This window comes from Macrotis lagotis, chromosome X (genome assembly GCF_037893015.1).
Source record: "Macrotis lagotis isolate mMagLag1 chromosome X, bilby.v1.9.chrom.fasta, whole genome shotgun sequence".
NCBI classification, from domain to species: Eukaryota; Metazoa; Chordata; class Mammalia; order Peramelemorphia; family Peramelidae; genus Macrotis; species Macrotis lagotis.
Window position 1 is genome coordinate 96,012,166 of NC_133666.1, and position 576,716 is coordinate 96,588,881.

Sequence of the window (576,716 nt, forward strand, 5' to 3'; positions counted from 1 at the left end):
TGGGGGAGACAAATCCTGTGGTAGATGTTCTTTCTCCTGGCTTTCCTTTCTTGGTTTTGTGGGTCGTATTTCTTTTAAGAGGTTTGTTTCATATGATAGATGGGGGAAAGATCAGGAGACTTTAGAACTGTGCCTGTCTTCTCTCTGCCATCTTGGCCGTGAGAATCTTATTTTCTTTTTGAAAATAGGAGTGTATTTGAACAAGAGGAAAATAATCTTGTAAAACAGAGATATGAAAGAAATTTATGTGTAACATATTCAGTTATAAGGTTAACTTTAAGAGAATGAGATGTCAGCATGGAAATATTATGTTTCATGTAAGTTAAGAATTTAATGTTTAATTTTGAAGAAGCAAAAATGGTAAACTTAGAAGAAGGTTGTATAAGAGACTGGGAAGTCCAGTTTAACTGCAATTCTTTCCAATAATACTGAATAAATGTGAGTGTCTTTGAAAAATGATTGGGAAATTGAAAATTATGTAACTCATAGTAAAGTAACTTACTGATGAGCAAGATGTTGAAAATTTATATGATCTAGTTTTGTCAATATAAGCTATTTTACTGTAATGATGTCAAAGCTTGGAGTTAATGATTGATTGCTCTGTAGAGGTAATGAGGAAAAATATCTGAAGTTATGACACTCTGGGTTTCCTGAAATTTTTAAACATGGACATTAATTTAGACCTGTAGGTCCAAGCCTAAATGCAATGATAGAAAAGAAATTGCAAACTACTTTTAAATCAAAACAAAGGAATGAATTATATGCCCAATTAATGGTATTAAAGGAACAGCCACAAACCCTTAACATTTTTACAGATAGTAAGTATAGTTATCATGTGGTCAGACACATAGGAACAACTTTTATTAAACATAGCACTGACGAAGAATTATATCAACTCTCTAAAGAATTACAAGAAGTTATAAGAAATAGATACAATTCACTTTTTATCGAACACAAACATTCCCACACTGGGCCTGGGCCTATATATGAAGGCAATCACAGGGCTAATCAATTAACCCTTCCACTTCTTATAAGCTTAGTAGAAGAGCAAGCTAGGCAGTCTCACAAAAATTTCACCAGAATGCCTCTTTATTAAGGAAAAAATTTAAAATAACCAGAGAACAAACAAGGAATATAGTAATATCCTGCCAACTATGTGTTCCATATTTACTTACCCCTCCAAATTATTCTAAGAATCCTAGAGGCCAGGTTCCTTATGAATTATGGCAGATGGATGCGACTCATTATGCACCTTTTGGAAAAATGAAATTCATTCATGTTACTGTAGATACATTTATTTCATATACATGACAACAGCACAAAGTTTAGCGCCTATAAAAGGTGTGATTGATCATTTATTCCATTGTTTTGCTATTGCAGGGATACCAAAATCCATAAAAACAGATAATGGCCCTGGATATACTTCTATGGCATTTAAACAATTCTGCCTATATTACAATATAAAACATATTACAGGTATTCCCTATAACCTCAGTGGTCAAGCCTTAGTAGAAAGAAAATATATACCTCTTAGACTTCTTGTCTCTTCTTTAAGGATATGATTTCTCCCTCAATCACATTCAATTTGGATCAAGGTACAACATGGAAACAAAGTAAAGACTGACAGATTGCTTTCCATAGGGGGGAGTGGGAAGTAAGATTGGGGGGAAATTGTAAACTCAAATAATATCTTTAATAAAAATAAATTTAAAAAAAGAAAGAAAACATAAAGATCTTGAGAGATGTCTGGAAGTACAAAAGAAGGGGGAATATATAGGGACAAAAGAGAAACAAGGGAAGACAGTAAATCTCGCCTTACATACCATGAACTTTTTTAACATTGAATGATAAACAATTAACACCTGCAGAAAGATGTTTTTTAAGGATATGCAACATGAAGAGAAGGAACCTAAGGCATCAACAATGGAAATGACTGGATCAATCATTAACCTGAGGTCAAGGGTATGCTTCTGTTTTGTCCACAGATGGAGAAACTGTCTGGGTACCAGAAAGAAACATTAGACCATACAGACCAGATGAATCAAGTAATACAGAAAATGAATAACTTACACTTAAGAAATCAAAAAGGAAAAGATGAGAGGAGAGTCCAATATGGATTTATGGGACAATTTATGATGCTTACATTACTCATGAACAATTTGGGGATTGTAAAAGGAATTGAATATTGGACTTATATTCAAAACCCTCCATGAGTCACTATGGCTGAAATTGTATTAATGGGGGAAGCTGCAAATTATTTGGGATATAACAAAGTTTTCTATTGGAGATATCAAAGAGAGATGGTGAGAAAAGTTAGGTATAATTTTTCTGGTTTAAATACTGTGACACCTATACATTTTTGTAAAACATACTGTTGAACCATGTATTAAATTAAGTAAAACTAATCATTCCACTCATCCAAATATTTATAACATGGGAGCAATTAGGACCTTAGAAATATCAGGAATTTCATTTGTAGAAAGTATTGAAGAAAGATTTCCTACAGAACCTCCTTCTTTAAACTTACATGCCTGGGATTTCAAAAATGAACGTTTTCCACCCTGGATTGCCTGTCACACCCCAAACACAAGAATTTATTATCATTCTATTTTGCTACAAGTATGGAATTCCCCTGATAGAGTCACTCCATGGGGTAATTCCAGGCTATATATTAAAGCAATTATATACCCAGAAAATAGAGTAAGCTAATTCAGAGATATGGAAGGCTATGACAGCAGTAGATGAGGTAAGGTATATACAATGGAGTAAGACATTGGGCAAAATTATCTTATGCAGAAAAGAAATTGTCTGCACAGGACAAATTGCACAGGATCAGATATTGCTTTCATGATAGGCTCTTTCAAAAATGTCGATATTATTAGAGAAAATGTTACAATTGTACTATTTAAGCATGTGTAAATAAGGAAATGATGGATGAGAATGTTTTCATGATAAGACAACCAAAATTTGCTATGATACCCACCAAGGTAGATGAGTTCTTGGAAAAGGTATTAAAGAGAATTAGGCAAAAGAGATGTGTTAGTTGCATTGTGTCTGGAATATTAAGTGTTGTGGCAGTCATTGTGGCAGCCACCTCTACAGTTATTTCTGTACAAGGGGAATTAGGAAAATTGGAAGCTAAATATATTCAAGAAATATCAGAAAATACTCAGGAGAGAATTAAGATCTTTATCATTTGATTAATACATTACAAACCTCTTTAATAAATACAAGGGACAATTGCAATGTGATTATAGATTTTCTGCTATTTGTATTACTCCGTTAAAATATAATACTTCACTTAATCCATGGTATATTATAAAAAGTTATTTGAATGGAACATGGTATAATGATTCTATAACTATGGATATGAATCAATTGCATAAAAATGTTAATGATATTGCTTTGGCACCTAGAATGGAAATGGACTCAGGTATTAATAATTTGTTTAACTTTGTTAATAGGTTTCATCCTTTTCATTTTATGAACTATTAACTATTAGTGAGCATGCTTCCTGGTATCTATGCATTATTATTGATATTGTGCATTATTCCCATTTGTCTCAGATGTCTTTTTTCTCTGGGACATAATATAGATGTCCTAACACACTGTCTAAAGCTTTAGCATGCCTAAGAAGGGGGAATCTGTTGAGGGTCATCTCCTGGGAGTGATTTACACATATCTTTGGTACCCTTTTCCATTAGAGATATGTATGTATTCTTCCTCATTAAATAGATTTGTTAGCTCTCCAGTGAACCCTGACCTGGGACAATCTGTGGCTCCAGAGGTGATTGTAAAAGGTTTTTTTGATAAGGAAGCATGCAGATTTCTAAAATATTGTAAATTTATCCAGGAAATTGTGAAACTGAGTCTCCTTTAACTGGTCATTCCTGAGATAAGTTTTTTGTTATAAAAAGGTCTGAGTTTCTAAAAATAAAACCAGTAGATTTTTGTATCATGACCTTGCGTATGTATGTTTCTGCTTGACCTGACTCTCATAAGTTAATGTCCGGACCCATACCAGAGCTATTGCAGGTGGCAGCCCAGTACTTAGTAAGCACTTAATAAATGCCTTTTCCATTCCTTACAGTTAAGAAAGAGTGATAAGTTTTCCCAGATAGGTAGGTCCCAAGGACTTTAGATTAAGTATTGTCCTAATATTACTTTTTAAAATTTTTTTTTATTTAAGGCAATGGGGTTAAGTGACTTACCCAAGGTCACACAGGCAATTATTAAATGTCTGAGGTCAAATTTGAACTCAGGTCCTCCTGACTCCAAGGCCAGTTTTCTATCCACTGCTCCCCCTAATATTACTTTTTAACATATAGCCTAAAGGGGACAGGAATATGGGGAGGAGGTTCAATATGCTTTCACATTTCTACACTCTCAAATTACAAGAAAAAAGTCATGTATACATAGTCTCCATTGCCTTACTCCTTACTTAATATTCAATTCCTTGTAGTCTGGCTTCTAATTTCAGTCCTCTAAAGAAACTCCTTTCTTAGAGAGATCACCAAGGATTCTCAGTCTTCAGCCTTTCTGATAGTTCTGAAGTTCCTGTCTGGTGACGCCCTCCTCATCAAAATCTCTTTCTTCTCATCTTCTGTGACATTATTGTCTCTTAATTCTTATCCTTTTCTAACCAATCATTCCCAACTCCCTTTAATGATTCATTATCTATTTCTTTACTTTAAGCATGGGAGTCCTATAAGTAAGTCTCTGTCTTTGAGTCTCTCATTAATGAAAAGTACACATGTAAAACTGATTTACCATTATGTATACTGATCTGCACTAATAAGACTTACCAATGCATGCAATCAAACTAGTCTTGATTGTTCAGTAATATAAGAACTAAACCTAAAGGAACAAACTGCAAACCTGATTCCTAAAGGCTGAAGTAATTACCGCATTTCCCATGTATAAGATGCCCCCCTTTTCTAAAAATTTGGGATCTAAAAACTGGGAGTATCTTATAAGTGGTTGTAGTTTTTTTTATTAATTTGTATTTCCCGCTTTTTCCACACTTGTCTTTGAACTCATTGTTTTGCATTTGTTACCCGTATATTACCTTCTGCCTAGAAATGGCTCAGAAAAGTGTTGAATTCAAGTTCAAAGTGATCCAGTTTGCACAAGTAAATGGAAATCATGCTGCTGAATGTGAGTTTGGTCCTTCTCCAACTGAGAAAACAATCCAAGACTGTCTATGGGAAGAAGAAACTCTATTGAAAAAATGCCTCGGCAGAAGAAGGCCATGAGAGGCAAGTCAGCAAAATAGCCTGATTTAGTGAGGAAATTGAAAAGATGGACTGAAGAGCAAAGGGTAATTAGAATTCCTGTGTCTACAAAAATAGTTCAGCAGGAGGCAAGAAGAATTGCTGATGAAAAAGAAGTGACTGATTTCAAAGGAGGACCCAAATGGTGCCTCTAGTTCATGAAATAGAATGGACTAAGCATGGGTCCACACACACTAGACTTGCCCAAAAGATGTCTGAAAGCTATGAGAAGAAGGTCCTTTTATTGATGATGAATAAAACTTGAGTTCAATAACTTTATATAATACTTTTTTTTCAAATTCTGGGCCCCAAATTAAGGTACATCTTTGCTCATGACAAGGTTCCCTCCTTGCCAAGTCAGAAGCCATGTGTCTCTCTCTTAGGAAGCCTTAAGACTTCAATCAGCAACACTCTCAAGCAAACATGTATTCTTGAATTTTGAAGTGCAGAGAGTCATAAGTTTGTCCAAGTTATGATTGAGAAGAGGGGGGGAAACACAAAAGTCATCAGTAGCTGTTTACAAACTGGAAGGGGCATACATATCACTCCCAAATGATACCCCTCAAATGGTTATCTTCTTAAAGAAAAACAGATTATCTAACAACTTAGTCATAAAATAGAAGCTAAGACAAATGGAGTCTGTCATCCTTAGATAATAAATTATACCCACTTCCTTTCCCTTCCCTTGTATATTATAGGCCCTTAATAAGTATTTCTTTAATTGGATTGAATTGTGAATCCTATAATGATAGTTCCAGCCCCTTGCATATAGCTGATGCTTGATAAATATTTGCTAAGTTGAATTTTATTGGTTAACTGAATCACCAGTACAAATAGCTAGTGTCACAATCAAACTAAAATAATAGAATCTGAGGGTTCAATTAAATAAATAAAATTAAAAAATAATAATTAATTAATAATTAAATAATTAAATAAACATTTACCATTCAATTCAGCCTCTGCTTGAACACTTTCAATATCAGTATATTCACTAGTTATCATAGATTTAGATCTAGAAGGGATTTTAGAGTTCATCTAGTTCAATCTCTTCATTTTACAGATGAGGAAATTGGGGCCCAAAAAGATAAAATGACTTGTTCAAGCCCACCCAGGTAGGGAAGAGGTGTCAATAAGCAGGATTTGAACCAGGGTCCTCTGACAAAAAAGCCAAATGTTTTTTCCCTCTATCACAATCCCTCTTACTATTTCATTTTCTTTTAAAATCAGCTTTGATTGTTCAAAGTTTCTTCCTAATATTGTGCCAAAATCTTGCTTAGACCTACACACAGGTCTCCTGACCCCCTATCCAGCACTCTTATCACAATTACTTCCCTCTATTTCCTTTCTGCTATATAAATTCTATAGGAAGATAGAAAAATATAGCAATATTTGCATATAGTTTTACAATGTACAAAGCATTTTCAAAACACTGTGATGTAAGTAGTATATCTTATAAATGAGTAAATAGATATTTAGAAAGCTTCAGTAAATTACACAGATTTGGCAGAGTCAGTATACAAAGGCCTTCTCATTCTTTCTGCTTTTTCTACTATTAGTACACATTTATATCATCCATCTATGATGTACATTAAAACATTAATTCATTGTCCTTTGTTCAAGGGCTGATGTCCTCCTCTTAAGGTCTCAGACCTTTACTAGTTGTGTGACCTTGAGAAAGTCACTTTTTCTTGTTTGCCTCTTGGGTCATAAAGAGTCAACCAAGAATGAAATGACAACAAAGGTCAGTGACTTTTCTATTAGATGGCATACAGCTCACATTATGGAAATATATATTTAGTATTTCCAATACCACTCTGAGAAGAGTTTTTGTTGATTCAGAAAATAATTTTTTAGGCGAAAGGAACTTTGAGTATTTCACCACCCTAATAATAAAAAAGTTTTTATAGTAACAAAACCTATTTATAACAGTATAACAAAGAACTTGATTGCACATTTGATCTTATATTTGATGATGACAAAGCACCCTTATGGTTCTTGCCTAACAGCAATCTAAGGCAAAAAAATTGATGGAAACAAATTGTTCAGGAGAAAATGAAATATAAATAAGAAATGTATAAATATATTATATATATAATTATAAACATACATTATACATATACAAATATAAAAATATAAAATCCATGTAATCTTTTTGACACCTCTGCCTATTGAAATCCTTTTCTTCCTTCAAAGTCAAATTGCAAAAAGTCTTTCATGCCTATAAAGTTCATTTCTCCCTTCTCAAATTACTATTGGGACTTCTCATTTGTATTCATGTCCAATTCTCCACTCTCTATATTGTTAAAATCCTTAAGAGCAGGAATTATACCTTGTCTTTGTATGCCCTTGATAAAAGTTTATTAAATATATATGTAGGGAGTAAGGAATTTACTTTTTAAATGTTTAAGGGGAGAGTGCACCAAACAAAGTCTATTTGGAATGAGTTTAAAAAGAGTGTCCCAGTATTATCTATGTGTCAATTCTAAGTGAAGAGTGAAATGGGTGGACATGAAGCATTCAGGTATTTTGCTTTTGCAATCAACAAGAGATGTTCATAGAAGTGATTTTAGAAACAAATGGAGGGGCAGCTAGGTGGCACAGTGGATACAGCACCCGCCCTGGAGTCAGGAGGAACTGAGTTCAAACCCAGCCTCAGATACCTAATAATTACCTAGCTGTGTGGCCTTGGGCAAGCCAATTAACCTCATTTGCCTTGCAACAACCTACAAAAAAAAAAAAAAGAAAAAGAAACAAATGGAAGCACAAAATAGATTTCCAGACAAGATGGCTGTCTAAAGGCAAGCAGGCAGCCCAACTTCCTAATACCTAATTTTTCCTCCCTATAAATGAGTGATTTATTATAAGTAAATTTTAGACATAACCAACAACTTAATTTGTGACTGACATTTAAAACCTTGATCAGAATTCTTTGCTGTATTTATCATTCTATGAAAAGTTAACATTCTATGAAAAGTTGCACATTAACTAATGCAACGGAACTGATAACTTTAGAAACACAAAGAATGATGAACTGAAAATTCTGATTAGTTTTTCTCCTTATATAAAACATATCATTTAAATTAAAACAGAAGTATAAAAGCTAGCAGATTATTAAGTTTGTAACTTTTCCCCCTACAAGGTAGCGCGTGTATAAAGAAGTTAATATGTTTAATATTTGGTTGAAGTTATAACCTTATGTTTTGTTTACAACTTCAGATAGTACATTATTTTCTAACAATAGTTTCATATTCAAATGAAGTTGAAAAGATTTTCTAAACAGAACAGTAAATAAAGAATATTTAAACTTACTGAATTATTTTCTGGGAATATTAAAAAGTCATTCTTTTATTTTAATTTTAGTGCAAACACAAAGCCTATTAACATGAATATTGCTATTGAATAGTATGACAAAGATTTTTTTACTGACTTAAGAGAAGAGGGCACACTTTGTGTAGTGGATAAAATCTTGGTCAAATGACTGAATCCTGCCTTTATCACAACCTATAAGACTTTAGCAAATCATTTAAGCTATCTAGGTATCTATCCCTCTCTCTGTGTGACTTTTAAATGCCTTTCAGCTTTAAATCTAATATCCCAAACTACCTTTTTTTCCCCCCCAAATTAGAACAGTAGAAACATTAAACAAAAATAGTATTCCTTTACTCTTGGTAATAAACTAATGGTTTATGATCAACTCATTGTTGAAATATGTACTCTCACAAAAACAAAGAATGGCATTTAAAGTATGGGTGTTCTCATACTTATTCTTTAATGAAAACTTGATATTCTCACTCAGAAACGTATATTAGGTGGTTTCTTCCACTCAGGGCTGCACAAAAAGTCAGCTCACAGTCCATGGGTAGTAGGAAAGGGGGCTGTCAACAAAGTCAGCTTTGGCAAAGGTAAATCAGCCTATATTCTCCGACTAGACAAGTATAAGAGATGGACACATGAAGCCCACAGGGCTTTCTAACCAAATGTTACAAGAGTAGAAAGGGTTCTCCTGAAAATGTCCCAGGGTAGTTGTAAATTCACATTGAGGATCTTTGGAAGAATCAGAGAACAGCATCAATGACTGTAGATGTGGGAGCAAGGAGTAAGAGCAATACTCAGAATGGAATACTCAGTGTTCTGAGTTTCTAAGTAGTTAGTAATGTTCTAGAGGGGCCTGAAGATACAGCAATTTGAACATCAAAGAAATACTAAGGAAATAGGAAGGGATCATTTTGTGTATCCCTGGTGGGTGCTGAGGGATTGCTTTACGTATTATCATTCTTAAATTGTTTGTTCATAAGGATTTTTCACTTGTTCTTTCTTCTCTTCTTGAACTCTACCATAATTATTCCTCATCTAGTACAGACCATCTTCAAGTGTTTGGGGAAATTACTAAAGAGAGGAGAAATTGTCACCCTTCCTTCAATAAACAGCTTTATATTCCATTTGCCTCCGTTGCTATCCTTGACTTTCTGTTCTCACTTTTTGATCTTTCAGAAAGGAAAGGCTAAGAAGGGATCAGTAAAACAAAATACTGTAACCAAAAGGAAAAAAAAATGATCTCTGAAAGGATCATCAAGATCACCAAGAAAACTGACAGGATGAACTTTAAAGTCCCTCCCCCAAAACCCAGAGGAAGAGTGGGTCTTTAAAAAAAGTTTGTTCTTTAAACTTTTATCACTTGGAGCAAAAGTTTCAAATAACATTCCAGTCAGCCCTTCAGCAAGAAAGTTAACTCCTTGATTTCCTCAATTGATTTGAAAAGTGACTTCAGTTCAGAGTTGGTAAAAACATCTGAGTTGATAAAAAGATCCCAATTGGTTGGAGAGGGCTTGTAAAAAGTTGGAGGAGGACTTGTTTTCAAAAAGGTCACTCCAGATTAGGATGTTCTTTGGTGATATCCTCACAGTCCAAAGTAGAACTTCCTGTGTGTGGTATAATGGAAAGAGCACTGACTCTAAGAGTGAGAAAACCTGAGTTCACAATTTCACATCTGATGTTTCTCAAGTAGCTCAACTCCCAAGTGCTTTAGTTTCCATATTTGTAAAATGAGGTCCTTTATGATTCAAAGGCAGACTATCACATGAAGTCATTTAACTTTTGATAGAATTATCTCTACTTCCTTAAACAGTCCACTAATGGTTGCTTTCAATTGTTTCTTTTAAATGCTCCCCAAATTTATTTCTTCATAATTTCCATATATTTGGATGATGAGGAGTAGGGATGAGGGTGGCTCTGGACCTTTTCATTTCACTGATGAAGGAACTAGTATAGAAAACACCTTTGTGTACTCCTGCAGCAGAGACATGCAGAATTCATCTATTTCTATCACAACAGTCTTTTAAAAACTTAGAAAGGCAGCAGATCATTTCTATCTCCCCTCTTTCCTTTTCTCTAAGCTGAAAAACAGTTTCCTTCAACTTTTTTCATATAATATGGTCTCTAAATCCAGTATTTTGGATGTCCTACTCCAGACACCATCCAGTATATCAATGGGCTTTCAAAAAGCAATTGACTTGGGTGTTTAGGTGGCGCAGTGGCTAGAGCACCGGCCCTGGAAGTCAGGAGGACCTGAGTTCAAATTCGGCCTCAGACGCTTAATAATTACCTAGCCGTGTGGCCTTGGGGAAAGCCACTTTGCCTTGCAAAAACCATAAAAAAAGAAGTCATTGACTTTCAGAGCTGGAGTGGAATGTAAAGATTCACCCTCATCTGACAGGAGGGAAAGTTGATGCACCCCTTCTGATACTGTGCCAAAAATAAAATATATTAGGCTTACAAAGGAAACCAATTACACTGAAATAAGTTATCAAAAAATATATATTTTTAAAGTTCACAAGCTATGAATTCGGATTCCCCGCTCTTCTTTCCATAGAGGCGGCTACCGGGGCAATCCTGTGAGGGATTGAGGTATTTTCCCTTCCCTCCCCTTTTTTGAGCCTCTCCAGGTTTAGTTTGTACCTTGACCTTGACCGCGGCTAGTAGCTCTTGCTCTTTTACCCACGTGAAGCGGGGTCGAAGAGGGCGCGCGGCGGGAGGGAGGGGCAGGAGGAGGTGGGGGGCTGCGGCGCGCCCGGAACGCGGACGTCAGCGGGGCCCGATTGTCCAGGGCCGTGAAGCGCCGGCCGGCCAGGGGCGGGGCCGGAGAGGACGGGGCTGCCTCGCGAGGCGCGCGCAGCGGGCTGGCTGGGCCGGCCGGGCGGGCGGGCGGCGCAGGGCCCACGGAGCCAGCCGTAGACCGGCCCGGACGGACTGGCGCATGCTCCTCCCCCCGGCCAGGGAGCGCGAGCCCGGGGGGGGCCGGGGCGACGCGCGGCGGGAGCGCGCGGCTCCCGCTGCTGCGCAGGTCCACCATCCTCGCGGGCCCGGCGGGGCGAGTCTTGTGACCTTTGTACAGCGAGAGGCGGCCGCGGGACGTAGCCTCGGCGGTCACACCCCCTCGGCTCCGCCTTCCCTGACTCTCTTAGCTCCCGCCGCCCGGACCCCGGGAAGCCCGAGCCGCGCTCCCGAGCCCGGCCGCCGCCGCTTCGGTTCCCCTTCCGCCTGAGCCGGCGGCCGCGGCGCCCCGAGAAGCCCCGGCCGCACGCAGCTCCGGAGCAAGCATGTTGCCCAACACCGGGTAAGGGCCGCGCGCGGGAGACGCCACGGGCGCGCGCGGGAGACGCCACGGGCGCGCGCGGGCGCCTGGGCCCGGCCTGCCCGCCCCCACGCTCCTCTGCCCCCGCCACGGGCACCGGAGCCCCTCCCCCCCAAGGGCTTTCGTTGGCTTGTTTTGCCCTTTAAGCTACCGCTTTCCCTCGATTCGGGCGGACCAGCCCTCTCCGACCCCGTGGGCTCTTTTTACCCGCTCCAAGTTCGAGTCACTCATTGAGGACATGGAGGAGTTAACTTTCTTGCGGAAGGGCTGACCGCAATGGTGTTTGAAACTTTTGCTCAAAGTGATAAAACTTTAAAGAACAAGCTTTTTTAAAGACACCACTCTCCCTCTGGGTTTGGGGGGACTTGAAAGTTGATGTGGTCAGTTTTGTGGGCTTTTCTTGACTGGATTCGCACTTTGCCCTCCCCTCCCCCTTGGAAAAGCTTGGTGAGACCGTGATTTCGGCGAAAGGTCCCCAACCACCACCACTACTTACTCATTGTGGCCTCTCTTTTGTCACACCTTTTTCCTCCCACAATTGCAGAACCTGAGATCTGGAAAGACTTCGATGGCTATCTCCTCCAGCCTGTTAGTCTCAATTATTCAATTCCCGAATACTTAAAAAAAAACATTTTTTTCTCTTAAATGATATTTTAAAAAATTCTATGTTATGAGACATTTAAAGCATGCCCCATGTACTTATTAATGTAAACATTTAACATGATTAAATGTAACTGAGATACACTGTAAACATACTGATTTACTTTTTAATATCTTAACAAAGGTTCTACAAACATTCTTGTTTTTAGCTTGAAGTTTTATTTTTATTTTTTATTTTATTATTTATTTGTTTATTTCCAATTACATGTAAAGATAGTTTTCGGCATTCATTTTGGTAAGCTTTTGAGCTCCAATTTTTTTTCTACCTCCCTCCCCCCTCTCTTTACGACATGGAGTAATCTGATAAGATTCTACATGTACTAGCATGTTAAACATTTTCATATTAGTTATATTGTGAAACAAGAATCAGAACAAAAGGAAAAAAACCCACGGGAAAGGGAAAAAGTTTAAAACAGATTTTTAAGACGTGAAAACAGTTTGCTTTGGTTCTGCATACAGATTTCATAGTTCTTTCTTCGAATGTAGATAGCATTTTCTATCACATTAGCTTGAAGTTTGGTAATTTTCTGCCTATGTTGATAAGTAATGCTAATTCCTCTTAGAACATGGGAAAAGTTTATTGGTAAACTAATTATTAGTTTTGTAGAGTAACAACTTGAAATACTTTTGTATGCTGTTTAAACTTTGTTTGGTTGGGGCCCTGTGATTTCATTAGTGTAGTAGAAACTTCCTTTGTGAAAACTGGCAATACCATAACTTGGCTTCAATTTGTGGTGAGTCCTGGAGCAACGAAAGCTACAGAGACTTGCCTATGTTCTCTTTACCGGTATGTTCCAGAGGTAAACTCAGGGTTTCCTGACCTCAAAGACTGACTCCCTGTGAGACTGATGGTTAACTTATTGCTAATTTACAAAGCTCATATTTTTCATTTTTAGAACTACTAATGACTGTTTTGAAATATTTAAAGTTTCAATAACTAAATGCTTATGCTTTCCATTTTTAAAAGGCAGTCTAATACTTTTATTGCATTTATGCACATCATCTGACTCTAGATGTACAGGAAAATTAAGAATTTGCAGTTGAGAAATTATGGAAGAGAAAAGTAAGCATAAGAATCATTTATTTATTTATTTAGGTTTTTGCAAGGCAGTGGGGGTTAAGTGACTCACCCAAGGTCACATAGCTAGGTAATAAGTGTCTGAGAGCGGATTTGAACTCAGGTCCTCCTGACTCCAAGGCCGATGCTCAATCTACATCACCCTTGAAGGAATCATTTCTCGAAACTGCCATGAAACCCTTTATAAACCACTGAGCTGCCTTTACATTCTACATAGAATAGTTCAGAACTTTTGTGTTTTTACAGGGTAAAAAGTTTGATAAAGTTTTACAATGTAGAGATAGTTCAATAAATGACTTTCTGATAAGTTAAGAATATGTCACAATAGGAGCAATTGTTAACTAAGTAGTCACTCTTTAGCAGGCAATATACCCAAATGAAGACAGAAAATTAATTCATGAGTTAAAGTAATAACACTTTTGACTTGAGACTAAGAAAATATTAAATAAACAAAACTCTCAGGGCAGCTAGGTGGTGTAGTGGATAAAGCACGGGCCCTGGAATCTGGAGTACCTGGGTTCAAATCCGGTCTCAGACACTTAATGATTACCTAGCTGTGTGGTCTTGGGCAAGCCACTTAAACCCATTTGCCTTGCAAAAAAAAAAAAACAAAACAAAACTGTTTTCATTTAGTTAGAATCTACTTAATTTTTTAAAAAAACATATTATCAGTTATCATTATCAATTAGTTACCAAGTATTCATTTAGCACCTATGTAAAGTTACTTTTTTCCTTTTATTAGCTTCATTGGTTTTTAATTTAAATGAAAAATTTCTTCTTAAGGGTTATTCCCAGAATTAGCGTGCAGCTTAGTGTATATTCTCAGTTGTAACATGTATTTTATATGAGTAACCCAATTCCTTTTATTAACTGATATTTTTTTTCTGCTTCAGAAAATTAGCAGGATGTACTCTCTTTATCACCGGTGCAAGCCGTGGCATTGGCAAAGCAATTGCATTGAAAGCTGCAAAAGATGGAGCAAATATCGTTGTTGCTGCAAAGACTACCCAGGCCCATCCCAAACTTCCAGGCACCATCTTTACTGCTGCTGAAGAAAGTAAGTTTTATTATGACAGTGGCCTTTTGGTGTAATATCTTTAAAAAATGAGCTGAGAAGCAGCATCTTGAAAATTTAATCAAAGTCTTCCATAGAAATAACTAATCAGATTATGTATATTGATTTATGTTTAAATGTAAAGACTGTCAGACTGCCTTCTTTGGGCTTTAGGTGAGGGAGGGGTGATTGGGGGAAAATTGTAAAATTCAAAAAACAATAAAAAAAGATTTTATATTTAGAAAATCATTTCCCTCATAACAGTACTGTCAAATAGGTAGCCCCATTTGCCATACTTTTTTGCCATGGGCTTAAAGAATTTGAGAGACTTACATATATAGTAAGGGCTGGAGTCATGACTTGAATCCTGCTCTATTGTGCTTTCCATTTATACCATCCTATCTTCCATCACGTTTGAAAAATGATTTAAAAATGCTATCTCCTAATAGGTAATTATAATTATCAAGTTTGCCCCTCAAGAGATTCCTTATTGGAGGCTATTGATGTGAAACACTGCATTATACTATTAGATTCCATTCATAGTCATTTTTGCTGAACTGTTTTTTTCCTGTTTATTCTTTATATCAGAGATAGCTCTCTGAATGGAAAAAATAGATAGTTATATTTAGAAATAAATATGTATCAAAAGGTAAACAGTATTAATGAAAAATGTTAGAAATCCCATTTGCTTAAAGTAGATCTGAGGTTTTTTTTACACCTTTCTTATAAGATATTAGTCAATTGAAGAATGAATTGACTTCCTCCCAAATTAACTTTTGTTGACTTTTTTCTAGGAGGATAAATCTAGTCTATCTCTGTTTTTCCTTTCTAGTTGAAGCTGCTGGAGGAAAGGCCTTACCATGTATTGTTGATGTGAGAGATGAACAGCAAATAAATGATGCAGTAGAGAAAGCTATACAGAAGTTTGGAGGTAATTTCTTAATTATTAAATGCTGGCCAAACACAGGGATGTAACTAGTCCTGAGCAGTTTCATCAAGTATCATCTAGTCATAGAATTAGAAATTTTTAAATTTTAAATGAGAAATTTTGTAGCAACCATAGAACTAGCTATAACTTTTCCCACCTACACTACTGCTTCAGAAGCATCGAGGTGTTCCCCACTGCACACAGGGTAAATTTCAGACTCCTTAGCTTGACTTTCAGAAGTCTCCACAATCTGCCTTACCTACTTTCCAACACAAAGTCTCTGTTTTTTGAAATTTGTTTCTTCCCTAGTCCTGGAACACATGCTGTCCTTGTTTACCTCTGTGCCTTTCTGCTTGCATAAAATATCTACCCTTCTTTTCTCTCCTTTATTGAAATCTTATCTGTTCTTCAAGACTGAAATCTCACCCCTATGTAATCACTGCCAGAATTGTTTTTTTCACCTTCACTATTCTAAATAGTAATTCATTTATAGAGAGCTTTATTTACAATAATAATTACTTGTATTTATAGAGAGCTTTCTTAATATATTCATTTATACACAGCTTTCTTTGTGAGGTTTCCTGAAATGGACAGTTGTAAGTTTTATTATTTCCATTTCATACATGAGGAAATTCAGGTACAAAGTAATTGATTTGTCCAGTATCACAGAGATTCTGACTCTTAAATTCGACACCATTTCCCCCTCATTTCAGACATGTTCAACTCTTCTTGACCCTGTTTTGGGGTTTTCTTGGCTAAGATAATGATTTGCTATTTCCTTTGCTAGTTCACTTTACAGATGAGAAAACTGAGATAGAGTTAAGTGACTTTCCTAGGATCACACAGCTACTCTCTGAGGCCAGATTTAGACTCAAGAAGATGAGTCTTCTTTTTTCCAAACCTGGCCCTCTACCCAGTGCTACCTAGGTAACCCAATCCCAAAACATAAAACATAGACCATTTTTGTTTCATGGATCTTATTTTGTGATGTATTATATATAGGATTATTTTAATGAGTTTGTCTTATCTCCTAACTATAAGATCCTAGAAGGTAGGGCCTATGTCTTACACTATTTTTTTTTAATTCTCCCACGAAGTTTAATGGGAGGCCTTGTATAAATTAGGTATTCAATAAGTATTTGTTAGAAATAATGATGATAAGGAGAAATACAGTTTTAGAAGTTAGGGGAACATGCCTAAATCTTAGAGCTCTTCCCAAAGATTCTATGTTGCTCATATAAGAAGTGCTTCAGTGCTCTTTTCATGATTAGTGGGAATGCCCAGGGAACTGAAGTTTTGAGATACAAGATTCCTAATTATACCATGGACCAAAAATAAAAATTCTCCATTTGAAAATTAAATTCTCTAGAAACAATAAAGATCAAAACACTTGAGTCCTGCTTATATGGGAAGTATATTTTTCAAAGATCATGGTAACCTTCAAAGTATATACCTGTGGGCATTAAGTCTTTGGAAAATAAAGAGAATAGCCTCATTTAAAATCTCTACCAAATTAAAGGGGGCATGATGAGAGAGGGATACAGAATGAGAGCTAGGAGATTGCCATATCTCAGTGTACATCATAATTTTGTCTATGGTTAGGCCTTTCATATTATAGTTTTTCCCCCCCTTCAAGGAAAGAAGCTATCTCCTTTCAGAATGGGAAATCCAAAAGGGTCAGCATTCCAGCCTGTATCATCAGCTTGGAAGTAAGCCCTCCATTTAGAGAATTAGTAACTCAAGGGGGAGGACTGCATTGCATACTTGGGTAGAGGGTAGTGCCTGTTTTGGGCACTACTGTAGGGATCTTTGAATACCAAGAAGGTAGCATGATGATATTACAAACTTGGCAATGTATTGGGGATCAGTGAGAAAGAGGAAAATGCCCAGGAGATAGGAAAAAGTTCCAAGAAAAACTCTGCGTACCTAGGACTTTTGTGTGTTCTGTTTCACTGAAAATCATTTAGTTCAGCTAATAGACATTCGTCTACTTACTATGTCAATATGAAGTGTCCTCAGTAAGTTAGAACAGAGGTCACATATCTGTGCTCATGTTAATTTGCGCCATGTAACTAACTAGGAGATTTACTCAGGTGAAGTTTAAAGAATTAAATGAGATGTTTTATTTTAAAAACAGGAATTGATATTTTGGTAAACAATGCTAGTGCAATCAGCTTGACCAACACACTGGAAACACCTACAAAGAGAGTAGATTTGATGATGAGTGTCAACACTAGAGGAACCTATCTTACGTAAGTGGGGAGAGGGGAGGTGATGGTAAAATTCTCCAAGTGTTTTTTTGGGGTTTTTTTGGAAGAAATGTGTAATTACAGTTTTTAAACTTGATTAATTGTACTGTGCCAAATCTAGTCATTTCTGTCACTTGTCTTATTTAAAGAAAGTTTAAACACTATGCCAAAAATCAATGGTAAAAGTTTCTTTCATAGAATTGATGCCATAGATTGTACTCTCTTATTCCAAAGGAAATTTTCCATCTGTGTATCAGAGATCTCTGAGTTTCTGAGTAAAATCTCTAATTATAGTTATAGATAAATCTATTTGCATGGATGACTGGGGATTATTACCAAACTTTCAGTCTTGATCTGATTGCCTTTAGCCATTTTGCAATTTTGACCATTTTGCTCCACCACCAGTTGAATCACACGCTTAAAGGATGCAGATAGCTAAAACAAAACATAACTGATGTTGAGGGAATGAGGAGGGAAATGCATTCCAAAACCAAATATAAATAATTTGAGAATTAAACACAAGTTAATTTCATTAAACCCTGTTGTTTCATACAACGTTGATTTAATTGTAACCTTTTCTATTTTGAAAGTTATGCGGGCAGGGGTGTGTGGCGGGGCAGTGGCAGCTAAGGTGGCACAGTGGATAGAGCATCAGTTCTAGAGTCAGGAGGACCTGAGTTCAAATACAGCCTCAGACTCTTCATAATTTCCTGTATGACTTTGGGCAAGTGACTTAATCCCATTGCCTTATATAAAATAAAATTTAAAGAGAGTTACTTGGCTTGATGATGTTTTATGTATAGAGTTATAGCATATGTTTGCATGATAGGTCTGACCACATTAATATACTTATGAAATCTTTAACATGAGAATTATACCTGAATCTTGTTCATAGGACCTAATTTGTTCATTTGTCTTTTATATTGTCCTTATGATTGACAGGTATTTTGTTGAAATTGAACTTACATCTCCCAGGCTTCATGCCAGTTCACTCAGCTGTTGATATTGATAGTACTTGTCATCAGCATATCAATAAAACTGTACTTCATGTGTAAATAGTATAATACTCCCTTTCTTTATTTTGCAACTTGACCTCAGTGGCATAAGAATACTAATGTGATTATTCCTATAAATTGCAAATTTAGTTTCAGTGCCTAGGATGAGGCTTTCACAATCCAGAGCCTTCACACTGGAAACTTTGTTTTATGATCAGATGCTTAGCCTAGCATGTGGAATTGCCAGTGATTTTGTCCAGAAACAAACTGAAACATTGAAACATAAAGAAGTCAGCTTGAAACCTAGATTCATTAAACTTCATCTAGTTCATCTGTATTACAGAATTTCAACCATCTATATACCTTTAGCTGTTGTCATTTTGTCATTTTTTTCATTAGCTGTTGTCATTTTAATTTTGATTTCATTGAGATATAAGCCTAGCAGTGGTATTACTGCTGGGTCAAAGGGCTTACACAGTTTTGTAACTTTGCCCAAATTTTTCAGAATGGCTGGCCCAGTTCATAACTACGACACTGGATCTCATATATACATTTAAACTTTATTTCTGTTAGTAGTGAGATCACTCAACATAGCATTCCTTGTGATGAAGAGTTCAAGTTTTTATTATACCTAATATTTGTTGGTAGTCACTGGAGAGAAGCTATTTTTTTGTGTGTCTTTGAAAAACTGTTATAGTGGGTCAAATGAACTAGCACCATGCCTTCACCAGACAAAATAAAAAAATCATAGGCTGCTTGGTCCATCTTAGTGATAACACTAATATATTTAGAGAGAAAAGTTAAATTAAAACTTGACAAGACAACAGAACATAGATGTCAGTGAAGATTCTCATTCTTTGGTTAAGAAAAATGAGTATTTGAGATACCACATGCACTAATTCTTTATTAAAGAAAATAATCCCTTAACTTCTCCTGCTGTATCCTTTGTTTCTTCCATCCCTTTCATTTTTTTTTCCTCTGGTTCTGCCCCTTTTCCTAACCAGCAAGCCATTATTTAGTATAAAGGGTGAAAAAAGAATAGTGGAAAGCAGTACATCAACTAAACCTAATCATTTTGCTGTATGACAAACTTACAAATCTCCCATCTCCATAAAGGAGTTGGAGGGAGGCAATCTTTCTTTAAAAGGTAAATAAATTGCTGGGATCAATCACTTCTAACTATTGTGTGCTTTCTCATATTGAGGAAATCCTGACTGGTTACCAGTTTTGGGAGTACTCTTGGACTATTTAATTGAATGTTGTCAGCAGTAGTGCCTGGCATCTAGTTGATTCTTGTCCTTCATTATCAAAGAAAACCAAGATATCATCCCTATGATAGAGACAAGTTGCAGTGTGTCTGACTGACTGATTAGATCAGTAGAAACTCTGGATGCCCTACTGCAGATTGGACCCAAATAGTCTGTGTGAACACCTGCAGGAGAGTTCTTGAACCCTTATGTCTCCTTTGAGCTGTTTCCATTCTGCTTGACTCATAGAACTGAGCACCCTCTCTGATGAGGGAAGGCCATGCTGGGCCATCCTGTGCCATTGTCCCCTATGCTGCACAATCAATTCCAAAGGTCTTAAAAGAGACCTTGACTGTATCCCTGTGAGAGCTTGCCCAGTGTGGGATCTTCATAAAATAGTCTCTTCAGCAAGTCTACACTTGACATTCAATCATGGCATCTATACGATGAGTACAGTATCTTTTATTCTACTCAAACACAGGAGTTTTCCTTAAGTTCTTGCTTTCCATGATAACTTTGAGTTGGAGAAGTGAAATGACTCACCCAGATTATATAGTTAATAGTGGCAGAAGAGAACACAGTCCATCTATTTGGATGCCAAATCTAATACTTTTTCTTCTGTACTGCACTGCCTTGCTAAAATGGCCAGGAAAGATTACTCACTTTCAGATTTGGGGTTTATTATAACAAATTTTACTTATTATCATCCATACTTACTTAAATAGGAGTCATCCTAGCAACATTACTGAATCCAGGAGGTATATTCTCTTTGGGAGTCCATATTGGGAAGAGAGGTTGTACAACTTCCCTTCCTTTTTACCTGCCTGGGAGAACAGCTCTTTGGCTTGTGGCTGGAGGGACTTGGGCTTATGCACCTGCCTTGATGGCACATTACAGCTGGTCTAACCCTTCTAGAGAGTGCATCAGTACTTTTGATTATCCTGGATAATAAATATTTGTGTTGTGGATTTCTTCCCCTTGAATGGTATATATCTGACTTCTCTACTGCAAAGGAAGCACATCTTTACAACAGCTTTGAAAGGTGCATTGTGCACATTTGGTAGTTGCATTGTCGGTTTGTCAGTTTAGTCTCTGAGAAGAAGAAAATGAAGAAAGAATATCTTCTCAACTTTTAACTCCATGATCCTCAGATATGTAAAAAAAAATCCTATGTGTAGTTATATATCTTGTATTTCGAGGAGGGAATATAAAGTCCCCCATTTTTACCTGATTATATGTTTTTTCAAGATTTTTTATGTATGCTTCCCTTCCCTACATCTTTACTGTCTGTCATTTTTTAATGTAAATCTTATCACAGAACAACATATTTTATTTTTCTATATTTGTTAGAGGTAGCATTAGTTTAGAGAATAATGCTTAACATAATATAACAATATAAAAGAGAGTGTAGTTGTGAAAAATGTACCTGGTCTATTGGAGGTGGGAGTGAGGGATATTGACTTAGAAATCAAAGGGAAGCCTATTTTTGTTCTGTAAATCAAATGAGTTCTTTTCTCTATGAATATGAAGCTATAGTTAGGCAGCCTAGGTTAGTTTTTTTGATCCAGCTGATGTTTTGAAGTTCACATTCTATCTTTAAATTAAAAAGTGGCCAAGATTGTTTTCTCTTCATTGCTGCATTCTTGAAAATCATATATGTATATATTATTAAAAAGCTTGTGATAGAGAGTTTGATAGTCAACTTTCAAAAGATTTCATGCTTTTAGGAAAAAGGAACAGATTCTCATTTGAAAGTAAAAGTGATCTAGATCAAAGGCATGGAAATAATTGATTGTAAAATGTGAGATCGAAGTTTAACATGACTTAATTTTTTTTTAGAGAAATGAATCATTATTTAATAAAGGCCATTTAAAAATTGCAAAGCAGTGATGAAGCTTAAAAATAGAGTTAGAATAATGTCTCAATGTTTTACAAAAAAGATTTAGATTCATATAATCAAAATTACCCAATTATCTTTTCTGATCTTCTCTATCCCTTGCTATGTTATGAACTTTCTTCTATCTATATATTTAACAGGAAATTTTTCTATACTTCTCTAATTTGTTTATATTATTACTTTTTATCTAATTTAAATATCCATCTGGAACTTATTTTGGTAACAAGGTAAGAGTTTTTGGTTTAAATATAATTTTCTTTCATACTGTTGTCCAATTTTTCCAGCAGTTTTTTTAATCAAATAGTAAGTTCTTAGCTCAAGAGAGGCATTTCTCTGTTAAAACTCTTAACATCCAAGATACACAAGGAACTCATTCAAATTTTTTAAAATATTTATTTATTCTCTTTTTGTACAAATAATTTTTTTAAACATTAATAAAATATTCTTGTTTAAGAGTAAACAGAATACGCCCTCCCCCCAAAAAATATAGATTTGCTTGAGCAATAAAGGGGAGAGAAAAAAATTAAAATTTAAAAAATAATAGTAATAATTGTAGGTATGTCCAGGTGGCACAATGCATGGAGCCCCAGCCCTGGAGCCAGGAGCACCCAAGCCCATATCCGGCCCCATGCACCCGACAATCACCCAGCCGTGTGACATGCAAGCCACCCCAATGCCACTGCCCTGCAAAAACTGAAAAAAGAAAAAAAAGACACAAAATAAAATAAAATAAAATAGTAATAATAGTAGGGGTGGCAGGGTGGCAGACAGAGCATTGGCCCTTGAGCCAGGAGCACCTGGGTCCAAATCTGGCCTCAGACACCCAAAGATCACCCTGCTATGTGGCTCCAGGCAGGCCACCCAGCCCCATTTGCCCTGCACCCCCCCCCCTTCAGTCTTTGTTTCAACACCAACAACTCTGTCGTGGGTGGATCACATTCTTTATGGTAAGTCCATGGCAAAAGTTACTTCCATATTTTTCTACCATTGCCATTGCTGATCGCAACTCCCTCCTTTTGTATTTCTCCACTACCATGTACTATATTTTCTCTCTCCTTTCACTCTGACTCTGCTGTAGAGTATCTGAGTGACACAGCAGACAGATCCCTGGTCCTGGGGCCAAGAGGCCCCGAGCCCACATACCACCCCTTACACCCAGAATCCACCTGGCCCTATGGTCCCAGACAGGTCATCCACTCTCAGCCCCTTGCAAGAAGTAAAAAAGAAAATGTGTTATATCTGACCACTCTTCCCCCCATGGTCCATCCTCTCCTCCTTCATTCACATCCCCACCCCTTCCCTCTGTCCCCCCCCCCACCTCCTTCTTACTCCAGATGTCTATACCCCATTGAGTATATATGCTGTTTCCTAGCCACCTCTGATGAGAGCAAAGATTCCCTCATTCCCCCTAGCTCATTGTAATAAAGGAAAAACTTATTATATGAAATATCTTGGCCTATTCCCCCTCTCCTTTTTCTTTCTCCCATTACATTTTCCTTTTTTTCTATTGACTCCATTTTTACACCATATTTTATCTTCAAATTCAGCTTTCTCCTGTGCTTCAACTATAAAAGCTCCCTCTACCTGCTCTATTAACTGAGAAGGTTCATATGAGTATTATCAGTGTCATTTTTCTATGCAGGAATACATGCAGTTCATCCTCATTAAGTCCCTCATATTTTCCCCTTCTCCACTCTCTATGCTTCACCTGAGTCCTGTATCTGAAGATCAAACCTTCTATTCACCTCTGGCCATTCTAACAGGAACATTTGAAATTCCCCTGGTTCATTGAAAGTCCATCTTTTTCCCTGGAAGAGGACATTCAGCCTTGCTGGGTAGTTCATTCTTGGCTGCATTCTAAGCTCTTTTGCTTTCCAGTATATTATATTCCAAGCCCTATGAGCTTCCAATGTAGTTGCTGCTAAGTCCTGTGTGATCCTGACTGCAGCTCCATGATATTTGAACTGTGTCCTTCTGGCTGCTTGTAATATTTTCTCTTTGACTTGGGAGTTCTGGAACTTGGCTATAATATTCCTAGGGGTTGATTTTTTGGGATCTCTTTCTTGGGGGGATAGGTGGATTCTCTCCATTTCTATTTTGCCCTCTGTTTCTAGAATATCAGGGCAATTTTCCTGTAGTAATTCTTTGAAAATGATGTCAAGGCTCTTTTCCTGATCATGACTTTCAGGTATTCCAATAATTTTTAAATTATCTTTCCTAAGTCTGTTTTCCATATCAGTTGTTTTCTCAATGAGATGTTTCACATTATCTTCTAATTTTTCATTTTTTTGGTTTTGAAGTAATGAATCCTGGTTTCTCATAAATTCATCAAATCTCCCTGAATTCTATTCTTTGTCTGAAGGATTTGTTCTCAGAAAGTTTTCTTATATCTCTTTTTCCATCTGGCCAATTTTGCTTTTTAAAGCATTCTTCTGCTCAGTAACTTTTTGAACTGTTTTATCCATTTGATCTAAGCTGGTTTTTAGCATGCTATTTTCTTCAGCATTTTTTTGGATTTCCTTGACTAAGCTGCTGACTTCATTTTCATGTTTTTCCTGCGTCCCTCTCCTTTCTTTTCCCAGTTTTTCTTCTAACTCCCTCATTTGATTTTCAAAGTCTTTTTTTGAGCTCTATCATAGCCTGAGCCCAATTTCTATTTTTCTTGGGAGTCTTTAGATGCAGGAGCTTGTGCTTCCTCATCTTCAGACTGAGTATTTTGATCCTTCTTGGGCTTATATGCAAAATATTTCTCAATGGTCTTCCTCTTGTTTCTCTGCTTGCTCATTTTCCCAGCCTGAGCCTGGTTTTGGGGTGCTTCCTGAGCTTTTGTGACACTCCCACAAGGGTCTCAGTGTGTGAGGCTCTGTCCTCCCTCCTGGTCTGTGAATGACCATATGCACCCCACTCTGCCACGGGGCCGAGGTCGGGGGGGGCCCTGCTGTTCTATGGGGGGGCCTAGACTGTGATCAGGATCTGAATGTGGTCAGAGCCCCAGAGTCCTGTTCCAGGGAGGGAGGACAGAGCTCGGCAGTCTCTCTCTTCACTCCCCTCCCTAGGTTCAATGGGCTCATGCCCTGGGGGCTCCTGCTTACTGGCTCCACCTGCTTCTGTTTCCTGGTTCTGGAATGCTGTAGCCATGCTGCTTGCAGTGGTGCTTGCTCTGGCAGAGGCCCCCCGCTGTTCCCCCACTTTATGCCCGGTGCTCCCCAGGGTGCAGCTCAGGAGACTCCCCCACTGCTGTGTCCTGGCTCCCAGCGCCCTGGGGCTGCCTCTGGGAGGCTGAAGTTCTTTTGCTCTGGCGGGCCACCACTCCAACCCGGGGAGCAGAGCCTTTCTGCTCTTTTCCTGATTACCTTGAGTAGGAGAACTGCCTCATTGGGTCCCTCTGTGGGTTCTGTGTCTCGAAAATTTAGTCAGAGTCCTTAGTTTCGAAGTTTTATGAGAGCTTCTAAGAGCTGTTGCTCTCTTGTCGCCATCTTGGCTCCCAACATGACTTAATTTTTAAAAAATTGAATAGAATTCTATCATAGCATTTATAAATTGTCTTTCCCTAGATAGTGAATTAACCTTTTCAGTGCAGTGGTATATTATTTTGTGAATTGTAGCTCTAATATAGTATGATTGCTGTTACAATTGAGATGAAAGAATTCACCATAATTTAAAGTATAGGAGACATATTTTTGGACCTGGCCAGTGTAGGAATTTGTTTTGCTTGAAAATATGTATTTGTTATGAAGGGTTTCATTATTTTTATTGTTCTGTTGTGAGACACAGAGGGAAGGAAAGAGACAAATGCTTGTAAAAATAATTTAAAAACTTAGCATGGAACAGACAGATTGCTCCATATTATTAGTTCAGGGCAGCTAGGGTAGCTCAGTGGATAGAGGACTGGTCTTGGAGTCAGGAGGATGAGAGTTTGAATCTAATCTCAGACACTTGATAGTTAATAATTATATGACCTTGGGCAAGTCACTTAACCCTGATTGCTTCACATTCAGAGCTATCTCCACTGGACCCAGATGATTTCTGGAGGACAAAGTGAAGCTGGTGACTTAGCACAGCACCCCCTCACTCAAATCCAGTTTATGTGCTTGTCATGGCATCAATTGGAGAAACATCATGACTTCATCATGAAATATTCCAAGAAAACTCCTAAAAAAACTGAAGATTGAACATAGCATTATGGAACATGTTTTAAATATTTCATAGGATCATAGCTTATCTAGATCACATCTATTCATTTTACAGATGGGGAAACTAGGCAGAGAGAAGTGATATACTTAAGGTCACATAATTGGCAAAGTCAGAATTCAAACCCAGATCTTCTGACTCCAAATATGATATTCTTTCCTTTGTATAGCATGTTTCTGTTGAAGCCATGTAGTATATAGGAAGCATATTCATCTTGCAACTTTTTTTTTTTTAGATTTTTCAAGGCAATGGGGTTAAGTGGCTTGCCCAAGGCCACACAGCTAGGTAATTATTAAGTGTCTGAGGTTGGATTTGAACCCAGGTACGCCTGACTCCAAGGCCAGTGCTCTATCCACTGCACCACCTAGCTGCCCCTTGCAACCTTTATAGACTCAGAATCATGAACTGGAAAAGATTTTACAGATGACCTAGACCATTGCTAGATGTGTAATCTAGGATAAGTCAACTGGTTGTGTTCCCTCATCAATAAAATAGTGTTGTTGATATTTGCATTACTCTGTCATTGGGGATAGTATGAAAATCAAAAAAGGTAATCTGTGAAAGCTCTTTGTAGTGATGATGATGATTATGATGTTCCAAGAAACTTTCTGCTGTCTTGGATAATAAGTATTTGTGTTGTGGGTTTCTTCTCCTTGAGTGGTATATACAATTTTGTGGAGTTAAGTTTTTTCTTTTTTTCCCTTTTTTTTAAGGTTTTTTTTTTTGCAAGGCAAACGGGGTTAAGTGGCTTGCCCAAGGCCACACAGCTAGGCAATTATTAAGTGTCTGAGATCGGATTTGACCCCAGGTACTCCCGACTCCAGGGCTGGTGCTTTATCCACTATGCCACCTAGCCACCCCTGGAGTTAAGTTTTTGATAGGTGTGAAAATATTTTCCATAAAAAAGGATTGTTTTGTTGTTTTTAAAAAGCAATACAATTTCAGATTTGTAGTTTTTAAGGAGTTAAATCAATGATGGGGCAGCTAGGTGGCTCAGTGGATAGAGCACCGGCCCTGGAGTCGGGCGTACCTGGGTTCAAATCCGGTCTCAGACACTTAATAATTACCTAGCTGTGTGGCCTTGGGCAAGCCACTTAACCCCGTTTGCCTTGCAAAAACCTTTAAAAAAAAAAAGAGTGCTCCAAGTATTAGAATTTTCTGCACAAGGGTGGGCCATTTTACTGGATTACTAGTTAGAGCTGGTAAGAATTTCCTACTTCCATCTCTTCCCCAGAAGAAATGAGCACTAGTTTACCGCCACTGTGATGTAATGTCTCTCTAGGATAATCTATTGTGAATATATCTCCTGTGTTGTTTTTTTAAACAATATTTAACATTAATTTTTAAATAAAATTTTGAGTTTCAAATTTTCTCCTTTCCTTTCCCCCTTCCTCCTTCTCCCTCCTCTCTAAGATGGCAAACAGTTTGATACAGGTTATTCATGTACTATCATGTAAAACATTTTCATGTTAGTCATGTTGTGAAAGAAGAAACAGAACAAAAGGAAAAAACTAGAAACATCTGCATTCAGATGATTCTTTCTCCGTATGTGTATAGTATTTTTTTTCTATTATGATATTTTTGAAATTGTCTTGGATTTTACTGTTATTTTTAAAATATAAAAAAATCATTTAAAAAGTAGAGAATGTGGTTAAAAGATTACTAACTTTCTTTTTTACTTTTATTTGCAGATCAAAAGCATGCATTCCTTATTTGAAAAGGAGTAAAATTGCTCATATTCTAAACCTCAGCCCACCACTAAACCTGAATCCAATCTGGTTCAAACAACATTGTGGTAAGTGCTAGAGAAACTAAGCCTCCTTGTTCCTGTTGGTTAATTTATTAAGCTTTTGAATGGTATTAATGAATCTAAAGTAACTTTTGTAATATACTTTTCATTGAATTATTTTTATCTATAGAATGGATGTTGGTTTGGGAAGTAATATCTTTAAGAAGAATTATGCCTTCTTTGTAACTCTTAAAAACAAACTCCAGGAGAAAAAAAGACTTTTAGAAAGAAACTTAATTCTTAGATATCTGCATTTGTCCTAGAATGCTTTCTGGGTTCTTCCTACCTTCTAATGCTTTCCTTTTCAGACTTATATGCTTTAAGTATATGCTGCTAGTTTTTATATATGCTAGTTTTGTGTGTATGTATGTGTGTCTGTCTGTCTGTATGTCTATGTGTGTCTCTTTTCTCCAATAGACTAGATTGTGAGTTCATTGAGGGAGGCACAATTTCACTTTTGTCTTGTATTAAGTTTATGGTCTGGCAAACAGCAGGTACTAAATAATTGTTATATTGATTGATAGAGACAAACAAGGGAACCATACCTCAAAAGAGATGATGAGAAATCAAGATACACATATTGGCTCTACTCTTGAGAAGGAGTTTCCCCTCTGAGGTTCAGAGAAGAAAAATAGGTCATTTCTGTCAATAGTTTTTAGCAGTTTGCCTGGTTACCTTTGTTCATCGCACTAAGTTAGAAAAGATAAAATATTCTTTCACTGAGATGGCTAAACATTTTCAACCTATCCAAAAGAAATAGGATTTCCTTTAATTTTCAATTTCCTTAATTAGAATGAATCAGCTTATAATCTTTTAATTCCTTGATTCTGAATTGGTGTCTTACATTTGAAGGGTGACAGAATCTATCCTTGAAGTAAAAATGATGACTTTTAAAAGTATTGACTTTTGTCTTTAATTTTGTATGAGTAAGAAGAATAAAGAGAAATTTTCTTCTTTCTTTTACTGCTGTATTGATCTCCTTAACCTTTCTTTCTCCAGCTTGTGCCTTCTAAATGCATTCCTTGAAATTTGAAATTGACCTTTGACACAACATCTTAATGATTTCAAATAAGAATAAGTAATTACTATGGCAGTTCCACCACCATGCTTGCGCATAGATCTTTTTTTATTTCAACTTATATCAGTAATAATTAGCATGGTACATTTCTTTTATTTAAAAAAATATTTTTCATTTTTTTCCCAATTACCTTTGTTTTTGCTGTTTTGAGTTCTAAATTATTTCCCACCCTCTCACTACCCCCCCATTAAAAAGGCAAGAAATTTGATAAAAGTCATACATCTGCTGTCATGTAAAACATATTTCCATTTAGTCCTGTGTGAAAGAAAGCACAAAGAAACAAAAACCAACAACAATAAAGTTTTAAAAAATATATTTTGTTCTGCATTCAAATTCCATCAGTTCTTTCTCTGGAGGTGGATAGAATTTTTCAACATAAGTCCTTCAGAATTGTGAAGGATCTTTGTATTGCTGAGACTTAAGTCATTCACAGTTGATCATTGTGTAATACTGTTAAATGTATACAGTGTTCTCCTGGTTTTGTTCATTTCATTTTGCATTAGTTAGTGAGTTTTTCTAGGTTTTTCTGAAAGCATCATCATTTCTTATAGCACAATAGTGTATAGCATTCATCACGGTATATTTCTATTGAGATACGAATCTTTAGAGCTTTAAAAAGTTGAAACAATTTAGATCATAGATTGAACAGCTTAGAAACTCTTTTCTTTGCTATAGTTTCCCTTAGAATGAACCATCTGAATTTCTTTATTTAAAATTGTTTAGTCAGTAGGCAGCATTGGCATATAGAGGATCAAGACCTGTTCTCTGAAAAAAGAAAGACTTGGGTTTAGTTACTACCTTTTGACACATGTTGACCATGTGACCCTGGGCAAGTTAACCTCTCAGTTAACCTGCAAAACTACACCTTACGACAAGAAATTGCAAAGCCAATGTACATTGGAGGGACTTTTACCAGGGAGTCTTTTTACACTTAAGACATGGATAAATAAGCAAAAATTGAAATTTGTGGTCATTAATAAAGCTTATAGCAAATGATGAGAGAAAATTTTACATTGCCTTTTGAATTATTCTTTAGAATTTCAGTTCAACTAGTAATATGAACTAGTTCAAAGCCTTCTCTCTCATTTTTGTACTATTTGTATTCTTTGGAAGCTTAAACAGATGTGTTTTGGAAAATAATCAATGGAAGGACATTGATTATATTAACCTTGTAGATCAATTGTCTTAAGCTTTGTTTTTGCTCTTTTTCAGCTTATACTATTGCTAAATATGGTATGTCTATGTGTGTACTTGGAATGGCAGAAGAATTTAAAGGAGAGATTGCTGTCAATGCTTTGTGGCCTAAAACAGGTGGGTTCAATTTTTTTTTTAGTTCAGTTTTTGGTCAATTCTGAGACGTTTCTTTTTCTCAATAATACTGTGGGGTCAGAAGGTTGGTTCACCTGTTAAGAAATGAAAATTATTTTCACTTTTGAATCTACTGCATTTTGTGGAGTAGATTTCTTACATCTGCTTCCTTTTTTATTTTTTACAGTATACTTATTTTGGGGTTTTTTTCTTTTTTGTTTTGGAGTGATTGTCCGTTTCACTTGAAACATAATATCACTTACACAGCACTAAGACAGCAAAATAAGACCAAATTCTAAAGATCTTAAAGCTTTTTATCCTTTCAAAAATATTTCCCTTGTTTTTTTTTTTTTACTTTCAGTTCTCTTTAGGTCCCTCCTTTATGAATAATTATTAGTCCTTAACCATATTTTATATTACCACTGGTAGCACCTTCTGATCTTCTAGAATGTGAGCTCCTTAAGACTGCTTTAAGAATTCATTTTTTCTTTGAACTTGTATCCCCAATTCCTAGCAAAGTGCCTGGTACATGGGAGGCACTGAATAAATATTCGATTGATTTTTCTTCATATGCCTCTATAGAAGTCTTTAAGACCCAAAGATCCATGTAAGGACCCAGCTATGACTGTATGCCTGCAAATATTTATCAAAGTTGGGGGGGAGCATACAGTTTAGAAATCGCAGATTTCTCAAATCAGAGTGTGGAAGAAAAAGAAACAGACAAACCATTCTTAAAATTTATTATCTCCTTATATCTAGTGACACTGTGATATAACGAAAAGAGTGCTCAGTATGAGCTGGGCTAGAATCTCCTCATTAACACTTTTTTTTTTGGCTTTTGAAAAGCAGTGGGGTTAAGGGACTTGCCCAAATTCACACAACTAAAGTAAGTATTAAGTGTCTGAGGCCGAATTTGAACTCAGGTCCTCCTGACTCCAGGACCAGTGCTTATCTGCTGCACCACCTAGCCTTCCCTCTTTTCATTGATATTTAACATCTGTATAGCCAAGTGCAGGTCATTTGACTTCTAGAGATTTGGTTTCTTCAACTATAAGATGAGCATAGTAAATGTCATACCTACTTTTTTGGATTGCATTGAAGCTCAGATTTGATATTTGTAAAATGTTTTGCATACCATCAAAGGCTTTATAGATATTAGCACTTATTTTTATTAAGGTGAGCGACCTGGCATTAATGACTAAAAATAAACCTCAGAGTTGTCTTTTTTCATATTGTACTTATGTGACCCAGGCAAGACATGTAACCTCACAGTGCCTCAAATGGCTCTCTGAATCTTAAGAATCTTCAGGACAGGCTGTGATCTTCATTAGTAGAGAATGAGCCCATGAAATAATAAGCCTGGTCCCCAAAAAGAATTATTGATGAAAAAAGTGATAACCTCATGACACATAATAAATACTTTGCAAAATTGTAATATGCTATGTAACCTTTTTGGTTAGGCCAGGAAGCCCATCTATTTAGTAATATCTTAAAATGTTGACAGTGAATACCAAAATCTTGTTTAATTACCAGAGAAACAGATAATAGGAGCTACTATTTCAAATACTGAAAACTGAGTATTTGTATGTCCTGCTCTAAAAGATGTTTACTATATTATAATACAGGATTTTCATCTATAAATGAAAACCAATGTTAAAATCACTAATAACTTTAAATTGAAACTATAGTTTTATGAATTAACATATTTATACTTTGGAAATCTGCAGAACCTAAATGTTAGGTAAATTTAAAACTTTTCAAAGTTGAAAAGTAAGCAAGTAGAACAATTGTAAGATTAATGTGCAAATTAATGATCTTTGTTTTTTAATAAAACAATACTTGCAAAATATAAAAATAGATGTATACACATGTAAAGATAAGTTTACAGAGAAGACAGAAGTAGCTAATATCTACTGGATAATTAGGCATTCCTTTTTAATACTAAATAGTTGTAAGATGTAGTTATAATTGGTAATTATTACAGTTAGTTCATAATAAGTTATTTTATATAAATAAAGAATTGATTGAATTAGGAAAAGAAATGCAAGAAAGTTAATATCACTTTCTGCCTTGATTGGACATGGAAAAAAGAATGGTACTCACATAATTTATAAACATTATCAAATCGTTTATATATTTATAGTCTATGGGTTAGCATGTATTGTAAAAATACAATCTCTGGGGGCAGCTAGGTGGCACAGTGGATAAAGCACCGGCCCTGGAGTCAGGAGTACCTGGGTTCAAATCTGGTCTCAGACACTTAATAATTACCTAGCCGTGTGGCCTTGGGCAAGCCACTTAACCCCATTGCTTTGCAAAAACCTTAAAAAAAAATACAATCTCCTGTGTTCACACCTGTTATAGTAGTACTGTTCCTGCTTCTCATTTACCTCCTTCCCCCTACCCCAAAAGTGTGAAGTCACACAAATAAAAATCTTGTCTCCCAAAAGCATGTTCTTTTATTCTAGGCCTTTGTTTCATTGACAAAGTAGCTTGAGTAGCTAGATTTCAAACCCTCCAGAATTTCAGAGTTTAGGGATCAGCTAAGTGAAACTGGACGTTTAATCTTTTTAAGGCTCAATTTTCTCTTTTGGAAAGGAGGCCCTCTAGCTGAAAATGATTTCTGCTTCTTAAATTATCTCTGAGCACTTTATTTGAACCGCTCTTTAACCCCCATATTTTCTGTTTATATCATAACTTATTTTCATATTCTATTCTTCCTCCCTTTCTCTTCAGTAGAATGTAATCTCCTTGAGGTCAGGGTGTGGTTTTCAAAAAAAAAACCTTTTAAAAACTAAATCTTTATTAAAAAAAATAAATTTTTGTATCCACAATGTGTTTTAGAGAGAGCAGGTACTGAATGAATGTTTGATTTGGAATTGCAAGTATAATACTAAGTTAAAATTATATCTGAGGGCTCTGTACATTTCTTTTTTTTTATTAAAGATATTATTTGAGTTTTACAATTTTCTCCCAATCTTGCTTCGCTACCCCCACCCCCACCCCACAGATAGCACTCCGTCAGTCTTTACTTTGTTTCCATGTTGTACCTTGATCCAAATTGGGTGTGATGGGAGAGAAATCATCCTTAAAGAGAACAGAATTCTCAGAGGTAACCAGATCAGACAATAAGATATGTTTTTTTTTTTTCCAAATTAAAGGGAATAGTTCTTGTACTTCGTTCAAACTCCACAGCTCCTTATCTGGATACAGATGGTACTCTCCTTTGCAGACAGCCCAAACTTGTTCCCAGTTGTTGCACTGATGGAATGAGCAAGTCCTTCAAGGTTGAACATCACTCCCATGTTGCTGTTAGGGTGTACAGTGTTTTTGTGGTTCTGCTCATCTCACTCAGCATCAGTTCATGCAAATCCCTCCAGGTTTCCCTGAAATCCCATCCCTCCTGGTTTCTAATAGAACAATAGTGTTCCATGACATACATATACCACAGTTTGCTAAACCATTCCCCAATTGAAGGACATTTACTGGATTTCCAATTCTTTGCCACCACAAACAGGGCTGCTATAAATATTTTTGTACAAGTAATGTTTTTACCCTTTTTCCTCATCTCTTCAGGGTATAGACCCAGTAGTGGTATTGCTGGGTCAAAGGGTATGCACATTTTTGTTGCCCTTTGGGCATAGTTCCAAATAGCTCTCCAGAAGAGTTGGATGAGTTCACAGCTTCACCAACAGTGTAATAGTGTCCCAGATTTCCCACATCCCTTCCAACAAAGATCATTATCCTTCCTGGTCATACTGGCCAATCTGAGAGGTGTGAGGTGGTACCTCAGAGAAGCTTTAATTTGCATTTCTCTAATAATTAATGATTTAGAGCATTTTTTCATATGGCTATGGGTTGCTTTGATCTCCTCATCTGTAAATTGCCTTTGCATATCCTTTGACCATTTGTCAATTGGGGAATGGCTTTTTGTTTTAAAAATGACTCAGTTCTCTGTATATTTCAGAAATGAGTCCTTTGTCAGAATCATTAATTGTAAAGATTGTTTCCCAATTTACTACTTTTCTTTTGATCTTGATTACATTGGTTTTATCTGTGCAAAAGCTTTTTAATTTAATGTAATTGAAATCATCTAATTGGTTTTTAGTGATGTTCTCCAACTCTTCCTTAGTCATTAACTGTTCCCCTTTCCATAGATCTGACAGGTAGACTAGTACTTGATTTTCTAATTTGCTTATAGTATTGTTTTTTATGTCTATGTCCTGTAACCATTTGGATCTTATCTTGGTAAAAGGTGTGAGGTGTTGGTCTAATCTAAGTTTCTTCCATACTAACTTCCAATTGTCCCAGCAGTTTTTATCAAAGAGGGAGTTTTTATCCCAATGTCTGGACTCTTTGGTTTTATCAAACAGCAGATTACTATAATCATCTCCTGCTTTTACACCTAGTCTATTCCACTGGTCCACCACTCTATTTCTTAGCCAATACCAAACAGTTTTGATGACTGATGCTTTATAATATAATTTTAGATCAGGTAGGGCTAAGCCACCTTCTTTTGCACTTTTTTCCATTAAACTCCTGGCAATTCTTGACTTTTTATTTCTCCATATGAATTTACTCACAATTTTTTCTAGCTCGTTAAAGTAATTTTTTGGAATTTTGATTGGTAGGGCACTAAACAGATAGGTTAGTTTTGGTAGAATTGTCATTTTTATTATATTAGCTCTACCTATCCATGAGCAGTTGATATTTGCCCAGTTATTTAAATCTGATTTAATTTGTGTGAGAAGTGTTTTATAATTGTTTTCAAAAAGATTCAGAGTCTGTCTTGGCAAATAGACTCCCAAATATTTTACACTGTCTGAGGTTACTTTGAATGGGATTTCTCTTTCTAGCTCTTCCTGCTGTTTCTTGCTAGTCATATATAGGAAAGTTGAGGATTTATGGGAGTTTATTTTATAACCTGCAACTTTGCTAAAATTGCTAATTGTTTCCAGTAGTTTTTTAGATGATTTCTTGGGATTCTCTAGGTAGACCATCATGTCATCTGCGAAGAGTGAGAGTTTTGTCTCTTCCTTCCCAATTCTAATTCCTTCAATTTCTTTTTCTTCTCTAATTGCTGATGCTAACATTTCTAATACAATATTGAATAGTAGTGGTGATAATGGGCACCCTTGTTTCACCCCTGATCTTATTGGGAATGCCTCTAGCCTCTCCCCATTGAATATAATGCTTGTTGATGGTTTCAGATAGATACTGCTAATTATTTTAAGCAATAGTCCATTTATTCCTACACTCTCTAGTGTTTTTAATAGGAATGGATGCTGTATTTTGTCAAAAGCTTTTGCAGCATCTATTGATATGATCATATGATTTCTGATAGGTTTGTTATTGATATAATTGAGTATACTAAGAGTTTTCCTAATATTGAACCAACCCTGCATTCCTGGAATAAATCCTACTTGATCATAATGTATTATCCTAGTGATGACTTCTTGTAGTTGTTTTGCTAAGATTTTATTTAGGATTTTTGTGTCTATATTCATCAGGGAAATAGGTCTATAATTTTCATTCTCTGTTTTAACTCTTCCTGGTTTAGGTAACAGTACCATATTGGTTTCATAGAAAGAGTTAGGCAGAGTTCCATCTTTCCCTATTTTTCCAAAGAGTTTATATAGGATTGGAACCAATTGTTCCTTAAATATTTGGTAGAATTCACTTGTGAATCCATCAGGCCCTGGAGATTTTTTTTTAGGGAGTTCAATAATGGCTTGTTGAATTTCTTTTTCTAAGATAGGGTTGTTTAGGTCCTGGGCAACTTCTTCCCCTCTTTTACCATAGGTTTTCTGTACCTCTTAGTACAATGAGATTTGTCCCATTCAGTCCCCTCCCTCCTCCTGTCTTTTTCCTGTCCCCCTTTTTAGGGAGGTAGTGTATTTTTTTAGATCATTCTATCTAGGTTATAGAAAATTCTGAGTGTCTGTCCCTTCTAGTTCAGTATATTCTATTGGATAGAGTCAAAATTACTGAGAGTTGTTAGAGTCTTTCTCCCAAGTGGGGTTAAAGCCAGTTACATCCCATTAGATAGCAGTCTCATGAATAGGTCATAGATGTCCATCATTTCTGGCTAGGTGTATTCTCTCTGTTAGAGTTACATTCAGCATTTATGAGAGTCTCTTCCCCCCCCCCCCCCCCCATGCTGGAATATAGCCAGTTTGAACTTACTGGATTGCATTTTTTTCCTTTTACCGCCCCCCCCCTTTTTTTTTTTACCTTTTCATGTGTCTCTTGAACCTCCTGTTTGATATCCAAATTTTGTTTTTAGCTCTGATCTTTTCATCAGAAATTTTTGGAACTCTTCCATTTCGTTAAATGTCCATCTTTTTCCCTGGAAGAGAAGGCTCAGCTTTGCAGGAAAGTAGATTCTTGGCTGCATTCCAAGCTCCCGTGCTCTTCGAAATATCTCCTTCCAGGCCCTTCGATCCCTTAAAGTTGATGCAGCCAGGTCCTACGTGATCCTTACTGTGGCTCCTTGATATTTAAATTGTTTCTTTCTGGCTGCTTGCAGGATTTTCTCTTATCTGCTAGTTCTGCAGTTTGGCCACAACATTTCTTGGTGTTTTCATTTTAGGATCTTTTTCTGGTGGGGATCGATGTACTCTTTCAATAACTACTTTGCCCTCCGATTCCATGATGTCAGGGCAGTTTTCCATCAGTAGATCCTGTAATATTAAGTCCAGGCTTTTTTTCTCTTCAATGTTTTCAGGAAGTCCTATAATTTTCAGGTTGCCCCTCCTCTATCTATTCTTGAGGTCAGTGGTTTTGTTGATGAGGTATTTTACATTTTCTTCTATTTTTTCTATTTTTTGATTTTGTTTAACTGACTCTTGCTGTCTCATGGAGTCATTAGTTTCTGTAGACTCCATTCTTTTTTTGGGGGAGGAGTTTTCTTCATTAACCTTTTGCAACTCCTTTTCCAATTGGTCAATTCTACTTTTGAAAGAACTTTCCATTTGACCAATTGTGGTTTTGAGAGAATTAATTTCTTTTTGCATTTGCTCATTTGAGGATCTGAGAGATTTATTCTCCTTTTGTGTTTGTCCAATTGTACTTTCTAAGCTTTTTTTTTCTTGTTGCAAGGTATTAATTGTCTCTCCCAAATTTTGAAGCTCCTTCCTTATTTCTTCAAGGAAGTCTTTCTGTGCTGGAGACCAGATTGTATTCTCCTCAGAGGTTCCAGGTCTCTCTGAGTTAGGGTCTTTCCCTTCCAGGAATTTTTCTATGGATCCACCTTTCTGCTGACCCTTCTTCATTATGCTAATACCTTGAGTTGGGGGGGGGGCTGGTTCACCTGGGCTTGGGTTCTCTAAAGGCTTTGCTGGGTGCAGTTTCTCTGGCTGGCCAGTAGGAGGTGCTGGTTGCCCTCTCTGGGGTGTCTGTGACCTTGGCTGCCAGGCCTTCTCCCTTTGCCTGAGGGCAGGGGTTTGAACTATTGAATTCTTTTCCCTTCAATCAATGGTGTGCTCTACCCTGGCCTGAGGTGATTCCTCACCTGGGCTGGTTCTTTTGCTCACACACCTGGGCCTGAGGCAGAAGTAGTTTGCATTTGTTTGGGAGGAGGCCTCAGTGCAATGGAGGCATGGGCTCAGAGTTTCTCAGACCTGAGGAGCCCAGGGATGGTGTCCGCAGCTGTCCTGCACCAGACCTCTCCTCATGGCCCCTTCCCCAAGCTCCAGGGGGACAGCCCCAACACCAGCGCCTCTCTTTCCCCGCGGACCCAAGCCCCAGTTGGCCAGCCCCACAGCTGATCCAGCAGGTTCAGCTCTCAGGCCCTCGGACTCCTGGTTCCAATTCAGCTGTCAATCTGGCCGATCCCGGGCTGATCTTCCCTCAGACCTGCTGGTACTCAGCCAAGGCTGCTGCGGGAGACAAATCCTGAGGTAGATTTTCCTCTCCTGGCTTTTCTTTCTGGGTTTCCTGGTTCGGAATTCTTTTAAGAGGTTTGTTTCATGTGATAGATGGGGAAGAGATCAGGAGACTTTAGAACTGTGCCTGTCTTCTCTCCGCCATCTTGGCCGGAAGTCCAGGTAGAATTTCTTAAAATGATTTTGGAACTCACTTGTGGAATTTAAAATTACTTTCTCCAAGGTCACCAGCATTCTCTTCCTTTTCTTAGATCTCACAATTCTTGCCATCTCAGTAACATTTAAAACTTGTTTTCTACACCATGCCAGATACTAAATTTCTTCCTGTGTTTTTATGACATTTCCTTTCTCCTGGTGTTGTTCTGTGTCTCTGCTCATCTGATCCTTCCCAGTCTCTTGTAGGATCATCATTTTCCCTCTGTCTTGTGTGCTCCTCTGTTTCTTTATTGTTTTACTGATCTCTTCAGTTCCAGTTTAACCATTACTTCTATACAGATGATCCCGGATCATCCTTCTCCTGACCTTCAGCTCCCTGGCAGTATCTCTCCTGATACACGATGATTTATACAATTGGAAATGGAGATCTAGAAGGGACTTTAGAAATCACAGATTAAAACTTCTCATTTTTACAAATGAGAAAAGTGAGACTCATAGGGGGAATTGAATTGCCCTAAGTCCCATAGGGTGGGTAAGGAGACAAAGCTAGGATCCAATTCCAGATTCTCTGACTCCAAATTCAGTGTGTGTGTGTTTCTTCTGCTTTTAGCTTTTCTCTTTGTCAGTATCCTATTAGTCAGTTATTCACTCACAGTGTCATATCCAATTAGTTGCCAAATCTTGTTGATTTTTGTCTTTACAACACCCAGTACATCCATCCTCCATCCCTCTACTTATTCATCCTAACCTGGTTCAAACTCTTATGGTCACCTCTCAACGTGGAATTTTATAGTAACCACCTACTGGATCTCCCTGAATGTGGTCTCACCCTTTTCCACTCCCATTCTCTATGAGCTACCAAAATATTTTTTTTAATAAAAGCAAAATGATATTTTTAAAGTACATGGTGTCCATGTCACTCATTCAGGATTCTTGGGTGGTTCTTTATTGCCTATGATTTAAAGTATAATGTTATTTACAATTTAAAACCCTTTCCAGACATTACAGCCTCTTTGCAACTTGATTGCATATAACTTATTTCCATATTCTCTGCTCTAGTTAGATTGGTTAGCTTGCTCTTTCTTATACCCAACACTCCACCTCCTGTCTCCAGACCTTGTTCTCCTTGCCAAGAATGCTCTTCTTTACCTCAACCTCTCAGAACCTCTAGCTCTAAGGCTTAGTTCAAGTACCAGCTACTATCAGCTGTTAGTTGTTAATATCCCTTTACATACACCCTGAAATTACTGTTTATTTTCCATATGTTTTATTTACTTTTCTTTGAATATGTTGTATTCCCTCTGATAGAGTGAACTACTACTTGAGAGCTGAAATGATATTTTTGTCTGTGTCTCCAGTCCCTAGTACAGTGCATAGCATATATACTTAAAAATGAATGCTTATTGAATGAATGAATACAGGAATTAAATTACCTTCAGAACCTTACATTCTTTCAAACCAAGTCAGGTGAGAAAGGAAGGTGGAGGAGGAGCAGAGCCAAGATGGCGTGTGAAGGCAGCATTTCGTGGGAACACCAACCCCCCAAACTCCAAAAAAAACCCCAAACAAATAAGGGCTCTGGCCAAAATTTAGAGGGGCAGAACCCACAGAAAGACTGAGTGATACATTTTCCCAATCCAAGATAACTTAGAAGTTCTACGGGAAAGGTGTATTTCACCAGGACTGGGGGTTGGGAAAAAAGCCATGGCTAAGGGCGGCCTAGCCCAGAGATCACTGGCAACAGCTTGAAGGGGCAGGGAGAGAACTCTGCTCCACCAGAATGAGTGTGGAGTGAGGAGCACCCCGCAGAATCTGCAGCAAGACTCAGGAGAAAGCAGCCTGCACCCCCAGAGACAGTAAGGGAAGTCTGCAGAGATTTCTCTGCTCTCCCTCAGGGTAGGACTCTGCTGTTTGCCTACACTCAGACCCAGGTTGCAGTTTGGGCTTCCATACTAAGATAGCTGGATCCCTCCTTATGGCCCCAGGACAGAGGGAAGTGGGGGGGCATCTACATATCAAAGCACAGGCAAGAGAGCATAAGACCTTGGAGGAATAAAGGTCCCTGTGGGATGGCCCCCCTAAAGCCTTCGAAGTGATGTAAGTTAGTCTTGGATTGAGGAAATGAATAAACAACAGAAAAAGAAGAATCTGACCATAATTACTTTAGTCTCATGGAAGATCAAAACACATACTCAGATGATGACAAAATCAAAGCTTTCATATCCAAAACCTCCAAGAAAAATAGAAAATGGACTCAGACTATGGATGAGCTCAAAAAAGATTTTTGAAAAGCAATTAAGGGAGGTGGAGGAAAAATTGGGAGGAGAAATGAGAGCAATGTAGAAAAATCATGAAAACCAAATCAAAAGCTTGGTGAAAGATATACAAAAAAATACTGAAGAAAATAATATGTTAAAAACCAGTTTAGGCCTAATAGAAAAAAGCAAAACAAAAGGCAAATAAGGAGAAGAATGCCGTAAAAAGCAGAATTGGCCAGCTGGAAAAGGAGATAAAAAAGCTCTCTGAAGAAAAAATAACTCCTTTCAAATGCAGAATGGAACTAAAGGAAGCAGATGACTTTGCAAGAAAGCAGGCAGAAATAAAACTGCCCCAAAAAGCCAAAAATTAGAAGAAAATGTGAAATATTTCATTGGAAAAAAAACAACTGACCTTGAAAACAGATCCAGAAGAAATAATTTAAAAATTATTGGACCATCTGAAAACCATGATCAGAAGAAGAGCCTAGCCTTCATTTTTCAGGAAATAATACAGCAAAATTGACCTGAGATCCTAGAAGCTGAGGGTAAAATAGAAATTGAGAGAATTAAACCAGTCACCCCCTGAAAGAGATCCCAAAAAACAGACTTCCAGGAATATTTTAGCCAAATTCCAAAAACTCCCAAATCAAAGAGAAAATTCTAAATGCTGCCAGAAACAAACAATTCAACTACCAAGGCTCCATAGTCAGGCTTACACAGGATCTGGCAGCATCTACATTAAGGGCTCGTAGGGATTGGAATATGACATTCTGGAAGGCAAAAGATCTTGGTTTACAGCTGAGAATCGACTGCCCAGCAAAACCAAACATCCTTTTTCAGGGGAAGAGATGGACTTTCAATGAAACAGGGGACTTTCATATTGAGACAACCAGAGCTGAACAAAAAGTTTGATCTCCACATACAGGACTCTGGTGAACCATAGAGGGAGTGGAAGAGAGGAACTAACTATGAGGAACTTGATGATGTGGAACTGTTTATATTCCTGCAGAGGAAGAAGATATTGATTACTCATATGAACTTTCTCATTTATAAGAGCTGTTAGAAGGAACATATATAGACAGGATATAGGAAGGAGTGGAACATAATGATATGATGTAGTAAAGGGATGGAGTCAATGGGCGATGGGGGAATGTACTGGGAGGAAGGAAAAGGAGATGAAGAAGAAGCTGAGAGATGTCACACAAGAGTCAAGAAAAAGCTTTTTCAATGGAGTGGGGAGGGGAAGGCAAGGGGGACTGAATGAGCCTTCATTCTCATCAGAAATGCCTCAGGGAGGAAGTGTCTTGCCCTGGAGAAGGATGGGAGAAAAGAGACGGGATGAGGGGGAAGGGGGGGGAGGGAAGGGGGGGGATAGGTGATAGAAGAGAGGGAAGATCGAGGAAGAGGGTATTTAGATTCAACACACTTTTGGACAGAGCCAGGATAAAAGGAGAGAGAGAATAGAATAAGAGTGGGGAGGAATAGAGTGGAGGTATAGCTAGTAATAGCAACTATGGAGAAAATATTGAAGCAACTTCTCTGGTGACCTTACACATATATCACAGTTTATTAAGCCATTTCCCAATTGACTGGACATTCACTCAATTTCCAATTCTTTGCCACCACAAACAGGACTGCTGTGAATATTTTTGTACAAGTGATGTTTTTACCCTTTATCATCTCTTCAGGATATAGACCCTGTAGTGGTATTACTGGATCAAAGGTATGCACATTTTTGTTGCCCTTTGGGTGTAATTCCAAGTTGCTCTCCAGAAAGGTTGGATGAGTTCACAGAGGAACTTGAAGTTTTTCAAGTGAAGCAAGGACTTTTGGTCTTCTCCATCTCTAAGAATACAAAATTAAGCAGAAAAATACAAATGAGACTGCAGAATTAACAGTTTTTCTTTAACCAGAACTCAGATAACTTTGATAAATTCACTACGTTCACTATCATTTCCCAACAGCTGGAGAGAAGGTGAAAGAGTTGCTTTGCCTCATATTTGAAATTGTGAGCCTAGTACCCACAAAAGTGAATTTAGGAAATAGGAACCCCATTAGGGACTCCTAAAGAGTTATGGGAGTATGAAGACTAAACCAATCTAAGTTCTTTAAGACTACATTTCTTTAGGCAGAATGCCCCCTAGTCAATCACCATATGGTGTCCCAAGTGGAGATCCATCCAGTATGATGTGCAACAACCTGTTATCAAGGACTGCAGAGATCATATGACTCAGAATAATGTGTTAGCTACCATTTTTTAAGACTGAATTTTCTTACTTGCTCCTGTTTGTTGATCTATTGTTGTGATTTATCCATGGAAATAAAGTCAAGTTTTCCTTTAGATTGACAAAGGGCATATTGCAACTGGATCTATAAGCTGTGACAGAAATGACCAAAATAGCTATCCAAACTCATTTCTTTATAGTTATTCTTTAGAAGGTCTCAAGCTTTAAGTTGATGACTCGTAAGTTCATTGGCTTTTATCACAAACTCTTTATTATTTTCTATCCAACAGTACGTACACAATTGTTGGTGTGTGGTTTTAATGAGCATTTTTGCTGAGAGCCAGTTTTGTAACTAGTTTAACTTATTGCCTAGCTGTGCTTCAAAATCTTCTGTGGAAGACTTCTCTCATATCTCATTTGATATTGATTATACACCAGTGTCATTTTTGTGAAATAATGTCTTTTCCAGATAACATTTTAAAAGTAATAAGCTTGACAATATCCTTTTTGGGGTGCTATTTTAAGAAATCTCTCAATAACATAGTAAAACACTCATAGAAGACTGCTGTACTTGATTAGGAGGAGGTGATGATGAATTATTGAACTTCACATTTTAGGATTTAAAAGATTCTTGATTTTATTGTACTTTTATTGCAGTCACCTGTTTTTGGACTTTTAAGAAGGAATTTTCTTTTTCTTAGTCTGGACTTTAAAAAAAAAGTATTTCCATATATATTGCAACCTCCAAAAAGAGGATTCTGTGAAGCCATGATCTCCATTTCACACCAACTGCTTTAAATTTTTTTATATATGTATCTATATATACATATACATATACATATACATATACATATACATATACATATACACACCCATACACACACAAATATAAAATGTACAACCTTCTTTTCTGGAAAATTTTTAAATGTTACAATGATCTTTTTTTGCCATTATTGCTAACTCCTGAGAAAAAAAGAACAGAAAGATAAATCTTTGTAACAATTAATTATAATCAAATAAAATTAATCTACATAGTAATCATGTCCAAAAGTATATGTCCTTGTACTTTATAGACACCATTTCTCTGTCAAGAGTTTGGTAATGTGATCGATTATAGGAACAGTGAAGACATTGTTGGTCTTTATTTTGGTCAGGGTTCTTAATTAAATCTTTCAAGAGTTTTTCTTTATCATATTTTGCCCTTATATAAATTGTTCTTCTGGTTCTGCTTATTATACCTAGGATATTCTGAAATTGTCTTTTTCCCTCTTTTCTCAAAGTTCAGTAATATTTAATTTCATTTATATACCACAATTTGTTCAGCTATTTCCCCCTCTTTAAAGAAGCAATTTAAGGTACCATTCTTAGATTCTAGTTCTTTTCTTTCTCCTTTTTCCCTCTCATTTTAATCTCTTCATGATCAGGAAAATTTTTAAGTTTGTAAATATTCCTCCCCGGTATTAAATTCCCTGTTTTTAAAATTCAATTTGAACTTTAAAAAAAATTTCCATGTACACAGAACAACATAAAAAAGAGAATTACTTATAAAACCATGAATTCACATTTCACAGTTAACTTTTTTGAAAAACTATTTACTAAGTCCTCCACATCATTTTCAAAGTTATTCTGATTTCTTTGCCTGCTTCTAAATTTTTTTTATCAGCTGTTCAGATTTTAGATTTTTTTCTCTTCCTCCCTATCCTATCCTTGAGATAGATATCATTAGAAAATGTGTATGTATTTATTTATACATCTAATTATCAGTTCTTTTTCTGAATACAGATATCATCTTCCTTCATTGGTCTTTTGTAGTTGATTTAATTATTTTTAATACTAAAAATAATTTCATCACTTAAAATTGTTCTTAAAACAATATTACTTTTGCCACATACAGTGTTCCCTTGGTTCTGGTCATTTTGGTCTTCATTATTTTATGCAAGTTTTTCCATGTTTTTCTAGAATCAACGAGCTTATCATCTCTTATAGCACAATAATATTCCATCACGAGCATGTTCCACAACTTGTTCAGTCATTCCTCAATTGACAGGCATCCCCACAATTTCTAGGTCTTTGCCACCACAAAGGGAGCTGTTGTAAATATTTTAGAACATCTAGGTTCTTTTCCTTTTTCTCTAATCATCTTAGAAAGCAGATGTAATAGTGATATTGCTAGGTCAAAGAGTATGAGTATAATTCCATATTGCTCCACAAAAGGTTATATTATTCACAGTTCTACCAACAGTAAATTAGTGTTCAACTTTTCCCACATCCCCCCCCAACATTTGTCATTTGACCCTTTTATCATTTTGGCTCATCTGATGGATGTAAAATTTATTTCAAGGTTGTTTAATTTGCATTTCTCTAATAATTTTTTCATATGACTAAATTGTTTTGATTTCTTCATTAGAAAGCTGCCTCTTCATATCCTTTGACCATTTATCATAGATTTGATAAAGTACTTTATATATTTTATATATGACACTTTTATGTGAGAAACTATAAAATTTTCCTTCAATTTTTAACTTTCCTTCTGATCTAGACTATATTGATTTTATTTGTACAAAACATTTTTAATTTAATATAATTGAAATTATCCATTTTACCAGTCACCATGCTCTCCCTCTTGTCTATTCATAAACTTTTTATCCTATCACAAGTCTGATAGATATTAAGTTTCATGTTCTAATTTTCTAATGGTCATTATCCATTTTGACTTTCTCTTGGGTAAATGATGTAAGACATTGAGCTGTGCCTAATTTCTGTCAGACTACTTTCCAACTTTCCCAATAATATTCACCAAATTATACCCCAAACTTGTCTTTATACTTACAAAAATAATTAATTGTTTGCTGCAATTTATTGTAAGTCTAATCTGTTCCTTTAATCTAACTTTCTGTTTCTTAGCCAGTATCAGGTAGTTTTGATAATTATTGCCTTATAATATAGTTTGAGATGTGGTACTGCTAAACAAAACCTTCCTTTTCATTTTTTCCTATTAATTCCTTTGATATTCTTAACGTTTTGTTCTTTCAAATGAATTTTATTATTTTTTCTCAGTAAATTAATTTTTGGCAATTTAATTGGTTTAAGTAAAATTGTTTTTTATTATATCTATTATGAATCCTATAGTATTTCTTCAATTATTTAAATCTGATTTTATGTGTATAAAATTTTTTTTAATAATTCATTTAATTCCTGGATTGTTTGGGCAGGTTTATGCCCAGGTATTTTATACTATCTATAGTTATTTTATTTCATCTTCATTTATTGAAATTTTGTTTAATTTTTCCAATTACATGCAAATATAGTTTTTTCATTTTTTCTTTTTTGTTTTTGCAAGGCAGTGGGGTTAAATGACCTGCCCAAGTTCATACAGCTAGGTAATTATTAACTGTCTGAGGCTAGATTTGAACTCAGGTCCTCCTGACTCCAGAATCATTACCCTATCTACTGTACCACCTAGCTGCCCTGCAAAGGTAGTTTTTAATATTCATCCATTTGCAAATTTATGAGTTCCACATTTTTTTACCACCCTCTTTTCCCTCCCTTCACATGGCAGTGAACAAACTGGTAAAAGCTGTACATGTACAATTGTGTTTAACATAATTCCATATTAGTCATGTTGTGAAATAAAAACTAGAATTAAGGCGGGGTGGGGGGAAACTATGAGAAAGAAAGGAAAACTATTAATAGTTTTTTTTTTTAAGTGAACATTAGAGGGGCAGCTAGGTGGCGCAGTAGATAGAGCACCAGCCCTGGAGTCAGGAGTACCTGAGTTCAATTGTGGCTTCAGACACTTAATAATTACCTAGCTGTGTATTGCCTTGCAAAAACCTAAAATAAACAAACAAACAAACAAACAAACAAATGAAGTGAACATTAGAATACTTTCCTCAGCATTTAGTATCCATAGTTTGTTTTCTGGATCTGGATAGTATTTTTCTTAACACAATTATCCTTTATCACTGAACTCTGTTGAGAGGGGTTGCATCCATCGTAGTTGATCATCTCACAGTCTTGTTAATGCACACAGTGTTCTCTTGATTCTGCTTGCTTCACTCATCATCAGTTTATGCAAGATTTTTCATTCTTTAAAGTCCAATCGCTCATGATTTCTTACAGAATGATAATATTCCACAGCATTCATATATCATAACTTGTTCAGCCATTCCTTAATTGTTGGGTATTCCCTCAATTTCCAGTCTACTAAAAGAGCTGCTATAATTATTTTTGAACATATCTACAATTATTTTAAATGGGGTATCTCTTAACTATATCTTCTTGCAGAGTTTTGTTGGTAATATATAGGAATGCTAATGATTTAGGTATTTTTTATAACTGGCTACTTTGTTAAAATTATCATTCAGCTAACTTTTTAGTTGTGTCTTTTAAGATTTTCCAAGTATATATTAATATCATCTGCAAAAAGAAATTTATTACCTCACTGCTCATTCTGATTTCTTTTCTTATTGCTATCGCTAGGTTTCCAATACAATATTGAATAATATTGATGGTGATGGGTATTCTATTGTTTCCCTCCTGATCTTACTGGGAAAGTTTCCAGTTTATCCCCATTACAAATAATGCTTGCTGATGGTTTTAGGCAAATGTTTCTTAACAATTTAGGGGAAAAAATTTATCTATAGCTAATACTTTCAAGTGTTTTTAATATGAATGTTCTTTATCAAAAAGTTTTTTCAGCATTTATTGATAAAATCATGATTTTTTTACTTTTATTAATAATATTATGTTAATAGTTTTTTCTTAGTTAAACTAACCCCTCATTCCTGGTATAAATCTGTCTTCATCATAATGTACAATCTTTTTAGTATTATTGTAATCTAGCTAGTACTTTATTTAGAATTTTTGCATCCAAATTTATTAATGAAATTTATTTATAATTTTCCTGGTTTAGATGTCAATACTCAATTTGTCTCAAGAGGAGTTTGGCAAGACTTTTTCTTTGCCTAGTATTCAAAAAAATTTAATGTTGAGAATAGTTGGTCTTTAAAAGTTTAATATAGATTCCCTCTTAACCTCCTTTCCCTTTCCTTACATGTTTCTGTGTCAAATTGTCAGATTCAGATAAGTGACATTCATCTGATGCCTGTTCCTTATCCCTTTCTCTTATCCATGTTCTCAAATACTCCAGTTATGAAAAATTTACAATTTTCACCCACCTCTTTCTATACTAGTCTGTTTTTTCTTTTACCAACCCTCCCTCCTTTTTTCATAAAACCCTAAGAACAGAACTAATCCATTCTAGAACTTCTCTTATTATTTAATTCCAGTATCCTCTGAATCTGAAGATTCATTTGTTTTTTTTCCTGCCTTTATCATATAGTTCCTTCCAGTTGCCTTGGATAAATTTACCTTCCTAGACTTCTCTTGACTCTGGTATTTGTCTTTTTATCAGAAATTTTTAAATCATCTCTTCCATTAAAATTCCCTTTTCTTCCTGAAGGATTATACTCAGTTTAGCTTGATAAGTTATTCTTAATTGTAAATATAGCTCTTTTGCCTTTTGGAATGTTACTTTTCAAGATTTCTTTTTTTAAAACAAGTTGCCATGTTTTGTTTGATCCTTAAACTTTCTTTTTGATTGTAATATTTTTTCTTTGACTTCTGTTCTGGCTTTGATATTCTTAGTACTTTTACTTTTGGGAGATTATCAGTAGATTCCTTCTATCTCTTCCTGTTGGTTCCAGTAAAGGCATATCTCAGAGATATTATGGTTTCAGTTCCAGACCACCATAGTAAAGCAAGTCACAATTTTTTTGGTTTCCTAGTGTATATAAAAGTTAAGTTTTCATTATACTGAAGTTTATTAAATGCAATAATATTATGTCTTTAAAATGTATATACCTTAGAAAAATGCTAACCATCATGTAATCTTTTTGTTGGCTTTTTGCCTCAAAGTTGATGAGTACTGACTGATTACAATGGTGGTTGTTGATGGCTGTGTCAATTTCTTAAAATAAGACAACAATGAAATTTTCTGCTTTGGTTAATTCTTCTTTCCCTAAAGTTTTCTTCCATAGTATGCAATGCTGTTTAATGGCAGTTTACCCATAGTAGAACTTCTTTCATAAATGAAGTCAGTCCTCTCAAACCCTACCACTGCTTTATCAACTAAGTTTATGTACTATTTTTCAATATTGTTTTGTTTCAGGGATTAGAGGCCTGAGCAGTGGGAGAAAGATGGGAAAAGGGCCAGTCAGTGGAGCAGTAGAACAGTGTTTTCCTTTAAGCTTGCTGTCATGTGGGCATAGTTTATGACTCCTCAAAACAATTAGAATAGTAACATCAAAGTTCACTAATCATAGATAATGAAAAAGTTTGAAATAGTATGAGAATTACCAAAATATGACACAGATACAACATGAGTACATGCTGTTGGAAAAATGACACTAATAGACTTGCCCAAAACAGGGTTGTCCCAATCCTTCAACTGGTAAAAAAAATAATGAAAACAAAAATGCACAGTATTTCCAAAGGTCAGTAAAGTAAAAGGTAATAAAAACAAAGTATATTTGTAGAACTGGGGAGTTTTCATTTGATTTCTTGAAATAGATTATCCTGACCTTTTAATAATATATGTATGCATGCATGCATGTGAATGTGTGTGTGTGTGTGTGTGTATACACACACACTCATACAAACACACATACACACCTGATATTAAGGAGTTCAAAGATTCTTAAATTGTCTCTTTGTCCTGGTTTTTCGAGTCAATTTTTTATTTATATCAAATTTTGTTTTTTTGTTTTTTTTGGGTTTCTTTGGTTTTTTTTCCAATCTTTTGATTTTTGTTCTAATGATTTTCATGGAATCATTAAATGATTTTTTTTTGGTCTGTTCAGGTTTCAAGGATTCTAATAGGTAAGACTTAATCACTTTTTCTTCTTAACTAAGTCTGTCATTGATGATTCTTCTGGTTCATTCTTTGAGAACTTTCTTTTTTTTTCCTTTCTTCATTCCATTTTATATATTCATGTAGTCTTCCTGGAAATTCAGTTTCTTTTTCTCTGAGTCTTTGCTTGTAATTCTTTTGCAGTTAAAGTTGCAGTAGTTTTTGATGCTGGTTAGGGTTTTCTTTGGTTTACTCTTGTCTTCAGCTTTACATCCTGAATTGGGACTCTGACCTGGACTATCCTTTTGGGTGGGATGGTCAGTCCTGCTAGGCTTTTCCTGGCTTTTCTATTTGTCCAGGTTCCCCTCCTTCCCTTTCATGGTTTTGAGGTTCAAAGTACTAGAATTTCAGGAACTTCTGTAGCATCTCAGTAGAGAGTGTTTGGGACTGTCCCAGGCTGAGTACTGAGGCACCAAGCTGCTGGCCTGCCACCTGCAACTTTCTGGGCCTTTTTCAGAAGAGCCTTCCACTCTGCTGCTGCCGCCATTCAAAAACAAGATTTTCCTAGTCGCATTTTGTTTTTAGCTGACTTTTTGTACAGTTTTGAGTTAGATGATGTCCCTGCAGATTATTGTTATATTTCTTGATCACTTTCAGTCTGAGTTTTGCTGAAGTAACAGTGTAAGCTAGGAGACCTACCTGATTCTTCTTCAGTCAGCCCTCTTGGCAGAAAGTACTCCTTTATACATAATCTTTCTAAGCTTTAATTCTTCTCCTATAAAAATAGATATAGTACTTACAGCACTTCTCCCAGAAATGTTGTGAGGATTCAGCACAATAGCATTTGAAAACCTTAAAGCATGATGTAAATGCTATATTTGTATCCATACAATACTAATTGAATAATTACCATAAAAGCAAAATTTGACATTGATCTCTTCTCTTTTCAGTGACAGTCCTGTATTTTTCTGTTCTTTCTTTCATATTTAGAATGAAACACACATACTAAAATGTCCTTTTCAATGAACTCTTCTAGGGAATATCTCTTAAGTTAATTTTTAAAATGGTACTAAAAAAAATCCTTTGGGTTTTATTTAGAATGGAGATCAGAATTGTATACTGAACTGAGAAGGAAGAGGGGTAGATAAGAAAGGTTCCATCTGAAGGCAGTGCAAAGTCTTATTTGTAAAATGTTTTGAAGGAAGTATACTTTTTTACTGTTCTAACTCCAAATTACTAAATTTAAAACATATCTTTCCCTGATGTCAGCCAATGATAAAATGCAAAAATATGAAATTATATTTTATCATCAACAATAAGTATCTCATGATTTTGTCTCTTTTTTTAAAGTGAAATTTACAATCAGATTGGGAGCATAGGTCAGCTCTTGCATTCTATTTGTGTGACTTGATTTTGTGGGATGTGTTTTTTTTTTTTCCTGCCCTGTAGCCATACATACTGCTGCTATGGATATGCTTGGAGGATCTGGTATTGAAAGCCAGTGCAGAAAAGCTGACATCATTGCCGATGCTGCATATTCCATATTCAGTAAACCAAAAAGTTTCACTGGCAACTTTATTATTGATGAAAATCTGTTAAAGGAAGAAGGAATTAAAAATTTTGATGTCTATGCAGTTAAACCAGGTAAAAGTTATATTAAGATAATGGAAATATCTGTAGTGCTTTAAAATAAGTCAGAATTATATTACATAGAATTTTAAAGTTGGAAGCGACCTTAGGGTAGTTATCTTGCCCAAAATAGTACTGAAGAGAAATCTCTGCTACAATATAAATAACAAATAATCATCCAACCTCTGTTTGAAGACCTCCAGTGAGGAGGAGACCATCATCTTCTAAGGGTAGCTCATTCCATTTTTGGAATAGCTCTGAATATTAGAAAGTTTTTTTCTGACAAGTTTAAATTTACCCCTTTGCAGCTATCATCAATTATTATTGTAGGTCTACCTCTGGATCCAAATAGAACAAATCCATTTCTTCTTTCACAGCCTTTAAGGCAAATACTGGAAGACAGTTGTCATGTCCTTCATTGTCCCTTCTCTAACTTAAATATCAGAATTCAAATTATCCAAAGAAAGCTATTTTTTCAAATTAGTCTCAGATTTTTGAGAGGTTTTTTTAGGAATATTATATTGGAAAATCTGCGTTTTCCAAACCATTTAGGTCTGTGTAACCTTTCTGAAAATCTCTCATATCTAGTATATTGTTGGGGAAGGACAGGACTGTTGTATCAATCAGAATGATGGTCTGCTACCTCATGTGATCTGCATAGCCCTGTGAAGACCTCTCTTGTTCTAAAAATTATTCCTGAGATGTGGGAGACACTGTTATATATATCAGGTGTTCAATAAATCTGTTCAGTCAATTAGATTTTAAGGTTTTTATAATCACTGGGAAATTTCCTATAAAATTTAGTAGTTGGTTGAGCAGTCAACACTCTATTAAATCTATTAAAGCACTTACTATATAACAGGCTCTATGCTAAATGCTGGATACTTCCAGGAGAAATTATGCCAAGCTTGATCCTCCAGGAATGGGACACAAGATCATTGTCTTCAAATTTTGTTAGATTATTTTCATTTATATACCTGTTTGGTTTTGGATTACCTTTTTTAGGCCACCCTTTATTACCTGATTTTTTTGTGGATGAGTATCCTGTATTGGTTACTAAGGAAATGGAAAAACAACAAGGTAAGATGATTGAATTTTCTATAGATTTGTAATGATAGGAATATATAAATGTAGTCTAAAATAAAATTGCCCTCAGAAAGTGACACCTGCTTCTGCTGTGAAAGCTCTTGATAAGTTTAAGTTTAGGATAAATAATTAGGATCCTTTAAACCCCACTCCCAGTCCCCCAGACAAAGAAGGGTTTTATTTTCCTCCTACCGGCTGCAGACAGAAAAAGCCAGAGACCCTTAATGTTATCCTTGCAGCCATTTAAAAAAACTGATTGGAAAAATTCCGTTCAATTCAACTCAACAAACATTTATTAAATGCCTACTTTGTGCTGAGCACTGTGCTAGGCTCTGGGGGAGATGCAAAGTTGAGATAAGATAAGGTTCCCTGCCTCTTGAAGCTTGCAGTCTAGTAGGAGGATATGACATGTCTGCAAATAAACATAATAGAAAACATATAAGTACATAAGGGAGGTACAAATATATAGTGCTCTTTATAGCCTCACAATTGTTTTTCTTCCTATTATTGCCTCTTTAAATCTTGCTTTATTTTCAAGAAGAATTGGATAACATCAGATTGTGTTGAAGCCTTGCTATAATACTGTTCTCACAGTCAATACCATGGGATGGGTTAGGTAAAGTAGCCTGATAATGAGGTTTAATGGTAATTTATTTTAAAAAGAAACCTAAATAGATCCTAGAGGGACCCCATTTTCCCCTGCTAAGTTCTTCTTTCTAGTGAAGAGTTATAACAAGTTTCCCTATATTAGTTTTTCCTGATTTCTTCCCTAGTTAGAACTTGGACATCTGGTATTCAGGAGGAGAAAGTTCTTTCAAGTAACCAGTTTCTGAGTAATCGTTCAGGTAATGATTGCTTTTGCCATCAGAAATTGTAGGGTATCCAGTGTACACAGAATTGAGAGGCAGCCTGGTGCAGTGGATATAGAGCAGGACTTGGAGTCAGCAAGAGCTGGGTTCAAATCCTGATTCAGGCACTTGTTGGCTCTATGACCTTAGGCAAAGCACTGAACCTCTCTGGACACCAGGGTTCTCATCTGTAACATGAAAGAGGGATTGAATTAGGTAGTCACTAAAGTCCCTTTCAGCTCTAAATTTGTGATCCTATGACTTAACCTTAACTGGAAATTTTCATAGCACCTACCTCATAGGGTTGTTATAAAACCCAAATGAGAGGTATAAGTGCTTCATAAACCTTGAAGAACTTAATAAATATCAGGTATAATTAGTAATTATTATTCTTTGAAATAGTTGCTATTCATACATTCAAGGCTGTGTTGATCTTACTGTTTTCCATCCTTCTACATGTTCTCCCACAACCTTTCAAAAACCTGCAAGAGCAGGTTTTGCTCTCTTCTCTGTTTTGAGAGACCAAGCTTGCTTTTCTGCCAGTGGGTAAATTTTATTTTTCTTTTTGGTCCACATCTGTAATTCATTACATCAATGTAGAGACCTCCCAGTATGGGATGGGGAACTCCTCTGCAACTTTTATTTTTGGAGAGTTGTCTGGAGCCAACTGAGAGGTTAAGTCACATAGCTAGTGTATAGCAGAAGCAGGGTTTGAACCCAGTTCTTCCAAGATTCCAGCCCTCTATCCACTAAGCTCTGCTGCTTCTTGGGGTGGGGTGGGAGTGGGTGGGGAAGCTATAGCTTATCTCAACTTTGCATCTCCCAGAACATAATTTGGCACTTAAATGTTGAGTTGAATTATCAAACTGAATTTAAGCATTTTGTTGTTTCCTCCAGTTGATAGGTGGTGGTGATATCATAGGGAACCTATTAAACAAAAGCATCTCAGAACTATTTCTAATCATTCTCTGAGTGACTGATGTCTTCAAATGGAACAATCTGGGGGTATGTAAAGTTATCAGATGTTATTTTATTAATCTTCTAGTGTCCATTAGATGGGCTAATTAATGCACTTTAGGTCACAGGTTTTGGTCAAATTGTAAACATAGGTTTGCATCATATGTACAATATTTGATAGGTACCTGTTAATTAATGCTTAATGTTTGGCTTTATATTGCTGAGATTTCAAGTGCATATATGACTACCTTGTCTTACAGATGCAACTCCACCAGCAAAAGATTGGAAACAATATCTACAACAACCAAAGTTAGCTTCTGGAGCCGTTGAAGAAACATTCAAAATTCTTAAGACAGCTCTCAATGAAGATGTTGTGAAAGCTACTCAGGCAGTTTATGTGTTTGAACTCTCTGGTAGGGATAAATTCTATTAACTTTTGTCTTGAATGCAATTTAGCGAATATTTATTGAATATCTAATATGCTAAGTTGGAAGAAAGTCAAGTACAGTAGTAGTCTCCCTGATAATTATGGTTGGATTGCTTGGTACTTTGAAACCCCACTTGTCATGACTTGATTTTTCAAAGGAATGCTTACTGCTTTAACCTATTTCTAAGCAAGGGAAATTAGGTATATAGAGTAAACTTCTGAATTACAAGCCAATTTGGGGGGACAGAAAAAGAAGTGACTTAGAGCCTTTTAAATAGGATATTATGTTGTTAAGTAGAAATAAGAAAAAGCCAATTCATGTGGTTATATTCTAAAATATTAAACTCTTGTATATTCTTCTTTTTAGTTCATTGTCAAGTTTGATGTAAACATCATTTTTATGACTTTATGTTGTGCATAGGTGAAGATGGTGGAACTTGGTACCTTGATCTTAAAAACAACAGTGGGAATGCTGGATCTGGACAGCCTAGTGAACCGGTAGATGTGGTTATGACCATGACCACTAGTGATTTTGTAAAAATGTTTTCAGGTAAGTAAGTTCCCATACAAGTTCATCTTATGTGTGATTTAAGCTAGTATGAATATAACTATTTTAAGGCATATGCAAAAATTCTTCTTTAGTAACCAAAGATAAGAACTTTTTAAATTTAGGGAGTTCCTATGTATCTTGAGCAACTCCTTACAATGCAAGAATAGTCGCTGAATCACTCCTGTAGTTCTCTGTGCTTGTACTTACTGCTGCCTTTACTAGAGCCATTTTCCTCACAGTACTGAACTTTATTGGTTAACACAGGAATGACTTGGAAATCAACTAACTTTCTGTCTTCCTAGTAAGCAAGTGTTCTGGGGAACAGTGCACTGAAGACAAAGAACTGTAGTCTTAAGAGTCCTTTTATTTGATTTCTTACTGATAATCAGGTGGAAATTACTTGTTTTCAACAGGAGCATGATCAACAGAAATTTGAGTTAAATCCACAGCTATTTATGGAGAAATAGGAATTTCTTGGAACATTAAGATATGGCTACTTCCATGATAAAGAACAACTCCAAACCAATTTGCCTTTGAAACTCCTGAACTGCTTCTGTTAATGTAGCTATTTATTTCTGAGACCAACAGAAAAGTTCCTTAAGAGGTCATTTAATCTAGGATCCAGAACCATTCTAGAATCATGCCAGAAAAAAAAAAATTATGTACCATAAAAGAACTATGTATTGTATAAAAGTGAGAGTCTCCATTGTATGGGGTACTTCACAATCAGCTTAGGCAACTTCAGACACTAATTAAAAAGTTGAGCATGCTTCTCTTGTGGGTCCAGATCTGCTGAGGATATGATGACAAAATGAAACCTCCTGTGCTTAAGGAGCTTAAATTCTGTTGTCAGTAAACATATATACAGATAGGTAAATAGAATATATATGTAAAAATAAGTTAAAACTAATTTGGAGAATTGGAACCATCACTCTCAATTGAGAAAGATTTCTTGTGGGAAGTAGCATTTGAGCTGAGGATTGAAGGATTCTTTAGGAATTCCATGAGGTGGAAATGAAGAGGCGGGGAACATTCCTGGAATGGTTCTCACTTGGGCAAAAATGCAAAGATGAAAAATAGATCTCTACAAGAAGCACCTCATGTGGTTAGTTTGGCTAGATCATGAGAGTCAGTAATATTTGTCATAGTGGTAGTAATGAGCCACTGAAACTTTCTGAGCCAGAGGAACTACATGGTCAGACAGACTACCTGGGCTTTGGGAATATCAGGTTAGCAACTTTTGGAGGATGGATTAGAGAGAGGAGAAGTGGCTTTTGAGGCAGGGAGATGAATTAGAAGTCTGGTATAATGGTCCAGATTCAGAGATAATAAGGACTTTTGACTAAGGTGGTAGTGATGTTGTAAATGGAGAGATAAAGATGGTGGTGAGACATCTTTTGTGAAGGAGGTAGTAGAGACAAGAAGATAGCCACTGATTTAATAGAGATGTGAGTGAGAATGAAAAGTTATTTGAACCTGAATGACTGGAGAGTAATACTCTTTTTTTTTTTTTTTTTTTTGGCAAAGCAATGGGGTTAAGTGACTTGCTCAGGGTCACACAGTGTCAGGCCAGATTTGAAGTCAGGTTTTCCTGACTCCAGGGCTGGTGCTCTTATCTACTGCACAATGTAGCTGTCCTGATATTTCTGAAAGAGAGAAGTTAGGAGAAAGGTTGGTTTTAGAGGTAAATAAATTCTACAGTATAACTTATTATACCCAGAAATTTTAGTGTCTGTATCTTTATAATTTAAAGATCACATAATGTCTCCCCTTGATTCTATAAGTTTTGCTTTTGAACCAAAACTACAGATTTCTGATTTACTAGATAAGCATTCTTTTTTTCAATTGTCACCTATAAACATGTATGTGATTTTCCTGATATTTTAAAAAATCAAATTTTTCTAACATGAAATTTCTGGGGTTTTTTGACTTGTCTTTGATTATGAATTTTTTGTAAGTTAGTTAAAATCCTGTAAATATGCCATTTTCCAGTAACTTTATATGTATTGAAAATTTAAATTTCTTGACTACTTCTAATCAAGAGAAATCAGTCCTGTTTCCTTTCATCTTACTTATATTAATATGTGTCTTCATTTGTGAACTGAGTATTCAGCATACTTTGTAAATTTGATGATCTTTTATCAACTTTTCATTTTTATACTTCTTATAAATGTAATCCCTTGGATTGACAAGTATGGGCCATTGAATACAGCAGAAAAATTAAGGACTTTGCCATAGAATTAAGAGCTCCTCTCCCCCCCCTGCATTCCCTCTTTCTCTACCCTTACATCTCTCCTTCCCTTTATTTTTGTGATTATAGGATCATGAAGTAAGAAAAGATATGTTTCTATGGTCTGATTACTCAGTATATATTTTGTATTGACATCTATCAGTTGTTTTCTCCCCTGGAAAAGATGTTTCTTGAAGGCGTGGACTATCTTTTTGTTTTCCTTGCCTAGAACAATGCCTTCACATATAGTAGACATTTAATAATTGCTTGTTGAATAATTTGGTAGGCATATAACCGATATTACATAATGAAAATGGCCAAATATTCTAATCAGTAGAATGGCTTCTCTTGGTCAATAGAGGACATTCATTACAAGATAAAAAGTAAGTTGATCTCATACTTTTTTCCTAAATCCTTGAAAGACAAACTTGTGAATTTTTGATTAGTAAAAACATCTTAGACAAAATATTAATTCTTATGCCAACCTTAAACTTTTTAATTGAATAGAAATTTGGATAAAGGGGCAGCTAGGTGGTGGCACAGTGGATTAGAACACTGCCCCAGAGTCAGGAAGACCTGAGTTCAAATCCGACCTCAGACACTTAATAATAATCTAGATAATCTAGCCGTGTGACCTTGGCAAAGTCTCTTAACCCCATTACCTTGGGGGGGAGGGGAAAGTAATTTGAATAGATACAATAAATATTATTATTGTTTACTTATTTGTATTACATTGAATTTGTATTACACTGAATCATTTTTGAAACCAGCTCATTTTATTTATATATTTATAGATTTGTCCTTAAGGACAAGTATTTATTATATTGACTAATTTTTCCATTGAAAATGCTTTAAAACTTTAGTTATTTTATCTTTATTTCTGTAAATGTTTAGTTCTTGGTTGCTAAGGCGTCATTTGCCAAATGACCCTCTTCCTTTCATTTCCTCTATTGTTATGTTATGTTTGACTCTTCATGATCTCATGGCTTACAACATGCTTAATACTCTCCATGGAATTTTTTTGACAAAGATACAAAGGGGTTTGCCATTTCCTTCTCCAGCTGATTAAGGCAAACAGAGATAAGTGACTTGGCCAGGGTCACACTGGTAGTAAGTGCCTGAGCCCAGATTTGAACTCATTTCCAATACAAGCTTTATTCACTGAACACTCTGCGTTCACTGTGAAATAATTAATTGTACCTTATGTTAGAGTTCTTAACTTGAGATCCCTGAACTTATTATAAAAATATTTTTGAAGACTATATTTCTATATAATTGACTTCCTTTGTAATCCGATCTATTTTCTTGATTTAAAAGCATTATTCTGAGAATGAAATCCAATTCTCAGAAAGGTTAAGACTTCCTGATCTGCATTGTCAGAAGGGTTGTGGGAAATCTGGGACACTATTACATTGTTGGTGGAGCTGTGACCTCATCCAGTCTTTCTGGAGAGTAATTTGGAACTACATTCAAAGGGCAACAAAAATGTGCATACCCAGGGGTGTCTAGGTGGCGTAGTGTGGGCGGCTAGGTGGCATAGCGGATAAAACACCGGCCCTGGAGTCAGGAGTACCTGGGTTCAAATCCGGTCTCAGTCACTTAATAATTACCTAGCCATGTGGCCTTGGGCAAGCTACTTAACCCCGTTTGCCCTTGCAAAAAAAAACCAAAAACCTAAAAAAAAAATGTGCATACCCTTTGATCCAGCAATACCACTACTGGCTCTATACCCTGAAGAGATGATGAAAAAGGGTAAAAACATCACTTGTACAAAAATATTTATAGCAGCCCTGTTTGTGGTGGCAAAGAATTTGAAATCAAGTAAATGTCCTTCAATTGGGGAAGGGCTTAACAAACTGTGGTATATGTATGTTACGGAACACTATTGTTCTATTAGAAACCAGGAGGGATGAGAATTCAGGGAACCCTGGAGGGATTTGCATGAACTCATGCTGAGTGAGATGAGCAGAACCAGAAAAACATTGTACACCCTAACAGCAACATGGGAGTGTGATGTTCAACCTTGATGAACTTGCTCATTCCATCAGTGCAAGAATCAGGGACAATTTTGGGCTATCTGCACTGGAGAATACCATCTATATCCAGAGTTCAAACTGTGGAGTTTGAACAAAGACCAAGGACTATTAACTTTAATTTAGAAAAAAAAAACATCTTATTTCTCTCATCTTACTATCTCTTATACTTTGTTTCTTCCTTAAGGATATGATTTCTCTCTCATCACATTCAATTTGGGCCAATGTATGCCATGGAAACAATGTAAAGACTGGCAAATTGCCTTCTGTGGGGGGTGGGAAGAGGGAAGTAAGATTAGGGGGAAAAATTGTAAAACTCAAAATAAATAAAATCTTTAAAAAAAAGACTTCCTGATCTAGCACGTTACAGATTACAAAACATTTTCCTCACAATAATCTTCAGAGTTGTAATATAAAAATTACTTCCATTTTCTAGGGAATGAAATTATCTTAAAAGAGGTTATAACTTGTCCACAGCCCCATAGCTAGGAATAGCCAGAGCCTTTACTTTAACTCTTGAATCCAAATTTTGAGTATCCTATATATTATTTAAAGAGGTATTCTTAACCTTTTCATGGGGGAGGGGTCCTAGATGCCTTCAGCAGGTTTGGGGAGGCTTATGGACCCTTTCTCAGAAGAATATTTTTAAATATGTAAAATAAAATTCACAAGATTACAAAGGAAACCAATTATATTGAAATATATGGGAGCAGCTAGGTGGTGTAGTGGATAGAGCAGCAGTCCTGGAGTCAGGAGTACCTGAGTTCAAATGTGGTCTCAGACACTTAATAATTACTAGTGTGGCCTTGGGCAAGTCACTTAACCCTATTTGCCTTGCAACCCCCCCCCAAAAAAAGAAATATATCAAAATATTTTAAAAACTAGTTTAACAGACCTCAAATTAAGAATCCTGTAAATCTTTTACATAAAACCAAAATCCTTTTATATTTCATTTTCTGATTGATTTATATTAAAAATCTAGGTTATTTGATATATTAAGTCAGATCCTTAAAAATTTCAATTATTTTTCAGGATATTTTGAAAAATAATGCTTAATATATTTAGTTGTAAAACCCAAAATATTCATATATATATAAAAAAATCAAATTTCATGATGAGGTTCTGACAAAAATAGGTTTTCCTATCCTTAGCAGAGGAAAAATAAATCTGGGCCTCCAGTTGTTTAGTACTCATTTTCCTTTGTCTCTAATAAACAGTTAAAATCATTAATCTCATCTGTTAGTCCAAGTCAGATAGAGTTTGTACATTATAATGTTTTTGTGTATATGACTAAGGTACTATTTTGCTTCTTGTATCCAGATCTGCAATAGAAGTTGATATGGAAGAACAACATCTTTGTGTCTGTATTTGTGAGATATAGTTGATGTTTTTTAGTAGTGGTGGTAGTACTTAAACAGTATCTCCTTGATAATAGTATGTGTATTTTTTACACATGCAAATATATCATGGCTCAAAAAAGCCCCAAATCTAAAAGACTCTTCTTTGTGACTTTCAAAATCCTTTAAAAATCTAGCTTGTGGTTTTGATGCCTTTCTAACCTTATTGAATATTGCTGTCTTTTACCTACTCTCCATTCCAGACATTATCCCTTTATGTTTTTTGTCCAAACTATTGCCGCCCCCCCCAACCTGGAATGCACTTTTTCTTCATTTCTCCTCTGAAGAACTCCAGAACTTCTTTCTAAGCTCAAGCAGCATTCCAGAAGGAAGACCAGCCCTGTCCCCTTAATAATTCCACTGTGCCCTTCTCCTGGAAATTAACTTTGTATCTGTCTGTCAGTCTATCTGTCTATCTATTTTTTATTTCCTATTAATGCAATTTCTTTCCCTCCCAACAACTCTTCCTTTTTCCTTCCTCCCAGTTGGTACCTAGGATCCTTGAAAACCATCTTGTACCTTGCCTGGCTCATATTTTTTTTTAATTTATTTTTAAATGCTTGTTGAATTGATGGATGAATGTATGGATGTAAAAGTGGATGTAAAAAAAATAGCATCATGCACAGTCTATACAGTAATTCCCTCAAATAAGATTATTTATAAATAGCATAATTATTGCTTTTTTAAAGTATAAAAGCAAATGTGATCTCCAAAAATGACGCCTTATTTATCTCCATTTATTTGAATCACTTTAATGTACTTTAGTGTTCTGGTTTTGATATTTCCATGCAATATAGATATTTTCCCCTCTAGTTTTTGTTTCCATTCTATTTTTATCTTTTATATAATCCTTAGTTAACTTCTGGTCCTAGGAGTGGGAAAATTTCCCATTGGGCTGTTATAAAATGCATTCATATGAAGGATAACAGTTCTGCACTGATTCTTTCAGTGACAAATATAGCTATAACAATAAACATATGCTAGTGAAATAATGTGCATTTTTTCCACTTGATTTTTTTTTTGTTCTTTTCCTGTTTTAGGAAAACTAAAGCCAACAATGGCATTCATGTCAGGGAAGTTGAAGATTAAAGGTAACATGGCTCTAGCAATCAAGTTGGAAAGGTTGATGACTCAGATGAACTCCAGACTGTAGTAGGAATGGCGTTCTTGTTCCATATGCACTTGAAGATTAAACATGTCACTGTTTAAAATACTACTGTTCACTTTGTTTTGCCTGTCTGTATCATGAAGAAACATGTTTGTCCTAGTGAAAATTTTACTTCTATGACCATATAATCAAGTTGGAAAAGTTGATGACTCATATGAACTCCGGATTGTAATACGAATAGAGTTCTTGTTCCATATGTATTTGAAGATTAAACACATCATTGTTTAAAATACTACCGTTCACTTTGTTTTACCTGACTTTAAGAAACATGTTTGTCCTAGTGAAAATTTTATCTCTGTGAACCATATAACTTGATAATCAAAACAGAAGGCTAATACGGTTCTAGCTTACTTAAATGGAACCTTAGACTACATTGTTTCTTATGTATTCCTAGTAGAGAAAAACTAAATCTACCAAACCAGCTCATTGAATTTTCTTTTACCATGAAGTACAGGCCAGAGAAATTTTCTTTGTCAGGATTAAGTGTTTTGCAGTGCATAAAACTTGGATATCTTTATAGCTTCATTTCAGATACTTATAAGCAAGCTAGCTTGTTTAAAAATTGTGGAGTTTTTAAAACCTGGGATTAATGAAAATTTTTGCTGATATTTTGGATTTTTAAATAGTTGTATTTTTTAGGTTTTTGCAGGGCAAATGGGGTTAAGTGGCTTGCCCAAGACCACACAGCTAGGTTGAATCTGAGGCCAGATTTGAACTCAGGTACTCCTGACTCCAGGGCTGGTGCTCTATCCACTGCACCACCTAGCCACCCCTAAATAGTTATATTTTTAAGGAAAATCATCAGTAATATCTAATGAAATTTAAAATGCTGGGGGTTTTTGTTATTATTGACTATCTTGCTTGATATAAAACATCTACATGAAAACAATTTAAATGTATATCAACTAATGCTCATTGTTAGTATGTAAATGCTCTGAAATAAACTAACTTTTTCACCTGGTCTATGTAATTGCTGCATATGTTTATGTTGTGTATACCTCCACAGGTTAGTCAAAGTAAAAAATAAAGGGCCTGTACAAACTGAAATATTACTAGCAGCATTCTTTGTGATTAAAACAGAACTGGAAACAGTGAGTGACCACTCTTTTTTGGGGTGGAGTAGTGAAAAAACAGGTATTTATGAATGAAATGGAATACCTTAAAAATGATGAATATGAAGAATTTGTAGAAATATGGATATGTTGAATTCTAAAACTAAAAAGCCAGAGAAGTATTAGATAACAGATGAGGCATACTGTCCTACCCAAAGCAGAGGTAGGGATGAATAGGACAGAATGATGGACATTTTAGAGAGCATCTCTGTCTCATCTGCTTGTTTGCATTTGTCATGAAAACAAGGGGGGGGAGGGTAAAGCCTACCAGAAATTAGGAATGACCATGAAGAGGAAAAAAACATTAAAGAATACAACAGTTCATTTGGTTATGGCAGTGTTCAAGATAATTTCTTTAAAAAAAAAAAGCCAAAATACTCTCAAGCAATGTATTTGTTTTTTAGAAAGCATGGAAAAATTATTAATTTTAATTAGAAATGTAGCAATATAGGTCAATTATGCATCAAGAATTCAAGGACACCCCACATACAACAACAGTACTAGTAGCCATGAAATATTCAAAGAATCAAAGGGTTAGATTTTATATAAGGGTTTTAATGAAAGAAAGATATGATCAACATTTATACAGAATGAAAAATCATTTTGCTCCTTCATGAAATTGAAAGGATTATTCAAACCAATGAAATTAAATTGCAGATAAATTGGGGTTTGTTTTCTTGGTCTTTTTTTTTTGTGGTTTTTGCATGGCAATGGGGTTAAGTGACTGCCCAAGGTCATACAGCTAATCATTAAGGCCACATTTGAACTCAGGTCCTATTGACTGCAGGGCTGGTGCTTGATCCACTGTGCCACCTAACTGCCCAGGATGTGGAAAAATTGAGGCACTAATGTACTGCTGGTGAACTTGTAAACTGATCCATTCTGGAGAACAATTTGGAACTATATCCAAAGGGCTAGAAGACTGTGCATACCTTTTTGATATAGCAATTCCACTACTAGGTCTATATCTTAAAGAAACTTGAGGGGGAGGGGGAAAGGGAAGGACCCATTTGTACAAAAATATAGCTCTTTTTGTACTGTCAAAGAATAGGGAATGGCTGAGCAAGTTGTGATATATGATTGTAATGAAATATTACTTTGCTATAAGAAATGATGAGCAGATAGATTTCAGAAATATTTGGGAAGACTTGGATGAACTAATACAAAGTGAGCAGAACCAGCTATTCTGTACAATGATCAACTTTGAATGACTTACCTCTTCTCAGCAAGACAATGATCCAAGGTAGTACCACTAAGGAAAATGTTATCTTCCTCTGATGGAGATCAAAACATATTCTTTTTCATTTTCTGTATTTTTTACCATGGTTCTTTTTTCCCTCTTTGGGTCTGTTTCTTGCACAAAATGACAGATATGGCAATATGTTTTGCATGATTGAGCATGTATAAACTATATCAAATTGCTTACTGTCTTAGGGAGGGGTGAAATTAGAAAGACAAAATTGGAACAATTTTTTTAAATGTTAGAAAGTGTCCTTACATGTAATTGGATTAAAATATTATTTAAAAATTTTTAAGGTATCCAAGATTATATATAGACAACATTAAAACCCATATAGAAAACATTAAAAACCCAAAGTTCCTCAGAGATGCTCAAAGAAAAAAAGTTCTTCAAAGATTTGCAGACTACAAATAGCTATGAAAGAATACCTCCATATTATTAAGAGAAATACAAATCAAGAACAACTCTGAAATGACACCTCACAACCAGCAATTGTCAAAATTGACTAAGGAATTGTTGACAGGGATGTGAGAAGGTAGGTGAACTAGTGCATTTCTGGGGGAAATATAATTTAGTACAACTATTTGGAAAAGCAATTTGGAATTAACACAAAGGGCCAAAACTCATGGGGTGGGTAGGTGGCACAGTGGATAGAGCACCAGCCCTGGAGTCAGGAGTACCTGGGTTCAAATCCAGTCTCAGACACTTAATAATTAGCTAGCTGTGTGGCCTTGGGCAAGACACTTAACCCCATTCGTTGCCTTGCAAACCGCCCCCCCCCCCCCAAAAATGCCCAAACTCTGATCACAGATTCTCCTGCTAGGCAATAATCTGATGAGGTAATTGATAAGAAAGTTCCCCCACATATGCCTAATCTAGTATGGTGGAAACAAATGAAAATTCCAAGATGGTTTCTGTAATTAATAATTTATTGGGGGCAGCTTGGTGGCACAGTGGATAGAGCATCGGCCCTGGAGTCAGGAGGATGTGAGTTCAAATCCAGCTTCTGGAAAAGTGTGTCAATTTGGTTCCCTGTGACTCCATTCACCATTATTGTGCTTTTGAAACCAAAATATCTTTTCCTGGAGGTGTTACCTCTTTCAATTAGAATATAAACTCCTTGAGGACAGGAACAGGCTTTGCTTTTTTATTTGACACATAGTAAGTGCTTGTTACATTAAGTAAGCTAATAAATATTAAATAATAGATGAATGCATTTTCTTTCATTCATAATACTTATCTTTCAATCTCCCTCTACTAATTGATACAAAAGTTTTTCTTGAAATTTAATCCTTAAGTTTTCCTCTTCCTTACAACAAATCTACTATTCTTGCAAACTAATCCATGAAGTTGTTGCATTTTAATTTTTGACAAATTTATTCAAAAATCTGTTTTAAAGGGTAGATGTTCAGATATGAGTTTTATAGGTAAAACACTTATTTAATTTTCAGACAACGCAAATAATATCATCATGGATATATTTCCAAACATCCACTTTTTTTTATTAAAGATTTTATTTATTTTGAATTTTACAATTTTCCCCTAATCTTACTTCCCTCCCCACCCCCCACCCCCACAGAAGTCAATTTGTCAGTCTTTACATTGTTTCCATGGTATACATTGAACCAAATTGAGTGTGATGAGAGAGAAATCATATCCTTAAGGAAGAAACATAAAGTATAAGAGATAGCAAGATCAGACAATAAGATATCAGGATTTTTTTTTTTCTAAATTTAAGGTAATAGTCTTTGGTCCAACTCCACAGTTGTTTCTCTGGATACAGATGGTATCCAGTTGGGGCAGACAGCCCCAACTTGTCCCTGATAGTTGCACTGATGGAATAAGCAAGTCCTTCAAAGTTATCATCACCCCCATGTTGCTATTAGGGTGTACAGTGTTTTTCTGGTTCTGCTCTTCTCACTCAGCATCAGTTCATGCAAATTTTTCCAGGCTTCCCTGAATTTCCATCCCTCCTGGTATCTAATAGGACAATAGTGTTCTATGACACACATATGCCACAGTTTGCTAAGCCATTCCCCAAATGAAGGACATTTACTTAATTTCCAATTCTTTGCCACCACAAGCAGCTACTATGAATATTTTTGTACAAGTGATGCCAAACATTCATTTTCAAAAATATCTCTACGTAACATGAGTTTCTTTCAAAAAAGCACCTAATTTCTTACTCATTAAAATATTATTATTGTCTGATATACAAGATATATAAGGCACTATCACAAATATATGACAAAAAAAATTCTAAAACATAAACAATGAGAAATGTCCATCAAAACAACTCTGAAGTATCTCTTACATTGGCAAAGATTTAGTCAATGTTGGAAGGATAGTAGAAAGACACCAACACGAATATATTGTTTATGGAACTGTATATTAGTCCAGCAATTTTGTATTTTATTTTTCCAACTACATGTTAAGAAAGGTTTTCAACATTCATTCACATGCATTTACATATTTTTAAGTTACATAATTTCTTTTCATCCTCCCTTCACACCCCTCCCCCCAGTGGCAATTAATCAACTGAATATTTTACATACACATTTATGTTTATCATATTTATAAATTAGTCATTTTTGGTGTGAGGAATTAGGATTAAGGGAAAAGAAAAAACCATGAGATAGGAAAGAAATACATATGAGAAATTTTTTAAATTATTCATTTATTCTTATTTTGTACAAATAATGTTTTTATATATATTACTAAAATATTCTTGTTTAAGAGTAAACATAATACCTCCTCCCTCAAAAAATATAGACCCGCATGAGCAATAAAGTAAAGGAGAGAGGAAAAATAAAAATAAAATAGTAATAATAATAATATTAATTAAAATAATAGTAGGTATGGCCAGGTGGCACAGTGGATAGAGCACCAGCCCTGGAGACAGGAGCACCCAAGCCCAAATCTGGCCCCAGACACCCAACAAGTAGCCAGCTGTGTGACCCCGTGCAAACCACCCCAACCCCATTGTCCTACAAAAACCAAAAAAAAAAAGACCCAAAATAAAATAAAATAGTAATAATAATAATAATAATAATAGTAGGGGAGGCCTGGTGGCAAACAGATCACTGGCCCTTTATCCAGGAGCACCCAGGTCCAAATCCAGCCTCAGACACCCATACCACCCCTTAGGTCCAGCATCCACCTGGCCCTATGGTCCTGGACAGGCCATCCAATCCCAGCCCCTTGCAAGAAGTAAAAAAGAAAATGTGTTATATCTGACCACTGTCCCCTCATGATCCATCCTCTCCTTCATTCACATCCCCACCCCTTCCCCCTGTCCCCTTCCTCTCCTTCTTATTCCTGATGTCTGTACCCCATTGAGTATATATGTTGTTTCTTCTCCTAGCCACCTCTGATGAGAGCAAAGATTCCCTCATTCCCTCTTGCCTTCCCCTCTTCCATATCATTGCAATAGCTCATTGTAATAAAGAATAATCTTATATGAAATATCTTAGCCTATTCCTCCTCTCCTTTTTCTTTTTCCCATTACATTTCCCTTTTATCTACTGACTCCATTTTTCATTTTTACACCACACTATATCTTCAAATTCAGTTTTCTCCTGTGCTTCATCTATAAAAACTCTTTCTATCTGCTCTATTAAATGAGAAGGTTCATATAAGTATTCTCAGTATCATTTTTCTATACAGGAATACATGTAGTTCATCACCATTAAGTCCCTCATATTTTCCCCTTCTCCTCCACTCTCTATACTACACCTGAGTCCTGTATTTGAGGATCAAACCTTCTGTTCTGCTCTGGCCATTCCATTAGGAACATTTGAAATTTCCCTGGTTCATTGAAAGTCCATCTTTTTCCCTGGAAGAGAACATTCAGTTTTGCTGGGTAGTTGATTCTTGGTTGCATTCTAAGCTCTTTTGCCTTCTAGAATATCATATTCCAAGCCCTACAAGCTTTTAATGTAGTTGCTGCTAAGTCCTGTGTGATCCTGACTGCAGCTCCATGATATTTGAACTGTGTCCTTCTGGCTGCTTGTAATATTTTCTCTTTGAATTGGGAGTTCTGGAACTTGGCTATTATATTCCTGGGTGTTGATTTTTTGGATCTCTTTCTCAGGGAGATCAGTGGATTCTTTCCATTTCTATTTTTGCCCTCTGCTTCTAGGATATCAGGACAATTTTCCCATAATAATTCTTTGAAAATGATGTCAAGGATCTTTTCCTGGTCATGACTTTCAGGTATTCCAATAATTTTTAAATTATCTTTCCTAAATCTGTTTTCCAGATCAGTTGTTTTTTTCAATGAGATATTTCACATTTTCTTCTAATTTTTCATTCTTTTGGTTTTGCAGTATTGAGTCCTGATTTCTCATAAAATCAGCAATCTCCCTGAGTTCTATTCTTTGTCTGAAGGATTTTTTTTCCTCAGAGAGCCTTCTTATCTCTTTTTCTATCTGGCCAATACTGCTTTTTAAAGCATTCTTCTCAATAACTTTTTGAACTGTTTTATCCATTTGACCTATGCTGGTTTTAAACATATCATTTTCTTCAGCACTTTTTGGGATCTACTTGACTAAACTGCTGAATTCATTTTCATGTTTTTCCTGCATTTCTCTCATTTCTTTTCCCAATTTTTCTTCTATCTCCCCTCACTTGATTTTCAAAGTCTTTTTTGAGCTCTGTCATAGCCTGAGTCCAATTTCTGTTTTTCTTGGAGTCTTTAGATGCAGGAGCTTGTACTTCCCCATCTTGAGATTGAGTGTTTTGATCCTTCTTGGGATCACAAGCAAAGTATTTCTCAATGGTGTTCCTCCTTTTTTGCTCTGCTTACTCATCTCTCCAGCCTGTGCCTGGTTTTGGGGTGCTTCCTGAGCTTTTGAGTATTATTGGGCATATCCCCCCACAAGGATCTCCATGTGTGAGGTTCTGTCTTCCCTCCTGGTCTGTGAATGATCATAAGCACCCCTCTCTGCCATGGGGCTGAGGTGGGGGGACCCTGCTGTTCTATGGGGGGCCTAGACTGTGATCAGGATCTGAATGTGGTCAGAACCCCAGAGTCCCGTTCCAGGGACAAAGGAAAGAACTCAGCAGTCTCTCTACTCCCCTCCCTAGGCTCAGCACTTATGCCCTGGGGGCTCCTGCTTACCAGCTTCTGCTTCCTGTTCTTGGATTTGGGCTGCCTTGGCCACACTGAGGGCTGGGCTTTGCTGTGGAAGAGTTCCCAGCAGTGATCCCCCAAGTTGTACCTGGTGCTCCCCCGGGGTGTAGATCAAGAAACTACCCCACTGCTGTGAGCAACGGCTCCCAGCACCCTGGGGCTGAAGTTCCTTTGCTCTGGCAGGCTGCCCCTCTGGTGGGCTGCCCCTCTGGTGGGCCACCCCTCTGACCTCATGGAGCCGAGCCTTTCCATTCTTTTCCAGGTTACCTTCGGTTGGAGAACTGCCTCACTGCATCCCTCTGTGGGTTCTGTCTCTCGAAAATTTAGTTAGAGTCCTTAGCTTATAAGTTTTATTCGAGAGCACCTAGGAGATCATCTTCTCCTGTTGCCATCTTGGCTCCGCCCCCAAGAGAAATTCTTAAACAGTGAATGTAGGGGGGTTTTTTTTGTTTTTTTTTTGGCTTGGTTTGCTTTGGTTTTTCTTCCTCTGGATGGGGATAGCATTGTCCATAGCTGGTCTCCTAGGGTTGTCCTAGCTTTTTGAATTGCTTGAGAGAAGTAGCATCCATTGAGGTTGATCAACTCACAATATTATTGTTAATGTGTACATTTTCTTGGTTCTGCTCCCTTTCCTCAACATCAGTTCCTTGGTCCAACCATTTTGGAAAGCATACAGGCCTATAGCCCAGGCAGGTCAAAGATAGAAAACCAGGTTCAATATATACCAAAACACTTGTAGCAGTGATTTTGACAGTAATAATAAACTACTAGGGGGGGAGAGTAAAGACTCAACAATTCAAGTCTATTAAATAGATTGTGTGTATGTGATGAAATTCAACGGAATATTACTGTTCCATAAAAAGAAATAATTAATATGAATACAGAGGACTTCTGGAAAAACAGAAAACTATCTTTCAGAAACTATTTAGACCAAAATATCATATGACATATACAATAAACTCAAATATATGTGACCTACATATAAAAATGTCAGATTATAAACAAATAAGAAGAAAAAGGAAGTACCTTTCACAATGATGTACAAGTAGAGAATAATTCTTAATAAAGGATTGAGATAATTATAAAAAGCAAAATGGACTAATTAGATAATACAGAAAACATTTTGAACAAGTAAACAAGTAAAATCAATAAGTAGTAATCAAAGAAGTAGTAAATTGGGAAACATATAATATAATTCTCAAGGAAATATTTGATATCCAATAATAATTGTAGGAAATTGCTAAAAGTATACAAGAAAATGAGCCATTCCTAAATAGATAAATCAGCAAAGAATTTGAAAATAAGTAGTTCTCAAAAAGAAGGCATGTAAGTGTTGAAAAAATTTCCCAAATAACTAATAATAAGAAAAATGAAATTAAAATAACTAGTATATCTGATTGTCAAAAATGATGAAAATAGATAATTAAAACTGTTGGTGGGGCTTGTAGAGGATAAGCATATTAATGCATTGTTAATGGAACTCTAAATTCTCCCAATCATTTGACCCACAAATGACACAACTATGTATGTGTATATATGCCAGAGATATCCAGAAAAGAGGGAAAGGAACTATTTGTATAAATTTATAGCTACAACACTGGTCCTGTTTCCAGTTCAGCCATTATCAAGGGGAACAACCCTATGAGGAAGTGCTGAATAAAGGTAACTTTCCCTCCTAACTTTACAGAGGTGGGGAGGGAGGGGAGGGTACGATGGATATGGAATACTTCTTATATGGTCAGATTTTTTTTTAATGTTTTTTTCCCCCAGTACAATGCAAAAGCAAGTTTCAACATTCACTTCCAAAACCTTGGGTTCTAAATTCTCTCCCTTCCTCCCTCCCCTACTTCCCCTCTTTGAGAAAACAAGTTACTTGATATAGGTTAAAAATGTTGTAGTAATGAAAAACATTACCACAATTGTCATGTAAAAATAAACATATCTCCCCCCCCAAAAAAAGAGAAATCTCAAGAAGAATAAAATGAAAAAAAAAAGTATGCTTCAATATGTAGTCAGATGCCATCAGCTTTCTCTTTGGGACAAATATAAACTGTCAAATTTGATTGTGTTGATTGGTTTTGTTGAACTCCCCTCCTTTTTTCTTTTTGTTCCTTGTTTTAAAAGATGGCTTTTGAATGAGAGAGAGAAGAAATTAGGAAATGAAGGTGATGTAAAAAAATATTCAATAAAAATATTTTAAAGTGTCACCTTTCACTTGAAGGGAAAGATTGCTTTTCTCTTTTATTTTTTTTAGAAAGATTTTATTTATTTTGAGTTTTAGAGTTCCCCCCGATTCTTGCTTCCCTCCCCCCACCCTCCACAGAAGGTATTCTGTTAGTCTTTACATTGTTTCCATGTTATACATTGATCTCAGTTAAATGTGATGACAGAGGAATCATATCTTTAAGGAATAAAAATAAAGTATGAGATAGTAAAATTACATAATAATATAACTGTTTTTACCTAATTTGATAATAGTTTTTGGTCTTTGTTCAAAGTCCGTAATTCTTTCTCTGCATAGAAATGGTATTCCTCTTTACAGATAGCCCAAAATTATCCCTGACTGTTGCACTGAAGGGATGAGCAAGTCCATCGAGGCTGACCTGCTTCATTTCTTTTTATTAACATTTATTCTCATTTTGTACAAATAATTTTTTTACATTAATAAAATATTCTTGTTTAAGAGTAAACAAAATACATCTCCCCCATAAATATAGACTTGCTTGAGTGATAAAGTAAAGGGGAGAGAAAAAAATTAAAATTAAAAAATAATAGTAATAGTAGGTATGGACAGGTGGCACAATGGACGGAGCACCAGCCCTGGAGCCATGAGCACCCGAGCCCACATCTGGCCCGTAGACCCAACAATCACCCAGTCATGTGACATGCAAGCCACCTGAACCCCACTGCCCTGCAAAAACCAAAAAAAAGAAAAAAAAAAGACCCAAAATAAAATAAAATAGTAATAGTAGTAGGGGTGGCTGGGTGTTGGACAGAGCATTGACCCTTGAGCCAGGAGCACTCGGGTACAAATCCAGCCTCAGACAACCAATAATCACCCTGCTATGCGTCTCCTGGCAGGCCACCCAGCCCCATTTGCCCTGCACCCCCCCCCCCAAATAATAATAATAAAAAATGTGCTTCAGTCTTTGTTCCAACACCAACAACTCTGTCGTGGGTGGATCACATTCTTTATTATAAGTCCATCGTAAAAGTTACTTCTATATTTTTCCACCATTGCCATTGATGATCGCAACTCCCTCCTTTCATATTTCTCCACTACCATGTACTATATTTTCTCTCTCCTTTTACTCTAACTCTGCTGTAGGGTAGCTGAGTGGTGCAGCAGACAGATCCCTGGTCCTGGGGCCAAGAGGCCCTGAGTCGCCCCCTACCACCCCTTAGGCCCACCACCCACCTGGCCCTATGGTCCCGGACAGGCCATCCAATCCCAGCTCCTTGCAAGAGGTAAAAATGAAAATGTGTTATATCTGACCACTGTCCCCCCATGGTCCATCCTCTCCTCCTTCATTCACATCCCCCTCTTCCCCCTGCCCCTCCTTCTTACTCCAGATGTCTATACCCCATGGAGTATATACGCTGTTTCCTCTCCTAGCCATCTCTGATGAGAGCGAAGATTCCCACATTCCGCCTTGCCTCCCCCACTTCAATATCATTTCAATAGCTCATTGTAATAAGGAAACATCTTATTATATGAAATATCTTGGCCTATTTCCCCCTCTCCTTTTTCTTTCTCCCATTACATTTCCCTGTTTTCTCTTGACTCCATTTTTACACCATATTTTATCTTCAAATTCAGCTTTCTCCTGTGCTTCAACTATAAAAGCTCCCTCTATATGCTCTATTAACTGCGAAGGTTCATATGAGTATTATCAGTGTCATTTTTCTATGCCGGAATACATGCAGTTCATCCTCATTAAGTCCCTCATATTTTCCCCTTCTCCACTCTCTATGCTTCACCTGAGTCCTGTATCTGAAGATCAAACCTTCTGTTCAGCTCTGGCCATTCCAAAAGGAACATTTGAAATTCCCCTGGTTCATTGAAAGTCCATCTTTTTCCCTGGAAGAGGACATTCAGCCTTGCTGGGTAGTTGATTCTCGGTTGCATTCTAAGCTCTTTTGCCTTCTGTTTTATTATATTCCAAGCCCTACGAGCTTCCAATGTAGTTGCTGCTAAGTCCTGTGTGATCCTGACTGCAGCTCCATGATATTTGAACTGTGTCCTTCTGGCTGCTTATAATATTTTCTCTTTGACTTGAGAGTTCTGGAACTTGGCTATAATATTCCTAGGGGTTGGTTTTTTGGGATCTCTTTCTCAGGGGGATCGGTGGATTCTCTCCATTTCTATTTTGCCCGCTGCTTCTAGAATATCAGGGCAATTTTCCTGTAGTAATTCTTTAAAAATGAAAATGATGTCAAGGCTCTTTTCCTGATTATGAATTTCAGGTATTCCAATAATTTTTAAATTATCTTTCCTAAGTCTGTTTTCCATAACAGTTGTTTTTTTCAATGAGATATTTCACATTTTCTTCTAGTTTTTCATTTTTTTGGTTTTGAAGTATTGATTCCTGATTTTTGGTAAATTCATCAGTCTCCATGAATTCTATTCTTTGTCTGAAAGATTTGTTCTCCTCAGAGAGTTTTCTTGTCTCTTTTTCCATATGGCCAATTTTGCTTTTTAAAGCATTCTTCTCCTCAATAACTTTTTGAACTGTTTTATCCATTTGACTTAAGCTGGTTTTTAGCATGATATTTTCTTCAGCATTTTTTTGGATTTACTTGACTAAGCTGCTGACTTCATTTTCATGGTTTTCCTGCATCTTTCTCCTTTCTTTTCCCAGTTTTTCTTCTAACTCCCTCATTTGATTTTCAAAGTCTTTTTTTGAGCTCTGTCATAGCCTGAGCCCAATTTCTGTTTTTCTTGGAGTCTTTAGATGCAGGAGCTTGTGCTTCCTCATCTTCAGACTGAGTATTTTGATCTTTCTTGGGCTCATTTGCAAAATATTTCTCAATGGTCTTCCTCTTATTTCTCTGCTTGCTCATTTTCCCAGCCTAAGCCTGGTTTTGGGGTGCTTCCTGAGCTTTTGTGACACTCCCACAAGGGTCTCAGTGTGTGAGGCTCTGTCCTCCCTCCTGGTCTGTGAATAACCATATGCACCCCCCTCTGCTACGGGGCTGAGTTGGGGGGGGGGCCCAGACTGTGATCAGGATCTGAATGTGGTCAGAGCCTCAGAGTCCTGTTCCAGGGGCAGAGGACAGAGCTCTGCAGTCTCTCTCTCTCTTCACTCCCTTCCCTATGTTCAATGGGCTCATGCCCTGGGGGCTCCTGCTTACTGGCTCCTCCTGCTTTTGTTCCTGGATCTGGGTGGCTGAAAGACCAAGTTGCTGGCTGTGTGCCCTGAGGGCTGGGCTAAAGGTGCTTGCTCTGGCAGAGGTCCCCAGCTATTCCCCCAATTTTTGCCTGGTGCTCCCCCGAGTGTAGCTCAGGAGACTCCCCCACTGCTGTGAGCTGCAGCTCCCAGCACCCTGGGGCTGCCTCCGGGAGGCTGAAGTTCTTTCACTCTGGTGGGTCACCCCCTCTGGCGGGCCCCCCCCTCCAACCCCGGGGAGCAGAGCCTTTCTGCTCTTTTCCAGGTTACCTTGAGTAGGAGAACTGCCTCCCTGGGTCCCTCTGTGGGTTCTGTCTCTGGAAAATTTAGTTAGAGTCCTTAGCTTATAAGTTTTATGAGAGAGCGCCTAAGACAGGATCCTTTCTTGTCGCCATCTTGGCTCCGCCCCCCCGCTTTTCTCTTTTAATAAAATATCTGCTGGGTAGTTTAACCACTGAGAACCACCTGTCATCATAGGATATTTGTTATACTTGTTTTTTAAATAAAAATGTTTAACATCTTTAAGTTTGATAATTATTTCCTATTTCTTTCTATATTTTCCACTTATATATAATGGTAGATTTCAGCAATCATTTTTTTCTTTTTACTTTTTTCTCCCTTCCTTCCCTCTTACCCCTGTCAGAAAGCAATGTAACATAGACTCTATATCTATAACCATGCTAAACATTGACAGTTCTTTAAAGTACTTTTGCGCAAGTGATAACCAGGAATCCTTTATGCAGTAAAAATATTGGCATGTGTAGTTTTTTGAAAGTAATGGTTTTGGAGGTTTTAATTTGTCTGTTTCAGAAGCATTTGCCAATGGTGAAATATTTGAATCCCACCCCCCCCCCCCCCCAGGACTTGAGTTTAGAATGTGAAAAAAAATTGGTGGCATATTGCATATTTCTTTTTATTTATACATATTTTATTCTTTTTGTCACTTGTTTCATGAATTTGATCTTCAACTTGGTTTGTAGATGTTGAAACAAAACAGTTGAATCTTGAAGTTACTCAAACTGACTTATGATCTCATCTGTTTGGATATTCCAAATTGGAATTTCCAAATAGTTTGAACGTCCCATCAGCTTGGACTTTTGGAAGTTCCTTCCACAGTCACTTAAGCCCATCAATAAACAAACATTCTTATCTCAGACTCGGTGCCCTCTGAGGATAGAAAGACAAATTTAAAACAGTCCCTACTCTCAATGAGGTTACAGTTTATTGGGTGCGGTGATGTATATATATATATATATATATATATATATATATATATATATATTTATATATGTATGTATGTATGAATATGTATCAAGTGTAGGCTGTGTTGCTTCTGGACTCCCTAGATACGATTCTGTATAGATGAAGGGAATGATCCTTCATCTGTGTGAGGGGTAGAACTGGTATAAGAGCTTTGTAGAGGAGAGACATTCTTGCATCCTACTTCAAGAGAAGACACATGCAGTGTTACAGACTCATTTCAGGGAGAGGCTTTGGAATGCAGATATGTAGGGGAAAGTCAGATTCTTAGCATTTCCCCAATTTCCAGTTTCCCTCCTAACCACTCTGGGTAATTTCCACTAAGCTGAGATTGAGACCTCTCTCTCTCTCTCTCTCTCTCTCTCTCTCTCTCTCTCTCTCTCTCTCTTAGTTGAGTTGAAATATCTTACTCCTAATGTGAAAGATTATGCACTCTGTGCATTGTTTGGTATATTCTAATCTCAATAAATTCTTGGACTTCTGTTTACTATATGCTGGACGAATGGGTATATACATTATTTACTATTTTGTGATTGTCTTTTGCATAACTAGCATTTAATTTGCCAAACTTAGAAGTATAAGCTTGAGGTTCTTGCTCTTCTTTAACTGATAATAACAAAGAAATCAGCTTGAATCTAAAAAAATCATTCCCCAGACCAGCAAAATTTAAGGAGACTCCAGTCTGATAGCTCTTTCTCAAAGGAAAACAGCATGGCCATACCTGTGGTCCTTTTTCCTGTTCTCCTTAAGACAGGAATAAAAAATTCCCCTATAAAAGAGGTGGACAAATCAAAACTGTTTGGTATTGGCTAAGAAATAGAGTGGTGGACCAGTGGAATAGACTAGGTGTAAAAGCAGGAGATGATTATAGTAATTTGCTGTTTGATAAACCCAAAGAGGAAAGTAGATTCTTGGCTGCATTCCAAGCTCCCTTGCTCTTCGAAATATCTCTTTCCACACTATTGTTCTATTAGAAACCAGGAGGGACAGGATTTCAGGGAAGCCTGGAGGGATTTGCATGAACTGATGCTGAGTGAGATGAGCAGAACCAGAAAAACACTGTACACCCTAACAGCAACATGGGAGTGATGTTCAACCTTGAAGGACTTGCTCATTCCATCAGTGCAACAATCAGGAACAATTTTGAGCTGTCTGCAAAGGAGAGTGCCATCTGTATCCAGATAAGGAGCTGTGGAGTTTGAACAATGTGCAAGGACTATTCCCTTTAATTTGGAAAAAAACAGGTATCTTATTGTCTGATCTTGTTACCTCTTAGATTTCTCTTCTTTAAGGATATGATTTCTCTCTCATCACACCCAATTTTGATCAAGGTACAACATAGAAACAAAGTAAAGATTGACAGAGTACTTTCTGTGGGTGGGGGGGCTGGGGGGAGGGAAGCAAGATTGGGGGGAAAATTGTAAAAACTCAAATAATATCTTTAATAAAAATAAATTTAAAAAATAAAATAAAAGAGGTGGACAAGATTCCAGGAAGTCTCTATTGATGCCTCCCCATGAGCCACAGTTAGATAATCCTTCTTAGGCATATGACTACATGGACAATACCCTTCAACCTATATAATATATATTATATTATGTGTATATATATATGTATATAAAATCTCCTTATACTTATATGCACATATATACAAATGCATGTATGTATGCATATTTATACATATATAGTATATGTATTAATATGTATATTTAAACATATGGCTCTTCTGCTTGCTTCATACTGCCTTTATTTGGATTTGGATCATGATGACAAATAACCTGAACTCTGTCTTCTGAGTGCCATGGCTCTTATAAATCATCTTTTGGCTTAACTTGCCAGACCCAGGCCTTCATGCCACTCCCAAACTTGCTCCAGACAATTGCAAATACCTCTCTCCCCTTTCCTGTTCTCCTCAAGATATAATATATATTATAATACATATTATATATTATATAATATATATTATAATACATATTATATATTATTTATAATATATTATAATATCTTGATTTCTCCCATTAGTATGTAAATTTGAAGACAAAGATTGTCTTTTTTGCTTTATTTATATTTCAATCATTTAGCACATTGTAAACACATAGTATGTACTTTATAATAATATTTTCTATCTATTTATGTATGTATGTATCTATCTTTCTCTGTCTCTTTCTCCCCTCTCCCTCAATTTCTTGATGAGCTGGAGGAGAACAATTTGAATTGCCTTCAGAAGAATGCAAAGCTCCTTTAATGACTCCAGGATTCCCAAGGAAGGAAATATCCAGCCTTTTATTTCTATTCTATCACTGTTGCTCTATGGCAGTGAAACATGAGAAATTATTTTTGAAGAATTAAAGATGAATATCATGAAGCCAGCAGTGGAGAAATGCATGATTAGTATGAATGTTACAAATTTATTCTAACCAGAGAGGAAATCCAAAGCATATAGGAATAAAAGATGACATCAAGAATTGTATAATAGGAAAAGAGAAATGAGTTGTAGGTCTCCTGGGAATGAAGAATGAAAGACATGTGACCAGAGTGCTCCATAGTCACAACAAAAGGAAAGTTAAGGAAGGCCCTCCAGGATGTTAAGTGAATCAATGATAGTGAACTTATGAAAAGATGCTAAGAGTCACCCAAGATGGGCAGGCCTGCATCAAGATAATTCTCAAAATAATGAGATCACACTAAGTCAAAACAGGTGTGTAATTTTCTTTACCTTTTTTCAGCAGTATATGATTAGGAGGAAAGAAAGCAGATGATGTGAGTGATGCAAAGCTAAGGCTTGGCAGGGTGCAATTGGTAATGATAAGGGGGTCAAGAACTCAACAATTTAGAGCTGAACTGGTAGACCAAAGGGTCAAGATGGGGAAAATAAAAGAGTATGGATAGTGTATGGTTGATGGACTGAAAGAGAACTGAGGGGTCATGGGACTGGAGGTCATGGTGTGGAAAAAGAATAAGGTTTGGTATGACAGAAAGAGAGAAGATGGTCATAACCATTTAGAGAGGCTGATCATTCTGGAATAGAAGGGGAGAGATAGGAGTTTAACAGGGGTAAGAGAAGAGGGCAGAGAGGGAAAATGGTGGGTGATAATCACTGAGGATAATGATGGAGTTGTGCTCTCTAACTTGATCCCAGGGAAGGTAAATTGTGATCTATCAGATTAGTTATGCACCTACTGGGATCAACCTGGGGTCCCTTATATATGTTTGGCTCCCACTTTGAGATTATTCTCACATGACTTATGTTTAATGAGGTCATATTGGTTCTTTATGTTCCCTGTCTCCCTATTTTAAAGGTTTACAAACCATCCTTTTTTGATCATACATCTAAGAATTTCACTAGAAATCATGAGGCTACGATGTGTAGTATTTCATTTAAAAAACAGATTTTTTTTTTGCCCTTACCTGGTCTTGTTATTACTCTTCTTTTTCTCTTTTTTCAAAGATCCATGGACAATCAGTCAGCAATCAGCTCTTCAGTCTGTTATTTCAGCAGCCTTGGATATAGTTCTTCTAGATCTATAAGGCCCTGAACTCACCTGTGCAATAAAATGTTCTTATTATCTCTTCACTTTTCTTCAACTTTAACCACCCATTAATAATTTTTGTTCTATCCTTCTCAATTTAAAGATCATTCTGCTTGGTAGTGAAAACAGAAGCAAAATAAATTGAGTAGTTCTAATTTCTCTTTTACATTTTTCTTTATCTTCAGTAGTTTTATATCTTTTAAAAACATTTTCCATTCTTTCTAATAAAATAGCTCTTTTTATTGTCCTTCACAATCATCCTCATCCTTAGTGCATTCTGAGTTTTAGAGGTCCTAACATTATTCTTAAAGCTTAATTCAATCTTTTATATTCATACTTTGTTACTTGTCCTAGCTCCTATTTTCTCTCCATGACAATATTAATTCTAAGTCAGTATATGAGTTCCTATAGCATCAATCAGTTTCTTTAGATGGTTCTTCCCTTTCTTCTTTATCTGTGTTGCTTGAGTTTTTCTCATCAGAATTTCATCCTTTCCATTCCCTAGGACTGACCTCCCATGGAATTTTAGACCACTTGCCTCTTATCCTTTATATGAATTCCAAAATCTGCCATCCCGAAATCCATGACCTTAGTCAAACAATGCCTTTTACCTCTCTCTCTCTCTCTCTCTCTCTCCTTAAAATAGCTCCCTAGTTTCCTATAATTTCCACTTCAGTAAAACAAATATTTCTGCCTTCTTGGTCAGAATGAGGTCCAGATTATCAACTCTTCTAATGAATGATTTGATTGATAAATCTTGATTCACAAATCAAGAATTTATCCATTTTGGGGGTTTTGTCTGAGAAAATATTACAGCAGAAGTCAAGGTATGTGAAATTCCTCATCACCTTCATGAAAAATTTGTGATTCTAGTTTCTTGCCTTCTCATATATCTTGCCAAATGTTTTTTAGAATATTACTGTAATAATATTTTTCCTTCTTTCATTGATTCTTATCTAAATGTTTTCTACTATACTTCTTTCTTCTAGTTCTTGTATTTCTTTACATGTATATATGTCCTTAATATATAATATTACTCCTCACTTCTTATATCTGTAATGTTTATGTCAGAGCCTCTATTTTATATGAGGGTGTTCAGGTACATTATGAAATCTATAAATATCATCATATGAAACCATTTAGCATTTTGTCATCAACTGCTTTTTAAGCACAAAGAAGAAAAATTTATTAATACTCATATATGTACATTATATAAAATTCATCATAGAACTCAGTCATATAAACTCATCATGTGAGTTTTGAATTGAGATATATCTGCCAATGAGCAGTCCTTTTCTAGAGAGCTGTATCTCTTTGATTACTTATAGCCATGAACTAAGTAGAAAATGTCCCTAATACTGTCTCTTGGAGTACCTCAGTATATCATACTTAATTAAGTTCTCCATAGCCTCCAGGAGGTGGATCCCATTATTATTCCTTCTGTAGTTCTGCCCAGTACCCACTGAGCAGTGAATGTCTGTCAGTCCTTGTCCTGAAGTTATTTGATATTCCCACCAATTGAATTCCAGTAATCATTCTTACTGCTCTTCTCCAGATGTTTCACACTCTGTAGTTAGTACTTCTGTATTTTGCAGCATTTTATCATATTAACCCTTCCACCCCCACCCCCACCCCCAGGGAAAAGCTTCTCTGTTACAGGATCTAATCATTGTACTGCCTAGGGAAGAATTTCTGAGGTGTTTTTTTTTTTAGGTTTTTTTGCAAGGCAAATGGGGTTAAGTGGCTTGCCCAAGGCCACACAGCTATAATTATTAAGTGTCTGAGACCGGATTTGAACCCAGGTACTCCTGACTCCAGGGTGGGTGCTTTATCTACTACGTCACCTAGCTGCCCCCCTGAGTTTTCTTGTTATGAATGCCTCCACTATGAAGTCTTTCTCTGCACTAGGATTCCTGTTGACCTTTTGCCTCAAACCCAAGCTTGCCCAGCAATCAAGAACACAGACCATGACTCTTGGGGCTTGTCTGACACCCTTTTCTTTGGACACCAGGGCACTGTATTAACTGTCTATATCAATACTTTTTATACATCTAAAAGTTGTTTCTTTCCAGTTAAATTTTCTAGAGGCAACTAGGTTAGATTAATCAAATTCTAATGGATCTTCTTTCCACTACCTCTTAGAAAGGATGAGAAAGGCAAATACTTCCTGCCATTATCCCATAAGCGGAAGGAAGAGAAAGTTAAAAATTATCAAACAATCCGTTTATACCCACATTCTAGGCATGAATCTTTGTAGATTCTCTCTACTTTTTCAATGCATAAACTGCAGTTACTGTCATGGTAATTCTTTTGGGTATGTTCAATATAAGAATATCAAGAAAAAATGATGAAACTTCCTGTGAAATGATATTTCCTATTGTCCTTGATACAATCAATTCCACCTCAAAAATCACAGAACTTAGAACTGAAACAGAATTCAGGGATCATCAAGTCCAACTTCCACCTGAAAAAGAATCCTCAAGGAACTGAACAAATCATGGCTTGGGACTGTAATGTAATATTATTGCACCATGAGAAATGTTTTTTTTTTAAGATGGTTTCAGAGCATCAAGTGTATGAAATGATGCAGGGAATTTGGAGAGTAAATTTATACAGTAACATTGTAAAGACAAATTACTTTGGAAGATTTAAGAACTCTGACTGATGTAATGATCAACCATGGAATCAGAGGACTGATGATGTAATATATTATACCTCCCTAATAAAGTGAGAGTGGACTCAAGATACAGAATAAGGTATACATTTTTGGACATAGCCAATGCAGGAATTCATTTTGCTCAACTAATCTTTGCTTGATCTGCAGTGAGGGAGAACTATAGAGTTCTAGCAAAATTACTATATACTAGGCTCTCTGTATGCTAAGAACCTAGTTAAAAATACAAGTAAGCAAGATCACCCCTCCACTCAAGGAGCTTTCATCTTTTTTTTTTTTAGGTTTTTGCAAGGCAAATGGGGTTAAGTGGCTTGCCCAAGGCCACACAGCTAGGTAATTATTAAGTGTCTGAGACCGGATTTGAACTCAGGTACTCCTGACTCTAGGGCCGGTACTCTATCCACTGTGCCACCTAGCCGCCCCTGGAAGGGACTTTCAAGTTCATTTAGGAAATCTTTCTCATTTTCCAGTTTCAGAAACTGAGGCTCAAAGAGGTTTCCTATTGTTTTCCCCAATAGAATTAAGCTCCTTGAGGCCAGGAACAGTTTTGTTTTTGCATTTCCAGTGCTTAACACAATAACTGGCATATTGTAGAACAGACTGTTGATTGACTGATACTTGATCTACTCAAACTAGGTGCTGGCCTGATTGTATGTAACCATTGTTAACTTTAACCTCTTTGGATATGGATTCTGTTTAGTCTTGTTCTAAAGTGACTCTTGAAGTTTTTGGAGTCGACCCTTTGTGCTTTTAAAAATTATTTTAAGAGGTTTTGTTTATATGGATTATAATGAGAATTGTAATGGTAACATGCTAGCAAATGTTTCCCTGAGTGGAAAATGCATTCAAGATACACTTGTTTTTGTTTTTTAAGGCAATGGGGTTAAGTGACTTGCAGGTCCTCCTGACTCCAGGGCTGGTGCTCTATTCATTCTGCCACCCAGCTGCTCACTCAAAATACACTTTAAACTTTAATTTCCATTATTATTTTCTCCATAAGTTCGAAAGTCTAGACAATCAATAAAATAAGAAATCAAGCCCTGATTGGTAGAATTTCCAGTCTTTGTTGTTGTTGATTAGTCATGTCCAACTCTTTATGATACCAGTTGAGGTTCTCTTGGCAAAGATACTGAAATGGCTTGCCAATTTCTTTTCTCCTTTTACAGACGAGGAAACTAAAGCAAACACGATTGTATGACTGGGACAAAAAGGGCCACACAGTTAGTAAAGTGTCTAAGCTAGATTTGAACTGTCTTCCTGATTCCAGGGCTAGCACTTGAACTACTGTACACTTAGTGCAGACTGTCAAGATGTAAATGCTCAAACTGAAAATTTAACAATTGGCTCTCTCCAGCCAGTTTATATGAACTGGTTCTACTACACCTCTGGATATTTATCACTAATTACTTTATTAGAAATCAAAAAAAACCTAAAAAAAAAGAAATCAAAACATCTGAGGCAGCTAGGTGGTACAGTGAATAAAGCACCAGCCCTGGAGTCAGGAGGACCTGAGTTCAAATCCTCAGACACTTAATAATTGCCTAGCTATGTGACCTTGGGCAAGTCACTTAACCCCTTTGGTTTAAATAAAAATAAAATTAAAAAAATAAATCAAAATATCTTAGTAATATTATAAAATAATTTCTACATCATGGACCCCCTAAAAATGTCTTGGAGAATTATACTTTGAGATTTAATAGGAAACCTAATCATACTGCAAGATCTAATCAGCCTTGGTACCCAAACTTCATCACTACCTTCTGCTTCTCTGATTGGAGGGTGGAGCCCTGAATTCCAAAACCTCCATTTAAGAAGCAGACTCAAGATAGATATCTCCTCTCTTCCCACCTGGTTTTACTGCTTTGGAACCTTCACCATGCCCTCCTAATTGGGTACATTGCCCTTTCCATTTCCATTTCCTTTTGTGATTTGTCTTTCCATTAAAGTATAAATTTCTTAAGGGCAGGGGCTATTTTTCTTTTTAAAATTTGTATCCATGGGGTGGCTAGGTGGCGCAGTGGATAAAGCACTGGCCCTGGAGTCAGGAGTACTTGGGTTCAAATCCGGTCTCAGACACTTAATAATTACCTAGCTGTGTGGCCTTGGGCAAGCGACTTAACCCCATTTGCCTTGCAAAAAAAAAAACCCTAAAAAATTTGTATCCCTAGAGCTTAGCACAATGTCTGCCTCATAGAAGGTGTGTAATAAATATTTATTAATTATTGTCTTTAAGAATTAACTTAGGCTCACATCAGATTGTCAGTAGCTGTGATGACTTAGATATGATGTAATTTTTTCCTGCCCCATGTCCCAATCCTACCTACCTTCATTGGGTCCCTGAAAAAAAAGGTACTTTGTAAACCATGAAATGATAGATAAGTGTGAGCTCTTATTACATATGTGCCACAGTAGGATTTTGCAAGTCACATTCTTACCTGGTTGGTACAGGATATACTGTGACATTGCTATTCTGTCATTTTTCACTTGTGTCTTACTATTTAGTAGTTTTACAATCATACCCAACCCTTCACGATCCCTTTTGGGATTTGTTTGTTTTTTGGCAAAGATATTGGAGTGGTTTGCTATTTTCTTCTCTAGTTCACTTTTCAAATGAGGAAACTGAGGCTATCAGGGTTTAGTGACTTACCCAGGATCACACAACTTGTAAGTGAACTTCTCTTTCTGACTCTAAGTCCAGTATTCAACCACTGTGCTATCTAGCTCCTGTAAGGATTTTCTTATTCATATTCTTACCTGCTTGGTACAGAACGTATCATGACTGGATCCCCCCCAATTATGCACCCTTTTTTTTAAGGTTGCCTTATGTTTGAGAATACCCTTAACTGAAAGAGATAAGAAGCTACCAAATACTAATTTGAGTTCCTGAAACCTATGCTAGGGTTAGCCAACCCAATACTTAAATAAATGGCTTAATATATGCAGAGCTGTTAAATGTCAAAAGCACACCAGGGCTGAATAATCATCACTTTAATAAGAACAATCTAATGCATTTTACACCTAATTGCTCTTTGTAATACCTGTTTTCTGATTATTACACTGTCATGTTAATAATTTGGGTGTTATCCAAAAGACCAAGAGGCAAAAAATTACTTTTCCACTCATAATCATTTTTTAATCAGGACTTGTGGATTCTACAAATTAAAAAAAAACAAATAGAAGCAATAACTGAGCTAACCACAATGTTTCAGTGCTTTGGAGCTCAGAAAGCACAGAAATCTATGGGGTTCATATGCAGATTTGATAGAAATGCTTCAATGGAGCTAAGCTCCAAAGGCAATAAACCATTACTGCTAAAGCTGTTATGAAGAGAAATCAATGAAGCTAACACCTACATTTGCTTTAACACAGGCCATCACTGATCACTGTTTTCAGCAGAGCATTTCCAAAGGATCTTGTTCTTGGCAAATATCCCTTAGATCATTCAGCTATTAAGGACACAGTAAAATTGTGCTTAACTTCTTAAAGATGACATTTTAAATACTGGAAATTCTCACAATAGAAAAAAATTATACAATAAAGCTCCTTGGTACACACATATTACATTGCCAGGAGAACATTGAAGAGTACATGAATGTATTTGTGTGTGTGTGTGTGTGTGTGTGTGTGTGTGTGTGTATATATATATATATATATATATATATATATACATATATATGCTATATGTGTTACTATATACAGATAAATAAGTATGAACTTATATAGGAATGAGTATGAGTAGAGGTATAGGTGTACATATGAATATGGGTAGGCAACTAGGTGGCTCAGTGGATAAGAGTGCCAGACCTACAGTCAGAAAGTCCTGAGTTCAAATTTGACCTAAGACTTACTAGCCGTGTGATCTAGAGTATATCACTGGAGAAGGAAATGGCAAACCACTTTTCTTTGACAAGAAAACCCCAAAGACAATATAGTCCCCAGTATCATGAAAAATCAGACATAACTGAACAACAATAACAAATGGGTATGGATATAGATATAGCTACAGACTGATATAGTAATTATTAATTATTATTAACTAATTATTAGTGGTTGATTCTTGTGCTTTGCTATCAAAGAAGACCAAAATGACATCACTTTGTTAGAGATGAGTTACAGTGTGGCTGACTGTGGCTGAGCAAATCAATACTAGCTTGGAATGCTCTTCCCTCAGGTGGAGCACAAATAGTCCACGTGAACACCTAGTAACGAAGTAATGGAGGGGAGTAGCTGGAGGTTGGGAAGAGTCAAGAAAGAACTCATGAAGGAGGTAGTACTTGAACTGAACTTTGAGAAAAGTTAGAGATTCTAAGAGGAGGTGGAGTGGGACTATGTGTGTGTTGGAGGTAGGGAGGGTGAGAGTAAGTGCATTCCAGTCATAGAGAATTCTCCAGTGCAAAGACAAAGGTATTGGGAATTTTAACACCACAGAGAGAACTCTACTATTACCCTCATAGAGTTTGTTTGTTATCTGAAACCTAATATACTATGTAATCCAGGGATGTCTTGTCAGTCTTGCTTCTGAAATAAAAATTACGACTTAAAGAACCAATGGGGTCTTAGGGCTGGAGAACAGATGTTGGGTTCCTTTCAATCTATATCCAGATTGGCATGATGGTGGGCCAGTTCCAAAGATTGTTTCCCAATAGTAATGATTTAAAAATAATAATATAAGGTAGCACTTATATGAGAGTTTTAAAGGTTTGCAAAATATTTTACAAACATCTCATTTTTATCTTCACAATGACCCTGGGTAGATATTATTATTATCCCTATTTTTATAGTTGAAGAAACTGAATCAGACAGAAATTAAGGACTTGTAAAGGATAACACAGATAGTGTTATCCATTCTGAGGCTGTTAGGTGGCACAGTAGATAGAGTACCAAGCCAGGGTGACCCTGGGCAAGTCACTTAATCCTGTTTGCCTCAGTTTCCTCATCTATTAAATGAGATGGAGAAGAAAATAGAAAACCACAGCTTTGCCAAGAGAACCCCAAATGGGATTATGAAGAGTTGGACCCAACTAAAAATGACTGAAAGAGAAAAATGAATATACATATAATTATCAACTTGATTATGTTTATACCTATTACTTTAGGTAAAGACATATACAATGGTATATGCACTACACATCTGTGCATGTTTATGATATACATATTTATGTATACATTAAGTAAACAGGCATTTATAACAGGTATGTTTCTATGTAAGTATGTATGTCAAACTATAGATATGAGAACAGTAGGAGAATGGATATGGATAATAGGGTTAGTTATGAGTATGGGATGGATAGATATGGATATAGGTATGAGTTTAGAAAATAGGCATTCATAGGTATAGTTTTATGGGTATAGATATGGTTAAGAGTCTAGATAATGGTTTGAGTCCATCGGTATACTTTAAAAGAAATGTACTGACAACAGCTATGGGGTCCCAAGTTTTCTTTCTTTGGTTACTAAAAAGTTAACTTAACTGCTATTTGAATTCATGGCACTCCCACAGTTTCTTCTCTATTATTAGGTAGACCAGACATAGATAATGAATGCAGAAAAATAAGTCAATCTTTCACATAAATTTATACAAAATCAACTTAAAGTAAATGTATATCTGTACATCCATGGATTCCTGGGTTCCCTAAGCACTCACTCCACTGACTCAGGTTATAGCTAAGAGTCACAACTTATTCTGTACAATTCTGATCTATAGCTTTTCATAACCTCTCCATCAAGGACCTACCTGGATGTCATAGAAGACTTTTATTAAATTCAATTAAACAAATACTTATGAAGCTTTTATTATGTGCAATAGATAATAGATGCTGGAGATACAAAGTCAAAGACAAATACAAAAATCTGCATTAAAAGCTGATATTTATTCTCTTGGGGGACAGAACTTGCAAAAAGATAATAATAGCTAGCATTTATATAACATTTTTAGAGTAGTAAAGGTCCTTAGAAATATTACCTTATTTTTTATTTTTCAACATTCCTGGGATGGAGGTACAAATTATTATTCCAATTTTACAAATGTAGAAATTGAGGCAGAAAGAGGTTAGATGACATGTTCAGATAGAAGTGTCTGAAGTGGGATTTGAATTTCAACTCTTCTTGACTCTGGATCCAGTGCCCTCTATCCTTTGAGCCATCTATTTACTTTTATTTTAATAATAATAATAATAATAAAATATGTATATGGTGCTATGAGCATTACAAAGCACTTTTCAAGCATTACCTCATCTATGTAGGTGAAGCAGTAGATACTGCTTCAGTAAACATTGAATCTAGAGGTAAGAAGATCTGAGTTCAAATTGCGCCTCAGATATTAGCTGTGTGTAGCTAAACAAACAGGGTGTGCCTCATTTTTTTTTCTGTTAAATGGGAATAATAAGTCCCCACCTGCCCTGCCCCAAGATTGTTGTGAGACTAAAATGTGATAATGTTTATAAAACACTGTGCAAATGCTAGTTTAAAATGGTTCTTTGTGCAGCAGGTTATGCGAAAACAACTTTTGTTTTAGAAGAGCATCTTCCTGGTTGCTCCTGATAAAGGAGAACCGTAATGTTGTTATAGTGAATCAGAACTCCCACATTTATGTATCCATTTCTAGTCCCTCTTTGGAGCGCTAATCAAATATCATCAGCTGTCAATTAGGCATCTCCAATTAGTTCAGAAGCATCTCAATATCAGTGTATAGACCACTATTTTTACTAGATAACTAACTAGAAGATAAATGGAAGAGTGAAAGAACTCTTACAACCAGGACGATCAACAAATGGACACAACTAAAAATGAACAACAATAAACTGATAATCTGGGAAAAGATTACCCAGATTTAGCAAAGCTAGGCTGAAGAAAAGATGACTGTTACTTTTTGGATTTGAGATCAGTACCATATACAACTCTAACTTTTATTTTATTTCACTTTTTCAATTAACTAACATTTTCCCCTCTTACTCTCATCCCCACTGAAGAAAAAAAAAAAGGAAAAGAAAACTCCCAGATATACTCTGCCTTTGGAATCCACATTTCTTTGGAAGTGACCAGAAGTACACAAACATGAGTTAATGCAGGTAAAGCTCTGTAAATGCTAGCTATTAAACCTAGCAAATTTTGAGCAACACATTTAACTTCCCTGGGCATTAGTTTCCTCATATATAACATGGGAGCATTGAAGCAGATAACCTCCAAGTCCATTTCCAGTTCAAAAACTATGGTTACGATCCTACTAGATGCATTAATGTTATTTAATTTTATTCATTTCTGATTAAAGAATTGCATATATCTTCATCTTTATCAATTGTCTGAAATGAAATGCATCAGGGACAGGATGAGGAAGAAGGATTTTCCTAAGCAGAATGAAAGTTAAATCCCATAATCTAATGGATGCTCCCAATAAAACTTATATTAATCTAAGAATCTGGGAAACAACCCAAGAATGGTAGAATGCAGGGGATGTCATAAAAATTGCCATATAGAGCCTGAGGTGATCATTAGAATTATGATCCCTCTGAACTTTGGTATTGTACATTACAGTACAAAATACAATAGGGGGGGCAGGCAGACTGGTCACAATATCCTATTCCTGATTGTTGGAGGGAGGTCTATGGTAATAAAAAGATACAGTATTGTTGGGCAGATAAATATAAACTTAACTTCCTCAAAACCAATGACAGAGATGAAGGAGTAGTCCTGAGACTTGGTATTTGTATAGATCCCTACCTGCTTGGGTGTTAAATGGAAATAGAGGGCTAGGACATTGTAGTGACACAGAACAGATTATGTGCAACTTCCAAGCAGAGAAACAGTATCAGGCAACACAGTGTGGGTCAACCTTTAAAATGGTCCTCAGGTGGGACTTGGAGGGAAGTCTCACCATTATGGGTAATGATGGAAAGTTCTTTGTGGAGCAGGTTCTGCAAAAAGAACTTTTGTTTTGGAAGTTGCTCCTGATAAAGGAGAACTGTAATGTTGTTATAGTGAATCAGGACTCCCACATTTATGTATCTATTTCTAGTCCCTCTTTGGAGCACTAATCAAATATCATCAGCTCTCAATTAGGCATCTCCAATTAGTTCGGAAGCAACTCAATATCAGTGTATTCAAAAGAGAACTTAATATTTTTTCCCTAGAACCTATCTCTTTTCTTAACTTTTCAATTTCTGATGAGGGCATCACTATTCTCTCAGTCACTCAGGTTCCTAGTCCTTCAAGACAATTCAAACATCTCTTCCTCAAGGAGGCTTATCTTGGTTTCTCCAGCTACTAAGGCCTTCCCCTTTCAATTTATCTTCTATCTACTCTGTATGAATTTTTTATATCTCAGCGTATACATATATACTCAATATATCCTCCATTAGAATGTAAATCCCTTGAGGACAGGGATTGTTCTTTTCTTTTTATCTTCAGAACTTAACATAGCATCTGACATATAGAAATACTTGTTGCACATTCAATTTTTGATCAATGCATAGCATGGAAACAATATAAAGATTATCAGATTGCCTTCTGTGGTGGTGGGAGGAAGGGAGGGTAGGGGAAAAAGTGTAAAATTCAAAACGTTACCAAAAAATGATAGGTAGAAACTACTATTGTATGTAATTGGAAAACAAATAGAATATATAATTTTAAAAAATAAAGAGAAATACTTGTTTCATTAATGATTTAGAATTTCTAATTTCATTCAAAAGTCAGCTCAAACACCACTTCTTTCTCATGGTTAATTCTTTGTTAGTCAAGACATCACCCATGATGTCACTGTCCTCTTCAAAAATGAAGGACACAACAAAAAAAAAAAAATGAAGGACAAACAACAATAATCCCCTCCCCTAGTTGGTAGTGCCTTCACCAAAAAAATTAATCTTCTTAATATCTATTTACAATTGTTGCACATATTTACGTGAAAGAATGGATGAATCTACTAAAATATTATTAAGCACTTATTTAGTAAATATTGTTAAATGATGAGGGTGCAAACAGAAGAGTAAGACAATCCCTGCTCTTAACAAGCTAAAATTCTAATATTCAGTCAATCAATAAACATTTATTAATAGAGAAAGAAGGAAAAAGCAATCCCCATCTTCAAGGAGTGTGTGTGTGTGTGTGTGTGTGTGTGTGTGTGTGTGTGTGTGTGTGTAAACTATATTCAGGATAGATAAATAGAAGATTTATCCTGAGGGAAGGTACTGAAGTTGAGTGGGAAAGGATTCTTTTTATTTTTTGGTTTTTGCAAGGCAATGGAGTTAAGTGGCTTGCCCAAGGCCACACAGCTAGGTAATTATTAAGTGTCTGAGGCTGGCTTTGAACTCAGGTACTCCTGATTCCAGGGCGGGCACTCTATCCACTGCACCACCTAACCACCCCTGGGAAAGAATTCTTGTAGAAGTTGAGATTTTAGTTTGGTCTTGAAGGAAGCCAGTAGGCAGAGATGAAGATAGAGAGCATTCCAGTAATAAGAAACAGCTAGAGAAAATGCTGGGAATCAAATGATGGAGTATGATCAAAGCAGTCGGGGGAGGCAGCATATATAGGAAGTTTTAGCTATCAAGTCAATGGTACTTAGGTTCAGCTCAGAGCAGGTGGTAAAGCAGCTTCTCTAAAGTTACTTCCTTTGTTAAGATTGTATCTGTTTTTGATGTTGAATCATTTGTCAGAGATTTTCCTTCCCAGGTTTTTAGTAGCTATGGCTGCTAAGGGGAAGGAAATGAGATGTTCAGCACCTTCAGACTCTATTACCAGACTGAATTCCCAAAAGGGTTGATTGTCCTGGATGATATTATAAAGGGTGAATTGGAAATAGAACCAGTTGTCTGGATTTGGCTGTTCTTCCTGCGATCCTTAAGCTTGGGATCCTGGGCTACCTCATGTAGATCAGAGGGGAGGGAATGGTGAAGATGATAGCAATGGTTTGATTTTCCTGGCACATGTGACTTCCTGTGTATGTACAATATAATGTTAAGCTCCTTGAGGGTAGAACAAAGCCTGACACATAACATAATAGATGTTTAATAAATGAAGATTGGTTGCTTAATTGATAGAGAATAAAGAGCTATAAAGAATGGGGCTTCCCCTGGGAAGCCAACGTCTAGTTTACATGCACTTCCATCCCAAGAGTGTCCAATTTCTTCCTGTGGTAAATATTATTCTCATTTCTTCCTTCATGGTTCTCCACTGACCTCTAACACATGATAACACAATTTGGCCTCAAGTTTCACTGCTGAGTATATTGTTACCATGATGCCCTCTTCCTGATGAAATCTTCTCATCCTTCTTCTTCTCAAGCCCCTCTCAAGGATGACAGAGTGGAAAGAGTTCTACTCCCAATTCTGTCACTAATTTAGTTTTTTTCTCATTCTTGTTTGTAAAGTTAGAGTTGGACTTCATCTTTAAAGTTCCTACCAGTTTGAAAATTTTGTTACTTTATAGTATTTTTATTTTATTTTAAAAAATTTGGGGGGGGTTTATTTATTTTATATTATTACATTAATCTTGTTTTGAGAGTGAACATAAACCTCCCTCCTCCCCAGAAAGATGAGAAACCTCAAGAATAGTGACAGAGGAAAAAAATGTACTTCAGTCTGTGTTCAGATTCCAATGACTCTGTCTCTGGGATGAATTGCCTTCTTTATCATAAGCCCATCAGAGAAGTTGCTTCACTATTTTTTCCCACAGTTGTTATTACTAGCTATATTTCCCTCCACTCAATTCCTCCCCACTCTCATTTATTCCATTCTCTCTTTCCTTTCATCCTGTCCCTGTTCACAAGTGTTTTGTATCTGAGTCCCCTCTCCCACAATCATCCCTCTTTTTTATCACCTACTCCCCCCTTCCCCCCTTCCCCCTTATCCCATCCCTTTCCTCTGATTTTTCTCTAGGGTAAGACAGATTTCCTCACCCTATTAAGTATGTATGTTATTACCTCTCTGAGCTATTTCTGATGATAATGAAGACTCACTCATTCCCCTTGCCTTCCCCCATTCCACTCCATTGTAAAAAATTTTCTTGATGCTTTTATGTGAAATATCTTAGCCTTTTCTTCCTCTCCTTTCTCTTTCTCCCAGTACTTTCCTTTATCACTCATTGACTCCATATTTTTACTATATTATTCCATTATATTCAGCTTCTTCCTGTGCCTTGTCTATTATGCTCCTAACTGCTCTCATAAATGAGAAAGTTCATATGAGTTATTACTATCTTCTTCCCATGCAGGAATACAAACAGTTCAACATCATCAAGTTCCTCATAATCAGTCCTTCTCATCCACCCCCTCTATGGTTCACCCGAGTCCTGTACTTGGAGATCAAACTTTCTGTTGTGGTTTTTTCAATAGGAAAGTTTGAAGTGACCGTATAATATTATTATAGCTTTCCATATCTGAAAATATTTCCACTTGTAAATATTCAACAGAATGACTTTCAGGGTCACCACTGAGATCAATCATTATTTATCACTGCATCCAACACAGTTACAGATTTGTAATTGGACAGTCTATAGGCCCTGTATAAAAACAAGTATAATTCTTGAATGGGCCTTGAATTCCTTTCTGATAAGGGTCAATTTTGGGGAACTTTACTTGAATGAATAGATGAATAAATGGAAAAGCAATTAGGTCTTCAACACTGTGGTAGATATTTGGAATATAAATCTAAGCAGAGCAAGATCATCCTTGGCCTCAAGGAATTTACATGGGAGAGGACAATTTATAAAAGGGAGTAGTATTCAGGGAAGTCAGAGAGAAGGATGATTTGGAATCATAGGGTAATTTGTTGATATATTTTTTCCAGAAATAACAGAGTTGATTTGATTACTGTTCTCAGAACTAGAATTGGAAATTGGGGAGGGAAGAGACATTTACTTGCCATATACTCTGTTAAATATAGATGGTCATGAAACCACTCCTCTGGTTCATTACACCTACTCAGGTGGAACCTGGGACATTCAGTATCTGGCATTTCATGACAGTAGTCACCAGCTCTACTTATAAGCATTCAATTCATTAATCAACAAGTATTTAATACTATGTAATTATGATGTACCAGGCTAAGTAATGAGCAAATACAAGGGATGAAATAATCTCCACTTTCAAGGCCATATGAAGTGAAACAAGTACCCATATAATATATGCAGAATAAAACAGAGTGAATATAAAATAAATACAAGCTAGTTGGAAAGGATGAACCCTAGCAAAAGGCAAGGTAATATTTGAGTTGGGTCATAAAAGAAGAAATGTAGGCTATGAGTATAAATGAGAAAGGAGTATATTCCAAACCAGGGGACCTGCCAATTAACATTACAGAGATAAGAGATAGCTATATTAGAAATAGAATGCTTGTTTCCAGCCAAGATGGTGGAGAGAAGACAGGCACAGTTCTAAAGTCTCCTGATCTTTCCCATCTATCATATGAAATAAACCTCTTAACAGAAATCCGACCCACAAAACCCAGAAAGAAAAACCAGGAGAAAGAACATCTATCTCAGGATTTGTCTCCCGCAGCAGCATTGGACAAATTCAGGCGGATGAGTCTGGGTTCAGAGGGTGGATCAGCCCTGGATCAGCCAGATTAGCAGCTGAACTGGAGCTGGGAGTCTGAGGGCCCGAGAGCCAGACCTGCTGGGCCATTGGTGGGGCTAGACAGCAGGGGCTTGAGTTAACTAGAGAGCAGAGGCGCTGGTGTTGGTGCTGTCCCCCAGGAGCTTGCCAACAGGGCTGGGGGGGAGAGTTCTGGTGCAGGAAAGCTGCAGACATCATCCCTGGGCTCCTCTGGTCTGAGGAACTCTGAGTCCATGCCTCTACTACAGCTGAGGCCTCTTCCCAGAAATAGAATGCTACTTGTCTAGATTGCAGAAGGTGGGAACAGAAATAATAAATTAATGAACTAGAAAGATAGATTGAAGTCAAATTGTGAAGGATTTTAAAAGCTAAATTCAGGCTCACAGGTCTACAAAACATAGAGTAGCATTACACTTTATTTCATTTCTAAAAAGAGTCAAGATTGAAATCATCTCCTGTGCAAAGCTAACATGCTCCTGGAGCTTTTCCCTACCAAAGAGAAATGAAGCCTCTACTCTGATATTCATATTACAGATCCCATCATGAAAAAGAGAAGATACAAAGAAGTTTTCAACTGTAGACATCGTGAAGAATCTTTAGTGAAGGTCTGTCTCTTTGGGGGAAAAAGGGGAAGAAAAATCCAGGAGGTGGGAGATTGGGGAAAGCCAGCAGTACAATACAGGTCCCCACAGCTAAATAATAACAGAGGTCCTGGCAACTAGATAGCAACCCAGCAGGGAGGACTCTAGCTCCAAACAAAGTCTGAACCTTTGAAAACACCAAGGTAAAATACAGGACTGCTTAAATGAGAACCTGGACAAAAAGGAGGGGAAAAAAAATCCTGTGCAAAGGCAAGCCCCGGACTGCATAGGCAACATCTTAGCCAACAAAAAGTCAGAGATCAGGCCACAGCCCCAGCATAAAAAGCTTGTATCTATACTCCCTAAACACCAGGAGCAGAACTTAAACAACAAAGATGAACAAAAAAAGCTAAATGAGTGCTCACTATACAAAACTACTTTACAGACAAAAATGACAGCAATTCCATGTCTGAAGAAGAAAGCAGTGAAAAATCATTCACAGGGGAAGTATCAAAACTGTCTATAAATTGGACTCAAATACAAAAGCTCATTGAAGAATTTGAAAAATAATTTAAAAACCAAAAAAGAGAGGAAGAAGGAAAATGAAAAAAAGAAATGAAAATCATACAGGAAAATTTTGAAAAGTTGACCAAAGAAATCAACTCCTTTAAACAGTAAAAATAATCAACTGGAAAAGGAAACACAGAAGCTAACTGAAGAAAATAAAACCCTAAAAATTAGAATTGAACAAAAAAAAATCAATGAATCTATAAGACTACAAGATTCTATCAAACAAAATTAAAAGGCTGAAAAAAATTGAAGAAAATGTAAAGTATTTTTTTAGGGAAAATGAATGACCTGGAAAGTAGATCTGAGAGAGGCAATCTATAAACCACTGGACTACTAGAAAGCCTGGACCAACAAAGGAACCTGTTAAACATCATGTAGGAAATTATAAGGGACAATTGTCCAAATCTATTAGAATAAGATAACAATATAACTATTTTTTCTTTTATTAAAGATTTTATTTGAGTTTTACAATTTTTCCCCCAATCTTACTTCCCCCCCCACCCCCACCCCCCACAGAAAGCAATTTGTCAGTCACAATATAACTACTGAAAGAATTCATAGAATCCCTCCAGAAAGAAATCCCAGGATAAAAACTCCAAGGGTAGTAATAGCCGAATTCCAGAACCCTCAAAGGAGAGAAAATTGCAAGCAGCAAAATGAAAACAATTCAAATATAAAGGAAACACAATCAGACTCACACGGGACTTATCAGCCTCAATACTAAAGGATCAGAAGAACTGGAATAACATATTTTGGAGCGCAAAGGACCTGGGATTACAACCCTGCAAAATTCAGCATATACTGCCAGGGAAAAAGATGAATGTTCAAAGAAATAGAGGACTTCCATTATTTTCTGACACAAAGACCAGAACTGAACAGAGAATTCAATCACCAAATACACAACACAAGAATTTAAAAAAAAGGTAAATGAAAAAGGGGAAGGAAAAAACAAACAAAAAGAATCAAAAGAAATGTTGGTAAAGACTATCAAATTGTATACAACCATAAAAGGGAAGATATAACACTTCTAATTCTTTTTTAAAATTTATTATTACTATTATTACAAAAATTTTGTGATAAGAGTAAACATAACACCCCCCCCTGAAGATGAGAAACCTCAAGAATAGTGAGAGAGAGAGAGAGAGAGAGAGAGAGAGAGAGAGAGAGAGAGAGAGAAAATGTACTTCAGTCTGTGTTCAGATTCCAATGGCTCTGTCTCTAGGGTGGGTTGCTTTCTTTATCATAAATCTACCAGAGAAGTTGCTTCAATATTTTTCCCACAGTTGCTATTACTAGCTGTACCTCCACTCTATTCCTCCCCACTCTCATTTATTCTGTTCTCTCTCTCTCTCTCTCTCTCTCTCTCCTTTCATCTTGTCCCTGTCCAAAAGTGTGTTGTATCTGAGTACCCCCCTCAATCTTTCCTCTCTTCTATAACCTATTCCCCCCTTCCCTCCCCTCATTCCTCATTATCCCATCCCTTTCTTCTAGGGTAAGATAGATTTCCTCACCCTATTAGGTGTGTGTGCTATATCCTCTCTGAGGCATTTCTGATGAAAAGGAAGGCTCACTCATCCCCCCTTGCCTTCCCCCTTTCCACTCCATTGAAAAAGATTTTTCTTGACTCTTATATGAAATTTCTTAGCTTCTTCTTCATCACCTTTTCCTTCCTCCCAGTACTTTCCTTTATCACTCATTGACTCCATATTTTTATTATATTATACCATTACATTCTTCTCCATCTTGTGTCCTGTCTATATATGCTCCTTCTAACAGCTCTTAAAAATAAGGAAGTTCATATGAGTTGTCAATATCTTCTTCCCATGCAGGAATACAAACAGTTCAATGTCATTGAATTCCTCATAGTTATTTCTTCTCATTCACCTCCTCTATGATTCACCAGAGTCCTGTACTTGGAGAATAAACTTTCTGTTCAGCTCTGGCTCTTTCAATAGGAAAGTTTGAAAGTCCCCTGTTTCATTGAAAGTCCATCTTTTCCTCTGAAAGAGGATATTCAATTTGCTGGATAGTTGATTCTTGGTTGTAAACCAAGATCTTTTGCCTTCTGGAATATTCTATTTCAATCCCTATGAGTCCTTAATGTAGATGCTGCCAGATCCTGTGTTATCCTATGTTGCCTCAGTAGTTGAATTGTTTGTTTCTGGAAGCTTTTAGAATTTTTCTCTTTGATTTGGGAGTTTGGAATTTGGCTATAATATTCCTGGAAGTTTTTCTTTAGGGATCTCTTTCAGGAGGTGACTGGTGAATTCCCTCAATTTCTATTTTACCCTCTGCTTCTAGGATCTCAGGGCAATTCTGAAAAATGAAGTCTAGGCTCTTTTCCTGATTGTGGCTTTCAGATAGCCCAATAATTTTTAAATTATTTCTTCTGGATCTGTTGTCAAGGTCAGTTGTTTTTCCAATGAGATATTTCACATTTTCTTCTAATTTTTTGCTTTTTTTTGGAAGAGTTTTATTTCTTCCTGCTTTCTTGCAAAGTCATCAGCTTCCTTTAGTTCCATTCTGCATATGAAGGAGTTATTTTCTTCAGAGATTCTTCTTTTTTATCTCTTTTTTCCAGCTGGCCAATTCTACTTTTTAAGGCATTCTTCTCCTCATTTGCCTTTTGTTTGCTTTTTCCATTAGGGCTAAAGTAGTTTTTAGCAAGTTATTTTCTTCAGTATTTTTTTGTATATCTTTCACCAAGCTGTTGATTTGGTTTTCATGATTTTTCTGCACCGCTCCTATTTCTCCTCCCAATTTTTCCTCCACCTCCCTTAACTGCTTTTCAAAGTCTTTTTTGAGCTCATCCATAGTCTGAGCCCATCTCTATTTTTCTTGGAGGTTTTGGACATGGAAGCTTCGATTTTGTCATCATCTGAGTCTGGCTTTTGATCTTCCATGGGACTTAAGTGATTCTGTATGGTCAGATTCTTCTTTTTCTGTTGTTTACTCAATTCCTCAGCCCAAGACAGCACTTCCAAGGCTTTGGGGTTTTTTGGGAGTGACACCCCACTGGGACCTTTATTCCTCCAAGATCTTATGCTCTCTTGCCTGTGCTTTGATATGTAGATTACCACCGCAATTCCCTCTGCCCTAGAGCTGTAAGGAGGGGTCCTGCTTGGCTATCTTAGCATGGAAGCCCAAACTGCAACCTGGATCTGAGTGCAGGCAAACAGCAGAGTCCTACCCCGAGGGAGAACAAAGAAATTTCTGTAGTCTTCCCTTACCGCCTTACTGTCTGTGGGCTGTGCTTTGGGGTACAGGCTGCTTTCTCCAGATTCTCACTACAGGTTTGGTGGCTGGTGCTCCCTCAATCCACACTCATTCTGGTGTAGCAGAATTCTCTCCCTGCCCCTTCAAGCTGTTCTGGGGCTGTGCTATGACCAGGGCTTTTCCCACCTCGTGGTCCTGGTGAAACACACCTTTCCCTCAGAACTTCTAAGTTACCTTGGACTGGGAAAATGCATCACTCAGTCTTTCTCTGGGTTCTGACCCTCTTAATTTTAACAAAAGTTATAATTTGTTGGCTTTTGGAGTTTTGGGGGAAGGAGTTCCTGGGAAATGCTGCCTTTACACCACCATCTTCAACACTTCTAATTCTTTAGAACTTTCTCTAAGGATAATTAGAGGGTAGAATATAATGGAAGAGAATGAACCTAAAAGTTATGGGTATAATTGTATCTTATCTATCCATTATAGAGGTCAAAGATCACATCACTATGTTTGAGATAAAAAGGCCTGAAGAAAAACAAGGGTATTAACTTTACACTTAAGTGTCTCATTATCCTTTGACTCACTTCAATCAGATGGTGCTTAGCACCTTGTATAATGAGGCCATCATAAACTGCAAGAACCTGAGTCAGTGTCTCTGTAGCTCACAATCATTTGTAAAGTTCTCAGGTGAGACCTCCAGAACCTCTCAGTACTTTAAGCATCGTAAACTGTGAGGTCTGAGTCAATGTCTCCATAATTTACAATTATTTGTAAGGTTCTCAGGCAAGATGTCCAGAGCTTCCCAGTACTACTCAGAGATCTTGAAGAGTTTTACAGTTAATTAGATCAGGGTTTGACTTAATGGGTGCTTCACTTAACAAGGGGTTAAGTACCCTGGGTGGGAGGGAAACAAATAGTTCAAGAAATGATATGGCTTTGGATGATACTTTGGCTCATGAGATGGATTGTGTGTACATGGAAAATACTTGAAAAGGGGGTAAGGTAAAAAAATGATTATAATTATAATTTAATGCAATTTGAGTCAATGCTGCTTATCAAGCAACCAAGTAAACAATCTATGATATCTTGATAACAAAAGGAGTATATCAAAAAAATCAAAAAATCAAACTGTGATTTATGATACCTGATTTATAATATTAGAGTGATAAATAATACTAAGGGAAGAGTCACAAAGATTTATAATTTTACAGGGAAAGAAGGGAGATTATGAATGATGTGTAAATTCTATTCAATTAGATTTAGCCCAGTGAGGGAATAAGAAATATTCTGATTTGGTATTAAAAATATAATTTAATCTACAGGGAAGGGGGGGACTGGGAAAGGAAAAGATAAGGGAAGAAGGGACTAATAAAAGGGAAGGAAGGGTATAAGTGAAAATAATCTGAAAGCTATTTTTTAAAAAGAAAAGTCAAAGGGGAAAGGTAGTAAGATTTTGGTGAGGAATAAGAGAAAAGAAGAGGTAAATGGAGAAAGATAGCATGGAGGAAAATATAGTAATCTTAACTGTAAATGTGAATGAGATGAACTGTCCCATAAAATGGAAGCACATAGCAGACTGGAATAAAAACCAGAATGCTATAATATGTTGTTAACAAGAAACACATATGAACCAGAGAGATACATACAGGGTAAAAGTAAAAGGTTAGATCAAAAGATATTACACCTCAGATGAAGTAAAAAAAAATCTTAATCTCAAACAAAGTAAAAGCAAAAATCAATCTCATTAAAAGGGGAAAAGGAAGGAAACTACATCTTCTTAAAAGGCACCATTGGTAATGAAGGTATATCATTACTAAACATGTATGCACCTAGTGGTATAGCACCCAGATTCCTAGAGGAAAAGTGAAATACAAGGAGACATAGGCAGTAAAATTTTAATAATAGGAGACTTCAATCTCCCTCTCTCAGAACTAGATAAGTCTAACAACAAAAATAAACAACAAAGAAGTTAAGAATGTGAATGAAATCTTAGAAAACTTAGATATGAAAGACCTCTGGAAAAGACTTAATGGGGATAGAAAAGAATATACCTTTTGCTTGGCAGTACATGGCACTTTTGCCAAAATTGATCATGTATTAGGTCACAAAAACCTTATAATCAAATGTAGAAAGACAGAAATAATAAAGACACACTTCTCAGACCATGATGCAATAAAAATTACATGTAATAAAGGGTCAGAGAAAGATAAACCAAGAACTAATTGGAAATTAAATAACTTTATCCTAAATAATGCATGGATCAAACAGAAAATAATAGAAATAATCAATAATTATATCCAAGAAAATGATAATAATGAGACATCATACCAAAATTTCTGAGGTGCAGACAAAGCAGTTTTGAGGGGAACCTTTATATCTCTAAATGCCTATATGAATAAAATAGAGAAAGAGAAGATCAATGAAGTGGGTATGTACCTAAAAAGGCTAGAAAAAGAAAAAATTAAAGATCCCCAATTAATTACCAAATTAGATATTCTAAAAATCAAGGGAGAAATTAATAAAGGTGAAAGCAAGAAAGCCATTGATCTCATAAATAAAACTAAGCGTTGGTTTTATGAAAAAGTTAATAAAATAGACAAACCTTTGGTTAATCTGATTTTAAAAAAGAAAGAAGATAACCAAATTACCAGTATCAAAAATGAAAAAGGTGAACCAGCCACCAACGAGGAGGAAATTAAAGTGAGAATTCGGAGCTACTTTGTCAGACTGTATACCAATGAATTGGATAACTTGAGGGAAATATATGAATATTTACAAAAATACAAACTGCCCATATTAACATAAGAGGAAATAAATTACTTAAGTAACCCCATTTCAGAAAAAGAATTTGAAGAAACCATCAATAAATTCCCTAAGAAAAGTCTCCAGGTCCAGATCGATTTACAAGTGAATTCTACCAAACATTTAAGGAACAATTAATTCCTATTCTACATAAATTATTTTTTTGTTTTGTTTTATTTTATTTTATTTTTTTAATTCTCATTTTGTACAAATTTTTTTACATTAATAAAATATTCTTGTTTAAGAGTAAACAAAATACCCCTCCCCCCATGAATATAGGCTTGCTTGGGCAATAAAGGGGAGAGAAAAAAAATTAAAATTAAAAAAATAATAGTAGTAATTGTAGGTATGGCCAGGTGGTACAATGGTCGAAGCACCAGCCCTGGAGCCACAAGCACCTGAGCCCACATCCAGCCCCATAGCCCCAACAATCACCCAGCCATGTGACATGCAAGCCACCCCAATGCCACTGCCCTGCAAAAACCAAAAAGAAGGGGAAAAAAGATCCAAAATAAAATAAAATAGTAATCATAGTAGGGGTGGCTGGGTGGCAGACAGAGCATTGGCCCTTGAGCCAGGAGCACCTGGGTCCAAATCCGGCCTCAGACACCCAAAGATCACCCTGCTATGCGGCCCCAGGCAGGCCACCCAGCCCCATTTACCCTGCACCCTCCCCCAAATAATAATAATAAAAAATGTGCTTCAGTCTTTGTTCCAACACCAACAACTCTATCATGGGTGGATCGCATTCTTTATGTTAAGTCCATCGCAAAAGTTGCTTCCATATTTTTCCAACATTGCCATTGCTGATCGCAACTCCCTCCTTTCTTATTTCTCCACTACCATGTACTATATTTTCTCTCTCCTTTCACTCTGACTCTGCTGTAGGGTGGCTGAGTGGCACAGCAGACAGATCCCTGGTCCTGGAGCCAAGAAGCCCTGAGCCCCCATACCACCCCTTAGGCCCAGAATCCACCTGGCCCCATGATCCTGGACAGGCCTTCCAATCCCAGCCTCTTGCAAAAAGTAAAAACGATGTATTATATCTGACCACCCTCCCCCCTTGGTCCATCCTCTCCTCCTTTATTCACATCCCCACCCCTTCTACCTGCTCCCCCCTCCTTCTTACTCCAGATGCCTATACCCCATTGAGTATATATGCTGTTTCCTCTCCTAGCCACCTCTGATGAGAGCAATGGTTCCCTCATTCCCCTTTGCCTCCCCCCTTCCATATCATTGCAATAGCTCATTGTAATAAAGAAAAAAACTTATTATATGAAATATCTTCGCCTATTCCCCCTCTCCTTTTTCTTTCTCCCATTACATTTCCCTTTTTTTCTATTGACTCCATTTTTACACCATATTTTATCTTCAAATTCAGCTTCAACTATAAAAGCTCCCTCTACCTGCTCTATTAACTGAGAAGGTTCATATGAGTATTATCAGTGTCATTTTTCTATGCAGGAATACATGCAGTTCATCCTCATTAAGTCCCTCATATTTTCCCCCTCTCCTCCAATCTCCATGTTTCACCTGAATCCTGTATCTGAAGATCAAACCTTGTATTCAGCTCTGGCCATTCCAAAAGGAACATTTGAAATTCTCCTGGTTCATTGAAAGTCCATCTTTTTCTCTGGAAGAGGACGTTCAGCCTTGCTGGGTAGTTCATTCTCGGTTGCATTCTAAGGTCTTTTGCCTTCTGTTTTATTATATTCCAAGCCCTACGAGCTTCCAATGTAGTTGCTGCTAAGTCCTGTGTGATCCTGACTGCAGCTCCATGATATTTGAACTGTGTCCTTCTGGCTGCTTGTAATATTTTCTCTTTGACTTGGGAGTTCTGGAACTTGGCTATAATATTCCTAGGGGTTGGTTTTTTGGGATCTCTTTCTTGGGGGGATAGGTGGATTCTCTCCATTTCTATTTTGCCCTCTGCTTCTAGAATATCAGGGCAATTTTCCTGTAGTAATTCTTTGAAAATGATGTCAAGGCTCTTTTCCTGATCATGACTTTCAGGTATTCCAATAATTTTTAAATTATCTTTCCTAAGTCTGTTTTCCATATCAGTTGTTTTTTCAGTGAGATATTTCACATTTTCTCCTAATTTTTCATTTTTTTGGTTTTGAAGTATTGATTCCTGATTTCTGGCAAATTCATCAATCTCCCTGAATTCTATTCTTTGTCTGAAGGATTTGTTCTCCTCAGAGAGTTTTCTTATCTCTTTTTCCATCTGGCCAATTTTGCTTTTTAAGGCATTCTTCTCCTCAATACCTTTTTGAACTGTTCTATCCATTTGACCTAAGCTGGTTTTTAGCATGCTATTTTCTTCAGCATTTTTTTGGATTTCCTTGACTAAGCTGCTGACTTCATTTTCATGTTTTTCCTGCATCTCTCTCCTTTCTTTTCCCAGTTTTTCTTCCAACTCCCTCATTTGATTTTCAAAGTCTTTTTTTGAGCTCTGTCATAGCCTGAGCCCAATTTCTGTTTTTCTTGGAGTCTTTAGATGCAGGAGCTTGTGCTTCCTCATCTTCAGACTGAGTGGTTTGATCCTTCTTGGGCTCATATGCAAAATATTTCTCAATGCTCTTCCTCTTATTTCTCTGTTTGCTCATTTTCCCAGCCTGGGCCTGGTTTTGGGGTGCTTCCTGAGCTTTTGGGACACTCCCACAAAGGTCTCAGTGTGTGAGGCTCTGTCCTCCCTCCTGGTCTGTGAATGACCATAAGTGTCCCTCTCTGCCACAGGGCTGAGGTGGGTGGGGACCCTGCTGTTCTATGGGGGGGGGCCTGCTGTTCTATGGGGGAGCCTAGACTGCTGTCAGTATCTGAATGTGGTCAGAGCCCCAGAGTCCTGTTCCAGGGGCAGAGTACAGAGCTCAGCAGTTTCTCTCTCTTCACTCCCCTCCCTAGGTTCCATGGGCTCATGCCCTGGGGGCTCCTGCTTACTGGTTTGCCTGCTTCTGTTCCTGGATCAGGGCTGCTGAAAGACCAAGCTGCTTGCTGTGTACCCTGAGGGCTGGGCTCCACGTGCTCCCTCTGGCAGAGGTCCCCCTTCTTCCCCCACTTTGTGCCCGGTGCTCCCCCGGGTGCAGCTCAGGAGACTCCCCTGCTGCTGTGAGCCACGGCTCCCAGTGCCCCCAACTATTTTTAAAAATAGGAGAGGAAGGAGTTCTGCTCAACTCCTTTTATGACACCAGCATGGTGCTGATATCTAAACAAGGAAGAACCAAAACAGACAAAGAAAATTATAGACCAATCTCCCTAAGAGATATTGATGTAAAAATCTTAAAATTTTAGCAATGAAACTACAGCAAGGTATTACTAGGATAATGCACCATGATCAGGTTAGATTTATACCAGGCAGGGATAGTACAACATTAGGAAAACACTCAACATGATTAAATATATCAACAGCAAAACCAACAGAAATCATACGATTATCTCAATAGATGCTGAAAAAGTCTTTCATAAAATACAACACCCATTCCTTTTAAAAACACTTGAAAGTTCAGGAATAATGGCGTTTTCCTTAAAACAATAACAACCATAACACATATTATATTTAATGGGCATAAACAGATCATTTCCAATAAAATTGGGGTGAAACAAGGATGCCCATTATCACCATGACTATTCAATATAGTATTAGAAAAGCTAGCAGAAGAAATAAGAGAAGAAAAAGAAACTGAAGGACTCAAAACTTTCACTCTTTGCAGATGTATGATGGTATACCTAAAGAACCCGAGAAAATCTTCTAAAAAACTCATTGAAACAATTAACAAAGTAGCAGAGTATAAAATAAACCCACATAAATCATCAGCATTTCTATATAACAACAAAGCCCAAGAGCAAGAGATGGAAAGAAAAATTCCATTTATTAATAATTTTAGACAATATTAAATGCCTGGGAATCTGCCTCCCCAGGCAAACCCAGAAACTGTATGAACATAGTTATAAAACACTCCTCACTTAAATAAAGTCAGATCTAAATAATTGGAAAAATGTCAAATGCTCACTGTTATGTCAAGCTAATATAATAAAAATGATAATTCTACCCAAATTAAATTACTATTTCAGTGCCATACCAATCAAACTACCAAATAAGTACTTTACTGAGCTAGAAAAAATAGTAACAAAATTCTTCTGGAGCAACAAAAGGGAAAGAATAGCAAGAGAACTGATGGAAAAAAATGTAAAGGAAGGTGGCTTAGCTCTGCCAGATCTAAAACTATAAAGCAGCAGTCATCAAAACTGCCTGGTACTAGTCAAGAAATAGAGTAATGGATCAATGGATTAGGATAGGTTTAAAAGAAACCATTGTACATGATTATGGCAATCTACTGTTTGACAAACTGAAAGACATCAGCTTCTGGGAAAGAACTCACTATTTGACAAAAATTATTAGGAAAACTAGAAAATAGTGTGACAAAAACTAGGCATAGACCCACATCTCATACCCTATACCAAAATAAGGTCACAATGGGAACAGGATTTAGACATAAATAGTGACACCATAGATAAATTAGTAGACCAAGAAATATTCTATCAGATATACCAGATAAAATTTAGAGTACATTAGAAACTGCAAAATGAATGATTTTGACTATATTAAATTAAAAAGGGTTTGCACTAATAAAATCAATGCCACCAAAATTAGAAGAAAAGCAGAAAGCTGAGAAACAATCTTCACAACTAGGAGTTTTGATACAGGTCTCATTTCTAAAATATATAGAAAATTGCATCAAATTTATATGGTCACCAGTCATTCTCCAATTGAGAAATGGTCAAAGGATATGAATAAGGCAACTAGGTGGTGCAGTGGATAGAGCACTGGTGACACCAGGTGTCAGGAGGACCTGAGTTCAAAGGATACAAATAGACAGTTTTCAAATGAAGAAATTAAAACAATATATAATCATATGAAAAATACTCCAAATCATTATTGATTAAAGAAATGCAAATTAAAACAACAATGAGGTATCACCTCACACCTATCAGATTGGCTAAGATCAGAAAAAAAGGAAAATGATCAATGTTTGAAAGGTTGTGGGAGGATTGGGATATTGATGTATTGCTAGTAGAGTTGTGAAGTGATCCAACCATTCTGGAGATTAATATGGAACTATGTCCAAAGAGCAATAAAACTGTTCATACCCTTTGACCCAGCATTTCCAATTCTAGGCCAATATCCAGAAGAAACTGCAAGAAATGGGAAAAGTCCAAAGTGTTCATAGTAGTTCTTTTTGTAATGGCAAAGAATTGGAAATTGAGGGGATGCCCATCATTTGGGGGATGGCTAAACAAGTTATGGTACATGAATATTATGGAATACTATTGTTCAATAAGAAACCATAAGTGGTTGAACTCTAGAGGAGCATGGAATAACTTATGGAATCTGATGCTGAGTGAAGGGAGTAGAACCAAGAGAACAATGTACACAATCAACAACATTATGAAATGAACAACCCTGATGGAAGCAGCTCCTCTTGGCAGTCCAGAGAGCAAGGTCAACTGTATTTGCTTAGTTATGGACTATATTATCCCCAACCAGAAGAAGAAGAAGAAGAAGAACAACAACAACAACAACAGCAAAAAAAAAAAAAGCACACAGGGAAAAAACTACCCTTTCAAATCTGAACACTTTATAAAAATTACCTCTTATGTATCTCTTTCCCTTAATCCTAATTCCTTATGCCAAAAATTACTAATTTGCAAACATGTTTTAACAAAATATGTATGTAAAATGCTAAGCTGACTGTTCCCTGCTGAGGGGAAGGAGGTGGAAAGTGAGAGTGGAGGGAAATTTTGTAACTTGGAAATATGCATGTACATATGGATGAAAATAGATAAATTAAAAAAATTAAAATAGTCCAGAAATTCTTAAGTAGGGCTTCTTTTCTATATTCTTCTCTCCCCCCCCCCCCAGTATCAGGCATTTCATTTAATTTATAGAACCACCCTGAGTGTGTCCCAGCAAGGAGGGAGGCACTGAAATCTATGCCATGTTGTTCTTTTGTTGACAACTCCTCCAATCATTGCTCCTCATATGAACTTTAATTTCCCCAAAGTATCATCAGTCCATTTTACCACTAGAGGTGGCTAGGTGTTGCAGTTGATAAGAGAGCAAGAGTTATAAGAGTTGGATTTAGAAAGACTTGAATTCAAATCCAGTCTCAGACAGTAACTAACTGTGTGATCCAGGGCAAGTCTTTTAACTACTGCAGGCTTCAGTATTCTCATCTTGAAAATGGGGGTTATGATAGTACCCACCTCCCAGTGTTCATATGATAAGACAAGATAATATTTTTAAATTGTCCTATAATTCCTAAAATGCTACATAATTTTTGCTATCATCATCATTATCCATCACCACCACCATCTTCTGTTCCTAATAAATATTGGTTATTCTTTTTTATTGTTTTTGGCAGGAGCTTCTTTCTCCCTGCTATTTGACTGTTGTCCAGCAGATGGAGATAAACGCCTTCTAGTCAGGTACCCACACTTGAGTTTGTCTATTGGTTTTTCAATTGGCATCGTTATAATTCCTTCTCTCCCTAAGGCTTTTAATATCTCTAGGCTATTTAAATTTTCTGAGAGTTTCACAGTATTTTGCTCAAAAAAGTTATCTTCAGGCAGCTGTAGGAATATTTCTTTGGATGATGCTTTAGAGCAGCTGGTGGTTCAGGAAATGTGGCCTGAAACGGGAAGATCTATTACAATCACTTAATAGCTGTGTGATCCTGGGCAAGTAACTTACTCTCTCTTGCCTCAGTTTCCTCAACCATAAAATGAAGGTAATAATAGCATCTACTTCATAGGGCAGTTCTTAGGATCAAATGAGACAATATTTGTAAAGGACTGAGTTTAAAAGTGAGTCAGTAAACATTTAAATGACTGCTATGTGTTAATAACAACACAACAACAAGCAAACCAATATGAACAGAATAAGTAGAAATAATTAAGATAGAGAAGGCACTAGAATTAAGATGCATTGGGAAAGGCTTCCTATGATTTTAGTTAAGATTTAAAAGAAGTCAAGTTTATAGATAGCAGTAAGATAGAGAATATTCCAGGCATAGTGGACAGCCAGAGAAAATGCACATAGCCAAATAAGAGATGGAGGATCTTGTTCATGGAACAGCCAGAAGGCCAGTATCATTCACTTGAAAACAATGTGGTGGAAATAAGGTGTAAAAAGACTGGAAAAGGTCATACAACCATTAAGTAGTTGTATCAAGTCTTCCTATTCCAAGCTCAGTTTCTATGTACTGTACTGTCTGGCTGCTTATTCCTATAGATATTTTTCTGAGTAAAGTAGAACTGTGAAAACTAGGCTATAAAATTCTTGAAGGGAATGGGGATACACTGGAATTTATTTATTTATTTTTTAAGTGGTTTTTTTTTTTTTTTTTTTTTTTAGTTTTTTGCAAGGCAATGGGGTTAAGTGGCTTGCCTAAGGCCACACAGCTAGGTAATTATTAAGTGTCTGAGGCCGAATTTGAACTCAAGTACTCCTGACTCCAGGGCCGGTGCTCTATCCACTGCGCCACCTAGCTGCCCCAACTGCACCACCTAGCCGCCCCCACTGGAATTTATTGAATAGGGGATAGATATGGTAGGAGCTGTACTTTTGGAAAACCACTCTGGTGGCTGAATGGATGATGGATTGGGCAGGCAGACCCACGAGGACTATCACAAAAGGTGATGAGGACTTGGACAGAATTGTAGGGGAGAGAAGGTGGCATATTGGAAAAACATTGCAAAGATGAAACCAACAGGCTTAGGCAACAGATTAGAATGAAAGATCATAAGAAGTCAAGAGTGACACCTAGGTTAGGAACCTGAGGATCTGGGAAGATGGTAGTTCCTCCAGTAGTAATGGGGAAGTTAGAGGAAGAGAGGTTTTAGGTGAAAAGTCAGTGAGTTCAGTTTGGGACATGTTGAGTTTCAGATGTTGACTTGATATCCAATTTGAAATGTCTGAAAGATATTTGGAGATTGAGGCAAAAATCTCTGTTTGAGAATCATTAGCATAAAGAAAATAATAAGTCATTGAGATCTGATATGATCACAAAGAGAAGAAATATAAAGAAAGAATATAAGAGGGGACCAGAGCAGGCAGAACCCTGGAGGACAATCAGGAGTGAATGGTGTCCCAAAAGCTTAGGGAAAAAAATATCAAATAAGAAAGGGAAATCAATTATATTAAAGTCTGCAGAGAACTTGAGGGAAATGAAGATTGAGAAAAGGCAATTGGTTTTTGACAACTAAGAGATCACTGGTAACTTTGAAGAGAACAGTTTCTGTGTAATGATGAGGTCAGAAGTCAGTTTATAAGGGATTAAAGAAGGGAGTGAGAAAAAAGAAAGTTAAAGCAACTATTATAGACCATGACTGTTCCTCCCTCCTTACTCGAATGGTTTGATGTTTTTCATTCTTGAAGCACATGGTCCATGGTGTAATAGGTACAGCACTAGTCCTGGAATTAGGAAGACTCAATTTTGTGAGTTCAAATCTGGCCTCAGCCCTTATATATTTTTATATACAATAAAAATTTCCAAACAATATAATATAGTTAAGTCACATAACCTTGTTGGTTTCATTTTCTTCATTTGTAAAATGAACTACAGTAGGAAATGGCTAAGAAAACCCCAAATGGGGTCACAAATAATCAGACAGATTGAATAACACCACCAAAAGCATAAAGTGAATGTATTGTTATTTATTTTCTTCATTATCTTAATACTCGGGTAGTAACCTCATATTTACCCATTCTGCTGAGACTTTTGGGGCTCATAGAGCCTCTTCTGTCTTCATTATCTTTCTTTTTGTCTTTCTGTCTTCTATCTTTCTCTGTGGCAACTGAGTTGAGTCATGCAAATTGTCCCATAATGTTTTTGGGAAGCTCTCCAAAAAAAGTACCTGTGTTGTTGGAAGGTTGTATTGGTGATTTTCAAGCATTCCAAGGTAGAACAGGTTTTCCTATCTTTTATTTTCCTGCCACTCAAAAGTCAATCAAGTCTTAATACTTTTAATTTTTATTAATTTTGCATGTCAAATTTATGTTATTTTTTACAGTTCTACTTTGCACAAAAAAAAAAAAAAATACCTACAGGAATAATTCCTTGGACTATTCTTCAGAGCAGCCAGATGGTGCAGTAGATAGCAACTGAGCTTAGAACAGGAAGACCTAATCCAATCACTTATTACTCTCTGCAAAAAGACATTTGTCTTTAAAGTATGTTGGAACTTCAGTAGACTTTAAGCGACCCTAAGTGATTATTTTTCTCAGGGTCTATCTGACAATTTTACAAAAGAATTCATGTGCATCCTTCCATAATAATCACAATAATAGTTTGTGTTTCTTTAATTTTATAATTTCTTAAAGACTTCTGCTGTTCACAGATAAAAGCATGAAGTTTGCAGCTAATAACACATTATATACATATGTATATATGTGCTAGAATTTAGAAGAAAAAATATTGAAGGTGACGGTAATGTCTTGAAAGGACTTCACCTAGAGGTTTATGTTCTTTTGTCTTTTCCCCTCACTATTTGTGTGTGAAGACAAAAATGTCAGAGCTGAGAAAACTTATAGGCTTTAGATTTAGATAGTTCTCTATTTTAATAGTTTGTTGAAAGAGAAACAAGAGTACCAATCTACTTTCTAACTCTAGTTTATATTGGGGCTTAGAATAGAGATACTGCCCTTTCCGTTTAGGAAATTGAGGTTAAAAAAATGGACAATGCCTTTAGTGCTACTTAGCTAGTTAACCAATTTTTTTTTTCTCAAAAGATAAGGAATATAAGAAAGAGGAAAAGACTATCATAGTTATACTGTCCTTTTGGGGGAGGAGGAAGAGCTACTATTTTTTTTCCCCAAGATTAAAGATTAACTGGATGAGAGCTTTGCCTTGCTAAAAAAGTCTGAATAGTAAGTAATAATAATAATAATAATGGTTAGTTGGTTGATTCTTGTTATCTCAGGATTTTTTTTTTGCAAGGCAGTGGGGTTAAGTGACTTGTCCAAGGGCACACGGCTAGGTAATTGTTAAGTGTCTGAGTCCAGATTTGAATTTGGGTAATCCTGACTCCAGGACGGATACTCTATCTACTGCCACCTAGCCTTCCCTAGTACTTGTTATCAAAGAGGATCAAAACAACATCACTTTCTCAGGGGGTAGGTTTTCTAAACTTGAGCAGTTCACATTTTCTTTGAGTTGCTTCCTTTCTGCCTTACTCACAGAGCACAGTACCTTCTCTGACAAGTGCACACCATACTGAGCAGTCCTATGCTAGTGTCTCCCAATCAATCCCAAAGTTAAGAGAGACCTTTGAGACTGTCTTTGTAAATAATAATAATAATAATAATAATAATAATAATAATAATAATAATAATTCATATTTATATAGCCCCCTAGTACAGCTAGGGTTCACAGTGGATAGAGCACCAAGCTTGGAGTCAGGAAGACCTGAGTTCAAATACTATTTCAGACACTTTAATAGCTGCATGGTTCTGGGCAAGTCACTTAACACTGTTTGTTTCAGTTTCCTCACCCTGTAAAATTAGCTGTAATAAGAAATGCCAAACCACCTCATTATCTTTGACAAGAAAACTCCAAATGCGGTCATGTGAACTAATAATATTGATATCTTTCTTCAATTTTTTTTTCTAAAATGTACAAATAATCTCCCTGCCTTCTTAAAATATTAATCAAATTTTGATATCCTAAATTTAGTAACTTGCATATCCCTTTTTAAAATGTGTTCAAAATATAGTTGTAAATGCAGATGTAAATACAGATGCAGATAGTAGAGATATAGGATTGATTGGGAAGCTAACCATAGCAATGGACTTGTAATTTGATTTCTTAAATAAGTTCAAATTGAAATAAGCTTGCTTTTTTTTTTCCCTTTATCTTAGAGCTAGAGTAGAGTTTGACTTTCTGGACAATGTAACACGATTACTTTGTGGCAAGGTTTTCCAGCAATTTAGAAATTGAAGCAGTCATTTCACAAATAGTTTGTTGGTCCAATTAATTTCTTTTCTTTTACTGTTCTTGATTTGATGGCTTAACAGAGACATTATAACCTTTTTGCTGCTACCTTGACATTTTCACATATCTTCATCTACCCTTTTAATCTCCTGGGCTGGTACAGATAACAGATGGAGGGATCTCCTGTCAAACATATGGATGTTGCTGGGTTTGCAGAAGGTAAAAAAAAAACATGGGGACTGAGGGAAATACTATAACAGCTGAGGCATGACTGTTATCTATCTCCCTCACCCCACATATCCAACCAATTTCCAAGATCTTGCCTTTTCTTTCTTCCCTTCTTTCACATCTGACCCCTTCTCTCCATTCAGTTTGGTCCCTTATCAATTTTCAACTAGATTCTTCTTGATTGATCTCTGCCTCAAGTCTTTCTCTGTTCTATATACTACTGCTGTCAGTGATTTAAGCACAGATTTTACCATGTATCAGTGCACCAAGCCGCCCCAGAAATTCCTCTTCTTAGCTTTTAAACCAGCTACAAAAACATACCTCATGTACAAGTTCATTGGATACTATACCATCTAGTCAAATTGTCCTTTTCTTTGTTCCTTATACATAATCATATGTCTCCATTCTCTATATTTTTGTACTCATCATACCCATGATGGAAATAAATTCCCTCTTTGCCTAAGAATCTCTATCTTCTAAGATGGAGTCCATTAATCTTTTCCTGACTGCTTCAACTACTAGCACCCTCCCTCCTAAATGATCATGTTCATTGCTATGTTATAGATATCTGCATTTATTGACTCTTTATATTTTTAAATTTATTTTACATTATTACAATAATCTTGTTGTGAAAATAAACATAGCCCCCCCCCAAAAAAAAAAGATAGAGAAACTTCAAGAATAGTAAGAGAGAGAATAAAGTATACTTCAGTCTGTGTTCAGATTCCAATGACTCTGTCTCTGGGATGGGGTGCCTTCTTTATCATAAGTCTACCAGAGAAGTTGTTTCAATTTTTTCCATAGTTGCTATTACTAGCTGTATTTCCCTCCACTCTATTCCTCCCCACTCTCATTTATTCTATTCTCTCTCTCCTTTCACCCTGTCCCTGTATAGAAGTGTATTGTATCTTCCCTCCCTTCCCTCCCCCCATTCCTCCTTATCCCATCCCTTTCCTTTCCTTTTTCTCTAGGATAAGATAAAGTGTATATGTTATTTCCTCCCTGAACCATTTCTGATGAGAATGAAGGCTCACTCATTCCCCCTCACCTTCCCCCATTCCACTCCATTGAAAAAGCTTTTTCTTGACTCTTTTATGTGAAATATCTTAGCCCCTTCTTCCTCTCCTTTACCTTCGTCCCAGTACTTTTCTTTATCATCCACTGACTCCATCTTTTTTACTATATTATACCATTATATTCAGCTTCCTCCTGTGCCTTGTTTATATATGTTCCTTCTAACTGCTCTTATATGAGAATGTTCATATGTTCATATGAGTTATCAGTATCTTCTTCCCATGCAGGAATTCAAACACTTCAACATCATTAAGTTCTTCATAATTAGTCCTTCTCGTTTACCCCCTCTATGGTTCACCAGAGTTCTTTGGAGATCAAACTTTCTGTTCAGCTCTGGTTGTTTCAAGAGGAAAGTTTGAAAGTTCCCTGATTCATTCAAAGTCCAACTTTTCCCCTGAAAGAGGATGTTTAGTTTTGATTCTTGGTTGTAATCCAAGCACTTTTACCTTCCAGAATATCATATTCCAATCCCCAAGAACCCTTAAAGTAGACGCTGCCAGATCCCCTGTAATCCTGACTATAGAGCCATGGTACTTGAATTGTTTGTTTCTGGAAACTTTTAGTATTTTCTCTTTGACTTGGAGTTTTGGAATTGGGCTATAATATTTCTGAGAGTTTTTCTTTTGGGATCTATTTCAGAGATGATCAGAGAATTCCCTCGATTTCTATTTTATCCAATGTTTCTAGGATCTCAGGAAATTTTGCTGTATTATTTCTTGAAAAATGAAGTCTAGGCTCTTTTCCTGGTCATGACTTTTAGGTAGTCCAATAATTTTTTAAATTATCTGTTTTTTCCAAGGAGATATTTCTCATTTTCATCTAAGTTTTGGTTTTTTTGGTATTGTTTTATTTCTTCCTGATTTCTCACAAAGTTATCATCTTCCTTTGGTTTCATTCTACATTTGAATGACTTATTTTCTTCAGAGAGCTTTTTTATCTACTTTTCCAGCTGGCTAGTTCTGCTTTTTTTTTTGTTTGGTTTTTTAGTTTTTTTGCAAGGCAAATGGGGTTAAATGTCTTGCTCAAGGCCACACAGCTAGATAATTATTAAGTGTCTGAGGCTGGATTTGAACTCAGGTATTCCTGACTCCAGGGCCAGTGCTCTACCCACTGTACCACCTAGCTGCCCCTTAGTTCTGCTTTTTAAGGCATTTTTCTCCTCATTTGTCTTTTTGGGTTGCTTTTTTCCATTTGGCCTAAACTGGTTTTTAGCAAGTTATTTTTTTCAGTATTTTTTTTTTTTTGTATTTCTTTCACCAAGCCGCTGATTTGGTTTTCATGATTTTTCCTGTATCACCTTCATTTCTCCACCCAATTTTTCCTTTACCTCCCTTAATTGCTTTTCAAAGTCTTATATGAGCTCATCCATAGCCTGAGCCTATTTTCTTTCTCTTGGAGGTTTTGGATACAGAAACTTTGATTTTGTTGTCATCTGAGTATGTATTTTGATCCTCCATGGAACCAAAGTAATTTTCTATAGTCAGATTCTTCTTTTTCTGTTGTTTTCCCATTTCCTCAGCCCAAGACTGTTTAGTGCACTTCCAAGGCTTTGGAGGTTTTTGGGGACACCACACATGTACCTTAATTCCTCTAAGTTCTTATGAGAGGCTCTGACTATTCTCTTGCCTGTGCTCTACTTGTAATGTGGATGACCACATGCCCTGGAGCTGTGAGGAGGGCCCTGCTTGGCTATGGTGGTATGGATGCCCAAACTGCAACCTGGATCTGAGTGTGGACATACAGTAGAATCCTGCCCCAGGGAGAGCAGAGAGACCTCTTCAGTCTCCCCGACCCCCTTACCATCTGTGGGCTAGGAGCGCTGGAAGTGCTGGGTGGTTTCACTGATTCCTGCTGCAGATTCTCACTGCAGGGCTGCTCTAAGACTGGCCCTCCACTCTGCACTCACTCTGGTGTGGCAGAGTTCTCTCACCACCCCTTCAAGCTCTCCCCAGTGATCCCTGGGCCAAGAGGTCTGGAAACCACCCCCTCTACCATGGACCCAGATGCCCCCAAGGACCCAGGCACCCCACGAGTTGTTCCTGGATAGCTGGAGCTGGTTTGCTCAAGCCTGGCTGTGCTGTGGCTGTGCTATGGCTGTGCTGTGGCTCTTTTGAACACCCAGTCCTGGCGAAACAGACCTTTCCTGTGGAACTTCTAAGTTGTCTTGGACTAGGAAATTGTATCACTAAGTCTTTCTGTGGGGTTCTGTCCCTCTAAATTTTGGTTAGAGTCATAATTTGACTGCTTTTGGAGTTTTTTGGGGAATGAATTTCCAGGAATTCCTGCCTTCATGCAACCATCTTGGCTCCACTCCCTGACTTTTTATATTTTTATATAAAATAAATATTGTGAATTTTTATTTGTATTTTCTTCCCTCATTAGAAGTAAGCTCATGATAAGAATTGTTTTATACATTGTCTTGGAATTCCTGCACATCTAGTATAGTTCCTTACAAATTAAGTTCTTGTTGTTCAGTCTTTCAATCATATCTCTAAGCATTTAATATTCATCGATTGATAGCTAGATGTGTATGCATACCTACATATGCAAGTGTAGCTATGAGAAGACTCCAAAACCTGAAATAATTTTTAAAGGAAATTTATTTAGTCATTTGACAAGGGAGAGAAAATTAGTAAGAAAGGGTGACTCCCTCTCCCTGGGTTCTGGAAGGTTTAAATTATATATAGAATTTTGACAAAGGCTTCCTCACATGGGTTGCACACAAATCACTTGACAAAGATATCTGCATACGACTCACACACAAATCACATTTATTTCAGGTAAACAATTTCTCTAAGAAAGTAACTTGAAAGCAAGATATAGATATGAGTAGATGTAATAAATTTGAGATACATAAAAACATAAAAGGACCCCTAAACACAAGCTTAGGTGGGTTCAAAACAAGTCCTGGGGTGTGGCAACACAAAACAAGATTCTTTTGGGTTGATTCAGAACCTGGAAGGAATCTGAAATTCCTTATAGTTCTCTCTAGCATTCCTAGAGAGTTACTGACATTCTGGGTACAAATGATCTTTAATCACATAAAACTAAATAATAATTTACCAGTTTTTGAAACAATATAATCAAGAATTTTTCCTTGCAATACAAGCTACTATGTAGCTTATATATATATATATATATATATATTGTATGTGTATATAATGTGTGAAGATCACAGATGAGGATGATACATGCATATATATATATATATATATATATATATATATATATATATATATATATACACACACACATATGGAGAGAGAGAGAGAGAGAGGGAGAGAGATTACACCTGGAATATGTGTTTCCCCACTCCCAAGAAAAGCTACCTCAGATTTAAGATATTCTTAATGCCATATCCACTAAAATTCATAATTCATGAACTCCCATCAAATATTTACTTCTTTTCTTTTGACTAGTTAGCCAGAGGACATCATGACATTTAATCAAATAGTATAATAAGAAAAGTCACAATCAGATATAATAATATACCAGGTGTAACTCTCCCATTAATAAAGACACCATCAATGAGGAGAATACTTAGGGATTTAGGAGCATACTTTAGTATTTGTATGGAAGGCAAACATATTATTGGCACTATAAGATCATTGATATCAATGATATAATTACATTGCTTTCTCTGGGACTGCTGTCCAGTGGTGAACTCCATCGAAGCTGTCTTTAGGATATCATCACTTGGATATTACATTGGTGTGTCAAACAGGTCCAAAACATAATTCATTTTTTCCCCACTATTAATTTGCTTATTCCCGTTAAAGGCACCACCATTCTTCCAGCTAGCCAGGCACACAAACTCAGAGACATTCTTGACTCGACTCCACTTCTTATACCAAACAGTTATTGCATCTCATTGACTTTGACCTCTTCAATGTTTCTTATATCTGCTCTTCTCATTTATATGGCCACCACTCTCAGAATGGCTTAGCACCTATAATTAGTGCAGCAGCCTTCTGATTAGTTACCTTGCATCTAGTAATTTCCCTCACCAATCCATTCTCTAGAGAGTTGCAAAACTGATATTATTAAAGTACTTATTAATCAATTATTATATTCTAGGCACTGTGGATACTAAAAAAGCAAAAACAGTCTTAAAAAAGCCCTCAAAGAGCTTCCATTCTGACAGGTGAGACAATAAGTAGGCACATAGACTTTAGATAGATAGTTATAGATAAAATATATAGAAGATAATCTCAGAGAGGATGGCATTAGGAACTTTAAGATTAGGAAAATCTTCCAGGTCTTTAAGAAATCAAGGGAAACTAAGAGACAGAGATGAAAAAGGGGAACATTCTAGAAACTGGGAAAAGTTAGTACAAAGGCACGTAGAAGGAAAAAGGCAAGTCTTGTTAGAGGGAATTAAAGTAGGACAGTATAGCTGTATTATAAAATGCATTGCAGGTGGATCAGGGATAAAGTATAATAAGGATGGAAAAGGGAAGTGTCTGTGTTGTGAAAAGTTTTAAATAACAAACAAACAGAGGGCTTTATTTGATGCTTGAGGTGGTTGGGAAGTTGAGTTTGAATAGGGGGTATATCAGACCTGTTTTAGGAAAATCACTTTGATGCTTGAATGGAGAATGAATTGGATTGGGCCACTTGTGTATCATTGGTGTATACAATGTCATGCAATCCAGCTTAGACAAAAGCCCTGAGCACTTTATGTAGACCTTCTTTGGAGGGTTTGTGGATGAAACTGGTAAGACTTGCATAGCATTCCAGGGTATGGATGAACTGTCATTTGCATAATTGGAGGGAGTATCCACATGGGTGGATCAGAAAATATAGTGATGTGAACTCCAATGAGTCATTTGTTTAAAACAAGCACACAATTGTATTTATTCTTAGTCTATTAGTACATTATATATATAAGATCCTGAAATGATTTGCCAGGTTCTTCTCCAGCTCACTTTTCAGGAGATTGTGAGATAATCAGATTTAAATGACTTGCCCAAGGTTACACAGCTAGTGTCTTGAGGTCACATTTGAATTCAGGATGAAGAGTCCAGGTTGAGTTCTCTATCCATTTCACAACCTAGCTGCCCCTTATTGACATGTAGAGAACAGTAATGAAAGGCAGAAATATAGTCAGCCAGAGGAACAAGAAAACCTGGGTTTAAGGCATGCCTTTGACCTATGTAATCTTGGGCAAGTCACTGAATCTTTCATAAGAGGTAGGGAAAGTACAATTCTGACATTGGAAGTAGGAATTTACTGTACCAGTAAATTCACAGATTGGGTCTATTATCCAACTATTTAATAGTTCATTTTTACAATGCATCTTAAAACTTGCAAAGTGATTTTCATAACCTTATTTGATTATTATTTTAAAACAGAAGATTTTAGGGTGACATTTTGCTGACATATGTTTAATCACAAAACGACAGAGAGAAGAGTTTATTTTTTTTCTACCTGCATGGGAGAGTGTTAAATTTTAGCTACACCGTTTCTGCATCCATCATGAAGGGAATTTCTTTTAAACAAATGGGACTGAGTGTGTGATTTATTTGAAATTATACAGTAATTCTATACAGACATTACTTTGTGTTAAATGCTGGAGGAAGCAATGCAATAAAAGCATCAAGTCTCAAATTAATCTTTGGGATGGGACAGTGAAGTCCTTAAGGGTCAGTTTTGAGGCGACCCTCCAGAGAATGATGGAGTAAGGTGGAGTTTGCCTGCCTTTTGGCTAGGTTAAGGTTCACCTTCCCTTGGTAGGAAGTTGTCCAATAGACAGTAACCCGCGTAAGCCTTGCCTTTGGTTTCTTTGGTCGTAGTTATCCCTTCCCCAGTGGAAACTGCCCCCACCAGGTTTGGGGATATCTTAGGATGTCGCCGAGAGACTCCAGGAGAAGATGCTCGATGCCAGCTGGAGTATGCAAACCGTCTCCCTGATGTGGACGGCAAGTGAAGAAAGAGAAATAAGGGGATAAGGGGATTGTTTTGCTGTTACCCACCTGGCTCCGGAGTCTGTTCAGGTGAAATTACATCTGCTGAGTAATTTCCAGCAGATTCAACAAGTCGCAGCGTCGCCTCAACACGAGTTTGGTCCCAGCGCCGGGGAGCGGCGGCGCGGCAGCGGGTCCGGCAGGAGCCCCGCGAGCCCCCTCCGCAGAGGCCGGGGGCCGTGGAGCCCAGCTGCAGGGGGCGGCGAGGGGCGGGGCTGGGTGCTCGGGCAGCCCCCTCCCGTGCCTACCCTCCCCGCAGCGGCGTAGGAGAGGGGTCGGGTGCGGGGCCGCCACCACTCCCGCGGGTCCGGCTCCCCCTCCCCAGGCTCCGGCGCGGCGTGGATCCAGCTGGTGCGCGCGTGTCCTCGAATCCTCTTTTCACCCCCTCCCCCCCGCGTGTCCTCCGCCCCACTCCTGGCGCGGGCGGGAGGGAGGTTATGGGCAGGGGCACGCGATACCCTGGGGGTGCGGATGGCGCCGTGGCCCGCACTCCTCGGGAGGTGGGGGGGGGGCGGCGTGCCCGCTCCCGGAGCCCCGCGGGCCCCGCTGGGTCCTCTCTGGGGGCGTGTGGGGGGCTCGGGGCTCTTGGGCCCGACCCCGGGAAAGGAGAGGCGCTTAATGCTTGTGAATGAATGAATGGATGAGCGAGAGAGGAGCGAATGAATGAATGAAGTTGGGAGAAACTCCAGTATCCCAGGGAGGGGAGGGGGGGGGGGTCTCCCGGGGAAACCGAGGCAGGCAAGAGGGAGAAAGAAAATTGCAGCGCGGGTGTGCGTGTGCGTGTGCGTGTGTGCGCGCGTGTGCGTGCAGGCATGAGCCGCGGCTGCCGGAGCCCAGCGTGTGTGTAGGAGCGCTAGGTGTTGTTGTTACACACTTCCTGTGGTACATTTATGACCGCGGCGGCGATTTCCGGTAGCCGAGCGGAGCCGCTCCTCGGTCGGTGCCTCCCCTCCTCGGAGCCGGGGATCACCCCTCCCCTCCCCCCGCCGCCGCGCCCCGGAGCCCGGGCTGGGGCAGCGGGCGGGCCCCCGGGTGGCAGCCGAGCCGGGGGGCGCGGAGGGGAGGAGCGGCAGCCGCCCCGCCTCCCCCCGCGCTGCCCGCGGCTGTCGCCCCCAGACCTCTCTCCTCCCCTCTCCCTTCGCGGCGCACGCACGCGCGCACGCACAGCCCGGCTCCGGCCCCCCGCGTCCGGCCCCGCGATCCCCGGGTACTCCCCGCGCCCCGGGCCCCTCCTCCGCCGCGCCCCCCGCCCGCATGCCTATGGACACACACCTGCAGGTAGGTGACTCCGGCGGAGCGGGGGGGCAGCGTGCGCCCGGGGGGGGGGGCGCGGGGGCCCGGGGCGCCCTTTGTGTGCGGTGGGCGAGGGGCGGGGGTCGGGGCGGCCGCCCCTCTGCGCCCCTGCTCGCGGGGGCTGAGTGCCAGTGAATGGGCTGAGCTCGCCCATTGTCTGCGGCTGCCCCGGCCAGAGGTCGGGCACGGGGGGAGAAGCCCCCCGCGCGGGGGGAGAAGCCCCCCGCGCCGGCCCACGCGGGGCGGGCCTGGGGGCTGGAAGTTGGAGCCCCGAGGGGGCCGGAGTTGTGCGGAGGGGCGCCCGGGGAGCTCTGAGGGCGGTACTAGTGCTTACGGCACTGAAACAAACACGTGTGCGTGTGCGTGTGTGTGTGCATGTGTGTGCATGTGTGCGTGTGTATGTGTCTGTGCGTGTCTGTGTGCGCGTGTGTATGTGTGTGCGTGCGTGTGTGTGCGCCTGTGTGTGCGCGCGCGCGTGTCCGCGTGTGTGTGTGTGTGTGTGTGTGTGTGTGTGTGTGTGTGTGTCCGTGTGTGTGTGTGTGTGTGCTTTGCTTTCCTACTCTTTTTCCTGCAACTGGAAGGAGGAGAGTGTTAGACCCCTTGTTGCCTTCCAGTTGTTCGGGGGTTATAATTCTGCCACAGATGGAGACCGCTCTGGCCTGGCTGTGTTGGGACATGTGTTTCTGTGTTTGTGTTGTGTGTGCGTGTGATGCTGAGGTGTGTGTGGGGTACGTCCGTTTGTAAGTATGTGTGTCTCTTCCCTGCCTTATTTATTGTTTCTAACGGAGGAGGAAAAAGAAGGGGGAGGAGGGCTCTGTTTTCCCCCTTTATCTGAGGCTGCGCACAGTGACTTCTGTTTGATATCAAATTCATCAAGAAATGTATTCCCCTGGGCAGAATGAGGATGGTTGACAGAAATCAAACCAAATATGCAAGAACTAATTTCAGGTTATTTTGGATCCCAGAGAATGAAAATAGCTATGATTTTTAATTTTGTTTTGTTTAAAAAAAGTAGAACATTTTGTTTTTGCAAAGCGTGGCAGTAAAGTTTTGCCTTTCAGTCCCATTAGGACAAACAGCATAGTATCTACCACATTTTAAATAAATCATTTATTTATGAACAGTAGTTTTTAGGTGTAAGAGGTAGGGGCATAGTATAGAGTTCAGGCCTCAAGAATAGAAAGACTTGGGTTCAGCTCTCATCTGTCATACTCGAGGACTCTGTGACTCTGGACAAATCCATTAACATCTTAGTACCTAAAAGCTCTCTCTCTCTCTCTTTTTTTTTTTTAAAGAATTTTAATGTACTATATGTTCTAGATGGCTTAGGAGTTTCTTCACTCAGAACTCATACTAATGAAATCCCAAGTCTAGAGCAATTAAAGGAATTTTGAATGTTTTTCCTTTTTACTCTTATACCAAACCATTCCTTCTTGTATCTTTTTCCTTTTGTGTGTAAAGGCATAGTAAGTACTTAATAAATGTTATTAACTATTTGTAACAATACCTCAATTTATGTAGTGCTTTAAAGCTTATAAAAATCTTCCATTTTTCTCACAATAACCCTATAGATAATGCAAGCTGGAATTATTTTCACTTAATATATAAGAAAACTGAGGCCTGGTTAACGTGATTTGCTAGTGGTCCACAAACCTGGGAGTCAGAATTGAAACTCTCAGATCTCCTGACAGCACACAAGCTGTTGGGATAGATGGGGGGTACAATCTTTTTTTTTTTTATGTTCTTAAAGTAATGATTTAGTATTTAGGTTTGACAGCAAGTTAATTGTCTTATGAATTATTGCAGAGATGTGCTTGCAGGATATTCAAAATAAAGCATTGAGTTGGAGAAAATTCATTTAAAATTTTAGGCCTTAAAATATATCCAATATTATCTCTTATCAGTATTTGAATCTCTTCACTTCTGGAGCTTAAGATAAAGTTTTTCAGTAATAGGAGAACTGGTGTTGGCTAAGTATTAAGCCTGTTAGTTAAGCTTAAAATTCTAGGTAAGATTTAAAAATAAAATTATAGTGTATGATAAATAGTTTTAATTGCCCACATGCAAAAATGTGAGGCTTTTCTACTAAGCAATAGCTATTTAGTTGGGAGTGCAAAAATATTTTTAAATATTGTTATATCTTCAGAAAGTAGAAATTTTTCAGAAGAGTCTTCAGATTTTTTAATGTTATTGCTTTTAATCTAATTGTATCATATTTTATAAATAATGAAAATTGAGCTTTACAGAAATCAGAAAGATTGTTTTGAATTTCAAAAATAGTGATCTAACAGATTTGTTATGAGATAAAACTGCTAGCTTTTTGCCACCTTTCCTTTCTGTTAAAATAATGTTGCAGCACAAGTATAACTTTACCACATGCTTAAAGAAATAATAACAATACTTAGCATTTATAGCACTGTGTTAAACCCTTCACAATTTTATCTTATTTGATCTACATAGCAACCTTAGGAGAGAGAGAGATCCTATTCCCATTTTACAGATAGGGAAATTGAAGTAAACATTAAACATTTGAACTCTTTGTCTTCCTAGTTTCCTGAGCCTGTGGGTCTATCTATTGTGTCACCTAGCTGCTAGTATAAGACAAATAAATACATTGTACTTTTTTTTTGTTTAATGATAGAATCAGATTTTTAAAAATGTTTTTCATTAATGCTTTTCAAAAATTGCCATCATTTCCTCCATCATTTCTCTTACAACAAAGAAGAGAGGCATAATGAGTCATGTCACTGGACTTGGTATCAAGAAGACTTTATTCAAATTCTGTCTCTGAAATTTTCTTTGCAGTGTAACCCAGAGCAATCACCAACACTCTTTATGCTTCAGTTTCTTCACCTATAAATTGAAGAGAATGCTTGTTGCACTTTATTCAAAGGGTTGTGGTGAAACTCAAATGAGATAATGTATGTAAAGTGTTTTATAAACTTTAAAGCATCATATAAATATTGGCTATTGTTACATTAATAAAGTAAAACAACTAATATATTGACTTTGTGGACAATATAGACCCCATCCCTCAACTGTTTCCACCATATCTCTGCTGACAGAAGAGGGCTATATTTCATTAATAGTCCTCTTGGAGTCACAAACTAGTCTTTTCATTGTTTTCAGTCCTGATGTCTTTTAAGATTGCTTTTATTTATGTTATATGGTAATTGTGTAATGCCTTCTTGGTCTGAATTATTTTAATCATATCAGTTTTTAAAAGTTTAAGTTTCTCTGAATCCTTAATATTCATTATTTCTTAAATAATATTTCACTATATTTACTTATCACAGTTTGTTCTGCTACTTCACAAAAGGTAATCATCTTATTCCCATTTTGCTACTACAAAAAGTGCTACTGTATTCTGTCATCAATCTCCTTACCCAATAATAGAATTGTGGGTCAAAATAATGAATAATTCCAAATTATATATTTTTATTTTTACATTTCTTTTACCCCAGCTACATGCAAAAACAAGCCTCAGCATTTACTTCCAAAACCTAGAGTTCCAAATTCTCTCCCTTCCTCCCACCCCACTCCCCCACATTGAGCAAAACCCATTACTTGGTGTAGTTTTAAGAATGTGTACCCATGAAACCATTACTACTATGGTCATAATTCCAAATTATTTGCAGTCATTTAAATTACCTTTTAAAAATATCCATTACTAGTTTTGAGGCCAAATATATCTTTCATTGCATATTAATAAGTTAATCTTCTTGTTTATGAATGAATTAGTTTTCCATTATTTGACAATCATTAGGGACCACCCCTATCAAGGTAGGGTCAGTTTTTAGTAGACCACATTACCCCATTTTACTTACTTTTCCCCCCTTTTCTTCCTTTTTTCTTCTTCTGTTCCTTCCTTTCTTTTAAGTTTTATCTCATCAAATGAATGCCACTGTGATGTAGCACCTAAGATTACTAATGGTCAGCATTAGAAAATCGGGACATCTAGAGTTATATTCTCCACATCTTCCACTTTAGGACAGTGCAATTTGACCCAAAAGATAAATAACAGAGTACCTCTTTAGTGATGATACCTGGACTTAGTAGCCATTTAAAAAATTTGTATCCCTAGCTTCCTAAGAAAATTCTAAAAATGTATTGGAATCTAGCAGTTAAATCTGGTGTATGATTAATAGAACTGGAAATTGTTTCTTTAGTGAATTCTGGGTCACAGTGTCTTAAGTCAGAAGCCCCCCACCACTACCACTACATTTGGTTGAAAAGAGAAGTGAGTCTTTTGTGATATAAATCATTCCAATTTATTGGACTGAAAGAATATAGGATTTTTTATTTTGAGAAAGTCTGCTTTGGCACCCAGTCTTTTGGTCCTTTTGGAGAAGTCCATTCAGGAGGTCTTAGGTTGCCATTATCTTGCTTTTGTGGATCTGGATAGGCTTTTTTTTGCAATGCAGTGGGGTTAAGTGACTTTTGCCCAAAGCCACACAGCTGGGTAATTATTAAGTGTCTGAAATCAGATTTGAACTCAGCTACTCCTGACTCCAGGGCCAATGCTCTATCCACTGTGCCACCTAGCTGCCCCTTGGGTAGGCTTTTAAAAGATTTCTTATACATTTCAAAAATATCTTGGCCTTAGAAAGGTGGGAAACCATAGAGCATCTCATAAAAAAAAACAGCTTTCACATGTCAACAGACTATTGTTTGGTCTTAAAGTTTTTTTCAATACTTCAGGAGACAAATTCTCAGAATTATCATAGAAAGTGGATATGGTTTGTTCTGGCTCCATTCCTTTTTTATAACACTCCAAATCAGTCAACACAACATGACCCTGGAAATCCAAAAAAAAGTTCTCAGAGAAGTACCCATAAATGATGTTCAGAGATAACTGGTTATCCAATCGCACTGGCCACCTGGAGAACATAGAGTTGAGCTTGAGGTTCTAGGAAACAGGGCTCCCCCTGCAAGTGGAAGAAGACCTCTCCTCTCCTGATGTAGTCTAGGACAAAATAGAACTTCTTTGAAATCTGAAAGGAGCTCCATCAGGAAAGGGTGTATCATGTTCTTTAGGTGTACATTGTGCTCTGTCATAAGGTGATTTTGCTTTTTCAAGATTGATTTCTTCTCTAACACTTAGAGAAGAAAATTTCCCACCAAACTTGAATTTGGCCAAGAAAACTTTTTCCAGTCACTTTTTTTAAAGATTTTATTTGAGTTTTACAATTCTCCCCCCCCCCCCATTCTTGCTTCCCTTCCCTTCCTCCCCCCCCCCCCCCAACACGGAAGGAAGGCAGTCTGTTAGTCTTTACATTGTTTCCATGATATATATCCAATCACTTTTAGGAAGATATAGTCTGTTGACCTGGCATCTGAATTTGCTGGCTGAAGGTGCCAAGTTGATATTTCCATTGTGTTTGAGATCTGGAAGGTAGGATCTGCAGAAGGATCAGTAGTAAAACAGCAAATCTGTCCACAAATTCAGTATCTTTGGAATCGTTTGCCTACTCATTTGCCAGATCCCTTGGTCTATAAGATCTTGCTTCTGAAAAGAAACAATCAACCAATTCCACATACTGTACTTAAAAGGAAGAATTTTTGCCTTTTTTTCCTTTTACATCTAAAAATGTTATAGCATTGGAGAAATCCAAATAGGTCATATTGTTTGATCTGACTGAATTAGCTGATTTCTGCTTAGATGGCCAGAGGGAAGATAGTCAATGAAATTTGCTAAAGGTTTACCATAAGTCTTCCCCCCCCCACTTTATTTGTTAACATTTTATTTGTTTTCCAATTATATACAATAGTAATATGTACCTATTACTTTTTGTAAGGTTTTGAATTTTACAATTTTTCCCCCATCCTCCCTTCCCGCCCCCCCCCCCGTCCCACAGAAGGCTGTCTGATAGTCTTTATATTGTTTCCATGCTATACAGTGATGTAAACTGAATGTGTTATAAGAGTAAACATAACCCCCCCCCCCCCAAGAAGATAAAAAACTTCAAGAATAGAGGGAGAAAAAAGTCTGTATTCAGATTCCAATGGCTCTGTCTCTGGGGTGAGTTGCTTTCTTTATCATAAGTCCACCAGAGAAGTTGCTTCAATATTTTCCCCACAGTTGCTATTACTAGCTGTACCTCCACTCTATTTCTCCCTACTCTCATTTATTCTATTCTCTCTCTCCTTTCATCCTGGCCCTGTTCAAAAGTATGTTGAATCTGAGTACCCTCTCCCTTGATCTTCCCTCTTTTCTATCACCTATTCCCCCCCCTTCCCTCCTCCCATTTTCCCTTATCCCATCCCTTTCTTCTTATTTTTCCTCTAAGGGTAAGATAGATTTCCTTGCCCTATTAAGTGTGTATGTTATTTCCTCTCTGAGCCATTTCTGATGAGAATGAAGCCTCACTCATTCCCGCTTGTCTTCCCCCTTTCCACTCCATTGAAAAAGCTTTTTTTTGACTCTTATATGAAATTTCTTAGCTTCTTCATCTCCTTTTCCTTCCTCCCAATACTTTCCTTTATCACCCATTGAATCCATCTTTTTACTATATTATACCATTATATTCTGCTCCTTTCTGTGTCCTGTCTATATATGCTCCTCGTAACAGCTCTTATAAATGAGAAAGTTCATATAAGTTATCAATATCTTCTTCCTATGCAAGAATACAAGCAGTTCAATATCATTAAGTTCCTCATAGTTATTCCTTCTCTTCCACTCCCTCTGTGGCTCACCAGAGTCCTGTACATGGAGATCAAACTTTCTGTTCAGCTCTAGTTGTTTCAGTAGGAAAGATTGAAAGTCCCCTGTTTCATTGAAAGTCCATCTTTTCTCCTGAAAGAGGATGTTCAGTTTTGTTGGGTAGTTGATTCTCAGTTGTAAATCAAAATCTTTTGCCTTCTGCAATGTCATATTCAAATCCCTATGAGCCCTTAATGTAGATGCTGCCAGATCCTGTGTAATCCCGACTATGGAACCTCGGCAGTTGAATTGTTTGTTTCTGGCAGCTTTTAGAATTTTCTCTTCAATTTGGGAGTTTTGGAATTTGGCTATAATATTCCTGGAAGTTTTTCTTTAGGGATCTCTTTCAGGAGGTGACTGGTGAATTCTCTTGATTTCTATTTTTATCCTCTGCTTCTAGGATCTCAGGGCAATTTTGCTGTATTATTTCTTGAAAAATGAAGTCTAGGCTCTTCTCCTGATCATGGCTTTCAGATAGTCCAGTAATTTTTAAATTATTTCTTCTGCATCTGTTGTCGAGGTCAGTTGTTTTTCCAATGAGATATTTCATATTTTCTTCTAATTTTTGGCTTTTTTTGGAAAAGTTTTATTTCTTCTTGATTTCTTGCAAAGTCATCATTTTCCTTTAGTTCCATTCTGCATTTGAAGGAGTTATTTTCTTCAGACAGCTTTTTTTAATCTCCTTTTCGAGCTGGCCAATTCTGCTTTTTAAGGCATTCTCCTCCGCATTTGTCTTTTGTTTTGCTTTTTCCATTAGGCCCAAACTGGTTTTAAACATTATTTTCTTCAGTATTTTTTTGTACTTCTTTCACCAAGCTTTTGATTTAGGGTTTCATGATTTTTCTGCCTTGCTCTCATTTCTCCTCCCAATTTTTCCTCCATCTGCCTTAATTGCTTTTCAAAATCTTTTTTGAACTCATGCATAGTCTGAGTCCATTTTCTATTTCTCTTGTAGGTTTTGGGTATGGAAGCTTCGATTTTGTCATCATCTGAGTATGTGTTTTGATCTTCCATGGGACTAAAGTAATTCTGTATAGTCAGATTTGGCTTTGGGTTTTTTTTTGGGGGGGGGATACCCCCCTTAGACCTTTATTCCGCCAAGGTCTTATGCTCTCTTTTCTGTGTTTTGATATGTAGATCACCCCTCCACCCCAATAATTCCCTCTGCCCTGGAGCTATAAGGAGGGTCCTGCTATCTTAGTATGGAAGCCCAAACTGCAACCTGGATCTGAGTGTAGGCAAACAGCTGAGTCCTACCCCAAGGGTGAGCAGAGAAATCTTTGCAGTCTTCCCTAACCCCTCTCCGTCTCTGGGGGTGCAGGCTGCCTTCTCCAGATTCTCCCTGCAGATTCTGTGGCCAGTGCTCCCTCTGGAGCAGAGTTCTCTCATTGCCCCTTCAAGCTGCTGCCAGTGATCTCTGGGCTGAGCTGGTCTGGGCTGGGCTGTGCCACGGCTTTTTTTTTTTCAACCCTTGGTCCTGGTGAAACACGCCTTTCCTGCGGAACTTCTAAGTTATCTTGAACTGGGAAAATGTATCACTCAGTCTTTCTGTGTGTTCTGCCCCTTTAAATTTTGGCTATAGTCATCATTTGTTGGTTTTTGGAGTTTGAGGGGGAAGGAGTTCCCGGGAAATGCTGCTTTCCCGCTGCCATCTTGGCTCCATCCCCTACCATAAGTCTTGACAATAAGACTCAAAACTCTCAAAATTCCTTCTAGTGGCAAACACTAGTCCACATTGTCTTCTTATTCTTTAGTCTTTTAGCCTGGGCTTCAGTTTATTAGCTCTTTGTAGTGTTATGAAGGCAAATTAACCATGTAAATTACTTATTTATATGTTGAGAAGCATGTAGTGATGATAATATTTAATAGATATTGTGTAATCTTAATATTAACAGAATCTGACCTGAATTGGCAGCTTAAGAACTCTTTTAAGAGAAGCACCATAATTAATCCTTACTTGGTCTTTGTTATCTTCTTGATATTGTCAACAAATCACTTTTTTAAAAAAATGCAAATTAGCTAATTTTTACTTTTATCATAAGCATTATTATGAAATAACTCTCATTGCACCTTTTTCTCTTTTGATTTGCCCTGGCCAGCTACTATTTGTTAATCATATAATTATTTCTCTTTGAGTTTGAATTTTTTTCTGCTCCTTTTCAATCTTTTGGCAAATAAATACTAGGTCCCAGTCATCTACAGGGTTTGTAAAATAAGATTTTGTTTAATGTATAAGCTTATTATATATTAACTACAATGACTGACTTTTCAGAAACAATAATGATGGCCATATTTACTAAGCTTTAAAATTAATTGACTTTGTTGGCATCTATAATGCTTGATAATTTTCAATGCTACCTCATTAAAACCAGCTTAAAATATTCACAAGTAGTGAATAAAAAGTGCAGTCCTCTACATAAGGATGATTAGGCATCTTATTTTTTCACCATTCCATAACATTGGTATAACTTAACTGGGAAAGATGCTACTTTTAGTGGGCTCCTGCTGTTTTGAATCTGAGAGGAGTAGACAGTAACCTTCATAATGATTTTTATTTTACATTGGTTTAAGTAGATTAGTAGCACTTAAACATTTGCTCCAAAATGATTCCCATAAGAATTTAGCTACCAAATATGTGAAATTGGCTTCAGAGAAATGTTTCCTCTTAAATGCTATCATTTTGTTGCCTCTTTAAAAAAATAAAATAGAGGAGCTGAAGGTTGGAGAGCAGCCATTTATTTTAAACAGATTTTTTTTGACAATTCATGTTTGTAAGGAAACCTGTTTGAAATATTTACACAAAACATAGAAGTCTGTGACAACTTGAAGCTTTTCTACAATAAAAAATTTCATAGGATATAAAGATTAATTTTCATAGACAGGTATTTCTTGACCTTGGTTCTGATTTGTTGATTTATGACCTTTATTTAGTAGTATGATTGGAAAACTCTTTTGCAAGACTGAAATCAAAATCTACAATCTACTTATGCTCTGGTTGGTTTCCTAGGTAACAAATGTACTGCAGAGATTTCATAATGAGGCCCTGGGTTGGTTAGTTATAGCGAAAATTTAGTGGTTTGATGAGACTGAGTTCCCAATTTAAATAAGAGGTCAAGGGGTGGCTAGGTGGCGCAGTGAATAGAGCACTGGCCTTGGAGTCAGGAGTACCTGGGTTCAAATCTGACCTCAGACACTTAATAATTACCTAGTCATGTGGCCTTGGACAAGCCACTTAACCCCCATTGTCTTGAAAAATCTAAAAAAAAATAAGAGTTCAAGAAATGAAAAGGATTGAAAAATTTTAGGGTCTTTTAAATCTGCTTTGTAGAAAGTTTAGCATAAATATCTAGAGAAAGGAAAAATATATAGAGATGTTCAAGTCATTTAGTTTGAGAAGTCCTATTTAAGCAACTAGAAAAAAATTATACTTCCTATTAGTAGTGCTTTAACAATCCTTCCATTAACAAGAAAGATCATAAATTGGACCTTAGAGGTTATCTAGTTCCCTTCATGCCTTCCATACCCTCCCTTCCCCACCCCCTCAATGTTCTTAGATACACACCAGAGTTCTTAACAGTTTTACAATCTTCTTAAAAGCAGCAATCTATTGTGGTACTTGTGATGAACTGATAAAATTTTAGAAAAAAATTTTATTATGACCATTCTCAGAGCATATTTTCAAAGTATTCAAAGTTAATTGGGATTGTCATTCTGTGGTAATCCCCACTGCAATGGTAGGTACAGTGGTACCTTGATACTCATTAATTCATTCTAGAACTCTTGAAGAATGATGAAACCAATGAGTTTTTCATATGGAAACCATGTTTTCCATAATAAATAACAATTGGAAATGACTCATGAAAGTTTCTCAAGAGTTTTCACCTTTTGCTGGCCTAATATTAAGTAATGAGGTTGTTTTATATACATAACCTTAAAACTAAATCAATAGATCTCAAAGAGGATCATGATAACAGAAGGGTGATAGGATGATATGCAATTGAATTAGATTTAATTGAGGGGGTGGTGTGTAAAGTCACTAGCCTCCAGAGCCATCTGGGGCCAGTGGCCAGATGTGAATCGGGACAATTGAAGATGGACTTAAATGCAGTGAGAGACCTTGGTCTTTTAAAACTAAGGTCTTTCCCAGGTCACAGTTTGACTGAGGCAAAGTGCAATTGGTAATTAAGGTTAGGAATTTGAGAGAGATGTGGAAAGAGGACAAGAATGGCCACTTTTGCTTAGTCCAAAAAAAAAAATTAAACTGGGAGGGCAAGATCTTCAGGGCTTCTCAGTGATTAAGGCGGGCAAGTAAAAATGAAATTTTTTGTAGTCCCTTTTTCATGATTTAACCCCCTCCCCCAAACAATTTGGAAGAGAAGGTCATCTGAATGTCTGACCAAAACAGAAAAAAAAAATGCTATTTACATCCATTCTATACCAGGCACAAACAATGAGCAAGTGGGCTTAGCTTGGGGTTCTGCAGTGTCCTAGGAACTAGGACAATGTCCTATGAGCTACCTGAGTGAGAGCAAGTGATAAGTGATAAGCTTTCTGAGAAGCATTGTGACTCATACAAGTTCTAGCATGTTCAATGAGTTTCGAGCAATGGCTTGAATTTTTTTTTAAGTCAAATTTTTCTAGTCAAAATGCAACAAGTAACTGATTGACGAGTTAGACTAGTTTGCAAGGTACCACTGTACTATCATCCTTTAAGATGACACATTGCCCAAAGGGTTCTCTCTTCTGTATGGACCCATTTTTGTATCAGTGAAAAATTCCTCGACTTCATTTTTTTCATATTATTTGATTTTCTTTTAATGCTAGTTGAGTACATTTCCTGGTGCCATAGAATTTCTAATAGTAGAGGCAGGGAGGTAGAACAGAAATAGAGTGCAAGTTGTGGAATTAGGATGAATTGAATTCAGATTTTACTTCATATACTTTCTCGTTAAACCTCTGTCTCTCAGTTTTGTCAGTGGGGATAACAACAGGGTTGTTCTGAACATAAAGTGAAACAAAATTTGTATTGTGTTTTAAAAACATTAAAGCAGTGTATGAATGTTATTTTTATGCTTTATTTCCATTTTGTTTCAATTTGACAAACATTTATTAAATGCCTGCTGCATGCAAAGGCATTGTACTAGGTTTGAGAAAATAGATGAACATGGTTCCTTCCCTTTAAGGATAAACAGATATAAGATGTGTATATAAAAATAAGAAATAATTAGAATATACATTAAATACAGTGGTAAAATCATAGGAGCAGGAAGGTAATACCTGTGGCCAATAGCTCTAGTGAGCACACCAGCTTCTTTTGCTAGGAGGCAGCTTAAAGGTAGTAGATAAAATCAAGAAGAGTTTGTTCCTCTGGGTTGGTATTTAGATTGCTCTATTAATTGGAAGAAACAGGGAAAATTGTCCAGGTAGCTAGACAGACAATGCTCATTTACAGGGAGATGTCAATTGTTTCTTTTCTTCTCCCCTCTGACATAATCAGCTGCCCAGCCACAGTATAACGGACCAGCCTAAACACCTGCTCTGACGTCTGGCTTTTACTTACTGCCTTAAGAGAGGATCTGGCTACCTCATTAAGACTGCTGACGACACCTCATCTTCCTAATGGAGTCAAATGCATAAGGAAAGACAAACGGATGGTAGGAAGGATTAATAGGGAGGGATCAAGGATGGAGTCATAAAGGACTCCAAGGTTAGCTTCTTGAAAGAAAAGAATTTTTAACAGAAATACAGAAGGAATCTCTTACAGGCTTGCACAAAAAATACAAAGGAGGTATATATCTTCTCTTGGTGCTTAATTAAAGCATTTTGATTGATTGATAAAATGCAATGAAGGTTGAGAGACCACAATAAAATATGGAAGAAGAGTGGATAGATTGGTTTGATTGGCATGCAGGGTATATAAGTGGAAATAAATAGCAAATAAGAAAAGAGAAGTGTGTTACAGTTAAATAATGGAGGACTTTATGCTCACCATGTTTGAATTTGTTAGGTGAAGAGAAGCTGCTGAAGGTTTTTAAGAAGGGCCATAAATGATCAAAGCTCTGCATTAAGAAAATTATTAAAGGATGGACTTGAGCAGAGGAAACCGAAGGTTATAATGATAATTCAGAGGTGAAATAACCAGTCAATAAACATTTATTAAGTGCTGTCCGTGTGCCAGAATCTGAACTAGGCAAGATCATATTAGGAGTTGACAAAAATAATGGTGATAATAATTCACAATTTTATAGCACTCTTAAATATTACAAAGTATTTCCCATTGTTTTATATGGAGTTCATATAGGGGGTAGTTATGTGGTATAGTGGATAGAACTGACCTCTCTAATCCAGAAAGAACCTCTTTTAATTTGGCTCCTACTGGCCATATGACTCTAGGTAAGTCATGATAACCTCTTGATGCCCCAGACAACTCTCTAAAAGTCAAAAAGAAAAGGCAAAGAAAATATAGACTTTCTTTGGCAATAGGAAGTTCCTTACCAAGAACTTCCTATATACCCATAAAGTCATAGATTCGTTCTCTATCTCTTTGTATACTTTATATAAAGAACACTTAAGTTTACAAAGCAAAGGCAGGTATTATTAAACCTATTTTCTAGATGAGGAAATAGTCTCAGAGAGCTTAAGCATTTAGAGCTTAGCTTACCCAAAACACATATAAAAACCCGTGCTCTTCTGACTACTCCACGCTGACCAGTACACATATGAGAGAGAGAGAGAGAGAGAGAGAGAGAGAGAGAGAGAGAGAGAGAGGAGATAATTGAGAGAGATGAGTCAAATGAAGAGAAGGTATTGAAGTTGAGTTACCTGGAAGAGCTAAAATTGATCTTAACAGCCAAAAAAGTTAGGTAAAAGGATGAATTTAAGGGTTTGCACTATATTGAGTTTGATGGGATGGGTGAGGCATTCAGATATTTATGTGCAATGGAAAATGCCAGCCTGAATCTCTGAAGACGAAAACTTCAAGTATAGGTGTGGAGGGTACCTGATTAGAGCAAATAAATGAAGCCATAGGTAGGGATGAGATGACAGAAGTCAGAAAGGAAAACAAGGAGAAAGTAGTAAAAAGTGGGAAGGAGAGATGTTCAATAATGTTGAATTCCACAAAAAAGGTCAAAGGACGATAATTAAGAAAAACACACTGAATTTGTCAGGACCACAATTATACAAAATGATTAAAATGTGGTCTGGAAGATCTTCAGGTAGAACATACATGGTGGTGACATTACAAATGATTTGCCTTCTACCTGTGGTGAAGGGAATTAGATGACAGGCAGAAGAGGTTGTAATATCTCTGGAGATGAGATGATACTAGAAAACTTTAAACTTCTAAAATAGAGTTCTTTTCTAGTGTTCTGACATTCTCTGGAATTTGATACAATAGTCTGTAGTAGTACTCTAGGATTCTTCAGAATAATAATAGCTAGCAATTACATAGTACTTTATAACCTATAATGTTTAAAACTGAACTCATCTTTCCTCTCAAATGCTTCCCTTTTCTTAACTTCCCTATTACCAGAGCTCATAACTGCGTTGTTATCCTTGATTCCTTACTCTGTTTCTCATACATGGATCCCTCCCCACCCCTAGCTAATCTGTAGCCAAGGACTGTGGATTCCAACTTTGTAAGGTCTCTGGATTATGCCCCCATTCTCTTCTGACAACCATTTTCCAGATGAAATCCCTACTCACCTCACACCTGGACCATTGTAATAATCTGTTGGTTGATCTGTCTGCCACAAATCTTTCCCCTTCTCCCTTATGCCTTCTCACTCCCCCCCCCCCCCACCCAGTACCTTCTCCACTCTGCTGCCAAAGTGATTTTCCTAGAGTGCAAATTTCACAATCCCTGCTCAGTAAACTTCAATATCTTTGTTACCTCTAGGATCAGATAGATTCTTTGTTTGGCATTAAAAGACATAGCCTGTCTTTTCCATTTCACCTTAGCCTGTTTCTTTCATCTTATACCTTGTCACGCACATGTTCTGTGATACCATGACACTGGCTTCCTTACTGTTCCTTAAAACAAGACATTCTAGGAATTTTTGCTAACTGTACTCCATGCTTTTCCAGCTAATCTCTGCTTCCTGGCGTTCTTCAAGTCCCAGCTAAAAACCTACTTTCTACAATAAATAAATAAATTAATTTATGCTAGTACCTTCTCCTTTGTAGATCATTTCCAATTTATACTGCATATACCATGTCTGTGGTTGTTTACATGTTTTCTTCCCACATCAGACAGTGAGCCCTTTGAGATCACGGACTGTTTTACCTTTCTTTACATCAACAGCATTTAAGACAGTGCCTAGTCCATAGTAGGTGATTAATAAATGTTTATTGATATGGTTTGCAAAGCACTTTACATGTTATGTCTGTTGAGCTTTATGCTTTTATTACCCTCATTCTACAGATGGGGAAAGTGAGAGTCACAACTAGTCTTTCACTTAACTTCATTCATAGCAATACAGAAATAAGTGCACTCTCATTCCTGGATTCCTACCTCCCAAAAATGTCTTCAGGTCATTGAGAGTACATGATCTGCCTTCCAGTTTATTAATGATTAGTCTTAAAACCAGGCTAATATTGAGTTCAAAATAGACCTGGTTCTCATCTTTATAACTGGGTTACTGCTATTCTTTTACCTGATGACTGTATCCTGCAATTAACTTTTGTATTTTGTTATTGTTTGATCATTTCCAGTTGTTTTGGCTTCATCTAGCAAAGATACTGGGGTGGTTTGCCATCTCCTACAACTCATTTTATAGATGAGGAAACCGAGGCAAATAGGGTGAAGTGATTGAAACAGCATTTGAACTCAGGAATATGAGTTTTCTGGACCCAGCACTCTATCCCCTACCTAGCTGTCCTAACTTTTCTCTATACAGTCAAGCTTTCATTATATATCTACCTTGCTTCAGAATCTATAGTTTGTCTCATCATAAATGTATCTAGTCAAGATCAAACTCTGTAATTTGGTCTAAAAGAGTGATATTTATTGGGGTGGCTAGGTGGCACAGTGGATAGAGCACCTGCCCTGGAGTCAGGAGTACCTGAGTTCAAATCCGGCCTCATACACTTAATAATTACCTAGTTGTGTGGCTTTGGGCAAGCCGCTTAACCCCATTGCTTTGTAAAAAAAAAAAACAAAAAAAAAACCTAAAAAAAAAGTGGTACCTTGTATATTGCTGGAATTTTCTTTGGTGGTGGGATCCTGTCTAGCTGTTGTTAATAAATAAGCTAGCATAGGCCATGGACAGTTGGAGAAACTGTAGTTTATTTATTTTCTCAAGAGTATTACACATCTCAAAAGTAGTTGATAGAAACCTGTTTCTGATAATTACCAGGTGACATATTTATGAAAAATATTATATGTTTCTTTCAGCAGTTTGGTCTGCATCATTCACAGAGCGAGTAAATGGGAACCACTCTTATTGAAGAGGAGGTTTACATTATTACTGAGGAAAGATTTTACATTTTGTAGCATAACCATTTTTACACTAGACCAAAGAAAATAGTGCCTTCTTTATGTAGTTAACTGAATAAAGAGAAGGGGATAGCTTCTTTGAGCTATTAAAGTCCTTTGGAGTTCCTTTTTGTACAATGATTAACAGGAAGGGAAATATTGAGACATTTTGTTTTAAGAGGCCACTTTTAGCTCTTAGAATAGTCTTTCAACACTATCCAGTTTTATTTTCCACTATTCTCTAACAAGTATCTCCTACTTTATCAGACTCCTCCCTCTTCTGTGAATTCACTTTTTTTACAGTGATCTTCCACAGAAATAAAAGTCTGACAGTTTTTTCAAACTTCCTCTCAACTCACACTTCTAGGAAGCTTTTTGCAAATTAATTATTCACTTTTGGATATTTCTATAATAAATTCCATAACAAAATGTAACATACATTTTGATGCTCTGACACATGTACTTTTTTCTGATAAGATTATAATTTCCTTGAAGAAAGGGACTTTATTATATATATTTTTTATTTCACAAGGTGGTAATATTTGAATTAAATGAGATCCCTAGAATTATATTTGAAACTCTGATGGGGCAGCTATTTATTAGAAAGGGTAAAAACTACTAGAATAAATGGGTTAATTAATGATGTCAAAGTTTATTTAAATTCTGAGGAAACTTTGGAACTGTTTCTTTATTACAGATCAATATTTTTGATAGACATAAAGCAGTTTTAAGTATTTTTTAATATCTATGAACCTAGACCATATAACGTATGGGGAATTTGTTGATCCTTAAGGGTAGAAGGAATTTCCATGATAATAGTTCCCTGTACCTGATGAAATCAAAGATTTGCCCCCTTCTAAAAAAACATGATGTTACTAATAATTTAAAAAATATGTAAAGTACTTGCAAGATAAAGTTTGGATCTACTCTTCCTTTTTATTGACAGTATAAATTTAATAATACACCCTATCTCTTGGTTCATCCTTCACATTTTCAACTTGTGTAAGTGACTTTTCTTCCCTACTTTTCTAAATTTTACTTCTTTGTTGTTTTGCGTAGCTTTTTGAGTAGGTGGGTGAGGAAACCCCAAATGGGACTATGAAGAATTGGACAGGATTAAATAACAACAAAAACTAGGTTTTGTAGCACCATATTGGCTTGCTTTTTCTCTCTCATAGCTGAAAAGTGAATAAGCTTCTAGATAAAAAACTATTGTATTCTTAAATATGATTTAAAGTGTGTGTGTGTGTGTGTGTGTGTGTGTGTGTGTGTTTGTGTGCGTGCACATCCATGTGTGGACAAATTTTGTGACAATTTTTGTTTTTAGGGAATAAAATCAGAAATTATAATGTAAGCCAGCGAGAAAGTATGTTTCAATTTCCACCCCATTGCCTAAGATGAATTACAACTATCTCATCTAAGCTTCAGTGCTTTGGTAAAATACTTTTAGAGGCTAGTTATTTCTTCCCATGGGGACAAGGTCATAAATGAGTGATTAGCTAAATAATAGTACCACAGGTTTCTGTAAGATGGTATTTGGTTGTATATCCAATTAATTAATGAACATTAAGTGCTGACTGTATCGATTAAGTCCAGATGATTAAAAAAAGGTAATAATCTTTACCTTCATTGAGCTTACATTCTATTCAGGGAAATAACATGCACATGTCTAAGTAAATATATAAATATAGCCAAAGTAAATTAAAGGAAAGATGAGGAGGGAGAGGAAGTAGCAGCTGAGGAAGAAGAGAAATGGGAAAGGTTATTATCCAGTCATTTTTCAGTCATGTTTGACTCCTTGTCACTCTATTAGAGGCTTTCTTGGCAAAGATACTGAAGTGGTTTGCCATTTCCTTCTTCAACTCATTTTATAGATGTGTAAATTGAGGCAAATAAGGTGAAGTGATTTGTCCAGGGTCACACAGCTAGTGTCTGAGTTCAGATTTGAACTCAGGAAGCTGAGTCTTCCTAACTTTAGATGCAGTTTTATCCACTGTGCCACCTAGCTGCTGTATGTGTTTGTGTATCTAGATATACACATTTATATGGCAAAACTCAAAGAAATGAAAAAATTGAAAGTCAGCCTATTAAACTCAAAATATGATAAAAAAAATAAGGATTAGTCTTTTCTTTAAAACATTCACCCCATGCTAAAGGTCCCTTATATAATTTTATGACTATGAGTATTTTAAAAATGCAAGAAATTGTATTATTGTGTTCTAGAAGAAACCTTAATGTTAGATTAAATTTGTTCTCTCCTTCCTCCTATGTTTGAATGTTCAGGTTCTTTATTCTCTATATAGCTGTATTGGCGAACCACTCCTATATCTTTTCCAAGAAAACTCCATGGCCTACAAGGCCATGAAGAATTGTACATGACTGAACAACAACAGCCCATACAAGCATATATCTATATATGTGAGAATATATGAAGATATATATTTTTATTTTTAAAAAATTTTTGTCATTCAAGAAAGATTTTATTTATTTTGAGTTTTACAATTCACCCCCCCCCATCTTGCTTCCCTCCCCCCACCCCTTAGAAGGCAGTCTGTTAGTCTTCACATTGTTTCCATGGTATGCATTTATGTAAGTTGAATGTGATGAGAGAGAAAAATCATATCCTTAAGGAAGAAAAATAAAATATAAGAGATAACAAAATTACATAAAAAGATAAGTTTTTTCCAAGTTAAAGATCTTTGGTCTTTGTTCAAACTCCACAATTCTTTCTCTGGATACAGCTGGCATTCTTCATCACAGATAGCCCAAAGTTGATCCTGATTGTTGCACTGATAGAATGAGCAAGTTCATCAAGGTTGATCGTCACCCCCCCGCCATGTTGCTGTTGGGGTATACAATGTTTTTCTGGTCTTGCTCCTCTTGCTCAGCGTCAGTTCATGCAAATCCTTCCAGGCTTCCCTGAATTCCCATCCCTCCTGATTTCTAATAGAACAGTATTGTTTCATTACATACATATTCCATAGTTTGTTAAGCCATTCCCCAATTGAAGGACATTTACTTAATTTCCAATTCTTTGCTACCACAAACAGGGTTGCTATGAATATTTTTGTACAAGTGATTTTTTTTACCCTTTTTCATAATTTCTTCAGGATATAGATCCAGTAATGGTATTGCTGGATCAAAGGGTTGCACATTTTTTTTTTTTAGATTTTTGCAAGGCAAGGGGGTTAAGTGGCTTGCCCAAGGCCACACAGCTAGGTAATTATTAAGTGTCTGAGGCCGGATTTGAACTCAGGCTGACTCCAGGGCCGGTGCTCTATCCACTGTGCCACCTAGCTGCCCCGAAGATATATATTTTTAACATGTATATGGTGATATACTCAGAATGAGCATCCCCTTCTAGCATTTAACTTGTTTCTTAAGCCAGTTAATATAACGTGGGACTTTCTATGATTAGCATTTGTTTTGAAAAAAGTATGACAATTGTACTTGATCATTAATTTTTGTAATATAGTACTACAAGAGTTTAGATGGACAAATTGGTTTTGCATTAGGCTTGCTGTCTCCTAGAGTTCCTAACCTATTATACTGAAATAAATGGGAAAACCTTTAAGAGAGCATCTATACTGCCTGATGAAATTTTTTAAAAGTTTAAATTTGATAAAAGGATAGAATTGATATTTTATATAATGGTAGTTAGAGACATTCCATCTGGAAAGGAAAACACAGATTTAATAAACACAATCTTGGCTCATGAGATTGCTTCTCTGAATCCAGGACACTACATATTTGATGTTCCCCTTTTCATTCCCAGACTTGTGCCAGTCTATCAGACCACAGGCAGCTAATGCTGACAGAATCTAGAGCTGGAAGGGAAATAAGAGATAATCTAGTCTTTGAAGAAAACAGTTTAGGGAAGTTAATTGATTTGGCTAAGGTCATATGGCTACCAAATGAGAGTGCTCCTGGTACTCTGAATCCACATTATTGTTATTTGTACTTTCTCCTCTTCCTCTACCCCAACCCTATCCTGCAGCTGAAGTTTTCTTAGAAGGACCTTATAGGAGAGATATTCTTTTTTGGGCATTAGAAGGTTGAAAATTCAAGCTTGCCTATATTAGATTGGGTTTATATTAAATATGTATTCTTGTTAGCACCATAAATTAAGTAAATTAGATAAAGATCATAGTTCTGACACCTCTCAAGCACATATTTGGTTGGTATTTTCTGAAAGGTGTTACATGGTAACTCAACTTGTTATCTATTTGGTCATCAGTCAGAATTTCCTTACCTGAAAGATCCAAGTATTAGTCTTAGGCACTGGATTGTGTTGCTTTTGGTATTTAAATTCTAATAAGTGGCATTTTTCTCCTTGATGGCTATTCCTTAATGGCTTTAAATAAGGATTAATATAGTGAGCATCTGTGTTCCAATGGAAAATTACTGTTTTGAGGATGGTAAAGAGAGGGCAAGAATATACCTCTGGTAGTTTTCCATCAGAAATCCACTTGGTTGAGTCTCATTGTTAGTGTATGCACTTGGTTAAATAATTCATCCTGAAGTATAGTCCACTTAGATCAGGTCATGGAAAAGTAAAGCCTGACTACTAGTGCATTCACAAAGGCTGTCTGACAGTGAAAAATTAAAAAGTCTAAGTTCTTTTCCTCATCTTTATTGGAATAATGAAACAGAATTCATTATGTCAAGGCCTGCAAAGAAGTATATGCTAAAGCTGCTACATATGATGAAGACACATTGTTGAAAACAAGAAAAAAGATAATTTGCATGCAAGATGGTTATTCAACAGGGCCTTAATTTACAAGAAACATTCCACAATTTAATTGAGCACTTTTAAATATACTGCATCTGCCTTAATAAGCTACATTTGCTCCTTGCATATGTACAATGTCATCAGGGTGGTTAAAATTTGATTCAGTCTAGCTGAAAGCCAAGGTGAAATAACAGCTCAAAGTCATGTCATAAAGATATACATTATTAAACATCTGAGAGATGTTTTGGACATCAGTTTCCCATTGGCTGGTAAATACCATAAAGAATGCTCTCTCTTATTTTTCCCCTTTCCTATCAGATTCCTTAAGCCATTTTTTCCTCTTAAATTTGACCCTGTTAGCCACTAGCTAAACCATACTGCTATATTTGTTCAATTAAGATTTTTATAGTCAATTCAACTTTGTGTCACTTGTGCTAAATGAACAAACAGTGCTTTCATCTACAGTCAATAAGAGAGCAAAATTCAGTAATACAGAAGGAAGGCACTGCCAGATTGAATACTTTAATAATATAGTTGAATCAGTATATTTTTGAAATGACTAGAAAGTGGATACAGGAAAAAGGGATAGATTATATATATATATATTTTACTATTACACTATATATAATACATATAATCAATTAATATTATACATTAGAATAATTATACATGTAATATATAATTGTATATAATATATATGTAATTTATATAATTATAGAAACTAAATCTTTTATTTGTCTATAGACATGAAGCATTTAGTTCAAAAGAAAGAGGAGCTTTATTATGCAGTAATAATTGCCAAAGGAGGAGACTATGGATTCTCTAATCCCTGAAATATTTTAAAGTAAAAGATGAATCCATGTAATGGTGTTGGAAAGCTTCAAGGGAAAAGACATTTGGCATTTGGCAAAACATTAATGACTAGTGAGTGCTTAATTAAGTGCTTAATGTATACAGTTTATTTTGTTGGGCACTGATGAGAAAAACTTGACAGTCTCTTTCCCTCAAAGAATTTACAATCTACTGGACTGGAAGAGATATGTGTAGAGCTAACCACAGTAAAATCTAGAATATAAATGTAGTGCATTAGAGAAAATGGAGCAACCTAGATATTAAGAAAAAAGCGATCAGTTCTACTTCAGGAGATTAAGTAATATATGGTATAGAGGAAAGAATTCAGAAGAGATAGGTTCAAATATTATCTTAGAAGCTGCCTATGAGACAGGGTGAGTCAGTCAAGTTTTTATTAAGCATCAATTTTTACCCAGACCCTGTTGGGGTTACAAAGACAGATAAATAAAATAAAAGAAAAACCCATTTCTTACTCTCAAGGAGCTCAGATATCATGGGAGAAACAACATGCAAATAAAGATTTATACAGTATAAATTGAAGATTAGGAAAGGCAGTAACAGTAAAGGGATTTGGGAAGGCTTCTTGCAGAAGACGAGAGTTTAGCTGAGACTTGAAGGAAGTCCAGAGATAGAGATGAAGACAGAGAGAATTCCACGTAACAGCCAATGAAAATGCCTTAAGTTGGGAGATAAGTATTTTATGAGAGCAGCAGCAGTGTTAGTACTACTGATTTGGGTTAGGGGATAAAGTAAGAGAAGTGTTGAGAATAAGTTATAAGGGTGAACTAGCCTTCAAAACTCAAGTTTCCTCACCATAAATTTGAGATAAGAACCTAGAGCACTTACTTTCCAAGGATTGTTGAGATTTTATATATAAAATGCTATATAAATGTTAACAGTTATTATCAGGAAACACTTTATCAGGAAAGGGATACTTCAGTTAAGCTGGTGGGAGCTTATGCTAATGATTTGAGATTGATGGGGGCCTGGTGCAGAGGTGCTTTGTCAAAGAATTTAAAGGACTTAGACCAACTCTCTCAATCAAGGTAGTTTTAATGCAAGATGCTGGGACGAAGCAGGCTAGGTAGGGACTCTAGACTGGAACAGACTCCTTAAATAAGGTGAAGTAAACAAAACTGTTTTATCAGGTGCAAGGTTGTGGTTAATGGGCACCTGGACTCAGATGCCAGAGGGGGTGTCAGACAAGGTGCAAACATGTTTGTTCCAGGATGCGCAAGGCTTGCAAACAAATTGTTCAAAACAAAAGTATTGGGGCTCATTGAACTTGGGTAGAGAGATCTAGGGTCTCATCAGGATGACTTTTATAAATGTACAGAGATGGGAGAAGGTAGGATGAGAAATGAGGAGGGTGATCTGGTTTACCTAGATATACTAAAATTGTACATCTTGTTCTGTACATCTTATATACCCTGACAGTTAATATAGTAAGTTTATAAGTAGCCACCGTAAAGTAACACTAGCGGGAAGTAGAATTGCAAAGAGGAACATGGAAGTCGCTTATAACTTGTCCCATAGATCAAAGGAAATAACCATTACTTTTTACTGTATCACTATATTGACTAAAAATCATATTTTGAGATTATGTGCTAGATCAGGGGCAGTCAGCTAGACCTGGTTGTGAGTCTGTTCACTACCAATTGTCTGTAAATCTTAGATAAATGTTCACAGTAAGATCTGCAGAACACCAAATGTTGCTGATAACTTTGAGTTGATATGGATATATTAAGGAACTAATTTCAAGGTGACATGGAAAAGAGTTCATCTATCCCTCACCAATATCCTATGAAAATGAAACCCCAGTCTCCTGCCCTCTGAGCACTCTTTAATTTTTCTCTGGGAACATGCTAAATGACTGAAACATTACTCCCTGCTGCCATTGTGGTCTTTTCTCAGTGAATTCTCAAAGAACGAGGTTATGTCTTCCCCTATGTAATAATTTCATAAATTAATTAGCAATTCACTGGAATATAAGTTAAGTATATAAAATAAGACAAGAAAAATAATTTGGAACTAGATTCTGAGGGGATATAGATGCAAATTTGAGTTTGTATTATATTTATTTGACAACAGGGAGCCATTGAAATTTTTAACAGGGGAATAACAGGATCCGTCAGAGCTATGCATTAGGAAGATTATTTTGGCAGTGGTATGAAGGATAAATTAGAGACTGAAGGGAGATAAACCACTAATAATAGTAATAATCCAGATAATAATCCATAATAATAATAATCCAGATAGAGATAAGAGTTTGGGGTAGGGTGGTGGTAGTGAGTAGAAAGGATGAAAGATGGAGAATAATATTGTTGAGGTGGAATTGTTAGGACTTTATTGGATTGGGTCAGAGAAGTTTGGAGTGTGAGAGAGTGGAAAGTCACATATTGGTACCAAGATTTTGAGCCTAAATGACTGGAGATTGGAGGTGCCAAGAGTAGAAGTCAGTAAATTAAGAGGAAGAAATAGTTCCAGGAAAGAGATAATTCAGTTTTGAACATATTGAATATAAGATGCACCACAGCACATTCAGGTGAGATTTGGGGCACTTATACACAGATGATCATTGAGGCCATGAGATTTTTCTAAGATTTGGTAAAACTGAGACATAGAGTAGTAACTACAAAAAGAAGGCATTTTCTATCACAAGTTACTCAACCTGTGCACAAGCATTTTTCTCTTCCTAATCCCTTAATTTGTGCGCCCCCCCCCAATTAATCAGATTTCTTTGAGAGAGGTATAACAAGCAGACCTTCCCATATCTTGGAAGGATGATCTCTGATAGTTGAAAGGAGTCTTTGTGCCCACAGTGACAAATCTTAACTCCTCTGAATCTAAAGCTAGGATAGTCATTCTTGGAAATGACAAATGTTCCTACTTTGAGGTGATTGTTTCTCTAGTGTAAGCTTACCTTAGTTTTTTCTCATTTTTGTTGTAGCTAAAATAGTCCTTTGCTGTTTATTTTCTATTTTGATGTCTCAATATGATATGAAAGTAACCCCAAGATTTTAGAAGGTTGTGCCAGAGGGAGTCAGCTAGGTTGTATGTTCCATGAATAGAGTCCTGGGTTTGGGAATCAGAAAGACGAGTTGAAATTTGCTCACCGACACTGACCCTGGGCAACTCACTTATCTTGTATCTGCCTCAGTTTTTCTTCTCTGTAAAATGGAAATAATAATAGAGAGTGCTTGACACATAGTAGATACTTAATATTTACTTCCTTCTAATGGAAGTCTTTTGCAAATTCTACTGTTCGCATGTGATGGATGTTTTCTAAGTTATCTAAGGATCAATTGAGCTTAATTTGGGCTACCTTATCATCATGCTGGTAGCAGGTGACAAATTTTTGGTGATAGCAATTCTCAAAGACTTTCTACTATGTCCCTGAGGGATTATGATCTGTATCAAAGGAGCACTCCTAAATGAAATAACAGAGCAGTCTAGCAGTATCTACAGCAAACAACCTATTTATTGTCTTTACCACCGAAATTCAAAGGTTCATCCTCAGTTGCCAAATTTGTATCTGTCTTTACATTTCCCCCTTATCTTCTGATGTTGTGATTATATTAAAGGAGTTAGCATACCTAAAATCAAGTGTATAAAGACTATATAAATAAAACAGTTTCCTCACCTTCCATCTTCTTTATGATTTTGATGCCTGGGCAATGGGTTAATTCATAGTTTTTCTGTTCTGAAGAGTCTATCTATAGAGAAAGCACTGTCTAGCAAAACCTAGTTTATAAGTCATACATATTCATACCCAATTTTCTTTTTCTTCTCACTTGGGCCCTTTAACCATCTTTTTTTTTTTCAGTAAAAATTAGCAAGAATTACAGAGTATCAAAGTAAGAGCTCTGAGGAATTTAATCCAAGGCTATCTTATGTTAAGTAAAATTAAATGTGAGTGAATTATATATACTTTTTTTTAGGTTTTTGCAAGGCAATGGGGTTAAGTGACTCACCCAAGGTCACACAGCTAGGTAATTAGTGTTGGAGGCTGTATTTGAACTCAGGTCCTCCTGACTCCAGGGCTGGTGCTCTATTCACTGTGCTACCTACCTAGCTACTCCTCTTTATACTTTTGAAAGATTAATACTCTATTAATGCATCTATCACTTATATTTGATTAGTTAATTTAATAGTTAATTAAAGATATCTGTGGACCTTTATATAAAGTTCGCCATCTAGGTCTTTGGAAAAGAACATTAAGTTTTATGGTAACATAACATTTGTAGGAATATCAACATTTTATCATATGATTTTGTTTTAGGAAGATGAAACTTAATAACTGAGAATGATTTTACTATCATATGTAGTAATTGGCATTGATTGTGAAATCATTCATATTTTTCCCAAAATAAAACTGTCATTTAAGGTTAAAACTGATTTAAACTGATATTTCTGGGTTCCTGCTAATTATAATTACATACTCACTTTTAATTTATTTTTTATACTGAACTTAATTCACGTGTATATCCTAGTTGTTATGTTGAGAGCCTAATTGCTTGTCACTTTTCTTTCTCATTTCCTTAGTTCTTTTCAGAGTTTTGGTATGGCATGGAATAACTTGATCCACAATAAATTGAGTCCAGGGAACTAAGATTGGAATTTTAGTTCTGTTCCTGACCTGCTTTTTGTGTTTTTTTTTAAGTTGCCTTTTTTTTTTAGGTGGGTGATATTTTGGTAGTCTTTAAGAGTACTTCTGATCCACTTAACCCTATTCTATAACTTGGGTGAGATTTATACAAGGACTTGATCCTTGCTGTATACCATATTGCATAGGGTTGCTTCACAAGTTCTTGTATTAATGATTAAGATGGTGACAGAGCTATGAGTATGATGAATATTATTTTATTGCCAAATCTGTAAGTAGTCATGCCATTAATTAATTCCTTCAAACTTATTTTTGAACAGGTCATGCTTCTAACACTTTGACTTTATTTTTTTAAATTATTTTTAGCATTTAAATTTTTCTTTTGAGTTCCAGATTTTCTCTCTTCTTCTACACCTCCCCAGTTAACTGTGAAGACAAACAGGCTATCAGTTAAACAAATGAAATTATTCAAAAACTATTTCCATAATAGCCATATCAGAAAACAAAGTAAAACAAAGTAAGCAAAAAAAATTATACTTTGTTTTGTAGTCAGTTCATTAGTTCTCTCTCTGGAGGTGGATAGCATTTTTTGATCACAAGCCCTTTGGAACTGTTTTGGATCTTGCATTGATCAAAGTAGCCATGTCTTTCAGAGCTGATTATCATTGTAGCATTGCTGTTTCTATGCATAATGATCTCCAAGTTCTTCTCACTTTACTTTGCTTAAGTTTATATAGATCTTGCCTTGTTCTGAGTCCCCTTACCCTCACCCCCCCTTCATTACTTATAGCACAGTAGTATTCCACAGCATTCATATGCTATCTATCACTTGTTCAACCATTCCAATTGATCAGCATTCCTTCAATTTTCAAATCTTTGCCATCACAAGAAGAGCTGCATTAAATGTATTTTGTACATATAGGGTCTTTATATCTTTGGGGTACTGTGAAATCATGAAAGATTTAGTAGTGGTATTGTAGATCAAAGGGTATGCACAATTCTATAGCCCTTTGGGAATAGTTCGAGATTGTTCTCTACCCCATGGGTAGTTTGTTAGTGTACCTATTTTCCCTCATCATTTCCAATATTTGTCATTTCTAATAGGTGTGAGATGGTACCTCAGAGTGGTTTTAATTTGTATTTCTCTAATCAGTAGTGATTTAGAGCAGTTTTTTCATATTCTACAGTTAGCTTTGATTTCTTCTTTTAAAACTGCCTGTTTTGTAATCCTTTAACCATTTATCTATTGAAAATTTGCTTTTTTTATAAATTCAACTCAACTCTCCACATATTTGAGAAATAATGCCTTTATCAGAGAGAATTTTTATAAAACTTTTTGCTACTACTTTATTACCTACCTTTATTGTATCTGACCACTCTCCCCTGCAGTCCACCCTCTCCTCCATCACTCACATCCCCCCATCCCCCTGTCCCTCTTCTCTCCTTCTTATTCTATACCCCTTTGAATATATATGCTGTTTCCTCTCTGAGCCACCTCTGATGAGAATGAAGGTTCCCTCATCCCCCCTCGCCTTCCCCCCCTTCCATATCATTGCAATAGCTCATTGTAATAAAAAATCTTATATGAAATATCTTAGCCTATTCTACCTCTCCTTTCTCTTACTCCCATTTCACTTCAGTTTTAGCCATTGACTCCATTTTACAATATATTATGTCTTCAAACTCAGCTCTCTCCTGTGCTCCATCCATAAAAGCTCCTTCTACCTTCTCTATTAAATGAGAAGTTTCCTATGATGGCTGAGGTGGTAATGGTGATGATGATGATGATGATGATGATGATGATGATGATGATTGGCCTTCATTCTAGAAGAACATCATGATTTGAGGGAGGTGGCACCATGACAAGCAAGAGTGTGGGGGGGCGGCTAGGTGGTGCAGTGGATAGAGCACCGGCCCTGGAGTCAGGAGTACCTGGATTCAAATCCAGTCTCAGACACTTAATAATTATCTAGCTGTGTGGCCTTGTGCAGGCCACTTAACCCCATTTGCCTTGCAAAAATCTAAAAAAAAAAAATTAAAAAAAAAGAGTGAGGGGGGTTACTATGCTAAGCCTCACTTTCTCCTCTAGAGCCATCTGGGTTCAGTGACTGATATGGATCAGGGTGACTGGAGATGACCCTGAAAGGGAAGGCAATCAGGGTTAAGTGACTTGCTTAAGGTCACACAGCTAGTAAATATCAAATGTCTGAGAACAGATTTGAATTCACATCCTGACTCCAGGGATGGTGCTCTATTCATTGCTCCACTTAACTACCAGAGCTTTGGTAACTTTTTAGCAAAATTTAGTTTCCTTGTTTATCTCTTTTAATTAGATATATTTTTGATTTTAAATCTGAATGTGAATTTCTGTTTCAAAAATTTTCTTTTACACACATTGTTGAATCTGATTTCTAATCCATTCTGCTATTTATTTACAATTTTTGGTTAGTTTAATCCCATTTATATTCAAAGTTATAACTGTATGTCCCTCCATCTTTTTTTTTTTGTTTATCCTTCTCTCTCAGTTTTAAATCTTGTACATCCTTTTTATCCTGCACTTGCTTCTGACCACTGATTCCCTTAATTTGCCTTCTCCTTTATCATCCTCCCATCCCCCATGTCTTTATACCTTTGTATTCCTACTTTTCTATTGGATAATATAATTTTTATTATTGAGAATGCACATATGTTTTTGAACTAATTCCAGTGAGAGCGAGGTTTAAGTATCGCTCACTATACCACCATTTCCTCTTCCACTATAGAAGCTCTTCCTTATTCCTGTTTTATGTGAGAAAATTTTCTCATTCTGCCTTTCCCTTTCCTCTCCTTTTTCCAGTACGCATCCCTCTTGTCTGTGTGTGTGTGTGTGTGTGTGTGTGTGTGTGTGTGTGTGTGTGAATGTGAGTGTATTGGAGATCATTCCAACATAAATGACTTATACCCATACCCTTTATCTATTTAGATTTATTCCTTAGGAATAACATAAATATATTCCCATGTATCAACTTCTCATATAGAAATGTAAGCAATTTAATTTTATTGAGTCCCTTATGATTACTCTTCCATGTTTACCTTTTTATGATTTTTTGTCTTCTGTTTGAATGTCAAATTTTCTATTCAGATCTCACCTTTTCATTAAGAATGCTTAGAAAAAATGTTCATCTTTTCCCCTGAAGGATTATATTCTGTTTTGCTAGGAAGATAATGCTTGGTTATAATCCTAGTTATTTGCTTCACAAAATAATCATAGTTTTAACCCTTTACTCCTTTATCACAGAAGCTGCCAAATTTTGTGGTGATCTTGACTATGCCTCCACAATATTTAAAATTGTTTCTTTCTGATTGTTTGCAATAATTTTTCCTTGACCTCTATGAATTGGAATTTGGCTATAATATTTCTTTGAGTTTTCATTTTGGAATCTCTCTTAGGAGGTGATAGGTGAATTTTTTCATTTTATATTTTACCCTCTGGGTCTAGAATATCAAGGAAGTTTTCCTTGATAATTTTTAAAAAATTTATATTTATATTTATTTTGTTTTTGTACAGCAAATGATGTTTTTAATACATTATTAAAATATTCTTGTTTAAGAATAAACATAATACCCCTCCCCCCAAAAAACAGACCCTCATGAGCAATAAAGTAAAGAGGAAAAAATTAAAATTAAAATTAAAAAAATAATAATAGGGGCAGCTAAGTGGCACATTGGATGGAGCACTAGCCCTGGAGTCAGGAGCACCTGAGCCAAAATCCAGCCCCAGACACCCAACAATCACCCAGCTGTGTGACCACGGGCAAGCCACCCAACCTCATCTTCCCTGCACCCCCAAACTAGCAATAATAATAATAATAATAATAATAATAATAATAATAATAATAATAATAAATGTGCTTCAGTCTGTGTTTCAACACCACCAGCTCTGTCACAGGTGGATCACATTCTTTAGGATAAGTCCATCACAAAAGCTACTTCCATAATTTTCCATTGTTGCCTTTGCTGATTGCAGCTCCCTCCAGTCGTACTTCCCCACTACCATACACTATATTTTCTCTCTCCTTTCACTCTGTCCCTCTTCTTAAATGTGCTGTAGGGTAGCTGAGTGGCACAGCAGACTAATCACTGGCCCTGAGGCCAAGAGGCCCCAAGCCCACCTACCACCCCTAAGGCCCAGCAACCACTCGTCCCTGTGGTCCCAGACAGGCTATCCAATCCCAGCCCCTTGCAAAAAGTAAAAAAGAAAATGTGTTATATCTTACCACTCCCCCCCCCCCCCCCCCGCCATGGTCCATCCTCTCCTCCATCACTCACATCCCCCTATCCCCATGTTCCTCCTCTCTCCTTCTTATTCTAGATGTCTATACCCCATTGAGTATATATGCTGTTTCCTCTCCTAGCCACCTCTGATGAGAGTGAAATTTCCCTCATTTCCCCTCACCTCCCCCCTCCATATCATTGCAATAGCTTATTGTAATAAAAAAATCTTATTATATGAAATATCTTAGCCTATTCTACCTCTCCTTTCTCTTACTCCCATTTCATTTCTCTTTTAGCCATTGACTCCATTTTTACAAAATATTATATCTTCAAACTCAGCTCTCTCCTGTGCTTCATCCATAAAAGGTCCTTCTACCTGCTCTATTAAATAATAATTTTCCTATGAGTATTATCAGTATCATTTTTCTATGCTGGAATACATCATTAAGTCCCTCATATTTTCCCCTTCTCCTCCACTCTCTATGCTTCACCTGAGTCCTGTACTTGAAGATCAAACTTTCTGTTCAGCTCTGGCCATTCCAACAGGAACATTTGAAATTCCCCTGGTTCTTTGAAAGTCCATCTTTTTTTTTTTCCCTGGAAGAGGACATTCAGTTTTGCTGGATAGTTGATTCTCAGTTGCATTCTGAGCTCTTTTGTCTTCCAGAATATTTTATTCCAACCCTATGAGGGTTTTAATGTAGTTGCTGCTAAGTCCTGTGTGATCCTGACTGCAGCTCCACAATATTTGAGTTGTGTCCTTTTGGCTACTTGTAATATTTTCTCTTTGACTTGGGATTTCTGGAACTTGGCTATAATATTCCTGGGGGTTGGGTTTTTTTTTTTTTTTTTTTTGGATCTCTTTCCAGGGGAGATCAGTGGATTCTCTCCATTTCTATTTTGCCCTCTGCTTCTAGGATATCTGGGCAATTTTCCTGTAGCAATTCTTTAAAAATGATGTCATGGCTGTTTTCCTGATCATGACTTTCAGGTGTCCCAATAATTTTTAAATTATCTTTCCTGAATCTGTTTTCCAGATCAGTTTTTTTTTTCAATGAGATGCTTCACAGTTTCTTCTAATTTTTCATTCTTTTGGTTTTGAAGTATTGAGTCCTGATTTCTCATAAAATCAGCAATCTCTCTGAGTTCTATTCTTTGTCTGAAGGATTTGTTTTCTTCAGAGAACTTTCTTATCTCTTTTTCCATCTGGCTAATTTTACTTTTTAAAGCATTCTTCTCCTCAGTAACTTTTTGAACTGTTCTATCCTTTTGACCTAAGCTGGTTTTTAACATGTTATTATCTTCAGCATTTTTTTTTTTTTGGATTTCCTTGACTAAGCTGCTGACTTCATTTTCACGTTTTTCCTGTATCACTCTCATTTATTTTCCCAATTTTTCTTCTATCTCCCTCCCTTGATTTTCAAAATCTTTTTTGAGCTCTGTCATAGCCTGAGCCCAATTTCTGTTTTTCTTGGTGGCTTTAGATGCAGGAGCTAATCTTCTAAGTTGTGCCCGGTGCTCCCTGAGTGTAGGTTAGGAAACTGCCCCCGCTGTTATGAGCCATGGCCTCCCAGCACCCTGGGGCTGCCTTCAGGAGGCTGAACTTTCTTTACTCTGGCGGGCCGCCCCTCCAACCCCATGGAGTGGATAAGTTTTGAGAGAGAGCACCTAAGAGAGACTCTTCTCCTATCACCATCTTGGCTCTGCCCCCCCTAAGTCCCTTGATAATTTTTGAAAGATGTTGACTGGAATCTTTTTCTGATCATAATTTTTAAGTAGTTCAATAATTCTTTTCTTTTTGCAAGGCGGTATGGTTAAGGGACTTGCCAAAGGTCACACAGCTAGGTAATTATTAAATATCTGAGAGCAGATTTGAACTCAGGTTGTCCTGACTCCAGAACTGGTTCTCTATCCACCACGCTAGCTGCCCCAAGTCCAATAATTCTTAAGCCATCTCTCCTCCATGTATTTTTTACGTCAGCTATTTTTTCAGTGAGATATTTCGCATTTTCTTCCATTTTTTTTCCCCAGTCTTTTGACTTTGTTTTATTGTTTCTTGAAGTCTCATGGAATCATTAGCTGCCACTTTCCCAATTCTGATTTTTAAGAAATTATTTTCTTCAGTGTGTTTTTGTAGCTTTACATTTGGGCAATTCTGCTTTGTTTTGTTTTTGCAAAGTATTGGGTTTAAGTGACTTGCCCATGGTCACACAGTTTAAGCAATTATTAAGTGTCTGAGGCTGAATTTGAACTCAAGTCTTCCTGACTCCAGGGCCAGTATTCTATCCACTGCTCCACTGCTTTACCATGAGGCCATTTTCTGGTTTTTAAGGTGCTATTTTCTAAAGGTTTTTTGTGTGCCTCTTTTACCAAAACTGTTAATTCTTTTTTCATCATTTTTTTTATCACTCTCATTTAGCATTTTCTTTAAAGTTTTGCTTGTAGCTGTTTTCATATAGTTATCTATTTCTAAGTTTATATCTTGGTCTTTTCTACTGCCTCAGGAGCTTTTTATAGTTGAGGTCTTTTTTGTTGTTGTTTGCTCAGTTTCCTAGCGTGTTTCTTTGCTGTGAACTTTATGTTTATTAGACTTTGCTCACCTGTGATGTTGAGGCACTGTGATAAACTTCAGGCTTTTTCATCCTGCTTTTTTCAGTTAGTTCTGGGAAATCTGAAAGTTTTTGGTACTTACAAGATAGTGCTATCCTAGGAGAGGTGTGGTTCCTGCTCTTTGGCCTGCACTGTGTTCTTTACTCAGGAATGACCCCTCATCCCCTGTAGCCACAAGAACTAGCACTCCCCTTGGCCATGGAACTTTGACCAGGGTCTCTGATTCCTTGTGACCCAGAACTGCTTATGGGCAATGGGGTTGTCATCAGTGCCAGCTATGTCTGACTACCAGCAATGAGTCCCTGCAGTCTCTTTCTGGCCAGTTGTCTGACTCCCCCTTTCAGTTTCTGGACTGGGAGCTCCTGAAGCTCCTGCTGCAATATTGGTTACCTCAAAGGCCCATTCGTGGGGTTCCTACTGCTCTCTAGACTTTTGACCATTCCATTGTTACTTACAGACTCTTCTGCAGGTCTCCTAAGTTGTTTTACACTGGATAAATGTCTCCCTCTGACCTTTTATTGGTCTGCTGCTTCAAAATTTGATTTGAGGTGTTATTTTAAAAGGTTTTTTGGAGGGTAAAGTTGAGAGAGTTCAGCCTGGTATTGGCTTGTACCATCTTGGCTCCCAACACCTGAACTTTAAATAATTTCTCTCTTGATTGCTATTACAAAATATAAGGATGATATTTTGTGCGTGTGCGTGTGTGTGTGTGTGTGTGTGTGTGTGTATACACACATACACTTAGGTATTATTGAAATAAATTAAGCTTCCTGAGGGCAGAGACTGATATACTGTTATCCTTGGACCTCTACTCCTCTAGCATAAGATCTTGCAGTTAGTGTTCTATCAGATTACTTCTGGTGAGGCCTTTATGAAAGACACAAAGATCTGACCTTTTAGGGTTATGCCTATTGGCATACTAGTCTAACATTTAATTAGATTTTCCACATGCATTTTTTTTTAGGTTTCTGTAAGGCACATGGGGTTAAGTGGCTTGCCCAAGGCCACACAGCTAGGTAATTATTAAGTGTCTGAGACCACATTTGAACCCAGGTACTCCTGACTCCAGGGCTGGTGCTTTATCCACTGTGCCACCTAGCCACCCCTTCCACATGCATTTTTAAGACACCTTTGTGGTTCCTAATTTTTGGATAAAATGTTTACTACTATGCCAAAGAGAAGGGTTGTTTGTTTTTCTCCTGGACAATACATCACCTTAATTGAGATCAGTCGTTCTTAAGTTTTATGTGTTCATAGAGAATGGAAAAGGGAAAACAACTTTACCTCTTTGCACTTGTTTTGCCCCTATTAGGTTGGTTAGTAGGAGGCAGGCAGCAAATTAAATTGCTTTTACATGTCAAGACAGTAAGGATAGAAAATAGAAAAGACAGGGCTAGATAAACATGATGTGTGTGTGTGTGTGTGTGTGTGTGTGTGTGTGTGTGTATATGTATGTACATATATATATATATATATATATATATATATATATATATTACTGCCAAGGAAATTTAATTTAGTGATGGGTTTGGTCAGATTTCTGTATTCATTAGAGATAAGGTAATGTATGTGGTATAGTCTCAAGTAACTAGAAACAGAATGAAATTGATATTTTGCATTAGTTGTGGTGATTTTATTGTATCTGATAAAAAGCATACAGAAGATACTTGATACATTTACCAGCTGTATGATATTAGATACTCCCTGCCTATGTCATTGGGTGGAGGGTGGTGCTATTAGAACTTTTGCATTATGCCAAATGTCGGGAAATTTATAAATTAACATCTCTACAAACTGAATTAGGGTAATTAGGAGGGTAATAAGAGATCAGAAAAAAACACTAATATAGAAAATAATGAGTAAATTTTTTTAATGGGAAAAACATGTATAGGGTTATTTCAGTGTAGACATTTACCTGGGTGTTCGAAAAAACAGACTGAGGAAATGTTGAAGACAAAAGATTTTTAGAGATGATAAAGATGAAGCAAGACTATAATGCAAACTACAGGAAGGAAAGGAGAAATTAGAATTCCTGATAGATCTTTCCAAAAGAAATTTTATTTAGGATATCTTAAGTCTCAAGTCAAATCAAGAGAAAAAAAATACAGTGTGACTGACCATAGGAATTAGGAGTATAGTGAGAATTATTGATATAGAAGAGAATATTATGGTTATATGTTAACATTAAGAATGATTTCATTGGTTTCTTTTGGTCCTAACAAAGATATCAACTAAAAAGCCAAGAGAGGTGGTTAGATGTTAAAGGACTTGGCAAACCACTTCTATATGATAATAGATGCAGTGGTGGACATTTAGTATAATTCATTTAAATTGGCAGGGGAGGAGCATTTAGGAGTTCTGTTTCTGAAAATACTGGGTTATCAGTTACAGCAGAATAGTCTTCAGATAGGTGATAGAGAACTAATAATCCAGAAAATGGGGGAAGAGTATGGTGGGAATTACAAATCATAGTAAAAGAAAGAGCAAAGATCCTTTATTGTTTTTGTGATTGGTCAAGTCCAAATCTGAAGTGAACCTATCAAAAAAGGAAATACCATGATTAAAATTTTCAGGGGAAAAAGAAGACAAGGTAGAAAAAAAGTAGAATGAGGTATTTAATACAACTAAAGGTGAATTCCTGAGTGGATACCAAGGGAGAAGAGTGAAATTGGATCAAATATGGGAGCCTTCTAGGAAGAGGTGAATTTTTAAAAGATGTACTGGAAATGGAGTACTAGGCTATATAGGACTTTCTGGGTTAGAAGAATTTTGAGAGGCAGCCCAGGAGTATCCTAAGACTGAAAACACTTGTTTTGATCCTGCTGCTTATTTATTTCAATATGAGCTTATTAATTAACTTTAAAAAATATCACTAGACTAATAAATTAGGGGACTGTTGTAGACGTGGTATAAACTATTTCAGCACTTTTCCTACTCTTTGAATTGTGGACATGATGAATGAATACAAGCAGATGTAACCTTCATTACTGGAGAAGTGTCAACTGTCTTGATATCATTCCAGATATACCACAGAATTTTGAATTCAACTTTGTTCTAAGCGGCATTTTGTCAGTGACTTGTATAAAGACATAGGTGATATGTGTATTAAGTTCCAGAAAGGTCACAATTGCCTTGAACAATACACTGAATATAACACTGAACAATACACTGAATAAGTTAAATAAAAGTTTGCAGTATAAACATAGGCTGATGAAGACATGGTTTAACAGTATTTCATATAAAAATGTTTTGGAAGTTTTTGTTGAGTAAGTTATCAGTACAGTGGAGTTACACAACTGAGAGACTGAAACCAGTGAAAATAGGATGCAGGTTCCTTTCAGAGAACTGGGAGGTACTAACATCGTGCTTAGGAAATATGTTTAATTTTTTGTAAATGGAAATACTTTTAATTTTTTGTCAGATTATTGCCTTAATTTGTTTTATTTGCCTTATTGCTATATATAATTAGTATGTCTAAAATTGTGTCACAGTCTTGACAGGGAACAGTCATTCTTTTACAAATTCTTTTTAATAGGGCTGCATCTATTGCATATAATGCCAGTTTTTAGTTTTTTAAATAAGTTATTTTGTTCTTTTCAGAAAAAAATAATTCTGTTCCTAAACTTTTTAAAAAGTGATTTTAAAGATGAAACCGATGTTATTTTAACAAAAACTTTTTTTCATAAGTTGAACTTTTTTTAATCAACAAGTTTGTATTTTATCTGCATCCCACCTCCTCTTCCTACATTCTTCTCCTCCATCCCACCTCCCACCTACAAAAACCTTGTAACAAATGTGCATTTTCAAGCAAAATAAATTCCTTCTTTTGGAAGTTTATGGCTTATTCTGAGGCTTGAATCTATCACCTCTCTGTCAGGAAGTAAGTAAACTGCTTTCATATCATTTCTAAAACTGGTTTTTGCTTTAATAAAAGTTCTGTTCTTTATTTTGTTGTTATTTTTAAACTATTTACTTAGTTCTGCTACCTGCAGATTGTACCTGTTCAAACAAATCTTTCCAAGTTTCTCCAAAACCATCTCTTACATTATTTCTTTCAAAGTAAAAATATTCTATTAACATTCATATGCCACAATTTGTTCTTACATCCACCAGTTGATGGGTATCACCTTAATTTCCATTAAAAAATAACTCATATAAGTATTTTTGTACATATAAGTCCTTTTCCATTTATCTTTAAAATCTCTCTGGGGCATAGTCTTATTAATGGTATTGGGTCAGACGATTTGCTCAATTTATTGGCTTCTGGGGTATCAATCCCAAGTAATCCCAATTGCTTTTCATAATGGCTAGACCAATTCATAGTTCCACCAACTGTGTATTAATGTGGCTATTTCCCTTCAAACCTTATAACATTTGTCATTTTCCTTTCTTGCCTACCTTATTGAGGCTATGTGAATCCTCAGGCTCCCTTTAATTTGAATTTTTCTAATTATTTGTGATTTAGAGCATATTTTCAAAGGGTGTTGATAACTTGAATTCCTTCCTTTGAAATTGCTTGTTCATGTCCTTTGCCATTTATTAAGGGGAACAGGAGGAATGGCTCTTATTCTTATAAACCTAAATTATTATATATATATATATATGTATATATATATATATATGTATATATGAAATGAGTCCTTTATCAGAAAAACTTTCTGCACTGATTTTTTCCAGTCAGATGTTTTGCTAAAATTGCATTAATTTTGTTTGTATAAATCTTTTTAAATTTTATGAAATAAAAATTTTCCATTTTGTCTTTTGTAATCCTTTTAATTCCTTGTTTAATGATGAACTTCTCTTCCCTTTCAGTAGATCTGAAAGGTAACTTTTTCCTTGACTCTCTTATTTGTTTCTCATGTAATTTAACAAAAGCCTTTTCTGAAGCTATGGATATAGCTCTCATTCCTCTCTAAACATCCTTTCTATCACCATTCTTGCATTTCTGGTATATAATCAATTTGAACATGATGATTTCTAGAATTCAATGTTTTATTGTGTTTTCTAGGATTTTATATATTTTTTGCATCCATTGTCACTAATGATATTGGCTTAATTTTCATTCTTTGTCTTTACTAGGTTTGAGGCTCAGAATTATGTTTTGATGTTATGTTTTGATTATGTTTTAATTATGTTTTGATTGCCTCCATTTTTTAAAAGTTTTAAAATTTATTATTTAAAGATATTAACTTTTAAATGTTTGATAGAATTTACTTGTAAATGTATCAATCTTATTGCCTTTTTTAATATAGTAGCTCTTTAATGGTCTCTTACATTTTTTTTCCCTTTGTGATGGCTTTATTTAGGTTTTTTATTTCTTGTTTTGTAAACATGAATCTTTTTCTCTCAAAGTTTTAGTTTTGCTACGACATATCTGTGCATATTAGTCTCTCATAGTTTTTCTTTTTTATATTCATTGTGTTCTTCCCTTTCTCTTATGATTTTGGTAATGATTTTTCTTTGTTCTCTGAAAAATGAGTAATTAGCGAATTTAATTGGTCTTTAAAAAATTTTTAAAAGTGCCTTTCATTTGGCAGTTCACTTGCCTTTTTATTGTTTTTTTATTTTTATTCTCTATCTTAATAATCTTTCCTCTTATTTTAACATTATTTGAAACATTATCATAAAACCCAGAATGCTCTTGGTTTATTTTAGTTTCACAATTAAAAAATTGCTGACCCAAGTGATTGATTTTTTTTCTTTCTGTCTTGTAAAAATATGCTTGCATATTTGTGTGTGTGTGTATATATCTTTGAAAATTGTATTTTTAATCATTCCATTCCATAAATTTTATGTTGTATTTATATTTTCATGATTTTAAAAAGATAACGTTACTGTTTTTTTATTTTTATTTTACTGAAACATTGTTCCATAAGTTGTTTTTTCAATGTCGACATAGGTAAATTTTTTTTGCTAATTTTCAATATATGCTTATATTTTTATTGCATCATAATCAATAAATATAATTAAAAATCAGCCATTTTGAAATTCCCTACATTTTCTTTATGACTTAGAACAAAGGGTCAAACTCAAATAGAAATGGGACCCCTAATGTATATAAGGATTCCTGCAGGCTTCCTGTTGACTTAATATTAAAATATAATATTTTCCATGTTTTATTGTATTTTTATTTTTTAATGAAATATTTTATTTATTTTGAGTTTTACAAATTTGTCCCTATCCCTCCCCCTACCCCCCATAGAAGGCAGTCTGTTAGTCTTTACATTTTTTCTATGGTGTGCATTGATCTAAGTTGAATGTGATGAGAGAGAAATCATATCCTTAAGGAAGAAAAATAAAGTATAAGAGATACCAAAATTACATAATAAGATAATTTTTTTTTCTAAATTGAAGGTAATAGTCTTCGACTTTTGTTCAAACTCCACAATTCTTTCTCTGGCTACAGGTATACTCCATCGCAGATAGCCCAAAATTGTCCATGATTGTTGCACTGATGGAATGAGCAAGTCCATCAAGGATGATGATCACCCCTATGTTGCTGTTAGGGTGTACGATGTTTTTCTGGTTCTGCTCATCTCGCTCAGCATCAGTTCATGCAAATCCTTCCAGGCTTCCCTGAATTCCATCCTTCCTGGTTTCATTTCTTTTTTTCTTTTTTCTTTTGGTTAATATGACTTTATTTATACATTACTAAAATAATCTTGTTTAAGAGTAAACATAATACCCCCTCTCCCACAAAAATATAGAACCTTATGAGAAATAAAGTAAAAGAAAAAGAAAAAAATGTGTTTCAGTCTGCGTTCTGATACCATCAGCTCTGAGTTGAGTGGATCACATTCTTTATCATAAGTCCATCACAGAAGTTACTTCCATATTTTTCCACAGTTGGTGTTGCTGATTGTAATTCCCTCCATCCATTCCTCCCCACTACCATCTATTATATTTTCTCTCTCCTTTCACTCTGTCCCTCTTCTAAAATGTGTTGTAGGGTAGCTGAGTGGTGCAGTGGACAGAGCAGTGGCCCTGGGGCCAAGAGGCCCTGAGCCCAAGTACCACCCCAGAGACTCAGCAACCACCCGCTCCTGTGGTCCCGGACAGGCCACCCAATCCCAGCACCTTGCAAAAAGTAAAAAAGAAAATGTGTTATATATGACCATTGTTCTCTCCTATGATTTACTCTTTTCTCTATCACACACATCCCCCCCTCCCCCTTCTCTCCTTTTTTACTCTAGATGTCTATACCCTATTGAGTATGTATGCTGTTTCCTCTCTTGAGTCATTTCTGATGAGAGTGAAGGTTCCCTCATTCCCCCTCGTCTTCCCCCTTCCATATCATTGCAAAAGCTCATTGCAAAAAAATATATATTTATATGAAATATCTTAGCCTATTCCAACTCTCCTTTCTCTTACTCCCAGTACATTTCCCTTTTAGCCATTGACTCCATTTTTACAGTATATTATATTTTCAAATTCAGCTCTCTCTCCTGTGCTTTATCTATAAAAACTCCTTCTAGCTGCTCTATTAATTGTGAAGGTTCATATGAATATTATCAGTATCATTTTTCTATCTAAGAATACATGCAGTTCATTATCATTAAGTCCCTCATATTTTACCCTTCTCCTCCACTCTCTATGCTTCACCTGAGTCCTGTACTTGAAGGTCAAACTTTCTGTTTAGCTCTGGTAATTTCAACAGGAGCATTTGAAATTCCAGTTTCATTGAAAGTCTATCTTTTCCCCTGGATGGAAGAGGATGTTCAGTTTTGCTAGATAGTTGATTCTTGGTTACATTCCAGGCTCTTTTGCCTTGTGGAATATTATATTCCAAGCCCTATGAGCCCTTAATGTAGTTGCTGCTAAGTCCTGTGTGATCCTGATTGCAGCTCCATGATATTTGAACTGTGTCCTTCAGGCTGATTGTAATATTTTCTCTTTGACTTGGGAGTTCTGGAACTTGGCTATAATATTCCTTGGGGTTGTTTTTTTTTCCTTTTTTTTAATCTCTTTCCAGGGGAGATTGGTGGATTCTCTCAATTTCTATTTTGCCCTCTGCTTCTAGGATATCTGAACAATTTTCCTGTATGAATTCTTTAAAAATGAGGTCAAGGCTCTTTTCCTGATCAAGACTTTCAGGTATCCCAGTTATCTTTACTGTATCTGTTTTCTAGATCAGTTGTTTTTTCAATGAAATGTTTCACATTTTCTTTTAATTTTTCATTCTTTTGATGTTGAAGTATTGTGTCTTGAGTTCTTGCAAAGTCATCAGCTTCCTTTAGCTCCATTCTAGATCTGAAGGATTTGTTTTCCTCAGAGAGCTTTCTTATCTCTTTTTCCATCTGGCCAATTTTGCTTTTTAAAGCATTCTTCTCCTCAATAACTTTTTGAACTGTTTTATCCATTTGACCTAAGCTGGTTTTTAACATGTTATCATCTTAAGCATTTTTTGGGATCTCCTTGACTAAGATACTGACTTCGTTTTCATGATTTTCCTGCATCTCTTTCATTTATTTTCCCAATTTTTCTTCTATCTCTCTTACTTGATTTTCAAAATCTTTTTTGAGCTCTATCATAACCTGAGCCCAACTTCTATTTTTCTTGGAGTCTTTAGATGCAGAAGCTTATACTTCCTCATCTTCAGATTGAGTATTTTGATCCTCCTTGGGATCATAGACAAAGTATTTGTCATGGTCAGGTTCCTTTTTTTTTTTCTGTGTTTACTCACTTCCCCAGTCTGTGCCTGGTTTGGGGGTACTTCCTGAGCTTTTGAATTTTATTGGCACCCTCACAAGGACCTCAGCATGTGAAGCTCTGACTGTTTTCTTGGTCCGTGAATGACCACAACTCACCCCTCTGCCACAGGGCTGAGGGGGGAGGGGTCCCTGTTCTTTGGGGGGGCCTAGATTGCGATCAGTATCTGAATGTGGTCAGAGCACCAGAGTCCTGTTCCAGGGACAGAGGACAGACCTCGGAAGTCTCCCTCCACTTCCTTACCTTTGGTGGGCTGAACAGTCGGGGTGCAGCTGCCTAGAGGCTCTTGCTTTCCTAGAATCTAGGCTGACGGCAGTGCTGAGTGCGGCAACCGCACTCAGGGCCTGGACTTTAGGTCTTAGGCCATTATGCTTAGTCTTCTTCCCTCTCTGGGGTTTTTGAGCTTCTTCCTTTAGCTTTTTGGGGAGGTTGTTATATTCCTTACAGACATAAACGATTTCTTTGCATGTTCTTTATGTTTTTACAAATCAGTTAACTTTTCCAATTTCAGTGTAGTTTGGTGCATCAATATTTCAAATCAAGGTGCTTTCATTCTTACTGGTATTGGTACAGTCAAAGACACATGATATAAATGTCTTTGTTTTCTTCTTGATGCTTTTTAAATAATCTTCACCTTTATTAGGTCATCTCATTGCAACTTCAGATATTCTTGACCTAGTCATAAATTTTATCCTACTCTGTCTTCTTAAATGTGTCATACATTTTAACTCAAACCTGTCTTCTTAAATATATGTTTGTCTAGGGTCTTCTATTGCTATTAAATTAAATGTTTTGTCAGGAGTCAGTGCAATATTCTTTCTTTCACTAATACTAATCCTTACTTAAACTTCATTGGATCCAGACTTTTGAGTGAACTTTCTCCACCAATACAGATAAATTTTTACCTGTAATGAGTTGCCAGGGCCACTGAAAAGTTGAGATTTGCTTTGAGTTACCCAGCCAGTATGAGTCAGAGATGGGGACCTGAACTTGGGACATCTGGACTCTAAGGCAATAATTTCTCTCTCCCTAAATCTTCAAAAAGAAAACCATGCTAAGTAGAGTTCACCTCAGTATATCTATGGATATACATACACAGAGCTATACACATATATGTATATGAGAGAAAAGGGGAAAGGGAGAGAGAAAATGGATATATTTTTCTATTAGCTCTGTACATTTTATAAAAACTCAACACCAAACTCCCTTTTTTTCTTCTCCTCTCATTCTTGAACTTTTTTCACTTTTTAACTCCCTTCAGTTATCTATACTTTCTAAAATTCTTTTTTCTATTCTACTTTCTCTTGACCCTAGTAGCTCCTGTTTTTTGGGGGTAGGACTCTTCTATTGGATGATTAACCACAGTGTTTCCCCCTTTTTTTGTGTCCAGGGCTCCTGGTATGTTAAGTATTTGATACATTCTCGTAGACTGATTGAACTAAATTGAATTGAGTTAAACTGAACTTATTCTTTGGAGACTAGACCTAGACTTTATAATTCTGAGTGGGCTAAAAATCCACTTTAAAAAATATAGAGACTACTCTGAGCAAAAAAGAAAAGGAAAGGGCACACTCCAAGTTTGACAATGGTAGTGAAGATCAAGGAGCTGGTCTAAATCGACAGTCAAACAAGATTATATGGCCTAAAGTGATCTCCTCCTTTTCCCTATCATCTCTCTCTGTTAACTCATTGGTTAGTCTTTAGAGTTACATTCTACTTGTGAAAAGCTACCCCAGCAACAAAGAAAAGAGTGAAAGATTTTCATAAAATATTACCTCACCATCCAGATGGTGAGAATAACCTTCAGGATTATAACTATCTTACTGAAGTAATGTAACTTGTTTCACAACAGTCTACTTATCATCAAACATGACGAGTCTTAAGAGCTTCATTGGAATGCAAGGTTTTTCTCATGGGAAGAGTGTACTGTTCTTCCAGTTAAGATAGTTTTGTCATCAAATAGGTGACTAACTAAAATTGCAAGGTCTCGCTGGAAATAGTTCACTGCCCCCTGCCCCCCCCCCCCCCCAACAGAATTGGGAGGATACCGATAGACTAAGAGTAATAGTCTGTTTTTGTTTTAATGATTTTTAACCCTGGGACTTCACTAGGAATATTAACTCTTTTATTTTTAGGGGTTTTTTTTGGTAAGGCAAATGGGGTTAAGTGGCTTGCCCAAGGCCACATAGCTAGGTGTTTGAGGCTGGATTTGAACTCAGGTACTTCTGACTCTAGGGCCAGTGCTCTATCCACTGCACCACCTAGCCACCCTGGAATATTAACTCTCTTTTTTTAAAATTTAATGCTTATTTATTCTCATTTTGTATAAATAATATGTTTTATACATTAATAAAATATTCTTATTTAAGAGTAAACAAAATGCCCCCTCCCCCCAAAAAATATAGACTCACTTGAGCAAGAAAGTAAAGGGGAGAAAAAAAATTAAAATAAAAAAAATTGTAATAATTGTAGGTATGGCCAGGTGGCACAATGGACGAGCACCAGCCCTGGAGCCATGATCACCCAAGCCCATATCCGGCCCCGTACACCTAACAATCACTCAGCTGTGTGACATGCAAGCCACCCCAACCCCACTGCCCTGCAAAAACCAAAAATAAAATAAAATAGTAATAATAGTAGGGGTGGCTGGGTGGCGGACAGAACATTGGCCTGTGAGCCAGGAACACCCGGGTCCCAATCCAGCCTCAGACATCCAAGGATCAGTCTGCTATGCGGCCCCAGGTGGGCCACCCAGCCCCATTTGCTCTGCACCCCCCAAAATACTAATACTAATAATAAAAATTAAAAAAAATGTGTTTCAGTCTTTTTTCTAACACCAACAACTCTGTTGTGGGTGGATCGTATTTTTTTTTAGGTTCTTTAGATATTTATTTAATAAACTGGATCTGACTTTCCCAATGATAGTTACTTCTATCTCTTTATTTTTATTTTTATTTTTTGGATTTATTTTATTTTTTTATTCTCATTTTGTACAAATGTTATTTTTACATTAATAAAATATTCTTGTTTAAGAGTAAATGAAATACCCCCTCTCTGGATAAATATAGACTTGCTTGAGCGATAAAGTAAAGGGGAGAGAAAAAAAAATTAAGAAAAAATAATAGTAATAATTGTAGGTATTGGCCAGGTGGCGCAATGGATGAAGCACTAGCCCTGGAGCCATGAGCACCTGAGCCTGCATCCAGCCTTGTAGACCCAACAATCACCCAGCCGTATGACATGCAAACCACCCGATCCACACTGCCCTGCAAAAACCAAAAAGAAGAAAAAAAAAGACGAAAAATAAAATAAAATAGTAATAATAGTAGGGGTGGCTGGGTGGCAGACAGAGCATTGGCCCTTGAGCCAGGAGCACCCGGGTCCAAATCTGGCCTCAGACACCCAATGATCACCCTGCTATGCGTCTCCAGGAAGGCCACCCAGCCCCATTTGCCCTGCACCCTCGCCCAAATAATAATAATAATAATAAAAAATGTGCTTCAGTCTTTGTTCCAACACCAACAACTCTGTCATGGGTGGATCACATTCTTTATGGTAAGTCCATCACAAAGTTACTTCCATATTTTTCCAATGTTGCCATTGCTGATTGCAACTCCCTCCTTTCTTATTTCTCCACTACCATGTACTATATTTTCTCTCTCCTTTCACTCTGACTCTGCTATAGGGTAGCTGAGTGGCGCAGCAGACAGATCCCTGGTCCTGGGGCCAAGAGGCCCTGAGCCCCCCACCCCCATCCCTTAGGCCTAGCATCCACCTGGCCCTATGGTCCTGGACAGGCCTTCTAATCCCAGCCCCTTGCAAAAAGTAAAAAAGAAAATGTGTTATATCTGACCACTCTCCCCCCATGGTCCATCCTCTCCTCCTTTATTCACATCCCCACCCCTTCCCCCTGCTACCCCCCTCCTTCTTACTCCAGATGTCTATACCCCATTGAGTATATATGCTGTTTCCTCTCCTAGCCACTTCTGATGAGAGCAAAGGTTCCCTCATTTCCCCTTGCCTCCCCCGCTTCCGTATCATTGCAATAGCTCATTGTAATAAAGAAAAATCTTATTCTATGAAATATCTTGGCCTATTCCCCCTCTCCTTTTTCTTTCTCCCATTACATTTACCTTTTTTTCTATTGACTCCATTTTTACACCATATTTTATCTTCAAATTCAGCTTTCTCCTGTGCTTCAACTATAAAAGCTCCCTCTACCTGCTCTATTAACTGAGAGGGTTCATATGAGTATTATCAGTGTCATTTTTCTATGCAGGAATACATGCAGTTCATCTTCATTAAGTCCCTCATATTTTCCTCTTCTCCTCCACTCTCTATGCTTCACCTGAGTCCTGTATCTGAAGATCAAACCTTCTGTTCAGCTCTGGCCATTCCAACAGGAACATTTGAAATTCCCCTGGTTCATTGAAAGTCCATCTTTTTCCCTGGAAGAGGACATTTAGCTTTGCTGGGTAATTCATTCTTGGCTGCATTCTAAGCTCTTTTGCCTTTTGGTATATTATTTTCCAAGCCCTATGGGCTTCCAATGTAGTTGCTGCTAAGTCCTGTGTGATCCTGACTGCAACTCCACGATATTTGAACTGTGTCCTTCTAGCTGCTTGTAATATTTTCTCTTTGACTTGGGAGTTCTGGAACTTGGCTATAATATTCCTAGGGGTTGGTTTTTTGGGATCTCTTTCTCGGGGGAATCAGTGGATTCTCTCCATTTCTATTTTGCCCTCTGCTTCTAGGATATCAGGGCAATTTTCCTGTAGTAATTCTTTGAAAATGATGTCAAGGCTCTTTTCCTGATCATGACTTTCAGGTATTCCAATAATTTTTAAATTATCTTTCCTAAGTCTGTTTTCCATATCAGTTGTTTTTTCAATGAGATGTTTCACATTTTCTTCTAATGTTTCATTTTTTTTTTTTTTTGGTTTTGAAGTATTGATTCCTGATTTCTGGTAAATCCATCAATCTCCCTGAGTTCCATTCTTTGTCTGAAGGATTTGTTTTCCTGAGAGAGCTTTCTTATCTCTTTTTTCCATCTGGCCAATTTTGCTTTTTAAAGCATTCTTCTCCTCAGTAACTTTTTGAATTGTTTTATCCATTTGACCCAAGCTGGTTTTTAGCATGCTGTTTTCTTCAGCATTTTTTTGGATTTCCTTGACTAAGCTACTGACTTCATTTTCATGTTTTTCCTGTATCTCTCTCATTTTTTCCCCCCAGTTTTTCTTCTAACTCCCTCATTTGATTTTCAAAGTCTTTTTTGAGCTCTGTCATAGCCTGAGCCCAGTTTCTGTTTTTCTTGGAGTCTTTAGATGCAGGAGCTTGTGCTTCTTCATTTTCAGACTGAGTGTTTTGATCCTTCTTGGGCTCTTATGCAAAGTATTTCTCAATGGTGTTCCTCTTTTTTCTCTGCTTGCTCATTTTCCCAGCCTAACCCTATTTGGGGGGAGCTTCCTGAGCTCTTGGGACACTCCCACAAAGGTCTCAGTGTGTTAGGCTCTGTCCTCCCTCCTGGTCTGTGAATGAGCATAAGTGCCCCCCTCTGCCATGGGGCTCGGTTGGAAGGGGCCCTGCTGTTCTTTGGGGGGCCTAGACTGCGATCAGGATCTGAATGTGGTTAGAACCTCACATTCTTGTTCCAGGGCCAGAGGATAGAGCTCTGCAGTCTCTCTCTCTCTCTCTCTCTCTCTCTCTCTCTCTCTCTCTCTCTCTCTCTCTCTTTCTCTTTTCACTCCCCTCCCTGAGTTCAATGGGCTCATACCCTGGGGGCTGGGCTTCATGTTCTCCTGCTTGCTCTGGCAGAGGTCTTCCCACTGTTCCCCCAGGTTTTTCCCAGTGCTCCCCAGGCGTAGGTCAGGAGACTCCCCGCTGCTGTGATCCTCAGCTCCCAGCGCCCTGGAGCTGCCTCCAGGAGGTTGAAGTTCTTTTGCTTTGGCGGGCCACCCCTCTGGCAGGCCAGCTCTCCAACCCCTGGGAGCAGAGCCTTTCTGCTCTTTTCCAGGTTACCTTGAGTAGGAGACCTGCCTCCCTGGGACCCTCTGTGGGTTCTGTCTCCCGAAAATTTAGTTAAAGTCCTTAGTTTCAAAGTTTTATGAGAGAGTGCCTAAGAGACTTTCCTCTCTTGTCACCATCTTGGCTCTGCCCCGGGAATATTAACTCTTAAGAGGAATTATTCCACTCCGTTCTATGTCAGGGGACTGTAGTCCATACAGTAGAAAACAGGGTATATTGAAAAGGACTTGGACTAGTAGTTAGGAGATTTGGCTTCTAGGCCTAACACTCCTCCTAATTTTCTGTTTGACTGGAAAAAAGTCAGCTAATATCTCTAGGTCATAGGTTCCTCATTTGCAAAAACAGTCATAATAATGACATTTATTTGCAGACTTCTCATTTGATCAGTGTCAATGTGAGAATTGTAAAGGGATCCAGATGTATCCCAGGTCTTTCCAAATTGAGAGCTGATTTTTATATGAATGGTTGTAGATAAGAACAGCTAGGATTCCACAGATGGTATAACTATTATTTGTGAAACAGAGGCACAAGGGTAGCCTTTTGTGATATTGTAACAGCAACAACAAACTCCTTATTGATGCTCACCATTCCCTGTTTGGCAAATTATCAGTTGTTTAGTTTATCAGTTAGGGTGGTCAATGAAATCTGATTCGGTAACTTTGTAAGATGAAGTCAAGGTCACATAATCTTTCATCAAATTCCCAGGAACCCTAAATATTCCTGGACTAAAAACTCCTCTCTTCGTAATTTGATGACTCATAACCTCCTTTCTCCATCACTAGATATATATCTAAATCTGAAATTCATATGGTGTCTCTAGAAATCTAAAATGTTAAAGCTAAAAGAGACAATTTGTCTCTTTTTTTTTTAAACTGATGTACAATTGAGTCCCAGAGAGAACAAGGAACTTTTCAAAATTCCTTGATTTTCTCACCCAAACTTAATAGAACAGTCCTATTCACTACTTTTCTGATCTTTTTGCCTGTAAAGAGGAGCATTAGATTAGCAAAATTTTGATTAGGGAATGGGTACCCATAAGTAATCTACCTATTTGGCAAACTAGTTATAGTAGACTTTTAGAAGTGAATCCTAGGATCATGAGGAACCTTCAGCAGGAATCTGGTTCAATCTTCTTGTGTTCCATATGCTCATAAAAGACTAGACCTATCTTAATGAATCTGGTCCCTAGAGAAGGGTTAGGAAACCTTCTAGTGGCAAAAGGCTTACTATGAAGCCTTAATAGACAGGGATTCCTAACTTGAGTGCCTTAAACTAATTTTTAAAATATTTTGATAACTCTTCAATATGTTTGACTTGTTATCTTACATATTGTATTTTGTGAATTTAAAAACATTCTTGAAGGGTTCAGGGGCCTTTACCAGGCTTCCCAAGGAATCCATAACACAAAAAAAGGTGAAGACCTGTCCAGTACCTGGAATTCCCTTTCCCTACCTCAGGGGGAAATCTTGCTGTAATCTGTCTGTGTATTCAGAGCTACAGATACTTAACACCCTATATAAAATAAGGCATGTCTTCAAAACAGAGTCCCCTAACGCTGGTTATTATTGTCAGGCCCTAGGGAGGTGAACCATCACAAAAACCCTTGGGAAATGTAGAATTCTGTGGCCATTAGGTCCTAGGCTGAACAACTCTGTGATACATTTGTAGGATACATTTGTAGATAGTCTCCTGAGATGAAAAAATCATAACTATTGTTTCACCTGATGCAGACTTCTTTACGCAGACTAGACTCCTATAAAATCAGGATATAACTGCCTAGGACAAGATTTTTGCTGTTCAATCTTGCCTGACATGTGATCCTGTGGACCACAACATACCAATACTGTCCATTGAGTTTTCTTGTCAAAGATCCTGGAATAGTTTAGCATTTCCTTCTCTAATGGATTAAGGCAAATAGCAGTTAAGTGACTTGCCCAGGGTCACACAGCTGGTAAGTATCTGAGGCTAGATTTGAACTCATGTCTTCCTGACTCCAGGTTTAGTATTCTAGTCACTGAACTGACTAGAAGCCCCACAAGGCCATCTAGGAAGCCATCAAAAAGTAGTTCTTTACAGTAAACATCCTGCTTGGCAACTTTCCCCCTTTGAGACATGTCCTGGTTATTGACCTTGATCTTAGCTTGGATTCTGCCTGGTGAGTCCTTCTCAGTTGCTTAAGTACCTAACTGCCTTCCTATACCTCATTCCTGTCTATGGCTTGAACCTGACAAGTTCTCAGCTTCACAAGTATCACAGTTTCTCTCACTGGAGGTACCCCTCTGCTACTACATGATATGGGCCAAATCTCAACCTTGCCAGGCCTTAGTTTGCTTATCTTTAAAAGGAAGTATTTGGCTTATTAGATAATCTCTAAAGTTCCTTCCAGTTGTTGTGATCTAGCCCAGATCCTTTGTTTTGCATTATTAAAAATGAAGAAAATGAAACCAAAAAAACTGAAGTCATTAGTATGACTTAATTTATCCCAAATCACACAAATATTAGGTTTCAGTGTATATATATATATATAAATACCTGAGAGGTATAATTCAGTAGTAATGCAAGACAATGCAAAGAACTGTCACAAAGCAGTAGAATTAGATATGCTTCAATTTATGAATCTTCTGCTATAAAATTAAAAGGAGTAAGAGGGCTGCTTAATTAGAGTGAAGACCTAGGCAAGTATAGCAGGTTTTGAAAAAAAGGAAATTCAGGGGTATTTGTTTTGCACTACTTCTTAATTAGCCAGACGTAACACCTATTCTCCTTTTTCATTCAAAGAATTTATTAGTTCAGGTAAAAACTTCTACATTTTCTTTTTGTACTTTTATTGATGAAGTCTTGTATTATTTTAACTTCTAAAATATGTTCCACACAAAACTAACAGTGCAATAGTTCATTAACAATATTAATGGGAAATAGCCAAGGTATTTGTTGGAATGTATAAGGGAAAAGTTACTTTTTAAAAAAAATCTTACCTTTACAGACAATGAGATAGGGTAATGTTTAGGGCACTGGTCTTGAAATTAGGAGGACTCAAGTTCAAATTCATTCTCAGATATTTACCAGTATGTGACACTGGACAAGTTACTTAATTCTTAAGCCCTCAACAATTCCCTTTATTAATATTTTTTTTATCATCATAATTTCTCCATATATCCTTTCCTCCCACCTAGTAAGTCATACTTTCTGATGAAAAATTAAAAAAAAACTAAAAACCAATGTATAACTTGTATATTCACCATCCAAGACCCTTACTACTTGCAGTATGAGAAAAAAGTATTTTTTTCTTAACCAGAAATCAACTTGGTCATTATGCATTATTTACTTGATTTTTTTTTTTTTTTTGGTCTTTATAGTTGTATGTCATTGTACATATTGCCATTGGTTTTACATTATTTTCCTTGTTTGGCTTACGTAATTCTGGATCAGTTACTAAAAGTCTTCTCATACTTCTTTGAATTCTTCAAGTTTGTTAGCAGGCAGTGCTACATAAATCCTCATTCCTTCCCTCTCTCCCTTCTTATTCATTTAAAAAAAAATCATCCAGTCAATTTCATTCCTGATCTGAAGTTTTGGGTTCTTGAGAAAACCATGTCAATGGTTCAAGCTTTGGTGGATCTTACTAATTTGGAAATGTTTTGAGTTCAAACCCAGCAATATCCAGATTGCATATCTGCTATGCTTGCTACCTAGGGGGGACTGGACCACCAGGTAAGGGTTATTTTGGTTTGTTTATTCATGACAATGTTTACCCATGACAACAACAACAGCAATTTGTTGTTCATTTTTTTCAGTCATATTTGACTCTTTATAATCCAGTTTGGGGTTTTCTTGGCAATTTTCCAGCTCATTTTCCAGATGAAGAAACTGAGACAAACAGGGTTAAATGACTTGCCCAGGGTCAGACAACTAGGCAATGTCTGAGGCTGGATTTGAACTCAAGAAGGTGAGTCTTCCTGACTCCATTCCCAGCATTCTATCCGCTGTACCACCTAGCTGCCCAAACAACAAATATAGCTGCCATTTATATAATATTTTAAAGTTTGCAAAGTACTTTATATATGTTATCTTATTTGATCTCCCTGTGAGAGAGGTGCTATTACTATTTGAATTTTACAGATGAAAAACAATAAGGCTAAGAGAAGTTAAATGACTTTTCCAGAGTATCGATTAATTATAAGAGCCTGAAGGAGAATTTTAACTTCTTTTCTTGACTGGAAGGTCCAGTTCATAAACTCTTGAAGCTCTCTCCTAAAACATGAAGGGATCCTTAAACTTTATAGAACTATTGATGGGAAAATCTAGTATTTTTGTTCAGAAATCCACCTAGAATTGTTTTGAATTTATAAACAGTCTATATGTTTTGTTTCATGTCCTAAGAAACAGGAAGATACATGGGCTGGTTATTAGCAAGGCTAGTTAATTCATTTTTTGATTTAAAGTTCAACTATTTTGTATTGCCTCATTTTAAAACATATTTATCAGTCTGTTTTATATGTAAGTCAATAATGGCCGGGGACTCACCTCATTATTTATTTGAATCCTTCCTTCTAAAAGAGCATGAGTAGACTTGTAGATTAAACATAGTGAAAGATAAGAACCCAGGCTCTGCTATTTCATATAGTATGATTTTGAGTAAATCATTTAATTTGTCTTTGCCTCCATTTCTTCAGCTGTAAAATTAAGGATTTGAATTACGTTATCTCTTAGGTCTCTTCCAGGTCTAACTTAAAGGAACCTCAAAGGGAGAAGAAAAAAAGGGGAATTGATACTTTTAGGTTCTTCCTTGAGCAGATTTCTAACAGTTGTGCAATAAAGTCAGATCTGACTTTACTAGTAGCTAAGGCAACAAGAGAGACTTTTGGGTCATGTTTTGTCCTATAAGATCTATATTTGGGTTTGATGAAGTTTGAGCTATTCTGTGGTTAGCATTATCTGATATGCATTTCTTACAAGAATCTTTAAACCTTTTAAACTTTTTTAACTGAAAATTTACACACACACACACACACACACTTACCAATTTTTTGCTGTTTTTATTTTAAAATTAATTTCATTTACCAATTAAGTAATCAACCAAATTCTTAAAAATTTAATTCATAAATTTGTTGCTACCTTTAGCTTTTTGATGCCCCCATCATTTCCCAATGTTCATCCCTTTGCCAAAGGGGAATAACAAAGAATATTTTTAAAAGACCAAAAAAGTAGTCTAGCAAAACTAAGCACCACTTGAATCTGATAGTAAATGCAGTGTTGTAAATTTTATTCTTTTAAATTATGTGCATTATCTGACAAACATTTTAATGAATGAAGGTCAGAAAAAGTATTGTTTATGAAACAATTTCAATGATTTCCCCTCCTTTAAAAAGTATATATTAAACTTAACATGATAATAATATAACTATCCTTCTCTGTGTCCCCATCTGAGCTTTGTTCTGCTCTCTATGTAATTTTTAATGATTTATTGACACTCTTTTCTCTCTTTTCTTAATTTTTTATGTCACTCTTACTACAAATCAACTCTATCCAACCTTCTACCCCCATTCTTAATAACCTTGGCTTGTAACAAAAATATGAAGTCCACACTTAGATCCTATTATTTATTAGCTGTGTGTCTTTGGGCAAGTCACTTAACTTTTTTTCAACTTTATTTTGTCTGTATAATGAGTATATGAAAATGTGTGCCTCATTTTTTTTTACATAGCCAATTTCAAACAAGGAAATTGGTTTTGCTTGACTATATACATACATTAACAGAGTTTGTTAAGGTGAATCTTCATTTAAAAATACAGTGCAGTTTAATTTTTTGTTTTGTTTTGTTTTTGTAAGGCAATGGGGTTAAATGGCTTGCCCAAGGCCACATGGCTAGGTAATTATTAAATGTCTGAGGTCAGATTTGAACTCAGGTATTCCTGACTCCAAGGCCAGTGCTCTATCCAAATTTTTTTTAGAAAAGAAAGTATATATCTTATTTTGCATATCTAGTCTGGCACCCCTCTGCCAAGAGGTGGGATACATACTTCATCATGAGTGTTCTAAAATAATGATTGGTCCTTGCATTGTTCAAAATTCTTAGGTCTTTCAAAGTTAGTTTATCTTTGCATTATTTTAGTCATAGTATCAGTTGTTCTCCTAGTTTTTCTCACTTCACTTGGTATTTTGATTCATAAAACTCTTCCAAGGCTATTCCAAATCTGATCTTTTAATTCTTTCTTACAGAGAATAAATGTGCCCTTACATTCATAGATTATAATTTGTTCAGACAAACCCCAGTTGATGGCTCTCTTTAGTTTCTACTTCTTTGTTACAAAAAGATGTGCTGCAGTAAATATTTTTTTTTTTTTTACATATGGGTCCTTTCCCTTTTTCTTTGTTATCTTTGGGTATTGTTTTCCAGAATGATTGAATCACTTCACAGCCCCAACAGCATCATAGTAGCATGCCTATTCAACACCAGCCCATCTAATTAGTATCATTTTTGTCATCATTTGCAAGCTGATGGATGTAAAGAGGAACTTTAGTGTTTGAACTCTAATTGTAGTGATTTCGAGAATTTTTGATTGTTCATAACTTACATATTTCATCTTTTGAGCATTGTCCATTCGAATTCAACTATTTATTGGGGAGCAGTACTTGTTCCTATGTGTCTATTAATTCCCTCTGTTTCTTGGATAGTAGACATTTACTAGAAAAAAATAGATTCTATATTTCAACTTTTCCCATCAAGGTTTTGAATTTTATAAGAAATTCAATTGGAATTTTGGAGGAGTTATACAGGAACTGCATGAGCCAGCAGACAACACAACAAAAATAGATTTCTCTTCCCCAGTTAATCATTGGCCTTTTAACTGCATTGTTTTTGTGCAAAATCTTTTAAATATCATATCATCAAAATTTCCCTTTTTCTCTTTAAATATTCTTTCTACTTATTTAGTCAAGAATGCTTCCCCTTATCAGTGGTTGTAATGGCTGTCATCTGTCTTTCCTCCTCCTTTAATTTATCTGTGGCATTATATTTAGATTATATATCTATTTAGAGCTTATTGTGTTATATGTGTTTGTCTAAACCTAGTTTCTGACTGACTTGAGTTCCAGGTTTTCCAGTCATGTTTTTTCATACGACAAATTCTTCCTTCATAAGTTAGCATTGTGAGAGAACCCTGACAAAGGGTTAACAATTATCATATACTTTTGGAAACATACTGGAAAATATCTTGGAGGAATTAGGTACAAATTATTCTGGGGTAGTTAAATGGAGCTGTGAGTAAAGCATTGGATTTGGAATCAGGAATACTTATCTTCATGAATTCAAATCTAGCCTTAGACCCTTGGGCAAGTCACTTAAAAAATTAAAAAACATATTCCACCCCCTGAAAACCCCCCAGTTATTGTGCAGATGATATACAAGTTTTTTGCATGCTGCAGTGGTATTATAGATAAATTCTTGGTATTTTCTAGGCTGTAAATGATAGTTCTCTGATTTTGCAAATTTTTATTTTATAGGCTTTATTTATAGAATGATATAAGATAATTGAGTAGTCCTGACTATATAAAAATTTGTTTTAATGTGACTTGTTGGTAGTGCCAAGCAGATTGTCTATATTCGCATATATTATGGAAGCACCCATTTTCCTCTTTTCAATAAATTTTCTTATATCTTTGACTTCACATATGTTCATTTCAATCTGACAGTGTCCTAAGGATTTATTGAATAGAATATATACTGAGTTTCTAAATTCAGTATGAGTTTAGATGATAGACCTGCAGACAACACAGAAAAAATTTAGAAACTCCGAAATGCATAGTTTGTGTGTGTGTATATGTATGATATTATATCATATCAATATATTCTGTATTTTCATACCATAATAATTCAGACTTCTCTGCTATGAAAGGAGGACCAGAAAAATTTTACACGAATTTTCCAGATCAAGGGGTGCTGTTTTGCTTACTTAATCTGTTCCTCTGACCAACTTTTCTATTTTTTAGCCAGTGTCAGATAGTTTTGGCGATTATTGCTTTGTAGAATAGTTTGAGATCTAGTATTTTTAGGACCCACTTCTTTCTATTTCCTTCAAGATTCTTGAACTTTTGTTCTTCCAGATCATTTTTATTGTTTTTCTCATATCTATCCATAAATCAATTTAGGTGGTATTACCATTTTACTGTATTAGGCAAGAGAAATTGATATCTATCCAATCATTTTTCTTTATTGAGGTACGGAGTGTTTTGTATTTATGTGTCATGAGTACATCTTGGTAGATGAATACCTAGATAATTTATACATTCTGTAGTTATTTTAAATGATATTTTTAGCCTCTTTCTGCTGGATTTTATAGAAAAGGTGATGATTTGTGAGTTAATTTTTTAAATTTTGCTACTTTGCTGGTTATTTTTTCCACCTCCGTAAAGAAATAAAGGAAAGCAGGAACAGTTTCTCTTCAATGAAATTTAACAGGAAAAACTTACCAATCTCTAGAGATCATTGAATTGAAATAGCTTTAAAAAAAATGGAAATTTTGATTTTGTGTTCCCAGTTTATAACAACTAGTATTTACATATTTTTTTTAAGTTTACAAAGCATTTCATATTGCAAACAAGAGTTTTATCCTCAAAATAATCCCAGGAGACAAGTGTTATTATTATTATTGACAAGTGTTGTTATTATTATTATTATTATTATTATTATTATTATATATTATTATTATTATAATTCTTCAGTCATGGCTTCTCTCTCTCCCATTACCTTGTGGAGCCAGCAATTAGGTGTCTGAGGCTGGATTTGAACTCAGGTCTTTCTGACTCCAGGCCTGGTGCTCCATCCACTACACGACCAGGTTAAAGGAGCTCCATTCAATTGTACAGTGGGAACGTTTTCCCAATGGAGAACACAGTCTAGAAAGAATAATAAGAAATTGACAGTAGTGTCTCAGTTGTTTTCTAGGAGAAGAATGTGCACTGGAAGAAGAAAAACTTGTAATGTATCTTTGAGAAAGGGTTGCTCATTAGGTTTGTTTTACCATTTTCAAAAATAATAGATTTATTATCTGAAAAAGACCATACAAGTCACATAGTTCATCTCTCTTACTGAATGGGAGAAGAATGTAAGGTCCCTCTATGGGAAATGATCTTCCCACAGCTGTATAGGTAGCAAGTAGCAGAAGAAGAATTTGAACTTGAGACCCCTCACTCCAAATGGAATTCATTCCACAGCATCATTTCCAGTAAAGTTTTTCTTCTTGAATTATGAATAGTGTATTTTCAAGAACAATGCATCAGCAGAATGGACAGTATCAAGCAATAATTTTCTAAAGTTTTTGAGGTGAGAGTCATATGCCAGTGTAGTGAAAATTTCTCTCAGTTATCTCCTGGGCTCTTTGTGTCTAATAAGAGGTTGAATATACATAAAAGAGCATTGACTAACCAGGAACAAACCTGAATGTCTTCTCAAGTAATGGTCTTAATCCCAACATCCATAAAGATCCCAACATTCTAAATGAAAGCAAATAAGAGTTTCTAGGATAATTTCCTAGGCTGAGTTAGTCAATACCCACATTTTTGAGAAAACTGAGGACTGGCAAAATGAGCAAGTGTCACTCCAATTTCATCTGTAGACAACAAATAAGATATTACATTCCTGAAGCTTCCTTTCAAAAGATGAACTAAAAAAATCCAACTGAAATAATTTATATACTAAGAGTTAACAATGGGGCAGCTTGGTGGCACAGTGGGATTGGAAAAATCAGAAAAACCAAAGTTCAAAGGTGACCTCAGACATTTACAAACTGTGTGACCCTGGGCAAGTCATTTAACCCCTGTCTAAATAAAATGGGAGAAGGAAATGATAACCATTCCAGTATACTTACCAGGAAAACCCCATGAACAGAGTCTTTGGTGTCACATAGATAGTTAGACATGACTGAATGATTAACTAACAGCAACAATTATTCTTTTTTTTTTTTTTTTTTTTTAGGTTTTTGCAAGGCAAATGGGGTTAAGTGGCTTGCCCAAGGCCACACAGCTAGGGAATTATTAAGTGTCTGAGACCGGATTTGAACCCAGGTACTCCTGACTCCAAGGCCAGTGCTTTATCCACTAAGCCACCTAGCCGCCCCAACAATTATTCTTTATTCCTGCTCCCCCATACTTAGTTCATTGTGCTATCATCTTCTGGTGCCAGGGCAGTTCTCTATTGCCCTCCACCTTCATGAGAACTCTTCTTAGCAACCCCCAATTCAGCTTTTATAACTATAATTCTTGATAATTCTCCTTTGTCTCTGTCATCTTGGGAGAACTTCCTTCTATCAGATGGATCAATCATTATTGGTTTAGCCAGCTGAAACAACCACAGTAGAATTTTAAGAATTTTTTTAAGTATGAAGAGTCTCATAAGCAATTAGGTGGGACTATTCTAGTGACTAATAGCTATGAAATTACAAACCCATCCCAAATTGCAACAAAGAATTGGGTTTAGGGAAATTATTCTCCCCTGATCTTTTAAAGTTAATTCTTTTTGAGTGAGAACAATAATGATAGCTATCATTTTTATCTAACAATTTAAGGATTGTAAAAATCTAAATATTGTCTTATTTTATTCTCACAGTGTTCTTGCTGAGAGGTTGGTGCTTATTATTCCCATTTTATAGATGAGGTTAAATGACTTTCCCAGGGTCATATACTTAATAAGTATCTGAGTTCAGATTTGAACTCAAATCTTCTTGAATCCACTGTGCCATCTAGCTACCCATTTTTAGTAACAGAACACAAGTAAATTCAGGGAAGAGAGACTTTTTCAGTTTCAGAAATTTGTTACCTTTTTATTTTTATTACAAATAGGTGTATGTACCTTTTTCAATCCAAATATGATAATAAAAAGTGGTACTTTTATGGTTATCAAAGGAATTCTAATTGCCTAAAACAATAGTTAATATATTGAGATAAAAGGGGGGGCGGCTAGGTGGCGCAGTGGATCCTGGAATCAGGAATACCTGGGTTCAAATCCTGTCTCAGACACTTAATAATTCCCTAGCTGTGTGGCCTAGGGCAAGCCACTTAACCCCATTTGCCTTGCAAAAACCTTAAAAAAAAAAAAAAAGAGAGAGATAAAAGGATCTAAAATGAGGCTCTTGGCAGGAGTGAAACCTTTTATCTTATGAATATCTGGGTTTCTACCATTATCAAATAGGATGATAATAGGTTTAGAGTTGTATGGGACCTTAAAGTTCCATGTCCTTGTTTTACATGAAGGAACTGAAGCCCTTGCCCAGCATCATAAAGATAGCCAAGACTTGCCAAGACTGAATATAAACTCATGTCCTTTGATGCTGGATCCTTGTGCTCTTTTTGTCAACAAACATGGCTTAGCTCTGTATTTTCATAAACCCAAACTTATTGAATTTGTTTGATTCAATTTGGTTATTGCATTTAAAAAATTTTTTTAAATCTCTGCCCTCATGGAGCTTTCCCCCACCTTTTAAAAATAAGTGAATTTTGCCTCTTGGCAATATGGTTTAAGCATGTAGGTCTCTTCTCAGAACAAAAATTTTAAAGGCATGAAATAAGATACATAGGACTATAAAGGAAAACATATTCAAATATGGTTTTCAAATGCAGTTATATATATTTTTAAAAATTCATGGATCCCAATCTAAGAGCTTAAAATAATCTGTAAGATCCCTTCCATCTTTTAACTTTTTTGATCCTATTTTCACTTGAAATGTTAAAAGAAAATTCCAATATGGTTTTCCATCATTTCTATTTACTATATGAGAGTAGAAACATATTTAAAGAAGGATATATATATATATATATATATATTCTCATCCCCTAATCCTTTTGGGACCCAACAATGAATGTGAAAGTACATTAGAACATTAGAGACTCTTGTAGAAATGAAAGGTGAGATCTAACTTTTCTTATATTATAAGCTTATATTATAAGTATGTGTTTATACTTTTCACAATAAATTTGTGAGTTCCTTAGGGGAAAATAGACTATGTCTTTTGTATCTTTTAGATTGTACAATTTCTTTGCTTGGAGTTGGGATATTTTCTCCCTCAATTCTTTTAAATTTAGTATCAATAGCACAAACAATCAAGTAATAAATACCTCGCTTATTTTGGAAAGGCATATTTTTTTTTGAAGAACAGAAAAAAAATTCAGTTATAAAAATCTTGAACAGGAAACATAAAATTCTATTCTATAAAAAAACTAACAAATTAAATGTATATACCTTCAGATTTAAAATAATCCTCCAAAATGCAACTCTAGGCCCAAATCAACAAAATAAAATTTAACAGAGATTAATATAGTGTTAACATTTAAGTTAAAATAATACATAACAGTAGGAAAAGCATAACTTGGAGGTGACCTGATTTCATGCTTGTTTCTGTAAAAAAATTCTGCTTCTATTAAATTTTAACATATAATCTTTAATCACATTTTTAAAAAAGTAAAGTGTAATGTCCAGATCACATCCTTCTAGCGACAAGCCAATTTGCTCTAAAAATTTTAATCAGTGCCTACTGTATGCAAAGTTAGAGGTGTCTAGGGTCTGGCACAGAGGCATCTTGTGAAGTAATTTTAGGACTCAGATTCTCTCAATCAAGGTAGCTTTTAATGCAAGGCACTGAAGTATAGATAGGGACTCTAGCCCCAGGGGTGAAGTACACAAAATGTTTTGACAGGTGCAAGGTAATTAGACAGGTATTTGGACTTAGAACACTGGAGGGGGCTTCAAGTAGGATATGAGGATGTATGTGGTTAGGGTACACCTTGATTCAGGATTGGGGGGCGGGGCTCAGACAGGATGAAAAGACATTTGTTACAGGACACATAGAGCTTGTAAACAAGTTCAAAGCGTGTTTTTCCAAAACCTAAGTGTTGGGGTTCAATGAACTCAAAATAGAGAGAGTTGGGGTCTCATACTCAGAATAGAGAACATTGCGTTCTCATCAGGGGCATGATATAGTTGATAAAGTTCAACCCTGTCCAGGAAGATTGGATTCTAATTCTGTCTCTGACAATACTAGCCATGTGATCAAGGGCAGGGGGCATAGACTCTTATTTTTCCAGATAACTCTCTAAAACTATAAGTTATAGATGAATTGTACTTCTGCATGCTTGGAAGAAGTTTCCACACCTGAAGCTCCCCAAACTGATGAAATCAAAGACCAGTGTTTATACTGAGGGGTTTTATATTTATAGCGAGGAGTTTGTTATGCAAGGCATCCTTCTCATTGGCCTTTTCTAGAACTATTCCACCACAGGACCTGATTTTATAGAAAACTAGGACTATCGGTGATGGTCTAGATGCTGCCTTTGAATTGGTTTCTCTTCCTCCCAGATCAGCAAGGCACCTCACCATCACATCAGTGCTTAGCTAGCACCAAAGTATGATTTCTGATGGCAGAATACGTAACCATCCTGGTATATCCAAGTTTGTTTCTCAAGTCCAGCTTTTCCTTTCAGATCTTCCACCTTCAACCATGCTTCCCTTGGAACCCAAAGACTTTAGTTTCCTGGAAGCTGCCTAGTGGATCATGGGAATAATCGTTTATGGTCAGAACTATGATGATATCTGATCGTCTTAGAACCTCTGACTTTGGGTTTTGATTAATGAAAACATTCTTGGCAAATGCTTTCCACTCTGGTCCGTCTTGTACTGGTCTAAGAATTTTACCTCTGGTGGCACAATACAAATGCCCCTGACTATCCTTCTTTATCATGGCCCAGTTCCAAAAATTAATAAAGCACAACTGGGGTCCTATTTCATTATTCCTAACTGAGGTATCTAGGCAACTTGGGTCTGCTTTCAACACTAGTTTTTTCAAAGTAAGTGTTTTGGACCCTGAGGGATACTCAACTAAGAACATGGACAGGACAGTGAGAGGTAGGGGCTGGTATAGGTGGTGGATCAGATCATGGTGGACTGCCATATACAACCCTGTGATCCAAAAACTGTAGCAATTGGAGCTGGAATTACCACAGCTACTGGCACCAGACTTGCCCAGGTACACTCAGTAGTGAGGTGGAGTCATTCTCTAGACCAAGGGAGTGTTCAGTGCTTGCGATATTCTGACTCTCCTCCTAACCAAAGCATGGCTGCAGTAATGCATAGAAAGGCTATTATCTACATCAGTGGAGGAAGTAGTCAAACCAAGGAAATAATGAATCTTTTGAAGTAGAGAAGCTATAATTAATTATTGCTTTATCACTGTTTATTGCCATATTTAATCACATATAAAAGCAATTTTACATAGCACCTTTTATACTAAAGGGAATTTATTATGCATTTCATCATTATGTAGTTTTCTAATCCTCAGAGGACATCACTTATTTTGTTTTCCTGGAATTAGGGGAAACTATATTGTATTGTTGGTTTGAGTATTGTTTTCTTGTTATTTTAGTGCACAGCTCAAGGAGGCTTCAATTGAATGAATCTGTGCAAATGGCAAAAGCAAAACATATTCAAATGTTCATTCAAAGAAATCTTTCTGAATTTACTCAGACAAGGAAAGAGGGAGAGGAATAGGTCTGAGTACTTTCCTAGGAACCCAGAACCTGTCACCTAGTCCACAAACAAACTTATGTGGTTAAAGGTTATTGGCAAATGAAGACAAGAGAAATGTCCTCCTGGAGAAACAGTAGCCTACTCTGAATGAGCTAATATTTCATTGAGTGAACAGTGATATACTTTAATTAGAAGCAGCTAAATGGAAAACAAATGGCATGTAAAGGGAAATCTTAAGAGATGAAACTAATGATAATGGATGAATAAAATATATTCTAGGGAACTTATGTTGCAAGTACCCATGTTAGTTTGTGTTGATCAGCTAGGGCATTATTGGGAATAACTTGTTTGGCTTCCCAAATGCTTTGTTTCATCTTCACAACTGAATTGATTTAATTTAAATCTGCTGCTGTCTCATCAGCCTCTTAGGCTATTTTGAAGTGAGTCTTTTAGGTATTTATGTATTAAAAGTTAGAATGCCAGACCTGGAATCAGTAAGATCTGAGTTCAAATGGGGCCTCAGACTGCCTCAGATGGCAGTCCACCACGATCTGATCCACCACCTATACCAGCCCCTACTTCTTTTTTTTTTTTTAAGGTTTTTTGCAAGGCAAATGGGGTTAAGTGGCTTGCCCAAGACCACACAGCTAGGTAATTATTAAGTGTCTGAGACAGGATTTGAACCCAGATACTCCTGACTCCAAGGCCGGTGCTTTATCAGCATCAATTTAAAAAATATATATATAGTATTTTATTTTTATAAATTTAATATTATTTTATAAAATATTCATTTTATGAGATGAGAACCTTGGGTGAAATGGTCAGGTAAGGAGTTACTGTTGGGGATTTAAAGAGAGAAGAGATAGGACCAGTCTCTATTGGCAGTGGGATAAAGAATTAATTAGGGAGGAAGAAAAGAAATGCTTTGTGAAGATCTAGTTGAAATCAGGTAACATAAATTTGTAGTGGAACCAGTCAGCATGGTTAAGAGATTTCTTCACTTTCATTCAGTTGTAGGACCAAGGAAGCTAGTTGATGGGAGGATCCAAGGTTAGGCAAAAGCAGCAAAAGGAAAAGGAAATAGGGGAATAGAAAGTAAATAATTTAACAGTTGAAAAGAACAATAAAATAGGAGAATTTGGCTAGAGCAGTGGTAATCATCCTTTAAAACACAGTGGGGGATGAAAGATTTCAACTTTCAGGGAGGGCCAAGAATAGATTTGAGGAGGAGTAAGACCTAGAAGTAAGGAAATGATAAAAGACTTGAGAGTGTGAAGGAATTGCAGTATTATTCATTATGAGAGTGGATCAAGGATTTGGGATATATATATATATATATATATATATATATAGGCATATATCCAAGGTTTAGAGGAAGGATTCATAGGAATTAAGTCATTTGAGGAATTGGGTTATTTGAATATTTGAGGGAACATGAATGGGTAATTGAAATATTATTAATTATTGTAATGCTTACTACATACACATTACAATTTTTATTTCATTTGATCTTCACAACAATCCTGGGAGGAAGAAGCGGTCATTTCCATTTTACAGATGATAAAACTGAGGTTAAGTGACTTGCTCAGGGTCACACAGCTAGTAAATGTCTGAGACTGGATTTGAAATCAGGTCTTTCCAACTCTAGACTGAGCCATCTCGCTGCCCCTAAGTAGGCTAAATTTTCATATTATAAGGCAGGCTTTGAGGTGACGATAAATATTGTGAACCAGGCACTTAGCTCATGGAGAAAGGAGAGGAATAGAAATGGATTAGTAGCTGCTAGTTGAGATTTCCATCCTGCTAGGAATTTGTGCAAAATTCAGTCAGGGAGTAGAGTTTAGGGATTCCCTTGTCATTAGTTGGAAAAAAAAATCAGACTAGATGTTATAAATGAAGAACAGCATCACCAGAAGAATAGCTTCATTTAAGGTTTGCTTTCTCAAAATTGCTTCCATGTTACTGATAGTCCCTGCTTTAAAAAATTATTGAAAACTAAATATTTTGTCATTTTCAGAATTTATTTTATTCTTGGTGATGGTTTCAATGATAGAAGAAATATTTATAAAGTTGTATTTTTCTGTCTTCAACTTTATAGATTGGGAGAATGAGGCACAGAGACTAGCTTCAGTGATGTTATAATAGTAGTGAAACTATAAATAGCATCTAAATTTTCTGTTTTTCAATACAATGTTTGAATACCTGGACCAATAGGGATACACTTCTTACATAGCCAATTTTGACTTATCCATATGCAGATTATTGATCATGGGTGGCATATTTTAAACCTAGAATGCTTCTTTCAAGTACTAGAGTATCTTAGCAAAGGCAAATAAGTACTAATATGTAAGCTCCTTATGAGTAGGGACTGTTTCATTCATTGTCTTTTTATCTACAGTGACTTGTATAGTTCATGGCATATAATAGATACCTGTCGATTGGTACAAAAATAAAAGAATATTTTGTAGAACTATATCCAAGTAGACTTTGATTGTTCAACTGTTAGAATTTTAGATGTTCCTTTAGTTTCAAACACTCACCTTATACCTAGGCCAAAACAAGGGTAGAGAACAACCCCCCCTGCCATACTTCTTACTAAGAGAAGGAAAACTATACCAGAATTGCATTTTCTTTTCATTTTGTGCCAAATAAGCAGTTATTGGCAAATCTAAAACAAAGAAATATCTTCTGGGTGCTGCCACTTTTGACAGCTATATACTAGGATACATGGATTCTCAGAACTATCATATTCCTTTCTTGAAACAGATCACATTTTCCCATTTTAACACTGGTGGGGTTTACACAATTTTAATAGCATCTATAAATATTAACAATAGCGTCTCCAAATGTGAGATACTTGTTTGGTGGCCAACAAATCAATATAGTATTGGAGGAAATGAATCCTGTTTATTAATATTCACACTAAAAATGAAACCAGAAGCTAGAATATGTGTGGAATTTATAGCTAAAAACCAAGACTGGCTTACAGGCAAAAGAGTTGGCAGAGTTGTTTCCTTAATACATTGAAATTTTGCTGGAAATGTTATTTTATATCATGTGCATTTTGCAGAGCCTATGAAGATGATGATGATAGAGAGATAGATAGAGAGATAGATACATGGATAACATTTATTTAGTGCTCACTATATGCAAACCATTAATCTAAGCTCTGACAATATAATTATAAGAATAATAATCTCTGCTCTCAAGGAACATATTCTAGTGGGGAGAAGACAACATGAAAAGGAGCTGAAAATGTGTGTGGGAAATACAAGGGGTTCAAAGTCCAGAAGAAGTCTGAGGAGACAAATGGGTTCAATCACATTTGTAGTAAGCATGACTGGTGTAGATATTTCTTCAAATGGAGGGTTGGAACTGGCTCACCAATCAGAGGAGGAGGAGGCTATATAAATTGTAGTGTTGCTAGCATAAAGGAGGTCCAAAAGGAATCTGGAGGATGATAACTATGAAGATAAATACAGTTATTTATCAAATACAACTTATTCATCACCCAACTAGACCAAATATATACAAAGGGTGAGGAGGCAGAGAAATTATTTGAAGAACTTGTCATAACCTTTCAAATTAGATGATATAATCAATGACTGTATTGTAAAAATAGGCATGGGTTAAAGCAGAATGTCTTAAACTTTTTTGTCATGATCCCTTTGGCAGCCTGGTAAAACCCATGAGCCTTTTCTCAGAATAATGCTTTTAAGGGCATAAGTCATATAATATTTCAGAGGAAACCAATTATTTTATTTTTTTTATTCATTTTTTTTACAAGGCAAAGGGGGTTAAGTGGCTTGCCCAAGGCCACACAGCTAGGTAATTATTAAGTGTCTGAGGCTGGATTTGAACTCAGGTACTCCCAACTCCAGGGCCAGTGCTCTATCCACTGCACCACCTAGCTGCCCCCTGAAACCAATTATTTAAAAATTATTGATGAAAATATGTAAAAACTAGCTCATGGGCCCCAGTTTAAGAATCCTTGGGGTAAAATTATGAAAATGATCAATTTCAAGGAACAAAACAGACTTGGAGACTGCACTGAAGGCCCAATCTTTTATACCACAAATAATTTATTTGAAAAAAAAAGGTCAGGACACATGTGACTTTGTGAGCACTGCATAACAAGACAAAAAAAATGAAAATGATTTGATCTTAATAAACAAAAAATAACTGGTTACCAACATGGTACTTGTTTAGTCATATTCAGTCATGTCCCAACTCCTTATGACCGCTTTTGGGTTTTTCTTGGAGTGATTTGCCATTTCTTCCAACTCATTTTATAGATGAGGAAACTGAGGCAAACTGGGTTAAGTGACTTGTCCAGATTCACACAGCAAGTTGTGTCTGAGGCCACATTTGAACCCAGATTTTCTTGACTTTATCCACTAGGCTATCCCAATGTGTTTGTCATTCTTGAATCAACTATCTGTATACAGTACTGGCATAAAAATAATCTAAATCAATCAAATAAAATAAGAAATAAAAAGACAAAATACACAAACTTAATGATTTTATAAAGCTTTTGTTATAGGAAAATAGAAAATTGATAAAAAGAATAGAAGTTAGCATGGATCATCAGAACACTAATTAAATAATTTATTACAAAAAGGGCCATAAAATACCAGAAACTTCTTCATATAGCAAATATCTGACCTTGACAAATGAAAGACATGGCAGGCAAGGTCAACACTAGTGTAGAATATAAATTTATTTGCAAAACCTTATGAAGCAGAATGGTAGAGCATTATGAAGAACATCAGCTTGTAAATTAGTGAGTAGTCACTAGAAAAATGGATTTTCAGAAATCTTATCATAGAGTCCAGTTAAGCCATGCCATCCTGAAAGAATTTAAGGATGAAACTAGAAGGAAGATAATAAACAAATAGAAAATGTAAATTCTCTATATTCTTCAGAGACAGCTAGAACCACTAAATTTGAATAATGCTGAATGAGAATAGAAGTGACATAAAAGAGTTCAAAAAGAGAACATCCAGATGAGATCACGTTTATGCACATACTGAGCACATTACAGATTGACTTTCAGGACTTCTTGGCAAAGATGCTGGAATGGTTTGCCATTTCCTTTCCAGTATCATTTTAAGGATGAGAAAACTGAGGCAAACATTAAGTGACTTTCCCAGGGTTACACAACTAGTCTGAGACCAGATTTGAACTCTTGAAGATGACTCCAGGCCTGATACTCCTGATCTCAGATTCTAACTAAAACAAAAATTAATCTTCTCAATACCAGTCCTTTTGTAGTGATGGTGTATAATTATTAATTTTGGAATATTGTCATTTCCAAAAATCAAAATTGTGAGTCACCTAAAGAGCAATGAAAAGCTGACTCGTGTGGCATCATTGCAAATGATGAATTATCTGCAAGAAGTGGAATTGAACATATCAAAAAGATGTTTGATGAGAAAAGTAATATTGACTAATTTTTGGTGGGGTAGAGAAGGGAAGAAAATTTAAAGAGGGGCAGCTAGGTGGAAGAAAGCCAATGTGTTTAGGGCCTTTTTGGAAAGTTTATAGGAATACAGACACCAGTTTAAGAAGGAATGGATTGATTACTATTTGTAGCATTGAAGGGAATCACAAAGACCCTTGTCCAAATCCCACCCCAGATATTTACTAGCAGAATGACCCTTGACAAATCACTGAATCTCTATCTGCCTTAGTTTCTTTTGTCTATAAAATGTTAGCCCTCACCTCTCCAAGAGTATGAGAATCAAATAAGATGATATTTGCAAATTATTTGGCAATCTAAAGTGTTAGGTACGAACTAGTTGTTATCATCATCAATATTATTAATATGCATTGGTAAAATCAGATTCATTGAAGCAATATGATATAGTACATACCTTCTAAGGTCTTGTTTTTTCCTTTTCCTGAGTGACTGATATTCTCACAAGGTCCCTGTTTGCTTAGCATGCGATAGAATTACTTGGTAACTCACTGTTCTTTTCTATGCCCAGTAGGTCAGACCGTTTCAGAGAAGGCCTCTGTTTTTTATTTCAATATTTCTCCTACCACTCCTACCACTTCAATATTTCTCCTATCATGAAGAAGAACATTTCTTCTTTATGTATTTTTTGCCTTTCTGTTGAGGACTGGTTCCCTCAACCTTCTGTGTCCTCAGGATTTTGTCAAGATGGGTAATCTGTTATCTCTACTTTTCTTTTCTAAATTCCTTTATCTTTGATAGAAGCACAAATTTAAAGTTCTCTTCTCATCTGAGTTTTTCCCAGCCTGGCATGTACTAAGGCCTCTTGTCGAAATTGAGAGTGATGTTCAATTCTGTCCAGTCTCTGAGGTTTCTTTAGCTCTTAGGCTTATATAGATTCTTAGAGTTCCATAGCTATACCTGTGCCTCCCAGATTATTGCTCCAATCATTCTCTCTCTCTCTCTTTCTCTCTCTCTCTCTCTCTCTCTCTCTCTCTCTCTCTCTCTCTGCCTTCCTTTAATCTAGACAGATAATTAATTATATATACCTAATGAAAAAATGCCAAATTGTCGGTAGTACAGTGCTGATGGGACCTGGATTAGTTAGTCACAGAAGTGAGAAAAAACTGTCGTCTTACATTTTAAAGACCGTATATATGATCCTGTCCACCTTTAGGGAAGGAAGAGGTGCTTTTGAGTTACTTTTCTCCAATCCAATTAGCCCATCTGCTGCCTTGTTGTCCTCACCATTAGATTTTGAGCTGCTTGAGAACAGGAGACTATCCTTTGACTTTCTTGTATCACCAACATTTAGCACAGTCCTTAGCATCTAGTAGGAGCTTAATAAATGTCTACCTGACTAATCAAGGCTTAGCAGGAATAGGTATTTTAGGGAAGCTTTGTTCCTTTCCTTCTACCTCTCTGGGCTGATTGCTGCCTCTTTCTTTCCCACCCTTATAGGAGGGAACTCAGAGTTAAGAATCTACTTTGACCACTGAGCCCTTATAACCCTTGAATTAGTCACCCGTGGGTGCAATATCCAACCAGAAATGCTTCTAGTTCTCCTGGTCAGTTATGTTTACTCAATCAGCACAAACTATGAGACTATTTCCTGTTTTTAATTTGTTGTCACTTGTAGACTCTAGAAGGTAATTGCTACTTCTTTCCTCACCCTACTCCACCCCTTTGGTTCCACAATGCCTCCAAACTCCTAGCAGAACCATTAATTCATCTAGGATTGAGAAAGGTGACTCTAATTATGAGGTTGACAAGCATGGAGCTCTAAGAATGCTTGGAATGTTGTGGCTAGGCTTTCAAAGTGTTCCAAAGCAGAGTTTGTGCAACTGGCCAAGAGAGGAGACTTTTTTTCCCTCATACCTACCATAATCTGTTTATGCAATTCTACTCATTTGTGCTTTGGTAAGGATACAAGCTATTTAACAGGATTACTTAAGCAGTTGGCAGAATTAAATGCATGTTTCCAAAAGGAATAATTAGAAAAGGATTCTCATTTAGCTTATTGGTGAAACCAATGAGAAAAATTCAGTGGAATTTCATTCTGAAGGGAGCAGTCCTTCAACTTCATCTGCATACATTCTTCACATGCATGATTTGGATTAATAACAACAACAAAAATGATAACTTTATGATCCATTTAGCTGATAATCAGAGCACTGAACCACCCAGAATGCCCATGGAGAATTTGAAATATCTCAATCCAACAAATATCGATTAAGTACCTTCTATGTATAAATCACTATGCTAAGTACCACACAGAGAAATACCAAAAAATAGTGCCTGTTCTCAAGAGCCTTAAATTAGTTATCTTGGTTACAATCAGTATAGTTAATTATATTATTATTTAGTTACCATTAAATTCATGTTGTGTGTGTATATACATACATACATATATATATATATATATATATATATGCTCACTGAACAAAGATTGTGTACTGTGACATATTTCTTTGTGGCAACACCTACTATGTGCCAAACATGCTAAATATTTCAAATATATTATATCATTTGATCCTCACAATGAGCCTGGAAGATTATGTGCTCATATGTAATATGAATATTATAGTTGAGGAAGCTGAGGCAAGCAAAGGTTAAGTGACCTTGGACGCAAGTCACACAATCCTGAGTCTGCATGGCTTCCTGAGTTCAGACACCAGTGTGTTCTCTCTGCTGTACCATCTCTAAACTTGTCAGAGATAGAAATTTAAATAATTCAAAATATAATGCCAGTGTGAAGTAATGTTTTTTGTAAACTTGTTCCAGATGTGGTGCAGTTGGTGATTCATAGACTGTCAGAAAGATGAAAATGTTTGATTTCAGACCATTTTTTGTTTTGATGTATGGATTGTTTAAAGATTAGGTAGATAATAAGTCCCTGAGTTAGGAGGATATTGGACAAATACGACCATAGAAAATAATCTAATCCTAGAAAACTAATTTGCTGTCTTTACAGTTTTGCCGAGCATTAGCCCTTTGTTTATCTTTATGTATAGAGAAGAGGCTTTGTATATAAAAACTTTTTTAAAGTATTTAATTTAGCAGCAACAATGACTTGGAAACATAAGCATTATGAATATTTCCTCCTATATTTTCAAAGATAGGGGTGATTTAATCTGCCTTTTCATATTAAGGAAGTTTTGTTCCAAGAAGAATCACTTATTGGAGACATATCTAAGTGAAAAGAACTTGGGGATTTCAAAAAATAGTAATCACAAATTCCATGTAGTTTTATTTCAAAGAACCTATGCATGCAAGTCACCCTTGGGTCTCCAGGTTAGAATTTCTTGGTTTATTACTGTGTAAAGTTGACTTATTTAGCAGATTTGGCAGACCTGTTTTTCAGTGTTCCTGGGCAAACTTTCCCAAACTTAGAGTATATATAAATTGCTTATAAGAAGTGGGAGGACAGGAGGTGCTTATAAGGGTACTCAAAATGACAGCATTGGGAATTGATAGACTGAAATACAAGGGCCACCAAATGAAGAAACAAAAACTAAAACAATAGAGTTTTGTGGTGATAATGAAAATTCCTGCTCATAAGTAAACCCTCTATCTTTTCACTCGTCTTCAAGAATCTTACCTTCCTTCTGAGGAGTGGGATTTTGATTATGATAACCCTGAATCACCTGGGAAGGGTTGAATTCTGTTCAGTATAATCTGTTTTCTACCTTAGAAATTGTGTTTGTGTGTAGGGAAATAAGTAATACCTTTTAGAAAGATTTCTCTCACAAGGGTTAAAAGAAGCTTAGTGACAGACTATTTAAATGAGAAACTTACCCACTTAGAACAGTTTATCTCATGTAGATCAATTTAATTCAATTCAAGCATTTGCTAATAATCTCCTCTGAGCAAAATGTGCTAGGTGCTGGAATACCAGATCAGGCAGTCCCAGGTCTTAAGGAGCTCTCTTGGTGGGGAGCAGATTCAGCCTATCCATGGCTAAGTAAATAAAGCATTGAGGGTCTATATCTTCTCTGTTTTCTTTGCCTTGGTAATTGATAGATTTCAAAATGCAAATAATTGAGACCTTCTTTTATAAGTTAGGACAGATTAAGTACCTTGGCCAAAATTACAGTGACTGTGGACTAGCTCCATTCAACTTATTATTGAAAACACTCTATAATTTTGGGTTTTTTTTCTTTCACTGTATATAAATAGGTGATCAGGGTAGTTATAAAACTATACTGTGTACGTGAAAGGAGAGGATTTAATGGGAGTCCTAAACATTTTCCCCTATGGTAGAATATATTCAGAGAAGCTAAATTTTCTTTAGAGAGGCAATATTTACCTCTATGCTAACCAAAGCTCAATATATACATACATAGATATAGATATAGATATAGATAGAACCATCAGTTTTTAATGTTCTTTTTATTATATTTTGAACTCCCAATTTTCTCCCTTCCTCCAGAGCCATCAATTTAAAAAATTCATGTGGTAAATTATATTGATTTGTCAAGCTTCTGTAGTAAAGAGCTGTTTTCTCTTTTTTCATGTCTTGGACCTAAGAGCAAGAGCTAGTTTTTGGATAAAATTTTCTTTTTGTCTTTTAATGTTGATTAGCTTTTGCAAAATAATATTTACTTTGAAGACAAAACAATAGCAAATATATAAATATTTTTTTCCAACAACAAGAACACACTCTCTCATATAGCACCTCAGACTCTGAGGAGAGTGAGCTGAGATGTTCTTTTTCTACATTAATGCTCTACCAATATCACATCCAGATGTGGCATTACTTCTGGATGAGTACTCATCTTGACTGAAGTTGTATTGGTCCCAAAGTTCACACCTAAAGATCATTCCTTCTTGGGACATGGATTCTGATCTGACTAAAGAGCACAAATCAATTAGGATATCTAAACATCCAGGAAGTCTGAATTCTGGGAAGCTTGTCCTGTCTTCCAAGGTTCACAAGGTCATAGTCCTTTTGACTAAGACAAAAACCATCTATCCAGAGTTTAAAAACAAGTTGCCTCAGTCAGAAGACCCAGTGCTTTTCTACTTACAGTTTTGTTTTTTACCAAATGAAGTCAAACCAAGACAAAGTAATTAAAGAAAGAATGATCAGGGCTATAGTATCTAATGATTTTTGGAACTCACCTCCATCCTCTTCCAAATCTGTAGACAACCATCTGGTCTCTGAACCATGTAGTTGGAAGATGAGAACCAGTTAAAGAACATATACAAATGTCTCCAAGGCAGTTCTATTATGTTATCAAAACTTCTGAAAGTAGATTTCACAATATATATACAGGCCCGCCCCAAATAAAAGGTGAGAATTCCCCCACTCTACCCCCCCCATCCAGAATCTGATTTACAACTGGTGTAGTCATCAAGATTTCAACTCAGGCTAGTATAACTATATATGTTTATGTGTGTATACATGTGTGCATGTGTGTCTATTTCCACATGTGCACCTACTTTCACCTGTGTGCCTATGTGCACTCATGTGCTTACTTGCACACACATCTAAGTGCACACACAGGTCAGCTTGCACACACATCTATATGTGCACACATGGGTCTATGCTCACACACATGTCTGAACACGGACGCACATGCACCCATTTCCACGTGTTTCTACACACTTGTATGTTTGTACACATATGTCCATTGAACATAAGTGTGCTTATACTGTGTGTCTACATGCATATGGGCACATAAATGATTCTCTTTAAATCTTATAGCCCTCCATGTACACTGTAAGACAGCAACATTGACCTCCTTGTTATTCTTCAAACAGGACACTCCATCTTCCAAGCATCATAGAAACATTGGCTGTCTCTATGCCCTCCATGCCTGGGCACTCTCTCCTTATGTTTGACGACTCTTAACTTTCCTGGCTTCCTTCCAAACTCAGCTAAATCTCACTTTCTGCAAGAAGCTTTTGCCAGTCTTCCTTAGTCTTAGTCTGCCTTCTCTCTCAGACAACCCCCAGTTTATCCTGTTTACAAATTATCTGCACAAAGCTATTGGTATATTGTCTCCCACATTAGAGTGAATTTCTAGAGAACAGAATTTGTTTTATGCCTTTCTTTATATCTCTAGCATTTAGCATGTTGCCTGGAATGTCTGGAATTACCCATGTATAAGATGCACCCTTTTCCAAAAAATATAGGGTCTAAAAGCTCGGAGCATCTTACCCAGTGGTTGTAGATTTTTTTACTTGTATTTCCTACCCTTTTGCCCTCATTGTTTCACATTTATCACTGGTACATTAGGTAATGTTTTGCCATGTTCTATCCAGAAATGACTCAGAAAACATTTTCATACAGTGCTGAATTCAAGTTCAAATGATCCAGTTTGCAAAAGTGAATGGAAATTGAGCTGCTAGACGCCAGTTTCATCCTCCTCCAACTGAGAAAACAATCTGAGACTGACTACAGGAAGAAGAAATCCTACTGAAAACGCCACGGCAGAAGAATGCTATGAGAGACAAGTCAACAAAATGTCCTGAGTTAGAGAGGGAAATGAAGAGATGGACTGGAGAGCAAAGGACCATTGGAATTCCTGTGTTCTCAAAGATGGCCCAGCAGGAGGTCAGAAGAATTGCTGATGAAAAAGAAGTGATTTATTTCAAAGGACACGATTGGTGCTTCAAGTTCATGAAGCAGAATGAAATAAGCATATGTCCATGCACCAGACTTGCCCAGGGAGTGCTTGTGGTCAACCCCAGACCAGAGTACAGGCAGGAGAGTGGTCAGAGCCTCTCCTAAGAGAGTGATTCGTCATCAAACACAGTTGAGGACAAGCTAATGGATGGGAATTTTGACAATGATGAGGAGTTGCATGAATTTTATGATGAATAAAACTTGAGTTCAATAACTTTATGTAATACATTTTTTTTCAAAATTCAGGCCCCCAAATTAAGATTCATCTTATACATGGGGAAATATAGTAACAAGTGCTAGTAGATTTAGTGAGAATGTCAGTAGAGATTTTTAAAGGACATTTACTTTCCTAGCAGAAACAGTGAGCTGAAGTTGGTAGGTAGACTTGGGGAGGAAGGATATTAACTGTACAAGTTCCCAGGAAATCCATACTACAAAGAAGGGCTCCTATGTTAATGAACAAAGCACCATAGGACCTACTATGTGGTTACTTATTTGGGTTTTTATAAAGGTATAGAATAGGACTGAGAAAGATATGTGATTTTATTGCTTTAGGGAAATGAACTGATGAGGAAACTTTTGCATTGATTGACACCTTCTGTCTTAGAGAGTTGCTTAGAGCATTGAATGATTAACTGACTTGCCTAGGGTCACAAACCAATAGGAATTCAAGTTTGGACTTGAATCTTAATCTTCTTGGCTTCTGTATTGTTGTTCAGTAGTCATATCTAACTCTTTTTGGCCACATTTGGGGTTTTCTTGAAAACAATACTGGAGTGATTTGCCATTTCCTTCTCCAATTCATTTTACAAATGAGGAAAATTAGGCAAATAGAGTTAAGTGACATGCCTAGGGTCATGCAGCTAGTAGGTGTCTGAGGCCAAATTTGAACTCAGGAAACATGAGGCTTCCTGACCCCAGACCAGGCACAGTATCCACTCACTCACTTCCCAGGACCTTGACTCTAGTGCTTGCCTATTATTCCACTCTTTCTAATTGCCTCTTAAAAAAGAGTTTATGGTCCAGTGAGAGAGAGACAGGGCTAAACACCTATTATCAAAGAGATAATTCAAGACCATAAATAATTATGAACTAATATTATGTAACTTCAGGCTCCAGTTTTGTAGCCATCACTGATCTCACAGCTAGTGACCTGGCTCTCTGTCTCCATACCATTAGAAAAAGCTATAGAGAGATCAGATGTTTGTCATTCATATTTAGAACTTGGGGTAACATCCTTACCTAAACTCATCATGCTAATGTTGATATTTGGGAACTTAGAATACAGCCTACACCTGACATACCCTTACTCTCTGTCTTGTCTAGAGTCTCTCTTCTACAATGTTCTGGGTTCAAGGTCTCTCATCATACTTTGGTAGCTAGTTTCCTGCAAAAATATCTCTTATCCAAATGGTCAAAGGATATGCAAAGGCAATTTACAGATGAGGAGATCAAAGCAATCCATACCCATATGAAAAAATGCTCTAAATCATTAATTATTAGAGAAATGCAAATTAAAGCTTCTCTGAGGTACCACCTCACACCTCTCAGATTGGCCAATATGAATGACCAGGAAGGATAATGATCATTGTTGGAAGGGTTGTGGGAAATCTGGGACACTATTACACTGTTGGTGGAGCTGTGAACTCATCCAACCCTTCTGGAGAGCTATTTGGAATTATGCCCAAAGGGCAACAAAAATGTGCATACCCTTTGACCCAGCAATACCACTACTGGGTCTATACCCTGAAGAGATTATGAAAAAGTGTAAAAACATTACTTGTACAAAAATATTTATAGCAGCCCTGTTTATGGTGGCAAAGAATTGGAAATCAAGTAAATGTCCTTCAATTGGGGAATGGCTTAGCAAACTGTGGTATATGCATGTCATGGAACACTATTGTTCTATTAGAAACCAGGAGGGACGGGATTTCAGGGAAGCCTGGAGGGATTTGCATGAACTGATGCTGAGTGAGATGAACAGAACCAGAAAAACACTGCACACCCTAACAGCAACATGGAAGTGATGTTCAACCTTGAAGGACTCACTCATTCCATCAGTGCAACAATCAGGAATAATTTTGGGCTGTCTGCAAAGGAGAGTGCTTTCTGTAGCCAGATAAGGAGCTGTGGAGTTTGAACAAAGTTCAAGGACTATTCCCTTTAATTTAGAAAAAAACAGATATCTTATTGTCTGATCTTGTCACCTCTTAGACTTCTCTTCTTTAAGGATATGATTTCTCTCTCATCACACCCAATTTGGATCAAGGTACAACATGGAAACAAAGTAAAGACTGACAGAGTACTTTCTGTGGGGGGTGGGGTGGGGTGAGGGAAGCAAAATAGGGGGGCAATTGTAAAAGTCAAATAATATCTTTAATAAAAATTAATTTAAAAATCTCTTATCTGAGATCCAGGGCACAATTAGCAGTTGTTTTTTCTTCATATGCTATCATGTCAGTTGTGGGGTACAGTGCTTAGATGAGTAAGATGCAGGTGGAAGAAGTGAAATTTCACTGGATTTTAAAGGATGGATAGGATTTGGATTCATGGAGGAAAAATGGCATTTCTGGTGAGGGGAAAGATCTGTGAAGACACATAGGAGGAAATGACCATGGCTGGCAGGTTCTTAGGGACACCTGGAAGGATCAACCTGTCCAAGGTAGGGTAGATATCAGAAAGTGTTGATGGGTTGGGAAGAGTCTGAATAATATTAGAATTTAGAGGTGCTTGAAAGTTATATAAAAGATTCTGCATTTGATGGGGTAAGTAATATTCACATGTTGATTTAAAAGCAACCAAAGAAGAAAAGATTGATCTCCTCTTTTGTACCTCAATCGTCTATGAGTACAGACCCTGAAATACTTTTGGAAGCACAAAATGTATAATTGAGTAGAATTCTGTTGTATTAGAGTACATTGAATATTTGGGGTTTTCCTGAAACATTTGTTTTATTCAATTTCAATAAAAAATGAGATTGGATAAAATTTGAACCATGATTAGAATTTAACATTAAATTAGTTAAATGAAAGAGAAGAGAAAAATGTCATTGAACTAAACCAAAAGTGAATTAAAAAATAATACTAGAAAATTATAAACCCATTTGTTGAGAGGGAGTTGTATGCTGTAGAAAATTTTAATTGGGTAGATACCTAAAACTAGAGGGCAGAAGCTAAAGAAAGTCCTTTATTTTCAACTAGGAGGGCTGCCTGTCCTGGTTATCCAGTCCTTCGTTATGGAGCCAGAGTAAATCGTGTAACCCACCATATGTTCTTTGGCTTATCAAGAAAAGAGTAACTTGGTGAAACCTCCTACAGCTGCTATTCTAGGTGAGTTTTGAAAATTTTACGTCTGAAATATGGGCACTAAAGCACTGTGGTGAAGTTGGTGTTGACTTGTAAAAAAGCCCTATGACTTAGTATCCAAAAGCAGGAGGGCTCCTACAAAATCATTCATATAAGTATCATATTAGTCAGCTTTGTAAAAAGCAAGTAAAAAATGAATAATGAAAAAAATGAATGTGAAAAATACTTAATATTACTCAGCAAAAGGTATTCCACCCTTCCTGTGCTAAAGAACCTTGATGAAGCTAGCTGGAAAAGAAAAGGTTATTGAGTACAATGGCACTGTTAGCAAGCTTGCTACTACTACTGATGTAATTTACCAAACAGCAAATACCATAAAAGTTTTACTATTTCCAGCGGGGCTAGCATTCTTTTGGAATAGCATATTAGTGTTTCCTGTCTTAACAGCCTTGGTCTTGGTTGCACAGTTCCCATGCATCAAAGTGCTAATGCGTGTTTTGGAGGATATGGAGAGGGGAGACAGAAGGTCATTGTAGAATTAATTTTAATGACTTTTGCTTAGCGAATATTAGTTATTATAGAGAGTGGGAAAGCCTTATGTTTAGAATTTTTAACAGTTATTAATTGAGAGATTACCTTCAGTAATTAATAGAATTCACACAAAAAGATTTTAGAATTACCCAACTTAATTTTTTTAATTAATTTGTTTTCCCAACTACCTGCAACAGTAGTTTTTAACCATTCATTTTTTTTTTGGCAAGGTTTTGATTTTTATATTTTTCTCCTCTCTCTCTTCCTTCCCCTCTCCCCCTGACAGAAAGCAATCCAATAAAGGGCATTTATAACCTTGATAAACATAGATCCATGTTGTTCATCCAACTAAAATTTTTAGAGTGGAATTGGTATTTCTTGGTAGTTATAACATAGATTTTTTTACTTAGATGCTTCACCAGTATCTCTGATTCAACATGTGTGAAACTTGATCAATCAATCAACCAGAAAACATTTTTAAGAGCTACTGTGTATTCTAAGGGCTGGGCAAAATGGGGGTCCTTTCCTCAGTAAACTCACAATCTGATTTCCACTCTGAAACTCTGCTTCTACTTCATCTGATGAATTCTTCTCTCATATTCATGATTTTTTGCCTTATCTTTGACTCTTTATCTCCCTTCTTTTCTCATGGCTAATCAGTCACCAAATCTTGGTGATTCTGCCTTTGCAATATTTTTCTTGTCCTCCTTCCCTCTTTTCCATGGCTATCATAGTTGAACGTCACTTCTCCTCCTCCCACTCCCCTATTATGTTTAATCTGAATTATTTTAATAGTGTGCTAAGGTCATTCTTTAATTCCATTGTCAGAATAATCTTGAAGCAGCTAGCTGATGTAGAGAGTGTTGAGCAAGAATTTAGGAAGACCCAAGTTAGAATTCTGGCTTAGACACTAGCAGTGTTGATACCGATCAAGTCATTTGATGTCTCTTGGACTCAGTTTTCTCATCTGCAAAATGAGAGAGTTGGGTTTGATGGACTCTAAGGTTCCTTTCACCTTTAAATCTTCACCTAAATCCTGTGCAAATATCTAAAGGTATGAGTCTTTGCTCAAAAATGAAAAGTGGCTTTCTGTGATTTATGGCAGTAGTACTCAAATGTTTTGGATTGTATGCTCTTATGTATTACTGAGGACCTCTTAGTTATATCTATGGATATATATCATTAGAAATTAAAATTGATACATTTAAAATATTTATTAATTCATAAATAACATTTTTATGAAAAATAACATTTTCCAAGACAAAAATATTTAATGGATAGTTTGTTATTGTTTTACATAGTTTTGTAAAACCTAATTGAAGACAGCTGGATACTCACATGTGATTCTGCATTCAGTTTTTTGCCATGTGTTTTTTGGTTAAAGTATGTGACAGTCACACAGATAATGTAGTTGAAAAAGGGAGGAATATTTTGATTGGTAACTATATGCTAATAGTATTGTAAAAGTAGTTTTGACCTTTTGGCCCCCTGAAAAGATCTCAGGGACCCTTGAGGGTCCTTGGACCATACTTTGAGAATTACTTCTCTATAGGGTTCACAATTCTGCTTTGTATTCAAGGTTTTCAACATTCTGACCTTTCACCTTTAGCTTTCCCGATTTATCTCATAAAGTCTAACCCAGATGCTATGAAACCCTGACCACCTCTCATCCCTTCATCTCCCAAGATCATTCTCTGTAGCCCTCACAAGAACACTTTTCTTTAGCAACTCTCTAATATGCTCATCATATAATATTGTCTGTCTGTCTTTGTTTGTGGCCCATCTTCTTAGTGATGTTACCATCATATATAAACCTATATTTAACATATTTATAAAGTACATATATTATAGAACAAAGCTTTCAGACTCAAAAAGAAACAGATTCCAGCAGGCCACATATTGCCTTAGAAAATCTCAAATTAGGAGCAGCTAGGTGTCACAGTGTGTAGAGCACTGGTCCTGGAGTCAGGAGGACCTGAGTTCAAATCTGGCCTCAGACACTTAATAATTACCTAGCCGTGTAACTTTGGGCAAGTCACTTAATTCCATTGCCTTGCAAAAATCAAAAACAAAAATTAAAAAAAAACACAAATTAACATTATTTATGTTGCATTATATTTTATTTATTTTGTTAAAACGTTGCTCAATGACATTTTAACCTGATTTGACTCCTCTTTTATACAGTATAGTGCTGGGCAGAAGAGATTTATTTGTGCTTGAGAAGTAATATCAGGGTTTTCTTTTTCTTTTTCTTTTTCTTTTTTGTTTTGTTTTGTTTTAGATTTTTCAAGGCAATGGGGTTAAGTGGCTTGCCCAAGGCCACACGACTAGGTAATTATTAAGTGTCTGCGGTCTGATTTGAACCCAGGTACTCCACTCTATCCACTGCACCACCTAGCTGCCCCACATCAGGGTTTTCTTTAAAGAAATGTAAGATCAGAAATGGAGCTGAAACAGTGATGTGGTGAGAATGAAGGGTATAGACGTTTCAATTGCTTCCTATGAAAAGACCAACCCTTTTCTATGTAACAGGATCCCTTCAACAAAGCCTTTAGACCAATTCTTAGAACAATGTGTTTTTTTAAATTTCAGAATTGAAAGAATTGCTCATTTTCAATAAAATGTTGGTGAAAATTTTCAAATTCACTGACACCTTGAAAAATATTCCCATGGACCTCAAGAAATTCATAGTTGCTCAGTTGGAAGGACACTTTGATTTTTGCAATGGCCTACTAGTGGGTTTGTCTTCTTCAAGCCTCTTTACACTCTCATTCATCCTCCATTCAGCCACCAAAATAAATCGTTACAATGTCATTTCAATTATGTCATACACATGTGCACACACACACACACACAGACTCACTAATCTCCCACTCAGTAAATTCCAGAGGCTTCCTATTACTTTCAGGAGCAAATATAAAATGTTTAGCATTCAACTCCCTTCATAATCTAGTCCCCTCCTATGTCTTCAGTCTTCTTTCACCTTACTCCCCAACACATACGCTTCAATACATTGATACTTACCTTCTGGCTTTTTCACAAACAAGATATTTCGTCCCTAGGCTCTTGATATTTTCTCTATCTTCCCTGCCTGAAATATTCTCCCTCCTCACTCTGACTACTGACTTCCTTAGCTTCCTTTAAGTTCCAATTAAAATCCTATTTTCTACAAGAAACCTTCCTGAAACCTCTTAACCCCAGTGCCTTCTCTCTTTTAATTATTTCCCAAATATCCTTCATATAGCTTGCTTTGTGTGTATTTATTTTCATAATGTCTCCCTTGTTGGATTATAAACTCCTTGAGAAAAGAGAATGTATTTTGCCAACTGATACATTTGTACTAAAACATAGTAAGCTCTTAATAAATGTTTGTTTTCATCCCTTCCCCCAAAATTCATTTGTGTTTTGTCAGGTTTTGCATTGTCATTAGTACCATTAAATATGGCAGGGCTGCCTGAACTTCCCAACTTTATCTCAAAGCACATTTATGTAGATGCTTAATGTGTTAACAGGTATTCAGTAAGCAGTAATTAATAAGTATTTCCACAAATTTGACTCCTCAATAAACATCCATTTAATACTCATTGATTAAAAATCTACAGTAGGGACAGTTCACTAGGCATTGTGGAGAGAATGAAGCCAATGAAATTCAATATGGATAAATATTGAGTTTTATACTTAGGTTTTCAAAATAATCCATTTCATAAGTACAACATGGGGAACAAGTAATTTATCTGAAGGAATTACAATGTCAGTGAATTAGTAATATAATATGATGGTCCAGAAATTTTATTATCCAGTAACTATTTGCTATTGTGTTTTTAGTTTAGAAACAATAATAGTGGCATTTATATATTGCTTTAAGTGTGTATCATTTGATCTTCTCAACTTTCACAAAGGTTAAAAATCTTTTATGAATATTTCTTGTTACTCTGGATTTAATTCACTTTCAACAAATTCATAATTGTGTTATGTGAATCCTCTCACTATCTTATTAGTCCCTTTTACTGTCTATTTCCTTCTTGGATCATATGTATATCTTCCATGCTATCTCTTATACTATTTATTGTGCAAAGATGGTCACTGAAATTATGATGCAATCTGAATTATTTGTACAAACTATAGTTTTCTACATTGTTCTTCAGGTGACCTGCAACTTAAATTCCATGGAGATTGTAGCATTTCCCAAATAAGAACTATGGAATTGTAGAGTGGGATGGGAACTCAGAAACCATCTTATCCAAGCCATATCTGAATTTCATACAGTAGCATACCTGAAAATCAATGATCATGCTGTCTTTGCTTGTCAATATTTATTGAAGAATGTCCAACCCTCTAAAGTAGCTCTTTCTATTTTTGACCACTTTTAATTACTAAGAAGTTTTTCCTGACATTAAACCTGAATTTGACTCTTAAAAATTTCCTGGGTCTGTCCCCTTTGACCAAACACAATAAATTTAATCCCTCTTCCATTACAACCCGTGGAACAGATAAACCTAGCTATCACATCCTTCTGAGATTCTTCCTTTTGTTAAACCTATCCTCATATAAAATGAATTTAAGTACTTTTACCATTCTGGTTGTCCTCCCTTATATTCATATTATTCTTTTCTCAATATCTTTATTAAATTGTGGTGCCCAGGGGAAGTTAGGTGATGCAGTGGGTAGAGCACCAGCCCTGGAGTCAAGAGGACCTTAGTTCAAATCCGACCTTTTTACCTTTCATAATTGCCTAGCTGTGTGACCTTGATTGAGTCACTTAATCCCACTGCCTTAAATAAAATTTTTTAAAAAAGAAATAATTAAATTGTGGTGCCCAGAACTGAACACTGTACTCCAGATGTGGTCTAACCAAGGCAGACTACAGAAAAGTCACTGAAGTGGCTAAGCGGTGCAATTCATAGAACCCTGGCCCAGAAAGACCAGACTTCAAATCTAGTCTCAAACGTTTATTAGATTTATGACAAGGACAAGTCACTTAGTCTAGTTCTACTTTAGTTTTCTCAGCTGTAAAATGGGATAATAATATTAACTACCTCCCATATTTGTTGTGAAGATCAAATGAGATAATATAAGTATTTAGCACAAATAATAAGTTCTTAAAAATGTTTGTTTCCTTTCTTATTCCTGGAAGTTATACTTTGTAATAAAACCAACAGAGCTTTTTAGGCCACCTAATGCTGACTCGTTGAATTTATACTACATTAAAACCCCCAAATCTTTTTTTCCTTCACCATTCTTTCCCTATTCTGTACTTGAAGTAGATTATTTAAATGTTCTTACATTTCTCTGTGTTAAATTTCATCATACTAGCTTTAGACCAGTGTTCTGGCCTGTCAAGATCATTTTGGATCTTATCTTTGTCAACTCTGTGTTAGGGTATCTTCCAAATCTCTGTTATTTGCGGATTCGATGAGAATGCTTTTTATGTCTTAATCCAAGTCACTGTAAAAAAAAAATTTTTTTTTTGCAAGGCAGTGGGGTTAACTGACTTACCTTAGGTTGAACTCAGGTCCTCTTGACTCCAGGACCACTGGTCTGTCCACTGCCCCATCTAGCTTCTCCCTACTGATAACAATTTTTTTCTTTTTTTGTAAAGAAAGCTTTTATTTATTTTGAGTTTTATGATTTTCCCCCTATTCTTGCTTCCCTCCCCCTACCCCCCCACAGAAGGCAGTCTGTTAGTCTTTACATTATTTCCATGGTATACATTGATCTAAGTTGAATGTAATGAGAGAGAAATCATATCCTTAAGGAAGAAAAACAAAGTATAGGAGATAACAAAATTATATAATGAGATAATGAGTTTTCCCCCCTAAATTAAAGGTAATAGACTTTGGTCTTTGTTCAAAGTCCACAATTCTTTCTCTGGGTGCAGATGGTATTCTCCATTGCAGATACCCCAAAATTGTCCCAGATTGTTGTACTGATTGAATGAGCAAGTCCATCAAGGATGATCATCACCCCCATGTTGCTGTTAGGGTGTACAGTGTTTTTCTGGTTCTTCTCATATCACTCAGCATCAGTCCATGCAAACCCCTCCAGGCTTCCCTGAATTCCCATCCCTCCTGGTTTCTAATAAAGCAATAGTGTTCCATGACATACACATACCACAGATTCCCCAGTTGAAGGACATTTACTTGATTTCCAATTCTTTGCCACCACAAAGAGGGCTGCTATGAATATTTTTGTACAAGTAATGTTTTTCCCCTTTTTCATCATCTCTTCAGGGTATGGATCCAGTAGTGGTATTGCTGGATCAAAGTGTATGCACATTTTTGTTGCCCTTTGGGCATATTTCCAAATTGCTCTCCAGAAAGATTGCATGAGTTCACAGCTCCACCAGCAATGTGATAGTGTCCCAGATTTTCCACATCCCTTCCAACAATGATGATTATCCTTTCTGATCATAATGGTCAGTTTGAGAGTTATGAGGTGGTACCTCAGAGATGCTTTAATTTGCATTTCTCTAATAAGTAATGATTTAGAACAATTTTTCATATGACTGGATTGCTTTGATCTCCTTATCTGTAAATTGCCTTTGCATATCTTTTGACTATTTGTCAATTGGGGAATGGCTTGTTTTTTTGAAGATTTGACTCAGTTCTCTGTATATTTTAGAAATGAGTCCTTTGTCAGAAATACTAGTTGTAAAGATTGTTTCCCAGTTTACTACATTTCTTTTGATCTTGGTTACAGTGGTTTTGTCTGGGCAATAGCTTTTTAATTTAATGTAATCAAAATCATCTAATTTGGTTTTAGTGATGTTCTCCATCTCTTCCTTGGTCATACATAAACTGCTTCCCTTTCCATAGAACTGACAGGTAAACTACTCCTTGATCTTCTAGTTTGCTTATAATATTGTTTTTTATGTCTAAATCCTGTATCCATTTGGATCTTATCTTGGTATAGGGTGTGAGGTGTTGGTCTAATCTAAGTTTCTTCCATGCTAACTTACAATTTTCCCAGCAGTTTTTATCAAAGAGAGAGTTTTTATCCCAATAGCTGGACTCTTTACATTTATCAAACAGCAGATTCCTACTATAATCATTTCCTGCTATTTCACCTAGCCTATTCCTCTGATCCACCACTTTGTTTCTTAGCCAATACCAGACAGTTTTGATGACTGATGCTTTATAATACAATTTTAGATATGGTAAGGCTAAGCCACCTTCTTTTGCACTTTTTTTTCACTGAATCCCTGGAAATTCTTGACTTTTTAATTTCTTCAAAAGAATTTACTTTCAATATTTTCATACTCATTCAAGTAATGTTTTGGAATTTTGATTGGTAGGGCACTAAACAAATAGTTTAGTTTTGGTAGAACTGTCATTTTTATTATTTTAGCTTGACCTATTCATGAGCAGTTGTTGTTTGCCCAGTTATTTAAATCTGGTATTATTTGTGTGAGAAGTGTTTTGTAATTGTTTTGAAAAAGTTTTTGAGTCTGCCTTGACAGATAGAGTCTTAGGTATTTTATATTGTCTGAGGTTACTTTGAATGGGATTTCTCTTTCTAGCTCTTTCTTCTGTATCTTGCTAGTCATATATAGAAATATTGAGGATTTATGAGAGTTCAATTTATATCCTGAAACTTTGATAAAGTTGCTAATTATTTCTAGTAGGTTTTTAGATGATTTTTGGGGGGATTCTGCAGGGAGTGAGAGGTTTGTTTCTTCCTTACCAATGCTAATTCCTTCCATTTCTTTTTCTTCTCTTCTTTTTCTTGCTGAAGCTAACATTTCTAATACAGTATTGAATAGTAGTGGTGATAATGGGCATTCTTGCTTCACCCTGATCTTATTGGGGAATGCCTCTAGCCTATCCCCATGGCATGTACTACTTGTTGATGGGTTCAGATAGATACTGCTAATTATCCTAAGGAACAATTCATTTATTCCTACAATCTCTAGTGTTTTCATTAGGAATAGGTGCTGTATTTTGTCAGAAGCTTTTTCAGCAGCTATTGATATAATTATGTGATTTCTGATAGGTTTATTATTGATATAATTAATTATACTAACAGTTTTCCTAATATTAAATCAGTCCTGCATTCCTGGGATAAATCCTACTTGATCATAATGTATTATCCTAGTGATAACTTGTTGTAATCGTTTTGCTAATATTTTATTTAAGATTTTTGCATCTATATTCATCAGGGAGATATAATTTTCTTTCTCCATTTTAACACTTCCTGGTTTAGGTATCAGCACCACATTGGTGTCATAGAAAGAATTAGGCAGAGTTCCATCTTCACCTATTTTTCCAAAGAGTTTATATACAATTGGAACCAATTGTTCCTTAAATGTTTGATAGAATTCACTTGTGAATTCACCTGTCCCTGGAGATTTTTTCTTAGGGAGTTCAATAGTGGCTTGTTGAATTTCTTTTTCTGAGATAGGGTTTAGGTATTTAATCTCTTCTTCATTTAACCAGGGCAACTTATATTTTTGTAAATATTCATCCATTTCACTTAAATTATCAGATTTATTGGCATAGAGTTGGGCAAAATAATTCTGAATTATTACTTTAATTTCTTCCTCATTGGTGGTGAGTTCACCCTTTTCATTTATGATACTAGCAATTTGCTTTTCTTCTTTTTTTAATCAAATTGACCAGAGGTCTATTGATTTTATTGGCTTTTTCATAAAACCAACTCTTGGTTTATTTATTAGTTCAATAGATTTCTTGCTTTCTATTATATTAATTTCTTCTTTAATTTTTAGAATTTCTAATTTGGTATTTAATTGAAGGGTTTTAATTTGTTCTTTCTCTAATTTTTTAAAATTTCCTATTTACTTCATTTATTTCCTCTTTCTCTAATTTATACATGTAAGCATTTAAAGATATAATATATATTTATATTATAAAGCCACCTTGAGTGTATCCAATAGGTTTTGCTATGTTGTTTCATTATTGTCATTATCTAGGATGAAATAATTAATCTATAATTTGTTGCTTGGTCCACTCATTCTTTAAAATGAGGTTATTTAGTTTCCAGTTAGTTCTGGTTTTATATCTCCTTGGCCCAATATTGCATGTGATTTTTATTGCTTTATGATCTGAGAAAGATGTATTCACTTTTTCTAACTTTCTGCATTTGATCATTAGGTTTTTATGCCCAGTACATTGTCCATTTTTGTATAAGTTCCATATACTGCATAAAAAGTATATTCCTTTCTATCCCCATTCAGTTTCCTCTATAATTCTATCATATCTAGGTTTTCTAACAATCTGTTTACCTCCTTAACTTCTTTCTTGTTTATTTTATGATTAGAGTTATCTAAATCTGAAAGTGGGAGGTTGAGGTCTCCCACTAGTAGAGTTTTGCTGTCTATGTCTTCCTGTGGCTCTTTCAACTTCTACTCTAAGAATTTGGATGCTATTCCATTGGGTGCATACATATTTAGTATTGAAATTACTTTATTTTCTGTCCTCCTCTTAGGAGGATGTAGTTTCTGTCCTTATCTCTTTTAATGCTATTTTTGCAGCTGCTTTGTCTGAGATAAGGATTGTTACTCCTGCTTTTTTCACTTCATCTGAAGCAAAATATATTTTGCTCTAACTTTTTACTTTTACTCTATATGTATCACTGTTTTAAATGACTTTCTTGTAAATAGCATATTGTAGGATTCTGGTTTTTAGTCCATTCTGCTATTCCCTTACATTTTAAGGGAGAGTTCATCCCATTCCCACTCAAAATTATAATTACTAACTCTTTATTGCCCTCCATACTGTTTTCCCTGTTTTATTTTCCCCCTTTTTTCCCCTTTATCCATATTCCCCAGTATTTTGTTTCTGAATACCACCACTTTCAGTGTTTACCCTCTTAATCAACACCCTCCCCTTTCTTTCCCCTTTTCCTTTTCCCCTTCTTCCTAACCTTTCTTTTGTTAGTTCCCCTTTTCCCCTCCCCCTCCCTGTTCACCCCTACCATTTTCCCCTTTTAATACTTGAAAGGTAAGATAAGTTTCTTAACTGAGTGTATATAAGTTAACTTTAAGACAAGTCTGATGAGATGCAGATTTAGGTGGTTCTCACAGCCTTCCTTCTTCCCCTCTGTTATGGTAGGTCTTTTGTACCTTTTAATGTAATTAGATTTATCCCATTCAGTCTCTTCCTTCCTCTCATCTGATAGTGGATTCTTGGCTGCATTCCATGCTGCCTTGCTCTTCAGAGTATTTCATTCCAGGCCCTTCAATCCATTTATGTTGATGCAGCCAGGTCCTCCTGGGTAACCCTTACTGTGGCTCCTTGGTATTTAAATTGTTTCTTTCTGGCTGCTTGCAGGATTTTCTCTTTTATCTGATAGTTCTGGAATTTGGCCACAATATTCCTTGGTGTTTTCATTTTAGGATCTCTTTCCAGAGGGGTTCAATATATTCTTTCTTTCCTAATTTATTTATTTATTTATTTATTTATTTATTTATTTATTTATTTATTCTTATTTTGCACAAGTAATGTTTTTTTATACATTGCTAAAATATTCTTGTTTAAGAGTAAACATAAAATCCCCTTCCCCCAAGAAAATATGGACCCACATAAGCAATAAAGGGGAGAGAAAATATTAAAATTAAAATAATAATAATAATCATAGTAGTAGTAGATATGGCCAGGTGGCGCAGTGGATGGAGCACCAGCCCTGGAGCCAGGAGCACCTGAGCCCAAATCCGGTCCCCATACACCCAACAGTCACCCAGCTGTGTGACCCCATGCAAGCTACCCCAACCCCATTGTCCTACAAAAACCAAAAAAAAAAAAAAACCAAAACCAAGACCCAAAATAAAATAAAATAGTAATAATAATAGTAGGGGTGGCTGGGTGGCAGACAGATCACTGGCCCTTGAGCCAGGAGCACCCAGGTCCAAATCCGGCCTCAGACACCCAACAATCACCCAGCTGTGCGTCCCCAGGCAGTCTACCCAATCCCATTTGCCCTGCAACACCCCTCAGAAAATAATAATAAAAATAATAAAAAATGTGCTTCAGTCTGTCTTTCAACACTACCAGCTCTGTCACAGGTGGATCACATTCTTTAGGACAAGTCCATCACAAAAGATGCTTCCATATTTTTCCACCGTATGCCATTGCTGATCGCAACTCCCTCCTTTCGTATTTCTCCACTACCATGTACTATATTTTCTCTCTCATTTCACTCTGACTCTGCTATAGGGTAGTTGAGTGGTGCAGCAGACAGATCCCCAGCCCTGGGGCCAAGAGGCCCCGAACCCACATATCACCCCATTACCCAGCATCCACCCGGCCCTGTGGTCCCGGACAGGCCATCCAATCCCAGCCCCTTGCAAGAAGTAAAAAAGAAAATGTGTTATATCTGACCACTCTCCCCCCATGGTCCATCCTCTCCTCCATCACTCACATCCCCCCCTTCCCCCTGTCCCCCCTTCTCTCCTTCTTACTACAGGTGTCGATACCTCATTGAGTATATATGCTGTTTCCTCTGCTAGCCACCTCTGATGAAGGCAAAGATTCCCTCATTCCCCCTTGTCTTCCCCCCTTCCATATCAATGCAATAGCTCATTGTAATAAAGAAAAATCTTATTATGTGAAATATTTTAGCCTATTCCTCCTTTCCTTTTTCTTTCTCCCATTACATTTCCCTTTTATCTATTGACTCCATTTTTATACCACAGTATGTCTTCAAATTCAGTTTTCTCCTGTGCTTCATCTATAAAAGCTCCTTCTACCTGCTCTATTAAATGAAAATGTTCATATGAGTATTCTCAGTGTCATTTTTCTATACAGGAATACATGTAGTTCATCATCATTAAGTCCCTCATATTTTCCTCTTCTCCTCCATTCTCTATGCTTCTCTTGAATCTTGTATTTGAAGATCAAACCTTCTGTTCAGCTCTGGCCATTCCAACAGGAACATTTGAAATTCTCCTGGTTCACTGAAAGTCCATCTTTTTCCCTGGAAGAAGACCTTCAGTTTTGCTGGGTAGTTGATTCTCGGTTGCATTCTAAGCTCTTTTGCCTTCTAGAATATTATATTCCAAGCCCTGCAAGGGTTTTAATGTAGTTGCTGCTGAGTCCTGTGTGATCCTGACCGTAGCTCCATGATAGTTGTGTCCTTCTGGCTGCTTGTAATATTTTCTCTTTGACTTGGGAGTTCTGGAACTTGACTGTAATATTCCTGGGGGTTATCTTTTTTGGTTCTCTTTCTCGAGGAGATCAGTGGATTCTCTCCATTTCTATTTTGCTTCTGCTTCTAGGATATCTGGGCAATTTTCCTGCGATAATTCTTTGAAAATGATGTCAAGGCTCTTTTCCTGGTCATGAATTTCAGGTATTCCAATCATTTTTAAATTATCTTTCCTAAATCTTTTTTCCATATCAGTTGTTTTTTCAATGAGATGTTTCACATTTTCTTCTAATTTTTCATTCTTTTGGTTTTGCAGTATTGATTTCTGATTTCTCATAAAATCAGCAATCTCCCTGAGTTATGTTCTTTGTCTGAAGGATTTGTTTTCCTCAGAGAGCTTTCTTATCTCCTTTTCCATCTGGCCAATTCTGCTTTTTAAACTATTCTTCTCCTTGGCAACTTTTTGAACTGTTTTATCCATTTGACCTATGCTGGTTTTAAACATGTTATTTTCTTCAGCATTTTTTTGGATCTTCTTGACTAAGCTGCTGAATTTATTTTCATGTTTTTCCTGTATCTCTCATTTCTTTTCCCAATTTTTCTTCTTATCTCCCTCACTTGATTTTCCTGAGCCCAATTTCTGTTTTTCTTGGATTCTTTAGATGCAGGAGTTTGTACCTCCTCATCTTCAGATTGAGTATTTTGTTCCTTCTTGTGATCACAGGCAAAATATTTCTCAATGGTGATCCTCTTTTTTTCTCTGCTTATTCATTTTCCCAGCCTGAGCCTGTTTTTGGGGGGTGCTTCCTGAGCTTTTAGGTCACCCCCACAAGGATCTCAGTTTGTGGGGCTCTGTCCTCCCTCCTGGTCTGTGAATGAATATATGCATCCCCCTCTGCCACTGGGCTGAGGTGGGGGGGGTCTGATGTTCTTTGGGGGCCTAGACTGCGATCAGGATCTGAATGTTGTCCGAACCCCAGAGTCCTGTTCCAGGGGCAGAGGACAGAGCTCTGCAGTCTCTTCACTCCCTTCCCTAGGTTCAATGGGCTCATCCCTGGAGGCTTCTGTTTCCTGGGTCTGGACTGCCTTGCCCATGCTGCTCTCTGTGTGCCCTGAGGGCTGGGCTTCATGTGCTCACTCTGGCAGAGGTTCTCCCTGTTGTTCCCCCAAGTTGTGCCTGCTGCTCCCTGGGGTGTAGGTCAGGAAACTGTCCCCACTGCTGTGAGCTGCAGCTCCTAGCATCCTGCGGCTGCCTCTGGGAGGCTGAAGTTCCTTCGCTCTGGTGGGCCACCCCTCAGATCCCATGGAGCCAAGCCTTTCCGCTCTTTTCCAGGTTACCTTGGGTTGGAGAATTGCCTCACTGGATCCCTCTGTGCGTTCTGTCTCTCGAAAATGTAGTTAGAGTCCTTGGTTTATAAATTTTGCTCCAGAGCAACTGAGAGAAGATCCTCTCCTGTTGCCATCTTGGCTCCACCCCCCCCCCCCATACATTCTTTCAATAACTATTTTGCCTTCTGGCTCCATGATATCAGCACAATTTTCCATCATTAAATCCTGTAATATTAAGTCCAGGCGTTTTTTTTTTCTCTTTAGTGTTTTTGGGAAGACCTATAATGCTCAGGTTGTCCCTCCTAAATCTATTCTCGAGGTCAGTGCTTTTGCTGATGAGCTATTTTACATTTTCTTCCATTTTTTTCAGTCTTTTTAGTTTTGTTTAACTGAATTTTGTTTTCTCATGAAGTCATTACTTTTCACTGATTCCATTGTCTTTTTTTTTAGAGAAGAATTTTCTTCATTTATCTTTTGCAACTCTTTTTTTTAGGGTTTTTTTTTTTGCAAGGCAAATGGGGTTAAGTGGCTAGCCCAAGGCCACACAGCTAAGTAATTATTAAACGTCTGAGACGGATTTGAACCCAGGTACTCCTGACTCCAGGGCCGGTGCTTTATCCACTGCACCACCTAGCCGCCCCTGCAACTCCTTTTCCAGTTAGTCAATTCTATTTTTGAAGTTTTTCATTTGCCCAAGTGTAGTTTTGAGAGAATTATTTTCTTTTTTGCATTTGCTCAATTGAGGATCTCAGAGAATTATTTTCATTTTATATTCGTCCAGTTGTATTTTCCAAGGATTTGTTTTCTTGTTACAAGTTGTTAATTTTCTCTTGCAATGTGTTAATTTTTTCTTGAGTTTCTTTTCCCAGTTTTTCTAATTGATTTTTAAACTCCTTCCTGATTCCTTTCTGGACTGAAGACCAATACATATTCTCCTCAGAAATGCTAGATCTTTCTGGGTTAGAATCTATTTCTTCTGGGCGTTTCTCCATTTGCCCCCTTTTGCTGGCATTTCTTCATTTTCCTAGGATCTTGTGTTGGCAGGGGTGGGACTGGCCCTGAGAGGTTTGCTTTTCAAAATCCTGGAGGCTTTGTTTACTTGACTTAGTAATTCCAGATTCTGGCCAGTAGGAGGCGCTGGCTGCTTTCCCTGGCGTATTTGAGGCCCTCAGCAGCAGTGTCTGAGTTGTTTTTGAACTGGGGAAGGAAGTTAATCTCCCTTTCAGCTGAGCCACTCTGTTGCCTACACCTGAGCCTGAGGGGTTGGGTGGGTGAGTGTTTACTGTTAGTTCTGGGTAGAATGCTCAGCAAATGGTATGGAGCTCAGGCACCTTGCCTGGCTGATTATTTTCCAGGTTTGCTCTGCAGCTCTCTGTGTTGAAACTCACCCCTCTGTTGACTGGGGCTCACCAGACCTCCATTCCCCCACCAAAGATTCCATGGCTAAAGTTGGTCCTTGGATTCGCCACTCACCAGAGCTTCTGCTGCTAAGGTGGGTCCTCTGGCTTCCCCCCACTGCTGTCCCTGCACTGGCTCTCTGCTCTCTGCTCCCAGTTCATCCATGGTCTCCTGATATAGACCTTATTGGTAGGTGTTCTTCTCCTAGCTTCTTCTGGGTTTTGTCGATCTAATTTCTGTTAAAAAGGTTTCTTTCATGTTTTTTTTTTTGAGGGGGAACCAGGAGCACTTAGAACAGTGCCTGTCTTCTCTCTGCCATCTTGGTGGGAAGTACACTGATATAATTTTTAAACTTCACGGGGTCAAACATATTTCTGCCTGGGGGATACTTCATTTCCTATGAAATTGACGTGGAAAAACTAAAGTTTCTTTGTTGTAGTTCATCCATTCAACAAGTTCCAGATCTAACTAAATGTATTACCAGTTACTCCTCTTCTCAATCTTCTCCACACAAAACACAAATACATTGATCCTTGGATCATGAATATATAGTCATTCCATCACTTGTTATAACTCAAAGCTTGGCCAGTTTGGGCTCTTCTGGCATAACTTTCAAGAATCCAGGATCACCTTCACACAAGGATGGGCTATTATAGTAGAATTTTAGTAGAAAGTTTATACTTTGTATTTAATGGAAGCTTATTTACCATACCATAGCTAGGTGGCACAATGGAGATGAGTCCTAGACTTGGATTCAGGAAGATCTGAGTTCAAATACTGTCTCAGATAGGTACTCAGTGTGATACCCTGTGCAAGACATATAACCACATTCAAACTTAATTTCCTCATCTATAATAATGACACTTGTCTCTCAGGGTTGCAATTTTAATGCTTTGCAAACTTTATAGTTCTGTATAATTAATAATAATCTAGCCAAAAATGATATAATTCAAAAAGATTGAAAGAGTTTGAAGGCAGATAAATTTGTTCATTGCAGGTGGCAAGGTAAGTGTAGTCTTCTTGGACAGCAGTGCTGTAATATGTAATATAAACTATTCATAGCCTTTGATTCAACATTTTAACTTTTGGAAATGAAATCAAAGAAAGTAAATACAATGAAAAAACTTATCATTTGTGCAAAACAGTGTTCACAGCAGCATTATTTATAATAAGGAAACATTGGAAATTACCCAAATGCCCAGTGATTGTGAAATGAGATCATGAAATGACTTCAAAAGCTAACATGATGGAATATTAAAGAGCTATTAAAAACACACCATTTGGACTGTGTCAAGATAGAGAAACATTTGCTAATTAATGTTCAGTGAAAAAAAATCAAATGCTGTGCAGCACCATATAAATAATATTCCAATTCTGTGTATAGATACATTTGTATTAGGAAAGATCAGAAGAGAATTTGTAGGGATAGAAATGTTGTTTTGGTTGTTGCTCTTATGTCTTTGAAGAGGACCTCTGTCATGGCAGTGTTGGGTACACTGTTCAGCTGTGGCAGATTTGTAGAGATAGAAATCATTTAGAATTGAATGTGCAGAAGAGAGAATACCTTCTTACCATTTACTGTGTGACTTTGGATATGTCTCTTTTCCATGCTTCACTTTCTTTTTCAGTATCAAAATGTGTGGGTTGAACTAGTTAAAATTTAGTCTCTTCCAACTCTTAATCTTAAATTTTTTTTTCTATAAAAACTGTTTTGAGGATTTTGCACCCTGATTTCATCATGTAGGTAATTTCCTATAGGCAGCTTTAATAGAATGCTAAGCCTGCAATTAGAAGGACCTAAGTTCAAATCCAACTTCAGATATTAACTTTCTGAGTGACCCTAGACAATTTACTTAACCCTGCTTGTCTCAGTTTTCTCATTTATAAAATGAACTGGACAGGGAAATGGCAAATCATTCCAATATCTTTGCCAAGAAAACCCCAAATGAGGTCTTAAAGAGTCAGACACCACTGAAACAAATGAAAAACAATTCGTATTTGTAGTGAGATTCCCTGGGGCACTGAGACATTAAGAGAGTTACAGTTTGTGTCAGAGGTAGAGCCTGAATATAGTTCTCTGACCCTATGTAACTACATGACCTGACACTTGCAAAGTCATTTATGTTGTAGGAAAAAGGGATCTGTCCATCTTGTCCCTGAGGATAATGTCAGTTGGTAGCAGTGGAAAAGTTAACAGTGGTAGTAAATCATCACCAAAGAGGCAGGATTATATTCAGTGTTTGAGAAGTCCTTCAAAGACAAAAGAGAGAGAAATTTTAGAATTTCTATCCTTGGTGAATCCTTAATTCTGCACAATAATGTTGAGTGAAGGGAGAAGAGAGAAAACAAGGGGGAAGAAGACCCTATGAGAGTAGGGTTCTGAAGAATAGAAATCTGATCTGCTTTTTTTTTCACCCTATCATCAGCAAAGATGTTACTTGAAGCAACTCATTAGGAGTCCTAAACTGGATTTACAAAGTTTATTTGTCTGAAATAATGTGTTTTCTTTGGCATCAAAACTTGATCTTAGTAAAGGAGATCTTCTCAAAAGTCCTTATCAGCTCTCAGATTCTATTTATATAAGATTGAAATGTTAGCTAGATGTTTTCTAAAAACAAACAGAAAATCAGAGTTGAACTTGCATTGTAGATTTCATTAGATATTTTTTTAAATTTTTTATTTATTTTAGGTTTTTTTGCAAGGCAATGGGTTTAATACACAGTTGGGTAATTATTAAGTGTCTGAGGCTGGTTTTGGACTCAGCTACTCCTAACTCCAGGGTGGGTGCTCCACCCACTGTCCCACCTACCTGCCCTCATAAGATATTTTTTAAAGAACAGATAGTCACCTTCACTATCAGCTTTGCATGATGTGACCACTGAAAAAAATGAATAATGAGGGAGTGTGGCATAATGGAAATTGTATCTGACTTAATGTTGTCTCCATGATGGAAATTGTGTCTGACTTAATGTTGTCTCCATTTGGGATTTTCTTGGCAAAGTTACTGGAATGATTTATCATTTCCTTCTCCAGCCTATTTTCCAGATGAGGAAACCAAGGCAAATAGGATTAAGTGACTTGCCTAGGGTCACATAGCTGGTATCTATGTGGATTTGACCATGTGATAGAATTTGAACTTGGGACTGGATTTCAGCATGTGATGGAAAGAGCATAGCAAATGACCTGAATTCATACCCCCATCTCTGATATTTATCATTATATCCATGTGACTTTGAGCAATTCACTTAACTTCCATGGATCTTAGCTTCCTTATATATAAAAATGAGGGAATAATGACTCTTTAAGCTCTATTTGACTTACAAACATTTGTTCAAAAGAAATCAATTTGTCAGTTCACACAGGAAAAACAATGAAATATAATTAATAAAGTTAGTCCTAGATTCAAACCAAAATTGATAATCAGTTAATCAAGTAGTAGAAATACAAGTACAAAGAATTAATTGATCCCTACCCACACTTTAATTAATTTACAAGAAATATTAGAAATAACACATTAAATAGGGGCAGAGAGGTCCCTTTGTTTAGTGAAAAAAAGAACTGACTTCGGACAGGAAGACCTGGGTTTAAGTTGTGCCTCTGAAACATCCTACCTGTTTGACCCTGACCAAATCCCTTTGTTCAAACTCTTAGTGACCCTGTGTGAGGTTTTTTTGGTAAAGATGACTTACCCAGGATCACACAGGTAGTCAGTGTTTGAGACCAAATTTGAGGTCATGAAGATGAGTCTTCCTGAGTCAGTCCCAGTGTTTTATCCACTGCACCACCTCACTGCCTTAGGGAATTCTATAGACTCTATATTGCAGATGGTTCTTTTATCATTAGAAGGAATTTCTGTATTTGGGTTCCTTATATTAATGACATTGCAGTTCCAAGTTCCTATACTTAAGTAAGAGTAGGAGTGAAGGCAAAAACAAAGTCAATAGACAGGCACATATTTTTTTTTTCAGGTTTTTGCAAGTCAAAGGGGTTAAGTGGCCTGCCCAAGGCCACACAGCTAGGTAATTATTAAGTATCTGAGGCCGGATTTGAACTCAGGTACTCCTGACTCCAGGGCCAGTGCTCTATCCACTGTGCCACCTAGCTTCCCCCAGGCACACATTCTTTTAGGAGACTAGTGGGCTTTATTGACCAGGGATATACTGAAGAATTTTGTTTTGATGACATCAGTTTAGATAGGAGTAGGGAAGGTACATAAAAATATTGAATACTTCTTCTTACTTCTACTTATGTCATTGACCATTTAGCCTGTCAATTAGCATAAAGCTATTGTGGTGGCTAGTGACAAGGATTATAAGACATAATTTCCTCTTTTTCCTCTTCTTCTCACCTGTTGATTTGGAATCTCCAGAATACCAAGATTTGAACTGAGAAGTTTTCTTTCTTTTTTTCCCTTTTGGTTTTTGCAAGGCAATGGGGATAAGTGACTTGTTCAGAATCACACAGCTAAATGAGTATTAAGTGTCTGAGACTTGATTTGAACTCTGGTCTCCTTTCTCCAGAGCCAGAGTCTATCCACTCTTCCACCTAGCTGCCTCCTTGAAAGTGTTCTTTGCCCCTTTTCGAGTAGATACTTTGGGGTCTTGAAATGGAGCAGTGCTTGTACATGTCCCATTCAGTCCTAGTTAGCATCCCAATGACTACCTAAGATGTCTACCCCTTACGACTCTGTCTGACACACACACACACACACACACACACACACACACACACACACTCTTTCTTCTTTTAAATGGCAAAGCTTCCCAGCACCCTATAAATTCTACTGCCTGGGTAACATGGCAATTTTGGCCTAGTTTTCCATTAATCAGAAAAGAATGTTGGCAGTTGTATCAACTTTCTCAGCCTTCCTATCTCCAGCATATTACCATAGATATCTTCATAGTCACTCAGAAAGGGAAAATTTTGCCAGCAAAGGAGGAATACTTTATCTTTTATCAAAAGCAAAACTTGCTGTCTTTTTATTCATAGTTTTGGGGGTTTTTTTGCATTGGGTAACCCAGTTTTGGTCAATTCCTCAATGATTAATAAACATTATTGTGTTCTTCTTATAGTAATACCTTAAGGTGTCAGCCTGGTACATGCCTTCAGTATAATAACATTGAAGCATTCTCTAGTAGGTGTAGAACCATAAAGATGCAGAAAATAGAACTGAAAATATAAAGGTTGGGGAAGAAAAATGACAGTTTTTTCCAGTTTGGGTAGGGAAACAAACAAACACAATCTTTTTTAATATTTATGTTAAGCCCTTCAGTTTTCAAGGTTTTCCCGGGGCTCTCAGTCTAACAGAGTTTGAGGCACACCATCTGTCTTCTTGGGAGATGCTCTGCTTTTTGCTGTCAATATGATATTTTTCAAAACATTAACCCACTAGATAGCTCAGCTTCTCTTATTTGACAGAAATAATTATGCTAGAGTTTAGCTTTGTTGTCCTTTTTCCTGATTTTCCTCTATAAAACAAATCTCATTTTTACTGTTATCCTTTGTTTTCACATCATTTTTATTCCATTCACTATCTAGGGATACTATCCAGTAGATGTTGATGAATCAATCAGTTAACAAATACTTTCGAAGAGCTTACTGTGATCCAAAGACTGGAATGTTCCCTATTCCCAATGAGTTTACATTCTAATGTGGAAGATAAAATATACAGCATAAAAATAAAGTTAATAAATGCAAATCTGAAATGGGGGAAAGCAGCTCTGCAGTTTAGTAAAATTAACCAACATATCAGTTATGTCTGATAGTAGATGGACTATCCTATTCCTAAGGTACCTTATTTTTCTGCAAAGAAAGCAACTATTATTCCTCAACTCTTTTCTGGAATAAAACTTGGTCATTATAATTCAAGACTATTTTTGTTGATCGATTGTTTCAGTTGGGTCCATCTCTTCATGACCTCATTTGTAGGCTATCTTAGTAAAAATACTGGTGGTGTTTGCCATTTTTTTCTCCAGCTTGTTTTACAGATGAGTAAACTAAGGGTTAAATGACTTGCCCAGAGCCACACAGCTAGTAAGTAAGTGTCTGAGGTCAGATTTGAACTCCAGTATTAATGAGTTCAGGTCCCAAAATCTTACCACTGTATCACCTAGCTTACTTCTACTGCTTAATTTTACTTTTTATCCTTTCTATTTATATTGTAATCTTTTTGTATTTGTTTTGCTGAATCTATTTACTTCATTTTGCATCAATTCCTCATCTTTCCAAGATGGTCTGAATTTTTCATATTTCTTTATTGCTTCTTATAGCACAGTAACACTCAATTATACTCATCTGCCACAGTTTGTTTAGTCATTTCCATTTTCTGTATATTTACTTTATAGATTTTTGTTACAGCAAAAGTCTTATAATGAATATTATTTTTTACATGTACATTGGCCCATTTTGTATCTTACATTCTTGGGTTATTTATCTAAAAGGTTATATATCCCTTAATCAAAGAGTAAATTTTGGTCAGTTTTTTAATAGCACAATTCTAAATTGCTTTCTAGAATGGAAAAACTGATTCATAGCCCTACCAATAGCATATATGTTTGTCTTTCAAGAGATTTAGCGGAAGATTCCAGAATGGTAGTGACTTTGGGGCAGGTTTCCAAATTGTTTTCTGAAACGACTGTATCAACATTAATATTAATTGCCCTTTTTTCTATAGTCCCTCCAACATTTATCATTTTTTGTCCATCTGATAGATAGGCATAATGTTAATTTATTGGAAATTCTCAAATTATGATTAATTTGCAGCATTTTGTATATTTGTTAACTTAGATTTTTTTCCCTTGAAACTGCCTTTTAACATGCATGGTTTATCAGTTGTTCTCATTCTTATAAATTTTTATCATTTCCCAAGATGTGTTTTTTAAAGGGGTATTGGTATGGATAGAATTTGCCATTGCAGTCTAATAACACTTTCTGGAATATTTCTTTTTCCCTCTTTTAAATTATGTTTTCTCTTTCTTTCTAGTTCCTACATATACACCAGGCAACTATTGAAGCTATAAATAAAAGCAGTGAGGGAAGATGGGTAGCCTTTTTTATTCCTCTTTTTATTAAATTTGTTTGTGATCTATGTAAACCATTAACTGACTGTGCTGCCTACATAGTCTCGCATTGATGTGTAACCATTAAGAAAAGAAAAGAAGTCACAAGTGTATCCTAGAAAGGTTGGCTCTCACTTTAACAAGTAAAAAAAGGTTATCACAATTGCTGTGTTGAATCTAAATTTCATTCAAAACCAGATTTTTAGGGAACATCTGTATAGTGCACTTCACTGTGGGGGTTAACACAAAGATGAATAAGATAATATCCTTGCCTTCTTAGAGTTTAAAGTAAAGGGAGAGGCAAGACATACATATACATATACATGTATATACATATATATGTGTGTATATATATATATATATATGTGTGTGTGTGTGTGTGTGTGTGTATATATAAATAATCCATGACATGTTAGAAGGGGACCTCAGAGGAAAGTTGAAGGGAATTAGGAAAAGAGAATTAGGAAAGCTTCTTGGAGGAGGAGGTGGCATGAATTAGAGAGCTTAATTGAAATGGAAGTCAGTTTCATAAAGAATAGAAATTTACTCATCTTTATTGATTTTCGAAAAATATATTCACATAAGCACAAATGTAGAGCACTCAATATTTATGCACCAAAAAATTTGAAGGATGATAAAGTTCGCAAACAAGGTGTCTGGCACTGCTGCAACAAAGTATAAATCTTGCTATACTTTTTTGTTTTACTGCATCTGAATGTTATTTCAATATGATGTGAATTTTTTAAAACTGATGACATTTTAATATTTTATCATTTAACTATTTTATAATAAATCAAATGAGATAGTGCATTTAAAGTATTTTGTCAACCAAGGAAGCTCCTTAAACTATGAAAACCCCTTATACTTAAGAATGATTACTGGCAATATCAGTAAGGTTTTGGGGGGCAGTGTGGCTCAAGAGTGATGGGTATTTATAAAAATGAGAGTAGGTAGTCATTTGTTTCCATATGGAACTCACTGCTGTTATGGATGAAGTGATCTTGCCCTTCTGGATTTTGACTCTTGTGTCACTAAATATTTCCTCTACATTTCTGGCATTTTCTTCAAATACTTGACTTTCTGGCCCATGCCCTTTAGGCTGTTCCATTTTTGCTTCCAAGGGAGCTTAGCAGAGGACAGTATTCAAATACAGATAAAGAAATATCCTTCCAAAAAGACATTCATAAAATTTACTCTACAAGTCATAGAATTTTAGAATTGGTAGGGACTTTAGAACTGGTTTTCTAATTCAATCTCTCATTTCATATATATAAAGCAGGTGAGCCTGGACCAGGCTAAGTGACTTTCTAAGGTCAAAACAATTGTAAACAACAGAGCTCAGAGAAGAATTCAGGCCTCCTGAATTTTAGTTGTATTTTTCCCATTGCACTATTTATAAGCACTTTTATCAGAAGGGATTTCTCATTCAGTAGCATTTTTATCATCACTATCAGCAAAGTGTCTGTCAGTACAAAGAAACAATCCAATTGTATAGAACCAAGTCAAATAAGGAGATTTGTAAAATGAGATTTTATTTAGAACAACAAATAAAAATAGTCCAGGGAACACGGATATTTTTCAGCATAGAACAAAGACCTTCTGAAATTTTGCCAGTAAAGCATGGTAAAGCAAAAAATATATACTGAATCCTAATTTCCTATTAATTTCCATTATAAATTTATAGATCGATATCTGAGGAAAGGCATATGCCCCAAGACATCCTCTTCCTCATATATTCATCAAATAAGAACTCATGTTTATATAAATCATAGTTTTTGAATTAGAAGGGACTTTACAGGACCTTACAGGTTATCTTCATTTTGCAGATAATTACAGTGTTCTTTTGGGTTACCTTCCATCTTGTACGTGGAGGTAAAGTCCCCTGGAAGATGGTTATTCCAGGTTCAAACTTTGTTCTCTTAAAGCAAGTGAATCTCCAATAATCTGCTGGTCTTTTAATACAAAGTAAGAGGATACATAACTTTTCAACAGAGCTATTTACTGGAGTAGCATAATTTTATAAGAATAATAGAGGCAGCTGTACAGCATAATTGATAGAGCACCGACCCTAGGAGTCAAGGAGGACTTGAGGGCAAGTCACTTAACCCCATTGCCTTGGAAAACACCTAACAATAATAATAATTATAATTATTATTATCATTATTATAGCAGTTAGCATTTGTATAATGCCAGCTATATGCCAGCATTAGGATGTTTATCAGAGCTTTCTCCCTAAAACACAGACACCCTTGCCAAAAATATAGACACCATCAATAGGGAAGTAGAATGATAACAAATGAGAATATCTCCAAATATGGAATATATGTGAAGAAGCAGGCTATTTAACAATATATGTCTTCTTGTAACAGTGTTGTGCATCCTAACTGGTCACAGTGATTCGTCTTGCTGGGTATATAGATCCACTTCTTCATAATAGTCTTTCAGCTTTTTTCTTATGCTTCATTATAGTCTCTTCTGGCCCAGATGAGGTTTTTGCCTATTGCTAGGTTCTTTTAGGAATAACCAGAGTCTTTATACCATGACCAGTAGGAAGCTCTCTCTGTTTGGCCCTTACCAGTTTTAATGACATCCCTGCTGGAGACACTTATGTTTATGTTTTCTAACCACATCTCCAGGATCAGTAACACCTACTTTATCTATCTATCTGTCTATCTATCTATCTATCTATCTATCTATCTATCTAGGTTTTTTGCAAGGCAATGGGGTTAAGTGGCTTGCCCAAGGCCACAAAGCTAGGTAATTATTAAGTGTCTGAGGCCGGATTTGAACTCAGTTCCTCCACTGCGCCACCTAGCCACCCTAATTATACCTGTTTTTAAAGTCTGACCATGGTAGCTCATAGAAATAAATATTTATTGTTTCTTCCAAACTTAAAGTGTTTCCTGACCCTTTTATATATCAATGTCATGCCATACTAGTCTAATAGTGTTAAAAGTTGCAAATGAACCAAGATTTCACTCAATTTATAGCAATTATCAAAATAACTATTTAAAGAAAAAACATTGTTTGGTTCTATCATTATCAAAAACAAAATTCAAAAGAATTCAAATTCACTTAATTTCAAATTAAGTAAAAAAAAAACACTTCTTATTTTAAAAAATTGAAACAAAATTGCCACATATTGGTGGAAGGGGAGGAAAAATAGAAAATCTTCTGGTTCACTGAATTAGTTACCTGATGCTGCAAGTTGATAATGGCAAAATTCTACATTGGGTTAGTATAGATAGACACATACATGTATGGGAAAGCAACCAAATGGCAAGCATCAAAAGATATATTGTCCTTGTTTTTCTCAAGATCCATTCCCCAATGAAATTGAAACAAGTACCTTTCACCTTTGAAAGCATTGGGGCTTAATATTGCGTTCAAAGAAAATAAGACTCTTTCCCAATAATGGCCTTCTTTCAAAAATGTGATGTTTTGATTTGATATTTAGGAAGGAAGCTTATTTTAGTGGAAAGAGCATCACACTTGAATTCAGAATATAAGCTTTTCCATTTTTAGCTGTATCATTAATTAGAACATGACAAAATCTCTTATCCTTTCTGATAAACATCTATAAAGTAGAGACATATGCACTACCTATATCTAATAGTTTATGTGAGGAAAGTTTTTCAAAACCATAAAGCATATGTGTGTGTGTGTGTGTGTGTGTGTGAGAGAGAGAGAGAGAGAGAGAGAGAGAGAGAGAGAGAGAGAGAGAACTGTTATTTATGGAGCCTATATGATAAGTTATGTGGTTTCAGCTAATGATTCTTCAAGTATGTTAAATGATTTTACATCTCTACCCTCCTGTTAAAGAAATTCATCCAGAATTACAAAGGGTATTAATCTTGCTAATGTGCTCATTTCTGTAGTTGCCTCCAAGGTCAGTGGAACCCTTTTAGGTGCCTTACAGTACTATGGACCAAGAATAAGAAAGCCTAAATCTACTTACTTTATAAAAATGTCAGCCCTAATCATGGAAATAATTACTGATTAATTTGGGGAAAATTGAATTTGTGGTGTGCCAGTGGTAGTTGTGGCTTTCTTTCCTTCCTTTTTGGGATATGTAATGATTGTATGATTCGTATATACATGTCTGTTTTGCTCCAGATTCATAAAAATATGATTGGTTTGGAATTGGAAAGGGAATATAAGCTTATTGGGGGTAGAATGGATAGGAACCCTTGAGGCTTTGTAGTCCAACCTCATCATTTATTTTGTAGATGAATAAACTAAAGTTGGGAGGTTAAAGTGACTTGCCAACATTATCCTGGGTAGTATGTGTCAGAGGCAGAATTTGAACTAAACTTTTGCAATTCTGGGATTAATTTTCTTTTGTTTTAATATTTATTGCATCATGCATTGGCAGTCTGGGGAAGAACTTCAACCCATTCTCAGAATAATAGCTTTTTTGAAAAAGCATAATTGAAGGAATCATTAAATTTTGTTTAGAGGTTATTGGAAATAAAGATGTGCAGTTATCCCTTCCACATTGCAGTTTTCCCCATTGTGGTTTTGACCTGTTGTAAATAGGCATAAGAAATTAAATGGAATTTTGGGGGAGGGGAATTTTGCTGAAGTTGCAAATGACCCAGCAGATGACACAGAAAAACTTTAGAAACTTAGAAATGCATAAAATATATGTATAGTATTGTATCATGTAGCCTATGACCAAATGATTTTACAATAAGTTTCTGTAAACACCTCATAAAAGAAAAAGAAAAAATCAAACTGTTGTGAAGGTAAAGTTAAAAATTTTTGCACAGATTCTCCAGAGTGGCACCCAAGCCCCTAACCCCTGCAGTGCAGAAGAAATAACTTTCCTTTTTTTTCTACTCTTATGTTCACACCTGATTAAGAAGTCCTGGTAGAATTCCTCTTTTACATGATAATCTTTTAGATGCTCAAAGAGCTATAATGTCTCCCTAAGTCTTCTCCACACCAAATATCCTTGAACTTATCCTTCTCTAGCATGATTTTTTTTTTTTTAGGTTTTTTTGCAAGGCAATGGGGTTAAGTAGTTTGCCTGAGGTCACACAGCTAGTATTAAGTATCTGAGGTCAGATTTGAACTCAGGTACTCCTGACTCCGGGGCCGGTGCCCTATCCACTGCGCCACCTAGCCACCCCACCACCTAGTCACCCCTCTAGCATGATCTTGAATCACCTCACCATCATAGTTCTATCTTCTGGACAAGGTTCACCTTGATAATAGCTCCCCAAAAATATGGTTCTTAGAACTGAAAATAAGCCAAGTCAAGTCAAAATCATGTCTGCTAGGCATTATGCAGTGGGCTGGGAATACAAAGAAGGTGAAAAATAATTTCTGTCCTCTAGAAGTTTCCAATATAAAAGAGAAAACAAAGTTCAAATAGCTACATAGCAAAAAAGATGTGACCTGACTAGAGCAGAATATAAACAGGACCATGCCCTTCCTAATTCTGGACCATAGCAACCTAGTTATGTAGTCAAGGAATAAAATAGAGGCAATATGATAGCAAATGAAATATTGAATTTAGAGGCAGGAAGACCCAGGTTCATATCCCATCTGAAACTAATAGTAATACCAAGGAAGGGCAAGTTCATAACTACTTTCAGCCTGTTTCTTCTTTTATAAAATAATAATTAATACTGATAATACTCACTTATAGGGTTATTGTGAGAATCAGATGAAAAAATGTGTTTCAAAGGACTATGTAAACATCGTCTTATCTCTTTATCCACTAGGATAATATGAGTCATTTTGAGAAGTACTTTGCTGAAATCTAGATATGCTGTATTTGCAGTGTTCCTTTGAGTTAGTAGCTTTTTCAAAATAGCAAATAAGATTTGCTGAGGAGGGTGTGTTCTTCTTTAAAACAAACAAACAAAAAATTGGTGCCATTTTCATTACATAATTTCCAGCTGCCACCATCACTAACTCTTCTCAACCCTTCCCTAGTTAAATGCTTGCATGTAACAAAGAAAAATATGAGTACAATCAACAGACAAAAAGACCACTTCTGACAGAATATGAAAAATTTTGCACATTGAGCATGGCACTTATCTTCCAAGAGAAAGGAAAATATGTTTCATTATCTTATCTGTTTAGGCCACCAAGATCAATCCTCCCAATTAACTAGCATTCATCTGCCTCTTGTTTTCATTTACATTAATGTAGTCATAAATGTATATATTATTTTCCTGCTTCTTTCTTACCTCATTTCATAAAATCTTCCCAGGTTTCTCTGCATTGCTGCGTTGCTTATATTTGTCATTTCTTAAAGTAGAATAATGCTTCATTATATTGAGCCTCAACAGGTTTTTCAAGCTATTCCCTAACCCATGGACATTCACTTTGTTTCTTTTTTTTACTGTTTTGCTTCCATATAAAAGAACTTCTGGGTGCATTTGTCCTATGTACCTTTGGTCTCCTTGGAGCATGTACTCAAGTAATAGATCACTGCCTCAAAGAGTGAAACAGATTAGTGACTATCCCCCTTTTTGTGTTTTTATTTCCAGTGCCCAGACAATACCTGGAACATAATAGGTGTTTAATAAATTATTGATGGATTGATCATTCATAGTGATCTTCCAGGTTGGTTGAACTGTCAAATCTTCCTTCACCAATGGTATGCTTGTCTTCCTATAGGCTCACCAACCTGAAAAGTGATTTCAACTCACTATCTTTGCCAATTTTATAGATATGAGGCAAAAATAAAATCATTTTTTAAGTTTGTATTTCTTTTATTAATGATTTAGGTTATTTTTTAATATGATCGATTCATTACTTTTTTGAAAACTTCTTATCTTTTGACTATAAATCTATTTAGTTTTGTACATACCTTAGATGAAGATTGGTAGAAGTGGTTTATATTCATAATTTGATTGATGTGCAGAAATCTCCTAGTGTTGAAATTTCTGTACCTCCATACAGATTTGCTACTCTTCTATACTTAGTCACGTAGAAGAATTATTTGACACATAGAGAGGCTATGATATGCTCAGGGTCATACAACTTAACAATGGCTCAGAATTAAGATTTGAACCCTGAACTTCCTGATGTGCAGGCTGACTTACTTTCTACTAAACAATATTCCTACTTTTGTTTTAACTTCCATATTTTATCAGATATAATTCAAAGATATATTTTGGCAGTTATTTTTATTCTTTTTATGGAGATTTTGTTCATGTAAAAATTAAAATTTTATAGAATTGAAATTACTTCCTTTTAGTCTTCATAATTCATTAGTTCTATCACTATTTGTTTAAAAATCTTACCTCTTAGCTCTCAGCTCTTCTCCAAGCTCTCTGCTAGGATCTGCTGCTCTCATCAGTTGTATTCCTGAAACAAGATCGTGAAGGTCAGAGTCAACGGATTTGGCCACATTGGGTGCCTGGTGACCAGGGCGCATTCAACTCTGGCTGAGTAGATGTTGTGACCATCAATGACCCCTTCATTGACCTCAACTACATGGTTTATATGTTTCAATCTGATTCCAGCCATGGAAAGTTCAAGAGCACTGTCAAGGCTGAGAATGGAAAGCTGGTGATCAATGGAAAAGCTATTATCATCTTCCAGGAGTGGGATCCCACCAATATTAAATGGGGTGATGCTGGAGCTGAGTATGTTGTAGAGTCCACTGATGTCTTTACCACCATGGAAAAGGCTGGGGCTTACTTGAAGGTTGGAGCCAAATGGGTCATTATCTCTGCCCCTTCTGCTGGTGCCCCAATATTTGTGATGGGAGTGAACCATGAGAAATATGATAATTCCCTTAAGATTGTCAGTAATGCCTCCTGCACTACCAGCTGCTTGGCCCCCTTGGCCAAGGTCATTCAAGACAACTTTGGCATTGTGGAAGGACTCATGACCACAGTGCATGCTATTACTGCTACCCAGAAGACTGTATGGTCCCTCTGGCAAGCTGTGTTGTGATGGGCATGGTGCTTCCCAAAACATCATCCCTGCTTCCACTGCATCTTCCAAGGCTGTAGACAAGGTCATCCCTGAAATGAATGGAAAGCTCACAGGCATGGCTTTCCATGTTCCCACTCCCAATGTATCTGTTGTGGGTCTGACCTGCCGCCTGGAGAAACCTGCCAAATATGATGACATCAAGAAAATGGTGAAGCAAGCATCAGAGGGACCCTTGAAGGGCATCCTGGGCTACACAGAGGACCAGGTTGTATCCTGTGACTTTAACAGTGACACCCACTCTTCTACCTTTGATGCTGGCACTAGTATTGCCCTCAATGACCACTTTGTCAATCGAGTTATAGGTTATAGCAACCATGTAGTCAACCTCATGGTCTTCTTGGCCTCCAAAGAATAAAATGGGAAGCCATGGATGAATCTTCATCCCCAGCCCCCCCCAAAAGTTACATCACTGGGGAGACCACATCCTTAACATGTGTTCCTCTACCAGGGATTCTGTACCCCATTCACATCCTTGTCCTGAAGCACCCCTATAGTAGGGGGAGAAGTCTGGAGTCCTTTATTGTGTACCATCAATAAAGTCACCATATTCAGTGAAAAAAAATCTTATCTCTTAGATATCAGTTATTTACCATTTTCTGTCCTTTTCTGTGGTGTGACTGTTTTTAGAGTTGCATATCTATTTGGAGATTATTTTGGCATGTAACTTAAGGGTCTAATCTAAACCTAATTTCTGCCAAAATCCTTTCTTTGCACTTTAAAAATAATTTATTTATTTTTAACATTCATTTTAAGACATTTTGAGTTCCAGTTCTTTGCCTCCCTCCAGCTCTCTCCCCCTTTCATTGAAAAAGCAAACAGTATATCAGTTATACATGTGAAATCATGCAAAACGTATTTCCTTATTAGTCATGTAAGTGAAAAAAATATACTTCAATTTGTACTTAGAATTCAGCAGTTCATTCCATCCCCCTACAAATGCCCCATGGCATTTTTGATCATTCATTCAAAATTGTCTTAGATTGCTGAATTGATAAAAGTAGCCAAGTCACTTCATTTTGTATCAGTTCTAAAATGTCTTTCAAGGTTTTTCTGAAACCACATTGTAGCAGTTTCTGTTGAATTGAGTCCTCCTTGTAAGTGGTTTGTAATGTTGGGTTTGATTTCTTTAGGTTTTGCTTTTTCAGCCTTAGCACATTCTTTTTTTGTTAAAGCCATCCACAGACTTTAAGTGATCTTTGCACTCCCACACTCCCATTCTGCTGATCTCCTATCCCTTGGACTAAATAACGATTTTGGGTTTTGCCAGGAATTTAAGTTGAGATCACCAATATTGTGACCAGTTACCATTCCAAGGATGAATCTTCTAATACACCTGACATGGTCATTCAGTTCCCTTGGAAGATCTCCATTGCTAGACTCCTCCCTACCTTCTGAGGCAGTGATTCCTTTTTTTTTTTTTTGAAAGACGAACATTAGTTTTTCTTTACTTTGAGCTGAAATTTGTCTCCTTTTACCTTCTCTTTTTTCTAAGTTCTGTCCTGTGGGTTTTAAAATCCCTCAGTCAGCTAGCATTTATTAAGTATCTGCATGTGTGCTGAGCCTGATCTTGGTTCCGGGGATACAAAGAAAAGCAAAACCAGTTCTTGCTCTCATAGAGTTCAGTCTAAACAGAATACATCTAATCTTTTATGTGCAACAATCCTTAAAATATATGAAGTTGATTTGATATGGAAGGCATGATGGCACAGTGGAAAAAGTATTAACTTCTGAAGACTAGAGAAACAGCTTATTATTTATATGATCTATGGGTAGTCATTTGCCATCCCTATTCATTTTATTTTTTTATTAATTTTTCTTTTTGTTTTTTGTTTTTTTTTTTTGCAAGGCAGTGGGGTTAAGGGACTTGCCCAAGGTCATACAGCTAGGTAATTATTGTGTCTGAGGTCATATTTGAACTCAGGTCCTCTTGACTCCAGGGCTAGTACTCTGTCCACTGTGCCACCTAGCTGCCCTGTTTCTTCATTTAAAAAACAAAGTAGTAGGACTAGATGACCTTTCATATCCCTACAGCTCTAGAACTTTGTTCATAACCCCTCAAATCTTTCCTTCTCTGCTCTAAAAACATCCCTCTTCTATTCACTTTTGTATTGACCTACTTTGACATTTCAGTATCCTTCCTAAAATGGGATGCATAGAACTGAACACATCACTTTCAGTACGTCTAACTAGAGCAGTGTATAACAAGAGTTTATTGGACCTAGAGTCAGGTAGATGAGATCAAATCCACCCTCAGTCACTTCCTAATTGAGTGACTTAGAGCAAGCCATTTAACCTCTTTCTGCCTTGGTTTCTTCAACTATAAAGTGGGGATCATATGCTTATATTTCCCTGTGACCTACTGTTTACTCATTTTTGATATTTTGGAAATCCCAGATAGATGTTAAATTGTTATATGTTGTTACTCATTGCTAGCACTTAATAGAAGCTCATTAGTGCATAAATGGAGGAGGTTCCTGAAGCAAGTTATTTTGAGGTAGAGACTGGAGTTTTCTATATTATACTGACTTTTAAATGAATTCAAACGGTGATTGATAACTTCTACTTTATTGAGCATTTTATTATTTTATTATTTATTTTGGCAAGATGTTATATTGCATAATTAAATTCTAACTATCATGACATAGCTATTTATACAATGTTTAATTTCTTATTGCTTAAAAAATGAAATATTAGCTCTGGTAACTGGTTATTTTCATATTAGAGGTATGTTTGGAATACAGAAACACAGAATGGTAGAACTGGGCATGGTTTAGAGACCATATTGTCCAACCTCCTTATTTTACAGGTAATATTTAACCTCTGAACTAGAGAACAATGAGGGAGAAGAGAATTTCTTTCTTCCTGGCCCCAAAATCAACCAGATCATTGGAGCTACTGGACCATTAGTAAATAACTTATCCATCTCAGAGTAGAAACATAGAAACAAGGACAGGCACAGATCAGACTCAGTAACTTACAGAAGAAAGCAGTTTTGAGGATTTTGATCCATTGCTATAGATTCAATAAAGGAACAGGCACGAAAAGATCAGCTGAGCCGCCCACCCAGAATTGTGTGAGGATTCTCCAGAGAGAGGACCAGATCACACAAAGGAGTTTTGGGTATTGCACCATTTGCCCCAGTTGCCCTACACTTCATTTTTGTGGTACTGTAAATTTCAGCCCACTAATGAGTGCAAACTGGGGGAAGAAACCTAGATGGGATATTGTTGCTGTTCAGTTGTTTCAGTTGTGACTGACTCTTTGTGAACCCATTTGACAAAGATATTTGGAGTGGTTTGCCATTTCCTACTCCAACTCATTTTACAGGGAGGGAACCTGAGGCAAACAGGGTGAAGTGCCTTACCCAGGCTCACACAGATAATATGTCCAAGACCAATTTTAAACTCAGGTCCTCCTGACTCCAGGGCGAGCACTTTATCAGCTGGGATACTATACTGATTCTAAAGGAAAAGTTAGAGCTAAAACTTCGGTCTCCTGATTTTCTTTCCTATTAGGAAATTTCTAAGAAAAAAATCATTCTCTCTAGCTTTTCAAATGTGAATTCTGTTATAATTCTGAAATTAGAAATATATTCATTACTCATATTCAACTTTGAAAATCATAATGTTTTGGTAATACATCTGTATCAGATTTAATTTGTAAACAGCATTGATCAAAAGCTTTCAAACATACTGTGGATGATTAGAGATTGAGGATTAGAATACTAAAAGATTTTAACTGGATTTTTGTTGCATTAAAGATAAAAGCCTCTGCTAAAACCTTTGAACAATCAAAAACTGTACTTTAAACTGGCAAGCTTTGGTAGGAAGATCCTACATAGTTGGAAGGGTTTGAAATATAGACCCAGGTGATTGATGATGGTCATCTGAGGAGCTACCTCACTAGTTAAGAAAGGATCCTCTTTAGAAGGTGATGGATTTGTTTAGCCACCCCTACTCATAAAAGATCAAAACATATTTTTATTAAATTATTTGTTTTGCTATAAATGGCTCAGAAATAATCCAGAATGATTAAAATGATATTCATTAAGATGTCATAATTAAAGGACCATCTCTTTCTCTGGGGTAGAGGGGCGTCGAATCCTGGAAATGCTGGATCTTATATGCATTCTGAAAAGCTAATTCCTCCCCTTTTGCGCCAGTCATTGACTAGGGTCAAAATCTAATTGATACATTCACCCCCATTTATATGTTTTCCCCAAATGAGTACAAGGGAGGGAACAATGATATTCTTGAGCATGTGCAAAGGAGAAGGACACAGGACCTGATCTATTCTCAGGTTTTGATCAGGTAAGTCTTTTGTCCTATACTCACATTCTAAGATAGGCAGACCCAGTTTTTGTAATGTAAATTAACAATCTCCCTTCACATTTTTGTGGAACCCAACCACACCCACATTTTTCTTACAGTTTCACTTTTATTTCTTTAACTTTTTCTTTTTTTATTTATGTTTCCTTTCATAATATATTTTGCTTAATTGTACATGTATAACCTTTATCAAACTGTTTGCCTTCTCAATGAGGTGGGATGGGAAGGAATATAGGAAATAATTTAGAACTCAAAATTATAGAAGACAAAGATTAAAATTTGTTTTTACATGTAACTGGAAAAACTTTCAAAGAAATTTTAAATCTTAAAAAGAAATATGGGGGCGACTAGGTGGCATAGTGGATAAAGCGCCGGCCTTGGAGTCAGGAGTACCTGGGTTCAAATCCAGTCTCAGACAATAATTACCTAGCTGTGTGACCTTGGGCAAGCCACTTAACCACGTTTGCCTTGCAAAAACCTAAAAAAAAATGGGAAAAAAAATATGGTAGTGAGCAAAGGCAGCTCTACCCCTCATAGCTTCTGAACCAAACCATGGGATACAATGTCATTAGAAGCTTTTTCAATTTCTGTAATTAGGATAATATACAAGGGTCAGAGATCCTCTTTGTTCTAACAGTCTTCTCGCCATTACATTACATTAACTGAAATAACTGACAAGACTTGAGTATGGAATGAGGTGTCTGCCACAATGACTTTTACCTTTAGAACCCAATCATTTTTCTCATTTAGACCATACAATTAAGAACCATGCCCCAAAGTTTATTAAATTGTGCCTGTTAACTCCAGAAATACTACCACTGTACCTCAATGATATCAAAGAAAAAGAAGAAAGGACTCTTATGAACAACAATGTAAGAGCTCTTTTTGTGGTGGCAGAGAATTGGTAACCAAGGGGATGCCTGTGAATTGGGGAGTGATTGAACAATTTATAGTATATGAATGTGATAGAATATGTTTGGGTTTTTTGCAAGGCAAATAGGGTTAAGTGGCTTGCCCAAGGCCACACAGCTAGGTAATTATTAAGTGTCTGAGACCGGATTTGAACCCAGGTACTCCTGACTCCAAGGCCGGTGCTTTATCCACTACGCCACCTAGCCGCCCCAATAGAATATATTTTACTGTAAACAGTGATAAAGAGGATGGTTTCAGAGAGAACTTGAAGTCTTGTATGAACTGATGCCATATGAAATGAGCTGAACCAGGATAACAATTTATACAATGACATTAATGCTGTAAAAAGAACCAACTTTGAAAGATAGAGGATTTCTGATTAAATGACCAGCCAACTTTCTAGAGGATTCATGATGAAATATGAAAACTACCTTCTGATAGGGAAGTGGTAGACTTAGAAGTCAGATTGAGACATTTGGGGGGGGGGGTTTATTTGTAATAGGAATTTTGTTTTTCTTTTTTTCTGGAGGGGAAGGTGGTAACAAGGTAGATTTTCATTGATTAAAGAAAATTCACAAAACTTTGAGTTATACACTGGTAACTTTTTGCTTCTTTGAGATAATTGTGTCTGATTTTCTTGACATAACTTTGAAAACTGATAACTTAGCTTAAAAGCTATGAAGGCTTTTCAGTTTAAGAACTCAGTTTAAATTCTTTAATGATTCATTGCTATTCATTCATTCATTCATTCATAATTCATTCATAAATAAATTTTTAGACTTTCTCTACCATTTCTGTTTGAATAGATTAAAAATACACAAGCTAATGTATTGTTTGTAATAAGTATAATGTTATGGCCCTATTCCTATGTAAATTTGACAATACATACTAATATTGTGAATATATGCAAAAAATACCATAGGGTCTACTTGAATTCTTCTTTCTTCTTGAATGGCACCCCTCCAAATCTATGTTTATTTCCTGGACTATGGGACAGAAGAGGCCATCATCAAACTTTCTAATGTTGAACCTAAGACATATATATGGAGATACCCAAGACATAAATGGAAATTACACGAAACATTTTTCTAGATATCTCCATGTATACTTAAGTAAAACGCTGCTACTTATGAGGAACATTTTCATAAACAATAAATAAGCAATATTACTGAAAGTATCCCGTCTCCTTCTAAGCAATCTAGAATATAATCATTATGAAATTGACCATGTATGAGTTTTCGAAATGGAGAAGTGTGAAAACAAAGGCCAAACTATTTCAGTAGGGAACCAAGCTACAAAGAAAAGATGATGCTAATTTCATTAAGGATATAAATATATTAACTATAGTCTGTAACTCTTAGGAGGGAGGTCTACTAATTCAAATCTAATGAGTAATTTTGAAGAACTGCTGCTTTTCTCTTAAGGGCTGTATTAACCTGGAAGGAAAGATTGTGACCCTATTTGCATTTTTGCATAGCTATCTCAAGTGGTCAGATTCAGCAATCATTTAACCTCCTTTGTCAAATAAATAGTGCTTAATAAATCCTCTTAGTCCCCCAAATGAAGTAAAGAGAAGATCATGTTATTTTATGACTAGGATAATCAAGGAATCAGAATAATGATGGACTGTAAGAAATTGTGATGAGATGGAAAGAGATCTAGGAAGAGGGATTCTTAACCTGGGTCTGTGAACCTGATGGTTTTTTCTTTTCTACTATCTTTTAGAATGACTAGTTTGCTTTGTAATCCTATGTGTTTTACTTTAGGTATTTTAAAACATTATTGGAGAAGGGACTTCACTCTAGGCTTCATCAAACTGTCAAAGTAGTCTGTATAAAAGTGTGCTGGTAAAGGTTTAACAATCAGTTTTCCAAAAATAAAACAAAACTGCATGTGATATATACCTTTAAGTCTAATCTGTATTATTAACATTTTTGCTATCACTTTCTCAAATCTAGAGGTCAGCAAAATGATAAATCAAGCCCTGAATTGTAGTGTCTGCCAATTTCCTAAGTGTAAGTGCTCACACAGAAAATTCAGCAGTCAGCTGGCTCCTACATATCCCTGGGTATCTGCTCTAGGGAGTCATATGAGTCCTTGGTACTGTTTGTAACCAGTTGTGAGATCATAACTCACTTAGCTTTCCTTAACCTCAGTGTCTGCATTAGTAAAAATGGGGATGTTAATAATACTTGGCTGATATATATCATGGAATCTTTGTAAGGAAAATTCTTTCCAAACCTTCACTATGATATAAATGTGAGTTGTCCTTGCTCAGTCACAGAATAATGCCTAAGGATGAGCAATCAAATCCTTTAAGTGTAGGATTTAGAGTTAGGTCTATTTTAATCCATCAGTTCTAATGAATCTAAATTTTTTATCCTCTTCCATTGAATGAAAGTAGGTGAATCTATATGAAAATATATATCCATGGCAATTAATTGGTGTGTTCAGTCACCAAGATTCTACTGTACTATTGTTGAAATAGGAAAGTAAAGCTACCGTTGTTTAAATTCAAATTTATTAGTAATATACAAAGCACTTTGTTTTAATTTGCTACCATTCCTCTAAGTCACTAACATCTTAGCTGAGATAGGTATCAAAAAAGCATATAGTAAGTAATTGCTTAACAAATGTCTGTTTCCTCCCTTCATACTGTTCTTGTTAAGGAGTTATTTGAGCAAAATGATAGGAACAGCAAATATGTCTCACATGCCTGCCTTGTAGAAAGCATTTGTCTAAGTTTAGACAATACAAAATCTGCTGTAAAAGAAGGCAATAGACATTTATTATGTTTCTGCTATATGTCAGACATTTTGCTAACCTTTTAAAAATATTATCTCATTTGATTCTTAACAATGATCTTGGAAGGTGAATGTTATTATTAACTTCATTTTATAGTTGAGGAGTCTGAGGCAAATGGAATTTAAGTGATTTGATGAGAGTGTCTGAGGCTGGATTTGAATTCAAGTCTTCCTGACTCCAGACCAAGAACTCTACCCACTGCACCACCTAACTGGTGATATACCAGTGTTGATAGCTATAATACAGAGGTGAAAGAAGAAACCAAACTAATATTGTCCAACTGGATATGCAATTAGATAGAACACCTTATAGAATTCATTCTAGATCTTGGTCAAAGACCCCAGACCCCAGTTGGGTCCAGAATTCAAAAAAGAAGAGGACTATCTGAATTGTCTTTGGAATATTGAACAATTCTTTTAATGATCCCAAACTTTTTAAATACAGTTAGTCTTCTAGTGATGTTGTCTCCAAAGAATTGAAATTCAAGATTACCAAGGTGATGGTGAGAAGAACAAGCTGCAACACATTTGAAGTGAAAAATTATGCCAGAGATACAATATAAATTAGCATGCTATCTAATAAATATATAATTAAAAAATTACATGAGTTGTTCATGTGGTAACAGTGAGGGATAAACCCATGGATGGCCTGCCTTGGTATGTTCTTGAGAGAAAAAGGGTTCAAGTAAGGCTTCTAGAACATTGGATGATTCCCTGAGATGAATCTATAAATCACATGTGCAGGAATCACCCAACATAGGCAGTCATGGCTTGGTAGTGGAGGGAATAAGCACCTTGATGAAATTGTGATCCATTGGTAATATTAGAGTTTTTGAAAGTCACAAAGTAAAGCAGTTTGTGAGGTCTGGAGGAGATAATATGAATGACATGAACTTATCTATAAAATGGAAGAGGATAACAGAATGGATAAAAAAAATCACAATTCAAAAGCACACTTGAAACATTAAGACTCACAAAGCAATGGCAGAGCAAAATATATCAAATATCATTTTTAGAATGGAATAGAAAATTTATTTCTTCTCTCACAGTTGAGGTAGTTATTAGCGTAACTTATCAACTTTAGTCAAAATGATTATCGATCATATGAAAAATCTCTCTGCTTGAACCTTGATGCTCTGCTCCAGTAGCTTTCCCCCGTGTTATCCTTTATCATATTTGCCTAGGGATCTTGATGTCTTAAGCTACCTCTTTAACCCTGGCCTCAATTTCTTAGACCCTTGTTCTTCTGGCCAATCCTTCTCCCATTTGACTTTGCCTCCAGGATTTTATGGCATGGGAATTTGAGCTAGGAAGGAGATATGGGAGGGTAAACTTTTTATTTGTTGATAGAGAACAGACAAGTTGTATTTATTTTATAAATATTATTCTTATATACCATGTGTTCTAGATAAGTAAAATTTAGAAGAAATAAAATTACTTGTAAATTTCTTTTTATCTTCAGTAACATAGAGACTGTGATTTCATTGACATAGGAACTGGACCTATGATTTCACTGGCATAGGGAGCTTTTTAAGCGAGGAAGCTACCTCTGTATAGAATACTTGTAAGGATGGCTAGCTGGCCCAGTGGATAGAGCACCAGACTGAAATCAGGAGGACCTGAGTTCAAATCCAGCTTCAGACATTTAATGCTTACTTAGTTGTATGACCTTGGGCAAGTCACTCAATCTTGCCAAAAAAAAAAGAATCTGTCCTAGAATACTTGTCAACACCATCTCTTCAACATAGTCTTGGTGAGTTTTCTCCAATTCTTAAAAAGTCAATGATTTGCTGGGTTCACAAAGACACAGTGTATGAGGGAAAAAATGCCAACTCAAATTTTTCTGTCATCAAAGCCAGTTCATCATCTACTATCTATGCTGCCTGTGCTTTGCACAGTGAAATATCTTAAACAAAATTGTTTTAAAATATTATTTTCAACAACAGAATATCCAATTTGCAATGCACTTGGTAAAACTCATAATGTGGCTCTTTTTTTGAGAAACATCTTACTAGCTCCTTTATATAGGAGAATGACAAATACATGGAGAAATCATTAATACTAATAATACAAGGTAGAGGATGAGTAGTCCAGAGATCTTCTCTTTTTAGGTTTTATTTGCCAACACTCTGCTTGTTTCTTACACTCTTTTTTTTTTTTTTTTTTTAGGTTTTTGCAAGGCAAATGGGGTGAAGTGGCTTGCCCAAGGCCACACGGCTAGGTAATTATTAAGTGTCTGAGACTGGATTTGAACCCAGGTACTCCTGACTCCAGGGCCGGTGCTTTATCCACTGCACCACCTAGCCGCCCCTGTTTCTTACACTCTTGATGAAAATATGAAAATATTGCTGATTCTCAGTGGTGGCAATAGCAGCCAGTATCTTAGAATAGTAGATTGGAGCCTGATAATGAATGGCTTTAAAAGGTCAAAGTGCTTATATTTTATCCTGTAGTCAACAACTGTCAAATTGTTTGGTCTTAGGAACTCCTAATCCTCTTAAAATTATTGTTGTTGTAATTCAGTATTTTTTAGTCATGTTCAATTCTTTGTGACCCCATTTGGAGTTTTCCTGGCTGATACTAGAATGGTTTGTTATTTCCTTTTCCTGTGCATGTTACAGAGAAGGAAACTGAGGAAAATAGGGTGAAGTGAATTGCCCAGGGTCACACAGCTAAAGTCTGAGGTCAGATTCGATGAGTTTTCCTAATTCCAGGTCTGATGTTCTATCCACTGGGCCACCTAGCTGCCCCCTCCCAATTATTGAATATTCCTTCAAAAGCTTTTGTCAATATGGATTACTATTGGTATTTACCAAATTAGAAATGAAAATACTTTTTACTTCACAACTCACCCAACAATTTATAATCAGTATTTTCATATTTCTATTAAGAGTTTAAATAAGAGCAATTTTACCTCATTTTTAGAACCACTGCTAGAGACAATAGGGAGCTTCTTAAGTTATTTTGAGGAGAGTGACTTTGAAAGGATTATATATTTAGGGGTAGAAGGGACTCTAGATATCAACTCTGTCATTTTACATATGCAAAAATTTGAGACCTAGAGAGTTAAATGACTTAATTAGTCATATGATTTTAAGTGGCAGAATTGGGATTTGAACCAGGTCTTCTGATTGCAACTTCACCACTCCATTAACCTTGCAATGTACACACACACTGTGTCTCCCCACATGTTGCTAGTAGATCTGACTTGAATGTCCTGGGGAGAGAGACTATGTGAAGGGATTGAATAGCTGCAGAAGCAAGTATTGCTTAGCCATTGAAAAGTGAAGGGATTGGTTGCAGAAAGGAATGTTTCAAGTTAGCCAAAGTAGGTACAACCTGATATGATTGAAGAACCCTGAGTCAACACCTGGGTTCTACTTATTTCATAGAGTTATTGTAAATTATAAGAGTAATTGACAATATTAGCTTCTCCTCTTCCCTCAATCAGCCTAGTCATCCCTGAGCAAATCTTTCTTTCTGAAATGATCTCTGTTGTCTGTTCTCTACAGTGCTGGTATTGGGGGGGGGAGGATATGTGAGATCCATTCAAGCTGTAATTCAATACGGTAAACATTTATTAAGTGATTATTGGGGCAGCTAGGTGGTGCAGTGGATAGAACATTGACCTTGAATTCAGGAGGACAGGAGTTTAAATCCAGCCTCAGATGCTTGACTAACTAGCTGTGTGACCTTGGGCAAGTCACTTAACCCTGATTGCCTTACATATAGGACCATCTCCAGTTGTCCTGGTTCCTATCTGGCCACTGGACCCAGATGGTCCTGGAGGAGAAGGTGAGGCTGTGACTAGCACAGCACCTTGCACTCAAATCCAATTAATGTGCTTGTCATGGAATCACCTCCCTTCAAAAATGAAGGACAAATATTAAGTGATGATAATATGTCAGAGATGGTGCTGAGGTTACAGATAAGAAAAAGACAGTCTCTGACCTCAAGAAGCTTGCAATCTAATGGTGGAAGGCAGTACACAAAAGATAGGGGAAGGAAGACAAGGGGTACTTGTGCAGTTAGTCTGGGGGCACATTATTCCTTGGATTGAAACCAGGCAGAACTGTAGATACAAAGTGTGAAGTAAGCCAGGGGGTTTTAACCTTGAATCCCCTGCACCTTAGATTTCAAGATGTCCATGAACTTGGATGGGAAAAAATTTACATCTTTATTTCAATATAAATGATTGCCTTTGTCATCTTAAATATTTTTAAACATTTAAAAACATTGTTGGGAAGGGATCTAGTGACCTCACCTGTCTGACAAACCAAAGGGACAAAGGCAAAAAAAAAAAGTTAAGAATCCCTTCTTTAGGATTTGCATGAACTGATGCTGAGTGAAATGAGCAGAACCAGAAGAACATTGTACACCATAACAGTAACATGGGATTGATGACATTATCTTTTTTTAAGGTTATATTGGAAAATGTGTAATATTTTTTGTTTATTTTATATTATTACAATAATCTTTTTGTGAGAGTAATCATAACCCCCCCCCCAAAAAAAAGATGAGAAACCTCAAGAATACTAAGAGAGAAGAAAAAATGTGAACTTCAGTCTGTGTTCAGATTCTAATGGCTCTGTCTCTGGTATGAGTTGCCTTCCCTATCATAGCCACCAGAGAAATTGCTTCAATATTTTCCCCACAGTTGCTATCGTTAGCTGTATTTCCCCCACTCTATATCTTCCCACTCTCATTTATTCTATTCTTTCTCTCTCTCCTTTCATCTGAGTACCCTCTTCCACAATCTTCCCTCTCTTCTATCACTTCCCCCCATTCCTCGTTACCCCCATCCCTTATCATTTTTCTCTAGAGTAAGATAGATTTCTATACCCTTTGAAGAGTATATGTTATTTCCTCTCTGAGCCATTTCTGATGAGAATGAAGGCTCACTCATTCCCCCTCACCTTCCCCCATTCCATTCCATTGAGAAAGCTTTTTCTTGACCTTTTAAAAATATCTTAGCCCCTTCTTCCTCTCCTTTCTCTTCCTCCCAGTACTTTCCTTTATCACCCATTAACTTCATCTTTTTTCTATATTATACCATTATATTCAGTTCCTTTCCTGTGCCTTGTCTGTATATGCTCCTTCTAACAGCTTTTATAAATGAGAAAGTTCATATAAGTTTTCAGTATCTTCTTCCCATGCAGGAATACAAACAGTTCAGCATCATTAAGTTGCTCATAGTCAGTTCTTCTCCTTCACCCCCTTTATGTTTCACCAGAATCCTGTACTTGGAGATCAAACTTTCTGCTCAGCTCTGGTTGTTTAAGTAGGAAAGTTTGAAAGTCTCCTGTTTCATTGAAAATCCATCTTTTCCCCTGAAAAAGGATGTTCAATTTTTCTGGGTGGTTGATTCACGGTTGTAAACCAAGATCTTTTGCCTTCCAGAATATCATATTCCAATCCCTATGAGCCCTTAATGTAGATGCTGCCAGATCCTGTGTAATCCTAACTATAGAGCCATGGTACTTGAACTGTTTGTTTCTGCCAGCATTTAGTGTTTCCTTTTTGACTTGGGAGTTTTGGAGCTTGGCTGTAATATTCTTGGAAGATTTTCTTTTGGGATTTCTTTCAGGAGGTGATTGGTGAATTCCCTCAATTTCTATTTTATCCTCTGTTTTCTAGGAACTCAGGGCAATTTTGCTGAATTATTTCTTGAAAAATGAAATCTAGGCTCTTTTCCTGGTCATGACTTTCAGGTATCCTAATAATTTTTAAATTATCTCTCCTGAATCTGTTTTCAAGGTCAGTTGTTTTTTTCCAGTGAGATATTTCTCATTTTCTTCTAATTTGGGGGGTTTTTTGGTATAGTTTTATTGTTTCTTGATTTCTCACAAAGTCATCATTTTCCTTTAGTTCCATTCTGCATCTGAAGAAGTTATTTTCTTCAGAGAGCTTTTTTAACTCCTTTTTTAGCTGGCCAATGCTTTTTTAAGGCATTCTTCTCATTTGCCTTTTGTGTTACCTTTTCCATTTGGCCTAAACTGGTTTTTAGCATATTATTTTCTTCAGTATTTTTTTGTATTTCTTTCACCAAGCTGCCAATTTGGTTTTCATGATTTTTTTCTGCATCACTCTCATTTCTCCTCCCAATTTTTCCTCCATCTCCCTTAATTGCTTTTTAATAAATATTTTATTTATTTTGAGTTTTACAATTTTTCCCCCTAATCTTACTTCCCTCCCCCCACCCCTCACAGAAGGCAGTTTGTCAGTCTTTACATTGTTTCCATGGTATACATTGATCCAAATTCAATGTGATGAGAGAGAAATCATATCCTTAAGGAAGAAACATAAAGTATAAGAGATAGCAAGATCAGACAATATGATATCAGTTTTTTTTTCTAAATTTAAGATAATAGTCCTTGGTCTTTGTTCAAATTCCACAGTTGTTTCTCTGGATACAGATGGTATTCTCCATTGAAGACAGCCTCAAATTGTCCCTAATTATTACACTGATGGAATGAGTGAGTTTATCAAGGTTGATTATTGCCCCCATGTTGCTGTTAGGGTATATAGTGTTTTTCTGGTTCTGCTCATCTTGCTCAGCATCAGTTCATACAAATCCCTTGATTTCCAATTCTTTGCCACCAGAAACAGGGCTGCTATGAATCCTTAATTGCTTTTCAAAGTCTTTTTTTTTTTTTTTTGAGCTCATCTATAAGTCTGACCCCATTTTCTATTTCTCTTGGAGATTTTGGGTACAGAAGCTTCTAATTTGTTGTCATCTGATTTAATTAAATGTTGTCATTTAATTCCTCCAAGGTCTTATGAGAGGCTCTGACTACTGTCTTGCCTATGTTCATGCTCTCCCCTCTGCCCTTGAGCTCCGCGATGGTGGTGTTGTGGGGGCCCAAACCACAACCTGGATCTGAGTGTGGGCAAACAGCTGAGTCCTGCGCCAGGGAGAGCAGAGAAACCTCTGCAGTCTTGCCTGACCCCTTTACCTTCTATGGACTGAGAGCTCTGGAAGTGCCGGGTGGCTTTGCCGACTCCTGCTCCAGGTTCTCACCACAGGGCTACTCTGAGGCCGGCACTCACTCCTCACTTGTTCTGGTGCAACAGAGTTCTCTCACCACCCCTTCTGGCTGTCCCTGATGATCCCTGGGCCAAGAGGTTTGGAAACCAGTTGCCCCCTCTACCATAAACCCAAGAGCCCAGCTGGCTGCTCTGTGGCTTTTTCCAGTCCCCAGGTCAGGTGGAACAGACCTTTCCTGCGGAAATTCTAAGTTGTCTTGGACTATAAAAATTGTAACACTCAATCTTTCTGTGGGCTCTGCCCCTCTAAATTTTGACTAGAGTCATAATTTGATGGCTTTTGGAGTTTTGGGGGAACCCAGGAATTCCTGCTTTCATCTTGACTCCGCCCCATGTATAATCTTGATAATCAATCTTAATGGACTTATTCATTCATCAGTGCAATAATAAGCCACAATTTTTGTGATATCTACAAGGAAAAATACCATCTATATCCAGAGAAAGAAAATTGTAGAGTTTGAACAAAGACCAAAGACTATTTATTACCTTTAATTTAAAAAAAATCTTATATTATGTAATTTTGCTGTCTTCTTTTTTCCCCTTAAGGATTTGATTTCTCTCTCAAAACATACAATTTAGATCAATGTATAGCATGGAAATAACGTAAAAACATAAGACTGCCATCTGTTGGGGGGGGGGAAGCAAGATTGGGGGGAAATTGTAAAATTTTTTAAAAATAAATTAAATGAATCCCTTTAAGGCTTGTTTATTTGCCTTGTTTATTAGTTATGCCTCCAGTACTAATTTCAAAATAAAAGAAGAATACTTTGGAAACATGTAGTGTAAAGACTATTGAACTCATTTCAATTTGGGCTTCCAACATTGCTCCCTCTCAACACCTCCAAGTATGCTTATTGAGTCTTGACACCTTTAGTACAAAATACATTTTCCCCATACAAAAAGCCAGAATCAGCTGGAGAGTTTATTATACTAATGACAGTGTAATCCTTGTTTAAATAAAAGACTTGTGAAATTGAAACCTGTTTTACTGTAAAATGAACCATTTTCATTTACCAATCCAACATTTTTTCAAGTTCCTGGTATTTGTTGGGGAAAGTGTAAATCCTGGGATTATCAAGGCAGAATAAAAAATGACTCCTGCCCTTGAGACACTTATATTCTGAAAAATTTACACAGAAAAGCACAGAATCATTTGATGTAGAATGATGAGAATTGGAAAAGGCTGCCTGCAAGAACTGATGCTTGAGGTTTGAAGTTTTTTTCAATTTTCAATTGTTAAGCATTTATTTTTCTTCCTACCCACCCCACAACAGGGAAAAAAAAATCACTTCACAAATTTGCCTAGTCAAATAAAAAAATTATCATCTTTTTCCATGATCAAAAGTGAAAGTTCTGTTCTACACTCTGCGTGCCTCTTGGGTGGATAGTGATGACTAGAGGTTTTAGCCTTGGGAGAAACCAAGGATAGGATATTAAGAGGCATAAGTGAAAGTATCCCTCCCTCTAGGTGTTTCATTTTTTTTCTATTTTTTCTTTTCTTTTTTTATTTAAGGCAACGGGGTTAAGTGGCTTGCCCAAGGTCACACAGCCAGGCAATTATTAAGTGTCTGAGGCCAAATTTGAACTCAGGCTCTCCTGACTTCAGGGCCAGTGCTCTATCCACTGCGCCACCTAGTTGCCCCCGTGTTTCATTTTACAAATGAATGATACCTGGTTAAAAGCAGCAACAAAAACCCAGTGAGTTCAAATCTGGTCTCAGAACTTAATAGATGAGTGGCCCTGGGCAAGTCACGTAACTCTTTTTGCCTCAGTTTTCTCATCTGTAAAATGAACTGGAGAATGAAATGGCGAAGTCATTCTATTATCTCTGCTAGGAAGACCCCCACTGAGCCAGAAAACTAAAAACAACTGAACAACGATAAAAAAGGGGTATTCAAGAAATATTTGATGATGACAGTGCTGCCATTATGATCTGTAAAGCAGAAAGAAGGCAGTTGTTGGACAGCTACCCTGAAATAGACTTAGATGTAAAGAAACTATCAAATTAAAAAAAAAACCTTTTAGATTCACAAAAGAATTATCACACTTTTTTTTAAGAGGTATGGGGAGAATTAAGGATCTTAACCTCTGCCTCTATTTCCTTAATTGTAAAAAGGAACTGTATAAATGCTTCACTCTAACATAGTCAACTGGCAGCAACCACAAGAAAGAATTTGACTAATAAGTCTTTGCCAGTGCCCTTTAAGGCAGTACATGAGCAACCAACCCCTTGGCCCGAACCATAGCTAATCAGTGAGGATATATGATTGTGACAGGGGCAAATGGTATTCTAGGATGGAAGATCTAGCCAGTTTCCCATATAAGAATAGCCATGTCATAATATTTTAATCAAGATGAATAAATTTTCTTAAATAATTACCTTTAGGAAGAGAATAGTAAATCTGAGTTATATATTTTAGTTTTTCCCATTGTTCTTCCCTGGCATTGCTTGGCATTATTATCTACAGTTGTATGTCTTTAGCTGGAACTCAGAGAAGGAACAAATTGAATTTTCAGTTTCTGAAAATGAGTCATTACCTGCATGGCACTCATTCTCTTAACCAACAGAGCATCCCTCAGGAAGGTGAGGGGATGCTATTTTTAATGTAGCTAAAATGTCAACATCATTCACATTGACACAGATTGTTCTTTTTGACATTTACTAAAATACTTATGTGCGTGGATTGTAAAGTATAAATCATCCAGGCAGATTTCATCCATTCAAAAGAAAAAAAAATGTCAGGCCATTTTTGAATGTGACTTAACAAAAAAAGTGGATGCTACTAGCCAGCAGAGGTGAATGAATGAAAACAAACTTTGTTGAAGGTAATTTTATTCTTTAAATACAGCTTATCTATATCTGAGTCAGTTTGGGTAAACCTATAATTGTACATCCATTGGAATGGGAACCTCTGAGGGCAGGGACAAATATTTTTTTGCTTTCTTTGAATTTCCAGCTCTTAACACAGTGATGGATGGCACACAATGAGTGCTTTATGCTTATAGCCTATTTCCAAATACTGTATCTACATCCAAGTGTCTTTCCATAAGTCTTATGCAGAATGACTGATGGGTTTCCTCTGGTTCTTTTAATGTCTCATAGCTACAAATGTAATACCCTGGTTGCTCATTTGTTATCCTTTACTATTTACATGGTGAAAGAGAAATATCTCTTTCAGGTTTTCTGAATCCCTAGTGATAGCTTGGGTCGTATAGTGAATAGAATGCCAGACCTAGAGTCAGGAAGATTCATCTTCCCCAAGTTCAAACCTGGCCTCAGACACTTACTTGCTGTGTGACCCTGGGTGAGTCACTTACCTCGGTTTGCTTGTTTCCTTATGTATAACATGAGCTAATGAAGGAATAACAAACTATTCCACTATCTCTGTGAAGAAAACCCTGAGTGGGATCACAGTCAGACAGAACTGAAAAACAATTGAACAACAACTGATGACTGCTCAGTGACACAGCGATTAGAACACTTGGAGTCTAGAAGACTTAAATACAAATCCAACCTCAGACACAAGCTGGGTGAAGTAGGGCAAGTCATTTAAACCTCTACCTCAGTTTCCTTATATGTAAAATGAGAATCATAATAGCACCTACCTCCCAGCATTGTTGTGAAAACAAATGAGATCTTGATCACACATTTTACATACCTTAAAGTATTGAGTGCTAGCTGTGATGATAGTGATGTTATCAAAATCAGTATTCTTGTAAAAGTATGAACATGGGGACGGCTAGGTGGTGCAGTGGATAGAGCACTGGCACTGGAGTCAGGAGTACCTGAGTTCAAATCTAATCTCAGAACTTAACAATTACCTAGCTGTGTGACCTTGGGCAAGCCACTTAACCCCATTGCCTAGCAAAAACCAAAAAAAAAAAAGTCTGAACATGGTGACGATTTTTTTTCCTTAATTCACTGAGTAGCAACATTAAATATCAACATTAAATAAAGAATAATACAAGGATCTCTAAATATTCAGCAGTGTCATGGACACAGTTCAACATACAATCTAAGAAGGAGAGAACCAATAACAGCTTAGCCTTCTATACTGAAAAATCAAAGAAAAAAAAATTTTAATACATCTTCTCCAGATTGGGACATGAAGTTGAAAGAGTAGCTTACCATAGTTTCCTAAAAGTCTTAGAATAGTTTTCTACTATTAAAAGTTTAAAATTTGGGCAGCTAGGTGGCACAATGGATAGAGCACTGGCCCTGGAGTCAGGAGTAACTGAAGTCAAATCCGGCCTCAGACACTTAATAATTACCTAGCTGTGTAGCCTTAGGCAAGCCACTTAACCCCACTGCCTTGAAAAATCTTAAAAAAAAAAAAACAGAAAAAGTTTAAAATTGAACTAAGATATTTGGAATACCCTGTATTTTTAAATATAGGGTTTTTATAATATTTTATGTATCATATATGCATTTATCCATATGTATATTTTCATTATAATTTGTGTACCTCAAAAATATTTAAATATGTTTTTATTATATGTTTGCTTACTTATATCTTTTTTGTCTATCCATTTATCTATCTTCTATGCATAGATATGTCTGTCTATTCATCTATCTACCTATTTGTAATTTCTCCTTGGACAGGAGTTTGTCGGTACTGGTTTAGAATACTGCTATAGATATATGTACACATATACATATATATATATACATATATATATATACCCTATCAATATATGTATATATGTAAGTATACCTTTTGTTTGTCAAGATATCTATCTCTCTTATTTGTCTAATAAGCTCACCCTAGAATGGAGTAAGAGATGAATCCAGTTTACATTTAAGAAATTGCCCAGCACTTAATCTCAATTTTCTCACTGCTGCAAAAGCTCATCTTTTTAATACTGATATTCTTCCAAAGATGAAGTGACTATACATAATTGAACCATGCACTCCCACAAGAATACATGTTCCATACAATCCAAAAAACATGTGGTGTAGGTAGAAGCAGTCAAAAGCCAGTGGTGTTTTATATAGGGAAAATAATTTAAAAAAAAATCTATGACCAAAAAAAGGAGACAGGCCTTTATGCTGCAAGAGTAAGAAGTAATACAAGATGAATAGCTGGGGTGGCTAGGTGGTATAGTGGATAAAACACCGGCCTTGGAGTCAGGAGTACCTGGGTTCAAATCCAGTCCCAGACACTTAATAATTACCTAGCTGTGTGGCCTTGGGCAAGCCACTTTAACCCCATTTGCCTTGCAAAAAAAAAAAAAAAAAAACCCTAAAAAAAAGATGAATAGCCTAAGTTCTATATTAATATCTTAAAAATATTTAATGAACTAGGATTCTGTATTCAGACCCTGGAGTCAGGAAGACCTGAGTTCAAATTCAGCCTCAGATACTTACTTATTACCTAATTCTGAAATCTTGGGCAAGTCACTTAACCTTGCAAACAGTCCTCTGCCCCCAATGCATAGGATGGGATGACATGGAGGGATTGAGTCCTGTCTTATCAGAGGTAGTACCCACCCCATTGAATTCACAGATTCATCTAAACCTGTGCACACTATTAGTGCTGCCTCTATTGATTCTCTTCCACCCTTTGTAGTGTCCATAAACAGCTAGGACAAATTATCTTATACTCCATAAAATATAATTCTTGGTAATATGCTCTGACTACTTAAACATTTTTAAAATTATAAACTTCAACAAGTATCAATAATCATCATTTCCAAATAAAATGAAAAGAATTGCATATTAAAACTATGACTATTATTTATTTAAGTATGAAATTTAATTAGATGGTACCAATATTGCCAAGTCAACTGCATCCCCTTCTGAACTTCCTTCTACTCTTTTCTGAGTAATTTTTAAATGTGTTATTGACATCTCTCCTGGTCCTTTAGTCTACTTATAGCTACCCTCAAGCTTTCTATTTCCCTTTTGGATTTTATAAAGCATATAATAAACCCTCTACTTAGGGCTTTCATGAAATTATAGACTGGAAAAACAGAAAAATCCTGAAGCTTTGCACATTTTTTGGATGTATTTCAAAATATATTCAAAGACAATTTTGTTTCAAAGTTATCATCAGATTATTTATGAACTAAAATTAAAGATGTTCATTTTGCATGTCAACAGAAATTTTTAGTAATCCTTTAATAGTATTTAATTTCAGTGGAAGCCTTTAATTAGCATTTATAGCAAATGTGTAAATTTTAAAATGTATAAATTTTAACTTTTTAGTGCAAGATAGTTTGAGGTGGGCCTGTATTTAGCCATATATCCAGAGATAAATGGTAAGTGGCATTTGATGGGTAAATTTTAGTAGGGCAGACAAGGTATGAAGATTATAAGACAGGATCATACACTTAGAGGGAAACTATTTAGTTCAACCTCCTCATTTTGCAGATGAGATAATTGAGTCCCAGAGAGGAAAAATAACATCTCCAAGATCACATAGAGATAGTAAATGGTAGTTAGACTTTGGCCTCAGGTTTTCAGCATGACCTGCCTCTATGGGAGACCCTTACACTCCCTTTCTTTCTCCTTCATGCCTGGGCTGTCCCAGAACTGTCCTAGAACCACTCATCCTGGTTGGACTGTCAGTGGTGTGAGTCCTGCAGCCACTGGGTGGGGGGGGGGGCTCTCTTTCTGCCATTTCTCTAGTGTATACACTCACAGTCCATCTGAGCTGCTTGATTGCTCACATTGCCTGGAGAAGGTGGGAGATACTTAATCTGTTCCTTTTGGTAAAATGGAGACCAGTTGGTCTTATCATTTGCCTTGCTACTAAGTTCTAAGGTTTTCCAGGTCTTGTTATATGCTTTGAACTATATGCATTACTATACTGATAGTCCAACTGAGTTCCTCTGGAATTTGATACTGGCTCATCACTTACCCCTTAGGAGTTCTAGGCCATTCTAACCACCCTACAGCTGAACTTCTTGAATGCATTGTTGCCTCCAGTTAAACCATAAGATCCTTATTGACAGGAAATCCCTTGTTTGTTTCATTTGTAGCCTCGGTTCCTTTTTTTAATAATTATTTATTTTCATCCATATGCACATTTATATTTTTAAGTTACAGAATTCCCTTCCACCCTCCCTTCCCACTCCCCTCCCCTTGGTGATTAACAGGCTAGCATTGTACATATATATTTTGGTAAACATGTTTACAGATTAGTAATTTTTGGTATGAAGAATAAGGATTAAGGGAAAGAGATAAATGGGAATTTTTATAAAGTGTTCATCAGATTCTGAAGGGTTGTTTGTTTTTTGTGCTTGTGTTTTGTTTTGTTTTGTTTTTCTTTCTCTGGATGGGGATAACATTGTCCATAGTGGGTCTAATATGGTTGTCCTAGCTCTCTGAACTGCTGAAAGGAGCTGCTTCCATCAAGGTTGTTCATCTCATAGTGTTGTTGTTGATGTGTACATTGTTCTCTTGGTTGTAATCCCTTCACTCAGCATCAGATACCATAAGTCACTGCATGCCTCTCTAGAATTTGGCTATTTAGGGTTTCTTATAGAACAATAATATTCCATAGTATTTATGTTCCATAACTTGTTTAGCCATTCCCCAATTTATGGGCATCCCCTCAATTTCCAGTTCTTTGCCACTACAAAAAGAGCTGCTATGAATATTTTCGAACATGTAGGACTTTTCCCTTTTTTATAATTTTTTCTGGATATAGACCTAGAATTGTAATTGCTGGGGGAAAGGGTATGAACAGTTTTATTGCTCTTTGGGCATAGTTCCTTATTGCTCTCCAGAAATGTTGGATCCATTCACAATTCCACCAGCAATGCATCAATATCCCGGTCCTTCCACAACCTCTCCAACATTAATCATTTTCCTTTTTTCTCATCTTGGCCAACTTGATAGGTGTGAGATGATACTTCATTATTGTTTTAATTTGTATTTCTCTAATCAATAATGATTTGGAATGTTTTTTCATATGATTATATATAGTTTTAATTTCTTCATTTGAAAACTATTTATTCATATCCTTTGACCCCTTATCAATTGGGGAATGAATTGTGACCTAATAAATTGATGCAATTCTCTACATATTTTAGAAATGATATCAGAACTTCTAGTTGTTACCCAGTTTTCTGCTTTCCTTCTAATTTTGGCAGCATTGATTTTATTAGTGCAAAAACTTTTTAATTTAATATAGACAAAATCATTCATTTTGCAGTTTATAATGTACTCTAATTCTTTTTGATAATAAATTTATCCTCTTTCCATAGATCTGATAGAGTATTTCTTGGTCTCTTAATTTATCCATAGTATCGCTCTTTATGTCTAAATCCTATACCCATTTTTACCTTATAGGGTTTGAGATGTGGACCTATGCCAAGTTTTTGCTATACTATTTTCCAGTTTTCTCAATAATTCTTATCCCAGAAGCTGAAGTCTTTGGGTTTATCAAACAGTAGATTACTGTAGTCATTTAATGCTACTTCTTTTGAACTTATCCTTAATCAAACTGATCCATTACTCTATTTCTTAACTTTCTGAATTTGTTAATTGTTTGAAGGAGTTTTTTTAGATGATTTTCTCAGATAAGTATACCATCTTTTCATCTGCAAGAATGAAAGTTTTGCTTCCTCATTGCCAATTGTGATTCCTTCAATTTCTTTTTATTCTCTTATTGCTACTGCTAGCATGTCTAATACTGTATTGAATAGTAATGGTGATAATGAGCATCCTTGTTTCACCCCTAATTTTATTGAAAATACTCAAAGTTTATTCTTATTACATATAATATTTGTTGATGATTTTAAATGGATACTATTTATTATTTTAAGGAAAACACTATTTATTCCTAACATTTCTAGTTTTTTAAAAGAAATAGATGGTGTATTTTACCAAAGGCTTTTTCAAAATCTCTGGAGATAATCATATGATTTCTTTGGTTTTGCTATTGATAGGTTTAATTATGTTGAGTGTTTTCCTAATGTTGAACTATCCCTGCCTGGTATAAATCCTACCTGATCATGGTATATTATCCTAGTAATAACTTGCTGTAGTCTCATTGCTAAAATTTTACTTAAGATTTTTGCATCAATATTCATTAGGGAGATTAGTCTATAATTTTCTTTGTTTTGATTCTTCCTGGTTTAGGTATCAGCACCATGTTGGTGTCATAAAGGGAGTTGGGCAGAACTTCTTCCTCTCTTATTTTTTTAAAATCATTTATGTAGAATAGGAATTAGTTGTTCCTTAAATGTTTGGTAGAATTCACTTGTGAATCCATCTGGACCTGGAGACTTTTCTTAGGGAGTTTATTGATGGTTTCTTCAATTTCTTTTTTTTTCTGAAATGGGGTTATTTAAGCAATTTATTTCCTTTTCTGTTAATCTGGGTAGTTTGTATTTTTGTAAATATTCATACATTTCCCTCAAGTTATTCAATTTATTGGCATATAGTCTGACAAAGTAGTTCTGAATTCTCTCTTTAATTTCCTCCTCATTGGTGCTTAGTTCACCCTTTTCATTTTGATAATTTGGTTATCTTTTTTCTTTCTTTTAATCAGATTAACCAAAAGTTTGTCTTTTATTGGTTTTTTTTCATAAAACCAACTCTTAGTTTTATTTATGAGATCAATGGCTTTCTTGCTTTCAGTTTTATTAATCTCTCCCTTGATTCTCAGAATATCTAATTTGGTATTTAATTTGGGGGTCTTTAATTTATTCTTTTTCTAGCTCTTTTTAGTTGCATACCCAATTCATTTATCTCTTTGTTCTCTATTTTATTCATATAGGCATTTATAAAGTTCCCCCTCAACACTACCTTGTCTGCGTCCCAGAAATTTTGGTATGTTTATTTGGTATGATGTCTCATTTTTATAATTTTCTTGGATATAATTACTGATTGTTTCTATTATTTACTGTTTAATCCACCTGTTATTTAATTTCCAATTAGTTCATGGTTTATCTTTTCCTGACCCATTATTACATGTAATTTTTATTGCATCATGGTCTGAGAAGTGTGTATTTATTATTTCTGCCTTTCAGTTTTTGTGCCCTAATACATGATCAATTTTGGTGAAGGTGCCATGTACTGCCAAGAAAAAGGTGTATTTTCTATCCCCATTAAGTTTTCTCCAGAGGTCTATCATACCTAAATTTTCTAAGATTTCATTCACCTTCCTAACTTCTTTCTTCTTTATTTTATTGTTAGATTTATCTAATTCTAAGAAAGGGAGATTCAGGTCTCTCATTATTAAAGTTTTGCTGTCTATCGCTCTTTGTAGTTCACTCAGCTTTTCCCCTAGGAATTTGGGTACTATACCACTAGGTGCATATATAGCTTCATTACCAATGGTGCCTTTTAAGAAGATGTAGTTTCCTTCCATATCCCTTTTAATGAGATTGATTTTTGCTTTTTACTTTATCTGAGATTAGAATCTATACCCCAGATTTTTTTTCTTCTGCTGAGGCATAATTTATTTTGCCCCACCATTTACTTTTGCCCTGTGAGTATGTTTCTGCTTCAAATGTGCTTATTGTAAACAACATATTGCAGGATTCTGGTTCTTAATATGTTCTGCTATCCACTTCTTTTTTATGGGACAGTTCTTCCCATCCACACTTATAGATAAGATTATTAATTCTATATTTCCCTCCATGCCATCTTTCTTCATTTATATTTTTCTCTTTCCTTTTCTCTTATTCCTCACCAAAATTTTACTACCTTTCCCCTTTGATTTTTTTAATTTAACTTTCACTTATATTTCACCTTCCCTTTTATCAGTCCCTTCTTCCCTTATCTTTCCCAATTCCCAGTCCTCCCCCCTTCCCTGTAGATTAGGGTAGATTTTTAAACCCCAGTGGGAATGTATTTTATTCCCTCTCTAGGCTAATTCTATTGAATAGAATTTACTCAGCATTCAAGTTCTCTTTTCTTTCCCTCTAAAATTATAATTTTCTTTTTAGTTTTTGCAAAGCAATGGGGTTAAGTGGCTTGCCCAAGGCCACACAGTTAGGTAATTATTAAGTGTCTGAGGCTGGATTTGAACTCAGGTATTCCTGACTCCAGGGCCAGTGCTTTATCCACTGTGCCATCTAGCCTCCCCTAAAGTTATAAATCTTTGTCCCTCTTCCATTGGTGTTATTTATCACTCTAATCAGGTATCATCAACCACAGTCTGATTATTTGATTGTTTGATAAGCTCATATTGTTTTTAATGTATCACAGATAGTTTGATTGCTTGATAAACAGCATTGTCTCAAATTACATCAAATGATAATCATTTTTTACCCTACCCCCTTTTTCAAGTATCTTTCAAATACACACAATCCTCCTCATGAGCCAAAGTATCATCCAAAGCCATATCATTTTTTTAACTATTTGTGTGCCTCTTCCCAGGCCTATTTTCTCTCACACATAACTTCCTTTCCCCCACCCATGGTCAGGGTACTTAACCCCTTGTTAAGTGAAGCAAGGCCTATTTTCTTTCACACTTCCCCTCCCCCTCCCTACCCAGGGTACTTAGTTCCTTGTTAAGTGAAGCAAGGCCTATTCTCTTCCCCACTTTAATCCCCACCTCCCCACCTAGGGTACTTGACCCCTTGTTAATCAAAGCACTGTTGAGTCAAACCCTGATCTAATTACCTGCTAGAATATTAAAGATCTCTTAAGTACTGGGAGGCTCTGGAGGTCTCACCTGAGAACTTTCCAAATGGTTTTAAGTTACAGAGACACTGACTCAGGACCTCACAGTTTATGACCCCCTCTTTAGACATAAACGCTGTGGGATTAAAGTGGGTCAAAGGATAATGAGACACTTAAGTTTAAAGTTAACATCCCTGCTTTTCTTCAGGGCTTTTTTTTTTTGTCTGAAACATAGTGATGTTATCTTGGCTCTCTTCAATGGAGAGATAAGATCCAATTATACCCATATCCTTTAGCTTCATTCTCTTCAATTATATTCTACCCTTTAATTATCCCAAGAGAAGTAAAGGTCTAAAGAATTCAAAGTGTTATATCTTTCCTTTCGGGGTTGTATACAATTTCATGGTCTTGACCAACATTTGTTTTGATTTTTTTTTCCTTCCTCTTTTCATTTGTTTTTTTATGCAACTCTTGAGTCATGTATTTGGTGATTGAATTCTCTGTTCAGTTGTGGTCTTTGTGTCAGGAAATTTTGGAAGTCTTCTTTTTCATTGAACATCCATCTTTTTTTCCCCTGACAGTATATGCTGAATTTTGCAGGGTAGTAAATTCTGGGTTGTAATCTCAGGTCCTTTGCTCTCCAAAAAATGCTAGTTCTTCTGAGGCTGAAAGGTCCTGTGTGAGTCTGACTGTATTTCATTTGTATTTGAATTGTTTTCTTTCTGCTGCTTGCAATATTCCCTCCTTTATTTGAGAGTTCTGGAATATGGCTTGGAGTTTTTATTCTGTGGCCTCTTTCTGTAGGGGTTCTGTGAATTCTTTCAATGTTATCTTGTTCTAGTAGATTTGGACAGTTTTCCCTTATAATTTCCTGCATGATGTTTTCTAGCTTCTTTTTTTGATCCAAGCTTTATGGTAGTCCGTTGATTCATAGATTGTCTCTTCTGGATCTATTTTCCAGGTCATTCATTTTCCCTAAAAAGTACTTTACATTTTCTTCAGTCTTTTTATTTGTTTGATGGAATCTTTATAATCTTGCAGATTCATTGGTTTCTATTTGTTCAATTCTAATTTTTAGGGTTTTGTTTTGTTCAATTAGCTTCTGCGTTTTCTTTTCCTCTTGGTTATTTTTACTTTTAATAGAGTTGGTTTCTTTGGTTGACATTTCACAGTTTTCCTGCATGACTTTCATGTCTTTTTTCCATTTTTCTTCTTCCTTTTTCCTTTGGATTTCAAATTCTTTTTTAAAACTCTTCAATAAGCTTTTGTCTTTGAGTCCAATTTATATAGACTGTTTTGATACTTTCACTGTGAGTGATTTTTCACTGCTTTCTTTTTCAGACATGGCATTGTTATCATTTTTGCCTGTAAAGTAGTTTTCTATATGGGGACTCTTTTAGCTTGTCTTTGTTGTTTTAGCTCTGCTCCTGCAGTATAGGGAATATAGATCCAAGCTTTTATTTTGCTGGGGGTGGGGTCTGATCCCTGGTTTGTTATTGGCCAAGATGTTGCCGATGTAGTCCAGGCCTTGCCTTTGCAGAGGGTTTTTTTCCCTCCTTTATGACTAGGTTCTGATTTAACAGTGGTTTGTTCCCAACCCAATCCTGCCTTTTATCCTGATGTTTTCAGCATTCAGACTGTTTGCAGATACCCCAAAATTATCCCTGCTGGCTTGCTATCTAGCTGCTTGGACCTCTGCTGTTGTTAAGCTGTCAGAACCTGAACTGTACTGTGGTTTAAAGCCTCCTGCTGGCTTTCCCACTCTCCCCCCCCTCCTGGACTTTACTTCCCCTTTTCCCACAAAGAGACAGATCTTCACTGAAGATTCTCCATGATGTCTACAGTTGAAAACTTCTTTGAATCTTCTCTTTTTCTTGGTGGGATCTGTAGTGTGAATGTCAGAATAGAGGGCTCATTTATCTTTGGTAGGGAAAGGCTCCAGGAGCAGGTTACCTTCATCACCATCTTGACTGCCCCAGAAGTCTATAGCCTTAATCCATTGCTTGGTACAAGAAGGACTAGAATTTTACTAAAACCTTGAAGGATAATCCATCTGTTTTGTATCAATTAGCAGAGTACATTTTAAAAATACATAATATAATAAAAAGTAGGATGAAAATTTTTGTCAAAGTAATATATCTGCTTATAATTACTTGTATTTTAAGTGTATTTGTATAGATAGGATAAAATTATAGTAAAAAAATTTTTAATCATGTCAGTTGATATATCTAAGTGATTTAGTGTTAATACTATATGCTTTTCAATTCATTTTCATTATCCATATTGAGTCAAAATCCAGAACTTTCTCCTCTACATTGTGCAGTGTCTCTTCTTAGCAATTCTTGTACAGAGCTATTATTTGGTGGTATAGTACACAAAACATATTTGGGAGAACTCTTCACAGTATCAAGGAACACTCTTGTGAATATCTATATGAGAATGCAAAATAAGTCTCAAAAGAGAACATGGATAACTCTGACCCCTATTTAACATTAAAATATGGATCACAATGGGAACTCAAAGGGATCTCAAAATTGCATTTAATGTGAACACATCCCTTCCCCACTTCACTTGAAATGATAAACTTCCTACTAGTTCAAATCCACTGAAGTTTTTGAATAAATCACCAAGCATTTTTGTTTTAGAAAGATTTATTTATTTTTAATTTTACAATTTCCCCCCTAATTTTGCTTCCCTCCTTCCACCTCCCACAGAAGGGAGTCTGTTAGTCTTTACATTGTTTCCATGGTATGCAATGATCTAAGTTGAATGTGATGAAAGAGAAATCACATCCTTAAGGAAGAAACATAAAGTATAAGAGATAGCAAAATTACATAAGATAACAGGTTTTTTTTAAATTAAAGGTAATAGTCTTTGTTCAAATTCCACAATTCTTTCTCTGGATATAGATGGTATTCTCCATCGCAGATACCCCAAAATTGTGCCTGATTATTGTACTGATGGAATGAGCAAGTATACCAAGGCTAACCATCACCCCCATGGTGCTGTTAGGGTGTACAGTATTCTGGTTCTGCTCATCTCTCTGCATCAGTTCATGCAAATCCCTCCAGGCTTCCCTAAATTCCCATCCCTCCTGGTTTCTAATAGAGCAATAGTGTTCCATGACATACATATACCACAGTTTGTTAAGCCATTCCCCAATTGAAGGACATTCACTTAATTTCCAATTCTTTGCCACCACAAACAGGGCTGCTGTGAATATTCTCATACAAGTGATATTTTTACCCTTTTTCATAATCTCTTCAGGATATAGATCCAGCAGTGGTTTTCCTGTATCAAAGGGTATGCACATTTTTGTTGCCCTTTGGGCTCAATTCAAAATTGCTCTACAGAAAGGTTGGATGAGTTCACAGTTCCACCAACAATGCATCAGTGTCCGAGATTGTAACCAAGCATTTTTAATATTTAGAAACCACAGTCGCAAGGAAGTGAGGACCTGAACTCATATTAGGGTTTCAAAAACTTCCTCATTTAAACAAGCACCAATGCAAAATCCATTTTCCTCCCTCTAATTATAGCTTTTAGCCCTTGCTTCATATATAGCCTCTGGAATTTTGCCACTGATCTCTTGACCTGATTTCAAACTCAAATTAACAAAATTATATGGAACACTGATTATTTACAAGACACCATGTTAGACTGAGAATGTTCAATTGGACCATGGAATTCTTTTTCTTTTTTTTTTCTTTTTTTTTTTTAAGGTTTTTGCAAGGCAAATAGGGTTATAAGTGGTTTGCCCAAGGCCACACAGCTAGGTGATTATTAAGTGTCTGAGGCCGGATTTGAACCCAGGTATTCCTGACTCCAGGGCTGGTGCTATCCACTGCACCACCTAGCAGCCCCATGGAATTCTTGAACACTGACTTGAAAGAACATGATTTTGAGATTTTGAATATTATCTCTGCAAAGTGATTTTCTTAAAGTACATGTATCACCCCTTTTTCTCAATAAATTTCAGTGACTCTGGGGAGGCTAGGTGGCATAGTGGATAAAGCACCCGCCTTGGAGTCAGGAATACCTGGGTTCAAATCCGGCCTCAGACACTTAATAATCACCTAGCTGTGTGGCCTTGGGCAAGCCACTTAACCACATTTGCCTTGCAAAAAACCTAAAAAAAATTTTCAGTGACTCCCTATCCCATCCAGTAGCAAATATAAAAACCTCTTTTTAGTGTTCAAACCCCTTTATTACCTGACTTCTCCCTGTATTTTCAGTCTTCTTATACTTTTCCCTCCCATATACTCTGTGACCTAGTTATTGTAGTGTTTCCTGAACAAGACATTCTTCTCCCTTCATCAGACATGTTCCATGACTCTTCCCCATCCCTGCAATGCTTTCCTGCCTCATCTTGGTCTCCCAGCTTTCCTGACTTCTTTCAAATACCAGCTAAAATCCTCTTTTTTTTTATAAGAAACCTTTGCTGATCCTCTTAGGCTAGTATCTTCTCTCTTTGGATTTTTTCATTTATGCTGTTATTTGGGGCGGTGGTATAGTGGTTAGAGATTAAGACCTGGAGTCAGCAAGCTCTGAGTTCAAATACAGCCTCAGACATTAGCTGTGTCATCCTGGGCAAGTCACTTAACCCTGCTTGCCTTGGTTTCCTCATCTGTAAAAGGTGATAGAGAAGGAAAAAGAAAATCACTCCAATATCTTTATCAAGAAAACCCCAAATAAGGTCATGAAGAGTCATACATGCCTGAAGTGACTGAACAGCATTTGTTTGTTCATAGTTATTTGTAAGTTGTCTCCACAACATTGCATATTTGTTACTGAGAACCCCACTGCAGCATTACCCTATGAAGGACAGTTTAAGGAAAGTCCTTACTACATTTCTGTACTCTGGAGGAGGCTGGCAAATTGCTCCTCTTTTACCACAATTAAAGAGTCAGAGTAGTTGAGGTATGGAGAACATGAAGATGCCCTAATTGAAAGTCCTTGAATGAGGAAAGTTGAGTGAGAAGCAGAGAAGCAAAGGGAAAAATAAATTCAGAGACAGAATAAAGAAGCTAGGCAGCCCATCGGATCCCCTTTCCTGAATGACTTTCACTGAATTTCAGTGTTTGAGTTTCTTAGTGTTGTGTGTCTGGAGGGAGATCTGTTTGCTGAGTCTGCCCAGGATCTCAGGTCCAGGGCTTTCTATAGGGTTTAGTAGCAATGAACCTGTGGCACAAAGTCAGCTACAGCCACATCTGTGACAATAACTTTTCAGCTAGTGTCTGTTCAGTATGCCTGTCAGATATGGAACCCTGAAGATCAAGCATTTCTATATAACCCTACTTCATGCATTTTCCCAACCTCATCCACTCCAACATATGGTTCAGGAAATATGCTGCTAGAGTGCCCCTATTTAGTAGAGTTTTACAGTTATAACTATTATGACTTATGGGAATGAAATCAGTCTGTTGGAGCCTTCACATAAATACTTAGATACTGATAGCTGATGATATCATATAGGCTTGGTTCTCAGAGTCTGGTTCATGGACCCTTGGGAGTTTCTGAGGCCATTTGGGGAGTCTACAAGGTCAAATTTATTTTTAAAGGTCAAAAAGTTACTTGCCTATTAAAACATTTCTTTCTTTTCTAATCACCTGTCTATATGAGGACAGACTTTCATCATATACTACAACCAAAACAACATACTGTAATAGTTAGAATACAGAAGCAGATAGGAGAATGTAACTAATTTTCTATTAAACCAGACATTAAATAGATGTGCAAAAATGTATAATAAAATGACCTTCTTGCTAAATTTCTGTAAAATAAAGTTTTTCATTAAAAAATCCACACAATGGGTTTATATTGATATTTTAAAATTAGTAAATTTAAAATAAATTATCAGTTTTTAATTTTCAATGCTATATGTATAAATGGCTAAAATTTGGGTCCTAAGTAATTTTTAAGAGTGTAAAGAGGTCCTGAGATCAAAAGCTATTCTAAAGGCATCTGTTAGCTATTCATTTACCCTAGGAATGATTGATTTTCTCCACTATGTTAAATTATTATAGAATTGCTGCGATATCCATATAGATAAGTCATTGTAAGTAAGATGGTTCAAATTCGGAAACATTGTTTTAGCCTATGTACAAATGACCAGATGGAACCCAACAAATTGAGTAACCATTTAGGTATTTCCAAACAACTGAACCTCAGTGTAGTGAGGAAGAAGGTTTTTATAGTAAAGCTGATGTCAGGTTATATAAGACTTAAGCTAAGGAAGAATTAAGTATAAGAATCCATTGTCAGAAGTTTCCTCTATAATTCTATTTAATGTAAATAATTTGGAAAGGTAGAGGAAAGCAATTAAAGTAGTTTCCACTTTGCAAGAGTTAGTTAACTCTTTAAAATCATTCTTTGAGTAATAATTCTGACCATTCATAAAATCAGGCATGTATTTGCATATATGCATGGTTTTACATATTGATTACATGTTCATTCTGGGGCATTACCAGGAATTTTTAGAGTTCATTAATATTTTTAAAGTAACTTTTAAAGTTTCAATGTCATTTCAGTGAATTTCAGAGCAGATAAAAGTCCAGAGAATTTCTTTTAAAATAATTTTATTTTTCACAAGTATTAAAGTAATGACTTTGAAAACTGCAACATAAAGAATTCCTATTTTTAAAATGTTTTTTTAAAAATTCAGCTGCTTATACCAAGAATAGATATTAGTTGCAGTTCCCTTCTTTCCTTGCAGAGGTCAGGAAGCAGGACTCTGAAATACTGCATAAAACTTGGTTGATGGTTGATTATATATTATGTTCAACTTCTCCCCCCTTTCCCCCTCATTTTTATTTATTATAAGGGCTGGATTTTTGAGAAATGGAAGGGGAGGTGGAGATTAGGAATTATAAAAATGACAAAATTTTAACTATTTTATCTGCCTTGTTACACATGACAATATTCTTTAGATAATATCATCAGAAAATTAAAACAGTCATTTGAAAACTAATAATGATCCACATTGAAATGGAATCAAGTTCTGAGTTATCTTTTTGCAAGCTCTAGTTGAATAATTTTACTAATTCATTCAGTTTACATATAAAATACTTTGTGAATCAAAATGTATTTTATAAAATTTAGGATCTTTTTTACACTATCTGAAAGTTTGTTATAAATTTCTCTCTGTGGTGATGTTTCATAATGACATTCTCATCAAATCCTTTCTTCCTCCTATATTTTCATACTTTATGATTTTTAATTTCTTTTCCATTTTTAAAACATTTTAACATACCAGTTACTTAGATATACTTCAATATTCAGAATACTGTATAGATCATCGCAAGTCAGAAGAATATGGAAAAATTTGGATTTATATAATATGTCCCTTTGGTTCTCCCAAGTACTATAATTAGTCTATTAAATAAAGTGAGGACCAGAATAAAGTAACCATTTACTGCCATTCAATAATAGGATAAGAGTTGTTTCTGAAGTTTTGTTTTTCTAGTGCTACTAGCCAAGGGTCTATCAATAAAGTGGCACTGATTTTCACACTATTTCCTATAATTCCCACCTTGAGTTCCATGAAATCTTTCTAGGAATTCCTTGAAAATAAATGATAGGGGGCAGCTAGGTGGCGTAGTGGATAGAGCACCGGCCCTGGAGTCAGGATTCTCTGAGTTCAAATTTGGCCTCAGATACTTAATAATTACCTAGCTGTGTGGCCTTGGGCAAGCCACTTAATCCCACTGCCTTGCAAAAACTAAAATAAATGAATGAATGAATGAATGAATGAATGAATGAAAATGATGGTCATTATTTTTATGTTGTGTCTGCTAGATTCAGGCAACTAGGTGGCCAAGTGGCTAAAGCACTGTGTCTGGAATCAAGAAGACCTGAGTTCAAATGTGATCTCAAAACCCTATTACCCTGAGCAAGTCACTTAATTCTGTTTGTCTCAATTTTCTCATCTATAAAATGAAATGGAGAAGAAAATGGCAAATCAATTCAGTATCTTTGTCAGAAAAACCCCTTCTGGGGTCAAGAAGAGTCAGACACAACTGTACAACTATTGGATTCTTTCTTTGCATCTCCCTCCCTCCCCTACCTCAACCCCCATGATTGGCAGTGATAGAAATAATTGGGTTTTCATAGTGTAAAAGATGACCCTAAAACTTCTGTTTTATTACCCCCCCCCCCCATGAATGGTGTAATATAAATAATTGGGTTTTCATAGTGTAAAAGATGACCCTAAACATTCTGTTTTCATACCCCATCCCTGATCCCGAATGGGTGAAAACTACAAGTTGGCAAACAAGATCTCTGCAGTTGAAGTTGACTCAATCTAAAAATAAATTGGTTTCTGGTGAAGTGCCTTCACATAGAATGCACTTAATCATTGTTTATTGACTGAGAGATGTATTATTTTTCCTAAGGGGAAAAAAGTATGATCTGTTTGTTCCTCCCATTTAATATTGCTTTTAAAATTTCTATTTGGGATTTTTAATGTTATTTTAAAAATTCTGAACTTAATCACAAAATAAAATGAATTAGAATTTATAGTGTGATTTTTTTTTTCAGTCATTCAGTTGTATCTGATTCTTTCTTGGACCTGTGCTAACAAATATATTTCCTTTGAACCAGTTTCTAACTTGTATTGTTGAATTTTAGGCCTGTTTTCTTTCAGAATGTACCTCTTTGGTGATATTCAGACTCCTGTGTGCATTATGACAGGGGTAGGTAAAAGACACATAGTCACATTGCTTTCCAGAAAAGGGGAGAGGGAAGAGGAACAAGGAAAATATTTTGAGAATCTCTTCAGGAACTAGAGAAACTTATCAGGAGATGGGAAGGTGTACATGGGAGGGAGAGGAGTAAGGCAAATCACATTCCCGTAATATCACTTACTTTTGAAGCATAGAGTTAGCCTTGGCATGCCTGCTTCTATAACTATGATCACACTTGGCTTGTTCTTTCTGGTTGCCTTTCCCAAAGAAAGTAGGTCCCTAAAGTGAGATAGAGAGAATAGAATGTTGACTAGCAAAACTGCTAGTCTTAAAGGTCTGGGTTTTTTTTTTTTTTATTTTTTCTTCCTCCACACAGTCTAATATTATTTTCCCATGAAGGACAGACTATTATCCTTTACAAAAGCACTGAAAGCTGTCTTTGGTTGCCCTGACTGGAAATGTAGTTCCACTTCATTATTTCTCTCTCTAATAACTTGAGTGGCTTACCCTCCCTGCCTTTGCAATGTCTGTATTCTAGTTTAGAATGCAATACTTTTGTCTCTGAGTCCTCAGTTTCCTCACTCTCCCCAATGAATTCCACTTTGATATAAAACCTTTCTTGTTTTCCTTAGGTTGCAAGTACTTTTCCCAAAATTCCCTTTAGCTATGAAATTACATGTTTTGTACAGAGGGTGTCCCAAAAAGACTTAGTTTTAAAAGTTTTGTTCATTTATTTTAGTCATATCTGACTCTTCATAACCCCATTTGGGTTTTGCTGGCAAAGATGCTTCTCTAGATGAGGGAATTGAGACAAACAGGGCTAAGGGACTTGTCCAGGGTCACAAAATTAAGAAGTGGTTCATTGGATAGTTCTTTGCAGTGAGGAAGACCTGAATTTAAATATGGCTTTGGGCACTTCTGGCCAAGATGGCGGAGAGAGACAGGCACAGTTCTAAAATCTCCTGATTTTCCCCTATATATGATATGAAACAAACCTCTTAACAGAAATCTGATCAGCAAAACCCAGAAAGAAAAGCCAGGAAAAAGAACATCTACCTCAGGATTTGTCTTTTGCAATCATGAGTGGGTGGGTGCAGAGGGCAGACTTTGCCAGGAGCACAGGACAGGGAGAGCCTGGGAGCCTGGATTAGTTGTGGATAAGCCTGATTAGCCTCAGGGCTGGGGGCTGGAGCCTGGGGAGCCTGAGGACCCAAGAATCAGACCAGCTTGATCAGTGGCAGGGCTAGAGCCTGGTCATCTGTGGGGGCTTGGGTCAGCTAGGGAAGAGAGGCATTGGTGTTGACGCTGACCCTCGGGAGCTTGCTGGCAGAGCTAGAGGGATAGTTCTGGTGCCCAAGAGCTGCAGACATCATCCCTGGGTTCCTCTGGTGAGAGGAATTCAGAGTCCACACCTCCATTTCAGCTGAAGGTTCTTCCCAGAACAAACACAATTACAGACTACCTCTGCCCCAGGCTAAGGCCAAGGAGCAGAACCACATCAGCTGACAATAGAGTGATCACCTCACCCCAGGATATAGCCCACTATTGATTGAAAACAAAAGTATTTAACAGCTTCAATCACTCCCTCCAGGCTAAGGGAGAAGGCCTCAATCAAGGTTACAGACCCTCCAGAGAAAGCAACCAGCACCTCCTACTGGCCAGCTGGAGATATTACATTCAGTCAGTAAAGCCTCTGGGGATCCCAACACCAAACCTCTGTAAACCAGCCAGTTCCTAGCTCAAGGTCTTAGTAAAATGAAGAAAGGTCAGTGGAAAGGAGGTCCATAGAAAAATTCTTGGCAGGAAAAGATCCTAACTCAGAGAAACCTAGAACCTCTGCGGAGAATATGATCTGGTCTCCAGCACAGAAAGACTTCCTTGAAGAAATATGGAAGGTCTTTAAAAATCAATTGGAAAATTTGGGAAAAGAAACCCAAGAGAAGATTAACACCTTGCAACAAGAAAGCAAATCATTGGAAAATACAATTGGACATATACAAAATGAGAATAATTTTCTCAGATCCTCAACTGGGCAAATGCAAAAAAGAAAATAATTCTCTCAAAACTTCAGTTGGTCAAATGGAAAACTCTTTCAAAAATAGAATTGACCAATTGGAAAAGGAGTTGCAAAAGGTAAATGAAAAAATACTTCTCCAAAAAAAAGAATGGAGTCTGTGGAAACTAATGACTTCATGAGACAGCAAGAGCCTGTTAAAACAAAACCAAAAAATAGAAAAAATAGAAGAAAATGTAAAATATCTCATCAGCAAAACCACTGACATCGAGAATAGATCAAGGAGGAACAACCTGAGAATTAGAGGTCTTCCTAAAAACATTGAAGAGAAAAAAAGCTTAGACATGATATTACAGGATTTAGTGATGCAAAATTGCCCTGATATCATGGAACCAGAGGGTGAAATAGTTATTGAAAGAATACATCACTCCCCTCTGGAAAGAGAAAAAGCTAAAAGAGAAAATCCTGCAAGCAGCCAGAAGGAAACAATTTAGATACCAAGGAGCCACAGTAAGGATTACCCAGGACCTGGCTGCATCAACATTAAGGGATCAAGATTTTCTAAAGAGCAAGGGGGTTTGGAATACAGCCAAGAATCCACTATCTGGCAAAGCTGAGCCCTATCTTTCAGGGGAAAAGATAGATATTTAACAAAATGGAAGAATGCCAACAATTCCTAATGAAAAAACCAGAGCTAAATAGAAAATTCACACATCAAACAGGAGGTTCAAGAGACACATGAAAAGGTTAAAAAAAGGGGGTTAAAGAAAAAAATTGCTATCCAATAAGATGAAACTGGCTATATCCCAGCATGGGAAAAAGAGTCTCATAACTCTTTTTTTAAATTTATTTTTATTAAAGATATTATTTGAGTTTTACAATTTTCCCCCAATCTTGCTTCCCTCCCCCCACCCCCACCCCACAGATAGCACTCTGTCAGTCTTTACTTTGTTTCCATGTTGTACCTTGATCAAAATTGGGTGTGATGAGAGAGAAATCATATCCTTAAAGAGAACAGAATTCTCAGAGGTAACAAGATCAGACAAAAAGATATCTGTTTTTTTCTAAATTAAAGGGAATAGTCCTTGTACTTTGTTCAAACTCCACAGTAGCTTATCTGGATACAGATGGTACTCTCCTTTGCAGACAGCCCAAAATTGTTCCTGATTGTTGCACTGATGTAATAAGCAAGTCCTTCAAGGTTCAACATCACTCCCATGTAGCTGTTAGGGTGCACAGTGTTTTTCTGGTTCTGCTCATCTCACTCAGCATCAGTTCATGCAAATCCCTCCAGGTTTCCCTGAAATCCCATCCCTCCTGGTTTCTAATAGAACAATAGTATTCCATGATACATATGCCACAGTTTTCCAAGCCATTCCCCAATTGAAGGACATTTACTTGACTTCCAATTCTTTGCCAGCACAAACAGGGCTGCTATAAATATTTTTGTACAAGTAATGTTTTTACCCTTTTTCCTCATCTCTTCAGGGTATAGACCCAGGAGTGGTATTGCTGGGTCAAAGTGTATGCACATTTTTGGTGCTCTTTGGCCATAGTTCCAAATAGCTCTCCAGAAGGGCTGGATGAGTTCACAGCTCTACCAACAGTGTAATAGTGTCCCAGATTTCCCACATCCCTTCCAACACTGATCATTATCCTTCCTGGTCATACTGGCCAATCTGAGAGGTGTGAGGTGCATTTCTCTAATAATTAATGATTTAGAGCATTTTTTCATGTGGCTATAGATTACTTTGATCTCCTCATCTGTAAATTGCCTTTGCATATCCATTGACCATTTGTCAATTGGGGAATGGATTTTTGTTTTAAAAATATGACTCAGTTCTCTGTATATTTTAGAAATGAGTCCTTTGTCAGAATCATTAGTTGTAAAGATTGTTTCCCAATTTACTACATTTCTTTTGATCTTGATTACATTGGTTTTTATCTGTGCAAAAGCTTTTTAATTTAATGCAATCAAAATCATCTAATTGATTTTTGGTGATGTTCTCCAACTCTTCCTTAGTCATAAACTGTTCCCCTTTCCATAGATCTGACAGGTAGACTAGTCCTTGATCTTCTAATTTGCTTATAGTATTATTTTTTATGTCTATATCCTGTAACCATTTGGGTCTTATCTTGGTAAAGGGTGTGAGGTGTTGGTCTAATCTAAGTTTCTTCCATACTAACTTCCAATTATCCCAGCAGTTTTTATCAAAGACGGAGTTTTTATCCCAATGTCTGGACTCTTTGGGTTTATCAAACAGCAGATTACTATAATCCTCCCCTGCTTTTACACCTATTCCACTGGTCTACCACTCTATTTCTTAGCCAATACCAAACAGTTTTGATGACTGATGCTTTATAATATATAATTTTAGATCGGGTAGTGCTAAGCCACCTTCGTTTGTACTTTTTTCATTAAGCTCTTGGCAATTCTTGACTTTTTATTTCTCCATATGAATTTACTTACAATTTTTTCTAACTCATTAAAGTAATTTTTTGGAATTTTGATTGGTAGGGCACTAAACAGATAGTTTAGTTTTGGTAGAATTGTCATTTTTATTATATTAGCATTACCTATCCATGAGCAGTTGATATTTGCCCAGTTATTTAAATCTGATTTAATTTGTGTGAGAAGTGTTTTATAATTGTTTTCAAAAAGATTCTGAGTCTATCTTGGCAAATAGACTCCCAAATATTTTACACTGTCTGAGGTTACTTTGAATGGGATTTCTCTTTCTAGCTCTTCCTGCTGTTTCTTGCTAGACATATATAGAAAAGTTGAGGATTTATGGGGGTTAAGAGTCTCACAACTCTTAAGAATTGTAACTCTATCAGAGAGAATATACTTAGCCAGAAATGATAGACACTCATGACTTATCCATGAGACTGCCACCCAATGGGATGAAACTGGCTATATCCCTACTTGGGAGAAAGACTCTAATAACTGAAGAATTGTAACTCTATTAGAGTGAATATACTTAGTCAGAAGTGATGGATACTCAAGATTTTCTATGACTCAGATAAAATGATTTAAAAACAATTCCTCCTTAAAAAGGGGGACAGGAAGAGCAGCTAGGTGGTGCAGTGGATAGAGCACCGGCCCTGGAGTCAGGAGGACCTGAGTTCAAATCCGACCTCAGACACTTAATAATTACCTAGCTGTGTGGCCTTGGGCAAGCCACTTAACCCCATTGCCTTGCAAAAACTTTAAAAAAAGGAGGGGGACAGGAAGGAGAAGGGAGGAGGGAGGGGATTGAATGGGGTAAATCTCATTACAATAAGAGGTATAAAAATACCTATGGTAATAGAGGGGAAGAAGGGAAGAGATGAGAAACAGCTGAATCATCTCATCAGACTTGGCTTAAAGTTAACTTACACACATACTCAGTTAACTTAAAAAAATATATTTCAAGTATTAAAAGGGGAAAAGGAAAGGCGGGGGGACAGAGACAGGGCGGGGAGAAAAAGGGGAACTAATGGAAGGAAGGGAAAAGGGAGAGGGAAAAGAAAGTGGAGGAGGTAGATATAAGAGAGCAAACACACTGAAGGGGGGTGATATTTAGAAACAAAATACTGGAGAATATGGATAAAGGGGGAAAAGGGGGAAAATACAAACAGAGGGAAGATTGCATGGAGGGCAATAAAGAGTTAGTAATTATAACTTTGAATGTGAATGGGATGAACTTTCCCTTAAAACATAAGCAAATAGCAGAGTGGATTAAAAACCAGAATCCTACAATATGCTGCTTATGAGAAACTCATTTGAAGCAGAGAGATACATATTGAGTAAAGGTAAAAAGGTTGAAGTAAAATATATTTTGCTTCAGCTGAAGTGAAAAAAAGCCGGGGTAGCAATCCTTACCTCAGACAAAACAGCAGCAAAAATAGATAATGTTAAAAGAGATAAGGAAGGGAAACTATATCCTCCTAAAAGGTGCCATAGACAAAATAATGTGATTTCAATACTGAATATGTATGCATCCAATGGGATAGCATCCAAATTCTTAGAGGAGTAGCTGAAAGAACTACAGGAAGACATGGACAGCAAAACTCTACTAGTGGGAGACATCAACCTTCCACTCTCAGATTTAGACACATATGGCCTTGAATACCTGCTAGTCTTGTAATGCTGGCTTTGTCTCATTTAACCTGCCTCAGTTTCCTCTACTGTAAAACGGGGTAATGAATACTAGGGTAAAATGAGATAATATTTGTAAAACACTTAACACAGTGCCAAACCTATAGTATACACTTAATAAATCCTTGTTTCTCTTTTCCTACCACTTTGTGATTATTGCTGACTCTGATCATATCCCTTTGACATTTTCTAATCTTGTCATATTTTGATTCATTAAAGGAAAAAAAAAATAAACTTATGGAAGATCTATTCTACTTGCTTGAGACCTTCATCTCATTCTTGTACTATATTGAGATGGATTATCCCTCATTCTTCCTGTCTAATTGATCTGCCCTTTATTATAATGATAACATGTCCTTAGTTGTGTCTATTATGGTGTTTCTTTCATAAAAGTTGCCTAGCACATTATACTGAAGCTTCCTTATGTCAGTCATGCATTTTTCCATTATTCTTCTAACTGTTCACTTTTTCTAGAAAATTGTGGTCTATATCATTGCTTCCCAGAGGGTTCTCAAAGGCAACCAGTACACTGTAATCTCTGGCAAATGATGCTAAGCTAGAAAAGTGAGTATTGCCTGACATTCCAAGAACCCTCATCAGAAAGGCTTACCACCAGAAGAATGACTACCAAGTGTTGGATTTTTTCCTTATTTACTTAAGGTAAATTTATTTAACTTACTAATTTTCCTTTTATTATCAACTTGACAAACATCAACAACCAACAGTGTTTCCATGTACAAAGAACTGCAAAAGTAGATTATACATGGAAGCATAAATCGCTATTAGGTATTTTTTGTTTTTCAAATTTAACATGAGAATATCAACATTGTTCTGATTATCCATAGCCCACCCTCAATTCCTTCCGTTCCTATTTCTGGATTTCTTAAATGTTTTATTGACTGAATCTTTCTCTTTTTTAATATGTCTCTTTCCTACCCCCCCACTGTCTTCTCACAAAATTAAAAATTTTTCTTATAATAAATAAGTACATACAGTAAAATTCCAAGACATCTTTTAAAACAGATTATATAATAGCCTTCAAACCCTATTTAACTTAGTTTTAAATTTTATTTTCAAGAAATTTGATTTCTAAAGATGAAAAAAATAGGATTTCTAGTCATCAATGGCCAAAGATAAGTAATATTAAGAAACTTACGCAGAATAGTTGCATGAGTTAGCATTGCATTGCATCAACTCAACAAAAAGCTTATTATTCCAAAATTAATTTTTGTCATTTTTTTCATTGTAAGTCTTTATTTTCTTTCTTTGTGCAGAAACTCTCTACTGCATCACTGCTATTGTTTTTTTTTTTTTTTTTTGGTTTTCATTGTTAACATTTTATTTGTTTTCCAATTATATACAATAATAATATGTACCCATCATTTTTTGCAAGTCTCTGAATTCTACAATTTCCCCCCCTTCCCCCCCCCACAGAAGGCTGTCTGACAGTCTCTACGTTGTTTCCATACCATACATTGATGTAAATTGAATGTGTTATAAGAGTAAACATAAGAATAAACATAAACCCCCTCTCCCCCCAAGAAGATGAGAAACCTCAAGAACAGAGAGAAAAAAAAAGTTGTACTTCATTCTGTTCAGATTTCAATGGCTCTGTCTCTGGGGTGAGTTGCTTTCTTTATCATAAGTCCACCAGAGACATTGCTTCAATAGTTTTCCCACAGTTGCTATTGCTAGCTGTACCTCCACTCTATTTCTCCCCACTCTCATGTATTCTATTCTCTCTCTCCTTTCATCCTGGCCCTGTCAAAAGTATATTGAGTCTGAGTACCCTCTCCCTTGATCTTCCCTCTCTTCTATCACCTATTCCCCCCTTATCCTATCCCTTCTTATTTTTCTCTAGGGTAAGATAGATTTCCTCACTCTTTTAAGTGTGTATGTTATTTCCTCTCTGAGCCATTTCGTTTTCTTTTTTTTTTTGCAAGGCAATGTGTGTGTGTGTGTGGGGGGGGGGGGTTAAGTGGCTTGCCCAAGGCCACACAGGTAGGTAATTATTAAGTGACTGAGGCCAGATTTGAACTCAGGTACTCCTGACTCAAGGGCCGGTGCTCTATCCACTGCGCAACCTAACCACCCCTCTGAGCCATTTCTGATGAGAATGAAGGCTCACTCATTCCCCCTTGCCTTCCCCCTTTCCACTCCATTGAAAAAGCTTTTTCTTGACTCTTATGTGAAATTCCTTAGCTTCTTCATCTCCTTTTCCTTCCTCCCAGTACTTTCCTTTATTACCCATTGACTCCATCTTTTTACTATATTATACCATTATATTCCACTCCTTCCTATGTCCTGTCTATATATGCTCCTTCTAACAGCTCTTATAAATGAGAAAGTTCATATGAGTTATCAGTATCTTCTTCCCATGCAGGAACACCAACAGTTCAACATCATTAAGTACCTCATAGTTATTCCTTCTCTTCCACTCCCTCTGTAGCTCAGCAGAGTCCTGTACTTGGAGATCAAACTTTCTTTTCAGCTTTGGTTGTTTCAGTAGGAAAGTTTGAAAATCCCCTGTTTCATTGAAAGTCCATCTTTTCCCCTGAAAGAAAGTGTTCAGTTTTACTGGGTATATGATTCATGGTTATAAACCAAGATCTTTTGCCTTCTGGAATGTCATATTCCAATCTCTGAGCCCTTAATGTAGATGGTGCCAGATCTTCTGTAATCCTATGGAGCCTCGGTAGTTGAATTGTTTGTTTCTGGCAGCTTTTAAAATATTCTCTTTGATTTGGGAGTTTTGGAATTTGGCTATAATATTCCTGGAAGTTTTTCTTTTGGAATCTCTTTCAGGAGGTGACTGGTGAATTCTCTTGATTTCTATTTTACCTTCAGCTTCTAGGATCTCAGGGCAATTTTACTGCATTTTTTCCTTTAAAAATGAAGTCTAGGCTCTTCTCCTGGTCTTGGGACCTTTATTCATCCAAGGGCTTATGCTCTCTTGCCTATGCTTTGATATGCAGATGCACCCCCCACCACTTCCCTCTGTCCCCTCTAAATTTTGGCTAGAGCCATCTTTTGTTTTTTTGAAGTTGGGGGAGGGAGGGTTCCCAGGGAAATGATGCCTTCAAGATGCCATCTTGGCTCTGCCCCCACTAGTATTGTTTAGTATAACATAAATAATATAATGCAATGTAACATTTTTATATGTGTATACATACAAAATATGTGTGTGTATATAGCTATATATATATATATATTCACATAGCTATCATTTATATAGCACTATGTGACAAGCACTACACTAAGTGCTTTAAAATTATTGTTTTATTTGTTCCTCACATGGAAGGTAGATGCTATTATTATATTTTATAGATTTTTACAGATTTTATAGATTAGGAAATGGAGGAAAACAGAGGCTAAGTGACTTATCCAGGGTCATAAAGTATATGATATTTAGACTCAGGTTTAGAATTCTATCTGCTGCACTACCTAGAATTTTAAAAAAATAAACAGGGCATGGTGAAGCAAGACTGTTACTGGGAGACTGAGGCTCCTAAATTCTGAGCTATAGCAGACTTATAACCTGTAAGGTGTCCACAATAACTCTTGCATCAATATAGTGAGCCTTGGGGCAAACTGGGTTTGGTCAGAAATAGTACAGTTCAAAATTGATCAGCAATGGTATCTTCCCTTAAGTGACCTCTACAGTTTTAGTCTGCTTCTGGGGAAATGGAAGATTCAATTTGCCATCTCTCCCCCCACCCAAAAAAAGAACTCCCTCCCACCAAAAACCACTACCAATACCACCACCAGCTGCAATAAAAACTGGAAATGCTTCATAAATAATTTACAGCTCTGGGGGCAGCTAGGTGGCACAGTGGATAGAGTACTGACCCTGGAATCAGGAGGATCTGAATTCAAATCCAGCCTCAGACACTTACCAGTTGCCTAGTTCTGTGACCTTGGGCAAGTCACTTAACCCCATTGCCTTGCAAAAATTTAAAAATATATATTATTATTTACATGTAGAAGAAAACTTAGAGATTATATAATTTAATTTAATTTGATAAGGAAATGAAGACTGTAGAATTGAAGTGATATTTGGGGGTCACACAGGATTACTTTGATAAGTCATCAGAAAATCTTTATTAGAAAAACTAGCACTAGAACCTAGGACTCTGGTCTCTCAGTCCAGGGCTTTTTACTGTTACATACTCCTTCTGCCTTCAAAGCTTCATAACCCTTAGACTGCTCTGACACACTTTTGGGGCTGACCAATTACCACAACTAATTAGCAGCAAAACCAGAACTAGAACCCAGATTCCTGTTTTCTAATATATTGTCTGCCACACAGCCTTATATTTGTACTAAGAAAATGTAAAAAGAAACTGAGGAAGCATCAGACACTTTGAATGAACTATAGTATATGATGTTATCCCACCCTGTCCTCAGCCAGGGTTAATACCTTAGTTTTTACATTTCTGGATTTTTTAATTACCATTTCCCTGGTAGACAAATAGGTTTGTATTTCTCCTTTCTTTGAATCTTTGATTTGGGAATTGTGATCATTAAAGGCCATAGGTTTTTTCCCCTCATTTTATATTTAGCTCTCCCCTTAATGTTGGCATTTAGAAGCAGCTAAAAATGTATTGTGAAATTGTTCATTTTTAAATAAAACAGTCAAGTTGAACAGAAGAGATTATCTGGATCATGTAACTCAATCAGGCTTTGATAAACATTTGAATAATTGCAAAAACAAGGTATAGAAACATATGTCATCATTGCCTTTCAAGCATATTAGAGATTAGGATTATTTCATTTGAAATAACTTTGTATTGTGGTATTTGGGCAGAATTAAATGATATTCTCATGTCATTGAAAATATATGTTTTTAAACTACTGAGGTTTAAAACTGAATAGGACTTTTGGGATTCCCTATATAAATAGAAATGATTTCCAGTAAGTTTTCACTGATAAAACCTTCCCCTAACTTACCCTTATAGCCATCTCTTTTTTGTTTGATATATTTGATATGCAAAACTTTTAACATCCATTTTTAAAAATTTTGATTTCCAAATTTTCTTCCTCCCTCCCTTCCCTCTTCCTTAAGACAGTGAACATTTTGCTTTGGTTATACACGTGCAATCATGCAAAACATATTATGTCTTGCTGACCTTTTTTTTAAATGAACAATTTAATTCAGTGATTTTTATGGTAAATGACATATTGAGAATTATTTTCTAAAATGAATTTATTTTTCAACTACCCCAATGAATAAGCCCCCTTGAAATTAAGTTCTTTTATAACAATATTTTAAAAAAAAGTTTTTCAACTATACAAAATCCTGTTTCTTTTTGTTTTACCACACAACTGAACAATATCTAAAATATTGTGCAAGCCAAAGGTACTTCTGATCACAATTTCTGTTTATTATCATCCTTAATGACAAATGGGACCCAGCACTAGACCAAATTGTTTTTTTTATTTCTTCCTTTTTCAGTTGTCCTGCATCTTGTTGTTCCATTTGCAATTTTATTTCTACCTCACCTTTCCTCTCTCTCTCTAATCAGCTAGGACATATAGAATAGGATTTGCTATCCAGACATATTTATACTGAACAGTCAATTTGATGAAAAAGATGATATCAGATGAATTTCAGTTCTTGAGTGGTTTGGAACAGACATTTTGTATTTGATGCCCAACTGTGGAACAAAAATTTCCTGATAAAGGAATTTCAGATAGTTTGGCAAATAAATGGAAGAGAATGGAAGGGGCAGGGAGAAGGCTTCCTTAAATTATACTATTTGACATACTGGCTAGTATCTTATTTAACTCTTTTAGGCTTCTTAAACTAGAGAGCATGAACTTTTTTTTATTGTTCAGTGCTAGATGGGATGTGGAAAAAAGAGGTATACTAATGCACTGCTGGTGGGATGTGAATTAGTTCAGTCACTCTGGAGAACAATTTGGAACTATGATCAAGAGGCTATAAAATTGTGCATACCCATTGATCCAGCAATGCCACTACTATGCCTATATACCAAAGAGATCAAAGAAAAAGAAAAAAGACCTATATGCACAAGAATATTTATAGCACTTCTTTTGTCTGGTGGCAAAGAATTGGACATTGAGGGGAAGCTCCTCAGGGAATGGCTGAAAAGTTGTGGCATATGATTGTAATGGAATACTATTGTGCTATAAGAAATAATAAAGGGGATAGAAAGGTTCAGAAACCTAGAATGGCTTATATGAATTGATGCAAAGTGAAATGAGCAGAACCAGGAAAATAATGTGTACAGTAATAGCGTTAGTGTAATATTGATCAACTGTGAAAGACTGCCCAAAGGTCTCATGATAAAAAATACTACCCACTTCCAAAAAACTGATGAATTCTTGAATGCAGATTGAAGTTTTTTTCTACTTTGTTTTGCTTTCCCACCCCCCAGGAATATAACTAGAAATGAATTTTGCACGACTTCACACATATAGTGAATATTATTGCCTGCCTTATCAGTGGGTGCGAAATGGACATTAGGGAGGGAATTTAAAAGTGAAAAATTTTAAAACTGAATGTTAGAAAATTTCTTTAAAAAATCATATGACTGGAGACTGAAGCTGATAGATCACTTTAAGCTGTAATAGGTCTAAATTTGATCTGGTGTCCCCAGAAAGTCCAATATTAATATGGTAAGTCCTGGAGGGGACCACAAAGTTGTCTAAGAGTAACCAAGGTGATGCAGTGGATAAAGTACTGGCACTAGAATCAGGAGGACCTGAGTTCAAATGCGACCTCAGACATTTAATAGTGTGACCTTGGGTTAGTCACTTAACCCCATTTCCTTGCAAAAAACAAACAAAAGAAGAGTAGCCAAGGCTGCAACTCAGACAGGTCTAAGTTTCTGAGCCAATCAACAAGTGGGATTGAGTGGCCAGTGAATTTAAAGCCTGGACAGAATAAGGAGAACTATTCTCAAAGAAAAAAACAAAAAAACACCTTTTTTATTCTATGGATTCATTGTTCTGTGCATTTAAAAATATTTTGAGAAAGAATCCATGGACTTCACTAGACTACCAGAGAAATCCACGAGACAAAATATAGGATAAGAACAGAAGGATGTCCTTTCCCCCATCGTGCTACCCTCAGCAACTTTCTGCGTTTCCCCAGATCTATGAGACTGAAAACTGTTGGGGGCAGAGCAGTCTCATTGTCCAAGTCACCATCTGCTTCCAGGTCCTGAAGCTTCCAATATACTAGAGAAAATGTCCTTCCCATCCTGCTTTGCCTCCTATCTCTGTTTCTGAGGATGTCTCTGGTTTCTTCCTATTCATCACCTCTAAACCACTACACTTATTCTTGGTTATTGTCGAGACTCTCAGTTCATATTAAAAAATTTTCACCATTTCTATTAGTATTAGGGATATCTTTGTACCATCACACATACACACACACACACAGACACACACACCTTTCTGATGTTCTAGAACACTTTCTATCTCTCTATTATTTCACCTCAAGCATGAAGGTTTTAACAACAAACCCACACCTTTGGAGCACATCCTCTTTGATAATATATTGTTGTATACATTTTTTAATTTCTTTATGGTTGTCTTTCTTCAGAATATTTTATGGAAAATATTTCCCCACACTTTTTTTTGATAATCTAATGTGTTAGATGGTGCATTCCTTTTTTGATGGCAAAACTAATGTCTTTGGTGGAGGAGTTTCAGGTAATAATGGAGTTTTATTTTGATTTTTTTCCCCTCTAGGAGAGAAGTTGCTGATCCTGTAACATGGAGGATTGCCTTCATACCTCATCAGAAAATCTTTCAAAATTGGTCAGCTGGGCCCATAGCCATGGAACCATTTGCAGCCTCATTCCAAATCTGAAACATTTGCTTTCTGAAGGTTCCCATGGCAACCTGACAGCAATGTGGGGCTGCAGTGCTGGCCATGCCTACCATTGGCCCCTGACCGCCACTTGTAGAGCCGGATCCCAGGAGAGGGTCTGTTTCCAGGACAACAGGAGTTTCAATTCTGATAGTCCCAGTATCATTGGGGTGCCCTCTGAGACACAGACCAGTCCCGTAGAAAGGTACCCTGGGAGGCCAGTGAAAACAAAGATAGATTGCAATCGAACCAGAGACTCTTGTGATTTCTCTTACTGTAGTGAGCCTTCAGAATTGGATGAAGTTGTGGAAGAATATGAGGATGAAGCAACTCTTTTTGACATGGTTTGTGAGTCCTCTGTGACAGATGAGGACAGTGACTTTGAACACCAGACCCAAAGATCTCAGAACATTGCTCGGAAAAGACCTGGAGTTTGCCCATCCTCAGTTCTTTCAAGCACCCATTCACAGGTCATTGATGAAAGCAGCAGTGATGTCATTGTCAAGAAGATCAAGCAAGAGATTCCTGAAGATTATTACATTGTGGCCAATGCTGAACTGACAGGAGGAGTGGATGGCCCCACACTCTCACTGACACAGATGGCGAAGCCTAAGACCCAGGCTCATGCTGGCCCCTCTTACATTGGGCCAACCAAGCCAGCTCCCCATCTGGCCCCAAATATCAGCACAGAGCTGGACCTACAAAGTGTCTCTGCCTCTCCTCCCATCATCTCCAGGCAGACCATGCAGAAGCCCATCAAGGTTTCCCTGGCTTCGCCTGGTCGAGGACTTTCTGGTACCCATGGGGCCAGCCAGCAGGTGGCGATTCAGATGCCTGTGAGCACATCCAATCCCAACAAACAGATTAGCATTCCTCTCTCAGCTCTGCAGATCCCAGGACAAGAGGAACAAGTGGCTTCTGAGGAGCTGCTCCCACCTCTACCTAATCAGGTCCCATCCTGTGAGGTAGCCCTGTCACCCCCGCTTAGCACAGAACCTGAAGTGAGCTCTAGCCAGCAGCAGCCCATGGCCCTTCCCACCATCACAGCCGAGGCCACAGCACAAACAGTACCAGGTATGAACTCTCCAAATATCCCCAGGGCACAGAACATTCCATAGTTTTCTAATGGCATTTTATAGATAAGGCATCATGGGGAAGTAAGAGAGCATCGAACTGGGAAACAGAACATCATGGTTCAAATTCTGTGACATTGGGGATATTGGATAACTTATTTGGGTCTCTGTTTCCTCATTTTTTAAGATGAGGGAGTTAGATTAAAGCAGGGGCTCTTATTTATATTGTGCACCCCTTGGGCAGTCTGGTGAAATCTATGAACTCTTCAGAATGTTATTTTTTAAAACATATAATTGAAGGAAATGCTAAGTTTCAGTTAAAGTTTAGTAAAAGGACTGATATATACAGATGTATATGTATCTATATCTATATCCATATGTATGTTACCCCCATCCAAGTTCATGAATCCCCTGAAATCTATTAGAATTAGAACCCCTTTGGTACCATGGATTCCAAGTGGAGGAACTTGAACTAGAATGTCCCTAAAGATCCTTGCAACTCCAAATCCCACAAATCCTGAATATTTCTGAAATTTTTTTGTCTATTCAGAACTAGAATTAAGTTCATAATTATTTTCAGTAGGTATTATAAATAAATAAACACTTGGTTGAAAAATTATAAAGAATTAAAATTCAAATGGAATAATAAAGTAGTCACCATACATCAGTACTTTGAGCAAGATTTTAAACTTCAAATTTACCAACTTCCAAGGAGCCCTACAGAGATATTTCTAGGGAAATTTGGTGGGAAAAAATATTCCATCTTTATTGCAACATAATTGGTTTCCTTTGCAATAATGTAAATTTTATTTTATGTATCAAAATAAAATCTTTAGACATTAAAATGAAACGTTATTTTGAAACTTTCTGATAAGGGGTCCTTAGCCTTTATCCAACTGCCCAAGGGGGTTCTTGACAAAATAGGTTAAAAATTTCAAACTTAGAGGAATCAATTGCTTAATAAGGCTTATGCTGTATAGCTATATAGGTGAATCTCACATTAAATTAGGGTTTCATAAAAAAAGTTGTTTTTTATTGTTTTATTTTATAGTGATGAAGTTCTTTAAGAATTTTGAAGGTTGGGTGATACTTGAATGTACTGAGGTTAGGCTTAAGAGATTTGTTCCTAAATAATCATTTTTTTTGTTCAAAGTGACTTATAATTTCCACATTTTTAGCAAGATGTATAATCTCTACCTGTAGCTTGTTTTTAAAAAGAAGTTCCCCATGGAGGTTATAACATTATTTTTGGAGATTTTACAGATTTATCTCAACTTTTTTTTTTCTGAGTTGACTTTAGAATATTGATACTTGGAAGTGTCATGACTTGGTAACTTGGAATCCTTTTCAATGTTTTGATTTTGATATTCACTGTTTATTACATGCCAGCTTTTTTTCTATATCCCATTTCATTCCTTCTTTTTTTAAACCTGCTGTCTTAATTCAGTATACATGCTAGAAATGCAAATATTGTATAAAAGAGATAGCCAGAAACAAAGATGAAAAAGCAGCACTAGGATGCTGAGGTCAGAAATACTTGACATTATTCTCAAATTTCTTTTGGTCCCACTTAATGGCAACAAGTAAGATATGCTTCCTGGATTAAATGAGTGAATCCTGGTGAATTCCGTAGTAAGCCAGAGGTACCCATGTCCTTCAATGGAGATGCTTAGTTCATTGCTGTGCCCCTGCTGAGATAATTTTTCCAAGTTATAGACCAGAGTGTGACTTCATTCCTCTAAGAAAACCTTCACCTGAGGGTCTCTCTACACGACCATGATGTTTCATTATGCGTTCTTTTAAAGAAAGGGAACATGACTTTCTGGAACCTGGAAGACTAAGTTCTTGTCCTTGATACACATTGGCTGTGTGACCTCAGTGCACCATGACTATAAATTGCAGAGATTTTCTGATCTGCATTAAAGCATGGAGTTTCTTTGTTTTGTTTTTTAGGATTTTTCAAGGCAATGGGGTTAAGTGGCTTGCCCAAGGCCACACAGCTAGGTCATCATTAAGTGTCTGAGACCAGATTTGAATCCAGGTACTCCTGACTCCAAGCATGGAGTTTCTTTATCCAGGATTTACCTTTTCCAGTAAACACAAAGGTGCATGCCAACTTTTAAAATGCTCATGTTTTAATTCAGAGTTGTAGATTCATAGTAGCTCATTATTGCCAATTTTTCAGGGTGTATCAAATGACTTTACAATTGTAAAAATTGACTTTTTGGCACCTGTGAATTGACTGTTCAGAAAATAATTGCTATCTTTAAAATGAATATGGTCCCTTTTTTTAGGACTAAGGCAAGATAAAGGTTCAGAAAACAGATGTTCGTTTTGAAAAATTCCCCACACTCCCATTTAATTGATATTTTCAGGTTGAATTATAGAAATTGTTTTGTAAAATGGTTTGGCCTGCTCTTCAGATAACTTACTTTTAAGAGTGTTCTATATATTTACACTCACTTAGTGCTGATAAATAAAACAGTTTAGAATTTTACTCATTTTTAAATAATACAAAATAGCATTTTATCAGCAGAAATAAGAACATACTCATGACCAAAAATTATAAAAGAAAAAAATAAAATATCTTGTTTTGGTGTAGACATTTTGACTTCCTTTGTTTTCTTTCACTTCTGATCTGTTCCCCTATCCCACCTCCAATAGCATAGGGAGAGAGAGGCAGCCTTAACTTAAGAAAAGTGTCTGTGGTACTTACTATCTTCTGACCCCCAACTAGTCACTGATTCCCCAAGGCAACCCTCTAGAACTAGGCTGCTAATCAATTAATTAATTCCCAAGTCTGGACCTCCCTACTCTACCCCATCACCATGTCTATGTGTGTTCTTACCTCCTTTCCCCCACCCCCCACCCCACCTTAGCTTTTCTTTGTAACAAAGAAATAGAGAGTAATTACACAAAGTATTGTTTCAGTAACATTCCTTCAAAATATTTCAGTGTTTTTCATTCAATTTTATAAACAGTGAAGATCAGCTTTGGATTTGAATGTTCCAGGAAAAGAAGAAAGGAGACTTTTTTGGAGTAGGATTCTCTTTTGAGTTACATTTGATGTTACATACCATTATTTTTTTAAAAAGGGTCCTGTTCTGCTGAAAATTCATCTTAGAGAAGTGCTTTTGAGTTCCTAGGCCCCCTTCAAACATCCAATGTTCTCAGTGGCATTTGGAGCAAGAGTTACCAGTTTCTAATTAATCTTTGATCTTTAGATGGTGAAATGATTTGATGTTTATAATAATAATTATTTATAGTCTCTAATCTTTATTCTTGAATCCATAGCATTTGAAATTAGAGTAGGTCCAAATGCATCTGAAATCTGGGTGTAGATTAACCTTGAGCGATTGACATAATCATGGGTCATGAGCAAAAAGGAATTCAGTGATGTTCCAAAAGAACCAGCCAATTGCCAAATTAGACATGCTTATCATGGGTTGCTGTATAAGCTTGGACATTTGCCAGGTCATTGCAGAAATGGCTTTATGTCATTATGGTAAGTGGTATCTATGTATTTATAAAAAATAAATGATTAGGTTGAACCAGATGATCTTTTGCAGGGGTCCTTCCATCTCTGATATTTCTGTAATTCTGTGGTGATTGCAGAGCCATTCAGAAAGAAAGATAAATGGTTTTTGTTATTTGTAATAACATTTAAATGATGTATTCCATCTTGAAATCATCTTAATTTGCCCACAAGGCTAAGAATTATCAGTCCCAGTTTTTTTCCATCAGCCAAAAACTAAGCAAAATAACAAATGATAATCATTGAATTATGCCTAAGAATCTACCAATTCTATCAAAGTTCTACAAATGTATCGGTTTTGATTTTAATTTGTATTTTTGATTCTAATTTCATTTGTATTTTAATTTTATGTGTTTGATAATTCTGGCAGATTTTATAAATCTATCAGAATTTTAATTTTAAATTGAGGCATTTGAATTTTCTACCCTAGGATGACTGTTAAAATTTGTGTATGTGTGTGTATGTTAATGTTTATGGGGAGGGATCTGCGTGTGTGTGTGTGTGTGTGTGTGTGTGTGTATGTATCACTTTAACATGTTCATAAACACAATTCTGGCTTTTACACAAGGCTCACTTTCATTAATCAGTTCCTTTCCCAAGGGTTACATATTGGCAAGCAGTCAATTTTTATAATTGCTTCTGATATTTGTAACTTATAAATTGCTTCTACACGCATACACCTGGAGGCAGTTGCCACCAGCCTATCCCTTTACACAGAAGAAAATATATACTTCGGATGAGGGATGACAAATTTGTGCATAAAATGTTTCATTTATTAGGATAGTATTACTAAAATCAATTGTATATTAACAGAGCTCAAATACATATTTGTGGAATAATTAATAAGTTAACATTTGCTTGTCCCTCATGTGCCTTAAGTATTTTCTAGAACTCTTAAATATTTAAATGGAATATTTACGGTTTATTGCATGAACAATTAGAACTGGTTGTTTATGTCATTCACATGATATCTTAAGATGATCCAAGTTTCTTGCTAATTTCTAATTAATTTTTTTAAAGGAAGGACCTTATTCTCTACCATCTTCACCCAGTGAAATAGAAAATGAAATGATTAGAAGTCAGATCTAGTTTTAGATCTGAGATTCTGTGATGGTAGCTGACACTGTAATGCCACAAGCCTCTCCCCTTTCCATACTATCCACTATTCCATTTTTTTTTTTTTAGATTTTTGCAAGGCAAATGGGGTTAAGTGGCTTGCCCAAGGCCACACAGCTAGGTAATTATTAAGTGTCTGAGACCGGATTTGAACCCATGTACTCCTGACTCCAAGGCCAGTGCTTTATCCACTACACCACCTAGCCACCCCCACTATTCCATTGTTAAAGTGATCTAGCTAAAGCACAAATATGATCATGTCACTTTTCCTGAGCACAGTAAATTCCACTAGCTTCCTGTCATCTTCAGAGTCAAAATTTATTTCTCTATTTGACATCATACCTGCTAACTCTGAACATTTTCACTGGCTAGATCCCATGCTTGGAATGCCTTCCCTTCTTATCTTTCCTTTCTCACTTCTCCCTTTCCAGATAAATCTTAACTTTTTCAGAAAGCGTTTCCTGATCCTTCTTAATTCTACCGTCTTTTCTCTGTTGATTATTTCACATTTATCCTGTTTAGCTTGAGCCACAAGCTATCTTTTCATGGATAGAGCACTGAGCTTGGAATCAGAAAGACTCATATGTCTTGAGTTCAAATCCAGCCTCAGACACATACTAGCTGTGGGAACCCAAGCTTCCACTTAACCCTATTTGCCTCAGTTCTTTGTATAATAAATTTGAGAAGGAAATGGCAAACAACTCCAGTGTCTTTGCCAAAAAAAAGATCAAATAGGGTGACAGTCACAACTGAACATAATATAACTTGATTCTATGAGTTATTTATATATCATCTCCCCTATTAGATTCTGAGCTCCTTGAAAATGTAATTGTCTTTTATCTTCTTAAATCCTCATCATTTAACACAGTGCTGGTGCATAGTAGGCACATAATAACTTTTTTTGTTGTGTTTTTTAAGACGTTGGGGTTAAGTGACTTGCCCAAGATCATGCAAGTATATAATTAAGAGTCTGAGGCCAGATTTGAAGTCAGGTCCTCATGACTCCAGGGCTGGTGCTCTGTACACTGTGCCACCTAGTTGCTCCAATAACTGTTGATTGATGGACTGATTGATGTATTTTTCATTACACCCAAGAGTAAAAAAAAAAAATCAGGATTTCTTTCTCTAAAGTAGCTAGTACCCTCTTTTTCTAGAAGAATCTAATAAAGGCTTTTGTATAACTCAGGAAAAGAAGAAACAAAACTAAAAATAAAAAACAGATGCTCCTTCCCCTCACCACCATGGTATGAGAAGCAGAGTAGCTTCATAGACAGAAGCTATGAAGTAGCTTCATAGCCAGAGGGATAACTTTGGATTCAGAAAGACCTAGGTTCAAGCCTGATCTCTAAATTTGACTTTGACTTTGCAAACATGAACAAGTTACCTAATTTATCATTTTCCATGGAAACTCTTAAGTATCAGGGTTAATGCTGATGTATGTGAATAAAGAAAGTTATTCTTTAAAAATTCCCTGTATCAATGAAATAATAAATCTAATTAAAAACACAAAATAAAACAAGAAAAATATCCATAGTGGAAAAATTCATACAGGAACATATAAAACAAGTAGAACTTGGACTAAATTTGGTTTATATATTTTTTAATCTATTCCCTCTTAATACTTTGAACAGGGAACAATCAGTCTCACTTCTATGGGGTGCAAAAAATTATTTTTTTATTTTTATTCATTTTTTTAGATTTTTTTGCAAGGCAGTGGGGTAAAGTGGCTTGCCCAAGGCCACACAGCTAGGTTATTATTAAGTGTCTGAGATCACATTTGAACTCAGGTCCTCCTGACTCCAAGGCTGGTGCTCTATCCACTGCGCCACCTAGCCGTCCCTGAAAAAATGTATTATGGCAATACTTATTTATATTGAAGAACAGCATCATGAAGAACAAAGAGTACTGATCTTGAAGTCAGAAAACCTGAGTTCAAATCTCCATTCTGACTCACATTTTGTGGTCATGGGCAAGTCACCATCCAAAGCTTTTTTCCTCATCTGTAAAATGGGAGTAATAATAATCCATATAGCAGTTGATCTTAAAGGATTGTTAAGAGAACCAAAAACACTTTGTAAATATAAATTGCTGTGTGAATTCTGGAAGGAAGTATCTTTAGTCTCCTTTTTTCACTACTTTTTCTTGTTCCATAAAACAGCAAAGAGAGAGTGAAGAAAGGAAAGAGTTCATCCATGGCAAATAATGGTTTCTAAACCTCTCATTCACATTACTGAATCATTTGGATATTTTTTCTGAACTTTTTTATGCATAGAAATTTCTTTTTATTACAGTTATCTTATTCCTGTTGAAGAGCCTAGGGCCTATGACAGACTACATACATCTGTCATTTAAGGACCAGCTTGACTGACTTTAGGGAGGTACAGAACCACATTAGCCACAAAGAGATTATTATATTATTATGATAATCCCTTTTTGAGCTCCATAATTAGCTAGCCATGTTCCCTTTTGAGAATTAAGTGAAAAAAATTTCCCTTATCTTATTGGTTATGTCCCATTGCTCAGGGCACTGTTATAAGTACTAATAGATATTGCTCCATAGTTTGTCAACAGATGCCCCAGTGAGAATAGAGAAGAAAGGGAAAAACAGAAAGTTAGACTTTTTGCTTTTTATTTAGTTCCAAAATTGAATCTGCAGCAAAAATCAAAATTATTTAGGATAATGAGAAAAGTTTACCTTGGAATTCCCAAATCCATAAGCAGAGTAATCAAATTAAATATTGATTGATGGTATTTATTTTTTATAGTTTATTATAAATCTTTTTTTCTTTTTTCTTTTTTCTTCTCATTTTGTACAAATGTTTTTTTTACATTAATAAAATATTCTTGTTTAAGAGTAAACAAAATACCCCCTCCCCCCCATGAATATAGACTTGCTTGAGTGATAAAGCAAAGGGGGAGAGAAAAAAAATTAAAATTAAAAAAAATAATAGTAGTTATAATTGTAGGTATGGCCAGGTGGCGCAATGGATGAAGCACCAGCCCTGGAGCCATGAGCACCCGAGCCCACATCCGGCCCCATAGACCCAACAATCACCCAGCTGTGTGACATGCAAGCCACCTGATCCCCACTTCCCTGCAAAAAGCAAAGAGAAGAAAATAAAGACCCAAAATAAAATAAAATAGTAATAATAGTAGGGGTGGCTGGGTAGTGGACAAAGCATTGGCCCTTGAGCCAGGAGCACCCGGGTCCAAATCCGGCCTCAGACACCCAAAGATCACCCTGCTATATCGCCCCAGGGAGGCCACCCTGCCCCATTTACCCTGCACCCTCCCACAAATAATAATAATAAAAAAAATGTGCTTCAGTCTTTGTTCCAACACCAACAACTCTGTCATGGGTGGATCGCATTCTTTATGGTAAGTCCATCACAAAAGTTACTTCCATATTTTTCCAACGTTGCCATTGCTGATCGTAACTCCTTCCTTTCTCATTTCTCCACTACCACATACTATATTTTCTCTCTCCTTTCACTCTGACTCTGCTGTAGGGTCGCTGAGTGGCACAGCAGACATATCCCTAGTCCTGGAGCCAAGAAGCCCTGGGCCCCCACACCACACCTTAGGCCCAGCATCCCACCTGGCCCTATGATCTTGGACAGGCCTTCCAATCCCAGCCCCTTGCAAGAAGTAAAAAAGAAAATGTGTTATATCTGACCACTCTCCCCCCATGGTCCATCCTCTCCTCCTTTATTCACATCCCCACCCCTTCCCCCTGCTACCCCCTCCTTCTTACTCCAGATGTCTATACCCCATTGAGCATATATGCTGTTTCCTCTCCTAGCCATCTCTGATGAGAGCAAAGTTTCCCTCATTCCCCCTTGCCTCCCCGTTCCATATCATTGCAATAGCTCATTTTATTTAAAAAAATCTTATTATATAAAACATCTTGGCCTATTCCCCCCTCTCCTTTGTCTTTCTCCCATTCCATTTCCCTTTTTTTCTATTGACACCATTTTTATACCATATTTTATCTTCAAATTCAGCTTTCTCCTGTGCTTCAACTATAAAAGCTCCCTCTACCTGCTCTATTAACTGAGAAGGTTCATGTGAGTATTATCAGTGTCATTTTTCTATGCAGGAATACATGCAGTTCATCATCATTAAGTCCCTCATATTTTCCCCCTCTCCTCCAATCTCCATGCTTCACCTGAGTCCTGTATCTGAAGAGCAAACCTTCTGTTCAGCTCTGGCCATTCCAAAAGGAACATTTGAAATTCCCCTGGTTCATTGAAAGTCCATCTTTTTCCCTGGAAGAGGACATTCAGCCTTGCTAGGTAGTTCATTCTTGGCTGCATTCTAAGCTCTTTTGCCTTTCAGTATATTATATTCCAAGTCCTGTGAGCTTCCAATGTAGCTGCTGCTAAGTCCTGTGTGATCCTGACTGCAGCTCCACGATATTTGAACTGTGTCCTTCTGGCTGCTTGTAATATTTTTTCTTTGACTTGGGAGTTCTGGAACTTGGCTATAATATTCCTAGGGGCTGGTTTTTTGGGATCTCTTTCTCGGGGGGATCAGTGGATTCTCTCCATTTCTATTTTGCCCTCTGCTTCTAGAATATCAGGGCAATTTTACTGTAGTAATTCTTTGAAAATGATGTCAAGGCTCTTTTCCTGATCATGACTTTCAGGTATTCCAATAATTTTTAAGTTATCTTTCCTAAGTCTGTTTTCCATATCAGTTGTTTTCTTCAATGAGATATTTCACATTTTCTTCTAATTTTTCATTTTTTTTTTTTGTTTTGAAGCATTGATTCCTGATTTCTGGTAAATTCATCAATCTCCCAGAATTCTATTCTTTGTCTGAAGGATTTGTTCTCCTCAGAGAGTTTTCTTATCTCTTTTTCCATCTGGCCAGTTTTGCTTTTTAAAGCATTCTTCTCAATAACTTTTTTGAACTGTTTTATCCATTTGACCTAAGCTGGTTTTTACCATGCTATTTTCTTCAGCATTTTTTGGATCTCCTTGACTAAGCTGCTGACTTCATTTTCATGTTTTTCCTGCATCTCTCTCATTTCTTTTCCCTGTTTTTTCCAACTCCCTCATTTGCTTTTCAAAGTCTTGTTTGGGCTCTGTCATAGCCTGAGCCCAATTTCTGTTTTTCTTGGAGTCTTTAGATGCAGGAGCTTGTGCTTCCTCATCTTTAGACTGAGTATTTTGATCCTTCTTGGACTCATATGCAAAATATTTCTCAATGGTGTTCCTCTTGTTTCTCTGCTTGCTCATTTTCCCAGCCTGGGCCTCGTTTTGGGGTGCTTCCTGAGCTTTTGGGGCACTCCTACAAGGGTCTCAGTGTGTGAGGCTCTGTCCTCCCTCCTGGTCTGTGAATGACCATAAGCACCTCCCTCTGTCATGGGGCTGAGGGGGGGGGGGGCTTGCTGTTCTATGGGGGGGCCTAGACTGCTATCAGGATCTGTATGTGGTCAGAGCCCCAGAGTCCTGTTCCAGGGGCAGAGGACAGAGCTCTGCAGTCTCTCTTAACTCCCCTCCCTCAGCTCAATGGGCTCATGCCCTGGGGGCTCCTCCTTACCAGCTCTGCCTGCTTCTGTTTCTGGATCTGGGCTGCCAAAAGACCATGCTGCTTGCTGTGTGCCCTGAGGGCTGGGCTCCATGTGCTCGCTCTGGCAGAGGTCCCCCTCTGTTCCCCCACTTTGTGCCCGGTGCTCCCCAGGGTGCAGCTCAGGAGACTCCCCCACTGGTGTGAGCTGAGGCTTCCAGCGCCCTGGAGCTGCCTCTGGGAGGCTGAAGTTCTTTCACTCTGGCAGGCCACCCCTCTGGCTGGCCGCCCCTCTGACCCCGGGGAGCAGAGCCTTTCTGCTCTTTTCCAGGTTACCTTGAGTAGGAGAACTGCCTCTCTGAGTCCCTTTGTGGGTTCTGTCTCTCGAAAGTTTAGTTAGAGTCCTTAGTTTTGAAGTTTTATCAGAGAGCGCCTAAGACTCAATCCCTTCTTGTCGCCATCTTTGCTCTGCCCCCGATTGATGGTATTTATTACCATCTCTGTTTGAATTCATATTTATTCCTTTAATATAGGTAAATCATGTCCAAATTCCACAGCATTACTGCACTGCAAAGATGGATTTATCATAGTTGTAGAGCTGAAAGAGACCTCAGAGAACAACTTACTTAACATTTTTAGTTTACAGATAAGGAAACTGAGATCCAGAGAGGAAAAGTGATTTGCCCAATTCTGTGCAAGTAGTAAACCCCAGAGGTGGGATCTGAACCTGGATCCTCTGACTTTTCACAGACTCCAGGGACATAGTAGATATTTAATAAATGCTAGTTGTTTGACTTCATTGATTTGCAACCTGGAAGGCCTGTTGCCTCCTCCCTGTCACCTGGTAAATGAATCTTCAGGAGTTGCTATAATGTAAAAATGAAATCTTTTCATACCTAATGTGGTTCTGTACCTCCCTGAAGTTAGTCAGACTGATCCTGATACGACAGGAGTATATAGAGTGTCATTGACCCCAGGTTCTTCCATAGAAGGGAACCAGATAAATATCATGGGGCAGCTAGGTGGTGCAGTGAATAGAACACAGACTTTGAAGTCAGGAGGACCTGAATTCAAATCCAGTCTCAGACACTTACTAATGTGTGACCCTGGGCAAGTCATTTAACACCTATTGCCTTAAAAAAAGATAGATGTCATAAAAAGAAATTTCTGTACAAAGAAATCCAGAAAAAAATATTCAAATGATTCAGCTGTATGACTGAATTTAGTTTTAGGGTTTAGAAATCATTACCCACTGTGGAAGAACTCTTTCACCTTTTCCCTATTTGTTATTTCTTCAGTCAAGAAGGAATTGTGACCAAAGGAGTAAGTTGATTGTTTGCTTCCAGAACTCATAAAAAGTCATTTCTTTCCAAAAAAAAATGACAACTGCTTTGTTAAAAAAGAATAGATCTAAATTGTTGACATATGCTGTTCCCCCTTCCTTTCTGTGAGAATTACCCATCTACAATCTAAAGTCTACAGTTTGCTTCAATATAGCGTATTAAATGGAGACCAGACTATACTTCAGAATATTTGATAGCAAAAAGAACAGCATAGTAGAAAGGAGACCAAACTAAATATTATCTTTTAGGATATTTTCAGATCTCATTTTACAATTTTTGAGAATTTGTATGATTCTTTATCTAGGAAAAGTAGTTGGAGTTTAAAAAGTATATTCTTGTTGGGGATAAGCATAAGGATGGAACATCTTATTGGTATAAGAAATTCTAAGATGAGGAAATTCTGCCAACAAAACACAGATTGACACTTTCTTTGAAAGCTATGGTCTTAGAGTATTACCTTGAGCAGAAGTGTTAAAACACACAGCAGTGAACCAAATCATATTAAAATATAATTGGAAACAAATATATAATAAATTAATTAAAAGAACTTTAAATGTGTGATTTTCTAAGTCACTATGTGACCTATTTGTTGTTGTTTTTGAGTTATTATAGTTGTGTCCAACTCTCCATGACCACTTTTAGAATTGCTTTGGCAAAGTTACTGGAGTGGTTTGTCTTTTCCTTCTCCAGTTCATTTAATAGAGGAAAACAGTTAAGTGACATTCCTAGGGTCTGATGACTAGTAAGTGTTTGAGATGGGATTTGAACTCAGATCCTCCTGACTCCAGATCCCAGTGCTCTATTCCCTGTACCACCTATGTGGTTGATTGGGATCTTTATGTATGTTAATTTCTTTTTGAGTTTGACACTGTTGACTGCTACTAGAGTTGTATATGACTGTGAGGGGACAAATGAACAAATAAACAAACCACTCAATCATATATGACTCAAGTCTCATATTTTGAAATATGTTTGGAAGCCACTGGTAATATATTCAACATCATATTTTATTTGCAGCTTGCTCTATAGTTGGGCTAAAATTAATTTTTAAAAGTTATGTTATTGATAAATTTAAGCAAACTTTCCTTTCAGCATAAAATCATTGTTGACTGGATTTTTGTAAATCACATTAGTAAATCAAACTAATCATTACCTACAGCACTGAGGCAGAGAAGCAAGTATAGATTGAATTGCCCCTACTTTTCCTAAAGCATTGGCACAATTTCACTTTAGTGATTCCTAGCCACTAGATTTCAATTGGAAATCTTTGTTGTTGGTTTTCATTAGAATGTTATCTGCAAATGCCAATATTGCCTCATTTTGATTTATTATAAGTCATTGGTGGTACAATCTTTTTTTTAATTCTGTTATCTTTATTATTATTTATTTGTTCTAAACAGTTCTTTAAAAAATTACTTTCAAACTCTGCTTCCTCACATCTCCTTCCCATGCAATATATCAATTATACTTGTGAAATTATGCAAAACATATTTCCATATTAGCTTGTTGCAAAAAGGAAGAAAGTGAAAAAGTTATATTTCAATCTGTACTTAAAGTTCATCAGATCTCTGTCTCTGGAGATGGATAGCATTTTTCATCATGAGTCCTTTGAATTGTCTTGGATCATGGTATTGATCTGAGTAGCTAAGTCTTTCACTGTTGATGTCTTTGTAATGGTAAATTGAACATCTTTTGTCTGAACTGTTACCTAATCCTTTGTCATTGAATGGATATGGTCTCAGACAAACTGAGACCTCAGAAAGACCTTAATTTTGAAAAGCCATACTTACCTACTGCATCTGGGTCATTAGCAGTCCTGTTGACCTTGGTATTGCCACTGGTCTTTGATGACTCTAAAGGAGAGTGAGGTTGATAGCTTTGCACAATTCTGCCTCCCTTCTAGCCAATTCATGTGCAAGTCAAGGTATCACCCTGGTGATGTCACTGATCCTCTTCAAGAATGAAGAAACAACAATGACAGTATTGCTGCTACTGAGTATAGTGATATCTTGGTTCTACTCATTTTCCTCTGTTGCAGTTTTTTAAATTTCTATTTCTAAAATGCAGTCAGTCATCAAACATTTATTTAGCCCTTAAGAGTTGGCAGACACTGCCCTAAGCACTGGTAATACAAATATGAAGATTAAGAAAAAGTCAATCCCTGGCTTTGGGTTTACACTGTCATTGAAAGATTGCACTTCCAAAGGAAACTGAAAAGAGAGAAAAAGAAAAGGAAAGTGTTGCCCAGTGGGGTTTGATAGAGAAGATGGGAGAAAGATAAAGCCTGTTGAGAAATTAGAGGGCTGCCCTGGAGACCTCCTTGAATGAAGGTAGGGATGTCATCCCATCAGAGGGAGATGCCCAAGGTAGAAAGTACTTTGAAGACTGTGAGTTCTAGAAGTGATCTTCCTGGATGAAGAGGTTCTTGGGCTGCAGTAGAGTACATCCTGATGGGAAATGCTGTGCCTCATGTGTGTTAATCTAGCAGGCATACAAACCAGACCCTACCAACAGAATTAGTCAACCTCAAAAGCTAATACTTACAACATAGATGAGCTAGCCATTTTCATGAACATGGGCATTTAGGGGGAAAATTCCATAATTAAATTGACTATGACTATATCAACACTGCAGATTGCAATACTTTCATTCTATTACCAAAAATAATTCATTGCCTGGTAGCTTATCTTCTGATGAGGGAACTTTTCTTAAATTGACCTAGGAAAGTTCTGGAATTGCAGCCATATAATCCTTTTCCAGGCCCATGCGTTTCCAAATTGGCAAGTCCTCATAGTACAGAGAGAATAATAGTTACAATGACCACAGTGTTGCCAAGAATAACACAAAAAGATAGCAGAACTGGGGCATCTAGGTGGTCTATTTTAGGGGTAGGATAGAATCTAGGCCTGGAGTCAGGCCTAGCTCATCTTATTGAGTTCAGATCTGGCCCTCACACTCTTACTAGCTGCTGGACTCTGAATAAATTACTTAATCCCATTTGCTTCAGTTTCCTTATCTATAAAATGAACTAGAAAAAGAAATAGCAAACCACTTCATTATTTTTGCCAAGAAAACCTCAAATGGTCAAATAGGCAAAAATGACTGAACAACATTTTTGTTTCTAATGAAAGACAATTTTTTAAATGTAGAAGAGTTCATAGGAATTTTCAATAGAATATAATCTCGTATGTTTGTTTTTTCTTAGCTGACTCAAGAACAAATCAAGGGGAGGAAAGAATATTGGACTTATAAGTTGAATGTTCATGAACAAGTCAGGTTACACACACCCCCTCATCCTCAGTATGTTACAGACTTGAGGATTTCAAAAGGTCATTTCTAGATCTAAAATACTGTGAAATTTTAAGTCATTTTATTGAGTGCCTCAGATGATAAAATATTTTAATGTACAAATTATCACATTTGGAATGTTTTAGATCTTCCTAATAATTGGGGAATCTCTTCCTGTTTACTTTTAACCTTGATAGTTCTATAGAATTCTTTGTTCATAGATGTTAATTAATCTACCTGTGGACTGTATCTTTAAATATTTGTGAAGACTTGAAAAACTTTCTAGCCTAACCCTGATAGACCTGACTTATCACCAATATCAGCATGGGCAAATCAGTATAATTATTTGAAGTGACTTAACTGTTTGGGAGAGAAAAGAAAAACAAGTATTTTTTTTATTTTTGTAAACTAGTAAACATCTATAAGAGGATAAATATGTGAGTTTCTATCCAAAGGATACTGGATTAGCCATTTTGACATAGTTACTCAATAAAGTCAATCCGTCAGTCTGAGTGATTTTTTTAAGTATATTATTTAATGTCATTGAATGAACTGAATAATTTGTCATCAAATAGACATTAATTTATTTCTTATGAGAACTGAGTGGGAGTAACAATAGCAAGGAAGAATTTTTAGACTTTGCCAGATTGAAAAAGTAAAAATGAATAAATATTTCTAGAATTTACTTTTAGTGCTAATAATCTCAAGTTTTTAAATATTTCAAGAAAAGTTCTTTTCCTCCTCATTTTTCTTTTTTTTTTAGGTTTTTTTTTTTTTTTTGCAAGGCAAATGGGGTTAAGTGTCTTGCCCAAGGCCACACAGCTAGGTAATTATTAAGTGTCTGAGACTAGATATGAATTCAGGTACTCCTGACTCCAGGGCTGGTGCTCTATCTACTGCACCACCTAGCTGCCCCCATTTTTTTTTTTTTATGCAAGACAATGGGCTTAAGTGACTTTTCCCATACTCACACAGCTAAATAATTATGTGTCTGAGGCTGGACTTGAACTCAGGTCCTCCTGACTCCAGGGTGGGTGCTCTCTCCACTGTACTACCTAGCTTCCCCTCCTCATCATTTTCAACAAGGAAAGCATAATTTCCTACTCAGAAAACATGTGCATTTCTGTTTGTGTATGGTGTGGATTTCATTTATGTTTGAAGGAAATTGCCACCAAAATCATTTTTACCACAGTATATTTTGACAATAGGAATAAATGAGTAAAGAGTAGAAAATTCAGTTAATTGGAAGAGCCTGTTTCTTTCTTGAGCTGCTATTATAATTATTTTTGAAGAAATCCATAAGAGAGTTAGCTATATGTATATACTTTCTATCAAATGATGTTGAGAAAACATTATTTCCAGAACTGTGTTTAGTACTAATTGTTTTTTAAATTCCTGTGTTCAGTAAAATTTTATTGGAAAAAAAATTGATAGAGCAATAGAAAATTGACACAGAATCACAAATCTCAGCATTGTTATTGGTACAGATCATATATATTTGGAATTTCAATTTAGTTTGCTGTGTTTATTTTAGAGGCTGCTAGATACCTTTGTGTTAGGTGACATTGAAAGAAGAGGACAAGGGGTGGCTAGGTGGCATAGTGGATAAAGCACCGGCCCTGGAGTCAGGAGTACCTGGGTTCAAATCTGGTCTCAGACACTTAATAATTACCTAGCTGTGTGGCCTTGGGCAAGCCACTTAATCCCGTTTGCCTTGCAGAAACCTTAAAAAAAAAAAAAGGACATCTAGCTGTGTGACCTTGGGCAAGTCACTTAACCCCATTGCTTTGCAAAAACCATAAGGAAGGAAGGAAGGAAGGAAGGAAGGAAGGAAGGAAGGAAGGAAGGAAGGAAGGAAGGAAGGAAGGAAGGAAGGAAGAAGAGCTATGATTGTGTAAATTCCCCCAGGGAGCTTTGTCTTTTTATTGAGTAAAAAATCCTTGAAACAATTTGAGTAGAACAAGACACCACTATTGGTATTCCTCATCTAGCATATTGTGTTCACTTTGGAGTGCCATATTTTAGAAAGTACATTGATAAGGTAAAGGATGTCCAAGGAGGAAAATCCAAATTATAATAGTAGTGTTCTTGACATATGAATAGCCACTGAAGGAATTGAGGGGCTATTTTACTTGGAAAAAAGAAAATTTAGATATGAATGCTACATTTAGATTTCTTCAGGGAAGAGAATTTAGACTTATACTGCTTGGATGGCCTAGAAGTACTAGAGGCAAATTTAGATTCAATATTGAGAAAAATATTTCCTCATGTCTTGAGCTGTCCAAAATTGGCAAGAGTTGCCTTTGGAAGAAGAGTGGTGAGAAAGGCTCTGCTCCCCGGGGTTGGAGGGGCGGCCGGCCAGAGGGATGGCCTGCCAAAGTGAAAGAACTTCACCCTCCCAGAGGGCAGCCCCAGAGCACCAGGAGCCGTGGCTCAATGCAGTGAGGAAGTTTCCTGACCTATGCCCCGAGGAGCACCAAGCACAAATTGGGGAAACAGCGGGGGGACCTCTGCCAGAGTGAGCATATGAAGCCCAGCCCTCAGGGCACACAGCCAGCAGCATGGCCAAGGCAGCCCAGATCCAGGAAACAGAAGCAGGCAGAGCCGGTAAGCAGGACCCCCAGGGCATGAGCCCATTGAGCCTATGGAGGGGAGTAAAGAGAGACTGACAAGCTCTGTCCTCTACCCCTGGAACAGGACTCTGGGGTTCTGACCACATTCAGATCCTGATCACAGTCTAGGCCCCCCCCCATAGAACAGCAGGGCCCCCCCACCTCAGCCCCATGGCAGAGGGAGGTGCTTATGGTCATTCACAGACCAGGAGGGAGGACAGAGCCTCACACACTGAGACCCTTGTGGGAGTGTCCCAAAAGCTCAGGAAGCACCCCCAAAACAGGCTTAGGCTGGGAAAATGAGCAAGCAGAGAAAAAAGAGGAACACCACTGAGAAATATTTTGCATATGAGCCCAAGAAGGATCAAAACACTCAGTCTGAAGATGAGGAAGCACAAACTCCTGCATCTAAAGACTCCAAGAAAAACAGAAATTGGGCTCAGGCTATGACAGAGCTCAAAAAAGACTTTGAAAATCAAATGAGGGAGTTAGAAGAAAAACTGGGTAAAGAAATGAGAGAGATGCAGGAAAAACATGAAAATAAAGTCAGCAGCTTAGTCAAGGAGATCCAAAAAAATGCTGAAGAAAATAACATGCTAAAAACCAGCTTAGGTCAAATGGATAAAATAGTTCAAAAAGTTATTGAGGAGAAGAATGCTTCAAAAAAGCAGAATTGGCCAGATGGAAAAAGAGATAAGAAAGCTCTCTGAGGAAAACAGATCCTTCAGACAAAGAATAGAACTCAGGGAGATTGATGAATTTGTAAGAAATCAAAACCAAAAGAATGAAAAATTAGAAGAAAATGTGAAACATCTCATTGAAAAAACAACTGATATGGAAAACAGATTCAGGAAAGATAATTTAAAAATTATTGAAATACATGAAAGTCATGATCAGGAAAAGAGCCTTGACATCATTTTCAAAGGATTACTACAGGAAAATTGCCTTGATATCCTAGAAGCAAAGGGCAAAATAGAAATGAAGAGAATCCACAGATGCCCCTGAGAAAGAGATCCCAAAAAACCAACCCCCAGTTATATTATAGCCAAGTTCCAGAACTCCCAAGTCAAAGTGAAAATATTACAAGCAGCCAGAAGGACACAATTCAAATACTGTGGAGCTGCAGTCAGGATCACACAGTACTTAGCAGCAACTACATTAAAGGCTCATAGGGCTTGGAATATAATATACCAGAAGGCAAAAGAGCTTAGAAAGCAACCAAGAATCAACTACCCAGCAAAACTGAATGTCCTCTTCCATGGAAAAAGATGGACTTTCAGTGAACCAGTTGAATTTCAAATGTTCCTGTTGGAATGGCCAGAGCTGAACAGAAGGTTTGATCTTCAAATAAAGGACTCAGGTGAAGCATAGAGAGTGGAGGAGAAGGGGAAAATATAAGGGACTTAATGATGATGAACTGCATGTATTCCTGTATAGAAAAAATGACACTGATAATACTCATATGAACCTTCTCAGTTAATAGATCATGTAGAGGGAGCTTTTATAGTTGAAGCACAGGAAAAAGCTGAATTTGAAGATAAAATATGGTGTAAAAATGCAGTCAATAGAAAAAAAGGAAATGGAATGGGAGAAAGAAAAAGGAGAGGGGGAATAGGCCAAGATATTTCATATAATAAGATTTTTCTTTATTACAATGACCTATTGCAATGATATGGAAGGGGGAAGGCAAGGGGGAATGAGGCAATCTTTGCTCTCATCAGAGGTGGTTAGGAGAGGAAACAGCATATATACTCAATGGGGTATGGGCATCTGGAATAAGAAGGAGGGGGGAGCAGGGGGAAGGGGTGGGGATGTGAATAAAGGAGGAGAGGATGGACCATGGGGGGAGAGTGGTCAGATATAACACATTTTCTTTTTTACTTCTTGCAAGGGGCTGGGATTGGATGGCCTGTCCAGGACCATAGGGCCAGGTGGATGCTGGACCTAAGCGGTGGTATGGGGGCTCAGGGCCTCTTGACCCCAGGGCCAGGGATCTGTCTGCTGCACCACTCAGCTACCCTACAGCAGAGTCAGAGTGAAAGGAGAGAGAAAATATAGTAACATGTCAGTGGAGAAATATGAAAGGAAGGAGTTGCAATCAGCAATGGCAACGGTGGAAAAATATGGAAGTAATTTTTGTGATAGACTTATCATAAAGAATGTGATCTACCTGCAATAGAGTTGGTGGTGATGGAACACAGACTGAAGCACATTTTTTATTATTTTTATTTGGGGGGGGTGCAGGGCAAATGGAGCTGGCAGCCTGCCTGGGACCACATAGCAGGGTGATCATTGGGTGTGTGAGGCCAGATTTGGACCCGGGTGCTCCTGGCTCAAGGGCCAATGCTCTGTCTGCCACCTGGCTGCCCCTTCTATTATTATTATTTTATTTTATTTTAGGTCTTTTTTTCCTTTTTTTGGTTTTTGCAGGGCAGTGGGGTGGGGGTGGCTTGCATGTCACACAGCTGGGTGATTGTTCGGTGTATGGGGCCGGATATGGGCTCAGGTGCTCCTGGCTCCAGGGCTGGTGCTCCATCCACTGTGCCACCTGGCCATACCTACAATTATTACTATTATCTTTTTTAATTTTAATTTTTTTTTCTCTCCCCTTTATCACTCAAGGAAGTCTGTATTTTGGAGGGGGGGAAGGGATATTTTGTTTACTCTTAAACAAGAATATTTAATTAATATATAAAAAACATTTGTACAAAATGAGAATAAATAAATTTTTAAAAAATAAATAAATAAATAAAGGAAGAAGAATGGCTTCCTCATCCTTAAGGAAAGACAAAATGGCCGATTTTAGGTATTTTGGGAGTGAGATTCTTGTTCACATTGCACTAATTTAAGAGTTTTTAATTTTTTTGTGTCCTGGACACCTTGAGCAATCTGGTGAAACCTATGGATCCCTTCTTAGAAGAATGTTTTAAAGTCCATAAAACAAAATATATAAAATTCAAAGGAAACCTATTATACTGAAATAGTTATCAAAATATTTTTTTAAAAAACATTTATGCACTTAACCTCATTTGCCTTGCAAAAACCTAAAAAAAAACCTTTTATGGATCACTGATTAAGAATCCTTGTAGAAGATGGCTTCTGAAGAATGTGATTATTTGTTCCATTATATGAGTAAGTGTTTGAATGTACCATACAAACAGTGTATGCTATGGCTGATCAGAAAGTGTAAAGATAAAAGAATTAACTGAATTAAATTAAATGATAAATATAGGGCACACCCAAACTGTGCTTTGGAGCATTGCTCTGTAGCTCAGTGCAGACATGGCATATGCATGTACTTCACATAAATTATCACCATAAATATTAACAAAGCAAATAATTGAGGTGCCCTTGAAGTCCTTGGAAACATCAACTTTGCAGCATGAGTCTCAGTGTTTGGTTTAGTGGATTTAAGTATATCTTCTATAAATATTCAGACCCAGTATTTGATTTTGTGAAATCTTTTTTTGTTTCCAGAGTTTTCCTTAGTATTTATGTCAAAACTCATTAACTTTTTAACACTTTCCTCTATACAGTATCTTTTCTAAAGGATGATCCAGAAATGCAGTTCTATTATCGCAATAGAGAAATGTCTTCTTGTATTTTAAAGTACTGTCTATTTTCTTAGTTTGCCCATATTTATTGCTGGTTAACAGGGTATCAGTCTCTGTAGAAGAATAGTCTGCCTGTTCTTATAACTACTTCTCCAAGATAGGATTTGATCTTATCTTGTGACCTACTTAGAGAAATTAGCATTCCAACACTGGTTATTACTTCTTAGATGGATAATAATGAATATTAACAAGGCTAGCTTAGAGAGGGTAATTTATTAGTGTTTGCTGCATCTCTATTTCTTTGTGTCCTCTCATGTGTTCACTTTTATTATCCTCTGTCACACATCCTTTCCAGACCAGCCCTGATTAATAATTGCTTTTTTTTATGGCCTCACCTTTCCAGTGTGCATCTGAAAATAAAAGGCTACCCACATTTATTGACCCCTGTTGATTAACATATAATCTTGTAATTTTTATAGAAGTTATGACTCCTAAATAAAATTTTTTAGTTATAATGAATTTTACCACTGAAATTCCATATGCAATTCCATGGACTGTTCTTAGCCGTCTTGGTGTCTGTATTGAAAGAAATCAGAACTTGTAATTAGAAGGCTAGATTTTAACACTCATCATACCACAGAAATCTTGGATAGGTCATTTTCTCTTTTCTATTCCTCCCTCCCCCTGGTTTTGGGACCTGAATGTCTTCATCTTTATTTTATTTTTTTAAAGATTTTATTTATTTTGAGTTTTACAATTCCCCCCCCAATCTTGCTTTCCTCCCCCCACCCCCCCACAGAAGGCATTCTGTTAGTGTTTACATTGGTTCCATGTTATACATTGATCTCAGTTGAATGTGGTGACAGAGAAATCAAATCCTTAAGGAAGAAAAATAAAGTATTAGATAGTAAAATTACTTGATAATATAAAATGCTTCCCCCCCCCCCCAATTTGATGGTAATAGTCTTTGGTAGTTGTTCAAAGTCCACAATTCTTTCTCTCGATACAGATGGTATTCTCCATTTCAGATAGCCCAAAAGTCCATCAAGGTTGATCATCACCCCCATAATTTCCTCATCTTTAAAAGAAAGGGATTGAACTATATGATTTCTTTTTTGTTTCGTTTTTGCAAGGCAGTGGGGGTTAAGTGACTTGCCCAAGGTCATACAACTAGATCATTATTAAGTGTTTGAGGTCAGATTTGAACTCAGGTCCTCCTGACTCCAAGATGACTGCTCTATCCATGGTGTCACCTAGCTGCCCAGAACTATATGATTCCTGAGGTCCCATCTATTCTTCCTTTACCTTATGATTCTCAATCATAGGGTAAACAGCAAAGCTAAAACAAAACAGAACCCACAATTGAAATGCCTATTTCTTTGGTATGTTGATAGATTGAATTTCTTTTGATTTTTCTGATATCTTACCAAGATGCAGTTATGACTTAGAAGCATTAGTTCATAGGTATAGATTTAAGGGATCTCAGGAGGTCTTTTAGCCCTGCCTCCTCATTTACCAGAGGATGAAAATAATGTCCCTTAGGTGAAGTGATTTGTATCTAAGGTCATGGGTAGTAAACTGGTGGAACTGTCAAAAAGCTTACCACAGACCACATAATTTTTTGGAGAGCAGGTAAGGAAAGGGATCACATATTATATTCCCCTAGGAAATAATAAGGGATCTGAATCAATCTAATTTAGTTATTTCAAGTCTTTCTAATTAAGTAAAATTCATATATGAGGCCACTATTGACACCATGCAAGTTTATGTATTGTTCTAATTTTTTAAAATTTGATATTTCATTAGTTAGACAGACTAATAAAAAACAAGTAACTTGAAAATTTTCTCTGAGAAAAAATTCTCATGAAATTGAATTTTAGTAGCTACAAAGGTTGCCAGAAATGAAATAACTTAAAGGTTCAAGAGATCTGTGTGCACTGCTTAAATGTGCTTTTAATAGTTCACTTAATGTGGGTTCTATTCTTCTTTCTCCATAGTTACCTCACTATATCAGCATTTTAAATACAGCCCTTGAAGCCAAGCTGGTCTGGCAGATAGATAGATGGATGGATGGATGGATAGATAAGACTTTGGGGCCAGCAGCTTTCCAGGGGATTCCATAACTAGACAAATGATTGAAGCACACATATTACAATAAGAATTAATGTTGTTTATCTCAGTTTCCTCATCTGTAAAATGAGGAGAAGGAAATGGCAAACCACTCCAGTACCTTTGCCATGAAAACCCCAAATAAGATCACAAAGAATTGGACATAGCTGAAAAATGACTAAACAACAGCAAATGCTAAGAAGTAGAAAGATAGTTCCAATTCCCCAGAAACTTACATTCTAATGGGTGGGAAAAACAACAAAAGGGAGCTGAGAAGATGCTCAATAAGAGATAGAGAAAGAAATATCACTGAGAGATAGAGATAGAGAAATAAGAGATAGAGATGCCTGACATTGGGATATGATACTGAAAGCTTTATAGAGTTAGGAGTGAAACCTGGAGAGTAGTGAAGTTCAAGGTCATGGAAGCAGACCAGTTTTGAATTGTGATTTCTGCGATTTCTGTGCATGCTTAAAATGAAATGAAGTTATGGGTCTTAGGAGTTGAGGAAATTGATGATCTAGAAGGTTAGGGTATACCTCATATACATATATATGTAATGTGTGTGTATATATATATATATATATAAAAATATATATATATATATTGAACATATGTATCAAAGATATGATCAGCTATATTGAAAACCCTGTATATGAAAGCGGAGGTTGGGTTTGAAAACTAGAATATAGACTAAGTACTAAAATACTTGAAAAAGGAAGGAGACAAGGGTCTAGTTTGAATGATATAGTCAAATTGAATGATATAGCTGTGATATAGTGTCAGAGTAATCATTTTAAAACTAGGTTCAAAAGGAGCACACCAACTTGTCCTGGCACCAGTAGGCATCCAAAAAGTAGCCCTTGGTTCTGTAGAGGATGATCTAGAATGCAGCATTTTCCAGAGGAAGTCAGACAGCAATAACTTGCAAAAGATGGAAAGAATATGACATTATTCTCTTTTTTGAAATATGGTGAGTGTGCCCATGTATGACTCAGAAAAGTAATCAATGCTGTCTCCTAAAATTCAGAGGATAGGATAAACTTTGGACAAATTCTAAGGTCATATTTTCCTGGGTACTTGCTGACCTCTTAATGCATGTGAAGGATGAAGTTCATGTATAATTTGGACACTTGCTCTACTCCTTTGAAGGATTTCACATATTTTCAGAGAGTAGAACTCTGTAATGAGAAAAAAAAAATAGAGGGGATAGAGGTTATTAATAAACACTAAATAAGTTACCTGGAGAGAGATCTGTGTTTTATGGGGTTTTTCAATGCAAGCAAGCAGTCCTTAAGAAGAACATGAGGATCTACTGAAGGATTAAAGCAGAGATAATATATAGGAAGAGACTAGACAAGACAGAGGAGTTTCTCTCTAAGCCTCCCAGGGCAAGGCACAATGAGGCTCTGATGCATGACATGCAAGGGCAATTTGAAATGTTCCCATCACTATTAACTGTAAGTCAAGTGAACTGTGTTCTGTTCTAGCAAAGGTGATGATCTTAATGATCCCCAAATACTTCTTCTTGTAGATAGGAATTTGCAGGTTACTGGGAAGATGGTGTTTCACCATAGGGTGCATTGTTTGAGTCTCAAACTCTTGAGTGTTTTCCTTCTGGAGTGCAGGGGAGTATTGGATGTGTTGTAATTTTATTCAATGTTGACAGAGTAAAATGAGTTTAATCCATTTCATCCCTTTGCTTTTTTCCAATTTGTTGTTGATTTTTATCTTTTTCTGAAAAGCCAATGATCGTACAGTATACAAATAGCTAATTCTGAATTGGTGTATAGGTACTCACATACAAAATGTATGTATATATGTATACATACACATATACACATGTAATCATTTAATACCTAAAATTAAGATAAAGACAATTTCATTTTTAGAGCTTTGTGTGCCACTTCCTTGTTCAATATGTTTTTACTCTTTTCCCAAATAAAGTATTCTTAATAGATAGAAGGAAGAAATATGAGTAATCAACAAACCCTTTCACCCTAAATTATATTTTTCACTCACCGTTCCTAAGGTACACTGCATTGATTTCATTCATTTCAGTTTTTTTAACTTTGTGACAACAATTCAGAAAACACTATCTTATTATCTTAAGGTATAAGTGTTTTGAAACAGTCAACAAATATAGAAAGAGTCTTTTTAATATGACTGGCCAGCATTTGATTTTTTTAATATTTTCAGACTTTTGTATTTTAAGATTTTTAGAACATGACAGACACAGATATCACTTTCCCCCCTAAAAATCTGGATCTGTGTTTTTATTAAAGTAAGACCTCTCAAGGGACCAATCTCCCTCTACCAGTGTAGCTCAGAGATTGTGACTTGCCCAAGATCACACTATTTGTGCTAGAAGATTAACTAAGGTCTTCCTAACTCCTGTTGTTGTGTCATTTTTTCAGTTGTGCCCAATTCTTCATGACCATATTTGGTGTTTCCTTGGCAAAGATACTGGAGTGGTTTGCCATTTCCTTCTCTATCTCATTCTACAGATGAGGAAACTGAAGTAATAGGGTTAGGGGACTTTGAACCCATGAAAAGGAGTCTTCAGGCACTCTATCCACTGCACTATCTAACTGCTTTATCCACTTTGCTATATTGACTCTCTAAAACAAGTTTAGTAGGTAGTAAACAATATAGGTAAATCAGAGATAGTAGAAATCCATGTCTTAAAAGTAAAAAGTCTAAAGGGAGAATGTTCAATTCAACAAACTTGTTCAGTGGAAAATACTTTGATAGGTGCTATGCATCATTTTAAACAAGCTCAATAAGAAATGACCCTTATCTTTATGGAACTTAAAGTCTATTATAAAAGATATGCCACATGCACAAGCAGTTGTAATACATAGTAGAACAAAATAAGAGCCTAGATATGGCACAAAGTGCTATGTGCAGTCCAAAGAGGTAAATTAAGACTTGGGAATTAATATGCATGTTCAATAAAAATTTGTGCCAAAGGAGAAAAAAGATCCTGGAAATAATTTAAGTGTTCTAGATATACAAAGTGACAAAAATGATGCATCTTATAAAATATTTCTTGCTTTCTCTAGAAAGATCTACTTTATTGCTAGATATTTGATTTGTTAGGTAACAAATTTTAAAGAGGAGAGACCTATTATGTAAATCAGGGACTTCCTGGAATTTGATAAAATTTAAATGTGACTTCTGTAACAAATCTGTGTCTCCTCAGTTACTGTATTAAATCAAGGCAAGACAGTGTTAAAACAAGATTCTTTTGGGAAAGTACAGACAACATGGTATGTTATCAATGGCTCAATAGCACTAGCTCACTACTCATATTATATATTACACTTTCAGTAGATATTTCAGACATATCAGAAAATGGTACCCTTGATTCACTGCCACTGGCAGTATAATAAAAAAGGTGGTGAAAAATCCCTGCAGTCTCTAATAAGCAATATATCAAGTAACTATTGTCAAGTTTGGTAGAAAGCTCCACAGCATGATTTATTGCATTAATTACAGTCATGTGGGCTTCATGCTGCTAAGCCTGAAATTGCAGTCACCATTGTAAAGTTGATTTAAGAATATGCTTTGGCCAAAACTAAAGTGCAGCTTATTATGATTAATGTAGTAAAATATTTATTGCACCCTTCTATCTACACTTTGTTTTTCTCTCTGATACTCCAATGGTGAATGTATCATTCCATTTCTATGACTTATAATTAGATTTGAGAAGCCTCATCTGGTTTTCATTCACTCTTGCTATTTATTCTCATTTTCGCATCATTTTGTCTTCATTATTGTCCTTTTTTTGTTTTCTCTAATCTGGCATCTCTTCTAAGACTTAGAGGTTTTTGAAGTTGCCTCCCTGCTTAGAAAAATGTAACTAACCACTGGACTCCCCCTGACATGTTAAGGAATTCTTTTATATGCTGTCAAAAAGTAATGTTAACTTCATGATGGACAATATAACTAAATTAAGTCAGGAAATGGAGGAAATAAACAGAAGCTTGTCATTTCCTCACTTAATCCAAAAGAATTAACTAGAAGAGATAGTATTTATTGTGTTTATACCTTCATATAGTATGTCAACTGCATATTTATAATAGATTCATTCTTCATTTAGGGAAGTTTGTTTATTATTATTATTAAGCAGTTATTCAATTATAGTCATTCAATTCATCATTATAGTTGTGGATTACTTATAATTGTAGTCCTAGATATTGGTATTTAAGATTCATTGAATACTGTTAACTTAAATTATTAATATGTTATTAAGTATGTTATAATTAATATCCAGAGACAGCTTCTGTCTAGCATTAATTGTCTAATAAATAAGGATTAGATATTGTTCTTTAAAAATTGGTACACACAAAAAATGATATAAATGCACTTTTGAATTTGTGACTAATTTTTTTGTTTATTATTGACATGGAAAATAAAAATAGAATTTACAAGAACCTCTGTTGTTGAAGAAGCATTTTGAAAGATTTTTGTCTTTAGCAACTTTGTTCTTAAAGATTAAATAATGTAGAAAACATAGATACAAATTATAGAAAATCAGAAAAAAAGGTTAGGAGAATGAGAACAAGAAATTCAAACATCCTCTTTGCTGAGTTGTAGCTATGGACCTGTTCACAAGGTAAGTCCTAGTAGACTGAACTGATAAAGGAAGGTAAAGATTTAGATCTCTCTGTAAAGGGAAGCTTATTAACCCCAAATGACCTCCCACTCTTTGAATGTGTACAGTTGATATCTTTGAGGCTGGAGGTTTTCTGATATTTCTAAGCTACTCTACAGTTTACTAACTGCCTCCCCCCCCCCCCAAAAAAAATAAAAAACTAGCCTACCAAAGTTTAAAATATATCTAATTGACTTGTTTTAGAAGCATTGGCTAGGGGTGGCTAGGTTGCGTAGTGGATAAAGCACTGGCCCTGGAGTCAGGAGTACCTGGGTTCAAATCCAGTCTCAGACACTTAATAATTACCTAGCTATGTGGCCTTGGGCAAGCCACTTAACCCAGTTTGCCTTGCAAAAACCTTAAAAAAAAAAAAAAAAGAAGCATTAGCTATATCACACACAACCATTACCCCTTACCCTTGGGAAAAGAATATAATTTGTTATGTTATTCACAGAACCATAAATGCCAATAGATGACAAATGCAAAGGGGTGACCATTATATCTATTATAGCAAGAATACTTTTAGTCCCAAGTTTTAAAGCAAACAATGATTTACATTATGAAAGGAATTGAAGGGCAAAATAAACTCCTCAAGGTCGGGCAACATTTCACAAATTCATTCCTAAAACTTTTGGACTTAAGAACCATCACACATACAGGGTTAGAAGGGTACCTTTCTCTCTTTTCAAGTGACATAGTTCCAAGAAAAATGTCCAGATCTTTATTTAAACATGTTTTGTCTTCACAGAAGATAACTGTCAGAAATATCTCTTGACTGGCCATCTAGTTCAAAATATGAATACTTTTGAATACTGTTTTAGTTCTACTGGGAAAAGGTTAATTGAAATCAAAAATAATTTATTGTTCAGATAGCCATGATAGTGGTTTTAATTAGTGACGTTAACAATCTAGTGGTTTGACCTGTAATTTAAATTATTTTGAGAAAGCATAAAATACATAAAATTAGATACATTTAGAAAAGAGAGAGGACATTGATTTGTGAATACCTTTGAAGGATAATTTTGAGATATCAGGAAAAAATCATTTTAAATGTATTTAAATGTAAAATTTAAAGGTTTTACAACTCACTCTATTTGTTTCATGGGGCAAACATTACAAGGATAGGACTTATTCCCAGGGAGAAAACTAATTTGGCATTGTTTAATTTTTTTGAGCCAAGGGTCCCCCAAAATTGATAAATATGTATGTATTTATATGTATGTATTTTTATCTAACCTTTTCTAAAAATGATCTCAAAGGGTTTTTTAAAAAAACATTAATATTGATATGTGAGTGTCCCTAAGGTAGAGCATAAGCTAAGTAATATGTTTATTTCTTCAACATGTTTCTTGATATAAACACATGTTGGCCATAAAAAATGCCAGTAGTAGCTTTCTTTAAAGTTTATAGTTATTGAGACACATATCATTCTTTTGATTGGTTACATATATACAGACTAATATAACCTCCTGTTATGAATCAGTCATCAGTCAGTAACCTCCTTTCTTGTTTTTCATAAGGCCCTGTTCAGAGAGTATTTCTTGACTGGTTCTGTCAGTTTCCTGTCTTTTAAATTCTATAAGAAATTAAAAATAAGACAAATGTTCAGTAACCTTTGCATAAGTCATCACATGCTATTGTTGTAGACTTGGGTTTCCCATTTTAGTTTGGGTATGAAACTCCTTTTAATGAGATACAGGCACAATAGATGTGTCAGTTGGCTCTTTTTTTTTTTTTTTTGCAAGGCAATGGGATTAAGTGGCTTGCCCAAGGCCACACAGCTGGGTAATTATTAAGTGTCTGAGGTCAGATTTGAACTTAGGTATTCCTGACTACAGGGCTGGTGCTCTATCCACTGCTCCACCTAGCCACCCCATCAGTTGGCTTTTCAGACTGCCTTTTTTTCTTTTTTTAAATAAGATATTGCTCACTGAGAAGAAAAGGGAGAAGGATTTTGTAGAGATGAAAATGATGTAAAGATAAATGATCTCAAACTTAAGAAAAGTAAATAAATTGAATTAGATTCTAAAACGGAGAAAAAGACATATGATGACAGAATTGATAAATATTGAAATAGGACTGGTGGACTGATTTCCTGGAAAAAGTGGATTCAGGAAAATTTTGTAATAAAATGGAGAAACAAAGACTTTTTATACTGATAAAATTATTGCCTATTGTAAACTAGAAGAGTGCAGCTTAGGGAAGGATCTTCCCCTCTACTTACTAAAATCTTCTAATAACAGAAGGATGGATTCCAGTTTGGGGATAGTTCTAATTAAGAGGAAAAATAATTTAAATTACTCTTTGGTCATTTTTCAGTTGTTTCCAACCCTTTGTGTGCCTATTTGGGGTTTTCTTGATGAAGATACTGAAGTAGTTTGTCGTTTTATAGATGAGGTATTTTATAGATGAGACAAACAGAGTTTAAGGTACTTGCTCATGCTCATAGAGCTAATAAGTGTCTCAGGTCAGATTTGAACTCAGAATGATGAGTCTTCTTGACTATATCTGCTGTGCCATCTAGCTGCATTAAGATTTATAAAGCAATTTTTTTCTCACACAATTCTGAGAGTAGTTAACAAAAATATTATTCTTATTTGATAGATGAATACAAGCACAAAGAGAAAATGGGAAAAAAGCATTAGAAAATTTTCAGTCATATCACTCTTGTCAGATCTTTTGGGACCCTGTTTGGATTCTTGACAAAGATACTAGAGTGATTTGCCATTTCTTTCTCCAACTCATTTTGCAGATGTTCACTAAGGCAAATAGGGAAGTTTCTTTTTCTTTTCTTTTCTTTTTTTAAGATTTTTGCATGGCAAATGGGGTTAAGTGGCTTTCCCAGGGTCACACAGCTAGGTAATTATTAAATGTCTGAGGCTGGATTTGAACTCAGGTACTCCTGACTCTAGGGCTGGTTACTCTATCCACTGCACCACATAGCTGCCCCTCAAGTTTCTTTTTCAAACTAAACATTCCAGTCTTCTTGTATTCATTCACTTATGTCTTCAAATCCCCTTACCATGATGACACATGCCAGTTTATCCAAGTTTCTTTCAAAATGTATTGCCTAAGAAGGACACTAATACTCATAGGCACTGTGTGTTAAGTAAGTACTTTCTCATTCAATCCTGGTGTATCCTGGTGAGGTCAGGCTAGAGAAAGCTCGACACCTTCTTTATTCTGGATGCTTTCCTTTAGACTTAGGTAAAAAGAGTACTTGGGGCACAAAGGTGGGACAATAGATAGAGTGCTGCACCTGGAGTCAGAAGTCCCTTCTTTATCATCTATAAAATGAATTGGAGAAGAAAATAGCAAACCACTTCAATATCTTTGCCAGGGAAACCCCAAAAAGGGTTACAGAGTCAGACATGACTAAAAGCAACAACAGAAGAAAGCTTTCCCCTTCTCTTGTCCTTAGACGATTTTAAAAGCATTATGAATTTCTCCTGGAACCTCTGTTGGAATCCTCTATAGCTCTATGTACTACAATAGACTATTCTACTTCCCAACTGGGCATTTTCTCTGGCTGTCACCTATTCTTGGAATGCTTTTCCTCTTAGTCTGCATCTCTAAATTTTCTCTTTCTACAAGTAGCCTTTTGCAATCCCCCTTAAATGATAGTACCTTTCCTCTATATATTATCTCTAACTTACTGATGATACATAGATATTTTCATGTTATATCCCCATTAGACTGAGCTGGGACAATCTTTTCCCATTCTTGGTATCACGAATACTTAGTACACTCCCTCATTTTAGAAGGGTCTTAATAAATGCTCACCAGAAAAAAAAAACTTTTGAAAACATATTGAATCTCCCTGCTTTTCAAGGGATCACTCTCTGCTTGAGATATTATGTAATTTACAAAAAGTAACATAACCCTTTGTCGATTTTGGCCTCTAAAGTCAGTGACTTATCTAAATGCTTATTAAGTGTGATTAGTGTATTTAGTTTGTAAGTCTATACCCTACTGTCTAATTTACCTTTTAGATGAATATGGATATGCAAAAAATAGCTCTTCTACAAAAGAAATGTCCAAGAAATGTTCTCTGGCTTTTGTAAATAAAAATTTAGCTTAGTTCTCTTGTTTACTGATGCTTGGTTTTCTAGACTTTCCATCATTTGCATATATTCTATTTGTTCTATCTTATTTCCCACTATTCTGCAGGCTGATTTTGGGTATCAGTCTCCTAACCATTGTTCTTCCTACCTTAAAGCCCCTGTTGATGACACTCTATAATCCATTGTCTGTCCCTGATAGATTCTTAAGTGTATTTTTGATTATCCTGAAGTAGTAGCTAGTAGCTGAAATTCTTATAGAAGTATCTGTGAGATGTTCAAGAAGTTCCCTTTAATTAGGCATGGTGACTTTGCATCTATCTGCCCTTGGCTCCTGATTCAGACACTGTTTTGTTCATCTGTGGATTTAGTTTAGGACATCAATGGGTAAATGAATAGATGGAAGATCTTGCATCCTTTGGACCCTTCAAAACTCAAAACGTCCTCCTGGGGGAGGGAAGATATTGCCAAGACTGAAGCACAGATTTCTGTACTATCCCTCTCCCAGGCCTGTCCCTGGCAATTCCTTCCTAGGGTGTGCTGGAAAAATATGCTTACTCCAATTCTGGAAAGATAAATAAACTAAGAACTGGATAGAGCAGTTTTATAAAAACAATGAAAAGAGTATCCAGGAAAAGAAGGTAGTCATTTGTTTCAAATGCAAAAGTCTGGAAGTATGAAAACTGAGAAAAGACTTTCAAATTTGTTGATTATGTGATCATTTGTAACTTTGGCGTGAGCAGTTTTGGTTGAGTAATAAATTGTAAAAGGTTGAAGAGTGAGTGAGATGGGAGCGAAAAAATGAATATAGCCATCTCTTTCTAGGAATTTGAGGAAATAAAGAGAGATAACAGGATAATTTCACTTTGTTCTTACCTACCTTAATCACTAAATAGGCATTGCCTCAATAAAACTCTGAAGTCTATTTAAAAAAAAAAACCTTAATATAAAAATCCAAAGTCTCCCACTACACCCAGGGCCATCTCTAATCATCCTGATTCATATCTGGCCACTGAGCAGGTGGAGATGATTCAGGAGGAGAAAGGCTGGTGTCTTTGCACTGCCCTTTCTCACTTAAATCCAGTTCACTTGAATATCACAGCATCTCCTTGATGCCATGGTCCTCTTCAAAAATTAAGGACAAATATTAAAAGCAATAAAAATTTGAAGTTGGGAGTAATCCAGGGTTGGGATTTGTAAAGGGTGAGTGACTAAAAGATGAGGGATTTGAGAGAACAATGTGTAGTTGAATAGGGTAAAGTTTAGAAAGTACAACCTGAGAAGGGGGATTAGAGGTCACAATGAGAGTTAAGAATAGTTTTAGGGAAGGTTAAGGTATCACATAGGAGGCAGCTAGGTTATTCGTGATAAAGTGCTGGGCCTGTAATTAAAAAGACCAAAGTTCAGATCTGGCCTCAACCACTCGTTTTCTGTGTGACTCTGGTTGTCACTTGACCTCTGTTTGACTTAATCCACTGGAGAAGGAAGTGGCAAACCATTCCAGTATCTTTGCCAAGAAAACCCCCTCAGACAGTATGATTCACTGGGTCAGGAGGGAATAAGTAGACAATAAGGCATAATAAAAAAAAAATTCTTCTAATTGAGAAAGATAATTGAAAACAAAAACATTTGTATTGGTTGTCTTGTTGCCAGAGGCAGATACTTTAGTGAAACTATAATAGATACATGATGGTTTAGAATTTCTTTCTGAATGCTGCAGAAATTGACACAAATGAGTATGACTTTAAATATGCTATAAATATCCATTTGGTAGCTATTTATTAAAGTCTTTCTATATGTACAACATAACTATGTAATAACTACAGTCAAGTTTATAATCTAGTAGGTAAATGTAATTACTTACAAATAAACTATAACTATTAAATAACTACTCAACTCAACAAATTCAGTTTACATTACAGTATTTGTTTTCTATGTGCTAGGTTCTTGTCCTCAAGAAGTTTATAGTCTATTTTATGTGGAATAGACTAGGAGAATATTAGGGAGAATCCAATTGCTATGTAAAATTCAGGAAAAGTAAAGATCAATAGAGATAGGGATTAGACTATGATTCCAATTGCATAAGGAATTTCACATGAAGAAGCTCCTTCTACCAGTGCAAGTCAGCAGCAACATTTCTGTAAAATATAGTTGTAATATGATCTGCAACATGGAGGTGTTAAGTGAGTTGTTATGAATATGAATGTATATGGGAGACAGCTCTTCCTGGCTTCAAGATCAATTCTTTATCAATTATTTCACACTGCCTTTCAAGATTGTTAAGATCTCATAAATTGCAGGCAACCAAGATAATCACTAATTCTGAGATGCAGGGTTATATAGTGGATAGAGTCCTAGACCTGGAGTCAGGACAATTTGAGTTCAAATCCAGTCTCAGACACCAGCTAGCTTTGAGATCCTGGACAAATAAATCTCTTTACCTCAGTTTCCTCATCTGACAAATTGGGTTAATACTAGTATTTTGAGAATCAATGAGATAATCATTGTAAAGTGCTTAGCATAGTGCCTTGGAACATAATAAATACCATATGAATATTAGCTATATTACCATCAAACTCATCATCATTGTCATTAATTCATTTATTCATTCAACAAGGATTTAGTTGTATCTTCTGTGTAGTTCTTGAACTGGATGCTCTAGGAAAATACAAAAATAAATGAATTGTGGTCTTTGCCTGTAAAGAGCTTTTAGTCTAACATAGGAAAGTAGACATGTACAAATAATCTCACAATGCCAAGCACCTTGGAAGACTTAAGGGAATTCAGATATATTATTCATTTGAGGAAAACAGAGGTTTCATGAAACAAACTGAGACTTTAAGAATTTGGGTAAGCAGAAATATTGAGAATAGGAAAGAATTCTGGAGGAAAAAGGAAAGAATTGCTTGTGCAAAGACATACACATGGAGAAATAAGGATTGTGTTTAGGATATGCAATTAGATTGCATGGAAGGCTTTGTTTAACATTTGAGTAAGGAAACTGGGTTCTGTTCAGTAGACAGAGAGAAACTAAAGATGACATGATCTGAGCCATACTTTTGGAAGAGATATCAGGAAGCTGTGTATAGGATGGTTTAATGGGAGGATAATAATAAGGATGATGATGATAAATGCCACTTATATAGGTTTGTACAGTATTTAATAGTTATGATTTTATTATACCTTCACAACAACTCTGGGAAGTAGGCACTTTTATCCCCATTTTACAGACAAGAAGTCTGAGACTGATCCACCCAGGGTCACTTGAAAGAGTAAGGGTCTAAGGCTCACTTTGAATTCTGGTCTTCCTGATGCCAAGATCAGTTCCCTATCCTTCATGCCAAAGAGAGGTTTAAGGTAGGACTACCAACTAGAACAATATTGTAATAGTACTCATGGTAGTGTAGTATTGAAGCATTGACAAAAAGATATTGAATTTGAAGTCATAGGACCTGAGCTAAAACCTCAGCTTTGCTTTTGACTACTTGTATTATCTTGGATAAACCAATTAGCCTCTCAAGGTTTAATTTCCTCATCTTGAGGTTGATGAAGTTGGAATAGATGACCTTAAAAGCACCAGATCTGTGGTCTTAAAATCCTAAATGAGGGTATTGTCAATGGTAAATAAAAAAGGGTGGATGGGGCAGTTAGGTGGCACAGTAGATAAAGCACCGGCCTTGGAGTCAGGAGTACCTGGGTTCAAATCTGGTCTCAGACACTTAATAATTACCTAGCTGTGTGGCCTTGGGCAAGCCACTTAACCCCATTTGCCTTGCAAAAAAATAAAAATAAAAAGGGGTGGAGAAATGGACTTATTTGATTAGATATGGAGTGAAATGGGAGATGAGTTAAAGATGGAATTCAGGTCTTAAGTCCTGGAAGAATGGTGCTATTGAAAGAAATAGGAAAGTAGGCATATCGATTCAGATTCCTCCCAGAAATCATTTAATACTGTAGAAACCATGAAGGTAAGTGTAAATATTCTGTCCTAAAATCAGTTTTTACTTGTCAACATGATTATGCCTAATTAAATATCTCTACTAGATAGTGGTGTTATCTCAGCATGTCCAATATGGAGTTCCTTATTTTCCCAGTTCTACCTGCCTCCCCCCTTCAAAGTTTCCCTCTTTCATTTGAGGACACTGCAGTTTTCCCAGTAACCCAGGTTCATAATCTCATAGTCCTTCTTGGCTCATTGTACTTCCTCATTTGTGATCACTAGCAATTTTGTAGAATCCAAACTCCTGTATATGAAACTACAGAAGAAAATTTGCTAGTTTAACCTCTCAACAACTGCACAGGAGAACCATACTAAATGAGTATATAAATATGAAAGAGTGCTGAGTAAAAGATAGTCAGTGCTTAGAAGTATATAAATAGTCTTGAAAGTTTTTCTCCAAAATGTAGATTTCAAAGAGGGATCTTAAGTGAGACAAGGGACATGGATTATTGATCAAGAAGAGGCTAGCATTTAAGGAAAATATAGGAATTTTCAGAGGTAGAGAATCGAGGGCAAGCTAGCTGCTTGGAAATCAACAATCATTTTGCCTTGGCTGGTATGAGTGTGAAGCATAAGGAATTGGGGGAGGTCTGTCTGAAGTTGACGTTTGATTTGAGAACTAATAGAAGACACTATAGGTTTTTAACATGATAGCAAGTTGCTCAAAAAGAGTATTTCAGAATTTTGTTGTTAGCACTTTTCATAGGACACCTAGAAGGACAAAGGATTGGAATAAAAAACTCATTACCTTTTTCTAACATAAGTTGATGCCTTATGTAATGAAGAAAAAACAGTTTTAGCAAAAGGAGGGTCATCTAAAGAGGTCTTAATTTATAGATGAATCTACATTTCTACTTTTATCCTAATTCATAGCCATAATGTATCTAATGGCAGTGAATATCAGTGTAGAAGTTGGGAAACAGTGAATTCAGTTGTGAATTGAAATGTTCTGAGTGGGAGACAGAGTAGAGATGCACATTTGAAAAGCTTTCAGCTCCTAGTATGAACACACTGGAGAGTTTGTCTATTCCAACATATACTGAAACTCTGTGGTTTTAACATTTTGTAAGCAGCTAATTAAAGAAAAAAGATATTCTGATAAGTACTTACACTATTTTTAAAAAAGTCTTTTGTTTTAATCATAAAGCATCTGCTTTAGATGCAACAGGATCTTCTTGGAACAGCTTTGTCATATTCATGACTACTTGGCTGCTTTCCCTAACTGCTTCATTCTGTCTTCTGGACCTTTGGGATCTTATCCAATTTCAGCTTTCTTTATACCTTACTCCCTTGAAGATGTTAATCTGGAATGTCAGTGTTCTAAATACCAATTTCCAAGTTTCAAATGTCAGTTTCACAAGTTTGGATAAGCATTGCCTGCTTAATTCCCTGGGTTTATTTGCTGAACCATATGCCTGGTTCATTCAAACAAAAAAAAAAAAATCTTTTCCATTTATATGTGGATTTTTTTCATGCCACAAACAGATTTTGATGATGCCAACATTGAAGAGCCAGTATAGCTGCTGAAAAATAGGCTATACTTCATTCAGTTTGCTACTGCAATTTTGATTCATTACTGATAAAGGTCCCCAAGATAACATTGCAACTTATTCCTTCAAATTACAAGATTTCTGGCATTGTTGGAAGTTATATTGATATGGTTTAAGCATGTAAACAAATGGATTTGAGAAATTTCTAATACATTTACAAGCTATAATACTAAGATAATATTAAAAGAATTCTAGTTAAAATTGTTTTTCTGTCTAAACATTTATTTAATCACTTTTTTAAAAGCATGATCACATCATTCATTTTGGAGGGGAATTATTTAGTTTAAAAGCAGTTTTTCCATGGGGGTTATTGTAACATAACCTTTTTTCCTACTCTTGGAAATAAATCTCCCCAAAATAGAGATACTGAAATCCTGTATTTTTTTTGCAAAAGGAAAAGTGAATTTATCTTTGATTTGATTCATTTCTTTAAAAAATAACATAGTTGGACTTTGATAATTTTAAGACTAGATAGAAAGAAGTGCTGAGCCTAGGAGGTTCAGAGTGTAAAACAAAAGAACATGAAAAAAATACTTAGAAGAAGAAATTAGGACAATGCTGATAATGTTGAAATAGTAACAGGTTAATCTACAAATATTAATTGAAGATTTATGGCAAGATGGTAGTTTATAAAGCAACAGAGAAACCAGTTCAACTTAAATACTCAACATAAGAAAGGAAAAAACAGCCTTCCCTTCCCCAAAGTTAATTGACAGGCCATCTATGAACTTATTTTTTTTAATATTTTGATAATTATTTCTTTTTCTTTTGGTAACTTTCTTTTTGATATTTTAATATAATTTCTTTATTTTGTAATAATAACAGAAATAAATAAACATTTATATGGTACTTACCATGTGTCAGGTACTTTGTTAAGACACTACAAATATTTTCTCATTTGATTATCCTCATTTTACAGATGGGGGAAATTAAAACAAACAAGTTACGTGCCTTACCCAGGGTCACAAAGCTCATAAATGTCTGAGAGTGAATTTGAACTCAGGTCTTCCTGATTCCACTGCATTACCTAGCAATAACTTTTATGTAATTCATTTAAAAACATTAATCTGAGGAGTCCATAGCCATCACCCAATAACCAAAGATGCCCCCAACCCAAAAAAGCTTAAGAATCTCTAACTAAAATTCTTCCATAGAATACAGGAGAACATGGTGTAGCCAGGTGGGCTGGCCACTTGATTCTATATTTCCTGCCCAGCTTCTTGCCCCATCTCCTGTTAAATCTACCCTGTGAGTCCCTCTGGCTTCTAGCTTAGTTATAAGGATTGCCATTTACCCAACAACAAAAACTCTTCAGTTCTGCAGAAACAATCCATCATATAGCATACCCATCTCCCATTCTCTGAAACTGTAATTTCCACCCAAAATCCCATACCCCATCATAGGATCATATATTTAAGAGTTAGAAGGAACTTTGGAGATCATCCAGTTCAGTGTGGACCCACCTCAAACTTTTTTTGTTCCAGATCCCTGAGTTCATCAGGAAAAGGAGTTCCTCATGTCAAAACTCTGTCTACAAAAACAGGAAATGGAAATCTGCTAGTAATTTAGAATAGTATAGACTTAGTTGTCTATTAAGTGAGCTGTCCTTGTTCATACAGCTAATGTTTGTCAGGGCTTGAATCCATGGTTTTCTGAAGGCAAGGCAAGCTTAAATTCAGGTAAAAACAGATCCCTCTGTTCCTTATGCTGACTTAGACCAACATTATCTTTGTTGTATTGTATTTTTATTTATTTTATTAAACATTTCCCAATTACTTTGTGTAATCTTCTTCAGCTGACTTGTATAGGACAAGAATTTGCCATCTCTGCAATATCAATACTGCTTCTCTAAAACTTAAAATTTATAGCCTTAATTATAAATAGTCTAAATTCCTTTACTAAAGAGCTATATAATGGATCAAAAAATTTTAAATCCATCAATAGGTTGCTTACATAAAATAATTAATGCAAAAATATATAACTAGCTTAAAATTTTGCATGATCTAAAATACAACAACTATAAAGCCTTCCAAAAAGCAAGAACTGTGAGAGAGAAAAAGGAGAGAGAGAGAGAGAGAGAGAGAGAGAGAGAGAGAGAGAGAATGCTCTTCCTAATTTTTCAAGGATCACTATAGGAGACTTAAGGAAAGAAGAGAAGGATTGGAACATCCTCAGTAGAAAGTAGAAAAGAATCAGTAAAGGAGGAGTAAAAGAATTGTCTTACTAAATAGAAGACTCAGCAGAAATTAGAAAATAGAAATATGTAGTGGACCCAGTTGTTTGTTTCATGATTTCTGACAGCTATGTTTAGAGACATGTTGGTGGCAGTGAATGAGGGAATTAGTAAGAGTAAAATAATCTTGGTGTTTGCCAAGATGCTATAAATACCTGTAAACTCAATGAGTCAGCAGTGTGACATAGCAACTGACAAAAAGCTAATGCAATTTTGGACTCATAATCATATCTGGATTTAGGAAAAATATTCGTTGTCTGTCTCTCCCTCCCTCCCTCCCTCTCTCTCTCTCCCTCTCCTTCCCTCTCCCCCTTTCCTTCTCTCCCTCTTCTCCTTCTATCTCCTCCACCTTGATCTAAAGCATTGTGTTCATCCTTGGAAGAACTACATTTTCTTTTTTTTTTTTGAAAGATTTTATTTATTTTGAATCTTACAATTTTTCCCCTAATCTTGCTTCCCTCCCCCCACCCCCCACAGAAGGAAGTTTGTTAGTTTCCATGGTATGCATTGATCTAAGTTGAATGTGATAAGAGAAATCATATCCTTAAGGAAGAAACAAAGTATGAGATATAACAGAATTATATAATAAGATAACATTTTCTTAATTAAAGGTAAATAGTCTTTGGTCTTTGGTCTTTGTTCAAACTCCACAACTCTTTCTCAGGATACAGAGGGCATTCTCCGTCACATATATACCAAATTTGTGCCTGATTGTTGCCCTGTTGGTATGAGCAAGTCCATTAAGATTGATCATCACTCCCATGTTGCTGTTAGGGTGTACAATGTTCTTCTGGTTCTGCTCATCTCAGCAAACCCTTCCAGGCTTCCCTGAATTCCCATCCCTCCTGGTTTCTAATTGAACAATAGTGTTCCATCACATACATGTATCACAGTTTATTAAGCCATTCCCCAATTAATAGACATTTACTTATTTTCTAATTCTTTGCCACCACAAACAGAGCTGCTATGAATATTTTTGTATAAGTGATGTTCTTATCCTTTATCATAATCTCTTCAGGGTATAGACCCAGTAGTGATATTGCTGGATCAAAGGTTAAGCACATTTTTGTTGCCTTTTGGGCATAATTCCAAAATGCTCTCCAGAAAGGTTGGATGAAGAAGAACTACATTTTCAAAGGGATGTTGAAAAATAGAAGCTGGTCCCTAGGAGAAAGATCAAGATGGTGAGGATCCTGGAAACTATTTAATAAGAGGATCAGAATCTTAAGATTTTAAAAGTCTGCCATTCCAAAGAGGAGTTAATTTGATTAAATTGACCCCAGCGAACAGAACCAAGAAAAAAATAAAAGTTGCAGAAAGACAGATTTGGGTCCAAAATAAGGAAAAACTTACTTAGATACTTAGGGATTTGGAAGATAGCAAATTTCCCAACACTTGTCAAAGTTATTTTCTGTTCAGATATGGGTCACAGTGGATTAACTGTGAAGTCTCTTCTAGCTCTGAAATAATGTAATTCTAAAAAACTTTACTTTCAGATTATAGCTATTTCAGCAACACTTTACTTTCTTACTCTCATAGTTTATAAGGAGTTTTAAGCTGAGTGTAACATTTTCTCAAATAAGATAACACTACATACATTTACCCTAATTATTGCCTGAATAATTTCATTTTAAATATCTTTTAAATAATTTGAATATATACACCTCTTACCAGTAAATAGGGCATATTCTTTTTCTCTTAAATATTTAAATTTTCAATTTTTACCTTGTTTCTTCTTGAGAGTGTCTGTATTTAATAATAATAGTGGTTTTAATTTTCCTAATCTTGGTGAAATTGTGCCTGCTTTAGTTGGGATATTTTTGTTCTGTACCATTGTATATTTTAAATTGCATTAAATTAAACTATTATAAAAAGAACCAGTTAGAATGGAGGTAGTGATAGAGAGCTAATCCTGGAGTCATGAAGACTGAGTTCAAGTCCCTCCTTTGACATACTATGCATGTAACATTGAGCTTCTTAGTCCCCTGGGAAACTGACTTTAGGTTGTAGAGCAGATTCAGATCAGCATTGTGTTCTTAAATGGAAAGAGAAATCAAAAGTTTGGACTACATTCATATATATATATATATATATATATATGTATATATATATATATATGTATATATATATACATATATATACATATATATATATATGTATATATATATATATTTCCACTTTAAATTTATTTATTTTAAATTTTACAATTTTTCCCCTAATCTCACTTCCCCCCATCCCCCACAGAAGGCAGTCTGTCTTTACATTGTTTCCATGGTATGCAGTCATCGAAGTTGAATGTGGTAAGAGAGAAATCATATCCTTAAGGAAAGAAAAATAAAGTATAAGAGATAGCAAAATTACATAAAATATTGGGGTTTTTTTTTTTAAATTAAAGGTAACAGTCTTTGGTCCTTGTCCAAATTCCACAATTCTTTCTCTGGTACAGATGGTATTCTCCAACACAGATATCCCAAAATTGTGCCTGATTGTTGCACTGATGGAATGAGCAGGTCCATGTTGCTGTTAGAGCGTACAATGTTTTTCTGGTTCTGCTAACCTCTCTCAGCATCAATTCATGCAAATCCTTCCAGGCTTCCCTGAATTCCCATTCCTCCTGGTTTCTAATAGAACAATAGTGTTCCATCACATACATATACCACAGTTTATTAAGCCATTCCCCAATTAATGGACATTCACTCAATTTCCAATTCTTTGTCACCACAAACAGGGCTGCTATGAATATTTTTGTACAAGTGATGTTTTTACCCTTATTCATAATCTCTTCAAGGGTATAGACCCAGTAGTGGTATTGCTGGATCAAAGGGTATGCACATTTTTGTTGCCCTTCGGGCATAATTCCAGATTGCTCTCCAGAAAGGTTGGATGAGTTCACAGCTCCATCAGCAATGTATTAGTGTCCCAGATTCCCCACATCTCTTCCAACATTGATCATTGTCCTTTCTGGTCAGTTTGGACTACACTCTAATGAAATCACAGGTTTGGATTTTCTCAATCTCTAAAAAGATATAGGGTAAAATGTAAACATTTAAACAATTTAAGTATCACAGCACAGAAATAACTAAATTGTGGGTGATTTCTGTTATACAGAATAGCATTGACTCCCATAAGTGTTATATAGAAATTATTACTGCCTCTTACATAGAAATTTAATGATAACATTAATTGAAAGTTTATGTTGTCTATGATGTTTATCTTTATTACCCTCTAAAAGTGAAATAAATCCTGCCTAACACTGAAACATAGTCCCTTTATAAGTTACACATCTTCACATTGGTTTAAAAGAGCAATGAATTAACTACTATGAATTTACCTTTTTAGTGAGTTTTAAATTGTGAATCTCTAGTGTTTATTTTTAAAATAAGAATTATAATAGGTTTACTTTAATTACCAAAAAAAAATGGAACCAGTACCACCTCTGGTTTCACAAATGAAGCAATGCCTAATGGATTTATCTCCTTTAATTGGGGTCCCTGCACACCACAGTGGAATAAAAATAAATTTTTTTATTCCCATTTGTCACAAAGTGAAGACTTCCTCTAATCTCAGACTTTCCACAAATCTCCATGTACTAAACTGGGTGCCAGTGACATAAGAAGCTCAGTTTGATAATTTTTGGCCATACTCTCATACATCATTTGTGAAACTGAAGTTGGCTTTTCAGACGTGAGAAAGGTATGTAAATAGTGCTTTCGAATGATCTTTGTGAAATTGATTCTTTTTTCTTTTTCTTTTTTTGTTTATTTGGTAGTATCACAAGTACATTGTTTGAACTCACATCACCTTTTCTATCCCCCCTTCTCTCCACTTTCCTTCTCCCCCCTCCCCATTCCCTCCCTCATATTTGTTGCAGACCAGGATGAAAAAGCAGCTGATCTCAGCAGGGAACAGAATGAGAAAACAATCCGAAGTACTCAGACTGCTCTTCGCAATTTCCGGGAGTTCCTCATCTCTAAATATCCTTCTGAAACGAGAGAAATTTATGTCATTCCTTGCAAGGAACTAGATGACTACCTTGCCTCTTTCTTTGTTGATGCCAGGCAGAAAGATGGCTCTGAGTATGAGCCAAACAGCTTGGCTAATTACCAGTGTGGCTTGGAGAGGTACCTCAAAGAGCACAGGTATGGCTACAGTATTACAAGGGATAAGGAATTCAAGAGGTCCCAAGAGGCCCTGAAACAAAAGCAAATTGAGCTCCGGTGCAAAGGTAAAGGAAACAAACCACATAAATCCATGAAACTCACCTTTGCTGATGAGCTTATTCTCCGCAAAAGGGGATTGCTGAGCCGATATAACCCTGAAGGGCTGCTCAACCTTGTCTGGCTCAACAACACTAAAGCTTTTGGACACTGTACAGGCTTTCATGGATCCACCTTGAAATGGGGTGATATCCGACTTCGGGTAACTGAGACGGGCTTAGAGTACTTGGAGTGGATGGGCCAGGACACTGGTGACCTGAACACCAAGACCAAGAGGGGAGGAACTGACTCCAGAGTTTATGCCACCCAGCATGCTCCCCAGACCTGCCCGGTGCAGGACTACAAAGAGTATGCCCAACGGCGACCCCCAGCGATGCGGTATGAGGATGCCCCTTTTTATTTATCCATCAAGCCTGTAGTAAACCTGGCTGCACTCCATTGGTACAACTGCCAGGCACTGGGCAAGAATAAATTGGCCAAGATGGTGAAAACAATGTGTGAGAAAGGCAACATCCCTGGCAGGAAAACCAACTTCAGTGTGTATCAGAGCTGCAGCACTCTCTCTGAAGCACAGAGCAACCAGCTGGTACTGATCTGTAACAATTTAAGCCAGCAAGCTGCCCAGTCGATGGCTAGCCATTCTAGTAGTGGCAATTTCATAGTCTCTGCCTCATATGATTCTTCCTCAGACACTACTTGACCACTTCAGACTCTTAATTAAGCAGGACAATTTTGAGAATTCAAACATGATTTTTTTTGTGCCCAATAATACACATCAACTGTGATTGCCCTTGACTTCCCTTTCCATCCCCTTGTCTCAAGTCTTAACTAACTTTATAAAAATACAAATATATATAATATATTTTTCTTTTTACAAATAATTCAATAGAGATAGTTTAGTATTACTAACATAGTATTTATAGGTTAGAACAAAAATGAAAACCACTTATTGGGTGAGTTATTAAAATTGTAGGTTTTACACATGCAAAATATATTCAGGCAACACAAGATAGAAAAGGAATTATGTTTTTTTGAAACTTTCCTAATGAAAAAAAAATATGTCTCCCCACAAGGGCTGACTGCTCCATTAACTTAATGATTTTCTTATCTTTTTTATCCTAACCAGGAGACAACACTGTCTCTGAGTGTTTTCATTACACTTGGTTTTTTGTACTCAGTCACATCCAGAAAAGGAAAAGGTATTTGATATAAACTTGAAACAGCCCAAATATTTTCATCCTTTTTTTCTCTTTAGTATGTTCAGAATTTTGACTCCTTTGCTCTATAGAAAAATCTAGTATTTTTAATTAGCACCTCTTCTTTTTCTGTGATAAAGAGATTTATTTTGGAATACTTAGTTTTTGTTTTCAACAATATGCAAAGATATGTCATGACAAAAGGACTGTTAATACAACTAATTTCTACTATTTTAAAGGGAATGTTGATTGCCAGGGACAAGTCTTTCTGACCTGTGAGAATGCAGTGTCATGCCCAAAAATTAGTATTTTTTTCCAGGTAACAAAACTACTAAGACTCAAAAATCTCTCCATATTTAGACTGTTTGGAAGATCACAATGGAGGGTGGTTGAAGAAGAAGGGTAACTATTTAAGGTCTAGAAGGACCACTATGAGCAATAAAATATTATCCTCTTGCAAATCAAAATTCTTAACACCTCCCCACAAGCACTATCCCATCATTAAAGTTTAGAAGTGCTTATTTTGATTTCCATTCACTTTGCCTGACCACCTAGTTGAAATAGGATAATTGACAATGGAAACTTTTCAGGTTATATCACTTTTATTAACAGACATACTTGAATTTAAAGCAACTTCTTAAATAAATTTCTTCCATATTAAATGTGAGCACATTCTTTATCAACTGTAGCTTGAGTCCACACTCAGCTTAACATGAAAATGTACTATTCTTTCTTCTTTCCAAGGATTACACATTTCAGCTTTTGAAGCTTGTGATTAGACCAAGTCATAATATTATGTAAAATACTTAAAAGATAAACAAACATAGGGAAATCCCAATGCAGAGTAGCATTTAAAAATGAGAAACCAAAAACACAAAGTCATTTTTCTCAGTATGACACTGTAGCTTAGCAGATGTAGCAACACATTAGACCCAAAGCTAGTTTGCCTTTGCAGCTGTCTTGAGCATTTCACTAGTGAAGAAATGTCTAAGACAGACTTACTGATATCCGTTATATAAAGATTATTGGTATTTTCTATATTTATTGAGTAATTTCCAGGGACAAGTTTGCTTCTCATTGTCTTTGCTTTCCTTTCTGTTACTAAGCCAGAATTGATCATGGTAATTAAGAATCCCTGTGACAGAAGCCCTTTTTTATTTTTCCTCTATTTAGCTCATAGATTTGCCTTATATGGAGTTATATCCTTACTGGCAGACAGCTAGAATGGTTAAACTGGCATTGACATTGATGGCCTTTCCACTTTGGGGGGGGGGGTAATGGTATTTTTGGCCACTTCCTTAAAGGGGGATTGAGAAAAAGTGATAAGAAGACTTTGGAAAGATTAACCTTTGCTTTAATTCCTGAGCTTTAACATATTGTACTCTATTACTCTTGGTAATAGAGTACAGTATGTTACCTTCCCATGTTTGGGACAGAGAATATTAACACTCACCAGAGGTGGCAGTGTAGTTACATTAAATATATAAGGAAAGACTGAGGATTAGCGGTAATGTGGGTGTAATACTTTTAATGTTATCCTAGCCATCCATGGCCATTAGTATTTCTTTTCATTCTGAACCACAGTTTCCCTCTTCTCATTACTTTCATTAGACTTTTCTGTTCTACTTTTTCCTCTATGTTGTGCTTAAGAATTGCCTTTTCAAAAAAAAAAAAAATTGCCATTTCCTGTAGGAAGTTTTATAGGAGCCTTTTGTTTTTATATCACAATCATTTTTAGATATCCTCCTCCAAGACTCACTCCTTTTCCCTGGAAAATGAACAATCTCTCATGGAAAAAAAATTAGACAAAAACCAAAACCTGATTAAGTAATCTATCTGAAAAGATATATAACATTCCGCACTCATAGTTTCCCACATCTTTGCCCAGAGTAGGAAGTATGTTTCTTTGTGTATTCTCCAGAAACATTCTTGACTTTTTCCTTATTCAGAGTCAAACTTCTTTTCATTTACATTGTTGCAGTCATTCTGTATATTGTTCTCATATTTTTTATTTCATTTTACATCAGTTTATACAACCCTTCCCATGGTTCTCTTATTTCCTAATAGTTATCATTTCTTGTTGCACAATAATATTTCTCTGCATCATGGCTGACCTATTTTAAATGGGCTGCCTCTAAAATAAAAGGAAATACTTTTATGAAAGCACTTAAAAACTCATGTAATTGTGGATTTATATTTGCATGTTCACAATGTTGACTTAGCATAAACATCTTATGTGGGCTCATGTTGTGATATTTATGGCATGTGATGTTTATCCTGATGAATAAATAAATCTTGCAAATGACAAGCAAACCCAGATGCATTGCAAGAAAATTCCTATTTAGGATGTTCATTGAGGTGCTAAATGAACCAAACAAAAAATTTCATCCTGGTTAATTTTGTGATATTTTAAGTTTGTTCAGTTACATCAAATTTAAAGTGTCACTTTTTTTTTACTTAAGATGTATATACAGAACCCTTCAAATGGTATTAATGAATTCAAATTAAGTGCAGACACTGCTGCCTTGACTAAAAAGTCTCCTTTCTAGCAAAGGAATTGGGAGGAATATAGTTTAATTATAAGTGGTTCAGTCCTCGAAAAGACTTCTTTCCTATTACCTTGAGATTTCTATTCTAACTAATATTGTAGAAGAGAACCTTTACATTGTAAAATATTGCTAAAAGATATAGTTCAGAAGATTTATAATTTAAGTCATTTTTATAGAACTGTATTTGTTCCCTGATAGAGGTATGGTCAACAATCATCAACAACCCTTTAAGCCTTAACTAAATCAGATTCATCACATAAGTTTTTTTTAAGTAATGTATTTGCTATTCAGTTCTACCATCCAACTTTCTTAAAACCTATTTAATAAAGATTCCCATTAAACTAAATACTAGTTTATCTTCTGTGTTCTGAAAAATTAGCACAGAAAAGACTGGTATGTATTTCCACAAAAAGATGACCATTCAAAATACTAAATATTTTTCTACACTAACATGTTCCATAGTCTTTTATCTGAAAGTTTATTCCATCCATAATGAAATGGGTTTTCTGTAGATAGGAGACATGGTGATCACTACTAAATTACATTGTAAATCCCATAGTACCCCCCCAAAGTAAGTGCTTGTAAAGTTTACATTCTCAGTTCAAAAAGGAAAAAGTTATACTGTGTCCACTCACATGAATGTCATTTTTACATTGGTACAAATAGAGGGACTTGCTTTTATTTGACTACATAACAATCTATATACACATCTGCAAGTATTTGAATGGAATATCCAATATCTTTAATTCCTGTACTTTCATCTTCTGTTTATTTGAAGGACTACTTATTGAAAAACCTGAACACATGGATTCCAGTGTGTAGATTTTAAGAAAACCATAACATTTGGAAATGAAAGGTTTTTTTTAATATTCTGTGTATGTCCTGAGAAATCTCCTAGTGTCTGATTTGGTCTTTTGACTCCATATTTATGTTTTAGGTTGCATTTCTCATGCTTTCTAATTCAGGATATGTCTTTTTAAAAAGTTTAATTCAACAAGCCAGATTAAATAATATTGAATTAAATTTGGGAGACTTGCTTTAATTTTTCTTCAGGTGAATAACCAAATTCTTTAGAACTTGATTTTTGTTTTGGCATTGAAAGGATTTTCTTACATTTAAAACTGTTTAAAAATTGGGTAGATCAACTCCTGAGTTTAAGTAGAGGCAAGAGATCAGGGAAATTGTAGAATGAATTCCTTATTAACCTCCTACAAGGAGGGACTTGTACAAAATGGACCTTTAAGGTCCCCTTCCAACTCTTGAGATTTTCTGTGATTCCATGAATCATAGAATACACTATGGTAACATGTTACAAGGCATATGATAACACTATTTAAAATGCCAATAATTTATGTATTGTCATGCATGAACTGTATTCTGTATTGTTGCTTTAATGAGATGTGTAACATTTTATCTGAGACAGACTCACAAAAATAGGATTTGTTGCTACTTTTAATATAAATTAGTGAAGATTTATGTTACTTTGCTTTGACAATTTTTAAATGGACCCTTTTATATAGATTTATTTTTATAGTGTTCTTTGCTATTTTGATGAACATATGGAGAATTCTCTGGAGAAATATCCATGTGAATAATTACATTTTGCATCTCAATAATGCCCTACTGCAGGCATCCACATTTGCCTTCATTTAACATGAAGAAAGTTGATGATCCTCCCCCAAGCCCCCCATTCCAGGTATCCAATAATTCATGAAGTAAAGTACTTACTATGTGTGCTGATGGTGTGCTTGCTCCACTCATTACCAAATTATGTCATCAACAAGTTCAATTAATGTTCAACTGTTACTTTCTGTTCAAATGACCTATAGTAGAGAATGGTTAAGATCTTATTGGAAAGCACTTAAGCCCATTATCCCCAATAACTAGCATTTCAGATGCCAAACATCTATAGAAAAGTAGACATTACTTTATAATTTTGTTCTGGGGGGGGTATAGGTTGGGAAAAAACAGTGTTGCATCCAACTTTTTTCAGCAACTTAACATTGTGAAATAAATCTCTTTTAATGCTGCATTATCCATTTTTCCATGGAATAAGGGAATGCTAAATTTATCGTACTTTATCCATTCATCCCTGCTGCTTTTTTAGCAAAGGGGGTGATGATGAAAGGCAATAGCATACAGTTTTGTAGCTCTTCAGTTGCATGAGCCATAAGTATTCTATTCAAATACTTGTGAATTACATTAAACCTATTTAGAGAAAAGTACCATTTTTTTGGTTAGTTTTCTTGATATATACTATGTAGTCTACATAAGAGAAATCTGAGGAAATCCTAATAAAGATCAAGCCAGTTTTATTTTAAATTCTCATAGACTATTGTGACATAGATGGTAATGTTACCGAGCCTATAAGTGTAATGCAATTAAATTACTTACTAAGATAAAGCTCTTTACCTTTCATTTTTTGGTGGGGAAGAGGGCAAGAAAAAGGCCCCAAACTGATGTTTTCATTGGTCCTTCTAAGTTGATTAGTAATGTCTCCAATATCTTCTTAGACAATTCCTAGGGTCACTGAAAAGTTAAGTGATTTGCCTTTGGTCATGATGACAGAGACAGGTCTCAAACCTAGGTATCCCTTACTCCAAAGATATGAATAATAGCTAGCATTTATATCGTGCTTTAAGATTTTTGCAAAGAATTTTGTATATATTGTCTCATTTCATCCTTAATCTCATCTCCATTTTACACATGAAAAAAACTTAATACAGGTCAAATGATTTGCCCAGGGTCACACAGCTTCTTGATTCCAGACTCAATGCTCTATCCACTGTACCACTTAGCTGCCTCTGTCTTTTCTACCATGATTCTCCAAGATGAAGTTACAAAATTAAATTAAAAGACATCAGCAAAATACTTTTTGACCTTTATAGTCTCAGTGAGATGGCAAAGAAGAAAGATTAAGACAGTGTCCTTGCCCTCAAAGAGTTACAATAGTTAATTTGCATTTGAGAAAATAATATATAACAGAGAATAATATGTGCCAAAAAGAGTTTCATCTAATTTGACATTGTTTATGCACATTAACTTATTAAAAATTCATTGTATAATTTGTTCATTTGTGGAAGACAGAAAATGATACTACTGTCTAAGCCAGAAATTTGGCCTCCTTTCACACTTATACCAATGAATAAATCACATCCATGATAAACAAACTATGAAATACATAATTAGACCACTTGGGGGGAGGGGAGAGTAGCTTATTACTTCTTTAATATCTAGAAATTATACCACCACCTTCTCTTTTATGTGTACATATTCATTAAACCTGAAAGATATACATATATTGCTATCCTTTTCTGAGAGTGAGCTGGGCAGTCAATGGATCAGGCAGGAGATTATCCTCATTTTTCATGCCTTTGAGAGATGTTTCTAAAGTAGTAAAGTTGGCAGCATTCTTTAACTCAAAGTCAGTTAGCACTGATCCCTTGATTGTACATGCAACACTTCAGATGATTTGTCCAGTTTATTACTAAGCCAAAGTTGCTATAATTTTATACTTCAGTAATATGGAAACTTTTTTAAGCTTTTTTTTTTTTAAAGAAATGAGAGTTAGGACTTAGCATAGGATTAATAAAAGCTGGGAGTGGGGAGAAGGAAGTACCTCTATCAGAAATACACATTGAAGGAGCAATTAGATGGCAGAATGGGTAGAGTGCTGGCCCTGAAGTCACTAGCCCTGAGCTCAAATCCAGCCTCTCATTCTTACCGACCCTGGACACAATCACTTTAACCTCAATTATCCCAAAAAAGTTAATTTCCTGCTTCCTAAATCTTTGGAGCAGATATGATAGTTTACCAGTTAATAGGTCAAACTATCCTCTCACTTAAAAAAAATCATTTATTTTATTCAGAATTTAACTCACTTTTTAAGCCATGCCTCCATGTTCTGTTGAAGTAGTATATCCAGAAAGATCACAGAGGACTATAGACCTAGAGCTGCAAGGGTAAAGACTTGATAAAGACTAAGTAGTCCATGTCCTTAAACTTGCAGATGAAGATACAGAGGTTGAGAAGTTGGGTGACCAATCCAGGGTCATATATTTGACCAGCTGAGCTGTATCTGGATTCAAATTCAGGTCCTTTGACTACAAATCCAGTATTGTTTCTATTATGCCATAATGCTTCTCTGTAGTTCCCAGGTACTTTTAAAAGACAACTTAGGTGCACACACCCTCCCCTTAATATCAGTGTGTTTACATATAAGTGGCTATATAGACCATCCCCAAAATCTTTTTGTTGTTTTTTGCAAGGCTATGGATTTAAGCCCAAGGTCACACAGCTAAATGAATATTAAGTGTCTGAGACTGGATTTGAACTCAGGTCACTCCAGGGCAAGTGCTCTAGCTACTGTGTCACCTAGTTGCCCATAATCCCAAATATCTTAAGGAAGAGTTTTGAGAACTGCCCTAAGACTTTGGGGTGCATCCATATATAATATTCATTTGTTCTTTTTTCTTTAGTCCCAAAATAAGTCTAAAATTCAGTTTCAGCAAATTAACTCTCAAATAATACTTTGTTTTTTGGATCTTTGTTTTTTGGAAGACAATTTTTTATTTATGCTTTTTCTCCTCTATTTTCAGAAGGTCCCAAAGGAGATCTAGATTCTCTTTAAAAGTAATTAACCAAACAAAACCAAATGCTTATTTATTTCTTACAAACTTGCCTCAAATGTTAAATATTTCATTTAGGCCTTGATTGAAAGGATTACCTTCCCTAGAAAAGAGGATATTTCTGAAAATTGTAGTTGTGACTGATTCCATGTGAAGGGGATTGGGAGTGGGGTGGAATCTTGGCCCTCAAGCCCTCTTGTTAAAGGTCCTCTCTTTTGCCTTGATCTTCTGTAGGTCTACAAAAAATGACATCTTATCTCTCTAATAAGAAAAAAGAAAATGTCCCTTATGTATTATTAGATGAAAAGCAAATATAATTTTCATTGTAGAAAGAGGGGCTACTTATTATACCCCTCTCCTGTTAGCATTATTCTTTTGATATTGTAGCCCGTCTAGGTAATTGTGAACCTGGCTATGAGTATCAGGTTTCATAGACTGCTTAACTTAGATTCTATTATACCTTGTAACTAGAATGCTAAAATGATTTGCCAGATAGAATCAGTTATTAAGAGGGGAAAAAGGTTTCTTATCACCACCATGGTATACTACCATTGACATAAAATGTTATTAAGAATTTTGTAAATTTCTTTTTAGTTCCAAATTCCCTTCCTTTACTTCTCCCTTACCCACTGAGAAGGCAAGAAATATAATACCCATTATACATATGAAGTTATACAAAATATTTCCTTGTTAGCTGTGTTGCAAAAAAAAAAAAGGAAAAAAGTAAAAAAAGACATGCAATTTTAAAGCGATTATACCTTTAATAACTGCTATCTATGTAGATTTTACCTATAAGCAAAGAAGGAAAAATGCTTTCTTTAGACTTAACTCATCTGCAGATAAGCCCATGAGACCTGCCCAAATGCAGAGAAAAATTCCATTCAGCATATTTTTCTAGTTTAATTTTAAAATGGTTTAAATGAATTAAAAAAATGAAAAATTTAGAAATGTAATCTAAGTTTTTTGACATACTCTAAACTATGAAATTCTACAAATGTGTTTGTTTTCTCATTATTGTTCAATAAAATCTATTTTTACAAGTCTAGTTCATTGCTTTTTAGGCAGGTTGCTTCAGTCAATTTACAAATGGACCAGTTTCTGCAGGTGGACTTTAACAATTGTATAATGGTCACTTGTATACTGATCTTGGATCCTTTTGAAATTGAATGGAACAAAACTGCACATTATATAACTGCCATCCTATGTGTCACATTTATAACAACTATCTTACCTTTGACAACTATGGGAAATATATTTTTTTTCAAGCTCTCAGATTTCAATAGAGATAGGACTGGTTCTGTGGTTTTATTGGTATAGGGAGTTCTTGGTGAGACACTTCCTCTAACATGCAGGTCAGAACCTTCTCTGCAAATTATAATCTCAGAGAATTGCCTATGACCCTGACAGAATACAAACATGAAATCACAGATAACTGTATAAATCTTGGCAATGGATGATGAAATTAAAATGAGTTTTTTCATTAGTCTGAGAGCCAACTCCTGAAAACATCAACTTCAGAAATTAATTTTGTATTCCCAATTTTCTATCATGAGCTATATTTTAGGTCATTAAAACAATCTATGGTGACCCTTATTATACTGGTGATGTTTTGTATGCATTTTCTTTTCATCATATTTTCGAGTCAGATTATTTTCTCAAGTCTTTTCAAATCTTGCTTCCATAATTGGAAAATTGTTAAGCTGAATAAACAGGGAAAGAGGAAAAAATAAAAGAATATGAACTGATGTTTAAAGAGGCCTACAGTAAAAGAACTTAGAGATGAAAAATAATGTTTGTTTTCCTTTCATAGACCTCATATTCAAGACCTATAATCAAGCTTAAATTCAGGAATTTACTTAGATTTTCATCTCACCAGACTTTCCAGTTTATAGTTGAGGAATGATTATTTTTTTTTAATTTGAAGAAAAACTTTTAACTCGTCCAGTTCTGTATCAGGGTTTTCATGTTCTTTCTTTTACCTTGGAATCAGAAATTACATTTTACAGTATTCTTTCATTTAACTTTGAGCTTTCAAAAGCAATTAGCCTAGTTTATGTTAGGTCATTTGTAAGTAGAGTGAGGGAATCACCAGCAAAGTTAAATCTTAATTGTTTGCACATTTTATATTTTGTTGTTTTAAATTCTTCTTTACTTTCTCCAAGTATTACATTTTGCAAATTAGTTTCCTTTAGAAAATTTAAATCCAGGGGATAGTTACTTGTTCACATCAGAATTTCTAGTTAATTATTTGTACTGTATGTAATGACATAAACAATGTTGATAGTCAATGTCCCTGTCACATCAAGATTATCTAACTGGATTTTTAATAATTGTATTACTTGTATAATTACAATCCAACTTTTAAAATAATATTTATTAAATATTCACTTTAGTAAGTCATGTTTTTTAATTATTGCCATTAACCATTGCAATTTCTATGCATTATGTAAAGTTAAATGATGTCTCTATTGAGATTTTTATATATATGTCTGTAGGATCTCTTCCATGTTTATGTTGTGTTTGTATATAAGGCTTCATTATTGCTGCTATAACCACTTACTGTAATTGAACTGAAAAACTGTGCTGAGGCTGTGCCAACTAACAATAGTATGTATGACTTCCTAAACAATGTATTTTGAGCCAGTACTTAGTGCCTTCTGCAGAAGGAAACACTGTGGTAAAAAGATGGTGCCAAACTTCAAATATCTTGTTCTATAGGAATGAGCCCATATTAGGTCAAAGGGTTTTCAGTAATTTTCCCTTTCATCTTTTCCATATTTTTCTCAATATTTTCAAAGGGGGAAAAACTGCAAAAAATAACCAAAAATTTTTCAAAACTCTTAAAAATAGGTTTTTCTTCTCAGTTTTGTTTTTTTATAATTGAACACTTTGAACAAGGAAATTGATCCAGTTTATGAAAGCAATTATGTATCATCTCTTGAACCTGGATTACTGAGATCAAATGATCCAGCTGAATATATTAAGGTGCATATGTCTTTGTTAATATTTCCTTTTTGTTGTAATTTAAGAAGGCCTAAATAATTTTGGTTTTGTACAATATTTGTAATTTTAGTTAGAAAGTACTCGTGAAGTACTGAAGTTCTGAAACATGAGAAATTCTCATTCAGCCTTCTCAATTCTATCCTGGGTTCCATTATGACTTAAAGTTTTTGATGCCCATCTCCTAGCACAATTCCTAATTAAACAGTTTTAAACAGATGCTGACTGGAGATGGAGCAGTTAAGGTTCATCATTTGGATACCAGAGCAGCTAGGTGGTGCAGTGGATAGAGCATCCCCTTGGATTCAGGAGAATGGGAGTTCAAATCCAGCCTCAGACACTTGACTGCTACTAGCTTTGTGATCTTAGTCAAGTTGCTTAACTCTGATTGCCTCACCACTAGGGCCCTCTCCAGTCTTCCTGACTCATCTGTCCACTGGACCCAGATGGCTCTGGAGGAGAAAGTGAGACTGGTAACTTAGCACAGCAGCCCCTCACTCTAATCCAGTTCATGTGCTTGTCAGGTATCATCTCCTTGATCTTGTGGTCTTCTTTGAAAATGAGGGACAAAACTAAAAAAAAACAACTCACATTTAAGATACCAATTTAAAATGGGTCAAAATTCCAAATACACATAAGCTTAAAAAAAAGTACTCTGCAGTAAAATCCAATCATTAGGAAAAGGTATTTAGATCAGAAGTAGTTGGTTCCTTTTTAGCTTGATTTTTCTTTAGTTGATTCCTTTTTTTAAAATAGACACCAAAACACAAGAAATATCTCCGTTCACTAAAAATAATTTTGCGCTTTAAGCTTGAAAAGTGCTTTATAAATATTATCTCATTTCATCCTCATGGCAATTCTGTGGGGTAGGTGCTATTATCCCCATTCTACATGTGAGAAATTTGAGATGGAGCTTAATTGACTTTTTCAAGACACAGCTACAGGCTGAGATAGGATTTAAATTCAGGCTATTCTGACCCTCAAAACAGCACAATATCCACCACAACCTGTAGCACCTCAAAAAGGTTGTAGCAGCAAGTTTCCTTTAAGAAATGTCTGCTATGAAGAAAATGAAAATGATTTTAATAAATTAGAGCCCTTGCTTGTGCCCCCTGCTAGCTATATGGTAACATCTGTACTATGTATGGAAATTCTGCTGTTGTCATTGTTGTTTTGGGCCTAAGTATGCTAAAACTAGTTTTATCAAAATGGAAGATGGAGAGGGAGCCAAAAATCTAATTATATTTTTTTTCTTCCAAGGGAGCAGTCAATGCTAAAACACTCAAGGAAGTAGATAAAGCATAAATACAATAGTAAAAATTATTTCAGTAATATTTCCTCTGGTCACTGAAACTAAGTGTCAGATACAAAAAGCAGTTCTTTTACTTTTGCAATTGGTTATTTCAAGCAAAATACTTCTTTGGAGATTCTTTGTTTCGAGAAGCCCTTTGTTTTATGGTATACTACATACCACATTTTTGGTCTTGGTTAGCCCATTAAGACATTATTTTTTACAGTAGATTAGGTTTACCAAAAGTCTGTTATCAGAATTTCATGCCTTTCTTCCCCTTTGGTTTCCTATAGACAGTGTTTTCACAACTCTTTTAGGTTGGAAGAAAATTTTAAACAAATTTCATGAATATATATGTATTTATGTGTGTATATATTTCATACATATATGAATACATATGACTATACATATACACACAAACACATAAGGATACCAATACATATATATATTTATAATTTTATATTTATATATGTGTGTGTGTGTGTGTGTGTGTGTGTGTGTGTGTGTATATATATATATATATATATACCCACACATATCATGCACACACATAAACACTCTACACCATTTGATTCAATTTTTCACTGCTGAAGCAAGGCAAAGATTTGCCAAATTAGCTTCATAGTGAGTTCTTGTCATTTAAATGCCATGAATCATAACCTGAAAAAATGTGTTTGTTAACTCTTCAGCTCCTGAATCCTAGTGGCAGGATTCAAGTGTTGCTGGATACACATGTTTACTATTTTCATTGATTTTAGTGTCCACTAATACTGCAGTAGAATGAATATTACATTTAATGTAACAAGGGGTTTTCTTTTGGGGGAGGTGGACAGGGTAGAGGATCAGTATTGTATTTCTTCATGGTCTTTCAACCTTCAGAATTTAGCCAGGAAAAGTCCAAGATGATGTTAATTAATTATATCAATATAATTTTAAAAGAAGCATCCATTGGATGCTCAGCAATTTAGGAATAATGACTAAACTGTAATTTCACAAGTATAGGTTAGGGAAGCTCCCACTATCAGTGTAGGTCAGAACTGTCTGCAACATAGATTCTCAAAAATATGCCTTATAGCAGAGGTGTCAAACTCCTGCCCCCCTTCTAAAACTCTAGAGTTAAAAATATAATTAAGAAATGTTTAACAAAATAAATAAAAAATACCATACACCATAGGCAATATTAACTTGTGGATTCCTAATTCAATTTGTGACCTTCAGGGATCTGTTTCTGTTTGAATTTGACACCACTGGCCTGGACTATTGAAAGGGAAATTGCAGGCCATGTCATGCAGCCATGTAGTAAAGGCAACACTTGAACCTAGGCCAGCCTGGTTTGGAGACTGGATGTCTATTCACTAGGCAACACTGCCTCTCTTATCGCAGTTTTTTCGTTTTATTTTTCAGTTAAATCATAATGAAAAAGTAGTGATTTTAAAAAAATATTTGTTATTTTTCTATGAGTTGCCATTTTACTCATCTTCCTCCAGGAAGTTTATTCCACTATCCACTATCTATCACACACACACACACACACACACAGAGGCATTTATACAGTGTGCCTGTTTCAGTTCCATTTTATAAAAAAAATTTCTGGGGGAAATGCTGCTATGATTATTGTATGTGAAGGAAACATGACAACAATAGAACTAAAATGGAGGAGAAATTGAAAGCATTAGGTTAAATATAATAAAAGATGCTGCTGTGTCACTTTTATTTCAATAATCTGTAAGTTGACTTGTTTTGGATCATCTGACTAAAGTTTTTGGTATTGCTAAAAGTATATCATTGAATCCATTTTCATTTTGCTATTCACAACTCTTACAGTGCAGATGTTTTTCACCTTTCAATTATGTAATCACATTGTTTCTTTCTCATGTCTATAGGTGTGTATATGTGTATTTTTAATAAAAGTTTTACTGCACAATTGTTCTACTTCAATGTATGTATATTTACTACTAATGTAGTATGACTTCTATTGTTTTTAGATATTTGTATTAGTTCAGCCTTAAATTTTTAGAGTTAAGAAAATCAATGGAAAAAAAATCAGCTAATAAAGTCATCATTGTCTCTGTGATAAGTGCATGCATTATTCACAGTATTTTGTCTGTATTTAGGTATAATGGCCAATCATTTATCTAATAAATAGTTTCCTGCAAAATTGGTTGAGTTTTGTAATCACATTTGAAAATTTTGAAAAACAGGCTAAATGACATTTTGAAAGAACACATTCTGTACATGAAAACCCTCAGAACAAAGAAAATCTGCACTGATAGAAAAGATCAGTTCACTAAGCAAAGTCATCTCCAAAAAAAAGCGCATCTCTGCTTAATAATCTTAAAAAGCATTGAATTTAACCACCTCTACTCCACCCCACCAACAACAATCGCCACCACCTTAAGTCTAATTACTGAACCTCATAGACTGGGAAAGGTCACTGGATCTGTCATCAAAGAAAATTGAAAATGGACCATGATGGACCATATCATTCTTAAGCGTAAGGAAGAGCTAGAATAGCAACTCCTACTAGAATTAACAGATCATCTGTTTCCTACAAACACTAGACCCAGGAAAACTCCCATGTATTAGAGATGGCTGAATTGGGCAAGAAATTAAGTATGTTTGATAGATTCTCAGCTACCCTTGGTGAATATCTGGATGACTCTTCTTTCTAGGCCCAAAGTGTCCATGATTTACAATTATAAGGTAAGACTATAGGAAGTTAGATTGTCTCTATTATTTTGGGAGACCAGGAATGGGGTTCTAAAGTAATTTTTATTATCTTGAATTATCAATCTAGAAACCGGTTTAACATGAAAATTCACTTCTGATTTTTGTATTAACAAAGGTAAGTGTTTATGTTTAAAAACAACAACAACAACAACAGAGAACATAATACTTTGTCCACAAGCATTTATTTGCAAATATATTTTCTGGTTTCTTTCCATTCCACAAATTTACATATTTATTAAGAGTTTACTACTATTTGCAAACTCTGTGTTGGGCAATCAGAACTAAAGGATAAAAAATGACAATCTCTACTGTTCAGGAAATCATTACTTTCTGGCAGTCAACAAACATTCATTAATTACTTTGTACCAGAAACTGCTAAGCTTGGGGGAGAGGGACAAAATCAAAAATAATAAAAAGAAACTATATTTTCTAGTTTTTATTTAACAGTATTTTAAAGTATAAAAAAAATTGTGCTTGTATTTCATCTATAATAATCCTATTCCTAATCATTCTATTAATCTAATAAAAATAATATTACCCAAATTAATTTACTGACAGTGTTATACCAGTCAGACTACCAAGGACCTACTTTAGATAACACATTCTTTGCAAACTACCTCTGAAAATGCAGGTGAAGTTCTAAGCATTGAGACTCAAAGATATTAGCTAGCTGGCCTGACACAGCTGGTCAGTGTCAGAAGCAACATTTGCATCCAAATGATATCTTTCTTACTCCCAGACCCCTTCCACAATTCCATACTGCCTATTAAAGTAGGTAACATTAATAAAATTAAATGCTTCACATTCATCAAGAGCTACCAGAAGCAAATTGCCCTAGACATTCAAATTGTTTTATATTAAAAATATGCCAAATATTTGATTTTCCAGATTAAAGAAAGGACATTCAAATATTCATCCATTTGAGACTTCTCTCCAACCATACAAATTACGACCCATACATATCACTCATCCTGTATGATTCTCATCCATGTCCTAAAAATTTGAAACAGGACATCTGTTCAACATATTGGAGGCCTTCCTTGCTTTCTCTAATAATTAGGAAGACAGCTATGTGACACAACAGATAGAATGCTGGCCTAAGTCAGGAGGATCTGAGTTCAAATCTAGCCTCAATCATTTACTAGCTAAAAAGTCAATCTTCCCTCAGTTTGCCTTGGTTTCCTTAGCTGTAAAATGGAAACAATACGTATTTAACTTCTAGGGTTGTGGTGAGGATCAAATAAGACATTTGTAAAACCCTTAGCACAGTGCCCAGGATCACAGTGGGCACTTAATACATGCTTATTTTCTTCTGTCCTTATAATCTTAATCCACCTTATTTCAGGAAGAGAAGATAATAACATTTATAAGGCACCTATTATTGCTAGATATTTTACAGATATTCTCTCATTTGATTCTAACAATGACTCTTGGAGGTCTAACTATAATAAACCCATTTTGAGGAAACTGAGGCAGACAGTGGTCACAGCTAGTAAGTAGGCTAGATATGGGTTCAAAGTAGTTTAAAATTTTCCCCAAATTCATACCTATTGAACCTGTATGCTTATCTATCAACTAAAGCTAATAATATTTCTAGTACCTATCAGGGTTGTGGTAGGAAACACATTTATAAATGCAGATGCTTATTATAAATACCAAAGCAACATCCAAATTAGAAAGTGTTTCTTAGTCAATCAACAAGCTTTTTCGAGCACTTTTACATGTACTAGCTCTTAAGGGTTATAAATAAAATACTAAAAGGTCCTGCCTATGAGAATCTGAACTTCTATCAGAAGAGATGATGCATTCATACATATAAATACATATAAGATAATTTTGGTGGGGCAAGGTTGGGGACACTAAAAACTGAAAACAGAAAAGACCATCTGTTCAGAAGGATTTGAACTGAACTTTGTAGGAAATGAAGAATTCCACAAGGAATAGGTGAGGAAAGATAGCATTCCAAGCATGTGGGAATAGTCCAGTTAAAAAAAAAAACATGGAGATGGGAGAAGCATGTGTAAGGAATAATAAGAAAGCCAGTTTGCACCACAGATTGCGGGAAGGGAAGTAATGTATAATTGGCCTAAACATTTAGATCAGAACTAAGTTATAAAGGGCTTTAAATGCAAAAATAAGTTTCTATTTGATTTTAAAAAGAATATGCTCATAGATTTAGAACTCCAGAAGCCTTTTCCTGAAACCCCTTCTAATTACAGATAATTCAGTCCTTGTTCAATTTTTTCAATCATATCTGACTCTGGGACCCCATTTGAGGTTTTCTTGGCAAAGATACTGGAGTGGTTTTCTATTAACTTCTCCATCTGAGGAAACTGAGGCCAATAGTATTATGTGACTTGACCAGGGTAGTAAGTGTCTGAGGCTGGATTTCAACTTGAGTCATCCTGACTTCAGGTCCTGTGTTCTCTCCACTGAGCCACTTAGCTCCCTCCATACTGTAACTCAGACCTAGAAATACTATGTGGCTTACCACAAATCATAGACTTACTAGGGTCAGTGACCTGATTTGAACCCAAATCCTCTAACTCAAAAGCTTTTTCCATTGGACTAACTATTGGGGAAGTGATGTAGCCATACATATGACTTCTTAAAGGGCTTTAGAAGCTCTGTAGAGGATGGTGTAGGGAGTGCCTCAAAGTAGGAAAACCAAATAAAATATGTTAGGAGACCAAAACGTCCCAAGCTGGGCTCTAACAACTCTAGAGGATATTTAGAAAACTAGTCATTTATTTTGCTGCTAGAATTTTAAGAACAAAGTCTGAATTTCAAAATTTATGGCAAAATTGGCACTTGTTTTATGAGAGAAGTTAAGAGAATTATTTTTTCTTCCAGTATTTCCTTCCATATATTTTCTTAATATTTTCCTTTCAGGTTTTCTATTTTTCATAAAACTATATTCAAAGCAACTAATGAAGTTATTATTTTGTGTTTTTAAACTATTGGACACTGCTGTGGACACTCTAAATTGGAAAGTTATATACACTGGTGGAGGGGGTGCCGACATCACTGAGAAGATCATCAATAAATCTAACTATAATATATATACATATATACAGAGGAATGTGTATATGTATATATATATAATGCATTTATATCCATATTCATCTCTTCTCAGATTCTTCATATATGTCACATATACGTATATACCAGCTATTAATGTAAGTATAATTTTATATTTTAGCTATACAAAATATATTTAATCTAGTGATATCTGTAGTTATATATTTTTAAAATCTGCACCAGTGGAAGGAGTGCCCACATCACTGAGATGAGTGATACATCAGTTAATCCAAGAATAACATATATATTCATAGACATATGTATCATCTTAGATTACTCATAAAAACCATAAACACTATTAATGTATGTAAACATATTAGCTATATAAAAATGCATTTAATCTAGTGAGATAGATAGAATTTATTTTTATCTGTACCACCGGAGAGAATACCTACATCACTGAGATCAGTAATCTATCAATTAACCTATGTATGGGTATACATATATAAATATTCATGTTTATATATATATATATGTATATGTATATATTCTTATCTCAGTGATATAGGTCCCTCCACTGGCGCAAATTTTTTAAAATCTAGATATTACTAGACTAAATATATTTTATATGGCTAATATATATATATATATATTTAAATAGTTAGTATATATGACTGTATATGTATAATAGATAGAAAACACTTTAAGTTTTACAGAGTACTTTACAAATATGATCATTTTTTAACCTCACAACAACCCTAGGAGGCAAGGCAAATGGCTTGCTAATCTAGAAAGTATCAGAGGCAGTATGTAAATTCAACTTACTGACTCCAGGTCCATCTTTCTTTCCATTGCTCCACCTGACTGTGTGGTTATCATATTAAAATAATGCAACAGTAATAATATCCTACTTTGAATGAACTAAATTGTCAAAATCATATTTCATAAGAATTATTTGGTAGAAATAATTTTAATCTCATTTTTTTTCTTAGTAAGATGGCTACCGTTTGTTTTGTTTTTGTTTTAGTATATGTGATTTGGGTACAGCTAATGAGTCCTGTCCAGCAGTAGCCTGACAACAAACTCATTGATTAATAGTATATTTGGCATTGAAATTGTCAGATTTTCTTTTTTATTTTTATTAGAGTGTTGCTATTGGAATGTACCCAAAGGACTGCTCTTCTTGTAGCTTAAAAGATCATCTTTCCTTTTCATAAATTAGTAAAAACTAAAAATAGTTTGTGCATTTTCATTGGCAATAAAGGAAAGTTTCACTGCCTAATTATGGTTTAATCCATTATCAGAATGAAAGGTTATCAAATTACATACCTTTAATATTTATTGGGAAATGTTTGCAGTAAACTACAGGCAGTGAATGGGTGCCTGGATAAATTCATAACTTTTTTTCCATCCTAATGCTTCAAGTAATGAAGGGTTCAGTTTGGATCAAACTTGAAAATCCAGGCTATGAGACTTATCAAGTCCATTTCCAAGATTGAACTTACTTTCAGAGCTACCCTGTGAGTAAGTTATGAAATGATTGGAGTATAGCTAATAAAGACTTATAGAAAGCTTAAATTCATATAAACTTTGCATTGATGTGACCTAATTTTGGCCAAAGTGCCTTTATGCAATGAGTTTCTGAAAATAGTTCATTGTGGAAAGAGGAACTTACAGTATATAATTGCAAAGACAAACAAGCTCTCATAGTGAATTCTTGGTCAGTTCCAATCTGACCATTTCCAGTTAGATAATAGATTTGAAATTATAGACGAAAGAATTGAGTATATGTCAGAAATTTAAAAGATGTAGTATATTGATCCTATAGACTGATCTTATCTTTAAATATCATCTACCTACATAACTGGCCATCACACTGTCATAATATTTTTATTTTTATTTCATTATTGTGACTTTTTCATTTACAAATGTCATTTTTAATTCTGTGGGAGTGATTCATTGTCATGACATAATAGGATCTGACCCAACTTTTCAAGTTATGGCAAATCATTGTCCAAAGTGAATTACAGTCTTCGATTAGTTAGTTAATTGCTAAATCATTTAGATATCCTTGCCTTTGCCTTTACTGCATACTCCACAGAAAGGCCAAGATACAACCCTAGCCAGAGAACACCAACATCTTTTTTGGGGGAGAATGGTTATAAATTTCAGAGGTAGAAAGGACCTCAAGGAACTTAGTTCAACCTCCCCTCAATTTTAGAGGTAAGAAAATTGTAAGGGATAGAACTAGGATATGAACCGAGGTGTTCCTATTCCACATTCAGCATTGTGTGACCAGCTATTGCTAAAATGACATGAAATATTTATTCAGGGGAAAATATTACCCAGTAGTTATTTAAGGGATTAAAGAAGCTTCATTTTAAAGATGCATCAGTGGATAAATTAACTATGTTATTTTTTTTTGCCATCAATCCAAGGTTTGATTTATTGATTGCTTGATAAGCTCAAAATATACAGTCGAAGTACAATCTCAAGTTGATATCTTAATTCCCTGATTATTTGATACATAGCATTGCCTCAGTCACAAATACCCTCTCCTATCTCCTTAGAAATACACTTCTCAAGAGTCATGAATTACATCAAATTATCATTTTATACCTTATCCCCTTTTCAGTTACCCTCCAAGGACACACAGTCCTCATGAGCCAAAGCATCACGCAAAGTCAAATCATTTCATGAACCATTTGTACCTCCCCCTAGCATACTCTCTCCCATACTCCCTCCCTTTAGTTCCCCAAGCAAGGCACTTAAACATTTGTTAACTGAAGTATGAATTAAGTCCCACATTTCTATGTAGGTTCCCACCCTCTGCTTGAAAGTCACTTCTGATTTAATTAACTAGTGTCTCTAAGTGCTCTAAATACTGGCACACTAGGAAGATCTCTTTTAAGAACTTTACACTTGATTGTAAGGTATGGGAGACACTGACTCTGGACCACCCAACATACGATGTCCTTATCAGAGAAAGTGCTAATTAGGTCAAAGGAAGCTGAGACACATTAGAGAGCATACCCCAGCTTTTCATCTGGGCTTTTTTGTCTCAATCATAGTGATGTCCTCTTGCTCAATGGAAAGACAAGGACCTGCCATACCCATATACTTTAAATCCAATCTCTTCAATGATGTTCAACCCTCTAACTGTCCTTAGAGAAATACAATTCTCAAGAGTTACAAATGTTATATCTTTTCCTTTTTTGTTTTTTTAGTATTTTTATTTTTTTAAGAAAGATTTTATTTATTTTGAGTTCTACAATTTTTCCCTTAATCTTACTTCCCTCCCCCCACCCCCCACAGAAGGCAGTCTGTTAGTCTTCACATTGTTTCCATAGTATACATTAATCTAAGTTAAATGTGATGAGAGAGAAATCATATCCTGAAGGGAGAAAAATAAAGTATAAGAGATAGTAAAATTACATAATAAGATAAGTTTTTTTTCCCCCTAAATTCAAGGTAATAGTCTTTGGTCTTTGTTCAAACTCCACAATTCTTTCTCTGGATACAGATGGTATTTTCCATTGCAGACAGCCCAAAACTGTCCCTGATTGTTGTGCTGATGGAATGAGCAAGTCCAACAAGGTTGGTCATTACTCCCATGTTGCTGTTAGGGTGTATAGTGTTTTTCTGGTTCTGCTCATCTCACTCAACATCAGTTCATGCAAATCCCTCCAGGCTTCCCTGAATTCCCATCCCTCCTGGTTTCTAATAGAACAATAGTGTTCCATGACATACATATACCACAGTTTGTTAAACTATTCCCCAGTTGAAGGACATTTACTTAATTTCCAATTCTTTGCCACCACAAATAGGGCTGCTATGAATATTTTTGTACAAGTAATGTTTTTACCCTTTTTCATAATCTCTTCAGTAGTGGTATTGCTGGATCAAAGGTTATGCACATTTTTGTTGGCCTTTGGGTGTAATTCCAAATTGCTCTCCAGAAAGGTTGGATGAGTTAACAGCTCCTACGTTATTTGGACCCCCTTTCACTTTTTTCCTTATTCACTCAACCTTTCCCCAAAGAGAAAGTAATCCAGAAAGTCAAGTTCAATCTGAACTCTCTAGTGGGAGATCTTTGCCCTCAAATGGTGCCTCAGTGGCCTGAGAAAAGTATTTAATATTCCTGCCCACTTCCCTTAGTTACTTGGGAGAATTTGACACTTTTGAGGCAGATATGTCAGGATTGGGTCATGGTATGGCAAGTGATTTTTATCATCCTGTGACTTTAATGAGTATCTTCTCTTTCCTATTAATCTTTTCCCTTCTTCCTTGTCCCCAGAAAGATAGGCAGCTAAGTGATACTGTGGATAGAGTTCTGAGACAGGATTCAGGAAGTCTCAAGTTCAAATGGCACCCTAGACATCAGCTGTGAGACCCTAGACAGATATAAAGAAGATAATGCCAAATAGATCAAGATCAACCTATAATTAGAATATAATTAGTCTAATTATAGATAGGTACATTTGTAGTATTTGCCCTCCCACTTTTCTTCTCTGCCTTCACGAACTAATAGAAAAATCTCTTAATCTTCTTGCTTCAGTTTCCTCAACTGTAAAATAGGGATAATAATAACACTTCCCTCCCAAGGTTGTTGTGAGGATCCAATGAGCTGGAGTCATTTGTAGGTACCTGCCTAGAACTTGAATGCCAGGATCAAGAATTTATACTTTATTTGGGAGGGGATAAGGAACCCATATTTGTTTTTTATCTGGTCAGTAGTATTGATGAACAGCAGTAAAATTGCCCAAACTGAATCCACTCAGAATAATTAGGAGGCCTCCCAGGGCTTATGTGGCCTCTTTGCTGTAGCTTACAATTATTATGTCTCATCATTCATAAGTACTCTTCTGTAGCTGATTTCAAGACATTATCAATATTATTGATTTAGTTCTGCTTGATTCTGCTCTTCTCAAATAAGATAATTGTAAATGGGCTTAACACAGAGCCTAGACACTTTTAAAGGCTTATTTTCTTCTCTTTCCTCCCTTCTTCTTGCTTTTTGAGATAGATCCACTAATATGAATGATTTCATCAATATAGGGATTCCTAATCTGGAAATTCTTTCCAATAATGCAAATCAGAACTCAACCCTATCTATGACCCAGATAGATGCTTAAGGTGCATAACTTGGAGGTTAGGCTAATAAATGTCAGAGGCAAGATTTGCAATCAGGTTTCCCTTAATTAAATCAAGTCCATAACTGTGCATCATATCCCCTGCTTTTTTGTGAGTCAATAACCCCTTTAGCAATCATGTGATACCTATATCCCCTTTTAGAATGATGTTTTAAAATAATTGAAGGAAATTATAATTTTCTGTTAGAGGTTAGTGAACATGAAAGAGTAATCCCCCCCCCATTCAAGTTATTGAATTCCATGAAATCTATCTACAGATTCCAGTTCTAGATCAATACAATTTCATTATTTAAGTAAGTCAGTGGAAACAGAACAGAATAAAGAGAGACAATGCCAAATAGGTCAACCTATAATTAGACCTGCTGTTGGAATTATAGCAGTACATTTGAAGCATTTGCCCTCCCATTGTTCTTCTCTATTTTCATGAGCTAATAGAAAAGTGGGGCAGGGACCAGGAAATTTGAAATAGATCCTTATTAAGTTTTCCTATTTCCCCCTACTTTTAAGATTGTTACTAAGGAGAATATTCTTGATTTTAGGTTCTACTTTTTATGTATCTTGGAAGCCTGATATCCTGGGGAAGTCTTCCAGAATAGGCAAATGTTAGCCCTTCTTGGTATGGGATATGTACATTTAAATGAAATAAGTTGTACTACAGACCAACATGTTAGACTTCTATATACTGACTGTCTTTCCCAGTGAAAAAGGCCTGTTATTGTACTTTCTCTCTAAGCCCAAATTGTTGGTCCTTCAGGACTTTAAAGTCCTGAACAAAGTTTTCCTGGAGCCAGCCCACATTTGTTATAGTCTCACTGAGAACATATATTGGCAAAATTTTCAAACCTTACAAATCAGGACTTGTTCTATTGATTTGTTAGGCATAAGAAAGTGATGGAGAAAATGTTAATGCAGATTAAAACTTAAAACTATGTCTCTAGTAACTTTTTTCTTCCTGGAGAGCTGGTTGTTAAACACATACTAGCACAGAACATTCTACATTAATTTATTTCTCTTCGTACTTAGCAATATAGTATAAGTAAAACAGAGAGAGCTAAAATATTGAATGAGTGGATGGATGAATTTGGATTTCCAAAGGTTTAAGACTAGAGCCTTATTGGGGCAAAAAGGTAAAAGAAGAAATTCAGACATTTAATGACCATTCCCTCCTTGTTTTTATGTCATTCCAGAGTAGTGAGGCAACTTGATGGAATAATGAGCTTGGCATCAGAAAGACTTGAGTTCCAATTCTATCTCAGATACTTACTAGCTGTGTAAACTTTTACTTTAACTTCCCTATGCCTCAGTTTCTTCATTTGTAAAAAGAGGGGGTTGAACTCAGTAACTTCTAAGTTCCCTTCTAGGTTCAATATTTATTATCTTATGATTCAGTTGTCACATCTCTTAGCTATTATATATGTTTTGAGCCTTACATAAAGATGCTGTTATTTTAAAAAATTCAAGTCAATATTTTTACATATGTCAGAGCATTCTGCTGTTGCCATATGTGGTCTGTAGTCCAGATTCCCTCAAAACTCTGGGGTCATGATCCAGGTTTAGTCCCAGTAGTCTTATTTAAGAGAGTCATTCCCTCTTTCTCTGGCTTCTTGCCTCCTCTTGGAATTGCTTCATAACATATGAATATATTTATGTCTGTTTCCCCAGAAGTAGATAACAAGGTCTCCAGGTATTGAAATAGGCATTTATTTACCTTTTCTTGGTCTCAGTTTTCTACTCTGTAAACTAAAATTAGACTAGATCATTTCCAAGACTCCATCCAAATCCTCTGAAATGTAGCACTCTACTTATAACTACCTTCTGCGATTGATTGTATAAATATCTCCATTTTGTTATCCCTGGATTTGATTTTTGACTCAGCCACTTAGTAATTATTTATCTTTGATCGAATCAATATAGAAAATAAGCTCCTTGAGGACAGGGACTCTTCATTTATTTACCTTTGAATCCCCAGAATCCAGTACTGTGCTTGCACACACTAGGCTCCTAGTAGAGCAGGTAGGTGGACAGGATAGAACAGGTGGATAGAGACAGGAATCAGAAAGACCTGAGTTCAAACCTAACTTCAGGCACTTACTAGTTGTGTGTCTCTCTGCAAGTCACTTAATCCTGTTTGTCTCAGTTACTTATCTGTAAAATAAGTTGGAAAATAAAATAGCAAATACTGATAGAATCACAAAGAGTTGGACATGACTGCAATGACTGAACAAGAGTCACTTTGAATCTTGTTTCATGAATTGGATATTTTAATAGTTGAGGAAGACCATAGCTCAGAGGCATTCAGTGAAGTTCAATTCATCAACTATGTGCTGGCTTCTGGGGTTCCAAAGGAAAAAAGAAATGCAGTCTTTGTCCTCAGCTGGCTTACATTCTCTAACTACTAAGTGGTAGAGTCCGCACACCAATCCTGGTCATAGATATCTTTGAATCTTTCCTGGCATGCATAGAAGGTTGATTGCTATTGGCTAAGTTGAATTCTGTCCAAGTCTAAAATACTTTAGGGAGAGGGAAAGGACTTGTAACATTTGGCATAGAAAACTCCCAAATAAGGATACTTCCTTTGCCAATTCAGGTCAGTACTTTCTTAGCAAGGGTAACCAGGTGGCACCATAGTACTTAGTGTGCTGGCTCTGAGGTCCAGAAAACATCTTCCTGAGTTCAAATTCAGCCTCAGAAACTTACCAGTTATTTGACCCTAGGCATATAGTTTCCCTTGTTAGTCTCAACTTCCTCAAATGTAAAATGAGCTGAAGTAGGAAATGGCAAACCCTTCCTGTATCTTTGATAAGAAAACCCCAAATGGGGTAATTAAGAGTCAGACATGACTGAACACCACTTTCTTTGAAACTTATTAACAGTTGCAAAGAAGCACTTGAGGGGTTAAGGAACTTTTGAGAGTTATATAGTCAGACATGTCAGAGACTGAGCTTGAACTCCTATCTTCCTGACTGTGAGGTCAGCCCTTTATCCACCATCCAACCTCTTCCACTACACCATACTGTTTATTTATATAACAGAAGGATGAGCAACTTTACTATATTTGAGCACCAGAAGAATTTTTGCAAGAGTCAGACATAAAGTTCACCAAAGAGTATTTACTTTCAAGGTAGAAGTAGAACATTTATTATATGTGCATATATGAATAGATAGAGCTATACAGATCAATCTATCTCTATACCCATATCTGTATATTTAAAAGAGACCCAACTTTTGCCTTTATCTCTGGAATTATTCATAAAAGCACAGCAAAATCCCCTTCAAAATATTTACTCTCCCTGAAACTTTTCCCCAAGTCTACTGTTTTCTTCTCCTTCTAGTCATTCTTTCCTAGCTCTCCATTCTTTTACCTGTTCTCCACCCAGAACACAATATCAGGAGAGGAGGAGGAGGAAGTGGTGATGGTAGTGGAATGATCAGGAGATAAGCAGATACAGAAGGTCAGGAAGGAAAATGAGAGACAGCTAAAACAAAAAGGGGCGGCTAGGTGGCGCAGTGAATAGAACACCTGCCCTGGAGTCAGGAGTACCTGAGTTCAAATCTGGCCTCAGACACTTAATAATTACCTACCTGTGTGGCCTTAGGCAAGCCACTTAACCCTATCATTTGCCCTGCAAACAACAACAATGAAAAAAAAAGACATAGCCTAGAAGAAAGAATATTAGACATGAAAGAGGTTTCTAGAGGTTTGGGAGACAGCATTGGTCTAGTGACTAGAATGGCCCAGTAATTAGAGCTCTAGGCCTGGAATCAGAAATATCTGAGTTCAAATTCTGCCTCAGACCCTTACTATAGCATTAACCTAAGGAAGTCACTTAACCTCTGTTTGCCTCAGTTTCTTCAGCTGTAAAATGGGGATAACAACAGTATCTCCCAGGGTTTTTGTGAGGAACAAATGAGATAATATTTTTAAAGTGCTTGTTATAGTATCTCACAAAATTCCCACCTTTCCTCCTTGTGGCTAGATTGATGGTCTTGGAGTTCAAAAGACCTAGGTCTATATCTTCTTTGATATTTGTTTTTGTTCTTCCTTTGTTGTGAAGAGTACTGATGGTATCACAGGCAATTTTTTGACTTGTGGATTTAAGTGAGGCAGAGTTGCACCAAGTTTTCAATCTCTCTTTTTCTACCTGAATTATCAAAATCCAGAGGCAAAATAAAAGTCAAGATGGCTTGGGATGGAGGGGATGATCTTGTCATCCTTGATGTCTGATCAAGCTATAAGGACTCCAAAGAGCCTTCTCCAGCTTGCCTCTATAACAAAACAAATTATTTTCATCTGCCCATGACACCAATAGGGATTTTTTTCTCTTGTTTGAGGTTTATCTCCCCCTAACTCACTGACAGGTTTGAGGCTTGCTAGTTACCCTCAACCTTTCGTTTCAATTGTGTCCAACTTTTCATGACCCTGTTTTGGGGTTTTCTTGTACAGGAAACTAGAAAGGTTTGCCACTTCCATCTCCAGCTTATTTTAGAGATAAGGAAATTGTGGCAAACATGGTTAAGTGACTTGCTAGTAAATGTATGAGGTCAGATCTGAATTAGGTCTTCCTAATTCCAGGCTGGACCCTTTATCCATTGCTTCATCATTGGCACAGTGGAGAGAGTAGCTATCTGGAATCAAGAGGACCTGAGTTCAAATCTAGCTTCAAACATTTAATACTACCTGTGTGATCTTGGGCAAGTCCCTAATTGCTTCATATCGAGGACCATCTTCAATAATCCTGATTCATATTTGGTCACTGAACCCAGATGGCTCTGGAGGAAAAAGGGAGACATGATTTATTGCAGCATCCTCTCACTCAAATCCATTTCTCTTGCTTTTTATGACATCACCTCCCTGATTCCATGGTCTATGAGAACAAAGGATACCCATCATCACCCTCAACCTGGTTTAGTCTGTCTACCAAGATGGTTTTACCAAGGCATGGTTACTGTGCATGCTAGAGTTTCTTGGAGCTGCAGGTAAGAATTGGGTGAATCGACTGGAGACCAAATCATCTGGATAAGTGACCCTAAAAGGGCTCTGCAAGTCCTCATGTCAGATGTGCCGGTCATCCCTGAACACTCTATACAACCTTTCACACTTACTAACTGTTTGACATTAGGCATGTCATTTAACCCATTTGTGAAATGGGAATCATGCCCATAATACATATCTCACAGAGTTTGTATGAAGTTCAAATGAGAGCACAGTGTTTTTCAAACTTTGATTTCTCTTCAGTTCTATTCAGCAAACACTTATTAAGCATCTGCTATTTGCCAGGCAAGTAGGAACTATAAAGTGAAAAGCAAAACAGTACTTGCCTTCAAGAAACTAGAAGAGGACATCATGGAACAGATAAATAATTGCAAAGTCATTTTAGGGGGGCAGTGAGTGGACAGAGTACTACCTGAAGATCAGGAAATGCCTACTATGGGAGGGAATGTTTTAACTCAGCCTGGACAAGAGGCAGAAAACCCAAGATGCAGATGGGAGGAGGGAAAACATTCCACACAGGTGAGGAAGACCATACAAAAAGAATGGGGATGAAAGATGGAAGGCTGGGGAAAAAATCAGATAGTATGGTGGAAATTGAGGACTTTGTGGGGTGGGGAATAATGCAAGATAAACCTGGAAAGATAAGTAGAGCCAAAGTTTGCATTTTACCCTAGAAGCAATGGTGCCCATAAAGTTTATTCAACAGAGGATCAGTGAGATCAGACATTATTTCTACTGTTTTAGGTAAGGATATGAAGAATAAGCCTAAATGCAGAGGATATCTTTTCCAAATTAGGCAAGACTCAGTCAAGAGGACACTGGAAAAAGAGTGGCAGAATTAAGACTTGGGAAAGCTTTAACCATTACACCACCTAGCCACCTAGATATAATTTAATTAGAATTAATTTTAAATTAAGCTGGAGCAAATTATGTAGGTACCCATTCCTATCATTATAAATTTCACAAACCTTCACCAGTGTGCTTTCCAGTTAGTAGATTCAGTTAGCTCTAAACAAAGACATTTGCTAAGCTGGCACCATCACAGCAGTCATTACAAAACAACATCACTTCCTCCTAAACCAAGGGTATGCTTTCCCACAAATACATAGCATCAGTGAGAAGAATAGTCACATACAAAGAATACACTGGTAGTAAGGCACACTTATAAGGAAAACATGATCAGGGCAACTCATGCTTCTGATACTATAGGACTCTTAAGGTCTTTCCACTGTCATATTGGCTTCATACATGGTCTCTGTTCAATGTAGCCTCTATGTTGCTTCACTACTAGCCTGATCTTGATAGTCCCAGGAAATATTTTTAATGAACAGATGTTCTGCTGGGCAGTACAACACTCAATGGACAGAGCTAGCTCTCAAGTCTTTTTGGGGAGGCAGAAAAAGCACTGAACCTAGCTTTAAATTCTGCTTCTGATGTCTATCTGTGTGACTCTGGGCAAGTCATTATTTCTGGGCTTATTTTCTCATCAGTTAAAATAAAGGAACCTTTAAGGTTCCTTTGTGCTCTAGATCCTATGTTCCATAACTAGAATCCCAATTAGAGTTTTCTTGGCAAATGTACTGTAGTGATATTCCATTTCCTTCTCCAGATCTTCTTACAGATGAAGAAACTGAGGCAAACAGGGTGAAGTGACTTGCCTAGGGTCACATAGCAAGTAAATACCTGAGACCAGATTTGAACTCAGGAATGTAGATTTTCCTTACTCCTGACCCAGCACTCTATTCACTATACCACCCACTCAAATGATTACCTTTCTCTATTTGTGTTCGTCTGGAGACTGTCTCTCTGCTTCTTCAACTATAATTGTGACTCATTCTTTTGAACTGATTCTCTGAATTCCTAGATGGATGTCTTCTGGGCAAACACTTCCTCTGCTCAATGTCACAGTAAATATGGGGGGGGGGGGAATCTTCCTCCCATTCCCCAAAAAGTGAAGACTTGGATTCTTCCCTAGCTACTCGATGCTATTGCATTTATTTCCAATTAGAGAATTGAACTCCAAGTCTTTATGATATAAAGCTTCTGGGAGTGTTTCAATTTATTTGCTCAGTCAAATATGTCACCCCTTCTAACTCAGTTATTCACATTTTGTAAAAGAATCACAGATACTTTGCTAACACATCAACATTATGCCATCCATAACTATGAACCATGTAACTTCCTTGATAATTGGGATCTTTTCATTCTTTGTAGTTGTAATTCCAATCCATTTTGTAGGCACTAATAAATATTGTTTACATTAGGAGAGGTGGAGGGGAAACACCATATTAAAGTAACCATATGTTTTATTTTAATCTGTCCACTGACATCTACTGGGTAATCAGTACTGCCAGGTCCTATAGGTAATACAAAAGAAGAGTCTATTGCTATGACTACCATCATGGAGGTTATAAGTTTATTGAAGAGACAACATTAATGAGACAATCAAAAGGCAAAATGAGTGCCTAGTCGAGGTAATGTATGAATCAAAACAAAGGGAAAAGCATTTGTGGGATGGGTTTAGACTAGGAAAGAGATGAAAGAGCTCAAAACCTTAGGGGGGGTTAGGAATGTCTTGATATAGAAGATAGAACCTGAACTGATCTTAGAAGGTTTTACAAGATAGTGGTGAGGAGGTAGTGCACTACAAGCACTGGGGAGATTTGATTTAATAGAGGGGCCAGGAATGGAATGAAAATTTGGGAGAACATTAAAGTTAACTTATGTGGCTGGAAGACCAAGCTTGTGAAGGCCTAATGTGAAATGTCTGCATGGATAGTCTGAAACTAGAAGAGTTTCAATTTTGTCCTATTTTATTTCATATTTCATTATTCAGAGACTGTAATATTTCTTCACTCATTATCATACATCATTGGAGAATATAGATATTTATAAGATAGGGCTTTTTTTCCCCAAGTCAAACCAAGAAATCATTGAAGGAACTCTGCAGTTTCCCAAAGGAATTCTGACCCATTCTTTTAATTTTGGTCCAACACCATTTGCAGTGTCAAAAATATGGAAAATAATGGGAGAAATCTATAAGTTGTTCATCAAATTATATTTCATAGTCTGGAGAGCAGCTTTAGTTTTTGCTGTGTAAATGGTTAGATCAAATCTCCTTGAGAGGACTTGAATCTCATTTGACAATGTTCTTGCTAAAATCAGCAGGGTGGCATCAACAAGCATCAAGAGGACCTCATTATTTGTAGAGAATCCCTTCTTAACTTAGACCTTGTGCTGGAGCTCCTTTCCATAAAGGAAATGTCAGACATCTTTGGCAAGCATATATCTCCCTTTCTGCTTAATACTGAAAGTCAAAGGATCATCAAACAAAATTGTAATATCCATTTCCCTTCAAGGCTCATGAATCCTTTCCTGAGACTTTAGTTCCCTCTCCTCCACCAAAAATAAAATTATATTTATTCTGTACATTATGTGCTTTATTTTGTATGTGTTATTTCTCCAAGAAGAATGCAGATTCTTTGAGGCTAGGTATGTTTGTATTTGTTGTATGTTTATAATAATAATGTTTGTCCTTCATTTTCGAAGAAGATCCCAACATCAGAGAGGTGATGCCATGGCATGCACATAAATTGGAGTTGAGTGGGAAAGTGCTGTTCTAAGTCACCAGCCTCACATTTCTCCTCTGGAGTCAACTGTGTTCAGTGGCCAGATATGACTCAGGATGATTCCCTGGAGATGGCCCTGGATATGAGGCAGAGTTAAGTGACTTGCCCAAGTTCACACAGCTAGTAAATGGCAAATGTCTGAGGCCAGATTTGAACACCTGTTCTCCTGACTCCAAGGCCAGTGCTCTTTCTACCACACCACCTATCTGCCCTTGATTATTTATATAATGGATATATAAATATATCAAATATCCCATATTTTATGTTTAAGTACATATAAAATATATAATTGATATCATATATTTCTATTAAAATATGCTTATATATAAATTATAAAGTAGATTCCACACATTGTATATTTATATGTGAATATATAAACTGTAAAAATTGTTAATGTATTTTATATATTTATAAATTCATGTTATTGTAATATAAATAATATTTATATTATTTACAGAAACTAGGACAGTGAATGGAACAAATACTTATTCTTTTATTTCTAAAGACTACTGAAGAAATGAAAAAATTCTAATGATCTTGGTAAAGTTCACATACCATCTAGCCTATGTGCCATATATTGTATACTAATCAGTATCAGTACTGAGATTTCTAATTTCATTTCTTTAAAAGCTACATTTTCTTTTTTTCTAAGTGAAGGAATATGAAAGAATACGAAAGTTCATTTCATTAACTGGAGTATTTGGCAAAAATAGCTTTTATCACTGGGACAACCTCAAGGGCATCTCAGAGAATCAAAGAATCTCATATTTTATTTTTCAATTAGTATTTGTTTAATAGGATTTTTTTTGAGTAACTTAACATTTCAGGGTTCATGTAAGTGATCCAGGGTTCATATAAGTGATCCAAGACATCATTTTCCAGGAAAGGGATGACAAATTATTTTTAATTTCTTTTTGTTGGTTTTTTTATAGCATATTCTACTAAGCTCAACAAATTTCCTGTATTTAATTTTAATGATGAACTGAAGGACCTCTGTATCAGTGCGGTGAGCCCAAACACAACAAAAGCTACACTCTATGCACTTAATGTATGGAGATATTGGTGTATGACAAAAGGACTTAAGGACTACATGGATATTACCAAGGTAAGGAGTTTGACAATTCAATGTATTCATTTGACAAATAATAATTGAGTACTTTTTATGTACAAAGCACTTCACTTGGCACACTGAGGTGACTCATACAATCATTATGGTTATAGCCCTCTAAGAATTTATAATCTTACATGGGAAGATAAAAACATTCACTACATGAAACCACCATGAAAGATGGTACATGGTTAATGTGATGGAATAGTACAAATGAAATCTGCATAAATTCATAAGAAGTAAGGTCAATTTGGCTGGGTCAGTCAGGGACAATTTAATGGAGGATGTGAGACTTGAGTAGGTAGGATTTCAAAAGCTAGAGATAAGGAGTAACATTCAAGCCAAAAGGAATGTTTTAAGCTAAGTCATGGACATGAGAAAGAACATGTCTTATTTGAAAGACAAATATATTACTTTGATCCAAGAAAGAAGTTCATGTATAGCAGAACTGGGATATTAGACTGGATGGTTAAATTGGAACTGTATTTTGAAGGGTCATGAACCCTAGGTAGTAAAGTGGGTAGAGCACTGGGATTAGAATCAGGATGACTTATCTGAGTTCAAATCTGGCTTCAGAAACTTACCCTAGCTGTGTGACCCTGGGCAAGTTCCTCATCTGTAAAATGAGCTGGAGAAGGAAATGGCAAACCACTCTAGGAGCTTTGCTAAGAAAACCCCAAAGGGATAGCGAAAAACAAGAAGACTTTGTATAGACCTTAGGGAGCATAGGGTTGAGAAGATGGTGTGATGTAATGGAAAGGGTATTTTAGAAAGAATTTTCTGATAATAATATGCAGGATGAGTTTGGAGGGCCTAACTTTTAGAGACAACAGTCTTTCATGAGCTGTTATAGCAATCTAAGAATAAGATAATAAGAATCCAAGACTAAGATTTGAGAGTATAAAGATTCATCAGAGGAAGAAGTAATATCAAAATAAGAATGAACCTGATTTGATAACTTAGTTGTAGGGCATATAAAAGAAGGAAGGAGTCATAAATCATGTCAAAGCTTCTAGCCAGGATGCAAGGTGTTTAATAGCACAAGAGAAGTAAAAATTTTTTAAAATGATGGGAATCTGGAGGGGGAAAGCAGAAAGAGGGGAATTTTTACTTCATAAGTTTTATGCATTTTTATTTGAGCTGGTGATGATAGCACAGTTAAGTGAAAATGTCCAAAAGAAGAAGGAAAAAGTTCAATCTCAAAATCCTTCTCTGAAAGGAAACTTAGAAATCATTTACTCATACACCTTCATTTTACACTTAAGAAAATTTTGGTCCAGAGAGAAGTGAATTGCCTAAAGTCATACATCTAATACATCTAATAAATATCAAACTCAGGACTCAAATCCAGAATTCTGGTTCTATGATGCTCTCTCTCTACTTCATCAAATTGACTTCTCATGAAAAAAAATAGAGACATGACTGAAAATGGAGTTAAAAATATAGGTAAAGAGATTTGCTTTGGAGGGTCTCTTTATCCTCTGAGATAGAAGAAAATAAAGGATAGGTGAAAAGGAAGATAAATCTTAAAGAGAAGAGAAATAAAACCCTCAATTTTCCAATTTTCTCCACTAAAGTAAAAGGTCTTTTTACTGTAGGAGTGAGAAAGGATTTTCAGATTTAGAGCTTGAAAGGACTTTAGAGGCCAAAGACTCCAAAACTCGCATTTTACAGATGAGGAAACTGAAGCATAAGATGGGCAATGTTTCTTACATGGCAATAAGTATCTGAGGAAGGATTTTAACTCAGATCTTCCAAACTCCAACTGCAGTACTCTATCCACTGTGCTATCTAGCAGGATAGGAATTAGGATTTGAACAGTATAGGAACATTTTGTAGTAGATGTGGGACTATGCTTGAGAATGAGAAAAGATGAATAATAGAGTTTTCAGGCATTTCAGAGGGCCCAGTTGAAATGAACTAGCATGAAATTATAAGTCAAATCAGGCCAGCTTCATTCCCTGATTTTTTTTCTTACATTTCAACAAAAGAACAAGGACAGAGAAAGCAGACAGTGAGAGTGACTAAGAGTGCTTTGGGCATTGACAGAGTGGAAAATTAAAGTGAGGGAATTTATCCATGACCAATTGGTTTCTAATGGACAGTTCTAATGGACAATATTTGAATACATGGTTCCTATTCTAACCATTGTAAGAGAGAAAATTTACATAGTAGATCATAACTCACCTTTAAACTCTCAAAGTAGCTTCTGTTCAGCCAAAATGAAAATTTCCTTAGCAACTCTGATTGACACCTACACAATAACTCTGGATCATGCTAAACCAATTTGGGTTGCCATAGTGAGGTTAATATGTCATTTCTTAAAGCAATACTCATGGGGTTTCCCTTAATTGGTAGCTAGCTGAAGGGATTTTGGAAGCCAGTAAAATTAGTAATTGCTGACTGTCTGTCTTTCCTCTCAGGACTGTCAAAATAATGGACTTAACCCCATAAAAGATAAAAACAAAGAATTTTTTTAAAAGTTTATTTGATAGGCTAAAGAGCTAGCATTGGAATATTAACTTAAAGATGTCAGTAAGTCAAACCCATTTCCCTTCGAAGGATGTGATGCATCATTACTGCTAATTAATCTGTTGCTTTCAATAAACCCCTGACTGGCATAGCCTGAAAAGGTGTTTACAGAGCTTTTCAACTCTAGTGACTTAAAGACCATAAAAATGGATTTACTGATTAAAAATGGAAAGCAAAAAAGCCCATCATTTTGAAGTAGTCAGAATCCTGTCACAAACATTTGAAGGAAAACATCTCTGTGTGAACCCTCTGTATACTCCTCCATGTATCTGGAAGAGCAATATAATTTCAAAGTTGGAAGAAATATAGCATTGTGGTAGTCAAAAATCATAGCAGAATAGAGGGGGGAAAGCAAATGAAGTCTTAGTCAACCCTCTTTTGTTAAATTAGAGAACAAGTATATCTTGGCTAAAAAGAAAGTTAGAATACCATTCTCCTGGGTAGTCAAATCAACAAGCATTTATTAAGCACCTACTGTTTGTCAGGCACTATGCTGAGTGGTATAATGTAAGTGGAATGTGCCCCTACCCTTTGCTTCCTGAGCTATGTAAGGAATTGTTTTCTAATAATACACCCTGAAGTATCTGCCCTTTGAAAAAGAGAAAAGAATTTACAATGGTTAAGAAAAAGCAAATCTGCCTTCCATTCTTTATCTTGATAAGAAAAGGCAGTATGAATTACTCATGTGAGAAAATCAAAACATTTCCATTGGAAAAAAACAAAAGACTCTTCCCTGTCAGTGTTATCCCTTTTTTTTCCTTCCTCCTATTCCCCACCTTCTAAATAATGGGAGGAAATTTGCATTAAAAGGAAAGTTTTCCAAGGGATTCAGATAAACACAAAGTCAAAGTCCAACATATATGCAAATTTTCTACTTCCCAAAGAAGATTGTATACCATTGGAGAGAAATGAAGGACTCAAATAAATAAACTCAAAATAAATAAAATCTTTAAAAAAAAAGAAAAGAAAAAAAATTAAGGTTTCCCCACAGTTCCCTTCTTTCTTACCTTAACCTATTTGCCTCCATTTACCTCTTTCTCTCTTAAATGTATTTTAATAACTAACATTATATAGTGTTTATTGTATACTAGGCTCTGTAAGGTCTTTACAAATATTATCTCATTTGATCCTCACAACAGCCCTGGGAGATAGTGTTATTACCCTCATTTTAAAGATGAGTAAACTGAGGCAAACAAGGGTTAAATGACTTGCCTAGGTTCACAAAGCTAGTAAATACATGAAATTCAGATCTGAACTCAGGTCTTCCTAATTCTAGACCTAGCACTCTATCCTTTGCAACATCTAATTGCCCCTAGTCTCTCTTCACTGACTCCCCATTTACTTCTTTTCCATCTGTATTCTCAGTTCTTCCTAATTCAAGAAAGAAATTCCAGAAAGAAAAAAATGTCCCTGCGTTCTCATATTCTACTTACTATCTCATCTTTTTTCCTCCTTTTGATTTGTCTATTTCTTGAAAAAACTTTCTATATCCTAAACTTCTACTTTCTCACTACCTACTAAATTCTCAGACTTTTGAATTTTGATTTCCATTCTCAGTATTATTCTGAAACTGCTCTGATGACCCCAAAGACCTAATTGCTCAAGTTAATGTTTTGGGTTTTTTCAGTCTTTACCCTTTCTGGTCTCTTTGCAACATTCAACATAGGTGAACATTATGTATGTTCTCCTTTCTCTTCCCTTAGATTGACCTCATATTTTTCCAGTTGACATTCTCCCATTCTAACTGCTCCTTTCTCCTTCACTAGCTCCTCATATACTTCCTGACTCTTTAATTTCAGTATTTCTCCTGAGGGTGGGACCATAGCCCTCTTTTCATCTTTCCCTTTGCAATTGCAACTTCTAAGCAGATGACTCTCAGATCTTTATTGACAGTCCTAAACTGTCTTCTAAACTCCAGATCTTCAACTTTTGCAACACAACTTGTGTTTCACAAGCACATTAAACTTAACATATCCAAAATCAATTCTTGTTCTCCCTAAACCTGTTCATCTTTATGGCTTTTATTATTTCAATCAGTGGTACACCATTCACTATTTCCCTCTATGTTCACTGCTTTGGAGTTATCTTTGATTCATCTCATCTCTTACTTCCCATATCCAGTTTCCAAACCCTATTGATTCCATCTCCACAACAATCTCCCATAGCTCCTGTTCTAAATGATAATACACTAGCACTGGCTCTCATTTACCCCTTACCTGGACCATTGTGATAATGCCTTAAAGATTCCACTACTTGAAGTTAATCTTTCTTCCAATTCACATTGGCTGCTGCAAAATATTTTTTTTTTCTTTATAAATACACTGCTCTTTTACTTACAAAGTAAGAGAGAAGTTCAGACTGCTATGCCTTCTATAATATGACACAATACTATCTTTCTGTTCTTTTCTAGGCAGCTAGGTGATGTATAGTAGATAAAGTGCTGCGCCTGAAAAGATGTGAGTTCAAACACTACTTAGTATACAGTATACTTAGTAGCTATGTAACTCTGGGAAAGTCAGTTCTACCTGTCTTGGTCTCTTCAACTGTAAAATGGAGATAATAATAACACTTACATCCCACTGTTGTTGAGAGGATCAAGTGAGAAAATATTTTTAGATTGTTTAGCAGTGACTGGCAGAGAATTGATGCTTAATGATGTTCCTTCTCTCCTATTATTTTATACTACAACCAAACTGTACAATTATTTCACTGACCAAAAATGCACTGTTATCCCTTGTTTTCTTGTGCTATTCTCTACGTCGAGAATCCTCTCCTTCCCCTTCTTTTTAAAATTTTTACCCATTTTAAAATTTTTACATAAATTTTTATTGTTTTTTTATATCACTTCTATTTCTCAATACCCCTTCTTCTTCTTCTTCCCAGAGAGTATTATAACAAAGGAAGAAAAAAAAGTGAGGGCTGGGAGGGGGGAGGGAGAAGGAAGAAGGGAGAAAAAGAATAAATAGTTCAGTAAAACTAACACATAGGAAAATTCTAACCTCATTACAAAGTTCTACACCTACAGAAACCCACCTCTCTTATCTCTCTGGAAGAGATTGTTTTATTGTAACTGATTGTTTTTTCTGTTTAACTTATTATTGTTAATATGTTTAGTTTTCCTGTTTCTACATGACTCATTTTGTATCAGTTTGCATAAATCTTCTGGTTTCTTTGATCTATCTTTTAGAGCCAGATCAAATATTGTCTTTCATTTTCCAACATTCTTTCTACCCCTGATTGTTATTAACCTTGCCCCTCAGATATCACTTTTTCCCCCATTTTATAATTCTCCAATTATAGCTGTCTGTATTGGTGTCTTATCCCCCACTAGATTATAAACTTCTTAAGAGTGATGATATTGATGTTAGTTCCCCTAGAGTATAGTGCTCTACATTAAACCTAATATGCTTAATAAATATTGAATAATTTATCAGGAAACAGTTCTATTTTAATCTAGGCCCTTAGACACTTTCATCTTAAAAACCCTGATTAAATTTGTATCAGCCCTTATATACATACACACACACACACATATATATATATATATATATTTTTTTTTAATTGACTACTATTAAACCACAAAACATATCAGAAATAGGCAGGGATAGTTGCATCTTGTTGATTGTACTTGATAACATGAGATCTGAATGTTCTTCTTACTCTCATGTTTCAACTGAATAAATATTTATTATTGAGAGCCTACTATGTGTAAAAAAACTTTTCAGGAATATTTAGCATGTGACCAGTGAATAGAGTGCTGAACCTGGAGTTAGGAAGACTTGAATTCAAATTTGGCCTCAGAGATTTATTCATGGAGAGATGCTGCACAAACTACATCTTGATCTCCTCATCTGTAAAATGGAATAATAATATTACCTACCTCCCCCTGTTGAGGTGAGGATAAAATGAAATACTATTTGTAAAGTCTATAATAAATGCTTGGGGCAGCTATGTGGTATAGTAGATAGAGTGCTAGGCCTGGGATCAGGAAGATGAGTCTTCCTGAGTTCAAATCTGGCCTTAAATACTTACTGGTTGTGTGACTTGGCCAAGTCACTTCACCCTGTTTGCCTCAGTTTTCCATCTGTAAAATGAGTTGAAGAAGGAAATGGAAAATCACTCCAGTTTCTCTGACAAGAAAACCCAAATAGGATCACACACAACTGAAAAAAAGATTGGAAAAACTATAATATAAATGTTAATGATTATTACATACATTTGTATTATTTAATCGAAATGCTATCTGTCTAGAAGAGTCAGTAGAGTTTATCTAATCCAATTGTATTATTTTTAAATATAAGAAATTAAAACCCTCAAATTAAGTGATTTGCTAAGGGTCACCTAAGAAGAGTCTAAAGCCAGATTTGAACTCACAACGATGAGTCTTCCTGATTAATGACAGTATGAGAAATAGAAGCCAACCCCTGACTCTCAGGCCAGTACTCTTTGCACTGACCCATATTGTTTCTCTACTATAGAAAAATTTTCATTTATTTTTTTAGTTAGACCCTAAATTTCATCAAGGTACAGAACTCTCCTGTTAGGAAATTCCCTGTACCAATGTCGTTCAGGGCAGCTAGGTGGCACAATGGATAGATTGCTGGACCTATACTCAGGAAGATTGATCTTCCTGAGTTCAAATTTAGTCTTAAATATTTACTGTGTGACTCTGGGCATGTCTCTTAACCCTATTTGCTTCAGTTCCTCATCCATAAAAATGAATTGAAGAAGGAAATGGCAAACCACTCCCGTATCTTTGTCAAGAAAACCTTAAATGGGATCACAAAGAAATACAACTTAAGTCACTGTACAACAACATAGCCAGCAACTCGGTTAAAATTAGATTTGCATGGAACATGAAGACATTTAGTGTCTTGCCCAGCATACTGTGTTTATGTCAGAGGCAGAGCCTGAATCTAAGATGTTCTTATTCTTAGGCCACTGTTTTTCCACTGCTCCATGCTTTCTTTCACAAGTTACTTTAAAGCTGTACTTTAGATTCCTGAGTTTATTTCCATAGTGAGCATTACAAAGTTTCTGAGACTTTTTAATTTGTTCATGCAGACCTGTGATTTCAGTGGTATAGCAATCATTGAATAAGAATGAAATGTGAAAACCCTTTTACCACTGCAGATTAGCAGCTACAAGTGACTTCAAGTTTTAAATCATCACTAAGAAATTAATTAACTTACCCATGGTCAAATAAGAAGATGAGAGGTAGGATTTGAACCCAGGTTTCCCTGATTCCAAACAGGCCCTCTATTCACTATGTCAGACTATTTCTCTTAACTTACTTGACATTAATGAAATGGAAACTAAGAGCCACCATGGTATATCAACTGCACAATCAGTTCTGTCCAATTTTCTATCTTTGACATTGACTCTGAGGAATGTTTTGTGGGAGAATATTGTTATGTTCTAAGATGTCTAATTCAAAATATACAGATACGCTGCCCCAAAGATCACTTGCTTCTCTTACCCTATTATCCTATTAGATTTAACATCTACTTCTCTAGGATCCTTTTACATTTTCAACCTATATCTTATCTTGTTTTACCAATTTGTATAGTTTTATTAGTTGCTGGGTAAAATAGCACTATTTAAAGGAAGGAACCAAGCATTTTTAAGCACCTTTTTTGTGCTTTGTGCTAAGTTCTTTACAAATATTATCTCACTTGATCTTCACAATAATCCTTGGAGATAGGTGTTTATTTTACATTTGAGGAAATTAAGGCAGACAGGTTAAATAACTTGCTCAAGATCACACAGTCAATAAGTGTATGGACTATGATTTGAATTCAGGGCTTCCTAATTCCAAGCCCAGTGCTCTGCCACAAAAATACCATTTTAGAACTTCAAGGCTCAAGAATAGCATCTAGGTGGAGGAAGGAGAAAGGAGGAAACAGTGCTAATGTTCTGAGATTTTCCCACCTAAGTACATTTTTATGTCATCTATAACCTTCATGACTGTGTAAACTTCTATCAAAATGCCCCTCAGCCTTGAATTCTCTAGACCAAAGAATCCCCATGTGTCTTCAGAGACCAGCTCCTCCATCCACTTTATCATTTTAATTGTAAGATAGCCAAGTGCCTCAACCATGATGTGAAATCAATGCTTTAAATTGCTCCCAGAAGGAAACTGGTTTCATGCATCATTTCTGTAACACATTGAAGACCTTGGTAACCTCAAGGAATGATACCACCAAAACTCACTCGGATAAAATTAAGGAGGCAGCCAGTCTGGGCCAGACAATTGATTTTTATTTGCAAAGTGATCTGAAAATTATTTATAGCTACTGTTGACTTTGCACAAGAATTATATTGACCACTGGATTTTTTCAGTGGATTATAATTTTTTAAATGAAATGGTGATTACATGAAAGAAAAACTTTTTGAAGCCTAAATCAACTTATTCCCTTTCCCCTACCCATATTTCATCTCAGGTCACTAAATTAATAAAATATACAAAAATATATACCAGGTCATTACTATTTACAAAATGTTCTACTAGACATGATGGGAATATGAATGTGAATAAGACATGATTCCTGCTTTCCTCTAATGTGAACTGTATTGGAGAAGATAAAGCAAATGCCAAAGGCAACATGGCATAGTAAATGAAAAGAGAATTTCAAGAAAGTCATTAAAAATTTTCAGGTCCTGTCTTTGACATATATTGGCTGTGTGACCCTAACAACTTAACCTTTCAGGCCCTGGGCAATGTAAGTTGCAGAGTAGTTGTCAGTCTGATTGGTTGAAGAAATTATTGCATCAAGTTCTCAATACCAATGAAAAATTTCTTTCCCCTCTGCACCTCAAAAAAAAGTAATGGCATGAACCTTACAGGTGAAGAAACAGAGAGAAATCTTTGCATTAGAGTGATCAGGGAAGGCATCATGGAAGAAGTGATATTTGTTCAGTCAATTCCCCCTGATTTCTCTTATCAACAATAACCAATAGGACAAGTATTTATTTGTCACATTTTCTATAATTATCAAAGCTAATGGCTCTGTTGAGACACAACTATTTTGATAGATTGAGATGTTTAGAAGAGAAAAATGTAATGAATCCATAAGTGGCAGTAAGTTAATTGAGTGTATGTGTTGAATCTCTTTAAGACCCTCTGTTCTTCGAGAAATTTTTGTGTGCACGTATGTACTTGTACACATAGATACACATACACACAAATACCCTATCTCCCTGCCTTCCCTTATAGACTAGTCTCTTATTTGTTTCCCCAATATTGTAGGTATGACTTGGAAGCTTTGCCAGAATTTCCAGACCTGATTGTGGACTCTAGGAAATAAAAGCTATAAGAAGAAAGAAAGAAAGAAAAAGAGGGAGGGAGGGAGGAAGGAAGGAAGGAAGGAAGGAAGGAAGGAAGGAAGGAAGGAAGGAAGGAAGGAAGGAAGGAAAAAGAGAAAGAGCAAAGAAGGAAGGAAGGAAAAGAGAAAGAGCAAAGAAGGAAGGAAGGAATTCTTAACCATGAAAGTAACTGTTTAATTATATTTTGTTTTCTTTGTAATTCTCTATATTTTACTTTGTGCCTTTTTGAGACATTCTCCTAAGAAGGGTTTCATGGGGTTTGCCAGATTGTCAAAGGATTCCTTAAGACAAAAAAGTTCAGAACTACTGTTCTAGATGTCTGCTCACCACTCTTAGATAATTTCTTAGAGTCTAGAGAACCCCAGAGATAGAGACCAAATGACATGTACATTTCCATTACATCCTATTTGCAAACAGCCTCATTGCCCGAGAAAGACAAATCTATTTAATTCCTATAACTTTCACTAAACCTGTCCTATAGATAGGAGATTGCCCCTCAGTTTGCCTCTCATTTTCTAGGGATTCAAATGAGAGTGAGTGAGCTGAGAACCTCTAGGAAAAGTTTCTATATTTGTCCCAAGCACTGTTTTTGCTAATGCATTAGCATTTTTTACATTTGAGCAACAAGAGATACCCTGAAGGTCCAAGTTTTTGTACAAAGATAAATTTCCAGATTATACTTATTGGTACTAGGTTGTGATTATGCCCCCACTCCATTCCCACTCCAGAAAGCCAGCCAACAGTGAGTTCAGTATCTTCCATCCTTGGAGTCAGAGACTTATTCTACCTAACAAAGACAGGTTCCAGGTAGGGAATGGGTTTGGTCTAAATGAAAGCTACTTCTTCATAGACAGGAGGGAAATCATTTGACTTAGAGAAGAGAGAACTTTCTAGGTTAGGCAGTGTGACAGACAAGAAATTCATCTTTATCTCAGGGTTTTTAAAATATCCCTAGTGGATTAGGTATATGGGGGGCTGAGTTTTTGTGTACCCCCAAATGTATAACCTTGGTATTTGTCTTATTTGAGATTCCTGCTGTGAAACTGAATGAACTCCTTGAGGATTTTTATATGACTGTGAAGAAAACAGATGGCTCGGACTTTCTGGCCACATCCCTCCATGCCATCCGCCGTGGTCTGGACCGCATCTTGAAGAATGCTGGCGTTGGCTTCTCCATCACCAGTAACATCTTCAGTTCTTCCACCAAGAAGCTCAAGGAGAAGCTACGGGTATTGAGCAAGGCAGGGATGTCAGGTGCCCGCTCCCGAAACATTGTTTATTTTTCCCTCTCTGATGAGGAAGAAATGTGGCGGACTGGATGCCTTGGGGATGACAACCCCATTGCTCTTCTATCTACTGTGGTCAAATACAACAGCCAGTACCTGAATATGCGGACCTTGCAGGAACATGCAGACCTGATGTATGGTGATATTGAGCTTCTCAAAGACTCTCAGAACCGGCCTTTCTTTGCACGAACAGATAGTGTGAAGAGAGAAAATCGGGTCAATGCCACCAAAGTATGCTATGGGCAGATCTACCATGAACATTCCAAGGGCCACAAGCTTTGTCCTTATTGCCTACTCTATAAATATATGTACATTCATCGGCCACCAACCCAGATGGATGCCAAGTCCCCTTTCTACCTGACAGCTCGGAAAGAGATTAGTGGCATGGGAAATGTGTGGTATGAGGAGCAAAGGATGGGCCTTCGATCTCTCAGGGGGATCGTTCCAAAACTGGCCAAAAAAGTCAAGCTTGAAAATTGTGAGAATTTTACTTTTGTCTCATTCACACAGGCTTGCAGGAAGTTTGGTCCACTGAATTGTTATTAAAGAACCTTTTTCCCTTTCCACAAGCCTTGTCATCACTTCTGTGGGAGTATGGCATAGATAGTGAATTGAGTGCTAGAAATGGATTTGGAGAGACCCAGATTCAAATTCTACCCCTAAAGCTTAACCTTGGGCAAATCACCTGACATTTCTGTACCTCACTTTCTTCATGTGCAAAATGAGGGAAATTATAGTACTAACCTCACAAGGTTGTTGTGATGATCAAATGAAATAATATACATGAAGGTCTTTAAACCTTAAAGTCAGCCATTACTGTTATCAAGTAAGAAGACTTAGAATTGGGAGGATATGAAAAAGTGACAGGAGCATCTATACAAGCCAAGATCGAGACCATTTCAAAGTATTGAGGAAGATGAGTGCATATCAATATCAGGCTTAGTGACAATCAGCATAGCTTGCTATTGTTCTGATTTTTTTTCCACTTTTAAAATCATAGCAGTCTGCTGCTAAAGTGAGGATATCCTATCCAAATATAAGGGCATTATTAAGACAATGTATATTGTCTTTAACAAAAGTGAGGGAATCAATTTATTAAAAGTTAGAAAACTCTCCATATCTTTATATTAGACTGTGATCAGCTTGATTTCTATTCATGTGATACAAATTCAGAGCTGTGCATTTTTGCACAGTTTTTTTTCCCCAAATGAGATTCATTAAGTAATAATTTTTTTAAAAATCCCAGTAGCCCAGTAGCTTTCTGATGTTATAAAGAGAGTACATTGCTTTCAAATTATACATAGAAGAGGGAAATGGAAACTGAAAGAGGCAGATGCATTAAATGGTTCCCAGAGAAAAATTGTACTTGACACTCCTTTATATTTTGTTGATGGATAACCTCATTCTGCAGAGCAAGCAACATTGCCTGATAGAAGGAAGGTCCTGAGGCTCTGCTGAGCCCTGGTGGTATGACTGTAGGACCCTGCCCCCCACTGTTCTCCATGGTAGCAGGGGCCATCTCTCCACTGAGCAGAGACACTTTTATGACAAAAGATTAATGTACAAAGAGGGTCCCTTTGAGAAAAACATTTCCTATGGAATATATGATCTGTGCTCTCACGAATTCTCACCATGATAGCGGCTTTGAGTAGAGGACCTGTGATCAAAGCCTGAGAGATTAAGAAGTGCCTATTTCATTCTTAGTATCACATGGAGGTTATTTCCATGAGAATTCATCTTTGAGTGGTCATTAATGCTGGGTGTTCTAAAGATGGTTGTTTTCCTAATGTGTTGTACTTTACACTGGATCTCCGCGTAATCATGAAAAGTCTTTCTCAGACTCAACCAAAATAAAATCCTAAACCTTAGAGAAACAAGCTCCCAAGCAACACTAAATAATCATCCTTGGAAGTTCTTTATTTTTAAAAGTCAGACTTGTCAAAGAATGGTTATTTCCTTCTTCCAGTCTTGCACTCAGGCTTGTGATACAGTGGATTTTATGTTTGTTTCCCTCTTCAGCCATGCCAGGCAAAATCAGAGGCAGAAATTAGGAGATTAGCATTGTGACAGTTTATTTCTAGTAGTTGAATTTACATTACATGAATAAAAATCAAGCTGATCACAATCTAATTTAAAGAAATGGAGACTTTTCTAACTTTTAAGTCTAGCTTGAGGCCAGCAATTAATTGGATGGAAGTATATTGAGCTTTGGGTAGTAATTTTTCAAATGATTTTCTTTTAATATTGGAGGCAGACTGCTACATCCTTATGTGATTAAATTATTATATAATTCTTAGAAACCTCAAATGTAATTTCCAAGAGCTATTTACTACATAGGAATTCAAATATTCTCAATTATGTATGAGTTTTTAAAAATTATCTTATTTTGACATATATCATGTCTTTACTTGAAAAAGTCATTCACTGGACCTCTTGCTTTATCAAGAGAAAGATCCTAGTCAGTACTGCCAATGATCCCTTAAAGGTTGAATATGTTTCCCTTTTCAATTCCTTGAGTTTACTAGTTTCTGTGACTAGAATGTATATGAATCTTTTTCATTTTCCCTTGCTTTTATCAATATGTACTTTAATACTTTTAAAGATTTTTTGATTTCATCAATATAGGGCATACCCTTGTTTGTCCCACTCCACACTTACAGGTTGATTATTCATGACTTTCTGTGGAAAAAAAGAAAGGAAGGAAGAAAGGAAGAAAAGAAAGAAGGGGAAAAATGTATTTCCTGATAGCTAACCTTCTTCTGGTGATGGGTGTCCTCAAACTAAACTAGGCTAATATTCTTTCATTGAACTCTTACTTGAAGTCTATTTTACCCAGTAGAGGTAGGATTTGTCCCCTACTGAAGTTGTCTATAAAAACTCTAAAACACAGAATATGTTCTAAGTGATGTTCTTTGTAATATAGTCAAATTTGCATCTAGATGGCAAATGCTCTTCAATATTCAACAAGTAACTGAGTACCATACAGTGTACTGAAGTATACCTTAGTATAACTTTTAAAATTTGAATTCATTAGAAAATTCCTTTCTGTTTTCTTCTTATTTCTACTTTCCTTTTGTTTGTGAAATAATAGAAGATACTTTGTTTTAGAGAAGAATTAGGGTTATTTTTTCAGTCCTGGATTGGACAAATTTACATTTCTACCATTGACTTATTTTGGTCGAATTGTGGACCATACAGAATCTAATAACCAATGTTTTCACTAGCGGTAACAGGATCCTATTCCTTTCAAGTCATGATTTTCACTAAAAAGCACCAGGATCTTTTCTAATGTTATCTCATTTATACATCTCAACAGCTCTAATATTCCTAGTTGATTCATAGCTTTTGCTAATCATCTTTATGTTCAATACTGATCTTGCTATACCATGGTGCTTCTATTGGGGAATCATTAATACAGCTTTGCTGTTGAAGCCAACTTGTTCTTTTGGGGTTTTAAAAATTATTAATGTAAAGTCTTTTATTTATTAGTTATCTATTTGAATATTGAGAACTCACTCAAAACACTTCTTAAGTGAGGAGGTGTTGGGGTAATCTAAAGAAAGATTTTGCCATCCCTTATAGAATGAAAGAATTGGACATATTATCCAGATTTGTTGCTTATCTCCTTGGGAGAAATGACCAGTTTCTACTGCCATGAAGAGATAGGGATGAATATAGCTGTACCCTTAGCACCCAAAAATATTTTAATAGCAATGGGATGAGAGAGAGAATATTTTTTCCATATTAGCTTAATTAGGCTATATGGTCCCCAAAGATATTTGGCAGAAGACTATCAAGATTAAAGACAGAAGAGCTGATTTGGAAGGAAAAATCACCATCCTCCTATCCTTAGAAAGGAAAATTCAAAATGATAGGGAATAAATGTCCCTCTGAATCCAGGAAGAGCTATTTTTGGTATTCATGGATTTGAAGTAGAAAACAAATACCAAGTAATTCTCAATTAGTAAATTGATGGTATCTATTAGTTTTGATATAATTAAGCAATAAAAACCCATTTCGGAGAAATGGTTGACACTGCCATGATTGGTCACATCATGAAGGTCTTGCCCTACATATTATTGGTTCTGAAATGAGCTGAAGGATCTTCCTGGGCAAACACATTATCAAGGATCTTTTCAGAATACTTAAACTACTGATATATTTTAAACCATGATCTTTCCAAATTGAATTTCATTTAATTCAACAATTATATATTACTGGTTCTTGTCCTTTGTTATTGAAGAAGATCAAAATGATATCACTATGTTTGAGACAAATTACAGTGTATCTGACTGATCGTGGCTGATCTGACCAATACGAGCTCAGAATGCTCTACCATAGGTTGGGCACAAACACCTAGAGTAGGTTCTCTAAATTTATATATCTCACATTTCCTTTGAGCTGCTTCCAGTCTGTCTTCTACAGAGATTGCAGCACCCTCAGCAATGAGGGCATGCCATGCTGGTCGGTCCTGTACCAGTATCTCCAATGCTGTGAAATCAATTCTAAAGTTCTTAAGAGAGGCCTTCAAGGTGTTCCAGTATTGCTTATTCTGATCCCTTTATGAGCCACTTGCCCTGTTTGAGTTCTCCATAAAATAGTCTTTTTGGCAAGTGTACTTCTGGCATTCTAACAATGTGACAGCCCATCATAGTTGCACTCTCTATATAGAATGCTAGATAGTTTAACTAGAGAAAGGACCTCAGTGTCTGGTATCTTTACCTGCCAGGTGATCTTCAGAACATAGAGAAATCAAATTTGCATCTAGATGGCAAATGCTCTTTAATATTCAAGCAACTGAGTACCATACAGTATCCTGAAGTATACCTTCGTATAACTTTTAAAATGTAAATTCATTAGAGAATCCCTTTCCTTTTTCTTCTTATTTCTACTTTCCTTTTGTTTGTGAAATAATGGGAGATATTTTGTTTTAGAGAAGAATTAGGATTATTTTTCCTCCTGTTACTCCTGGACTGGATAAATTTAAATTTCTACCATTGACTTATTCTGGTTGAATTATGGACCAAACTGCCCTCTTGAAGTTTACAATCAGGTAGGGAAATATGAAACATTTAGAGATATACAACTCAACAGTGAATTAATCTTATATTGGGCTTTCACTTTACTCCCCTAATTTCTTTATCAAAATCTAATTTACCTCAAAAGTGTTTTTCTGACAAAGATGATAGAATTTTGACTGATTTAGATCAAAGGACTTGTTTTCTTTTCATTCTGCTCTTAAAACAAAACAGATTTCTATTCTGCCTTTACTCATAACAAATGAAACCAGAAATCAGGAGCTGAGATTCACATAAAAGTTGGGGAAAGGCCTCAGAAGTTTTCTTTTTAAGTTTTATTTATTTACTTTTCCAATTATATGAAGAGATATTTTCAACATTTGTTTTTGTAAAGTTTTCTCCCTCCCACGTCCCCCTTCCCCCACCCTGATATAAATTGTACATGTACATTCATGTTACATCTATTTCTGTATTGGTCATGCTGTGAAAGAAAAATCAAAATAGAAAGGGGATAACAACAAGAAGGGAAAAGCAAAAAAACAAAAAGGTGAAGATATTATGCTTTTATCAGTATTCAAATTCCATAGTTCTTTCTCTGAATATAGAGGGCATTTTCCATTGCAGGTCTTTTACTGACAAATTCATCTTAGTTGATCATTGCACAGTGTTGCTGTTAAGGTGTACAATGTTCTGGTTCTGCTCACTCCACTCAGCATCAGTTCATCTTTCCAGGTTTTTCTGAAATCTGCCTGATCATTACTTCTTATAGAGCAGTAATATTCCATTATATCCATATGCCACAACTTGTTCAGTCATTCCCTGATTGACAGACATACCCTCAATTTCCAATTCTTTGAAACACAAAAAGATCTCCTTATACATGTGTGTCTTTCCCCTTTTTTGTGATCTCTTTGGGATGCAGATCTAGGAGTGATATTATCAAAGAGTTTTATTGCCCTTTTAGCATAGTTCCAAATTTCCCTTGAGAATATTTGAATCAGTTCACAATTCCAACAGTGCATTAGTAACCCAGTTTTCCCACATTCCCTCCAACATTTATCATTTCCCTTTTCTCTCATATTAGCCAATGTGATAGGCATGAGGTGTTAGTTATTTTTGATATTGCATTTCTCTATTTAACAATGACTTAGAACATTTTTTCATATGAGTCTAGATAGCCTTAATTTCCCCAGAAGGTTTTTGAAAAGTATTTCCACTGATAGGTAAAGTTGGAAGGAGAGATTAGTGAAGGATAGAGAAGCATTTCTGGTGCTGTTTAGTCATATTGACTGTGTTGGGTTATTAACTCTGTGTCCTCAGATTTTTAACTATCAATAAATCTATGCTGACAAATAAGTGATAATTCTCTGAAAGACCTTGAAGTTCTTGCACCTAACTGTGAACTTACTAACTTGGTTTTATTTACAACAATTATGATTTTCCTTGAAAAATAGTTAACTTGGCATAGTGGATAGAAGTCTAACTTTGGAATCAGGAAAAGTTGAGTTTTATTCCAGCTTCTACTAAATTCTGCTGAATGGGCAAGTCACTTTAATGACTTCTCAGTGTTTGAGACACTACTCTAAAATGATAATTTGCTGAGAAATTGCTAACTGAGGGAATTGCTAACTTAGAGAATTAGTCATCAAGAGTAATTCCTTCATTTTACAGTTGAGGAAACTGAGGACTAAAGGGGTTAAGTGACTTGCCCAAGTTTTCACAGCTCTTTGATAGTAAACTTGAGACTTGAATACAGACTTTCTAACTCCTAATTCAGTGCTCCATCCACTATACTACTTGATCCTTTTTAGAGAAAGACAATGGTTATTACAGCTTACATCTTAAAACAATTGGGGTGGGGGTTGGTCTCTGAGCTTCATTATAGCTCTAGAAATATTAATCTTAGCTTTTCTCTCATAGTTATAATGACACTGGCCCTACTATTGCTTCATAATGGTAATGAGTACTCAGAGTTGACTCCAGAATATTGAAATGATGCCTGGAGTATGATGCTAGGTTGGCATAGGCTTTGGATGTTTCAGAGATGAAAATTCTTTGGCTGTGGCCAATTGCCTTGTTGCCTCCTTCACTAATTCTCCACACATGATTCTCAAGGAATAAAATCAAGGAAGACATCTATTTATCTCCTCTTCTGGTACTCTTATTTATGGTCCAAGTTAAGTCTTAGAGATTCAATTAATCCAAACTGCAGTCAGATAAAGAATGATCAGGATATCTCACATTCATAATCATATATATATATATATATATATATATATATACACATATGTGTGTGTACACACACATATGTGAACATTATATATATGTGCATATATATCTTAAATGATGGTATTATGATTTGGGGTGGTTGTTGTTAAAGGCATGTATTAAATTGTAAAAAATGAGAAAGAAAAACCATTTGTTTGTTCAATCAACATTCTTAATTGAAGTTATTTGTTGCACTTCCCTGTCTAAATCAATCATCTTTATTATAACCTAAGGGTTATAGTCTCATTTTGATAGACATGGTTTCCATTACTGTTAATGGCAGTTATGTGAATAAATCCCTTCTTACTGAGATGAGAATATGTTCCTAAGTGCTTTATGGTAAATGTAACTGGTTTTATTAGTTTATTTTGTGTTTTAATATTTAACTTGACTATAAGGTTTCATCCTTTTTAGAAGTAGTGCACTGTTCTAGATGACATCCTTGTGCATCTTTCAGTAAGATAAAAGGGTCCTATTTCTTTTAAAAGCTCAATACTTTGGTCATTCAATGAGTTCATCAATGTGAATATACTCCTTCCAAAAAGGAAGGAAGCGAGAAAGGAAACAAGCACTGATTAAGAGCCTACTATGTGTTAGCCACTATGCTTAACCTTTACAAATATCATCTTTTTTCATCCTCAAAATGACACTGGAATGGAGATATTGTTATTTTTTAATTGACAAGGGTTAAGTGACTTGCTCAAGTCAGGTCTTTCTGACTTCAGACCTGTCACTTTGCCCACTGCACTACTTATTGGTTGCCTCTTCCAGTGGCACATATCACAATCTTTTCATGCCTTCCCATTTTTGCCTTTGTCTTCCCATAATCAACAGGAAATCCACACCCAACTTGCTGGGGGATTTCCTCTACTCTCTTGACATTATATGAATATTAATAGAGTACAAAATCTATTCATCATTCCTTATCTTCAGGATATAATCTCCTTACCTCCTTTTCTAATCCCTCATCTCTTTTTTAAAGTCTATTATATTGTTATTTGGTAACTGTAGTCTATTTGCCCCATATACTTCTCCATTTCCCTTTGGATGCCCAATCATCTTGGTTCTTTAGAGACTATACTTTTCCATGTTTTTCAGCCATACATACATACAGCATCACCAGAAGGATATTGATGTTGGAAAATATCTGACCTTTTTTCCTCAGGGGGAAGCTTGGTTGGAGACATTAAAAGCACCATGAAATTTCCCAAAGATAATCCAGTCCAATGTTCTCTACTTCTTCAATTTGGAACCCAGCAGTGTCTGCTTGTCCAAGATATTCGTTCTAATGAGCCAGTTCTAAGAGCTATTCCTTCAGTTGCATGTAATAGTCAGCCTTCTTCCATTTGGTTCTTCCCGGGAAGCATAGTTTGAGTGTCTTTTGAGTGATTGTTGAGCTTGTTTAGGAAACTCTGCAATGCCCAGGAACTTGAATAAATCAACATGATGTTGTTTATAAACAGGAGCATCTTCAGTTTGTACTCTGAACTAGCCACCCTTGACGTAAATCTCTTTACTGAGCATATGCCTCCCAGTTTTATGCCTTTATTGCATCAATGTTAATATTAATGTAATCAATTATTTCATTTCCCTTTGAAAGATCATATTAGAAATGTTGCATCTATATGCTATAAATATATGTGGGATTACTTGTTGGAAGAAAGTCTTTATAGTGGTATTCTGCTGTACAACATAAAAATATTTTCTATTGTCAGCCATCAATAATCACAATGAAATTTTTTTTATATTCTTCACCTTTCAGTGAACTGGGAACCTCTTAAAAATATGATTTACTTTAGAATATAATTTCCAGTGTACCTTTCTTTTTCATACCATTGTCAAGGCTAACTTAGATACATATGTGCTTAAAGAGATTTAGTAGCAACAGCAAAGTTATATATAATATATATTATATATATATATATATATACATACATATATAAATTTGTTGGAATTTTCTTGATTCCCTTTTTTAAAAAAGGAATCATATTTTTTGTTTTTTTCCAAGGCTTTTGTACTTTTCCCCTTTCAGATATCTTGATAATCAGTTCCTTAGCACTCTCAAAGTTGTAATGCTGCCCACCAAAATGTCTCATTCATATGTTTGGTCTATTTCAGGTGCTTTTTTCATTTTTTTTCTTTAGTATCATTGCACTTCTATATGTATCACATTGGGAACTCAATAACCAACAAATTTTGCATTGATGGAGAGAACTCTTATATATTACAGATCTTTTCCCTTTTTTATGTGTTTGTTCCACTCCTTCCCATTTAATCCTTAAATGCCTTTAGGAGGATCTGGCTAAATGGTTCTCCCACCAAGATTTCAATTAAACTTATTCCCACCCCCCCCTCCTCCAACCACTATTCTCTCTCTTTTATGAAGAAATAATTGATCATATGATTATACTTTATGTTTCTTCCTTAAGGATATGATTTCTCTCTCATCACACCAAATCTGGATCAGTATATACCATGGAAACAATGTAAAGACCGACAAATTGCCTTTAGTGGGGGTTGGGGGAAGGGAAGTAAGATTAGGGGAAAAATTGTAAAACTCAAAATAAATAAAATCTTTAATTAATTGATCATATGAATTTTCATCTTTCTTACCCATAGGATTTTTTTGTGGTTGAAATCTATTTTTCAATCCTTTTAAAAAATCTTTTTTATTCTAAACTAAGTAGGAAAAAACCCTTTATTTAAAAAATAAAATTCTCATACCAGATATACATATATATATATATATATATATATATATATATATATATATAGACAAAAAAGTAAATCCCCACATTAGATGTGTCCAAAATTGTATGACTCATTCTATATCTTGAGTTCATCACCTCTCTATTAGAAAGTGGGTAGTTTGTTTCTCACTTGTCTTCTGGAATGAAGACTATTCATTGAATTTGTCAGCATTCTGAAGTCATTCAAAGTTACTTTTTTTAAACAATCTCATTATTACTTAAACTTTCTTTTAGTTCTACTCATTTCACTCTTCATAGGTTTATACAAGTCTTTCTAGGTTCGTCAGAAATTATCCTTTACATAATTTCTTGTGAATAAACAATAGTTCATATACTATAATTTGTTCAGTCATACCCCAAGAGATGGGCATCCCTTTTGTTTCATTTCTTTGTCATTGCTTATTTCTTTGCATGTTTTGAACTATGGAACTAATATTGTCAGCACTGGGCCAAAGGGTATGCACAATTTAGTGCCATTTAGAATATAATTTCAGATTGTTTTCCAGAATGGATGATTCCAATCCAAATATCTACCAACAGTATATTGTAATACCTATTCCCTGACCCCACCCCCCAAAATACTGTTATTTTCTTTTTCCCCTTCATATTTGTCTAAAGGGCATAAGATAGAAACTGAATGTTGTTTTAATGTGCATTTCTTTCAATATTAATGGGATGGAATGTTTTCCAGATGCCTTTTGATAGTTTAGAATTCTTGGTTATTCATATATTTTGACCCATTCTATTGAGGAATGATTCATTTGTACAGATTTGAACCAGTTCTTAATGTCTTAGAGATCAGATCTTTGTGAGAGAAACTTGCTGCAAAGATTTTTTTCCCCAGTTATTTCTTTGCCTTCTAGTTGTAAGTACATTCACTTTGTGTGAACAAAAACCTTTCAATTTTATATAACCAAAATTGTCCATTTTATCTTCTGTGATCCTCTCTATTCTTTTCATGACCATGAATTCTTTTCCTATTCATAGTTGCAATAGGTATTTTCTTCCTTGTTCCTCTAATTTGTTATGATATCTAGATCATATATCCTTTTGGAATTTATCTTGATAAATAGTATGAGGTGATAATCAAAATTTAATTTCTGGCATAGTGTTTTCCAGTTTTCCAAGCAGTTTTTGTTAAATAATGTGTCCTTGCTCTAGAAATTGGGGTCTTTACATTAATCAAATACTCTATATATTTTTGGTTCTATATAGTGTGTACCAAATATAGTCTACTGATTGATTTTTGCCTTTTTTTAAAGTACCAAATAATTTTTATGATTACTGTTTTGAAGCAGAGTTTAAGATATGGTCCTGGAAAACCCTTTCCTTTATACTTTTTAAAAATTATTCCCCTTCAGATTCTTGACCTGTTTTGTTTTTCAAATAAATTTTGTTAATTTTTTTTCTATAATATAATTATTTGGTGATTTGATTAGTATGGCATTGGATAAATAAATTCACTTTAGCAGTATTGTAATTTTTATTTCCTTTACACTGGTCCCTTCTCCATCAGATTTTACAAATGAATTTTCATTCTAACCCATTGTTGCCCTTGGCTGCATACTTTTCCATTTGGCAAAGAGATCAAGTGTTTGCAGGATGAGGAGGTTCTGACAGTCTTTTGGAATCCACGTTGCAGTAATTGATTATGTCTCTAAATTTTCTTTGGAAATGGCATTAATCTGTGTTAGTATCAGTTATTTTATACAATTCTCATTTTTCAGAGTCAATAGCTAGAACAGATTATTTTAATTGGAAGTCATATTGTCTCATTTTTTATTCTTTCATTTTTTATCTTGATTTTTTGTCCTAACAAACAGTTTGACTTTATATAGGCAGCTAATTCAGACATTCCACATTAATAATCAGTTGCTTCCTATCATAGCATAATCCATTTGAGACTCACTAAGTCAGGTACCTCTGGATTCTCTTTTTGAAGAAATTAGTGTGTTTATGTGCATATATCATACATACACACGTACATGTACATACACGTAGATATTATACACACATATATATATTTATATGTGTATAATACCTATATGTATACAAATATATATGTGTGTGCAACTACAACAGGGGTAGGGAACTTTTTATCTGCCAAGATCCATTTAGAGATTTATAATATCATTTGTGGGCTATATTTGGTCAAACATTTAATTAATTCATCCCTAAAAATCTGATAGATTTATTGATTTTTGAGTCCTGTCTGCAGTTGTTTTGACAAGTCCCTACCAATACATCCCAAGAGCTGGAGGTTCCCCACCCCTGAAATACATATATGTATATGCATAAGTGTATATTTCTATATACATATTGTATAGCATGTATGTGTATGTGTGTGTGTGTGTGTGTGTGTGTGTGTGTGTGTGTGTGGGTGGCTTCTGTATATTTTAAAAACCTCTGGCCTCTTTCATTTCTTAGTCCTAAGTTATTTCCCTCTATATTTTTCATTATCCTCTCTAATGCACTCCTTTGTATTTCAGTTGCTGATTAAACTTGGAAGGTCTTATGGAAGAATTCATAAAGTCTCTCTATTTTCTTATTTTCTACAATGTGTTGAAAATAAATTATAATTATGTTCATAGTAGTCTTTTTTTTACCAAAATTCATCTTAAACATTGCAATACAAGATGATCAAAAATCTCATGAAATTTTTTTATCTTTGATTGCATGATTAAAAATCCATTTCTACAACAACTTTATTCACTCTCTAAGGAGAACCTATAAGCTGTCCTTCTCTTTAGCTGCCACTTCTTTAGGTATACTGATTTCAGTTATAGCAAAAATTCCATTTCTTCAGGAATTTCTTTTAGGTTAGTATTGATCTTGATTTATAGAAAACCTACAACTAAGACCAGGCTTGTAAATTGTTTAAAAACTGTGTGATCCTTAGAACATTTAGATTTTGCTTTTATATGCATATCAAATATAATGTCATTTTAAGTAACACTTTTACAAAAAGATCTTTAACATGTTATAACCAAATTCCACTATAATTTAATTTAACCAATCATTTTAGACACAAATTGGATACTTGACAATTATCTAGACTCTGGCAGTATCAGTGCCCCTAAAAGTTATTCTGCTTGCATTTGCTATATTGCCAACTGTGTAACATATAAACAATAATAATAATAATAATAATAATAAATAGCATTCATAGAGTGCTTTAAGTTTGACCAAATGCTTTAAAATACATCTCATTTGACCCTCATCACAATCCTGGGAGGTGGGTGTTATTATTATCCCCATTTTATAGATGAGGAAACTGAGGCTGAGCAATTATGTGAATTGCCCAGGGTCACTCAGCTAACAAATGTCTGAGGTCAGATAAAAAACTCTTGTCTTCCTTATTTCAGGTCCACTGCTCTATCCACTCTACCATCTAGTTGCCTCTAAATATTGTTCCTGCTGAATAATTTGACTCGCTGTATATCTTGTAATATTGTGTCTCACAATGTTTTCAAGAAACCAAATAATGACATAGACCAAGCATGCCTGTGTAGCCCTAGAAAAATAGGAACTTTGCTTAACACTGAAAACCTTATTATCTCTCTTCAGTAGAAATTACTAAAATGTTTTCCCATCCCCCTTCCCTTTTCAGGGGTAAGACCTGTCATTTAATTTGTACTCCCAGTGAGGAAACATCCCTTACCAATGCAGAACAAGCATCTTCTCTGTGCCAAAAGAGCATTGCCTGGGGCTAGTGTCTGGCAAAGCATCTTGCCAAGGATCTCAGCCAGAAAAGGTCAGAGGTCTTCCTAAGATTGGCTCTATCCACAACACACTGCCTCTTCCTTCCCTCAAAGGGGAGAAATCCCTGCCAATTTACTTCTGCTTTAAGGATTTCCCATCATAAAATCAACTGATTTGTAAGTAAAGAAATATGAACATATTCCTTTAACTGACTGGGGAAAATCATTGTTTAAATACTCTGTGCCAAAGTTCCATGTTTGGATTTTCAGTGCTAGCTCTCAGATGCCATAACTGTGAAGCTCGCTCTCTCTCTCTCTCTCTCTCTCTCTCTCTCTCTCTCTCTCTCTCTCTCATAGCTTGTTAATAGCAGATTTTCCTTAAATTTTTCGTATATTTTTTTTAAATTTCAGTTCACTATTTCATTTCACTTTCTTATATTCATAGAGCTGGAAAAGACCTTGTAAATCACTTAATCTAGTGACCTCCTTTTGTAGGGTCCTAGATTTAGAGATGGAAAAGATTTCAGAGATTTTCTAGTTTGGTCTCTTCATTTTACAACTGAAGAAACTAAGACCCAAAGATACTAAAGTAATTGCTCCAGGTTGCCCAGGAGAGGGCATGCACACACACAAGCACACACACATATCAGGTGAATTGAAATTCTCTTTGTAGGAAAAGAAAAAATAAAAACAAAGCACTGACTAGGGACTTAATCTTATTAAAAGGAAATTTAGGATTGAGGCAATGTATTCCTAGTGGCAATATGCTTTAAACTATATGGAATTATTAATTCTATTGACCTAATAATTAAAATTACTATATTGAAAAGGAGAAAAAAATCTTCAGATAATGTTATGTCATAATAGAAGTTTAATATGGCAATAATCCCTAAAATGGAACTATTTTATCAAAGTAAATTTTCCTATTTTCCTTCTCTATCAAAGAAATCCTTGGGTGACAGAAACTCATTCATAACTCACCAATTGGTCTTTGTTTAATTCACTCTAAAATGATAGGAGCTAATGACCCAGGGTGGGGGGGGGGTAGGAGATGGGAGAGGTTGGCCTTTTTTGACATTGGAAATAATAATTGTCCCACATTTCACCTGTGAAAGCAGGAGTTCCTTTAGGTGGAAATATTAATCATACCCATTTACAGCATATAGTCCATGGGAGGGCTATGTGGAGAGTGTCAACTGACTGAATACAAATAGAGAACTAATAGTACAGATTGAGAGACTTGAACATCTCCAGAAAATGATGAAGAAATATACCCATTGCCCTGAACTTTGATCAAAAGCACTGTCAGTCTGAGGAGAGATCACGTTGCTGATTTTCAAGAACTTCTATGTCTGTTTTAAAGATTAGACTATTTATTTCAATGATTATATTTGAAATGAACAACAATGGTCTTTTCCCAACAGCACTGAAAATTAATCATTTAACTACTCCATTCCTTTATACTGTGAAAACTTTCTCCATGTTTAGATGTCAGTCAACCCTAGTCACCAGTATGATTGCTTTAAATTAATCAATAAATAATATAAAATCAATTGTGTCAGTACTTGATTAATTGTCAGTTTTATTTCAGTAAAATGGTACTTCCCCCAAAACTATATTTTCCAGTTTAAAAAAAAATACAGCTTAGAATGTCAGCAGTTTTCAAATTTTTGTTACCTCGAAATTAAGATTAAATAAAAGAGGATAAAGACTAAAGCTGTGTTTTATGATTTAACCGCACAATGACAAGTTAATCATGACCCTAAACAAAGCTTTATAGGCACAGCTTACAATGCACCATTATATTACGATACTATTGATTTAAGCCTGAGTCCCAGCTGCAAAGGAGAATGGGGAAAGAACACACTGAGATACATTTTATAACAAGGTCTGGGGAAAGAGAATGTGTATTTGATCCTGTTGAGACATATTTCCCCTGATTTAGCGTAGCTTTAATCTCAAGGTCAAAGCATACTAGCCCATGAATAAATTGTTGATTAGTTTTCTAGTACCATTAGTAATTTGCTGATGTATGTACTTGATAGAGGGGGGGAACCAAGAACTGTGCATATAGCAAAACTGTTTGTCCAAGAGAGCTCCTCTAGTTAGCAATTCACAAATATGTCTCTTTCCAAACTTTTTCCTCACTGATTTTGCTTTGACTTTCTAAGAAAATGCTGATAGGCAAATATGAAAAACAAACCACAAAAACTTTTGTTTAAAACTGAATACATACTTTACATATGGCTTTATTTTCCAAAATATTAGTAATGCACTCATAAGAATGTCAAATGTCCTAATGCATATATTATTTCTGTGTGTAATACTTTTTTAAAATGTAGGAAATGATATATCTCTCTGTATAGCTATCTTTTAATACACTGGAAACCTGTCATTTTGAATGTTGTAGGAAATATTCTGACAAGTTAATGATTTTGCTGTAACATTTACAACTTTTCTTTCCCAACCTTTTAGTTACACCTTTGGGTGAGTGTGTGTGTGTGTGTGTGTGTGTGTGTGTGTGTGTGTGTGTGTGTGTTTGTGTGTATGCACATGCACATATGTAATTGAACTTGCAAGTATTTGTACAATCTGTTTTCTGTATAGTCTACAATTTGTAAAGTGTTTTTTGGGTTTTTGGTACACAAAACTTGACTACTTTATCCAGATTTTTTAAAACAAAAATTAAAAGTTTTTCATGAATCTCCAGTGTCAACTTCATTTAAAAAGTCCAATGAAATGCTGGTGTAGCTATTATGTTCTAGTCTGTGACTTTGAAAATAAACAGCAGCAACATCTTGCATTTCCGAATATATTGTAATCTTCTGATACTTCCTGGAGCTGACATTTATGCAAAGTTGCAAAATATTTTCTCTTGCTTTTTGAAATGTCAGGGAAACATGAGGATGTTTAAAGTCAATCCTTTTCCTAAATGTTCTCAGCGTAACAATTGTTTTCAGAGCATAATACTTGAATTTACTAAGGCAGGCTCATGTAATTTTAATTAATGTACCATTTCTCTCCCAATCTTGGCTTTTAGAAAGAAACTCACCAAACAGAAACCAACTATTACCTATCTATTCACCAGATAAAAACCCACAGACAAAAAGTCCTCAAAAAACTGCTAAAGGTAATATAATCAGAATTTCAAAATGGTAAGACAGTTCAATAATTTTCCTATCAAATAAATCTATCAACCTCACTCATAATTCTACTCCTTCTTATATTCATATCTGATACATTGATTGTGGAACTAGGAAGTATATCCAGAGTTCTGAGTTTCAATTTGGAATTGTGTTTAAAAAGTGACTAAACCACCCATAATGTTTGACCTAACAATCTTGTTATTGAACATATTCCCCAAGAAAGTGAAAGACAAAAACAAAGGTCCATTACATTAGTGCCTTGTCCCTCCCTCTCATCAACCTGAAAGAATTGTGGAATATTAGAAATTAGAGAGAATTTCACATTGATCTATTACAATCATCAAACAATGCAGAATTCTCAGCTGAGTGTTATCCAATCTTTGCCCAAACATTTATAGTGCCTAGGAGTTCAGCAATTTGTTGAGATTATAAAGATGATGCTGACTTTAAAAGTTCTTCCAGATTGAGTCAAAAATGTCTCCCTGCAAATTCTACCCATGTTTTCCAATGAGGCTGCAAGTCAGCTTTTTTCTTCTACATGGAAATCCTTAAGAGATTTACAGATAGCTTTCAAACCTTCTTTGGGTGTCTCCTTTTCTTCAGACTAAACAAGCTTGCAGTACTGGAACCCAAATCAATCAATCAAGTGTCTAAGAAACTCCTAGTCAGCACTAGATACTTGACTAGCAGCTGGAACATTTAGGGATATTGCACCATGGGGATATTGTAGTTCCTCCCTATTCCCCTGTTATTTATGGGGTTAGGAGAAAATACTGAGTAATAGTCAAAGAATTCAGTGTTTTTTTCTTCCTTCAATGAAAAAAAAGGAATTTGCTCAATAATCTGCCTACTACTAGTCATTGGCAAACCTGGAAGTTTGCCTCAGGTTCTCTTGACTGCATAATCCAATGTTCTTTGCATTTCACCACCCTCCCTCCTTCCAGGTCATGTACTGTATGAAGATACTAATGTTCCTGACTTTAAATTTTGCCTCAGACACTAACTGTGTGAGTCTGGACAAGTCAATCAAATCTGTTTGCCTTAGTTCCTCATGTGCAAAATGAGCTAGAAAAGGAAATAGCAAACCACTTTTTGCCAGAGAGCAACAACTATAATGGTCACCTAAAACTTTCAAGGACTTTCTCAAGACCTACTGACAAGTCAGATTTCTTCCTTCCTGTACTTTTACAAGGGATATTTTGGAAGTGATTTTTTATTTTGCAGTGGTTTCTAAAAAAAATGTTTTAATTATCTTTCAATCCTACTTCATCCATGGAGTATTCATGGATGACCTCTATGACTGTGCCAAACCATTGCTCCTCCAGAATGTATACATTTCTTCCACAGACTATAAAAAACTATGATTATCCAAGTGGGCAAAATTAGAAGGAAAAAAATCAGACTTTAAAATGATCTTGGAATATGATTTTTTTTTTTTGGCTCACATTTTCCTTTGTTCTAGCTTTACTTTTTTTTCCTAACTTTTTTCTAGCTCTACTTTTTTCATGAAAGTTCCATTTCAAACTTTAAATTCAAATGAGATATTTGAAAAGCACTTAGCACATAGTGGTGGTGTATAAATGCCCCCTTTTCCTCAAGGTGTGAAGGTGTCCATGGGGCTTTAAAGGTTGTGCCAATAGTTTTCTTATTCTTACAGACTCTGGGAGGTGGAAAGATAAAAACCATTTATTAACAGGCACTGTTAAATGACAAAGACCAAAAAAAAAAGTGGAGGGGGGATTTATCCTGCCCCCAAGGAACTCCAGTGGAAGAAACAACATATAAACAACTATGTACAAATAATATTTATATAAGATAAATTGGAGACAACCAACAAATGGAAGTCACTAGTTTTAAACAGAATTGGAAAAGGCTTCTTGTCAAAGTTGGAATTTTATCTTGGATTTAAAGGAAGATAAGGAAGCAGATAGATAAAGATGAGGGGGAAGAAAATTCTAGGCATTCTGGACACTCAGTGAAAAAGCCTGAAATTGATAGAAGAATCTCATGTAAAGAAAAGGAGGCCAATGACAATGGATTACAGAATACATGGTGGGAAGTAGAAAGGTAGGAGAGACTCTTAGTACTAACATAACAGAGCTCTGGCTGCTGAGGTTTAACCTAAGTTTGAAGTTACTCATTGTCAGAAGATTTTTTTTTAAATCTTGGATCTATTTTCACTCATTTGGGACAAAATGACAATTTCTGCCTAGAGTTTGTGATTGAGAAGGGGCTAACATTCATCCTATATTTTGTGAAAACATATTTTAAGGTATTTTGGGGAAATAGAGATAGGACTCAATGGACTAAAATTCTACAGGGGAAAGTCAACTTAGAAGGGATGGGATACTCTAAGAATGAAATTCTGAAAACATGAGGGAAAAATATCAATAGACAGAAAAATGGGAGTTGTCCAAAGAGGAAAATATAGATGCGAAGGGAACTCACCAATGAACTTAGAACTGATTTAGCATTTCCTCAACAACAATGTATATAAAAAGCAAACTTTGAGAAAAGGGGCTCATTGACTTTACCAGATTTCCAAAGGCATCCATGATACACGCAAAAATGTTAAGAATCTCTGCTATATAATGAGCTGACATCATGCATATGTCCTCACTTCTTAAAACAACAAACTAATACAGTCCTATATAAGCCATATATTTCAGAAGAAAAGACATTTCTTAGAGCAATTGTATATGAAGTGACTATCAGAGTGATAGACTACCATTTTCTCCTTCTTCTTTATATGACTACAAAGCCTAATTGCATTCTCCCTTAAATATGTTCCAGTCTGACAAGGTAAAAGAAAGTGAACTGTGGCATAAAATTTACATATTACAGAAATATGCAAATTGGGAAATATTTGAATCTTTGATTTCCTTCTGATTTCTAAACCTGTAGGCAGATTTGAACATTGAAGGATTAAAAAATTAAATGTATAATTGAGGTCCCATACATAACATATAAATGTGCAAGATTAATGAGCTACTACTAAATTGGCAATGGCAATATTGGTCTTCAGCCAAGAGAGAAGTAACAAAGGTTCTCAGTATCTCTGACATTTTCTATGGGACAATAGGATGCACTTTGTAAAATAGAATGCTCTTTCCATTATTATTTACTTTGGTTTTTCTAAAGTTTTAATACCTGTAAGACAGAAGAGGGCACAATAGTTACTCCTTTGCATTTATTTAAAAAATCTCCAAGTGCAAGTTGAAGCATTCTTTTTTTACTTTTAAAAATTTTTCCTTGCATTTTTGGTTTCTTCCTCCTCCAACAAGGCATTTTCATACCTCCACATGTATAATTGATATCATGTTGTTTGACTTATTAATGGATATGAGGAGTGGGAGGGAGGAAATTTAGAAATAATTTTTTTTAAAAAAGAAAAGTCTCCAAGAGATAGTTAGCATTATACTCTTCATATCAATAAACAAGAGGTAGTTAACATTATACTCTTCATATCAAATCAAAATAATAGATAATAGGAGAGAACACAAGAAAGATGTGATGGAAGAACCCTAACAAGCAGTCTGAAGTCATAGTTCTGTCACTAACAAGCTGGGTAACAGGCAAATCATTCATCTTTTCTGAAATTTGGCTTCCTCACTTTAAAAATTAGTGATTCCCCTATAATTATTCCTTAGAGAATTTTTGCAAGAAACAAATGGCATAACATGTGTGAGATTTATCCATATGTAAGGCATCATTATTTTCTTTGTATGTTGTTAGAATGGTTTTTCTTCTTTCTTCATTTCCTTTTTTTTCCTGTTGATTTGTAGGGAGATATAGATATAAACAGGCATGTGTGTAAGTAGAGTTATCCATTTCACACTGTTGGCAGAGATTGCTTTATCTGTCTATTCAGCATATGTTTTATGAAACTATATATATATATATATATATATATATACATATATATGTGTGTGTATAAATATATACATATGTTAGTGCATACTATATACATGTACAGAATATTTTTTATTTTTTAGAATTCACAAAGGAAAGAGCTGATGGAATTTTTGTCTAAGCCTCATCTCTGCCTCTTGACATCTTTGTCCAATCCTATCTATGTTTCAGATAGTTCAGACTTGATCTTTTCCACCAACAGCCCAGAAAAGACTTCTTTCATCAGCCAAAGATCTCATTTGAAGTTTTCCAACAGTTAATTTAATATTTATAAATGGCCTAAAATCCAGGAAATTCTTTATAGAACCATAACCAGGGTAAGTTCCTTTTTTCTTTTGGGCTAACAAAGGGAATGGATACAGAAAAATAGGTAACAAATGTGTCTGTTACCCCAAGTATTCCATTGGGAAAGATGAGCATATGTTTATGTTTTCAAATTCAAATTGGAAATTCAAAATTGGCCCAGCTGCCAAAGTAGTTTTGTGTAAGCACAAATCTGACCATGTGACTTCCCTCTTCAACTAATTCCAGTGACTTATTGCCTCTAGGATAAAATATAAACTCTTCTATTAACTTTTAAAGTTTTCTACAGCCTGACCCAATCTTTCTTTCCAGACTCATTGAACTTTATTCTTTCTCCCACACTCTCCAATCAAATTGTTTTTTTCTCTGTTATCCTCACATGACATTCCATTGTCTGTGTTTTGGCTTTGTGCTGACCAGTCCCCATGCCTGAAATGCACTTTCTCCTTATCTCTGGTCCCTCTCTTCCTTTCATATGCAACTCCAACTCCATCTTAAGCATTAAGCCTTTCTTTATTCCTCAACTATTAGTGCTCTCCCTTTTAACTACCTCATATATGTAGTCACACATATATTTAGCATGTATGTATCCATGTATACATAGATATTTGTTTTTATTCACTTTATATTTCTGCTGTATATATTTTATATGTACTTCTTTTTTTTTTCCTTGTTAGAATCTAGGCTCCTTATGAGTAGATATTGTTTCAGCCTTTGTGTTTTTATTCCTACCTCCTGGCACATAGTTGGCACTTAAATTATTTTTTATCAGCCATGCCCAACTCTTCTTTACACAATTTAAGGATTTTCTTGGCAGAAACACTGGAATGGTTTACCATGTCCAAATCATCTTACATATGAGGAAACTGAGGCTAAAAGGGCTCAGTGACTTGTTCAGGGTCACACAGTTAAGGATCTGAGACAGGATTTGAATTCAGGTCCTTCTGACTCCAGGCGCAGCACCCTATTCACTATACCATCGAGCTGTCCCACTACTTTATAAATACTTGATTGATTATTTGATATTTAGCTACTTTGTTGCCTTTCCCCCCATTCTTCTTCTTCTATAACCATAGGAACAAAGGGAAGTCACATGATTGAGGACATGTTCAACTTTCAAATTTCTTTAAATTCCTTCCATTGTACATCTCCTCCAGTCCTAGTATTCCAATAGATCAACAAGCATTTATTACGCACTCACTCTGTGTCAGCACTGTGCTAATCATTGGGCATATAAAGAAAGATAAAAACAGTTCTTGCGCTGTAGGAGTTTATATTCTCATGATTTTAGGGGAAACTATATGTACCTAAATAGGTATATACAAGATAACATTTAGTAGTTACAAAGTAATCTCAGAAGGAGAGCACTAGAAATTCCAAAGTTATGGTTTACAAGAGGATGCAGAAAGATCCTGGTTCTTATATCCTGAAAAATCACTAATCTGCTGGCCAACATGAGTCAGTATTGGTAAAGACTAATCATGCTATCATGGGTCTGGGTCACATATTAATATCTCCTGTTATTGTTTCATTTCTAGGACAGTAAGGTCCTAGTGTCTAAGTTGGGAAAACTTCCAAATGAATCCACCTACTCATATTCAAATGTACTACTTGTGTTCCCCTGGAACTGCCTACTCATCAAGAGGGGTTCTCTGAATAGGGAGTATAAAAGAGTTAAACAATGCTTCTAGTTTGTAAGCATTGCCTCTCCCCCTTCACATGATGCCAGCTAGTGGGCAATCACTCCTACTAAAATTAAATCTTATACTAAGGGAATGAAGAGAAGGTTGAAAACTCAGTGGCAATGATATGTCTTCAAGATTGCTTCTAGAATAAATTGCTAAGGAAGGAAGTGGAAGTATCTATTATGAACCAAGGACAGATAGGGAGTATAGTGGTTAGAGCATTGGACTTGAAAATCAGGGAGATTCATCTTCATGAGTTCAAATAGACCTTGATTACATACTAGCCGTGTGACCCTGGGCAAGTCACTTAACTCTGAATGCCTCAGTCTGATCCATAAATTGAGCAGGAGGAGGAAATGACAAACAACTACATTATCTTTTCCCCAAATAGGGTCATGAAGAATTGGACACAACATAAATGATTTTAACAACTGTGTGCCTAAAAGTGCTTTGAAATTATCTCATTTGGGTGAGTGGGGAAACTATGCCAGGAGCACAGGAAGAGGGGCTTAGAAGCAGTTCTGTCAGGGGTTTGTGGGTTTTGCATTGTGCAGTGAGACCCTAGAGGAGAAGCCGCCACCATTGGCACTACCGCAGCTGCTGTCACTGCCACTGCCGCCAGCAGGGAGTCACCGAGCTGAGGCCTCCTCTCCTTCTGGGGAGGCCTGTGGGGCACTGCTTAGCCATTGGGTCAGGAACCACTGGAACATTCCCTTCCATCCCAGTCCTGCAAGTTCTGTGACTTCATTGGGTTTTATGCTCAGATGGCCTTGAAGAAGAACTGAATCAAGACCTCAAACGATCTCACTGAGGACTGATTGGGGAGTAGCACAAGAAGGGCATGGCACCATCACCATCAGTTGGAAGCCAGGTTAATATCATGATTGCCCTTGCCTCAAAGATGGGCAGAACCTCCAGGAACTGACTTTGCCCTCGGCTTAGCTCACAAGAGCCCTGAAAGGACAACAACCAGACCCATGGAATTCTCCTCCTCAATCCACATTCCTGCTTCTCTTGCTCGGATGGATTTACAAAGGACTTGACCACATTCTATCCTCCCAGCTGCTAGCACTTTCCTCTTTAAGATTATCTTCTAGTTATACTTTTTCCATGTAGCTCTCTTCTATGTACCTAGTTGTTTGCATGTTTGCCTCTTTTGGATGTGACTGCCTTGAGGCCAGGGACTGAGCTTTGACCTTTCTTGGTATGTATCCCCTTTGCTGTGCTCATAATCTGCTTACTCAATGCTTCTTGACTTGCCCTAGATGAGCTAAGGGGTATTGTATCCATTTTACTGATATGGAAGCTGAGACTTAGAGGAGCTAAGTAACTCGTTCAGGGTCACCCAGTTCCTGGGCATTCCCACTCACACCATGCTGTGGCTAAAGCTATTTAGGCTGGAATGGTTGAAGGACAAATGAACATTTTAGGATTTTAACAAATCAAATTGTGTTATCTGTAGTCTATTTTAGAGATATTGACGAGAAAATGCTAGTCAACTGACTGACTGGTGGTAGAAAAAGGGAGAGAGAAGGGTTTGATGACCTTGCTGATATCTTCAGGAGGGTACAATGGAGAAAAGTGCTAGATTTGGACTTGGTTCTATGCTCCCAGTCAGTAAACTAGCCAGACTGATTCAGCAAGCATTGATGAAGCACTTTGAGGTGCTGAAGAGAAAAACGCAAGACAGAAGATTCTCTGCCTTCTCTGAACTTCTATTCTGAGGTTGGGACTGAAATATAATTTTCACACAAATAGTTCATCGCTCATATAGAAGCCAAGGCTGATAAAGGGCACCAGTGTGGATAGAGTAGAGGGCCCGGGCTCAGGAAGATCTCAGGGCAAATCTGGGCCCAGACACACTAGGTGTGTGACCCTGGACAAGTCACTTAACCTCTACCTGCCCAAGTTTCATCATCATTAAGATGGAGGTATAAATGGCACCTGCCTCCCAGGTGTGTTGTGAGGATAAGATGAAATAATGTTGGTATAAGCATGAGCCCAGTCACTGACATATCACAGGTTCGGTAGGAATGCTAGCGATGATGAGGTTGGTGATGATGAGGATGTTGATGATGATATTTTTGTTGCAAGGGATGAAAGATTTAATTGGAATCCATCCCATAAAACATGCTTGGGGGTTGATGGGTTGGGGAAAGAAGGGAAGTATGAGTCTACTTCCTGACCTCAAAAGAGTCATGTCTCCTATGGAACACATTTTCTCCCCGCCTTCCCCTTTCTGCAGTAATTGTTGTAATTGCCAGAGCACATATTTCATGCTAGTCCTCCTGCTGCCTGGTTTTATGTTTCATGTAGACACACACATGCTATGTACATATCGTGAAGTGAACAGGTAGTGAGATCTTCTACTAACAGGCAGGTCTTATTATTTTTATTTCTGGCATTTTCAGAACTGTTAGAAGGAGCTGAGTTTAATCAGGTTAACTTGAAGTGGAAGAGAGATTCCTAAAGATTGCACTATCAGGTAACCTAGAAAAATGTAGTTGGTGCAAACCAGTTCAAGGCCTGAAAATGAGACATTATGTATTTTATATAAATATATAAATATATATACATATATATGTGTGTGTGTGTGTGTGTGTGTTGTGTCATGTTCTTTATGTCATTTTTGAGAAGTTTTCTATTAAGTATGTGCCAAATATCTTTCTATAAAACTTATGGACAGTGGGTTATGGGGAACTGCATTAATTCCAATAATGCCCCTAAATTACCAGTAATGAAATTCAAAATTCCTTAATATACCATATGCAGGCAAAAATGTCAGTATTCTGGTAGCTCAATAATATCATTCATCTTAGTTAATAAGAGATGAATGTGTTTAAATAGAGACTATACTTAATTAGACCTTTTAAATCCAGACTAAAGGGGGTGGAACCAAGATGGTGACAAGAGAGGATCTTCTCTTAGGCGCTCTCTCATAAAACTTATAAACTAAGAACTCTAACTAAATTTTCCAGAGACAGAACCCACAGAGGGACCCACTGAGTCTGTTCTCCTACTCAAAGTAACCTGGAAAATTGCAGAAAGGCTCTGCTCCCCAGGGTTGGAGGGGCAGCCTGCCAGAGGGGTGGCCCGCCAGAGGAGTGTCCCACCAGAGGAGTGTCCCACCAGAGCAAAGGAACTTCAGCCTCCCAGAGGCAGCCCCAGCAGCAGCAGGGGAGTTTCCTGACCAATGCCCCGGGGAGCATCAAGCACAATTTGGGGGAATAGCAGGGGACCTCTGCCAGAGCAAGCACATGAAGCCCAGCCCTCAGGGCACACAGCAAGCAGCAGACCAGATCCAGGAACCAGAAGCAAGCAAAACCCGTAAGCAGGAGCCCCCAAGGCATGAGCTGACCCTAGGGAGGGAGCAAAGAGAGACTACTGAGCTCTGTCCCTGGAACGGTACTCTGGGGCTCTGACCACATTCAGATCCTGATCACAGTCTAGCCCCGCCCCATAGAACAGCAGGCCCCCCCCACCTCAGCCCCAAGGCAGAGAGGGGTGCTTAAGTTCATTCACAGAGCAGGAGGGAGGACAGAGCCTCATACATTGAAACCCTTGTGGGAGTGTCCCAAAAGTTCAGGAAGCACCCCAAAACCAGGCTCAGGCTGGGAAAATGAGCAAGCAGAGAAAAAAGAGAAACACCATTGAGAAATATTTTGCCTGTGAGATCAAGAAGGATCAAAACACTCAGTCTGAAGATGAGGAAGTACAAGCTCCTGCATCTAAAGACTCAAAGAAAAACAGAAATTGGGCTCAGGCTATGACAGAGCTCAAAAAAAAACTTTGAAAATCAAATGAGAGAGATAGAAGAAAAATTGGGAAAAAGAAATGAGAGGGATGCAGGAAAAATATGAAAATGAAGTCAACAGCTTAGTCAAGTAGATCCAAAAAAATGCTGAAGAAAATAGCATGCTAAAAACCAGCTTAGGTCAAATAGATAAAACAGTTCAAAAAAGTTATTGAGGAGAAGAATGCTTTAAAAAGCAGAATTGGCCAGGTGGAAAAAGAGATAAGAAAGCTCTCTGAGGAAAACAAATCCTTCAGACGAAGAATAGAACTCAGGGAGATTGCTGAATTTACAAGAAATAAGGACTCAAAACTTCAAAACCAAAAGAATGAAAAATTAGAAGAAAATGCGAAACATCTTATTGAAAAAACAACTGATATGGAAAACAGATTTAGAAAAAAATAATTTAAAGGTTATTGGAATACCTGAAAGTCATGATAAGGAAAAGAGCCTTGACATCACTTTCAAAGAATTACTACAGGAAAATTGCCCTGATATCCTAGAAGCAGAAGGCAAAATAGAAATGGAGAGAATCCACTGATCTCCCCAAGAAAGAGACCTAAAAAGAAACCCCAAGGAATATTACAGCCAAGTTCCAGAACTCCCAAGTCAAAGAGAAAATATTGCAAGCAGCCAGAAGGACACAATTCAAATACTGTGGAGCTGCAATCAGGATCTCACAGGACTTAGCAGCAACTACATTAAGGGCTTGTAGGGCTTGGAATATAATATAATATACTGGAAGGCAAAAGAGCTCAGAATGCAACCGAGAATCAACTACCCAGCAAAACTGTATGTCCTCTTCCAGGGAAAAAGATGGACTTTCAATGAACCAGGGGAATTTCAAATGTTCCTGTTGGAATGGCCAGAGCTGAACAGAAGGTTTGATCTTCAAATACAGGACTCAGGTGAAGCATAGAGATTGGAGGAGAAGGGGAAAATATGAGGGACTTAATGATGATGAACAGTATGTATTCCTGTATAGAAAAATGACACTGATAATACTCAAATGAACTTTTTCCATTAACAGAGCAGGTAGAAGGAGCTTTTATAGAAGAAGCACAGGAGAAAGCTGAATTTGAAGATAAAATATGGTGTACAAATGGAGTCAATAAAAAAAAGAGAAATGTAATGGGAGAAAGAAAAAGGAGAGGGGGAATAGGCCAAGATATTTCATATAATAAGATTTTCCTTTATTACAATGAGCTATTGCAATAATATGGAAGAGGGGAAGGCAAGGGGGAATGAGAGAATCTTCACTCTCATCAGAGGTGGCTAGGAGAGGAAACAAAATATATACTCAATGGGGTATAGGCATCTGGAGTAAGAAGGAGGGGGGGGACAAGGGGAAGGGGTGGGGATGTGAATGATGGAGGAGAGCATGGACCATGGAGGGAGAGTGGTCAGATATAACACATTTTCTTTTTTACTTCTTGCAAGGGGCTGGGATTGGATGGCCTGTCCAGGACCATAGGGCCAGGTGGATTCTAGGCCTAAGGGGTGGTATGGGGGCTCGGGGCCTCTTGGCCCCAGGACCAGGGATCTGTCTGCTGCACCACTCAGCAACCCTACAGCAGAGTCAGAGTGAAAGGAAAGAGAAAATATAGAAATGGTAGTAGAGAAATAAGAAAGGAGGGAGTTGTGATCAGCAATGGCAACGGTGAGAAAACATAGAAATAACTTTTGTGATGGACTTATCATAAAGAATGTGATCCACCTGCAACAGAGTTGGTGGTGTTGGAACACAGACTGAAGCACATTTTTTATTATTATTATTTTGGGGGGTGTGCAGGAAAAGGGGCTGGATGGCCTGCCTGGGGCCACATAGAAGGGGTGATAGTTGGGTGTCTGAGGCTGGATTTGGACCCAGGTGCTCCTGGTTCAAGGTCCAGTGCTCTGTCTGCCACCTGGCCACCCCTACTATTATTACTATTTTATTTTATTTTGGGTCTTTTTTTTTCTTTTTTGGTTTTTGCAGGGCAGTGGGGCTGGTGGCTTGCATGTCACATGGCTGGGTGATTGTTGGGTATATGGGGCCAGATTTGGGCTCAGGTGTTCCTGGCTCCATTCACTGCACCACCTGGCCATACCTATAATTATTACTATTACTATTACTTTTTTATTTTAATTTTAATTTTTTTCTCTCCCCTTTACTTTATCGCTTAAGCAAGTCTATATTTTTTGGGGGGAGGGGGTATTTTGTTTACTCTTAAACAAGAATATTTTATTAATGTATATAAAAAAATTATTTGTACAAAATGAGAATAAATATTAAACTAAAAAAATAAATCAGACTAAATAGATACACATACACACACAAACATTTATGTGTTTATATATGTGTGTGTGTGTATATGTATATATTATATGTGTATATATATATATATATATATATATGTGTGTGTGTGTGTGTGTCTTCATTGGAACTCTATATACTTGGTATATTTGAATTAGAAAAGCAACTTGAGAATAAAAGATACCATGTAAATAAGAATTTAATAACATCTAGACCTTTTGTAATTTACTTTTTCTATATATTCTCTAGACCTTCATCACATAAAGATAGCCTTTCCCCAAAAAGCTTGAACATAGAATGTCAGTTCTTAAATTGTGAAAGTCATATTTAAAAAACAAATCAAATTGAAAAGAAAGTTAGGAATTACAGTTTCTTCTTAATTAAAGTTGCCTAGTATGCTTACTTGTTGTTATATATGGAAAATTGTAGCTTTATGAACTTGGAAAGGTATCTTAACTTCTCTGGGTTTCTGCCTCTTCTGTGGTCTCTTCCACCTCTAGATCTAGGACCATGGGCTAGACTCTTCATCTTTGGTTCTCAGTTTCCTCCTCTGTAAAATGAGGAGCAGAATGAGATGGCTTCTAAGTCTCTTCCAGCATTTGATCTAGCACCCTGTAGCCTTGGGCTTGTGTCTAGGACACATTTGGTCAAGAGAAGCGTTGTGACAGAGTGTTGCTATAACCTGTTTCCCAAATCAGGAAGAGAAAGGGGTCCCATCAGCAAGACTCTCAGAGTGACAGAGTATCATGAGATGAGGCAAAGAGTTGGGTGTTGTGTTAGGGAAGTATCAATCACTCCCTCTGTAAGACAGTTGAGAACTAGGTCTCACTCTATGTTGCTATTCAGTCATTTTTTTTAATCATGTGTGACTCTTCCTGACACCATTTGGGGTTTTCTTGGCAGAAGTCCTGGAGTGGTTTGTCATTTCCTTCTCTAGATCATTTTACAGATGAGGACACTGAGGCAGACAGGGCACAGTGACTTGCCTAGGGTCACACAGTAAATGTCTGAGGCTAGATTTGAACTCAGGAAGAGAAGTGTTCCTGACTCCAGGTCCATTGCTCTGGGCATTATGGCATAGCTAGCTTCCCTTTACTCTGGTTAATAGTTGGAATTAACATAATCCATCAAAAGGGGAAGTCATGAACTTTTGAGGTAATCAAGTCTCCCACCCCTCCTCCTTTTTCACAATCTGCAGTTCTATTAAAGAAATTCACTTTTCTTCCCTGACTTTCCTAGTAAATAGTGTCACAATTATAGCATCTTTATAAGCAATGCTACCCTTGAGGTTGACACCTGGCTGGGACTATTGTCCCATGGTTTAGTTTCTGTCTGAATCTATTTGTGTGAAGCTCCTTTGCTCACAGTTTATTTTAGTCCAACACTGTCAAAAACTGGAAGTGAATTTTTGCTTTTCCCCTGCTCCTGGGATATATATCCTTCCACCCTTCCCAGCCCACTTCAGGTCTACTTCCAAACTCAGAATCTTAGATCTGGACAGGGCAGCAGTGATCATTCATATCCATATATTAGGGCTAGCTAGTATTAGTCTTTGGAAATTCCTTTCCAACTGGTACTTTTATAGAACTCTGCTTTCCCTATCTCATTTCTACCTATCCCAGACTTCCTAAGGTAGGTATTGCACCAATGGCTATCTTTATTTTACAAGTGAAGGTATTGACTCAAAAGATTCTGTGACTTGCCTATGGCCACATAACTATAGATGTTTTAATCTAAACCTTTCTGATTCCAACACTTCCCTACTCCTGGTATGTTTTTTTAAAAAAAAATATCATTATTAAAGGAATGTTTTATGATGAGGGCAAGAATACCTTCTCTTCAGCCCTATGAGTAAAGTATCTTAGTGACCTAAATGAGAGGCAGCAGTAGAGTGTATGCACAGTGATCCCTCCCCTTCCTCTTATTTAACCCTCAGTCCCCATCCCCTGTACCTCTGCTCCAAGGCTCCCATGGAAGCAGCAGCTCACCTGTCAGTCTCACAGGGTTCTGAAAGTAGGACCTAGCTCTTGTGTCAATGCTTGTTTTGAATATACTACCTTAAGAAACTGCTCTCTTGAGTATGATCTACTTAGAGAAGCAATTTGACATAGTGGATAGAGTACCTCGAACTCTTCCACACTGGTTAATTAGACTTCTGGCTTCCTGTTTCTTCAGGCAACTGTTTTGTCTACTGGTAAAAAAGTATATTCAGCTAGTAAAGTGACAGAACTACAATTTGAACTCTGAAGTTGGATACTTGGAGATCACCATGACATTTGCTCTGTTTTACAGGAAAGAATGGCTCAGAGAGGTCAAGTGATTTGCCCAAGGGCATATAGCTAGGTAAATGGCAGGACTAGGACTTGAACTCAAATCACTACCTTGGTGATGTGATATTAAAGAGACAAAAAGGGTGATCAGGACTCTGCTTTTACTTGCTCATGATACATAGAGTAAAGGAGAGAGAAGAGACAAATATGGAGATAAAAGGAGATATAAACTCCTGTAAGAATCCATTCTCTTTCCCCTCTCCTGCCTTACCTACCTCCTCTCAATTGCTTGGACTTCACCTTCTTCCACTTACCTATGTAGAATCCTGGGTTTGGGGCCTTATTCTTCTATGTTTATGTTAGAAATAGTCATTATTTATAATATTAAAAAAGACTTTGTAAAATAGGTATAATAATACCCAGACTTCTTTGTCTCTTAGGTCTACATGTAAGAATAACTTTCCCATGAAATTTTCTTTAAAAAAAAATCTCTGTGGGGGCAGCTAGGTGGTGTAGTGGATAAAGCACCAGCCCTGGAGTCAGGAGTACTTGGATTCAAATCCGGTCTCAGACACTTAATAATTACCTAGCTGTGCGGCCTTGGGCAAGCCACTTAACCCCATTGCCTTGCAAAAACCTAAAATAAAAAATCTCTCTGTGGACAAACGTAGGAAATGAATTCTAATGGACTCATATATTACTTCTGTTTTTATCTTGATATTTGTTTCTTCTCCCTCTCCTTTGTTTTGTGTACCAGGGGTAAGCAAAGGAACACTATCATGCTCAAACTTTTCATTTCATTTTTTAACATCATATCACCAAGGAGATTTTTCCATATCAACAGCTATTTTATTTCACTAACATCTTGAACTCCACCCTGGACTTTTGATTATATTACAATATATGGATAGTCTTATCCTTCATCTCTCTATCCTTTTGTGTTCTCTGCTTTATGAAACACACACATATACATACATAGACAAATGAAAAGTGACTCTTTCAAAGTGACTTAATATTTGGAGTTCTTATTGTAGATTTTTCTCATTATAATAGTTCAGTAGTTTAATTATATGTATCTGTTGGTATAGATCTGTATGGTTTTTAAATGTTTTAAATTTTATTAGGTAGCCTCAGATATAGCTAAAATGTTACTTATTTGGTGATATAGGAATTAAAACATTAGCTGGTTTCTGAACATTATGAGCATTGTAATAGAAACAAAGTAAGACTAAATAATTTCTGTTACTGTTACATGTTCCAGACCTAATCATGGTGTTTTGAACATGCTACAAAAATAATACTTGTAAACCTCTTGCATCTGGAAATAAAGCACTACCATCTTTTTTTGTTGTTCAAAATAATTATCTCATTTGATCATCACAACAAACCTGGGATCATTAGACTCCTTTGGCACTCTGATGAAATCTATGCATAATAATATTTTTAAACATATAAGCTAAACTACCTAAGAAATCAATTATATTGAAATGTGGTTATAAAAAAAATCTTATTTTTAAAAATAAAACCAAGTTCATGGACCACAAGTTAAGAACTACTGGACTGGAGGTCCTTTCCAACTCTGAATCTTTGATACATTAAAAGTCATTCTTAGAATGATGATCAGGAATCCACAGACATTTATTAAGCACCTTCAGTATACTAGGTGCTCTCCTAGGCCATGGAGATATATTAAAAACATGAATGAAATAAGCCTTGCTTTCAAGGGGTTTACATTCTCTAGAGAAAGATCTCATGGGTTACAGCATATGCATGTAAAAATATAGAATAATAATAACAACTATATATATAGGTCTAGGGAGGAAAAGTAGGAAATCAGGATGACTCAGTGGATAAAATTCTGGCCCTGGAGTCAGAGAGATCAAATCCTGACTAACTAGCTGTATGACCTTGGAAAAATCACTGGATCGCTATCTGCCTCAGTTTCTTCATCTGTAAAATGAAAATACAAACTTCCCAGGGTTGAGGATCAAAGTAGATAATATATGTAAGGTACTTAGTACAGTGTTCATCACATATTAGATACCATATAGCTGAGGGCTATTATTATCATCATTATTATTAAAAGTGACTTCCCTAAAACCACAGTAATGGTAAGTAGCAAGTATAAACAGGATTTGAATCTAACTCCACTGATTCCAAATTCAGTGTTCTTTCTAAGTTACTCACACTATTTATGTGGACTATATTCCCAACCTGTGATAAAGCCTTCCAAATTCAGACTGGTTTGATCAGCTAGAGTCAAACACAAGGTACTTTGACAGCAGCAAAGGATGTCATTTTGATCTTCAAGAACAAAGAAGCACAACAAACAACCACTCACACAACAACTTGATTCATACAACTTACTTGATATCCAAAGCTGGATCAAGTCATGTATACTAGAAACCAAACATGGGGTCTTCTTCCTCTTTTGTTGTAGTAGTAGTAGTAGTAGTAGTAGTAGTAGTAGTAGAAGAAGAAGAAGAAGAAGAAGAAGAAGAAGAAGAAGAAGAAGAAGAAGAAGAAAGAAAGGAAGGAAGGAAGGAAAGAAAAAGGAAGGAAGTAAAGAGAAAGAAAGAGAGAGAGAGAAAGAAAGAAAGAAAGAAAGAAAGAAAGAAAGAAAAGAAAAGAAAGAAAGAAAGAAAGAAAGAAAGAAAGAAAGAAAGAAAGAAAGAAAGAAAGAAGGAAAGAAGGAAGGAAGGAGGAGGAGGAGAAGGAAGGAAGGAAGGAAGGAAGGAAGGGAAGAAACAAAGATGGGACTTTCTGCCCTGTTGGTCTATATCAAAATTGTCAAAATTGGAAAATTAAAATTGGAGTTATCTTGAACCATTTGGGACTGAGGAAGATTTAACAATGTGGGTAGAAATCTGCTCTTTTGCAAGTGTTAGTCTGAAGGAATGTTGAGAATCAGCCAATTACTTGGATCCTTTCCCCAAACCACCCTTTTGGAAATTTTCCTAATGGTACAGAGGGTGCCATAACAGGGATTCTCCCAGGAGACTTGGGACTTTAGAATATTGCTCCAAATGCCATGAAACTGACAGAAGTAGTTCTGTTAAGATAACATCAGAGTGTGCCAGCCATTCATTTCTCATTAACAAGCCTATCATTTCAAACCCTCTTTGGCATTCCGCCAGCAGTGAAAACACTAATCTTGATTATGTATTGCTCTCACCAGCCAAGAGCAGAAGACAGCCAATGTACTCTAGTATACAGAGCTCAAAACTATGAAGTAAGAAATCTAGTTTCTACCTAGACTTGCCATTTAAGGAGCCAGGTTTTCCCAGAGGCAAAGCTGTCCTCTTAGAGAATAAATCTGGCTCCTCTGAAAGCTGCTGGGACACTTTCAGACCAGAAAATATCACTTCCTACTACTGCTTGAAAAAGAACTACAAAACCACAAGATTGGGGAAGAATTCAAGAAGCATCTAGTCTCATTTACATCTGATCAAGATTCTTTTCTATATATATAAAACCAATGCCCTTCACTCAGATCAGATGAAGCATCAGGTCAGCATTCTCTCTCCAATTAAGAGCTACCTTCTGAATGCACATCTAAGTGCAAAGCATCTTAGGCTTAGAAGCTCAAGCTCAAACAATGTCCAAATCCTCAAAATTTTAACAATCCTCATAGAGCTTCTTTTGTGACTCTTAAAAAGGCTTGCTGCAATAATAACCCATTAATCACAATATAGCCACTTCGCTAGATCCATGAAGAACTGCTTGCTAAATTTTATAATGACCTTCCCCATGAAGGAAATTACAAATGGGGCCACAATGAAAAAGTTCAGTACTGTGAACAATGAAATACCTAATCATGACTTCGAAAGACTGAAAGGAAAGCATTTTATTTGCCCTTTAGCAGTGGTGATAGACAGACTGTATTGTGAGGAACAAGACATGCATCTTCAAGCATGGTCAGTGAATTAATCTATTTTGTTTGAGTGTATTTATGTGTTTAAAAAGGAAAGGAAGACAAGGAAAGGAAGAGAAGGAAGTGAAGAAAGGAAGAAAAGAAGAAAAGAAGGAAAGGAATGAGGAAGGAAGGAAGGAAGGAAGGAAGGAAGGAAGGGAGGGAGGGAGGGAGGGAGGGAGGGAGGGAAAGAAGGAAGGATGGAAGGAAAGATTCAAAGACATGATTCCTGTCTTCAAGAAGCTTATTCACTATTTTGGGCAAGACATATTATATTAGAAGAAATTACAAGGCAACATATAAGAAGTATAGTATAGAACAGTGGTTTTACAATCTGTTAGCAATGAACCCACGGAAGGCCAGTTGGCTATTGCAAAAGTTCTACAAATACATATGAACATAAAGTATTATCATTTTTGTGTCTTTGTTATCTTTTAGTTCCAACAAAATGTCAAGTGTGACTTAATGTGACAAATTAGCACGCATGCCTTTTGCAGACAAAATAAATAATAGTTTTGCCCTAAGATCCCTCAGCACAGGGAGCTCCATATAGGTTAGCATCTTCTCTAAAAGTGTTATAGTTTTAGAGAGTTGCCTAAACACTGAGATGTTAAATGACTATTGACCCAGTGTCACACAACTCATTTGTGTCAGAGGACTTGAATTCATGTCTTTCTGACTCCAAGGCATCTCTTTACCACTGTGCCTTTACTGTTTTTAATTGTATGTACTGTTATGTTTGGTAATTTAAAATCATAGATTTAGTTTTGGAAAGAACCACTGACTACAACTTTCTTATTTTGCAGAAAAAGGAAGCAGGGCCCAGGGAGAATAAATCATTTGGCTTAGACCACAGATCTGATTTCAAGATCCAAGGTGGAAATTGATCCCAGGTTCTTGAAAATTCAAAGGAGTCACAACTTTTTTTCTTCCTTCTTTTCTCCCTCCCTCCCTTCCTTCCTTCTTTCTTTCCTCTGTCCTTTTTTTTTTTTGGTCCCTTTCCTTTCCTTCTCATCCATTTCACAATGCGTCCTCATTTTACAAATGAGGAAGCAGAGGATTTGAGAGATCAAGTCACCACCACTCAATGTTACAACAGAAGGAAATGGAAGAGTTGGAATTCAAACCCAGATCCTTTCACTCCTCAGCATGATGAAATACAAATGTCATTAAATACTATAGCATCCAAAATAACAAATTCATATAGGTTTTTTGGTTCATATATTTTTCTCAACCAACAGATGTAACTCATACTGCACAGAAATTAATTATTAAAATTTATGTCAAAAAGAAGTCTCTATAATCAAAAAGGTTTAGGGATCCCAATATAGAATGTCTACATGAGTGCTAAGAGGAGAGTGAATATGGGGAAAGAGACATTATTTTTATAATGTCTCTGTTTTTAGGAAAGGCTAACCCTGAATCCTCTGATCCTCTGACATTCTCCTAAAGGACAAAAAGTACAGTATTGTCTTTCAAAAGCCATATTTTTTTCATCGATGAGATTTAGCTAATCTAATGTCCTAAGAGAGTTACTATGCTCTTTGAATTTTGCCAAAGACTAAAACATCATTACTGTAGTTAAGTATATTAGGAATGTATTGAATTGCTTCCATGAGGATGTCTTGAAACATTTCTACAGCTGAGCTTTTTGTAAATGTTCCCAGAAGGAAATTTTGTTTCTCATTCTGATTTCTTTGGGATCCCATGAGAAATACAAGATATCTTGTTTATTGCTGAAATACATTTTGTTTAATGCTGTTGGCATCTGTCAACGGTGGTTTAAAAAGCAAAGAAGAGAATCACAATGTTTCTATGCTGAGGAAAGAAGGAAAAAGAGAGACTGAGAGGATGAAATGAAAATGTATAAGGAGAAGAGGGAAGGCATCTTTCAATTATATGTTTATATTTCCTCTCCCTCAGAAATACAGAATTCTAGCAAGAGCTTCTCTTTAAAGAACTGAGAAAATTTTAAAGTAAAAAATAAAAGAGCTAAGGTGTATCAGGGTAGGTGACCTGCCCAAGATCACACAGCTAGTAAATGTCAAAAATACATGAAGTCAGATTCAAACTCCTGTCCTCCTGACTCCACAGTCAGTGTTTTATCCACTGCTCCATCTAGCTGTCCTAAATACTTTGTGGCATAATGAAACATAAAAATGAAAAAAATATAAAGAAATATAGCTAGAAATGTATTGCAATAAAGACAGAAGGAAGCAAAACAAGAGCAATTGGCACATCAATTATGCCTATGCAAAAATATAACAGAAACAAAATTGAAAAAATATAAACAAGAAAAAAATCAGCAGGAGTAATAGACAAAAATAAGGGTGTTTTTATTATTTTAATAAAATTGACATGTATTTTTCTCAACAAATTGTAAACTAGATATTTATGTATGACTTCATTTTTAGAATTGTCACTATTTGACTATTTTTTGATTTTATTAAGTTGGTTCTGATAAAATAAAATTTCATTGAGGGTGGGGATCACTTTGTTTTTGTGTTGTATTAAGAGCATCTAGGATAAACACATAGGACACACAGGTGCTTAATAATTGTTTGCTGAATTTGATTCAATTGAATTAATATTTTAGAACAACAGTAAAAGAAAGGAAGGGAAATGAGAAGGGGAAAGGAAGGGAAGGAAAGAGAAGATCTTGATTGTCCCACAAATCTTATCTCAAATGAGAAAATATTTGTAAAGTGCTTAGCACAGAGCCTGATACATAGTAGGTGCTTAAGTATTTGTCCCCCTTTTCTTCTCCATTTTCTTTTTTTAAAAAATGCTTTTATTTTTCCAACTGAATGCAATGGTAGTTTTCAACAATCTTTTTTTGCAGTTTTGAGTTTTACATTTTTCTTCCTCTTTCCTTCCCCACCCCTCTTCCCCCTGACAGAAAGCAAGCTAATATAAGCTGTATATGTATAATCACGATAAATATAGATCCATATTAATCATATTATAAAAAAGGATTAAATTCAAACAGTAAAAGAAATATCAGAGAGTAAAGAAGACATAATACATAAGATAACTTTTAAAAGTTGAAGAGATAAGCTTTGGTCTACATCCTTCTCTGAGTATGGATGGTATTTTCTAACACAAGTCTTTTAGAATTGTCTTTGATAATCATAATTATACTGCTGAAATGTGGAATCTATCAGTTGATCATCACCCAGTGTTGCTGTTAGTATGTATAATGTTCTTCTGGTTCTGCTGTCTTCACTCTGCATCAGTTTATGCAAGTTTTTCCATGCCATTCCAAAGATCCTTCCCTCATAATTTATTATAGAACAATAGTGTTCCATCACATTTATATACTACAAGATGTTCAGCCATTCCACAATTAATGGGGCCTATGTATTTTTGACAAAGAAAACTGGACTATGCAGTTAAAGTGAGAGAAGCAAGGTGTGTGCTAAGAAGAGCATTAGTTTTAGATTCAGAAGATCTTCATTTGATTTGGAAGACAATATGTCACAGGAAACTAAAGTCAGAAAACTGTTCAAATTTATCCGTAGACACTTACTAAACTGTCTGACTCTGAGCAAGTTAACATTTGTTTACCTCAGATTTCTCAACTGTTAATTGAAGATAATACTGACACCTACCCAGGGTTATTGTGAAGATCAAATGATATTTCTTTTTTGTGGGGAGGAAGGGATGGATCACATTCTTTATCATAAGTGCATCAGAGACATTGCTTCAATATTTTTCTTGCCCACAGTTGCTATTGCTAGCTATATTTCCCTCCACCCTATCCCTCCCCTTCCCCATTTATTCTATTCTTTCTATCCTTTCACCTTGTCCCTCTTCAAAAGTCTGTTGAATCTGACTACCCTCTCCCATGAACTTCCCTATTTTCTATCATCTACACCCCTCCCCTCCCCCATCCCTTTTTTCCTAACCATTTTCTCTCCTATTTTCCTTCTATACTCACTTGAGTCTGTATGTTATTTCCTCTCTGAGTCATTTACAATGAGAATGAAGGTTCACTCATTCCCCCTCACCTTTCCCCCTTCTACTCCATTACAAAAATTTTTTTCTTGTCTCTTTTATGTGAAATAACTTAGGCCATTCTACCTCTGCTTTCCCTTTCTCCCAGTACATTCCTTTCTGACCCATTAACTCCATCTTTAAAATAAATTTTACCTTCATATTCAGCTTCCTCCTGTCCTTGTCTATATATACTTCTTCTGACTGCTCTAATAAATTAGAAGGTTTATATGAGTTATCAGTATCATCTTCCCATGCAGGAATACAAACAGCTCAATATCATTAAATCTCTCATAATTTGCTCTTCCTCTCTGTTTCACCTGAGTCCTGTATTTGAAAATCAGACTTTCTGGTCAGCTCTGGATGTTTCAACAGGAAATTTTGAGAGTTCCCTATTTCATTAAATATTCATCTTTTCCCCTGAAAGAGTATATTCAGTTTTGCTGGGTAATTGATGCTCAGTTGTAATCTAAGCTTTTTTGCCTTCCAGAATAGCATATTTCAAGCCTTACAAGCCCTTAAAATAGAAACTGCTAAATCCTGTGCTATCCTGATTATAGTTTCATGATATTTGAATTGTTTCTTTCTGAATCCTTGTAATATTTTCTCCTTAACTTAGGAGTTCTGGAATTTGGCTATAATATTCTTGGGAGTTTTTATTTTGGAATCTCTTTCAGAAGGTGATCAATGAATATATTCCCTAAATTACTATTTTACCTTCTGCTTCTAGGATATCAGGGCAATTTTTCTGGAGAATTTCTCAAAAAATGAAGTCTAGGCTGTTTTCTTGGTCATGACTTCTCTCCTGAGTCTGTTTTCTAGGTCAGTTGCTTTTCCAATGAGATATTTCACATTTCTTCTAGTTTTTCATTCTTTTGGTTTTGTTTCATTGTTTCTTGATTCCCCACAAACTCATCCACTTCCTTTAGTTTCATTCTACATTTGAAGGAATTTCTTCAAAGGACTTTTGTATCTCCTTTTCTATCTGGTCAATTCTGCTTTTTAATGCATTCTTCTCCTCACTATACATTTGATTTGAATAACCTTCCATTTGACCTAAACTGGTTTTTAAGATATTATTTTCTTCAGTATTTTTTTTTAAATTCCTTCACCAAGCTGCTGACTTGGTTTTCATGATTTTCCCACATCACTCTCATTTCACTTCCCAATTTTCCTCTGCCTCCCTTATTTGATTTTCAGAATCTTTTTTGAGCTCTTCCATAGCCTGAGACCAATTCCTATTTTTCTTGGAGGCTTTGAATACAGAGCTTTGATTTTGTTATCTTCTGAGTGTGTATTTTAATCCTCCATGGGATCATAGTAATTGTCTATGGTCAGATTTTTTTTCTTCTGTTCTTTGCTTATTTCCCCAGCCTTTAACTTGATTTTAAATCTTTGTTATTGTGGAGCTCTGTTTCCAGGGTGGAGGATGCAATGGCCCAAGTTTTGAGGGTTTCTGCAGTTGTCTTTAGGGACACACCCCAGGGAGCTCAGTTCTTTCAAGGTCTTATGAGCGGCTCCAACTGCTGTCTTGGCCTGTGCTCTGGTCTGTGGATAACCACAAGCACTCCCCTCTACCCTGGAACTGTATGAAGGCTCCACTATAGCAGTAAAGCATCTTTTCCTGAGACTGGGGCCCAGAGTGCAGCCTGGATCTGAGCATGAGCAAAGCTACAGAATTCTGCTTCAGGGATGGATAGCAGAGAGACCTCTGCAATCTCCCTCAATCTCTTTACCATCATGGGCTGTGTGCTCTGGAAGTATCAGCTGGGTGGTTCCACAGGCCTGCTCCTGGTCCCTGGGGCAGGTCTGCACTGAAAACTGGGCTGGCCTGGGCTCCGGCTCACTCTGGTGCAACAGAATTTTCCCACTGCTCTTCCCAATTGTCTTCTGCAGTCCCTGGGCTGCTCCTGGATGGCTGGATCTGGTTCATTCCAGTGTACCAGCATGACTCCGGCTGTGCTGTAGCCCTTTCCAACCCAGTGTAAGAGACCTTTCCTGGGGATCTTCCAAGTTGTCTTGGGCTGGAAAATTGTTTTACTCAGTCTTTCTGTGGGTTCTGCCACTCTAGAATTTGGTTAGAATCAGTATTTAAAGGTATTCAGAGTGGTCTTAGGGAGAACTTCTGGGATTTCTTGCCTTCACTCCACTATCTTGGCTATGCCCCCCAAATAATATTTCTAGAAATTGGCAAATAGTAAGGGCTCCATATAAATGATGGTGATGATGGTGCCTTTGATACTCTCCTGTATCAACTCGGACAAATCTTCTAATCTCCCTGGATCTGTAGTTTCCCCCATTTGTTTTTGGTTTGCTTTTTCTTTATTAGTGATTTGGGACTTTCTTTCATATTGTTTAGTGAAAAGTATATTTATGCCCTTTGAGTTCTTTTTGGCAGCTCTAAAGCTATGAAACTATGTTGTCCTTATAAATGACACTTAATAGCTAAATGACCCTGAATAACTCACATAACCCCTCTAAGCCTCCAATTACTCCCAAGTAAAATGATGAGAATCTACATAACCCACTTTGTAAAATTTGAGTTATTATTCTTACTGCCAAGGCATGGGTGTCATCTAGTGGTAGAAAAAGTTAATAGCATTTATACAAAGAGTCCATTTATACAAAGAGCCCATATTGCTGAAATAGTATGTGTTTTAAATGCACAATAAAGGGATAATAATATATCATAAGAGATAACTCCTGATTTACTAAACTATTTCAAATGAAATTAAATCATCAAAGAAAGACACACACACAAACACAAGCTACCATCATTTTCCAAATTGAGGATGTTGATTAGCCCCAATTGACATCTTACATAGATGCAGGGTTAGAAGGGACCTCAACCTCAGAGGCCATGTAGTTATATTACAGATGACTGAAGCCCAATGAGCTTAAGCAACTTGGTTAATATCACAAAGATAGTTATCATTAAAGATAATTTAGAACCTGGGTCCTATGAATCCAGAGTCAAAACTTTTAGTATATATTGCCTCCATCATGAGAACTTAAGAACACCTCATCATGAGTTAAGTTGGTTTTGCATCATTCACTGTCCCAATTATAATTTTCTTTTTTATTTTCTTGTACTTTTCACTCTATTCATAGGTATTTACATTTTGTTGTTTATTTATAATTAGATCATCAATATTTTTTAATTCTTAACTTTGGTAAATAACTTTGATAAATAACTTTATAGTACCTTTATTTTCCTAATATTTTCCCTGCCCCCCATCCAGTGAATTATCCTTTGTGAAAAAACAAACAAATCAAAAAACTCAGTGTCCTACAATGTATAATGTACAATGCCTCTGTAACAGAGGGAGAGAGTGAATTTTCTAATTTTTTACTTTAGGTTATCATAATTACACAGCTTTCTATTTCAAAGGGATTTTGTTCTTTCCACTCATTGTTTAGCCATTGTTTGTATAGAGTAGTTTCCTATTTCAGTGCTTTCAGTATTGTTCCTAATCATTGTTTCACAATAGCATTTCATTATATTCAGTTACCATTATTTGTTTAGACATTTTTCAATTGATGAGTGTCTAGTTTCCAGTTCTTTGCTGCTCCAAAAAGACCTACAATTAACATATTGGTTCTGTAGAATATTTCTTTAATCTTTTTTTTAACCTCTTTGTAGTATATACCTAGTAATGGGATCTCCGGGTCAAAGGTTATGGACATTTTAATCACTTTATTAGTTATTTTCTAGAATGATTGAACCAATTTAAAACTTCACAAACCAGGAATTACTATACTAGTCTTTCCACATTGCCTCTGACATTGACTAGTCCCATCTTTTACCATCTTTACCAGTTTGATGGATGTGAGAAGAAATTTCAAAATTGTTTTGATTTGCTTTTTCTTTATTAGTGATTTGGGACTTTCATATTGTTTAGTGAAAAGTATGCTTATGCCCTTTGATCATTTATTCATTGGAGAATGAATTGTTTCATTAAAATAAGATGAAGACCGGCCTCAGACACTTAATAATTACCTAGCCATGTGGCCTTGGGCAAGCCACTTAAACCCATTGCCTTGAAAAATCTTAAAAACAACAACAACAATAAAATAAGATGAAGAACAGCTAGGGTTGGAGTACCCATGCAGGAACACTCAGAAAAAGCAGGCATTCTACATTTCATTTAGGCAGTTCTGCAAGTTCCCTCATATCTGTTCCCTAATCCTAGGTAAAAAGTCTCAGCAATCTAGGATGTACTTTATATCTACTTCCTATTCTGTTACCCTGAATATTAAAAAAACATTTTTATAAAATTGATCATTTTATTGTTTTATCAAAGATTTTTTTAAACTTTTTTTTTGCCAAATAGCATCAATTTGCCTGAACACATTTCTTTTTGTTTTTGTTTGTTTTTGGGAAGCAAATGAGTTAAGTAACTTGCACGAGGCCACATAGCTAGGCAATTATTATTAAGTGTCTGAGGTCGGAACTCAGGTTCTCTTGACTCCAGGGCTGGTGCTCTAAGCCACCTAGCTGCTGCCTATCAAAAATACTTTTAAATGAAAATGGAATTTTTTTAAATGGCAGTGAAGAATATAGTGGCTACTAGCACAGTTTGGTGCCACTACCTTGTTTCAGAATACCAGCAGTTTGATCTACCTTTTTTTTATACATATCAGTGCAATGAGATTCAAAAAAAGTTGTCATATTTTAACATCACTTATGTTTGTTGCCAAGTATTCCAACTAAAATAAAATCTTCTTTGATGACTAATTGGTGCTGTTATGGATGAATACAATCAAAACCATCAAGTTTCATCCATTTGAAAGGTAAAAATACAGTTCTATACATGAGATATTAAGTCTTCATGTATTTAGCTAAATCTTTAAGAAGTTATATAATCTTTGGAAAACTCCATTGTATACTTGTGAAAAAATGAGAGTGAAAAAAGACAAATGTCATTTTAGAATTTTGATGTTTGAGACCCCTGAAAGAACTTCAGGGACCTCAGACCTTAATTTAAGAACCATAGAGCATACAAAGTTTGAGGTTAAGTGGTTCAGTTGCTTCAGTCATTTCCAGTTCTTCATTACTCCATTTGTGGTTTTCTTGGCAAAGATCCTAAAGTGACTTGCCATTTCCTTCTTTAGCTCATTTTATAGTTGAGAAACTGAAGCAAACAAGATTATGTGACTTGCTCAGAGTGACAGTGTCTGAGGCCAGATGACCAGTGGTATCTACCCAACATGCTAGAAACTCTCCTTGAAATCAGAAGGATATTATTGGAGTTCACAAATCATTCAGTGGTTATCCTTCACTCTCTCTACATGACCAATCCATCAACTATTATATGTATACATTTATTTGATGATACTATCTATCTATCTATATCTCTATATCTGTATCTATATGTATTTATTTGATGGCATGGTTTAATTCTATTTCTGAGTTCCTAGCTTGGTGTGCATTACAAACTGTTCACACCTTCTATGTGCTCTTTACTACCCTCTGAGTGATATCCATGCTAATTCTTTAGCAATCATAGGATTCCATTATTCATAGACATCGATATATATGGTTATTAAAAAGATGACTTTGTTTCAAATGAAGTATTATAATTACTGGCCTGAACAATACCTGCTGAAACAAGAAGTGTTTTTTTATAGGAGAATTCTAGTATTTACATAAAACATGTGTGAAATTTTAGAAATCTAAAAACTTGTATATTAACCATTTGGAAAAAAATTGCTCATGAGAAGAGGTTATTGCACAAAAATTTCCAGGGATTGAGAAGTGATCTTTAGCAAATATTCAACTCTATCTTTGTCATTATCTTTCATTTGACCTTGACATTGTGAAAGGAGATGTGAAAAAGTGTGTCATGTAACCAAAGAAAATGAGGCCTCCATTCTCATGACTTCCACAATTCATAATGTGAATGACTCGTAATAATCTATATCTGAAATACTGATTTTTCTTCTCAGTTCAGATCTCACATCTGCAGTGTGGTATAGTGGAAATAAAACTGGACTTCAAGCCAGAAGACTAGAGTTCCTTTATTGATTTTGTGACCTTGGTCAATTCGTTTTTTTAACTTTCTGCCCCTTTTTCTTCATTTGTAGAGTGAGAAAGTTGAATAAGATTATCTTTACAGACACTCCCCCAACTCTAAATTCTTTGATTTCTACTTGGATATTTCACCACCATCTCAAATTCAAAAGACTCAGTACCACCACTACATTCTTCCCTCAGTCTCCTAGTCCAACTCCATACCCTTATCAAGAATCAGCACATCTCAAACTTATCCTTTAATTCTGTAAGTGGAATCACCCTTCTTTCAGTTATATAGGATCATACTGTAGCAGGAAATTTCTGGGGAAATGAGAAATATTTTGATCTTTTGTGTTGGGAATAAATCTTGTGCTTTTTTTCTATATTGTTAAAGTACTTTCTGTACTGTTCTGTATTGACTTGGTGGATGGCTATGTGTCTGACCCTGGTCACATCCTTAAGATAGGAGCACAGTACAAATGGACACCAATCTTGCTCAGTAGGCAACAAATACCATTCATGCATAGTACCAAATCATGCTGCTAATGTGCAGTCACATCAGGTTTTAACTAAGCCCTGCCTTTGGAGTATGCACAGTAGACTCTACCCCTCCTATACTAGATGTTGGCCAGTCCTTAAACCCATCTCATTTCCAACCACTATGGAAATATATTTGAGCAAGGTTCTGCCCTAGCTTGTCCTCTTTTTCCTTCTTGGCTCTTAGCTGGGCAGCTCCAGTCCCTTTCCTCTTCCTTTCTTTAAACTAGATCCATGTTCTGCTGGAGCAATATGATCCCAGCTCCAAGTGGCTGGATCTATGTTGATATAAGTTTTCTTTCCTTTCCTTTTGTTCCCTCTTTAACTTGACTATCCTCTTTACTATTCTCTAAACCATCATTTTTTGCTTAACTTTATTACCTTTTTAGAAACTACCATCTCCTTTAAGAAACTCACCATCTAGCTACTTCTCCAAAGGACCTAATTTGTGAACTTTTTATTTTAGTTTTTGGACTTTTTGTGGTAATTTATAAACTATTTGTACAACTTGTGAATTAAAGTCTAAGCCTTCCTTACCTCCCTGAGTTAGAGATTGGTGAATTCTTCACTCAAACAAATCACAACTGTATCTCCCCTCCCCTCCACCCAGTTGCTCTGGCAATATTTTTGGCATCCCTAGTGGACACAGCTGTCCCTCTCTCCAACAATAGAATTTAATGTCAATCATCAAGTTTTATTAAATACCTACTATGTACCAGGTATTTAAGTACTAAGCTCTGGAGTTACAAAGGAAGGCAAAAATATCCCCTGCCCTCAAGGAGCACACAGTCTAATGGGATAGACAGCATGCAAACAACTAGGTATAAGCAAGATGTGTGGAGAGTAGGTTGGAGTTCATCTCAGAAAGATTAGAATTGAGGGAGTCCAGGAAAGGCTTATTGCAAGAGGTGAGATTTTTATCTGAAGCTTAAAGAAAGCCAGGAAAGGTGGCAAGAGACCTTAATTAGAGGTTATCTAGTCTAACTTCCTCATTTACAGAGGGGAAAACTGAGTTCCAAGGATTGAACAAGTGACAAAAACAAGAAGTGAAGAGATCTGAGCAGCCCCTTACAAGTTCCTAAATGTAGTAATTCTCTCCCCTTTAACTTTAATTTTAACTCCAGAAGCTGATTCAGGTTCAATCTGGTCATGTTAATGAGTCTCCACCTCCCAAATCCCATCCCTTCATACCAGTCAAGATTTCTTACATGACATCATATTGTAATGACCAGGAAAACAATATGCTTAAAATAGAAAGTCTATTTGATAGTTAATCAACAAGCACTTAGTATGTGCTTACAAATATAAGCAAAAACACTATCCTTGCCCTTTATGAGCTGTCATTATTTTTTTTAATTTTTATTAAAGATATTATTTGAGTTTTACAGTTTTCCCCCAATCTTGCTTCCCTCCCCCCACCCCCCACCCCACAGATAGCACTCCGTCAGTCTTTACTTTGTTTCCATGTTGTACCTCGATCCAAATTGGGTGTGATGAGAGAGAAATCATATCCTTAAAGAGAACAGAATTCTCAGAGGTAACCAGATCAAACCATAAGACATCTGGGTTTTTTTTTTCCGAATTAAAGGGAATAGTCCTTGTACTTTGTTCAAACTCCACAGCTCCTTATCTGGATACAGATGGCACTCTCCTTTGCAGACAGCCAAAAATTGTTCCCAATTGTTGTGCTGATGGAATGAGCAAGTCCTTCAAGGTTGAACATCACTCCCATGCTGCTGTTAGGGTGTACAGTGTTTTTCTGGTTCTGCTCATCTCACTCAGCATCAGTTCATGCAAATCCCTCCAGGTTTCCCTGAAATCCCGTCCCTCCTGATTTCTAATAGAACAATAGTATTCCATGACATACATATACCACAATTTGCTAAACCATTCCCCAATTGAAGGACATTTACTGGATTTCCATGTCATTCTTTTTTTAATTAAAGATTTTATTTATTTTGAGTTTTACAATTTTTCCCCCTAATCTTACTTTCCTCCCCCACCCCACAGAAGGCAATTTGCCAGTCTGTACATTGTTTCCATGGCATACATTGATCTAAATTGAGTGTGAAGAGAGAGAAATCATATCCTTAAGGAAGAAACATAAAGTATAAGAGATAGCAAGATCAGACAATAAGATATCAGGTATTTTTTTTTCTAAATTTAAGGTAATAGTCCTTGGCCTTTGTTCAAACTCCACAGTTGTTTCTCTGGATACAGATGGTATTCTCCATTGCAGACAGCCCCAAATTGTCCCTGATTGTTGCACTGATGGAATGAATGAGTCCATCAAGGTTGAACATCACCCCCATGTTGCTGTTAGGGTGTACAATGTTCTTCTGATTCTGCTCATCTCAGCATCAGTTCATGCAAATCCCTCCAGGCTTCCCTGAATTTCCATCCCTCCTGGTTTCTAATAGAACAATAGTGTTCCATGACATACATATACCACAGTTTGTTAAGCCATTCCCCAATTGAAGGACATTTACTTAATTTCCAATTCTTTGCCACCACAAACAGGGCTGCTATGAATACTTTTGTACAAGTGATGTTTTTACCCTTTTTCATCATCTCTTCAGGGTATAGACCTAGTAGTGGTATTTCTGGATCAAAGGGTTGGCCTTTGGGCATAGTTCCAAATTTCTATGAGCTGTCATCCTAAAGGAGGAGACAACATGTAAATAACTATTTATACTGAAGATATAATCTGTAGTATAAATGGGAGATAATTTTAGAGGAAAAGTTTTAGAATTAAAGAGAATTGGAAAAGGATATAGAGGCAGCTAGAAACAAAGACATCTGAGATGCTTCTACTACTGACAGTCCATGTTTCTATAAACACTAGTCCAGCCATTTTCTTGCAAGGTTTCTCCCAACTAAAGAATGGAGAGATTTGAATGGAAAATCAAAGTAGAAATCATATCTGATTCTGGGTCTTGCCCAAGTTATAGAAACAGAAATGGACAAGTGGTAATGGGAAGTAGAGGGTGATCTACAGAATCCTGGCAAAAACTACCCAGAAGAGCTGAGCAACAGATAGCATACCTAAAACCAGATGGTCCTTTGGCTGTTGTCCAGTCAGAGAGGAAGTATCATCCTAAACCATAGTTATTTGCTTCCAAAGAGGAAAAAAAAGAAAAGATAAAGATAACATAGAAAACCTAAAAAGCAGAGTTGGAAGGATTCTATCAGTCTGAAAGATAATGAGCAAATCAAAGAAAAACTTCAAATCAATAAAAAATTCTGCAATATAAAGGAACCCAACTAATTCAAGGACAAAAAGAATCCAAGTTAACTGAAATAGAAGCGGTAGATAAAATTAATTTAATCACAAATGCATTAAAGAAACTAAAGTAAGATTCCAATTATGCCAACAAAATGGCAAGGGAAGAGATAATGGATAATTTATAAAAATGCAGAGCAACAGAGAGCAAACATCAATGGAAGAGCTGAATAAATGTGATCAAGTAAAAAAATAGATAATGAGAATAATATTAAAGAACAAGCCCAGATCGTTACAGAACTCAAAAATCAATATGAAGATGCAGGATAAAGTAATAAACTTGGAAGATAAATCTAAAATTTGAAAATTAGATTATTTGGGATGCTTGAGTATAAAACAGATGTGTGTTGGTGGACTGGAAATTGTCTCCATATTTGAAGATACAGATAAAGAAAAATTTTCAGAATGTTCAATGGATATCACTGCTTGGGTTAGTATAAGACACCAGTATTTAAAAAAAATTCAAATCTTCAAGACACATATGTATCAAGTTTCAAAATGAAAAGGACAAAACATTTTGAAGTGGCTAAGGGGAATAGATCAATAGCTGGTTAGAATCTCCCTAAAATTTTTATCATAATAATAGATGATGCAGTGAATAGAGCACTGGCCTTGGAATCAGGAGGACAGGAGTTCAAATCCAGCCTCTGACACTTAGCAGCTGTGTGACCTTGGGCAAGTTACTTAACCCTGATTAACCCTGCATCCAGGGCCATCTTCAGTCATCCTGATTCATTTCTGGGCACTAGATCCAAATGGCTCTGGAGGAAAAAGTGAGGCTAGTGACTTAGCACAGTACCCACTCATTCAAATCCAAATCCAATTCATGTATTTGTCAAGGCATCCTCCCTGATGTGATCTTCTTCAAGAATGAAGGACAAACATTACTATTATTATTTTAAAAATTCATATTCTATAAATTTGAGTCCAAAAAAAGGATATCTAAGTGTGATACATACCCATCTTGTTTCTCATAGTTGACTCACCTAGAATAAAAAGACTTTCTTGAAATGTGGGATCCTAATCCTGTCTCAGACACTTAGTAATTACCTAGCTGTGTGGCCTTGGGCAAGCCGCTTAACCCCATTTGCCTTGCAAAAATCTAAAAAAAAAAAAAAAAAAAAAAAGAAATGTGGGATCCTACAACACTGCACTCAGTTTTAATGCACTTTATGTTTCAGACTTTAACACCCCAGACTTTATATCTAATACTATTATAAGACCTTCATTGGCTTGGCTAATCTTCATTACAGGAAAAGCTCTCTGATAGATGAAGGCTGTTAATAGTCACTGAGACCTCCTTTCATAGTTCAAACACAGTTTAATCTGATTAGAAAAATCCTAGTTTTCATTCAGAGGCATTAGATTTACATTTTAATCAACTCTCAGCTCCAAAATACAAAGGCAATACTCTTGTTTCAGCTTCTAGAGTTCATTACGTTTTTCTTTTTCTTTTTCTAGCCTAAGACACAGGCAGTTTGTATGTCTCATCATAGGTTGCCACACAGAGACCAAGTAATAGAGAAAAAACTGTCATTATGTCCATTATGCCCCATAGCTGCATGGGAAGGTAGGACTACTGTCTCCAAGGACCTGGAAACTCTTTGGAATCAATCTAACTGGTGAATTGATATATTCCTGAAACCTAGTACCGAAAGCAGTTCTACTTCAAATTCTAAAGTCTTACACTGTAGGAATGCTGCTTTAATGTCCCAAACTAAATGAAACCCAAGGATATTAAGGGCTAGGTTGTATCCTGACCATCCTTAATTTTTCCCTGCCAGATTTCAAATCATCACTCCAGTATTTCATGTTACTTGTACAAGTCAAACCAATCCTGCCCTGAAACAAAAGAAAAATGTCCTTTTATTGTCATGTCCTATACTAATATCTCTGGTATGAGAGCTTGCTGAGTCCTTTTTTAGGAATGCTCATCCACGTTTCAAACAATTGTCACCTATAGCTCCAAGAAGTTGTAACAAACACAGCCAGCCACACCCCATAACCCATCTTAGTAAATGGTCTAAATCAGTTGAAGGTAACCAGCTGGGTTGAAATAGAGCTTTTAACTATTTCTCTCTAGTGAAACAGGCTACTGAGACAAGTTTGTTCCAGTGGTAATGAAGTGTTTTGGAGTGCTTAGTGCTTAATCAAATCAAAGATACCCAAGGTCACTCCTGGCCATCACTAGTCCACCTGGTCTTTTATCTTGCCACTGGACTTTGATGACTTTGTTGGATTTTCTGTTTGTTTTTTATTTTTGTTTTTGCAAAACAGTGGGGTTAAGTGACTTGCCCAAAGTCACACAGCTAATTATTAAATGTCTGAGGCCAAATTTGAACTGAGGTCCTCCTGACTTCAGAGCCAATGCTCTATCCACTGTGCCACCTAGCTCCTCCTACTCTGATGACTTTGAAAGAGAGAGTAAGGCTGACAACTTTGTGCAACTCTGCCTCATTTCAAACCCACAAGTCAAGACATCACTTCATGATGTCATTGGTTCTCTTCAAAACAAAGGAAGAGCAAAAATTGATAATGGTGGTGGTGGTGGTGGTGGTAGTAGTGACAATGAGCATTTATATAGTGTTTAAAGTGATCTCATTTTATCCTTACAAAAACCCTAGGAAGTAGGTACTATTATTATCCTAATTTTATAGTTCAGGAAATGGGTTAGGTAACTTGACTAGGCTCACATAGCTACCATATTTCTCTAAAAATAAGACTGGGTCTTATAGTTTAATGTGTCTATCTGACTGAAGATCTTAACTAGGGCATATTTTGGGGGAAGGGCTTATATTATGAGCATCCTAAAAATATCATGTTGGGACTTATTTTGCAGTTAGGTCTTATTTTTCTGGGAAACATGGTAATAAATGTTGGAGTCAGGATTTGAACTTTGGTCTTTCTGAGTCTAAATCTAGAACTCTATTTACTATGTCACTTAGCAACCTCTGTAGAAACACTATTCCTGAGGTCCTAGGACTATGTCCCAACAGACAAACAGATATGTCCTTAATAAAAATCAAGAAGAGCTCTAAAAACAAAATAAGGAAGAACTTAAACTTATTGAAAAAAAAATCAACAAATAAAGAGATCCCAGTAGTCCTTTAGAAAAAGAGCTATGATACTGCTGCATGGTGCTAAGAAGATATAGGGTTCTTTGAAACTAGACAAGTTATTGACTGTCAGTTGTTCTAGGAGCAGTCTAGTTAAGTTTGGTAAATTTCTTAGCTAAGTTCTACAAAGGATGACAATTTTCCACAATATTCTTCAAGACCAACTATCATGTCTGAAAGGATTATCATTGCGTTGGCTGAAGAGCCATGTTGATTAAACCTTGGATCTGATTATAATGGATGGTAATATAACTATCATTTATTAGAATTTGTGAAATACAGCCAAGCATTAAGGATCTACGTGTGCTAAACACCATAATAGGTTCTGGGCATACAAGGAAAAAAATTAGTCCCTGCCCTCAATAACTTTATATACAGTACAAATTTATATGTAGTTAATAGTATTCAATACTTATAGTAAGAAAAACAGCTAAAGAACTTCAATCAGTATGTAAAGATTTAGGAAAAGAACAAAGCAATAGTTCTAAGGAAGTCTAAAAGAGACAACTGGGTGATGCAGTGGATGGAATACTGGATCTGGAATTAGAGAGCTTTTGAGATCTAAGGCCTCAAAATACTGTGTGACCTGAAACAAGTTAGTCTGACTCAGTTTCCTCATCTGTAAAATGGAGATAATAAGACACCTTCCTTCCATTTATCATTAGGATAAATATTTGTAAAGTGCTTTGCAAACTTTGAAGCACTATATGTTAACTATTATTAATTTTGTTGTTCTTCAGTTGCTTCAGTTATATCTGACTCTTTGTGACCCCAATTTGGGCTTTTCTTGGAGAAGATACTGAAATAATTTGCCATTTTCTTCTCCAGCTCATTTTATTAGATGATAAACTGAGGCAAGTGACTTGACCAGGGTCAGACAGCTGGTAAGTTTCTGAGGTGAAATTTGAACTTAGATCTTTTCAAAATTGGCTCTCTATCCATTGTGCAACCTAGCTGACTTTTTGCTGCTTCTATCATAAAGCATAAATTTAAAAAATGAAAATAAAAGTTTTCTAAAAGATAAATAAAACCAAAACCTTTTTTTAAAATACAAAAACAAAAATTAAATAGTCCCTGTCCTCAAGAAGTTTATGATTAGTATGAAGTTATATAAAATACTAGCACTTAATACTTAATAAGACTAAAAAGAATTAAATCTACACCTAAGGAAAGAAACCAAGCAAACATTTAAAGGAAAACAGGAAAAGATAATAAAGAGCATAAGTAAATGGTAAATGAAAAAATATGTATTTTAAATGTCAAAGAAAAATATTTGCATGTGGAATTTTAGGCACATTGCTGACAATTGAATTGATTTAATTTAACATTAACCTACTATTCAATTATCCCTTTTCAGAAAGAGAAATGTTCAAATTGGCATATTCCCCACTGCCATTCCCATCTCCTCATGTCTCTCCACTCCAAGATGATTTGAAGTAAAATTTATAGAAATACTGAACAAGACGAAAGTGTCCCAAAAAGTCTTAGTGCTATCTTGGATTTTAATAATTGTATATATTTTTTTCTGTTTTTGTTTTTTGCAAGGCAATGGGATTAAGTGGCTTGCCCAAGGCCACACAGCTAGGTAATTATTAAGTGTCTGAGACCGGATTTGAACTCAGGTACTCCTGACTCCAGGGCTGGTGCTCTATCCGCTTTGCCACCTAGCCGCCCCGATTAATAATTGTATATTAAAATACAGTTTGAAGTTCACATTCTAATCACTTAATCTATTAAAACTATTTGAACTACTCAATTCCTTTTCTGATCAGTTCCCTCAAAAACTGATCATTATCTTAATCCTTGAAAAGGGCACAGCCTTCAATGATCTTATCTAGAAACAAAGTTATGGTTCCTTGTCATGCCTATTACATTTTCCCCAAGGAAGGTTTCAGCTTTTGTTCAAGCTATTTTTCTAAAGGGAAATATCTGAAAGGTGTTTTAGGTTAAAGAAAATATTAATATTTTCAATTGAACTAAAAATTATTTAATATTCTTTCAAATAAATAAAACCAAGAATTTGGAGTGTTTGAAGACCAATGTGATTTACAAATCATTAGGAAGTTTAATCTTTGAAAAGAGAAATCACATATTAACATAATTAGAAATATTTTAAAGAGATTTTTTTAATTTTATTTATTTATTTATTTTTAGTTTTTGCAAGGCAATGGGGTTAAGTGGCTTGCCCAAGGCCACACAGCTAGGTAATTATTAAGTGTGTGAGGCTAGATTTGAACTCAGGTCCTCCTGACTCCATATAAAGAGATTTTTAAAAGCTCAATACATTATTATTCTTGGAGGATTTGAATATAGAAGCTTTGACTTTGTATTTTGATCTCCCATATGACCATAATAATTGTCTATAGTCAGGATTTTTTTCTTCTGTTGCTTCTCATTTCCCCTTATAAATTGATTTTAACTGCTTGTTAAGGTGGGTGTTCTACTTCCAGGGTGGAGGTCCCAGTTTTGGGGGATTTTGCAGCTGTTTCAGAGATACTTCTAGGGACCTGCAAGTTTTCAATTCTTCCAATAGCTTTTGAGAGGTTATGACTAGTCTCCTGGCCTGTGCTCTGATTTGTGGGTGACCACAAGCACTCCCCACTGCCCTGGAGTTGTGAGCAGAATCTCTGCTCCACTATGGTAGTCAGCTCTGTTGTGCTTCTGTTCCTTTTCCTGGGATTGAGGCCCCAGATTGCTACCCAGATCGGAGAATGGGCAAAACAAGAGTCCTGCCTCAGGGATAGCAAAGAGACCCCCCCCCCCCATAATCTCCTTCCCATCCCCTTACCAGTAAGTCTGTGGGCTGAGTGCTCCAGCAGCTGCCTCTGCTGATTCATTGGCTCCCAAGACCTACTTCTGGTTTACTGGGCTCTGCACTGGACTGCACTCCTCTCTCACCTGGTGTGGCAGACCTTTCCTTCTGAGTTGCCCTTGTTTCAGCCCAGAGAGTCTAGAAACTGCCACATCTAACACTGGTGTAGACAAGTTTCCTGTTCATGGAAGGCTAGGGCTGGTTCAACACAGCCAGAATTGCCCTGAGCTTCTCTCTCATCCTGCTGCAGCATCCTGCGAATCTTCCAAGTTGTCCTGGGCTGGAAAAGTGTTTCATTGTCTTTTCATAGGTTCTGTCATGCTAGAATTTGGTTAGAGTCATCATTTAAAGGAATTTGGAGTATTTTAGAGGAGAGCTCAGATGAGTCCCTGCCTTTATGCCTCCATCTTGGCTCCTTCAATACATTATTATTCATGGGTTTTCTGAGTTATAATAATGCAATCTTCAAATAAGAGATGCCTTAACAACTTCACTGCCAAGGTTTACTACTTAAATTTCTTTTTTTTTGCTAACATGTTGCCAAAGAGTGACAAAAGGCTCTAATTTTAACCCAATTTTATTAGAAATAATTCGATTATTTCTCATATATATATATATATATATATATTTATATAGGTTCTTGATCTCAAATACATACTTTTTTATATAGGAAAGATTTTTTTATTCTCATGTATTTTTAATTTTTTAAACAAATAAATGCTATACATTGTCTAAGACTTTTGTGACTCTAACATTTCTTGTCCTTATTTTATTGTTCAGTTGATAAAACCTACTTGATAATGATAGATAATTTTTTCTATTTACTGCTCTATTCCATTTAAATCATTTTATTTGGCATCTTTGTTTTGATATTAATTGGTGCTGCTGGTCTAAAATGTCTTCTCAGTCTTGGTCATCAAATCCACATTTGTCTTGTAGAAGAAATTGAGTAGTTTATATTCAATTCAATCAAAAATCGATGAAGTAACTACTAGATAAAAGGCACTATACCCAGGGGTAGGACATAATAACACAAACAGTCCCTGCCTTCAAGGAGTTCACATTCCTCTGAGGGGGATAGGATATATACATGAACTAGTAAATAGAGTCACAAGGAAAATTAAGCAGCAAAAAAGCACTAACAAATAGAAACTGGGATCAGAGGATTTCCAAAGCAGGTAAAATTTGAGTTAAGAAGAGAAAACAATGACAAAATAAATTCTAGCTATGAATGAAAAATTATTTGAGTGAATTGTTTGGAGCCAGGGGATGAATTGAGTTGAAGTGATGGTTATAAGGAAAACTGAGCACTGAAAAAATCAATGTTTTTGAATTGTGATGTTGGAGAAGGCTTTTGATAATCTCTTGAACAGCAAGCCAGTCAATACTTAAATTAATTCAGACTATTCACTGGAAGGTCAAATACTGAAACTGAGGCTTAAATATATATTTTTTTAGGTTTTTGCGAGGCAAATGGGGTTCAAGTGGCTCATCCAAGGCCACACAGCTAGGTAATTATTAAATGTCTGAGACCGGATTTGAACCCAGGTACTCCTGACTCCAGGACCGGTGCTTTATCCACTGTGCCACCTAGCCACCCCAGGCTTAAATATTTTGGCCATGTATTGAAAAGATGGGATTCATTCAAAGAGCCTGGAAAATGATGGGAAGGATTGAAGGTAAAAGGAAGAGGGTGAGATGGAAAGAGAATGTCATGAAAACAACAGAATAGAACAGTTTGGGAAGGTTATCCATTTCCTCACCTATAATAGGTGAGGAACATTTCCTGTTTAGTTAATGTCAGGATTATGTTATTACCCATTTCTTTTTTTTGTTTTTTGTTTGGCAAGGCAATGTGGTTAAGTGACTTGCCAAAGGTCACACAGCTAGGTAATTATTATGTGTCTGAGACCAGATATGAACTCAGGTTCTTCTGACTCCAGGGCCAGGGCACTCTTATCTACTGTGCCACCCAGCTTCCCCTACCCATTTCTTTATAATTTTTCCCCCAGCAAATAGCTCTCAATAATAATTTCTATTAATTTTCTTAGTTTCTTGTACCCTTGTGATTTTTTTTTCAATTTCTCTTTTTCTCCTTTTCTCTGATTTGAATTTGGACTTCTTCCTTTTATTCTTTAGGTCTGCTAATTGCTTATCTACTTTGTACATCTTTTAAAAAATAGTTATTGGATTTACAAAACTCCCACACTGAAAAAAAATCTGTCCATCCCCATGATGTCTGGTGATGTCTGGTAATGTCTGAATGCAGATTGAGGCATTCTTTTTTTTTTTTCCCTTTTTCCTTGAGGATTTTTTAATTATGTTTTCTTTCACAACATGACTATCATGAAAAAATTATTGGATTTTTTAATTGATGTTTTTAATTATTGAATACTTAAGAATTGTACAAAGTTCTGTGGATACAAAATAAAATAAAAAGTCCTTGCCTTCAGCTTACTTGAATAGGGAAAGACAATTTTGAGTTATCTTGAGGTTAACTATTATCTTCATCATTTCTTTTTTTTTTAAATCTTTTAACACAAAAGGATATTTTATTTTAAAAATATTCTTAGTTCAAGGATCACATAAAATTAAGTGGGGTCCCCAGGTTCCAGTTTGCTGACTTTGATCCAGAATAAATGAACCAAAGCTATTTTACAAACTTCCCTGAATTTTCTATGTGAATACTATTATTATTCTCCTTATCATAAATGTCACCATTTAATATTATATATTAACAAAATTATATATAATTAATTAATATTATATATTAACAAAATTATATATAATTAACTAGCAATAATCATAACAAAATAGTATGTCAAAGAATTTTGACTTTAAACCTGACTTTACCACATATCACCCATATGACATTTGATATTTTACCTCAAATTGCTAGGATCCAGTTTCCTTATATGTACAATGAGAAAGTTGGCATTGATGGCCTCTGATATCCAAGATTCCACTACATTCCTATGATCCTACCTTTCCAATTGCCATAGAAGTGATTTTCTTTTTTCTTTTTTTCTTTAATTTTTAAATTTATTTTTTTATTCTCATTTTGTACAAATGCTTTTTTACATTAATAAAATATTCTTGTTTACAAGTAAACAAAATACCCCTACCCCCCATGAATATAGATAGACTTGTTTGGGCGAAAAAAGTAAAGGGGAGAGAAAAAAATTAAAATAAAAAAATAATAATAGTAATAATTGTAGGTATGGCCAGGTGGCGCAATGGACGAAGCACCAGCCCTAGAGCCACGAGCACCCGAGTCCACATCCAGCCTCGTAAATCCAACAATCACCCAGCCGTGTGACATGCAAGCCACCCAATCCCCACTGCCCTGCAAAAACCAAAAAAAAGAAAGAAAAAAACCCAAAATAAAATAAAATAGTAATAATAGTAGGGGTGGCTGGGTGGCAGAAAGAGCATTGGCCCTTGAGCCAGGAGCACCTGGGTCCAAATCTGGCCCCAGACACCCAAAGATCACCCCGCTATGTGGCCCCAGGCAAGCCATCCAGCCCTACTTGCCCTGCACCCTCCCCCAAATAATCATAACAAAAAATGTGCTTGAGTCTTTGTTCCAACTCCAACAACTCTGTCATGGGTGGATCTCATTCTTTATAAGTCCATCACAAAAGTTATTTCCATATTTTTCCACCATTGCCATTGCTGATCGCAACTCCCTCCTTTCTTATTTTTCCACTACCATGTACTCTATTTTCTCTCTCCTTTCACTATGACTCTGCTGTAGGGTAGCTGAGTGGCACCGCAGACAGATCCCTGGTCCTGGGGCCAAGAAGCCCTGAGCCCCCATACCACCCCTTAGGCCAAGAATCCACCTGGCCCTGTGGTTCTGGGCAGGCCTTCCATTCCCAGCCCCTTGCAAGAAGTAAGAAAGAAAATGTGTTATATCTGATCACTCTCCCGCCATGGTCCATCCTCTCCTCCTTTATTCACATCCCCACCCCTTCCCCCTGCTCCCCGCTCCTTCTTACTCCAGTTGTCTATACCCCATTGAGTATATTTGCTGTTTCCTCTCCTAGCCATCTCTGATGAGAGCAAAGGTTCCATCATTCCCCCTTGCCTCCCCCCTTCCATATCATTGCAATAGCTCATTGTAATAAAAAAAACTTACATGAAATATCTTGGACTATACCCCCTCTCTCCTTTTTCTTTCTCCCATTCCATTTCCCTTTTTTTCTATTGACTCCATTTTTACACCATATTTTATCTTCAAATTCAGCTTTCTCCTGTGCTTCAACTATAAAAGCTCCCTCTACCTGCTCTATTAACTGAGAAGGTTCATATGAGTATTATCAGTGTCATTTTTCTATGCAGGAATACATGCAGTTCATCCTCATTAAGTCCCTCATATTTCCCCCCTCTCCTCCAATCTCCATGCTTCTCCTGGGTCCTGTATCTGAAGATCAAACCTTCTGTTCAGCTCTGGCCATTCCAAAAGGAACCTTTGAAATTCCCCTGGTTCATTGAAAGTCCATCTTTTTCCCTGGAAGAGGACATTCAGCCTTGCTGGGTAGTTCATTCTTGGCTGCATTCTAAGCTCTCTTGCCTTTCGGTATATTGTATTCCAAGCCCTACGAGCTTCCAATGTAGCTGCTGCTAAGTCCTGTGTGATCCTGACTGCAGATCCAGGATATTTGAACTGTGTCCTTCTGGCTGCTTGTAATATTTTCTCTTTGATTTGGGAGTTCTGGAACTTGGCTATAATATTCCTAGGGGTTGGTTTTTTGGGATCTCTTTCTCTGGGGGATCGGTGGATTCTCTCCATTTCTATTTTGCCCTCTGCTTCTAGAATATCAGGGCAATTTTCCTGTAGTAATTCTTTGAAAATGATGTCAAGGCTCTTTTCCTGATCATGACTTTCAGGTATTCCAATAATTTTTAAATTATCTTTCCTAAGTCTGTTTTCCATATCAGTTGTTTTTTCAATGAGATATTTCACATTTTCTTCTAATTTTTCATTTTTTTGGTTTTGAAGTATTGATTCCTGATTTCTGTTAAATTCATCAATTGCCCTGAATTCTACTCTTTGTCTGAAGGATTTGTTCTCCTCAGAGTTTTCTTATCTCTTTTTCCATCTGGCCAATTTTGCTTTTTAAAGCATTCTTCTGCTCAATAACTTTTTGAACTGTTCTATCCATTTGACCTAAGCTGGTTTTTAGCATGCTATTTTCTTCAGCAGTTTTTTGGATTTCCTTGACTAAGCTGCTGATTTCATTTTCATGTTTTTCCTGCATCTCTCTCCTTTCTTTTCTCAGTTTTTCTTCCAACACCCTCATTTGATTTTCAAAGTCTTTTTTGAGCTCTGTCATAGCCTGAGCCCAATTTCTGTTTTTCTTGGAGTCTTTAGATGCAGGAGCTTGTGCTTCCTCATCTTCAGACTGAGTATTTTGGTCCTTTTTGGGCTCATTTGCAAAATATTTCTCAATAGTCTTCTTTTTGTTTCTCTGCTTGCTCATTTTCCCAGCCTGGGCCTGGTTTGGGGTGTTTCTTGAGCTTTTGGGACACTCCCACAAGGGTCTCAGTGTGTGAGGCTCTGTCCTCCCTCCTGGTCTGTGAATGACCATAAGCGCCCCCCTCCGCCAAGGGGCTGATGTGGGGGGGGGGGGCTGCTGTTCTATGGGGGGGCCTAGACTGTGGTCAGGATCTGAATGTGGTCAGAGCCCCAGAGTCCCGTTTCAGGGGCAGAGGACAGAGCTAGGCAGTCTCTCTCTCTCTCTCTCTCTTCACTCCCCTCCCTCAGCTCAATGGGCTCATGCCCTGGAGGCTCCTGCTTATCGGCTCCGCCTGCTTCTGTTTCCTGGATCAGGGCTGGGGAAAGAAGATGCTGCTTGCTGTGTGCCCTGAGGGCTGGGCTCCACATGCTAGCTCTGGCAGAGGTCCCCCTCTGGTCTCCCACTTTGTGCCCAGTGCTCTTTAGGGTGCAGCTCAGGAGACTCCCCCGCTGCTGTGAGCTGAGACCCCCAGCACCCTGGGGCTGCCTCCAGGAGGCTGAGGTTCTTTGGCTCTGGCGGGCCACCCCTCTGGCGGGCTGCCTCTCCGACCCCGGGGAGCAGAGCCTTTCTGCTCTTTTCCCAGTTACCTTGAGTAGGAGAACTGCCTCACTGGGTCCCTTTTTGGGTTCTGTCTCTCGGAAGTTTAGTTAGAGTCCTTAGCTGATGAATTTTTTCAGAGAGCTCCTAAGACTGGATCTCTTCTTGTTGCCATCTTGGCTCCGCCCTTCCATCATTTCTTTTTAACAATAATACTTACTACCTCTTGTCAGGTACCATTCTAAACGCTTTGCAAATATTAACCCATTTAAGTCATACAACAATTTTGGAATACATACAGTTGAGGAAACTGAGGCAGAGAGTAAATGACTTACCTAAAGTCACACAGCTAGGAAGTATCTGGAGCTGGATTTGAATTCAGGTCCCTCAAGCTGCCCCACCTTCTTTTTCCTTTTGGTTTATTAACTTTGTTCTTTTTCCAAGTCTAGTGCAGACTCAATTTATTAAGTTTCTCTTTCTTACTGATAACAGACGTTTCAGTACTACAAATTTTCCTAAAAGTACTGATCTGGTTGCATCCCAGTGATATTGCCTCTCCCCTTTAAATTTTAGTTTCCATATTTTATTCGCTCTTTCATTATTTCCTATTGACTTTGAGTGGGATAAAGTGGGAGATTTCTTCAGTAGCATATTATAGATTGGAGAATAGTTAACTATGTGCCCCTCCTCCCTTCACAAAGTAACCTCTGGGAAATTGGTGAAGAGTCAACATACCATTCAATCCCTGGGGTTGAAGAGATAATCTGGTTTGGGTTTGAATTTTATGCTCTGGTGGGTCAGTGGGGGGCAGGAACTGAGATAGGAGAAATTTGATTCTTGGGCCTTTTGCTTTTGCCTCAATCTCTGTAATTGATTGTGGCCCATTCCTTGAGAAACAAATAAAGCTTTCTCTTCATACCTTGAGAGATCTCCAAAATTTATTTAAATGGCATTTGTCCCACACAACTTCATTGCATTATGATTGGTAAATTATCAGGGGTGGCTTGGTGGCACAGTAGATAGAGCACCAGCTGTGTGACCTTGGCCAAAGTCACTTAACCCCATTGCCTAGCCAACATATATACATATATATATATATATATATGTATATATACATATATATATGAATCTTTATTTTTCTAAATAGTCAATAAGCTTTTACTCTAGATCAGGCACTGTGTTAAGAAAGTTCCTGGGGGGTGGAGCCAAGATGTCAACAAGAAGTGATCCAGTCTTAGGAGCTCTGATAAAACTCATAAGCTAAGGACTCTAACTAAACTTTCGAGAGACAGAAACCACAAAGGGACCCAGTGAGGCAGTTCTCCTACTCAAGGTAACCTGGAAAAGAGCAGAAAGGCTCTGCTCCCTGGGGTCGGAGGGGTGGCCCGCCAGAGCCAAAGAACTTCAGCCTCCCTGAGGCAGCCGCAGGGCTCTGGGAGCTGCGGCTCACAGCAGCTGGGGAGTCTCCTGAGCTGCACCCCAGGGAGCACCGGCGTAAAGTGGAGGAACAGCGGGGGGGACCTCTGCCACAGTGAGCATGGGGAGCCCAGCCCTCAGGGCACACAGCAAGCAGCTTGGTCTTTCCACAGCCCAGACCTGGAAACAGAAGCAGGCTGAGCTGGTAAGCAGAAGCCCCCAGGGCATGAGCCCATGGAGCTGAGGGAGGGGAGTGAAGAGAGACTGTGAGCTCAGTCCTCTGCCCCTGGAACAAGACTCTGAGGCTCTGACCACATTCAGATCCTGATCCCAGTCTAGGCCCCCCCATAGAACAACAGGGCCCCCCCCCTCGGCCCCGTGGCAGAGGAGGGCGCTTATGGTCATTCACAGACCAGGAGGGAGGACAGAGCCTCACACACTGAGACCCTTCTGGGAGTGTCCCAAAAGCTCAGGAAGCACCCCAAAACCAGGCCCAGGCTGGGAAAAAGAGCAAGCAGAGAAATAAGAGGAAGACTATTGAGAAATATTTTGCAAATGAGCCCAAGAAGGATCAAAATACTCAGTCTGAAGATGAGGAAGCACAAGCTCCTGCATCTAAAGACTCCAAGAAAAACAGAAATTGGGCTCAGGCTATGACAGAGCTCAAAAAAAGACTTTGAAAATCAAATGAGGAAGTTAGAAGAAAAACTAGGAAAAGAAAGGAGATGCAGGAAAAATATGAAAATGAAGTCAGCAGCTTAGTCAAGGAAATCCAAAAAACTGCTGAAGAAAATAGCATGCTAAAAACCAGCTTAGGTCAAATGGATAAAACAGTTCAAAAAGTTACTGAGGAGAAGAATGCTTTAAAAAGCAAAATTGGCCAGATGGAAAAAGAGATAAGAAAACTCTGAGGAGAACAAATCCTTCAGACAAAGAGTAGAATTCAGGGCAATTGATGAATTTAACAGAAATCAGGAATCAATACTTCAAAACCAAAAAAATGAAAAATTAGAAGAAAATGTGAAATATCTCATTGAAAAAACAACTGATATGGAAAACAAACTTAGGAAAGATAATTTTAAAATTATTGGAATGCCTGAAAGTCATGATCAGGAAAAGAGCCTTGACATCATTTTCAAAGAATTACTACAGGAAAATTTCCCTGATATTCTAGAAGCAGAGCGCAAAATAGAAATGGAGAGTCCACCAATCCCCCAGAAAAAGAGATCCCAAAAAACCAACCCCTAGGAATATTATAGCCAAGTTCCAGAACTCCCAAGTCAAAGAGAAAATATTGCAAGCATACAGAAGTACACAATTCAAATATCATGGAGCTGCAGTTGGGATCACACAGGACTTAGCAGCAACTACATTAAAAGCTTGTAGGGCTTGGAATATAATATTCCAGAAGGCAAAGAGCTTAGAATGCAACTGAGAATCAACCAAAACTAAATGTCCTCTTCCAGGGGAAAAAATGGACTTTCAATGAACTAGGGGAATTTCAAAGGTTCCTTTTGGAATGGCCAGAGCTGAACAGAAGGTTTGATCTTCAGATACAGGACTCAGGTGAAGCATGGAGATTGGAGGAGAGGGGGGAAATATGAGGGACTTAATGAGGATGAACTGCATGTATTCCTGCATAGAAAAATGACACTGATAATACTCACATGAACCTTCTCAGTTAACAGAGCAGGTAGAGGGAGCTTTTATACTTGAAGCACAGGAGAAAGCTGAATTCGAAGATAAAATATGGTGTAAAAATGGAGTCAATAGAAAAAAAGGGAAATGGAATGGGAGAAAGAAAAAGGAGAGGGGGAATAGGCCAATATGTTTTATATAATAAGATTTTTTTTTTAATAAAATGAGCTATTGCAATGATATGGAAGGGGGAGGCAAGGGGAAATGAGGGAACCTTTGCTCTCATCAGAGGTGGCTAGGAGAGGAAACAGCATATATGATCAATGGGGTATAGACATCTGGAGTAAGAAGGAGCGGGGAGCAGGGGGAAGGGGTGGGGATGTTAATAAAGGAGGAGAGGATGGACCATGGGGGTAGACTGGTCAGATATAACACATTTTCTTTCTTACTTCTTACAAGGGGCTGGGATTGGAAGGCCTGCCCAGGACCATGGGGCTAGGTGGATGCTGGGCTTAAGGGGTGGTAATGGGGGCTTAGGACTTCTTGGCCCCAGGACCAGGGATCTGTGTTCTGAGCCAGTCAACGACCCTACAGCAGAGTCAGAGTGAAAGGAGAGAGAAAATAGAGTACATGGTAGTGGAGAAATAAGAAAGGAGGGAGTTGCGATCAGCCATGGCAATGGTGGAAAAATATGGAAATTATTTTTGTGATGGACTTATCATAAAGAATGAGATCCACCCATGACAGAATTGTTGGTGTTGGAACAAAGACTCAAGCACATTTTTTGTTATTATTATTTGGGGGAGGGTGCAGGGCAAGTGGGGCTGCATGGCCTGCCTGGGGCCACATAGCAGGGTGATCTTTGGATGTCTGGGGCCGGATTTGGACCCAGGTGCTTCTGGCTCAAGGGCCAATGCTCTGTCTGCCACCCAGCCCCCCTAGTATGATTGCAATTTTATTATGGGTCTTTTTTTTTTTTTTTTTTTTTGGTTTTTGCAGGGCAGTGGGGATCGGGTGGCTTGCATGTCACACGGCTAGGTGATTGTTGGGTTTACGAGGCTGGATGTGGACTCGGGTGCTCGTGGCTCCAGGGCTGGTGCTTCGTCTATTGCACCACCTGGCCATACCTACAATTATTACTATTATTTTTTTTATTTTAACTTTTTTCTCTCCCCTTTACTTTTTTTGCCCAAGCAAGTCTATCTATATTCGTGGGGAGGAGGAGGGCTATTTTACTTGTAAACAAGAATATTTTATTAATGTAAAAAAAAATTTGTACAAAATGAGAAAAAAAGAAAACAGTAGTCCTCCCAAAAAAAAAGTTCCTGCCTTCAAGAAACTTGCAATCTAGTGGGGCAAGGTAATACATACAAGAAAATTGATATGGTGGAGACATCAGAGAAGTACAAAATGAGTGCAGCCAGGTGGAAAATGAACATTTGTTCATATGTCAATATTTTCTTTTAAATTTGGTATATGATTTTTATTGTCATTCCATGTGCATTTAAAAACAAATTTTTCTTTTTTTCACTGAATGCTCCCCACATATTTATTGAGTGGCTTGATACTGTTAAAGAGCCTTTCCAAAATGAGGTATCCTCACCAAGTTTTGAGCTGTTGTAAATAAATGTTAACTTTCCTAGAGTTTATCCTAATCAGGGACAAATGTTACCTGAGGTTTTGGCCTCAGGAAGAACAAAACAGAAGTCAATATATTTATTGATATTTCCCTAAGTCACTGTTGTTTATTGCAAAGTGTGATCTGAACTGTCATCTCTAGCTTATCCAATCAAATAAGGGTACAACACCCCAGTTTAGGATCAGGGATAAAGGGGAGGGTGAAGAAGCAGAGGGAACTGACATCAGCTAAATTAAGACCTTCAAAGCAAAGTATAACTTTTGATGGAATTAAGAAGGGAAGCCCTTGTTGTTTTACAATTAAGGAAGCTATCTCTAAGCATGTTTTTCAATTGCTAAACTGGCTTATCAGGAGGCCTTCTTTAGTATCTAAGTGAGTTTTCAGTCACCCAAACTCTATTCTTAGAGACCAGGAAATATAATACACACACACACACACACACACACACACACACACACACACACACATATATATATAATATACATATTTATTCATAAATTTAATTGCAGCATTACTAGGTTTAAAGATTTTAAAAATTTATTGTCAGTAGCCTTCATTTTCAGTTCTTAAGAGTCTCCTTGTCTTGAATCATTCCATAATCTGTGTCTTCTTATCCTAGAATCTCTCTCCACCAGGCTGATTTCCTTCTCTTATCAATAAGTTCCTTCTAAGGCCTCCATTTTGTGGAGGAATCCAGGTCTGCCAGCTTTGTTCCTTTCCTGGTTCTTCTGACTTCAAAATCATGCTGTTTTTAAATAAAATTTATCCTCAGGGCTTGGCACAGTGCTTGGGACTCAAAAAACACTAACAAATCTATCCTTCCTTCCTTTCTTCCTTCCTAATAGTTTTGAATAGAACTTTTTAGTATGTCCTTCTTTTAATGCTTCCTGATTTGAAGTCAATTTTAGTTAAAAACTATCGTGTGTGTATAAACCACATTATATAATCATGCAAAATTTTATCAATAGATGGAATATTTAATTCATTTACAACCTTGCTACTTGTCTGCATACATAGAAAATAGATGAAACAACCATGAGGGTCAAAAAATAAAAATGACAGGCCAAAGAAACAACTTCAAAAATAACTTTAGTCTTCCCTTTTCCTTTCCCAGAATGCAAAGGATATTCATTATCCTCAAATACACAGCGGTGGGCCCATTGTCACACAATTCTTTATTTGTTCTTTACTGTAAAATAATAAAATTCATGAAACTACTGATTATAATCTAATTGTTCCCTTGTTTGACAAATTCAGGAATAGAGATTTAAGCTGGTAACATTGCATCAGAGTTCTTTTCTGATCAGACTTTAGTATCTTGCCAAGAAAATGAAAAAGGGAGACAACTAAAGACCATCTCAAATTGTGGACCTTAATATAAACCCTTTTATAAACTTCTGAAAGAATGTCATCAACTAATTTGGCCAAATCATTAATGACCACAATTGTCATATCCAAGAGAAAGGAAGCCAAGTTTAAGCTTGAATTCATCCTGTTAGATCTGTGTACAGTAATGTATTAAAGAATATGTTTATATTTGAAAAGATTTTATGATTCTTATTGCAAAGTTCAATTCTTTATAAAGTTGTGGTTGAATTTTGTAGGTTTGATTATTGATATTCCTTGTGTTTTGTTTTTTTTTTAGGTTTTTACAAGGCAAATGGGGTTAAGTAGCTTGCCCAAGGCCACACAGCTAGGTGATTATTAAGTGTTTGAGAAAGGATTTGAACCCAGGTACTCTTGACTCCAGGGCTGGTGCTTTATGCACTGTGCCACCTAGCCGCCCTGATTATTGATATTCCTTAACATTGTAGCTCCTAAATTTGTTTTATACTTGTAAGAAATATTCCTAGCAACTAGGTAGCTCAGTGGATACCAAGCTTGAAGTCAAAACTCATATTCCTGATTGCAAATTCGATCTCAGACACATCTGTAAGAAAACCGCAAAAGGGCCATGAAGAGTCAAACACAAATGAAAAACTAAAACAACAAAGCCATATTCCAGACTAAAGTCTCATACGTATTCAATGCTTGAGGAATGTACAGTACACTTGAGGCTATAGTAAAGAACTAGAAGAAATACTCCCTGCAACCTAATGGGGGAGGAATGATTAAACACACATAAAACAAGCATAAAATCACCTACAAAGCAAGCATCAAAAAACAAAGAAACTAGAGCTTGGTTCTGGGGGATGACAAATGTGTCTATTACCAAACTTCATGAGTTAAGAGCAGGAAAGGACATTAAAGTTAAATCCAGGGGTTCTAAACTTGTAATAGGGGTATGTGTCATGGACTCCTTTGGCAATCTGGTGATGCCTACTGACCTCTTCTCAGAATACAGCTTTTTTAAAAGTATAAAATTAAATATGTAGGATTGCAAAGGGATTATAAAATTACAAAGGGTTGCTTGTTGTGAAAATCAAATGAGATAGTATTTGTAGCAGGCACTTAGATGTGCCATCTACACCTCACTAATCATATTTTAATACAGTAAAGAAAATGTTATAAAAACAAGTTTACTGACTTCCAGTTCAGAACACTGATCTCACTTTGTCCTCTTATTTTACATTATGAAAAATCTGAGGTCCAGAGAGATGGAAGGATTTGCCCTAGGGTCACTTGACTGAAGTCTCTGAACTCAAAAGGCAGGATTTTTTTTTTCCCGAGATACCATGTCACCTGATCTATTACATTAAAGTTTTCTCCTCAAATCCCACCTTTGAAGGCTCTTGTTGCAAGGGACAGCAATTGACTGTATTTCTGTGAGATATTCAGGGACACTATAGTAATTAGGATATTGGCATGTGGTTTTGAGGGAGTAAGGTGCTGTGATCTTTTTTTGGGGGGTGGGGTTTGCAAGGCAATAGGTTGTGACCTAAGGTCACTTAGGCTAGATAATTAAGTGTCTGAGACCAGAACTCAGGTCCTCCTGACTCTAGGGCCAGTGCTCTGTCCACTGTGCCACCTACCCCCCCCCACTTGTAGTGGTACTTCAATATTAAAAAGGGACATGGGCCAAATGAGGTTTGCTCACATGAGAACAGAATTTAAGAGGCAGTAGTTGTAGTTAGGTATTTCAGGGATAAGGTCTAGGTCCTATGGAACCTTCACACGGGCTTCTCCAATCTGGGTCTGGTGTATGTACATTGGGGTAGGACCTGTGGCTTGGTTGAGTGGCCCTACCAAGTATCAGTATGAGGTAAATAATGATGAATGACAGTTGATTTTTGATTTTTGTTTTTTTAATAAAACTAATATTCATCATAAAATGAGATTGCTTTGGGGCTTGCTTCAGGAGGTTGCCTGGGGTGGGTAAGAAGAGAGGGGTGAGGTAACAAGTCAGAGGACCCAGAATCACAGTTCTGCCATTTATAACCTGTGTAACAATGGACAAATCATTTAAGTTCTTTGACCCTTAGTTTTTAACTTCTATAAAATGAGAGGGTTTGATCAGATGACCTCTAAGGTACTTCCAACTCTAAAAATATACTTTACTGAGATGTATGTTAGTAAGAATGAAAGAAAACCAAACAAAGTGGTCCATGGGTAGGATTCAATCAGGCCATCTCCTTCCAGGCCTAACGATCTTACTGGAATATAGTGTTTTTCTTTAAATTAATTTGAAATTATTTGGAATAGTAAGTATATAAATTGATGAAATGTTAAAAGAAAAGAGTACATTGAAGCACCTACCACTATTTCCTTGCCTATATCTCAACAGATGTTTGTAGCTAGTTAGAGGTTCTGAACTAAGGTCATAAATGTGAAACCCAGGTTTTATCATTTAATTTTTCTGTTTTCCACTGTCACAGATTATTTCTCTTACCTGCTTGGACTTTAAAGATTGGAAAATAAGATGAAGGTGCTCAAGAAGTGCTTTCATTTATTGCTCCAGGAAATTCAGAGATAGCCCCACATAAAGGAGTTTGACTTCCTATTGGTACAGTTTCTGTTCATGGCCACTAGCCTAGTGGAGAAATTGGCTAGGAAGTCAAATTAAGGTTTTTTTAGTTTTGTGTTTTTTTTAGGTTTTTGCAAGGTAAATGGGGTTAAGTGGCTTGCCCAAGGCCACACAGCTAGGTAATTATTAAGTGTCTGAGGCTGGATTTGAACTCAGGTACTCCTGACTCCAGGGCCGGCGCTCTATCCACTGCTTCACCTAGCTGTCCCCAAATTACGTTTTGACTTTGGATAAATCAAAGAACTTCTTTGAATGCCCCAATTTAAGTTAAAATATGTGATCCATTATAAGGATATCTGAATGCAGAATTCTGCAGAAAAATTTAACTCTAATTTCACCTGTACCTTTAAGTAAGTCAAAAGAGGCAAAACTGACCTATTAAATTTTAAGCTAGAATTGGAACTTTATATTTAGGTCAAATGACAATGGCCTTAGTAATCAGCATAATATACAATTCTGAAGAGTAATACCAAAGTTATTATCACAATAGCTTTTAATATTGTGTGCTAACATCATTCACATAAATTTCATACTTAAGAAGAAATATTAAAATTTGTATAATGCTAGTTTGTAATTTAGACTAACTTCTCTCTTGTAGGATTAAAAGTAAGATTAGGAAAACTAGGGATGAGGCCACATAAAATTTCAGGACCATTCTCTAAACCAATATGTTCAAGAACATGAATTTAGTGGGTTTATTAATAACAGTCTGATAAAACACCAAGAAGAATGGATGTTTATATGGCTAGCCCTATTTGTTTAGTGTGAAAAATGGCATTTCCTTAAATACCATATATAGTTTTCTATATATTCTAGTCTGATCTTATTATATACTTCAACCTACTTAAAAGTTAAAAAAAAATTTAAAGCAGTCAAGCATGTTGGTATAAATAAATGAAGTGCATTACAGAATAATTTCAGACTGTATGTTATACATAACATGCACCATTCACATACATTGAACCTGCATGGATGTGCCTTTCTTGCAACAAGGCATAAAATACAAAATCTCACAAAAAAAGTGAGTCATTTCTTAGTACAGAGTGAAACAGACTGATAGTAACTTTGGCAATTCATTTTACAAAATTATTTTCCCTAATATAAAAATTTCCTTCATTCTGGGTCAAGCCGAGGTAAAACAGGAAGTATGAGATTTCCAAATGCAGAGTCCTGGGTTATGAAGTATCCTGAAGAATGTGCATGAGCATGCTGGAAAAAAAGAAAGGAAAGATTAACAATCATAGTTCCTCAACAACATGATTAAAATTATGTCTTACCATTGCCTTTAATTTAGGGGGAAAAACCTGATACCTTATTGTCCGATCTTGCTATCTCTTATACTTTATGTTTCTTCCTTAAGGACATGATTTCTCTCTCATCACATTCAATGCAGATCAATGTATACCATGGAAACAATGTAAAGACTGGCAAATTGCATTCTGGGGGTGGGGGGAAGGAAGTAAGATTAGGGGGAAAAACTGTAAAACTCAAAATAAATAAAATCTTAAAAAAAATTATATGTCATATATATAGAATTCAGAAAAAATCTGGAGAAACTACTATAAATTAATATAATTAAAGGATGAATTGAAGTGAGGAAAACATAACTAGAAAAACAACACACAATGACCAAAGTAATATAAACAAAAAAACAACAAAAATTCTTGTCATAATAATTTTTAAAATATAATAACATTTAAAGATGTTTGATATTTACATCATACTAAAAACTGGTAACAGTAAACTTTGGTGCTAAAGAATTGCTGATAATGAAACACCTTTCCCTCTTCTCAGAAATGTGGCAGATTATGGGTATAAAACATTGTATAGAATCATAAATATTTTTGTCTGTTTTGCTTAACTTTTCTTTGTTACAAGAAGGGTTTTGGAAATGGGTATAGGGAGGAGGAAATGACAAGTATAAAACCAAAGTCTTTAATGACATTTTTAAGATGAAAAAACAAATCCTCATCCTTTCTAAAATGAAGGAATGTTTTAAAAGCAGTTTTTATATTATTTATTTTGCCAATAAAAACTAGTCAGCAGAAAAGTCACAATCTAGTCAAACATTAATCAGCTGAACTAGGTTTAATTATCCTTGTAATCTCAATCTCCAAAGGAATAGTAACAGAAATGCTTTATTCTCAAAATGGTGACAATTTTTTAACATAGTTTTTTTCTTCCAGTACCAACTCTTAGTGAGGTAGGCCAATGAAAGATCCTGAATTTATATAGAAAGATTCTGGATTTGCACAGCAAATTTTATGAGACAACCAAGTAGGAGAAAGGAACAAAAGAACAAAAAAAAAAGCAGAAAAATGACGATTCTGAAATTATAGAGGTCTGTCTTCAAACTCTAGTCTTAAACTTCTAATTTACTGATTACTTTCCTACTACTTTCAAATATGAACAAATAATTCTAGAAAAGCAATCACCTCTCCTCTCACTTAACATCCCCTCTCCTTTTTCTCACTTCTAAAATAAGCTCTCTACATTCATTATCTCCATTATCTCTCCTTTCATTTACTTCTTTGTAGTCTAGCTTTCAGACTCATCAGGCAACTGAAACTGTTGTAATAATTTTGCCAAATCTGATGTCTTTTCTCATCCTCATCTTTCTTAACTTTTCTGAAGCATTTGCACTGCTGCCCAGTCTCCTCTGAGATAATGCTGTCCTCTCCAGGTTTTTGTGGTATTATTCTTTTTTTTTAATTATAGGTTTTTGTTTTTTTTTTTTGCAAGGCAAATGGGGTTAAGTGGCTTGCCCAAGGCCACACAGCTAGGTAATTATTAAGTGTCTGAGACCGGATTTGAACCCAGGTACTCCTGACTCCAAGGCCTGTGCTTTATTCACTGCACCACCTAGCTGCCCCTATTATTTTTAATTTCTTTATTCTCCTCTGATCTAGTCATTTTGACCAAATCTCCTTTACTAATTCTTCATACACATCACACCAAACTATGGGTGTATTTCCAAGATCCTGTCCTAGGCCTTTCTCCTCTTTCACTTGATGACCTTATTAGTTCTCATTGTTTTGATGATCTTTTCTATGCATATTATTCCCAGATTTAAATATCCAACTTCATTATCTTTCCCAACTGGAAGCATCATCAACCACCTATTGAACTGAATGTGCTAGAGACAGTTCAAATTCAACATGCCTACAACAGAACTCATTGTCCTGGGGTAGTTAGGTGGTGCAGTGGATAAAGCACCTGTCCTGGAGTCAGGAGTACCTGGGTTCAAATCCGGCCTCAGATACTTAATAATTACCTAGCTGTGTGGCCTTGGGCAAGCCACTTAACCCCATTTGCCTTGCAAAACAAACAAACAAACAAAAAAACCCACAACCCACAAACCTTTAAAAAAAAAAAGATCTCAGGGGCAGCATAGTGGATAAAGGACCGGCCTTGGAGTCAGGAGTACCTGGGTTCAAATCTGATCTCAGACACTTAGTAATTACCTAGCTGTGTGGCCTTGAAAAATCTAAAGACCTCATTGTCCTCTGCCCCTCCATCTCATCCCCCTCTCCCAAACCTGACTGAGCAAAACTAATGGAGTTTCCTAATTCCAGAACTATAATTCTAATTTAAATGTTCTTCAGCAATATCAACTGAAATAAATTAATTTATTAAGTAAAAAGGAATATGGAATAGTAGTAAGACTTTTTTTTAAAAAACAGATTAGAATAAAAATGAGGCTATTATCAGAAATAAAGGAAGATTTAAGACACTCAGATTCTTCTACAAAAAGGAAAAAGGCATACTTGATAAAAATTAGGAGCTGAAAATTATTTAAGAATTATATGACTGGGGCGGCTAGGTGGCACAGTGGATAAAGCACTGGCCCTGGAGTCAGGAGTACCTGAGTTCAAATCCAGTCTCAGACACTTAATAATTACCTAGCTGTGTGGTCTTGGGCAAGCCACTTAACCCCATTGCCTTGCAAAAAGAGAGAGAGAGAGAGAGAGAGAGAGACAGAGACAGAAGGGACCTTTGATTCTCTAGTTTAATGGGGAGACCAAGATCCAAAGCAGTGATGTGACCTACCCAAGGTCACAGAAGTATTACATGATAGGGCAAGGGACGTTATCCATGGTTCTTTGGTTTTAGATGTAGGACTCTACTTCATCTCTGCTTCAGTTTCTTCATTTGTAAACCAGAGATAATAACAACATCTACCTCCCAGGCAGATCAATGCAATAATATTAGTAAAGTGCTTAGTGAACCTTGAAATGATCTATTTAAATGTTAGCTATTATTATTAGCTATTCTGAATACCTAGTCACAGGTCCTATGTTTAACTATATCAGTAGAGCTCCTAGAATTATGTACGCTACATTTATATTGATATTTTCTCCAGATAGGAAAAAAATAGCTCTATTGGCTAATATACCCCCCCCCCAAAATGGGTAAAAGGGCAAGGAAAAAAGCAACCAGAAATAGTACCATCAATCCTTAAGTAATAAAGACTTAGGGAAGCTGACACTTTTCTGAATATCCCACCTAAACCTAATGTATATTCAGAAGAATGGTTCCCTTCCTTCCCTACCCTTAGGAACATCTGCTCACCTGTAAGGCAGCCTTCTGCTGTGCTGCAATGTGTTGCTGTTCAGCATGATCACGAAAATCCTTATTAAGGGGGGGGCCTGGAGAGGGCAATGCTGAGAAAAAATAAACCAAAACATTATTTGGCTACTTTCAAGGCACAGAACTAGTTATTATTCACAAACCACATTTCTCACCACACACACACGCACACACATACAAACACACAGACACAGTATGTTCTTGTGGGGATGCAAGAGAACTTTAAAGAGAAAAGATCCCCCCCCCCCCAGTTTTCAGGTTAATTTTACTATAGTCATGACACCAAAGTCATATGAAATTTTGGTCTTTCAAACTATCACTAACTCCACTGAATTATTTTTAAAAAGTAGTTCACCAATAGTTGAGATAGAATAAAATATTCAGATAAGAGTAAAACCACACTTTTATTTGTGCATGTATACTATAACACTGAATTTAGGTAGTGAAAATGGTAATCTATTAGGTATAAAAGCTGATGAACAAGCAGAACCCATCTTTTAAGCAAACTATAAACCATCTATATTATAGTGACTACAACTAAAGTCCCACAATCCCTTTCCAGAAATTTGTAAAATTTGTAAAACGGCAAATAATGCAATAAGCTTTTCTTCAAATTCTTCTGGAGGAAAAAACTCTCATCATGTATTTATCTGGGTTAAAAAGCCCAACAATACTGTAATCCTGAAATGTGCTTAGAAGAGATGCCAAAACTGTCAGGCAAAATCAAATGAGTTAATCAACCAGTACTCTGGTTAGTGAAGGGTAAATAACCAGAAGGATGACTTTTTCACACAACTGACCAGATATTTTGGCACTGTATAATATCAACTTTAAAAATCTGTGTTCAGCACACAGCATCTTATTTCTTAACATTTTTTTTTCAATTTTGTGAAGGATCCCAATAACCTGCATTATATCACGGCTTTAGACTATCACACACACACACACACACACACACACACACAGAGAATGAATATACCTGGCTCCAGGATGATTTGTTGAAGATTGGTTTTGCATAAGTAATTTCCTTTTCTCCTTGTCCAGTTCTGCCAGGATTGCTACTCGATTTTTATTTTGAAAACCTATGGGAAATAAGAAATAAGAATAATTTCAGTCTTATTTTATGACCCCAGGCACCTGTATCTTTGAAATTAAAACCTCTACTCTTTATGACATTATGATGAATATATTTCTATGTGCTCTGCTTATATTAAAATTGCTTTCCCTAGACAGGTATTATGTTTTCTTTAAGATGTTATTAAGAAAAATTAAGAGAATTTTACCAATTTCGGGATTAAGACATAAATTATATATGTATACACATACAGTACTCTATTCTCCTACATAAACTTTCCTCTTCAAATTAAATTATTTTTCTAAAAGTTTTAATCACCAAGGTAGCATTCATGCCTTTTGTATCTTTGTTTCTGAGTGACCACTATTAGACTTGCTGCCTACTCCAAAAGAGATCAAAAAAGAAAGGGGGGGAGGGACCCAAATGCATAAAAGTATTGATGACCTCTCTTTTTATAGTAACAAAGAACAAGAAACTAAGAGGAATCCATTATTAATATGGATTAAGCATATTAATATGATGTAAAATTATTGTAAGGGCAGCTCAATGGCATAATGGATTAGAGTCACTACTGAATGAGACTGGAAAAGACAGGGGCAGTTAGGTGGTGGAGTGGATAGAGCATCAGCCCTGGAGGAGGAACTGAACTCAAATTTAGCCTTAGACACTTAATACTTACTTAGCTGTGTGACCCCATTGCCTTGCAAAAGCCAAAAAAGAAAAAAAAAAGATAATAGGAATCAACTCCTTCATAATGATCAGCTAAGGGTGCAGGGAAATGATTGAAAATGCCACTAGTGTTGGAAAAGGTTCTCAAGGAAGCTATGATAGATGTACTTCATCCTTATTTTACAGATAGCAAATTGAGGCTAGGAAAGGTTTGATTTGTTCAGGGTCATACAGCCAGTGTCAGTCTGACTTCAAGCACAGTGACTGAAGGTATCCAAGATCTTCTTCCTGTTTGGTGCTTGAGCCTCTCCTCCCCTCCTTCTACCTCTGTCTCTATTTCTTTTCCTCTCCCTGTTTCTCTCTCCTTGTTGTATAAGTGTAAATGCATCTTGTGGTATCCTTTCCAATGATCAATTAAAGCTAGGTTCCTTATAGGCATATGTATGAGCTATTTACTCCTTGGTTTCCTTCTAATAATAACAATTCAATTCAAAAGATTTATTGTAGTGGATCAGTGGAATAGATTAGGTTCATAATACAAAGTAGTAAATGATCATAGTAATTTAGTGTTTGATAAACTCAAAGATCTAAGCTTTTGCGATCAAAAGAACTCACTATTTGACAAGAATAGCTGGGGAAAACAGGAAAATACAGCTTGACAGAATCTAAGTATAGACCAACATTTCATATACCAATCAATATAAGGTTAAAATGAACATGATTTGGATATAATAGAAGCAAATTAGGAAACAATGGAAATTTTACCCATCAGATTTATGGATAAAGGAAGAATTTGACCAAACACGAGATAGAAAGTATCAAAAGAAATAAAATGGATAATTTTGATTTCATTAAATTAAAAAGGTTCTGTATAAACAAAGCCAAAACAGTCAAGATTAGAAAGAAAGTAGGAAAATGGGGGAAAAATTTCTACAGAGAATTTCTCTGGTAAGAGTCATATGAACTTATGCAAAGTGAATGTACATAGCAACAGCAATATTGTAACAATGATCAAATGTGAAATACTTAAGTACTAAGTTCCATACAATGATCCAAAAAGCTTATGATAAAAAAAATGCTATCCACCTCCAGGGAGAAAACTGATAAAGTACAGATAGAAGTATATTTTTTAGTTTTATTTTTCATGCTTTATTTTTTTGCAGCATAATAATAGAATTTTTTTGCATGATTTCACAGATTTAACTGACACCACAAGGCCTGCATTCGCTATAGATGGGACAGTAAGAGGGAGAGAATTCTGAACTCAACATTTAAAAAAAAATGTTTAACAAATTAATTTTTAAAAAATTTCTAAAGTTTCTTTATTGTACAAAGAGCTGGAAATAAGCTGGAAAAAAATTACCCTTTCCCTATTCTCAAGTAATTTAAGCATCCAAAGAAGTAGCTACAGAATGTCATATACATGACAATTCTCACTTGACTATCTTCATTTAAAAACCTTAAATTCAACATAAAAAAATAAGCTCTTGGGGCGGCTAGGTGGCGCAGTGGATAGAACACCAGCCTTGGAGTCAGGAGTACCTGGGTTCAAATCCGACCTCAGACACTTAATAATTACCTAGCCGTGTGACCTTGGGCAAGCCACTTAACCCCACTGCTTTGCAAAAAAAAAAAAGCTCTCTGGGGAAGTGACTTTTTTCACCTTTTTTTATGTATCCACTGGTACTGTATGTACTCTTGGTAGATACATAAAAAATGTCTACTGTGTCTAATTAATTTATAAACAAATAATACAGGTAACAGAACAAGCATAATGGTCTAATTAGAGCTATTTAAATGGCCTCATCTGAATGTCTGAGTTCCACTGCCAGTATGGACAAAGGATTATGGAGGGGAGCTGAGAGGTAAAGTTATGCGTATGTGTAACTGCAGATTAGAAAATGTTAGTCATCACTTAAGAATTGAATTTTCATACAAATTACACATAATTTAAAGCTAACATAACTAACTTTATGGAATAGTATCTTTAATTTCCTTCCCTTTTCTTTGCTCTAATCATATTCATGTTTCACTGGTAAGCTGAACTTCCTGAAATGAAGTCATTAAGTGTGTAACCAAATTACCTCCTCTGCTTATAATTTAATAAATTGGAGTTACTAGCTATACTCACAATCTATTTCTTAGTAGTTTCTAAGAATTTTCTGAGTCTCTATGAAACTAGAATGAAAGTGCATTTCAACAATGATTTTATTATTTGTAGTTAGAAGCCTATTTTACACAAATATTTCAGGGCTTTACATGAACATTAAGTTGCTAATTTACTTCTAAGCCCCTTTAAATATTAAAGATTTAAAGAGAATAAATATGAATTATCATAAATAAGTAATCATAAGTAAATAAAGAAAAATAATCAAAACTCCTTTAAAAAATTTATTTTGTTGCTGTACTTTCTTAAAAGTATAGAAATGTAGCCTGGGTAAGTAATATTATGCAATAAAGTTTTGAAGTCAGTAGAAGGCGATATTTAAGAAAAAAGAAAATAAAAAGTTCCCAACATCTCAAGTATTTATCAATTTTTGAAACATTAAAACAACACATTCTAATTTATAACTATTTTCACTGATGCTTATAAAAGTCAAAAGATGAAAATGAAATGTCTCAAGCTAAAATTGAAAGCTATAACAAATCTTAATCTATTAATTAGGGTGGCAAAACAAAATAAATGAACTACCAACTGTGCTTCTAAACAAATCAATATTCCTGAAAAAGTCACAGCAATCATTCTGATATTACACTTACTTTGTATTTCATTTTTAAAGCACAATGCAGCATGAAATCTATGCAAATTCTATATCAATAATCTTCAAAATAGTGACTAACATAAAAAATTCATTTGGTCAGTTGGCGAGTTGAACATCTGTCCAAAATATCTCATAACACAGAAGAACAAAGTTTGACAATTTTAAATTTTAATGTTAGAAACATAAGGCTCATTCCCCCAATTGACAAATGGTCAAAGGACATATTTACAGATGAAGAGATAAAAGCAATCCATAGTCATATGAAAAATTGCTCTAAATCATTAATTATTAGAGAAATGCAAATTAAAGCTTCTCTGAGGTACCACCTCATACCTCTCAGACTGGCCAATATGACCAGAAAGGATAATGATCATTGTTGGAAGGGTTGTGGGGAATCTGGGACACTATTACATTGTTTTTTTAAATTAATTTTTATTAAAGGTATTATTTGAGTTTTACAATTTCCCCCCTATCTTGCTTCCCTTCCCCCACAGAAAGCACTCTCAGTCTTTACTTTGTTTCCATGTTGTACCTTGATCCAAATTGGGTGTGATGAGAGAGAAATCATATCCTTAGAGGAGAGACAAGAAGTCTAAGAGATAACAAGATCAGACAATAAGATACCTGTTTTTTTCTAAATTAAAGGGAATAGTCCTTGAACTTTGTTCAAACTCCACAGCTCCTTATCTGGCTACAGATGACACTCTCCTTTGCAGACTGCCCAAAATTGTTCCTGATTGTTGCACTGATGGAATGAGCGAGTCCCTCAAGGTTGAACATCACTCCCGTGTTGCTGTTAGGGTGTACAGTGTTTTTCTGGTTCTGCTCATCTCACTCAGCATCAGTTCATGCAAATCCCTCCAGGTTTCCCTGAAATCCCGTCCCTCCTGGTTTCTAATAGAACAATAGTGTTCCATGACATACATATACCACAGTCTGCTAAGCCATCCCCCAATTGAAGGACATTTACTTGATTTCCAATTCTTTTCCACCACAAACAGGGCTGCTATGAATATTTTTGTAAAAGTGATAATTTTACCCTTTTTTATCATCTCTTCAGTGGTATAGATGCAATAGTGGTATTGCTGGATCAAAGGGTATGTACATTTTTGCTGAGCTTTAGGCTTAGTTCCAAATTGCTCTCCAGAAAAGTTGTGGATGAGTTCACAGCTCCATTAACAATATAATAGTGTACTTATACAAAAAATATTCATAGCAGCCCTGTTTGTGGTGGAAAAGAATTGGAAATCAAGCAAATGTCCTTCAATTGGGGGATGGCTTAGCAGACTGTGGTATATGTATGTCATGGAACACTATTGTTCTATTAGAAACCAGGAGGGACGGGATTTCAGGGAAACCTGGAGGGATTTGCATGAACTGATGCTGAGTGAGATGAGCAGAACCAGAAAAACACTGTACACCCTAACAGCAACACGGGAGTGATGTTCAACCTTGAGGGACTCGCTCATTCCATCAGTGCAACAATCAGGAACAATTTTGGGCAGTCTGCAAAGGAGAGTGTCATCTGTATTCAGAGAAAGAAGGGTGGAATTTGAACCAAGACCAAGGACTATTACCTTTAATTAAAAAAAAAACCCTGATGTCTTATTATCTGATCTTGCTATCTGTTTTATTTTGTTTCTTCCTTAAGGATGTGATTTCTCTCTCATCACTTTCAATTTGGATCAATATATATCATGGAAACAATGTAGAGACTGGCAAATTGCCTTCTGGGAGAGGGAAAAAGATTAGGGGAAAAACTGTAAAACTCAAAATAAATAAAATCTTTAAAAAAGGGGGGGGGGGCTAGGTGGCAAGTGGATAGAGCACCAGCCCTGGAGTCAGGAATACCTGAGCTCAAATCTGGCCTCAGACACTTAATAATTACCTAGTTGCGTGGCCCTGGACAAGCCATTTAATCCCATTGCCTTGCAAAAAACTAAAAAAAAAAAAAAATTCCGTAACAAATTCAAAGGGGTTTGCGGTATATTGTGTGTCATAGACAATGCTGAGGTGGCTCAAACTGAAGACCTTTTCTTTTTTAATGCGTGTAAAGAACACCAATTTATTATTTTCTTTATTAAAAATTATTTTCTCTCATTACCTTTTCCTTCCCACTTAATTAAACAAACATAAAAGGAAGAAAATTAGGAAGGAAGGAAGGAAGGAAGGAAGGAAGGAAAAAAGAAACAAGGGGAAGGAAAGGAAGAACAAATATGCATAGTCAAGTTAAGCATATTTTCTCCTGGCTATATCCAAAATGCCTATCTCATTCACTACCCACACTACAATGAATAGATGCAAATTCTCAACATTCTGACATTAAGATAATATAGTAAATTTCAGGTTCAGTTTTAAGAAAGACTGGCAATATGGAGACTGTAATCCATTTATTTATTTACTTAGTTATGCAACAATGTTACCTTCACTAGTGCTCAGAATATTTGATTTCTTACTTAAGCTATATCATTTGACTAAGTATCAGATTAAAAACTAATACACCTAGGCAATTCTATTAACAAATGGGGCACAGTTCTATCTTGTGTACCCATACATGTTCAATATATTAATAATGTTTTATAGTATACATACAAATATTCATAACAACAATAAACTCTTTCTTTTTAGGTATCTTATTTTTAAGATATTTTTAAAGGCTACTACTTTTGTTTTTTTTAAGGAGAGGGACTGGATTAAATGATTTCAACATCCCTTTTAGGTCTAAAGTTCTATGATTCATTTGCTAACTCATTCTAAGTTCTGGAAAGAATATAAAATTAAAATAATAAACAATTCAATTCAAAAGAATTCAACAAATATTTATACAGTACATGTGAAAAGTTATTAAAAGTTCTAGAGTTAGACATGTAAAACAGTATTTCCTTTCTTCAGGGAGCTTAAAAATATACTGAGTGGGGGCAGCTAGGGGGCGCAGTGAACAGAGCACTGGCCCTGGAGTCAGGAGTGCCTAAGCTCAAATCTGGCCTCAGACACTTAATTATCTAGCTGTGCGGCCTTGGGCAAGCCACTTAACCCCATTGCCTTGGCAAAAAAAAAAAAAAAAAAAAAAAAACTAAAAAAATATACTGGGTGGAAGAGTGGAATTAGAAATATGCATAAATAAATACTGTGTACCTTCTTTCCAAATATTACACAAGACAACAAAACAAGGACAAAGAAGAGACCAAAAACATTCTAAGAAAATTAGAATGGGAAAAAAATAATTTTCAGCTGACCAAATGAGGAAAGTTTCAAAGAAGAATTATGCCTTGGAAGGCAAATTTTAACATGTCAGGCAGAGGGACAAACTGCATAGATTTATAGAGGTAGAACAGGGAATATGAGATGGATAAATGAACAGTCCAGCTTGTCCAAAATGTATAAAGCATGTGAAATATGGCTAGATAAACAGATAGGAGACAAATTATGGTTAAAAGTATGACTAAGAAGTTTTCATCTTCTAGACATGATTGCTCTTACTGACAAATTTTGGTACAAGCACCCCTAATATGTCTATTTACTTATTTAAAAGTACACAATATGCTACTGTTTTAATAATCCTCAACAGCAGAAAATGCAAACAAAAACATAAACTTTTAAAAGATTAAGATAATAAATAATATGTGATGATAGAATCAAAAGGGAGCTTTAGGAGAATCACTTTGGTGGACGTGTACAGGCTGGGTTGGAATGGATCAAATAGTTAAGTACTGCAACAAGTTTAGATGAGAAGTGATGAGGCCTGGAAAATAGTACCTATGTATGTATAGAAAAAGAATCAGATCTTGTTATCTCTTATACTTCATGTTTCTTCTTTAAGGATATGATTTCTCTCTCATCACACTTTGAGCTTATTTTAGTATAAGGTATAAGATGTTGGTATAAATCTAATTTCTGTCAGATTGTTAACCAATTTTCACCGCAGTTTTTGTTAAATAGTAAGTCTTTACCCCAGTAACTGTTTAAGGTGGGACAATATGTTACACAGGATAAGCTGGCTCAGATAAGTCGCGAGCTTTATTACTGATTTCCTTATATTATTTTTCGCCAAAAATTTAACCCTTTTTGCAAATTTCTCTCATGTTGTCAAATGTACAACTATCCATCAAGGTTCATATTTTCAATATCATCCTCAACTCTTCTGTCTTCATTACCCCAAAAATTCAAATCAAAGTTGCCAAATAAGGTTGCTTCTATTTTTACAACTTAAGACTACTATTTGATTTTTCTGATTCACCTTTCCCTTCATCTTTCACACAGATGCCAAAGTGCTTTTTCGTAAAACTCAGTTCTGGTCATGTCATTCTCCTATTCAAACTCCCCTAGATTTCCTATTGCTTCTGGGGACAAACATTATCTCACCATCTTTCACACTTTTACCAATATCTATTTCTTGTGTAAATTTTATAAACATAATTGTTAGCACAGTATGACATTTTTAAGTGGATTTGTTATTTCTTCTGTGTAGGAAACTCTCATTGAGAAACTTCTACCAATACCAATTAAAACGAGTAGTAATAAGTAAATGAACAATTATTGGAGAAGGGGGTGATACATTAAGAAGGTTATATTGACACAATCAAAAAAGTCTAGGAACTACTGCTCTAGACTCACTAAAATCCAAGAGATCATTGAGTTTGAAATTAGAAGAGATGGCTTCAAACTCCAACTATGTTATTTACTACCTGAATGACCTTAAAAAAGTAATTTAATTTCTCAGGGCTTCAATTTATTAATATGTAAAATGGGGGAGATGAGTTAGACTAGATGATCTTTAAAATCTTATGACACTAAAACTTTAGAAATCCATTGAAAGACACTAAATAAGAAAGTGGCATAAATCAGGCCTTAAATTTGGCAAGTTAGTGCTTTCCATGTGTGTGGGGGGGAGGGAAGTAAGACTGGGAGAAAAATTGTAAAATTGTAAAACTCAAAATAAAAACAAAAATATATAAATCTTTTTAAAAATTTGGCAAGCATGTGATAAAATGAACTGAAGAAAAGAGATTCAAGGAAGGTTGACTAGTTAGTAAGCTACTAAAATATTTAATTGTATGAAGTATTTTATTATATAAAATTTAAGATAGCACTTTCATGTCATCAACCAAATGGTTTAATGTTTCAAATCATTACTTTCATTAAATAATTATTTATTAAGTACTGAATATATAGAGTTTACTTTATGCCAAAACCAAATTTTATTTAATTTAGTTTTTGCTAGGCCCAAGGTCACATAGCCAGGTGATTAATTAAATGTCTGAGGCTGGATTTTAACTTCAGTCCTCCTGACTCTAGGGTCAGTGCTCTATTCACTGTGACACCTAGCTGCCCTTCCAAAGACAAATTCTTAAGATATAAGTCTTGCCCTCAAGAAATGTAAAATCTAGTCCCTGCACTCCTTTATTTATTTTCACATTATCACAATAGTCTTGTCGTAAAAGTAAACATAATCCCCTCTCCTCAGGAAAAATGAAGTAAGATAAAAAAAGAACTTCAATCTATGTTCAGATACCATTAAGATACCAGCTCTGTCTCTGGGATGGATCACATAAGACCATCAGAGAAGTTGCTTCAATTACCGCCCCCACAAATGCTATTGCTAACTGTATTTCCCTCCATTCCATTCCTCCCCACCCCCATTTATTCTATTCTCTCTTTCACTTTGTCCCTCCTCCAAAGTCTCACTGCACTCTTCTTCAGATATTATTGTCTAAATATAAATCTAAGAAACCACAATTTTTGAAGGAGCAGAAAATATTTCAGAATTAAGCTATATTTGATACCTAGGCTATTTTGTGTTGTTTCAAACTTCAGATATTTAAAGCATCATAGTGGATAAGAAATTGAATTGTAACATAAAAGCATTATTTTCTAAAGATATAGTTTATTTTCACAAAATTATTCCTGTTTTAAATCCAAGAGAATCGCTTATTTCCTCAGCTATGGCTATTGTTTCAATATTTAACTTTAAAGTAATAATAGTTTATATTACTATAACACTAAAGTTACAAAATGCTTTATATATTTCTTTTGATCATAAGGAGTAATAATAGCAAGTATTATTAGTCTTATTTTACTGATAAAGAAACAAAATAAGGTTAAAAAAACAAAATAAGGTTAAATGTCAACACCGTCTACAGAAGAGTCAGGACAAAAATCTTTATGAATAATTTTAATAATTTACCTTCTAAATAAAAATCTCCATTCTTTATCATGCCATACTGCTGCTCATAACTATACTAACTAAATATTCTAAATACTTAACCCCCCAAAGTGATTATATTCATTGACTATCATACTATCAAAATGAATCATGCCTTCTCTCATTCTAAGCAGTATGGAGATACAGAAGACAGATGTAACTTAATATACAGCTCATACAAAAGAAGAATTCTTTAATATTCTTGACATTCTCAGACAAGTAACCTGATTAAAATTAAGCTTTCATAAGATATTATTTGAGGAATGGCTAGGTGGCGCAATGGATAGAGAATGGGCCCTGGAGTCAGGAGTACCTGAATTCAAATCCAGCCTCAGATACTTAATAGTTACCTAGCTGTGTGGCCTTGGGCAAGCCACTTAACTCCACTGCCTTGCAAAAAAAAAATCCAAAAGATATTATTTGAAGCCATTAATATAAAACAGTGCACACAAAATGCTTATCCTCTTTTGAATGTCTTCCTGCTCATTAATAAATCTACAATAAAGCTTACATTCAGTCATCTTTAAACTCCCAGTTTACTTGTCACAAGTACTGATAAGTCTCCTATTCATAATCTTATAAAAAGTCAGACACTAATGTTCAGTAGGATAAAAGTGAATAATGAAAAATTTACATTTTAACAGAAATAATATAAAGTCCTATTTCAATACCTTGGCATGACATGAAGGTGACTCAGGGTGTTGGTGCTTTTTTTTTTTAACCTGAACTTTAATTTCATCAGCATAAAGAAATTCTCAATGAGAAAATTTCTTCCAGTATAGATGAGCAGCTACTCTTTAAACTAACCTAATCACTTGGGGCACTGAGAAAAGAAGTGATTCAGACTCTAAGGCTAATAATCCACTGTACCATTTTGCTTCTTGACCCTGGGCTTTCAAGGCTAAACCAGTGAAATTCAAGGTCATACTTAAGGTGTAAAAGTTTTGAATTTACTCAGAAACAAATTATATCTGCTATGTATTACTTGCTACGTTATCACTGGAACCCACAAAACAAAAGAAAAAAAAAACCAAAAGTCATAAGACTTAGTTTTCTTCCACAGACAGGCAGGAAAGGATATTGAATCTATAAGTACATTTTCAGATTTTTTAATGAGTTGTTAGACAAAGATCCCATGATAGATGCCTGAAGGCAACAAACCACATTTATGTTCACATTCTGAAAATCAAAAAAGTTGCAATGAAACAAGAAAGATGGCTCATTGGTTTTCCTCAAAGAGGCCATTAAAGGAGTTGACAGAATTGGTTTTTTCATGTCTAAAGAGGATACTTAGTCATTATGTCTACCACTGCTCACAAGATGAAAAAACAGACCATTATAATAATGTATCAAGTGTTTCCACTAACCCTTGTTGCAGACAATGGAGAGCTTGACATAAATATCTCATTTAAGTCAAGATACAAAATACTATCCTGTGAATTCAATGAAACATTAAGCTTAGGGAAAGAAGGAAAAAGCTATGTCAGAAAACAATCTGGAATAAAGAAATGAAAAAGGCCTCAGGTCCACAAATCATGAATACTTTCTTCAAACTGGAAAGGTGATCTCTGATGATTTACAGGGCATCAAACAAGTGAAACTGACAGTGAGTCCTGTATCTACAATCAATTCGGTTGGAAAAAGGTCCAAGATTATGAAAGGTTAGAATCAATCAATAAACATCTATTAAACACTTACTATGTGCCAGATACAAAAAGAGGCAAAAGACAAGTCACTGCTCTCAAGGAGCTTATGGGGAAGACAATATGCAAACAAGTATAAACAAAGCAAACTAGATGCAAGCTAAATAGGAATTAATTTTAAAAAGATCAATGGAATTAAGAGAAGTTAGGGTTAGGGAAGGTTTCCTTTAGAAGTGTGGGGTTTTACTTGGTGACTTAAGAAGAAACCAGGGAAATCAGGACTCAGAGTGTAGTGGGGAGAGATTCTAGGCAGGGGGAACAGCCAGGAGGACAGTGTCACTGGATTCAAGAGAATATGTAAAGGGAGTATGGTAAAAGGAAACTGGAAAGAAAGGAAGGGGCTAGGTTATAAAAGGTTTTAAAAGCCAAACAGACCATTTTATATTTGCACCTGAGTAAAGTAGGAAGTCCTGAAGGCTACTGGGGTGGCATAATCAGACTCGTATTTTAGGAAAATCACTTTAGTGGCTGAATAGAGAATGAATTGGAGTGGGGAAGAGACTTGAAGTAAGTAGATCCACCAAGCAAGCTATTTCAGTATTCAGAATGTGAGGTGATAAAAGCCTGGACCAAGATGGTAGCAGTCAGAGAAAGAGGTATATTGGAGGAATGTTGTAAAGGAGAAATTGATATGGGAGATAAGAGATAGTAAGAGTCCTGGATGACTCCTAGGATACAAGACTAAGAGACTGGGAGGATGTCATCTCTACAGTAAGTCTCTGTATGCAATTACAACATGTCAGCTCTGGATGAAAGAGAAAGTGAAAATCATAAGGACATTATTAACAATCACCATTTCTTAGGAAATTTCACTGAAGCAAAACAGTCACAACAACAACAACAACAAAAAGAAACCACCTAGATTACAACACAGAATAAGAGAGGCAGCTATTCTATCAGTATAAATACTTTGGGCAGGTATCTGTTTAGAAATAATAACCTGGGCTCAGATTTGAATATGAAGCAGAAAACTAGATATATGGAAAACTGTATAACATAAGGATCCCAAGCAGCTCACATTGCTGCAGAAGTCTTCTCTTTAGTATCAGATGATCCTACATATTTGGCTTCAAATCATGAAATGTTTGTCTCAAAAGTACAGGCTACAGTACTATAGCTGTCTTAACTACTTATCTACCTAAATACCTACCTTTGGTGATGTTTTTAATGTCATTTCTCATGTACAACGTATTGTGCTAATATGCTTTAATGTACTTTACATCTATTTGGATACAAGTAAAGCAGTGTGGGAGCTCTGCAATTTCCCATCTGGGATTCAGTCTAATCAATTCTGAGTCCACTCCATTATTCCTATATAGATACCTGCCCAAATTATCCTAACTAGGTGGTACAAGAGATAGAAGACTGGATGAATGTGCAGTCAAGAAAGGCCTGAATTCAAATCCTGCATCAAAGTCGTGTGCCCTAGATAAGTCTACCCTTTGTTTGCCTCAGTTTCCCCATCTGTAAAAGTGAGACTATCAATATAATCTACCTCCAGGGGTTATTAGGAGGATTGTGAGATAATATTAAATCATTTTACAAGCCTCAATATTAAATATAAAGAGCTACTATTATGCAAATGATTCTCCTGCTCAAATTTCTCCTAGATAAAATGCAAACTGCTTTGTTAGTAATTTAAGGCCCTTCATAATCAGGCCCTAATCTTTTTCCAGATACCTAGTTCCTATTAAGGCTCAAGGGCCATGTTCTACAAAGAGTCTTTTCTGACTCCCTTGTTCCACTGCCTCCCTAGATATTCTCCTAAAAAAGTTTTTAATTTACTTATCTGAATGTCTATCTTCCTGTATAAAAAAGGCGAGAATTTTTGGAGTATATATTTGGTTGTGTATTTCATCTAAGGATATTTCTTTTGCAGCTTGCCCTCCAGTCTATGGACTGATTGCTCAGCACCTTATTTAAATATCAAGTCATTTTTTTTTTTACCCTTCACCTATCTATTGTTTAGACTTATGTTTTCCCTTACCCATTCTGTATTTGTGCAGCTGGTTTTCTGAATCCACTCATAAATTTATCCATTAGATTTTATATTAAGTTTGGATCATCACTCTAGCCAGTTAAAATCTTTTTGAATCCTGGCTCTGTGACCAAATAAATGAATTATCTATTCTGATTCCAAGTCTTTGTAACTTGATCAGCATGAATTTTTCCCCGTTTTTTGGATCCTTTATTATAAGGGATGGTTCTTTTGGAAAGGGAAGGTTATACTCGAAAATATAAGTGATATAAATAAAAAAATAGCAATAAAATTTTATTTTTAAAAAAATCCTTTATCAGCAACTATGACTTCACTCATTTTACTAATAAATAACTGACAAGAACAATGTCAAAGGCCACCTCTTTGAGGCATTCTATTAGATAACTCCCTCCAAATGAGCATCAATCTATTAATCACTATTCTTTAGGTCTGGTCTTAAAGGAATATGGTGACCTAAGAAGTCAAGTAATAAGCTCAGAACTATCAAGATAATTCTATATCAATAATTTAAGTTACTAGTCACAGACCCATATTTTGGAAGTATACTAGATCTTCAAGCTTCTGATCAACTGCCATGTGAATGCAGTTGCCTCTTACACTGTATGAAAGAGAATAAAACTGCAACTGTTAGAGCTTAGAGCAATGTAGCCATTGTTAAACAAAGGTTACTGGCTCTCTCTTAATATGTAGAATTGTAGATGATTTCTTTTCCCAACTGAATTGCAAAAACCACATTGCACCTCTTCAGATCCCATGTTGCTAAATAATGCTTTGTAGAGAGTACACATAATGATTTTTGTTAAGAGGACAAAAGAAAAGAAAAACTATAGATTCTCTAAAGTTCTGGGACTACTAATTTTTCATTTAGTTTTTAGAGCATACATTAATTTCATAATTGAGTACAAATCTGAACTGTTAATTTTAACTATGTGTAATCTGCACAGTTAACAGTGCTGCAAATACATAGTTTTAACAGTATGTATGTATGTATGTATGTATGTGTGAATGTATGTGTATGGGTATGTATATAAACAAAATTCAAAGCTGATAAAAATTCTCAATAGTGCCCAAATTGCCAAGACTTGCAATCAAGGTAAACTATTTTATTTAATTATATTTTCAATTCTTTCCAAAGCTGTAAACTCTTTTTATATATACATTCTATTTTATCTATACATTTTAAAAATAAATTTATTTACTTTTCCAACTAAATGCAAAGATAGTTTTAACATTCATTTTTTTTTAAAGATTTTGAGTTTCACATTTTTCTTCCTACTCTCCCTTCCTTCCCCCCACTTCCTTTGACAGCGAGTAATCTATTTTGTTGATTTCTTAACTTATAATATAACAATGCAGATTAAAGTTAAAAGTATGAAGAGATTTATTTTAGAAGTTGTCAGATAGCTTTAGCAGTAACATACCCCTGTACTGCTCTATACACTGTTTGAACTCAGCAGAAATGCTGTAGAAGGCTCACAAAATGAAATAATAAGAGTGGAGACGTAGTGACTGGAGGCTTATCATCATCATCATCATCATCAAGGGGCAGCTAGGTGACACAAGGAGCAGTTAGGACAGAGCACCAGACCTCAGAGTCAGGAAGACCTGACTCAGACACCTAATAGCTGTGTGATTCTGGCAAGTTACTTAACCCTGGCACCCCCCCCCCCAAGATAATAATAATCATAATAAACATTTACATAAACTTGAAGATGTGCCAAATGCTTTACATTCAGTATCTCACAATGTCATCACACTCATAGAAAATCAACTAGAATTTATTAAGTATCTACCATATGCCAAACTGTGTTCTAACTGGGGAAACAAAGGAAAAAAAACATGACCTGCTCTTAATATTTCAGTTTAAAATGTAAAACAATAAAAACAAAATATACATAGGATATATTGGGGCACTGTAGAGGGAAGGTATTAAAGTTGAGGGAAGGGAAAGGGTTCTTGCAGAAGGGGGATTGAGGTGAGATGTGAAGGAAACCAGGAGTAGGAGGCAGATATGAGGAAGCAAAATGTTCCTGAAAGACACACTAAAAAAAACTCAGAATCAAGAATATCATGACTCAGGAATGACATGGAGGCCAGTGCCACTGGCTCAAACAGTTCATGGGGAGAAGGGTTATAAGTTCTAAGAAGGCTACAAAGGAAAGAAGGGATCAAGTGATAAAGGGTTTTAAAAGTTAGAGGATTTTATCTTTGCTCCTTGAATTTATTGAATAAGGAGATGATACTGTCAGAGCTTAACTTGAAGATCAGAGGAGAGGATGACTGAGTGCTGCATGGATTGGAGTCAAGATGTGAGGTGATGAAAGCCTGCTCTCAAGTGGTTGCAATAACAGAAAAGAGAAGGGAGTATAGAGAAGAGATGTTAACAATGCAAAATTACAGCTGATAGGATAGCTATAAGGGATGAGAGTGAGAGATAAAAATTGTTGAGGTTAATTATCAGGCAACAAAATTTAAACATTACTCCACAGGCAGAAAAATAAGTCATGTGGATACAAGAGTGCATTAAAGTTTAAAAAGCAGAGGTAGGCAGAATGAAATGGATGTGGGAGACACTGAAGAAAGAGTCAAATTAAGAGCCCATTTTAGCAGAACACACAAGAGGCAGCAAAGAACTAAACCAAAGCTGTAAATTCTTTTCACATATACATTCTATTTTTTCCATACATTTAAAAAATAAATTTATTTACTTTTCATATACACTTTCATATACATTTACTTTTACATATATTCTATTTTTTCCTATACATTTTAAAAATAAATTTACTTTTCCAACTATATGCAAAGATAGTTTTCAACATTCATTTTTTAAAGATTTTGAGTTACATATTTTTCTGGACAAAGCAAAGAATGGATTCAAGAGACATTTTTTTAAAGATTTAAATAATTAAAAAAGAAAAAAGATTTAAACACATTTGACTTGTTCAGAAAGAATGGAAATCTACTTTTCAGGAAACTATTCAAAGATTAGGGAAAATAGTATCTTGGGCATTTTTGCTACAATAAATCTTTTTCTCTGACCTGTCCTGCTCAATATGTTTATTTGGTCATTTTCACTGCAATAATTATTATTCTCTGACATGTCTAAAAAAATATGAGATATTGATTTAAATTAGTACTGATAAACTCGGAAGATCTTTCAGTGTGCTGAGACACAGCTGCCCATAATTGTTAATTACTTACCAGGTGATAAAGAACAGGATATATTATTGATATTTGTAATTGATAATTGTAATAGGCATGGTTAAGAAGCTGCCCCAGGGTGCATATGTATTCTGTAAATGGGGGGGAGGGGATAAAGGGATGGTAGTAGAATACTACTGTGAAAGCAAGAGACAATTAACAGTAGTGTGAGCTTATGATAAATGAAAATTGTCTGTAGGTGAGCCTAGGTTGAACTTGCCCTTAAGGTGAAATCTGATGAGGATAGATAAGGATTAAGACAATGTTCAGAGGACTCCCAAGCCTTAAAATTAACTTGTACTTGCACATTGGGTCATAGGGCTCTGTCAATAGAGTAATCTCAGTATCCAGCATCCACATTTTATTAGTGGTATTGATGTTTAATGTAAAATGAAATTTTGAATCTACTCAGAGTTGACTTGTCAAAGTTCCTTTGATGAGAGCCTTAACAGAAAATTTTTCAACATAAAAAAATAAGTTTTTCGTTGTTTTGTTTTTTGTGTTTTTAGGTTTTTGCAAGGCAAATGGGGTTAAGTGGCTTGCCCAAGGCCACACAGCTAGGCAATTATTAAGTGTCTGAGACCGGATTTGAACCCAGGTACTCCTGAATCCAGGGCCGGTGCTTTATCCACTATGCCACCTAGCCGCCCCCAAAAATAAGTTTTTCAACCCAGAATAAAAAGAGACCTGAGGCTGGAAGAAGATGAGGTTTAAGGGGAGGAAGGATAACAGAACATTAGCTTAGAATGTGACTAAATGAGTCTTATGCAAGTGGATCAATCTACCAATAGTTAGCTAAGTACCTACTATATGCCAGGCATTGTGATAGCCACTACATGAGCATAAACCATTAATGAAATGAAATCTACTTGGGAAAAACTTGTACATTTTTAAATAGGGAAAAGATTCTTCCTATTTTGGAGAATGCTCAAGTTTTCTACTATTAAATATTTTCATTAAACATCAATGCCACTAATAAACCTTAATTCAACAAACACTGTCATGTATGAATTTTCTATCTCACTGGATAAAATGAAGAAATATCATAGAAATCCATTATTTTTAATTGTTTGCTTCCAAAAAATTTGTATCACCCATTTAGTTAAGTGTAGTTTTTTTAAACGAAACAATTTAAGTGAATCACAAAAGATATTTGTTCTTATATAAATATAACTTTGGGACTTACTGTTTTTGTATATTTGGGGTATATATTTAACATTCTAATTTCAATAATTTTTAAAGTATTGATTTCCTTCTATAATAAAGATCAGAAAAATTTTTTTCTTGTAAAACATGGGATTTAAAAAATACCTATCCTATGTTTATAGTATCTTCATTTCTACATTTATTACTTTCATTCTTTGTAGTGACCCAGTTTCCTCCAAGTCACTTAATCTCTCTGGGTCTTAGTTTCCTCAACCACAAAATGAGGCTCAGACAAATGATTTCAGCATCTTGATTTACAACTGAGAATCAACTACCCAGCAAAACTGAACATCCCCTTTCAGGGGAAAAGATGTACTTTCAATGAAATGGTACTTTCAGACTTTCCATGTGAAACAACCAGAGCTGAACAGAAAGTTTGATCTCCAAGTACAGGACTCTGGTGAACCATGGAGGGGGTGGAAGAGAGGGACTAACTATGAAGAACTTAATGATATTGAACTGTTTGTATTCCTGCATGGGAAGAAGATATTGATAATTCATCTGAACTTTCTCATTTATAAGAGCTGTTAGAAGGAGCATATATAGACAGGATATAGGAAGGAGCGGAATATAATTGTATAATATAGTAAAAAAAGATGGAGTCAATGGGTAATAAAGGAAAGTACTGGGAGAAAGGAAAAGGAGATGAAAAAGCTAAGGAAATTTCACATAAAAGTCAAGAAAAAGCTTTTTTCAATGGAGTGGAAAGGGGGAAGGCAAGGGGGAATGAGTAAGCCTTCATTCTCATCAGAAATGGCTCAGAGAGGGAATAGCACACTTAATAGGGTGAGGAAATCTAATATCTTACCCTAGAGAAAAATCAGAAGGGACGGGATAAGGGGGAACGGGGGAAGGAAGGGAGAAAAGGTGAAAGAAGAGAGGGAAGATCGAGGGAGAGGGTACTCAGATTCAACACACTTTTGGACAGGGCCAGGATAAAAGGAGAGAGAGGATAATACACAAGAGTAGGGAGAAATAGAGTAGAGGTTCAGCTAGTAATAGCAACTGTGGGAAAAACATTGAAGTAATTTCTCTGGTGGACTTATGATAGGGAAAGCAACTCACCCCAAAGACAGAGCCATTAAATCTAAACAGACTGTTCAATTCTCTCTCTCTCTCTCTATTCTTCAGGTTTCTCATGTTCTTGGGTGGGGAGGGGGTTTATGTTTACTCTTATATTTACTCTTACAACACATTCAATTTACGTCAATGTATAGCATGGAAACAATGTAGAGACTATTAGACAGCCTTCTGGGGGGGGGGGGAGAAGGTGGGGGGAAAAATTGTAAAATTCAAAATCTTACAAAAAATGATAGGTACACATTACTATTGTATATAATTGGAAAACAAATAAAATGTTAAAAGAAAAAAAGATTTAGAGAATTCTGATTTCATTCTGTCAAGGGAAGAGGAAAAGAAGATAAATTGTGTCCCAACCTTGGAGAAGTCAAAGAATTATTATCATCATCATCACCATCACAGAATTTTAAGAACGAGAAGGAACATTGGAAATCATCTAGTTCAACAACAAAGCCAAAGTAGGAATCTCCCCTGCCACATCCTAGACAGGTAATAAGTCCTTGGTATCAGAATTCTTAAGTGCCTAGTACAAGGTCTTCCATCAATGATCCCATCCCCTTTAACCACTCATAAGGCTATGATTTTCTTAAATCCATCTCCAGTTCTCCAACTGTTATGGTAGACATCTACAAAGAATTCTAGAGCCATTTTGCAGTCAAATGTCTGCCAGGTGGCCCCAAATTTCAACATGGAAGGAAACTTGCCCTCCTGGAAGCATAGAGGAAAAATCCAATCAACAAGTATTTGTTTAACCAGTTCTGTGCTAGGGACTTTGTTTTATAAATAAAATGAAATAATCCCTTTTCTCAAGAGGGACTGCATTCAATTGGGAAAGATAAATATATTTGTAAGCACAGAACTTACAGAGAATAAATCCAAGATAATTAGGGAAGAAGAGCACTTAATAGTTGAGGGAGTTCAAGAAAAGCTTCATAATCAAACTGTTACTTAAATTGCATCTGGGAAGAAAAATGTGTATAATGAGGTGATGAGGAGGAAGAGATAGACTCAGGTAGGGAATGGCCAGTACTATGTCAAAGATAGAAGACAAATTGTCATGTGAGAGAAAGGACAGTTTGGGTAGATCACAAGGAGGAATGATGTAAAACAGGTTATATGTGTTAGAATATGTCAGGACCAGATTGGTTTTGTTTTCGAAAAAAGCTCTATCCCTGTTATTGAATCCACTTACTAGCATGTAACAGCTTTTTTTTTTAAATCTATTATATGAAGTCAAAGTTCAAGTGTAAATTATCAAAATTCCTGTCTTTTTTTAATCACTCAAAAGGCATTTATTGAGCACCTACTACATATCTAGAACAATACTGAAATCTATACAATTTATAACAATTCATTATCTTTCCCTCAAAACCCAATCCTCTTCCAGTTTTCCCTATTTCTGTACTAAAATTCTTCCAGTTTCCCAAGTTCCTAACTTCAGAATTATTCTTGACATTTCATTCTGCCTCACCCCACATATTCAGTCAGTTGACATATTAGCCACCTCTACTTCACAGCATCTCTCCAGGTCTCACCCCTTCTCTCTACCCATACAACCACTACCTTAGCTGAGGACATTACCACCCCTCACTGTACTAATAGAGTATAGGTTTTCCTACTTCAAGTATCCAGTTCCCCATTTAACTGCTGGAGTGATTTTTCTTAAGCTTAGAAATCACAGATGCAATGGTAATAATTTCTGTATAGGTAGTATATTTGATCAGTCAGTCAAAAAACATTTATTAAGCATCTAGTTTACTCTATGCCAGGCAGTGTGCTTAGTATTAAGGATAGAAACAAATTTGAACAAAGTACTCACCATTCAATTTCCACATTAAAGTTTTCTAAGCAAAAATAGTTTAATATATCAAAATAACTATGGCACAACTTGTCAGTGATTCTGATAAATAACAAATAGATTTAAAAAATTATTTTCTAGAAGTCTTACAAAAATGTAGCATAGGCTCCCCCTGTTGGTTACAAGTGGCAGTTCACTGAAAATGTTAGATAAACAATCAAAAACTAGGCAAATGCTATATTAAATAGAAACTTTTTTTTTATTTTTATTTTTAGATTTTCCAAGGCAATGGTGTTAAGTGGCTTGCCCAAGGCCACACAGCTAGGTGATTATTAAGTGTCTGAGGTCGGATTTGAACTCGGGTACTCCTGACTCCAAGGCTGGTGCTCTATTCACTGTGCCACCTAGCTGCCCCTACAAACTTTATTTAAATAAAGATAGATTCCTAGTAAGTAATAATAATCAGACAAAAATATAGGGTAAATTTTCCATTAAAACCTAACATGTCAACTATTGACATTTTAATGAAAAGATTTGGTGAAAAGAACCTATAAGCATTCTTTTTTTAACTATATATATTTGCTCTGCTCTTATCCAGTAATATAATAAAGCAACTATGATATATTTTTGTATAGGTTGGTCTTTATTTTTTAAATTTCAATATTGTCTTTACAATTCTCTTGGGTCACTAGATGCAAGGGTATGATCAGTTTTTATGACACTCAAGGTGCGATGCCAAATTGTTCTCTGAGAAGTCTGCTACATGATACAGGTGATAAGAGTACAGGATTTTGCAGGACTGTTGTGAGATATTTTTAAAGTATTTAACATCACTCCTGGCACATAATAGTAGCTTAATAAGTCTTTCCTTCCTTCAACAAAGAATTAAAGTACCAAATTTCTTGTAGCTTTATTAAAATGAATAACTTATTTTTCTATTTTATCCCCAAATAGTAAGTGTAAGGTGATCTCTTAGTCATCTTAAGTTTGTATTTCTGTGATTACTTAGAGATCACAATAATGTTTCATTTGAATACTAATAGTTTGTACTTGGGAAGTATGAATTGAAATGGTATAAAATGAATAGAACTAAGACAATTTGCATAATTAACATAATAATAAATAATCATGAAGGACTATATTATTCTTAACAAATCTGGAGATACATAATGAGACATACATGTTCAGACATGCTCAATGCATTAATTTATTTTGACTGATTATACTTATTTGTCAAAAGGGTTTGAGTTCTGAGGTAGGGAAGAGGTTAGTGAGTAGTAATACAGACATCAAAGGAAAAGAACATTAGTAAAACATGAGACATACATAAAAGAAAACAAAACAGATCAGGAGACAAAGTGACAGTTTTGTTTCTATATTATTAAACTTAATATGTACTTAAAAACAGATGTCCATGATTTTATATATCATTCATCTTTGTTCTTTTTTACCTATTGAAATAGTTGTGGGGTTTTTCTAATGATGAAGTTCAGGTTAAAAAAAAAAGGAAAAGTAATTTGTATTTCTTTCCTCAAAAATGATCTTCTAACAATATTTGGCCATTTTTCTAATGGGTACTAAATATTCTTATGCTTAAATATACTCTATATCTATCTAAATATACATAAATTCCATATATATGTATATATGTAAAATTATGTCATATATTAATATATAATTATAACAATATAAAGTCTGGATATTAGATTTATTTATTGTAAATATTTTCCTCAATGTTTCTTAATTTAGAAATTTTGCATCTTGTATAAAATGCACAACTGGGTCCAGAATTAAATAAGTAGGATGAAAAAAGCAGGCTGATTCCAAACTTCTTCCTGAAAAAAAGCATCCTTTTTAAAAGCATTATTTGGATGGTTGCTGAGTCATGGAACACCATTTTCTCTGAAGAATGAAAACAGTATTACATAGAGGGTGAAGAAGAGGCTCATGGTAGGTGTGAGCACAGCATAATACAAGTAACTATGAAGATCTAGACAGAATAAGAATATTCTCAAAATGTATGAATCAAAAACAAATATGAACTACTCATATGGTGAGAACAAGGAATAGTTATTAGACTACATTTAAGCTTCACTGGTATCTTCAGTGTCAAGAGAAAGTTAAAAGGTAGATTTCTATTGGGAACTTAAAGAACAGGAGCAGAAGTTGCATTGAATAGGTAGGAACATTCATAATGATAAGATTACAAATATTTTTGAGTATCTGAATAATGCAAAAAAGATTTGTCTTTGTATATATGATCAAACTAACTTATTTAATCTCGAATAATTTTTTGTTTGATAAAAAGTTTTTCTCCCCTACAAAGTTGAGGTATTATTCATTTTTTAACATTTTAAGATTTTCACATTTTACCAACCAGTTTATTGCTTGTAAAATATGGTTCTAACACCAATTTTTTTTCTTTTTTTTTTTTAGTTTTTGCAAGGCAAATGGGATTAAGTGGCTTGCCCAAGGCCACACAGCCGTGTCTGAGATTATATTTGAACTCAGGTACTCCTAATTCCAAGGCCGGTGGCTCTATCCACTGCGCCACCTAGCCGCCTCTAAAACCAATTTTTTAATAATAATAATAATCATAATAATAATAATAAAATTCTCAAAGAATATTATTCTCTCAATGAAGACCATGACATCAGGGAGGTGACCATGATAAGCACATGAACTGAATTTGAGTGAGAGGGGCAGGGAGGGTTGTGCTAAGTCACCAGCCTCACTTTCTCCTCCAAAACTATATGGGTCAGGATGACTGGAGATGGTTATGGATGCAAGGCAATCAGGGTTAAGTGACTTGCCCAAGATCACACATCTAGTAAATGTCTGAGGCTGGATTCAAACCCCTGTCCTCCTAACTCCAAGGCCAGTGCTCTATTCACTGTGTCATTCAGCTGCCCCATATTTTTTTTCATTAAATGACTCCATACCTCAATGTTTTCAATTCATGAATTTAACCAACAGTAATCTCATATACCTTCAGATCTCTTTATTCTTTCCCACTGAACTATTTCTATGGGGTTCTTTTTTTCTGGTAACAGTCTATCTTTATCATCAGAATATAGGCCTCTTTTTTTGTCTTTGTTCTCCCAGACACTAACATAGTGCCTTACCTAAAGTAGGGACTTAATAATGTATTATTACTGAACTGAATTACTTCTTGATATATTCTGAAACCTGTTAAGGCAATTCACTTTTCAACTATGCTCTTTTTCAGAGTTTCAATGGACATTTTGCCTATATGATTTTCATGTGAATTTTTAAAATTTTATCTATTTCTGTGAAGTAGTGTCTTGGTATTTTGATTTATATTACATAAAATCTTTAAAGGAGTTTAAGATGTCAAAGTATTTTCATTGGTAGAGGAGTAGGGTGGATAGGATGACATTTTCTGGTTCTTATATTTTCTGCAAAGGAAAATGATTGGACTAAAATGAATGTCAGAGTTGATAACCAAGGAGCTATTTAATAAGAGAGCACTTAACTGCCCTTAATGAATTCACCATCACTTGGACCACATGAACTACATCCTTGGGCCCTGAAAGAAATACCTTTGTTGAGTGACTATCCGTGGTATTTCCAGGATTACAGAAAACAGAAGAGGTAACTTAAACAAAAAGAAGAGCAAATGTGGACTTGATTTTCAAAAAAGGAAATAAAACTGAGTTTACACATTATAGGTCAGTGAATTTGACTTCTATTCAAGAGAAAACTTTATGAAAAATCAGTAAAGAGACAGTTGGCAAATATTTAGCAAAAGAAGTGGTTTAAAAAAATCTAACAGTTTCATCAAGAATAGATCCAAGACACTATTGTTCTATTAGAAACCAGGAGGGACGGGATTTCAAGGAAACGTGGAAGGATTTGCATGAACTGATGCTGAGTGAGATGAGCAGAAGCAGAAAAACACTGTGCACCCTAACAGCAACATGGGAGTGATATTCAAGCTTGAAGGACTTGCTCATTCCATCAGTGCAACAATTGGGAACAATTTTGGGCTGTCTGCAAAGGAGAGTGCCATCTGTATCCAGATAAGGAGCTGTGGAGTTTGAACAAAGTGCAAGGACTATTCCCTTTAATTTAGGGAAAAAAAAAAGATAGCTTATTCTCTGATCTTGTTACCTCTTAGACTTCTCTTTAAGGATTATGATTTCTCTTTCACCACACCCAATTTGGATCAAGGTACAACATGGAAACAAAGTAAAGACTGACAGAGTGCATTCTGTGGGGGGGAGGGGGGAGGGAAGCAGGATTGGGGGAAAAATGTAAAACTCAAATAATATCTTTAATAAAAATAAATTTAAAAAAAGAAAAGGTAAAAAAATAAAGAATAAAGAATAGATCCAAGTAGGAGATGCCCCTGAATGTGAGGCAATCAAGGTTAAATGACTTGCCCAAGATCACACAGCTAGTAAGTGTCTGAAGCTGGATTCGAACCCCTGTCCTCCTGACTACACAGTGTTCTATCACTGTGCCATCTACCTGCCCTTGAAGTAGCTCTCTGGACATCTAAGGGCAAAAAGAGGTCCCATTTATAGGGAACTGAAATTCCTTTAACTTGATCAAAGGGGTTTTCATATAGATATGAGGGATGTCATATCTATAGAAGCTAATTCAAGCTGTATCCTTGCTAAGTTAAGATTAAATAAAAGTCCCTTTGTTAACCATTCAAAAAAAAATAGATCCAAGTAAGGGTGGCTAAGTGGCATAGTGGATAGAGCACCTACCTTGGAGTCAGGAGGACCTGAGCTCAAATGTGACCTCAGACATTTAATAATTACCCTAGCTATGTGGCCTTGGGCAAGCCATTTAACCCCATTGCCTTGCAAAAGCAAAAACAAAAACAAAAACCTAACCCCCCCCCAAAAAAAAAACCAGATCAGAGAAACTAAATTCCATTTCCTCTTTACAAGAAAGTTAAATCTAAACTAGTAGTTAAGGGAAATACTGTACATCAAATTTACCTAGATTTTAGCAAAGTTATCTGATAAAGTCTCTCATACTATTCTTGTAGTGGGGATGACAGAATATGGATTAGGTACTCATACAATTAGATGAATTCAAAGCTGATTGGATAGTTGGATTCAAAAAATAGTTCTGAGTGGTCAAAGTTAATATGAAATGATCTTTCTAAGAAGTACTCCAGGGATCAGTGCTGTTTAGAATTTTATCAGTGACTAGAAGAGAAACTAAGAATACTTATCAAATTTACAGACAGTCATTAAGCTACCAGGGATTGCTCACACAGTGGATAACAGAATCAGGATCTAAAATGCTACTGCACTGGGCTGAATCCATTCAGATGAAATTCAAAAGGAATAAATAAAAATTCTTACACTTGGTATAAAAAAAAATCAACTCCACAAGAGGCATGGTTAAACAGTAGCTGTTCTGATAAAGATCTAAGTCTTAGTGGACTATAAGCTCACTATGAGTTAGCAGTATGATGTGGCAGACAAATAAGTTAATTCGATTTTGCGCAGGACTTAAAAAGGCACAGCTTTAAGGAAGGGAAAAGGATCTATCATTCCATTTTCTCATCAGCCTTCATCTGGAGTGTTGTGTTCAATTTTGGGCACCACATCTTAAGAAGGACATTGGTATAAATACAGAAAAGGGGCTACTAGAATGGTGAAACCTTGAGTTCATGTTACCTAGGTGACATAAAAGAGGATTTGGCATGAAGCCATGAAGACTTGGGTTCAAATCTAGCCTCAGACAACAGCTTTGTAACACTGGGCAAGTCATTTAACCTCTGCATGCCTCAGCTTCCTCAAATGAAAAACGGGGATAATAATAGCACTGAGCTCACAAGATTGTTGTGAGAATAAAAGCAAATGATACCTGTAAAGCACATAGCATAATGCTGGGTACACAGTAGGCATTTAATAAATGTTTGTTTCCTTCCTTCTTATAATAAGTAGTTGAGGTCACTAAGCATGTGTAGTCTGGAAAAGAGACAGTTTAGGGAGCATGACAGCTGGGAGAAAGGATTAGACTTGTTCTGTTCTAGCCTAGAACCAGAAGCAATGAATGTGGGATATATAAGGGGGGAAAGGAGAAGTTGCAGAGGACAATTTAAAGTTGAGACCAGGAGAAACTTCCTGGCAATTTGAGCTGCCCAAAAGTGGGAATGGACTGCTTTGAAAGGTGATGAGTTATCCTTCCTTAAACTAAGGTCTTCAAGTAGAGGCTAGACAGCCAATTATTAGGCAAGTTATGGTAAGGATCCTTTGAAATAGATAATTACTGAGGTCATCCAACAAACATATTCTAATGTTTAAATTAAGTAATTCTGGTATGTGACTGTCACAAGACTAGCTATAAAATAACCATGAGACTCTAACCCTCTGGAACCAGTCTACAAGCTACTACCTCAACTGCTATCTTTAAAAATATCCAAGTTTTACTAATGAGAGCACATTAAAATTTTCTTTCAGCTTTTTCTTTCTCATTTTTAATTATCAAAACCATCTTGTAGCATTGAAGAAATTAGTAAACCTATTGGTGGTTTGTTTTGAAATATTCTACTACATAAGAATTACATGTTCTTTTAAAATTCGGTAAAATTTACTGGTGAATCTGCCTGATTCTAGTGCCCTTTTGCAGCATGGCACTTTTAATAGTTTGCTAAATTTTTCCTTCTGACCTTTTCTATTTAGGAATCTACTTTCTGTTGTGCTAACTGTGATAGTTTGTGTTTTTAGTTGTGTCCCACTGCATTTAAATTCTGAAATTTGTAAGCATAACTAAATTAGCATATTTCTGATGATTTTCTGGATTTATTTTTTCTCTCCTTTCTCATTTCTAATTTTGGCAAGTTTCATTCTCTATTGTTTTTCTGATTAAACTTGCTAAGTTTTCTCAATTTGGTTTCTCTTTTTAAAATGTTTAATACCTATACTTACTTTTAAAATGTTTATAAATTTTCAACTTTGGGAAGCTCTTTTTTTTTTGGTACTTAAGTACTGTTTTGTTCCTCTTCTAAATTGTCAACAACCAACAAAGATTTTTTTCTTAGTAATATATAGGGCATCAGTGTTACAGATAGCCTCTTAATATAGCTCTGCTTGAATCTCAAATTTTAATTTGCAATTTGTATAGCATTATTTTTACTGGCCTTTTTATCACTTCCTTTTAAAAATATAATTATTTTAGTTACCATATGGACCTACACATTTTATTCATATAATCCTTCATTTTTGCTCTATTTATAACTTTTAGTTTACCTATTCTTGTGATTTAATATATAAGATATATATTCAAAAAGAACATATAATCATTGCTTTTCCCACTATTTTCTCTATATCAGTTAGATCTAAGTTGCTCAGTCTTTTTTACCAACTCTAATTTTGAAACCTTTTAGCATCATATGATGAATTCGTTCATTTCCTTAATGCTTTCCGGTTTCAACTTAACTTTCGTCATTAATGCCATTCCTATTTTTCACAAATTAGCAATAGCATTAAATGTTGGGTCAATCTTTAAACATAGAGCTATGAATTTCTAGCATATTAACTGTAAATAACATTGTTATGACATGTTTATTTTTTTACATAGCCCTTTCTTCAAGATTTTAGTTAATTTACAATTTTAGCATGACAATTGTTAAATTTATTTTTTACTCTACTATTCTTTATTAAAGTATCATTCAAATTAAAAGAAACATAATCTCTCCTATTCATACTAACATCATTAACTCAAACTGAATAAAATAACTCTAAACAAAATATCTAGGCCTCATATTGTTACCTCTGCAAATTTCTTTTAGATTCTCTCTTAAAATTTCTACTTTGTTTTGTAATTACTGTGTATTTTCCCCTTCCAATGCTCATGTGCAAAATAATCTAAATCATTCTTTGATTTAGTCAAAAAGTTATTTCCAATTAGATTATCTTTACTTAAAAATATAAATTGTATTTTAAGTATATATCTTTCAAACTTAAAATCTACCCTTTTTATCCAAAGGGCTCTGTCAATGCTTCTAAAATATAGATTAATTCTGAATTCGTGAATCTTACTTTTAAAGTATATCAATACTTAGATTTGAATTTAAAACTTTTCCTGCTCAAGCACCTGAGAATTCTATTTGTATATTATCATTTTTTGACAACTGAGCAGTTTTCTTAAATAAATTTCCAGATTATATTCTAATTTTTTTCTAAATTATTCTAAATTATGTGAGTAATCCATCCTACCTAGTTTCCACAAAAAAAGAGAAAAAAGCTAAAAAAAACCCCCCACTCAAAACCACAAAGTCAAAATTAGCTAAAATATAAACTATACAAAACTAAGAAGAGTACTGATAAAAACTCATGATTAGAAATGAAAGAATTTGATAGGTTTTAAACCACTGATACTAAATTTAATGGATTTTTTTATGGAAAGACAATAAGTAAAAAAATATTAAGAATCAAATAGACTATCTAAAATGGCAGTAAAAGCAAACAGCAATTATTACATCTAAAATAATCAAATTATACAAAATAAATGGAAAATATTCAGAAAATAAGTCAACTGTTAAGTGATTCGTACAATAAAAAGATCTAGAGTGGAATAGAAGTACAATGAATGTGAGAAGCCGGACTCACCTCCAACCTTTCTCTGTGCCAATTTGCTTAGAAGCCAAATGTTGTTAAATTCTGTTATATTAATAAGATGTATTGTAATAATAAACTGGACTACAAATCTATCAAGGTCATATTTTTGACCCATGGGTGAATATTTTTAAAAAACAACCACAACTATGTTAATAATAATAATTACTATCAATAATAATTAACAATAAGAAATTATAAATAGCAAATTCTCAATTATTTCTACTAATAGAAGAAAAAGTATAAATTTTTTTTTTTAGGTTTTTGCAAGGCAAATGGGGTTAAGTGTCTTGCCCAAGGCCACACAGCTAGGTAATTATTAAGTGTCTGAGATCAGATTTGAACCCAGGTACTCCTGATTCCAAGGCTGGTGCTCTATCCACTGCGCCACCTAGCCGACCCTGAAAAAGTATAAATATTCAAAAATTCTTTTTATTTGAAATGTAGCAGTGCATGTTTCTTTTTTTTTTTTTATTAGTGGATTTATATCCTTAACTAAGCTTCATTTTGGCTTACACTAAAATTAATTTTCATACCCTGATGTCAGGAAAAACTCAGGGTGAGGAGAAGCCATCAGGGACCAGGCTATGCTGGGACTGTATATTAACTGGGATTAAATATTTCTCACTGAATATTCCACATTGCAGATAATTCAATGCTGATTCCAAGAGGCAGTTTGGGAAAGAAACAAAAAAAAAAGAGATAAAATCGATATCAAAGATAAGTGTTAGTAAAAAACTGAATTTTTCTAAAATTTCGGTAGTTTTAATAGCTTTCATAATTCAACTCAATAAAATAGGCAGTACTTTTCCCTATCCCATGCCAAACTAAAAGATTAAATTCTAACAGTGTATTGGGAATGCAACTGATACTTCTTAGTGTAGCATTTAGTAAATGTACTAACAACCAATGTAAATTTTTAAATATAAAAAAATTTCACAACTAATACTTCAGTATGTTTCACCTAAAGATCAAATTGATTACAGAGCTATTGTTAAATTTCTAACCACTCTGTTAATAACCTATGACATTCTACAAAAGGTAAGTTGACCAAATTTCAACTACTTTATCTAGGCTCTGCCTGTAATTTCTCCAAATAATATTACAACATGATTTTTCTTAATTACCTTCTGAGAACAGTTTGGTTGATACTGAATGACTTCTTCCTGGGGGTGGTCATGAGCTAAATCGTCATTCAAAATCTACAAGACACCAAGATCGCAGAATGAAAACTGCCACATCTTGTCATGAGTTTTCCAACCAACCCATTTAATCAACAGCTTTTCCACCCCCTTCTCTACACCCTCCTCCATAATCCTCCATAACTTTTATCACAATTCTTTAAAACCCAAGTCAAAGAATAGTGATTAATGTATTGTTGTCAATCTGGAAAAAGGCAGTCCTAGCCATTGCTTTGCTATGTTCAACAACTGGTATTCATGACTTGGATGAAGGCATACATGGCATGTTCATCAAATTTGAAGATAGTATGATGCTGAGACATAGTAAATACACTGGGTAGGAGAATCAAGATCTCAAAAAAATCTCAAAAGGCTAAAATGATGGGCCAAATCCAATAAGATAAAGCAGAATAGAAATAAAAGTCCTACTCTTGGTTTAAAAAAAAAAAACACTTAAAAAATCAAGTTTAGGATGGGGAAGGCAAGACTGGACAGTAATTATGTGAAAAAAAGATTTAGGGACTTAAGTGGGCTGAAATAAAAATGACTGATTCTATAGTCTAATCATCTTTTTAAAAAGTAAATTTGTTGTATTCATAATAATTCATTGCAAAGTGGATATATACTCGTTTACAGAACAAAAAAAAATTATTTTTGAAAAACAGAATAGAATATAAGAAATCAACTTCCTACCTTCCCCAAACTTTTACTCTATTTAATACTAAAATACAAATAGATGATTTATAATTAACTACATATCAAAATTACAAAATAACAAAAAGAAAAGTTTTAGCCAGCACCAAATAAATCTTGACTTTCATATTAAGAGAATAATCATTTTCATATTTTGGTACCAGATATCATTTTTACTTGGCCCAAAAGCCTCAGAAGGAAAAGGAGCAGGAGAGAAAGTTTTACCTTATACCTGCTCCTTTTCTCTCCTTTTCTATGCCCATTATCTTGTAGCTGGCTCTTGGACAGGATATCTAGTCTGGGAGAAGCAAAGAAGAGAAGGTTTGGGAATAAAAAGTGAACAAATTCACATATAGACTAATTCCTATCATCTCGTCCTCCTTTTCCAAACCTCCCAGTATCATTTCACTGGGGCTCCTTGGTTTATTAAAATACAAAAATTGAGAACTCCTACACTAAAATTCAAGTATAGGTTCAGGAATTTGAATATTCCCAAAATGCATGATGACAAAGGATAAATATTATAAAGAATACTTATCAAATTAAAATAAGGACATGAGTAAAATATGAAGTGGCAATTAATGATTCAAGTAAATGGCTCAACTAAATCATGAAATTCCAAAGTAAAAATCTAAAGTGGCAGTAATGTGGGGTTTTTGTTTTTTCAGATTAAAACCTAAATTCCAAAGGAAAAAAATGCACTCTGAAATTATTACAATTATAAACCCATTGTATTTCTCCTTTACCCTTCAAATCCATCTTTCCTTAAAAATAATAATTGGGAGGAGGAAAGAAGGTCAGTCATCAAAATTTTTGGTAGTAATTTACTTCCAGAATTATTTTCAGTTACAACTATTTCAATTTTAGAATATATTTTCTTGAGAACAGGTCCACTTGATTCAATAGGTCAATAAACACTCAATAAGCATTTACCAAGGGCCTCCTATGTTTCAGGCACTATGCCATGCACTAGGGATTCAGAGAAAGGTTAAAAAAAAAAAAGCAAAAACAAAAAGAATAAACCAGGACTATACAAGTGTGTGGGAGCTTAAAGATTTTGTAATAATACTAAGATTCTGAATGCTGCCTAATAACCAAATAGAAAGAATACTGGATTTGCAAACAGAGAACATGGGTTCAAACCCTATTTTTGTTATGGACTTAAGATTTATGAAGTTAACATTCTTAGCCCATAGGTAAAAGTGAGAATTAATAATATTGAATATAATGTCACAATATTTAAGGGGCCTGATATAATATTAAATGTTTTAAATATAAAGTCTTACTTTGCCATGCCTTTTTTTTTTATCATGGACTACAGAGAAAATTCTAAGTTCCTTTCCCCTTACTTTAATATATACAAAAGGAAGATTCAAATATAGATTACCTTGTCCAGGAGGGTTTGTTGCCATGCTCCTATTTACTGTTAAATTATCTTCAATAGCAATTAAGGCAGTTAAGTTGAAAATGACCTGCAAAAAAACCCCATTATATTAAAAAGGTCACACTTAAACAATTGAAGACATCTGGTACCTTAATCTCTTCCAACAATAGCAGTTGCTGTGACCTAGTGTTTTGGGTTGGGGGGAGGGGGAGTTTGTGGTTTTTTGCACCTGTGATCCTTCTGACAAATTTTACTTTTATTCATCCAAACTTTTCACTGACTATACAAAGATAATGAATCATCTAAACAACTCTAAGTGTTTTATTATTTGGCATTTACTGGCATCCTTTACCTTGGCTATCAACTCTTGTTTTATCCAGAGTATGCAGAGTACCACATATACTAAACTGACAATCACTTATTTAAGCAGCTAAAATTAAATCCAATAAACATTTATTAGCACTGTGCTAAACACTGGGGATACAAAAAGAGGCAACAGACAGTCCTTGCCCTTAGCTTAGGGGGAGACAACATGCAAACAAATATGTAACAAAGCAAGCTAGATACAGGATAAATGAGATATAATTACCAGAGGAAAGGCACTGGAATTAAGGGGCTTGGGGAAGGCTTCCTGTAAAATATGGGATTTTAGTTGGGATGTAAAGGAAGTTAGTTGGCATGGAGGAGGGAGAGCATTTCAGGAATTCAGGAGGCAGAAAGAGTGCCTGGACCTGAGAAATGATGTGTTTTCCTTGTGACACTTCCAGGAGGCTAGTGTCACTGGTTCCAAGAGGACAGAGTAAGATATTAGAAGATTGGAAAAGTAGGAAGATTAAAAAAATCAAAAAGAGGGGCAGCTAGGTGGCACAGATGATAGAGCACCAGCCCTTTGTCAAGAGGAGCTGAGATCAATTCTAGCCTCAGACACTTAATTACCTAGCCTTGTGACCTTGGGCAATCACTTAAACCGAACTGCCTTGGAAAAAAAAACCCCCAAATCAAAAGGTTCAAAAGAGCATTTTGAATTTGTACCTGGAGGCAATAAGGAAGTCATTGAAGTTATTGAGGAAGGGGATAAGATGAGACCTGCATTTTAGAAAAATCATTTTAGTGGCTGAATGAAAAATGGATTGAAATGAGGAGAGACTTAGAGCAAGCAGACTCTTGCAGAATCATGGTGTGAGATGATGAGGGCCTGCACCAGGCTGGTAGCAGAGTCAAAAGAGCAAAGGTACAAAGGAGAAATCGGCAGGTTTTGGCAACAGCTTGGATATGAGGGGTGAGACACAGAGAGGAGGCCAGCATGACTCCTTAGGTTGTGATCCTGAGGGGCTGGGACAAGACTGAAGGGAAAAGGTAATGAGTTTGGTTTCAAAAATATTAAGTTTAAGATGTCTTTTGGATGTCAGAAAGGCAGTTAGATTCAAGATTGGAGATCAGCAGAGAGCCTGGGACAGGAAAAGTAAATTTGAGAATAAACAGCATATAAATGGTGATTAAATCTTTGCAAGTCGATGAGATCACTAAATGAAGTAGTAGAGGGAAAAGAGATGAGGACCCAAGACAGAACACTGAGGGACACCTGCAGTAGGATTCAGGAAGGGAGGTAGAGAAGGAGTGATCAAATAAGTAGAAGAACATTAAGAAAAAAGAGTCATCAATACTGTCAAAAGTCAAGGAAAATGACGACTGAAGAAAAAGACCATTGGATTTGACAACTAAGAAATTATTAATAGTTTTAGAGTTTTATGTCTTATCATTCGATATATACTTGATATCCTTTACTCTGAAATTGTACAATTTTATACATCAAAGAGCAACTGCTGGGGCGGCTAGGTGGTGCAGTGGAGAAAGCACCGGCCCTGGAGTCAGGAGTACCTGGGTTCCAATCCGGTCTCAGACACTTAATAATTCCCTAGCTGTGTGGCCTTGGGCAAGCCACTTAGCCCCATTGGCCTTGCAAAAACCTGAAAAAACAGAACAAAAACAAAGAGACTACTGCTTATCTGTAAAGGTGGCATTTCCTCTCAGACATCAGGGAGTAAACCATTTTGTACCTCAACCCGCAGCAGCAGCAGCAGCAGCAGCACCACCACCACACAATATGTCAATCAACAAGCATTTATTAAGTAAAGGACGGAGAAAATCTGGGGCCTGTCTTTCCCAGATCCCATCCACCATAGGGCAAGGTGGGGGGGTTCCATCCTGTTGTGGCGCTCCCAGCACGACAGGGGTGCCAGGGTCACCGAGGCAGCTGCCCCCACCAAGCTTGCATCCCAGGGGAGTGTTCTCTCCTTCCCCGCGGGCCCTCGGGGCAGCGGCCGGGCCCGACTACGCCGCCGGCCTCCGGCCCTCTTGGGGGACACTTATGAAGTCGAGAGGAACGCTAAGAAACCGACTCATTTCCGCTTTTCATTCTTGCTCCCGGGTGCCCTTAACTCTTTTTTCTTCGCTTGTTAGTTTTGTTTGTTTTTTTAGGTTTTTGCAAGGCAGTGGGGTTAGGCGGCTTGCCCAAGGCCACACAGCTGGGTCGTTATGAAGTGTCTGAGGCCGGATTTGGACCCACGTCCTCCCGACTCCAGGGCCGCTGCTTCACCCAGCCAACCCCGTTTTTGAGTTTTTGCAAGGGGACGGGGTCCGGTGGCCTGCCCGGGGCCACGCCGCCAGGCGGCGATTAAGCGCGGGCGGACGGGCCCTCCCGCGGCCGCCTCCCTGCCCCCACCCGGGCTCCTTTCTTCCCAAAGGCGGTGACGAATGACACCCACCCGAAGGAAGCGCCAACGGGGGCAATTCCCTACTTACCACGCGGGGCGCGGCGGGGCCGCGGGGCGCCTGCCCCTCGGGGAGTCGGATCTCCGGGGCCCACGGCTCCGCGCCCGCCCGGACGAGACCCGGCCCTGAGCGGCGCCGCCAGCCTCCGCTCCTCCAGCCCCGCCGCTGAGTCGGCTCTTCCGGCGCGGGGCGGAAACCGTTCCTCCCCCCGCCCCTTCCTTCTCGAACGGGAGGACGCCGGCTCGCCACGCAGCACGCACGCGCTCGCGTCAGCGCGCACGCGCCGCGTCAGCGCGCACGCGTGCGCCGGAAACTGGAGGTGCTCCTGGCATTCTCGCGGAATCTGTTGAGGACTTTGGGGTTTTCTTTACTGTTTATAGTTACAGACGTTGATAGACTTGGTGAAAGCTTTCGTGTCCCAGAATCTCAGGGCTGAGACGCGGATGGTCCAATCCAGGACGAGGCAGCGGGCACCCGGCCAGGGGACTTGGCGCAGGCGCTCTGACCTCCTTTTGTGGAGAACGGCGTTTAACAAACGTGTCAGCTACCAGAAATAGCCGCTTGGTGGCGCAGTGGATCGAGCGCTGGGCCAGGAATCCGGACTAAACATGACAGCAGACCTTTATGATGTTAATTTAACTACACAAATAGCATATAGGAATGATATGTAACGAATCGGTAACATGGGTACCCTCATAACAACCCCTGGAGGTAGGTACTATGATGATCCTTTTTTACAGACAGGGAAACTGAGGCAAACAATTGAAGCTACTTGCCCAGGGTCACCCAGCTATTAAGGTGCACGAAGTCAAATTCAAACTCGGACTAATTGACTCTTAAGCCCAGACATAATTAAATTCCTGTCTCAAACACTTAGCAGTGTGATACTGAGCAAATCCATTCACCTTTGTGTCTTTCCCCATCTGCAAAATGGGGATAGATTGTGTTAAGTGCTTTGCAAGCCTTAAAGTACTGTATAAATTATTGCTATCTGGGTAGATCCTGCTGGCTCTTGAGGAATTTTATCTGTTTGCCTTTTTGTCATTTGAGGAAGTCTTCCAGAGGAGGCTGCTTGATTTCTGGACCAAGCGTTCCAACAAATTATACTAGAATTAGCCTGGAGCAGACTGCACTCAGCTGCCCCTCTTAAAATCAGTCCCTTGTTAGCTCCTGAATTCATCCCAAGATCAATATACATAATGAACCATATTTCTGGTCTAAATAGTGTAGGATAAATCATTATGATTATATTAATTTCTTCCATCATTTTATAAAAGTGATTAAAATTGTTCATTTTTGTGATGTTTATATTATAAATTGTCCTGGTTCTGTTCAATTTATTGCATTAGTTCATATAAGTACATATCCATTTAAAATCCCTATTACCTCATTTCTTACAGCACAAGAGTATTCCATCACAATCAAATCATCACCTACTCAGCTTTTCGTCCATTGAGAACTATTCCCTTTGTCCTCTAGCTTTGAAAGCTAGACTCAACACAGTAATCGTTCCTGCTTAGTACCCATGATCAAACATGCTAACTGTTACAGAAAAAAATGATAGTTTTAGGGTGTGTGTGTATATATATATATATATATATATATATATATATATATATATTAAGATGTTTTAGCATTTGGCCATCGAGGGAATTTATTTTGCTTGATTATGCAAATTTATTTGAATTTAGCTTTTTAATGGAATGAAGGTGAGAGGAAGAGAAAGGAGATTTCAATATTTTTAAATAAGTGAGGAAGTGCTACAAATGTGAAATGCTTGTCATTATATTATTGTTTAAATATTTTACTTCATTACAATAAACCTTTCACAAAGTGGGAATAAGAGTTTATAATGCAAAAAGAAAACATTGTAAAACTTTTTAAGAAGACATTTTTTTGGTCATGGCCAATGTGGAAATTTGTTTTGCTTGACATGTACATGTTTGTTACAAATGTTTTGTTTTTCTTTTTAGAGAGAGGTAGTGAAAATATACAATAGTTAGCATGTAGATAATGCTTTATAATGCTTTAAGGTTTGCAGAGCACTTAAAAATGTTATTTCATTTTATTCTCACAAAACCTTGGGAAAGAGATGCTATTATTATTCCCATTTTATAGATAAGGAAACAGAGATAGACAAGTTAAGTGTTTTTTCCAGGGTCACATATTAATTAGGGGGGAAAGTTTGATTAAAAAGGGAAAAAAAAAACACAAACCTCAAATGCCATTAGGTTACAGGTTTTTCCTGACTCACATTTCATTTGCTAGTAAATCTTCCCTTCCCACACCTTATATTTATTTTTAATTTTTATATGTTATCATGTCTTCTGATTAATTGTAAATACCTTGAGGGCAAAATTGTCTAATTTCTTTTTTTTTTTTTTTTTTTGCAAGGCAAATGGGGTTAAGTGGCATGCCCAAGGCCACACAGCTAGGTAATTATTAAGTGTCTGAGGCCGGATTTGAACTCAGGTACTCCTGACTCCAGGGCCAGTGTTCTATCCACTGCACCACCTAGCCGCCCCCAAATTTTCTAATTTCTATCTTTATCCCCAGAGCCTAGTCTAGTGCCTGGCAATCAATTAGTAATCATTTATTAAGTTCTTACTATAAGCTAGGCACTGAGCTAAGCATTGAGAATATAAAAACATATGACAAAGTCCCAATCCTGAAGAAGCTTACATTTTACATTTACATTTGTTTTTATTTTTTTATAGTGTTTAGAGTTTTATAGTGTCTCTCCTGCACCTCCCCAAATGAACAAAAAAAAAGAAATAAAAGAAAAAGTCATCATAAAACATAGAATTCATCAAAACAAATTCCCACATTGACAGTTTTTTTTTTTTAAGTTTATCACTTCTCATGCATGAGGTGAATAATGGTTTAATTTTTAGTGTTCTGGACTCAGTTTTATTATTGCATTGATCAGTTCTAAAATCTTTCAAAAATATTTTTGCACAAATTTTTCTAGTTCATTCTGTATCAGGTCATAGATTTATTTGCAATTTCTTCTGAAACTGCGTTTTGTCATTTCCAACAACACAGTAGTATAGTATTTCATTACATCCATATACCACAATTTATTTAGTCACTCTCCAGTAGGATGATAGAGGGACTTACATTTAAGATGAGAGAGTGAGAGACAACAAGAAGTTTATAACCCCTTCAGGTTACTTTCACAATCCTTACTCTCAGATTCATCAAACTCCAGCTCCACACTACTATAACCATTATCCTTGAGCCTCCACTTTTGTTTACCTTTAGTCAAGAGACACAATTTGCTTGAAGCAAAGGTATTTACCGAGGTATCATATGTGAGCAAGAAGAGGAAGCTAGATAGTACAGTACATAAAATACTGGCCCTGAAATCAAGAGAACCTGAGTTCATATCTGGTCTCTGATACTCACTTAAGCTGTGTGATCTGGGCAAGTCACTTAACCCCAATTGCCTTACTCCTTACCAAAAAAAAGAACAAGAATAACAAAACCTCCCCATAATCCTCAGGAATACTTTCCCCACTATGATACATAATGTCAGAAGCAAAAGTGGATAGATAGAATATACATTATTATACACATGGTGAAGTGTATACTCCCTCACAGCAGGAGCTCCATGTTCTTTCCCTACTCATGGTATTCTCATCCTGCACCCCATAGAGGTAATCTCCACAGCTACTCTCTTTATAGCCTGCGAGGGCTCTCTTCTCTGTACCAGTCATAGCACTCCTCTGAGTCACTGCTCTGCCTTCTTAGAGAGTGAAGTTTGCTTTATAAAGAGCCACAAGGAGCATGACCAACCCCTTCAGTTAGTCATAATCTAGCTATTCAATATTTTCATTAAATTTTATTGAAGAACTTTATACCTCATGAAAGTATAAATATATAACACTGTAATACTTCTTGTCTCTATTACCTGCCCTTACTTTCTGCAAGCTCATGGAAAATCAGTTGATGTGGAGTAGCTTGATCAATTCCCCTTCCACTATATATACATAAGTATATTCAAGACATAAAAAGTAGACACAAAGTAGGTAGCTGGCTGAAACAGTGGATTTGAGTGCTGGGCCTAAAATCAGTGACACCTGAGTTCAAACATGGCTTCAGATACTTGCAAGCTCTCTGATCCTGAGAAGAAAAAAAAAAAAATCTTCTGCCTCAGTTTCTCCATCTGTAAAATGGGAATAATTATTGGAGCTATCTCCAAGAATTATTGTGAGGATAAAGTGATATAATATTTTGCAAATCTTAAAGCCCCATAAAATTCCTTGTTATTATTATTATTTTTTTTTTTTTAACCTGGGATGCTGGGAAGTGAGGTGAAGGAGAAAAACTAGGAAAGATCTTATGTAGAAGATGATATTGAGCATTGGTTTCTAGTTGTGCTTAATAAGAACTTGTGAGTCATACTTCTTATCTCATGAGAATAGCTCAAAAGGAATGGCTGTGGATTGCTATGACACTACCATAGAACTAATTAAGGAGTATCAAGAACTGTCCTAGCTTTTGAGTGGGGCAAGAAGGGTCATGTTAGAGAGCTCTATAAAATACATCATCATTTAATAGTTTTTATTATAATAAATCAGAGATCATCTACAAATAATATTAAAAGCAAATTTCAATTTAATGTGAAAAGAATGCTGTGAACGAGACACTGAACTATGTGGTAGAGGTACAAAAAAGAGAAAATGGAATTGTAACATGGGAATGATGATGGGACCTACCTCCCAAGAGTTGTAATGAGGATCAAATAAGATAATATTTATAAAAGTTCTTAATACAGTGCTTGGCACATAGTATTATGTAAATGTTAGCTATTCTTTGTCATTATTATTATTATTATTATATATTCTAGATGAAAACAATATGTAAAATAGAAAATATACACGATACACAAATGGGGAAATAGGCATAGGTCGTTCATAGAAGGTGGCATAAGTTGAACCATGAAGGGAGCTAGAGTTCAAGAATGTTCAAGGCCAGGAAGCTAGGTGGTACAGTGGATAGAGCACCAACCTGGGAGTCAGTAGGACCTGAGTTCAAATCTTAACTCAGACACTTAATAATTACCTAGCTGTGAAACCTTGGGCAAAAATTTTTTAAAAATGGTCAAGGCAGGAGAAAGGCCTGTGCAAATGTGCAGAGACCATATATGAATGTCCCATTATGGATCATCATGTGAACCACTTTGTCTAGAAAAGAATGAATAAGGAGAAATAATATGAAATAAGTCTTGAAAAATAAATGGGACCAAATTGTGGAAGATTTAATAAAAAGTTTAAAACAACTATATTTGTACAAAATATATTTCAGATTCTGTGAGAAATGGGAATTGACATTTATGTTTGCCATAAGAAGGAAGTTTAATTTGCCTTTAAATATCCAGGACAGATTTTTTAACATGTATATACTAAGTTATTAAATTTCACACTTACCCCATGACTTTATAATGACCGCTGACTAGAAGAAATGTATTAATGACTGGTAATACACTATGCTTTTTCTCACCAATATCATTTTTCAGAAGAGACTGGCTTTTTTGTCTTATAGCTTTTGGCACCAAAAGTGACAGGATCACAAGAATTATATAAACTGGAATTGGTAAATTAGTAATTTGAAGAAACACATTAAGACTCCATTGGCCTGGAGTGGAATGGGGGAAGTCAAGGGGAAATGAGTGAACCTTCATTCTCATCAGAAATGTCTCAGAGAGGAAATAACATACACACTTAATAGGGTATAGAAATCTATCTTACCTTAGAGAAAAATGAGAGAAAAGGGATGGTATAAGGAGGAATAGGGGGAGGGAAAGGGGAATAGGTGATAGAAGAGAGAGAAGGTTGTGGGAGAGGGTACTCAGATACAACACACTTTTGGACAGGGCCAGGATAAAGGAGAGAGAGAGAGAGAGAGAGAGAACAGAATAAATGAAAGTGAGGAATGGAGGGAAATACAGCTAGTAATAGCAACTGTGGGAAAAATACTGAAGCAACTTCTCTGGTGGACTTATGATAAAGAAAGCAACTCACCCCAGAGACAGAGGCATTGCAATCTGAACACAAACTGAAGTACATTTTTTTTCTCTCTCTCACACTATTCTTGAGGTTTCTCATCTTCTGGGGGGGTGGTGGTGGTTAATGTTTACTCTTATAACAAAATTATTGTAATAATATAAAATAAATAAATCTAGATCCTTGACTGAAAAAAAAGACTCCATTGGTCTAAGGTATGACAATTCTCACATCTTTGGGAAGAGTTCTGATTGAAATGCAAATTTAATAAAAAAAAATCATTTGAGTGGTTTGATTGGTTTTCCTTGGGATTTCCCTTTAGAACATGGGCAAGAGCAATAAAAAGGTTTCTAGTGTTCACTTTACATCTTCTGACTATGATTATGACTCAGAATTGAGAGTGGAAAAGTAAATCTGGTGGGAAAGATGTGAGCCTGATAATCCTAAGGAGATTTTCAAAAAGGGATAACTGAGATCCCAGAGAATGTTTGATGTCATGGATTGAAGTAGAAAACACCTTGGGTCAAAGTAAATTTTCTCAAACAGAATTTGGAGCCCCAACTTTCCTGCTCATGAAAATTAGGTAGTCCATGGAGGAACTTGCTGAGATGAACATAGCAATGGGTAGATAAGGATTCAACAAAAGCAGGCACTAGTTATTTTCTTTTTTTTTTTAATTTATTTTTTTAATTTATTTTTTTATTCTCATTTTGTACAAATTTTTTTACATTAATAAAATATTCTTGTTTACAAGTAAACAAAATATCCCTCCTCCCCCATGAATATAGATAGACTTGCTTGGGTGAAAAAAGTAAAGGGGAGAGAAAAAAATTAAAATAAAAAAATAATAGTAATAATTGTAGGTATGGCCAGGTGGTGCAATGGACGAAGCACCAGCCCTGGAGCTACGAGCACCCCAGTCCATATCCAGCCTCGTAAACCCAACAATCACCCAGCCGTGTAACATGCAAGCCACCCGATCCCCACTGCCCTGCAAAAACCAAAAAAAAAGAAAAGAGACCCAAAATAAAATAGTAATAATAGTAGGGGTGGCTGGGTGGCAGACAGAGCATTGGCCCTTGAGCCAGGAGCACCTGGGTCCAAATCCGGCCCCAGACACACAAAGATGACCCTGCTATGTGGCCCCAGGCAGGTAATCCAGCCCCACTTGCCCTGCACCCTCCCCCAAATAATAATAACAAAAAATGTGCTTGAGTCTTTGTTCCAACACCAACAACTCTGTCATGGGTGGATCTCATTCTTTATGATAAGTCCCATCACAAAAGTTACTTCCATATTTTTCCACCATTGCCATGGCTGATCGCAACTCCCTCCTTTCTTATTTCTCCACTACCATGTACTCTATTTTCTCTCTCCTTTGACTCTGCTGTAGGGTCGTTGACTGGCTCAGAACACAGATCCCTGGTCCTGGGGCCAAGAAGCCCTGAGCCCCCATACCACCCCTTAAGCCCAGCATCCACCTAGCCCCATGGTCCTGGGCAGGCCTTCCAATCCCAGCCCCTTGCAAGAAGTAAGAAAGAAAATGTGTTATATCTGACCACTATCCCCCCATGGTCCATCCTCTCCTCCTTTATTCACATCCCCACCCCTTCCACCTGCTCCCCCCTCCTTCTTACTCCAGATGTCTATACCCCATTGAGTATATGTGCTGTTTCCTCTCCTAGCCATCTCTGATGAGAGCAAAGGTTCCCTCATTCCCCCTTACCTCCCCCCTTCCATATCATTGCAATAGCTCATTTTATTAAAAAAAAAAATCTTATTATATAAAACATATTGGCCTATTCCCCCTCTCCTTTTTCTTTCTCCCATTCCATTTCCCTTTTTTTTCTATTGACTCCATTTTTATACCATATTTTATTTTCGAATTCAGCTTTCTCCTGTGCTTCAACTATAAAAGTTCTCTCTACCTGCTCTATTAACTGAGAAGGTTCATATGAGTATTATCAGCGTCATTTTTCTATGCAGGAATACATGCAGTTCATCCTCATTAAGTCCCTCATATTTCCCCCCTCTCCTCCAATCTCCATGCTTCACCTGAGTCCTGTATCTGAAGATCAAACCTTCTATTTAGCTCTGGCGATTCCAAAAGGAACATTTGAAATTCCCCTGGTTCATTTAAAGTCCACCTTTTTCCCTGGAAGAGGACATTCAGCCTTGCTGGGTAGTTCATTCTTGGCTGCATTCTAAGCTCTTTTGCCTTCCGGTATATTGTATTCCAAGCCCTATGAGCTTCCAATGTAGTTGCTGCTAAGTCCTGTGTGATCCTGACTGCAGATCCACGATATTTGAACTGTGTCCTTCTGGCTGCTTGTAATATTTTCTCTTTGACTTGGGAGTTCTGGAACTTGGCTATAATATTCCTGGGGGTTGTTTTTTTTGGGATCTCTTTCTCTGAGGGATGGGTGGATTCTCTCCATTTCTATTTTGCCCTCTGCTTCAAGAATATCAGGGCAATTTTCCTGTAGTAATTCTTTGAAAATGATGTCAAGGCTCTTTTCCTGATCATGCCTTTCAGGTATTCCAGTAATTTTTAAATTATCTTGACTAAGTCTGTTCTCCATATCAGTTGTTTTTTCAATGAGATATTTCACAGTTTCTTCTAATTTTTCTTTTTTTTTTTGTTTTGAAGTATTGATTCCCGATTTCTCATAAATTCATCAATCGCCCTGAATTCTGTTCTTTGTCTGAAGGATTTGTTCTCCTCAGAGAGTTTTCTTATCTCTTTTTCCATCTGGCCAATTTTGCTTTTTAAAGCATTTTTCTCCTCAATAACTTCTTGAACTGTTTTGTCCATTTGACCTAAACTGGTTTTTAGCATGCTATTTTCTTCAGCATTTTTTTTGGATTTCCTTGACTAAGCTGCTGACTTCATTTTCATGTTTTTCCTGCATCTCTCTCCTTTCTTTTACCAATTTTTCTTCCAACTCCCTCATTTGATTTTCAAAGTCTTTTTTGAGCTCTGTCATAGCCTGAGCCCAATTTCTGTTTTTCTTGGAGTCTTTAGATGCAGGAGCTTGTGCTTCCTCATCTTCAGACTGAGTATTTTGATCCTTCTTGGGCTCATTTGCAAAATATTTCTCAATAGTCTTCCTTTTTTTCTCTGCTTGCTCATTTTCCCAGCCTGGGCCTGGTTTGGGGTGCTTCCTGAGCTTTTGGGACACTCCCACAAGGGTCTCAGTGTGTGAGGCTCTGTCCTCCCTTCTGGTCTGTGAATGACCATAAGCACCCCCCTCTGCCACGGGGCTGAGGTGGGGGTTGGGCCCTGCTGTTCTATGGGGGAGCCTAGACTGCGATCAGGATCTGAATGTGATCAGAGCCCGAGTCCTGTTCCAGGGGCAGAGGACTGAGCTCGCAGTTTCTCTTCACTCCCCTCCCTCAGCTCAATGGGCTCATGCCCTGGAGGCTCCTGCTTACTGGCTCAGCCTGCTTCTGTTTCCTGGTCTGGGCTGCAGAAAGACCAAGCTGCTCCCTGTGTGCCCTGAGGGCTGGGCTCCACGTGCTCACTCTGGCAGAGGTCCCCCACTGTTCCCCCACTTTGTGCCCGGTGCTCCTCGGGGTTCAGCTCAGGAAACTCCCCCACTGCTGTGAGCTGAGACTCCCAGCACCCTGGGGCTGCCTCCGGGAGGCTGAAGTACTTTGGCTCTGGTGGGCCACCCCTCTGGCAGGCCGCCTCTCCGATCCCAGGATGCAGAGCCTTTCTGCTCTTTCCCAGGTTACCTTGAGTAGGAGAACTGCCTCACTGGGTCCCTTTGTGGGTTCTGTCTTTTGCAAGTTTAGTTAGAGTCCTTAGCTGATGAGTTTTATCAGAGAGCTCCTAAGACTCGATCCCTTCTTGTCGCCATCTTGGCTGCACCCCCCCCTAGTTATTTTCTCATATGATTTTTTGACCTGATTGCATTTGACAATAATGTAGTGATCTTCTGGTAATGGTGCTAAATAGATCAAGAGTAACCAAGTTTTAGATATGCCAGGGCAAAAAAACAGGGGGAGAAGAATTGTTCCAGACATTCAATGGAGAATCAGGGATGTTTGACTATGGAAGGTGTAAGGGACTGTTGAGGGCCACAGAGAGGTCACTGCATGACTGGGAATGGCCTAGCTGTCCTCTTGCCCAGGCACACCCTTGGTCTAATTTTCTGGGTCTGCTCTCTGGATCTTCTTTTCTCTTCCTCCTGTTTGGCAACTCCTGGAACATTGTGTGAGAGCACTAAGCCTGAGAAAGTATGCTTTCTGAATTTACTGATCATCTACTGTCCATGAGTGTGGAAACATTGTTTGATTGGCTGTTTGGAGAATGTCATGTGTATGGGAGGAAACCAGGAGCTAAAAAGTGTATTTAAACTCTTGATTGCTGGTAAATAAAAGGAGAACTTGCCATCTTTGTCTCTTGCCTCTTCCACACTAGCCTGAGAACTTGACTTCAGCTGGACTGAGTCAAGCAATAGGTTACAATAGCTGCAAGTAATAGATTAGCTGGCCTGCACACAACAGGAAGGAAAGTAGAAAGGAGAGGATGGGCAAAGTAGGACAACAAACTGAATTTCCCCGTAAAATGGAAATGTAAGGATTAGTTTAAAATAAAATTGAATTTGAAGGAACATAATTTGAAGGGGACATAAGAAAAGCAGGATTTGTAAGAAGCATTTATTAAACTCCTATTACAATGTTTAGTGGGGGATAAAAAAGTCAATAGAGGACAACTAAAACTTGGGCTGCTTTAAGCAGAGAGTCTGATTTCAAACAGTTTAAAATCAGATATGTTCGTAGTGAGAAAAAAAGGAACTATTTGATTCACAGATGGAAAGTTAATTATCTATTATGACACTTCATTCTATATAGTCCAGGAACTATCACAATTATGCATTTACTTTCTAAATACAAGAAGATCATAATATTATGATAATGCCCAATAAATTATGCAATTATAGTCATAAATAAATGACAACCACTATTTGAAATTATTATATGCTCTACATTTTCTATTTTAATTAGTTTATTTTTAACATTTTTTTTTAAATTTTGAGTTCCAAATTCTCTCCCTCCCTCCCACAATAGCATTGTGATATAAATTATATGTGTGAAATCATGAGAAAACTATTTCTATGTTAACCATAGTTTTTAAAAAGCAAGAAAAATAAAGTGAGAAAATGATACTATAGTTCTCTCTTTTTTCATCATGAGCTCTTTATCTTGGATTGTTTTATTTGAGTAGCCAAGTCTTTCGCAGTTAATCATCACTGCTGTGCACAATGATCTCCAAGTTTCCATTTCACTTTAATCAGTTCATATAGTTCTTGCCATGTTTTCTAAAACCAACCCCCTCATCTTTTTTGACATTACTTCATTATCTACGGTACCTTTTAGCATAATGTAGTTTCCCTGATTATCTCCTTTAATTAGGTTTATTTTTGTTTTTGCTTTGTCTGAAATCATGATTGCTACCCTGGCCTTTTTTTTTTACTTTAGGTGAAGGATATAAGATACTGTTCCAACTCTTAACTTTATTTTGACATTGTGTCTTTCTGTTTCAGTTATGTCTCTTGTAAACAACATATTGTTGGATTCTTGTTTCTAATTCATTCTGCAATCTGCTTTTATGTTATGGATGAGTTCATCCCATTCTCATTCCCAATTATGATTATTGGGTATTTATCTCCATTCTATTCTCTCTATCTCTGTCTCTCTCTCTCTCTGTCTCTCTGTCTCTCTCTGTCTCTCTCTCCCCCCCCTTTTCAAAAGTCTATTTTGCTTCTAATTGCTGGCTCCTTTAACTTGTCCTCTTTATCATTCCTTTTCTTTCCCCTTCCCCCTCCTTTTTCCTATTAAGATACATTTCTATCATAATTGTGTGTGTGTGTGTGTGTGTGTGTGTGTGTGTGTGTGTGTGTGTGTGTGTCCTTCCCTCTTTGAATCAGTTCTTGGGGGAGATTCAAATATAGCCTGTAATTCCTCTCCCCTATTTTCACCTCCATTGTAAAAGCTCTTCCTTGTGTACCTCTTTTATGTGAGAAAAATTTCCCCATTTTACCTCTCCATCTTTTTCCAGTGCATTCCTCTTTCTCAAACCTTCATTTTTTAGAGATCATTGCAACATAATTAATTCACTTTCATATATTCTATCTATGTAAACTTTTAACTTTCAAATAATAACTTTCCTAGAAATTACATGTATTTTCTTCCAATATAGGAATATAAGCAGTTTAACTTTGAGTCCCTTATGATTACTCATCCATATTTGTCATTTTGTGCTTCTCTTGAGTCTTATACTTGAATATCAAATTTTCTATTCACCTCTGGCTTTTTCATCAAAGAACGCTTGGAAATTCTTGGTTTCATTAAATGTCCATTCCCCCCCCCCCCTTAAATGATTATGCTCAGTTTTGCTAGGCAGGTGATTCTTTGTTGCAATCCTAGTTCCTTTACCTTCCAGAATATCATATTCTAAGGCATTCATTTCTTTAAGTGGAAACTGCTAAATTTTGTATGGTCTTGACTATGATTCCATAATATTTGAATTGTTTCTTTCTGGCTGCTTGAAATTCTGAAATTTGGCTAGTAATATTCCTGGGAGTTTTCATTTTGAGATCTCTTTCAGGAAGTGAAGAGTGAATTATTGCTATTTTACCCATTGGATCTAAGCTATCAAGGTAATTTTCCTGTTTATTTCATGAAATATGATTTCTGGGTTTTTTTAAATCATATCTTTAATTAGTCCAATAATTATTATATATCTCTCCTTGATCTATTTTGCAGGTGAGCATTTTTCTGATGAGATACATTTTTTCTTCTATTTTTTTCATTGTTTTGATTTTGTTTTATTGTTCTTGATGTTTCAGGGAGTCATTAGTTTCCATTTGTTCAATTATAATTTTTAAGGAATCATTTTTTTCAGTGAACTTTTGTACCTCTTATTCTATTTGACCAATTCTGTTTTTCAAGTAGTCTTTTCTTCAGTGATTTTTTGTCTCCTTTTTCTTTTAGCTAATACTGTTCTATAAGGAGTTTTTCTTTTCAGCTGATTTTTGTGCCTCTTTTACCCTATGACCAATTGCATTTATTTCAGATTTTTTATGCTTCATTTAGCGAGCTTTTACCAAATTTCATACTCTTCTAACATCATCTCATTTTTTCTTATTTTGTTCCTCTACCACTTATCTTTTTCTTTAACATTTCCAGGAATTCTTGTAGGCTTGGGTCCAATTAGCAATTTTCTTTGAGGCTTTTTTATAGCTGTTTTTACCTTTGTGTCTTCTTCTGAGTTTATGTCTTGTTCTTTCCTGCTAATGTAAGAGGTATCTTTGATCAAATTCTTTGTTTTTTGATATTTTTTCCCATTTCCCCCAGCCTATATTTTGACTTCTAAATTATGTTAAAGTTGGGCTCTGCTTACCTGGGGTTAAGGAAGGACTGGCTCAAGCTTCAGACTTTTTTGTGCTGCTATTTCAGAACTTGTTCTAAGGCATGTAAGTTTTTGTATAAGGTAATATGATCCTAGAAGAGTTATAGTCACTGCTGTCCTGAACTGTACTTTAGTTTCTATACATGAAGAACCCCTAGTCCCCTGTAGCTGTAAGTACTTGTACTCCTCGTTGCTTTGGAACTGTGACCAAGGCCCCTGCTGAGCACCAGAGCTCCACACCATCCTAGAACTGCAACCCAAAATTGTGTATGGCAAAGAAGTTTCCAATAAGGACAAACTGCACCCAAGCAGAGTCCTCTGAAATCTCTTTCTGACTAGTTTTATCTGACTCCTCTACTGTCTCTGGACTCAGAGTTCCTGAAGTTTCCTCCTGGGTACTTTGGCCACTGTTACCACTACAGCATGTGTGGCCTCCAGGCTGGTCTCTACCCCACTGTCACAGACTTCTCCTGATGACCTCTTAAGCTTTTTTAGGCCAGAAAACTATCTCACCCTGACCTTTTGTTGACTCCACAACTCTGAAATGTTATTTGAGGTGTTATTTTAAGGTTATTTGGAAGGGAATGTTGGCAGAATTCAGCTGGGTGGCTGCTTCTAATCTGAGATCTGATTCCTGTTCCTCATTTTATTCTAATATATTTGAATGGATCTGGACTACATCTATATGATATAGCAAATCATGCTGAATCCACACCTTTTTGTCCTATTAATCTCTTGTCTATATCTTTTCATAAATCTTCAACTGAGAATGTACTCAATGTAATGGATTCCTTCTCCCCAGTTGTTTGACATTACAAAGATAATGGTCATGAATTAATTTTATGATATTTATAGTATATAGTTTATCACTGGTAAGATGCTACAACCTCATTATAGTATTTTCTATCTTTTGCCCTTTGGATGACCTGAAATTTTATGTTGATTCTTTGAAGACTGTGGTAGTTTATAATATGAAGCCACACAATATCACCAAAATTAGTAGTTAAAAGATTTCAGTTCCCTGTTTTTCCTCTAAGAAATTATATGAGGATCATTCTTCTTGAGAGAATAACAGAATTAAAGTAATTGTTGATGCCCTATCAATCAAAATTCCAAAAATTACTTTAATAAGTTAGAAAAAATTATAAGTAAATTCATATGAAAAAATAAAACAAGAATCTCCAGAGATTTAATGAAAAAAGGTCCAAAGAAGGTGGCTTAGCCCTACCAGATTTAAAAATTTATTATAAAGCATCAGTCATCAAAACTATCTGGTATTGGCTAAGAAATAGAGTGGTAGATCAATGGAATAGACTAGGTGCAATAGCAAATAGCAGGAATTGATTATAGTAATCTGCTGTTTAATAAAACCAAAGAGGCCAGTTGTTGGGATAAAAACTCTTTCTTTGATAACAACTGTTGGGAAAATTGAAAGTTAGTATGACAGAAACTTGGATCACACCAACAACTCACATGCTATACCAAGAGAAGATCAAAATTGATAGAGGATCTAGTCATAAAAAACAGTATTATAAGCAAGCTAGGAGATCAAGGAATAGTTTATCTGTCAAATCTGTGGAAAGGGAAGCAGTTTACAACCAAGAAAGAAATGGAGAATGCCCTTAAAAATAAACTAGACAATTTTAATTACATTAAATTAAAAAGCTTTTCACTGACAAAACCACTGTAACCAAAATTGAAAAGAAATGTAGTAAGTTGAGAAAATATTTATGACCAGCATTTCTAACAAAGGATTCATTTCTAAAATATGAGAACTAGGAACTGAGTTCTGAGAAGTCAGGGAACTGAGTTTTTTTTTAAAAAAAATTTAAAAAAGAAGACTTCTGGCCAAGATAGTGGAGAGAAGACGGGCACAGTTCTAAAGTCTCCTGATCTTTCCCCATCTATGATATGAAACAAACCTCCTAACAGAAATCCGATCCACAAAATCCAGAAAAGAAAGCCAGGAGAAAGAACATCTACCTCAGGATTTGTCTTCCACAGTCATGGGTGAGTCCGGGTACAGAGGGTGCATCAGGCAGATAAGCCTGATTAGTGCTGGGGTTGGAGCCCTGGGAACCTGAGGGCCCAAGAGCCAGACCTGCTTGATGAGTGGGGCTTGGGTCAACTAGGGAGCAGGGGTATTGGTGTTGGCGCTGACCCTCTGGAGCTTGCCTACAGGGCTAGGGGGAGAGTTCCAGTGCAGGAGAGCTGTGGACATCATCCCTGGGCTCTTCTGGTATGAGGAACTCTGAGTCCATGCCTCCATTGTTACTGAGGCCTCTTCCCAGAACAAACACAATTACAGACTCCTTCTGACCCAGGCACAGCTGTGTGAGAAGAACCAGCCCACCTGACAATAGGTAGAGGGATGATCTCACCCCAGGGTAAAGCCCACCATTGATTGAAGACAAAAATATTTAATAGCTTCAATCACTCCCTTCAGGCTAAGGGAGTAGGCCTCAATCAAGGTCACAGACACTCCAGAGAAAGAAACTAGCACCTCCTACTGGCCATCCAGAGAAATTGCACTCAGTGAGTAAAGCCTCTAGGGATCTCAACACTAAACCTCTGTGAACCAGCCCCTCCCCAGCTCAATATCTTAGCAAAAGGAAAGGTGGATCCATAGAAAAATTTTTGGAAGGAAAAGACCCTAGCTCAGAGAGAGAATATGATCTGGTCTCCAGCACAGAAATACTTCCTTGAAGAAATCAGGAAGGAGTTTAAAAATCAATTGGAAGGGGCGGCTAGGTGGCACAGTGAATAGAGCACTGGCCCTGGAGTCAGGAGTACCTGAGTTCAAATCTGGCTTCAGACACTTAATAATTACCTAGCTGTGTGGCCTTGGGCAAGCCACTTATAACCCCATTGCCTTGCAAAAAATAAAAAAAAATCAATTGGAAAATTTAGGAGAGACAATTAACACCTAGCAACAAGAAAACAAATCATTGGAAAATACAATTGCACAAATACAAAATGAGACTAATTCTCTCAGATCCTCATTTGGACAAATACAAAATGAGAATAAATCTCTTAGATAATCAATTGGAAAAACACAAAATGAGAATAATTCTCTCAGATCCTCAATTGAGCAAATGCAAAAATAAAATAATTCTCTCAAAACCTCAAATGGTCAAATGGAAAGCTCTTTCAAAAGTAGAATTGACCAGTTGGAAAAGGGGTTGCAAAAGATAAATGAAGAAAACTCCTCTTTAAAAAAAAAGAATGTGGAAACTAATGACTCCGTGAGACAGTAAAAGCCTGTTAAACAAAATCAAAATAATAGAAAAAATAGAAGAAAATGTAAAATACCTCATCAGTAAAACCACTGACCTTGAGAATAGATCAAGGAGGGGCAACCTGAGAATTACTGGACTTCCTGAAAAACACTGAAGAGAAAAAAATCCTGGACTTAGTATTACAGGATCTAGTGATGGAAAATTGCCCTGATATCATGGAACTAGAGGGCAAAGTAGTTATTAAAAGAATACATTGATTCCCCTCCAGAAAGAGATCCTGAAATGAAAACACCAAGGAATGTTATGGCCAAATTCCAGATCAAAGAGAAAATCCTCCAAGTAGCCAGAAAGAAACAATTTAAATACCAAGGAGCAGAGTAAAGATTACAGAGGACCTGGCTGCATCAAGATTAAGGGATTGAAGGGCCTGGAATGAGATATTCCAAAGAGCAAGGGAGCTTGGAATGCAGCCAAGAATCCACTATCCCACAAAGCTGAGCCTTCTTTTAGCGAAATGGAAGAATTCCAAAAATTCCTGATGAAAAGACAAACCGGAGGTTCAAGAGACACATGAAAAGGTTAAAAAAGGGGGTGTGTGTGTGTAAAAAAACCTGCTATCCAATAAGTTGAAACTGGCTATATCCCAGCATGGGAAAAAATATTCTCATAACTCTTGAGAATTGTAACTCTAACAGAGAGAATATACCTAGCCAGAAGTAATGGACACACATGACTTATCTATGAGACTGCTATCCAATGGGATGAAACTGGTTATAACCCCACTTGGAACAAAGACTCCAGTAACTCTCAAGAATTATAACTCTGTTAGATAGAATGTACTTAGCTAGAAGTGATGGATACTCAGAATTTTATATGTCTCAGATAGAATGATTTAAAAACACTACCTCCTTAAAAAAGGAGGGAGATGGGAGGAGGGAGGGGATTGAATGGGGGTAAATCTCATTACACTAAGAGGTACAAAAGACCTATGGTAATAGAACGGAAGAAGGGAGGAGATGAGAAACACCTGAATCTTCTTCTCATCAGACTTGGCTTAAAGTCAATTTACACATATACTCAATTAACTTAAAAAATATCTAGCCTCTCAAGTATTAAAAAGGGGAAAGGAGAAAAAGGAAGGAGGATGGAGAAAAGGAGGGGAGAATAAAAGGGGGAACTAACAAAAGGAAGGGAAGGGAAAAGGGCAAAAGTGAAAGGGGAAAGAAAGGCGAGGGGAGATGAACATAGGAAGGCAAGCACACTGAAGGACATGGTATTCAGAAAAGAATAATGGGGAATAAGAATAAAGGGGGAAAGGGGGAAAATATGAACAGAGGGAAGATAGAATGGAGGGCAATAAAGAATTAGTAATTATAACTTTGAATGTGAATGGGATGAACACTCCCTTAAGACATAAATGAATAGGAGATTGGATTAAAAACCAGAATCCTACAATATACTGCTTACAGGAAACTCATTTGAAGCAGAGAGATGCATATAGAGTAAAGGTAAAAGGTTGGAGCAAAATATATTTTGGTTCAGCTGAAGTGAAAAAAATCAGGGGCAGCAATCCTTATCTCAGACAAAGCAACTGCAAAAACAGATAACATTAAAAGAGATAAGGAAATAAACTATATCCTCCTAAAAGGTACCATAGACAATAAAGTGATTTCAATACTGAATATATGCACCCAATGGGATAGCATCCAAATTTTTAGAGGAGAAGCTGAAAGAACTACAGGAAGACATAGACCATAAAACTCTGCTAGTGGGAGACCTCAACCTCCTGCTCTCAGATTTAGCTAAATCAATTCATAAAATAAACAAGAAAGAAGTCAAGGAAGTAAATAGGAAAAACTAGATATAGTAGACTTATGGAGGATATTGAATGGGGATTGAAAGAAATATACTTTTTTCTCTGCAGTACTTATACAAAAACTGACCAGGTACTAGGACATAAAAACCTAATGATCAAATGCAGAAAGGCAGAAATAGTGAATACATCTTTCTCAGATCACAATGCAATAAAAGTCATATGCAATATTGGGCCAGGGAGATATAGACCCAGAACCAACTGGAAACTGAATAACCTCATTTTAAAGAATGAGTAGACCAAAAAAAAATTATAGAAAAAAATTAATCATTTTATCCTAGATAATGACAATAATGACAGAACATACCAAAACTTATGGAATTCACTCAAAGTTGCTGTCAGGGGATATATTATATCTTTAAATGCTAACATGAATTAATTAGAGAAAGGGGAAATCCATGAACTAAATATGCAACTAAAAAATTAGAAAAAGAACAAATTAAAAATCCCCAATTAAGTACCAAATTAGAAATTCTAAAAAATAAAGGAGAAATTAATAAAATCAAATGCAAAAAACTATTGAATTAATAAATAAAAACAAAAGTTGGTTTTATGAAAAAAACCAATAAAATTGATAAACATCTGGTCAATTTGATTTAAAAAAAAGAAAAGAAAACCAATTGCTAGTATCATAAATGAAAAAGGTGAGCTCACCACCAATGAGGAGGAAATTAAATTAATAATTTGGGAATTATTTTTCCCAACTCTATGTGAATAAATTTGACAATCTAAGTGAAATGGATGAATATTTACAAAATTATAAGTTGCCCAGATTAAATGAAGAAGAAATTAAAAACTTAAATAACCCTATCTCAGAAAAAGAAATTCAACAAGCCATCATTGAATTCCCTAAGAAAAAATCTCCAGGGCCTGATGGATTCACAAGTAAATTCTACCAAACATTTAAGGAATAATTGGTTCCAATTCTTTATAAACTCTTTGAAAAAATAGGGGAAAATGGAACTCTACCTCTTTCTATGAAACCAATATGGTGCTGATACCTAAACCAGGAAGAGTTGAAAAAGAGAAAGAATATTGTAGACCTATCTCCCTGATGAATATATAGATGCAAAAATCTTAAATAAAATCTTAACAAAAGGATTGCAACAAGTTATCACTGGGATAATACATTATGATCAAATAGATTTATCCCAGGAATGCAGGGATGGTTCAATATTAGGAAAACAGTTAGTATAAGCAATTATATCAACAACAAACCTATCAGAAATTATATGATCATATAAATAGATGATGAAAAAGCTTTTGACAAAATATAGCACCCCAAAACATTAGAGAGTGTAGAAATAAATGGACTGTTCCTTAGAATAAATAGCAGTATCTATCTGAAACCATCAACAAGCATTATATTCAATTGGGAGGGGCTAGAGGCATTTCCAACAAGATCAGGGTGAAACAGGGATGCCCATTATCACCACTACTATTCTATATTGTATTAGAAATGTTAGCTTCAGCAATTAGAGAAGAAAAAGAAATTGAAGGAATTAGAATAGGGAAGGAAGAGACAAAATGTTATATGTAGAGAATCCCAAGAAATCATCCAAAAAACTACTGGAAACAAATAGCAATTTTAGCAAAGTTGCAGGAAATAAAATAAACCCTAATAAGTCCTCAATTCATATATGTATATATATATATATATATATGTATGTATGTATGTATGTATGTATGTATCAAGATACAGCAGGAAGAGCTAGAAAGAGAAATCCCATTCAAAGTAGCCTCAGACAATATAAAATACTGGGAATCTATTTGCCAAGGTAGACTCAGAAACTTTTTGAAAACAATTATAAAACACTTCTCACACAAATTAGATAAGATTTCAGTTACTGAACAAGTATCAACTGCTCATGGATAGGTAGAACCAATATAATAAAAATGATAAATCTACCAAAACTAAACTACCTGTTTAGTGCCCTACCAATCAAAATTCCAAAAAATTATTTTAATGAGTTAGAAAAAGTTGTAAGTAAATTCATATGGAGAAATAAAAAGTAAAGAATTCCAGGGATTTAATGAAAAAAGTGCAGAGGAAGGGAACTTAGCCCTACCCAATCTAAAATTATGTTATAAAGCATCAGTCATCAAAACTGTCTGGTATTGGCTAAGAAGTAAAGTGGTGGACCTGTGGAATAGACTAGATGCAATAGAAGGAAACAATTATAGTAATCTGCTGTTTGATAAAACTAATGAGTCTAGCTATCAAGATAAAAACTCTCTCTTTGATAAAAACTGCTGGGAAAATTGGCAGTTAGTATGGAAGAAACTTAGATTAGACCAACACCTCATGCCCTTTACCAAGATAAGATCCAAATGGTTACAGGATTGAGACATAAAAAACAATACTATAAGCAAATTACAAGATCAAAGGCCTAGTTTACCTCTCAGATCTATGGAAAGGGGAGTAGTTTATGACTACGAAAGAGATAGAGAACATCGCTAAAAACAAACTAGATGATTTCAATTACATTAAATTAAAAAGCTTTTGCACAGATAAAACCACTGTAACCAAGATCAAAAGAAATGTAGTCAACTGGGAAACAATCTTTACAACTACTGATTCTGACAAAGGACTCATTTCTAAAATATACAGAGAACTGAGTCATAATTTTTGAAAAAAAAACCATTCTCCAGTTGACAAATTGTCAAAGGATATGCAAAGGCAATTTACAGATGAGATCAAAGTAATCTATAGTCATATGAAAATTTGTTCTAAATCATTACTTGTTAGAGAAATACAAATTAAAGCTTCTCTGAGGTACCACCTTGAACCTCTCAGACTGACTATTATGACCAGAAAGGATAATGATCATTGTTGGAAGAGTTGTGGGAAATCTGGGACACTATTACATTGTTGGTGGAGTTGTGAACTCATCCAACCTTTCTGGAGAACAATTTGGAACTAAGCCCAAAGCACAGCAAAAATTTGTATACCCTTTGATCCAGCAATACCTCCACTGGATCTATAACACTGAAGAGATGATAAAAAGGGTAAAAACATCACTTGTACAAAAATATTCATAGCAGTCCTGTTTGTGGTAGCAAAGAATTGGAAATCAAGTAAATGTCCTTCAACCAGGGAATGGCTTAGCAAACTGTGGTATATGTATGTCATGGAACACTATTGTTCTATTAGAAACCAGGAGGGATGGGAATTCAGGATAGCCTGGAGGGATTTCATGAACTGATGCTGAGTGAGATGAGCAGAACCAGAAAAACGCTGTACACCCTAACAGCAACATGGGAGTGATGATCAACCTTGATGGACTTGCTCATTCCATCAGTGGAACAATCAAGACAATTTTGGGCTGTCTGCAATGGAGAATACCATCTGTGTCCAGATAAAGAACCATGGAGTTTGAACAAAATTCAAGAACTATTCCCTTTAATTTAGGGAAAAAACTGATATCTTATTGTCTGATCTTGTTATCTCTTATACTTTATGTATCTTCCTTAAGGACATGATTTCTCTCTCATCACACTCAATTTGGATCAATGCACAACATGTAAACAATGCAAAGAGTGACAAATTTCTTTCTGGGGGGTGGGGGGGAGGGAAATAAGATTGGGGGAAAAATTGTAAAATGCAAATTAAATAAAATCTTTAATTAAAAAAAGGGGAATCAACAGAAAAATAGTTAAACTTCAAACCAACTTTCACCTCCTTTTTCACCCTCATCAAGAGACTTCCTAATTCTTTTTCACTTTCTGCTATCATAGGAGTATCATCTGCATGCTCAAGATTGTTGATATTTCTCTCAGCATCTTTAATTCTGGCTTTCACATTTCAGCATTTCACATGAAATGAATATAAGTTAAATAAATAAAGGACAGCATAAAAATGGTCAAATGATATGCAAAGGCAATTTACAGATGAGAAAATCAAAATGATCCATAGTCATATGAAAAATTGCTCTAAATCACTAATTATTAGAGAAATGCAAATTAAAACATCTCTGAGATACAACCTCACACCTTTCCGACCGGGCCAATATGACCAGAAAGGATAATGATCATTGTTGGAAGGGTTGTGGGAAATCTGGGACACTATTACATTGTTGGTGGAGTTGTGAATTCATCCAACATTTCTGGAGAGAAATTCGGAATTATGCCCAAAAGGCATCAAAAATATGCAGACCTTTTGATCCAGCAATACCACTACTGGGTCTATATCCTGAAGAGGTGATAAAAAGGGGTAAAAACATCAAATGCACAAAAATATTCATTGCAGCTCTGTTTGTGGTGGCAAAGAATTGGAAATAGAGTGAATGTCCATCAATTGGGGAATGGCTTAATAAACTGTGGTATGTGTATGTGGTGGAACACTATTGTTCAATTAGTAACCAGGATGGATGGGAATTCAGGGAAGCATTGATGCATTTGTATGAACTGATGATGAGCGAGATGAGTAGAACCAGAAGAACACTGTATACCCTAACAACACGGGAGTGATGATCAACCTTAATGGACTTGCTCATACCAACGGGTCAACAATTAGGCACAATTTGGGGGTATTTTCAACAGAGAATGCCATCGGTATCCTGAGAAAGAATTGTGGAGTTTGAATAAAGACCTTTAATTTTTTTTATTATTTTTTTTTTACAAGGCAAATGCGGTTAACTGGCTTGCCCAAGGCCACACGGCTAGATAATTGTTAAGTGTATGAGACCGGATTTGAACTCAGGTACTCCTGACTCCAGAGCCAGTGCTCTATCCACTGCACCACCTAGCCGTCCTGTATTACCTTTAATTTTTACAAAATGTTATCTTATGTAATTCTGCTAAATCTCATACTTCGTTACTTCCTTAAGGATATAATTTCTCTCTCATCACATTCACCTTAGATCAAGGCATACCATGGAAACAATATAAAGACTATCAGATTATCTTCTATGGGGAGTGGGGGGGGGAGGGAAACAAGAATTGTAAAATCCAAAATAAATAAAATCTTTCAAAAAATAAAGTAATGGTTGAGTATTTCTCAGGTCTCTCTGTTATTATTGTTAACTGTTATCATATCCACCTAATCAGATTTTATTCTCTCCTTATGATCACCTTGTAGCTTAGGCTAGTTATTTTTCTAAAAGCCACAGAGTCTGTCCCCAGAATTAATTGGCCCAAAGTGCTAACATTTAGTTTAGCTTCTGGGTGGCCTTATGTCACATTAGGTCATGAAAAGTTCCACCTTGTGGAATTGAGAGCCTTCAGACTTGGCAGATGTCATAAGACCACCAAAGTCACTATCCAAGCAATTCTTTTTTAATTTTTTATTTAATATTTATTCTCATTTTGTACAAATAATGTTTTTTATACATTAATAAAATATTCTTGTTTAAGAGTAAATGGTGGTGGCTAGGTGCCGTAGTGGATAGAGCACTGGCCCTGGAGTCAGGAGTACCTGGGTTCAAGTACAGTCTCAGACACTTAATAATTACCTAGCCGTGTGGCCTTGGGCAAGCCACTTAACCCTGTTTGCCTTGCAAAAAAAAAAGAGTAAATGAAATGCCCCTCTTCTTTTTTAAATTAATTTTTATTAAAGATATTATTTGAGTTTCCCCCTTCTTAATAGTGAAATTTTTGTATTGAATTTAAAAATCCATTCTTCCTGAGCTGAGTGATTCTTTTTGAGTATCTTCTCCTTATTATAGCTAATCAAACTTTCTTTTATTAACTGTTGAATTATCTGAGTACTATATTTCATTCCACATCATACTTAAATTACCAGGAAAAAGGCCAAGTCAGTCTCAGGTCTCTCCCCTACTCCTGACTAGCAATCCTGTCCCTTTTAAAATTTTCATTTTCCATTTTCCTTAACTTTTTAAAAAGCTCTTAAGATTTTTATTAATATCATTTGTTAGACTTCTGACCAAGATTCAAAAAGAAGCCATGAACTGTCATAAGCTCTCCTGGATTTCCCTCAGAACTAACATGAACCAAGCCTCTTAAAAGAATTTGGATACACAGAACCCAGAGAAGAACCTAGGAGAACATCAGACAACAAGGTCTGTCACAGGGGAGTGTAGGTGAGCCAGGGGCGGAGAGTAGAGACCCAGTAAAGGTGCAGCAGGGTGAGGCCCAGGGACTAATTTAAGAAAAGCAGTGGAAGCTTCGGTTGTATTTGCAGCAGATGGGATAGCTCCAGCATAGCTGCTAGACATCTATCTGGTCAGCTCAGCTGATCTAGAAGACCAAGACCTCGACCCCCATGTTTTCAGCAAAGGCCCTGTGTTTCCAGTTGAATCTCCTCTCTCCCAGGAGAAAATGATTTTCTCCTGAACACAGTAACAGATCCCCACCCCCTACCCCCCACCCCCCATGCCCAGGCTCACATGTGGGCAGCAAGTCTGATTGAGGATTAAGTAGATACAGCCAGAGAGTCAGTTCACATTGTTTGAGGATAACCCAAATCCTGCTGCCCCCAATCCCACTCCCCTCCCCCACAGTAGGGCCACACTAATCAAGGTCACAGACATTCTAGAGAAAGCATCTGGCATCTCCTACTGGCTGCCGGTCCACTTGGAGTTCCTAGACCCAGTAAGCAAAGATACCAAAGGTCTATGAACCAGCCCCTCTCCCAACAGAAATTCCTAGGAGAATGAAGAAAGGCCGGTGAAAAGTGGGAGTCCATTGAATGTTACCTTGAAAACAAGGATCTTAACTCAGAGAGGACTAGAACTTCAGAGGAGAATACGAATTGGTCTCTGGTCCAGAAAGATTTCTTTTTTTTTTTTATTAAAGATTTTATTTATTTTGAGTTTTACATTTTTTACCCCAATCTCACTTTCCTCCCCCAACCCACCCCCCACAGAAAGCAAGTTGTCAGTCTTTACATTGTTTCCATGTTGTACATTGATCCAAATTGAATGTGATGAGAGAGAAATCATATCTTTGAAGAAGAAACATAAAGTATAAGAGATAACAAGATCAGACAATAAGATAGCAGTTTATTCCAGAAAGACTCCTTAAAAGAGATAAGTAAGGAATTTAAAAATCAAATGGAAAAACTGGAAAAAGAAACACAAGAGGAAAATTAACATCTTGCAATATGAAAGCAAATCCTTCGAAAATATAATTGGACAAGTGCAAAAAGAAAATAATTCTCTCAAAACCACAACTGAGCAAATGGAAAACTCCTTCAAAATAGAACTGACTAATTGGAAAAGGAGTTGCAAAAAGTAAATGAAGAAAATTCTTCTTTTTTTAAAGAAAGATTTTATTTATTTTGAGTTTTACAATTTTTCCCCCATTCTTGCTTCCCTCTACTTCCCACCCCCCCACAGAAGGCATTCTGTTAGTCTTTACATTGTTTCTGTGGTATACATTGATCTCAGTTGAATGTGATGAGAGAGAAATCATATCCTTAAGGAAGAAAATTAAAGCACAAGAGATAGCAAAATTACATAATAAGATAATGGGTTTTTTCCCTAAATTGAAGGTAATAGTCTTTGGTCTTTGTTCAAACTCCACAATTCTTTCTCTTGATACAGATGGTATTCTCCATTGCAGAGAGTCCAAAATTGTTCCTGATTGTTGCACTGATGGAATGAGCAAGTCCTTCAAGGTTGAACATCACCCCCATGTTCCTGTTAGGGTATACAGTATTTTTCTGGTTCTGCTCATCTCACTCAGCATCAGTTCATGCAAATTCTTCCAGGCTTCCCTGAATTTCCATCCCTCCTGGTTTCTAATAGAACAATAGTGTTCCATGACATACATATACCACAGTTTGCTAAGCCATTCCCCAATTGAAGGACATTCACTTAATTTCCAATTCTTTGCCACCACAAATAGGGCTGTTATGAATATTTTTGAACAAGTGATGTTTAGATCCTTAGAAAATTCTTGAAAAGAGATATTGGAACCTGTGGAAACTAATGACTTAATGAGATAAGAAGACTCTGTTAAATAAAAACCACCCACCCCATAGAAAAAAATGTAGAATACCTCATCAGCGAAACAACTAACCTAGAAAAACAGATCTCAGAAACAATTTAACAACTTCTTAAAAACTTTGAGGAGAAAAAAAGCCTGGACTCCATACTTCAAGATATAGGGAAAGGGAATTGCCCTGACATTATGGAGTCAGAGGGCAAAGTAGTTATTGAAAGAATACATTGATCCCCCCCCTGAAAGGGATCCCAAAATGAAAATACCAAGGAATATTGTGGTCAAACTTCAGAACTATCAGGTCAAGGAGAAAATCCTGCAAGCATCCAGAAAGAAACAATTTAAATAACAAGGAGCCACAGTAAGGACTTGGCTGCATCAACATTAAGGGCTCAAAGGACCTGGAATATGATATTCCAAAGAGCAAGGGAGTTTAGAATGCAGCCAAAAATTCACCCTCTGGCAAAACTGAACCTTTTCTTCTAGGGAAAAATATGGACATTTAATGAAATAGGAGACTTTCAACTTTTCCTGATGAAAATACCAGAGCTAAACAGAAAATTTGGACTTCAAACAGGAGACTCAAGAGATACACGAAAAGTTTAAAAAGGGTGAAGAAAAAAAACTGTTTTTCAAAAAAAATGAAAATGGCTATTCTCAACAGTTATGAGGATCTTTTTATCCAGCTGAGGATCAGCTGGATAAAAAGATCCTCATAACTGTTGAGAATTGTAATTCTATTAGAGGAAACATATTTAGCCACAAGTAATGGACCCTCATGACTTGTCCATGACTTTGATAGAATGATTTAAAAATAATATCTCCTTAAAAAGGGAGAACAGAAAGAGACAGGATGATGGAGGAGATTGAATGGGGTATATTATATCACATGGAGAGATGGAAAGGATTTGTTGCAATGGAGGAGAAGAAAGGAGGAGGTAAAAACCACCTGAATCTTACTCTTATCAGATTTGGCTCAAAGAAGGATTAGCATACACTCAGTTGAGTTTAGAAACTTATATTACCTTTCAAGTATTAAGAGGGGAAAGGCGGAAGGGGAAAGAAAAGAGGAACTGACAGAAGGAAGGAAAAGAAGAAGGAGCAAAGGGAAAGGGGAAAGAATGGGGAGGGGTGGGATATAAGGGGGCAAATACACTCAAACAAGTACTATTCAAAAGCAAAATACTGGGAAATAGGGATATAGTAAAAAAGGGGATAAATACAAATAGAGGGAAGATAGTATGGAGGGCAATAAAGAGTTAGTTATTAGAACTTTGAATGTGAATAGGATAAACTCTCCCATAAAACATAACTGGATAACAGAGTAGATTAAAAACCAGAATCCTATAATATACTGCTTACAAGAAACTCTTTTGAAGTGGAGAGATATTAATACAGTAAAGGAAAAAGGTTAGAGAAAAAAATATTTTGCTTCAGCTGAAGTGAAAAAGGCAGGGGTAGCGATCCTTATCTCAGATAAAGCAACTGCAAAAATAGATCTCATTAAAAGAGATAGAAGGAAACTGTAGCCTTCAAAAAGGTACCATAGGCAATGAAGCAATTTCAATACTAACTATTTATGCACCAAGCAGTATATCATCCACATTCTTAGAGGAGAAGCTGAATGAGTTATAGGAAGACATAGGCAGTAAAACTCTACTGGTGGGAGACCTCAACCTTCCCCTCTTAGAATTAGATAAATCTAATGATAAAATAAGCAAAAAGGAAGTTAAGGAAGTAAATAGAATGTTAGAAAACTTAGACATGATAGGCCTTTGGAGAAAACAATGGGGATAGAAAGGAACATACCCACACAAAAATTGATCATGCACTAGGGCATTGAAAACCTCATAATCAAATGCAGAAAGGCAGAAATAGTAAATACTTCCTTTTGTACCATAATTCAATAAAAATCATGTGCAATAATGGACTATGGAGAGATAGACCTAAAACTGATTGGAAACCAAATAACCTCATTTTAAAAAAGGAGTGGATCAAACAACAAATTATGGAGAGGAATTAATGATTTCATCCTAGACAAAAACAAGACCACATACAAAAATGTATGGGATACAACCAAAGCATTTATTAGGGGATATATTATATCTCTAAAATGTTTACATGAAGGGGTGGCTAGGTGGCATAGTGGATAAAGCATCAGCCTTGGAGTCAGGAGTACCTGGGTTCAAATCCGGTCTCAGACACTTAATAATTACCTAGCTCTGTGGCCTTGGGAAAGCCACTTAACCCCATTTGCCTTGCAAAAACCTAAAAAAAAAGTTTACATAAATAAAATAGAGAAAGTGGAAATCAATGAAATAAGCATGCAACTAAAAAATTAAAGAACAAATAAAAAACCCCAGTTAAATACCAAATTATAAATTCTAAAAATTAAAGGAGAAATTTATAAAATCAAAACCTAGAAAACTATTGAATTAATATATAAAAACCAAGAGTTGGTTTTATGGAAAAAAAATCAATAAAATAGAAAAATCTTTGGTTCATTTGTTTAAAAAGAATAGGGGCAGCTAGGTGGCGCAGTGAATAGAGCACCCACCCTGGAGTCAGGAGTACCTGAGCTCAAATCTGGCCTCAGACACTTAATAATTACCTAGCTGTGTGGCCTTGGGAAAGCCACTTAACCCCTTTTGCATTACAAAAAAACCCTAAAAAAATACTATTAAAAAAAAAGAAAGAATAAAACCAAATTACTAGTATCATAATTGAAGGTGAACTCACCACCAATGAAGAGGAAATTAAAGTAATAGTTTGAAACTATTTTGTCCAACTGTATGCCAATAAATTTGATAATCTAAGTTAAATGTATGAATATTTGCAAAAATGAAAAGGAAATTAAATACCTAAATAATTCTATCTCAGAAAAAGAAATTCAACAAGTCATCAATGAAGTCCCTAAGAAAAATTCTGCAGGGCATGATGGATTCAATGAATTCTATGAAACATTTAAAGAACAATTGTTCCAATCTGTGTAAACTATTTGGAAAAAATAGTTGAAGACAGAACTCTGCCTAATTCCTTCTATGATGCTAATATGGTGCTGATACCTAAACCAGAAAGAGTCAAAACAGAGAAAGAAAATTATAGACCAATTTCCCAAAAGAATATGGATGTAAAAATCTTAAATAAAATTTACCAAAGTGATTATAGAAAGTTATCACTAAGATAATATACTATGATCAACAAGAATTTATTCCAGGAATGCAGAGTTGGTTCAATATTAGGAAAACTATCAGTATAGTTGACTATATCAATAACAAACCTAACAGAAATCATATAATAATCTCAACAGATGCTGAAAAAGCCTTTGACAAAATCCAGCACCCATTATTACTAAAAACACTAGAAACCATAGGAATAAATGGATTGTTCCTTAGAATGATAGGCAGGGACAGGTAGGTGGCACAGTTGGGGCGAGCTAGGTGATGTAGTGGATAGAGAACCAGCCCTTGAGTCAAGAGGACCTGAGTTCAAATCCAGCCTCAAACACTTAATAATTGCCTAGCTGTGTAACCTTAAGCAAGTCAGTTAACCCTTGTAAAATAAATAAATAAAAAGAAAAATGATAAGCAGTATCTTTCTGAAACCATCAACAAGCATTACATGCTTTATATTCATATGTGTACATATATACATATAAATATACATATATTTGCTTATAAATATGTATTATATGCATAGAGACATTCCCAATAAGACCAGGAGTAAAATAAGGATGCCCATTATCACCACTACTATTCAATATTGCATTGGAAATGTTGATTCAGCAATGAGAAGAAAAAGAAATTGAAGGAATTAGAATTGGGAAGAAAGAAACAAAACTCTCATTCTTTGCAGATGACATGATATATCTAGAGAACCCTAAAAGTCATCTAAGAAACTACTGGACGCAATTAGCAACTTTAGCAAAGTCACAGGATATAAAATAAACCCACATAAATCCTCAGGATTTCTATATATTACTAGAAAGATACAGCAGCAAGAATTAGAAAGAGAAATCCCATTTAAAATAACTTCAGACAGCATAAAATACTTGGGAGTCTACTTGCCAAGGCAGAGTCAGAAACTCTATGGAAAAAAACTATAAAACACTTTTTCACACAAATAAAATCAGATTTAAATAACTGGGCAAATATCAACTGTTCATGGATAGGTCAAGCTAATATAATAAAAATGTCAATTCTACCTAAATTAAACTACTTATTTAATTCCATACCAATCAAAACTTTCAAAAAAATTATTTTAGTGAGCAAGAAAAAACAGACTAGCTAAAATGATGAGAAAGGAAAATGATCAATGACAGAGTTGTGAACTGATCCAACCATTCTGATAAGAACAGATACTTGATCTTGGCCAAAAGATCAAGAAACAATGATCCAACCATTCTGGAGAGCAATTTGGAATTAAGTCCAAAGGGCATTAAAACTGTGCATAGCCTTTGAAACTGTAAATAACCCTACTAGGTCAGTATCCTAGAGAGATCATAAAATGAAGGGAAAGACCCACACAAACAAAAAAGAATTGGAAAATGAGGGATGATCATCAGTTGAGAATGGCTGACCAAACTGTGGTATATGAATATGATGGAGTACTATTGTTCTGTAAGAAATCATGAGCTGCCAGACTTAAGAAAAACCTGAAAAGTCTTTCTTGAATTGATGCCGAGTGAAGCAAGCAGAGCCCTGACATTCTATACATTAACAGTAATACTATGTGATGATACATTGTAATAGTCTTAGCTCCTCTTAGCAGTTCAGTGATCAAGGACAATTCTAAAAGACTTGTGATAGAAAATACCATCCACGTTCAGAAAAAACTGGAGTTTGAATGCAGAGCAAAGCATATCATTTTAACTTAAAAATTTTTTCATGATTTTTTTCTCTTTCTTATGTTTTCCCCCTTAGTTATGATTCTTCTTTCACAATATGATTAATATGGAAAATATTTTGGGGGGGTTGCAAGGTAATGGGATTAAGTGATTTGCTCAAGGTCCCACAGTTAAGTAATTATTAAGTGTCTGAGCCTGACTTTGAACTCAGGTCCATCCTAACTCCAGGGCCAGCATGCTAGCCACTGAGCCATAACTGCCCAAAGATAAAGGATTCATCTCAACTACTCAGTGCTGATGGATACCTATTGATTAACAATAGAGATGTGATCCTAGAAAGATGGGTTGAACACTTCCATAGTGTTCTTAACAGACCCTCATCAATCAATGCAGAAGCCATTGACGGTTAACTTCAAGTTGATGTCAATCAGTTCCTTAGCTGAAATTCCAGTAGAAGGAAAAAAAAATTGAATGTCATTAGGCTCCTTTCAAGTGGTAATGCATCTGGTGTGCTGATTCCATTCCAGCTGAGATCTATAAGGTGGGGGGTCCATTGCTTATACAAAAACTGACTGAAATTTTCCAAGGTTATATGACATGAAGAGGTTATCCCCCAAGAATTCAAAGATACCTCCATTGTCCATTTTTATAAAGTAAAGGGAATACATTATACTGTGACAAGCACAGGGGCATTTCTCTTTTAGTCATTGCTAGTAAGATTCTTGCCAGTCCTGCTCAATAGGTTGATCCTTCACCTGGAAAATGTTATCTCCCTGAAAATCAGCGTGACTTCAGAAAGGGAGAGGAACAGTCAATCTGGTGTTTGCTGCCCGACAACTCCAGGAACAATATGCCTGGAACAGAGCAGAGGTCTGCATACAACGTATATAGATCTGACCAAGGCCTTTGATAGCATTAGTCATGAGGGCTTGTGGAAAATTATGTCAAAATTTGGTTGCCTGGAGAAGGTTCTTAGTATTATACATCAGTTCCATGATGGCATGTATGTCCAGTTTCTGGACAGTGGATAATGCTCTCATTATTTCCCAGTCACCAGTGGAGTGAAACAAGGATTTGTCCTTGATTCCATAATTTTAAGCATGATGTTTTCAGCTATGTTATCAAACATCTCCACTGAGGATGGACATGGCCTCAGGGTCAGCTATCTCACTGATGGCAAATTCTTCAGCTTGAAAAATCTACAAGCCAAGACCACAGTGGAGGGAGTGTTGGTGCAGGATCTTCTGTTTTCAGATGTTTGTGCACTCAGTGCAGCCTCTGAAGCTAAGATGCAACAGAGCATGGATCTCTGTTGCTTGGGTTAATTTTGGTCTAACAATTAACACCAAGAAAACACATGTGCTCCATCAGCCAGCACCACACCATCCATATGTGGAACCATTTATTACAGCAAATAGAGAAGTTTTGAGTACTGTGGACAAGTTTTCTTACCTTGGCAGTGTCCTTTCCAAGGAGATACACATTCACAATGAGGTTGTCAAACATATTACTAGAGCTAGTATTTGGGAAACTCCAAAAGAAAGTGTGGAAGAGAAGAGGTATTAGACCAAGGTCCACAGACTAATTTGCTCACCTCATTGCTATATGCCTGTGAAATCTGGATAGTCTACCAGTACTATATCAGGAAACTGAATCACTTCCATTTAAATTGTCTTAGGAAGATTCTGAAGATCACCTAGAAGAAGATACCAGACACTGAGCTTCTTCCATTACTACAGAGAGTACAATTACAATGTGTGGGACATATTGTTAGAATGTCAGATGTATGCATGCCAAAAAAACCTATTTTATTGAGAGCTCACACAGGGCAAGAGCTCATAAGGGGGCCAGAAGAAGTGATACTAAGACACGCCAAAGCCTCATTGAAGAACTTTAAAATTGAATGTACAGCATAGGAGACACTGGCATAGAACTGTCCAGCATGGCATACCCTCTTCAATGAGGGTGCTGCGCTTTATGAGGAAGGCAGAATTGAAGTGGCTTAAGGGAAATGTGACATCCATAAATTGGGAGTACCCATACCAGGTATTCATGTGGATTATTTGTGTCCAACCTGTGGTAGAGCATTTCATACTTGTATTGGTCTGATCAGCCACAGTTGTATACACTATAATTAGTCTCAAACATAGTGATGTCATCTTAGTCTTCTTCAATAATAGAGGACAAGAACCAAAAAATATGGAAATATGTTAAACATGATTGTACTTTATTACCTAATAGATTACTTGCTGTTGTGGTGAAGGGGAGGATAGAGAGGTACATAGAAAAATGCGGAACCCAGAATCTCATAAAAGGATGAATATTGAAAACTATCTTTACATTTAATTGGAATAAATAAAATAACATAACATAAAAAAGAATGATTTTTTTCTTTATGCCCTTCTGAATCTGACTATAACTCCATTACTTTTAACTTGCATCTCCAGTACTTACCGGAGTGTCTGACACATAGTAGTCACATAATAAATATTTGAAAATTGATTTTTTTGTTTGACTTTGTTTCCTCTTTGTATTTGACACCACTAGGTGGCACTGATTATCAAAGAACAAGGCAGATCTAATTGTTAGTCCTTTAGTGTTAGAAGTAGACAATGCATGCCTAAAGAACTAACTCTCCTTGTCTCTGTATGAGTAGAACTATTCTAACAGGAAAAAGAGTTGATTACAATAATAAACTAATAAAAAGGAAAAAACAAAATAAAAATAAAATGAGTAAACAGAAGAAAAAGAATCCAACCATAGACAGCAACAAGGAATATAAAAAAGATCTGGATTCATATTCAGAAGATAGTTAAGTTTAAAAAGCAACTCTTAATTAAAAAAGAAATGTCAAATGTCACAAGTCCAAAAAAATTGTTCAAAAAATTTTAAAAGGGTCTTCAAAAATCACAGAAGAAATGTTGAAGAAAAATTAGGGAAAAATAACAACAATCCAAGAAAATTATAGTAAGGTAAGGTAAAATAGATTTCTATACCCTATCAAGTGTGTATGTTATTTCCTCTCTGAGACATTTCTGATGAGAATGAAGGCTCACTCATTCCCCCTTGCCTTCCCCCATTCCATTGAAAAAGCTTTTTCTTCACCTCTTTTATGAAATTTCTTAGTTTCTTCTTCATCTTCTTTCCCTTCTTCCCAGTATTTTCCTTCACTACCCATTTATTCAATCATTTTACTATATTATACCATTATATTCTGCTCCTTCTTGTGCCCTGTCTATATATGCTCCTTCTAACATTCCTTATAAATGAGAAAGTTCATATGAGTTATCAATATCTTCTTCCCATGCAGGAATACAAACAGTTCAATATCATTAAGTTCCTCATAGTTAGTCCTTCTCATCCACTCCTATGGTTCACCAGAGTCCTGTACTTGGAGATCAAGTTTTCTGTTCAGCTATGGTTGTTTCAATAGGAAATTTTGAAAGTCCCTGTTTCATTGAAAGTCCATATTTTCCCCTGAAAGAGGATGTTCAATTTTGCTGGGTAGTTGATTCTCAGTTGTAAATTAAGGTCTTCCAGAAGGAATATCATATTCTAATCCCTATGAGCCTTTAATGTAGATGTTGCCAGATCCTGTGTAATCCTGACTATAGAGCCTTAGTAGTTGAATTGCTTGTTTCTGGCAGCTTCTAGAATTTTCTCTTTGATTTGGGAATTTTGGAATTTGGCTATAATATTCCTGAAAAATTTTTTTGGGGGAGGATCTCTTTCAGGAGGTGATTGGTGAATTCCCTCAATTTCTATTTTACCCTCTGCTTCTAGGATCTCAGAGAAATTTTGCTGTATTATTTCTTGAAAAATTAAGTCTAGGCTCTTTAACTGGCTGTGACTTTCAGGTAGCCCAATAATTTTTAAATTATTTCTTCTAGATCTTTCTTCAAGGTTGGTTGTTTTTCCAATGAGATATTTCACATTTTCTTTTAATTTTTGGCTTTTTAGGAAGAGTTTTTTTCCTGATTTATTGCAAAATCACCAGCTTCCTTTAGTTCTATTCTGCATTTGAAGGAGTTATTTTCTTCAGAGAGATTTTTTATCTCCTTTTCCAGATGACCAATTCTGCTTTTTAAGGCATTCTTCTCTTCATTTGCCTTTTGTTTTGTTTTTTTTTCCATTAGGCCTAAACTAGTTTTTAACATATTATTTTCTTCAGTATATTTTTGTATTTCTTTCACCAAGCTGTTGATTTGGTTTTCATGATTTTTCTGTATCACTCTCATTTCTCCTCCTAATTTTTCCTCCACCTCCCTTAATTGCTTTTCAAAGTCTTTTTTGATTTCATCCATAGTCTGAGCCCATTTTCTATTCCTCTGGGTGGTTTTGGATACAGAAGCTTCAATTTTGTCATCATCTGAGTTTGTGTTTTAATCTTCCATGGGACTAAAGTAATTTTCTATGGTCAGATTCTTCTTTTTCTGTTGTTTACTCATTTCCTCAGCCCAAGACTAATTTACAACACTTCCAAGGCTTTGGGGTTTTTTTGGGGACACCCCACTTGGACCTTTATTCGTCCAAGGTCTTATGTTCTCTTGCCTGTGCTTTGATATGTAGATGACCACCTTATTTCCCTCTGCCCTGGAGCTGTAAGGAGGAGTCCTGCTCAGCTATCTTAGTATGGAACCCAAACTGCAATCTGGATCTGAGTGTGGGCAAACAGCAGAGTCCTGCTCCCCAGGGAGAGCAAAGAAATTTCTGCAGTCTCCCTGACCCCCTTACCATTTGTGGGCTATGCTTTGGAGGTGTAGACTGATTTCTCCCAATTCTCACTGCTGGCTCTGCAGCTTGTACTCCTCACTCTACTCTCATTCTGTTGTAGCAGAATTCTCTTACCATCACTTCAAGCTGTTCCTGTGCTGCACTGTGACTGGGGCTTTTTCTCCAAGAAAATTATGAAAAGAAAATCAACTAATTAGAAAAAAAAAGATCCACAAACTTAAGGAAGAAAATAACTCATTGAAAAGTAGAATTGGGCAAGGGGAATCTAATGACATTATTAGACACTAGGAAATAATAAAAGAAAATAAAAAATAGAAGAGAAATATGAAACATCTTATTAGAAAAGTAAGTGATTTGGAGAATAGATAATGGAGGGATAGTATAAGAATTGTTGAACTACTAGAAAGTTAGCGCGAAAAAAAGTCTTGACACAATAGTATAAGAAATTATTAAGGAAAATAGTCCTGAAGTTTGATATTTACTGCCTTATAACATAGTTTGAAGTCTGATCCTGCTGAGCTCTTTGCTTTACTTTCTAAATTAGTTTCTTTGAAATTCTTGACCTTTTGTTCTCCTAAATTAATTTTTTTTCTAACTCAGTAAAATCACATTTTTGAGATAGCATTGAATACATAAATTATTAGTTAGGTAATATTTACTTTTTCTACTCATGAACAATTAATATTTCTTCAATTATTTAAATATGATTATTTGTTTAATGTTTTATTTTCCCCCAATTATATGTTAAAACAATTTTACATTTTCTTTTTTAAATGTTTGAGTTCCAGTTTCTTTGCCCCCTTCCCTTCCTAAGACAGTAAACAATAAGATATGGAGATTATACATGAACAATCATGTAAAACATTTACAAATTAGTCATTTTATAGAAGACTAGAATAAAAGAAAAGGAATGAAAGAGAATGAAAAAATAGCTTGCTTCATTCTGCATTCAAACAATATCAGTTCTTTCTCTGAAGACAAATAGTAGGCTTTATCAATAGTTCTTTGGGATTGTCTTGGATTCTGAGAATAGCTACCTTATTTCTCCATGTATAAAACTCACCTTATTTTGGGGCCTGAAATTTGAAAAAAATAGATTACATAAAGTTATTGAACTTGAGTTTTATTCTTCATGAAATTCAAGGACCTTCTGCTCATAGCTTTTAGGCATCTTTTTTTTTGGAGTATGGTGTATGTATGCATGCTTAGTCCACTCTGTTTCATGAAGCTGAAGCCCCAATTGTGTCCTTCTTTGAAATCAGTAACTTTTTTTCATCAGTAACTCTTCTTGCCTCATGCTGAACCATCTTTTTGGACACAGGAATGCCAATTGCCTTTTACTCTTCAATCCATCTCTTCAATTCCTTCTCCAAATCAGGCCATTTTGCTGACTTGCCTCTATGGCCTTCTTCTGCCATGGAGTTTTTAGTAGAGTTTCTTCTTCCTGTAGCCAGTCTTGGGTTGTTTTCTCAGTTGGAGGAGAACCAAACTTACCTTCAGCAGCACTATTTCCATTCACTTTTGCAAACTAGATCACTTTTAATTTGAATTGGGCATTGTAAGAAAATCTTTTCTGAGTTGTTTCTGGGCAGAATGTGGCAAAGTGTAACCTAATAAACAGGTAACAAATGTGAAACCATGAGCACAGAGACAACAAGCACAAAAAAGTGGTAAATGCAAGTAAAAAATTCTACAACAATAAATTCAAAAACAAGTAAGAAAAATGGGAAATACGAGTTAAAAAAATTACAACCACTGAATAAGACATTCCCAGTTTTTAGACCCCAAATTTTTTGGGAAAAGGGTACATTTTATACATGGGGAAACACAGTAAGACATTCACACTCTTCATTGTAGGATGCTGCTGTTACTATTACTGTTACTTTGCATCAGTTCATGGATGTCTTTTTTATGTTTTTCTGAAATCATGCTACTTGTCATTTCTTTCTTTTTTTTTTTTTTAGGTTTTTGCAAGGCAAATGGAGTTAAGTGGCTTGCCCAAGGCCACACAGCTAGTTAATTATTAAATGTCTGAGGCTAGATTTGAACTCAGGTACTCCTGACTCCAGGGCTGGTGCTCTATCCACTGCACCACCTAGCCACCCCTTGTTATTTCTTACAACACAATATTATTCCATCATAATCATATACCACTGTTTGTTTAACCTTTCCTCATTTGATAGGTAGTCTTTTGATTTTCTCTTCTCAACCCCCACAAAAAGAGCTACTATATCCCTATATATCTATGGGTTATAGATTTTACAGCAATACTGCTGGGTCAAAGGGTTTATCCAGCTTTATAGACATTTGGGTCTTGTTCCAAAGGGTTCTCCAGAATGGTGGGATCAGTTCACAACTCCATCAAGAGTTCATAGGCTTCCAGTTTTCTTACATTCCTCCAACATCTATCTTTTGACTTTTTTGTGTACTACTCTCTCATTACCCCTGTACCCCAGCACCCCTGTACCTTCCAGTCCCTTTTTCAGTTTCCTTTTGTATGTTGTTTTCCCTCATTAGATTGTAAGTTCCTCAAGAGTAGGAACTGTCTATTGTATTTGTATCCCTAGGAGTCAAAAAATGCCAGAACATAGGAGATTTTTAATAAATACTGACTGAGTTACTGACTGATTAATGGGTCCCTTGAGTTCAGGAGCTCTGAGCTGCAGTGGGTTAAAGCCAATTAAAATTCCATGTTAAGTCTGACATCAATGTAGTGAGGCATGGAAGTGAAAGGCTTTCCGAAGAAAGGCTCAGAAAAATATTGAGCTTCAACCCATAAGTGACTACTGCATATCCAGCCTGTGTGAGATATGGAGCACATTGGCTGGGGGGTTTGTGAATGATATAGTAACCCAGACCTTGGAAAAATATAGTCACCCTCTGGGGACCTTACCTGTCAATGTAAGTTGAAGTTGGCAAAATCATTCCAGGCGGTGCTGCACTTTCAAACCTAAAACACTTCCAAATGCTTTCCTGGGAAGTTGGGGGAAAAAGTTTTTTGGTCTCAGATGGTTTTACCCTTTTACCTGATCTTTGAATGTTCTAGGACTATCTTCTCCTAGAAGAGCACATTGGACAGCCCAAACCAGTCTTACTAACAAACTTGTGGCTTAATGTTTTATGTCTGATTGTCACTATCAGTCTTTGGACTGTACAATTTCTGTAGAGCATTATTTCCCACTTTTAGTACTCCTCTTACTCCAGTCAGGGAGCCACCACTACCCCATCTTTCCTCTTTTCCCTCCCACCAACCCCGCCCTAAAACCTCAGTATAAAAATACCAGCTAGACCTCTATCCTGGTTCTCAACTCCTCCTGCATTGATGCCATTCTTCGTCAGTTTTCAAGATCAAAGTCCCTCATCTCTCCAAGAAAGTGAATAATTCCATCACTCTTCCTAAATATTACAACTGGAAACTCCCTAGTTCTCCAACTTGTGATTTTTTTTGACCTCTGAGAGGGATATTCTTTGGGAAGGATCACATATACTTACATAAATATGTACATACATATGAGTATAATTTCAAATATATCCTTCAACCCAAGTCATTCCATTTCCTTCTTTCTTCTTAGTGTGTTAAATTTAAAACAAACATTTAAACATTCTTCTATTGAAGTCAAAGGAAAATGATTCATCGTACCGAAATTTGCCCCATAGACAATTTTTAAGCAATCATCTTTTGCAAAGCGATAACATAAACACAGTACTTAGAAATGTACCTTAAAGGGAAAAGATGATTCAGAGATTACTTTGGTGGTTTGGAGAAATGGCTAAAGTTTGTGAGGGCAAATACTGATTGCTTCTAACTCGTGTACGTTCTAGTGTAAAACTCATGAAGAACTACCATTTGAAATCAATAACTATGATTCAGGAAACAAGTCAGCCAGTTTTCTACTGAAGTTCTAAAGTACTATTTAATGCAAGAGGATTCATGATTTGAAAATGTATTTCTTCAAATATTCCAAATGATAGAATGACTATTATTATCCCTTTACATTTTCTCTGTCTCTGTGCCTGTCTCTCTCTCTTATTTTACAAAAGGCAGTAACAAGAGTTTCATGTAAATGGACTTTGTTATTAGATTTGCCAGTGAATAATTTTGACTTTTAAAATTCTTCTGAACTTTTTTCCTATGCTATTATGTCAAACCATCTCTAATGATATTCAAATAACATCTTAGAAACTATTCATCTTTATTTATGCATATTTATCAAGTGCCTACCACATACAAAAATATTGTCCTTGGGGGGCTGAGCCAAGATGGCGACAGGAGAAGAGCCTCTCTTAGGTGCTCTTGCAATAATATTTCAAAAATCATGAAATTGTGACTGAATTTTCAAGAGACAAAACCCACAGAGGGATCCGGTGAGGCAATTCTCCATACAAGGTAACCTGGAAAACAGGGGAAAGGCTCCACTCCATGGGGTTAGAGGGGTGGCTCACCAGAGTGAAGGAACTTCAGCCTCCTGGAGGTAGCCTTAGAGCACCTGGGAGCTATAGCTCATGGCAGTGGGGGCAGTTTCCTGACCTACACCCTGGGGATCACCAGGAACCACTTGGAAGATAAGCCAGGGGCTTCTTCCAGAGTGAGAGCATGAAGCCCAGCCCTCAGGGCACTCAGCAAGCAATGGGCTGGGCAGCTCAGATCCAGGAAATGGAAGCAGGCAGAACCGGTAAGCAGGAGCCCCCAGGCAACTGAGCCTTGAGTGCTCAGCCTACCAAAGGTAGGGGAGTAGAGAGAGACTTCCAAGGTCTGTTGTCTATACCTGGAACAGGACTCTGGGGCTCTGACCACATTCAGATCCTGATCACAGTCTAAGCCCCCCATAGAACAGCAGGTCCCACCCCCTACCTCAGCCCTGTGGCAGAGGAATACACTTGTGGTCATACACAGACCAGGAGGGAAGACAGAACTTCACACACTGAGATCCTTGTGGAGAGGGGGAGTCCCAATAATACTCAAAAGCTCAGGAAGCACCCCAAAACCAGACATAGGCTGGAGAAATGAGTAAACAGAGAAAAAAGAGGAATATCATTGAGAAATACACTGTCTGTGATCCCAAGAAGGATCAAAATACTCAATCTGAAGATGAGGAAGTACAAGCTCCTGCATCTTAAGACTCCAAGAAAAATGAAAGTTGGGCTCAGACTATGATAGAGCTCAAAAAAATATTTTGAAAATCAAGTAAGGGAGATAGAAGAAAAATTGGGGAAAAGAAATTAGAGAGATGCAGAAAAACATGAAAAAGAAGTCAGCAGCTTAGTCAAGGAGATCCAAAAAAGTGCTGAAGAAAATAACATGTTAAAAACCAGCATACAAATGGATCAAACAGTTCAAAAAGTTATTGAGGAGAAGAATGCTTTAAAAAGCAGAATTGGCCAGATGGAAAAAGAGATAAGAAAGCTCTATGAGAAAAACAAATCCTTCAGATCTAGAATGGAGCTAAAGGAAGCTGTTGACTTTATGAGAAGTCAAGACACAATACTTCAAAACCAAAAGAATGAAAAATTAGAAGAAAATGTGAAACATCTCACTGAAAAAACAACTGATCTGTAAAACAGATTCAGGAAAGATAATTTAAAAATTATTGGGATAAAATAAAAAAATTATTGGGATACCTGAAAGTAATGATCAGGAAAAGAGCCTTGACCTCATTTTTAAAGAATTCCTACAGAAAAATTGCCCAGATATCCTAGAAGCAGAGGGAAAAATAGAAATTGAGATAATCCACTGATCTCCCCTGCAAAGAGATCCAAAAAGCCAACACCCAGGAATATTATAGCCAAGTTCCAGAACTCCCAAGTCAAAGAGAAAATACTACAAGCAGCCAGAAGGACACAATTCAAATATCATGGAGCTGTAGTCAGGATCACACAGGACTTAGCAGCAACTACATTAAGGGCTTGTAGGGCTTGGAATATAATGTTCCAGAAGGCAAAAGAACTCAGAATGCAACCAAGAATCAACTACCCAGTAAAACTGAACATCCTCTTCAAGGGAAAAAGATGGACTTTCAATGAACCAGAGGAATTTCAAATGTTCTTGTTGAAATGGCCAGAGTTGAACAGAAAGTTTGATCTTCAAATATAGGACTCAGGTGAAGCATAGAGAGTGGAGGAGAAGGGTAAAATATGATGGGCTTAATGATGATGAACTGCATGTATTCTGGCATAGAAAAATGATACTGTTAATACTCATATGAAACGTCTCATTTAATAGATCAGGTAGAAGGAGCTTTTATAGATGAAGCACAGGAAAGAGTTGAATTTGAAGATATAATATATTGTAAAAATGGAGTCAATGGCTAAAAGGGAAATGTAATGGGAGTAAAAGAAAGGAGAGATGGAATAGGATAAGATATTTCATATAATAAGATTTTTTTATTATTGCAATAAGTTATTGCAATGATATGGAAGGGGGAAGGTGAGGTGGGGAATGAAGGAAACTTTGTTCTCATCAGAGGTGGTTCAGGGAGGAAACAACATATATACTCTCTACACACACACACACACACACACACACATAGACATCTAGAGTAAAAAGGAGAGAAGGGGGACAGGGGGAAGGAGGGGATGTGAGTGATGGAGGAAAGGGTAGACTGTGGGGGAGAGTGGCTAGATATAACATATTTTCTTTTTTACTTCTTGCAAGGGGCTGGGATTGGATAGCCTGTCTGGGACCACAGGGCTGAGTGGTTGCTGGGCCTAAGGGGTGGTATATGGGCTTGGGACCTCTTGGCCCCAGGGCTGGTAAACAGTCTGCTGCGCCACTCAGCTACCTTACAGCACATTTAAGAAGAGCGACAGAGTGAAAGGAGAGAGAAAATATAGTATATGGTAGTGGGGAGGTATGAACAGAGAGAGTTGTGATCTGCAGTGGCAATGGTAGAAAAATATGAAAGTAGCTTTTGTGAGGGACTTATCATAAAGAATGTGATCCACCTATGACAGAGCTGGTGGTGTTGGAACAGACTTAAGCACATTTTTAAATGTTTTTATTTTTATTTTTTCTCTTTACTTTATTGCTTATGAGGGTCTATATTTTTAGGGGGGGTGTTATGTTTACTCTTAAATAAGAATATTTTAGTAATGTATAAAAAATCTACATAAATTAATATATATAAATAAAAAATAAAAACAAAATAATAAAAATAAAAAAAAATTGTCCTTGACATGATAGGAGATAGTTTCTACTCAATAAATACATATTGTATAGGAATTAGCATTTAATATGATAACACAATTTGGCTATAATCCTGTCTTCTCAAAATTCCCCCTTGTTAGGAACTCCCTTCTGCATTTCTTCATATTGCTCAAAAATCTTAGCTGAAAACATCTTTTGTCTTTGTCTTTCACTTAGTTCATAGTGTTTTTGTTTTGAGATTAATTAATTTGAAGGATGTCATGTAAAATAAAACTATTACTTAGGCACGCATTTTACTAGGGGCAAGGTTGCCATAGACCATGTGTCATTGTGAAACTGCTTTGTTTTATTGGGGCTAGGGAATTCCCATGTCAAGTACTTTAAACCATTGTCTGTGGGGATTACAGGGTTTCTTTATGAAAAACTTGCTTAGTGTTGGAGGCTTAGGGCTATGTTTCATTTTATGCTAATGAATTTGATTCTTTGTAATTTAGGCTACCTGGAAGAGTGGATGGCATTTTTCTATTGTCTTTTAATCATACTGTGTTTTTTTGTAATAGAGTCAAGGTGGGTAAGATACATACAAGACATTTTTCTCCCCTTGGGACTGAAGGCCCAGAACTCAACTCAATAGGCCTTATTTAGATTCATGCTCTTAACTTCTGCCCACATATTTCACTGAAGGCCAGAATGAAAACTGATAAAAACAAAACTACTGCTGCATCATTTACCTTGCTTTGACTTGTTTGTGCCTCACCATAATAATGTTTAAAAATGTTAGGATTATAATGATATGCTTTATATTAATTGTATTAGTATAAACATAATTTCCAGCAACATTAAATATAAGGATAAAACAGTATTTGAGGCAACTACACAGCTTTTGGATGAATGAATACCCAAACTTTCATCTCAAATTTTTTTTAGGTAAGCTAATTTTCTTCATTTTTGAATTTGACACAGTGAGCCACTTTGATTAAATAATGTCAAGATTTTAAATAAAATGGACCTTATAGCTTATCCATCAGCAAAACAGGAATAATATTTAAGAACATTTTATAGTATCTCAGATCTAGCTATTTAGTACCTTTCATTTTAAAAATCATTAGTTTATTTTTCTATTATTATTATTATTATTATTATCATTATCATGATTATTATTTATCATGGGAGGTAGACCTAGAAGGAATCATGCAACTGTGAGCAAGTAGGAGTGAGTGGGATGTAATCAGGTTTATAAAAACAACAAAACCATTATAATCGTGTCATCCCCTCACAAGGACAATCAGAAAAGCATACATCTCACTGGGCTTCTCATAAAAGTTCTATGTTAATGTAATGACATTATTGTTAAAAATGAAATGTAAAATGGGGCAGCTAGGTGGCGCAGTGGATAGAGCACTGGCCTTGGAGTCAGGAATACCTGAGTTCAAATCCAGCCTCAGATACTTAATAATTACTTAGCTGTGTGGCCTTGGGCAAGCCACTTAACCCCATTGCCTTGAAAAAAAAATCTAAAAAAAAATGAAAAGTAAAACACAACAATAATCAAAGATAAATGAGTACAGTACTGGTTACACAAGTCAAAGAAATAAACAATGCTCCTTTTAGGGACCATAGCCAACCCTTGGATTAAAGCATTAACAAAGAGAAGTTTCATCCAGCTGGGCTTTATACAGGACAAGAAGATTGACATCTCTGGACTCTTCCAAGAAGGAAGTTTCAGCTGCTTAAGTTTTTCACTGAGTGTTGACTTCTGAATTTTGTTTTATGACCTTAAATCAGTCAATCAACCACTGTTAAGTGACTCCTATGTGCCAGTCAGTCAATTAATAAACATTTATTAAGCACCTACTTACATATCAGGCTTGTTCTAAGCTCCAGGGATAAAGATAGCAAAAGAGAGTCCATGGGCCAATGCTCTATCCATTGCACCACCTAGCTGCCCCGTTTACATAGGATTTAAAAAGAGACTGAAAGGAGCAGATGTGGAGGCATTTAAGTGAAGACAGCTTTCTCAAGATTAACTGAGAAGTAGATTAGAATCATAGGACAATTAGAAGAGATGTTAAGATCTATGGAAGATTTTTTTTAAGGATGGGTGGAAACTTGGATATATTTGTAGTTAGTAAAGGAGGAACCATTGGATAGGGAGATTGCAGATGAGAGTGTGGGATGATAATAGGGGCAATCTGCTGGAGAAAATGCCTTGGGAAAGGTAGAGGTACCTGATCTTGGTAAGAAGGTTCAGTTATTCATCAGAGAAGGAAGTAAAAGTGAAGATAATAGGGATTCTATTAGTGAATATAAGATGAACAGGAAAAAAAGAAAGCTCATCATGAATGTTCTTAAATTACTCAGAAGAGAAATCTGAATTTTAAGCCAAGATTGGGGCATTTAGCCTTTTGCTGCTGCTTATGAGAAAGAGAATCCAGAGGGAAAGTTGATATGACCCATGATACCTGTGTAAGGGGTGAAATTGTTGCAAGACTTTTGGGAGAGGAGAAACATTCTCCTTTGGGCAATATCCATGATGCCAGGGTTAGCTGCAAATATGTGGAGAGACAGTTGGACAGACTTTGGAAGGTGCATGCTGGAAAACATCGGAGAAGCCAGCTCTTCAATTTTTTCCCTGATTTTCAGCTTGTCTCCCTTTAGACTTTGGGGAATTTTTCTTTGGGTTAAATTGAACTATCTCTTGAGGGAGCTAAGATCTCATATTGTTCCCACTTAAAGACATCATTCAATCTATTTATTTTCCAGTATACTCTAATTTGCATCGTTTGTTTGGTGTTTTCTCCTTTCCCTGGAAAAATTTGATATTCACTATTTGTGATAATCTTTTGTGTAAATAGCATTTAGTAGGAAGGAGATAAGCCTGTGCACATAAGTTTAGGGTATCCTTAAGAGTGATCAGGGAAGGGAGATGGCGACAAGAAGGGGTCGAGTCTCAGGCACTCTCTGAAAAAACTTGAAACTAAGGACTCTAACTAAACTTTTGAGAGACAGAACTCACAAAGGGACCCAGTGAGGCAGTTCTCCTACTCAAGGTAACCTGGAAAAGAGCAGAAAGGCTCTGCTTCCAGGGGTCGGAGGGGCAGCCTGCTAGAGGGGTGGCCCGCCAGAGCGAAAGAACTTCAGCCTCCCAGAGGCAGCCCCAGGGCGCTGGGAGCCACGGCTCACAGCAGCGGGGGAGTCTCCTGAGCTGCACCCCAGGGAGCACCAGGCATAAAGTGGGGGAACAGTGGGGGACCTCTGCCAGAGCCAGCATATGGAGCCCAGCCCTCAGGGCACACAGCAAGCAACTTGGTCTTTCTGCAGCCCAGATTCCGAAACAGAAGCAGGCAGAGCCAGTAAGCAGGAGCCTCCAGGGCATGAGCCCATTGAGCTGAGGGAGGGGAGTGAAGAGAGACTGCAGAGCTCTGTCCTCTGCCTCTGGAACAGGACTCTGGGGCTCTGACCACATTCAGATCCTGATAGCAGTCTAGGCCCCCCCATAGAACAGCAGGGCCCCCCCACCTCAGTCCCATGGCAGAGGGGGGCGCTTATGGTCATTCACAGACCAGGAGGGAGGACAGAGCCTCACACACTGAGACCCTTGTGGGAGTGCCCCAAAAGCTCAAGAAGTACCCCAAAACCAGGCCCAGGTTGGGAAAATGGGCAAGCAGAGAAACAAGAGGAAGACCATTGAGACATATTTTGCATATGAGCCCAAGGAGGATCAATATACTCATTCTGAAGATGAGGAAGCAAAAGCTCCTGCATCTAAAGACTCCAAGAAAAACAGAAATTGGTCTCAGGCTATGACAGAGCTCAAAAAAGACTTTAAAAATCAAATGAGGGAGTTGGAAGAAAAACTGGGAAAAGAAAGGAGAGAGATGCAGGAAAAACATGAAAATGAAGTCAGCAGCTTAGTCAAGGAAATCCAAAAAAAATGCTGAAGAAAATAGCATGCTAAAAACCAGCTTAGGTCAAATGGATAAAACAGTTCAAAAAAGTTACTGAGGAGAAGAATGCTTTAAAAAGCAAAATTGGCCAGATGGAAAAAGAGATAAGAAAACTCTGAGGAGAACAAATCCTTCAGACAAAGAATAGAATTCAGGGAGATTGATGAATTTACCAGAAATCAGGAATCAATACTTCAAAAACCAAAAAAATGAAAAATTAGAAGAAAATGTGAAATATCTCATTGAAAAAACAACTGATATGGAAAACAGACTTAGGAAAGATAATTTAAAAATTATTGGAATACCTGAAATTCATTATCAGGAAAGGAGCCTTGACATCATTTTCAAAGAATTACTACAGGAAAATTGTCCTGATATTCTAGAAGCAGAGGGCAAAATAGAAATGGAGAGAATCCACCCATCCCCCAGAGAAAGAGATCCTCAAAAACCAACCCCTAGGAATATTATAGCCAAGTTCCAGAACTCCCAAGTCAAAGAGAAAATATTACAAGCAGCCAGAAGGACACAGTTCAAATATCATGGATCTGCAGTCAGGATCACACAGGACTTAGCAGCAACTACATTGGAAGCTCATAGGGCTTGGAATACAATATACCGGAAGGCAAAAGAGCTTAGAATGCAGCCAAGAATGAACTACCCAGCAAGGCTGAATGTCCTCTTCCAGCGAAAAAGATGGACTTTCAATGAACCAGGGGAATTTCAAATGTTCCTTTTGGAATGGCCAGAGCTGAACAGAAGGTTTAATCTTCAGATACAGAATTCAGGTGAAGCATGGAGATTGGAGGAGAGGGGGAAAATATGAGGGACTTAATGATGATGAACTGCATGTATTCCTGCATAGAAAAATGACACTGATAACACTCATATGAACCTTCTCAGTTAATAGAGCAGGTAGAGGGAGCTTTTATAGTTGAAGCACAGGAGAAAGCTGAATTCAAAGATAAAATATGGTGTAAAAATGGAGTCAATAGAAAAAAAGGGAAATGGAATGGGAGAAAGAAAAAGGAGAGGGGGAATAGGCCAAGATATTTCATATAAGTTTTTTCTTTATTACAATGAGCTATTGCAATGATATGGAAGGGGGAGGCAAGGGGGGAATGAGGGAATATTTGCTCTCATCAGAGGTGGCTAGGAGAGGAAACAGCACATATACTCAATGGTGAATAGACATCTGGAGTAAGAAGGAGGGGGGAGCAGGGAGAAGGGGTGGGATGTTGAACGATGGAGGAGAGGATGGACCATGGGGGGAGAGTTGTCCGATATAACACATTTTCTTTTTTACTTCTTGCAAGGGGCTGGGATTGGATGGCCTGTCCAGGACCATAGGGCCAGGTGGATTCTGGGCCTAAGGGGTGGTATGGGGGCTCAGGGCTTCTTGGCCCCAAGACCAGGGATCTGTCTGCTGCGCCACTCAGTGACCCTACAGCAGTCAGAGTAAAAGGAGAGAGAAAATATAGTACATGGTAGTGGAGAAATAAGAAAGGAGGGAGTTGTGATCAGCAATGGCAATGTTGGAAAAATATGGAAGAAACTTTTGCGATGGACTTACCATAAAGAATGCATCCACCCATGACAGAGTTGTTGGTGTTGGAGCAAAGACTGAAGCACATTTTTTAGTACTATTATTTGGGGGAGGGTGCAGGGCAAATGGGGCTGGGTGGCCTGCCTGGGGCCGCATAGCAGGGTGATCTTTGGGTCTGAGGCCGGATTTGGACTCGGGTGCTCCTGGCTCAAGGTCCAATGCTTTGTCTGCCACCCAGCCACCCCTACTATGATTGCTATTTTATTTTATTTTGGGTCTTTTTTCTTCTTTTTTTTCTTTTTTTGGTTTTTGCAGGGCAGTGGGGATCGGGTGGCTTGCATGTCACATGGCTAGGTGATTGTTCGGTCTGTGGGGCTGGATGTGGGCTCGGGTGCTCATGGCTCCAGGGCTGGTGCTTCGTCTATTGTTCCACCTGGCCATACCTACAATTGTTACTATTATTTTTTTTATTTTAATTTTTTTCTCTCCCCTTTACTTTATCGCCCAAGCAAGTCTATACAAGTCTATATTCATGGAAGGGAGGGGTATTTTGTTTACTCTTGAACAAGAATATTTTATTAATTAAAAAAAAATTTGTACAAAATGAGAATAAAAAAATAAAAAAAAAGAGTGATCAGGGAAATAGCATTTTTTTCTTTTGAACCTACTGTGTCCTTAGACTTGACTGACTGACCAAACTAGTAATATTTAGAGGAACATACATATAATTCTAATCCAGTTCCCTCTAGGAGATAGGAGGAAAAGGCACCTAGACTGGCAGGACTCTAAAGGGTTTTCTTAAACCTGGGTTATTATGCTATTTTCTTCTTAGGGGCAGTCCAGTTCTCAGATTGTATTTACCAATGTCTCCTACAAGTGGATATACCAATGTTATATGAGAACACACACAATTTACAAGTATAAAGTGAGATCTCATATGAGAATGTCAGTGGATGAATTGCTGTGGGTGAAAAGAAAGTTTTTGGAATAACAGAGGAAGGGAAAAGAAAGTATTTATTGACCTTACTGTATGGTAAGTATAGATTCTATCCTCGAAAAATACTGAGAGGTCAATGCTATCATAATCCTCATTTTACAGTGGAGGAAATATGAAGCAGACAATAGTTAAGTGACATGCCCCGGGTCACAAAATATCTCAAAAAATTAAGTCTCATAACACAGAACAATGCACTTTGCTGCCATCTTAGAGACTGTTCTGAGGATTCTGTTGACTTTATTGCCACTGGATGGAACATAGTTTGGAGATTCTGATAAGAATATGCCTCTCATTTGGAAGCATCTAAGAGGGACCATGAAGAGGTCATGCTTTTAGCACTTATTTGTCACCTTTGGGACAATCTGTTGTACTTCTATTCTTTAATAAACACAATTCAGATACATTTGTTTATTAATAAACATAATTCAGATTTGACTGTCTTTTCACTTACTTGGTGTGCTAAGCAGACTTACTATACAGACATACATATAGAGAGCATGTACTCCTAATTAATGAGAGATAATTTCTCCAGGCTCTAAAGATTAGCATATCAAGCCCCAAACAATGACTGAAAATCAAAGGGACACAGTTTTCTAGAGTAATTGCAAGTGTATAATTTACAGTTAAGAAACCGGGAGATGATAGATTGGAGAAATTAGAAAGGTATTGAGGGCCTGGCAGTTCTGTGATTGGAGGATAAAGAATAAATACCAGGGAAGCTAGGTGATACAGTGGATAGAGCATGGGCCTTGGAGACCTCAGACACTTAATAATTACCTAGCTGCGTGACCTTGGGCAAGTCACTTAACCCCATTGCCTTTCCACCCCACCTCAAAAAAAAAAAAAGATCTTGGGGTTAGATAGTTGAATTCACTCTAGAAATATGAAGTAATACTTTAGCTTGCCTGTCTCTACAATTTTTGTTTCTACTTTTTAAAAATGTTTTAAATGATTATATCTTGCTTTTACATTAGCTATATTCCCTAATATATCTCTCCCTTTTGCCCTCTGAAAAAATTATCCTGTATGACAAAGATTAAGAAAGAGGGGAAAAAACAATTTAGGAAAACTAACCACTTTTTTTCAATGTAAACCAAATGCTTCAAAATTCAGCTTTCTAGTCATTTGAATTTCTCTTGTCTACCTATTGGAGCTAAATAGCTGATTATTACCTAGTGGTCTCATTCAGGAAGAGCTGTCACATGCTTTTTAACAGATAAAAACAGGAACTCTTGAAGAATTCTAGATTAGGTTAAAATGTGCAAGTACCAAATTACCTTGTTCAACATCATTTCTGTCTTGTTTTATATTATAACAATAACAATAATACTGTCATTTGCTTTATATAACAATTATACTAACTTTATATTTGTGTGGTAGTTAAACTTTTATAAAATTTTTTTAAAAGAACAGTAGAGAATACAAAGTGTTCTCTTCATTTTACAGATGTTTAGCAAGATTAAACTGCTAAGAGAGCTGGTAAATGTTGAAATTAAAACTACCTGAAGTCTTCTGACTTCCAGTTAATACTCTTTTTTTTTGCTAAATTATAATCTTTGTTATTTACTCAGGTAGAGTAAAAATGTGAAAAAGGAAAAAACAATGAAGCATCATTTAATTTCAGAATCTAAATATTACATAGAACTCAGAGTACTTAACATTCACTTTACTTCCATTAAAGTTAGGAAGCATTTAACTAAAATACCAGATTCTGGATAGTGGCACCCCATGTAGATAAGAGCTGGATGACGTATCAGGACATCTACTTCAACCTTTTCATTTTACAAATGAGAAAGCTTAGTTTACAGTGACTTGCCCAAGGTCATACAAGTAGCACAATCTAAACTCCAAGCAAGGTCTTCTGTTTCCTAACCCACTGCTCTTTTTTCCCTACTGCATATTGATGCTTAATGACTTAAATCACTTAAATTTCACAAATCTTGTTTAACCACCAGGTTTGGATCTCACCAGGTATTGATTATCACTCATGCAGTCTTGTTCAGTTGGGTTCTTAGGTCTGGGGAGTCTCATGGCCAACCTGGTAGTTTAGCCTGACTCAGGTGCAATGCTGAGTAAGCACCTTTTATCTTTCATCTTCATCTCTCTCTCTCTCTCTCTCTCTCTCTCTCTCTCTCTCTCTCTCTCTGCGGGGCAGTGGCAAATATAGACTATGTAAGTGGATTTTGTATATTTTCCTGACCAAAATAACCCTGAGCCCCTATTAAAAGACAATCCTCAACTTCTTTTTGAACATTCAGTGAGCATTCACAGTCATGTGATTTTAGCATAATAGAATTGTCTCTCCAGAGATACAAACATGCTCAGATACTGCATAGTTGTTTGAGCTCAGCAAAGAACCAATAAGCAAATAAATAGGACATAGTAGCTAGAATACAATGCACAATCAATCTACCAAGCAGCTGTGAATTTTCCCAATCCCCTTTATCCTCCCCCTAAAAAGTACAGCAACTGTTTTGAAGTAGGAATGCTAGGAAATCAATGATTTGAGACTACTCATAAGATGAAGAGGCAAAACACCAGGGAGTGAGTCAAAGCTTTGTTGGACTCTAGAGAAAATAACTTTCCTTGGTTTGTTTTGTCATAGCTTTCTCTTCTGAACTTCAGCTGACCAGATGAACCCATTCCTGGCAAGAAGCCAGCTGCTTTTTAAATCACAGTAGCATCTCTCTGCTGCTGCCATTGCTTCATCTATTTATTTATTTATTTATTTATTTATTCATTCATTCATTCAATTATTTATTTATTTATTTATTTATTTATTTATTTATTTATTTATTTATCTAGGCAATGGGGTTAAGGTCACACAGTAATTATTAAGTGTCTGTGGTCGAATTTGAACTCAGGTCCTCCTGACTCCTCCTGACTCCAGGGCCGGTGCTCTATCCACTGTGCTTCCAAGCTGCCCCTGCCATTACTTTGAAAAAAAAAACTTATCCTCTTCACCAGCCCTACAAAAACAATTTTTTTTTCCTGACCAGCACTGCAATTTATGTGTTGTCTTCCATTACTAGAAGGAAAGCTTCTGGAGCTCAGGGACTGTTTCAATTTTGTATTGTCTTCCCTTAGAGTTTAACACAGTGCTTGGATATTTCTAAAAGTTCATTCATCACTCACTTATTCCTTTATAGAATATAGATATGTTTACATAAATAGAGGCAGTGTGATGTAGTGCATAGAACGCTGCCTTTGGAGACAGAGACATCTGACTTTTATAAGTATTAGCTCTGAGACCCTGGGCAAATCGTTTAGCCTCTAGATGTATTAGGCAATCTTTGATCATGGAAAAGATTATGTGATTTGATTCCCTACATTGCTGGACTCACAGATCCCTCATGTGTATACATTATGTATGTCTAGATATGTGTCAAGTTTTGCAAAGGATTTTGACATGTTTTCCATTCAACAATATGGTGAACCTTTGGGTTAATATGCTTGTTGTTTCTTTACTGGTTTGACCCTTTATTTGGGGCTTAGATACCTTAAATGCAATTCGAGTTACTGCCACCAAGTAAATGGTGGTGCCTAATTAGACAAGGATTGTTAACTACTTTGACAGAGGAGAAAACCGAAGCCAGCACATGAATCCACTTTTCCTAATGCTTAGTCTGGCTCTCTCTCCGTTAGGTTAAGAGCAGAACACTCCCAGTCTACTTTCCCTAAAGAGAATTGAAATTCTTTTCAGAGAATTTGTGTATGAAGGTGTGTTCAGGAAAACGCACTCCTCATCGTACCCACTGAATCACCCTTGAACACGGGATTTGTCAGGGCAGGGTTGGGGAAGGTAAGTCCCGTCACAACGGTTCGTTTTGGGGATGGACCTCCTCCCCACACTTCCACCACTCCCTAGGAAGCCAGCCAATTTCGAATGGGGAGAAGCAAGCAGCCTTCGGCGCTAGGAGCGCTTCCTGCCTGGCAGCTGGGGAGCCAGGGAAGGCGGAGCCCTGGCCTCGGATCCCGCCCGGGCAGCCGCGGCAGAAGGTCCGTCCCGGCCTCCTCCACTCGCCCGCGTAGATCCTGCCCCCGCCCCGGCCTCCCTTACAGCGCCTTCCTCCCGCGCTGCTCCGAGTGGAGGAGGAGGAGGAGGAGCAGGAGGAGGAGGAGGAGGAGGAGGAGGAGGCGGCCGGGTTTAGGCTCCTCCCTTCAGTCTAGGGGCGGCCCTGAAAAGCCAAAGGAGGGGGATTAGGGGCAGGTAGTGGGGACTCTGCATTTTTGATGCCGCGGAAGAGAGAGGAAAAGGAGAAGAAGGGGGGGGCGGAGCCGGGGCCGGGGCTGGGAACAGTGGGTGAATCCGGAGTCCCGACCCCCCACTAGTTCCAGCAGCCCCACCAGCGGCTGCGGCTGCGGAGTCCAGACACCAGAGAGAAGGGGAAGGAGGGCGGGGGGCCGCGGGCTCCTCCTCCCACACCCGCGCGGCCTCGGAACCCCCACCCCACAGCTCTCCCTCCCGCGGGGGCAGGAGGAGGAGGAGGAGGAGGGGCGGCGGGTGGAGGATCCGCTGAGAGGAGGCTGCAGCAGCAGCAGCAGCAGCAGTCTTTCCAGGGCCGGCCGCACTCAGCCATGTCGGCCGGAGGCGTCGGCACCCCCAAATCCCTGCCCTCCTCCGGGCCCAAGTCCTTGCTGGAGATGCCGCACCCTCTGGCCGGCCTGAGCGGCGAGGATGTGGCCGACGCTGAGCTCAGCCCCAGTCCGGACCTGCAGCTGCCCTGCGGTATGGTCGACAAGGTAGGGAGCACTCTGCCTTCCCCGGAGGCCAGGGGAAGGGAGGCTGGCTTGTCAGGCCGGGTGCAAACGTGAGCCGGGAGCTGCATTTCATGCGCATGTGGGGAGCTGGGCTGCAAGGCTTGGTTCTCCTCTCTTTTTCTCCCAGGTCCCATCATGGGGTCCGCCGGTTCTCACACTGTAATGTCCCGGTGACATCTATTGAGAGGAACATTTTTCTCCCCTGCTCTCTTCTCTGGATTCATTAACCTCCGGGAGGAAGGAGCAATGTGACTATCTATGCTCCTAATTAGCCGAACCTTTGTGCCTGCGCCCTGGGGGAATGGCCACTTTTCTTTCACCTACAGTCTCTGTGGAATGAAGGAGATCCGCCTTCAAATGTAAATGGCAGACGGTGGTTGCTTGTATTCTGCTTTTGACTTTTAATGGCATCGGAGGTTGTGTTTCTATGAACCTCACCAATGAGAGATGGTCCCCCAAAGTTACTGCCTCCCTTCACCTCCTGGGGGAACCCTGGGAAGCAACAGTTAATGGTTCCTACAGGAAGACTGAGGATCTTCACTCTTAACCTTGTGGCTTCCCTTCATTAAGTCATGTGAGTGACAGATTTCTGGTTCGGTTATGTGTGCGTTTCAAGTCAGGTGATTCAAATCTCCTAAGGGGTTGGAATGGTAGTTTGGACTAGAGTCCTGTGATTTTCACTTTGGTACTCTTTTAAAGTTGAGCAGATCTTAATTTTCTTGGCGGTAGGAAAATCATTCTCTCTTTTCCCTCCATCCTCCTTTTATAAATGGAGGTTCCTTCTCCCCCCAGGCATAAAGAATAATTTGAGAGACTGCAGAGTGTTTGGACTAGCAGGGGGGCTCAACCCATATCCTGTTACTTGCTATTTCAACATAAAGGCTTTGGTAACCCCCTGTAGTATCAAACGAGTATCAAAATAGCTTTGGCTAAATATTCACTGATTTCAGAAAATAAAAGTAGCCAGCATCCAGAATGGATATTGGACTAAAACTATCTCTGAGATGAGGCACAATTGTGGTGGAGATCTCTCCTTTGGTGGATTTAACTTGCAAGAGTCTTACTGCTCAATCCAGTAGTCATATAAATGTTGAAAACTCAAAATATGGGACCCTCAATGACCTGAAAAATCTAAAACATATAAATGAGAAAAAGATAAGTGGGAAAGGGACTTTAGAGATATATATGTACAACATATATACATGCACAGACATACACTCATATATATGTTCCTCTATACATATATATACATGAATTATACAGATAGCATTATATATATACATACATACATACATATATATATATATATATATATATATATATATATATATATAATCCTTTTTTTTCTTTTGGTCTGGAACTTTAATTTCATCAATGTAAGCCCATGTGGAAATTCCCTCCTGGTACTGATCAGAAACTCATCTGTAAATTATAGAACTTCCTGGTATCCTAAGAGGGAAGAATAATTGGCCTGTGGTTGCTCTATGTGTCTGGGGGTAGAATCTGAACCAGGTCTTTCTTTTTTTTTTTTTTTAAGATTTTATTTATTTTGAGTTTCACAATTTTTCCCCTAATCTTACTTCCCTCCCCCACCCCCCACAGAAGGCATTTTATCAGTCTTTACATTGTTTCCATGGTATACACTGATCCAGTTTGAATGTGATGAGAGAAAAATCATATCCTTAAGGAAGAAACATAAGGTAAAAGAGATAGCAAGATCAGACAATAAGATATCATTTTTTTCCCCCTAAATTAAATAGTCCTTGGTCTTTCTCTGAATACAAATGGTGAACCAGGTCTTTCTTACTCAAAGGGCATCAAAAATGAGACTAGTTTGCTTTTGCCATAATTGAACAATACCATAAGGTTTTGTGTGATCATTGGAGAGCAGCATCCTTGAAATACTTCTACTAAAATCTTTGTCTCCATATTTACTAGTTGTCAAGTTCAACCCTAGACTCACTCAGTTATGACCCACGAGAGTTGGGCGGATAGGGAAGAAACCATAGTCTTCATTGTTATATACTGCTTGCTTTCTTAGCAGGTCTCAGTTCTCAGGGAGGGAAGATTGTCCTTGAGGCATTATTATTAATTAGCAAATAATTAATAAAAGCATCCTGCAGTATATTAACTTCTACATTCTACATCATAATGACATAAGGCTGACTTTGGGCTCCCTAGAGAATGATTTACAGTGAGCTGCTTGTGTCTTTAGAGACCAAGTGATGAAGTTGTCTTTGATTTAGAGCAACAGATTTTCTTACCTTGTTTAATTTTTCTTTTTTATAAAATGTACACATCCTTTGGATATGATATGATTTAAGTACCCAAGAAACAAGCAAACAATGACTAGAGCCATAATGTTTCTTTGGTTAGCAAGATCCTTCCCCCCCCCCCCTTTTTTTAGGTTTTTTGAAAGGCAAATGGAGTTAAGTGGCTTGCCCAAGGCCACACAGCTAGGTAATTATTAAGTATCTGAGGCTGGATTTGAACCCAGGTACTCCTGACACTAGGGCCAGTGCTTTATCCACTTCTGGTAAGCAGTTTCCTTAACTGAGACAAGTCAACAATTTCTCTGCAACTCAGGTCCAAGTATCAGCTTTACTTTGCCATGGTATGGTATTATGGCCATTAAAGCTTGACAAATCACTTCACCTCTGAAAGTGTTTGCTCATCTGTAAAGAGGATAATCCTTGTACTGTCCTTTTTAACAATGTTGTGAGGAAGGGAAACAGGCTTGAAAAACAGGCTACTACTATTGATATATATATATATATATATATATATATATATATATATATATATATAAAACAGTTAATAATTTTAGGTGTGTTATGTTATAATGTTATAATTTCTAGAAGATAAAGTGTTCATACCAAAGCTGTAAATGATCTGAAAGCAGATGGCTAGCTAGCTTCAAGGATAGCACACATGCTTTTATGGATCATTTTGGTATTTCAGGGATTAAACAAAGGAGACACTTAATGGACCATCCAATATAATAACAAAAAAAATTTATTTAATAAAAGAATGGAAAAGATACACAGCAAAGATACTTGTTTAGTAGATGCAACTCGATTCATTTTTGTAGATAGGTCCATTCAGAAAGATGTGCGAAAGCATTTGTGAGGTGCTTGTGTGGTAGACTTTGTGATGGAACACTATTGTTCTATAAGAAATCATGAAGGACAGTACATCAGAATAGCTTGGAAAGACTTGTATGAACTGATGAACAGTGAATTGAGCAAAACCAGAAATTATACACACCAACAGCAACCATAGGTGATGATTAACTAAGATGGACTTGCACATTTCAATAGTTTAAAAAATCAAAGACAATTCTAAAAAACTTGTGCTAGAAAATACCATCATATCTGGAGAAGGAAGTGTGGAGTTTAAATGTAGACCAAAGCTTATTATCTTCAATTTTAAAAAAATTGTCATATGTATTTTGTCTTTTTTTTTCCCTCTCTAATGTTTATTTTCTGTTTGGATTTGATTAATACAGATCTATATTTATCATGGTTATACATGTATAGTTTATATTAGATTGCTGTCTATCAGGAGGAGGGAGAGGAGAAAAATGTAAAAAATGATTATTGAAAACTATCATTGCATATAGTTGAAAAAATAAATAAATAATAGTTAATTTAAAAAAAGAAGATATAGTCCTTGCCCTCACAGAGCTTATGATCTAGTTGGTAGGTAACATGTAACTAGGTTATAAGTCAGTCAATGAATACAGTGATAAAAGGACTGTTACAAAGTACTGCATGCTTATTAAATGATAATATAATATAGGCTTGATCACTATGGCTAGGATGGCTTAGAAAGTTTTCAGAGAATAAGCACCTGGGTTGGGCCTTGAAACATGGGAGAGATGTGGATAGACCAACTTTGATTAAGGGTGGTAGAGGTTTCTTTTCAGGAATAGTGAATTGGACAAAAAAGATTATGGAACCAGATTTTAAAGTATATTGAGTTTTAAGCCTGGGACATAGAACTTTTTTATAATCAGTAGGGAGCTACTGAAGGTCTTTGAGGGGAAAAGCAAAGCAGTATTTTAGGAAAATAACTTAAAACTAGAACTATGCCAATGAGAATGGGGAAGGGGATAGAAATGAAAAAGACTTGGGGGGAAGATTTGAAGTGGATCCAGTGACTGACTTTAGTAAGTAGGCAGGAGAAATAAATCAAAGATGATTTCTAGGTTTTAAACTTAAATGAGGTATAGTGGCACCACAAATAGAAACTGGGAGATCAGGAAAGAAAGCCTCTAGATCTCTTGACTATGGACCATTCAGTTCAAAACGATCTGTAGGGGCTGAAGATGTAGGAGCAGAGCTTAAGGAAAAGGACAGAATTAGAAAATTAGGTGTCTTTTTTTTCAACAGGAATACTGGAAGTAGATGAAATCTCTAGGAAGAGTGAGATTGTATAGGAAAAAAAGAACTAAAAATTTACTAAAAAGGACACAGCCCCAGCTCTCAAATTTTTAATTTTGAGTAATGTCCACATTTATATGGTAGAAGAGGAAATAAAAACAGAGACAGAAAAGATTCAATAGAGTCCTTATAATACCTTGTCTTTCAGTGAATTAGAAAGAATTATAGAGAGTTTTATATCCAGTGTTTAAAAGCAGTATAGATATCAAGGAATATAACAGAAATTCAATAACAGGATTTAAGGACAGTAGTGGTTGAGCATGTGATTCAACTTATTCTTTCTGGAATGAGTTGCATAGTAACATTAGAGTAAATACTTTTGAATCTTGATGTTTTTTTTGTAAAATACTTATTGTAAATTTATGTAAAGTTGAAACCATATGGTTGGTCCCTAAGACATGACTTTTAATTTTTTCCAGGAACAACCAGAGATGGTTGCTATTGTTTTAATAAATTTTTAATTATGTTTTCTGATTTTTACATCATCATATTTACCCCAGTATCCATCTCCCTTCCCCTCCCAGAGAACCATACCATAATAACAAAGTGCTAAGAAAACCGCAGTCACTGGTTATTGGCTCATTGCTGCAATTACATAGATACTGTATGTATATATTATGTTTAAAATATCATCTACTTTCTACAGCTAACTTTTTGCTTTAATTCTTCTAATAATTTCATTAATTTTGTATGTGTATACAATCTAATTTTTTTGGTTACAAAACTTGGTCTTGATTATTGTGACATTTTTCCTCTTAGAGAAATGCTTTAATTGGATCTAATGGAGGAAAAATTGTATGTTAGCTGGTCTTTTAAATCCTTGCCTATTGATTTTAATGTACATTTTCCTTATTTGGAACCTGTGAAAAGGTATGGAAAACTTACAACTTAGTTTTGCAATTCTCATTGTTGTCATTTATTAGCTTTGAAAAGCAAAAGAAGAGACTCTTCATTGAATCAAATAAATAACTCAAAATGAGTTGGTTTATAGTAGGTAACTTTACTTCTTGAGTCTCTGATTTAAATTCTTAGATGTTATAGAAGATTGGATGTGAAGAGGAAATATCCAGGGAAAAATTAAGGTATTATGGGAATAATTTCACAAAAATGCTGATAGTAATTCAAAAGCTACATCTGACCTTCCCTGAAACTAGTCTGTGTGTGAATTAGTATACATTATGTTGTAGAAGATGTCATTTTGGAAGGATATAATCAACATCTGAGTGCCTCAAACTTTATTTAATAATATAAAGAATTAGATTTAGTATCTTGACTAATTTTTTGAGGAACAATTTACTTCGTTTTCTGTCTCTCTTTTTTTTTTAGGTTTTTTTTTTTTTTTGCAAGGCAACCGGGGGTTACGTGGCTTGCCCAAGGCCACACAGCTAGGAAATTATTAAGTGTCTGAGACCAGATCTGAACCCAGGTACTCCTGACTCCAGGGCCGGTGCTTTATCCACTGTGCCACCTAGCTGCCCCACTTCATTTTCTCTTAAGTGATTTCAGTAAAAGATTGGGTAGAATATTAAATTTCCTTTATATTTCAATTTAGTTGCAATTTGTATCAACAGTAAGTTGAATGCACTACACACAAATTTGTGTAGCATAAATGAAAATAAAATATGCATTTATTTTAATCTACAATAGAGAAATAGTAGAAAGTTTTCATTATTTAATTCTGATAATTTAATAATTTTCATTATTCATATTCTGAAACTTCTTTCCCTGAATTCCTTGATCCACCTTGTAAAAACTCAGAAAAGACAAAAGCTCTTCAGATTTCTTGTTAATCTGCAGTTGTACCATGCCCGTTCTTTACTTGTTGACATTAGGAATTGTATTCTGCCTTCTTGTTTCCATCAATGGCGGTTCTAGCATGGCAGCTCTGTAAGCATTGAGGTCTTTCATAGCAAAGGTATGTCTCTGAAGACATGACTTGGAATTTTCCTTATTGGTTCTTCGATCAACTTTGGTTTTTAATTGGTTGCTAGTAGATAAGATGAATGATGTGGATGATCCTAACATAAAGAAAGAAGAAGCAAGGAATCACGGAAAGGGCGTTGGATTTTGGAGTCAGAGACTTAGGTTCCAATTTAGCCCTGCTCCTTCCTTATATATATGACTTTAGGCAGGTAACTATTTGATCTTCAGATTGTTTTGATCTGTGTAAGCATTTGGTTTTAAAGCTCATGGGGGAAATGACTCTTTTTCTGCCCATAGAAGGAAAATTTTTCTTTTTTAAAATGGTAGTGAAGGAGAATGGTTAAGGTTCAGTGGTGCAGAACTGATCCAGATACTGAGAAGTTGCTGAACCATATTACTGGGGATGATTTAGACCATCCAAACTGAAGTGATAACATTTTTTTCTGTTGGAACTCTCAAAGATTTGTCCCTTGAATAAAGCTATGATTTTATATTGCAGAAGACTTTGAAGTCCATCCTGAAGGAGATTTTCTTAGTTAATGAGTAAAGGAATAGGTAGATTCTTTTTTTTTTTTTTTGTTAGCAGAAAAGTCTCAGGGTATAGCTCATGATCAGGTTGCTAATGTACAAATTTGTGTGCCTGAGTTTGAAAAGAAGGGTATTTGGAGGACTGAATGAATGAATATTTATCAAGAACTTACACTATCCAGTATGGTTCACTCAACAAATGCCCAATAATTATTTATTGAATTCTGTCATTTTACTACTTTAACTAAGTAGCCAGGCATGGGTACCAAGATGCGTGCATTATGAGAAGGGTAAGTGTGTAATAAAAATATACTAAACAAAATCTTCAGGGATTTGTTTCAACAAAAGTTTTTTATTTGTTTTTGTCTAGAGAAGGGCATACTCCAAGTCTCACAAAGGTAGTGAAGATCAAGGAGCTGCCCCGAATCAAGCAAGATCACTTAAGACCCCTCCTCCTCCCCATCCTCTCTCTCTCTCTCTGTCGACTCATTGGTTAGTCTTCAGAATTACATTCTACTTGAGAAAATCTACCCCAGAAACAAAGAAAAGAATGGAAGGTTTTCATAAAATATTACCTTACTATCCAGATTACCCCACCATTCAGGATTATAACAATCTTATTGAAATCTAAGTCTAGTAAAAATAGGTTTATCATAAAGTTATGAACTTGTCTAGAAACAGTCTATTAATCCTTCCAGTTAGTAAAAATACCCTTATCCAGAAAACAGATGGTATTACACGTCTCATTTGGAATGCAAGGTCTTTCTTCTAAGAATAGTGGTTCTTTTTCTTAATATTTCTTAACCCTGAGAGGACTTCTCTAGGAATAGTAACCCTAAGAAGGTTTTTATTGGAACTATTCCACTCAGGTATTTTTCATATAAGGGAAAAATTGAGATCTCTGGTTCTTCCACCACTAAGTTATATGATCTGGAGCAGATCACTTAGCTCATCTTTGTTTCAGTTTCTCCATTTAAAAAAATCGGAACATTTCCCCCTCTATGGGTGAGACAGAATTCTGGGATACCATCTCATTCTCTGTGAGCTAAGAGTACTTTTACCATCTCTCACCCCTTCCTGCCTTGCGAGGGAAAAAAGGTGAATATATTTAAAAGATATGGAAACAAAATTATGACATTTTATTCATTGTGATTAATTTAACTAGAATGTTTATAAAACAGGGTTAGGAGGATATGTTGTTGTTGAATATTATTTTCTATAAAACTTGTAATTTTTAAAAATGCTGCCTGAATCTATCTAATTGCAGGGGTCAGGATGGTTAGTGTGAGGAAGTAGGCAGATCTGCTGCTGTTGCTGCTTGCCCTTCCTTCTTGAAGAAGATGATGACTTCAGGAGGGATGATGCCATGACAAGCACATGAATTGGATTTTAGTGAGGGGGTGCTGTGCTAAGTCACCAGCCTCACTTTCTTCTCCAGAGTCATCTGGGTCCAATGACCAGATATGAATCAGGACAACTGGAGATGGCTTGGATGGGAGACAATCAGCGTTAAGTGACTTGTCCTAGGTCACACATATAGTATCAAGTGTCTGAAACTGGATTAGATCCCGTGCTCTCCTGACTTCAAGGCCAGTGCTCTATCTACTGTGCCACCTAGCTGCAAATTTTAGCAGGCAGCTCTCTACTTACAATAATTCAAGATCCTCAGCCTTTCTAGAGGTGGAGAAGTTTGCTCCTAAAAGTTTTCTCCTACACTTTTCTAATATATGGAAGCTAAGATATCTCCCTCCTTGGATACATGGGTCAGAATTGTGACATAATATTGAATGTATCAGGCATATGTACATAAACAATTATTATATTCTATTTCTTTGAAAGCATGTAAAATTCTGTTAGTAATTGCTGTAGAAAAATAGGGTTTTAAAAGATACCTGTAATGGGTATTGATCTCATAGATTCTATATTTAAGCTTAAGTTGAGTAAAACAGTACAGTGGTGTTGCTGTTGTGATACTATGTTGTAGCTTGAGGAAATATAGTCCTATTGTTTACTGTCCATAGCAATAAACTGCACTGTTATCTAACATTATTTTCCAAAAACCATTTCCTATTGATACAGATTTATCTATTTTTTGCTTTTGCCCTCATCTGTATGGGGATTTGGTTTCAAGGCTCAGAATGGAAATGACTCTTTTCCTGCTTGGGGAAGGGAAATGAGTGTTTTTTTTCTTCTTCTTCTTTTTGGAGTGCTATATTTGAAAGTCCCTTAGCTACAAGCAAAAAAACCCCCAACAAAATATAGCTAGAGAAGTAAGAGTCAGAATCAGTTGAAACTCAAATTAAGAACTTGCTTTTATTGTGTATATAGGGCACAAAACAAACTGTAGAAGAATCAAGGTATATTTGATTGGGAAAGTTCCCTGGTTTACTCTTCTATGCTATCTTATTAGTATTGTCAGATATGAGAAATTAATCTTTTCTGGCATGTACTGCAAATCAGCATTAGTTAATCTTCTTGTCTTCAAGCCTCACATCATCAAATAGGAAGAAGACAATGTCAAATCTGGTTTTTCATCATGCCATAGACAGTGCTTCTTGGGTAGAAGTTCTGAGAAGTTTTTAAGGAAGCCTTGAAGAAACTGATGTTGGAAAACTTCTATATAAAGTAAGAATTTAAACCATGGAATAAGGATGATGCCATTTACTGAGAAATGATAAGGAGTCTCTGAGAGGTCAGTGAAAGGAATATATTGATCACCATCAAGTAAAGAAGTATATGTTTGGGTATTGTTGTTTTCTGGTTGTTTTCTTTTTTTTTTTAAACTGATTATTTTATGTTATTTGGAGAAGAAACTTGTTCTTCCATTGAAGATTTATACCTGATGTACTGAGAGGTTTAAGTGATTTGCTCAGAGTCATGCAGCCAATGTGTGTGAAAGTCAGGACTTAAACCCAGGTCTTTTTTATTCTGAGGCTTACTCCTGTCTACCTGTTGCTCTGTGATATATGAATTAGAAATTTCATGATGGTAAGAACATTCTGATAGATATGTTAAAATGGAAAGTGTTTAGTAAAAGACCCTCATAATTCCTCAGTCTCTGAATTTTCTCAGGTATATTTTTGAGTATACTTGATTAGTGTTTTGCCATTTTGAGGATCTGGTTCCTAGAACCTTTTAGAATCAGAGAAAATTGTTAATTCTTGAAAAGGTTAAAAAATGAGATGCATGACTCTTTGGGTGAACGATGAAATATTTACCTGCATTTCTTTCATGTCTTATCTCCTATTGACATTGTATTGCCATCTATCCTAGTCTTTCTTCTCTCCCTGTCAATTTAATTCTTCTGTGCATCCCCTTTTAATATAGATAGTTCTATGTAGGTGTGACATTTGAACAAATCTTTTGATCTCTTTGTCCTTTACTTTTCATCAATTATAAAATGATGGGGTTGGACCTGGTGATCTCTAAGCTTCCTTCCAACCTCAACATTTTAGATACCTAAAGAAATCTAAATTTGACACCATCTTCCTATCCACACTTTCTAACTATTGCTCCCCATCATTCTACTTCTTTTTATGCCCTTTAGACTTGTATTTTCAACCTGGATTGTTTTTCTTCTTTTGCAAATTATGAGACATGAATTATGTCTCTGGCACCCTTTAGTGCCATATCTTCAAAACTCAGCCTGTGAAATGCTTATGATCCACCAGCAATGTGTGCATAATCTGTTTTCTAATTATGTAACCAAAAATTTTAGGGGAGGCAATTTGATGTATGAGTCTGTCTCACAAAATTGTTTTAATTTGTTTTGCTTTGTGAGCAACCTCTCTATCTCTTTTTAATGCTTTATCTAATTTTCCCTTTTCCTAAATTACTGACCTAATGAAAACCAAGTGCAACCTCAACATAGTTCTAGCCCTGCTTCCATTTCTTGGGTAGACGTTATCCTTTGTTATTAAATGAGAATGGGGGCAGCTAGGTGGTGGAGTGGATAGAACACTGGGCTTGGAATCAGGACCTGAGTTCAAAAACCAGCCTCAGACACTTAATAATTGCCTAGCTGTGTGATCTTGGGCAAGTCATTTAAATCCCATTGCCTTAAATAAATAAAATATTTTTAAAAATTACTGAATGGGAATGGAAGGAAGGATTAGTCTCCTTTCTTTTCTGTTTCATTTCAGGATCATTTTTCTTATCATTTCTTCTGTCTTACATTTTGAACACATCATTGTTTCTGTTCTCTTTGTCTCCCTCCTCCATCTTTTTTACATCTCATTGGGACTTTAGTATTTAAATTGTATTTGCTTGTTTGCTTTCCTGCTCCTTTCTCCTATCTGACACATAGATATGACAGTTATATGACAGTTTTTACTTCTTAGTCTCTGTTGTTTGGATATTTGAAATGTTGACCCAAGACAATACATTTAGAGCTAGAAAGAACTTTAGAGGCTTTTTTGTCTAACAAACTGATGTTATAGAAATTGAGGCCCAGAGAAGTTAAAATGACTTGCCAAGTAGTATGTAATAGAAGTAAAACTTAAATCCATATGCAAAGACTCCAAAGCCAGTGATCTTTCCTTTGTCCTATCTAAAACCTGGTAGGTATCTCCTGCTCACAGCTGTCAGATCTGTTATACTGAATTGCTCCTTAATAACAATGGGGCCTCTAACCTTTATCCTTTTCCTTTAACCTCACCTGGTCTGTGAACATATTGTGAGAGTCTGTGGATGTTGTTGATTCTCCTGACCTCATTATTGGCTATTTCAAACTGCTATCATGAACTCCTACAACTCAGTGGTTTCCTACCATCTCAATTCTGAGTTCTCCACATCACTCCTTTTGTTATAATTTCAGGCCATCAGAAGTCTTCCCATAAAAGAAACAGAAATATTTGGGTTTGATGATTGCATTTCATGCTAGTATTATACCTCAGTCTGGAGAAAGCACACATTTCTGATGTAAAATTTTCATCAGAAATTAAGATCCAAGAGACATTGGAAAGAAGTTTTATTAAAGTAAATTAGTTATGATAAAAATGTAAACATGGTAGTAGATAGAGGTCTGCCTCAGTGGTAAAATAGAGGTAATAATAACTCCTGCCTCACAGGATTTTTGTGAAGATCAAATAAGAGTATTATAAAGATATTGGCATATAGTAGGAACTTAATAAATGCTTGTTCCTTTCCTTTTTCTTTTACCCTTCCCCTCAAATTGCTCCTGAGTTGTTCTTGTAATTAAATTAGGTTTTCATATCATATATCTTAGGCTTTATTATATCTGTTGTGAGTTTGACTTGACTTGAGCTTTTCCCTTTACTCCCCTTGCTTTATGATCCTTGGTTAACAATTAGACAATAACTAGGACAGGAATGGATGGGTTTCTTCCATGTTATATTGTCATGAGTTAATAAATGTGAGATGCTAGTGGAACTCTTCATCCTGTTTGATAATCCTGTTGTTCAACTCCCTCTTTAACACATTCCCCACTGTAGGAGTTTAGATACTGTCTCTTCTCCAAGTTCACTTTTCCCTTTAAACTTCCACAATAAATGAGCAACTTTTTTGACTCCAATTCTATCATACTCAGCATATCACTGTTCTCTCATCCTCCTTTATCTCTTCCCACCCTCAAAGGAAGAAGAATCTTTTCTTTAAATAATAACCCTGTATCTGTGTTCTTAATCTCAGAACTGATATCTCAGAACTGATACTCCACCAGAATTGTTCCTATATTTCTTTTCCTTCTCTAGCTTTTGTTGTTCTTCGTGGTGGTGGTGTTGTTTGAGACAGTGTAGTAGGTAAAAGTCCTTGACTTAAAATCTGAAAACAATTCTTGCTCTGACCCTTGCTGTGTGAACTTCAGTGACTTATTTATCTCTTAAGACTTTAGTGTGTATAACTGTAAAAATGAGATAGTTTATAAGCTACCTTATGGTATTGTGTGGAGAAAAACACCAAGTAAACTGAAAGGCATAGTGTGAAGATGAACTATTTTTATAAAAAAAAGTCTCTCCATACTACATCTTTTCCATTTCCTTCTGACTGTGTTCAAATCACCTCTTGAATAAATTTATATCTCATGTTTCCATTTCCTAATTACTCAGTCTCTCTGAATTATGGCTTTTAAACTTCACTAAAACAGTTTTGATAATACAGTTTTTGCTTTTTGGTTGGATCTAAAATGATCCAGCACACACACACACACACACACACACACACACACACACACACACAAATTTTCTTTATCTCAGTTTTTCAACTTTTAAACCTCCTTGAAGCTCTCTACCCCAAGGTTTCTGAGACAATAGATAAATTGAAAATATGTGTTCCTGTGACATTTTCTTGTTTTTCTCACCATTTTATTAATTTACATGCTTCCTTCTTCCAATACTTAGCACAGGATCTCACACTTAATAAATATTTGTTGACTTTTTCATTTTGCTCACTTAAGATTCAACCCCCATCCTTTAATGGAACTCATCTACTTTCTTGTCTTCACATATGGCTCCTATGAGGGTGATTTCTTGGGACTGATATTGATATCAATTCTATCCCCTGAAGCTCTAGTTCTGTTTTTTTCAGCAACATCCAGGATCTTGTCTTGCCTGCCTATATTACTGTCACCTCAAACTTAGTAATATCAACTAAATTGTCATGATCCCCACCCATATTTTTCCATTTATCAATACAATAGTTACTCTTCTTGCATCTATATTTTATTTCTTTTCTCACTATAATCATTCTAGTTCAGATTTTTTTCCTAACTCCTGCACAGTTATAGGAATACAGGCATGCTTTAAGTCTCTTCTCCTTCCAATCTATCCTATATCTAATCTGTGTGTGTGTGTGTATATATCTCATTCATTCCTCACTGCTTTGTGAAAATTTCCTTCAATGGCTCCTTGTTGTCTTTAGAATAAGCCCAAATTCCTTATCTTGAATCAATGCCCTCCATGATCTGAACTCAACCTATCTAATCATTTTTCCTTTGATCCTCTATCCAGCTTGAACCTTCTGCTCTGGCCAAACTAATATATTATGACTTATTCTCCTAATCAATTATGTCTCTATCACAAGAACCTTTACCTCTTATCATTTGCTTATTACTACTACTACTACTACTAGCTTGTTATGTCCTCTCTGCTTCCTTTTCACCTTGTAATCTTCAAGACACAACCCAAGTTGCCCACAGTAATGGTTCTATCTTCTGCAATTCTGTAAAACTTATAATGGGCAGTTGGTTTGTATATGCTGCTTTGTACTCTTGCTTGTTTTAAAGCAAATATTTTAACTTCCCAACCAATTGAATCTTTTCCATCAAAGAGATAACAATTCCTACCTTTTTCTTTAGCCACAATATAGTAATATGATGTTCAAATGTTTCAGTTGTGTGTGGTTTTTTTGTGACCCCATTTGGGATTTTCTTGGCAAAGATACTAGAGTGATCTTCCATTTCCTTCTCCAGCTCATTTTACCGGGAAAGCAGGGTCAAATGACTTGCCTAGGGTCACTAAGATAGTAAATATCTAAGGCCAGAATTGAACTCAGAAAATCTTCATTACTTCAGGCCTAGCATTCTCTCCACTTTGCCACCTAGTTGTCCTTTATATAGCTTAGTACCCTGCAAATACTTCAAAATTGTTGCTTTGTTTCTTCCACTGTAGTTTGAGTACTACATTCATAGCTTTCTGTTCTCATTTCATAGCTCCTAAAGCTAGAAGGAACTTGAAATCTAATATCAACAGATCTGTTTTTACAGATGGGAAACTGAGACTAAGAAAAATGAAATGCCTTGTATGATATATCATATTGCTAGTAAGTAGGTGAACTGGCATTGGAGCTTATGTCCATAGCTGTTTTTATATACCATCACATTTAAAAAAAAATCATACCATTCCTTCACTATGTCAGGACTATGGCTATGACTTCCTAATTGCTTTAGGTCTCTAATGTCACTCTTTCCTCCAATCTGCTTCAATCCCCACACTTCACTGCTTCCATGAAGCCTTTCTTAGCAGCAGTGCCCTTGATGATCTGACTACTTCTGACCCTGTTGTCACTCACTGTAAGACAGATTTTGTTTTTTGATTATATTCAGTATTGTTTTTCTCTAACTGTGAGTTTGTTGAAGGCAGGGAGTATACTTTTTTGCCTTGGTATCTTTAATCATTTAATTTCCTATTAATAAATACTCTCTCTTATCTCTAATTCCCAAATCTATCCATTTAATTAATGATGCTTAATGAAGAACAATAAATCATACTTGAAAAGGGTGTTTATTTCAATGAATAAAATATTTATGATTTATCTTTTATTCCTATTCTTTTAAATTGTGTCAATTTGTCCTTTTTTGTTGTTGTTCAGTTATTTCTTAGCAAAGATACTGGACAGGTTTGCCATTTCCTTCTCCATCTCATTTTACAAATGAAGAAACTGAGGCAAACAGGGTCAAGTAATTGCCCAGAGTCAGAGAGCTAGTAAGTATCTTAGGTTAGATTTGAAATCAGGAAGTTGAACTTTCCTGACTGCAGACCTGGAACTCTATCCACTACCCCATTTGCCCCCTTATATTTATATATAAATTTTATATTAATTAGTTAGTTTGAGCTTTGTTCTTTTGATTCTTTTTCTTTGTTGTTGTTTGTTTGGATTCAGATAATTTCACAAGGGCAGCTAGGTTGTACAGTGGATAGAGCACTGGCCCTGGAGTCAGGAGTTACCTGAGTTCAAATCCAGCATTCAGACACTTAATAATTACCTAGCTGTGTGGCCTTGGTCAAGTAGCTTAACCCCATTGCCTTGCAAAAACCTAAAAAACAAAAAAAAAACCCAAACCAGATGATTTCACAATACTTTTTTAGATGTATTTATAATGCTTATAGATATATCTCTGAACATTTAGCTTCTTAAAACATCTTTGTAATAACACTTCAAAAAATCCATAATCACATCATGGGATTTTCTTAGTATACTTCTAGATTGTTTTATCAAAAGACCCCACTAGTTTACCATTTATTCCACCACCAACATGTATATATATTTTGCCCCATACTCTTACCAACACTATATTGGAGATTATTTTGATGGGTAGGAGAAGCTCTTCCAAAGTTGGTTTAATTAGTTAGTGAGTTCCTCCTTCAAGCAATTATTTTTAATTCCTATGTAGTGTTTACAAATTCCCTGTTCTTTCACCATGTTTTCATTGGTATCAGATATTGACTTGTGAATATTTTTATAATTTCACAATAATTTTAAATGTTAAATGTTTGCCTTTGTCATAAGACTATTTTTAACCTAATTTTATACTTAGACTATTTAGTTTTGTGGAATTGAGTCTATATTTGTGTAACACTTTCTATGTATGCACCATATGGTGTACTAAGTGCTTTAAAATATTTCTCATTTTGATTCTCCCAATAGCCCTGAGAGGTGGATACTGATTGCTATTATCTCCATTTTACAGATTTAGAAACAGAAGCAAATAGAGGTGAAGTGATTTGGTTCACACAGCTAGTAAGTCTCTGAGGCCAAATTTGAACTCTTAACTGCCCTGCTACCCCATTTAGCATGCCTCTCCACAACTCCTCCAGTATCAACTAGTCCCATCTTTTATCACCTTTGCCAATTTGCCAAGTATAAGGTAAAAACCTCAGAGTTTTTATTGACTTTTTTCTTGCTAGTGACTTGGAGCAATCATTTGTATGGTTGTTAATAGTCTGAAATTGTTCTTGTGAAAGCTGTTCATATACTGTGACCACTTATCCTTTGTGGTATCTGTGACTCTTCAGTTAACATATATCTGCTAATTTCCTCTATGTTTTAACATCAGACCTTTATCAGAGAGAGATACTTGTAAAATTGTCCTATTTATTATTGTGAACTTGAAAACATCAACAAACTTTATCCTTTCTTAATATAATCAGAAAAAAGAGGCATGCATATTTAGCTACAAACTTCCACTACAAACAACTTTGGGATTTTTTTTTTGTATATTCAAACTTAACTTGGCCGTTCCAAAACTGAACTGCTTTTATGTCATTTTCTGAATTTTCTTTTGATCTTTTTTGTTTATTTTTTAATGATTCATTTCTTTATTTTTATTCTTTCCTTTTTTTCTTCCTTTCTTTCTCTCTTTCTGTTTCTCTCTCTCTCTCCCCCTTTCTCTTTCTGGCTTGCTTTCTTTTCTTTCTCTCCCTCCCTCCCTTCCTTCCTTTATTTTTTTTTTTCTTTTCTTTCTTTCTGGTTTTTGCAAGGCAATGGGGTTATGACTTCCCCAGGGTCTCACAGCTACTAAGTATCAAGTGTCTGAAGCCAGATTTGAACCTGGGTCCTCCTGATTCCAGGGTCAGCGTTCTATCCATTGTGCTATCTAGCTGCCCTTAGTGGTTCATTTATGCCCCTCTCTTCCTTTTACTAATATCAGTCTTACTTTTAGCTCTTCCTTTACTTACTCAAACAAAACCTTCCCTCATAACAAGCAAACTATGCAAAGCAAGTTCTCATATTGCCTGTGTCTGAAAATGTGTCATTCTTTATCTTAACTTCATCACCTTTCTGCCAAGAGGTTCAAAACAATGATCAAAGATCTTAAGTTTTTGCAGTTGCTTTCCTTGGCAATGTTTTTTATGTAAATTATCCTTCTGGTTCTGATCACTCCATTTTGTACCAGATTTCTTTTATCAATCCCTTCTGTTATTTCTTTTTTTAATTGATATATTTTAAATTTTCCAATTACATGATATGAAAATTTTTCAACAGTCATCCACTTGCATATTTATAAGTTATACACTTTTCTTTTCCTCTCTTCCCCCCTCCTCTCCTCAGTGGTGAATAGTCTAGTGAGCATTGTACATGTACATTTGTATTTAATATCTTTACATATTAGTCATTTTGTATGTGAGGAATTAGGACTAAGAGAAAGGAAAGAAAACTATGGGATATGAAAGAAAAACACAAGAGAAATTTTAATAATGTACATAGTATTCATTCAGATTCTGTGTTTTTATTATTGTTTTTTATCTGGATGTGGTTGGCATTGTCCATAACAGATCTCCCAGGGTTGTCCCAGGTCTCTGAACTGCTGAAAGGAGCTGTATCCATCATAGTTGATTAACTCACAATGTTGTTGTTAATATATACAATGTTCTCTTGATTTTGCTCCCTTTACTCAACATCACTTCCTGTAATTCTTCCCATGCTTCTCTAGAGGCCAATCATTTGTGGTTTCTTATAGAATACACAATAACTTTCATATATCATAACTTGTTCAGCCATTCCCCAATTGATGGGCATCTCCTCACTTTCCAATTCTTTTCCACAACAAAAAAAAAGCTGCTACAAATATTTTGAAGCAAGTGGGACTTTTCCCCATTTTTTACGGCCTGGTATTAGTATTGCTGGGGGTATGAACAGTTTGGCATAGTTCCATATTGCTCTCCAGAATGGTTGGTTTAGTTCCCAACTCCCAACAACAGTGCATTAATGTCCCAATCCTCCTACAACCTCTCTAATATTGATCATTTTCCCTTTTTTGTCATCTTAGCCAATCTAATAGGTATGAGGTAGTACCTCATAGTTTTAATTTGTGTTTCTCTAATCAATATTGATTTGGAGCATTTCTTCATATGATTATATAGCATTAATTTCTTCTTTTGAAAACTACCTGTTCATATCATTTGACCATTTATCAATTGGGGAATGACTTGTAACCTTATAAATTTGATTCAATTCTCTACATATTTTAGAAATGAGACCTTTATCACAACCCCTAGGTGTGAAAATTGTTTCCCAGCCTTCTGTTTTCCTTCTAATCTTGGCAGAGTTGGTTTGATTAGTGCAGAAACTTTGTTATTTCTTGTAGCGCAATAGCATTCTATCATATTCATTTATCATAATTTGTTTAGGTCATAGATTCTTGAGTTTTAGTAGTTACAGAATCACATGTCAATAAAGTGAAGTATATCCTTTTTCAGAATAATGTTTTGTTGCCTACAGTCATAATTGAAGGAGATGCTAAATTTCACTCGGAAGATAGAGTAAAGATGTAATTTTTTCCCATCAAATTTTATGGACTGGCTCAAAACTATGCATCAACCCTAAGTTATGAACCTATGAGTTAGTCATTTCTCCATTGATTCACACTTTGTTTCAAATTCTTTTTTTTCATAACAACAAAAAGGAGATTTTTGAATATTTTTGAAAGTGGAGTCATTTCTCTTTTTCTTTGATCTCTAAGTTATAAGCCTTGTAGTGGTGTTGTTCATTCAAAGAGTATATACTGGGGTGGCTAGGTGGCACAGTGGATAGAGCACAGGCCCTGGAGTCAGGAGTACCTGAGTTCAAATCCTGCCTCAGACACTTAATAATTACCTAGCTGTGTGGCCTTGGGCAAGCCACTTAACCCCATTTGCCTTGCAAAAACTAAAACGAAACAAAACAAAACAAAGAGTATGTACAGTTTAATAATTTTGGGGGCAATTTCCAAATTTCATTTCAGAATGTTTGAACAGCAATGCCTGTTCTCTCGCAACTCCTTCAACAATTACCATATTTCCTTTTTGTCATCTTTGCCCATTGGATCAGGTAGAAACTCAGAGTTATTTTAATTTGTATTTTCTAAATATTAGTGATTTGGAGTATTTTTTTCTTATGATTGTTGATAGCTGTCATTTCTCTTCCACCCCAGGATTTTACATTTATTTGTTGAAGAATGGCTTTTCTTTTTATTTTTTCTGATCATTTATATTTTCATCCTGGGTACTTAATCAGAATATTGTGCTTGGATTAGTCCTCCCAGGCACTCTTGGATGGGTTGGGCAGATCTTATTTAGCCCTGTTCCCTCTGTAACTTGGATGCTATTGACTGAAGGCCTCATCCTCTTATCATCGTCCCTTTGCCACGGTTTCCCAGTTGATTATTGCAAATTCTAGCCTTGGCTTATTTCTATGCCATCTTATTCTTTTTTTGTAGTTATTTTTCTTTTTTTTTCCAATTTCCAATTAAAAATTTATTTATTTTGGAATTTTACAATTTCCCCCCTAATCTTGCTTCCCTTTCCCCCACTCCCCACAGAATATGCCTTCTTATTCTTTCATGATCTTGTAGAAAGTTGGTTTCCATCTTCTGCCTGGTCTTGACAGATTCTAGTAGAATATTAAATTTTACATTTGTCTCATATCTCTTGTACCCAGTATTCAGATATTCTGTTAGCTTTGTTTCTAGCATGTGGTTCCCAGTGCTCCGAAAAGTGCTTGGCTAACCCCTGTCCACCTGTCAAGGGACTTCTGAAGATTGATTTTGAATCCCTGCAGCACTTTACATCAAACAAAGATAGTAAGACTAAGTCATTCTTAATGATCAATTAGATTAATAGATTCTGCAATTCTGGGATAGCATTTTAGTTCTTACTTAATGGGAATTACACTAGACACCCTTGTCACAGTCCATTTAGGAAGGCCAAGATAGATTTGGAAAATGATTTTCCCTGTATTTTTCATCCACTAGATGCTCTCAGGCTTTTCTTAACAATGTGTGTATTTATAAAAAGTAATAAACATTTCTTCTTCTGAGTTGTATTTCATACTCTAGGCAGCTGCTGCCTTGTGCATCCCCAGTCTCAGTTCTGCTTTAACTGACACTGTTTTCTTGTTAGGAAGAGTTGGGGAGAGAAGGTGGGAAGGAAAGGAGGTGGGAAGATGAAAAGTTTTACCCCAGCACTCACTGTGCCCAGTGGTCTTTTCCTGTATTTACTTTCTTTCCCTCTATAGTTTTTCCTAATTACTTTTTGACTTAAAAAAGAATTGATTAATGACCAGGCTCTGAATTCCATTCTAGAAGTGGAGCTCTCAGTTTTAAGGTAGGTCTGTACTTTTTTCATCTCTGTTTAGAATATGAGTCTTAGAATTATAGGATATGAAACAGCATCTACATCAAAGATCCTCTATTTCATTGCTTTGAACATTTGCTCTGCTGATACAGAGAGCTTTATAGTGAATCTGGGGACTATCTTTGAGAGCTGCTAATGGTTGAAACATTTCTCATTTTTATAATCTCCAAGCTTAGCTAACATAGTATGCCCTAGATCAAAAGCTTTGCTATCTTGGGAGTAATAATAATAATAATGATAATAGAATTTAAATAACACTTTAATGTTTAAAAGTACTATAATACATTTTTATTTAATTTTGACCACAGCTTAAGAAGGTAAATTTACATAGCTTTTGAGACATCAGGGCCCCCTGACCATTTGAAATGAGATACCAGAATAGGACTTTAATAGAGAAAGCTTTAATTTAGGAGATAAATTGACTTCTCACCTTTCTGTAGGTTTTTTTAATTGTTGTGCTCAAGTTTCTAAAGTAGGTATTAGTTGGGGGGAAGTAGTTTTTATTCTCCCCTTTTCCTGATGCTCTGATTCTTAACTTTTCTGTGCTTAGTGGCAGATTCTCTTATAGTTTTTTTAGCAGCTGTTCAATCCTACCCTCTTTTACATAATTATATCATGCTGTTTGTGCCATCTGTTCTGAACTGAGACACTGAGCTCTGTGGTATTGTGTGGCCTTGGTGCCTTTACCCTAGAGAGCACAAATACTGTGGCTCCACCAGCAGAATCTATTTCTCTTCCCTGGTGTGTTAGTTTGCAAAACTTTTGACTGAAATGGTTAACCCAACTGTGCCACATTTATGGTGGAGTGGACCATGATGTCAGCTTATACTTTTAAGTAATATGTTGGTAGTAAAAATATGATTGGCATATTTATTTTTGATTAACCTGTTTAGGTTGACATGACAGAATAATGCTTTTGCCAAGACCTCAAGCTTTCCTTCTTCATGTCACCAAAGTCTTAGTGAGTTTTTCTGCAATGACCACCATTGGTCATAACCCAGAGACTGACAGATTGTTATTCAAATTTTAGGGAAGGCTAGAGCTATCTATCCCAGTCAGCAGCATTCTATATCTAAGATTTCAGAGTATTTTTTTTCTCAGATTCTGGGTATGAGTATTTTAGTATCTTAATCAGACAACTTTTTGTTAACTTTTTAATGCCTGCTATGAATCAGGTGCTGTGCTAGCTAGATTTCAAAGATAAAAATGAAGTAGATGGCAGCCGCAATAAATGCTCATTGATCTGTACATTTAAAAAATCTGGAAAGACATACAAGATTATAGGAAGGGGGCAGGAAAGGGAATCATTAGCACCTGAAGAGTGGGGATTAGGAGAGGCCTATAAGACTAGAGGTCCAAGAAAGCAAATTCTAAAATACAACACAAAATTTTCCTACTATGCAGTATTTTTAGATGGGAAAGAGAGTGAAGGAAAATGAGACAAGCAAACAATAGATGTTACTCACTTTTTTCTCAAATTATTCTTCCATTGAACTTTGGTATATCTCCTATGTTGAAAGGAAATATTGGGTAGAAAGGGTAAAAGAAAGGAAATATTGTTACTGGGTATCTTCTGTTCAAGGTACCAACGACAGTGGGTGTTGATAATAAACTGGTCCTTGAATGAGTATATACAACTAGCATTTTGTCATACAGAGTTTTTCTAAGTTCTCCTGGGACTAGCATATTTGCCATAGAGTTTTTCAATCTTTAATTTTTAAAAATCTCATCTCCATTTTCTTTTCTTATTTTCCTTGTTTTGTTTTTTGTTTTTTGCAAGGCAAATGCCGTTAAGGGCTTGCCCAAAGCCACACAGCTAGGTAATTATTAAGTGTCTGAGGCCAGATCTGAACTCAGGTACTCCTGACTCCAGGGCCGGTGCTCTATCCACTGCGCCACCTAGCTGCCCCTCATCTCTATTTTCAAACCTTCCCTATATTTAGAAATATGTTTAGTAGAATAATCCTTTTTGTTGTTTTGATCCAGAGTCAAGTAAATGTCTTTTGACTTAAATTTGCTTCTTTATAAAATGGATAATGATTGTCTGCCAATCATAAAACATTGCATTATCAAAAATCATAAATATAAAACCAGTTGTTTGATTTTTTTCCCTCTTTAAGGATGTACTCTTAGAAACTGGTTCTTTATAACAATCAAGTAGAGATTTGTTCAAAGGAATTTTGTAGCCTGTTTGGCTAAGGAAGTTAGATTATGTCACAGGTGGTATGTTGGAGATAGCTTGTGGATTTTATTGTTAAATGTTTAGTACTCTAACTCAGGACTTGATTTATTGTTTTTGTGGATTGTCATGACTTTAAATGATTGAGGAAAATGTAAATAATACAAATAATATAAATAAACTTTAAAATCTATCACATGTACATTTTTCTGAACCAGCTATAAAACATTTGTCAGCCCACCCCTGGAACTAATGTGATGGGTTTGACTATTAAAAATAAATATTTCATAGATATAAGGTTTCATTGCTGTGAGCACTTCCACTAATGTACTTAGCAGCCCCTCTTAAACCTAGGCTTTTAATATGGCCGTAACTGAATTTATTCATCAACCTAATGCCAGCCTGTTGTTCCTTGAATGACAACCAGGTAGTCTGTTACTAAACCTGTATTTGAAGCATTCCTATTATTGCTGGAGCAACTGGGGTAGAGAAATCTTAAAGGGACAACTGTGGTTCATTTTGGGTGATGAAAACACTAAACCCTCACCCAGGGAAGAAAGAAAGGCTTATACTTTAATTCATAGAATGCACAAATGATTTATAAATTACTACTAAAAGTTAACAAGTTAGATTCTTTGGAGAAGCAAGCAAGATGATGAGTTTTGGTACTGCTGTTGAACTAAAGAAAAAGAGAGACTAATATGCAGTCTGTGATTAGCAGAAGCTGAGGGAAAGAAAGGCTAAAGTGAAGACAAGAAACCACTGATCCCTAATGAAGGAGAGTAGTCATGTGAGAATGATGTTTTGGCTATTTAAAGACATAAGAAGATAAAGGTTAAGCAAAAAGAGAATAGATATAAGCTGTGAAAGAAGGTGACTTTCTAAGAAGAAGAGACAGTTGGGGGAGAATAGCAAAGAAGATAGTCACAAATTAAGTTAAAGAAATTTTTAAGAAGATAGCTGCATGGAGCTGGGACCACATGGATCTAGTTGCATGAAACTAGGACCACATAGTTTCAGCAGCATGGAGCTGGGATCATATGGATCTAGCCTAGGGAAAGGAAGGGGTCAAAGGAACTAGACAGCCTGTGAGCCATGTAGGAGCAAAAGAGGTTCAGATCTTCTTTAAATACATTTATATGGTGAGAGGAACTGGGTGGTAAAGAAGTGGTTGTTAAGGAGTGGCTAACACCTGGTATAGGAGAGGTAGAATTTACTGTGCAAGTCACAGGGACGGTCCTTAAGGAGTCACTAATATCCAACCATCCACTGCATATACTCCAAGGGTGCTGCTTAGTTAGCACCTGATGTGACTGCTCCTGAATAATTGATCTGCCCCATTGTCAAGTGTATGAGACCAAGATCAAGCACATAGCTACTGTTAAGTCTAGAGTGGCTTAGGATTCTCAAGGACAGAGGAAAACATAAAGAATGTCCAGGCAGAAATGGGGATTGACAAAAGCCAATTACAAAAGGAAAAAAATACTAACTACAAAAATTACAGGATTTGTTTCTTATACAGAAGGAAATTTCAGTATTTCTCTGTGCCCATGAATTCCCCCTTTACTTGTGTTCTGTGGATACAGTTGAGATTCTGTGGGCCACTGTGCTCTGTGGATACAGTTGAGACTCTAGGATCACTGTGAAATCATATGAGGTACAGGAAGAATATTAAAATGAGGGATTCATAAATGGTGCTATTAGCAATTTACTGATTACTTCAGAATGGGGACTACTTATAGAACAGTACAAAGCAAAAAAACTACTCTCTTCATCTTAAAAGCTATAGATAGGGGGTGGCTAAGTGGTGCAGTGGATAGAACACTGGTCCTGGAGTCAGGAGTACCTGAGTTCAAATTTGGCCTCAGACACTTAATAATTACCTAGCTGTGCAGCCTTGGGCAAGCCACTTAATCCCATTGCCTTGCAAAAAAAAGCTATAGATAGTGTGGGTAGATGAATAACTTCAGCTGTTGTAATCAGAAGTTCACAAACTGAAATATGAGTCAGTGTTTGCTTTTCTGAATTTCAAGTTTGCACTATGGAGGATTGTTATAGCAAATTGAGGGTAAATGATGAGAGACTGTGTAAGGGGTCAATAGACCCAATTTTCTTCTTTTCACAAGATTCTAAAAGTATTTTACTCTAAGAAAAAAAGATTGTCCTCATTAAAATAATTCAAAATTAAAAAGACAGAAAAATACATGGGACATGTAGGTTAGCAAAAAAAGTAAAAGAAATATCAGCATACAGTATGAACTGTTTTGAAAAATTCTACTGACAATAATCTTATTTTCATAAAAATTTTGTCTTTTCTAACTCCTCAACAAAAGGCTTTTTTTCCCTCCACTTAATTGTGTCTGAACCTGTTACTATTGGTTCATTCAAAGTGATACTGCAAATGAAAGGGAGACTGTGATTACATTACCATGTGAGTTATGTACAGAGATGAGAGAAGCTCATTACATAAAAACAGAAGTATTACATAGCATCTCTTCCCAAAAGGGTTGTGGGTGAGGAAACAAACATTCAAGTCAGTAATTCCTAAACTCTCAAAAATCCTTTTGGTATTTAGTTGACTCTCACAAATGTCCTCAGATTTCTGTTCATTTTTGGACATATTTAGAATTGGAAGTTGGAGTAGGATGGGATGGAGAACAGATAGAATAACTTTCTTTTCCTCTTAACTTAGTACCCTCTATCCTCAAAAAGGAAATAGACAACTGAGATTGATATAGATCAAATTGAAGAGTTGGCTTTATGTTTGTTAAAGGGAACAGGACTCCCTTTCTTTCAAACTTGACTTCTCACCTTCTCTGACTTCTTTATATTGTGTGGAAGGTGCAAGTTATATGAGGTAAGAGCTGAGCAGACCTAGTGAGAAGGAATGCAACCAGAAGCATGTGATCTACTGTAATGGAAAAGTAATGGGGTTTAAAGACACAGTTCTTCTAAAGATCCTTGACCTTGTCCCTTTTTTCTCCTGGAGGACAAGGGAACAGAAGGAAAATTCATGAATTTCTTAATTCTCTCTTCCTCCTGGGAAGTTGAGTGTATACTTTTTCTGATCTTTTTTCTTATTGAGCATGGGCATAGAAAGTCCTTTACTCTTTTTCCTGGTTATTAAGGATGTATTCTTTGTTTATTCTATTCCTTTCTAATAGTTGCTTGGGAAACCCAAATGGGCTTAGAATAAGTAATTGATTATTAATCAATTTCCATCCTCCTTTTAAGAATGTCTTTGTATATCTCTTTAAGGATGGTAGAATGGTAAAAATGAAAAGGCAGCTCTAGAGTTCTAAGGGACCTCAGTGGTCATCTGGTCTCCCCACCCTTACTTTACAGATAAGGAAATTGAGACAAAGAGAAATTTTGTGATTTGCCCAGAGTCATGTATCATAGGTGGAATTTGAATAAAAGCCCTCTGAATCTAGAGTCAGTCTTTCCTCTCAAGGTACTTATATGCTATTAAGGAAAAAAGAGAAATATATATCTACATATATATATATATAGCATATATAATATATGTGATATGTATTATATATGCAATATATAGAATATAGACAAAATTTAAGGTAGTTAAATATTAGATAGCTAGTAAAGGAGGGCACAATCTTGTAAATGTCAGACCATGGGGTCAAGGCCTACGGACAGGAAGTAAACACTTACATTGTGTTTTTAACATATCATCAATCAACATGGGAGCCACTAAGCTCAAGTTGAAGTCACTCTTTCCTTGGCAGAAGAGATTTTGAATGTCGTTAGGTTCCTTTCATGTGGCTAATCACCTGGTGCTGATTCTATTCTAGCTGAGATTTACAAGATGTGAGGTCCATTGCTCATGGTAAAAGTTAACTGAAATTTTTCAGGTTATGTGGTTTGAGGAGTTATCCCTCAGGAGTTCAAGAATGGTGTTTCTTTCTTAGTCATTTTTGGGAAAAATCTTGCCAGAGTCCTCCCTAATAGAGTGATCTTTCACCTAGAATATATCACCTCTCTGGGTGCCAGTGTGGCACAAAGGATTGAGGAATAGTCAATATGTTTACTACCCAACAACTCCAGGAAAAATGCCAGGAAAAGAACAGAGATCTATATACAACATTTGTAGATCTGACCAAGCAAGATATTTGGTACTGTCAGTCATGAAGGCTAATGGAAAGTTCTGTCAAAATTTGGTTGTCCAGAGAAGTTCATCAGTATTGTACTTCATTTTCATGAAAGCAGCCTTGACTGGGTTCTGGATGGTGGATGATGCTCTTGCAATTTCCCAGTCACAAATAGAGGGAAACAAAGCTGGGTCCTTGCTTCCATGCTTTTTACCATGATATTTTCAGTCGGGGCATTAAACATCTCATTGATGGTAAAGTTTTCAACTTGAAAAGACTTCAAGCAAAAACCAAAATGGAGGGAGTGTTGGCGTCTGTTTGCAGACAATTGTGCACTCAATGCAGCCTCTGAAGCTGAGGTGCATCAGAGCCTAGATTGATTCTCTGCTGCTTGTGCTAATTTTAGCCTAATAATTAACACCAATAAAACAGGTACTCCATCAGCCAGCACTACACCATCCATAGGTGGAACCATTGGTTACAGCAAAAGCGAAGTTTTGAATACTGTGGATAAGTTCATTCACCTTGGCAGTATACTTTCTAGGGAGGTACACATTGACAATGAAGTTGACACATTCATTGCCAGAGCTAGCTCAGTGTTTGGAAGGCTCCAAAACAAAGTGTGGGAGAGAAGCGGTGTTGGATTGACTTCTAAACTGAAGGTTTACAAAGCTGTTGTGTTGACTTCGTTGTTATATGTCAGTGAAACCTGGATAGTCTACCAGCATTATTCTAAGAAACTGAATTATTTCATTTATTAAAAATTATCTTTTTTTGTTATTTTTATTTTTTTTGCAAGACAGTGAGGTTAAATGACTTGCCTAAGGTCACACAGCTAGGTAATTACTAAGTGTCTGAATCTGGATTTGAACTCAGGCCCTCCTGACTCCAGGGCTGGTGCTCTATCTACTGCGCCACCTAGCTTTTAATTATCTTAAGAAGATTCTGAAGATAACCTGATGGAACAAGATACCAGATACTGATGTCCTTTCTTGAGCTAAACTATCAGGCATTCAAACATTACTATAGAGAGTACAACTGTGATGGGCTGACCACATTATTCTAATGCCAAATGTATGCTTGCCATAAAGATTATTTTATGGAAAACTCACACAGGGCAAGCACTCACAGGGGAATCAGTAAAAGCGATACAAGGACACTTTCAAGATTTCTCCTATGAACTTTGGAATTGATAGGAGATACTGACACAGGATACTTCAGCTTGGTATCCTCTCATCAGAGAGGGGGCTTGGTTCTATGGGTATAACAGAATTTCAGTAGGTAAAAGGAAACATGAGATATACATATTTAAAGAATTCACCCAGGTGTTCACATAGACTATTTGTGTCTAACTTGTGGTAGAGTATTCCAAGCTGATCAGCCACAGATGACAGACTGCAACTTGACTCTTAACTTAGTGATATAATGTTGTTCCTCTTTAATGAAGAACAAGAATCACCACTGGTAAAACAAACAAAGCTTCTTCAGATAACTCTTTTCTTCTCTTTCCCCCAGCCCCAAGCACAAATTATAAGGGATATTTGGGTAATATTGAGACTTTGGTTAAACACCTTCTATGTCTAAATGATTTCACATTAGAAGCCATGAATTTTTATGAGCTGGGGATTGAGACAGTTTTCCCCCTGCAAAGTCTGGGTAAACTTGGATCAGGGAAAAAGGGAAGGATGATTTCAAAAGTTCATTTGTAATTGTGATATTTGAAACTATGTACTTTCCCACAGGAATTCTCTTTGTGTGTACACACACACACACACACACACACACACACACACACACAAATTATACACTTTGGTTCACAATTTAGCTGACCATACCTATTTAACCCCTGTTATAATTGACATGAGTTTTAAAAAAGACTTAAGAGATTTGTGGAAATTCTGGAATAACACAGACCAAAACATCCTAGGTTGAAGAAAGTGGGATTGCTATTTTTACCCATGGAAAGAATGCCCATTCCTATGAGACTGAAGAATTAACTTCCTGAAGCACACCTAACCATCATGTGGAATACTGTTATTATGAATTTTTAGTAACTCAGGGTGGCAGGAATTCTCTACTAATCCTATACCCTTCAGGTTCTGTGTGGATGGAAGACCAAGAGAACAAGTAGAGATATTCTTCAGCACTATTTCCCTGGAATTGATTTAGTAAGGATACTTCTTCCCTGGAATTCATTTAGAACAGGTCATTCACTTCCCAAGTATACTAAAAAGATTTGTCTACTAAGCAAAGAAGTCAAGGACTTAATAACCAAACTGAGTGTTTTTAAATTAGGGATATCTTGTAGTTGCCTTCCACAAGCCTTTCACTTATCCAATCAGTCCTATACTCAGCTGTCAAAGTGATCTTCCTAGAGTAGAAATCTGATCATGTCACCATTTTACGCAGTAAACTCCATTGGCCCCTAGCATCTCCAGGATCATTTATAAAATCCTGTTTGGCTTTTAAAGCCCTTCTTAACATGACCCCCTCTTCAATATTACATTTCACACTTTATTGCACACTCCACTATTCAGTGACACAGGCCTCCTTGCTTTCCTCAAATGACTGCTTCCATCTCCAGACTCTGGCCATTGTTAACTAACTGTTCCTCATGCCTGCGCAGTTCGGTGATGCAGTGGATAGAGTACTAGTCTTGAAATCAAGAAGACTCCTCTCCCTGATTTTAAATCTCACTCAGACATTTATTACTGACCATGGGAAAATCCCTACGCTCTTTGATTCAGTTTCCTCATCTGTAAAATGAGCTGGAAAAGGAAATGGCACCCCAGTATCTTTGCAGAAAAGCTCAACTGGAGTCACAAAAAGTCAGATACACTGCAAATGATTGAACAACAAACCTCTAAGCCCAGATAAACATCCCACATTCTATAGGAAGCCTCTCAACATATTCTAAAACCTTTGCTTTGCTGATCATTTCCAATTTATCCTGTCTGGGGCTTGTTTGTGCACAATTGTTTGCATTCTTGTCTTTCCCAAGACTTCTTGAGGGACTGTCTTCTCCCTTTCTTTATAACTCCTGGTCTTAACAATGCCTAGACATAATAAGTGTTTAGATGATATTTAAAAGCAAAATCCAGAATTAAGTATATGCTGGTTTCCAGAAGCAAGGTCATATTATACAGCATAATGGGAGGGGGAGGGGTTTGTTTGTTTTGTTCTTTCCATTTACTTTGGTGTCATTGTATGCTTTTTTCTTGTTTATTTTTTTACTTCACTTTGTATCAATTCATTTGAGTCTTCACATGCTTTTCTGTATTTTTCACATTCATAATTTCTGTTTTTTTTATTCATAATTTCTTAGAGTAAGATAATATTCTTAACTATTTCCCAATCAATGAACATGAATTTTATTTCTAGTCCTTTGCTACCACAAAAAAGAGCTTTTATAAATGTTTTGAAGTATATGAGACATTTCTGACTTTGACCTCTTTGGGATCTAAACCTAGAAAGAGAAGCACTGATATTTTAATTGCTTTTTGGGGTATAATTTTTAAATGCTTCCCAGAATGATTGAATCAATTCATAAGAGGGAAAATTTGAAAATATATATTTTTTTTCTTTTGAAAATTTTATTTTTTCAAATTGCATGTAAAAACAATTTTTAACATTTACTTTTTAAAATTGTGAGTTCCAAATTTTCTCCCTTCCCCCCTTCATTGAGAAGGCAATATGAGTCATACATGTACAATCATGCAAAACATATATACATATTATTCATGTTGTAAAAGAAACACAAATTTAAAAAAACATGAAAAAATAATGCAGAAAATAAGTATGTTTCCATCTGACACTATCAATTCTTTCTTTGGAGCTGGATAGCATTTTTCATCATAAATTCTTTGGAGAATTTTCTTGTATCATTGTATTGCTGAGAATATTTCTATTATAGTCTACAGTGTTATCCTGGTTCTGCTTCACTTAACTTTCTATCAGTTCATGTCACTTCAGGTTTTTTCCAAAAGCATCCTGTTGTTATTTCTTATAGCACAATAGTATCTCATCACAATTATTTACTGCTACTTGTTTAGCTATGTCTCCAATTAAAGAGCATCCCCTTAATTTCTAATTCTTTGCTACTACAAAAAGAGCTGCTGTAAATTTTTCTGTACATAGAAGCCTTTTTCCTTTTTTTCCCCTTTTTGGGAGGAGAGGGGGATTCTTGTTGGGATCCAGATCTATTAATAGCTGGTATTCTGTGTCAAAGTTTATGTACTGTTTTATAGCCCATTGATCACAATTCCATTGATCTCCAGAATGATTAGAATAGTTTGCAACTCCACCAATAGTACATTATTGTTGTTCAGCCGTTTCAGTTGTATCCAACTCTTCATGGCCCCATATATAGGATTTTCTTGGCAAAGATACTGGGATGGCTTGCCATTTCTTCTTTAACTCCTTTTATAGATGAGAAATGGAAGTAAATAGGATTAAGTGACTTTCTCAAGGTCACACAACTAGTCTGAGACCAGATTTGAACTCAGAAAGATGAATATTCCTGACTCTAGGACTGACACTATCCATTATGCCACCTAACTGCCTAGTACATTATTATTTAAATTTTCCCACATTCTCCCCAAATTTGTCATTTTTCTTTTGTCATATTAGTCAGTCTGATAAGTGTGAGGTGGTACCTACCTCAAAGTTATTTTAATTTGTGTTTCTCTAATAGTAATTTAGAGCACAAAATATCTACATTTAAAATTCCATTTTCCACCCAGGAGCAGAATTCATTCCTAACTTTGATACTAAATATTAAAAAATGGTGACATATATAGTCTGATTCCAGGACTGCATCCTAAATCTTTTTTAGGATGGTTGAACTTGAAGAATTTGTGCTTCACTGGTATAGCCTTAAGTACCCTCCATGATTTTGCCAATATAAGATGCATATAAAACTGAAAATAGACAAAGTGACTAAAACCATATTCTTCATTTTTTTTATTAATGCCATCTTCAATGTTAAGCAGTAAAGGAAATAATTTTTTAATTAAAAAGAGATGCTTTTAATCCTACTTAAGTCTGCCAAAAAAGGGAAAAAAGGATGAAAATATTCCTTCATTATAACTTTATTCACATGGACAAATTTTTAAAATCAATTCTACTTTCCTACGTTCTGATTCTGATCAGTTATGGCTTTATCATGTGTTTTATTTTCAAATTCATAATAAACTATGCATAATTTATCCATATATGAAATTAGTTTCTCTATCCTTTTTTTGTATATTTTATTTCTTAGCTTTTTTTATAAGCCAAGGGATTTAAATCAGAAGGACTAGGAAAATTTGTTCTTATTCCTATTTTATTCTTGTTGGAGGGTAATGCTCAAATCATCTTTGAGCCTTAATTTACTCATTTGTAAAAGAAGACACATTAGATCAGGGGCAGCATATGATTCACAAATGGAGTCTGTATGTTGTATACAATATTGTATCTGGGTGCATCTCATTAAATGGACAAATTGTTTTACTTCAGTTCAACAGTTGTTTAAATCTCCTTAAGTACACACATACACACACACACACACACACACTCCTCTACCCCTGCTATTGGCATAGTTCCTTTCCCCATATCTTTTTCCCTCTTATATACTTGAGCTACTTATAGCTAGGCTTTCCCTGATTTCCAGTGACATACTCAGAGATATTGAGAGAACTCTTCTCTAGGTCACACACATGTTATTACAAAGAGCTTCTAGGGACAAGGAATTATTTTCTTTTTGTGTTATTAACTGCTATATCTTTAACATCAGTTAGAAAAAAAACAACTATATAAAAACTTGGGACTTTGCAAGCAGATATTGCTGCTGTATTTGGTGAGACTACAAAATTTTATTTGTATTTATACATTTCCAAATTAGTTTGAAAATATTTTCAGCAGTCAGAACTTTTCTTCCTTTCATTAAATAGTACTACCACATTTCAACAAAACATAGGCAAACTTTACCTATTTTGTTTTAACATACACTCTTACTAATAAATATTTAAAATATTTAAAATAAAGAAAATATTGTCATCAGCATGAATTCTCTACTGTATTAAAGGAGAGGCAATGATCCAGTATTTTTTATATTAAACTTTTTTAGGTTGGTTTTTTTTTTTTTGCAAGGCAAATGGGGTTAAGTGGCTTGCCCAAAGCCACACAGCTAGGTAATTATTAAGTGTCTGAGGCCAGATTTGAACTCAGGTATCCATTGTGCCACCTAGCCACCCCATATTAAAATTTTAAAATGTAACTTTATATGTCTTTTTGCTGTTTAGTCAATTAGGAGACTGGAGAAAAATGGGCTTTGAGGAAAGGGGGCCTTTAAGGATCTATATGGGTTCATTTTGTGAAGAATTCACAAATCTCTGAATAAGGGAGGTTAATGTGTGGGATAAAAATCCACTTAAAAAAATATAGAGACTCCTCTGAGCAAAAAAAAAAAAGTTTATTTTGGCTATTTTTGAGAAAAGGGCACACTCCAAGTTTCACAAAGGTAGTGAAGATCAAGGAGCTGTTGATGAGAATAACCTTCAGGATTATAACTGTCTTATTGAAGTAATGTAACTTGTCTTGGAATCAAAGTCTAGGAACAGTCTACTTATCAAACAAGAGTAATCTATTGAACTTCTTTGGAATGCAAGGTTTTTCTCATGGGAAAAGTAGTCTTATAAAAAGTTAGGAGAGTGAACCACCTGTTTGGAATACAAGGGGCTTTCTTATAGAAATAGTTTAAGAATAATAGTTTATTCTTTCTTTAATATTTTTTAGCCCTTAGAGGACTTCACTTGGGATATTAACCCTAAAATGGTTGTATTGGGAATATTCCACTCAATCCCTCCTCTTTTTTTTCTAAACATATATGTGTGTGTGTGTGTGTATATATATATATATATATATATATATATATATATATATATATGGCATCCAAAGTCCTCTCATACTGTCCTTGATACCCTCTCAGGTTCTATTCTCTCTTCCTGTCCACTTGGGATCCATCTTCTTCTTCTAAGAACCCTGACCAAACAACCCATACACACACATAGACACAATGGAGGAAAATGAACTTGTCTAATTTCTTTCTCTTTTCCCCCCAAATACATTCAATATCTTTCTGTATCTGCAGAGTCCATTCCAATCTCCAATTCAAATGACTTGTTGAGAGATCTTCTGATAAAGGAACTTCTTAACACAACTTCTTATCAGGCAGACATATTTTCATTATTAGACCATAAAATTCTAAAGCTATTAAAATTCACATTTTGCCTTACTAGCTGTCACATTGATATACATAGTTTAATTTAACAAAAATACAACTTCACAAGTGTGTGTGTATGTTGGATATTATCAAGTTAACCTGAGCTTATAACATTTACATTAGATGACCATCTGTGTACAACATGTGTCCATCAAGTGACGTACAAACAGCCTTACTCTCTTGCTGTTCATCAAAATAATAACTCAAGCATCCTTAACTAAAATAAATTCTTCTTTATTCCCAAAATGTTTCTTAGCTCAACTATAGGTGATTCCTCTCTGATTTACTCAATTGACTTATATTCCCATCTCAAAGTAGAACTTGAAACTGCTACTGCATAGAAGTGTATTTTGAAAAGTTATTCTTTATTCTTCTTACCTAAATATCCTTTTTCCTAGCATAAAATAAAATCAAAGAATCTTAATTCTTCTTGAAACATATAGCTAACAGCAGAGATTAAAACAACATGCTGGCCTATCTAGCTATTAATTTCCACTTGACCTAAAATTTCTATATCAGGTTGACCTTTAGTAATTTACTATAAAGATCCAGGACATCAAAGGAAATTTTCTTTATAGATATAATTTTGAGTGTCAATTTCCAGGCAAAGGTCATGTGGATAGTCAAATGCGTTAAGTCAAATTTTAGATTTATCCGGTAAGACATTATTCAAATTTCACATTTGAGGTAGTCAAATCAAAAGGATCCAACCTCAGGTTGCACTGAAAAGCTGCTCCTTAAGCTTTTTCTCCCAATACACCTGTCAACTGTGTAGTGTGTCCAAACCTCCTTCGGGCTTCCAGACTTCAAGAGACCACTGATTCAACAGCACTTCCTTTGCTAATCATACTGATGTCAGACACAAAACAAAAGCTAATTAAAAGTCCCATGATTTAAAATAGTAATTCCATCTAATTAGATCTCCAAATGAATCCACTTCATAAAGACTAAATCTAATTCTAATCTGGATGGGGGGAGGAATCACAATCAATCAGGCCCCTTCCCTACACATCTACTCTGAGTGTCCCTATCAACAGAGTACATTAAATAAGGTTACTTTCTTTGTAAACATTCAAAAAGCCGTCAAGTTCCCCCAGCATCTGAATTATTCCTTGACATAAAAAAACCTTCTTCACAAATATGTTTCATAATTCAACTGGAAGGTCTATCTCCTGATGGCACTAACTTCTAATCTGCAGACCCACGTCCCTTTGTCTGAAATCATATCTGTTTTATTTCTGGATAAATGTGGTATATTAGAGGCTTCTTGGCTAGCCTACTGTATTACAGTAAATACCTCCTTTGGCTAGGAGATTATTCTATGACTTCTCACATAACAATTAGACAGAGATTGTCACAGGAAAAAAAATCACAAATTATTATCATTATTTTCTTTCCCATGTTGCTCAAATGCTTTTACTTCAAAGCAAATAACCACAACTTTGAGATTTTATATATATATATATATATATATATGTATATGTATATGTATAAAACCACAAAAATTCCAATTATTATATATAATGACAAAAATTCCAATTATATATATATACATATATATATATATATATAATTGGCAGCTTCTTATGCAAACAATTCTCTGTAATAAACCTATTTAATTATTAGCCATGTTTGGAATACAAATTATTACTTTTCAGAATTCACTCACTCCATTAGAGTATCTTAATGGTCTCTAAATTTAATAGAATAGTAATAAGTGTAGTACATTAAGAACTAGATTTCACAAAATAATTTTTGCATTATTACATTTATACCTGGACCTACAGATCTAGAGCCAGGTCCAACACATCATTTAAAAATTTCAGGCAACCCAGAGGGACATGACCTTTGATAATTTCCCTCATTACCCTTACAAAGCAATCAATCATTAATTCCAGGTTTGACATCATTACAGTAAAATAATTTGTGTTTCCAAAAGTAGATCACATGTTTGATAACACTATTCAACATCTTACTCATTGATAAGTCATCTAATTAGGGTTACATAATTTTAAATTGCCTAATCATTTTCCAAAGCCCCTCACATGTATTCAACATTATTGGAAAGGGTATCTTGCAGTTAATATATTCCTCCCAATCTCTTATACACTATCCTTCTGAATCTGCATTTAATGTGTAGGAAGAAATCTGTAATTTTACTTCTTTAAAATTTAAACATTAAATTCTTAACCTACATGAAACATAAACTTTTCATGTTGCCATCTCATTCTCTTATTAAAGATTTTATTTATTATGAATTTTACAATTTTTCCCTTAATCTTACTTCCCTCCCCCAACCCCATCATAGAAAGTAATTTATCAGTCTTTACTTTGTTTTCATGTTGTACATTGACATATCATTCTCTTAAAGCAAAACAAGGGCAACTAGGTGGTGCAGTGGATAGAGCACCAGCCTTGTAATCAGGAGTACCTGAGTTCAAATCTGGTCTCAGACACATAATAATTACCTAGCTGTGTGGCCTTGGGCAAGCCACTTAACCCCATTGCCTTATAAAAACTAAAAAAAAAAAAAAAGCAAAACAAAATAACAAGTTCTCTTAAAGTTAACCTTATAATTAAGTATCTTTTACACACAAACCTCTTCTAAATTTGTGCTTTATAAGCTTATTTATCTCTTCTTCCAAATACACTTATATTTTCAAAACAAAGAAAATAGGATTCTCCATGAATTTAGTCTTATACATATGATAATTTCAAAAGCCCAATGTACACTTTTTACCCATACCAGTGTTACATTTACATATATATTTTCTTTTTCTTAAATGACAGTTAACAAATAAGCTACATTGATCTCACATATAGATATTCCATTTTATAAACATGAGTTTTATAAAAGAAAGCCTTTCACAAATTCTCTGGGCCAAAAAGACCTTGAGAAATATAACCTGTTGGCAAGGTATTCTCTAGTTTTCTCATAAGAAATCTTTACAAATTTGATAGGTTCATTATTTTAACACAATTTAAATTCTCGAAAAAAAGTTGTTTGACTCTGTTCTTATACAAAGTTTATTAATTATTCACTGCATATTTCAATTTTTTATATATTCCTTTTACTTCCTAGAATTTTGCAACACATAAAAATTCTTAAGACTAAAAATCTTTTTTTTATAATTGCAAGATTTTCTTTATACTTCTCTTAAATTCTAAAAGTAATATTCAAAATAACCTTAAATCATTTTTCTTTTTAAAACCTAAAAATTTGCAAATTATTTTTATATTTATCAGTGCAATTCTACTTTTTCAGTGCTCTAACTTATAAGAGTTTTCTGTCCTCACTGACCAACATTTCTTAATATTAGAACATTTTATGTTCTGGGAATTGGAGATTCCTCTCAATTTGAGATATTAAAGTAATATGTACTAATTCCTTATCTTTACTGTTTATCATTACTCTTTCACCCCAGAATTTTTTTCCAGATACATGAACCCCAAACATATTTTGAATCAGTGTGGAATATTACCTTCTCCTTATTTAGTAATTCTAAAGCTTGATTAAGAGCACATAACTTGGAGCAGCTAGGTGGTACAGTTGGATAGAGCACCAGCCCTGGAGTCAGTAGTACCTGGGTTCAAATTTGGCCTCAGACACTTAATAGTTACCTAGCTGTGTGACCTTGGGCAAGCCACTTAACCCCATTGCCTTGCAAAAACCTAAAAAAAAAAGAGCACATAACTCATAATCTTTCCTGACAATAGTTTTGGCAGACTCCGAGCCTCCACCAAGGCCCTATCTATTATAGGATTTCCATTAATTCTTTTTCCTCCCATGATTCTGGAGGAGCTATTAAACATTAAAATAAAAAACTTTTTTTTCTTTGCAAACCCCTTAATTCAGTATATGTATATATATATATATTATATAAAATATATATATCTTCAGATTACTTTGTACAAAAGATTAACACATTATAGAATCAATAATAACATAATAAAAAAATTAACGTTTGCCTAGCAATTGCTTTCATGTCACGCTTTTTATCTTTTTTTTTTTAGGTTTTTGCAAGGCAAATGGGGTTAAGTGGCTTGCCAAGGCCACACAGCTAGGTAATTATTAAGTGTCTGAGGCCAGATTTGAACCCAAGTACTCCTGACTCCAAGGCCGGTGCTTTATCCACTGCCACCTAGCCGCCCCCACACTTTTCATCTTAATGGGTTTATTGCTTTTCCTATCAATTCACTGCCAGATTTGCAAAAGTGGCAATTTAATGCAATTTTCAGATTACCCCAACCTCATTTAAACATATATCTCCATTTGAACTTTTAGCTTTCTATACTACCTTTTTTTAACACTGATTTTTAAAATCACCTCCCAAGACTCCCAAAACCCCAAAATCAATCCTTTTCCTTATACAGTATCAGACCTGCTCAAATCTTCTGTCTACATGCTTTAACCAATTTCCATACTTAACAAATGGTTAAATAGTCTATACCTTGATTCTCTTCCCAGTATTTTCAGAATCTCCTACTCAGACTATACAACTTACATTTTCCCTTAATATTGTGTTCCACTATTCTATTTCACTCTTTTTTGACTGTAGTTAATGCTGTTCTGAATTAGCTATATAAACCACAGGCATGATTCCACTTTTGACAATACATTTTCCACTCAAAGGATTTAATGTGAAGCAGGGAGGGGGAGGAGGGAGAGGAGGAGAAAGCATTCTGGCAACACAGGATCACAGCAAGGAAGCAGGGAAGAGAAGTCACAACATTTTATCATTTTTGCACTTTTCCCTTTTGACTTTGGATTTCTTCCCTATTATTAAGTCTAGACTGTAGAGCTCTCAGCTGGCATTTCTGAACCCTTATGTCTTGTCCCTATGACCTCTAACCTCTTGGATTTCTTTGGAATCTCTCCCTGCAAATTGTATTAATGGCTTGGGAGTATTTCTACCCTTGCCCCCCCCCCCCCCTTTTTTGTTCCCATCAGACACAATCTGCAGAAGTGATCTGCATGGGAGTGACAAGGGTCAGGTCAACCAGGGCTATATAAACCTGGGCTTGTGTACACAAACTTATGGATCCGTGGTGCCATCTCTGGGTCTTCTCCTGTGGTGGGACATCTCTCTTGTAGTGCTACCTCTGGAGGGCCTCTGGCTTTCAGTTTTGGTCAAACTAAGTCTCTGTTTGGGATTCTTCCTTCTCCTCCTCAAGGTATCTACCTGGGCACTAAATCACAAGTTGCTGACAATTTCCAGCATGGTGTCCGTCTGTGTGTGTGTGTGTGTGTGTGTGTGTGTGTGTGTGTGTGTGTGTATTGTCTAAGAGAGTCTTAAGGAGGGGGTTAATTCCCAGTCAGAGAGCCAAACTGTGTGGGATACCAATCTACTTAAAAAAATATAGAGACTCCTCTGAGCAAAAAAAAAAAAAAAGTTTATTTTGACTTTTCTTGAGCAAAGGGCACACACACACACACTCCAACCCTCACAAAGGTAGTGAAGATGAAGGAGCTACCCCGAATTGACAACCCAGCAAGATTATATGGCCTAACATGATCTCCTCCTCCTCCCTATTGTCCTCCTCTGTTGACTCATTGGTTAGTTTTCAGAGTTACATTCTATTTGTGAAAATCTATCCCAGTAACAAAGAAAAAAATGAAAAGTTTTCATAAAATATTATCTCACCGTCCAGATGGTGAGAATAACCTTCAGGATTATAACTATCTTTTCAAAGTAATGTAACTTGTCTTGGAATGCATGGTCTAGGAACAGTCTACTTATCATCAAACAAGAGGAGTCTTATGAGCTTCTTTGGAATGCAAGGTTTTTTTCATGGGAAAAGTAGTCTTATCCAAAGTTAGGAGAGGGCAGCTAGGTGGCACAGTTAATAGAGCACCAGCCCTGGAGTCAGGAGGACCTGAGTTCAAATTCGATCTCAGACAATAATTGTGGCTTTGTGGCTTTGGGCAAGCCACTCAACATCATTGCCTTGCAAAAATCTAAAAAAAAAAAGGTAGGAGAGTGAGCCACCTGTTTGGAATATAAGGGGCTTTCTTCTAGAAATAGTTTAAGAATAATAGTTTGTTCTTTCTTTAATATTTCTTAACCCTGAGAGAACTTCACTAGGAATATTAACCCTGAAATGGGTTTATTGTGAATATTCCATGCATTAAGAAAGCCTTAATCTTTAATCCACAAATTACTGCAAAAGTTCTCATATTACTACAAAAAAATCCACAAACTACTACTACACAAGTACACAAGTTAGGTCCTTTGGAAAAGCAGCAGCTGAATAGTGAATTTCTTAATGGAGATAGTAGTTTCTAAGAAGGTAGTATTGTTAAGCAAAAACAGGAGTTGAGAGAGAATGGGAAAGGGAACAGTCATTTTATAGAGATAATACAACTGCGAAAGGAGGTGGATAATAAAGTTGAGAAAAAAGTTGACTGAGAGAGAATAGCAGACTGGATAGTTAAGTTAAAAGGGGAAAAAGGGAAGGAAAGGAAATTTAGATTAACCTAGATTCATTTGCAAGTAGTTGGGACCATATCGGTCCAACAGCATAGGGCTGGACAATATGGATCTAGCTAAGAGAAAGGAAGAGAAGAAATTGAAGCAATCCAACTGGGAGTCAAGTAGGAAAAGAGGGCCCTCTGGGTAGACCCTTGCTCAAATACATTTCTGTGGTAGGTGGGAAACCAGTGGTGCTTGAGGAATGGTTTAATACCTGACTTCAGTTATTCTCCAATATGATGGCACAGCCCAAGGAGTGGCTGCTCTGTTCACTGAACATGAACAGCATTATTAAGCATGCTCTTGCCCCAAAGGCATGATCAAGGTCAAGTTTACTGTTAATATCCAAAGAGGCTTAGGAAATGGAATTCAGAAAGAGCCAACACAGGATGGAAGACAGCTCCCACAGTACAGAAAACTTTCCAATACAAAAAGATAACTTTCTGTGCTCAGAATTCCCCTACTACTATTTCAGTCATTGTCTGACTCTTTGTGATCCCATTTGAGATTTTCTTGGTAAAGATACTGCATTGTTTTACCCATTCCTTCTACAGCTCATTTTGCAGATGAGGAAAATGAGGCAGCTAAGTAACTTACCCAGTTTCATACAGCTAGTCTGAGATAGTATTTGAACTCAAGTCCTTTTTACTCTGGGGCCAGTATTCTATCCACTGTGCCTTCTAGCTGCCCTTGAAATCAACAGGGATAATTAAATTCTCTGAGTTTGATATTTGTGAAAACTGTGTTCTTTTTTGTTTGTTTTTTAAATTCTTGTGATCCCTAACTTGAAGGTCTTAGGATTGTTTCCCCGATGGAAATATCAAATGTGACATTCCAGGGAGAATCTACATTTTATGAATAAAATGTTAAAACTTTTCTTTGGCTCTTTGATTTCATTTTCTAGGGAACTTCTTTCTAGTATGGAAACTTTCATCACTTATGCAGTTTGTTAATGCCCCTGTAGTTTTGGAGAGTTTGGGGCCCTGAGAGGTTAAGTGGCTTCTTTTTTGCTGGTAGTCATGCACCTGGTGTTTCAGAAGCAGGGTTTGAACCCAGATGTTCCAGACTACTTTGCTATGTAAACTGTAGGCTTTTATAATATAGATTCTTAGTGGCCTGATTGGTCATAGCTTTGGGAATGTTCGAACTTCCACTTAAGGAAGTACTTAGCTTTTCTTGATAAAGTAAGCATCCAGCAGTTCTCTTTTTTTTTTTTTTTACTGTTTGAGATAGGGGAGAGTTTTAGAGAGACCGGAAATCCTCCTCTGAAATAACTTCCTACACTATATATAAATAAATTGTACTTTTAGTCCTGCTGCACCCATGGTCCAAAATATTTTTAAGTCTGTTTTGAAGAGGTAATAAAAAGGAAGTACTTAAGAGTGAAAGGATAAATAGACAAGTTAATTTGCATGTTCAGAACTAGACTCCTTCTGGAGCTATTTAAAGCTGGGCCAAGTATCCATAGGGCATTATCTATGTCCTTTGGGTGCCAATGTACTAGTCTCTGCCAGACTACCAGACTTCGTTGTAGGTATATTCATTCAAATTAGGAGTGATCTTTATCTGTATTTGAGGAGTCCTTTAACAAATAACCACCCTGGGTTCTTGGCAACTTTTTCCCTTTCATGACCTCAGCAACTGATGCTGGTATGACTGTCAAAAGTCATCCCTTTTATGGTTTTTCACATGGTGTTGCATATTCCTTAGGAGGGAGTTGATTCACCAACTAAAATGTGAACATTTCACAGGACCCTGTAAAGTCCTCAGCCTTGTTTTCTTCTACCAGCCTCTTCTCTTCTGGCTTATACCCTATTAGGTATTCCTTGGGCTAAGCAAGGAGAAATGGGGCCTTGTTTTTTCAAGGCTGCTTTAAAAAAATTTTAAGAGTATATAAAAATCAAAAAATTATTGTAATTTCTTTACAAGTGATAGAATCATGCCCTGATCTGGTGAGGTATAGGATAGACAAATTTCAGGTGAAGGAAATGATATATGACCTCTACCAGCCCTGAAGTTTTATGCCAGAACTCTGGGTCAGCATAAAAGAAAAGAGGGGTCACTTTTGATGATTCCATGAGTTTGACCTTAAAAAATAATAATTAAATTATATATATAAATTATATAATAAAAATAATAAATGTGTTAACCTTCAGAATCTAGCTCAATCAGAATTAGTTAACATATATGTTTATTAATATTTCTCTAAATTTGCTTATTATGCAAGTGTGTGTGTGTGTGTGTGTGTGTGTGTGGGACCTGACTAGAAAACTGAACCTCCAAAATGGAGTTTTGCAGAAGGATTGTTTTTATCAATCCACTATCAAAAGGAGGGTCTGTAAAGCTACTTTTTGACACACCTGTCATATCAACTAGGAAATGTTTGTACCTTAAAAATTATGCTAAGACTTCCACATCATGTGAACCTACGCCTCCAGGAGTAAGGCTTCCACCACTCAATGACTATTGCTA

General features: G+C 36.3%; 4 protein-coding genes and 1 pseudogene across 7 annotated transcripts in view; 4 read left to right on the plus strand and 1 right to left on the minus strand.

The window, feature by feature from the left end:
• Nucleotides 1-11,399: 11,399 nt before the first annotated feature.
• HSDL2 (hydroxysteroid dehydrogenase like 2) lies at nucleotides 11,400-62,313 on the plus strand. Of its 2 annotated transcripts, XM_074207359.1 has the most exons (12): nucleotides 11,400-11,886; nucleotides 14,536-14,699; nucleotides 15,529-15,627; nucleotides 17,762-17,876; nucleotides 27,895-27,998; nucleotides 30,283-30,381; nucleotides 51,206-51,400; nucleotides 52,391-52,465; nucleotides 53,245-53,316; nucleotides 54,537-54,689; nucleotides 55,125-55,253; nucleotides 61,954-62,313. In XM_074207359.1, the coding sequence occupies exons 1-12, from the start codon at nucleotides 11,870-11,872 to the stop codon at nucleotides 62,064-62,066; spliced, it is 1,335 nt and encodes a 444-aa protein (XP_074063460.1). In that variant the 5' UTR covers nucleotides 11,400-11,869; the 3' UTR covers nucleotides 62,067-62,313. The 2 variants fall into 2 exon arrangements, with proteins under 2 accessions (XP_074063460.1, XP_074063461.1); XM_074207360.1 differs by lacking the exon at nucleotides 53,245-53,316 and having other exon boundaries at nucleotides 11,401-11,886.
• Nucleotides 62,314-121,465: 59,152 nt separating this feature from the next.
• KIAA1958 (KIAA1958 ortholog) lies at nucleotides 121,466-371,566 on the plus strand. Of its 3 annotated transcripts, XM_074207492.1 has the most exons (6): nucleotides 121,466-121,671; nucleotides 199,459-199,587; nucleotides 279,183-280,377; nucleotides 323,823-323,906; nucleotides 357,291-357,463; nucleotides 368,353-371,566. In XM_074207492.1, the coding sequence occupies exons 3-6, from the start codon at nucleotides 279,207-279,209 to the stop codon at nucleotides 369,154-369,156; spliced, it is 2,232 nt and encodes a 743-aa protein (XP_074063593.1). In that variant the 5' UTR covers nucleotides 121,466-121,671; nucleotides 199,459-199,587; nucleotides 279,183-279,206; the 3' UTR covers nucleotides 369,157-371,566. The 3 variants fall into 3 exon arrangements, with proteins under 3 accessions (XP_074063593.1, XP_074063592.1, XP_074063591.1); XM_074207491.1 differs by lacking the exon at nucleotides 323,823-323,906; XM_074207490.1 differs by lacking the exons at nucleotides 357,291-357,463; nucleotides 368,353-371,566 and adding an exon at nucleotides 271,935-272,120 and having other exon boundaries at nucleotides 121,472-121,671; nucleotides 323,823-342,318.
• On the plus strand, nucleotides 211,756-243,918 carry LOC141503377 (glyceraldehyde-3-phosphate dehydrogenase-like; annotated as a pseudogene).
• A 65,838-nt stretch (nucleotides 371,567-437,404) lies between the features above and the next one.
• Nucleotides 437,405-479,309, minus strand: INIP (INTS3 and NABP interacting protein). The gene is given in 6 exon segments (XM_074207503.1): nucleotides 437,405-439,350; nucleotides 442,714-442,788; nucleotides 442,790-442,805; nucleotides 443,711-443,813; nucleotides 476,297-476,381; nucleotides 479,096-479,309. Coding segments are annotated over 5 exon segments (315 nt in total). The 5' UTR covers nucleotides 476,322-476,381; nucleotides 479,096-479,309; the 3' UTR covers nucleotides 437,405-439,254.
• A 53,943-nt stretch (nucleotides 479,310-533,252) lies between these two features.
• Nucleotides 533,253-576,716, plus strand: part of SNX30 (sorting nexin family member 30) — a 196,851-nt gene continuing 153,387 nt past the window's right edge. Inside the window, exon 1 of the mRNA XM_074202797.1 lies at nucleotides 533,253-533,464. Within this exon, the coding sequence (XP_074058898.1) occupies nucleotides 533,300-533,464 (165 nt within the window). The 5' untranslated portion in view covers nucleotides 533,253-533,299. The remainder of the gene's footprint in view (nucleotides 533,465-576,716) is intronic.

What these genes read in the sequence shown, in the direction of transcription:
- KIAA1958 (XM_074207492.1), top strand. Translation starts at nt 279,207, where the DNA reads ATGGAGGATTGCCTTCATACCTCATCAGAAAATCTTTCAAAATTGGTC. An exon ending in CACAGCACAAACAGTACCAG is followed by an intron (nt 280,378 to 323,822) that starts GTATGAACTCTC and finishes TATTTGTTGCAG; the next exon opens with ACCAGGATGAAAAAGCAGCT. An exon ending in GACTGCTCTTCGCAATTTCC is followed by an intron (nt 323,907 to 357,290) that starts GGGAGTTCCTCA and finishes GTTTTTTTATAG; the next exon opens with CATATTCTACTAAGCTCAAC.
- HSDL2 (XM_074207359.1), top strand. An exon ending in ACTAGAGGAACCTATCTTAC is followed by an intron (nt 17,877 to 27,894) that starts GTAAGTGGGGAG and finishes TTTTATTTGCAG; the next exon opens with ATCAAAAGCATGCATTCCTT. An exon ending in TGCTTTGTGGCCTAAAACAG is followed by an intron (nt 30,382 to 51,205) that starts GTGGGTTCAATT and finishes CCTGCCCTGTAG; the next exon opens with CCATACATACTGCTGCTATG.